The 500,000-nt window shown below is 38.8% G+C and overlaps 7 protein-coding genes and 2 long non-coding RNA genes across 23 annotated transcripts in view; 4 read left to right on the top strand and 5 right to left on the bottom strand.

The window, feature by feature from the left end:
• Positions 1-51: 51 nt before the first annotated feature.
• F13B (coagulation factor XIII B chain) lies at positions 52-22,420 on the bottom strand. The gene is made up of 16 exons (XM_062613419.1): positions 22,296-22,420; positions 20,278-20,478; positions 19,589-19,774; positions 18,967-19,143; positions 18,641-18,817; positions 16,781-16,960; positions 16,337-16,441; positions 15,484-15,666; positions 14,732-14,935; positions 14,079-14,261; positions 13,172-13,378; positions 4,265-4,453; positions 3,311-3,499; positions 2,179-2,355; positions 1,013-1,189; positions 52-676 (listed from the first exon to the last, which is right to left on the bottom strand). Exons 1-16 carry the CDS (start codon positions 22,375-22,377, stop codon positions 336-338), a joined length of 2,958 nt encoding a protein of 985 aa, XP_062469403.1. The 5' UTR covers positions 22,378-22,420; the 3' UTR covers positions 52-335.
• A 6,203-nt stretch (positions 22,421-28,623) lies between these two features.
• ASPM (assembly factor for spindle microtubules) lies at positions 28,624-58,366 on the bottom strand. Its single transcript, XM_062613420.1, has 28 exons — positions 57,991-58,366; positions 55,770-55,913; positions 54,067-55,408; positions 51,872-51,973; positions 50,970-51,116; positions 49,910-50,155; positions 49,687-49,754; positions 48,994-49,135; positions 48,785-48,915; positions 47,908-48,083; positions 47,676-47,821; positions 47,256-47,341; positions 45,716-45,934; positions 44,938-45,154; positions 44,706-44,851; positions 44,475-44,603; positions 42,890-43,084; positions 37,491-42,113; positions 36,890-37,056; positions 35,976-36,135; positions 35,246-35,458; positions 34,643-34,792; positions 32,652-32,843; positions 32,016-32,208; positions 31,363-31,517; positions 29,950-30,126; positions 29,025-29,203; positions 28,624-28,945 (listed from the first exon to the last, which is right to left on the bottom strand). Exons 1-28 carry the CDS (start codon positions 58,297-58,299, stop codon positions 28,840-28,842), a joined length of 10,260 nt encoding a protein of 3,419 aa, XP_062469404.1. The 5' UTR covers positions 58,300-58,366; the 3' UTR covers positions 28,624-28,839.
• A 326-nt stretch (positions 58,367-58,692) lies between these two features.
• On the bottom strand, positions 58,693-77,038 carry ZBTB41 (zinc finger and BTB domain containing 41). The gene is made up of 11 exons (XM_062613422.1): positions 76,902-77,038; positions 74,985-76,220; positions 73,796-74,003; positions 72,992-73,061; positions 70,475-70,622; positions 69,622-69,751; positions 68,345-68,440; positions 67,701-67,807; positions 66,178-66,283; positions 65,171-65,259; positions 58,693-64,044 (listed from the first exon to the last, which is right to left on the bottom strand). The coding sequence occupies exons 2-11, from the start codon at positions 76,105-76,107 to the stop codon at positions 63,401-63,403; spliced, it is 2,721 nt and encodes a 906-aa protein (XP_062469406.1). The 5' UTR covers positions 76,108-76,220; positions 76,902-77,038; the 3' UTR covers positions 58,693-63,400.
• Positions 77,039-92,684: 15,646 nt separating this feature from the next.
• CRB1 (crumbs cell polarity complex component 1) lies at positions 92,685-197,223 on the top strand. Of its 3 annotated transcripts, none has more exons than XM_062613425.1 (13): positions 92,685-93,221; positions 125,980-126,564; positions 132,415-132,610; positions 136,023-136,162; positions 137,430-137,612; positions 147,022-147,051; positions 160,844-161,797; positions 165,336-165,886; positions 166,275-166,440; positions 169,159-170,065; positions 171,665-171,793; positions 175,269-175,395; positions 196,535-196,666. In XM_062613425.1, the coding sequence occupies exons 1-13, from the start codon at positions 93,146-93,148 to the stop codon at positions 196,538-196,540; spliced, it is 4,050 nt and encodes a 1,349-aa protein (XP_062469409.1). In that variant the 5' UTR covers positions 92,685-93,145; the 3' UTR covers positions 196,541-196,666. The 3 variants fall into 3 exon arrangements, with proteins under 3 accessions (XP_062469409.1, XP_062469407.1, XP_062469408.1); XM_062613423.1 differs by having other exon boundaries at positions 92,686-93,221; positions 196,453-197,223; XM_062613424.1 differs by lacking the exon at positions 147,022-147,051 and having other exon boundaries at positions 92,687-93,221; positions 196,453-197,223.
• An 18,713-nt stretch (positions 197,224-215,936) lies between these two features.
• On the bottom strand, positions 215,937-369,865 carry DENND1B (DENN domain containing 1B). Of its 3 annotated transcripts, XM_062613426.1 has the most exons (23): positions 369,733-369,865; positions 366,942-367,006; positions 328,053-328,096; positions 311,556-311,605; positions 301,857-301,976; positions 292,784-292,853; positions 290,936-291,016; positions 288,790-288,849; positions 286,919-286,972; positions 283,327-283,437; positions 270,097-270,197; positions 264,472-264,517; positions 262,854-262,955; positions 254,795-254,920; positions 246,411-246,512; positions 240,832-240,922; positions 236,920-236,960; positions 236,024-236,092; positions 233,532-233,588; positions 232,612-232,722; positions 219,676-219,749; positions 218,309-218,525; positions 215,937-217,153 (listed from the first exon to the last, which is right to left on the bottom strand). In XM_062613426.1, exons 1-23 carry the CDS (start codon positions 369,747-369,749, stop codon positions 216,602-216,604), a joined length of 2,361 nt encoding a protein of 786 aa, XP_062469410.1. In that variant the 5' UTR covers positions 369,750-369,865; the 3' UTR covers positions 215,937-216,601. The 3 variants fall into 3 exon arrangements, with proteins under 3 accessions (XP_062469410.1, XP_062469411.1, XP_062469412.1); XM_062613427.1 differs by lacking the exon at positions 288,790-288,849; XM_062613428.1 differs by lacking the exons at positions 311,556-311,605; positions 328,053-328,096; positions 366,942-367,006; positions 369,733-369,865 and adding an exon at positions 302,156-302,310.
• A 41,101-nt stretch (positions 369,866-410,966) lies between these two features.
• On the top strand, positions 410,967-413,389 carry LOC134160949 (uncharacterized). The gene is made up of 2 exons (XR_009963751.1): positions 410,967-411,799; positions 413,176-413,389. It is a non-coding gene; the product is annotated as an uncharacterized LOC134160949 (long non-coding RNA).
• Positions 413,390-417,176: 3,787 nt separating this feature from the next.
• LHX9 (LIM homeobox 9) lies at positions 417,177-437,613 on the top strand. 11 transcript variants are annotated; one of them, XM_062613434.1, is made up of 7 exons: positions 417,177-417,652; positions 423,106-423,224; positions 424,864-425,066; positions 425,889-426,244; positions 427,383-427,481; positions 431,538-431,740; positions 432,957-435,748. In XM_062613434.1, the coding sequence occupies exons 2-7, from the start codon at positions 423,108-423,110 to the stop codon at positions 433,212-433,214; spliced, it is 1,236 nt and encodes a 411-aa protein (XP_062469418.1). In that variant the 5' UTR covers positions 417,177-417,652; positions 423,106-423,107; the 3' UTR covers positions 433,215-435,748. The 11 variants fall into 11 exon arrangements, with proteins under 11 accessions (XP_062469418.1, XP_062469421.1, XP_062469420.1 ...); XM_062613437.1 differs by lacking the exon at positions 417,177-417,652 and adding an exon at positions 419,248-419,981; XM_062613436.1 differs by lacking the exon at positions 417,177-417,652 and adding an exon at positions 420,342-420,844.
• On the bottom strand, positions 417,311-419,180 carry LOC134160958 (uncharacterized). Its single transcript, XR_009963754.1, has 2 exons — positions 419,040-419,180; positions 417,311-417,876 (listed from the first exon to the last, which is right to left on the bottom strand). It is a non-coding gene; the product is annotated as an uncharacterized LOC134160958 (long non-coding RNA).
• A 46,852-nt stretch (positions 437,614-484,465) lies between the features above and the next one.
• Positions 484,466-500,000, top strand: part of NEK7 (NIMA related kinase 7) — a 68,699-nt gene continuing 53,164 nt past the window's right edge. The window contains exons 1-2 of the mRNA XM_062613442.1: positions 484,466-484,601; positions 498,147-498,231. Of these exons, the coding sequence (XP_062469426.1) occupies positions 498,175-498,231 (57 nt within the window). The 5' untranslated portion in view covers positions 484,466-484,601; positions 498,147-498,174. The remainder of the gene's footprint in view (positions 484,602-498,146; positions 498,232-500,000) is intronic.

Here is a 500,000-nt window from a genome sequence, read left to right on the forward strand (position 1 = left end):
CACAGTGCAAGATCGAAGCAGGGGTGGGAAGGTCCTCAACGAGCCTCCCGTGTCTTTTCCTCCATCAGTCCTTCCCTTCTGCCCGCAACTTCCCTACGTTCGTTTCCCTGTGGTTGTGCCATGGACATGACCCTGCGTTTCCCCAGCAGTGCCTTGCACTCAGACCCACCCTCCGTGCTCACTGCCAGTTGGCCGTAGCAGCTTCCCCAGCTCGGGTGCACTCAGGGGCCCAGCACACAGGTGGAGATCCCCTCACACAGGAGGGCTCAGCCAAACTCCCCTCCTCTTGAACCCGCTCGCCTGGCAGGCAGCAGAGGGCACTGCAAGACCTAAAGTTAGGGACCAGCTCCTTGTGGGCAAAGGGAGGACTCGTTGCTGCTCTGCCCTACTTCATTGCAGCCCCAGCACACGCGCTGCCGCACAGGTTCTGCCCTCGGGCTCCAACAGGTGCAGTCCCACAGCCTCTGGCCACACAGCACATGCTTCAGCCTACCTAAGCAAACTGGGGGGCTTGTCCACTGCCCATCAGTGCAGGTGATAGATGGAGATCCTTCCAGGACGTAGAAGTCTGGGCATTTGTATTCCAAAGTTGCACCTTCCGGGTATTCTTGCATGGGGAAGGACAGAAGGTCTCCATTTTCAATAACCGGAGGCGAGCCACATTTCCCACCTTCCCCTGGAAGGAAATTCCCAGTCAATCAGAGAGAAAGCCCAGGAAGTCAAGGGCTGCCTCTCAAAATCAGGCCTGGCCAGCAACCGCTCCCAGCCCCAGGGTAATTCTCCAGATGTGTCCCTATCGACTGAAGCCACTTGGGTCTCCCGGCTGGAAACCTCATCTGAACAGAGCCCAGCAAAAGGGCTTTTTCCTGGGAGCACCAGATACGTCGGGTCTGCGCCAGATACGCTGGGTCTGCGCACAGCAGCGAGACTGAAATGGGAAAGCAAATGCCCCGGCGTCAGCTCCAGGACAGTCTCGCCCGCAGGCGACTGCACGGAAAGAGAGAGGAATCACCTGTGCACGTTGGCAGCTCTGTCCAGGTCCCGTTCTGACACACTACGGTGGGAGCCCCGGTCATCTCAAAACCTCGCCAGCACTGGTAGCGAGCGTTCTCCCCAGGCAAGTACCTCGACTTCTTAACACCTTGAACTTTCCCGCCAGCGATTTCAGGAGGAGGTTTACACGTCACATCTGAAACGAGACACGGCTGCAGTCACGGTTGCAGGGGTTGAGCTGTTCCCCTCTGCACCCTTGCTCCTATTTCTGCCGGGATTCTCTGCCTCGGGTGGGTCACAGCTCCAGGAACTCACTGTGGAGGTAGCAATGGAGTGAGAGAACTCTCTTTCTGGGACCCTCAGGAGAAGGCAGGGTCAGTGACAGCTTCCAGAAACAGCCAGTTTCTACTGTAGCTACACCTGGCTGCACGAGAAGCCACACCGGCCTTCCTGCGCACCCGTGTCCCTCCCCAGGGAGCCCTGGAATGCCTGGAAATCACAGGGCAGCACCAAGCTGGCGCTCTGCGGAGCTCAGAGCTCTGGAGGAGTGGCAGCACTGGATGAGCTCATCAGCGCTGCTCAGGGATGGGTGAGCGCAGTCAGCTCCACGGAGATGTGCGGAAGCCAAGGAGCTCTTGTTCACCCTGCGCAGCCACAGACTTGGGCAGGGGACAGGAGCACAGCTCCTGATGGTTCCTTGTCACGGGAGCACTCTTCCCACTTCATGGCCCCAGCAGATCTGCCATGGTTTAGATCTGAGTCTCTGCTGGGATCCGCATCGGTCAGAGCAGAGCCCTGGAGAAGAACAAGCGCTTCCCTCCCTTACTGCTTCTTCCATTCAGGTGCTCCCTGGCGGGTTTGGACAGGACAGAGGAGCCCTCATGCGTCTTTCTACAGAGGGAGGCCGAAATGGCAGCCTCTGGGGAAACAGCAGCATCGTACAGCAGAATGACAGAGCAGCACATTTTAGGCTCTGCTTCTCCAAGACATTTTTGGCACTGATGAAAAGATCCCCAGTATTTCTAGAAGCATTAAGCTAAAGTAAAAAGTGACGCCCAAGGAAGGAATAGCAAGTACTAAGCTGTGGTACACAAAGCGAAGAGGAGTACAAACGGTAAAGTCTTTAGCGTTTAGGGAAACTGTCCCCTCTGTGCTAACAGGCGATACCAAAGCACGGATTCCTACCTTTGCAAGTTGGTGCTTGTGACCATTCTCCATTTGTACACGTGATATAATTTCCACCCACCATCTGAAAATTGCTTTCGCATTCAAAGTGCACTCTGGCACCGGGCAGATACCTCTCCTGTTGAGTGCTTGTGATGTACGCATGGGGAATTTCAGGTGCAGCTCCACACGTAACATCTGAAAAGAGAGGTATTTCCACATGGCATTTTATCAAAAGATACGGAGAGCTGATGCCTGTGCTAATGTGATATACAATAGAATGAGTGTGCTTTTTCCACCATATAGATGTTTTAGCGCGCAAAAATATTTGCTAATTTGAAGAACATGTTTATACTTACTATGTAAGTTTTTATTTTTATTGTATATTGAGCATAACTGTGTGGAATTGTTAAGCAGATGTTTCTTAGGGCAAAGAAAAGGTTACATTTATCTGTCACTCCTAGAAGTGTACAGTTCCTTAAGAGAAGACTGATTCCTGCAGAGAGTTCCTTGAAAACGCATGGCATCAGAACTGTGCAGCTTGAAAGTAGGCATGTTTGGCACTTTGTGCACATCAGTCATCTCATTTGTCCTTTGTTGAGCTATCTCCATTTCTGAAAACACTTCATTCTACCACTAAATGGACTTCTGCTTATAAGATACCACTTGCATTGGTAATGTTTTAGCAACTGAATTACAGATCCTTCAACATTTCTTGCAATAGATGTCTTCACTTATGACATCATATCATTTGTACTCCTGTTACCCAAAGAAGGCACAAAAATAAAATGAGAAAAAAATCAAGAAATTATACAATTGTAGAAACCAAAAGATTTATTCCTGATGAGCAAATTTGGAAACATACATTATAACCATAATTTGAAATCTGCTTTTGTGTTTGGTTTAAGTAAGAAGGAAGGGAGAGATTCTCTCACGTCATGCATCTTTGATTTTGGTGACTTGCCTTCTTGCACTGGGTTTACACACAACCTTATCATCAGCGAGTGCATTTGTGGTGGGAAAATCAATTTCCCATAGAAGAAACAGTCTCTGGTAGCACAGGCAGATGCAGTTCATGTACATGAACAACTGCAAAATCATAGAGAAGATGTATTTGACCAATCAATTTTATTCAAGTATGGCACATATTTACCAGAAATACATGAGGGAAGCTCAATATGCCCATCAAAACACTGTTTGATAGGAGAGGATGCGAGTTTAAATCCTGTCACACATGCAAATATCTCCCACTGACCACTTTGAATCAAAAATGCTCGTCTTTGTCCATTGGAGAGAAGCAGGTTTTGGGCTTCCAGTTGCTGTCTTGTAACGGTACACGGTGCTGAAGGAAACAAGAAAAACTAAAAATTATGAAGTATGAATATTTGGTGGCTTTTACTATGTGAAGCACCTCCTCAGCAAAGATAGTTCAAAACCAGCTTGGTTATCACTCAGCAGTGATTTTTAAAAGTAAAATGCGGATGACTTAAAACATTTGATTCTCCATCACAGTTAATTCAGAGTGCTTAGTTTTAGGAAGTTTTTCAATGATGTCCACTACTTCCAAGCATATTTATAGACTTTGGGAACAGCAGTGAAGATGTCAAGAAGTACTGACTTCAGGAGATTATAGTCCTTGAAATAATTAATGAAATCTGCGGGATTATGTCCAATTTTATCCCAGTTAGAAGGCTCCTATCAAGGAGCTGCAAGGACAAAACTGAAGATTACAAAGCATCTTATCACAACAGCAATCTTCCCACATATGTGGGACAGTTAGGAACTACATGAAAGGATGTTTTAACTAATGTAATCATTGTGGAAGGAGGCAGACACCATTGTCAGTACCTGTACCTTGTTGCACAAGTTCTTGGAAGTACAGGCAAAATGTTTATCTGCTTGTAATCTTCCAGACAGCTCAAAAATTCTTGCAATAAAAAACACAACTGAGTGTAAATGGTTTTAGAACACTAAAGGCCAAGATCCACAAGTTAAGCAGCACTGAATCCAGGGATTAATTATGGTCCATTCCAGATTTGGTAATCTGGCAACAACTGTAAACCTAACAAAGTAGAAGTTTCAGAATCATTATAAAAGTTACACTTACCCAAACATTTTGGTGGCCCAGGTACCCAGATTTTTTTAAAGCATGTTACCCATTCTGATCCTGATAAAGTGTATCCAGGGTTGCACACATATTGCACACGGTCACCTTCCTTATATGCTGATTTATTCCCACTAACAATTTCTCCAAAGTCAGCAATTGGTGGGTCTTTACAGGCTGCTCCTGCAGAAGCTGTGCACAGATTCTTGTTATTTGACTGCATGTTCCCATTTTCTTCTTGTCCTTATTTTTCCCTAATAGCAATTTCTTCAAAATCAGTGATGGGTGGGTGTTTCCAATGCTATTCTAGCAGAAACCACGTACAAATTCTTGTTAACTGATAGATATAGGACAATAGTGACAGCTGCAAATAATGGCAGTACACAGGAGTTAAATAATATTTCAATTACTGACATCCCTCCATTTGGGAATATACAATACTAATAAACAGCACCAACTCTTTGCTCTAAGAAATTATCATTGTCTTCACTATTTTTACAGTCTTTGCATTGAAAAAAGTTACCAAACTGAAAAGGTTTTAATTGAAAATATGAATAAGCACCTGAAATTCTCAAAGTACAGTTTCTGTTTTTTCCAGCATTATCCTGGAAAAAAGTTTTAGACATGCAGTCACAATTCTCAGTTTTTCTCAATTCTACAAATAAATCTGTTTGTCCCAGACTTCTAAAATTAGTTCCAAATGGAGGAAGTTGGATCTCTTTTTCTTAAGGTACAAATTATATACAAAAAAGCACTTTTAAAGGCAGAGGGGAGAGAATAATCTTAATGTGATTAATACATTTAAATGGATCAATCGTAGAGTTTAAAACTGATTATTTTAATAAAGGTATATATACAGTGAAGACCTCCTTCAGGCAGTATGGTTTTTTTGTCTGATAGAACTTATTGAAATATTAAAGTACTTGTATTTTTAAAGAGTTGTATTATGATTCAAAATCAAATCAGTATTTTGCATTTTTAATAGTATATATTCAAAATAATAGTAGCTAAATTTAAATACAAAGGAATTTATATGGACTAATGCATTTTAAGTGAGTTATGGCTTGTAAGTAAGTGAGGTTATTGATGAGAGTCATTAAGTTCAGGCACAAGGCAAAAAAACCAAGCTCGTACAAGGAGATACAAGGCAAATATTCTCAAATGCATAGTTTATAGGTCTAAATTATAACTCTTATGTCAAACTTCTGAAAGGAATTCTGTAAAAAATAGATGGCGCAGTTTTTGCAGTTCATTTTTCTTGATTGTCACCAGCTACCTAGATTAAAATGTAGATTTACATTTAATAACTTACCTTTATATGTAGTACAGCCCATCCACAGCAGGAACACTATGGTGTGGTGCAACAGTGTCATTTTCAAGCTTTAGGAGTTAAAGATGTCCTCTGCAACAGCCACTGCTTTCTGTGCCCAGAAATGCATGTTCCTGTATTCACTCCCATGATTCCTGAGGCTGTCCTTGCAATCGCCTCCAATAATTTTCTTGCAACACAGCAGTCAATCTATACAGATAAATTATGCAATTGTTGCAAAAAGGCTTCGATGCTTTTTATTAACAAAGCTTTTCAGACTGAACTTGACACAGAAGCATTATGAAGCCCATAACCAAAATCTCCTGTATGTTTGTAACACACAATACAGTGCACTTAGCTCTTCAAACTTTAGATTTTGTTATGGACCACCTTATATGTGCAGCCCATAATTTTATTCTCTTGCTTAAAATCAAGCAAGACAGGAGGGGAATGCCACAGTGATCCATTAGTGCACAAGGGTCTTTGTTGAGAAGAGTTCAATTCAAGTAGCAGGGGTCCCTTCCTCCTAAGCTTGTGTTTAAATGTATTTTCTTAACAGTCTTAACAGTCCACTGGCTTGGATCCCAGTTATTCAGTGTCTCTGTTCACTAAAACTGGATTTACCTGCATAAAACCAAGATGCACTTGTGCTGGGGCTGCTGCTTGACCACCATGGTTTTTATAGTCACTGATCTCTGTCCACCCCTATATCATCCGCATTCTCCTTTCCCACACCACATTTTAGTCTGGAGTCAGAGATAGCTCAATAAGTGCTTGTTACTAGTAAGAATTAGAGCTAAAACACATTTAGGCAGCCAGTGGGGTGATTGCTGAACAACTGCTATCACAGCTGAATAAGCTAAAATCAGCTCAAGACAAACCCAGATAAGCCCAGATATCCTTCACTGCAAAGTCAGTGCAGAGCCTGTGTTCTTTAATTAGTGAAGGCAAAACCCATGTTTATTGGGCTGCACCAGCAGGATGACTTTGAGCAAACTGAGCTCCTCATGTCACAATGCTACAAATATATTAAAGATTATTTTCTGTGGAGTTTCTTTACACAATCTTCTTTTCAAGGGGATTTTTTTTTTTCTTCCAATGTGCTTGCTGCCATGAACTGTTGTGAAATACAGGATTAACTAGCATAGCAACCGACTGAGTTGTTTTTCTCCCTTAAAAACACATATGGCATTGTTTTGTTTGCTGAATGGTAACATCCATCTGAGGATCAACAGATACTGCTATTACTATATATACAAAATTAATTTCATCATTGATATGCCACTTTATACAACAGGCAGAACTTGAAAGTACCTTCCAAAAGGCTTTTTTCTAATGATCCACAAAACTCTCAGTGACAAATGCCTAATATTAACACCTATATTAACCATTTTCTTAAGGAACTAAGCACATTCTTTGGAGAAAACCATGAAATATAAACATGCAACTAATATTTCTAGAGACATGAAGTATTTATTTGTATTTTAGATTCTTACATGCTACTCTAACATGCCCTAAGGACTGTTTATTGTTTATGGAGTCCTGGTAGGTTTTCAACACAAAACACCAAACCCCACAAACAGTATATAAGAAAGCTTTCTGGATTTCACTGAGTGCAGTCTTTCTGGCTCAGTTCCTCCTCATCTTCTAATCCTCCTGTGCTTCAGAAAGACTGGCCTCTCACTCAGGAACTTTTCCTTTTAGTATAGCACTAAGAAAAACAAAAAACACAAACTAAAATAAAATTAGTTTCCACACTATATGCCACCATTCCTGTTCCTTTTTATAGATCATTAACTTTTATAGATCTGTACAGGTCATTAACTTTTGGACTCATTTGTAACTGAGTAGCTGGAAAACACTGAGTTACATTTTCTAAACAACAGTTGCTGATCAGGCAGCCATTTCCAGTCAGTTAGCTCCAAACAGGTTACATAATTTTTATTACAAAATATGTAGGTTTCTTTTTCTAAAAAAAAAGACAAAAGAAAGTGTTCTTCCTATTCAAGATCATGTTTCCTTGTACTCAGAGGAGGAAATACAGGCACTGTTTAAAAGATCAGATCTCCACACCAGGGTAGAAGAGGACTATACTCTCTGTGTAAAATCACTTTGGCTTTGCCTTGATACAGGGTGATACTCAGCAACACGAGCCTTCTGCAATACTGCTATGGGCTGAAAAAGCCTGAAGGCATTGCTCAGATAAGCGAGAACCTGACTGCCTTTGCACAGCCCTGACTAGATGACCATTCTTGTTGGACGAGAATAGCAGGGCCTTTGATTTGTCAGTGTCATTGAACAGAAAGCTTACAGTAGAAATTACTATCCTCTTGCTCTACCAAATCTGCTGCTGATTAAGAAAATTTAAATGACATGCCACTGAATGGTGCAATGCTGCTCTTGTATCCGCTCTACCCAAAATTTCCAAGACAGCTATCTTTCCCTTCTGATATCAGTTATTGAACTGCAGGCCTGTGATACCTTTCTGACTTCAAAACCCAGTGATTTCACATCAGGACTCCAGAAAGTAGATTACCATTTTTTAAAACGTTGGAAATTGCTCTGAATTCTACTTCTCCCACATGTTCTGCAGACTGACTTTCCCCCCATTTTCATAGAATTATAGAATAGTTAGGGTTGGAAATGACCTTAAGATCATCTAGTTCCAAGCCCCCTGCCATGGGCAGGGACACCTCACACCCAAGGCCTCGTCCAACCTGGCCTTGAACACTGCCAGGGATGGAGCATTCACAACCTCCCTGGGCAACCCATTCCAGTACCTCACCACCCTAACAGGAAAGAATTTCCTCCTTATATCCAATCTAAACATCCCCTGTTTAAGTTTTAACCTGTTACCCCTTGTCCTATCACTCCAGTCCCTAATGAAGAGTCCCTCCCCAGCATCCCTATAGGCCCCCTTCAGATACTGAAAGGCTGCTATGAGGTCTCCACGCAGCCTTCTCTTCTCCAGGCTGAACAGACCCAACTTTCTCAGTCCCAGTTCTGCTCTTTAAAAAGGGCTTTTTACATTTACCAAATATTCTTATGCTTAACCCAGAGCTCTTTAAAGGCAACAGGTCTGGACAACAGACCCACAGCTTTACTGCATGAAACACTTTAAAGAAAATACAGAAGTTGTTGAAACCTCACCAGGGAAAAGATTCAACTTTGTTAAAATGTGCCAGTCTGCATCAGCACATACAGCACTCAGAACTTTGATGGTTGCAGGAATTGCCCTGGTCTGTGAGTTTATATCCAGGCAAAAGTCAGTTTTCTCTATTATGTACCACAGCGGCAAGAATCCATAAATAAATCTGAACGTCTTTTCCATCTGATCAAAACATGTGTAAGTGCAAGATTGTTATGCAAGAGGAAAGGCCTGTCTCTCATGATTGAATAGTTTTAAACTGGAAGAGAATGAATTTGGATTAAAGAAGAAAATTTTTTTAAAGAAATTCTTATTCTTTTAGTGAAATTCTTCCCTGTGAGGGTGCTGAGGCCCTGGCACAGAGTGCCCAGAGAAGCTGTGGCTGCCCCATCCCTGGCAGTGTTCAAAGCCAGGCTGCACAGGGCTTGGAGCAACCTGCTCTAGTGGAAGACATCCCTGCCCATGATGGGGGGGTTGGACAAGATGATCTTTAAAGGTCCCTTCCAACCCAAACCATTCTATGATAAAAATAAGAGGCTGATCTTGAAAAACTTTGCACAAGCCAAACTTGGTGCAGAAATGTTATCATATTATCTACCTACTCCCAAGTCAGAATTATCTTTTTCAACTGTTTCTTAAGAGAAGGCTGTGAGGACACTTATTTCTGGTTTTGGCTTCCTAATGACAGAGTAGACTGAGCCATGCTTTTTTCAGAGGTGCACAGTGGTGGGATGAGAGACAACAGACACAAATCTGCAGAAAAAGGAGTTCCAATTAGATATTAGGAGAATAAATCCACCATGAGGGTAGGCAGACGCTGGAACAGGCTGCCCAGAAAGGTTAGAAAACATCTCCTCAGAGATATTAAAAACTCAGCCAGACAGGGTCCTGAGCAACATGATTCTTCTTCTGCAGTCCTACGCCTAACTATGCAGAAAGCACAGCAAAAAAAAAATCAGGACTGATAAAGGGTAAAATTGAGGTCTTTGGTATGTTGATGGTTATTTTAAAAGTTACTCCAGCACCATGGTTTGGTAAGTCTAAGCAAATAATGTCAAAGAAAAAATTCTTTCTCTTCTTCCAAATACACTTAGGAGGTCAGAAACACTCCTGTGCTTATATATCACTGAACCTCATTTGCACTATATATTCCACATGCACTAAGCACAGTGTTTTGACAGATGTGCTTTCAGTGTCTCATCCACACTAGGAAAACAGCAGGCCTGAGCTGTGTGCCTGCAGCAGTTTCTCTGCTATGACGGCAGTGTATGCAGCTGCTCTATGTCTTCCCACACTGCCTGGCCACATGCATTCACATTCACAAATATATTCCAGCAAAATTAGAGTACTGGAAAGGAGTCCTTAACAAAGTTTACCTACCTTACAAAAAACAACGTGATCACTTCCGGTGTCTTCATCAGCTTCTGTGAGAATTTTGTGTTCAGATTGTTTTGTTATGTTCATGTGTAAATCTTTATTTTCAAGATTTGACACAGATTTTTCTTAGCTTTTTCAGATTTTGAAACCCAAGCTGTAGCTCTCATTTTCTTTCACATAATTCTGCCGTGCTACTTAACAGAAATAACATAGTCCAAGATTTCAAATTTCAAGCAACAAGTTCATTTTCAGATAATTCATGAAAACAGAAAAATTGTAAAGGGGAAAAAGAAAGAAATGCACTTTTTTTTTTTTACCAGAGAAAATACCTGGATGCTGTCCTGAGCATGCTGCAAAAAAAACAGGAACAGGAGAATTAAAAACACTGGCAGAGGCTGGTGTTAGGAAGCAACTGAGAACACTTTGACGCCATCGGGCATCAACTTATAATGTGTGGATGCTCCAGTTATTTCTCTGAGGTGTTTTTCCCTGCTAGCTAAAGAATAAGCCCTCCTTCCATGCCCTGAATTAGTCTTCCAGACCATAGGAACAGGTTTGATCCCTGTGGTATAGTCAAGACTACAGATTTAGGGTTTTGGCCTAATCAGCACTAAGGTGAGCAAGTATAGAGCTGCTTGACTGGTATCCCCAGAGAGTCTGAATTATATCATGTGCACCCCACATTACTCTTTTTATTATTTAATGTTCCTCTTTTCACCATGTTCGTACTTCCCTTTCGCCACCACAGTATCCTTCCAAATAAACAACCTGCCCCAAATTACTTTTTCCCCCCATTCATCCCAGTTTGGTTACATGGAATCCAAATTTGTTTATTCTGATACCTAGGTAATGTTGACCTCGTGTGGAGTTACTGATACAGCCACAGATGTAGTAGCTGCCTTGCAAGATTTTGCTTACAATCAAGGCAAGATCTAGTCCATCATGCAAACATCTTTCATGTTAAAGGGAAATATTTTTTTCATCTATCTGTCATAGACACGGGAATTATTAGGGTGTAAAAACTCAGAGACTGAAATAAATTTCTACACATTTGAGGCACAGTACAAATAGTTTCTGGATACATAGCAAGCCTAGGTGCCAGCTATTAAGGTAACAATGCTCAATACACCAAACTTTACCGGTTAAAAAATGATCAGTTTGTTTAAATGAATGCTTACAGTATTTCTTAACTGAGAAAGACTCACGAATTCACATTACAATTGTCGTTCAAAACATGCCCTAGAAGTGACAGCTGTGAACATCTAGTTTGGATTTACATGTCATACATCAGAAGTCTGTTAGATTAAGTTGCTAAATCTCATTTTATTTGTCTTAGTTTTTAGACAACACTTTACAAAACAGTGGCTTTTTAATCTTTTGAAAGCATTTTGGAATGCTACTGTAAGTAGTGTATAAAAAGCTATTTTTATCAACCTTTTCTTCTCCCCCCCAAATGGTTGGCTGGGTTTTGATTAAATAAGCAGAATTTGCCTATTTCTTGATATCGTGGTTTAAACCCTAGCCAGTCAGCTTGTTCACTCACTCCCAGTGAGTGGTGCCAGGCTGAGAGCAATTGAGGGCCCCCCGCCCCAGGGCTCTCCCCTTCCCTGCTCCCGAAGGAACAGAGAGGAGGATTGAAAGAGTGCAACTCCCACGGGTTGAGACAGGAACAGTCCAGCAACCAATGTACAACACAAATCACCACCGCTACCACCGACGACAACAATGGTAAGAGAAAATAACAAGGGAAGAGAATACGATACCATCGGCCAAGAAACGAGTCCGACCCAGAAGCCCGTGTCCTTCCGGGTAACACCCAGTTACCCCCCACCCCGGGCATGACGTGCTGTGGTATGGAATACCTCCTTGGCTAGCCTGGGTCAGGCGCCCCGTCTCTGCTTCCTCCCGGCTTCCCCTCCTCCCTGGCAGAGCATGAGCCTCACAAAGTCCTTGGTCAGGGTAAACATCACTTAGCAACAACCGAAAACACTGGTATCACCAGCACTGTTCCCAGGCTGGAAGTCAAAACACAGCACTGCACCAGCTACCACAAAGGAGAAACATCACTGCTACTGCTGAACCCAGGACACTTGAATGCTTGAATTTCTTTTTGGTACTTTTGGACTCACAAAACCTCTGGAAAACCATACAGAACAGCACACATACATGCAATAATATCAGAGAAAGATGGATTTTACACAAAATACAGAAGAAACCCTTACAGTGACATCTTTATTAAAACATAATAAAATGGATGCAAGGCAAATGTCCATATTCCTGAAATTTCTTCGTATCTTCATAGGCAAAGTTCCAAGAGTACCAATGTTTAAGTGTCATAGGAAATCATACAAAATATTTGGACTAGATATTTTGATAATTTAAATGCTCTCAATTAGCAAAATGATGCTTGCTTGAACTTTTTAAAGAATAATAATTAACTATTCCATAGAAGTTGCACATTTTTAGGTTTTAAATGGTTTCATAGATCCCTTAAATGAAATTTTGTGTTTATACTTGCTTTTTTATTCTCGTACTTCAAGCCTTGTCCATTAGAGGGTTCTTGCCTGTGAAAGGAGACATGGGTGCTGTTAGGATGTACAAAATAATAGGCCTCACTGTAAAATTAGAGTTTAACATCCATTTGAAGGGCACAAAGTCTCAAGTTAGCTATATTCTGTAGTCACAAAAGCATCCATGCTCTCAAAATTGTCAATGTCCTCACAAAGGGTACTACTTGCTCAGCATCTCATCATTGTGGTGGCTTTGCTCTGGCCTTCCAGATTGTGATCCATCCTCAGGTTTATTGCTGTAAACGTTATGAAACTCCTACATCCTAAATTTTCCATGCATACGCCAATATTACATTCTTCTGTTGCACTCCGAGTCCTCACACCACAAAGCCCTTTCACTTCCCTTTCCCTTCAAGCTCAAATCCAACAATGCAACTGATCACTCATTTTTCAAAGTTGACTGTAGTGATCTTAAAAATGTACAATCACTTTAAGTCAGGTGTTAATACCAGGTAAAGAACATGCACATACCTTTTCTGTAGGCTTTCCTGAAGTCCATACTTATTTTTCTCTTTCAACACACCTTGGATACATCAGCTGTCCTCTCTTACACTGCACTTGAAATAACGTTGTACCAGATTCTGCTCCAAAATGGTTCTGTTTACAGTAAAAACCAACATAATCCCCATGGTAAAAGTAAACTTGATTCTCATAGAACCCTTGCAGCAGCACATTATTTTTCTCCATTTCGCTTTTTGACAAAATACATGGCTCTAAAGAAAAGAGATGTAATCAGTGTTAATGTAGCATGGTTTTGACTAGTCAACACTAAAATTATAGATTATTTCCCATTCTCCTAATATACTATGCATGAAAATTTGGATACTGCAGGCATATCATATTTGAGGGGAAAAAAAAACCCAAAGGCCAGACAAGCTTGCACTGGCTCCTGTTAAAACTTTCATCTCGAAAAAAGAAAAAATGAAGTTGAGATCTCAAAGTTCTACTTGACGATATCCAACTTATAAATTCTAAGTATCTGAATTTAGAGAGGGTTGGGGTTGTTCAGCCTGGAGAAGAGAAGGCTTTGGGGAGACACTGAAACATTTTAATACTTAAAGGGGGCTTATAAGAAAAATGGGGCCAGACTTTTTAGTAGGGCCTGTTGTGATAGGACAAGGGGCAGTGGTTTTCAACCAGAAGGTTGATTCAGACAGTTGTAAGGAGTACATTTTTATAGTGAGGGTACTGAAACACTAGAACAGGTTGCCCAGTGAGGTGGTAGATGACCCATCCCTGGAAACATCCAAAGTCAGGCTGGAGAGGGCTCTGGGCAACCTGATTTACCTGAAGACATCCCTGCTTATTGCAGAGGGTGTGGGTTAGATGACATTTAAAACTAACTTCCAAAGTATTCTATGATTTTATGAATTACAGAGAGGAATAAATTCTTATGTATGTTATCAAACCTACCTATACACACTGGTGGTGAAGTCCATTGTCCTTCAGAACAGTAGATTTTCTCAGATCCTTGCAAAAAATGGTACTCAGAGCAACTATACTGAACAGAAGAACCATTGTCATATTGAGTTAGGGGTGGGAGAGTAAGAGCTCCATTTGCAACAGAAGGTGGAGAGTCACATTTTTCTGTAGGAGCTGAAATGACATTAGAAACATTGGAAAAACAGTCAGCTTCAGAAATGAACAAATCAGAAGCTTTAAATGCCTGTCCACACTAGACGCCTATCAATTCTCAATGTATTTTCTTGCTATTTCATTATGTCCCAGAACAGAAAGCAATCTCTGCTTAACTCTAACTATAGGAAATCCCTTGTGTGCATTTAATGTTCTGCACCTATCTTTCTACAGAGCTTTGAATTCTCTGTGCTTGGAGATGAGCTCCTGCCTCCTTTCTACAGCCATCAAAGAAACTGTATAGTTTTTCCATGCTTGGATATATTTAACAATATAGGTGTCTTGTGCATGGGTATCTGCATATCTGTATTGTTGAATTCTAACCATCCATTATTTACAATAGATTCTAAGCCCACACAGCCAAAGCAAATTATTTCTAAATAAGTTTGGCAGTGATTAATTAAAAAGGTAATAAAAAAGTATCGGTTTACCTTGCATAATGCATTTTGGATATTTCAGCCTGCCGTGGCTGCAGTGTGTCCTCCCAGGAGACAGAAGGGTAGTCTGGAGAAAACTGTATCCCTGTTTACACTCAAACTCTATGAGATCGCCATGAAGAAAAATTAATTCTTCTTGTCTCCATTTCAGCTGTATGTTGTTGCTGTTCATATCAGTTACATTAAGAATACATGGTTCTAGGAAATGTAAAGAAATGAGCTGAAGTAACAGAAATAACATTAAAAAAAAACAAACCCAGCCTAAATTGGGAACAGAAAATAACAGAAAAAGGACACTTCTGACAACATGTGGTATTGGTAAACATACGTTAGCCAACGTTTACTATTGAAAACTATTACTGTAACTTGAAAGGACTTTTTATAATAGCAACAGTCATCCATCAAAACTGACCCATCAGATTTGGCTGATAGGTTTGGTAAGCCCTTCAAGGACAGTTGTTAATACACAGTAAATTTAAACTGTTAACATAAGAAGTGTTTTGACAATTCCCTTTGGGTTTTTTTGTGTGGTTTTTTGTTTGTTTTTCTTCTTTGTTTTGTCACTGTTAAAAGAATTTTGACATATTCCAAAAACCTTTTGGAAATTTTGTGTTGTTTTGGGGCTTTTTCAGGTTATCCAAGGTCAGTATTGTTTTGGTTGTTTTCTGACAGGTTCATAAAATTTAGTGTGAGTAGCACATCAGGTAGCATAGGTTTTCTTTAGACAGTTAACCTCTTTAACTTACCGAAGCAAGTTGGTGGTTCTGTCCAGTTTCCTTGTTGGCAGTAAACAGTACTAGGTCCATCCAAAAAATGATAACGCTGACAACCATATTCTACTGAGGAACCATTTTTGTAACTTGTCAATAATGGACCAAGAACAACACCATTTTTAATCACAGGTGGAGAGGTACAGTCTTGCTGCGTTTCTAATACAAGGTAGGGAGTTAGGTAATTAGATCTTTGAAACAATGTTAACACCGGTGAAAGTCTCAGACTAATAATAGACTCAGCAAAAAATTATCATAGAAATAAAATATCAATCAATATAATTCCTTTTTCAAATTTTGTTTCCAGAAACTCTACACTTGCCTTACTGAATTGCAGACAGGTATTTTATTTGCCTGTACAGTCCTCATCTTTGCCGACTCTTGACTCTTGCTGGTTTAATCAATATAGATTAGTTCTTTTTCTGTGATGAGACAGTCTTTATTCTTTGCTTGAAATATTTAGCCCATGTAGGGCTTAAAATTAAAAGAAACCCTATGGAACTATTGATCAAAGGATCAGCAAAATACTCATGAATTTGCAAGTTCAGACAACATTAACAGAAAGGATACAAAATGAAGGTAAATGCCCATGTATGAAATAAAATAATAAATACAGAAAGAAAGCATATAGATGTAGTTTACAATCACTAGAAAAGGGCAACAATGACCTTTCATTCTGACTGCTACATTGACATCTGTAGCACATGGAAATATTTTCAAGAGTAAAAAACTGTACTACAGCAAAAGAGTAGTAATAGTCGTAAAATGCCTATAATATCATTGGAGAGTATTAAAGACCCTTTTAAATAGAAAAGCAATGTCCACATACTCATATCTTCATTGTGATATGTTTTGCTTGCCCTTGTTGCTGCATCTGCCTCAAGTGATGGTAATGCCTCAGATTCCGATTTATCAGCAGTTCCTGTAACCGTTCCTGTAACCAGAGCAGAAACAGAACCAGAGCAGAAACTAAGAAATAACTCATGTTCAAATACCAAAACAAACACATGATGCATTGCAAGATCTAATAAAATCAATATTCAAGAGAAGAACTACATAACATGCATGTCACTTGAATTCACCTATCTCATCCTCTCTCTTTGATTTGAGAACCAATTGTCTACCAATTAGATTGCAATTTACCTCTCAACAATTTTAACAGAGGAGGACATAAACAGTTTTGCAGATATGGCAACTGAGCCTCTCCAGATAAATAAGGCATTGTCTGAAGATTTGTTTCTGTTCAGTTGTCAATCTTCACAAAAGTACTAACCAATACAGATAGGGGGTGATGTCCATTTTCCTTCTTCACACTTGATTTCCTCAGATCCTCTTATTTCAAAGGTACTTTGGCAATGTATATGAACTTTGTCTCCATTATGATATGTTGTTCTATCTGTGACGATATGGGCATGAGGAGGAAGTGGTGGTGGAGGACATTTGTTTTTTATATCTGAAAATAAAAAATGCATACTATTTTCTCACTAATCAAAACCATATACACGATTAATTGTACTGTACAGAATGCAAACCTATAACTCAAAAGACATCTGTGGTTGATCCAGAGTAATTCCTTACTCCCTCTTTTTAACAAAATAGGAGACCAGAAAAAAAAACCCAGTAATTTTTACATTCAGTAAATATGAGCTTTTATGCTACGCACTGCTGTAAACAACTTTATAATTTCTCCACATAGGCTTAAAATGTTTTTTGAAGGACTTCAGGGAATAGAGATTTCCCATAAACTCCATTGATACATTCTTTAAAGCAGTTTATGTATTAGACCTAGATCTGCCATGGGCAGGGACAAGTTCCACTAGACCAGGTTGCTCAAAGCCCCATCCAGCCTGGCCTTAAGTTCACAGCTGCAATATCCTCAAGACTATATTGAGGCTTTGTTTTCATTCTGAGGACTCCACCTTCTCTGCGTCACACAAGAAAAATTCCTGCTGTGTCATCAGAATAAATACAGAGCTGGGGTAATAACACATGCCATTTAATTGAGATATTCTAGTGCATTTTAAACACTACAGTATCTTCTAGGAAAGGAAAATGATTTTCAACATTGCCCTCCATCAGAGTCTTCTGCAAGATTAGCTATAAAGGAATTACAAAAAACACCTGATTTTACTGAAAATTCTGCTTAACACGTCTATATTTTTAAAGGCTAAATATAATTTTTAATATCACACCATCCTACCCACACAACAATTATTAAATTTGCTTTAAAAACATACTTCATGGGGAAAAAATCCTGTAAAAATATATTGGAAAAGAATACCATACGTTTAACTTAAACCAACAAAAAAGATTGATTGTCCCATCCTCTGTCATCAAAATGTGGCACCCTTTGTATATAAATCAGAGAATTTGTTACCATGAGGTAGTGAGATCTCCTAAATCTCAGAAGTAATCCACAGAGGGGACAATATCCACATGAAGGTATGCTGAACAATATGAATTCTCAGCTAGCCTAGATGTTGATTTGTTCCATTCTTTTCCTGTTTTTTATATCTCACCTGGCTCACTAGACCTTTCATTCTTTTGCAAGTTTCTTTTCTGAGAATCATTATTTTCCCCCAGTTACTGGGGCAGTGATAGCAATTGCTAAAGTTGTGCTTCTGATTACCTTTCTTGTTAAATTCTGCTGAAAACATATACAGTTTGGTGAGGCTGTAAAACTCTGAAAAGGACCACAATTCCCCAAGATCAGGAGGAACTTGTCAAAGATTTTATTTTTAATGCATCTCAAGAGGCATGTTACCTCTTCATAAGGCAGGATTCAACATGCTTGATTAAACCTTTGTGTCATCTGAATATGCTTTAACTTGAGATTCAGGGGTTGAACAACTTCCCTGTAATTGATTTCTGCTTCTCCACGATCCACCATACAAAGAAGCACCAGCAAGAGATAGAATCCACTCTACTGTTAGAGTCCGCTGTGAACTAATTCCAAGTACCATTGTCTCCCTCCCTGCTACCTTGGCTCCATGCCCTTTCAGCTAACACTTGATTTCTATTTGGATTGTGAATAGGTACAAAAAAGTGTATTTTTATTTTGTATTCATGTAGCATTTCATGAAAGAAGGTGTTCACTAAGAATTTGACATACTAAAACTACGAAAATAGGTACCTTCACACACCGGAGGGTCTGGATGCCATCCGAAATAATAACATTGAATTAGGTCAAATTCACTGGCAGAATAATTTTCCTCACAATAAAAATGGACTACATCTCCCTCTTCATAGATTTTCTTGACGGGATAGAAACCTCCATGTGCTATTGCACTCAAAGAGGAACAAGTTATTCCTAGGAAGAAAATATAAAGCAGTGAAAAACAGCTGAGGGAGCCTTCCCCTTCCCACCCTGCCCCCCAACAGCTTATAAAACAAGCCTTTTTGTTCATTTGTAGGATAAATCAAATTTCAAGCTGACTTATATTCCAGCTCACTACATACTACTGCAGTTTGGAGGAAGGGACCAGCCATGCGATAGGCACACTGCTTCTTCTGTAGTGTTTCCTCCTGCAGTACGATATCCCTCGTCACATTTGTATAGCAGTGTTTCATTCAGCTGAAGCTCTTGCTGGGCTGTGAAGTAATTGCCATGATGTAAACTTGGTACTTGGCATGACTCTTAAAGAAATAAAACATGTGCATAATATTAGTCACTCTTTTCATTTCAAGGTATTATGCTAAAATTTTCCTTAGATACGCCTTAAAAGTGGTTATATCCAAGGCAAAACTCTGCAGAAATCTTTATAAATAACGAAGAATTAAAAATGCAGTAGTTTGCATGACTTTTCTAGTCATCATTTGGGAAGAAAGTTTGGATGATTTTATCTGAAACAATGTGATTTCATCTATACTGATTTCTTCTACATGTAATTTTACCTCTACAAATTTACAAAACTAGCAGCATGTGAAATCTGACTTCTTCCCATGAGGTACTGCTGAGAACCTACTTTGGGAGTACTCAGATTGTAACCTGACACAGGCAGTTTGGCCTTACAGGTACAGCAAGGACAGTAGAATTATATATAGATAAGAAATAATAAAGGAGAAAAATGCAGAATCCTACCAAATTTTTTAGTACAGCTTGGCTGTGAGCTCCATCTTCCTGACTGACATTGCACTGTATCTTCAGTTCCACCGCTTGGAGAGTGGTAGCCTGGATTACATTTGTATTGCAGTTTCTCATGCACTTTGAAATACTTTTCTGTACCATAAAAAGCGCCATTCTCCAGAAGAGGCTTGTTACATTTTCCTAAATTAAAGGAGACAGCTTGAGTAGAAAGAATTAACGGAACATTCTTGTTCTCTAATAAGCAAAAGAAGGGACTTTCAGCTATTCTGATCTAATCTTGTCTTGACCTACTGAAGAAACTCTACCACATTCATCAAACAATGCATCAAATTGATGGTAATAACACGGAACATGACAATCAAGGAACCTAGAGCTAGGGAGGCTTTAGAGGATATACATCTGAGGGGAAACTGTCTTATTTCCCAAAATAAGGACACTGGGCAACTTTCTTGGTGTTCTTTGAAAAACATATTAGGTTAAAGCCCTTAAAATATGTATTATTGTAAACATATTCCATGTATAAAGATGTAGTTTATACACATAAGTGATTGATTTCACCTTGTCTTAACACATACATTTTATCCCTCCTGTTATGCAGCTCCTGCTCCTGTATGTTCCAGGAAATACAGCTGCTAGAAAATTTCCTGCTAGAAGCAATGATGAGATTAATAAAGCTAACTCACTGTAGCAGCGTGGCACTGGAGACCAGCCTTTTGCAGTACAAGTTATTCTTCCATCTTGAGTCCCAGTTTCAGTTGTATAACCAACCATACAGGAATAGGAAAGCCTTTTTCCTTTACGCATAGGGAAATAGTGACTTTTGAAATTATAGTAGTACTGCGCAATCCTTCCATTTTCTATATGTGGCAAATCACAAGGTTTATCTGAAAAAAAAAAAAGGGTAAATATATATCTCACTAAAAGTCTCAGCCCAGATATAAGCTTTGTTGCATTAGTTTATTTAGTATCAGTTACATTGACTCAGGCTTTCAAAAAAGGTAAATGAAATTCTGAACACTTGCAAGCAGGAAGGGTCTTTTAAGACTCACTGAAATTAAGATATATTACAGGTACATTAGTTTTTTACATTCACAAGAACATCAGCTGTAGAATGAAACTTCCTGATATGAACTGGGCAATGATGATGCAGAACACGTTTATTTGACTCTATATTTAAACCAGAAGACATGAGCACGCTTTGCTGCATAAACATACTGATGCCTGCTCTGAAATCCACTGGCAACAGTGTCAAGGTTAGCTATGTGATAGCTCCTTAATTAAGTAAATGTTAGCAGAACAGTATGACAAACTGCCAGAAGGAAATAAAGGAGTTAAAGTTGCTGAAGAAAGAGAATTTAAGATCATAATCAAAGGAAAAGAAAGAAGAAATTGAGGTTTAGAAAAGAACAAGCAGAACAACAAATAAAGGAAGACGACAAAACAGTAATAGAACACCTTTAAAGGGAATTGTGCTGAATGTGGCATGAAGCTACTTAAAACCCAAAACAAACAAAAGGAAAACCCAAACACCACAAGTACCAAAAAGCAATACTAATGTTTCTATTTCTTACAAAGTTATTTCAAAAACTCTCTCCATGGCATTACAAGGCAATCTAACCTGAAGAATCAAGCTTTAAAAACTGAATTACCACCTATGGATCTCACTAGAATTGGGCAATTCTCCCACAAGTTGGCGCTGCTGCATTCACCCTACGCATTAAAACCAAAATAACAAACTATTGCTTCTTCACTCAGTAATGTCACTAGAATTTACTGCAACTACTGCAATTTTCTGCAAATTTTGTATTTTTGCTAAATACAAATTGCCAAGATAATTATTTTTTTTAATAACTCCTTTCCTCACACAGCCACTCTATTACATACAAATTGGAAAAAAAACCCAACCCCAAACTAAAACCCAACCAATAAAACCACCCCAAAACAACACCAAAACCAAACCTGAGGGTAATTATGGTTTTCAAGTAACTAAAAGACAGAAATGGTTGCTACCTACATACCTTTTTTGGCTTTCCAAAGGGTATCATCAGAATAATTTCAACTGCTTTGTGTAAAGGACAAAACTCTAGTAAAGACAGGTGGTTTGCAACAAATATTCTTGAGTTAAACATACAGTAGTATAAAATGGAAGTTGAAAAAAGGTCACCTTTTTGTATATAGGGCTGCAGCCTTATATACAGCCCACACCTCTCTGACCTTGCAGTTCAAGTGGTATGTAAACTATAGAAGCCCAGCAGTTTTAAGCACCCCTGAAAATAGGGATAGGAAATGCAGAACCACCTCAAAGTAACTTCTGCAAGGTTCCATTTAATTTCCCCTGTTTTGCTTTGTGTTAAAGTCAAAACATTTCAATTCCTGACACATCAGTGTAGAAAATATTTTAAGAGTACAAAATTCAATTTGTTTAAATGCTGCAAAACACTCAAATACGTTTCAAAAGAAGATTTTTTCTGAATAAAAGTCTGAACCTTTCAATATTACAGCTTTGAAACTCAGATGTGAATCTGTAGCTCTGAGCTACAGTGACAGCTGAATCATGATCAGCCATCTCACAACAACATTATACTTAAAAAAACAGTGTTTACTCTAGGTAAAGATATGAAAGACATTGTACTTCAGTTACCTAGATTGCATGTTCTAGTTTCAATGTACATTTATTAACATCAGAACTCAGTGTATTTACCTTCTGCAAGGAGTTTGCCTGAATACATCATAACTAGGAAGAAAAACCAGCTTTTAAATCTCATCTTCATTACTGTGCCCATGAAGATTTCACCACCTGTGCAAACTAAATTTTACTTTTGCAAATAATTAACTGGATTGTCAAAGGGGGGCATTCAAAAATGCCTTAGCATACACAGTATTTTGAATGTCACTAAAAACACTGCTTTCAGTTATTTTAGCTCTCTAAATGCCATAACACTAGCCTTGCAGAATTCTACTTCTATTTAGCATACTTTACGTCTGTAAAGAGGACAGAGGTTGTCATTTTACAGTGAAACCAGGCAACAAGCTTATGAACAATTTAAAGTAATTAAACACTGTTCACTGCAGAACCTCCTGAGTTCCAAGTTTAAAGGGCATTCTGTTATCACGTTATTTGCCTTGACTGAAGTTAGAGGAGAATCCCCACTCCTCCAACCTACCCCCTTATAACCAGTGTCCTGGTTGCAGCCGAGACAGTTTTCTTCCTCATAGCTGGTGTAGCGCTATGGTTTGGCTTTAGTCTGAGAACATGCCGATAACACACCGATATTTCAGTTGTTGCTAAGTACTGCTTACCTTGATCAAGGGCTTTTCAGTGTCTCGTCCTCTGCCTGCCTCTGAGGAGGGGCACAAGAAACTGGGAAGAAGCAGAGACAGGGCACCCGACCCAAACCAGCCAAAGGGGTATTCCATACCCCAGCATGTCATGCTTAGTATAGAAACTGGGAAAGTTAGCTGCAAAGGGCTGATTGCTGCTCAGGGATGGGCTGGGCATCAGTCAGTGGGTGAGCGAACAACTGTGTTATGCATCAGTGTTGGTTGTTGCTTTGGGTGGAGGTTTTGGCGACATTTTTGTGCTTGGTTCATTTTTTTTCTTTTTGCCTTGCCTTTTCCCTTACAGTTTTATGTCTCTCTGTGTTATTTCCCTTATTATTATATTTTACCTTTAGTCATTAAGCTGTTCTTATCTTAACCTGAAGGTTTTACATGCTTTCAATTCTCCTCTCCATCCTGCCCATGGGCAGAGCGGGCAAGGGAAGGGAGGGAGAGCAAGCAGCTGTGTGGTACTGAGTTGCAAGATGGGTTTAAACCACGACAACGAGTCGGTTGTATTCTGTATTGTTGGAGAGAGCGACCAGAATCAAGAGAACGACTCAATATGAGTTATGCTTCTTGCTCATTTTATACAAATCCTTAACCCCTTATATACTATTTCTTACATGCACTTACAGTGATTTGGCATATTATGACTGGATACATGTCCTGAAGACCCTTGGTGACTAAAATATAATTGGTTAAACACAGGTGTGAGAACTCAACCTCAAAAGCTTGCCAACAGTCCACAGTTCTCATTAACTTGGTGAATTCCAGCTTCGTCCTATCTTGCTTGCTTAAGCTTCCTCGGGCCTCTCATGGCCTTGCTGTATCTTTCAGGATTACTCAGAGTTTATGTACCAATTATGCATTCTCCCGTGAGAACACTGTCTCCACATCTTCCCCCTTTTTGTTTTATATATGTTTTGAATGACCCTACTTGAGCAGGGGATCTGGGCTAGGTAATATCTCCAACATATGCCAACTAGAGGCTGCCGGGCCTGCCCCTTTTTTCTGCTGTATGGCTCTCTGATAACAGGGGAGGCCATCTTTCACATCAAGGTCTGGCATGGCATGTGTCCCCACCGCTCCACGCATGCTGGGTTGCAGCCAACAGCGGAGCTAAAGGTTCTTCTTGGTGGCAAACACAGAGGCCAACCCAGTCTTGCCCTTGATTGTGGTAGCAGGCATTTGGTCAGCCTCTGTCCTTGCACCTTGTTGTCAATGCACAGTTTCACCTGCTTCATCCAGTAACAAGTTGCTACTACAGCAAGGCACACACAAATTTACATTAGCAGAGTAACTATTACAGGGTGCAGCAGTGTGTTGAAGATGCTGATGGCAGCAAGGGACTAGCCAAAGAAATTTCTTACCAGTGGAATTCTCCCACCCTCTTAATTTGTTCCATTACCTACTTTATAACACTGCCATTGTATTAAAATCTTTCTAGCTTTTGCCTTAGCATTTTCTAGCAGCTACTGCAAATTTCCATACTCTAACATCTCTTTTACAAGTGACAAATCTATACAAGGTGTAGTTTCTTATTAGCAACTGGCTTGTAAATACAGGTGGTTTATACACAAAATCACAGCCTCTAATAATAGCTACTTTACAAGCACACGTATTCAGGATGTTACTTTTCATTTGCCCCCAAGTGATGTTTTGCAGTCATTTGTTTTTCTCTTCCTCCATCTCATTCTGCTTGGGGTATTCACGGTCAGCTCCTGTAGCTGAGGCATCAGGCTCCTCCATTCGTCTGTCCAGCTCATGGCAAGGCTTGACAAACTTTGCAGGCAGTTGCCATGGACCTGTAGGCAGGAGGACACAAATATACCCCCTCCTCCAGGTTATCAGTTCTTGAGAAGCAGACAGGTTAAACTGCACATTGTTAACAGTCGCGGAGTTTGCTGCATCATTGCCCTTTTTGTTTGTTTGTGTTTTTTCACTCCTCGGCTCTGGCGTCCATCTTGGCCGTTCCACTAGTGGAGCACCTGGAGCCGAATCGGAGGGCAGCTTTTGTTTTGTTTGTTTTTTTTCGAAGTCGCTCACTCTGCTTTGCACGGCTACAAACGCCGGCCTGCTCGGCAGCAGCTACAGCTGCCTGCCTGCTTCAGCAGCAACCATAAATACCTGCCGGCAGCTGCGCTTTTGCATTAACCCTTTCTTGCCCGAAATGTTAAACTGCTACCCGTTAAAAACTTTTACATGAACCCAACAAAAAAATACACAGAACACCGTCTGCCCTCAACACACACACACACGTATGGGATCCCACAAGCACACGCCACACAACTACAGTATTTGAAGCACAAAATCCAGACAATCATTACTCCCGCTACAGTCCCACGTACAGAACGTGGCACAAGGACCCTGTGGAAACTAACGAAACCAACTCCGAGAAGCATCACTGCAGTGCGAAGTGGCAGGCTCAACCTTAGCGGGCGTCCCCGCAGAGGCTCTGCCTCCCCCACATTGCATGAGGCCTGGGCTATTATACTGACCAAAATGCACACTCATTTCGACACAGGTGGCCAGCCTGTGTTGGAAGAAGTGGCCAGCAATATCTATAAAGGTCTCCAAAGGTCGATAGAAACATGGACATACTTATGTTTACCAACTTCTAGTGCGTGAGTATCACAGAGAGACTGTATCAAATGAGTTGTATATGGGGTCCCAAGTCCACGGTCCGTCACAGTATGCCCAATACCCCTGATAAGAGCATACAAGAGACCTTCCCACCACCGGAAAAGTACACAATACATCTGTATCCCACGCTGGTCTCGCTTCCCTGGAGGTTGGGGGGGGGGATGGTGAGTGGGTTGTTTGTTTTTTGGTTTACTTTAACGTAAAAAAGGTTGCTCCCTTCACTTTAAGAAGGACTGAAAACATCCATAAAACAGATGTCCTAAGCTCAAATTTCAATTCATTCAGTCACTGACAAGGGGGGTGTCCTGGCTCTCCTTGGGCGGTGCTAACTCTTTCCGGGGTTTCACCCACTGAGCTGGCACCCACCGCAGACCAGAATCTGTAATTACACACATATAACCTCGACCAGTTAGTTTTACTTCCGCAGGACCTTTCCAAATGCCGGTTTCTAAATCCTTGTACTGGACCAGAATACCCGGAGTTTTAGTCATATAACCTGAACCTAATGCCTGACCATGTGTTATAGCAGGGGGGTCATTAAAGTCTCCTATCAATCACAAAAAAAAACAACAAACATATACAGCTTGAGTATAAGAAGATTTTAACCCATATGTGGTCACCGCTTGTCAGTCCTCCTTAACTATTTTGAGATCAAAAGCTTCCCACTCTTTACCCCCTGCTGTGTAGTAAACACAGGATATGCAGAGAGGCCCATTGCAGAAAATTCACCTGTAATAATCGCATCTTTGATTAACCTGTGCCAATGGCGTGTGGGATTTGTGCCCCCCGATACCTCTCCCACCCCCTCCCCCTGTTTGCCTTCCTTAAGGAAGGGGTTTTACGGAGGATAAGGTGGAGGCACAAATAGAGATGTGTCAATCTGAGTCTCGAGGGCTCCAAGCTTTTTCATCAATAGTTGCAGCTGAGCGTCTCCAAGGCCAGTGAGTAGTTGCTGATGAGCTGAGCAGACCGACCCGGGAGACAAAGGAAGATCCTCTGGAAGCAGAGGATATAAATCTGGCTCGGATTCAGGAGACTTGGAGCCTGATCCTGGGTCAAACTCAGGGTCTGCATTGTTCGCAGCTATGTCTTTCTTGTCAGGTGTCTCTTGTTCGGTATGTGGCCATCTGTGGACCTGGCTCTTGCTTTCATCAGCTTGGGGCATTGATTTTTTCAGCACCTTTCCAGGTACCACGGGAACACTATGATGGGGGTAAGGGGAGACAGCCCCTTCTGGAGCTGTGGGCGGCAAATACAGAAGCTACCGCCGCCCTTTCCAATTTCATCTCTTTCAAAGTCTCAAACACCAGTCTCCAAAGTGTAGTGTTTCTGTGCATCTTTGGTCCCTTTACTAACCTCACGATCACAGGACCACTTTAACAGCCTCTGTAAGGTGGCACTATCATATTGCAGTCCTCTCTTAGAGAGAATGTGTTGGAGGAGCTTCACCACCTCTTTAGCAGTTTTATTCCCTTCAATGGTAGCGTCCAACAAAGAGGTCCCAACTTCTCCATTCAGTAGCACCAAACATTAGCTGTGGGTCCTTAAAGTGTCCTTTTTCCTTAGCCCAACAACATAGATCTCTGAGCTTTTTCGTACTCACACTAGCCTCTCGCTTAAGCAAGTAATTGTTCTAAAAGTGTGAGTGCCGCCTCTCGATCCATAGCGGATTTTAGAGTGCGGTCTTACCCATGCAGGCGTGGGTGCACGGTCCACAACAGCTGTCTCTTGTAGCTGAGCTTCGCCGCTTTTGCTAGTAGACGCTCCTGCACCCATCGTCTCCTCCGCTTCTCCCATCTGTGTCTTTGCAACAATGGCCAGACACAGTTGTAGAAGTCCGAGTCGATCCTCGAGTCCCTGTTCGGGCGCCAAATGTCGGAGAGAGCGACCGGAATCAAGAGAATGACTCAATATGAGTTATGCTTCTTGTTCGTTTTATACAAATCTTTAACCCCTTATATACTATTTCTTACATGCACTTACAGTGATTTGGCATACTATGATTGGATACATGTCTTGAAGACCCTTAGCGACTAACATATAATTGGTTAAACACATGTGTGAGAACTTGACCTTGAAAGCTTGCCAACAGTCCACAGTTCTCATAACCCAATGAATTCCAGCTTCTTATCTTGCTTGCTTAAGCTTCTTCGGGCCTCCAATGGCCTTGCTGTATCTTTCAGGATTATTCAGAGTTTATGTACCCATTATGCATTCTCCTGTGAGAACACTGTCTCCACACTGTATATTATTGATTTTGGAGGCTCTTATATTAAGAACATACCTGCTCCTATTATCTGTCTGTTGGGTTTTGCTGTACACAGCTAGACCCTTTTGAGTCTTTTTCCAAACAAAAAACTCAACTAGAACAAACAAAAACTCAACAACAACAACAAAAAAACAACAAAAATATCACCCCCCAAAAAAACAAACCACCCCCCAAAAGTCGTCTTCCCCCCACCCCCCCAAAAAAAAAAAAAAAAAACAGAAAAAAAATAGTACCTCATTTACAACGCAGTAGTACCTGACTAATGGCTACCAGTTGGTTTAACATCATGTTCTACCCTTGGGAGGCATAGTCTTTAAATTTGGTGGTGGGAGAATTTCTATTTTCTTGGCCTTTGTCTAAGAAAATACAATTCCAAGGCACAAGAGAACAGAATTTAAGGAGATGTTGTGATGAACATCCCCTATTCAGCTGGATGAGGTGCATGTTTGTATGTACTTCCTTAAAATATCAGGTTGGAATTTCTAAATTCACCCTTATAATATCCCATTGTTCCATCATAAACTTGTAGTGTTTAGGAAAAAAAATTCTTCCTACAGTCACACATGACCCCTTAAGACCTTACTGAAAGTAAACCCAAGCTCCCTGGAAACAGTAGCTAGCTTGAAATCCACAGACTGCACCTCCCTTCCTACCTATACCTCTCCACATCGCACAAACCAACATAACTGTCCCCCACAAGCAACTTTCTAATAGAATGCTATGATATTTAATCAGTGTGGAATACCATGCTATTTGTAAAATGAGCAGCTGTGTAACAAGAACAGTACTGCACCAGTGAAGTTGCCCAGGCTTATGATTTTATTGTACAATTGCTTTTGGCAGTAGAACAAAACAGGATTTCAAAAGCTGTACACAATACAAAAAAGTTAGACATATTAATTGCAATTTAAAAAAAAAATATAAATCAAGGGCAGCTTGACACTTATTTGCTTTCTGTAAAGTTGCTAAAGACATGCTATACAAATACATTTTCATATACATCATTTACATTTCAGTAGTGAGCAATACCAAGTGTATCCATTACCATCAGAATTGCTTGCAGAGGATCCACAATTTCTTGCATATTATCTTTCCTCAAAACCCAGTCTGGTTTAATTCTGTGAAAATATTAATAGCATATCATTAAAATATTATATTGCTACAGCAAAACCAGCAGGCTAACTTTCAAGCATTTACCTTGAAACTGTTTTTATTCTTAGAGGAGTTACTGGAACACACACAGAGGAAGTTTTGCTGAAAAAAGTACTTGTTTTCTGCTTCACAAGTATTCTCTCTTCATCCATTTTGTGTTTACGAACTGTAAGTTTATATAGGCTTTGAATGCAAGCAACAGTTCTTGGTATGCTTCGTATTTCCTGAGAAAATATGAAAACAGCACACTGTTAAAACTATAACTTCAAAAGCAATATACTTTCAGTGATTGGTACAGAGAGGCAAATTAGAGTTTGTATCCATCTTCATAGCAATGAAAGAGTAACTCAATGAAGAAAGGTGACTGGATAACTTAAGTACTTGTATCTGAAAGATAAACAACTAGTGAATGTATAGCTTAGAACCTAGACTACCCCAGTGAAGCTATTAGGTGTTATAGCAATAGGCATGAATGAAGGAAATTTCTTTCAGGAACAGGCTATGTCTGTTACAATAAAGTATGTCAAAAAAGTCACGGACAATTATATTGCCAGTTGTTACTAATAATAAAGTCCTTAACTTTATCTGAAAAGCAACAGTAAGCTTTTAGAAACTGAAAAAAAGTTAAGTGGCAAGTAAACTCTATCGAATACTAAGCAATTGAAAGAAAGTTATCAAAACCCTGCTGAAATTGGGATCACAATATCATCCTCGTGCAAGGATTGCAGGATCAGAACCTCAATGTCTTATTGACTAGCTCTGAGTAACAAAGGCATACATGGCACAAAATAGTGAGTGTTTTTACCATCTTGGAATTATTTTTTTTAATCAGAGTTTAGTCATAATTAATATTACAGTCATAATAGGTTTGGGAGAGAGGGAGAGAAAACAAGAATATATAAACCACCAAAACATGCAAGAAAAGCATGTCAAAAATCAAGTTATTAAACCCAAAGCTTTTATGTCTTACCAAAGCTCTTTTCGAGTCCTTTGAAAGGATGGCCAGCAAACAACAGGTCTTTGTGAAAATGCTTCCTCCTTTCTCTGAAATTTTGTCGCCAGCTTTCCCTCTGTACGTTTGCAGTAGGTCTAGTAATGTATCTACAGAATTTTCTACTTCATAAACTGCATGAGTAGTTTTTTCATGCTGTTATACAAGAAGGAGACAAGAGAGATTAGACAGGTCTTTAAAATATCTTTCAGTTTAGAGGAAATAGCAAAATCTATATACTCCTTGTGGTGAAATTTGTAGCTGATCTAGCATCCAATTAATAAAAATTAATTCTGTATGCTACACCATCACAACAGGTTACAAAAAGCTACCGTTTGTGCTACCCTATTTGTTCAGAAACCTGTAGAATCTGATTTTATGTTTAAAATAAAAGAATAAACCAGAATAAGTTTAGAGAAATTTAAAATTAAGTTTTGCCCAAATTTTATTTTTTTTCCTGAAATGAAAATAAAATAATTTGAATGCAAAATGCCTGTAGGATGGATAAAATCAAAAACTACGTTTAGCAAAAAATTTTAAATTTCCAAGTAAAAAACCTCCAGAACAATCAACCCCTAATCAGTAACTACAGTAGTACTACAGTACTGAAACAGCTTTAAGTATTTATGAAAATAATGAGTTCTGTAGGAAATCAAAGTGTAAAAATAGACTATTCCGTGGCATAAGTTCAGAAAAATAGCCTATCTTTTGGAGATATATACTGCTGCCTTAAAAAAGCTTCATAGCTTACCCTAACCACTACAGTATCTTATTTCTACAGTTTCATGCAATACTTGTGAGACCTTGGACTGTAACCAGTTAAAAGTAAAATTATTACTTTAAGCCCATGAAATAATTTTCTTTTGTCAAAAAGCAAATTAAATTGCTATAAGGATGCCGGGGAGGGACTCTTCATTAGGGACTGTAGTGACAGGACGAGGGGTAATGGCTTAAAACTTAAACAGGAGAAGTTTAGATTGGATATGAGGAAGAAGTTCTTTACTGTGAGGGTGGTGAGGCACTGGAATGGGTTGCCCAGGGTGGTTGTGAATGCTCCATCCCTGGCAGTGCTCAAGGCCAGGCTGGACAGAGCCTTGGGTGACATGGCTTAATGGGAGGTGTCCCTGCCCGTGGCAGGGGTATTGGAAGTAGACGATCTAAAGGTCCTTTCCAACCCTAGCTGTTCTATGATTCTATTACAAATTAGACAATTGATTTCAAAATGACAATTAAAATTCAGAAACTGGTTTATTAATTCAAAACATTTTCTGTTTCTTCAAATTTGTTCAGAATTTTTCTGGGTAAGTAAATACTACAATAAAGTAGCCAAATACTACGATAAAGTAGCCAAAACACAGCTTATAAAGCTGCAAAATAAAATACTGACGTTACCTTTGAAACATTGAGTAGAACCTGAACTGAATATCTTATCACATCCATGCATGGAACACTCCGGTTGCAACTTCGGATCAGAACAAAAATGGTGAAGATTGTTCTGCTCTGGGCCATATTTTCACAACAGCGTGGGGACAGCCTGGTAGCCACCTCTGTGATAATTAAAAGGAAAAAAATAATAAAATAAAAAATACAAACCAAAACACCCACGCCCCTGAAGCTCTAGGAGTTTCATTGCAAAGCAGGGTATCCTCTTAAAGATAAGTACAACTGCAAAGAAGTAAAACCCCCACAATTATTGATTTAAACAAGCAATAATTCTAAACAAGCAATAGTTCTAATATTCCAGACTAAAAATTAAGCAGAAAAAACAATCCATGGAGAATACATATTGATAATAATTTATTTATGTAAGGCATATTATTTTTAGGACTTCCAAGAAGTTAGAGCAATTGTATCAGATTTCCTTTATCTACATAACCATTTTAATATCTTGCTTAAATCAATAATCAAATTTTATCCTGAAAAAACAACAACAAAAAAAATACTACCTAACATGTTCCCATTTTACAATCACAGAGAAAGCATAAATATCATAATGTTTGTATCATCCTAGAAATCTATCAGTTACAGTAAAATGAAATACTGACCGAGATGCTTTAATGCTTCAAGAATGTAAGAGATATGTTTGTATTTTAGAAGGTATTCAATAGCAGTTGCAGTTCTGTTGCACAATTTGTTTTCTTCTTTGCTATTTTCATTAGCCTTTTCTAAACTACGTCGTATAGCTTTAGTTTTGGCTGTGTCATTACCCTTTCTCCAAGCATATCCTCTCCACAATGCCTACAGAACAGGAATTTCACAAAGAGAAAAAAGTTGTGAACAACAGACAATAGAACGTAACTTCCATTACTATTCCAACTCAATTTTACATAAGTCTGTCAAAGTATTTTGTTACCTTGGTTATTAATTTTAAGTAAATATAATTCCATTTTTAATCCTCTAAATACTGGATATTCAAGACAATAAAGACCTAAACAAACGTGTATACATCCCACATGCATTCCCACAGAAGTCACCTCAACCAGTATCTGCTTAATATCACTTCATTATTTGTTTCCATTTAGCTTTGATGTCTAAACTGAAGCTGACTTGGCTTGCAGTTGAACTGATAAACTGACCAAAGTAAACATCCTTCCTCTCCCCAAAAACCTATGAGAGAAAAATGAAATGAAAAAAAAAAAAAACCAACAAAACTTTGCTGCCTTCTCACAAGTGATATTTACCTGAAACTTAATTATTCCAACTGCAAATTTTCTCCTCCGTCTGCAGGCCAGGAATCTTCGTACATTTTGCTGGATTATAGTTGCTGCATCATTTCTGCGATTTAGCCAGCCTCGAATCACTCGTTGCAATTGAATGATTCTTTGATAATCTCTTAGAAATCTCTTTTGCTGCATTTTTGCTCGGAACCATCTCTGTTTAAAATTAAAAGTATCTTTCTATTTATTTATTTAGACTTTACCTATCATAAGCATTGATAAAACCTGAAGAACTATTTGAACATGAATCTTGACATATAGAGGCACTGTAAACATTGCTAGCACTCATATAATCACCACAACTCTTGGCTGGCCATGCAGTAGCTGAGATGCAAGACTGCAAAATGAAATCTTAACTAATAACAGTTAGGGAAGCATTCCACATAGAATAGAATATTGTCAGTTGTGACAGATCTACAATAATAATCTAGCCTGACTGCTTCAGGGCTTACCAAAAGTTAAAGCATGTTATTAAGAGGATCGTCCAAGTGCCTCAAACACTGACAGTCTTGGGGCATCGACCACTTCTCTAGGAAGCCTGCTCCAGTGTTTGACCACCCTCAGTGAAGAGATACTTCCTAAAGTCCAATTTAAACCTCTCCTGGTGTAGCTTTGAACCATTCTCATGTGTCTTATCACTGGATACCAGGGAGCAGAGATTAGCACCTCCCTTTTCACTTCACCTCCTTAGGAAGCTGTAGAGAGCAAATTGAGGTCACCCCTCAGCCTCCTTTTCTTCAAGCTAGATAAAGCTTGGTAAGGATAAAGATAGATAAGGACAGAAGTCCTTAGCTGCAATTCACAGGACATTTCTTCTAGCCCTTTCTCATCAACCCTAGAATTATTGCCTTCCTCTGGACATATTCAAGAACCAGAACATTCTTAAAATAGAAGGCCCAGAACTGCACATGGCACTCAAGGTGAGCCCACACGAATGCTGAATACAGCGGGATGATCATCTCTTTTGACCAGCTGGTTATATGGTGTTTAATGCACACCAGGATGATGTTTGCCCTCTTGACTGCCAGGGCGCACTACTGACTCATATTGAGCCTGGTGTTGACCAGCACCCCCAGATCCCTTCCTACAGGGCTGCTTTCCAGCCACTCACCTCCCAGTTTATACTTGTGTCTGGCATTACTCTGTCCTAGGATTTTTCTTTCTCTTAGCTGCCTTTTAAGGAGAACTACAACTCCACTTTTCTTCTTTCCCAGCTCTGTTTCTTCCCCACTACATACAGACGGGAGACAGGGTACTGCATGCCAAATCTGAGCAAAAAAAGCTTCTCCCACCCACTTGCTCTTGCCTTAAGGGGAAAATATAACTTATGGGGAGAGAGAACAGATTCGGATATATGGAGGAGTAGGGGTTCCTGATTCAGCTTCATCATTTATCTGTTGCTGTCCTTCCATTACTGAGACTAAGTGAGTTTAGAGACCTGAAGATAATTTTTACGATTAGGCAGTGCTGTAATACAGACCTGAATTTTTGCTTTTAGAGAAACAAAACATGGCTATATTAAAAATGCTGCAACTTAGACAGGCTTTCGTATCACTAGCAGGTTAGAAACATCCAACCAAATAGATTCCTGAGGATTGTTCACGTAAGGAGGTGCTCTTCATTTCATGAGCCTTACATGTTGTCACATCTGATCTTTCCTACATCCAGTAGGATGTAAAGAAATAAGCTAAACCAGCACTCTTTAGCAAGCTTGAGTGTCTGAAGGAAACAATAACTTTCCCATCCATCCTCAGCTTTAAAATACTTAAGCCTCCAAAGCCTGCTGAGATCCACTCTATTATGCTTAGCTAAGCATAAGCAGCATTATTTAATAAATCAGTCTCTATAATTTGGCTTTATTTTTTACATGTGAAGGAACTAGTGTCATAGTGCTGCAACTTAGCTAACAGAAATTAGACTATGTCTCACAAAATCATTCCCCCAATTAGACTAACCTGTATTACAAGAACAGATGAGATCTGGTTTTGTGCAAGTTTTAAGATGAGATGAATCCTATACGCTCTTTGAATTTTAATGGCACAGATATGATGGTATGCAGCTGCTGTAAAATACAGTAGTCTCTTCTTTTGTTTCTGGTCTGAAATCTGTAGAAGAAAAACAAACCAAGGAACATCACTGGGTTTCATATTCACAGATAGCTGATCGCCTGTGCAAAGGTGATAGTACACAGAGAGGTACTATCAGATGCTGAAGAACTGCCTCTGAAACCATTACTTCAGAACTAAAGTAAGCTACCTTTCTTCAGTACTAGGTCTCTAATGTAAACAATAACACAGAGAAGTAATTGTAAGCAACAACATTAATATATAGCAGAAAAGAGTTTCATTCTAAACATGTGTGTACAGAAGTATCCACTACAGGTAAGCCACAAAGATTACAGAAGCTAAAAAACGCACAGCAATGAAAGCCTATTTTAGTACTAAAGGATCGTGTGAAAAGGGTCAAACTGTATTTTCATCTTTTCTGACGCACGAAACCCTCAAAGCAGTCAACAAGTGACTTTCAAATCAAAAGCGTGGCTTTCATTTAAAGTATACCAACTTTTTTCTGACTAAATAACCCCGTATAAATGCTTGCAGCTTAATGACAGCTCTTCTAGTTTCATTGTATTTCATAAACTGAAGCCTGCCTTTCTGCCAAGCCCTCAGATGTTTCTGGATAATTGCAGCAGCAGTGTTTTGTTGAACAAATTTCCTTCTTGCCTTGAAACCTCTGTATGCTTTTTGGATCAAACAAGCAGCTTGAAGCTTCTGAAAAGGTTTTTGAAGGACACATTGATAATTAAACTTTTGTTCATTTCTGTCATGATTGATATACATTTATACTTTAGATCTAGATTTTTCTTCTGTCATAAGAAAATATAAGAGGAAATACAAGTAAACACATGCAGCACTAGTTTATATGAAAGTGCGCTTTCACAATTTAGAAGGTCTTTTCCCTTGCCTAAATGTGGTCAAAATGTGGGCAATTTAACTTAACCCTTTAAGCAATAAAGCCAGCAGAAAATCAAAATTTTCTCTTGCTAGCAGTATAGACAGGGGTAATTCAACTGCTTGATTGTGTGAAAACAAAAGATCAACCTCATTGCTCAAAGCAAAAGGGAAATTCAATATTTTGATGACTGAACAGTTTTGATTTGAGCAATTTTTGTTCTGGCCCCACCTTTTTTCTTTTCTATACTTCTGCATATTGATGAGAAAAATCATTGAAATTCATTGAAAACTTTTAAAACAACCATGACATAGCAAAGTCCAAGTGAAAACATACCTTTCTGAAAAGTTGTCTAGCCCTGTACCGTCTATATGCCAACTGAATCTTAACTGCAGCATCCTTAGTTGCCAAAAACTGATGTTGAATCATTCGTGAAGTAAGGGTTGCTCTCCATCTTCTTTGAATGATCAGTACACAGAACCTCATTTTCAAAAACCTAACATGAAAATGCATTTTAGGTTTATTTTGACTGTTTTTGTTTTCCCCACCCCCCCAAAAGTTGAGAACACTTGCATTTCTAAAGTAAGAAAACAGCAACTGTTAACAAAATTATTAATACAGATACTGTGAAAGCAGAACTGCTATCAACTAAAGCTTGGAACATTGGAACAAGAGGAGAGCCAGCAATGTTGGCAGAAAGTGTTATTTAAAGTAGAAGATACTTTCTGTTTTCCCACAATAAGTACTTCCAGAACTTGCTGCCAAAGGACGTTGGGAAGGGAGACAGCAGTTTAAAATGCATTAGACAGACTGACATACAACAGGTCCATAAAAGGATAACAAAGGGAATAATCTGTAATATAAGTTATTTTATATATAGATACATGTCATCCATAATCTAAGAAGAATGGATATCGAGGGGGGACCTTAGAAAGTGGTCAGGTTAACATACATACTCTCCCCAAAAGGCATCATCTACTGCTACTGGCAGAGGACACAGTTTTGAATGAAACAAACTCAGGCTGATCTAGTACTGCATTTATTATAAAATCATGTCACAGGACAATAAACACAAACTAGTTTAATTATTCTGTTATACATTATACCCAGACCATTCATGCATGTTACATGCATGCAGCAGATCAGAGCCTGAGAACCTATAGACCACTTGCAGAGTGCAAAGCAATACTAAATAACTATATAATAAAAGCTTTGAAAAGTAGAGAAATCCATATGAAATTTAGTATTACCAGGTCCGCTGCCGTTTTGTTTTGAAGTGACTCTGAATAACACATGCAGCTTTTATCAGAGACACATATTCCCTTCGTGCTCTGCAGCCTCGAAACCAGGCTTGAATAACTCGTGCTGCTCTCATTTTGTTAGTCCACTGCCTGGCTTTATATCCTCTGTATGATGCCTAGTAAATATGTAAAGGGAAAAAATATAATTTTCAAAGTGTTCAACTTTTACATTTTTCAATGGAACTTGAGTATTAAAAGGAAAAAAGTCATGTTAGCTTTAAATTTTTTTTTACTATTCCCATCTCTACACCATTACAAATATCTCATTTTCCACATCTAGAAGATGTTTTCTAAAGCTTGCGAAACTCATTCAGAGCAATACCGCAAATGCTGCACTCTAATGTCTGTACAAATAACATCATGAAGAAACAAATACAGGAGAAATACAAGAAACAGACACACCCCCACCACCCCAAACAAACAAATCAAAACACTCACTGCAGGAGCAGCAATTTTAAAAATAACCCAACAACAACAAAATCCCACACTGAGCACATACAAAAAAAGGAAAACCCACGCCCAACCCCACTACTATAACTTTGAAAAGTACCTGAATTTTTATTGTGCTGTCTTTCATTTTGTGAAACCTCTTTTTTTCAATGAATCCTCTGACTCTAGCCTGTACAATTATAATGTTCCTCCGGGTTTGTAAGTAAGCTGTTCTTTCAAATTTCACAATCAAGTAAGATCGGTAGCATCGCTGTAGGACAACTGCTGCTTTTTTATAGCTTTCATACTGGGATTTATATTTATGCATTAAGTAATGGGCTCGTAACATAATAGCTGCTGTTCTAAGTTGAATGAATTTTCTACGCTGCACAGCCATCTGAAGGAAAGACTGAATTTTTCTTGCGGCTCGTACTTGTCGTGCTATTTTTCTTGCTTTCATACCACGGAAGGCAGACTGAATGATTACTATTGCTTGTCTTTGAGCAGAATACGCTGCTTTCTGCAAACGAGCCCTGTGACATCCTCTGTACCACCTTTGAATAGCAACTGCTGAACTCCAAATCAATTTATAGCGAGTCCTTGCTCTTTGGCATCGGAACATAGACTGGATCATTATTGCGGCTGCTTTCTTTTCAAGCAAATGCTTCCTCTCTACATGCAGTTTTAAGAATGATTGTAACCACTGTGCAGTAACATTAGTTTCATACAGCTGCCTAGATTTTTTAGCATGAAAAGAGGATTGCAGGCAAATGACAGCCTTTATTTTTGCATAGTTTTTCAGGTCAACTTCTTTTGCCATTTTGGCTCTGAATCTTTGTTGTATAACTCTGACAGCCCAGCACAACTGTTTGTAATATCTATGTTGTATGTACATACGAAAACTAGACTGTATTACAGTGGCTGAATCATGCATGATTTTCAGTTTCTGTCTTTCCTTCATGCCTCTGTATGACGCCTGAATAACAAGAGCAGAATTCTTCATTGTCAGGTATTTCTTTCGTTGATTCTTTCCTTTAATGTAGGATCGATAGTAGCTCTGTATAACAATAGCAGCAATTCTCATAATTTGATAGGACCTTCTATTCCTGTGCATTCTGTAGGCTGACTGTATTGTACTAGCAGCCAAATACATCTGCTCAATCCTCTTCCGCACCCTAATACCTCTGTACACAGCTTGTATATGAAGAGTTGCTCTGCGAAGAGAAAGATACTCCAAAGTATGCTGTCTTGACAGAATCAAAGCTCTGTATCTTCTCTGAAAGACAAGAATAGCTGCTTTAACAGAGAGATATCTCCGACGTTCTCTAAAAGCTTTAAAATTTTTCTGAATAACAACAGCAGCACGGTGCATTTCTTGATGGCGTTTTCTTGCTTGCATGTCTCGAAAAGCCTTCTGAATACAAGTTGCTGCTTTCTTTAATGAAGAGTAACGTTGTACTGCAATTTTCTTTAGTTTATTGGCTCTGTACTTCTCCTGTATTAGCTGGGTTGCCCACTGAACTTTTCTGTAATGCCAATACTGCCTATACATTCGGTAGTTTCTCTGTATTGTGAGTGCTGCCTCATGTCTTTTCTTTAAGAAGGATCTTGTTTTCATACCTCTGTAGGCAGCCTGAAGAGTTAAAACAGATTTGTACAGTTTTAAATACCTTTCTCTCACACGCTTCCCTTCCTTATAAGCACGATAACGCTGCTGTATGATTACTGAAGCAAGCCTGACAGCTTGGTAAGAAATGTAAATTTTACGCATTCTTAATGTTGCTTGGATAACTGTAGCAGCTTGATGCATCTGCTGCATTTTTTTTCTTACCACAAAACCTCTGTATGCAGACTGTAGGACTACAGCAGCTTTAAGGCAAGAAAGATATTTTTTATGTTGAATTTTTGCCAGTTTTGTTGCTCTGTATCTTCTTTGAATTACAATAACAGCTTTCTTAACGGAAAGATAATGCTTTCTCTTGAGAAAAGTTCTAACACTTCTTTGAATAATCACAGCCGATTCATTCATGCTTCTTATGAGTCTCCTTGTTTTCATACCACGGAAAGCAGCCTGGATACAAAGCGTAGCCCTTTTCATAATCATATAGTTGTGAACTTGTGTATTGCGCTCTTTACAGGCATGGTACCACTGCTGAATCCTCCTAGTTGCCAGCAACAACTTTCTGAAATCCTGCTGCTGTTTGTGCATTCGATAATAAGACTGTATTATTGCTGCTGACTGATGCATAGCTTTTAAGTGTTGTCGGACCTTCATACCCCTACAGGCAGCCTGAAGGATAACGATAGACTTCCTTAGTTTCAAGTACTTTTTCCGTTGTACTTTGCCTAGACAAAATGCTCTATATTGTCTTTGAATTACAGTTGCTGCCATTCTCATAGCCTGATATTTTATGCTCATGCGATGCATCTTAAACATGGCTTGAATACAAACAGCTGCTTGATGCATATATTGAATTTGTCTTCTAACCCTTGTGCCTCTATAAATTGCCTGCATTTTGATTGTGGCTTTTTTTAAAGACAGATAATTCTGCTTTTGACATTTAGCATCAATAATTGCACGATAATGCCTTTGAACTGCTATAGCTGCAGATCTAAGTCTTTCATAGTCCTTTTTGACCAGGTAAGATTTGAAGGCAGCTTGTATAGTTGTAGCAGCTTTGTTGAGTTTGTTCAATCGTTTCCTCACAGTCATCCCACGGTATGCAGACTGCAAGATTAACACAGCTGCCTTTGTTTTTAGATAAGTTGCACGCTGGGCTTTTTTCATACAGTAAGCTCTGAAGTATTTCTGAATCACTAAAGTGGCTTGTCTTAGTTTCTTATATTTTAGTTGATTTACATGCATTCTGTAATAGGACTGAATAATTGTTGCAAGATCATGTTTCTTTTGAATTGTTTTTCTCACAGATTTTCCCCTCCATATTGCCTGCAGGAGCACTACAGAGTTACGCAGTTGAATGTATTCTTGCCGTTGTTTCTGGCCTATAACACTGGCTCTGTAATGCTTTTGGATAGTTAGCACAGCATGGCTCATAAGCCTGAATTTTTTCAGAGCCATGAACCTTCTGAAGGCAGACTGTATCTTAGTGGCAGCAACATGTTGTCTTCGAATCTGCTTTCGTACCTTCCAGCCACGAAAAGCTGCTTGTAAAGAAAGCACTGATGCTCTTGTCAGTAAGAAGTTCAGTCTTTGCCTGTTACCAATCTTGTAAGTTCTGTACCACCTCTGAATCACAGTGGAGGCCTGAACCATTGCCTTATATTTCATTCTTGCAACATGAGCTCTAAAAGCAGCCTGAATTTTGACAGCAGCTCTATATTCAAGTTTAAGCATTTTGCGCGCTCTATAACCCCTGTAGGCTGCCTGTAAACACACAGCTGCTTTTTTAACTTGCAAGAAGTCCTGCCTCTGACACAGCTGTTTTTTGTATGCACGATAATGTTTTTGAATGACAACAGCAGCACTGTAGATGCTCAAATAATGTCTCCTGTCGCTTCTCATCCTGTAGCATGACTGGAGAAATACGGCAGTCTCCCTCCACCTTTGTATTTGTTTCCTGACAAGATAGCCTCGAACTGCAGCTTGAATTCTTACGCAAGCTCCCTTCAATTTCCTGTAATCTTCTTTAAGTTGAAAAGCATATTTTTGAGATCGATACTTTCGCTGGACACAAAGCGCTGCCTCCCTTAATGCACAATATCGCTTATGTGCTTGTCTCATCTTTACAAAAGCTTGAATTTTCACTGTTGCATCTTTCAGGTTTTTGAATCTCTTCTGGACAATGTAAGCACGGTAACTTGACTGAATTTTTATCACAGCTCTTAATATGCGAGCCTCTTTCCTAGCTTTCATTCCTCTGTAGGCTGACTGCAGGACAAGAGCAGCCAGGCGTACCCTCTGGAAATCAGCAGCTGCCTTTTTAGAGCTGACCTGTGCCCTATACCAAGTTTGAATTACAGAAGCAGCATTTTTAATCGCTTTGTATCTTTTTACTTGTTGGTATTTTCTCATATGGGACTGCAATGTAGTAACTGATTTTTTTACTTGTAAAAATCTTAGTTTCTCTTTTCTCGCTCTCCACAGTGATTGAATAACACAAACTGCTTTTGTTTGTCTGTATAGTTTACGTGCCTTCATACCTCTAAAAGCAGCCTGGAGAACTATCACTGCTGCACGCTTTTGCAAATAGTGCTCTCTTTCAATTTTTCCTAGTTTATAAGCTCTATAATAATGCTGAATTGTAACTATTTTTGCCCGGTGTTCCTGGTAAATATGTCTAGCCAGCTGACACCTGTACCAAGCCTGAATATTGATAGCACATTGCTTAATACGCTGATACTGCTTCAAATCTCTGTGCATCCTATACCAAGACTGTATGACAAGGGCGGCCCTCTTTCTTTTAGCCAGTTTTGAACATTGCCATTTTCGGAAATAAGCCTGAAGAACTAAAGTAGCTTCAATTTTCTGTTGAATTTTGTATTTTCTCCATCTTCTGAATGCCGACTGGATAGTAAGTGCTGAAGACTTTAGTATTTCATATCTCTGCCGATCTTTTTTGGCCAACTTAGATGCACGCACATGTCTCTGAATTGTAACAGTAGCCCAAAGAATTTGCTTATATGTGGCAACAGACTTGACCATCCTTATCCTTGCTTGAACAAAAATAACATAGTGCCTTAGCAGTAAATATCTCTTCCTAGCAGAGTATCTTCTCCAATTAGCCTGTGAGAAAAAAAACAGAAAATGTAGTATTTTCTTCATGGAATCTCAAGTTAAACCTAAATTTGAGGACTACCAACCTCAGACTTTTAAAGACTTCTTTATTGTTACTTAATCCCTAAGAAGATAAACCCAGATAGCAACATAAAACCAAACAAAACCCAAAAACTTGAATTATTGCTTTTTTAAGCATTTTAAATTCTGCAAAAAAGATAAATCTTCTCTGGCAACAAAAGATTCCCTTTTTTACTTTTTGATAAATCTGCAATTCTTTAATTTCCACTACAAAAAGTCTTAGGAATGTAACATCTATCTTTGGTAAATAGTGGGGAAATACCTTAAGAAACAGAATTAACAGCCCAAGTAACAATTGGTAACTAATGTAACTATTGTCTGCCATTCTGAACTTGCCCACTGCAAGTGGCATAACACCACGAGAGTAATTTTTTTAAAACTTCTTTAGGTAATGTTCATCAGTACAAAGAAGCAAACCAACACAATCTAATCACTCCTTACATTGACTGGCTTAAGATCCAGTGGCTTTAATGTTTACAGCATACCAAAAGTATTCAATGAGAAGGAAGAATTGTTGATTTAATAGCACATTGCCATTTTTCTTTGACGAGAGAAAGCTACCAAAACATCTCAAAGGCAGGGGTTGGGTGAACAATGCTACATTTCATGAAGACATCAGTTGCTGCAAGCAGAACAAAGGGCCCTGAGGAAGCCAGTTCCTTACAGGTTTCACAGGATATTCTTGCTGTGTAATCTTATATTACCTGAATGAGTGTGGCAGATCTACTTCTGACTTCCTCCAGTTTTGCCTTTTTTAGATTTAAAAGAATCATCCTGGCTAAGTATCCTCTCCAGTGCTTCTGAATGAAAACTGCTGCATTCACTCTCCTCAGGAAGCGTCGACGAGAAAAGAAGTTCATTGCAGCTTTCTGAACTATCCGAGCAGCTCTGTCTCTTTCCTACAAAGAGTGAATGATCCACTGAACAATTAGGGTTGGAATTTGTACCCAAATTTTTATGTATCAAAATAACTATCTAAAGCAGTCTCACAAAAATTAGGCTTGTAGACACCACAGCATTTCTTTAGTAAAAGAACTTCCTGAGACAGAACATTTATTTCAACCCAGAGTTCCTTGTAAAAGGGTGGTATCACTTAAATTTATAGACTCCCACCTTTATAGTTCTTCCTCTTTTATACTCAGCTTTTAAACACTGCTAAGGAACCCATTTTCAAGCCTCAATTTTAATTCTTATTCATAAGTATTTAAGATACCTTTACAAATGAAGCACACCAGAATGCCTTCCAGCTATACTTAAATAAGAGTATAAAGATAGCCATCTCAGGTCATATCCATCTAGCCCAGAGTTTTGTTTGTATATACCAGTGTTTTTATTGTAACCCAGAGTTAGCCACACTGTAATAACAAACTGATGTAAGTACAAAGTAAAAGGGAAAAGCAATTAACATAACACATCATTAGCTCATCTTGTCAGAGCCTTCCTACTAGCTTATCCTACCACAGGGCAAAGTAATATGTGCGCATTGTAAGATAAAATTAAAACAGCCTGCAATGCTTAGGGGTTTTGGTTCCCCCTTCCCCTCCCAGCATCTTTACTAGTAGTTATTTTAAAACAGTTATAAAGGGAATATATTGTCATCATCACCAAGGTTGTGCAGCTTTTATAAACATGAAAACCCTGGAGCTGAAAATACCTACATAAATGAAACATCTGCTCCTTTGACACTACAGATTCTTAGAATATTTCACTTGTACACTATTCCAACCTCAAATAACATACATCTCAGACATAGTGGGGGCATTTATCAACCTTAATGGTGTCATAGTTTTAAAACCATCACAAGATCTGGTATAACTACTGGAAAAGCAAGAAACAATATACCTTGTCACTTGTGTGACTCAAAACACTGGTAAAGTTTAGCTCCTGAACAAAATAGTAGATCTATCCAGAAGTTTCATTGCTCTTTTCATCTTGTAGACTTCAACAGGAATTAAAAATAAGCTACTCTCTTTTTAAGGAAGCAGTGTAACTATTTTCTATTTGAAATATTGGGAAAGGACTTAAGGGGTGACATGTTGTAATCAGCACACAAAAGAAAGAACAGTAGCCTTTAGACAAATGTAATTACATCAGAATAGTCTTTAAAAAAAGCGCGTTTCAGTAGATTACGCTAGAAAGGCCATATTCTTTGATAATAAAAATGGTACTCATGAATTTAAATGCCAATAGTATTCTAATAAACTTGCATCCTCCAAACAGTAAATTCATATTCTTTATTTAGCATTTCTCAAAGCAGAAGATGTGCAATATTGCACAGGCAAACAGTACCTGAGAAAGTTTCAGTTCCTTTTTCAGCCTGTAATTCCTCCAAGCAGACTGAATTAATCGTGCAGCTCGAATTTCTTGACGAAGTTCTAGAAGCCGCGAGCACAGAAATGACAGGTAGGTAATAACAACCTGTATAAACACAGAATACAGAAAGTTAGGGGCTATACAGAAGAGGAGGACACATTCACAAGAAAGCAGAACATATCTACATCAACTCTAAAGGCATTTTACCTTCTCATCAGGAATTGTATTTGACATGTCTGAATGATGAATCATTGATGGTATTCCACCTAGGTCAGATACTGCAGCATTGATCAGCTGGAAGTTTTTCCTTTCATTGTCCAAGAGTTCCTTGTACAGGACTGAGGCAGTTACAGCTGTGCAAAGAGAAAACATTTGTGAAACCAAACTGTGTATAAAAGAAACAGGCTTAAAATGAACTTCTATACATCAAAAAACTCACTTTGGTCAAACATTCCTTCTATAACACTTAGAGAGGTATCAGAGTCTGAAGAGGATGACGGAGGAGAATTTAGTCCCACTGTACGAGTTCTTGAACATTCTACTGTTTGGGTTGTACGTTGGCACACAGCTTCCAAAGGCACATAACATGGATGATAATGATGAATCAAATGACATAATACTCTACCATCTGAGAAACACACTGTGAAATTTTCCACCTGTTAAATAAAATACAGTAAGGTACAAGTTCCTTGAATTTTTGTTACTCTTTAGGGAGAGGAAATCCCCTTATGCCAAACATTAATTCTCACAGTTTAATTTTCACAGTTCCTATAAATGGTGAAAGTTTTAAGCACAAATATTTTCGGATGAATGCTCATTAAACAACAACAAAACCCAAAACAAAGAACCACCCCTGCCTCCAACCCCCCCCCCCCCCCCAAAAAAAATAGCAAACACCAAACCCTCACCCCAAAACAAAAACAACTCAGCATATTCCAGAAAAAAAAAGTTGAATTTTTAAAAGGCACTTTTATGCATAATACTAACTGGAAGGGGAGATCCTTTTGCTCAAACTTGATTAAAAAGAAAGCTGCAGCTAAAACGCATAATGATGGTTATTTCAAACCAGATTAAAATGTCGAGAAGAGTATTTAAGACTAATTATCATTGGATGCTACTATATATTTGATAGTTGGAAAAATTCTGCTCTATAAAGAATAACTCATTCTTAAGACAGCAAAGGATGCATTTGCCAAAAAATGCATAAAACTATTTACCTTGATATTGTAAAATCCACAAACAGCATTAACCCATGCCATCAGCAGCTTTACATTTTCACTGTACTTCTGAGGTGAAAAATTACTACTATTATCTTCTTGTACTCTACAAGAATTTGGAGAAGTCTTGAGAGCACTCAATTGTGTTTTCTTCTTGTGTGTGTTCCTTAAAAACTCAATTTCTTCTTTTAAATGTACTACATTAAGAAATACATCCACCTATTAGGAAGAAGAAAAAAAAAAAGATTTTATATCACCAACAGTCCAACACATTATGCATTACTGCAGCTGGATACAGAGGCTTTAAATACGGCATTTTAAAGAGAGCCTACTCTCACTACTTGGTGGTACCTGCCACTCTGAATCAGTAGTCTATAACTGGGACTTGACAGCATAGATGGCAGAGTCCGCTACCAACTGCTTTAAATTAAAGAACCTAAACCCACATTTTCACTATCTTGTGTAAAACAGTTATTATAGTTGGGGAAAACAGGGAAATTCCCTGAAACCTGTGTAATTTCACCATCTTTTCAGAGGGAAAAAAAGAGTTTCAGAGTCTCATTTGCATTTCTACTGAGTCCATGTACGGCCACTCATCATTCATGGGATTCCAAGAGGACTTGAACTGATGTGATGATGTGAGATTTGGAGAACCAGTAGCATTTCCACAGGGCTTGGATAAAGCCACTGCTCACTGAAATTTTTTCTTCAATCAAAAGGAATGGAACTGTGACATGTGCATCAGGAGAACCAACTGAATGAAGGCAACTTCTCAATACTATAACAATGGCTAAGAAGATAGTTACATTTGATTTTTATTATGTTCTTCTGCCTGACAGCTCTGTGGCTATAGTCTTTGAAATTCTCGCTATAGATATAGCTAACTGTACTTATATTCCCAACTACTTAGTGGTCAATTTCCACCTCAACTGGTAAATTATTTTACCTTTCATACTTTAAGCTCCTTCCTACATATTTTCAAAAGACTACTGAACTCAAGTTAACACTTAAAACAGTCTCAAGAAACTATTTTGCTTCCTCTACTATTTTTTTTCCCCACTGGCTTTGAAATACCATTGCAGTAATGCCCAAGAAATTTTCATTCTTGGTTCAAGAATGTTTCTTCAAATCGACTGTTTCAGACAAATGAAAAGAAACTAGAAGAACTATAGCTTCAGAGCTTATTTTATAATTGCCTATCAGTGCAACTCCAAAGCAGCCTAATCATTTTACTCGTATTTAGCATTTTGAGACCAATGTTATTTTACTTTTCACTATCAATTCTGTTGTCACACAGCATAAACTAAAAGTTTTCCAAAAACTTGTATGAATGTATATAAGAAAAAGCACAGTGAAAATGTTACTGAATCTGTATTTTTAGGCCACAGTTAGTTGATTTAGGTAAAGTTTGCATGGCACTTCAAAACGGATCATTTCAGTCTGAACTTAAATTTCAGAGTCCTTTACTGACAACAAATATTCCTGAAAATTTGTTTGTTTGTTACAAGGAAAAACACCAGTCTAAGTAACTGAATAGTACCTGGAAGGCAAAAACAATTTTCCACAAGAGCGCCAACGTTCGTTCTCTGTGTCTATCCACAATATCCCTGGAGCCAATTGAAGCACCTATTAAATAAAACAGGGAATTAAAGTGTGCACTACTCCAATGCATTTAAAGTAACCCTGCTTTCTAGGCCTTACCACTTTCATCTTTCAAGTGAATTCCTTGCTCTTTTAGCACATTAAGAACAATGTCAACATTGCATGGAGGCATCAGAGCTTGGTCGGGCTGGGGGGCGAGTTATCGGTCGGCTGGTGGTGAGATGATGTATTCTCTTCCCTTGTTATTTCCTTTATCATTATTATCACTGGTGGACTAGTGATTTGTGTTATACCAGTTACTAAACTCTCAGTTGTTTTGATTACCTGACTGAGTTTAAACCACGACAGTAGGCCTTACCACTTTCATCTTTCAAGTGAATTCCTTGCTCTTTTAGCACATTAAGAACAATGTCAACATTATGCATCTTCTGTAGACGACTTATTGCAGGAACTCTCAGTTGTTTTGAAAGATCCCAGTTTTTGGTGAGAAGTTCCATTGTTCTCCTAAAAAGGATTTCACAGTTTAATGATCTTATTAAGTATCTTATAAAAGAAAATAAATACTTCAAAGTAATTCTGTATCAACGTACACAAGACGAATGCCACATTGTAAGTCCACAGCCAGATTCGTTACAGCAAAATCAAATTCATCAAGTGGAGTTTGAATATGTCTGACGGGTAGTCCTAAGAAACCAAGATGGCGGGAAAGGTCACCTTCACCACTCAGGAAATCCCGAGAAAATGCAAGCAGAAGGTCTTTGCTAGCCTAAAAGAAATTGAAAAAAAAAAATTAAAAGGGAAAATAATCTTAACACTACAATATTCATCAAGCAGAACACAATTTTCATCCCTTGTCTCTCAAATTGGACTTGATGTTTCCTTGGCTAATACTTAAAATGATAAATTATTTTGTTTTAATTTATTTTGAGCTAGTTCATACAGCTTTAACTTTCATCATACCAGGTTACCATGTCATTGAAAACATCACCAAATTCAGGAATACGTTTTTCTCAGTCTGCTTGTCAATATATTACAAACCCAAGAAAAGTGATTTTATTCGAACATATTTGTTAATCAAAACCTTTGTAGAACAGATGTTGCGTAGTCTTCTTATAACAACAAAGTAACAGAAAAAAAAAACCAACAGAAAATCCTATCAATTTGACATGCAGTTTAAGATCAGCTGCAGCATGTTAGACTGATATTTGAACATAATGCAGAAGTTTAACCTTAGAGAGGTAAGCCTCATAACACAAGAAAACAAAGTCCTTCCTACAAGACCAACACTTCAATTCTCCTGGAATTTCCTTTACATGACCCTGAGATGGCATATTGAGAAAGCTTGTGCGAATGGATGAACAGACAAGACTTCTTAAAGAAAAGTACACAGATTAAAAAAGAAAAATGAATTCTACATTGAATCTTATGACAATGTTGGAGGGACACAGCAAATCACAGGTCTCTTACCTTGAACTCTGCATCCTTACAAAAGAGGCAAGGATCGTGGTCAATGATTCTTGACTGTTTGGCACAATCCAGAAAGCAAACTAATAGCAGCAATTTTTTTAGTGTGAATTTTGACAAAGCTTCTTCATGACCTAAAAAAGCAGAACCCATTAAGTGACAGTTTAAAAATCAAGTGCTAAAAATAACCTAATTTGGGAAATAGTACTTACCTTCTCTGTAAAGGTGAGGCACAGTGGGATGTCTGTATTCAGCTGCAATGTCAGGGTTCCAAAGCAAGCGATTAAGGATAAATATTGCTAAACCCATAACATCACTATTACTCTCCAAAGCTATCAGTTCTCCATAAACAGTCTAATATGAAAGGAGGGGGGAAAAAATAAAAACCATTAAAAATTACCTCAAATACAGGCAAGGTAGGATTTTTTAAAAAACATCATACATTACTGAAATTCAAAAGTAGTAAATAGTAAATAGTCTCTAAAACACAACCAGTTTTTCAAATCAGTCACTGAAGGACAAAACCAAAGGAAAGTGCAGAAAAAATAGTTTCATTTCAAAACATGTACAATAACCTGCATCTCAGGGATCAAACAGGAACTTCTTTAAGACAGCCACATTTTTCTCCAGTTTAGTAAAGAGTGAAACTGATAGGAATCTTCTTTTGCGTTATTGGCCAGGGAGATAATTTCCATTTTCCTTGAGTAAATACTTTCCTTTTTAATAAGCTAAACACTTTTTAAAAGCAAGTCTGTTGTATTAAAAGAGATGTAAATATGTTATAACTAAATTAAACTTATCTCATTTAGTAAAACAGAAAATACAAAGAAACCCAAAACATCTCCTACTAAAAAAATGCTAGATATCTTTAAAATTTAATTATATCCCATCAATTCTGCACTTACCTCCAGGCCTATGCGCAGCCACAAAGGATTGTAAGATAAAAGCCAGTTAACGACTTTCTGCCTCTCTCCTGAAAGACAGTATTATGTAATATTACCTCCAGCAAGCATTTCATATTATAGCAAAAATTTCTATCAACCAATTTTAGATTAAATCAACTTAGTCTGTAAATACTCTTTACCTATTTACAAGAAAAGAGAGGATGCAAAGTTTTAGTATTCTTACCTACGTCTTTCCAGAGGTGTCTGTCTCTACGAACTAACAAACGTCTACCTTCAATTTCAACTTCCAGCTTCTTAATAGCTTTAACCATTGTTTCAGATGTAAACAAACGGCAAGCATCACGCCGTAACTTATTCAGCTTACGATGAGCCATATAAGCTTTTAAAGATGCTTCGTCTTTTGTTGGTGCTTTAGGCACGCTGGTTTTATGATGGTTCTCTTCCCCCAAGATAAGAGCAGCTGCATTTACTGCTTAAAAAGCACACAAAAAGTATGCATTTATATCTCAAATAAAGGTAGCTTTTCCCACCTTATTTACTTTTTCCTCTCTAAATTCACATTTTCCTAGGTTCTTTCTGACTAATGATTTTATACCTCAGGAAGCTTATCGGCTGTTGTACTAAACATATATTGTCATATATATGTATATTAGTCAAATATTTAATATAACGCTTATTTCATAAACAAGTAGAGCTAGGAATGCAATTTTAAGATCAATTGTACCAGCTTCAACTTTTTAGATTGAAGCTGAAGATTGTTGAAGTACATTACACAGTCATTTTAATAAAGTGACAACTATAATGTTTTTCAACAGGTGGGGATTCGACAATCACACACAGAGGACTGTCACCGCCACATGTTCCAGTGCGTATTTCTTGTTTCAGAACATTCAGGTGTATACTATGCTGTGCTTGGTGTGAGCAAGTGAGAGGAAAATATGACTCTGAAAAGGGTTAGATGGTTATAAAATTCTGATGGGATGGACAGCACTGTGTTCAGTGTAAGAACTGCTTTTGGTTTAGCATATTCCATATTTTCTAGCTTAACTGCACTGAGACACATTAACAAACATTTGGATTATGATTATCACTGTATTAAGTCAAATGCTGAAAAATGAAACACAGGTGATACATAAAAAGTAAAAACCAAAAAGCTCTTACCTTAGAGCTTATTATTACAGAAACTAAAGTGACAAGTTAGTACTACTCATTAATGCTAATAAAGTATGTTATATAATGTTCAAGAACATCAAAAGACAAAGTGAAAACTTTTGTACCCTTACCTTGTGAAGTGTTTGTTTTTACATTGAAATCATCGGGGGTAAGTACAAAATTTAACCACCAGGTGAAACCTCGTTGCTGCTTCTCCTTCCAACGCTCATCATAAAACATGTTTTTAGCAGCAAAAGGCATTGGATGCCTAGGGATGACTTAAAAAAAAAAAAAAAAAGAAAAACCCTCGGCAGTTCTTTAAATGTTTGATAACCAATATACATTTCATTGTGGAAAGGACTGACATTTTACACTCCATTTAGCACTGTAGCACAAAAAAGCAGACTGTTAGAATCGTCAGTAACTTCAGATCAGCCACTGCTAAATAAATTTCAGCCACAAAACATGTATTAAGTTACTAAAGCACTAGAACAAAGACAAGATTTCTATAACCCAGGCCATTAGCTATGCACATCTTGTGGCAAAAAAGAGTTGAGCTGGATTACATCCAGGAAGAACCATTTTATAGATAACTTTTTCTGATCAGATCGAATTAGTATTATTAGATCTGCAAAATTAGCGTTCTTTTGGTAAAAGGTTTTCTCAAGTATTCTGTTGTATTAAAACGTTATCAGGTATCAGAGGCACTTCACTGATAACCAGAGTCAGCTGGGAACATTCTTTGTGTGCATGTTTGTAAAAAAGGTAGCTTTTAAATTTACAAGCAAAACTGGAAGAAAGTAACATGTACCTTCAGCTGGCCAGTGTGTTGCAACCACTTTTCTTATGAGTAGTCAAAATGGAACATGAAAGGCTACATATATTTTTCTACTACATGTTGAGTCATTGTAGGTACAATCTTCTATTTCATCTCAGCTCTAACCAGTTGGTCTTACCAATCACTAGCAGTACAACAATTGCAATGTTCAGTTCAGCGTATACTGTTTTACTAAATGCCAGAAAGCCAGCTTACCTGTTTTCAGTGGTTTCACAAATGTCAGGTGAGACTGAGCCAATCCAGGGATGGGTTTACTAATTCTGTTGGTAGTTCTAGATGCTTTTTGAAGTGAAGAACCTATAAGCATTCACACACAAATATCAACAACCAATATGTCATGAAAGTTAATGTATTAAAGTTTATATAATTTATAAAATACAGAACTAGAGTAATTCCCCATAAACCCATGCAAAATACCCATAATCTCCCATTGATGGAAAAAGTTAAGCAAATCAGTTTGATGACAAATAAAAGGGAAAAATAGTTGAATAAATAAGCGCTATTGCATTTCAGATTTTCCATACACTAAGGAAATACACCATTTGTAATTGATTATCATATGGCTAGAAACACTAAGGTAATTGGTAAAAACATTCATTAGAATATGTGAAAGTGTATTTGGTAAACATATGGGGTAAAAGGTAAGAATTTTAGGGCTTGACTCACCTCTTCTCACAGCTAGACGGCATACTACATTGATACTCATTTCAGAGCAGCCCAAATTGTGCTAGCTTAAGCATCAAGGCACTAGCTACCAAGTATCATTATGAGTAGGAAGACTTTTACAAGTTGTACCCTCCTGCTTAGTTTCAAGCAGTAGAACACTCACTTCTAGAGAAGTGAAGTAATCATTCCAATCTTTCTTGCACTTCTAATAAATTTTTCATACATATTGGTATTTTTTTAATAAAGCTGGATCTCAAAAGGATTAAATTGCTGATTGGCTTTTCAAAGTTAAATTTTAGTAGTGAAATATGAGTTCTTTTTGTGAAGCCTATAGACAATGTTTGTACAATTAAAAGAATAACAGGTTTTATTTCTCAAGAAAAAAATGCCAATAAGAGCATAACTCAAAGCTGTCATTTCTGTGTTTCACAACTAGGCTTAAGAGACACCAAAGTCATTTTGAGCTCACAGAATACTTCCTTGTCCAGTCCATCTAACCTTACTCTAAGCGATATAGAAATATACAAACTCTAATAGAAATGACCTGTTAGGTAACATAGCTCTTCCTGCTACACACTAGTACTGTTAGCGTGTAACACTTAGTGAGTTCTTGTTTTATGCAGACTTATCTTAGAAAGCCTGATGTAAAGGGCATTACTGAAAGCCCCAAATAAAATATAGATCACAGAACAGATCATTTGAACTGAAGCAATTAGCTTATGTTATTTTCATTTGAAAGCTATAACAATTTTTTCCTGTTAGGACCTGTGTGAAGATCCTGCAAATTAAATGATTCTTTCAGTTACAAACCCTCATTCTTTTTGCATTCCAGAGCATATTTGGGAATGGAGCATTTAGAAAACCAAAAACACACTGAATACAAGAAATCAACTACCGACCTTCGAGCAACAAAGTATTGGCAAACTGTAAAGACAGAAGGATCTACACAAGTCTGATAAGGTAATTAGAGAGTAAAAAGCAGGCAGAGTGAATGAGACCTGAGAACTACATATTTGAAAACATGTGAATATTTGACTCCATTACTGTTGTCACAACAGTAAGTGTACATATGACAAATCTTGTGCAGTAAGTTTTAGTAAATTTAAATTACAAGAACTCTGCTTGAGAACTCTCAGACATTTTTCATGTTACTGTCATTAGCAAGGTTTAAGAAAGAGTAAATTTTAAGCTAATCACATCACCAAAATTGGCTTTCAAATTTTTAAAATCCAGACAATATCTAACAAACTGAAAAGGCCCAAATTTCAGAGATATGAAAAGGCTCAGGGGAGATGTTATCATCATGTTCCAGTATTCAAAGGGTATCTACAAAGACGACTTAAGACTCCCTTTTTACAAGGAGTCACATGGAAAAGAAAGGGGTAATGGGCACAAGCTACTCCTGGGGAAATTCTGACTGGACACAAGAAGAAAACTTTTCACAATGAGAATAATCAGCCACTGGAATAATCTCCCAGGGAAATGCTGGATTCCCCAGTGTTGGACACCTTTAAGATTCAGCTGGACAGCATGCTGGGCTATCTAGCCAAGGTCATGGTTTGCCTGGGAAGGTTGAACCAGACAACTCTTCAAACCTGGTATTCTATGATTCTACTAGATATGAAATATTCCTGACTGTTGCTAGACAGTTCAAGTTTGCTACAAAAATTCCATAGTCAAAGGCATCTTTCCGAAAAGTGGTAAATGAAAGAAAAACTGCTCACCAGCTTTCTTCCTCTGCCCTACTCTCTCTCGGTTTGCAGGTTTGAAGGCTGATGGTCTTACAGTGGTATGCATTTTATTGTCCACAGTAGACATAAGGGTTTTTTTTCTTTCCACTTCTTCCACATACACTGGAGCTGTAACTTTACTATTTTCTACATACATGTCACTTTTCCTCTTGCGACACAAAGAAGTTGATCCAGTAGGAGATAAATTTACTTTGTCATTGTGACACTTATGTTCAGCTGAAATGGGACCTATGACTGGAAGTTGGTTAAATATTTCTGCTTTTGTATGTACAAGAACATCAGCACATCCCATTATTGCTTTATTAAGGCATTTTTTAGATTTAGGCCAGTGGGTTTCCCTTCTTTTTTCTTCAACATCAGGCTTATTTTTTATGACAGTGGCAGAAAGAACTGGGCGCTTTTTTGGTTGTTCTCTCAAAGAATTGTGAGTCTGAAGTTCCTCTGTAGAAGCAAAACTGCAGTGATTTTCTTTGGGTTTCTCATAATGAAATACCTTTGATTCTACATTATGTATCTTCAAGACTTCATTTAAGTTGTGTTCTGTATGAGCATGCGGTTTTGTTTCTACATCTCCATTTTTTTTCCATTTTGAGGGAGGGAATTTCTTTACAACGTAAGTCTCTGTAGTGGAAGATATTACAGCTGCTTTGAGTATAGGAGTCTTTAATTGCTCATCTGACAAGCTGTCTTTCACAAATTGATCAGGTGACAGAATTGGAATAGGCTGTTCTATTATATCTATATCCACTTGATAACTGTCATTTACAAAAGAATCTGGACTTAAAATCCTCCTTGTACATAGAACAGGCAAGGATGCTGAGTGTTCTGGAGTGCAAACTGATGGGAGCACACGATTAGGAACTACTTCATTGTTTGAAATTGACAGTTGTGCTACTCCAGTAGTACTGCATGCATTTTCAAATTCATTGTGATTAATAACAAATTTCTTGATGTCACAGCTGTCCATTTCAGGCATTAACTCATTATTCACAGGGGCAGCAATATCCAAGAATGTAGTTGATCTTCTCATTGCAAGTGGTGTGCAAGCATTATTATGATGTTCCTCTAGCACTGGTGCAACAGGAGATATAGGCAATTTATTTTCTGAGCCAACAAGTGAATCGTTTCCTGGGGATGTACTATTTTCCACCATGTTCTGATTTTCACATGGCTGAAGTGGGCTTCTAAGTCTGTCCAATTTCTGAGAAACTTGAAAGGTCTTATTAATATTTTTAACTTTAGAAGTACTTTTAACTTTTGTTGAAGCAGATGTTTCTGAAGAGTTTTTCTTTTTTATAGTATCCCAAAGACTCCTCTGAAAAAGAACCACAAATGAAAGTTAATATGCTGACTTTCTAAATACTTTTATGTGTAAAAATGAAGGTTACTAGTGTATTAAAAGTCTAAAACTACTATAAAAAGAATACCTAGTCCAAAACTCATAGCAAATTATTTTCAGGCTTTTTGGGTCATGTTTTAGTTTTATTCTCTAAACTGCAATGCACTAGTATCTACTTTCCAATCCAGATGAAAAATAATTAAGACAATGGGTATTCTTACAGACAGCATCATTTATCAAATTTCAATTCTCCACTGAATTTTTTACTAATAAAATCAGTATTGTGTCAGCTATGTCAAAGTAATGGAATTAAGACACATAATAAACATACACTCACCTTTTTCTTCAGAGGCTGCTCAGCAACACCCAGGAGCACAGCTTGATGTTTTACAATGCCATTAATAACAAAAGTTATCAGTTCTCTGACTTTTCCTTCTTCTAATGGTGTCCATGTTACAGGAACAAAGACTTTTTGTCCTGACTATTGGAGAAAAAGAAACAATTAAATCTAGTACTTAGGTACACTTATGTAAGAAAGATAAAGTAATTGAATCAAATAGGAAGCAGTATAGATAAGTAACATATATTCTGACAACATGGGAAAATAAACAGTTTTTAAATGTCAATTTTTCCCCTGGCATGTAAATTTAAGCAATCTCTATCAAAAATGTTTTCTTAATAAAAGGGCACATACCTCTTAATGAAACTATAAAGGAAAACAAGCAAGAACATATGTAGATACAGTAGAAAGGACAAAATTTTAGTAAAGGTAAGTAGAAGAAATAACTTTTTTGCACATATTAACCATGTAAGCCCTTTAAAGTAATTTTGTGAGAATTATAGCTGGACCAATAATCAGAGGTTATTTTTTAGGACCTTACCTGAACCTAAATACAAGTGTAAATTTCTTTTAGTTAAATAACCTACCAAGATGAGATTTGACACCTAAGTTCATTGAATAAAGATGCAAATAAGCAAGGAAGCTATGGAGCTATGCATGATCTATGTAAAGATTATGTAACCTATGGTTACATGGGGTTTATGTAGGAGTAACCTATGGTGTTCTTATGGTCTCAATATTGACAGACTGTCATGGTTTAAGCCCAGCAGTCAACAAAGTATGCACACACACCAGCCATGGAATGGGGAAGAATACAGGAAAAGGTAAAACCCGCAGGTTGAGGTAAGAACAGCTTAATAACTGAAGTAAAACATAACAACTGTAATAATAGGAAAAAATAGGAGGAAGAATAAAACCCAAGAAACACAAATGATGCACAATACAAGTGCTCATCACCCACCCACTGATGCCCAGCCCACAATGGAGCAGCAATCGCCCCCTCTTGGCCAACTCCTCCCAGTTTTTATACTGGGCATGACGTGCTGTGTGGTATGGAATATCCTTCTGGTTAGTTCATGTCAGGTGTCCTGTCTCTGCTCCCTCTGGGCTTCTTGTGCCCTTCCTCACTGGCAGAGCATGAGAGACTGCAAAGTCCTTGATCAGGGTAAGCACTTCTGAACAACAACCATAACACTGGTGTGTTATGAGCATTATTCTCATGCTAAAGCCAGAACACAGCACTGTACTGGCTACGAAGGAGAACATCAACTCTGACCCTTCAAAACCAAGACATAGACCAAAGAACGGTTGTACCTCAGATAAAAATCAAAAAGAGTTTGAAAACGACCAATCTCTTGGGCATACAAATTAGGAATTCCACTACCTCTGGCAGATGTATTTAATGAAAACATATAAACTAATTCAACATGTGCTTATACAGTACAGCCAGTCCACATTGGTTAGCATTCATTAATTACTATAAGAACTTGTTATTCAAATACTTCACAGCGAGACTCCAGTCTGTTTTTATAAGCACATTGATGCAAAAGATCTCCAGAGAGTTTATCACGAAGGCTCTGGAGAGTTTTTTGTTTAAATTGTCCTTAAAAAAGTCCCAGCATTGACTGCCTTAGCCATGGTTTATATTTCCTCGGCAGCTGTATATTTATTCCTAGATTAAGCCTGCTTTGCTCTCCATTATATTATTACCATGCAGAAGAGTGAATTACTATCTCCTCCACAAGCTCCCTCAGCCTTTATTTCTGAACAAATCGCCTCCGACGTTTTGAAGGAGCACTTTTGAACACCTCTTACTCTTCTGTCTGTTTTTAAAACCACATTCCCGGAGAACATTTATTTTTTCCCCACCACCTTCCTGCCAAAAGGCCCCTCTGTGCCTGTGACAACCCCCCCGGCCAAGGGAGGTCTCACCCCACCACCTAAGGCTCCCCCTTCATTTCCGCTTTCAAGCGAAGGCGAAACAAGCAGCACAGCACGGATGGAGCTCCCAGGGTACCGGCTACCAAACCCACCCCAACCCATCTTACGGTTGGATGCCGCCAGGTGATGCGCGACTCTTCCGGCGGAGGATAACGCTGCAAAGCAGTATCATTCCTCAGGCCTCGGCCTTCCCCACCGCCCAGCAGCGTGCCAGGCCCCCTTGAGTGTCACACAGCCCACAGTCCTCGCTGCCGCAGCCCTGCGCCCCTCCCGGTACCTGCACGAAAAAGCGGTGATGCTCGAGGCTGAAGCCCTTGTCGGAAGCCGGAAAGCGGTCGACGACCACATCGGTGTCCTCTGCGTTGGGGTTGTCGATGCCCAGGAGGCGTGTGCGGGAGGCGCCGACACGCAGGCTGCCGAAGCTGAGGAACGGCGGCCGGGAGAAGTGGCTCAGGACCAGGACAGCGGGGACTTCATCCGCGTCCTCCTCATCACCCCGGATGGCCCAGCGCCGCCGCCGCCGCCTAGGGTTGGTAGCAGCACTCAGCTCCCACACCGCCGCTCCGGAGAAGAAACCCGCTGCCATAGCCGGGGCAGAGCCCCGGAGCGGGGTCTGCTCCCGCTCGTCACACAACCAGCAATCCGCCACAAGACGCTCCGCCACAGCGCCAACCGCCGTACCTCCACCAGCCTGTTCAAACGGGGCGCCCCCGCCAATCCCCGCGCCGGACCGCCCCGCCTTGCCCCGCCCCCTCGCTGCTCCGCCAATGAGCGTCGGGCGTTTTATTTAAACGACCCGACCTCGCAGGAGCTAGGCGCCGCCGTGTGGTCGGACCTGCAGAGCTGGAGCTATGCTTCCCAATGAAATGATGGTGATAGCTAAGTAGATAAAGATTAATAATAATATAATAATGGATTTAGCAAACCTTCATGCTAAAAAGCTCTTCCCATATTATTTAAAAAAAAAAACAAAGCCAAATATTTTTCTAAATAAATTTAATTTACAAAATATTTTTAAGTAGAATGAGATGCACACAAATTTAATGGAAAAAAAACCAAACAAAACTCATTTATCTTTCGTGAGCTTTAAAGCTGAAAGACACATACAATGCTGCATTTCCATGCTATTAAAATGAAAAGGGGCCCTGGAGAGAAATCAAAACCTAGTGCAAGCACCCCTGCAAGAAATCCTGTGAAGCTAGCAGTGTTAAGACAAAGGAACTTTACTTTTCCATAACGAACAAAATTACACATAGGACTGAGTACTTCTACAGTTACAGTACACTTCCTAACTTTTCCTTACAGCAAAGAATTAGCCCGAAAAAGACAACTTTACTTAAAGACTTCCATCTAAAATATCAACCTATACAGACCACATTTTAAACACATTATCTTATATACCAGTGACAAAATATTGAGTTTATTTCACCTTATTCTTTCATATAAAAGGACTGACATTTTAACACAATCAAAATGGTCATGGGAGATTAAAAAAAAATCACCACTGCTACCTTTAATCCATCAAATCTTTTTAAACCAAAACATTTCTCAGGAACCGTGGAAAAAGACCCTTCCGGGCTTAAGTGAAGTGAACTGCCCTGCATTATATACTGCCAGTATCATTCTTAATGCATATGATGGAAACAACCAAAGCACCATGAGATGGTATTGTAGAAAAAGATGGCATGTGGCAGCAGTCACAAGGACCGACAGATAAACACATTCTATTTCCCTTCAGCTTCAGTCACGTGGAACACATGCAACCTGGATTAGTTATGCAGGTATGCTCAATATAGAAGCATTTCACTTACTTTGAACAGTTTTTTTCCCTTAAAACAATAATCTACTACATACTTCTTAAAATCCATTCATAACTCTACATTCATTAACCTCTACACAGAAACCATTTCAGATTTTAAAACTTGAGGGTCATTTATTCCTTAGCACTCCATAACACATTTCATGTTCAGTCAAGCACGTCATGAGGTGATTCCTTTGAAGCATTCTTCAGCGTTCTGGATGCTCTTTCACATTCATTACTAGGGAACTAAGCCTAGCTCTTTGATGAGACCGACAGGTTTTCTGTCACTGTGTTCTGGTAAGACCCGTCTTTAAAAAATAACTACCCGAATTACAATCCAGACTAAAGTAGCACTATATTTTTAAGGAAACCACAGCTTTACAGAAGATGTATCATCACCATTACAATTACCGATACTCAGCAGAAAAAGAGCCCGTGAGAGCCATACTTCTGTAGGAAAAGTGTCAGTGCTCAAAAAGGAAATTCCAATATAAATAAATAAACTGAACATAAAATCCACTTAATTTTGTTTAGCAAAAAATACAGAATTCAATTTTTAAACAGAACAAGTGCAATAAGTTCTCAGAACAAGGCAGCAGTTTAGAGTACCAACACAGAATCCACTCTTCTCCCCAGAGGTCAGCTGGTAGAAAAGACGAACTTTCTGCGATGTGCCACTCACTGATCACTCTTTAGACATTTTTAAGAGAGACCTGTTTCTTCCTTCTTTGGCAACAAATGGTCAACTGAGTCACTGACTGCCAGATAAAACATAGCCTTTATCATAAAGGCACCCTCCATGCTCAACAGGACATGCACTCTTGGATGAGCACACATACACATTAAAATGGAGGTACCAGATACCTATGGAGTTTTGACCCATGTAGCTGTGAGGTGCAGATCTCTGCCCTTCACCTCAGTTCTCCAAAGAGGAACTGTCCTCTGTCAAGCAGAGACCAGCTACTTTCACCTACCAAATGAAGTACCAGTCCATGAAAATGTACTTTGTTCATATATGAATTTTAAATAGATGTAAAGTCGTAAGAATTACAGCTCATGATATTAAAAAAAAAATAAAACTATGTATCTAGCACACAAGCTTTCCTATTTTCTTTCACTGTCAACTGGCAATGATCCAGCCTGACCAGCAGGTCAAAACACTAACTAGTAGGGTTATCTGCAAGCAAAAGAACGCCAAAGAACTAGGAGATCATTTTTTCCAGGAATGACTAGCAATTCTGGTCACCCAAACAGCAAAGATAGCACTTGGTTTCTGGAAAATGAGTCCTTTTACGGTCTGTTCCTTGTTGGGCACCCAAAAACATGAAGCCCTTTGGAAAATATTGACCATTAATGTTTTCCAAATAATCAACTGAACTAGAGAAAAAAAACAACATTATTCAGGATATATATAAAAGGCACAATAATGAAAGATTTTTTAAAGGACATTATCAAGTAAACATGCTCCAAACTCCATTTTAGTATTTTCCTAGAGTGCCTTCTAAACAGACTGGTTTTTTAAAAAGAAAACTTTTGTTACCAACTACTTTTATGTCACTGTTTTGCCAAAATCCTACAATACTTTTTTCCTAGTGTAGGACAGAAAAAGCAAGAAAAAACAAAGACAGGCTTTTTAGTCTGACAACTGCACTGACACCACTGATGTCGGGTTATTTTTACCAATACAATTACAAATGCCGGAAGGTGTGTTTCATGTTCAGAAGCATTTATATAAGTTGACTTGAAAACTACACATAAAACATCCATTTTCAAGCCATGGAGTGTAAGGATTACAGAAACAGTTTTATTTTGAAACGGGCTGAAGGTGGACTTAGCAGAAATGGTAGTACTTGATAGTGTCCTTTCAGGAGGTGGCATTCAATGGCCTCATTATTGCTGTGTATTTGCTAGAATTCAGCTTCCTACCAGATATATTTACAGCATGTCAGTTTGAACATTCCCAGAGCACAGCTCTAAATTTTACTTTAGAGATACAAACATAGAACAGTTAAACATATGTAGTCCTGTTTTAGAAACTGAACTTTTAAAGTTTAGGACTTCTATTGTGCTTCTTTGGCTAAGTCCTATTTAAATATCAATAACACTTAAAATTCTATAACTCTGCCACTATTTAACAGCTAACAGAAATCTTTGGTGTGTTTAGGTTAAGAATCCATTAGGGTACAAGCTTCGAAATATGAACATTCAGGCAGCTCTGGCCCCTCTCCTGCAAACTGCTCAAAGCTGAAGTAGATTGGGATTAACAGAATCTAACACCAAAGTACTTGAATAGGATTGAAAATGATCCATGCCACTTAAGAGTTTATAGAACTGTGATGATAAAACAGCTTTTCACCACAGATTGCTTGTGCTCAGGTCACTGGATAAATTTAACAGTTACAGTAATAGACATACGCCCAGCTTCCCATTTTAAAGTTTCTTTAAGATAATAATTTAAAAACAGGAAAACCTGGGGAAAAATTTTCCTTAATATATAATCCTTGTGAGGAATAATGAAGATGATAAGATTACTTCAGGTATTTTCTTTGGCATAATATTCACCAAACAAACACAGAATAATTATTTTTAAAGTAGGCTTAAAATAGAAAGCTTGATGAGGTTAAATTAAACTACATTTCACCATGAATTACACTAGACCTGTAGTTCAAAACGATTCTTTTGGAAAAAAAAAACAAAAACAAACCCAAAGCAAAACAAAACCAAAACAAAACCCTTATGCCTAGTAAAGAAAAGGCTAAAAATAATTAAAGACATAAAATACTCTCAAGAGCTTGACTTTGTTTTATAAACACTGTACAAGAAAGTGAGAAATAAAACAATTTCATTAGTAAGTCACAAGAGATTTGTAAGTACTGATGATTATTTCCTTCTTTTTTTCAATGGAAGTTGAGCACTGTTCTGGAAATAACAGTCTTAAAAATTTCTCCTCCATCACAGATAACCTGAAAATAAGCATGCTAATGTGGGACCCTGACGTAATTTACATTCTCACAAGAATAAGCCATGCCAATCCTTTATGACTGCTCATAGATTAAAATGACCTTGAAAATACCCACATTTCTTTCAAAGTTAGAGTGTGGGGCACACTTTGGAAGACAAACTAGGTTAAAAATCATGAAAAAATGTGCATTAAAATTATATAGGTCTAACTGTAGAAAATTAGACAATGTAATTGTCTAGATCTTCCCACATTACTCAACATACAGAGCTCAAGGAAGACTTAAGAGGCCAAATTTAGGCAGCCTAATTATACTCAGGGGGATCACCAAACACCCCGTTTAGTGTCTGCATAAAATATCTGAATCACTTTTCAGAAGCAGCTAGTTTCTGTATCCATTGGCTGAGATCCAGAATCCAGCAGATTTTTAAACCCTCCAAAAATGCCTGAAGGTTCAAGTAAAATTATATTTTAATTTCTGTGTCAAACATAATACAAAGTTTGTGGTTTATATCCCTGCCTGCCCTTACAGCTTCTAAGGAACTTGATGCAGTCCTTATCTGTTCAGAATACTTTCTATTACACTTGAAACATTAACTCAAAGTGAGATGCAGAAAGGCAAACATTTTTTTTAAATTAATAGCCAGATATGTGATTACATTTTTCAGCCACTATGCTTAAAGATATTTCAGAACACAGTTTTTAGAAGACCATCTATAAGATTTTTAAAAACTCTTAAAATCACAAAAAACACTCTTTCAGTATGCATCAAAATGTGCCTTAATGTTCAAATATCATGTAAACAAACCTGGTTTTCCAAAACTATGCAGAAGACTCATGAGTCCAAATAAAATATAAATCTTAATTGCCATATCAGCCTTCTGTTGGCTAATGGCTTAGTAAATTGGGTGGAATGTTATGGTCTGATCATGAATGCTCATTGTTTGAAATATTCTGTACAGTAGGAGCTGTATCAAGGCCCAGTAAAGTTCCGAGATACGACTGGTCTCTAGGATCCAACATTTGCTCAGGCCTTACAGGATGAACGATATTTGCAGGCTGTGGAGTAAGAGTGTATTTCTCCAGAAATGACAGATCTGTTGCTCGTTGATAATCTGTGTGCTCAGGCTGTGGAGGAAGAATGCTATGTGACTGAGTAGTATGCTGTACTAGATCAGCTTGCGGATCAGACATCTGAACTGGTACCAGAGTCACAGGCACACATACTTCTGTGGATACATTCTGTAGCAAAGTTTTGGCTTCTGACTGATATGCTTTGGACTGTTCCACATATTGTTTAGCCTCAGTCTGGTAAACTTTGTCATCAGAGGTGTACTGCACTGGTAAGGAGACTAGCTTTTCCTCTGAAGAAGATGTCAATGCCTCTTCTGCAGCCTTTGATCCATGAACATGATCAATATGATACTTCAGCTTGTCTTTTCGTTTAAACGTTGCATGGCAGTGTTGGCAATTAAAAGGTCGGGCATCTGAATGAATAACCATGTGTTTTGTTAATGTCTTCTTAATTCTAAAAGACTGATTACAGATTTGACATTTGTAGGGTTTCTCGCCTGTAAAGGCAGAGAAGTAAGAATTAGTGATTCTGAGGAACACCATGTCACACATAGATTTACAAATACATACATGGATTTTGGCACAGAGACCTAGTATAAAACAATTTTACTGAAAACAAAGAGCATATGTTTAGCATCAATTTTGGAATCAGGGGAGCCATTACATATATGTTTAGAAGTTATATTAGCATATCCTTCTCCTTACATACAATTCTCTCAATACGTAGGATTTCTGTCAGGTACACCCAAAGATAATCAGAATATATACCAAATAAAATCTTTAACTGTTATGAAGATTGGCTGAGAAAGTTGGGGCTGTTCAGCCTGGAGAAGGCTGCATGGAGACGTCATAGCAGCCTTCCAGTATCTGAAGGGGGCCTATAGGATGCTGGGGAGGGACTCTTCATTAGGGACTGTAGTGATAGGAGAAGGGGTAATGGGTTAAAACTTACACAAGGGAAGTTTAGATTGGATATAAGGAGGAAATTCTTTCCTGTTAGGGTGGTGAGGCACTGGAATAGGTTGCCATGGGAGGTTGTGAATGCTCCATCCCTGGCAGTGTTTGAGGCCGGGTTGGACGAGGCCTTGGGTGATACGGTTTAGTGTGAGGTGTCCCTGCCCATGGCAGGGGGGTTGGAACTAGATGATCTTAAGGTCCTTTCCAACCCTAACTATTCTATGATACTGCTATTAAATGAGCACAATTAGTATTTCTATATATTTCAAAAGGACAATGCTTTTCCTAAACATAAGGCAGAAAAACCAAAGTCCAACAGGCAAGGACGTAAAACTTTCCAAAGAGATTTCTAATCCTTGTTTAGATTACCACTTGAAAAGTAGTATTCTCTAGACCACAAAAATAGTTAGATGGCCTGGGTAAATTTGGTGAAATATACACCAGTAAACTAAAAAAAAGAGGCATACAGAGCACACTGCAAACCTGTGTTGAGGATTATCAACATTTTAACTGATACATTCAGAAGGCATAATGACCAGCTCATGAGAAAGAATAAGAAGTCTTGCTTCTTCCTGCTAAATGCTCAACAACCATTATGAAATAATTCCATCAGCGCTGATGCATAAAAATACATCCCTACATGGTTTGTTGTTTTGTTATTTTTACCTGAATGTGTCCTAAAATGCATTTCCAAACTTGATTTCCCTTTAAAAACTTTCTTACAGACTTCACACTGGTGAAATGTTGCTTTGTATCTTTAAAGAAAAAAAGACATTTCATGTTAGATTTTCATTTTTTTAAACCAACAAACAATAAAGCTATGTGCACACTCCTTTCCGAAATCTTTAGCTGGATATCAAAGTTTCCAAATTTCCACACTTATGTTCACATTTCCTGGCACTTGCATACCAATAACGTCAATGAGATTCTTTTCAATATTCAATCTTATTCTCTGCTGAGACTGAAACTTAGTATTAAAAAGCAGAAGCCCCTAAAACTTCTTTTCTGATATGTAAAATTTCCTTAAGTAACAGTTTTTGCCCAACTCTACAAGTGGCTTTAGCTTTGACAGGCTTTTGCCATAAATAAAGTACTATGAATTGTGTAGGCTATTGGCTACTAAGAAAAATCAAGCAGAATAAGCAATGTACTGTACTTTCAACACAAACATGAGTTAAAACATCATTTGAAAATTATTTTTGGAGCTCAGGAATTTAAAAATCCTACTGCATTTTCAATTTCCAGACACAATTTAGGTTTCAAAGTTTCTACCTACTTTCAGAGCCCCTCATCTTCTACCAGCTTCTAAAATACCTAAGTGTGCGATAGTTCTCACAGTGCTTAAATGAAGTCCAATAGTTCAGTCTTAACTAGTCTGCAATGACAATATTACACCAAACCATCAATTTAGAACAACATTGAGACAGCTAATTGATAGATGAAAATTCGATAATTTTTTTACAGTTTTATGTACCTAATTATGATATTTGTATGAAAACATCTTGATTAAATTGTGAAGGTACTTTTCTGACATCCACTTCATCTCTTTCAAGACTCAGGTAATGGGCATGACAAAGACACAGACTGCTAGAATTCTGCAAGAACATGCAAGTCCCAACCAAATCAGTTACAGTACAGAAATATTTACACACCTGTAAAAGCCCCACACTTACTTTTGCCAAACTTTTTCCCCCAGATGAACACTTTTATAATGAACAGTAAGGTGATCTCTACGGCCAAAACATTTTCCACATTCTTCACACTGATGTGCTTTCTCACCTGTATGGGCAAAATTCAATAAATTTTGATTAAATCTTCTGGAACTGTAATTGTAAAACAGCAAATCCACGTTCATAAAGTTCAACGAATCAAGCTCTTCCACACCTTACTCAGAGAAGAATATAAAAGAACAAAATTCAGGAGGTAGGTTGCTTCTACCAGAGTAAAGACTTTTACCACTTGTTATAGATGACTAGTAGTGACCGTTAGTCATTTCTACAATGAAATTCACATTCTTGAGTTAAGAGACGCTTCCCCAAACACCTACTGCATGAGAGGTACAAGTGAATGACTAGGAATCTACTCTATGCATTGTGACCCGAACTGTGGTATCTTCAATAATTCAGAGGCTCTAAAAATAGAGGCTTATTTAAAGATACCAATCACTTTAGTACTAAAAATTACATCACAGTATTTATCTTTTTAATTATCCTGATTTACATAGTTACCTTTTTCTTTTAGGCTGCTGTTTAAAAGTATCTTGGTTCTTTTTAGTCATCTTGAGATCTTCCATAAAGTGGCAGAGTATTTCTTCTCATGTAAGTAGGAGGAGTGTGGACAGTCAAAGAATGTAACTTTCTAGAGGGGGGAAAAGCAAATAGAGTAGAAAAGAGGATTTTTTTTTTTTTTTGTGTATTTGAGTTTTCAAAGATTTCTTTATTTTATAGCAGAGATTATGATTTCAAACATGAAAAAAAAGAAGCTGTCCTTCAAAATAAAGGCTCAGGAAGTTTAGACTCTGATCACTTTCATATTTTCATGCTGCCTAGAAAGTATTTTGCCTCCTAGAAGGCCTCCCTCCCTTCAGATCCTGTTCTGAAAAAGTCCCCAGTGAATCTTCACTTTTCCTATACATTTGATAACCTTTCTGCTGTCAGTGCAACAGATTTTTTTCTTCCTCCTGATCATCCCCATCTGGCTGTTCCCAGGGTTGACTCCCATCACCTTCCTTCCCTCCTTCTTCCCCATAATAGACCAGAAACAACTCTTTAAATTCTTACATTAAAGTGATCAGTGTACAAACTTTGTCAGAGACTGTGACAGCTTCTTCTGTGTTGTGGTAATAATGTTTCACACAATTGCTATTAAAAAAAAGAAATCTGGACTCATGAAAAAAAATCCTCCTTTTTCACTTTTGCTTTTTTTTATTATTCTTATTTTTAAAGCAATTTACTGTTACATGTTTTTGACTGTCCCTCAGCTTTCTATGTTAACATGGAGGAAACACTTTGTTTTCAGACCTTGAAAACATATGTAAGATTAACCCTACTTTAGCAAACCTTAAAAACAGTAAGAAGAACTTTCATCAGACCTAAAACATTCCATGTACTGAAATAAAAAAATCCATAATTAATTCTTTATTTGAGCTTATTTTGAAATAGTAATTTCAAAACCAATTTTCAAAGAAAATGCCTACCTGAGTGTATTTTTTTGTGTTTTGTCAGATGATCATGCCGAATAAATGTTTTCCCACATTCTTCACATTCATATCTCTTGTCATCATGGTGGACTCTTAGATGAAGTCTGTATATTTACAGTCATAAACGTAATAAAATGCAATATGTTTAACATAATCTACTGCTAATTCAACGCAAAATACCAGAAAACATACTCTTTAGTGCTTGACATAAATATCAGGAAATAACCTTCAGATGAGGTATGCTTAAACTGCTCTTAGAAAGCAAGAGCGAACAGAGCTAACTCTCATATGTGTTAACTTAGTAGAATATTTTAGTCCTCTGCTTATTTTCTCTTTGAATAACAAAGATGCAAAAGTTTTAGATGTGCAAGAAAGTCAACTTTGACACAAGATTTGTATGGGATTCTGATTCTATCTGTTTAAACCACTAAAGTATTAAAAAAGTAAATGACTTCTCACAGATTAATATCTTTTCAATATTTAAGCATGTTTAAAGCATTTACCAATGCTCTCGGAATAAATCAAAACACATGCATTTTGAAGAGCTATGTTGGTAGGCAGACCTATGTTGGTAACATGAATGCATATGTATCATCAAATATGTGAGACAGTTTAGAAGCTTATCTAATAAAAATCTGTACCTGTACGAGCTTCCATGACGAAAACTCTGCCCGCAAATACTGCAAAGATGAGGCTTCTCTCCACTGTGAATTCTCAGATGCTCTTTCAAAGTTGTTCTGTTTAACAAAGGCAGTAAAATATAATTTTAAGCAATGTCACTACCACTTTAAAAAAATTTCTTCTCAATTTCTTTAACTCTGAGGGATCACAAATAACTGCATCAATTTATTTAGATACACACACAGACACATACATTCAAAAGCACTATAAACTATTTACTGAACCTGCAGGGTTCTTTTGCAGTATGCAAAGAAATAAAACATTGTTCCAGCATAAACTGGAGAAAACATCAAGTTTGACAGCATTTTCTACATAAGAATTTTCTTGTTTCTGCATGTATATCTAAGCCAGAGCTTGAAAATCAGACTTGAAGGAAATCTAGATCATGGATGCTAAAGAAAAGCGCATGCAGATAAAAATTCCCCTCAAGCAAAAGAATCAGGCAATAACATTTACTGCATACACAGCTGGTAAATGTGTGACCAAAACAAGAGAGAAAATTCTTCAATCTCCTTCAGTGATCACTCTTTTTTTTTTTTTTTTCAGAATTTTTATGCTGTACAAAAAAAAAAATTCTTTTTTAAAAAGAGCAACATTTTTGCCTTACATAACATAAATGATCTTTATAGAACTGAAAGACTATCTGTGCTTTACAACTTGTTTACTATTTCATTATTGCATTTGTGCATTTCCTTTTAATACATGCATATTTCATATTTCTACAGCTTTCCTATGCCTTTTTTACATACTAGAATTTATGAGCCACCTTTTAGAGCTTCCACTTTTCAAAGTGCTAAAATAACATTTATTTCCTCCATTTAGAGAAGCAGTAGCAAAAGTTGTACAGTATTATTCCATCTTCCATGAAACCATGGAAGTCATTCTTACCATTCTTAGTCATTTAGTGCTCCTGATCTTCCTGTCCTCATTATTTTGTTTACCAAAATACATATGGCAAGATGTTCTTGCACAACACAGGAATCCAAAGTGAATTAGAGGTAATACTTTTTTAGTACAGTTCTGCCTTACAACTAATTACGTACAGGTGTCACCTTCAATTTGAGGTCACCAGAAAATCACATGCTACCTGCGGCTCTAGCACTACCTTTTAATATAGTAGCCCTCTGAAATGGTCTCATTTAAGTTAAAAATTCAAAACATATTCAGAATTAAAGCACTCTCTAAATATTACTCTGTTCTGCTTAAGTTCATGCTTAGTAGTCATGCAACTCCTTACCGCTCCCTAACAGATTTTCCACAGATGAAACATGTCCATTTTCTCTTTCCTCCATGAGTACACTCTACATGGCGTTTCAAATTTCCTGTATCATTAAACTGACGGCCACAAATATCACAAGGAAAAGGCCCTACAAGGAAACAGACAGGCACAGCATTATTAACTGTCAGTTAAACCAAACAAGATGTACAGACTGGTTACTTGTGAAAATCCTCATCAATTTACAAAGCAAAAGTTTTGTCTAACAAATTACTAATGTTTAGTGCAGTCAGCATACTTTAATTAGACTGTGCACCTTCTGTCCAGAAAAATTATTTCTAATACTTGGTATTTTAGCAAATTTCATGACTGCAAAGCAAAAATTTAGAATAGTCAAAAGTAATTCAGTTCACTTAAGACTGTTTGAAAAAATTAATTCCTATTACTATCACCAATCTAGTTCCTACCTGGCAGAAATAATTAATAATAATAAAGATGTCTTCAGAATACTTTTCAAGGAAATAAAAAGGTCTTTGGAAAATTTTAGGAAGAATTTGACTTAGTTGAGAACCAATTTCACACAGAAATGTTTTAAAACAAAACTAACCTTAATCCTTCTTCCCAAAAAACCTCTCTGCATTTATTTAGGTACAATATAATGCCTTTAAAAGACAGCTGAACAGTAAAAAAATCAATTAATAAACCCTTCACCCCCTCAAAAAATAACCAAAACCCAACCAAAACCGACCACCCAACTCCCCCACAAAACTGGAAAAGGAAGTTGGGTGGAAACCAGACTGATCAAGACATACAATGGTAGAGAAAGGTTTTACTTTAAATCTATTGTTTACATGTCAGAAGGATGTTTCTATACCGAGATGGAATTTTTCTTGATGTTTCAGTCTTGCAAATCGGGATTTAAAATGCTCTTCACAGTAGGTACACTTAAAAGGTTTATCCTGAGAGTGAAGGATCATATGCTCTTCTAAATGAGGTCTTCGAGTGAAAGACTTCTTACAAATCTAAAATGATAAGGCAATTTGTCAAAGATACATCAGTTATAACCAGATTATACTCCTATTCATAAACACTTAACAGTTTAGTTCATCTGCTCTATTCAGCAACGTAAAATTAAACATGTATTCTTCAAATACACACTCTATCGCCACCTGTGAAGTCTTGCAGTTAACATAAAAAAAATCTGTGCTCTCCATAAACCCTAGTGGATTGCACTACATATATTGGTATGCCAACCCATGGCAGCCTAAATCAAATTACTGGCAACTCTTGCATACAGTTATATGTTCCACCCCCCTTCTTTCTACTGACTCCAGCACTTAGCAGACTGTTTCCTAGGGTGTTTCAACACAGTAACTTTGCAGAAAATAACCCAACTGAAAAAAATCAAGTAGCTTTGGATTGGTTTTGGATATGAAACAGCTCAGCTGTTGTGGTATAACCTACTGAAGAAGTAGAGTCATACCTATTCCTTTATTTCCTCTGGGAAATTCTCCGACAGTATGTACTGAAGAGAAAATGCCAACACCAACAAAGAAATATAATTCAAAACATATTTTAGAGATACAGAACTTTCACAATGTTAAAATTTTGTAAGCTTTTTAGTACTGTTTTCAGAAGAATCAATGTAGAAGAATTGCTAGTAGAGTAATTAAAGTAAGCACACAGTTCAATTACAGAATTGAAGCCACAGCCCAAATTTAGGTATTTAAACTAGGTATTATAATTTAACATCGGGGCCCTAGGCTCTAAGATAAATCAACACAGGGCTCACTCACTGATTTCACCTTGAAACTGTTGCCATTGTTCATAATATCTGAATTTAGTACTTACCTAACTCCCATAGATTAAATTGTGCAATCAGTTTCTCAGAGCACACCTGGATAACACTTTTAGTCTCAGAAAATCAGAAGGAACAGGTTTATTTGTTCAAAAACTCTTTAATGTTAAATATAAGTGTAAGAAAACCCCATACCTGTAAAAAGTATTTCTTTACTATTAATACTCTACTGTTTCTGTGAATTTGCTCATATTCCTCCAGGATTAAAGTATGGTCACCAAATCCTTGTGCTCACACATGGACTACAGCATAAACCAACAACCTGAAGAGATCCTGCAGCTTACATCTGTAGCACCTCAGCCCTCAGAACATACTAAACAACCTGAAAACAAAGTCACAGCTCCTAAGGGTTCTGTTCATTCTCCAGCTGCTATAGAAGCTAAAATCCTACCCCTGCTTTCAATTCAAGCCCATTTTCAATGCACATGAGCAGTACAAGAGCAGCAGATCACATCTTGAAAAAATCCAGCTAACATAAACTTAACAAAACCCAACAACCAAATCCCAAAATGGAGTTTACCAAAACATTCATCTGGCAAAAGTACTTTCCAAGAAACAAACATCATTAATGCTGCAAGACTGATTCCCACTATAACAACATTTCTTATCTAGTAACAAACAGGATCTATAATATGTTTACACAGCGTAACATCATTTGGAAGATAACACTGTCTGGTCATCGAAGTAATATAATACATTCAGCCATCACCAGCAGAATGAAGACTACAAATTCCTACAGTTGGTATCTCCCAGCCGCCTACTATATGTTTATAAGTGAGAGTTCACAAACAAAGCAAGGTTAGTAATTATGTTACAGCACCTAATATTACAGACACAGAGGGGCATATAGCAGTTCGCACAAACAAAACAGCTGCCCTGAAAAAAAGGTAAACTGATTCCCTTAGAAAAAACCCACACATTTGAAATCTTAAAGTGTTATTTGGCAGCAGAGAGAGAAACAAAGTTCTACAAACTCATTTTTACAGTAGATATAGTTTCACACATGTACCTCTCCTGAGGAAAATCAAGGAAAGGCTCCTACAATTTTACAACTAGAGGTAAATTTAGTACAAATTTACAACTCTGTTGAGGCACATATGCAGGTAAATGAAAAAGTTTTTCATACCTATTTTCCTCACTAGTGAGTCTTCCAAAACAGTACATATTATGGTCAGTGTTTGATATGCATAATTAATGGGAGAGCAAGCACTCTTTTTTTAAAGTATTCATAACACTCAAGTCTAATCATCTGCAAATTGATGTAATTTAACAACAGTATTAACTGATCACATTAATACATACCGCTTTTAACTATTTTGTAATTCAAATTGGTATTATTTACCCAGTGACAAGCTGTACATACAGATAAAAGTTCAGCCATTAAATCAGCACATAAAGAGGAATTTTATACCACTACTTACAAAGCTTACTGAGATTTCACAGAAACACATGCCGTATTTTCACTATTCAAGTCACAAAACATAGCATCTATATGAAGAAACAGCAACACAAAAGTACTGAAGTATTACTTACATCACATTTCCAACCTTCACTCTTTGTCTTTTTGATAGACAGAAATTCTTCTACATTCTCTGGATGAAACCTAGGAGAAAGACAGAAGCAGAAAGTAGCTGTAACTTCAAAGACAAAGATTGTCTAAATACTAAATATCCACTTCTACACTTCACGTGTTATGAAAGTGATCACCAAACCACAGAACAGAATACTGACAGTTAAAGAATTCTACAGGCACAAGGAAAGCAGTGGTGACTAGATTCCTGTAGAAACTCCTATGACAATTGGTAAGACGACAGTTTCAATTATAATGCTTTATGGATATTTACAAAGAAAAGGGGAAAAAAAGCAGTATGTAAATAATAATGCCTTATCATTACACCTGCCATAAACAAATTATTCACCTAAAGGAATCTGCATGGAAATGATTTATCCACCTATTATCATCAATAGTATAGCATCAACATTTAAAACCAAAGAAGATGCTTCTTTTTTTCTTCCTTCAAATTAAATGCAACACAGATAAATATTAAGACTTGTATTCTGACTCACCTTATTAGCTAATCAGAGACTTCTAAAATTAACAGTAAAAACCTACAGCAGAACTCCCACAGAACCATTAGTGCCGCTTAGTCAGTCCCTACACATTCCTCATGGCAGGTTAGTTGATAATGCTAATCCGATGTCTTTTCAAAAGATACTTATTTAAAGAAAGTTATAGAAATAATGCAGAACATGCTGCTTGCACACATACATTTCCCTTCACTTTTGAACTCAAAATAAGATTCTTCAGAAATGCAAGACAAATTTACTCATACTTGCCTCTTCACATGCTTTGCTAAAGTCTTTTTGCTTGCATGCAGCTTATTACAGTAGGGACATTTGTGCTCCTTTTTATGAAAGTCAGTATCACTGGAGTGCTTCTTTCTGTGCACTGTCAGGTTGGACTTCGTTGAATAGCGCTGGTGACATATATCACATTCAAAAGGCTTCTCACCCGTGTGTACACGTGTATGGCTCTCATATTTGCCTGTACGACAACAACAAAAAATCCACTAGTAAAAATTGTAAAAGGTATCACCTATAATATACACATTTGGGGTTTGGTCTATAACCTCTCTCTCACAAACGTGGTCAAGTATCAATTAACACACACACTACCCCCAACCATCTTCCTAGACTTCTAAAATTTCAGAATTATGAAAGACACAATGCACCTAGTAACACCAAAAAATGCCTCAAAGTATGAGAATAATTCCTAATTTCCATGATTGACAGGAAGTCAATACCTTATGGGACCATAATTAAACATTTATTCCAGCTGAAAGAACACAAAAATTCTGGAATACAGTAGTGATCTACTTTTAATGTGGGAAAAGAGGACAGGAAAGCATTGGTCATGTCAGGAAGGAATTTTTACTCTTCTGATACCCCAAGTAACTATATTAACAAATACTAGATTTGACTGTAACATTAACAATCCTAACACAACAGATTAAGCTGACAAAGTATTACTTGGTGCTAACCACAGACAAGAAAAATGAAGCTAAAAGTCAGTGACTGAGTCCAAAGCATCTACACATCATATAGAATGGAAGAATTTCAGGCTGTTTGACAATGGTGCTGCTATACTACAGCAACAATGACAGCTTTGTCACTTAAGATTAATTTGGCAGTAAAGGTCTCAGACTTCATTCAAGAAATTTCTGCAGACTTAGTATCTTGCTGTGTTTCCCTCCTTTTTCAAGGCTGTTCTTACATGCCACACTAACAGCAGGAATCCAGAGCTGTGACAGAGAAATAAATTTAGTATTTGCAGATTTTTCAACTGATGCACTCAGCTCATTTATTGAAACTGTTTAGTACCATAGACGTAACAACCTAATACACTTACAAAGACCAGCAGCATACTGGATCAGTGATTCAGAAATTCTGTCTCTAGGACAGAGAAACAGCTCAGTTTATTTCCCATACAAATAGCACCACCACCATTCACCTATCTTGCTCTTACCTATTCGATCAAATTTTTTGTCACACTTGGGACACTGCAGTATTTTTTTGCTACTGCTTTGAATGATGACTGGAGCTAAGCCTTCAGGAATATTCCCCATTGAATCAACTGCCTCAGAACCCTCTTCAGTATCATTCTGTTCTTTTTCGCTTTGTTCTTCAGAGTCTGAATCTTCACCTGACATTTCCTGTTCCTGTCCCTCTTCATCAGCATTGCATTCACTTTCGCTGTCTTCAAATTCACTTCTATCAGACGTTTCCTTGTCAGAACTGACTTTTTCCAAATTGCTGTCGGAGGCATCATCGCTTTCATTGTCACTGTTATCAGGTTTAGCTGCGTATTTGCGGTTTCTTGTGGAACATCTAGTGGAAAGGCTAGACTTCTCAACCATTTTTAACCCATGCTTTCTTTCCAGTGAAAAGGATCTGTGGGCTTTAGTCAAATGATTTTCTAAGGACTTCTTGTAGCAGAAACTTCGACCACAAAAAGTGCACTGATGACTGTTTAACAGTTTACCTGTCAGTTCATTGAGTGTTTCTACTGGTGTAGGCACATCAGTTACCACATCAGTCTGTATGTTAGAAACGCTTTCGTTATTTAGCAGCTTCACTGCATCTATGATATCTAAAAATTTTGCTGCTTCCAAAACTAACGGGATTTCATTTTTATACACAAAAAACTCTGAGGTGTAGAGAAACTCAAGCAAATGCTGGAAGACAGAATGAGTTACATGATCTAACGTGACAACATCAGTGCTTGGATTTTTACTCAAACAGGCATGAAAATAACTACTCCCGACAGCCACTACAACTTTGTGAGCACTAAATTCTTTCCCTTCTACAATAATGAGTAAATCACAAAATGATGGACGTTTCTGTCTATCATCATTTAAGTATTTCAGTAGATTTTTGTTATACTGCAATGAGCTTAGGAGCTTTCTTTGCTCTGGTGATGGCGAAAGTTCTTTGGAAGATTCAACCTGATCTGCGGGGGTTATTTCTGCAGCCTTTGAGACAATTTTCTGTGCACAGTCTACTACAAGAATCTGCTCTGAAGTGTCTTTCTCATGGCCAAGGTGAACCTTTTCGTTTAGATTTGCAGGGAGCCGTCTCCTTTTCTTCATTGCAGAAGTGCAGCTTCAAAATCAGGAGCTTCATAGGTGATGGGCAAGAAACTCTTATGAAGACTTGGTTCTGCTCCAGACCTTGAGATAATATGCAACAGTAATTTCATAATCTGCAAAAGAATTATGATACAAATTACTATAAGCACCGAACAGTAGCTTCTTTTTCTATTACCACTTTCTATACTTTACTCTTGGTTTTATCTACCCTGCATACCTTAAGCTTTTATTAAATTAATCTCATCACTTCCCATTCCAGACCATGGCACTACTCAGAGCAAGTGAGCCGACACTGCCTATTATTAGATCCAAAGAGGCAGCTTGGGCTGGTTTCGCTCCCTAGACACATATAGCCCGTGAAATACGCCGGAATGGGCGTCCACTGTTGTTATTATTACCCCGAAGCGCACTCGCTTTCCGTTTAACCCCAACACACCCCGACAGCTCTTCTGCTTTTTCCGCCGGGCGCCCGTCCCCTGGAGTCAGCCCGGAGACAAGGCGGCGCGGCCCTCTCCCGCTCCTGTCACCACCAACTGTCAAGTCAGCGGACGGGATTCCAGCCCTACCACCCCAGCACGGGGCCTTTGTCCGTCGCCAGCAGGTCCGCCCCGAAGGGGGCCCTACGGCACCGAGCTCGGGGACACAGAGGACGCCCCGGACCCGCTCCCCGCATGACGGCGGCCGTGAATACCCCCCGCCCCCGCCGCCCCTGCCGAGCGGGACAAATAACGGCCGCTCCCCCGCGACCGGTCCCCCTCCTCCCCGCAAGGCCCCGGCGGGGCGATCTCACGCACCTGCGCGGCGCCGAGCGCTCCGCGGGCCTCTCTCGGCCGCTAACCGCCTCTGCGCCTCACTCCCGTGCCCGCTTCCGCCGCTTCCGGATCCCGGCGACGCGCGCAGCGTGAGGAGGCGACGGCGCCGTTGCCGAGCATGCGCGGGGGATATGGCGGAGCTGGTGTGGCAGCGAGGGGCCGGCGAGGCGGTCCCTTGTACTGTGTCGCCCCGGGCCGCGGCCCTCCGTGGACGGGGCATTGCCGCCCGGGGCACGGTGAGCCGCGGCGGCCTGCGGGGTGGCGCGGGAGAGCCCGGGAGCGGGAAGCATAGTGCGGCTGCGAGCAGGGGCCCGGCCGCGGCGGGCGCTCCTGCGCACTCCACGCCTCCGAAGAGGTTGAGTTTGTTCTGTGCGGCCGCTGCGGGGCAGCCGTTAGCGGCGGGCAGCGCCGGGAGGCGGCCGCGCTTAGAGGGAGCTGCGCGTTTGCGTTTATTCCGCGGTTTGGAAGCGCTGTGTGAGAGCAAGGGGTGTTGTGCCTCAGCAATAGTGAGCTGCACGCAACTCGGCACTTCCAGGGCGCCGTAGTCTTCCTCAGTAATGTTATCTTGCTTTTGCCTGGAGTATTGTGAAGCACTTCGATGCGTGATTGTGAAATCCATGTTTTCATGCTTCCCGCATGGCAGCAAGCTGCAAGCGTCCCACAGCTCGGGCGAATATCCTTCCAGAGCTGCGGCTCATCACTGTACCAGAAGGCATTAATCCTCCTATTACTTACATGTCCAGCTTTCCAAAGCTAGTGACAGTGTGGCACTGAAAATGAGTTTGTTCTTCTGAGAGCTATATACTATGGTATTAATGCATCCTGAAACGTTAATCCACAGCACGTGTTAGGTATTTATGATGTGTAAATCGATAGTGGTTGGAACTTCACATAATAAACACCACATGACTTTCAGGTGTTGCATTGTGCAACAAAAACAGTGAAAATCCTCAAAGCACTTGTTACTTCCTGATTGTTGCTATACTGTCTGCCAGCCCTCTTGGGCATCAATACTGCTATGTTTCTGATGCACTGAAAGCAGGTCTACTTTTCTACAAAGCATCGGCTCTTTTAGGATGTCACTAGTGCTTGCCCAACATTTCTATAGAATCATAGTTAAACTGTATAAAACTCTAAAAATAAGTTTCTCTATTTTGATTTTGCATGGAAAATGAAAGTTTTGAGATCAGGGCACCAAATTTTAAGCTAAGCCTTACGTTTCACTCTAATCTGCATAGTAAGTACATAAAAACATTTAGCAGTTAACTTGCTTCTTGGGTCTTACCATTTCCATAGCAAATATCAGAGTTTGGCAGTATAAATCTACATCCTTCATGGGTTCTCATGAGTGAAATACATGAGGAAAATACAACCTTGATGAGAATTGGTTTTTGCCAGTGAATGTAACCAAGCTAGGATGCTGCAAGCTGAAATTTGCTTACTCAACATTGTACTGTAGTGGGATTCAGATGTTTTTCAGTCTGTAGCTACTAGATTGCCATGGACCAGAAATTCCATACCTGTTCCCTGGCATAGAAAAAATTCATGCAGGTATTCAACATACCTGTTTGGTTTTTTTTATGAGACATTTAATGTCTTCATATACTTGAGAGACACATCAAATGTGGAAAGTTCAGTTGCTAGTAGAAGCCATTTATTCACATTAAAATCTAAACATGTATAGATATAAATAAGTGAAGAATTATGGCCAAGCAAAAATATTCTTGGCATAATTACTTCCATCAGCAGAATTCAAAGTTGGCATTCAGTCTCCCCACAAAGAAGGCTGTAACTTAAAGTTGAGCCTCTGCATTACAGCCTCGGCCCAGTCATTATTTTCTTCCCATTGCACATCAAGTAGTAAATTCAAGGTCTTTGGCCATGCCATTTGTGTCTTCTATGTTGTTGGAGGGTTTTTTATTTGTTTATTTTGTTTTTTCTCTAGATAACTTCCTGATTTTTTATTTATTTGCTGCTGATATTATTTCTTGCGTTGAATATGATATGATTTCTTGGCAGTCTACAAAGCATCTACATCTGTACTAATTGCCAAAGCCTACAAGTCCAGCAGGCATTTTGACTTAGCACAAGCCTAGGAAACACTTTTTCTCTCAGCTGTTTTGTTACATGAAGGATTTAGTTCAAACAAAAATTACACAATGCTAAATGATCCATTACCATGGCTGGCATTGCTACAATAATTATGCTCTGGAAACAAAATATCCTTGAAATCTCATGTAATTATGCTTCTTTAAGCATTAATTCTTTTATAGTTAAAAGTGGTACAGGCAAAATTTAACTACATTCATCCTTTTTTGTTCCAATGCTTATTCATGCTAAAATTTCTTGCCAGTTAATGGAATATCTCACATTTAGATTTAAAAAGCTGACTTTTATGTTAATTAGAGACAGCACCACTCAAAGAATAAGCACTCAGCTTTGTGAGTGTACATAATTTGAAAACACAGCTGTGTAAATTTGTCAAAGAAAATAGTGTATTTATCAAAGAAATATTCTTGAACTGTTGGAAATTAAATAGTTTTTTGCAAGAGGGTTTGGTGTTGGAGGCAGCAGTTTCATCATAAAATACTTGTTCTCCAGTTCAAAGTCTTCACTTCTGAAGGTACAATAAAACTAGAAATGACAGATATTTGAATCAAATACAATTTAAACAATAAGCAGGTAGAGAACCAATTCTGATGTTAAGCCCTTAGCTGCCAACCAAACAGAAATAAAATGACATAAAAATAGCATGCAAGTTAAGACCTGGCTGGGTAATTTCAATTTATTCCATATGCATTCTTTAACAGCTGTTCACTGTAAGTATGCAGTTATAAATCTTAATAAAACAAACATTCACATCCCCTTCTAAACAACCACCTTCACTTTGGCCATGACATTTATCTAAGGTAAATGTCTCTCTCTCTAGGAATTTTAGAGTTAATTTGCAATGGGTGCATGGTGAATGACACTGCTGAAACATGATCTGTGCTGTCATTCATCATGTATCCCAGATGTGTCAGTGATGGTTGGGACCTAGGGAGGAACCCACAAAACCTACCCTTCCTCTAGCCTGAGATTTCTCTCTGTTTTATTGCCAGTCACCACCTGCGCACAAATGTTTTAAATTAGGCTGTGAAGTGAAAGGGTTATAAGATTGTCTAGAGACTCCAACAAGTGTTCTAGCCAACATTGCTGAATAAAGTCCATTGCTAGAACCATTGCCAAGAAATTCTTTCAAATAGGCCATGAAAAGACCACCCTGGTCTCTTAATTCAGGTCTCTCTCTCTGGGCACTAATCAGTTGTAGGCTTGTTGTACTATTATTGATGTTTGACATGCAAATCGCATTTATCAGGCTTCTCCTCATGTCTCCTCTCTCAAGTGCAGCAAGTGAAATGTGTAGAAAAGGAGATCAGATCTACTCTTAACTGTATCAGGCTGCCTCACTTCATCTGAGAAGCTTAATGCAGGGTAGGGTGGGCACTGTACCTCTGCTTATGCTCTGTTCTCTTGAGTGTTCTATCAGTGAGTACGGGTTGAATAACAAAGATCTTGGCTGTTGCCATCTTTTTCTGGGAGATTAATGCAGTGTGCAAGTTGCAGAGGGCTGTACAGCTACAGATTCCACAGAGCGGATTTCCTCCTGAACACTATTCCAGTGGAGCCCAAAGTGAAATGAGCAAGGGCCAGGAATAAGACATTCACTGCTGTAACAATAATGCAGAAGTTTTGTTAGGTCTGTTAAGTCTGAGCTCAGTACTAGGCTTGCTCTACAGGTAGATTCACGGGGCACTACATTCCCCCTTTTGCACTTTGAAAAATACAGTGTCTGGAGAAGTCCTTGGGTGGAGAGAAATTACCCATGTACATTCCTGCCAGTGCTTGTGGTACTGTCACCCGTGCCTGCTTCACCCGATCCACTGGTGCTTTCCTAGGGGAAAGGAGTGAGAGTGAGAGGAAAGCTGAATGAAAGACAGTAACACTGGAAAAAATACCTGGTCTGCCCCTCTGCTGATACATGTCTCAAGCAGTACGTTAAACCTGTAACCCCTGCCTGCAGCTGTGCGAAAGAGAAACAAGAATTTACATAATCTTTTATGTTGTTTTGGACCATGTTTTCAACAGAACAAATTAAACCTTTTGCAATAATACACCACTATCATCAAAGAGATATTTTTCTATAAGCAAGGCAAGAACTGGGGAGAAGTGTAATAATCTTTTATTAATTCAGGTGGTGTACATGATCATCTGAACTAAAAACAGACCAGCTTTGAACACATGACCTCAAAAAGGCTTCACGTGCCCAAAATCTTCTTTATTTTTCCAGCCCTGTCAGCCAGATCAGTAAAAGGTATTGCCTCTTCCAATAAAATTTGCCTTTTTTTATAACCTTAGACTATCATGACTGCAACTTCATTATAAAATTTCCAGTAAAAGAAGCAAAATCAGACTTTCCTGTACAGAAATAATCTTGGTTCTCAAAAATGTATTATGAAAGTTTATGGGGTAAACAGCTTTAAATGGTTTCTGTGTGTCTTACATTGCTGCATTGCTATTGCACTGCACAACGAGAGACCTGTAAAAGCTGCCAGAATGCTCTTGTGTGCTGAGCCCCTATTATGAGAAAACAAGAATTTCCATAATGAAGGGTAGCAGAGAGCTGATGTCACTGTCACTTTTTTCAGTCAACCAGAAACCAATTATCCCTGGCTGACAGGCCCAATTAAATCATTGGGTAGAGGGAAATGCCAGCTATCCTCCCCTAGAGTTAGGTAATTGGGGCTTTCTTATGGTCAGAACTGGTGCTGTTTGTTAGGCCACAGGATACAAGTAAGAGCAGTCGTCGTCTCTTTCTCTCCATCCTCCCCATAGGCATTCATGGTCTTTTACCCTGGAAAAAAGTAGTGACATTTTACATAAAAAAATGCTAATCTTTTAATATATATTCTCTGTCATAGTGGGAACCTGAAGGTTATTCTATTTCTTCAAGTTTATAGAAATCGTGAAGTTAGGAGTTCTGCTATGAAAGGCATCAGGTGAAGGCTTTGTACTGAAGATCCAAGTCCTTCCTATCTATCTATCTATCTATCTATCTATCTATCTATCTATCTATCTATCTATCTATCTGTCATCTATCTATCTGTCATCTATCTATCTATCTATCTATCTATCTATCATCTATCTATCTATCTATCTATCTATCTATCTATCTATCTATCTATCTATCTATCTATCTATCTATCTATCTATCTATCTACCTACCTACCTACCTACCTACCTACCTACCTACCTACCTACCTATCTCTTGCACAGATATAGAAAGTTTTCAACTTGTAATACTGTGAAACTTGAGAGCATGTTTGACATAGTATTAGACTGATGTACTGAGGGGATGACTAGTTTACTGTATGGATTGTTTGGAGGTGAAGAAACGGAGGCAGTGAACATGCCAAGGTCCATTCTTGTTCACGTTAGCACTTGACTGTGACCCTCCAAGATGTTAAGGAATGCACTCCTTGCGATGATACAAGGAAGAGGTACCAAACTGGCTAGTTCATTTAAATTACCAAGTTTAAATGCTTCTTTAGTATTAAAACATTTGCTATTGAAGACATTTCCAGAAATAAACTGTAATGCATAGAAGTTTCTGAATGGGGTAAAAAATGAGAAGGCTGACAATAGTATTTTGCTGGAAGGTTAGTGTGTGAAACTGAAAAATTACCAGCAGCTCTTAAACATTTGTGTTCTTGAATAATATCCACCATCTAATTATTAGGACAGCTAGAAGCAATCAGTGAGGCCTCCAGCCCAGTGTTTATCAAGGCTTTCCAGAGCTCTTCTCTTTCCCTTTGTGATGAACCTTCACATGGTTACAGTTGTCAGGCAATCAAAATTCATCTGTGCTAGAAAGGCAGGGTGCTTCAAGGTGTAGGAGGAGATTAAAATGCTATTCTATACACTCCTCAATCACTATCCATATAATTTGCAGATGCCATTTATTTTGATTTATAAAGGTATGTATAATCTACAATACATTTTTCCTCAGACACATGGCTGTAAAAACTGAAGGATGGTTTAAGATTATGTGAGCGTTTTTATCTTTCATTCATTTGTCTGAGCCCAGTTTAAATATCCTGCGACGCATTGCAGGTTTACTTACAGGCAGGATGAAAGGCTGCAGTTACGAAGCTTACTTGTTGTATAACTCTGCTCACTGTAAGAAAGAAACACTACATAATGAAAGCATTGTATCTGTTTCTGAAGCATCACTATAGTGTAAGTGAGAATTTCAGGACCATCTTTTATTTCAGATGACATTCATTATCTGATTTCTTAATTATTTTTGAATAGTAATTACAGCATTTTCCCAAGAAAAATATAATTAGATTCTAATATCAAGAGGCTGATTACAAGTCAATTAATTATGCTGTGAGGCTACTATTAAAAACCTGGAGCAAAACAACTTGCTTCCAGCCAAAAAATCAGTAGCTTGAATACGCACTGTGCAAGCACACAGCACAGAAGAAAAAAAGGAAATGGAGAATTAATTCTGTTTTGTTAGTGATCCAGTATGCATAAACAGCCAGCAAAGAGCCTTGTACAAGAAATCTCTACAGGAAAGTTGCTTAAAAAAAACATACTAGCCAAAGTAAGAAACATAACGACAATTAGATAACAACTGAGTTTGTAAAATGTCTGTATAAATGCAGTAGCAGGATAAAGTTTTCTTGCAGTCATTCCAAAGTAAGTGTGACACTATGAAATAATCCTGTAACAATCACTTTGTAACAGTGACCTTCCCAAATGAAAAACAGTGAACAAACAACTTTCTGCTTGGGGTGCCACTGAAGCTAAACCCACTTCAGCAAATTTCAGTACAACATTATGTACATAATGTCTCTCTTGGTGTGGTTAGTTGTTATCCTGAGATAAAACATTAGTTCATTTTAGAAAGAAGTATGCTTTTCCAGTTACAATAGCTGAAGGGGAGAACCTGTTCTTAAATTAATTTTCCTTTTTTTTTTTTAGGCAAAATTGATAGAACACTTTTAACACTTAAACAAAAGGCTAGCTGCTCGTCTTGTGGAGAAGTTACGCTTGCTCCTGTCCTTTCCTACAGTTGGATTTTGTGCCACACATCTGTTTGCAAACCGTAGAGTGGCTCCACCAATCCCAGCCACAATTACCATGGGTGCTCTGAGAACTGCTGGGTTCAGTGGTGAAAGGGCTGACAGATGCTTGGGTGACTGCACGTGCTAAAGATCCAATATTGCTTTTCCTCTTAGGACTATTTTTTGAATTGTGCTTACACTAGTGCATTTTATTTCAATCAAGACAGGGAGAAGAGACTTCAAAGTAAACCTGGGAGTGAGAATGCTTTCCTCTCAGAATATTTGTCTTTTGCTAAACAAAAACACAGATTGAAATCTTTAATATTTGTTTATTACCTTGGAAATATTTACTATAAGAAGTGGCTTGGATTAGTTGAAAGGTTTGGTTAGAGGAATCTTATGTTTTAAACTTTTGAAAACACTTTAAAATTATTTTACTCATCCAAAGGAAAAAAATAGCAAAAAAGCTATACTTTTTTCAATTGTTGAATCAGTTTTTCCCCATCAATTTCTAAATATGAGAGTAAAAAAAATAACCAAACCAAGACAAAAAAAAAAAAACAAAACCAAAAACCACAACAAAACACACGCACACACAAGTAAGAAACAACCACAAAACCCCACCATCTTCTTTCTAAAGGGCTCCAAAAATTCCTGAAGCTCCACTTCAAAGACTGGGTGGTTAAAATAGACCACCATCTAACTTTGTATTCATGCTATGTTTTTGGAAAACAGCTCTCACATTTACAGTGGCATACAGCCCAAAATGATTGTACTTACTTTTGCACATGATAAATGTGAGTGGATAAATTTGTCCTTTATTATTATATAGAGAACATGTCAGATTTGCATCAAGTTTGGCCAGATGCAAAGATTTTCCTGTCTTGAATTACAAGTGCAACACCTATTATCAGAAGGATATGACCCTAAAGAAATGCCAGATTGTTAAGAGAGTCATGTTAAGTGACCAAAAAGAGTGCAGTCTACTAGACTAGTTATTTCCATAGCTTCTACTCTAATGAACAGCAAATAGAGTAAGTTCTGCATGCCCAGCCTTCAGAAGTTTAATCTATTTCTTGACCAACTAGCCAATTGCAATTACCATGTCATCATGAAATATGGTATAATAATCTACTTTCAGGTTGTTTCCAACCTTACTGAAAGACAGTGTTATATAAGGACATGTTAATCTATTTCATTAAGTTAATACTGAAGTCTGACTTTGCTGCTGCAGGAATGGAGGGGATCAAGGTTAATGTGGCTCATGTTTTATCCATTCTTCAGTAGTCAGATGCTGCCGGAGACTGCTTTATTTAAGAAAAGAGGGAGCTGTACAATCTTCACCTTTAGACTACAGTTCATTTCAGCCATTTCTCAGCATTCTGGACTACGTTTTTGAAAGAGCTCAACCTTTGTTATTCTTTGGGCATGTGAGTTGTTCCTATAGGTTAGTTGAGGCTCTGAAGCAAAAGCCTTTCTACAGTGTTTCAAAAGTGTGGGGATGTGGAATTTCTGCTCACTCTGTCACACCAGTGGTTAACATTCTCAATTCTAAGTGCCGCTGAAAGCTAAGAGGAAATCTTACCCTGCCAGCATGAGGAGCTCCTAACACATACAGGCCTTCACATGGTGGGTGCTATGAGAACTTGTTTGCTACTGCAAGTACATTTTCTCCTGTAGGTGCTTCTGTATGGGACAAATCAGCTTGCTTATCCTGAAGGTATTCAAGATAACAGTTTGTGATAGCAAAATCATATTTCTCTGAGAGTGGTAACTACCTTAGAAGTACTGGTTTAGAAATTCTTGTACCCCAGAAACTCAGGGTCACAGATTTAGAAGCCCACATTCCACAGAACTATGTTTGGTGACTATTGGTGCTAAAATCCAAATCTGAGAGCTAAGACGAGGCCTCTCAGTGCCTATCTATGCACAAGTTATATTCATCCAGGTTTTCATTGTACTGGAGGAAGTTGCTGTATAAATACTGTATTTCATGAAAAACAAAAACCACAAAAAATCCCAACCAAAAAAATTAAATTATAAAAACCAAACAAAACCACCAAAGTCAAAAGTCTCAATACCCAGAAGAATGGAAAGGACTGTGTGAAATTCATCATATGCAAAGATCTCAGCATGCCCACACACAAAATTTAAGATGCAGTTCAGCAACAAACCACCTGGTGATTCAAGGGACCTCCTGGAGACTAGCAGAATATAAATCAATTACAGAAGTAATGTCCACTCTTTCACCCTCTCATATCCAGTGATGCTTAGAGATCAAGCTGTGTCCTACTCCATCCAGAGGATATTTTGCTTTCACTGGCATGGAAACATGGTGACAACATGTATGTCATCTTCACTGAGGTCAGTATCACCCCCAGTGATTAAAATGGGTGTGAAACATTTTGAATCAACACAAGTTTGGAATCCAGAATAGTTAATTTTACCTTGTGAACGATTCAATTCAAACTGACTGTCGTGGTTTAAACCCAGTCAGGTAATTTGTTCGCTCACTTCCCCCCTTTTCTTGCCCTCCCCCTGCTCTCGGAGGGACGGAGAGGAGAATCGAAAAGAATGCAACTCCCACGGGTTGAGATAAGAACAGTTTAGTAACTAAGGTATAACACAAATCACTACTGCTACCACCAATGATAATAATGATAGAGGAAATAACAAGGGAAGAGAATACATCATCTCACCACCAGCCGACCGATAACTCGCCCCCCCCAGCCCGACCAAGCACCGACCGATACCTCCTCTAACCCCGCAGTCTCCCAGCCCTTCCGGCTAATTCCCAGTTACCTCTTGGGCATGACGTGCTGTGGTATGGAATACCTCTTTGGTCAGTTTGGGTCAGGTGTCCTGTCTCTGCTTCCTCCTGGCTTCCCCTCCTCCCTGGCAGAGCATGAGGCTCACAAAGTCCTTGGCCAAACCAAAACATCCTTGTTATCAGCTCTGTTCCCGAGCTGAAAGTCAAAACACTGCACTGCACCAGCTACCAAGAAGGGGAAAAAATGACTGCTACTGCTGAACCCAGGACACTGACAAACTTTCAGGATTTAGTTTCGTACAAAACTACAGCCTTTGAGAAATGCATTGGCATTAAGATGAACGCTGTCTTAACCAATACTTAGCAGGAACTTGATATCCCTTTGGGGCACTTACTGTTACCTATTCTTCCAATAGTATTATCTAATACTTTAACACAGAGGTCAAGATTTCTCAAAAGAATTTAATACTTGCTAGGACCCACAGTGAGACACTTCAGGGATGCTGCAAAGAAATTTTGCTTTGACTTTCTGGAAGTCAAATCCTTCACAGGAAACTTCCAAATCAAAGAGCTCCAAATTATCAGATGTTTTTCAAAACCCTGTCGCAAACAGTCAATAGATACAATGGCTGAATAAAAGAAAAAGAGGGAAAAAAAAAGAAATAAGGGACCTCAGACATCAGGAAAAATGAAGACGCTTCTCTGCTTGTTACAAATACTGCTTTTTGATGAGTAATCTGTTTTGCATTTCTGTTGCAAATTGCAGTACCTCAGAATGAGTTGTCACTGAAAACAAATGTCACCTCACCTGTGAACAGGCAAAACTAGGAAAGAATTATTTTCCTGGCCTCCAGCCCAGTGCTCAGCTTGTGAATCCAAGTGGCTTGTCAGTTTTTCCTATTTGTGAAGACCAAAATCTGAACAGGAGTTCTAAAACCATCTACTCCTTCCCAGCCTCTCTGTATGACTGTAATTATCATCCTGCCCTATTCCTAGGACAATTACAATATTTACCAAAAATAAAATGCTTACATATGTAGTGTTAAAATCAAGCAGACTTGGTTGACTAGTCCTGCCTTCCTGATTCTTGCTCTTTCTCCTCCTCTATACTGTTGTCTGCTAGAGTTGTTGGGTCTGAATTCCTTCTGAAACTACTTAGTAACAGTCAGGTGAAGTCATGCTACATACCAACTTAAATCTTTTCCAAATACCTTTGAAATTGTTTCTTGCCTATACAACTATCTCCTCTGAACAGATGGATTTTTCAATTCCAATACGTACAGCTTTAGGACTTTCTGGTCTGTTATATGAGTTATCTCGCTCTGAAGGAAAGAAGAATTTGTAAGTCTCTTAAAATGTGTGCTCTGGTAAAGTGAAAAACATAAAGGTAAAAAATAAGTTTACAACTCATTTAGCACTTAACATGTCAGTGCTTTTGTAAGAACGCCATTCTTTTTGTCAAGTTCTCCTGTAACCTTGAAACTCACAGGAAGGTTATTGGTACTGACAGAAACTTCCTGAATACTAATTGCCTGTTTTCATCTGCATTGACAAGGCATGACCTAGCATTCATCTGACAGTGGAATTGCTTCCCTGGTGATACCAGCCACCTATAAGAAAAAGACGTTATTTTGCAAAAAAATCATCAAAGATGAGGATAAGTGAATCACATGCTACTGAGTTCTGCAGGTCCCAGGGGAATCCTGTCATACCTTACAGAATCACTTTGTTTTGCCTACCTGAGTGTAAAATACTCAGGAGAGACTTCATATGAAAAACCAAACAACTGAAATTCCTTGCCAGAAATGCAATAATATGAACAGCATGCACCTTAACTACTAGCTGACCATGGGCAAGTACAAGGTGCTAGCAAACACTGCTTGAAATTCATGTAGCTGAAAATACAGTTGGAAGTGGAAGCTGGGTTAATCCCTCCTACTATTTCTATCATGTCCAAAATTAGATACACCTGGGTGAATCCATTTGACACTTCTGTTAATGTTTGGGTAAATTCATGTTTTATGTTAGCAGGTAGGAATCTCTCATTACTTACATTACAGGAAAATGGCTACATGGAGAAGCAAAACAACTAGTCATACTTTCAAAATATGTGTTACATTTAAGGAAGCAACAGGCCTGTCACATCTTTCAAAATGATTCCAGGTTTTCAGATAAAGCCTTTCAGCTTCATAAATACATTTATAATCTGCAAACTGGCAGAACTGGAAGCTTGCACTCTGCTGGGTCTTCTGGAATAGAATGTTCTGCTGTGGAGTGCTACTCAGGCTGAGGAAGGAATAAAAAGAGGAAGGCAAGAGTTCAAGGGGAAAAATATTTGTACACCCTTGTAACAGTGAAAGAGAAGCTTAAAGAAGGTAATATTTGTAGACTAACATAAGAAGTTAACTATAGTCATAAAATATTTATCTGTGGAAAAGCAGGACCCAAGGGAATTAATTTCCAGATGTCTCCTGTAGGCAGTTAACTTTGGAAATGTTGTGGGAAATCTATATATATTGTTATTCTTGTTGCAAGGTGCCTGAGTAAAATGCAAATAGATCTATAGCCTTTTTGTCAGCACAGTAAAAAAATCCCTGTTACAATACAACTCTATCCACAAGACCTTTTAGCCAGCCATTATTCACATTGTTTTGTCTCTCATCTGCTGGTTTGTCCACTCATAATTACCCAAAAGGGTATAAACTAAAAAGAAAAATGCTATCTTTGAGCTGTTTTGTAGAGAGTGTGCAAGTCTACCTTGTAAGAAGATGGTCTGGTCAGGTCCATTGTCCCAGCAAACTCACTATCATCTCAAAGTTTTTAGAAATACTTCTGAATGTAGTTTAATGCCCAAGCTGTGATGTTGGACCAGAGTGACTTCATGCTCTCATGCTTCATAAAATGAAATTCTCCCAGTGATGAACAGCGGCACATACCTATGATGAAATTCAGCAAGAACTTAACAAAAGGTATAAACAAGGAGCACTGCTGAATGCTAGCGACAAAAGCTAAAGACCCTAGGAAAAAATAAGTGCTGGTTTATAAAGCAGAAACTTTCTGCATTAGATATTCAAAACTGGAGCATGAGCTAATAGTGACTATAGTCTGATACCACACCTCACTGTAATTATTGTAAAGAAGCAATCGGAAAGGAAAAGGACAGTACTTAAGGGAAAGAAAATGGCTACACAAACCCTTTTCCCCCTGGTAAAATGGCATAACCTCTTATATGACTGCAGGATCTCATCAAAGCTAATCTATATTGAGAAACCGTGTAAATTACATTTAGATGTTATATTTCACTGTGTACAAATGATGTTCATGAAGTACCAGTGCCACAGAAATTTGAACCCTCTTCTGTAGGCAACTTCAAGGAATTGGGGCAGTGATAAATTAATGTAGGCATTGCAAACTGCAGAGTTAAGTTTCAAACAGGGTAAAAAAGCAGATCTTTTTGCTATCCTGAAAGCAATTACATTTTAGTAACTTTCAGATTACCTAGGATAATACATAAATCCATACACTTGCTAGATGGCTTGTAATAACCAGAGTTACGTGGCAGATTATTTAATTCAAATGTCAACTCACCTGGTTACACACCATAGGTATGTTCTCAGATCAGTGGCATATCTTCATGTCTGAGGAATGATAAGTGTGCTTAGAGCACATATTTTACATACACTTGTAAAGTATACTTGTACATATACTTGTGTAACTTCCAGAAAAACATCCATATTTAATAGATGTGACTGCTTTCTTTCAGTACTCACCATACATTTCTCAGAACTGAAAACTTCTCTTATCTAGAATTTTGGGTCTTTATTTCTGAATATTCAAAGGTTTGGTTTTGGTTTTGGTTGGTTGATTGGTTTTTTGATTGACTGGTATATTAAGTCTGTAGGTCTTCAGACCAAATATGTTCTAACATTCATTGGAAGTATGCCTTCTTCCTCAAACTTCTAGATAGTATGATGTTTCCTGAGTAAAGGTTAGAGTAGCTTAATCAGCAGTTATAACCACCATAAGATAACATATCAAATCATATCAAATTCCTGTTAATGTACACTATTTCCACAAAAAGAAAAATTGTTCAATGTTATAATGGAAAATGTTGTTCTTCTAAGTTGAATAATAACCTACTTAAAGCAGGTGATTGGCACTGAACTCAACTGCATAGTTTAACTCAACAGAAGATTTCCCAGTCAGCAGAATAATATTTTCATGTTACTGTTGTAATGCTTATGTATTTTACTAGAAAATTTCAAACAAAAACTAAATAGACAGATGGCAAGGAGAGGACAACATCCAAACAACTATAAATGTACATATTAAGAGGATTACTACAAGATAAAGAGCTAGAAAATACAATTAGCCATTTATATTTATATTTTTCCTTTATTTATATTTTTATATATGTAGTTAATTGTATTTAACTTTATAGTTATGTGAGTACTTTCCACTAGGAACCCAGTTTATTATAGTTCACGGCCCCTGATGTTTGGCCAGGGAATCCAGCCTGGGTTGCCATCAAAGAGACCAGAGCTCTTTGAAGCCCCCCTGAGGAATAGTGGGTAGGAGGTGAAGGCGTAGAGAAGCTGGAGGGTGGAAGGAAAACCAGAGGCGATAAAACTTCTGGTGCCAGAAATGAAAGGGAATCTGAAAGCAATGTGCTGCAAGGTTAGTAGTGGGTGAGTGCAGTTGCACATGAATGAGGTGGGAATGTAGGAAGGGCCTTGCAGCAAGAGGAATTCTGAAATTATTCAGTTCACTGAGCTGAAGGAGTGAATGTGAAAGTACCTACCCATTATAAACAAATTTTGCAAAGTTCTCAAGCATCAACAGTCTGCGCCCTACTCACATGAGGCCTTAAACATATGCTTGACTTCAAGTCTGTCCTTAGTTCAGTTACGTGTACACATAAGATTATTATTCCACTGAATTGGGGAGGACAAAAGGCTATACCAGATTTATTAAGCAGTGTCAGTTTTACAGTAGTGTAACATAGCAGTGGCCAAGCAGATTTTCTGGGGTTGTTCCTGGGCTTGGTAATACTTGGTCTCTGCACTGAGTCAAGGAGAGCAAGTGCTAAGCACTGAGGGCCACGGGCCAGAAAGTCTGGTAGAAGAGACGATGGTGGAAAGAGGAAGTTCGCTGACACACAGGCAGCTCATCCCTTTCTTGGTCTCAGAGCCTGAATGATGCTACAGCAATCATTGCTACGGGGTAGCTTACCCATAGTAAACATACTGCTTGTGTTTTAGGTGTGAGAAGGCCAAAGTTTGTACTGGCATCGTGGCATCTGAGCATGGCTGCTGGGGCTGTTGCTGTCTTTCTTCTTTCTTTCTGCTAGCCTAGGCCAAGGCTCTAGTATCTGTGAACAAGGTTGTAATCAATGGATGAAGCGTTAGATACCGAAACAACTCTGGGCAGAAAGAGAGCATTCATTGCCTGTGCTGTGCAGCAGTGAAGAGCCACAGTGCTGCACTGCAGTGGCAGCTGGCGAAAGCTCCTTTCAGCATGGGCAGACACACTGAACTTGCACCAGGCCCCTTTTCTAAGGCCAGCTCTAGCTAAAATGAAAAGGAGTCCATCACCTGGCCCCATCCCCTCCTCTCAGCAATGTTACTGTGTCATCTCCTGAATCTGCAAGTGACTGGTTCCTCTATGAGCAGTTCAAGATTACAACACAACCTGCTGAAGTTTAGAGGACCTGTGCCAGCTCCTAATTATTATGCTTTTTAGTGACAGCAAAAACATTTAAATGGAGTGTAAACAATAACAACAATACAAAATACTGTGGAAGGTAACAGGCTACTGTCTAACTACAAAAAGATTGAGAATGGGATGTGCTAATGAGGTAAGATACAGAAAAAATACTGGAGTATTTGTTAGTTGACTTTATGCAAGAAAGCATAAAGTGTTTATACTGTGAATCAGAAGTGTGATGTAAGGGAGGTTTGCTAGAAAATACCAATATATTTTGAAAGATTTAAAGAGTGCTGTGCCTTATCTGCTGTGCAGTGTCAGCCAGGCAGAGCCAACATTCCCCATCGTTCTGCAGCAGAATGCCGTGGAAGGACTCCAGTCCAGCTCAGACAAATCTGCACCAGGTTTGAAAAATCACTCAAACCTGCTGAAGTAAAACCTTAACAAGCACAACTGCCTTTTGAATCAAAGTCTGTAGATTTGCAGCGAACAGGCTGATGAGGGGCATGGGCGAAGATGGCTCGTAGGGGACTGGGTGCCTTGGGTATTACCTTAGTTTCAGAAATGAGAAAGCAGTGAGGATCAGCACCAGCCCTTTGGACAACAGACAACTCGGGGGAGAATGTCCTTTCAGGATGAATATGGCTCATTCAAGAATTAACTCTCTACTCATCTTCTACCTCAGTTTTTTGCTGCTCATCCATCTAAAAAGTAAGATTTGCACTTCTTCTTATTGTTCTGACATGTCCTCTGGGTAGATGGCTAGATATGCATTTCTAGCAGGAAGCTTGTGTTGTCAGAAGGCTTTAAAAATTTGATAGATATGCCAAAAAGATTTGGATGAAGCAAAGTTGTATGAATTTGTTGCATGATAGCTTTCCTTATCTTCATGTTTAAACTTTTTTTTTTTTAATGACGAATGAAAGGATTTTAATACCTTGCTTCTCCTATTTAAAATACAACAATAAAATGTTCTGTTAAAACTGTACCTATACTTTAAAGTCTGCATTTTGCTTTAGCATAAGCCTATCTCATTAAACTTTGGTCTAATTTATCCTTTGCTCAAGATGATTATGTCATGTATTTTAGTAGAACTCATTGCTTTATTATGTATGCTTTTTAAATTCCAATCTCTAGAGAAATCAGTTACTAAACAACTGTGATATATTTGATGTTCTAAATGTCTCCATTACAAGGGAGTATAAAAGTCCAACTATTTTTATAGAGAAAATATTCTCGGCAAACTTCCACAGAAACAGAAGTATGAAAAATATGGGAAGTCACAATGGGTTTCCTTGATAATTGTGTCAGATGGTTGAGAGTAAATACAAGCCAAGGAACTAAATGGCCTCAGCTGGTGAGGCTGATGTATGCATATGAAAAGCAGTAGCTCTTGAACATGTTTAAAATGAAGACAGGCAGGATGTGTGTCTGTCTGAAGAGGCTGATTTGTGTCTGCTGAATGTGAATCACAGTAAGACAAAGCTTTGAGCAGCTGCCATTAAGCAAGAAGATGGCATTAGCATACAGTGTTGTGTAATCTGGGTCACCTTCTGTTGCTGCATCACTCAAATTGTTACTTGGACAGTTTACAACCCAACATAAATTAAATACTGAAAAGCAAACAGATGCAGTTGAATCAACTAGCACTAAAAAAAGCAACAGATCCAAACCCAGCCCCCCCCCCCCAAAAAAACCTGAAAAAAACCTCAACCAACCCCCCCAAAACCACACTTAAAATTATAGGAAAATGCACAGGATGTCATAGAAGCATCATTTTATCCTAGCAGTTTTCTTCCTTGGGGATGTACTGATGTGAATCAGGGAAGCCAAAGTGTTCTTTCTAAATTAACTCACAACAGGACACATCCTGAGAAAAGAGACTGAATCTTCCACTTTCAGAAAGCAGGTTTTAAAGTCTGCATGCTGTAGGATGAAGAAGCAGAAAGTCTCAGAGTCTGCTACCTAGTTAAAATAAAGTTAATTAAAAAAGATTAACACAAGTTTTGGCTTTGAGTTTGAGTAAGCTCTGCTCAATGCAGTATGCCAAAGGGGGGAAAGAAAGTAGCTGTATGTCATTTTGTGCTTTTCCCTTGGCATAGTTTGCTGGGATGACATTTCAGATGTCATGTGTTTTCCCTGTGTTATGGCCATATGGCTAGTCTCAGGCAAGAGGCTCTTCTGTCTTTTGAGGACTCTCCTTCTCGGGTAGATTTGTGGCTATTGCAATCTGATGTGATACATATTGAGATACACCAGGATGGAGCAGCTACAGCAGGAGCCAGAATCAGGCTCAGGACCATATCTGTATCTACCCATGCAGGGTAGTTAATGATCTTGACAGATATTTGCTCTCAAGAAAGTTTTTACATCATCTGAAACTGCTAAAAATTTCTTTTAACAAAAACATGACTGTGAACAGATGAAACAGAAATAGAAGCAGAACTGACTGCAGTTACTTCCTTACTTAAAAATTAAAGCTCAGAAAGACCAAGACAGAAAAGTTGAGGATAAAATAGAACAGAGATAATTGCTGACATATATACAAGTTAAATGAGCCATTATATTTTGAAAATCAGTTTACTGAATTTGTCTTCCCCCAGGGATTCTAATCCTAGGTCCTGCTTAAATTCTTCTTTATAATTATTTTTTTTTCTTAACAACTTGGAAATAATTAGTATTTAGAAGCCAGGGCTTCCTAAAAACATTTCTGCATATAACTTTTTTCAGCTCACTCATTTTCCTGAGGTGAATAGAGGTATGCATACATTAAGAAGTGTTCTACACAGACAGTTGGTCTTTTAGTAAGAAGTTGTGATGAGATAAAAGCATTTTTTCAGTAATGTTGCTACATTCACATGTAGCATAAAATGAATATGTTAAACTAAAAAACCCCAACCAAACAAACAACTAACCCAAAGTTGTTTAACATTATTAAAATAATTCTATGCCCTCTGATTTGTAAAATAGCTCATGCTTACTTTGGAATATATTATGCGATACTATTCTTTAACTCCTGTACAATACTAAGTGTTGTTACTACCTAAGAGTAGGTAGTAAACTTCTGGCTGCACAGAGATTTGCTATAAAGCTGAAGACCAAGGTGTTAAAGAATGTTGTCCTGTCCCCTGTACCACAACAGGGATTTTGACACCCTTCCTACAACAATATCTGGAGGTTTTATAATTCCAGTTGTATAAAATGCTTTTGGAAAGACCAATGTAATGGTGTCAGGTGCAACTGTGCAAATACAAATGTGGGTGCTCAGAAAGACATGTACTTGATAAAAAAAAACCCCATAGGTATAATTTCACCCTGCAGTTACATTTCTGAGAAGATTCTGGGCTTAGTCCTCTCTTGGCATAGAAACAAGGAGCCTGTTGGAGAGCCCTTGATTCCTTCTTGTTTGTACACTGGCCTGCCTTGGGGCAAATGCATCCATCGGGTTGCTGCGATATTTGCTGCTGTCATATCCCTGAGGTGAAGGGATGCTGCTGGTGGAGGTGTGGAGACTGTACCCAGGGGCAGAATCTCTCTGGTGGCAGACAATGCTTATCCTAATTCACATTCTGTCTTCTTGACATCACCACAGAGTCCATCACAAGTGTGCTTCAACGCAGCAAGCCTGTGGAAAGATGTGGGCAAATCATTGGAATCTAGCCCTATATTCATGTGTTGCATGTCTCTCAGGGTTTTGCAAAACACATATTGCAGCCTGTTTCCTTCCCATACTGGCTTACCAGTGGAGCTACAAATCAATGAGAGGAAAACTCTAACTCCTTTTATTAGTTATCCTCTGCTGCTTTTTCTGTTGGAAATTGTTTTGCTGACAGCAGTAGTTTTTACTTTTGGGGGCAAAATTAAATCAAATAATATACACTAATTATCTTTCCTTTGCCAGTCATTACTTTATAAAAATCCATATGTACTATAAACTTGAGCACCTGTGGCTTGGAGAAACTCTTTGGTATATAATTCCGTGCACTTTGTATGTATGTTTTCCTTTTAAATCTCCAAAACACAAAGCATGAATATGTCAGACTACACAGAACCCATTATTTTTGCCTATGGACTCTCTATAAACAGAGTTTGAGGCTTTGTCTAAAATTGCAGTGCTATGAATACGTGAAGTAGGATTCCCCATTCCCTTGATGTGAAGATAATGGCACAGATCTGCAAATTCACTTATGCCTTGTGTCCGTGGTTATGAGCACTGTATGCAAGCCTGCAGTGCAAGCTGGTTTTATACAGGGTTTTGTGAACATATTTTTTTTCCACAAATTATACCAAATCAACCACTCAGAGAAAATGAACCTGGAGGTCATCCAGAGATGGCCAGCTCTGTATGAGGGGTGAACATGAATAATTACATACACTAGTTGACAAGAAGTGTGTCCCAAATCCAGAACAACGTTGATAACTAATTGCTGCCCTAGTATTGTCTAACAGGAATTGCAAGCATGTAACTCTGGGCAGAGGATTGCTTAAGAAACAGAACAAGAGAAATTATGGTAAATACAGGTATATTTAGGCATCAAATTTGGAAGTAATTCTGTTTAGGATTGAGTACAAACTCAGAATCTTTTATCTTAATCCAACATCCAACAACTTGGATTTTTTATTTTTTTTTAAACAAAAGTTACGATTTATTATTTATCACTAATGAAGAATTGGTGTCTTTTCTTTTGGCAAAAAGTCAGTAAAAATACACTTTATGCTCAAATCTATTTTTCTCCATTTTAATGGCTTTGTCACCTTTCAGCAGAGAAAAAAGCCATTTGCTACTTACTTTATAAAAGTTCCCCAAAATGTTCATAAATTAAGAATGTAATTTAATTTGGAATTGCTGTTAATGTGAGCATAATATCTGAGCTTTAGTTTCACCCTATTTCCCCTTCAAGGAAAACCCCTCTGAGATGTTGGCATTATACGATTTTTCCCCATGGACAAGAACTTTTAATTTCCTCCAAGTAGTCCCATTGCTCAGCTTCTAATTACTGCTTAATTACTGTGTTAGGAATAAAGCTGTACTTATAAAGACATTTGTGGTTTTGCTCATACTGCTCATCACTTATGCACACTCAGATGATGCCAGTAGCTTCCCAGAGAAGTATTGTTGGGACGTGCATTCGATGAGTTCATAGTAGATTCAGTACTTCAGCAGATCCTCATTAGCCTGTTGTGGAGCTCAGTGCCTGTCAGAGCTGCAATCAGCAATGTCTGAGCACAGGCACCAAGCCCTCCAGCTTTCCCACTGTCCTAGCTGTCGCACACTGCATCTATATCATATAGAAAATGAAATATCTTTCAGATGTCTGCCATCATCTTCAGTGAGTTTAAAGCAACAGCTTCTTGACCCAATCGTAGGGGGGGTGTGGGGTTTTTGGGTTTGTTTTAGTTTTTTTTTTCTTTTCATTTATATATTTTATTGTGAAATTTTATTCTCTGGAATCAGATGAAATCCTAGGAATGTAAAGTAGTAGCCCTGTAATTTTTAAACAAGGAAGTAACTTCTGCAAGATGGAGCTGTTTGCATAAAAGTGACATTAAGAACATCCCAACGTGTATTTGAGCCTTTCAATTCAAATGCTTACAAGGCATCCTTAAGGTGCTACACCTACTATTCCAATAACAGAGCAAGACTACCAGGTTACAGAAAACCTCCCTGCTGCGTGCTTTGTAAAATGGGAACTGTTGATGCTGAGAACCAATGGAGGTTAAACATTTGCCCACATCCTATGTTAGTCATCCAGAAATCACAACGCAAGAATCAGCATCTTTGAAAATCTAGCTCTCAAATGACATTGATTTTGGCAGTACAGGCTAAAACTGAATGATGTATTCACAGTCAAGGAACAGAAAGGGAATTCTGTAGCAAGGACAGCCATCAGTCTCTATAAGCAGGTGTTATTTGTGACTAATGACCTATTAGGAAAGTCTAATGGGAAAGTAAGGAAGTTGGGCAAAAGGATGTTTTATCACACATTCTCAACCAGTACCACAGACCTCGCATGAATCCTGTAACGCTGTTACATTGTGCAGCATAATATACTGGAGAAACGGGTGCTGGAATGCTAAAGTATGTCATACAAGAAAAGAATATAAACCCAGTGTTTTAATATATATAAAAACTTGAAAGGTATCTCCACCCAGAGTTCACACCTATACCCATTTATCTATCCACAGAGTTGGTTTTGGTTTTCTTTTTTTCCCCGTGTTACTTTTGATGAACTTAAGACAGCTGAGGAGTCCTGTCCCTGTGCAACTCCATGTATCTTTTCCTCCCCACAGGAAGAAACTTAGGAGAAAAATAGCACTGTTTAGAGAATGCTTAAATCTTGATGGCCAAATTGAGTAGTTCCCTACTGAAAAGCTAGTTTTTATGTGTTGGCAGGAAAATGACATGTGGAGAGTAATCAATCCACTATTCAGTACTAGCTGTATTCAGTTTTGAGTGCTGCTGTGAGCAAGAGAGGCAATTAGGGAAATGCTGGAAAGGGACAGCAAAACCAGGAAGACATTTAGAAAGATGTGCCCTTTGAGAAAGGGTCAAGGGAAGAGAAGCCTGAGGGAGGAAACGATTACAGTCCTACCTACATAAAAGAGAATGGCAATCAAGGAAGACAATGAGATTGGCTGCCTCCCTGTGACCTTTGGTAGGGCAGGCTCTGCGAAATAACAGATTCCACTTGCAGCGTGGAAGAATTGAGGGAACTTTCTCAATTGAAGGAGAATTAAATCACTGTATCAGAACTCTTTATTGAGTGGGTTAGATAAATATCTGCCAGAGATTGTCTAGACTGCTGTTTCACAGCTGGTGTTACACAGATGAAGGGCATTTAGCACCACCTTGGGGGTGATCTGTGAAGATCTCAGGTGATGGAGTCCCAGAGAAGCGCAGGTCTCTACTTGCCCTAAAGACTGTGGTGGCACTGAGGCTGCAGGGCAACTCAGGCACAGCTCCTGGGCCAGACAAGCAGATGGCTCCCTTCTTTCCTGCACCACAACTGAGGATTATCTGATGTTCAAAACAAAGGCAGCCCTGAACACAGCCCTGTTTGTGGCACTAACTGCAAAGTTCCTGCCTATATTTCAGTGAGAAAATAGCTTACTCTCATTCTTCGAGATTTCAAGTACCTACTTTTAATTTTTTGGCACCCTTGGCTTTAAATAAGTGCTTTGGCTATTGGAGGCCCTTGTTATGATGGCAATAGTACCCCATACTAGAGAGCATGTAGTTCAATTTCCAGATTTTGGAGTCAAATCACCTCTTAACTCTCAGTTTGAGTATATTTGATATATTGATAGTAGGATGCAAGAAAATATAATTAATGAATGGATTGCTAATAGTATGATTTTCATGGTCAAGAAGTTGAAAAGGAATGGAAAACATAGATTGCCTGCTGAACCCAAATCTTATAGCCAGCTTCTCATTGCATATAAAAAAAATCGATGCAATACTGGAACCTACTGCACCAAAAGAAGCATCAGATAATTCCTAGGAAACTCTTTTAAATGGCCTTTCTGGACAAGCTACAACAAATTACCATTGTTCTAGGTGTCTTCACTCTAATGCTTCATCTAAGAGAAGCTTAAAATTTTACTTTTATGACAGTTAAAAAAATAAATTATAAAACAAGGTTTAAAAACTGTACACATATACTCTGCCAACTGCCAAGCAATAAAAGGATATGTATTAGTCCATTTTCCTTTCCTCCTGATATTCAGTGCATTCCACCTGATAAGTAAGTTAGAGAAATAGCAGTGTAGGTCCCTTTCATCCTGCCTACAGGGCTTTGCAACCAAAGACCTCTCAAGGATACTTCTACTTTTTACTTTCTTTAGGGTTTGGGGTTTTTTTTCCTATTTTTTTTTAGATAATTCACTTCTCAGCATTAAGAAAATATTTTGAACGATGCCTCAGTTTCCAGGCAGCCTTGAGTATTCCCTTTGCTCTTTGTGGAGGCCCAAAAAATAAAAAAGGTACTGATATTTTCCTTTTCTAAGGGAAGCCTTTCAACCTAATTCACTCATCTAGAATCACAGACACTAGGCAGCAAGTAGATAAATGATGCATATTATTTTCTAGATTTATATTAGATTGTTGGTTTTAGAGACTGGCACATTTCATCAGTTCTCTCTGTACTTTTCTGTTTTCTCAGCCATTCAGTGCTATAACATATAAAACCTCTTCTCACACCAGCAAATAGCAAAAATACCACAACCAAGATAAACCTGTTTCCCATGAGATTCTCATGTTTACTTTATATTGATTATATTTTATTCACCCATAAAATGGGTCAACAGAAATTTGCTGCTATCTTTTGACAAATACTCCAATTGACAACACTTCTCCACAGGCAGCCTGACTCGCAGTGACACACACCACGCAGCTGCCACTGGAGCTCTAAAGGACTCCTCCAGGCTGAGCAAAACACATTCCTCCCCAGGCATCAACAAAGCAAGGCTGCAGTGGCTGCTGCAACTCGAGGGGTAGGGCAGCTTCTGCCTGCCTGAAATCTTATCAGTGGGGACAGAAATGAAAGTATTTCTAGGGCTAAATATTTCTGTGGGTGAAAAGGGACATGGGCTGCTAACCCGTTACATGCAGCATCCCCGCTCCAGCAACTAAGCATCAGGGCACTTGCCTGGTGCATCCTTTTGCACTGGGGAGTGCTGTGCTTGAACATTTGTGGCCTGGGTAGATGCTCAGGGGGAGAAACTCCTTGCTTCTTTTTACTGCTCTTGCTTGCCTGCCCAAGGCTGAGCGTACTGGAATCCTGCTGCCTTAACCTTTCCTGGAATAATGAGACAAGACAAAGCATCTTTAATTGCATTAGTCAGGGAGTCTGCAGACAGGATGCATTCCTTCCAAGTGCCCTAAGTCACAGTGGGTCAAGACTGGGGGTAAAAAAACCTAACCTGTATACCCCAACTTAAATATTCAGCCCTGGACACAATGGCCAGACATTTCCTTTGCTGGCAGTTTCTGAGAGGTACCAGTATGTCTCTGGTTTGGGACTGCCAAAGGCTGACTGCCCTCTGAAGTAGTTAAGCCCAGAGCTGCTCTAATTCACATTCAGACTGCCAGGGGAGCTGTAGGAGTAGATGAAAGGCAGCACACATTGGTCACACTCTTCCCTTGGTAGCTCCTATTCTCCCTTGTTGGGGTTTCTAACAGGGATGTACAAAGCACTTCATTAGTTCTTTGTTCCAGAAGGAGGGTACTAGCTCTGAATCTGACTGTGACAAATTTCTTCCTTTCTTAGCATGTCAGCTAGAGGACTTTGAAAATAACATAATTTGACAGGAAACCAAATCAAGAACTCAGAAAGATAGACAGCCATCAGTCTGCAAGGACCCAAACAACTGCAATTTAAGTAACCTGCACTGATGGTTTACTCACAGCATGGAATCCAAAGCCCTCACAGTAATAATCTAGCCTTGATATACATCTGTATACAGCAGTAGCTTCAGTTGTGTTTTGCTAAGCTTTGTGGCAATTCGTAGGTACTTAAAAAGCAGCTGTGGTACTGCTCCAGCTAGGATTAACCATCCATGAATCTGAACGTAGTCAAGTGTCCAGACAGCTGAAGAAGAGATCAGGCTCTGTTATCAGTGAAAAGCCTGCAGTATGACTCACCAACCTCCTAGCAGCTGGAAAAAGAGTCATAGAATCATAGAATAGATAGGGTTGGAAAGGACCTTAAGATCATCTAGTTCCAAGCCCCCTGCCATGGGCAGGGACACCTCACACTAAACCATGCCACCCAAGGCTCTGTCCAACCTGGCCTTGAACTCTGCCAGGGATGCAGCATTCACAACCTCCCTGGGCAGCCCATTCCAGTGCCTCACCACCCTCACAGTAAAGAACTTCTTCCTTATATCCAATCTAAACTTCACCTGTTTAAGTTTTAACCCATTACCCCTTGTCCTGTCACTACAGTCCCTAGTGAAGAGTCCCGCTCCAGCATCCTTGTAGTCCCTGAGACTATGTCAGAACCTTGCTGCTGCTTGAATGTCAGCCACCTCTGTTGCAGATATGGTGTAGTTTTGCTAGCACTGTGCTGAATCCAAGATGATGCTGAGAGGCAGAGCATGTTAGATCAGCTGTGTGCTAACACAACTAAATGCACCTGTATTAGAGCTGGCTCAAAGCATGCAAAATGAGTTTTGTCTCTGCATCTGCCTACCTATACCTTGTTGTTTATAGAAGCATCTTTCCAGGGTCTCTCCCTTAAATGCAAGCAGGCAGTACTAAATATACGACAGTATTTTGCTGGTGGTCCCATTTGGTGGGGTGGAAGTGTAAACTGGAGCTGAAAATTACATATACAGTTCTGGAAATGTTAATTACGGGCTACATAAGATGCAGTCCATTTGCAATGGCCAAGATACAGCCATGTGATATGTAGTTAATTTCTGAGTCTGCTGACTCTAAGAACTATAAAAAGGGCAAACCCTGCTAAACTCTGACACAGAGCAAAGAAGTCGTAAGTGTACCTGCTTTTCTCCAGCAGCCCCTTACCTTTCTTTGATAGCCTCATGGATAATGTACAGAGAGAGCAGGCACCAGCCTTGTAAAATATGCAACAGAAGCTGCGTAAGAAAAGAAATACACAATAACAGTGAGAGAAGAAGCCAGAGATTGACACTGATATATCAGACACTACATCACAGCTATTGAATGTGATGAAAATGTGTAATGCCCTTTTAGGCTCTTCCTGTTGCTGTTCAATCTAAAAAGCAGAAGTTAAAAGAATGTTGAAAGTAAAGCTGCACTGATTCCTACCTTAAAAATGTAAGAAAACATGAAAATATGTTTGTGAGAATGATAATCCAAGCCTCTTGGATCACTGTCTGTGTATGTGTTTGGAGCAGTATATATCATGACAGCAGAATGCAAATAGGTGGCTCCATGACGCAACCTCAAAAAACAAGTATCTGGCCAACATTTTGTAGGACCCACCAGTTCAGACTTACCTCCTGTTAAACACAGCTGACATTTGTAATTCTTTATTCACTACTAATGGTACTGAACATTTTGCAAATCTCAATCCATGTAAAAATGCCCTCTGCTTGATATAGCAAGAACTATCTGTTCTGTACTCTCTTGAGTATGTCTTAAATGTCTGATTCAATTCAGTCTAACATCCACCCATTTTGGAGCTCATGGAAAAGTGACGGAGCAAAATGACTAAAATCAGTTGCCATTTGCACATTCCAAAGGCTATTACCAAAGAACAACAGATTTCCTGAAAAACAAGTAGACAACTTCAAACTTCCACCACTGTCCTTAGCAGCAAAGTGACAAGACTGAGGGGTGTTCTGTGGAAAACTTTCATGGAATTAAACAGAAGGAAGGACTGGCACTGAATGCCTTTGAAGAATCCAGACAAGATCTTTCCAGCAAACAGACTGACCTAATGATTTGACAAGTGATGGAAAGAAATAAGGAAGAAGATGCAGTTCTGCACACACAGCAGAACAAAACCAGATCTATTTTTACTACATCGCTTCTACTATAGCCCAACACTCCTTCAGACACTTCATTTTGCTTGAGGAAGTGCCCACCAGTTCTAGATTCATATGGGCACTTTCTGTTCCAATAGATCTCTGTAAGCATTCCCACTGCCCAGTGACTGAGGAAAGTACCTTACAGTAGACCTGCTATATCCCCAACCATCATCTCCAAGCTGACAATGGCTTTGCTACTGTAAGATATACATATGTTGTAGGTATTCCTCATATTCCATGAACAGCATTCAGCAGAGTTGATTTCAGTTTTATTTATTCTGGTTTAGCTTTGTAAGTCCGCTTGTTTCAGTGAAGATGCTGCTTTATTATATCCAGCCAGGACCAACATGGCTTTGATTTATCTAACCAGGAAGTTTTTGGCTGCAATCCACTTCTTTTCAAGTGGATAGAGAATAATGACTTTTGAGATACTTGAGATGAACAGAAGTAGGACTACATTCTTTAGTCTTAATTAAAGAATTTGATTGGCTGGCAACAACTTCTGCTCATTATATCCCAGCTCAAACTTTGAGAGAACTGCATTCTTCATTACTACTAAAATAAAATGGAGATTGTTATTATACTTTGCAGGGATTTTTGTACAACAAATAAACAGCAATCAGAAATCAGTTTGCATCCTGAATTGCATCATTTCTTCTTCGGGCTAACACAGAAACATGATGTTTTAGAGGAAACCCACACAGTGGCTTGCCAACACTATTTAGTTGTGTCTCAGTTTCAGACATTACATGTCAACTTTTCTATAGAGAGAGGAATACTTTCCCTACTTTTATTAGAATATCTGCAAACACCTAGGGAGCTGAGACTGATTTTCCTGTCTTCTTTTAAACCTGCACATCTTTATGCCAAGACTCTGAATCAGCCTGAAGAATTCCAGGTCTTCATGGGTGACTGCTTCTTTTCTGAAATCACTGATGGGCACCAACACTTCCATTAACCACAAGCATGTGGTTCCACATGCTTACAGTAAACCCGGCTTCCTGAAAATAAGGGATTTTTACAAAATCATTAAGGAAAGTTCTGAGGAATAGACACATCATAGTTGATAGCTGCTGAGCTTTCTGCTCTAGTTGATGAAATTATAAACAAGCAGGTTGGACTAGATCTCCAAAGTCCCTTCCAAACCTGTCCATTCCATGTGAACTATTTTCATTTTAGCTGAGGCTATTACTACAGTGCTGGTAAAGCAGTCATTTCAGGGAGTATATCAGAAATACTGTCCTACCAATTTTGGAACATTTATTGCCATTCAGTAATGAAAAGATCCTTAGAGTTTGTGGGAAGATGGTTAGTGACAGGAAAAAATGGTAAGTGGAAAGTATGAGGAAAAAGACTGCAAAGTATAATTGAGATTGCATTAAAAGAAAAGAAGAATATTTATTTACTAACTTCATGAAAAAAATGAATCAAAAATCTCCAGTGTTACCACTCTGCTGCACACTCAGTGACTATTTCTTCAGAACCCCCTACAGAGAAATGTGAACATGGTCCTGAATAAAACCCCATGCTCAGAAATGTATTCTGACATCAATGTTGGAAACAGTTTTAACACAAAAGAAACTCCCTTGTGCAGAACAGAGCTCGAATGTTATAATGCATGTTCAGCTGCCACAGGAACATCTGCAAAAATTGCTACTGGCCTTAAAAAATTCTAGTGTTTTTAAGATCTTGACCTCAACGAGGGGTCCAGTGATTCAGCCTTTCATATTGCAGTCATGCCCTATTCCAGCTATTACATGCCTCATTTCTGTTAATCTTCTGTAATTAGTTCTGCTTCTGAAGTGAAGTCTTGCAATCTAACATTTTTCTGCGCTAATAGTGAGGGCTTTGCTTTCATGTTCAAGGTCAGTCCAGCATTTCACCTTGTAAAACACGTTTGTCCTCCTAGTACTCACACTTGTACATTTAGTTAAACTTTAGACTCTCTCAAAGACTTTTACTGGCTTTAAAGTTATCATTAAAGGTGTGATAGTGCCCAAAGCCAGCAGTCATGCAAGTCCAGAGGAACAGGCTTCTTTTAGATTCTTGCTGTTCCTTGCAAAGGTGCAGAGAAATTCTTTTCCATAGTAAAACTTTTAGCTTTTTCCTTGTGAAGAGCATTACATGTCTTACAAAACATAACCAGATTGAGCCTCACAGTCTGCAAGTAGACAGCATCTCAGTTTCCCAGGTGAGAATGCTGAGCTGGAGAAGGGCAAGTTGAATGCCTTGTTTGCAGTGAGAGAGCTGTGAGTACAATCCAAATGATCTCCATCTTCAAACCACTAAATATAGATCTTGCATTTCTCACTTCATATGTTATACACAACCTGACCTGCGTGGCTAAATAGGGAATTGCTGGGTATGCTCAAGTGGAAGAGGAGAGTTTACAGGTCATGGAAGGAGGGGCTGGCCACTTGGGAGGAATATAAGGCTGCTGCTAGGGGATGTAGGAAGGCAGCTAGGAGGACTAAGGCTTCCTTAGAATTAAACCTGGCAAGAAGGGTCAAGGACAGCAAAAAGAGCTTTTTCAAGTACATGGCAGACAAAACTAACACCAGAGGCAATGTAGGCCCACTGATGAACGGGATGGGTGCCCTGGTGACAGAAGATGCAGAGATGGCAGAGTTACTGAATGCCTTCTTTGTCTCTGTCTACTCTGCTGCAGGCAGTCCTGAAGAGCCCTATACCCCTGAGACCTTAGATGAAGTCAGGTCGACGGAGCGACTTGCCTTAGTCGATGAGGAATGGGTTAGAGATCAGTTGAGCAATCTGGACGTCCATAAATCCATGGGTCCAGATGGGATGCACCCGCGGGTGCTAGAAGTCATTGCTAGACCACTCACCATCATCTTTACCAAGTCCTGGGAAACGGGAAAGGTGCCTGAGGACTGGAGGAAGGCAAATGTCACTCCGGTCTTCAAAAAGGGGGGTAACTATAGACCGGTCAGCCTCACACACCTTGTCCTTGGTGCCATCTTAAAGCATATCAAGGATAAGAGGGTTATCATGTTTGACCAATCTCTTAGCCTTTTATGAGGAAATAACACGGTGGATGGATGATGGCAGACGGTGGATGTGGTCACCTTGACTTCAGAGCCTTTGACACAGTCTCCCACAGCATCCTCACGGCTAAATTGAAAGTGTACTGAGAGGTCTGCGAACTGGCTGAAGGAGAGAAGCCAGAGAGTTGTAGTCTATGGGGCTGAGTCTAGTTGGAGGCCTGTAACTAGTGGAGTTCAAGGGTTACTGGGACCAGTATTATTTATATAATCAATGATTTAGATGAGGGAATTGAATTCAGCAAGTTTTGATTAAGCTGGGAGGAGTGGCTGACACGCCAGAAGGCTGTGCTGCCATCCAGAGAGACCTGGACAGGCTGGAGAGTTGGGCAGGGAATAACGGGATGAAATATAACAAGGGAAAGTGGAGTCCTGCATCTGGGCAGGAACAACCCCAGGTTCCAGTATAGGTTGGGGAACGACCTGCTAGAGAGCAGTGTAGGGGAGAGGGACCTGGGGGTCCTTGGACGACAGGATGACCATGAGCCAACACTGTTGTGGCTAAGAAGGCCAATGGCATCCTGGGATGTATTAGAAGGGCGGTGGTTAGTGTCGAGAGAGGTCCTCCTTCCCCTCTACTCTGCCCTGGTGAGACCCCATCTGGAATATTGTGTCCAGTTCTCTCAGTTTTTCCAGCGCAGGGCAACGAAGATGATTAAGGGAGTGGAGCATCTCCCTTATGAGGAAAGACTGAGGGAGCTGGGTCTTTATAGTTTAGAGAAGAGGAGACTGAGAGGTGACCTTATAAGTGTCTATAAATATATAAAGGGGGAGTGTCACGAGGATGGAGCCAGGCTCTACTCAGTGGCAAACAATGATAGGACAAGGGGTAATGGGTGCAAACTGGAACACAAGAGGTTCCACTTAAACTTGAGAAGGAACTTCTTCTCAGTGAGGGTGACGGAACACTGGAACAGGCTGCCCAGGGAGGTTGTGGAGTCTCCTTCCCTGGAGACATTCAAAGCACGCCTGGACACATTCCTGTGTAACGTTATCTAGGTGTTCCTGCTCTGGCAGGGGGATTGGACTAGATGATCTTTTGAGGTCCCTTCCAATCTCCAGCATACTGTGATACTGTGATACTGTGATACTGTGAAAGGGAGGGGATACACACACTTTTCCAGATTTTTGTTGAGCCTGAGAGGTCTGTAAATATAGCAAATATTTGTCTTTTTTTTTTTTTTTAAGATAAAACAATTGTTTATTCATTCTTACAACAAATTTCGCAAATTTCATTGCGAACTGTAAGGATTTCTTTTGTATATTCCTTCTTTTATTTGATAATTCTTAGCCCCCCTTTGTGAAGGGATCAGTACACTCTTTGCAATCACTAGCTTGGCGTCTTATAGACTATCCTTTGTGAGGGTTGGTGAGATTCTGTGATTACTAGAGGCACAGGATGGCTGAGGTGTGAACACTAATGGAAGGAGGCATTTGGGCCCCAGGCAAGAAACACACTCTTCTCCAGCTGATGCTCAATTCAAAATGGCAGACTATTTTCAGGTTAACAAAACGTAACTGGGCAACCTTCAGCAGTGCGTAACTTAGACTACAATCAGTTTAAACGGCTTTACTTAGAGCATTGCTGCTGCAGCTGTGGATAAAATTTGCAGTTCATCTAAAAGTCACCCATGCTGTTACAAATTGCAAATAGACATAAACCAGGGATGGGATAACAACAGAACAGCAAGCATTTCTATGGATATTCTCAGTTATTTCATAGGCAACAAGTAAGAAAATCTGTTAACTATTCAGCCTACTTAAAATAGAATAAATTATAATAAATGCAATATATAGACATAGAATAGTTAGCACTAATATATAAAATAGAATAGTGAAAAACTAATTCTTAGATCTGAAAATACTCTCCCTGAAGTATTTTGAGGAGTTTAGAGTACATTATTTCCTGGAAACTATTCAGGAGTTCATTTTCCTTAAACCTCTTCAGCTGTATTTATAAAGTCATTTAGAACCCCTCTATCAGTGGGGGTTTTATTTTTCCAGAATTAAGATGATATAGACTACTGTCCATCTAAGCCCTCTTATACCTGATTATCCTGATGTGCAGAAACAGGACAAAAACAGTAAGAAACTCCTTAATTCTTCCCACCTCTAAGGCTGAGGAGGAAGCCACAGAACACACGTAAAAAGAGCAAATCACAGACCTACTGCAAAACCAGTGCTAAATTTTAAATCCTAACAACTGCTCTAAAGGTGTGTAGCACCTTACTCTGCAAATGCTTTCAGTAGAGCAGATAGTACTGCTGTACAGAGCTTTGGTGCCAGAATTGAGTCTCATAAGAGTTGTACATCTGTCCTGTACTTGCCCCTGTACAAATGTGTCTGTTTTCCAAGGATATTTCAGAAAAAAAATCCCCAAAACCAAACAACCCCCTGTGGGGCTGAATTAAGTATGTGCCTAGAGTCTGCACTGCCTTGGGAGCAGGATATTTGGCACCTTGCAGTGCTGAACTCGGAACACAATTAGATCGTGCTCTAGACTGTTGCCACAATCACAGTGTGCCACAAGCAGAGGTTGTGGCTCAGGCACTCAAGAAAGTATCTTGGAATTATGTCAGCTGGAAAAGCCTTCCTCTAGGTGGGCAATAGAATATATTTCCATGCTCTTTAGAAAGAGAAAAATATGGTTTTTATTCCTGTTCTTCAGTTTTCTCAGAAGTGTACTTGTTACAAGTTAATATGTCTGAAGTTTAAATCCCAGTGGTGATGTATTGATAATATTAGGGACTGGAACATGGTCTAAAAGACACTACAGGACAAGAGTTAGGGAGGAAAGGCATCCTTGTAAATGGCGTTAAGTCCTTCTTTGACTCCAAGTTTCCTCCAGACATGTTCATAGTCTAGTAACTTAAATTAAATTAAATGTATTGCTCAGCACATGGTGACAATGGTTTTATCATCGAAATATTTTCTCTACAGAGCACTCCAAGTACTGACAGCTCTTTCCTCTTCCCCTTCTTCACACCGTTGCCCTTCTATATTTGCCTTGACACTGTCTTCACATTGTCTTGACATTGTTCTGGCAGTTACGCAAACTCAATCACTGCAGCAAACAGCCATGACAATACAGAGAAGAAAAAGGAAAGTGTTATGAAACTTCTTAAGGAACTGTGAAGAATTACAGACTAGTGAAAACAAGATTCTGCTCTTTCAAAACTACATACCTAGTGAGTTTTTAATAAAAACTGCTTTATAAAAGCCTTCAGCCAAGGCTGGCAAAAGCCATCTCAAAGAAATCAGCTGGCAGTTATGAATTATGTAGGTAAAATTCAGATGTTCTTAAATGACAATCCCTCTTACTTCCGTGAGTTCAGGTCCTTTATGAAAGCTACTTCAACCCACTTCCTGGGGAGCAGGGCATGCTGGATTACTGTGAAATGCTGACTCCAGAGACACTTTCTCTTAAGCATGCCATTCAAACTGTGACGCCTCTGGGGGCCAGCCAGGACAGAGAGATATCAGAGAAAGAAGAATATTGCAACAGGTTAGCTGGAGCATTACTTCCCTTTACTAATAATAAAAACAGAGTATCAGTTTGTTGGTTCATAACTTAGACAAGAGTAGCCTGGAAAGAAAGCACCACTCCCTCACAATCAATCAAATGCCAAGCATTGTGGTAGTAGGCAAAAAAATAAAAAAACCCCAGCATGTGTGGGGTAAGTTTAGTAACTGTGAAGTGTTCCTTTGGTTGAATTAAACTTCCAAGTTTGTGATTCAACAATTTGACAAAATTGCTATTGTTTTGAGTAGGAGTTCTGATCACCAGGAACCATGGAGGGGGTTTGTGTGATTTTTTTGTTGGGCGTTTTATAGTTTGTTTGGTTTTGTTTGGTGTTCTTTTTTTTCCCATAAAATAAACCTCTTCATACATAGCTTTGATACTAATCCAAATTCTTGGTATGTACAAGAGTACCTAGGTGATACAAAAATTACTTTTAAAAACTACTTCATATTATGCTTGCATGCACACAATCCATACCTTACCTGGAAAGCATAACGAAAGCACATCCATTGAAAGCAGAATGGAGCTCATCAGCAGGGCATAATAATATGTTGCTCTGTAAGTGATGTGCAGTGTTCCCAGCAGATCAGACAACAATTGGTTCTCCAGCATAGTTGTCCCTCTCCTGTTCCATTACTGCAGCTTGCTTTCTTCTCCCCAGTTTAATTATAGAGGGAAGACAGTCTGAAGCTTACTGCCTTTCCTGCAGAGCTCAGTCCTTTCTCAGAGAGCCTATGGACAGCAGGGCTGATGACCAGGCACTAAACCTCTCTCCTCACAGAGCATAGGCTCTTAATCAGAATCTCCCAAACTTCAGGGCTAGCCTGGAAACAGAAACCCAAATGATATTGCACAGACTTGGGCTCCAGAGCTATAAGAAACCTCAGCCCATTCTCTCTTTGCCCTCTCCCATTAGTTCCCTAACCAGCCAAGGAGAGACAACAGGCTGGAGGTGCTAATCTGTAATCTGCTGCTAGACCTGCATCTGGCTCTGAATATCCACCCCAACAGGAGTCAGACCGATGCTGCTGGGGAACTAAACTTTCTGCTTCTCAGGTGTAATCCATGAATGCAATACATGGAAAATACAGTAATTCCCACATGTATCTAGCATGTATATTTAGGATTGCAGGGTGAACAAAATGTCAGTAAAATCTTTTGACATCAGAATGTACAAAAATAAACCATTCTTCAAGAATGAATCAACACATTTAATAATGAGCACATGATGCTAAGAGTGAACTGAGCATGCACATATACATTCTGGTTAATTTTGCTCTGAATTTCATATATTCAATCATGATAACTAAAGCGCAGGTAAGATACAAACAGAACAGAAGAAAAATTAGCCTAAAGAATTACTGGCAGAAACAATATGCTTCAATTCATCCAGAAAGAAAATTAAACCTTAAAAGCATCTGCCTGAGGTCACTTGAAGCATGGGCTGGATCCAATAAAGAAAAATGGCACAAAGGAGTGGGCTCCACATAAATGCAGGCACTTTTAAATTACAGACTGTAATCCATGGTTTAAATGCTATACTGGATGGTGATACTCCAACTGCCCTGGCAAGCTGAATGACAAACATTTTGATGTATCCTTCCTACATTGCTATGCCTACAAGCTCCCTTGATTATTAATGGAGTAATTTTTGTTACAGTAGGCTACTACAGTCAAATCAATACCAAAGTGTCTTGAAAGGACACCACAGCTGAATCTCTAATTAAGTAAGATATTTTGTGCCTTTTAAGTGAGGAATACAGTTACAGAGCCTTGTTCTGTTCAAGTCTATCTATAATTAATAATCCCAATGATCAAAGGGAATGCTATCCTAAGAGAAAATAGCTTTTGAGAATCCCCAGGTATTAAGTACCGAGAATCATTTCCCAATCTGTTCTTCAGTCTCTCAGCACAGGAGGTTGTATGATGCCCTTTGGGATCAAAAAACAAGTCCTGTCATAGACCTCTCTGCAAAAAACCCTCCCAGCAAGATAGTCACTAAATATTTATCACATATTCATTATTGCCATGAAATCTTGATTTTTTTTCCTGGCTAGACCTTTACTGTTACACAGATCTCTTTTATTTATATAGCATAATTTAATACAAAGCAGGGTCAGGATGCTGCCCTATAATGTACTCTGTACTGGTGAGTATGGACGAGTATCCAGCTGTGAGGAAGGACTCTTTCCCTTGGATAAGGTATTCTTTCTGCTTTTTCATCAATGGATGGCACCAAAGTTTCTTCAAATAGAGAAAGCTTCTCAATGTCAAGCTGTGGAGGCTTCAGTTCTCTCCTCCTGCTTGCTAGTCTTGTCATTTTATCTTCCACTCCCCAGCCACTACACCACCAACATCCTAAGCAATTCCTGTGTCTTAAGAGCAGATTTGTGTAACACAAAACAACACTGTCACTACAATAGGGATGACTAAAGCTTATATCCAGGGGAATAGCAGGCCAGAGAATCTTTATTGTCCTCCGGATCATTTTGTGGAGTGTGAGCACTTCAACACAGCTCCAGAGGCGTCTGTGTTACCCCCTTGAGCTGGTGTCATGAGTGACCTTTCAGGCTTATTTGCCAGCCACACAAACTTGCTGTTACTTCCCATTGCTGCTTGGTAAATCAAAGTCTGCTTTAGATCAGGCCTCAGAGGAAGAAAAGAGGAACGCATGGAAGAAATCTAAGGCGGAAAAGGGAGAACTAGGAAAGGAAGGAGAGACAAGTTCAGATCGACCACTTACACAAATTATATAAACAGAGGAAATAATAACAGGGAAATAAAATGATTTTTAAAAACTGAGAAATGGCACCACGATACTGATTGCTGCTGGAGAGTGTTTATTTATTCATGATTTTAAATTTTGTATCATTTTACTGGCACAAATCTTACTGATCTAATTTTGATGAAGGCTTGCTGGATACCTCTTCATTTACAGCAGATATTTAATGCCCTAGTGGCAGGTGTTTTTGTTATAAATCACACCACCACATTAGGCTTATAGAAACAATTTGTCTTTTGCTGATATTCCTCTGATATGAGAGGCTTATTACTTAGCATGTTCCCCAAGGAAGGCTCTTAGGGAAAGGTGGAGATAGTAGAATAACATCTCTGTGCATTATATAGTATGTTGAGGGTGAACATAGAGTTTTGCCATTAATCAGTAAACAGTTCTTGAAATCAGGGGAGAGAAAACCATGATGGTCTGTGGACTGAGACCTGTAATTTCATGTCATGTAGGCTAGAGTCTTATTAGGATCTGCTTCTAATCTTACTCTGGAAATAAAATGTTGTAAAATCACAAAACAAATTCATTCTTCCTCTGTTACAAGTCAGTAGATTTTTTAGGATGCTACAATACAGTCTGTTTGCAGGTCAGGAATGCAACTACACTGTGGCAAAGCCATGACCATGAAACTAGCGTTCAAAAGACTAGCCCTTTTCAAAGTTCATATTATAGCATCCTTCTATTGGGCCTGTGATTGATTTTTATCTGTATGAGGTCAATGAGGGCAACTTGTGCAGATCATGATCACATCATTATTCTTCATCAATCTCAGCGTTATGACTTTGGCCTTGCTGATAACTGCTCTCAGCACAGGATCTCCACAGGAGAGCAGATGGAAACTCTGGTTGCGCCAGTTCTCCCTGTTAAGACTCTAGCCTGTCCCATGATACAGGAACTGCGACTTTTCCCAAGTGGTCTCTAAATCCCAATTGGTAATTAGCTCATGCAGAGCTAATTGTAGGTGATTTCTATTGAGAAGAATTTGGTAAATAGCAGAAAGGGCTGGAATGTGAACTCTACAAAGTTCATGCTGGAAAAGAATGACCTTGCTTTCTCTGTACTAACTGTGCATCATAGCCTCACTGAACCTTTCTTCTGGTTTCCGTGGCATTTGAATCACAGTGTACTCTATTTCCAGCAACAAAATGCTGATCTGCCACAGGGCTGATTACTTTTTTAAAGCCTGGAGAGACAGGAGAAGCAATCATGATTTTAATGAGAATACTGTTACATATATATAACTAAAATTATGTGTGAGGAAAGGACTATACATTCAACAAGCCTGGAGGGACAGCATGGCTCTGGTGGCTATGGGTATCAGTGTGATGCTAGTTTAAAGCTGGAGCTGATCTTACCATTCTGCTGCATTTTGTTGGCTTCGGCAACATTTAGTTCTCAGCTGTGTTACTGAGAATCTACTAGAGGCAATCTCAACATCTGCACACATCAGTACACAGCTTTGCACCTAGAAACTGTAAAACATTCATTTCCCTGCAGACTTCAAAGTAGAGTGTAGTACGCCAGCTGGGAAAAGGAATAGATCTATAAAAACCTTTACATGTTTTGTCATGTTTTTTGACCCTGTTCTAGCATGTTAAAACCCACCATTTTCTGAATGTACCTTTTATTATTGCTAGAGATTTGACGGTGCGGAAGAGATATGATGCATCTGATATGATGTGCCTTAATGGGATCTTCTGATTATCCAAATGCCATAAAAACAAATTCTTGTCAAGACTATGTTAAATTGTGAGTCATCAAAACCTGGTTCTGGACATATTCCTGTGTGATACACCTGACAATAAGATTTTCCCAATTATTCACTAATGTAGTAGATTTGACCAGCGAGCATACACACACTTGCTTGAAGCCAAGATATAAGCATGACTTACATAGGCAAAAAACCTAATTTTCTGAAGTCTGTGACTTGCAAAGTGGGGCTGAAAAAAATCTCTCACCAAAGAGAAATTCTTGCCCCATGTTAAAAGCTGGTATGACGAATTCCTAACAACCAGGGCTTTAAGCCTATCTGGTTTTGACTCACAGAAAGAAATCACACCTCAGTCAGCATTAAAGGCATTTGAGGCTATGTTTTAAAATCACAGCACCTTTATGTGCAACTGTATATCAGAAGCACTGCTGTATGCTCTTTTCATATTAAGGTAAGAGGTAATGAAACAGAGGAAAGAAATACAGATAAAGGAAACTGAAGAGCATACCTTCTAACAGCTTTCAAAAGCAAACAACACATGGACACAGAACTTCGACCTAAAGTCCATTTTGAACTCATTTTTTAGCCCCTCTAAACCAAGCTCAGTAGAGCAAAGATTTAACAGTAACAGGCAACATTTCTGACTGCTTTTTCTTTCCCATGTTCATAATCGAGCACAGTAGTAGCACAGCTGCTTGCATGTTCTGACCTAAATGAAATCTCAGCACTGCAAGTCAGTGGTAGCTGGTCTGCACTGAGGGGGAGCATCTCCCAGCTCTGCAAAGCCCCCAGCTCCTTGCTGAGGCTAAATTCAGTGGGAGCCAAGAGCTCAGTGGGAGCTGGGAGCCTCTGTCTCACACAAAGGCAAAATACCATAAACTCTTTCCAGACCCCAGAGAAGCTGAGACCTTGTGGCTCTCAAGGTGAGATTTGGCCTCTTTGAGAGGCAACAGCTCCTTTGCTCCCTATTTTCCACTGTTTAGAATTCAAACAGAACCAGGAGCAACTGGATTTCACCCAAACTCACAAACTGACAGTTTTATGCTGTGTTACTCCCTCTGTGTTCCTAAAAATTCCCCTATTGCTGCAAAGAAGTGAGACCATGCATTGGTCTTTCTGCAACCCCTTTCACCTCAGGCACCATTTCCCTCATTTATTTTGACATGTTTGCTTCCAAAGTGTATGTTTTAGCCTTTTCCCTTAGTGTAGCTGTGAATACAGGTGGTATCTTTCCAACTCCAAGCATTGCTTTCATTTTTCCACTTCCCCAGCACCACTTGCACTCCTCACTGGGCTCTAGTATCAGGTCTGGAAACAGCAGATTGTGTCTATTAATTTTAAAAGGCTTGATGCTGCCATGTTTGTTCCTCTGGAGAGCAAGGCAGGAGCCACACCTTTCACAAAAGCAGTACAAATCCACCCATCCCAGCAAGCCCATCTAGGCATGCTGAGAAACCTCACTAATGACAAGCCACACAGGATAACATTTTAAAGTGTAAAACATAATTCACACTCCTAACTGAACTACATAGGGTTTTTTCTCTTTATTTCTCTTTTTATATCTGCAAAACATTTAATATCACAGGAGAGATCTTTACACACTGTGCTCTGTATCCCAAGTTTTATGCTGAGAATGTCCCCAGTTTTAATGAAGCCCTAAGAGCAGCACAGACAGGAAAGGCATTGATTGCATAATTAGGACAAACACATTTAACCTGCAAAATCACCAAATGTTTCCTATAAGCAATCAAGTTTACCACTTAAATAAAACTGTTTCAGATTTTGAGCACAATACATTCTCCATGTTATTTGCCTCTGGAAAGCTGATAGAATGGCAAACTCGAAGCTGGCTCCCAGGTTCCCACCACCATGCATCATGGTTGTTGCTCCCCTGTCCATTTACCTTCATGTCCCTGTGCAGGGGAACCCTGTTTTGTAGTATTAAGAATAAATTCTGCTGTGTGAATTCAACTTAAAAAAAAAAATTCATTGCCTCTAAAGGGAGAAGAAACCTTTTTAACACTCAGGTCTTTACTCTTCTTCAGACTTAGAAAATAAGAACATGGAGACACATCATGAAACTATTAAAGAGGAAAGTTAAATTGAGATAGAATGTATACAGTAGTGGAGATTGCACAGCAGAACTCAGTTCAGTTTCTACATCAGTGTCTGCATGTTTACTGTAATGGATATCAGCTACCTTCTGAGTTAGATCAGCCACTGTCCTGCAGAAACAGTAATATCTGTGCATAGTAAAAGCATGATGATCACTATGCACTATCAACTTAAGCTGCAGCTCTGTAGTGCTAAACGTAAAGAAATAGTGGATAGAAACTAGTCTGTTTTCATTGCTGATAGCACTGTGCCTTGATGTCCAATTAAACCAAAAATCTCCAAATTCAATCCGTAGGAGCCCTGTTGAACTTTCTCAACACAGACACTGCAATATGATGTAACATGAAGTGAGAGCCAAAAAAAATATTTACTTTTAGAAGAAAGCATTTACCTCATTTTTGGTATGTTTGTTTTATTTGTCCTGCACTTTTGCAAGAGCCAGAAAGCAGCCAAGAGTGTGCTCATGTGCTCACACCAAGTGAGTGCCTTCAACTACCACACCTCACCACCATGGGAGTCAGTGCATAGCTGCTTTGTAGGGAAGCCTGTCAAACTGTTGCTGTGTTTAGTACAATCAGTCAGCACAACTGTCAGGATGACTGCTGCCACTGAGGTGCTTATAGGGTAAGGAAGCCTGGGACAGCACAAAGGTAAAATGACAGGAAAGAAAGATGACAGCCACCAGTAATGGTGCCCATTCTCAGGGAGCAGCACCAAATTACTGTGAGCTTACAGAATTATTTGGGGACCAGTGAAATGGAGACATTGATTTAATAATCAGTTCTGTAATTTGAATCACAGATCATTTTAAGTGTTTCCTAAACAACATTTGAAATTTTAATGCTATTCAGTTGTCATTCTTACACTAATATATGATAGTTCTGCTTCAAAACATGAGTTGTTAATTGACTTTCCTTGGTTTTGCTGATTCAAATGTACCTGAAAACAAGATCGGCTTTTTTGATAGAAATGAATATTTGTATAACAGCCTTTTTTTCTTTCCTGCCTGTGTGCAGTGGTGGTTACTATGGTAATAATTGTGATTCAAGATTTAAAGCCTGGAAGTGGTTTCTATAACAACATATTAGGATGTTTTGGACACACAACTGAAGCTAAAGATTCAGGATTAACCCTTTAGGACCACAGTATTTGTGGACACTATGACAAGTGCTTTCTTTTTTGGTGAAAGTTTGTTCATACCATCCCAAGGTGTGCTTTTTCATTGAGCAGACTGAGTAATAATTCTGGCTGTGGATAGAGCAGGTCAGGTCCTGGGGCAGATGCTTTCCTCCTTGGTAAAGCTTACAAAAGAGAAACAGAACCACAGTAACGACAAGCTGTTCATTACATTAAATAATTAAAACAGAATACAAATGTACTGGGAGATGGGAAGGGAAGGGGTGAAATAATTTGAGTGCAATGTTTAGGAAGTCTGAAGCTTTGGTCTAGAAATCAGAACTGTGTGAAAACCCTGAAATGATCTATTCACAAAGAATCTCAATGGAAAAGCTATTTTGAGGGCTGAGATAGCCCCTTACCTGGCTGTTTTGTCCAGAAGGTGTGGTTTTGTGTCCTTTTCTTCCCCATATGCCAGATGCTGATCCATGAATGGCACCTTTCTGCCTCTCAGTCATGGTGAAGGTGCCTGATTCCAGTCTCTGTCACTGCCAATTATGCAGCTGTGCTCATCTCCTCCATAGTTCTTCAAGATACATCAATGTATACAATATATACAATATATACAATGAATGTATATGCACACCCACAACTTTATAAGGCTGCCTTTGCAAGGAAATTATTGTCATAGTGATGAACTGTATTTTCTATGTCATGGTGCACTACAGATAAATGAAGATACGTTCAGTCATACCAAAGCCAAGTGTTCTTCAATGCAACCCTAAATGCCTTGGGCAATATTTTAATATTTCCAGTTAAATGCTAATTATTTCAAGATCTCACTAAAGTCACGGAGCTTGATATTTCAGTGATACAGATTCGCACACTTGTTCTAAAATCCCAGGGGCCAGTTTTAAGCAAGAAATGAATACAAGCATTGAAGGTTCTCATTACTAACTCCAGACACTGGGCTATCTAAACCCTTGCTGCCGTCATGTTATCCCATGAGCTTATAAGTGAGCTTATTTGATCATAAGGTAAGCCTTCAGTTGTGAACAAAAGCTGTATGATGGTTTTGATTCAACAGAAAACAGATTGAAGTAATAGCTTTAAGAGAGGCAATGGTTGCTTCATTTATCCCAATGAAATTTTATCTTTTTATAGACTGACCACAACCAAGATGTCAATTATAAAAGCTATTTTAGCAAATTAAAAAGAACAAAATCCCCCTATCCAACACACATTTTCTGTGTTGTTAAAAAAAAAAAAAAACAACAAAAATAACGACAAAACAAACAAAAATCCCAACTCACAAATGCACACTTTTTAAAATATTTTAAACTGTAATTTGGTCATTTTTTCCTTTGGAGTATTTTTTTAAGTTTTGTTTCTCAACTTGTAAACCAACATATTGGGCTTTTGCTATCCCTTTCTTTCCAAAATGTATGAGTTAATAAAACATCAGGTTTTGCTGTGAACTGCTGTGTCTGCATTAGTTGGTGCAGCTTCCTAGTTTCAATTCAAACATGTGAAGTAATAACTCTCTGTTTTAAAAAAAGTAATTAAAAGAAAAAAGTGCTCCTCAAAGCACAGTAAATTTGTCAACAGTGGTGACTATATGGGTATGAAGTTCTCCATCTTCTGATAGATTTTTTTTCCCCCTAGAAAATAGGCTGGAACTGTTAAGGTCAGAAAATCTCTGCAATGTATCTAAAAGACCCTGAAGCTGTTAGTGTTGAGAGCTTCTGTGAAGCTTAAGAGTTCTCTCCTTCAGGGGAAGAAGGCTCATTTGAAGAACAGCATTGCAAATTACATGCAGCCTTCAGGCACGATGAGATGATTAACAAAGTGCAGGCATGACCACAGTCTGGAGAGCTCCAGTTCATAACAACGTGATTAGCAGTGATTGAAATTTGATATTAGATTTTGCTGCTGATTATGATATTTCACCAACTTGTAGGAAAAGTCCTGTCAAACAACATCTAGGAAAAAAATCCCTCCAAATTGTCAGAAGATATATACAGATGAGCTCATTTTGGCTGCTTTACTGGAAACATTAGTTTCCTTGTCAGGAGTTAGAAAATCTGAGCCCTTTCAAAGATCTGCTTTGGCCCTTTCAAAACTACTGCCGTATTTATGTTAATTTTCCCATTAATTTGATTTTGCTTTCTTACAATTATCATCGTGCATTTCCAACATCCTAAAAATTGCTTTGTATTATTACTGTGCTTTCTGATCACTAAGAAGTCTTTATTGTCAAAATCATGCATTTTTAGTGCTGATTAGCTATATAAGTTCAATTATTCATACACCAACAAGATCACTTTAATGAATTTAAATAAGCTTATAGAAAAGGAAAAAATTGCTGTCTTTTTCTGAGCATTTCTTATGCTTAATATTTCGTGCCAGTTCTAAAAGATGGAGGTATTGACACATTTCTGGTAGTACTGATGATTTGCCACTAGATGTCAAGCTTTACTGTAAGGAATTTTACTTGCAAACGCCTCATCTGCATCAAAAGGATTTAACCATGGGGTAAAATGCTTGGCACTAATTCTTCTTATAATTATATTAACATACCAACGTTTATAAAGAGACTGTTAAATACCTCAAGTGTCAATCAGTGTAAATCCAAAGTGATTGGCATTTTGTTTCCATTTTTCTAACATTACACAAAGTTTTAAGGCTCTCTGTCAGAACAAGTCACTGCTGAAGTGACCTTAATTGTTTGAGAATGAAAGCAACTTCTCTGCGTATCTGAGCTAGAGCATGAGGCCTTTTCAGGTTTTCTCTCTGAACCTTACCAAAAAACAAGCTCCCCCAGTCACTGAAACATTTTCTTAGAGCTCTTTCTGCAAATGAGTTACGGAATATTCTTTAGCCATCAGCTCAAACTAAGCCAGCCTTTGCATCAGACATCATCATACCCTGCCACACCACATTACAGAGCATGGGGGGAGTTCAGCTTCCACATGCTATGATCTTCTTCCTCATAGCTCTCAATAGCTCAGGAGGTTCCAAAAATATATCGCTTCACATCATTCCAGAGCAGCAGCAAAACTGAGTTTCCTTGGGGCAGGAAGAGAGGTAGTATAAGTAACTTGTCTCAAATAGGCAGAAAATGGTGCTGTAACTAGCAATCTAGGCTCCAAGATTTTCTGAATTTCTGATTTTCTGAAACCCATCAAAAAACCATATTGGGAATGTCCTGGTAAACTGCATACCATTTGATAACCACAGTATAATAATTGCATACTGCTTGGTGATCACCTTTTTGAGGTGGAGTTTTGCTGCTGGGGCAAAACTACCACCTCTAACAAAAAATCTTGGACCTAGCCTTTAAATCACAAGTAAGTTAAAACTCAGCAGTGATTGTATCTCTGTTAAGACCTTCAGAACTCAAGAACTATACAAATAATAAAAAACATGGCACTGCACATTAGAATGAAGATAAAAACATCAAATACTTTATTGCTTTGCTGTAAACTTGTAGCACAGATCAGACAAAAGCATCCTCTAAGGAGTACTGGGTTTATTGAACTATCTGTTCACATTTGCTACCTAAGAAATTTGTTTCCTAAAAGCTAGAGGAGTTGAAATTAAAGAAAGAAAACCCAACAACTAATTAAAGAAAAAAAAATCCAGGAACTGTTTTCTGTTTCATGATTTTTGCATTGTGGTGTCACCTTGGAAACTAATTGGTTGCCTTCACTACAGGCTGTGCTTTCAGGGTTTTCTTGCCTTTTCCTTCATTTTCCATCCACTATGACTGCCCCAGAGAGCTAGGAAGCTTTTTAACCCATGCTCAGAGCTAGTATGTTGCTATCAAAACTACACACTGGCGAATGCTTCAGTTTCTCTCGCAGTCATTACAAGAAATTGAATTGTTACATGAAAATTATCTCTGGAAAAGCAGTAATAATTAAGTAAATTGCTTCTGGTGTCAAAGTGGTCCTACTTAAGAAGGACTTGGATGATTTACCTCACTTCTTGTAGTTTACACGCTACAATACTTAGGTAACATAACTTTATCGTAGTTAATGTCTTCAGATTTGCAATGTTTCTTCAAACATTTGATGAATTTTAAGTAAGTAGACAGACTGAAAACTCTTTAAAGTTGTGCAACCCCAAGAAAAATGTAGGATGCAAAAGTTCCTAAAGAATGCAATTTTCTCATTTTAACAGTAGTTAATAGGTTGCAGTAAAGCTCCTTATTACCCAGGCTAAAGAAACTAAATACATAGGTAATACAGAAAACTGTGTAAACCAGGACAGTGGAACATACATGGGGGTGTGTTGAGGAGGAGAAAAGTCCATGATACTGGTGACTGGAGTAAGTCAGCACACCATGGCCAATGTCTCTAATTTTGCATTCAGTGAGACATGTATGCTGGGGGAATTACAGCTGATACCACATTAGGATGAAGTATCTCTTCCCAGTGCGAACCTGAATGTTGACTGGTTTGGGGGTGGTCATTTTAAAGGCAGTCTAAATCAGAGGTGCTATTTTTGTCCTGTTTTCTTTCAAAGAACATGAGGTAAAGCTCCAGTTCTCCTTCTGGTAATCACGTTTAGCTTGCATTCTTAATCAGGTCTGTCACAGCCTGTATTAAATAAACTTAATCTTTACCAAAACCATACCTTCTCTAGATATTTCTCCTCTGCATCTCTGGTATATATGATCAGGACAACAGCTAAAAACAGTCTGAACAAAAACATTTCCAGGTTTTACTTATAAATGCATAAACCTAATGAAACAATCAAGAAACTATGCCTATGCAATCCTTAAAACTTTAGGGTTTTAAATTATGACACTGTTACTATCAATGTTACTACATAAATCTCTATTCTGCTTGTTCAAACAATTATTAATTATTTGACTCAGTGTACCTACTCATGAGCATCATGTTCAGATTGGGTTTTTTTATTCCCAAAGGCACTGCTGCTCCTCTGTACATCTCAAGTCAGAAGGCACAATGATGAAACACAGATAACTTTTCTAACATCCCCATTTATTATCATAGCTTCATATCTACATAAGCTGTCTTTCCTAAGTAGTAAAGCCTTCTGAGGCTTTCTTCCTCCACTTCCTCTTCCTGGGAAAAAATGGATTAAGTTGTTTTAGTCATTAAAATATATGTCATGAAAATGCACCTGCATTACTCAGTTTGTATTCTCTGACAATGCCAGTGGTTGGCTGTTATCCTCAGATGTCCAGCCCCAGCCTCTCACTTTCCCAGACAACCAGAGATCTGTCCCAGGATTTCATCATCATTGGTCTAGCCCCAGTTATTAATAACTGTCTCAACAAGCTGCTTCTCTTTCAGTGCCCCATCTGGAAGATTCACTCTTCTGAATCTCAGCTCCAAGAACCTGGAAGAAATTAGAGACTCATGGTAGATAGGTCTGAATTTCTTCAAGAAGCGCAGCTTATCCACAACACCCTTTTTTGCACAAAAGTACACTGTCCTGCCATTCATTTTCAAGTAATTGCTGCAGAAGACATACCCTTCATACTTCCAAACAAGACTCCAGAATGAAAGCATAAACTGAAAGAAGAAAGCAGGATGTTTACAGGACTGTCATATAGGTCATTTCATGCAATTTTCATTCTCCAGCCCACCAGTCTTTCCTTCTGAATTACTACATTCTCTCCAAGAAGAATATTCAGCTTTATTCCGTAGATTCTTGGCCAAGATATGCCTGCTTTTTTCCCCTCCCATGGTACAAATAACTTTTTTCTCTAGCAGTATGCGAAATATTTGTTTACAGTTTTACCCTCATATTTTGTGTAATGTCACATTGCAGTCACCTTAGAAGTCTGATGGCATTCAGAGGTTTACTGTTCAGTAGAGGATTTCTTATAATATGATGAAAATCAGTTACAAAATCAAAAATTCTACTGGATACAACTCCTTTTTATTATACTCCAGCTAAGATTTTCCAATTTGATCAGTAGGAACTAAAATACTATGCATGCACTTGGCTTTTTAGGTCAGTATTTGTGGTCCTTATCTTCTAGGTGGTTTCTGTCAGTAAATAACTATTGGCCTTTCTTCTCTTCATTAAGCATTGTCTATGACTTTTCATCGGCCATTATTTTATTTTACTAGCACAGTATTTGGAGGTAACTCCAGGATTTCTTCTACTAGCTTCTCAGCATTCAAAAGCTTGACCTTTAGACCAAGATAGAAATAGAGCAAATGCCCCATTTGCAATCATCTCTTTGGGTCTTATTATCTCCACAGCCCTGAGTCATTTTGTATGTAACAAAATTCCCAAGTGCTGCAAGATGCGTACTGGTGATTAACACTGTTATTACTGACCCATACCAAAACAATGGTAGATCATGACAGAAGCAACTTGATATTACAGATGAATTCAGTGATCAATAGAACCCCATTGCACTCTTTTCATCTGTGTCATATCTGGGTGACCTGATTATAGCACACGTAAAAGTACGCAAGCTTCAGTCTAGCTCACTTGGTGTTGGCAAGGAAGCTGTGATTGCAGAGGATTCAGCCCAGACCAATGCACCTACTTCATGCATTCTGTATTAGGAACCTTGTTGCAACTGCTTAATATGCCTAACAGTAAATTCAAGACAGCAGGTGCATACCTACCTATGTGTGCTATGCTTATCTCAGTACAGCCATTTCTTTCATTATGGAGACAATTAATCATGGTTAAAAAAACAAACAAACAAACAAACAAAAACAAACCAAGATACAGTTTCATGCCAAATTCTTGTTTTCTTTTACTAGAAAGAGCTTCTTTCACTTCTTGCCCTGCTTTAACGTTATCAGTGCTTCTCAGCTGTGAGTTGTGAACAATGCTGGTAACAGCTTCCTCCTCCTTGATTAGGATGTGAGAAGTAGCTATTGTTATCCTCAGCCAGTCTTTGCAGCAGCCAGACAACTCCAAGTATTCTTTAATTGCTGCCAGGAGCTCAGTTCCTGGAGGGTAAGGAACGTGTTCACACTACGTTCACCATGTCCTGACAGCCTCAGAGGCTGGAAGGCTCTCAGAAGACTATTTTGAATCTCAGGTGTTTGGGAGATTCTTTGTGGTGGAAATAGGGTACAGCTGTCCAACTACTATTTATAATCAGGAAGTCAAAATCAAGGTGCATGATGGTTTGAACCACTTAGTTGAGCTGTAACTTCATCTGAGTCACTCAGCTTTGTTGAAATCTAATACAGAAAACTTCACCACAAAGGAATACAGAGTGGTATTGAACTGAAATACGTGGTTTAAGTCCTCTCTCTAGTAAAAAAAACCAATGTCTTAAATATACCTAAATGCATTTCACATTGTTGGGTACCTGTTGACAACCAATATTCTTGCAGCTGTACTCAATATAGTGTTAAGCAATCCTGACACTCCAGGCCATGGCTGTTGGAAGATGGAAAACCAGGAAATAACAAACTACCTATATTTTCATAATTGCTTTCATTTTACATTTATTAGTTAGCTTACTAATATGTTTCACACAGTTACCATCCGTTTTCTTCTCAACAGCCAATAATTGGAGCTATTTGTTTTGAAGCACAGTTGTGTTAAGACTTGCACTTCTTTTATCCTTGGTTACTCCCAGTGCTGAGGAATTCCTCAGGATTTTTTTGTTTCCTTTCTAGAGTCACTTTGCACGAGGAATGACTCCAGGTGCCTATCAAATTCTTGCCAAAAGAACTCTACATGTGTTCCTGGTCATAAAGACAATACTTGCCATTGTGCAGATGCATCAGTGGACAGTGTGGAGAAATTCTGCAATAAAACCTCTGATCCTTGCTCCTCAAACCCTTGTCTTCAAAATGCTACCTGTTTAAGCTCTGCTGGAAACCTCAGCTTTACCTGTGAGTGCCCTGCTGGGTATAATGGACCTACCTGTGAAAGAGCTGTCAGCATGTGTGACACAAACCCTTGTGAGCATGGAGGCACCTGCCAAAATGGCGTGGCTGGGCCCACCTGCCTTTGTACCACAGGGTACACTGGTACACTCTGTGAAATGGATTTTGATGAATGCATTTCTGAACCGTGCCACAACGGAGCAGTCTGCAGGGATGGGATTGATGAGTACTCCTGCTACTGCGTCCCAGGCTACCAAGGCAAGCACTGTGACTTGGAAGTGAATGAGTGTGTGTCAGATCCGTGCCTGAATGGGGCAACATGTCTCAACCAGATAGGACAATATGGCTGTATCTGTCCACCTGGGTACACAGGTAAGCACTGTTAAAACAACTTTTTACTTGCATCATGAAGAACCATCATAATTCATGTTCCAAGTTCAACTCACCCACCTACATATTTAGTCATATCTCTATTACTACCTTGCCTTCAGCTTTAGCACAGTGGCTGCTGGTACGTTATAGGTTACCTTATCATTGTGAACTACTGATATTACATCGAGAAGGAATACAGAAATCTCACATTTACTGAGAACTACAGAGCAGTTTTGTGCACATAAAGCTATGTCACAGGGCCAGGTTAACATTCCTTTTTTTAAAAAAAACATTTTAAAAATGTATGTCCTCAGATAAAACCTCTGTTTGATAGGGTTAAGAACTAGATCTAATTAGATTTGCATGTTTTGCTAATCACAACAAACTGTATTCTTAAAACTACATGTTACGCGTTACTCTCCTCTTGTCTGCCCCTCCTAGAAATAGAGGACACGTTTGCAACTAGAACATTATGTAAGTTAAATAGAATAGAAAAGTGTTATCAGATTGCCAAACTGAAGATTTTTTTGATAATCCCATTTTACGTGGCTCCATTTTTAAGTACAGGTATGATTTTTATTGCCTACTTCCTCTGCTGGAGGACATAGAATCTTTGCAGGAAACAGCTCCCTTCAAATTTCAAAGCTGTATTCAGGGGCAGGACTGCAAGAGGTAGCACACTGAATCATTAAAAGGAGAAAAGGGGAGGCATTTTAGTGGTAGGTTGCCAGTCAGGTAAGCAAAGGGGAAAAAAATGATAAAAAATAAAAAGAGTCATAGAGCAAAAATAGAGAAAAACCCCAGCTATTGCTTCAAGTGATTCAAATGAATAAGAAATAAGAGATGTGGTTTACAGCTCCATCCCCAAATCCCCATGCAGGAGGGGAAGTCAGAGGTAAAAAGCAGCTTTCCTGTGTCTGACACAGCACTTGTTGGAAGCCAGCCCTTGGTTAATATCCCTCATGAGTACAGAGAATGTTATTTGAAGGAAGCTTGTTACCTTCCCACCACCCTGCTGCTGCCAGCGGGTGTCTGAGCCCAGGCCAGCCACTACACAACTGGAGGAAAGCCGAAGAGCAGAAGGAAGGAAAAACCTATTAACAACCAGCATGGTTACTCTGCAATGATCAGACTCAGCCCAGACCTCCTGTCGTATTCAGGAAACTGTATTTATTTAACTGGTACTGTTAGTGGGGTCCAGGTCTGGATCCATAGCCAGGGAACTCTGTTTGAAAGAGAAATATAAAACTTAGAGACAAAAATAGAGAAAACATAATAAAATAATGAAGCCCAAACAAAACGAAATGAAGATTTAGATCAACACAAACTGCTGGAGGTAACTCTCTCTGTTTGAACTGCTTAACTTTCATCACGAAATTCTGCTGTTTCCCAGGCCGATGCTCTCTGCTCTCACCCAGAATCAAGCAACACCACCAAGTACTCCACACTGGGCACAAGAGGAGCTAAGAAATGAGGAGAGAACCAAGGAAGGAGAAAAGGTGTAAAACACAAAGAGGCTGCAGTGTTTTGACATACAGCTCTGACACTGCTTCCAGCAGCAGAGAGGCTAATCATAAGAATTCTATAGAGTCGCAGACTATTCCTTCAGCAGTAAAACACCAGCTTTTAAAGGCCACTTAACAAAATGATTTATCAGAAGCATTCTTTCTTCTTGTTTTCTGCACCTTGCTGTGAGTTGTGATAAATGCACAAGCCAGAGGGATTACCGGATGAAAGCCCTGAGGTGTCCCCACTGGTAATAAAACCCCTCATTTACTCTATCAGAGGATCTTGCCAACCATTATTATCCTGGCCTTAATTACTGTGGGAAGTCATCCAGCCTCATCTCATTTCCCTAAGATGTTAAAAAGGTTATATCTGTTGGTATGTTGGTAGATAAGTACAGTAAATCTATAGCAGTAATGTTAACCAAATGCTCGAATTACTGACTGCAGTTGCTACTTGTTTCATGGACTATGACTGCTATTTTGTATGACTGGTATGCTGCAGCACTTCTGAAAATAGCTGAGAAATGTCACACATAATTCTTACACAAATGGAAGAGGTTAGAACACACCAAGAGCCAAAGACTGGAAAATTTAGCATGAAATCCAGTTTCTATGATAATGTTCTGCATGTGTTAAATTATTTACAAGACATGTGTCACACAGCTGTTAAATAATGAAGCTCAATTGGTTTGTTGAAGTTTTCCTGGCGACCTTAATCAAATGCATTTTTTCCACCATTGTACTAATTGCACTTGTTTTTAATTCACCCCAGCAGAGCACGATGTAAGAGCCTGTTATTACCCACCTCTAGGTACTTTAGTTGCCTTGCTAGACACAACTGAAGTGGATTCTCCATTGCCAACAACCACGTTAGCATGAATTATCAGGGGTACATGTCAGATCCAAAACCCAGTCTTAGCCCAAAACAGCAGCAGCAGGAAGTGTTTCAGTGGAAGACAAAGTAGGTGCAATGAGCCATTTTCATACTTTGAGCAATACCTTTTGCTATGATGTAACCATAGCTGGGATGAGCTCTCTACAATATGAAGAAATTATTCCTGATAAGTTCTCATGCATTAGTCTTATCAATCATGCATACACCATGAAAATATTTAGGGTGGAGGCATCATAAGCCTTAGGCACTTAAAGGCAAGCAGGGGCTCAGCAGCCTCTACAACGGGATGAAGTATCTCAAGTACACATCTTTCTTCCCAGCAAGTTCATGGCAATATCATTGTGGATACTGATAGCAAACACCACTGCCCATCAAATGGCAATTGCCAGCAAAGCGAAAAGCTGGTTTCCTTCCTCAACATTCAAGTTTCAAACCAGCACTCCCAACCTTGTGCCCTAGCCAGACTCACAGAGGATTCAACACAGGTTACCAGCTCTGACGAGATTCCCATATGCAAGACTGCAATGAGGGAGGAGCCCAGCAGTATTTGCTGCACGTCAAAGGGTTTTCAAAACAAAGATTAGCAGCGCACAGGTACATGCAAAGTGTGCTTGTTGCAGTTCGTAACTCCACGCTGCTGAAACCTTTGATTTGGTTTAGCCCTGCTGTTCTCCTGATTGTGTCTGCACAGTGCAGTGTTGCAAGACCTCTAACAGCTTACATCTGTGCATGGTGGTTAGCATAGGCCTGGGCTCAAAAAAGAGGAGCCTTGCTCCAAGAAACTGACCTCTTCGCTCTGTCTAATTTCTGATGAACAATCTTCACATCCTTTCAAGGCTGGTGCCTAGAAAATAGCTGTCTGACACTTGATCCAGATTATGGCACATAACATTACTGTATACAGATTGAGGAATTTGGGGACAGCACTACAGCACAGGAGAGCAGAAGGGGTGACCTGCATACCAATTTCCAGCTGTACTAAGAACATGCAGGTCCTCCTGGAACTACACTGAGCCTGCAAGCCCCTGGTATCTTTGACCAGAAGGTGATCTTACAATATACCTGTAGGCATGCAAGTTTGAAAGTATTGGCTGTATTTCATTCATCCTCGCCTCCATTTACTTTTTATTGACTGTGGCTGTACAAAAATGCATAGTAGGATTCATTTGAAAAGCAAGCAGTATAAGAAATAATCTTAGTTCTTCAGAGAAACTGCAGAAGTTGTAAATAACAGTAATATCTACCTTCCCAGTCTTTCAATTCAAACCACTTGTGTGGTTTGAATTCCTACCTGCTGAAATACTCAGCCCGCTCTAGGACGGGAAGCCTTTGCTCTTGATGGTGTAGTCCCATGCAATAACTGTGGCAGGGCTGGTCGGTGCTCTTTTTCCTTTTTGGCATATGATAATTGGCATACAGCATATTTATGACAGAATGTTAGACTGAGGTGCAAATGCAGATCTAATCCTTTCATCTCTCTTTTTCACATACAAGAAAGCCTGACAGCAGATTCAGTAGAGGCTAAGGAAGGAATTTCCCCTGTTTGCATGGCATATCGAATTGGCTGGATGCATTATACAGAGAGGTTTCCTTCTGAGGCAACATTGCCAAAGGCAGGTTACTGGGCTTGATAGATTAAAGACATGAACCAAAACAACAACGCTATGTTCTCATGTTAATTGTCAGGCTGTTCTCAGGCCTGTAGTTTTAAATTTGGCTGAACCGAGGATCAGTTGAACAGGGCTTGTTTTGTCACACGATTTTTAGTGTTCGCAGTAAGCTGTTAACAAGCTCTGGCAGATTTACGGTCACTAGACATAATTCTGCAAACACATTGTTTATAATTACAGTGAATTCACAGGGCAATGACCACAGAGGGATTGCTTACTATATCTGGATATAATGTACATTACCATAAAGCCATAAGAAAGCATTCCTGTGCTAGGGTCTCGTGATAGGCTCCCACTGAAAGTAGTGGCTAGCTGATCAGTGAACCTTAAACTGAAGGCATGGGATCATTGACTTCTCCCATCCAGTGTTCTATATGTAGTCTCAGGGAACTATAAAAATGTGTTGTCTAAAATTAGAGCAGTAGTATTTTTTGTTGCTGGAAAGATGAACTTTCACTTTAATGTTTAAATGTAATGAAAAATATAAGTTAACATGCTCCATTTTTTTTTTTTTCATTTTAAAATATTTCCAGGTATGTATCCTTAATATGGATTTAATTTTTTTTTTTTAATAAAGATGCTACATTTGAAAAGGTCAAAATAAATTAGTAACTGAGTAAAAGTGCTAAGTATTAGCAATCTCAGTCAAGACTGTCAGAAAGATGTTCCAAGTTAGAACGTACAAATCTCACAGCAGGACTGTGGCTGGCTAAAACAGCATAAAGAAAGAATTAGAGGTGAGCTCTGAAATTAGTTATGAAGATAATACCCATAATCAAAACGTGGCTGTTGCCATCTTTTGAAAGCCTGCTCCATCATCTTGTACTGAAAAATTCATCCTCCAAAGAAATTAAACCCATTCTCAGGGCTGCAGACTCTCTTTCAAGTAGAGAATTCCCCTGGAAACTATTTACAATACTACTGCTACCTTGGTAAGCCAAATAAAGATGGGGAAGTCCACATATATAATGAAATTTCTTCATTATAATTTCCCATTTTGTGTCTGGTTTGTGGCAGATACTGTAGCTGTTAAAAGAAATTTGATTAGCAAATAAAAGTTATTACTTAAAAGTCACTTTATTACTCAAAACACTAAGTAGGTGCATAAGCATACAAACCCCTGATAGAAGCAAAGCAGGACCTGCAAGGCATTAATTATACATTTTTCTTAGTATTTCCTGGACTGTACTAGAGATAAAAGGAGTGCAGATTTAACATGCAAACTACCCTAAATAGCTGTAATCTAATATTAGAACTGATAAAGTTCCAGCAGTTATCTCTGAAGAGCAGCTCCAAGATTCTGACCTGTTGCAAACACAGCATCATAACCAACTTATTTACATGTAGCTAAATCTTAAAAGGCAATAAACTGCAGCTAAACAGACAGCTTCCCAATGAATTCAATTAACTCTGCAGCTTCAAACAGACTCTTCTGAGGTCATTAACTTACTAGTTATTTCTGTGTTTTATAAATAAGACAGTAGCATGGTTTCAATAATCTGAACATTTTTTGTTCAGTTTCCTTGTTCAAGTTCACATAAAAAGTTGCTATTCTAACTATTCTTTTGCGTAACAGCTGGCTTGTTCTTTTGTAAACTGCCAAACCCTGAAAAACTAGTCTTGCAGTACACATTGAGGAGAGCTGCCTTTCAAACATAAGCAATTGCTTAAGAAAGAAAGATTATGTGGATATTGTACTTAAAACGGTCCTTGCTGATATCTTCAAAACTAGCTATCTCCTACATTTGGGGTTTGCTCATTTTCTTTGGTTTTGAAGGTACAAACTGTGAGCTGGAAATAGATGAGTGCTCGTCACAGCCATGCCTCAATGGCGCGACCTGCCATGATTCCATCAGGAGCTTTTCTTGCTCCTGTGCACCGGGCTTCCTCGGCGACCTCTGCGAAACCGACATCGATGAGTGCGTCAGCCAGCCATGCCTCAATGGGGGACAGTGCCTGGACAAGGCCAACGGGTATGTCTTCTACAGCTGGGCATCACTCGCGTGAGGTGCTATCAGCTCCTCTGTTCACAGATGAGAATGCTATGAGAGCCTGCACTGCCAGGTAGCTGATTTCACTTCAAATTGTGGATTTCACTCCTTGATCCTGCACCGATTTCAGTTTAAATTCGAAAAAGATTAAATTAAGCAAGTCTGGTCTCAGACCCAATAGGACAACAAAATATTTATGGCAAAGACTGACCAAGAAGTACATTTTTCACATTTATGCTTAAAAACATATGCAATGTGTTGTGTTTCTGGCTATGAGGATTGTCATTTAAAAGTGAATTCTTCTTCTAACACTTGTCAAACTTTATTTTCCAAGAGAGATGTGAGAGTGTATAAAATTGAATTTGCCAACAGCAGCTGCCCACACTGACAGACAGAAGCATCAGAAAAGAGAGGCAGAGGAAAACTGTAGTAACCATAGTAATAGATACCATTAAGAAATGTGTCAGGAACTTTACAGGCATATAGGAAAACAGCTCATTATTCAAAACAACCTGCAGTCCATGGACAAAGAAGAAAAATTAAAGAGAATACAAGCCAATAGCAAAGTGAACTTCTCCACCTACTGTTAATAGCCTTACACAGAGGTCGGAGCACAGCCCAGGCAGCCAGAGCTCTGGCATTCATTCACCAGTAATGGCTTTAGATACTCAGCATGAGATTCCCAAACTGAAAATACATACATATAAGCTGAGTCTGAAAGTTTGTAAACGTATCCATGCAGGTGCTCCTCTCACCAGTATAAGATTTGTCCTCTATTGTGTATTTTTCCGGTTTTTATAAAGCAGTTTTGAAGATCTTAGTTCCCCAAAAATCAGTCCAAAATTCATGGCAGCAAAAGGTGTGCTTGCCTTGAATGAGGGGGTTAAAAGATCGTGTTCTGGGAATGAGTACATTGTGTTGACATGGCACCAGCGTTGTGGAGCTCCTTTTCAGCAGCACTGAATGACTCTGAACAGGACAAAGCAATTTACTATTTTCCAGTGTAGCTAAAGCATGACAGCAGGGAGAGGGAGGTCACCTTGCACCAGACTAGTTCACAGCAGACACACTTAATAACCTGCAAGCCTTTTAAGGATACATGCATGAGGTGAGCAACTGGGATGCTCATTCAGGCCAGATTTAATCCTCATTTTTCTCCTAGTTTTTGAAGCTGAGGTACATGTAAAAGCAATTTTAATTGGCTTGTAATACTGCAGGATATCTGGAGAACGATTGGAGCTCTTACTGCATTTGTTACATGATGAAAAGGGTTAGACAGCAAAGCAATTCAAAACCAAAGGGTGCCTAACAATTTCCTTTCTTTTGTGTGTTTTTCTGGGTTAAATGAAGAACTGTAGTCTTTAACTGTAGTTTCCTTTTCTGACTAATGCTGCGGTATAGCTGAGGCTTTTGTGTGTGTGCCATCAGCTCTCTCAGAAATGTGCAAGGTTTAGCACTAATAAAAACCATAAATACAGACACCAAAACAAATTCTCTCCCAAATTTCAGACTGATCTATCAGTGATGTTTCAGTAATTCAACAAAGTAGAACTCGCTGTCTTAAAAAAAGAGATCACATTATTGGACATTTCTGATTTAAAATCAACAACTTACAGAAGTACATTATTCGGACCTACGAAACCTGGTGTGCACAGGCACAGAGGATACCTCTGCATGCTCCAACTCTTTTTTTTCATTGGAAATATTCCCAGGACCTTCAGTGTTCTTTTGATTGCATGGGAAAGAATACCTGCGTGTATTGCTTTCTACGCACTGTGAGAACATCAAACAAGAAACCCCAGAATATGTTAGGTAGAGTATCTAAGAGTATTGCTGTTTGCTCTTACTAGAAGGTGGCATCTGCCTGTTCAGTCATAGCCTGCCCATAAGCAGGGCACCCTCCAGAATCCTTTAAGGTCCACAGCAATGTCAAACACGTAAAGATACCAGAGAGAAAAGGCACACAGGTGGGGCTTCACATTAATCAGCGAGTTGTGAATATTTCTAACTTCTCCATGATTCTGGACCAAAGGGAAAAAGAAGCTTGGACTAAGGCAGAAAAAAATCTTTCCCCACAAAGCTGAACAGCACCAAACTGAAGGCGCATAGAGGAAGTGTGTGAAAAATACAGCAGAAGAAAAGATTTCTGCTTTAAGAACATACCTTGGAATTAAAATTGTTTTTCTGATTCACATCTTCCTCATTACTTTTTATACCCTAAATTCAAATTTATGGCCTAAGCCATCTCTGATTTTGATTTAAGAATAATCCATACACTAGTAATAAACTGTCCTGCCAGAAATTTCTGCTTATATACACTTAACCAGTGTAGTAAAACACTTACGCTTTTTGGTCTGTTAGACTGCATGAGTCAGTTCTCTGATGTTCTCTTATGGTCACCAGTTATGCTTTCTTTCCATATATTTATTCCAACTCTTAGATATTAAGCACAGACATTATCAAATAAGTATACTTACCACTTGTTCAGCAAGATTCCCCATGATTTCAATTATACAATAACCACTGTATCATTTTAAAGCAATATAAGAATAATTTTTTGTTTCAAATCATTAAACAAAGATTAACCAGGCATACATATTTAACATTATTTTAATGCAAAAACTTGTCGTTTCTTATGACACAAATAAGTTGACCTTACACCTTATGATCTAAGCATGTGAGTTATGTATTTTATATCTAGCTAGTTATAGCCAGTTCTCTTGAAAAATACCCACAAACAGAAACCCCAGACCTTACTGATTAACTGCACATTATTCATTTATATATACCAGTTAGTTTACTTCTAAACCCATAATAGTAACAATGCTATCAAAAAGAAGATTGGTTTACTGTTATTATTGGAAATATGAAGCAATTGACATCTTTGTTCTAACCTAACAATAAAATAGTGGTTTTCATCAAACAGAAAATATCACCTAGTCAAGAAACAGACAACGCCTGTTTCAATTTCTATCAGTCCAAAAGAAAAGAATACTAACACACTTTGTACCTCTCCCAGTTTCATTTTGTGGATAAGGTTAAGCCTACAAAAATCACATTGGAAATTGCAGAATTTTTTTTTCTCCAAAAATTTTTCAAAAGAAGAGAATAAAAAAAATAAAAATCAATAATTCTTGGAAAAAATAATCTGTCAAAACCAATTTGAATTCACAAGCAGGTTTTTTTCCCCAGACAAAACCACATATTTCAGGAAAAATCTCATCGTTAATTCCCAATTTCTGCATTTTCTCCTGGAGCACCAGATGGTCTCGAGCCTGGACTCCACTGTACAAGCTGCTAGCCAAGACTACACAAGAAGCCTGTGCATGTTTGGGAACAAAGCCCAGACCTCCTCACTTCCAGTTAAGAGTGAACATTGCATTCTGTGTTGCAGGTACAGCTGTAACTGCACCAGCACTGGATTTATGGGCCTACACTGTGAGACCCTAACTCCCTTATGTTGGTCACAACCATGCTACAATAATGGCACTTGTGAGGACAACACTGACAATTACACATGCCATTGTTGGCCAGGTAGGCTCTAAGTTACTTAAATGCTCTCATTCCTTGTGTGGTAGATATAGCTTTTTCTGTTTGTTTTGTTTTGGTCTGAGTATTTTTTTTTGTCTAATACAATTAATGGTTGAAGCTACCTAATCTTAAAATACTCTATGGGCTTGTATTTAGATGGGCTTCACTCATCATGAGTCAGAGCCCTGTGGGTAAGTTGCTGTCTTTTTTCAGCTAAGGATTGTTTTCCCTGCACAGCAGAACTGGGCAAAAACAAAAGTGCCAGTATTAGGGAATCAAGATAGGAGACGAGTCAAAGTTGGAAGCCATCTCCTAGTTTCTTAATCTGTCAACCTGTGTGATACCTTGATCACTGCTGCAGCTGACCCCTTTTTAGTCTTCATTAACATGACTTTTAAACCCACCTAAAAGCTCATGTTTCAATGCAAAATGTTGTTTGTTTATGAATAAAACTTAAGCTAGGTGTTACACTCGGACACTAGTCTCCTTCAGCACTGCAAGTTCTTGCGTCTAGCAGTGTAGGGTGAAACATGCTGGGCTGTGTTCTCCTCTACCAGCAATGCTTTCATATCCAGCTGTTTGTGAAAAGGCTCCCACATCCCCATTGTAGACACAGAACCTGAGTTCTCGAGAGGCTTTGTGAGTCTTCCAGCACGTGGACTAACTTCAAGAAGTCTCTTTATAACGTTTAACATCTGCATCCTTACTGAGGATGCAGGAGCACAGCTCACTGTGAGGAGTCAATACCACAGTGTTCTTGGACTACACAGTTCTTGGTGCATTAGGAATGGCAGAACCCTTAGCATTTTCCAGAAACTGGGGGAGTTAAGTGGCACTTCAAACTCCAGGTAAAGCACTTTATGAAAACCTTAAGTTATACTCCCCGACCTCCTCTTTCATAGGCAGGTGGTGCAGAAAAGAAAGAAAACTTTACAAAGCCTGAGACCATATCTACACCACAATGCAGGGGCTTGTTATCCACATGGATTCCACATTACTTCCAAAAAACACCCCTGAAGTCTGTACGGCACAGCAAAGCTCAGCTACATAATGCAGAATAGCCATAGCAATATCCTGCTGCTGAGCCCTGGCAGAGAGCTGCAAGGAAATGTTCACACCTTCAAGAAGCAGAGGAAATCTTTTAGCACATGACAAATTCTGAAACCAAGCATTTCTGATATTCGCAATATATATTCAGAATAGCATTTTTGTGTCTGGAATGAATGAAGAGCACATTAATTGAATGCCTTCCCCTCATGGCTCTTGGCAGGCTATGTGGGTTCCCGCTGCGAGGAGGACATCGAGGAATGCAGCAGCAGCCCCTGCCTCCCTGGGGGTGACTGTGTGGAGCGCTCCTGGACCCACTACTATGGGAGCATCCCAGGCCTGCCGCCAGCCTTCAGCTACGACCAGGCTGAGGGATACATCTGTAGCTGCAGGCCAGGCTTTACCGGTAAGATTCCTTCTGGGAAAGCTTAGGAAGTGACCTACTGCAGCATTCTGTTGTTTAGGCCAGGCTATAAATAAATCCTTCAAATAAGCTCTGTGTTTTAAGGTGCCATAGTGTGAAGGGTCCCTCTGGTGGTCACTACGGACGCGTTTCATAGGGATTTGTATGGGATAAAGGGAGTTGGGTGCACAAGTTACAAACATGACAAGGGAGCAGCAGCTGGGTACGGTCCCTAAGGCAGCCCAGGCGGGAGAGAGACGTGGTTTCTTTCATCACTTTGTCCACAAAGCCTCACTGTTCATAACCACATTTGCTCAAACAACGCATAAGCTTCAGTTGGCAGGTGTGCTATCATGAGTTTGAAATTCACTGTGCACAGGTATTCTATTACATGGATGACAATCATGAATAATAAATGAGAGTATTTTCATTAAATGGCCATGAAGAAACAAACACTCTTAAGATTTTGGTGTTTCTGTCTATACAATCCTTTAATAATTCTACACAGCAGCAAGGGGAATGGCAGGAACACTTCATCTGAGCACAGGGCAGCATTTTGTATAAATATAGTAGTGTAGCGTGTCAGTGCTATTCTACAGCTTAAGAGAAAAATAATTTTAGGTTGTGTATATGGCTGTGTTCTTAAGGGGGAAAAAGCCTTGCCAAATTACAGATAACCATAATCCTTAAAAAGATGTATTGAGATTTGCATTTGACACAGCCACAGACAAGTTTGGATTGCACACTTCTGGGTCTACAGCATTTTTCTATCAACTCCATTCTCTTGTTCTTTCTAAAGGAAAAAATAACTAATAGCTGAATTCATTTTACCAGCCCTCAATTTCTTATCCATTTCACCTCCTGAGCAGCTTATAAACTTTCTTGTGCTTTCCAGCGAGTTGCATGACTGATGCCTGCCACATATCAGGTGCAAAAGTATATGGAGACCACAACTTTCACTTGGAATTCCCAATTTACTTTTCCTTAAAGTGGAGATAAGACTTCTTGCTTTCGTCCCATCCTTTCCCCTTAACTGTCCTTCCCTATTCTGTCACTAAGTGTTGCTGTTGTTCTTTTTGTTCTGCCTAAGAGAGTGTACTATAAGGCTTCTGCTAAGGCTTGCAAAGTTACCCAGACTGTCCTAATCACCCTTACCTCTTCACTTGCCACGTCTTTCTGGTTGCTTCCTTCCAGTAATGTCCACCTCTCAAGTTTCTTTTGCCTCCCCTCTTGCCCTAGCTTTAAAACATCTGTGCTCTGTGGGACAACCCAGACAGTGTTTCCTTTTTTTAATCATCATCCTTTATCCTGTCATTTCCTTATCAATTGCCTTCAGCTGGCTTGTTTGCCTGATTTGAGTTGTGATTCAGCTGGTTTCATTCACATGGACGACTTTCCTATTCCCCAGTGAGTACACACAGACTCTAACACTGAAAAAAGTACCAGAATACATTTAAATCAATTATTCCTAAACATTTCAATAGATAAGCTCCTCAACCACAATGCAGAAATCTCCAAAACATGACTGAGAGAAGTCTTAGAGACCCTGAAATTTCTGCTGACTGCATATGCAAATTATATTAAATTCTTTAACACCTTATGTAAATTTAGTTATTACATTCCTGTAGGATTATATTATATAGCATATCTATAACCATACATACATAACTTTCATTAGAAAAAATCACAAAATAGGTCTACTAACCAAACAGCGTACTCACACAACTGGAGGCAGGAAGAACATAATCTTTAACAAAGATGGTTGTAAAAGTTGCATGTGAAATGTCATTCAGTAGCATGCTACAAAATAATGGCACAACAAGGTTAATCTGGCTGCTTTTGTCAGCTCCTTCCCTGCCTTTGTTTTTCAGCATGGCCTAAATTTTAAACTCTTCTTTTTGTTGGCCTGTGTGAGGTACAACGCTGTCAAGCAATTCACATATTTATTGAGAACATAGCAGGATTACTCTGACTGGCACCTAGCATCCTAGTCTCCCAGGATTTGCTCTAACAGCCTTTAGGTACAATACAGCCGTCCTCTCCAGTCACCCCAGTAACACTCTGCATTTTTCTTTGGCCCTTCTCCCAGGTAATCTGAAAGTAGAAAATGCTCAAAATGAGCCTCAGCCTCCTTGCGTATCAGAAACATACACACAAAAAGCCTAAAGGGTGGAGTGGAAAATTCAATTCTCATGGTGATAAGTAATTTCTCCAACTATAGCCAAGTTCATGATACATACACCACATGTTCTAATGGGAATTAAAGATGATTAGAGCTGGTAGCAGGCAGTATGATTCAAGGCAGCAGATGAATTGCTGATCAGGATCCCTCACTATATGGGTGCTTATCTAATGTGTATGAACCAAGAGACACCTGGAAAAAAGGTCAGATCCTTTCATTCGGTATCAGTACAATTCATTGACAGCTGAATTTCTGTGGCTGTAGGTCAGGAGTTCTTCGAGCCTTAACACCTAAACAGTTGTGCTTTAGATATAAAATCTCAGATTCCTATTGAAGCAGGACAAAGATTTTCTTTCGTAAGTCATATTCAGTAATTTATTATGCCTCTTTCCTCAGTAAAGCACTCACAGAATATTATACTTCACTGTTCAGGATAATACAAAGAAATAATAATTTACATACCCTACATTGTGAGGGCCTGATCCAACAGCCATTGAAATCGATGGAAAGATGTCATTAAGTTGAGGATGGCTGCCAATTTTTAACAAGCATAAAATGGTATCTTTGAACTTAATGAATAAAATTGCAAATGCATTACTGTAATTCAACTGAAAAACTGAAAATACCTGCCTTTTGGACTACAGTTTTAATCCCAAGGGCGGTAGATAGTGGAGCCTAAATACACGCCTATGTCAGGATAAAATACTTCTGGCAGTATCTTGTCATAAATAGTGATTTTTCAGGTGACTTGAAAAATAGTCACTGGCCATAATAAAAGTCTTGGAAGGAACAAATCTGCAACAAATTTACACAATTGAATTCTTCAAAATAAAAAGCAAAAATACCAGTCTGGAGACTTCATCCCAGCTAGAAACTCTTTGAGGCCATTGGATAGAGGCCATATCATAGGTAAAAAATTTCTGCACAGATTCTACAAAGGGTTAAATTCTTCAGCTCCCTTTTAAAACAAAAGTTTTTGGGATACTCAGGTTTCAAGCGGCCTCGGTACTTCTGCAGTAGCAAGCCCTAGGTTTTTTATATTACCTTGGTTTGCTGTCCCCTCCCCAGCACAACAGCACTTTTAATAAATTGGGCTTTCATTGAAAGGGCTTGTGATTTGTTACTGCTAGCTAAAGGCAGTACTTAGCCTGGAACTGCGTCCCTTCATACCATGGATATATTGTATAGCTCTAGCACTGCACATTTTTTAAAAAGACTGTTATTCGAAAGGTTAAACTTTTCACTTTGCTCATGAAAACATGTGGGAAAGGAGAAGGAGGGCAGAGCTATGCATTTGGTAGTGACTCATTTCACCAGGTTGTAATAAACTTAACACCATGTCAAAATTAAAGAGCTTCTGAACTTGCAAGGTCTATCAAGTGACACATTCCAGTGTTGAACTGAGCCAAGGAGCAGTGAGTGTGGAAGGCAGGTGGCTCCTGCTCCCTGCGCCTTGAAAGCCATGCTGCCCATGCTCCCCAGGGGTGTGCGACAGTACTGCTGGCAGGAATGAAAATCATCCATTTTGTTTCAGCAGAATGATTGGAAGAGGAGCAGAGCCCACCAACCTATTTGTAGGCAGAGTGCCTGCTGCCTGCTGACATGCAGACGAGCGCTGGCTGCCGAGGACCTTTTTACTTCTGGTGTTGTTATCTGATATGTGCCAGCTGTGCCATCAGCACTGCTGCTTGCTTTGGCATCATGAATCCCTAAGTGTTCTTGGCCTTTTCATTTATTTGTCTTGTTTTCTGGTTTTCCCTTTTAAATTTCTTTGGCCCTTTTCCCAGCCTGTTGGACTGCTGCAAGAGAAAATGATCAGACTGGTTTCGTATGCGTACTGAATTCCTGGCATATGCACGGGGGAAAGAAACTGTCTCCTGGAGCCAGAAGATAGGCAGATAAATGGCCAGTATGGGAGAGTACTGAACACTCAACTGAAGAAAACCTCAGCCCAGATACTGAGCTGTGAGCATCATGGGACCGGTTCCAAACCATTTGGACTTTCATTCTGCACTTAAGCCAGGGTGAAAGAAACACAGACGCACCCAGGCAATTGTGCTTCCATTTCTCTGCACATCTTTAGATGCTGCAATAGGCAGACCACCCAGCAGATGACAGGCTAGACTGTCTCAGTCAGGCATATTCCCCTCCCCTGGTCTGTGACAGTATATACAGACATAGGTATTATTTATGAGTAATGGGTAGGATGGGTAAGATGGTAGGCACAGTATCAGTAACTTGGGAAGCTTAAAATACGTGCATATATTTTTGGTCTCTTTATTTCTTAAATTCCCTTCTTAACCAGCAGTTAATGATCACAGAGCTGCCATCTTTCTTAGGTACATAAAGTGATGTCAGTCTTGCAAAAAATGAATCAAACAGATGAATAGAAGAGTTCTCATCTTATACCCAAACTCCAAATATATTTTTTCTTTTATTTCCTCATCTGTCCTTCAGCTGTTCACACCATGGTAGTCAATCTTTCCTCTGTTATACCAGGTTAATTCACTTTATTGCATGGCTTGTCATCACAGTTTAAAAGGTTATTTTCTCTTGACTCTGAGACCCTGTTCTGGGAAAGAATAAGGGCAAAAAGGAGGGGATACAGAGAGAAAATGCAGTTTTTAAATTAAGAACGTTTTAAGGGCACCGCTCATCTTTTCAGTAGGACTCGGGCTTCTCCCACAGGCAAAGCAGGGACTCAAATGCAACATTAACAGGTCTGGAGGTACTGTTAGCTAATAATTATTCCCACAGGAACAAAGGTTCAAAAAGTAAAATGCTGCTGCTGTCAAGCACCAGTCAAGGTTAGCTGGTTTAAGGAGAAAATCCAATACATGTGTGAATCACTGAAAAACAGAATTAGGACTTTATGTATATATAGTCTTCTTACCACTCCATCACTGCAGAGAAGTTGTAATGGGAATGCAAACATACACCTTTCCTGCCTAAATTCAATTCACAATTGGTAGAGGGTCCCCTTTACACTGTTGGTTTGCTGTGAAAGATTCCCTTACAAAATCAACTTTGTGGTGCTGGGCAGTTGTGCAGCAAAACATTAAAAAGTGTCGCTATTTTCTGAACATGGGGAAGAAGTTACTGCTTTTCTAGAGATATTTCTACAGTGCTGCCTTATCTCTGTTCCAGAATCCGTGATCTCCTTATACTCTTATGTTCAAAAGCACAGGGAGGGGAGGGGGAGATCTTTCTCTCTGCTCCGAGCTAGTCTCTGGCAGCTCCAGTATTACAAGACCAGCTTAGGCAGGGCTGTACCAACACAGGATGCCCTGAGGGCCTGGAAGGCGCTTGCTGCGGTAAAAGCACTTACACAAAAAAAAAGACAATTAGCACTTTAAAGTACTTTTTCCACCTCTACTAAAGCCTCTGATCTTGAAAGAACATTTGGAGAGGCTTTTAATGATTCTATCCCCTAACGCTGTTTAACATTTCAACTGCTAATCATCCTGGTAAGGAGATGTTCTCGTTGTCATCAGAACTGGTTCCTTCTCAGTCTTCCCCATCTCCTCTACTTTTGTCAGGGAGTTCCTTCTTCTCTTTTTTTCTGAAGTTTTGGTCAGGCTATTCTCTCTGAATGGCAGAGTGTACCCTTTAGCCCTGCTCTGTAGACTACTCCAGGGAAAGAGGCAGACAGCTTTGCAGACTCCGAGAGTGCAGCATGCTCACTAGATTCTTGCTTGTCTCTTTACCCACTGTTGATCAAACTGCTTTCTTTGCAAGAAGCACTAATTATTTCTCATATGCTTAGCTCCCAAATAAAATCATTGTTAAGTTAGTCTAACCAGTCCTTCTCTGGGTAGTCCCCCAGAAACAAAGGTGAGGTTGAACTCAGAACTGGCACAGTCTGTGCTGTAATGGACATATAGAATCATAGAATAGAATCATAGAATAGTTAGGGTTGGAAAGGACCTTAAGTTCATCAAGTTCCAGCCCCCCTGCCGTGGGCAGGGACACCTCACACTAAACCAAAGGCTTGTCCAACCTGGTTTTGAACACCGCCAGGGATGGAGCATTCACAACCTCCCTGGGCAACCCATTCCAGTGCCTCACCACCCTATCAGCAAAGAATTTCCTCCTAATATCCAATCTAAACTTCCCCTGTTTAAGTTTTAACCCATTACCCCTTGTCCTCTGAAGGAAGCATACCTCAGAACACTGATGGCAGAACTGCCATTAGGCTGTATCTGCAAAAATTCATGAATTTGTCATTCCTGTATCAGTTTCCATTACAGAACTCATGGGACATTTCTATTTAACTTCTACTGCAGGTAGTGCTCCTCTTCAACCACCGTAAGAAACACCATTTAGTGCAAGAAAGTGTAATTTTTACATTCTTCAGCCACATAAATCACCACAGCAGTTAATACTGGCTTGAGTTATTTGTGACAGCTCTTTCCTTAACAGCTTATATCTTGAGATACTTTGTGAGATCCTAATAGCATTTTTTGCAAAAATTAATCTTATGACTTAGTTTGCCTCCCTGCATGCAAGAGCAGTTGTTTAAATGCGCCAATTCCAGTTGTAATGGTTACCTAGTGTTTATCACTAAACAATTATGATTTAGTGGGAGACACTTCAGAAAACAGCAGCATATATCTGTAACCAATATTGCTACAACTTGATAATCTTTCTGTATGTACCACAATATTCTGCAGTTTGGGTTTCGATTCACTAAAATCTGACCATTTCATGAAAACAAGCAAATTCAGTTACATATCGCCACTGTGAAGTATGTCTTTTCCCCTCTTCAGAAAGACAGAAGATTAAAGTCCAGTATGATGATGAGGTATGACATTACCTTTTGAAGAGTGGAGTCTCACAACAGCCCATGTATTTGTACATCATTACCAGATCCAATTACCTTATTTAATGTACTCCAAGTAGAGACTGATACAATTTCAGATCCTAGGTACAAAATATGAACCAAGCAGTGCACTAACTATGCAGCGGACTCCTTTTAATGAAATAAAATTTGAATTTATTGAAAACTTCAGCTTGTCTCTATTATTCCTATTGTGCAAGGGAACCTTTTGACAGAAGATGACTTTTACTGACAGTGACAATCTACATTAAAATTTTGTGAAAGCTGAGCCATGATCATTAAGAAAGGAGCCCTTGGGCTTTTCATGGCAATGCTTTACAGAATTAACCCCCGGACCTGAAAATCTGTTTTCAACCCTGAAAATTATACTTGAGGCCCTAATATATTTATATATATTTTTTCATGAAAAATATGCATTACATGAAACTTATCTCTCCTCTTCTTGGTGCAAGTTTCACTGAAAACACAGAAGCCACAGACATGACTACTGCATTATTCAGCACCAGAAAATGCCCAAATGTAAAGTTGTTTGGGTTTTTTTTTGAGTTATAAATATATGAGATTAAAACAGTAGGAAGCATCTACCAATATTATTTTCAAAACATATATAGATTCTTATGCTTTAAAATCTGACAGCTGACCCATCATTACTATGATGTATTTACCCTAGTTACACTGATATGTTAAGTTGTACAATGTAGCCCTATGTGATTGACAGAGCCTGCAAGCAGTGGATATTTTGAATCTGGCACATCTCCCTGTGTTAAACCATGTTGCACACAAACACTTTTTAGCATGAAAAGCTTTTATCCTTGAAGGGAAGGAGGAGGGGATGAATGGCTTTCAATCCATCTTGCAAGACGCAGGCAGATAATGTCCTAAGATTTAAGGAATCTGTAAGTCCAGTGCCTGTCAGAAAGTGCTTAAAAAAACAGGGAAAAATAATAATAAAAAAAGACAGTTGTTTATTATTTGGCAGCAAGAATAACACTTTTCAAGCATCTATTATTTTCCTGTCAAATATTCCTGGTGGGTCATTCCCTCATATGATCGACTACTTGTTAAAACTAGTCTAAATATGCAGTAAGAATTTTACTTCTGGGGCTCTCTTCAGGCTCTGTCTACTTACCTTTTTGATTTCTTTCTTAATACTGCGAATAAACTTTTCCTAGCCTTTTTAATTGGCATGCCTCAGATACTTATAGTCTCCTACAACCCAGTTTTATCACCTCTTGGTTGAGCTCATGAACCCGCTCAGTTCCATCTTTGCCTACTGAAGAATCTCTCTGGCCTTTTAATTTCTTGCTTGGTTTGTCAGCCCAGCAGCATGCTGGATCCAAACAGAAGACTCATTTTGCATTACTCTTCCTGTTGTTGAAAAACTAGTAATCTTCATTTCCCTTATATAAACAGAAAATGCTATGCACCTCCTGATATATATTCTGATGTAAGTTCTACATGGCTAGCACACCCTGGCATTACGCATAATCCAGTATGTTTCCTAAAGAGAGGCTTTTCTTGCATATACACGTTCACTCAATGGCAAAGACAACCACTAGTGAAAGCAAAGTTTAAAGTGTGGTCTAAGCAATAACCATGCACAAACCCTGGAGAAATCAAAGCTATCGCACATACTAAACTGACAGCAGAACTTTGCTCATCTCCTTAAGAATTTGATTGACCATCGCAGGAGCTACTTTACAGCATATGCTTTTTAGCATTGTATTGCGTAAGCCTACATCATTCTGGTCGATTTACAGCCGAATGGCAAAGTCAAGCAGATGCAAAACTTTTCCCCAAACAGAAATGAACTTTCTTTAAATCTACACATTGTACATTTTTCATTAATCTGGATGAAGTACTTAACAAGTAGACAGTAAAGAGAAGACCTGTGTTATGGGACTAATATATTACACTTCCTCAATGCATTCTAATTTATGGAATATTTAAGGTCAAAAGTCAAGTGATCAACAAAATGACCCAATTTAATAGTTTAATGCTTTACTCAACAGATGATTTTGAAAACAGCCTTAATAATCTTACCATTGTGAACCCCATTAAAATACAGTTTATTGGAAATACAGTAAATTATGCAACCAACCAAACAAACATTTAAGAGGCATTCTCTTTTCCCCCAGTAACGGAGGAACTTAGAAGTGGCACTGCAGAAGCTGAAGGAGTTCAGTCAGAAATAACACATGGGCAAGTAGTTCTGAACCATATGCACGTATGTCTAAAAGTGTGTACACACATACATATGCGTTAATACACTTATATATAAGCACATACATAATAGCTGCTTCAGGGTACCTTTTTGGTCTGCTAATAGGAAGCCTTTCTTTGATCACTCATTAGAAAGGTCTACAACTTTCATCTTTTCTATTTTGAAGTGCACAGTTTTCTGGCTGGATTGTTTTGTGGTAAGAATGAAAGATTTGTCTTTATTTCTTTCTGCGAGATTTGTGGTATGCCATGCATAAGCTTGTTAATAAGCAGAGTTTATGTCATTCTTCATTACTAATTAATTATTTTAATTGCATGGTTCTGACAGTAGGACATGTGTGATGTTTGCATGCCAAACCTGTATATATTTTTTATGAAAGCAATATTGGCCTATATTCAGGTAAGAAGTCAAGATGCATGAGTAAAGTTACTTAAGATGAAAGTATGCAGGCTGCTGTTATCTTGCTATGGCATCAAAATGAATGGTATAATGCCGTTCATCACTTGATTCTTGTAGAGGTTACAGTTTTTATGTAGTTTAGCTACTTGTTTTCATGATCACAGATTTTAATATTCCTTTGAAATAAATACCCTTTCTCACATATAAACTTCCCCAAATAAGCCACAACAGTGGGATAACATTCTTGTTCATCCTTGGTAAAGGGCTTTACTTGGTAAAATTCTACTCGTATTACACCTCCAGAAAGCTGCCCTAATATGTGAAAATGTGCAATTTGCTTGAACTAGCATCAGCATTCTGGTACCAGCGGGGCTCTGAAAGATATAAACGCTTAGAGAATTAAAAGTTCTCTGTACTCCTTCTGTACCTATTAGCCAGTAGAGGGAGCATGAAACATTGTCAATGTATATCATCTGCTACACGTTAGAAAAATCTAGTTTTAGCTGATATTTCAGCACCATCTGAACTGCAAGATGCTATTTCTCAAAGGTTTTGTGATGAACAATGTTTGCTAGCCCAAATTCTTAACATCATTTTTTAGCTTTTGCACCACAGTTTGATTAACAGAATCGTCCATGAGGAGCTCAGGGATATTGGTCTTTGGCCAGTCATGCAAGGACCACTCAGGGCTGAAAGAGCTATGGGAAAAAAAAAGCACGACAGTTTTAAGTACAAAAGAATGATTTGATGATCCAGATAACGGCTATTTCTACTTAAAAATCTGTTAGCGCCTTGGAGGCTTGGCTTTCATATAAGAATAACACCATTTTCCATCCCAAAGTATTGGGTTTTACTGACTATTTCAGTGGCCTGCTGGTGGAGCTATTGGGGTGAAAGGAAGCAGAGGAATTGCAGTCCTGCCTAAAGACTGAGCATCCACAGTGAATTTTGCACGCCTGCTTAACAAAAAATGTTTGACCCAAGCATTGTGCAAAATACTCTTGTTTTCCTCTTGACTCTTAAAATACCAGCAAAGGACTATTGTAGACCCCTACATAAGGTTCCCATAATGCCAGTGGCATAAATGAAATCAGTTTTTAAAGCATAAAAAGCACCTCATCTAGGCTCAGAAATGTCAGTAGTAATTACAAACTTTGTTTTCAAGTATAATCAATTCTTTATTTATGGTGTGAAATGTTTTTTACCCTTTTGAACTTTTGCTATTCTAAGCCAAGCAATATTGTTGGCATGTTCCTTTAAAAATAATTGCTTCTGGACTGAGAAATTGAATGTCAAGTTCCAACTTGATATAAATTAAATGGGTTACATTAATAGTCTGGGCCGTGGTAGAAGTGAGTGTTTTGATTCTGGGTTTCACTTCAGGACATGACCTCTTGATCACACAGGTCAGCACAGATGGGAAATATTGAAGGGATACCTGAGGTTGACGTAGGGAAGAAAGTACTGATGTATCACAAACTGTCTGATCCATTAAAAAGAAGAAATGTCAGACTCCACTGAGGGTAAAGCTTAGTTGTCATAGGTCATTATGCTTTTCAAAAAGAAGTGAAAAGAGTAGAAGGAAAATCACAATGATGGAAATCCTCAGGGCTGTCATGTACACACAATCTTCTAAACCTTCTTGAATTAACACCGCCAAGCCTATGTACAGGAGGAACAGAGTAAAGAATCCAAATATTCTTAACTTTTACAGTACAAGTCTCAGATTTCCCACCTTTACCTGTTATAAAGGATATTTAACATACAGCATTTTATATTTAAGAGCAGGGTATCTCTACTGCTGAGCCTCATAGTTAAGTGATCAGGTCTTAAGAAGAATTGCATGCATGAGAGCAATCATGTTTGCAGATCAGGCGATACATGGCTCTTAAAGGGGAAGGAAGGGTGAATCGGAGAGAAGTTTAAATGTGGAGTTTTTTTCTTTGAAATATTATTGCCTGCCTTTACAATTTACTTTCATTTCAACTTCTGAGCAACCCCAGCTCTCAGCTTCTCCTGATTTTCCAAACCCTTCATTATCTTCATGGCCCGTTGTTGGACCTGCTCCAGTACGTTCACTTCTTTCTTGTACCTGAGGAGCCCAGACATGGTCCTCATGTGGTTTTACTGTGCTGAGTAGAGGTAAGAGTCACCTCCCTTGACCTCCTGACAACAAGCAACATGCTTCTTAATACAGCCCAGAAGGCTGTTGGACCTCTTTGCTGCAAGGGCGCACTGATGGCTCATGTCCAGCTTGTTCACCACCATGGCAAAGCTGCTTTCCAGCCATCTGGTCCCCAGAGGATGGGGTTATTTGTCCCAAGGTACAGGGCTTTGCAAATCTGCTTGCAGAACTTCATGAGATCCATGAAGATTGCCTATTCCTCCAGCCTGTTGAAATCTCTCTGGCAGCACAGCTCTTCCAACTTTGTATACAGAAATGCATACATATATAGAATTCCAATTTTAATTGTTAATAAATAACAATAATTAAAAAAATCACTTTCATGCCATTGTTGTATTGTACTCAGTTTTCTAGCTCATTGGCAATTTATTGTCACTGATGAGTCCCAGGTCTAAGGTCTCCTCTAGGACATAAAGAGTATGTTTAGACACTGAGTAATAAAAATAAGCTGGTAAAGCGAGCACCAAAATTAATTTTATGTGATATACTACATAAAAGCTCTTACATGAATTATTCCCTGTAGCATCTAGCTCTTAATTATTCACTGTTTGCTAATAGGATGAAAAGTGATAAAGCCTTGTATTTTTATGTCTGCTCATTTGCACCGTTTGAAATAAACTCTGAGGTGACTATAATAAAGCAGAATCTGCCTCTTGTTTAGGTACCTGGGCTGACATTTTCAGGTTCAAGGAGAATTTCAAAGTTAAGCTAACCTTTTACTGATCACCTGAGTGCTGGGCCCTTTAAAAGAAATGATTTTGAATTAAATTAGAGAAGGACTTCTGCTGATTGTGTAAGGAGAACCAGATTAACCACTCTTTCTCTGGCTGATAATGAACTTTGCATTTTCAATAAACAGTCTCAGAGAGAAGAAAAAAAGCCTAGTATAGACAGCTAATTTATGCTAATAATTAACTGCTAGAAATAGATTTGGTGGAACTGATTCAGATTGCTCTCCCACCGTTGTAATTCTTTGAGTCTGGCTGTGTTAAAACAAGGCATTATTACAGAAAATCATAATAATCAATACAATTATGGCTGTAGTCAGTCCTATGGGCACTGTTTTTTCTTAACAGAGAGAGTTCAGAATCTGTCATTAGGCCTGTCTGTGGGGCCAGAACAACATGATAAATCACTACCTATAGTAATAAATAAACTGTTTAAATGCTGTACTGTGAACATGTCTCCACGGCTACAGAAGTTAACTGCAGCACATAAAGACATATAAAAAATAGATTTAATTTAGCTATTTGTCTAAAACTTACCCAGGAAATCCCCCAATAAGACATCCAGCACACCATAGCAAGCACATGCAATCTCAGCTGAAGCCCAGGCTATCCCATTGCCATTGGCGTCGTTATATGTCCTAGCCAAAGTGAAACTAGTTTGGGTCTCATGCTTCCCAGCTTCAAGATGCATTAAACATATGACACCTTAGGTAAACAAAGCCATTGTTTAGATGAGTTTTCATACTGTAAAAGAACTTAGATTGTAGGGAATGAAATGAATGCTGCTGCTGAAGTGAATAGAGGCAAGATCTGTCATTCCCATTGATAAAGAACTGGACTGAAAGATCACAGTCCAAAGTCTAAGGTCTTTTGCAGCTACATCTGCTCTATAGCAAGTCACAGCTATTTGCGCAGGAAAGAAAACACACACCAGGTAGAGTAATTGCTTTAAAAAATATATTGTAGAAGTGAATAGTTCAGGGTAGAAGACTTTTTCCCCCCTGTATTTAAAGTGATAATAAATTATATACAAATATATACTGTAGGAATAGAGAAGTGTAATTTTACACAGCATAAATACAGATCATATTCATGCTATTTATACAGCTATGCTACGCACAGCTCAAAATGCATGCAACAAAAACATGTTATGTGTGTTCACACATTCGTATGTTCTATTTTTCTATTTTTGGGTCTCAATTCTCAGTTAAGCTGTATAAGCCCCATTAAAACTATGATTTTCTAGCTTACTGGCTTTTTCAGTTTGTTTCAATATGGACTGACAGTGAAGTTGTGTAAATACAGTCACTTTTGTATGTTGCAGAGATTCACACTGGTTTTAACAAAATTAGAAAATCTTGCAAATGACTGCCATTTTTCAAAGCACGGTTTCCGGGGCAGTAGCTGTTTCACACTAGACAGCACAGTCATTCTGCTTGCCTACCTCAGTTAAATCAGTTAAAACAAATAGGAAGCAGCCAATAAGAGACAAAGTAGAAAATCCCTTTTAGGGGAGGCTAGACACAGCATACATATCTCAATGGATGTGCTCATCAACAGCAAGCACAGTTTTAAAGCCCTTAAGTGTTTGTAGGACTGAAAATTAATTTGTTTTCCAATTCCAAAGTGAGTCATATGCTCCAAACAGATTTTCAAGTCCATGAAACATGACCTTGTATGATCTAATTAAGCAACTCAAAGGTATTGGTTGTTTTAAGATCCCTCTGGATATACTTGAGTTCAAATGCACACACATCATCTGTATGTACAAGCTCATAAATCTACAAAAAATGCAAATCAGATCATTAATGCTTGGAATTTGACAGTCTTGCCACAGTTCTCTAAAAGGTAAAACATGAAAAAGTCCTGAATAATATATACTTTTATTTTTTTTATGACTTAGCACACGCAGAGTACAAAAATGTACTGGAAGCAGACCACCAAATACCTCTCTTTGGCTTGCAAATATCTGGTCCATAATCAGGTATAAACAAATCAAATTCTCTGAAACCCACTATTCCAATTTCTTGTCTGGAAGATGTCTCAACCCTTTGAGTGCACTGGAACAGATGATGACCTTTGAAGGTCCCTTTCCACCTACCTTTTTCTGTGACTCTATCTTAATTTTCTACATTTTGTGAATTGACTCCTCTGCTCCACCACACACAATTACCATTATTTAGTTGCAAAAAATTCTATGACTTTTTTCTTTTTTTTTTCCTATTTTTCCCCCAAGTCTTTTGTCTTTGTCATTGTTCCTGTGGTCTCCTTGCTCCATTTCAATTTTACCTCAGACCTCTGTGTAGACCTAATCCCTGATCTGTAGTCTTTATAAGCATCCCTCACATTTCCTGTGTAGATTATTGGTCATACACATATATACTCACTCCTCTTGCTGTCCATAGATGCCTGTGTGTCTAACAAGAATGTTGTCTCAAATGCCAACATAAGTATCTTTTGGGGTATCTCTGTATTTCCATTTCCTTTTTCCTTTTCACATTTTTCTCCACTTGTTCAACTGTTCAATCTCCAAAATCTTCCCTGCTATTTTCTTTTCTTTCTTAAGGGTATCCTTCATAAATCACCTTTATCCACTTTAATCTGACATACCCTGTAATTGTGCTCTCCCTTCTCTCATCAACCCTTTTTAGCTCATATCAACAATGTGGCCATACCTAAATTTCATAGCATAGTTCATGCAGCCAGAAAACCCACTGAAGAAGGATGCTGCCTGGGAAAACTAGGCTGCCACCATTTGATTTGCTTTCTTACCTCCATCAACAGCAGCTGTCTCTTTCACTATATATAAAGCTGACTCTAGAAGTAGGGAAATGAAAGGAAAATGAGTGCCATGCAGGGACATATTTCTTCACCAAGTTTTTCTTTACTCCAGATTCAGACCCTAATCCTACAATTGGATCCACATGGCTGGCTGTGTTAATCAAAATATGGGATGAAGGTGTAGGCTACAAGCAACAGTTTTGCCGTGCTGCCCTTCCAGGACATGGCCCCTTGCCATTCACAGACTATATGTGTCTGACCTCTGGCTGCGCCCCTCACACAACTTTGCCAAAGGAGCACTCACAGTCTGCAGAGCAGGCCTGTGAAAAAGGCTGGCTGATCAACCCAGAAGCTGAAACCAATGCTTAGCTCTGTGGGCTGTTTCCAATATTTATAAAATAAAATAAACACACCAGATCTCACTAAACAACTAATCACCTACAGCATGTACATGGGTTTCTTTCTTTCTTTTAAATGAAAACGATTTTAGGTGTGACAAAACATGTGAAACAAGTGGAAAAACATTTCCAAGTACTTTTGCTCTCAGAAAAGATTTAATGATTGAAGAGATTAAGGGATTGGGGTTTTTTTACTGCTTTCAAAAAATCAATTTTTACTGAAAATTTGAACTGGTCTATGAAGCTTCAGGCCAGCAACATTAAAAAAGATTGAGTTACAGCATGCCATTCTGAATGTAGCACGTTATGAATTCCATATCCCTCAGCTAGAGTGACATATTTAATGATTAAGCCAAGTCATTCAACTCTCTGGTTTAACTTTTTTTCCTAGCCAGTATTAACTTTATACGTACAATTCAAATGGCAAGAGGAAAAATAACAGAACAGTAACTTGCCTGCAATAAAGGAATAACTAGCAAGGTCTTACAACTTTACAAAATCAGAGTTCTGTTAGAAAGGTATCATGTGCTAATTAGCCCAATGTTAGTAAATGCTTGCTATCATACTATTTTAAAGCAAACAATTTTCCATGTGTTCCATCTCTGCCCTATATTCCGTCCTTCATTTTACATGAGCTTTTCCAGCTAAGACAGCAACAAAAATTGCCATGCCAGATCAGATCGCTGGTCACATTAACCTCAATACCCAGTATAAGCTGGTCCTTTACTTAAATAAAATAGGAGAAAAAATATCCATTTAAATACCCCTCTCTTGCTCTGCACTGATGTACAAAGAGTAAAATCTCCTTCCTGACCTCCATGACAGCTGATTTACACCCAGAAGCATTAGTTTTAATTACAATGACATAGAGATAGTCAATTTATTTCCTTGCGCTTACTCACTCATGAACGTGCATTTCCTCCTTCCAGCACAGAGTAATTATCTCTTTGCAATTATCAGCACAGATGTGGCAAATTTAGAATTTTCATGACTGTCTGCTAATACCTGGAGTCTTGAAGAATAGATGCTCTGCCACATCTTTCCAACGGCCTCAGGATTAATGACCCCCCTTGAAAAAAGCTGTTTCTGCCTGAGGTATGATTCTGTAAACAGACACACTAAAAATGTAGAGTATAGGAGGGGGAAGCGTTATTGCAAACTCTTTGTCTTCCATAAGGTGTGTTCTAAAGGGTATGCTACAATTTGAGTTTCTCCAAGGTTTAATCCTACATGCATTTTATACCTGTATGTGTACAGACACATATATGTGCATGTAGAGCATGGCACATCTACAGCTCAGTTGCTGGCAATTGTTTTAGTCAAGGAAATAACAGAAATATGAAAAAAAAAATTGGAAGGGACAGACATGCCGGTATCCTTTGGGTCATCTGTGTGTCCAAGACAGGAGCAGCTGATTCATGTCACACTGCACTTGTGTCTCTAATCTATTTTTAAGGATCAAAACTAGACCTTATGGCTCTCAGTGGATATCTTGTGCCAAGGCACTGTTGCCTTAGTATCATTAGAAATATTTTCCTAAAGTGTGGATCTTTCTCAGTGTGGGTCAAACCCATAACTTCTTCACTTGCTTACTATGATCTCAGTGACCAGCAGTATTCCTGCTAAAGTTGACCTAGGCTTTGTAAACTGGAACTATTGCACCACCTGATTGCTGGTTATTCCAGCCTGAGACCATAGAAACTGAATGAGTCCTTCCAGAACTGAATACATTATTTTCAGATAATTTTTCCAATTTCACCTATAGAGGTAGTTTTGTCTTTAACACACTCAAAAGTTTCACTTAAGCATGTTTTATCAGACAGCTTAATATGTAAACATCGTGCACATCTTTCAGGAAAACACTGACCTTAGCAAACGCAGGACAATCCCAAACCATAATCAAAAGAGCCTCCCAGTTCGACAGGGAACCTCTGACTGTTACTTTCTGGGCAGGGTTACACCACTTTGTGGCTGTTCCATGAATATTTTTCTCCTTGGTCTGTACACAAAAATGGTATTAAAGACAGTTTCAAACCCTTGGTGTACTTAGAGTAACTACCACCTTCTGTAACCCACCTGTTCTTGACAGGTTCAAAACACCCACTAGCAGTTCTGACATGGCTTCAGCCAGTTTGCTAAATACCCTGGTATGAAGTTCCTCTGTCTCAGTGTCAACTCTGTGTTTTCACTGAGCTGTAATAGTCTATGCCTATCCCAACTTGTTGACAGTTTGTATGTTTATAATCTTACCTCAGAACATTTATCAGGGTCATACTGCAAAAAGACTGACAATTACCAAGAACCTCCAACTTTTTCTTCTTATTTTCAAAAGAAAAAATGCATATTAAACCTCGACCTGTAGCATGGGACATCTGATAAGCACTACAAATAAAGTACATGCATACTAACTTATCAACATGAACATTTTCTTGGGGACAGGCTGAGAGAAACTACACGATCCATTGTTGAAATTTTAAAATGGGAAACTGCCAGAACAAAGATCTGAATCCACAGTTTGCCGTATGCTGGGTAGATCGTATGCAGATCAACCTGGGGAAAGACTTTCTTGCCTTATAATTAACTAATTACTCAGAGATATTGCTCTAGCAATACTTAAAGCAATTCATTATTATATCATGTAAATAAAATATAATGAATGTTTTTTAAAAAGTCTGATGCTTAAGTTATCACAGAAAGAAGAAGTTCAATCTCCTGAGCTCTATTTTCTTCTCGTTAAATTCTCGTTAAATTAGGTCCAAACCAAAATGTCCAGTCCAAGAGCCAAAGAAAGAAAACGTTTTAGTTGATCTTTTTTTCCCCTGTCTAGCACACTCAAAAATCTGCAGTCATAGATTTTCAGTAAGTAGAATGAGAGAGGTGGAACAGAAACACTTTCTAAAATAAAGAAACAGTATATAGTATTAGGTCTTTTCTATCTGTTTTTTGAGATGTACAGTTTCTCTGAATGACAGCGAGTATGAAAGAGTTGATCTGGATTAACAAATCTCTTGAAAATTAAAGAAAATACGGTCTTAAAAAAAACCCAGCACCTTGTAAAACTCCAAAAAGTGACAAATCAGTTTTGAATGGATCCTAAAAATATGCCTTTCTGTGAAACCTGATCAAAGTTTAGTGTGAGCACACTTGGACAGAACATGCTGAAAAAGAATTTAAGTAGAATACATATCCATTGCGTAAGCAGTTTAATGAGTCTTAGTTTAAGCCTTGTTGATCTGGCTTGGGCAAAATACACCATCAGACTACATCAGCAGGTACAGAAGTGGAGCAAGCTAATCCTGGAAAGGAAGCTGTTATACTGGGAACTGTTTTGAATTTTACAGAAACTTACTTTGTGGACTGCTAAAGTGCTAAATGATCTTTTTTTCTGGAAAAAGATGGTTGCAACTAGGATACAGGTTTACATCATTTTAATGACAATGTTTACAGGTAAATACTTTCTTTTTGTGAAATTATGTGTGCCTTTAGAATGTACTGAACATGTAGTATCTATGTAGACTGCTTGTTTGTATTTGCCTGATATTTATGTCGTGTCTAGGAACTAGAAATGTAGAAGGCTGTAAACAAATTTCTGACCAACAGGTGTATCAAAAGTCTAATTTGGATAATACTTTTATAATTTTTAATCAAAACAAAAACTAGTGGCATTCAGCAGAATTGAAAGAAGCGTTTGTCATCCCTCTTCTGCAGGAAACTTTTGCTGCTAAGTTTGAAACAGTTTAATTAAAAGGCTAACTAGAAAATAGCTATCCAATATTAATAATGTGCAGGTTAAAAAAGGAGACATGCATGGCGTTATCAAACTGAGGTACAGGAGCTGTTTCATCTCTGTTTTGAATAAAACTTCACAGGAGGAAAAAGTAATCATTATCTATAAAAACATGATAAATTTCAGGTGGGTGTGTAATATATTTAGAAGAGAAAAGGTTGAATGATTTTACTTTACCTTTTACTTTAAAAATACAAACATGTTTTGCTGAGTTAATTCATTTAACCACTGAAAAGAAAACAGTAGTTCCCCCTGTGCTTGCTTTTGGTATGTCTTACATCTTTAGAGACTATTTTTCTTACATTCTAAACTTCTCCTCCAACCTGAGCTATTTGAACTGCTTGTACAGTTCTATAAATATTGGTTAATCCTTTTATCTAGAGTGCTTTTATCTTGAGTGACAGTGGTCTTTGCTTGTATAATAACTGGCAGATAACAAGCAATATCAATGCTGCCTGTAAGAACAGCTGATTTATGTATTCTTGACATGAAAAAATGGCTTATTATTCATTTTTTGGTGTGACCTATATTTATGTTTGTGCTAATCGTGTGAAGTTGTAAGAATATAGATGTATGTATATACATGTTTATGTATATATATACAAAAACCTGCAAAAGAATTATTTTGCAACATATTATTAATATAATTACTTAAATAAATAAGCATTGTACGCAGACACTGAATTACTTAAGCATCTCTATGGTAGCCACTTTGCATTTAAAAACTAATGTTATTTGTTTTCCATAAATAAGGAATACCTTTAGAATATGTGTACCTCCTCATAAAATTAATTTTATTTCTTTGTTATATATTGACATATTTTTTTTCAGATGTGTTATCTAAATTTAAAAGTAAAAACATATATGATTTCCAAAGAAGTTTAGCATTCTCCTGAAATTATTTCATTAACTTTATATCTAATTTGGTAAAGTAGAAAACAACACAGACACGAAATATTATAGTAAAGTTGGTTTCAATTTATGCATCTATGTCACCCTTTCCAGAGACAGTCTTTATTTCAGGGTGTGACCCAGGCCACAAGCTACAAGGCAAAGATGATGCCTTGCAGGTGCCATGGGATAACAGACTAATATACCCAAGAGTTGTCATGCATTACTGAAAATGCAATGACTAAGTATCCAGCCATTCACTCTGCTGACTTCAACTATGAAAGGTTTTACAAGGGCTCCCAGACTATAAATCCTTAATCATGCTCTGAGCACTCCATAGCCCTATAACAAGGCTAAGTACATCCCTCATCCTACTGCTTCCACGCTGCACTGTTATCTCTGACAGAAAACCCCCAAGACACCTGCATTTCTACAGCTGTCCCAGTAAGACTGAGTTGTATACAAGACCTATGGACACATTGTTCTCAATGTCCAGGCAGGGAAGGGAGCAATGTCAGGCATGAGATGTACTAAAACATTGACCAAAAAAGGAAACAGCTAGCGGTAACTTCACTTTTCATATACTAGAACAGCAAAAGCAGGACAAGTCACTAGCACAGAAATTGAAACAAACTGGGCAAAGCAGACATCATCCTGGCCCCCAGTCAGTAATGGTTTGGGAAGTACACTTCAGTTTCAGAAAGTCAGTCCCAATGAGTCATATTTCTGCCAGATGCCAATACATATTATGGTATACATAGACATCTCACACTGCAGTAAGTATGGGCCTGGCTGGAAACCAGGGAAAGACTGCTGCTGTAAAAACTCGCTGCCAGACCAGGGAGATAGCAGTAGTGTGTTTGATGATCTGAAGCTTCAAGTGAAAACTGTATTCTATAATTGAAAACTCATAAGTGAGGAGCACTACTGCAAAGAGAGCCTTTTATATATATGCTATGACCACTTCACTCTAGCTAATCTTCTAAACAAATCTCAACCAATTCTCAGTTCCCTTCTGGCTCTCCTGTAACTTACTCCTCTCCAAGGTGGGTCTACTTATGACTGTGATTGAATAAAGTCAACAGGCAAGGAATTAGCCTGAGTAACTATGTTTATCTACCATTGGAAGCGATTCATTGTGGCTGAATGCTGCTCTGTAATTTTCTATGAAAAATGCTTGTGTTTTGCTGTAAAAATGCTCAATGCAAATTTGCATATAAAGGTAGGTGCACTGCATAATTATGCCTATTAACTACTTTGTGCTGATGATATTAGTTTGAAAACTGACTGCAAATTACTTCTTGTTTTCTCTAGAATAACTATGAAGGAAAATGGAAATGTTAGGAGCTGCACTTAGCATGAGTTTTCAAAAAAGTATTTGGGTATTTTAACTGCTTCCAAAGAAGATAAGAAACAGATTTTCCCTGATCCATTGCATACGTATCAGTCACTTGATTGCTCAAGGGAGAAGTTATTATAATTACCACTTTATAGATGAAAAACAGTGCAGAGGGATAAACAGATTAGTTTTGCAGGAGGAACAGATTTTTTTCCCTTTGCGAAGTCTGATCCAGTAGACATACCTTGGACACACCTATTGAATTACAGTGAAGTTGGGATGAGGAGCGCTCCTTTTACCCAATATACCAGAGGCCAAGTGTTATATGGATGAGGAGGAAATATGAGTATGTATTGCCCACATCTGATGGAAGTGTTCTCATCAACAAGCTCTGAGACATTTGAGAAAATATTCATTTCACCTTTTCTTGCTTTATATTTTGTATCTAGGAAAGGTAAAGAAAGTTCCACTGTAGATACGTGGTACCAGGAGTATTCTGCTGGGACATACTGGTTCAAACCCCTCCAACAGTTTCTCACAGATCATAGGATTATAGAATAATTAGAGTTGGAAAGGACTTTAAGATCATCAAGTTCCAACCCCCCTGCCATGGGCAGGGACACCTCACACTAAACCATGCCACCCAAGGCTTCGTCCAACCTGGCCTTGGACACCGCCAGGGATGGAGCACACAGAACTTCCCTGGGCAACTCATTCCAGTGCCTCACCACCCTTACTTACTGAATTTCTTCCTTATATCCAATCTAAACCTCCCCCGTTTAAGTTTTAACCTGTTACCCCTTGTCCTATCACTACAGTTCCTAATGAAGAGTCCCTCCCCAGCATCCCTATAGGCCCCCTTCAGATACTGGAAGGTTGCAATGAGGTCTCCACGCAGCCTTCTCTCCTCCAGGCTTAACAGCCCCAACTTCCTCAGCCTGTCTTCATACGGGAGGTGCTCCAGTCCCCTGATCATCCTCGTGGCCCTTCTCTGGACTTGTTCCAACAGTTCCATGTCCTTTTTATGTTGAGGACACCAGAACTGCACACAATACTCCAGGTGAGGTCTCACAAGAGCAGAGTAGAGGGGCAGGATCACCTCCTTCGACCTGCTGGTCACACTCCTTTTGATGCAGCCCAGGATACGGTTGGCTTTCTGGGCTGTGAGCGCACAGTGAAGCTGGCTCATGTTAAGTTTCTCATTGACCAACACCCCCAAGTCCTTCTCCGCAGGGCTGCTCTGAATCTCTTCTCCACTCAACCTGTAGCTGTGTTTATATAATACTGTGCACAAGAAAACTATGGCATGTGAATGGCATTTTTATATTTAACATAATATAGGCTTGCGAGTCAATCTTCTATTTATCAAGGCGTTCCCTTTTAATTAAAGATAATTCAAGGAAACAGATGTTATTAAAAAATACCATTTGGGTCTCCAATTATCCAACTCAAAATGTCTAATTCCTTGTTTGTTCTTCAGGTACTCACTGTGATGAAGATATCAACGAATGTTACATGAATCCTTGCCAAAATGGTGGAATCTGTGAGAATTTCCCTGGAAATTACACTTGCCATTGCCCACCTGCTGACAAAGAAGGGATTTATTATGGAGGCTGGAATTGTACAGAAGTTCTCCATGGCTGTACTGATCAGCAATGCCAAAACAATGGAATATGTATCCCACATTTAAAAAATGGCCAACACGGATTCAGCTGCATATGTTCACCTGGGTATACTGGAATACACTGTGAAACTGTAACCACATTTTCTTTTCATGGAAACAGTTTTCTTTTGTTGAAGAATCCCCTGAACCCTAAAAAGGAATTTTTCTATAATATAAACCTGAGGTTTCAAACTGTGCAAACTACAGCTTTTCTGTTTTACCGAGGGGGGAAAAATACATTTGCAAGGCTGGAGTTACTGAACAGCTACTTACACTTAACCGTGCAAGTCAATAACAAGCCACAGGCTCTTTTGCATATTTCACATAATGTCAGTGATGGAGAATGGCATTCGGTGGAGGTAACCTTGGCAAGAGCTATTACTCTTAATTTGCTTGACAGCTCTTGTGTAGAATCATGTCTCAGTAAAACGTCTGCTGTGATAGATAACGATCACATGATGCTTGCATTTCAGAGCACGTTTTTGGGCAGCTTACCAGTGGGGAACATTAGCGGCAACTCTCTACTTAACATCTATAATATACATTCTGCCCCTTCATTTGTAGGCTGTCTTCAGGACATTGAAATAGACTTGAATGTTATTACACCAGAGAATGTATCACCTGAATCATCTTTAAATGTCGGGACAGGATGTACTAAAAAGGACTGGTGTGAAACCCACCCTTGTCAGAACAGGGGACGCTGTACCAACCTGTGGCTGAGCTACCATTGCGATTGCTACCGGCCGTACACGGGGCCAAGCTGCACAACAGGTAAGGAAATGCTGTGGGCATTTGTGTTCTAATGGTTACTGGAAAAGTTATTATAAACAATCCTGTTACCATGGTGACGAAACAGCACAACCCTTAGGATTTCTGGAGCTTGATGTCAGCTGGTAAGCAAGTGCAAGAGGTCAGTAGTAGCACACCTTCAGTATTTTCTAGTTACTTTTCAGCCTGACAAAAAAAGTCAGGCTAAACTGGTGGATTTCACTCATCCAGCTTTAAAATCTTCTTAGAGCTCTTAGCGCGGCATGAACTGGAAAACTGTAGTTCGCCATAGGTTATGCACCCCAAGTATAATTTAGAAAGCAACTAAGTCACTTGGAGTTTAAGTCTTACTTTCAAAGCATTCTTTGCAAATTTTATCCTTGAGCTCTCTAGGCTTTTATAAAGAAACTCATTTAAGGCAATGAAAGGCAAGCAGAAGCACTGCAAGTTAAAAAAAAAAGAGAGATTCCAATTTAAAAAAAAATGAAAGAGATTATACTATTAACTTAATCTGATTAGCCCAAGGAGAAGGCAGGGCTTCAGAGACTGCAAACAGGGCCCATTCATCTTTCAGCCATTCCCAAGGCAGCTCTGAAGAATCACTAACGAAGGCAGCCATTACCAGATAGCTGCTTGGTGACCAGAGGAAAACCTGCTCATGTCTCAGCAAATGAAAGAGCACATCTCAGCAAACAGCATCTTTGGCAGTGACAGGCAGGAATACAAAAGCTGCAGATGCCCTTAGCATTTTCCCTGCTACAAATGATCTTTCCAAGTGCAGGTTGAGTCAAATTGGAAGGACAACAGGAGGTCCCTGCCTAGTTCCCTGCTATACTGCATCTGTTGTGTGAAACCCTCTGGAGCTGTAAGTACGTCATCCCTAAGGAGCATTTTGGGGTGGACTCTGCAATACTTGCCCAGCATAAGTTTTAGGGATTTCAAACAAGCAGTTTTGTTGAAGAAAACTGCGCAGGAATAAGTCTTGCACACAGCATCCTTGCCTCTGCTTCGCTCTCTGCCCCCTCGCTAACCATGCACACATGGTCTATCATAACAATGTTTTGGGAAGGAGAAGTGCATCCATGCACACAAATATGCATACTTACATATATTTGTGTATACATATTTGCCAAGTGGACTGGAAAAAATAAAGTGCAACAGCAGAGCCATGGTCAGATTAGAATGGACAGATCCATTCTAATCCATACATCCATAAACTGGTGTAAATCGGCATGGCTGCTCTGTCGCCAGTGAAGCTACATTGATTTACATCATCTGAATGACTGGCCTTAGGGGTTTATTGAATACATTGCTGCAGAAAGCTGTAGTTTGAAATACATTTCAAAATGTTTAAATGCAATTTCATTTTGTAATAGTTATCAATACTTTTCAATAGTTTTTCTTCTTGGCTTTATTGCAAAATGACAAAGTCTGAGAGGTAATTGTAACAGACTTCTTTGAAGTCTAGCTGTAATTTATCCTAAGATTTGGAAGGCAACTTTGGAGCATAGGACAACATCTGGTAAATATGTTTGCCTCCTTACATGAAGCAAAATTAAAACCAGTCAGGGCCAGGAGAGGCTTATACTGGCATTAGAACTGTTGAGAATGATTAGAAAGCATGCATTTTTTTTTTTTCCTGCTGACCACAGTATTCCTTGCAAATCATGGCACCATGCCATTTTGATACATAGGGTCTAGATATATGCCATATTTAAAAGACCGTGGCAGGTTTCTTAAAAGGCAGAGTTGGGGGGGACTTGCAGTAAAGGATAACACAAGAAATACTAGTGTCTTTTTGAAGAAAAGTTGCTGCCAAGTATTTAATTGACAAGAGGCAATATTTTCTCTACATATACAAAATAACAAACAGATGTTGACTCATTTTGATCAACATCCAGATGTTGTGACCCAAGAGGTTAATATTGACCAAGGTGATGCTAGCCATCTCATCAAAGAGAAGATCAGAATGATGATGTGTATATATATATATGTATTTTTATAAATAGAACTGTAACAAAGTCATTGTAAACATGAAATACCTTTTGAAGATTAATGCTTCCTTCTAATACTGCAAATGTGTAATCTTCATTCCAGCAGAAATTTTCTTTTTACCCTCATAGAAAAACGTCTTGGTCTCTAGTACACCCTACAGAGAAGATAAAACTTCTCTGAGATTTATTGCCTCAAAACACTCATTTCAACCAATAACTATTTCTACATACCAGAGTTTTAACAAGAAGATGTAGATATATAGGTAGTCTTATTCATAGAATTAGAATGTTTCATATTTAATGTATTTAAGAAATTGTCTGTTTAGGAACAAGTAAGGGATCTATTCTTGTTGCTAAATAATATTACCACGCCGCATAGTAGTGCAGTATGGTTATTAAGGGTCTGTTGGGGCTTCACAGTCAGTCCCTTATTTTCACTGGATTTTTTAATGTAGTCATAAAAAGAGCAGTGCTGCAGGCAGAAACTTGGCCTATGAGGTCTCGCTCTATGAGTTTTACTGCGCAAAAGAGGTTGACTCTTTAGCTGTGTGAGCATTTAAGAAAAAGTTTGGATTATTCTTTCTATGAATTTGAGACATTAAAAATAGCTTTTGAAAGTGTTTAGGCAGGAAGTCTGTAATGTTGAGGACAAGATCATGAAACTTAAAGTGTAAAAATAGAAACACTTTGTTGTGCTTTTAACAAGATGATTCATCAGACTAAAATATGGGTTTGGCTACATATTTTGTATCCTTACAAGTCTGAAAATCATTACTGAAAATAAAGAGCAAGGGAGAGAGACAGATGGTTTTGGTTTAATCATTTTAATTGATAAGCACAAAAAGAAAGAAAAAAGATAAAGCTTACTCAATCCTGGATCATTTTTCCCCCTCAACACCACAGCATGATGAGCACTCATAGGACTGAGCAGGATTCACAGCTAGATACAAGCTGATGTATGCAAGCACGTGTTGAGCCCCAGCAACAGAAAGTCTGTTAGAGAACTGGGGAGCCTATGCAGCACCAAATAGGTGCTCTATTTGGAGGTTTCACACATGAAAGGTTTGCTGAGAAGCTTTGGGCTATTTCTATGATTGAAATCAGTGCAAAAGATAGCACAAAGTTCCAGAATTACATTAACTTCCATGGTCACCACAGGATCAAAGCAGCTAGGTTCTTTTCAAAATGATCTTTCTGAGGATCAACTCAGGAAACTGTAGAAATCTGTCCTTGTTTAGCCATTTGAAAACACAGCATTACACAGAGCATGATAAAGGGGAAAAATATGCCCAATAACATAACATCTGGTCCTGTACTGGGGCTTAATGCTACAGCCATGGAAGCCAAGAGGAATTTTGAAATAGAAGCTATTTACAGCTGGATCAAGTCTTTATTCACCCATAAATAACAGCACATCTTAGTACCATACGTAAATACTATCAAGTAGCTGTTTGATCATTGGCTTTCTTGTCATTTAGCCCTAACAATTTCATTTTTCTACCTTCTCTCTTTTTTTTTTAATCTTTTCCCATATCTCTAACCTCAAGAGTACATTCCAGGCCGGTTTGGATCTGAAGACTCCTCGGGCTATGCTGCTTTTCCTCTTGATGCCACTCAGAATGAAAAGTTGAACGTATCAATGTTTGTCCGAACACGCAAATCTTCTGGCTTGTTACTGGCTTTGAGAAACAGTACTTACCTCTACATAAGAGTCTACTTAGAAGGTGGGAAACTCACAGTACTAGTTCTAAATTCCACTAAGTTATTCGGGAAACACTCTATGAATGATGGAAACTTTTACTTAATAACATTAAAAATAGAACCAAATAAGGTGGAATTGTTCCAGTCCTCTCAATACCTAGGCTTTATTTCTACTCCACTCCTAACCATCCAAAGAAAGGATATTCTTTACATTGGAGGCCTACCAGATAACAAAGAAACTGATGAAAATGGCAGGTATTTCAAAGGCTGCATCCAAGATGCAAGAGTGAATAACCAGCCACTGGAATTCTTCCCCATCACCAATCCACTGAATTCTGCTACCAATCGAACTCTTATCAATGTCACCCAAGGCTGCACTACTGACAACCTCTGCAAGGTAAGAATTACATGTTTCAGAGCACTTTCACATGTTTAAAATGGGGGATTCCCTTTAATCCTTTGTACATTCCCATACATTATTTGATGATAATGACTTCTTAGGGAACTATATAGAAATGCTAGAAAGAGCAGATTTTGTTAAGTTATGCTACATATGATGAATATCAGCAGCAGAATGTATTTGCATAGGGGAGAATTAAAATATTTTAAGGTTGAAATACCATTTTCACCAATTGAACATGCTGTGCTGTCATAGTGCTGGTCTTTGTCACTTTCTGTCTGAAATAACCAGAATCCTCTCTTTTGCCAAACAGTCCCTCAACCTTAGAGTTCAGAGTCCACCAGCTTTTATTGACACTTAGGTTGTCTCTTCTCTTTCCCCATAGTCCAACCCTTGCCACAACGGTGGTGTGTGCTATTCAATCTGGGATGACTTTACTTGCACGTGCCCCCCTTACACAGTGGGGAAGGCATGCGAGGAAGTTAAGTGGTGTGAGCTTGGGTCCTGTCCTCATGAAGCACAATGCCAGCTGGTACCCCAGGGATTTGAATGTAGGTACATTTCAGTTATTCCTGTAAACTTTGGAGATTAGAAACTATAGAAATTTTCATCATCATTTCCTTAAACTCAAAATTCATTGCCTTTAAGGTTCATTCATTCAAATGTTATTTCTGTATGAAAATAATAATTATGTCTATTCTAAGTAACATTAACAGGAAGAGTCTGCCCTACCAAATACAGAATTTTCAACCAGACCCCCTGACACAGACACTGATGTTTACAAGACCTTTGCTTTTGACTTATTCAGCACAGCTTGTCGAGGTTGTACAATAGATCAATATGTTGCCAGAGTGTAAGTGTACCGCTCATACTTCCACTGTAAAGAGATAAGAGGATATTCGGTGTTGGATTAACCTTAGAATGTTGTCCATCATTCTGAAAAGATAAGCTATATGACATATATTGCATCATTTGATTTTCTTAAATGTTAAATATCTTTGAAGGAAGTCACCTTAATACCAACAGTTATTCAACTAGTAACTTCCTAAGAAGCACCTGCACACCATGTAAAAATTGATGGCCATTAGCTGTCTTTAAGAACATTAGCCACCCTGCATTTCTCTTTCTTTTTCCACTTTCCTTCTCCTTCCCACCCTGGAGTGGAATTTAAAAAGCAAGTAAGAATTTTGAAGCAATATTTTTTCTTTTTGCTATCAAAGAGAGCCCTAACGATGCTGTGAAGAAGATAAATACACACACAGTCTGGTGGAAGCTGTTAGAATGCCTGACTCTTAGGAATGAGAAGGTTGGTCAACAAAAGCTTTCTATCATAGACAATTTGCTGACAGACCAATAGGGTGCTATTTTTGTTGAGATTGTTAGAATCAGCATTGCACCACTTGTTAAAATTTATAACTGAAATTAAAATAATTGCACCTTCTCTAATAGACGGCTTTAATGCTAATATCCAAATAAGCTCTCTCATAAACTTTACTATTGCCTGTTACAGTAGAACATAAACACGCACATACAGCAAAGTGAAAAGTATCTGAACCTTTTCCTTCTGCTAAAATCAAGGTAATGTACAGTTAGATCACGTTTCGATTTTTGTGCTGGTTTGTGTGGCAATAGTGGGGAGTTTCCCTAATAAATATTCAAAAAGAACTGCCCTACAGAGCTGTATTTTTAACTAGTTGTTTTCTTAGCTACAGCATAGACTTGTTGTACAGCACAGGGTAATGAAAAAACGAGGAGATTTGCTGGCCAGTGACTTCTCTGCCAGCCTGCTGTGTTATGCTCTGGGTACCATTTTAAATTACGGCAGAGAAAGAGCTGTTTTTCAGACACTTGTGGCTCTAGTTGAACCTAGATGGCTATGATTGGCAAGCCCAGTAGGAAAACACACCCTCCAGAAATAAGAGAAAAGGTGAATACAGGAAGCGAATGTGTGGAACAGTAACTGATAGCAAATCTGTATTCCCAGTGTCACAACTGAGAGTAGAAGCACACACCCAGACAGCTTGCTGCCCTCAGGATTAATAATGAGTTCTATAGGAATATTTTAGAATTATGAGCTTGAAACTCTCAGCTTTCTGAGACATTAAACAGATCAGAAATAAAAGTTCTGACTTTCGTTTTTAGTGGGGTTTCCTCTGAGGAAACTTTTGCTATGAGAAAGACACACATTTGATGCACAAGGCAGTGTGGTTACACCTCTGCTGCCTCAGCATCAGGATATACAGTTAATAATTTCTTACTGTGATTCCCAGGGGTTCTTTTCATCCAGATTTACATCTGATCTATCTCTGAGCCCACAGATAGATCAGAAACTCACCTTATCTCAGTGCTAGGATCTTACAAAGCTAAATTTGTCTGAAGAATGGACAGAAGACATTCCTTCCTGTCCCTCCTCCTTATCGATAATCCTCACAAATCTCAGAATGTGCAAATTTACAGCCCAGCGAGTTAGTGCATTTTAGTAGAAACCATACTAATGAAAGATGTCAAATACCTTTGTGAAGACATCCATAAAACTGCCACAATGTTACCCATCAATTTTCACTCACAGCAGTGCAAGCTGAGTACTCTGCTGCCCTCCCAGCCCAGCCAGCCCAGGCTCTGCTCCATCAGCAGAGCTCTGGCAGTACACACGCAGCAGGAGAAGCTGGTTTTAAATGTGACAAGCACGACTCTTCTTACATTGATTTTAAAGGGACTTTTTGTCAACTGACTTCAATTAAATTCATCACCAGTGAGAGTAAATTGGGATCTAATCAAACACTTTTTTAAAACCTTTTTAATGCTTTACCTAAGAAAACAGAAATTGAGAACAAAGGTTCACCCCATTCAGACCTGTCATGGGCAATAACTTGCTGTACAAAACTAGGGAACAAACCCAAAATGACATTTCTTGTTTTGAAATACCCTCCCAGCCTCAGCTGTGAGATGCATGCAGTTATGATCATCTCCTTCTCTTTGTCTAATAAAGAAAAATAAAGGTAATACTAATGTAGAATTATACCTTTAGAATATAACTTGAGATGATGCAAAGCAGCACACTTTTGATGTCAGTATAGCTTGCACTGCTCTGTAATTTCTATAGCCATAAGGGGCAGACAAGGATAAACTGATACACTTGTGGAATTTGATTGCTTTTCACCAAACCCGAAAGGACTTACAAGTCAGGGAACACGGGGCATTGAAGAGATACTGTTCCACATATATAGGTTTAAAGCTGGCCTGATTTCTCAATTATTATCTTTGCACAGGTCTTGCTAATGCAGTGTTCAGTGGCCGAAGCAGTGCGATATTTTACAGAAGCAATGGGAAAATCAGCAGAGACCTCACCAGTATCGTATTTGGCTTTCGAACTAGGGACACTGATGTGATACTGCTGTTTGCAGAGAAGGAGCCAGAGTTTGTTACCATCAGCATCCGCAACTCCAAATTACTCTTTCAATTGCAAAGTGGCAACAGCTTTTATAAGCTGACCCTTGCTAGTTCGCTGCCTGTGAGTGATGGGAAATGGCATCAAGTGGTGGTCTCTATGGTAGAGCCCCTGTCCCAGTTCTCTAGATGGCACATTGATATAGACAACAAGAAAGACACTGCAACTAGTACAACTGCTGCAGGAAGCCTCAACTTTTTGAGAGAAGAGACAGACATCTATGTGGCTGACAAGGCTTTTGACAGTCTGGATGGGCTGCGAGGATGTATGAGCACCATAGAAATCAGTGGCATTTATCTCTCATACTTCGAAAATGCTGACATCCCTACAAAAAAACCTCAAGAGGAGCAATTTCTCAAAATATCCGCAAATCCTGCTCTTACTGGCTGTTTGCAAGTAGATGTCTGCAGCTCAAATCCCTGTATGCATGAGGGGATATGTGAAGAGTTCTATAGTTCCTACCGCTGCATATGTTCAAAAGGATGGACTGGCACTCACTGCGAAGTCAACATAGATGAATGCTCTTCAAACCCCTGCATTCATGGAAACTGCACTGACGGGGTCTCCTCCTATAAGTGCAGTTGTGAACCTGGTTACACAGGGGTGAATTGTGAAGAAGACATAGACAACTGCCGTGGCCACCAGTGTGCAAATGGGGCCACTTGCATCGATGGGATTAATGGATATTCTTGCCTGTGTGCTGGTAACTTCACAGGAAAATTTTGCAGGTACTATAAACAAAGCACATCCACATGATTTTGCCAGGTCTCTTCTGAAGGGTAATTGCATCACTGATGTCTCCATTTTACACACAGATGTTACGCGTCTCTATATATTAATCATGGCTGCAGAATTAACATATAAAGAGTCTGCAGTACAGAAAGCTGTACAGATCAATTAGGTGTGGGCTGAGGCAGTGGAGAGCTGGCAGCTCAGGCAGACACCGATGAGGCAAGGAGACAAGAAACAAGGCACAGCTCTGCTGCCCAGCTCTGCTGCCAGCCTGGGTTCTACAGACTCTGATGACAGGATTACAAGTATACCAGAGCTCAGAAACAGATGTGTCCCATCTTTCTTAGAAATTTCTTAGAAGATTTTAAGGGTTTTGAATCTCTAAACTATATTACAGTAATAGATCTCCAGAACTGTAAGTAGAGAAATTCGGAGTTGGTGGGTAAAAGAAAATGACAATGGCTTGTAGAGAAGCTTTTCTCCCCACCCACTGTATCTCTGTTAGTTGGGTCTTTTCCTCCAAGCTTGCTCTCCCAGCCCAGCAGTGCTGGTGACTGCAGACACCACAAAGCCCACTATTGACATCACTTCTGAGACTCCTCATATGTCTGTTTCCTAATCTTCTCAGACACAAGTCTGTAAAGGCTGCAGCTGTTCCGTGATCTGCCTCTTCTTTAATTGCCCTTCTCTGCACACCATAAACATCTCCCTTCTGAGCATGTCCTGTTGTTCTCAGAGCAGGAAAACCCCTTCTCCTTCCTCCAAAGGACTCTAACAAACCCAGTCTGATGCAGCTTCATGGATGCAAACAGACAATTGTTTTCATGCTGCCCAACCACATTCTTTTAGGCTAGAATTACACAATTGTCAATTTTTGTTTTTTCACTTTTTTTGGGGTAGTGAAGACATCCTGAGATTTGAAGATACCTTATATTGGCTTGATATGCTCTATCTTGTATGCTAATTCTGTCTTTTGAAGTACTCTAAGCTGTCCACTTCTCACACAGAGGCATGTCTGTAATGTGGGTAGAGTGTTACCCTTTTTTTTCTAGAAAAGAATCATTAGTTTGCCAGTAAATATTTGGAAAAGGAAAACCAAATTCAACAAATTAAAGTTAAGCAAAGAGGGTTTTGTGAGTTTTAAACCTCCATTCCTGCTGTCTTTCCTTCGGTCAATACCTCAACCAGTAACAGCATTGCTTCCCTGGTTCAGTTGCTGCCCACCACTAGCTGTGAGCACTCTGAGTACCCCAGGCTCCAGGTGTGTCAATGCTCACAGATGTGGCATTTCCTTTCCAAGAGGACACACAAGGAAGCACTGAGAATGTGCATCCCCTGAAACTTTGTGTTCATATACAGGTAAAACATACTGCCTTTCCCATTGGTATTGAATAGTACTTGCCAGCAGGAGCCCTGCTCCCTCTATTTGGAGACTAACAGAACTAGATTCTGCACTTAAATAACAAATTTATAAGGTAGATCTAAATATTTTCCACCAAAGAATTGGACTAGAGTCAAGTGAAAAGCTGAGAGAGCACAAGATACACAGAAATGAGGAAAGTCAAATAACTGCCATTGCCATTTTACTTACCTAGATACAGAAGATTGCCGTATACAGTTTGTGGGAACGAAGAGAGAAACCTCACATGTTTCAACTACGGCAACTGCACTGATCTCAGTGGCGAGTTGACCTGTGTGTGCCTGCCGGGATTTGCTGGAGAACGGTGAGATGCTCAGCAGGTCTCTTTGGAGCAATTCTTCCAAAAGCTGTTCCAGATGGGTCCAGAGGGTAATGGCCATGGAGGTTTTGATCTCCTGCAGAAATACAGACAAATCAGTTGTTTAATTCAGCAGTTCCTTGCTTAAATGACTTTGAGGGTATTACTTAGGAAAAAAAGACAAATCAATGCAGCAAGAATCAATCCAACACATCACCATTAACTCCAGTTACTGATACTATTTCTTAGGCAACATCTTACGATTGCTTCTGTTAAAAACATGTGTGTTTTTTGACTTCCGTGCCAATTCTGTTTGTGACAATTCATGCCAATGCTTGTTTGTGACAAGCTAGAATGTTATCTTTCCATAGGTGGGGACACATACCTTGCTTATAGATAAAAATCAGATACAATACACTGACACACAAATATGCAAAGCTGTTTCTTTTTCACATATACATGTTGTGAATATATTCTTTCACAAGGGTTGTATGAGACGAAATACCTGGTCATATTAAAGATTATTACTTTCTTACTCAACACTGAATTATGAAAACAGAATTATTATATTGAGAATAAATACTTTTTACATGTTACAGTTTAGTCTGAGACAGAGGGATATTCCTCACAGTGAAATTTGTATCTTGTAGCATATTGTCGCAATTCACACTTACCATTTGATAACATTCTACGATCAGCCCTAAAGCAGGGAGGCCTGACAGCCTCAGGGCATTAGGTGCTGTAGAAACACAGGAAGATGAGCCAGATTCAGTGTGCGCTTGCAGCCCAGAAAGCCAACCGTATCCTGGGCTGCATCAAAAGGAGCGTGACCAGCAGGTCGAAGGAGGTGATCCTGCCCCTCTACTCTGCTCTTGTGAGACCTCACCTGGAGTATTGTGTGCAGTTCTGGTGTCCTCAACATAAAAAGGACATGGAACTGTTGGAACAAGTCCAGAGAAGGGCCACGAGGATGATCAGGGGACTGGAGCACCTCCCGTATGAAGACGGGCTGAGAAAGTTTGGTCTGTTCAGCCTGGAGGAGAGAAGGCTGCGTGGAGACCTCATAGCAGCCTTCCAGTATCTGAAGGGGGCCTATAGGGATGCTGGGAAGGGACTCTTCATTAGGGACTGTAGTGATAGGACAAGGGGTAATGGGTTAAACCTTAAAAAGGGGAAGGTTTAGATTGAGTATAAGAAGGAAGTTCTTTACTGTAAGGGTGGTGAGACACTGAAATAGGTTGCCCAGGGAGGCTGTGAATGCTCCATCCCTGGCAGTGTTCAAGGCCAGGTTGGACAGAGCCTTGGGTGAGATGGTTTAGTGTGAGGTGTCCCTGCCCATGGCAGGGGAGTTGGATCTAGATGATCTTAAGGTCCCTTCCAACCCTAACTATTCTATGATTCTATGATTCTATGAAGACACTGTCCTAGTAACAATATAGTTTGAACAGGTAAGGGGACCTTCTTGGATAGTGAGAAAGGAAATACCACATGTGCTCTTAGTGAAATCAGCATTACATTGGAGTATAAAATCCAAAAGTTCAACAGGACCAAGCAAAGCTGGCTCTGCAAACACAAAGTTTTCAACAAAAGGTTTTCATTCTCCCCCAAACACACTGATTTTGTAGGAACGGCACAGTAAGCTATAAAAGATAAATGAAATGAAAATTCCCACTCAATGCACAGCGCAGTTGGCATGTCAAAATGCATTGCACCACTTAACTCACCACCTCAAAATCTTAAAAAAAAAAAGGTGGAAAAATCAAAGCAAATAAAACATAAAAAAGTAGAAGCATATTCTTAGACCCTTCTCTGGTGTGTATGCTTCTTGGGACTACGAGGTAGAAAGAAAGTACTTTGTCCTTCTTTTCCCTGCCAGGCAACTTCCTAATTACAGCTTTGGGAATGAGCCTTCCTTATATCCATCCCACTGGCTGGCAATATTCTCCAATTTATGGTTCCCATGATTCTCGTATTGAATGGCAGCTTTGTACCGAGCATGCTGTGCTTTAACTGACTATTGCAGAAAGGCATTCTTCTCCAGTGTCTAAAATTGACTATTTGTCCTTTTTTCCTCCAGGCTGTCAAACCATGTAGCAGTAGTACTTCTGTGCTTACAGATCATAGTATATCAAACAAGAAAATTTCACTCCTTTTTTTTCAAAACAAAGTCAAATATACCAGTTAATAAGAAAACTAAACCCCAAATCCTTTGTATATTTGTGTATCAGATTGATAAAACAGGCATTTTCCTTCAAGACAATATTTCATCCCCCAGAAAGCCATTGATGCACAGTATAGAGAAAACTATATCTTTCTATGTCAATGAATTAGGATCACAAAAAAAGTTCAGTGAGCTTAGTAACAGATGGAAAGGGAAATATGGAAAGGTTACTACTCATAAAAAGAGGTATCGAATTTTTTATACATTGGAAAAGTACTTTAATTTAGCTTTTTGAATTGCATGAATACAATTTACCATTGACGGAAAACTGTTGAAGTGATTTTAGATTTTAATAAAAAAATTATATAAAAGTCTTTAGTATAAAGAACTGCTCTTCTCTAATGCAACACTGAAAGTGTATTGCATGGTTGCGAACATGACTGGAGAAAGCAATTCCTTGTAATTCAGAAGGAGAATCTCACATTCTTCCTCAAGATTAAACCTGCTTTTTTATCTGGAAAAATTAGGAATAACTGTTACTATTATTCAAAAAAAAAAAAAAAAAGGAGCAGAGAATTAAAAGGGAACATTATCAGAGCAGAAAATAACCAGATCACTACTAGTTTTCAGACAATCATCTCACAAATTCCTTATTAATATTTGATTGGTGGCCTTGAGAAATTATGAGAACTCAAATTTCCTTTATCATGAGAATTAACTCAAAACCATGCAATGATACATACTTAAGCTTGTGAAACCCTGTTCTGCACTGTTCTTACTATTCTTGGGCATGATTTCAGAGAGACCGGGTAGGAGATTCTGCTGGGGTCTACTGGCATTTTGAATTGAGGAGAAAAAAATGAGGAAGAGAAATGGCAGGTGAATATTCCCAGGAGCAGTCAGCTGGGAAAAAAACCCATGCATTTGTTTGACTTACATCCAGACTACTGAGAAGGAAAATGTGCCCTCATGTTCCCAGAACAAACAAACTGGACCAAGCAGGACTTGTGCCAGATCTAGGTCTGAAGTCACACACAAACTTTCATTTCACCTGGATAAGCACCATTAACCATAAAATGCTTTACAGAAATGAAATTTCTGGCTTAACTGTCTGTGCTTGAAAATAATACAGGAAGCTCAGGATTTGAGTGTGGCTAATCAGGTAGTTAGTAAAATCATAAACGCATGGATATATGCCACAGATTTCAAATAGATCATCCTCCTCTTCCTTGCCCCTAAAGCTTCTGAATTAAAAATGTACTTATCCAATACATTTGATTTGTGATTTCAGATGCTCACTGTTTGCAATCTTCACTCTAGGTGTGAAAAGGACATTGATGAGTGCAGCTCTGACCCGTGTCTGAACGGAGGCCTCTGCCAGAACCTTCTCAACAAGTTTCACTGTCTCTGTGATGTGAACTATGCTGGAGACCGCTGTGAGATAGATGTAAGCGACCTCTCCTTTTTTGTCTCTTTACTGTTGTGGCAGAATCTCTTTCAGCTTCTCTCTTATCTTATTCTACGAATGGATGATGATCCAGCAGTCGAGTGGGGTGATCAGGAAGACTATTAAGCAGTCTAAACCTTTGTATTTTCATGCAGCAAAAGATGCCTTGACCGAACGGCTTAGCAAACCAATACAAAAATCAGAGTTTTAAAACTTGTTTTATATATCTTTGAATGATTTTCTATGAATTGCTTTGGATCTGGTTTAGTTCTTTCACTTACTTTTAGAAAAAATGCTAGAAAATGTTTCATCTCCCCTTCACCAGAGCATTTCACCACATACACACTGCCAGTGGACAACAGCGGTACACGTCAAAAGGCAATACATACTAACAAGAACTGTAAGTTTACTGATTGTGATGTTCAAACCCTACTGCAATGAGTGGCAAAGACCCACTGCCTTCAAAAAGGGAAATTTTACCATTAAATCTTACAGATGGCAACTATCTTTGCATCACATAGCACATTCATTGTTGTTTCTTCAGTAGTTAAGTCTCCCATCTGTGAATTAATATAGGATATTTTGGGATAATTAGCTAATGGTTTGGATTAGCAATTGGCAACGTTGTGAGGACACTTCACACCCATTTGAATTAGTGGCAATCCTGCACTGGTATCACTAATTCTGAACCTCTGCTCCAGTAGCTTGTACAACTCCAGTGTGTAATACTGAGTTAAAATACAACCTTCTTAATTTTCACCATGACTCTTCTTTCAAGAAAGGCCAGCCCAGTAAGTCCATCAGACCTTAAAAGTGGAGATTTTTTTCTTTGTTCTAAGATTTGTACGACTTCAAGTAACTCTATGTTCTCCATCAATAAATACGAGTGTCATCAGACAAAAATATGGGATTTTTCTTTCTTAGGAAGCAATCAAGGTGGACCAATCAGTGGATTGCTTGTCCATGGATTCTTTAAAGAATGAAAATAAGGGGCCTGAAAATTATGAATATCGGGAGGTTTAGCAAAAAATATTACCTCAAAACATCTGAGTAGTTGCCTTTGAAGAGTGTAGACACAACTGAAATACATTGCACAAAACAAAAGAATAGTGAAAACTGAGGTTCTGTTTTTCTGAGCAATTGTTTAAAGCAAAACCTATTTATGAATGGAGCATCCATTTCTTTGGGCATTCATGACCATATTTGTATAGATTCTGTACTCTTCTAAAATTCTTTAAACGTAAATAGTGTCCTTGAGTGATGATACAAAAGATAACCATGTATAAAGTTGTGTTTTATTATCGATACGGCATATAGCAGAGTTAGTTAGAGGATAGGCTAGCTAACACTAACAATGAGGTTTTTATGACTCCAGGGAGAGCAGCTGATCTATTGAAGAAGTCTTTGAGCCCATTGATATTAGTTCCCACTCTTCAAACCTGACAAAAACAAATACATTTTTGCATATTTGTGGAAAAAAGCTGTGATTCATCCCTGTGATATGCCACATATTCCTGTCTCAAGCACCTGCCTTAGTATGAAAACTTAAGTACAATATATTTACTTATAATAATTGTATTACAAAAGGATAATTTCTTTGTTGTCTTTATCATAACAGAGAAGTGATTGGGGTAATTTTCTTATTAATCTCATATTTAAAAAAACAACCAACCAAGCAATAATCATTCAGCTAAAAGTTCCTCTGCTCTTGGTAAGAAATCAAGAAACAAGTGAATGCAAGTTCCAGCACTGGAGATGAAATTAATGTAGCAGTGTCAGTAACAAAACTGTATATCCTATCAGATGTAGAGCTTATTTATCTTAATTACTAGGAATCCTATGTAATATTGTGGTTTATATAACGCAGGCAAAGACAACAAATCAAAATTGAACAGCCTTTTTTCCCCCCCCCCCAAAAAAAATAGGTTTGGAAAAATGCTTTTTTACTCCAGATAAAGTAATGTGATCAAACCTACAAATATTGGAGGAAAATGTTTTTTTTTGATGAAATCAATATTTCTATGTGAAATGTTTGCATTTTTATTTAAAATATCAAACACAAAAGAAAATTAAGTCATTCACCTTGTTCTGAGTTAAAAAGTCAATTTTCTTTCATATGGAGGAACTTAAAATAATAAACAACAGATTATGTTGAAAATTTTATTCCAAACTGTACCTTTCATTTAATCACAGCTAAAAATGTTACTTGGTTTGGTATTATTGAAATGAACAGTGAGAAATTTAAACACAAATAATTTGAAATGAAAACTATCACATCATTTTGGAATGCTAACTGAAAGCAAATAAATATGAAAGTTTGCAAATTCAAATGAAAACACTGATGCTACAAATCAAAGCTGTTCAAAGCAAGTTTTTGTTTGCAAATTTAAAGTGTCAAAAATCACAATCAAGTTTATTTGTGTTGTTTGCTTTGTTTTTCTACTGGGTTTAGTTCAGCTCTCATAAGTAAATTGAACTGTTACATACATTATAGAATATATGCTACAGGATACAGTACAATAAGCAAAAATTTTGTCCGGGTATTCCTGTTGAAGGAAGTTAGAAAGCAATACATGAAATAACAGTATGTCTGACACATACTATAGCAATATGTATAAAATGAAAAGCCAAGAATAAATCTGTATAGAGATTCCAAAACTTTTTCTCTTAAATACTAGAAACTTGATATGAGTGTATATACAATATTGAATACAGGTTTTATATGTATTTACAGCAATACGGAAGTTATTAATTTAGAATATATAAGCAGAGCACCAGTTCACTCTTTCTTCTACTGCATATACACCTATAACTGAATTCTTTCCATCCTCTAATGCCTTGTCATCCTGGCTTCCAAAATGTTGCTCCTTTCCTCTTTGTACTTGTGTATTTTTAACTACATTGTGCATGTGTACATAACTTTCCTACCTTTATACACAAAATAAACCTTTTGCCTTTGCCCTTCATGTCTGCTCCTCATTTTCTGCTAATTACCCTATTCATTTGCTTTAAGTGTTCCATGCTTTCTGAACATCTGCACTTCACGGCTACATCACACAAAAACTAATTGTGTCTTTCTAATGTATTCTCCAAGAATGCTGAGGGTGCGGGGCCATGCAGTTGCTTCCCAATAAAGTTGTTCAGCCATTTAACCACTTTGGCTTCAATACTGTGTTACCCATCCAAGGTTGTTACCTCTGCTGGGTAGCTCTTGGTACCTTACAGAACACAACGAAATAAACAAGCCCCAGACCAACAATTCAGAGAGGGAGGGGTTTTATCCCCGTGGCTTAAAGTTACTCTTATTACTCAGTTCCTCCTAGCACACTGTTAATATTTAGAAAACTTAAATGCCAGAAGGTCTCTGATGGCATATTGATGGGTCATCTCTTTCCCTTGAGCTATCATAGTCCATAGGTTGGACCTGTCCCATGCACAGGTCTTTCAGCATACCCAGTGCAGAATGGACCTGATATTTCTAGTTTAAAAGGTTAAAAATTAAACAAACAAATGTCAGATGAATGCTCAGATTTAGAAGGATAGAAGACATGCAAATGAAAGAAAACAAACAAGGAAGGTATTGAGTTTTGGATATATGGCTTGTGATGACAAATACTGATATTATCTGTAATGGTTTGCTCTATATTTTGACATTAAGATTCAATTTATTTTTCAGATGCCAGTGACTGTCATTCAAAAATACCAGTAATGAGAAGTAACAGTGTTAGGGCTTGAGGGAGAGTTAAGGTATCTGAACAGAGGGGAAAGACAGCAGTGGTGGAAGTACTGGAAGAGAAGAGCAAAGGGATTTGCATCAGCTGTGGGGTGAATGAAAGTGTATTCTTTAATGTGATTGGTACATACATGCAAGGTATTTCACTGAGGCAATATACACAGAGAATGACAGATTTGCTTTGTTGACCACAGTTCCTACTTCTGACCCTTAAAAATCAAGCTCTGGCTGACTCTCCTCTGCAGATGCTCTAATACAATTAGTACTCTGCCAGCAATATCCTATCACAATTTTAAGTACAAAGAGATGCTTCTGAATTTGAAAATAGCCTTCATGTTGTATGCTTATTTGTATTCTCTTGCGCCCAGAACATTTAATTTTTAAGAAACTAGATCCAATACTCAATTTACTCAGTGCATGTGACTACGCTATGCTGGTAAAATTAAATTTAGGAAAAAATCTGCTTCAAACTGGCATTGATGAAATCAGGTTTTGTTCTTTCATTGCAAACATTTTTCCTGGGAATACCTCTTTGGCTAGTTTGGGTCAGGTGTCCTGTCTCTGCCTCTCCTCACTGGCAGAGCATGAGAGATTGAAAAGGTTAAGTGCTACTTAGCAACAACTAAAACATTACAGAATCACAGAATCCCAAGGGTTGGAAGGGACCTCAAAAGATCACCTAGTCCAACCCTCCTGCAAGAGCAGGGTAACCTAGAGTACATCACACAGGAACTTCTCCAGGCAGGCCTTGAATATCTCCAACATAGGAGACTCCACAACCCCCCTGGGCAACCTGTTCCAGTGATCTGTCACTCTCACAGTAAAGAAATTTTTCCTGATGTTCACATGGAACCTCCTATGCTCCAGTTTACACCCATTGCCCCTTGTCCTATCACTGGACATCACTGAAAAAACCTAGCTCCATCATCCTGACACTCACCCTTTATATATTTGTAAACACTGATGAGGTCACCCCTCAGTCTCCTCTTCTCCAAGCTAAAGAGACCCAGCTCCCTCAGCCTCTCCTCAGAAGGGAGATGTTCCACTCCCTTAATCATTACTGTGTTATTCTCATACTAAGGCCGAACACAGCTCTGTACCAGCTTCTAGGGAGAAAAATAATCCTATCCCAGCTGAAACCAGGACACAGTCAGACATTCAGCCAAGAGGGCACTTCACTTTTATCTATTAACTTTTAGCACTTGAACTTTCATGATTATGACTTCAGTTAGTGATCCTCCCACAAGACAGGAAAACTGTTCTACTTCAAGAACAACAAAGCCTGGTTCAAAGAATAAAAACTAAAAAACAACAAAAAACCTCCACCAAGTCTTCTGTCTGAGTTTCCTAGAAACAGATCTCTAGAGGATGAAGAAAAAAAGCAGAGTTTGGTTGTTCATTTTGTGTTTCAGGAGTGCCCTGAGGCTCCATTAGACTCAGGAGCACATCCTGCTAGCGCTGTGTTCTGCTTGTGCTAGCCAAAGGTAGACACATATCTGCACCGAATGGCAAATAGCTCAGTCTGTACTTTGATATTGTTTCTTCAACATTCTCATCAGCTACACCTTTGGGGCAGCACTTCCTCACAAAGCACACCCTCTCCTATTGTTCACATAAATATATATGAAACTTGAAAGTGGTGGTAGATTTAATGTCCCAGAATTAAAGCTTTACTTAAGAGAGCTACTCCTACGTGCTCTGATGTGCACCACTGTTGCTTTCATATCCTCTTCCAGCTGGTACCTTTCCATTCTCCTGGGTGTGAGGACAAGCATCATGCACTGGAAGTTATGATTCACATTTACTGTCATTAAAAATACACTGATAAGCATGTAAGATATGTTCAATATTGAAACTAAATTGAATAAAACTCTCTCAGGCTTCCATAGCACAGACACAGAATTTTGATTGAATCTGCTCTACAGCGATAAGCTAATGTATTCATTAACTGCAAGGGTTAGTAATATGAATGTAGCAAATGATACTTAATTACAATAATTAATGCCTGGTGATTCATTAATTATGCATTCCACAGCTATTTACATATTCATACTTATGAGGCTATTAATGGATAATTATCATTTGACTAAAAGATGTGGTCATCAGGAATATAACAACTACATCATTTTCCCACAGTCTCACTGTGGCTTTACCTGGTTGTCTTGTTCCAGTGTACCTCTATCTTGCCATTACACTCAGAAATACAAAAACATTTTATTTCCAAGACCTATAGAGCAATATAACAGCAAATACAGCCAGGCAGGTTAGCTTTCACACTGCACTAGTTCTCAGCCAGTACTCTCATCAGTTTGAGTCTTGAGGTTTCAAAACAGTTTAGAAGAGTTTTAGGATATTATTTGAAGAAAAAACCTGACGTCTCACCTCCACCTTTCAGCTGAAAACCTCTCAAATATGAGGAGTTGGAGTGCAAGAGAAAGCATTGGCATTCTGCTTCTTCAAATACAGGACACAGGACAAAAAATTGCAAAGAAGTTTAAACTCTTGTAAGGGGAAGTGTTTGGTGAAAGAACTTTGTTCTCTTTGTCATCAGTAAAGATTTTTCTCTTGTCCTGAGTTTATGCTCTTTCTTATTGCAGATGGTTAGGACACTTTCATACTTCAGATTGTGTTCATTTGTGGCACCAGGGTAGCAGTATTGTCAATTCCTTCAATCTGAACAAACAATTCTGCCCCTAGATGGCTGGTGCTTCTGCTCCAACACAAAGATTTCAGACTGCATGAAAGCAGATTAAGTCTCTAGCCCTCCCAGGCTTGGAGAAGAATTTAAGAGCCAAAGAAGTGCAGAAATACAACACAGATTTTGAAAAATGTTTATTTTCATACATAAATATAATTATTTTAAGGTAAGATAATATTTTTTCTTCTTAGCCTAAGCTTGTATGCTCAGCGTTGACAACTCTAAGTCAATAATATTCAGCTGCCAGCCTCAGAAGTAAGGCTGGGTAAGTTAACTGAACCTGAGGAGTGCTACCATCCTGATTTTCAGACAAGCTGCTCACTTACTGCTCCTCTACAGCCCTAGCTGAGGATTTACAAGTGCCCCAGGTCACTGCAAAGCTTATGCCAGCTGTCATAACCTGCAGGGAGTGAACAGAGAGGGTCTCGCCATACATGGAAGCTGCCTCATGGTGTGGCTGAGCAACCCATGACTCCAGGCAGAAAGATCAGGTCAGGCCATTGGGAGCATCAAACTGATGTCTTAGTAAGTGAGCACATTTGTATCTACTGTGACTTCTGTCTTCTCCAGCAGATAATAAGCAGTCTGGTCTTATATAAGCTACATTCTGTAAGGCTGCTGCTGGAAGCATAAAGGGTTTTCCCTGTTTTTTATGACTTTCTCTCCGAAGTATCTTAATTTGAGAAAACCCTCATCATGTCAACTGTTTAAAGACTGCACAGCATAGGTAAACTTATTACAGTCTGATAAAGGTTATTAAAATAATGTTATTTCATTGACTGAGGTAAGTTTTTACTATTTTTAATAGACTAGCAGGGTCAGCCTAACTGAGCAGGGAAAAAGCTAGAATTTACACATTTTCATTCATTCACACAGTTGTAGATCACCCATCATGGCAGAATCATTAGTGCTGATGGTAGGAGCCAGAGAACCCAGCTTTATTGCTGTGCCAGGTCAAATGTGGGGTAAGAGGAAACATCTTTAGATCTGTAAAATGAGCAGCTCTGTTCTGGAAGTCATTGGAAATGTCACAATGCCATTTTTACAGTTGTTTTGCAGAGCAGAGCAGAGCAGCCCCTTAATATCCTTTGCTATTTTCTATTAGTCTATATTCAAAACACAGGATTTAACTAAAACTTCTAAAAGGATATTGCAAGAAACATATTTAATATGTGTCACAACATAAGGTACAAAAACATTAGGATTCAAAGACAATAAGGTTATCTGATGTGTCTAAGCTGGGAAATACAAGAAAGCTCCTCACAAGGCCAACATTACTGCATGCATCAGTGAAAAGCAGTTGAATATTTAATGTGCATAGTAAATTTAAGTAGAAAAGGGAGCCCAGATGACATATGACAGCATAACACTCTGCACTATAGGAATCAGCTCAAATATGGTATTCACATAACACATTTCGTATTCAGGCTAGCACATTTTGTCTATACACCATCCTTTATGTTGCAATGGCATTGTTTTCCTTTTTCTCACCTTTTGATGTTTTCCCTGTAGACTCACATTCACATCACATGGGCATTTACTTCAGTCATTGCTCGCTTTATAACACATTCAAGCACTCTATGCCTGCATTGTTCAGATACTAAATTTTACATCTTTTTCTCATATCATTCATGAGAGTTCATATTCTTTTCTCTTTTATCTGTTTTTTTCTATCTTCAAATAATGCAGCACTGAAAGAAGGTATTCTGGAAGTTGCTTTAGAACAATTAACTCAACTATAAAAATAATAGTTCACATTTGCTTTTCTGTAAGGAGTAGGAACAAATACTTCTGTCTTCCATCTGTGTAGCAATAACGTGTAACTCTCATCTCATCCTAAGAACTATTCAAACATGAATGAGCATTTTGATAATTCTGGTATTTCTAGATATTGCTATGATGTAATGCTGAAACTTGGCATGTTCCATTTACTTTGTTTCTTAAAATACAATTGATGAGAAAATTATTTTGCTGCATGTATCAAAAAGCCTTTTTTTTTTTGCATTTTGGTGTCTGTTTTCTACTGAAAATGGAAAGGACATAGAAATGATTAAGTTCAGTGCTAATTTTTTTAAACTTTGTTTTTAAAAAATGTGGATATTTATCTAGAAAATAGCAGAACAACAGTGATACCCCAACAGGAGGCGTTAGTCACCTATGGGCTTCCAATTTTACCCAGTAAGATGCTTTCCGTTTGCTGGACAACTTAGCCAAACATTGACAGAAACGAGACAATAAATCTGGTTTAATTCCATAAATCCTAAATAAGCTAATTGACAAACGCTTCTAAAGAAAACAGAATTCCAGCTTCACTTTTAAGCTGAAAATTAGTCTGGTCTTTCACTTGAGTACTTACAAAAAGAAAAAGAAACTGAGCAGAAGTTAAGGAGTTTATGATGGAAAAGATAACTGACTCATACTGCGTGCATGGTGGCAACAGTCTCTTGGGATTCAGTGTTTGTCCTCTTCACTGAAGTTGACAGAACTGTAACATGGTTGTGAGGCTTTACATGAAATTTATTGCCAGATTAGGAACCAGGGGGGCTTCAAAGGAAGCTCATTCACCACCATTGCAATGAGAAAGATCAAAAGTTACCCGCACCTTAGATAAGTTTATATACATATAAAGGACGCCACATAAAGGGTAAATAAGGAGATTTCCCAGGTACTACAGATCAAGCACTTCAGCAAACCTACCCACATTTATTCAGGCCTGGATGGAAACCATGGTCCTCGATTCCAATCACTGCTTTTTTTAGACAGCAATAGTGCCAGAGCTCCTTAGGGGTATTGACACCTTAGCTTAGGATAACAAATACATCTTGTAGGTTTGACATCTTGGAAACTAATTATGTGCTTAAGATTACTATCAAGGGTCCATGAAATTATGATGTTTCCAAATAAAGTAAGGCTGGCATGTAAATTTGCCTATGCATCTCCTGATGAGCTCTTCTTGTAAAGTGCATTCTTGTGTAAGAGAATTTTTCAGTTCTTGTTATGAAATTCCCATTCCTAATAACTCTTGAAAAAAATGGTACACTTTATTAGGCTTATAGAATATTTTTCCACTAAAAAGCAATAAAAAGATTCCTGTTCCTGAGGATGTGAAAAATATTTTGTATTCAAAAGATCAGGAATACTTATCTGTTTTGATACAGAGAGCCATTCAAATGAAAGGCAGAGCTTGTTACACAAATGTCTAAACTTTGTACCAAAATAGCCGTAGAGCAAACACAACAGTCCTTAAATTTATTCAAACACTCTTTGGTAGAACAGATGATTCACTTCTCAAGATGACTAAGAGCAGCAAAATAAAAATGGTGATACTGCTGTAATGCAGTGGAAAGGAAAACGAGCAGCTTCACAAACCTTTGTAATTATTTAGTATGAGCAGATTTTGCACCACTGCAGAAAACTGTGGTTGTTGTTGGATGCTGTGAAATGGCAGGGTAGGGATTTTGGAGATTCTCAAGCACATAAATAGTCTGGGCTCTAATTAATCTGTTTTAGAAATAAATGGAAATATTTCCACCCATGTGTGGTGCAGCACTGGTAACACTCATGCTGCACTACCCTTACCCCCAAGGGACCCTCTGTTCCCTTTTCTCCAAGTAGTATCTGTTTGTGATGAAATGGCCATGTACATTTCCTCCACAGAGTTCATATGGTAATGTAATTGATATCTTTTTTTATCCCAAAGCCTACCATTTTGTGAACTGATGCAGCATATTGACTGTGAGAGTCACGCGAGGCTGTGATGTGTCTCATGGAAAATTCCATTTGGTCCTATCTTATTTTATTGTTTCCATTAATCAAACATGCTATTTCCCTTCAGGACTCAGCTACCCTCCCCCCTGGAGAAGCACTCAGGCCTGATGCACAGACTGGTTGGGATGTAGCTGGCCTGGAACCAGAACCCTAAAAAAACATACTCTACCTTGAGAAAGTTTTGGGTTGAAATTTCCTAGCTCATGACCACATTTTTATCCTCACCCAAAACCACTACTTCCAGAAGAAAATGTTAATGTTAGACATGTCTTCCAAAATTACATATAACTTGCTTGATTTCATGGTTACCTGCCTGTTCAAGAGAGGACAGCACTGGTATTTGAGAATCAACAGGGAGATGTATCAGAAATAGCTTACACCTGCAGATGAAGGTAAATTTTGACCTGATTCAATGCACTGTAGAAACTGCTACTTTCGTCCCCAGATCTAAATTAATCATCTGTCTAGAAACAGGGACGAGTTACACTCACAGTTAATACGCTTTGCCTTGAAGCACCGGACATAAATTCAGTGAGCTGAGATAGCAGACATTTTTTTAACTCTCTCTAAGAAGTATGATCTAGAAAATCTTCTGGAAGTGTAGAAAATCTTCTTAAAAGAAAAGCATTGATAAGGCTGCCATTACTTCCTAGCATGTTAGAGTAAATCTCTCCTGTCCGAAGCTGGATGTATTTTCTGTTAGTTATCTTTAGGTGGCAGTAAGGCAAAAGCATGGAGTAGAAAATTAAGGTAAATATCTGACACACTTTTACAGACCATTTTCTCATGTACTGTGCTGGCTGTAACACTGGCTATAACACAGAAAGAGATGTCATGAACCACTTGCATCTTCAGCACACATCCAAAAAACAATTATGAGAGTTAGCTTCATCCAGGTCAAGTTTATGCAAACCTGTTGAATGCCAGCAATAGATGCTATATTAGCTGTGCAGTACTTGGTCTAATAATCTCTATTTACAGGTAGAGGCATACCCGTATGCCTCTAAGAACGCCACAACAAAAAAATAACTCCACCAACAAATCGAGGGTCTAAATCAAGATTAAAACAGGGTTTCAAGGAGTAATTGTTGTCATAGATGTTTATAGGGTTTTTTTTCCATTTACGTTTTTCATGTATGCATCTCTTCCATAGTCTTTCCTGAGGCTAAAATGCAATGAAGTTTGCTGTCTCTAATCAACTTCCTACTAGAAAAAAAGCCATCAGGATAAAACCATACTCAAAATTTTTCTCAAGGAATATAATTAGCTAAGTAATGCAACAGTGTCATGTAGTGTGCTAAGGCAAGTATTATGTAGCCAATAAAGGTCTACCTTATACCATTAATATTTACAGTTGGAAGCACGAGATGGCTGCAATCAAAGTGCTGCACCCAACAAAGGCTAGCTGTTGACTTGATACCTTGCTGTCTGACAGTGTGAAACAGTCAAATAGCTACTTACTTCATCACCACTTGACAGCATAATATTAATGCTAGGTAGCAACACATGCCTCTTTTGCTGGAGGTTAACACCAAATAGGGAGAAGTATTTCATAGAACAATTTTGAGATCGTAGGCGTAGTTTATTATCAGAGAAGTAGGGATGGAAAGTTTGCGGCAGTTACAAAATCCAACTCAAATCATAGTGCTGTCTCTGCTATACTGTCCTCCTCTGACCCACCTGTTAAGCACCACTGGGCAGAACAATTTCTTATTCCCACAGTGGGAAGAGGCAACACTGGCCGTTTCAGCACAGGTTGCACCAGTTCTCACAGAGAACCAGGATCTGGGGAGATAGACGACCCTGCATCACATTGCCACAGACAGGGACCTGAGTCCGCAGAAGGAGGCTGTGATGCTTTTCTTCAATGGGTACTTTCTGCAGTTCTCAATTGTCTGATCACAGAAATAAAAGGACATCTATCACTATGATCAGTAATTAAGGAAGAGATCTTCAACAGCTGTGTGCTGGAAGGTGGAGTTTTGAGCAATCAGCTCTGTGCCCACAGTGCAAATTGTGCAACTCCATTAAAGTTAATAGAAATTAATAATGCAGAAAACAGGCAAATCATGCCTTGTGAAAACTATGCATGGAAACATATTAGTGAGGAGGAACAATGTGCAGGTACTCACTTAGGATTTATGCTTCCAGATTGCAAATACCACAGCAAAGATTCTCTCTTCTCTGCTTTTTCTGTATTGGGGGTGGGGGTGGGTAAATCTAGACTGAGAGATTGCAAAATTCGGAAAATCAGAAGTTGGTTTACTTTCACCCTTGACATAGCTGTTGACAGCTTACATTATAATTTCCTGCCCTGTTCTCTTATCTAAATGCTGTAATTCCCATCTGCCCTATCTTGAATGTTACAACATCACCCTTCACAAGCTGGTCTACTCAACACCTATGCAATCAATGAAGAAAGCAGCTTTGTCATTCATTCTTCCTTCTCATCACTTTAACTGCTTCACTCAGAAATCTACTGAATCTCTTTTCCTCAGGAAATTTCCTGCGCTCTTCTTCATCACTGCAGCATCTTTTCCTATTCTTCTGCTGCTTTTGGGTTTAACCTACTGACCCCCTCCCATCCATGTCACTCTCCCATGACAACGGGACCTTCAAAAGGCCTCTACTGAGTATTCTTCCATATCCCTCTTCAGGAGTCATTTCTACTGTGGCTGCTATAGGGATTCAATGAACTCAACCCAGCTACACGCATCTGATGCGCTGTGCTGTTACCCATGTAAAAGATAATTCTATATGAAACCTCAAAGCATTCCCCAAACTGGAAAGGGATGTTCCACCCCAGAGTCTGACACCTCTACTAAAACATTTGTCTAGTCTGTGACTTAGCAGCTATGGGACAAACTCCTCCTCGGCATGGTATGCCTGGATTTGCACCAGCTATAGATTTTCCCTCTTATCCTTTCAGATTGCAGCAGATGGTGGAGTTCCTACAGCAGGGGCTGTCGATAGAATTTTAAAAGGCATCTCATAACAACACATTGGAGCTGCACATTTAGTCTGTGCTACACCACCAAGATGATCTTAAAAAGAGCTGGAGCACACTTACAAAATTAACACTGGCAGTTGCTGCAGAAATGCTATCGAGGAGTCTTCTCAAAGCCCACAGCTTGATGAGAGCTTACCTCCCAAACTGCCAGCCAAATCACTTCTCTGTGTATAACCAACACTTTGCTGTCTGAGAGAAAAGGCATTTAATAGTCTGTCCTGTGAGATACTGATCCAGCAAAATATTTGGAGATTTTAAGGGGCTACTTACGTACTTCTGGCCTTTTCGGTCCTTGGCTGCGCTAACGTAAACTACAGTGGCCAAACCCAAAACTATTATTTCTTCTGCCTAGAACAGACAATCCCAGACTTACTAGATATCACTGCTTTCATGGTTGGACCACTTCCATTAAACAGTTAATACACCAGACATCAATACTACAAGTAGTTAATTATAGTTACTGTATGCAACCTGTTCTTTAAAGGTTAACTCCTAAAAGCAAGCTTCTGAATTTGAAAAGCTGCTCAGCCAAAAGCCTAATATTGTCAATAGAAGGCCACTTGAGACAAACATTACTGCAAGTACTAGCACTGAGGAGGGGCAAATTGGTTTGGCTTAGACACAGAATTGTTTCCAAGTGATTCAGGAATTGTCCTGTAGCCTAATGTGGGGATGAGGTGGTTTGTGTATACTAATGTGACTGGAAGATCAGGACTAATGTGAATAAACCCCTTGTTTAACCAAAGTCTGCTTTACAATTTAGTTGTACCACTTTAGAAAGGTCCCTCCCCAATCTCCAACTTCTCGCTCCACTATAAGAACAAACTTCCTGGTTAACTCCTGTAGTGTCACATGCTGTGACTTCACATGTCAGGAGGGAGGCTGTCAGAATTTCTTAATGAGGCGTTTTTCTTGCAAGCCCAGCCAAATCATAGACTTCAATCATCTCCTTTTTCTTCATTTTCTCATGGGACACCAGAGACACAGTACTGTTTGATAGTAAAGATTGCATTTTTCTGATCTATAATTGGTCAAGCCAGATAATCAGTTTATCATTACAGCTGCTAACACTAATTCTCTCTACGTTTGTGCTTTGATTTCAAGAGCTGTCAGACAACTAAAAGCTGACATTTTCTAGGAAGAAATTCACTCAAACTGCCACATTTCAACTAAGACAAACTATTTGAACCACATTTTATCAAAAATATACTAAATAGAGGTGGTAGAGAATGTAATTTCTTCAGAGATATTTTAACAAACATTCAGACAACAATATCCACCAGAAAACAGAGAAATTAAAAGAAAGATTACTTACAATCACTCTTCTTCAAAGTGAGATGCCTATGTGTATATATATATATATACACACACATAAAATAGTTCTGCACACATCAGAAGCAGTCACTTGAGTTTTGTTTTCAGCAATATTCATTAAGATATGTGAAGGACTCAGGGTCTCATCCAGGCTGTCCAGCAATGGGTTTGTCTTTTCCTGCAGACATCAGCAATGACAAAAATTCAGGATTATTTACAGCTGTCTATGTAGTATAGATGGATAGACTTCCAGAGGACTACAGAGATAGGTGAGGTTCAACGGGATAGCTTCCTCACAGTGGGCATGGTGTCAGACAGAGAAGTTCCCAAGATGTGGAGAGAGAAGTAGTCATGCTTACCTTGGGGTGCTACCTGGCATACAAAAGGCACCAGAGCCATCATGTGGCAGCTACAGGACAGCCTAAACTGGAGATATGAGCTGGCTGATTGCAGGTGAAAGCAGTCACAGCTTTAGGCCACAGAGATCTTCATCATGTATTCAAGGCTCCAAGTCTGAATCTGGTCCTAATACAAACTGGTCTTGTTCTTATCCATTAAGAAAGCAAAACTACAGTAGGAAAGCAGGATAGAGCATAAAGAAGATAGAGCAGTTAAGGAAAATAGGAAATGCATATAGAATCTTCAAAATAACGTGCCATTTCCAGTGGCCTGTGCAGTGTTTGGCTCAGCCAGACATGAATCTGATCTCTTTAAATGAGTCCAAATGGACTATTGGTTCAACTCAGCAGCCCAGCGGCTATGTCAATACCGCTTTTGGGACCTGGTGGCTGGTGTCTAGCACAAGCAGACCCGCTACTTTTTACAGATGATGTGAGGAAGAGCAATAGGTGTTTGCCTGTTAAGGTGAAAAAAATAATCATGAAAAAATGTACTTCATGTGCCACTTAAATAAGGTACTTTTATTGGAGTAAAGTCAATCTATAGATTTATGACCACTTTACTGCTGTTGAAAATAAACTGTAGTCCCACAAGCTGGGGTTATCAATACATCTCATTATAACAGATTTGTGTATAACTGACTGGATTTCTTCTTGAACTACTGGGATTCTTATTTGAATTCAGCCTTTAACAACAACAAAAAAATCTGATAAGATGGTTGTAAATCCTCAGAGAAATAAACTCAGCATATCTATGGGCTTTTTAGTCAAGTTAATGGCTTTTCTTCAGCTGCTCAGTATTATCCCTATATGCCCCCAAACCTTTCAAAGCAATTCTGACACGGATTAGGACCACTCAAGCCAATCGTCCCTCATTACTATAGCAAATGGTTTTGATTTGGGGGCAGTAAATCTGGATGGCTTGGATCAGATGTTCTTACTGTGAATGAAGTGATAACCTTATGAGTGGTGTCAGGAACTCAGGATCCAGACACTTTGCCGGTGAAAGCTCCAGCGCACACAAGCAGCTGCAGAAGTCCCAGAAAGCCCCACACGTGGCAGAGAAGGGAATTCTCTGGGGTTTGGCAGTCCCTGTGGTTTAAAGCTTGTGTTGATGTCTCTGTCTTGTGAAGCATCCAGAATCAGACACATTACTGTGGGAGTGCTGAAATGAAGGCTGATTAATTCTTAATGCCCAGCCACAGAGGCACACTTCTGCTTTCAGAGCACGCTATGCCTGTCACATCCCAAAGACATTTGCCCTTGGTCCAAGCCGTACTTTCCCATGCAAAGCTCATGCCTGGGTAGCAGCGTTCTGAGGAAGCTCATGCTACTTCTCCCAAAGTGAATTCCTTGCTGGCACTGAGGCTTGATCTCTCTCCCTGATCTGGCTCAGCCCTTGGTGTCTGTGGCAATAATTCTCATCTCCCAATTGACATGAAGCTGGATTAGATCAGCTAAGTCATGTTGATGTAAAACACACAAGAGGAAGAGGCCCTCTGTATTTTTCTGGCTCGTGTGTGCTATTCCGCTCGCCTTTGAAATTTGACACACATGGAAACGTTCATATACAGCAAATCCCTAATGCTCCCCTCTTAAAAATAACCATTTAGAAGATGGCTTGTTTAAAAACAAGCATACATAGGCTGGATTGGTAAATGCTACTGAGCATTTATCTACTTGTGAACTGGACCTTCCTTAACCACATTGTTCATCCACAAAGCAAATCAAGGACAAAAGGTAGAATAGCCAATCTATTTCAATAACCAAATGAAAAGCAAAACCCAGCCCTACAATGAAGTTTCACTCTATCCAATGATTTATTTTCTCTAATCTAAACATTTTAACTCATTTTAATTTTATAATTTTAAAACCCTAAAAACTTAATCAACTTTGAAACGAAACCACCAGGGAAAAGCCAAAAGATTCGTTTCTTAAAGGCAAGGGTTTTTTTTCTGCATTTCTTCCTCTCTTTTTAGATTAAATAATCACTACATGAAAACTGAATTCAAGAATATTTTTTCTTCCTTTTTCTTCTCAATATTTCCAAAATAAATTTGCCTTGCTCCAGCTGACATCCAAAGACATATAAATAAAATATGCTACATAAAATATCTCAGTGAGAAGCAGATTGGCTTTCTAGTGTTAGCAGACTTTGTTTTATTGGTACTGCCATAGCACATGACATCATCTTGCCATCAGCATCCATTACCATTAAGGATAGGGCTTTTACTGGCAGCTGCTGTATTTGAAGGGCATGGAACTCTCACTCTTTTAAACAGGTTTATAAGATAATTCAGGTTGGAAGAGGCCTCAGGAGGTCTCCCAGTCCAACCTCCTGCTCAAAGGTCAGTGCAAATCTCTAAGGTATTGCCCAGTCAGTAAATTAACCCTCCTTCAGTAACCCTACATATATTTACCTATCCGTAAGCAGTGCTTAAGTAACCTTCAGAAATAGCTGTGATCACCATGCAGTATTCGTTAGCAAGAATTACTTCTGAAAGGCTATCACAGAGTATGTGGGTCTCACAGGCTTCCCTAACAACAAAGGTCTTTAGCAAAAAAAAAAACAGTAACATTTCTCTTCATGTGTTTTTTTTCGTTTGTGCTGAGACAGAATGAACTTTGCCTGGCTTTATCCTTCCCTTTCCATAGTTTCCCCTTCTGCTTTTGAAGCTCTAAGTCACAGAACACCTCTCGCACGGGACTCTGCCAGGGCTGTGTAATAAACACATCAAAGCTGCATATTCAAGTGACCATGTCCCAGGCAGTCGTTCAATAACCAGATCTTAACAAGCTAACATGGGGAAGAGAATAGCAGCCTGCGTGATATCAAGCTGAAAAGTGATGTTGTAGCCTAATCAGAGAGACATCAGCTGTGTGTGCCTCAACACCCCATGCCTTAGGACACCCATAGGCTTGCAGCTGTGGGCGATCTGCTACATAGGTGTGAACACCGAGGTAAGCAGCTAAACACCTGAGCAGTCCCATGGTGGTCAGAGGGGCTCTGCTCTGGGAAACAGCAGAGGTTCATAGCCTAGATCCATCTATGGTGGAAGCAACAGGCAAGGACTTGCCAGAAGAGCCTGAAGCAGCGATAAGGGACTTTTTTACTTTCAAGCTGTTTTTTAAAAGGCCACTCCCCATCATTATGCAAAATACACAGTAGGGTCAGTAACAGAAAACCTCTTGTTCTGCTGTCTCAGCAGCACTATGTTTCTAAAAATGCTTCTCAATCCTTTTTCTCTCCGGGATCATCAGTTATAATCATTTCAGTCTATCATCACCACCAAATACTGCAGTAAATGGACTGAGATGACGGGGGACAGAACTTTTCAGATGTATTTTTGCAGACCAGCCAGATGATTTTCGAAGTTAATTCAACTGTTTAGCCATTCATTACTAAAGAAGTGGTTGATTTTGATGGGACCAGACTGCAGAGCCTTCTGGCAACTCTTGTTATCAGGTCAGTGCTAGCGCTTAAGGGGCTACCTACAGTGTATACTCAGGCAGTGATCTGTGGGCTGATAAACCAGGGAACAGCACTTGAATGGTAGATTGGGGGGGGGAGTTGGGTCTCAATAGAATCCACCCAAAAAAGATAATAATAGGCCTTTTAGATAAAGGCCTAAAAAGATAATAATAAAGGCCTTTTTTTTTTTGTAGTTGGAAATTAGAAGCAACATAAACACAGAAATAGAATTAACTTCTGTATCTGGTCATGGTGAAAACCCCAGCTGTCTGGATTTTAGTTGGTGGAATAACTTTTTTTAACCTACAGGCTTAATACAAGTATTTTGTCCAACACATCTACAGTCAATACAGGCAATTTTCAGTATTTTTTTCAAGTTCAAGTCACTGATTGACCAAACTGAATCCAATTAATTAACAGTGGTTATTAGACAGAAAAAAAAAATTAATTGAAACAAAATGTGTAGTGGACAGGTGTGGGTAAGGTTTCTGTAATAATTTAGTGCAGAATGAAAAAATGCCCTGTTATGATTGTTTTAACTTGAGAACGAGGTTTAGAAGTGTGAATGGATTTTAATAAGTTTTAATAAGAGGTTTTTTCTCACTGATTCTTTTGCATATTTTTTTCTTAAAGTAACAAAATTACTTTGGATGATCTAATAAATGAAAATGTCTCCATAGATACAGACAGACTTACAACAGGAATAGGAAGAGCATGGGCTGGAAAATAAGAGAGTAGGTTCAGAAATTACACATATCAAAGACCAGGCTTTACCATTTGCTTGCAGTAGTGAATTTCTTTCATGAAAGAAATGTCCTATTCAACCCCTGGATGAGAGTTAACTTAGATTATCTTGGTCCTCAGTTTCCTAGAGCAGACAGTGACAATAAAACACAGCTTCTGAGAATAAAGATTCCATTAAAAAGTTGCAGTCTCTCTGAGAAAAGAGGAACAAGGGTCATATAGTCTAGTACAGTACAGAGGAAAACTAACATCTCAAATATATCTGCTGCATCATCTAAAGATGAAATGACCTTCCCAATCCAATACAATTTAATAGACCACCTTTTGGGGGGGCTGGAGTCATGTGGGCTGTCCACCTGCACTGAAATGACTTCTATTGGAAAAATGTTTTTAAAATCATAGAAACCATACATTTAGCTACCAAGGACAGAGGAAAATACCCTAGCTGATCATCCATCCATGAGAGAGAATCCCTGAGCCAAACTTATTAATATTATAGTAAGACTCTTTACATCAGTGTGGAGGTGGAGACATTAAAAAAGAGGAAGGATTGTTTTAATATTTTCCCTCTGGCATGCTCTGCAAAGGAATAAGTCCAAGCAATGCACGCACAGCAATAACATCCACTTACAGGACATCCATTGCTGAATGCAAAATTATCATTATTCTCAGGACTGTAATTGCACTTCCTTAGAAGTGACGAGTAAGCAGGTCACTAAAGTATCCTGTAACATGCAGCATCTAACTGGGAAATGGGCTTCGACCTGCTGTCTTCCATTTCTAAATACTTTGGGATTTGAAAGTTCAGCCTCAAGCACACTTCCATCTATGGCAGTTCAGCTGTCACTTGTAATACAAATCAAAAGATGATGGATGGCAGAATCTGCCCAGAAGTTCAATTCCTGCTAGGGTCATTCTGTCCATAGTGACCACTTTTCCACACTAACCACATCACTTCATTGGCTTACCTTACCAGAAGCATGTTTTACACATAAAAGCACATATATTGATATGTATAAAACATTCAGCTACAAACTATAAAACTTCTCTGCTCTCAAGCTTTTCACCTGGCAGATTTGTTTATGCACATTGTGCCTCCTGACATCATTACATTTCCCCCTGCCACATGAAAACAGAAAAAAATCTCAGAGCATCCTTACGTTCATCCTGTACTGTGCTGCTTGTGTTTCTGTTGATGAAGCTGTAGAGCCTGTATGTAGAAGAAGAGCTGGATATTTTAAAATGTATTTGTGAAAATATATGGATTGCTTTCTCACTGCATAGATTTCAGTTGCACTCGTGTGCAGCCTCTGTACACTTATTCCATGCAATCATGCTGGTAGGAAAGTTTACTGGCAGGGATGCTGCAGAGATGCTGCATTTTACAAAACTATTTACAGTAAGCAGATTTTCTATATCTAAGTATTCACATAAACTTGACTCCTCCAGCAAGAAAAACACAAAGGTGATTGAAAATACATCCAGTCAAAATAGCTCATGTTTAACTTGTAGTAGCGAACACCAGCAATAAAGTGTTCCCAACCAAACTAGGGAAAATGAATTATTATTAAAACGATTAAACAAGTAATTGCTGAATTACAGTCCACAGACAGACTAACTTACAGGTTATTTTCAAGCAGAAAGGAGGCTGTCAAATGAAATGGGTCATTGTGTGAATTCATCCAGCTCTGCCTTGTATATTAAATATACAGCATGGTGTACGTAATTTTCTGAAAAGTCAAAAGAACAGAATCTGCAGGGGGTAATGTACTTCTCTACCAATAAACAGTGCTTTGGCAGTAGTGCATCTATGCAAAGCCCTGTCCATAGAATGGTTTTTGTTTTCTTCCCATGGTAGCTCAAGTGTGTCTGCGTATTCTCTTGACAGAAATTACATTGCGATTATTTCAATCCTTCCAGTTGACAACTGACTTGATCTCGAACATATTCACCTCCATTGGCTCAGTAACGCTGGCCTTGTTATTGATCCTCTTCTTGGCAGTTGTGATTTCAGTCATCGCTGCCAATAAACGGGCAACTCAAGGGACCTACAGCCCCAGCCGGCAGGAGAAGGAGGGATCCCGGGTAGAGATGTGGAACATGGTGCAGCCACCGCCGATGGAAAGACTGATTTAGAAGCAAGCACTCCTCCATCCCGGAAAATGGCTGAAAGTGGACAGTGTACATGTTAGCTATGTTAATTTTCAGTCTGGTACCAGGAATACTCATTATAAAGATCACAATGACTCTGGGCTTTCGATATTTTCGGTATTTTCCTTTTAAGTTCAATAGCATAAAATTTCTCATAGCATTTATGGGAACCAATGCCTTCTATCGTGGTTTTGGACAATGCATCCAAGGACAATTTTTATTTGCACTGGAAACTCCAGCCTTGATAATCAACAGTAGGCATTACAGATAGTAATGGCTTCCGGGATACATGTAAGTGCCTGTCTCAGACGCAACACGAATAACAGCTTCTCATTTGTGCTGTCCTTTGACTGCCTAGGAATCACTGCTGTAGAAGATGATAGAGACAAATCAAGTGAGCCTGTACAATAAAGACACTGTAATTCTGTTATCAAAGGTTTAGTACTAGAGCTCTGTCTTAGCGTATCTACTTTCATCTGTTAATCAGGGATTAAAAGGAAGCTGTGCAAAACCTCCCCAAAATAAATGCTTCAAATTAAATTGGTTTTCTTTCCTCCATGCCTCTCATTTTACACGCTGCCCTTCCACCTTCTACTGAAAAGAATTTCAGTTCCGGCAAAAACATATATTTCTCAGAGTATAAAAGACTGTGTCCTAAAATATTCAGTGGGCCCAATTTGACTTCTTAAGGGACATGGAATCTAAACACCCTAAATGAATTCTGTGCATCCACACTATTGCTGTTTTCTTACTACAATATTCCCTGATAGTCCATTTTAAAAAACTATTGCTTCTCACATTGCAAATTTACACTGGCTGCCAAAAAGCATGCTCAGAAAGGTTTCCCATGGAAAATACCAGAAAAGAGGCAGAAATGGCTTACAAGTAAAACACTGACTTGGAAATAATTATGACTGTTTCGGTGCTTCTCCTGAAGCTCAGACTTCTCATATGATAATGGACAAAAAAATTTTTATGCCTCAATTTTCCTTGTTTAAAACAGGGATAATTCCATTTAACTACCTCATAAACCTCAGCAGCAAAAGGATGGCAACTGTTCATTGAAAAAGAAACACATAAAATGTAATGGAATACCAGGAGAAATTTGGAAGAAATCTTGTGATGAAATAGACATTTGAAAATATTAAAGAGATTTAATGATTGTATTTGTAGCAGGAAAAGATGTGCCAAAAATACACCCAGATCAAAGGGGCTCTTTGAAATGTAGAGGCAAATTTTAGCAGTAACTCATCCATTTGATTTTCACATGTAGACAAGAAATTAAAGCATAAACATTGCTCCCACACAAACTGAACCCACAGTAAAGCAGCAGTGGAGTGGAAAGTCCATGATGGCATTTCTTTTGTGAAACATCCCAGATATATGCATCGAACCCCAGATGGTTATTCCAGAAGTTGCGTAATAGAGTATGCACACTCAGTATCCAAGAGTTTAACTCATCTTTTTAATTGATGATCAGTTCATAAATCATTTTGAATGAACCCCTTAAGGGATTACTGAAGATCAATGTCACTTACGTTTGTTTTTGTATTAAATGATCAGCAGTAACTATGATCATGAGCACATTCTGGATTTTTTGCAGTCTTCACCAATATCTTTCAAAACAAAGCACAACAGAAAATGTGAGTGGATGGCAGGATTCAAGTCGAGCTAAAAGAGCAGAATGTAGTTACATTGAAAATGCACAACAGATTTTATTCTAGCCCAATTTACAACTTTAGTACTGAAGCTTATTATCTTGAATGCAATTGTTGTTGTACAGCTGCAGTCTAAATCTGGAGAGTTCAAATGGCAACTAAGGAAGCAGTGGAAAAATAAGTTAATAAAGTATGATGGAGGATAAGAGATAGCAGAGGTTCAAGGTAGATCTTTTCAAATCATGGTAGTGTTCAAGGCCAGGTTGGATGGGGCTTGGAAACCTGGTCTAGGGGAAGGTGTCCCTGCCCATGGCAGGGAGGGTGGAACTGGCTGATCTTTAAGGTCCCTTCCAACCCAAACCAGCCTGTGATTCTACAGCGTTATGTAATTACAGCTTTTATAACTTTAAAGTGAAACTTGGTTTAGCCCAGCATCTGCCCTCTGAGACACTGCTAAGGCATAATAAAGTGTGTTTGTTAAGTGTGATCATTTTTAGAAAGAGAAAATATTGGAAGAAGAAATTGACTCAGTGAGTGTACATTTTGAGGCAGCAAACACTCAGCAAATGACACCGAAAGAACAGAATGTGGGAATGAGAGACCACAAGAGAAGTAGGATGATTTGTTCAGATTGTTACACACGTTTCTTTAGTCTCACCCTAAAAAAGCTGGAAGAGACACAAAGGTGAGGCCATCTCTGCCTAGGAGGTGGCAAAGCAGGCAAAGATAGGAACCTGTGATAAAAAGAGGGAGAGCAGTAAGTGGAGAAGAGCCATAAGGCTGCAGGCTGGGAAGAGCCTGGGGACAGAGAGAAACAGACAGCTCTGAAAAACTGAGAATCTAGAAGAACTGGGCACAAATAGCAGAAGCAGTGTTGAACGCATAAAGCAGATGGAAAGATGCTTCCACACATCAGCTTTATGTCCTTGGATTTCTAGTCAGTGGGCTAAAAGGAGAAATAAAATTGATAGAGATCTCAGTGAATAGCAGAGATAGAGAAAGAAAACTAGAAATCAGGTCATTTCAGAAATAGCAGAATGGTTATAATAAAGAAATAGTACAATGGTGCTAATAAAGATGTAACTTTGACGTTTGCTCTTCTTTGAGCAGGAGGTTGGACTAAATGACATCAGCAGGTCCCTTCCAGACTAAGTTGTATGATTCAGAGGAAAAAAGGAGGTGAAGATGGAGGCAGTTTGCATGGAGAACTACCCTGAAGGAAAGAGTTATTGTTCACAATGGAAGACAGAGCAAGAATAAGGAAGTGGCTGGAAAATAAATCTGCTCTTCTTGGTGGTGTAACTTTCTGGATTAACTGTGGAGACGGTAGAAAAACAGTATGTAGAGAGGCAATAAAATATGCAAGAAAGTGCTTCCACAAAGAATCTGTAGGGCTGAGCGAGATACCCAGGAACATGTACAGAGGAAGGAAAAGGCAGAGAAGATGAAAGCCTGAAGAGTTTTCATACAGACCAAAGAAAGCTCTGGAGGAATATGCTCCTAAAGAATTAAAAAGACACCCATAAAAGCACAACAAAGAGAAAATCTCACAGTGAAATATGAGTGTGGTTTGTAGAAGATAAGTCAAGGAGACAGAAGGCAGGGGAAAAACCTTTAAACTGAGATTAGAGTAAGTTGTGATTGCTGTCAGTCTCAGTGGAGAGGAAAAGATAAAACTAAGAGTGGTGAAAATTCACTCAAAAGTGAGGGAAGAAAAGGAAATGAAAGTGGATGGTACTTGGGGAAAGTGGAGGCAAAAGCTGGATCACAGCAAGGGTGAAACTGGACTTTCATGCTATGAGGCCATAAGAAAGAGAGGGAGGACAAGGGTGAGTCAGGAAGAAAATTACCTACCAAAGCTGATCTGTGCAACATAACTTAGAGGCAGCACATTTCATCTCAAAGAGAGATTAAAATATGTAATATTAAAACGCTATGATCTCATAAGAAACAAACAAGAAAAGGCTCAAAAGGCAAAATGCCAGCTCTAAATACACTGTCTGGAAAGCTGAATTAACAAGGCAACATCCAAAGAAGGCAGGGAGGCAGATGCTGCAGCTGGAAAACCTCAATGGCAGCCTGGAGAAGCACAAAATGTCCCAAAACTGCCACTGTATTAACATGCTATAGTGACCACGAAATACATGGTTAGGAAGACTGACCCTTCCGAGCCACATCTCAACCAGGGAACAATAGTTAAACAAAATAGAATACATTATAACAAGTGTCTAATATCATCTTTGCTGAAATTTAAACCATAGATAAAGACTGATATAGCAGATGTCAAGCTATTTACTGCTTCTAAGCCCAGGGGTATTATAAAATGCAGACAGAAGCACAGACATTCAGGGAGGAGCAGTAACATCTGAGAGTTGTGGGGAGTATTTGTGTTTGTATAAAGAATAAAATACCACAACTGGGTTCTGGTTTCTCAAAAAGCACTGATGACCTCCATTAACATGGAGGTATCTCCAGGCAGAAGACTTAAAATATTTCAAAATTACATTTGTTTAATCAATCTCATTATTTGACTTAAAAGCTGAAAGTAAAATCATTCGTTCATGCTCACTTATCCATTAAAGAAGCAAATGCACAATATTGTCCCAAACTTTACACATTTAAACTTTCTCTTCAGGTCTAAGAGTTTTCTACAAAGAGAAGTTCGAAGTTAGAACACATGATCTGCTCTGCACAAAATCCCTCTGACCATATTCAGAAGCAGAGGAAGGATGAAACAAGTTACTTCCCTTTCACAAACCATTCCCTTTTCCTTTGGAAATAGGTGATGTCCAGCCTGTGAAACAGTGAGGAGCATCTTCAGAGTCCCAGGAACATTTACACTAGGCAGCATAAAAATATTGCAGCTGGAACTTGGCCAGCTCACAATGATCATAGTGTATCACTGCATTACGTGCCTTTTCCATTTCATGTAAAATTAACTGTTCCTTCTCTGTATGTACATAATGTATTAATAGCTTAGATGGTGCATTCATATTATTATTTTGCAGTGTACAGGATCAAATGACAAATAAATAAGGATTCTATCAAGTCACATGCAACCTGCATTTCTTTGCTTTATGGGATTATTTCATCATGCAATTGCAAAGGAAAGTATCCCCAGACCAGAACTACATTTGCAGTTTAAAAAGTCAAATTTGCCATTTAGAATCAGGTGATCTAAAAACATTTTGCGTACTTGGAAATGAGATGTATGTGCTCTGTGCTATGGTCAGGGCTGCCAGCCCTGCAATCTGCACCATCCTCTGACTATATCCATGCCAACCTATTGTCTTGTGCCCATCACAGAGGCATGTTTATGCCAGGTCCCAAGGTGGCATGAACCAATATGGCTTCACTGGAGCTCAGTTTACAAAAGCTGAAAATCACACCCTCTGTTTTTTAAATTACTGCTGTCTTTCCAGCATTGTGGGTGAGTGCAGGCAGAAAAATGGCACAGCAGTAAGAATTTTTTTCACTTAAAAGTCCCATTTTCACAAGGGGCTTTTCTGCTCACTTCAGAAGTTTCTCTATTACTTTTCAATCAATACGAATAATCTCAGAAACCAAGAGTCCTATTGTTCCGAAGGCACCAGCTAGTTACAACTGAAAGGGTCCCCTCAGAGGAGTTCAGCTATGCTGATGTTTGCAGTTGTTTCCTTAAGCCCAGCTTGCCGTGACTGCATCCCCAGGACACCTCCAGGTAAGACGCTGTTCCTTCACTTTTATGTGCCTTCTTTAGGCAATGCCCAGCCCTGCTCTGATGGCCATCTTAGCAGCTGAGTTCCTGAATAATACAGAGCACTGAAGAGGTAACACTTAGAAGAAACATCTAGCAACAGTAAGAAGATGTTTTGAGACAATGGTCGCCAGCCTATTCTGCTCACTTCCTGTCACTTTCCATGCTTTACATAGTCTCTCCTGCCCATCTGAGATCTGCCATTCCCACACCTCTGTCCTTTGACCCTCTTGGAAAGGGGCACGTGTGTGGTGAAGGTAAGTAGGTTGTCACAAATTCTCTTAGCAAGAGTAGTTCATTTTCACAAATGATACAGCTAGGGCAGCATGTAGGTGAATACAAACTTTTGGGGAGAAAATATGTTCTCCGCATGTTGGCATCCAGAGCAGGGCACTTAGAATACCTGCCAAGTAATCACAGGGTACGATTCAGTGAATCTAAATATACCACATTGAGGAATTACTCTTATCTCCTGCTTTGAAAAGTGTCTATCAGTCACTATCACCCTATCTCATAATCCCCCTAAGGAACTCTGTTCCAGGAGCTACGGTGAGCATCATTAGTTGTTTTTAAATATCTGCCCAATTTGTTGTTTCTCAGAAATTTAAGAAAAGATTTATGTATCCTTCAAAAGCACAAATGACTGCAGCAGAATCAAGCGTGCCAACGGGACTTCTGGGGAAGTCTATTTCACTGCTTAAATTAATCACACTTCCTCAGCCTGAACCTGAGGAACATCTCAAAACCCATGAAACTCATGCTTTGCCTTTATTTTAGTAACTGGATGATGTAAAACCTTGCTCTTCCAAGCAATTAACACTGATGATCATGATCTGACCTTGGGTTTTAAATAGAAAGCATATCTTTTCTGCGTTCTCTGGGAGGTGAACACCACCACCACCACCAAAGATAAGTTTCACAATGTTGTGAGGAAGCTCAATAGTTACTTGTTTCAACAAAATACAATTATCTTTCCTTTTTAGTACAACTGAGTGATTTGAAACGTTGGTAGTGTATGACTTACAGCTATGATGCCACACTAGTTTTCCTGTTGGGACAGGCCATTCTCAGCAGAGGGCTCTCAGACAGGTAATCCTCTGCTTTCTGAGGTCTCCAAAACTCATGCCCCCTGGCTGTTGAGGAAGCAAGAAAGCATCTATCCTATTCAGCCTTCTGGTCAATGAGAATCTAAGCCACAGTTGTCACTGCCTGCATCTTAAGTCTGGCTAGTTATTATCGTTCAACACAATTGTCATTGCCTATATCTGAAGTCTGGGTAGTGATTATTGTTCAAACAGATACTAAGTAATAATAAGCATCAGCTAAATTACAGTATTAATTAAAGCATATAGTTGATGCACTTCATGAAATGGCCATAATAAATAAAGTCGCACAACAAAAACCTTGTCTCCAGGTAAGAGACAGCTAAGTCTTTTTCCCAGCCAAAATCTTCTGTGCTGTTTTATTTAACACAAGCCCCAAGTCTCCTGCAGGTCCCACTACAGGACAAACTTTGCACGTGTAATGTCACATAACATCAGGAATCACAGATCAGAGGATTTTGGCCAAGTTCCCTTTCCTGTGCTATTTAATCACCTCTCAACTAAACAAAACTGACACCTGAAAACAATTCAGAAGCATCAGATTAGAGGTTGCAAGTCAATAAAGTTGGACAGTGAGGAGCTGACAGCACTAAAATTTAGCCTATTGCAAAACGTCACAGTTGAATGAATGGATGGGGCTGTCATGCCCCGCTGAAGCATGCACAGGCTTCAGACTACTGGCATGTGTCAAGATGCTGCAAACCCTTATATTTACACATTTATAAAAGATACATCTGGGGTGTATTTATTGGAAGCAGAGTAAGGTCTTGTTTAAATTGCACACATGAATCTGATGCGGAGAGTGGGCGATACACTATGCCTCACAGTAAAAGCATGTTTTAACCTAAACTCCTCCATCTATAATGCAGGCCATGAGGTGTGAAAACCTCTTGCACATCAAAAAAACAGAGCATAAATTATGAATCAAGGCACAGGTGGAGTCCTGGAGGCCAAACAGAGTTCTCAGTCCAGTGGTGATTTTGCTAGGTTTAGATTCCTTCAGATTATATTTATGTGATAAACGTATTGAAGACTTAATATTGTAGACAATTTGAGGAACTTTGTTATATTTTGACTTGGTTTCACAGTTATATTTTGACTTGGTTTCACAGAAGTTGCTTTAAATTTCTGCTTTTATCAGGCTGCTGTTTTGGTTTGGTTTGTTTTCCAAAATAATTTGGCAAAGCAATTACATTCACCAGAAATTCATCTAACATTGTCAGACACAAGCAAGACAGACATGTCAAGATCATGACTTTAAATCATCTTTTTTTGATCATAGAAAACCTACACAGGCCTTCATCTGGTTTTATACTTGCCATGGCACTGCTTAAAGCACAGCATTTTTCTCAGCTCAATATTGTGTATGACCTTTCAGATTTCACCTGTAGTTCCAGCAAAAGCACAATTTTCATTGGCATGTATTGTAATAACTAGTGATGACAAAAGTGTGTGTTTCCAATTTAAACCCACTTAGTTTCATTTGGCACCTGTGCTAAACTTTACTTAGCAGCAGAAATACAGGAACAGTGACAGCAACGGAGGCACTGGAGGAGTGAAAGCAAACTGAGAGGGCTGATCTTAATTACATGTGACCATTTGGGCTGTGAGCCTTCTTCACCTGTATGAAGAGCTATTTGCACTGCAGCATGTTTGCAGCATACAAGTAGTCACAGCATAGGCCTGCGCCAGGTTAAATAACTGTTTTCTGTCCTGCAGAATAACTAATTTAATGTCTTTAATGTCTTCCATGCAGGTGGTACAAAGTATGAACAGAATTTCAGGTGTTACCCCTAAGTAACTTCACAATCTTTAAGCAGATTAGAAAAGTGTAAGTCTGCAGGGAAGATGTGCCGGGTGTTTCTGTGTATTTTTGCCCCAGGGGTAAAACAGCTTGAACAATTAAAGGCCACTTTAGCTGCTTCTAAATAATCTCCTTAGTTAGCAGGCAAATGGTGCCCAAATGATGAGCTCCATGCATCCAGTGGTGACAGGGCACCCTGCCTGTACCACAGCCAGTTCGAGACCAACTCTTTTTGGTGTGTCAACAGCACTACTGTTTGAACACCTTGGACACAGTGACCAAGATCCGAAAGAGTCACCTTGACTCAGCCCCCAAGTGACAGAGCAGACAAAAAGGCAAACCAGAACAACAGGTAGGTGAACTGCTTTTCTTCCTCGGTTCCTAGCAGTGCACCCTCATGTGTTGGTGACCCTAGCTCTTCCAGAGATTTCAGTACTTCCTTGGGTGCACCACCATGTGAAGTGAGGGCTGTTTAAAGTAAATCAGCAGGTTGGCACCTTCCTTCTTAAACGTATAAAACCTCCAAGTCAGTTGAACAAGCCCAGTGCCCAAGCATTTTATTTCAGAAGCATCTCTCGCAGGATCACAGATGATCCTGCTAAGCCTGACTTCCAGGGAGAGGGAAGCTGTGTCAGGCTTTTGCATGAGAAACGAGCCTGACAGAGAAGATGCAGATCTTGGTTTTGGGGGTGGCCCAGTGCTGGCACAAGTGATTAAACCAGACCAAGAACAGATAATTCCAGTTCAAAACTGTGGGTAGCAGTGACCACCTGCCAGAAAAATCTGTGGCTGTGCTCAAGCCCCGCATGGACCAGATTAGCCTGTGTTTGTCACTCTGTCCTGGGATGTATTTTTCTCATGTAGCCTACCCAAGATGTAGAAATTGTTTGTCAATTTTTCTGACATAGGGGAGAAAAGAAGGGGAAAAAACCAATTACACAACTACTGACTGGTCTGCTGACATTTAAAAATGAGAAAATGATGAGCATAGAAAAAGAGGTTAAAAAAAATCCTGGGCCAGCAACCCAGAGGACCAAAGACAAATCACAAAGTAGGATGCAACTAATTAGGCTGAAATGCCAACCGTGTTCAGTATTTGGTTCAAAGTATCCACGGTGTCAAGCTGCTACCATGACCCCCAGGTTGAATATGCCAAGGGGAAATGTAGAAAAGGACTGGATCAGATAAGTTAAATACAAATACTTTAAAAATGACATTTTAATTTCTACCTCACCATTTTTAATGTTTTCAAAATCGTTAAATAAGCATGTCGCCTATTCTCAGTGCAGGCCAAATGTCAGATGTTTGTATGCATTATTCAGCTGAACATTTTAAGTACATAATCCTTCTCCTTGCTAAACAGGTGGTATTATATTAACAGGTTATTTGCTTAAAATGAATGGTGAATAGAAACCAGCTGATACTATAAAATACTGTATTACTGAATGTGGAGCCACTGGTTGCACAGAACTGAACAACAGTCTGCAGGGAGGGCCAGGGGAGCAGGCAACCACAACTTTCTGCTATATCTATCTATGACTTCCAAAGCACATTTCAAGGCACTGGGACCCAGTCTCAGAAGTCACCTACCACAATTAAGTCACCAATGCTAAACCACTCTCTAAAAATCTGTGTTCCAGAAGTTTCAAGATGAGCACATCATGGCTAAAACCTGAAAGCCAAACATGGTTTTGCCTTTGAACAGCCCAAACAGAAAAGAACTCTCTGCCCATCTTCATTGCACAGAAATCATGGAATCATGTTCCTTTTCATCAGAAGTGTCTTAAGATAAATCAAATCAAAGGAATTCATACCAGGATAAAAACCCTCTCACCTTGGAAAGTATAGTAGTTAAGCTATTTATAGAATTACACTGAAAAATAAACTTTGGTAGATAAGTAAGTCTTGTGCAAGCTCTACATGGCAGAGTACATTTTTACTCTGTCTCATTCATGATGAGTGTTTTGCAGGACTTAACAGTTAAAAATAGATTACAGACCTAAAAGGAAAAGGTTTGCAACCAACTTCAGTAGGTTCTTTGTAGCCCATGCCATACTCTTCTTTCCAGTGCTGTTGGGTGTTGGGTTTTGTTGCTGTTTTGTTCCCCAGTGTTTCAATGACAATTATTTGAGGGAAAAAAGTAGACCTGAAAAGAAAAAAAATGAGTGGAGCAGTACATCACCAGGAACCTGACCCCGTGACTTTCAGGAGGAATATGAAATAGGCAGCCACAGCCAGGAAATTATATATGGTCCACAGCATATTCCAAATGTGCTTCCCAAACTTTCCTTTTAGAACTAGTACTTGTTTACGTTTCATACAGAATTTGTAACAGGATTGACACCTCTAGGGTTTTGAAGCTTAAGAAGCTGAAAGCATTTTTTCTGATTGAGGAAAAGCTGCAGACTGACTTGACTTTGCTTTATCTGAATACCAGCAAAACCACAACATCACTTCAGGCATTGCTTAGCTTTTGTTGTTGTTGTTTGTTGTTATTGCTTGTCACATCAAATAAAAATCTAAATCTGTGAATTTGATAAAGTTATTTTTCATTTTGTGAACATGAGGTTAACACACAGTGAGCTCTGGAGAGATAATTAAACACTTTCTCCATCATTCAGGTACAGCTGCACTGTGTAAAAGTGCCTTGCAAAAGCAATAGTCTCAGCTGCTTGTGAAGCACAACCAACCAAGAAGCTAATAATGAATAGGAGTGTTTATGATTTCTCCTCTGAAACAAGACGTTGCTTTGAATTGCATTTCTCTCCCCAAATGCCATAACTCTTAATAGATGCATCAGCTTTCGTTCTTTGGGTGTTACCATGACTGGTACTCCAGACTCCCATGAAATTGTTTTTCACAGACCCTTGGTATACTCCCATTGACAGGAACAGAGTCCTGCTGTGCCATCTGTGTAAAATGTGCCAACTTCAACTAACTTACCTCCTCTTTTTCAATCCTTTGCCATGCTTAGGTTTGAAAGAACTTACTGAATTGAAACATCCATAGAAAGAAAGCTGCAACCATACTCTCAGTGCACTGAGATAACAAACTAAGGAAATCAGGCGAACCTATCCTGAAAGACATGGTCTTAATACTTTACTGCTCCTTCTGCAAAATTAAAGGCCTCTGCATTTTTATAATGTCCTCCATTGGCTCATAATATGGACCTATGACAAGAAGTTCACTGCCACAGCTCTCTTTTTAATAGCTGAATAAATGTGGGCAAAATGAACAAATGACTACAAGATGTGCCATGCTTAATTTAGCACAGACCCCTGTGTTACCGGTGTTCAGAGCTTGTATCATGCTGCTGTCCACAATAAGCCAGCACAAGTCTAATAGCAACCTTAAAATCACACCCTCATTGTTTTGTATGAACACAATTTGTAATTTTTTCATCAGTTGTGGACTGAGTATATCAATATCAAAACCATGTCTCTGTGGCTTGCCTGCATAAAATACCAAAATGCTTTTAATTTAGAAGAGAGAATCGGAGATCAGATTATACTTCATAGCCATTTAATATAAAATTCTAACTGCATTATAATTACACACTTGCATAAATTGACTCAGATAGCAACTACAGTAAAAAGCTAAGCCATACCTAATAACATATTTGTGATGTGTTATTATGTTATGTTGTATTGGGTTTACATGGCAAGGTTTTGGTAGCAGGAAGGCTACAGGTGGTTTCTGTGAGGAGTGGTTCCTGCTAGGATCTGTGCCCCCATGGAGAGAAGTCCACACTGGAGCAGGTTTGTTGCAGGACTTGTCACCCCCTGGATAGGACCCGCACTGGAGCAGTCTGTTCCTGAAGGACTGCACCCCGTGGGAAGGATGGGGCTAGGTTGCCCAGAGAGGTGGTGGATGCACCATGCTGGGAGAGGTCCAAGGCCAGGCTGGATGTGGTTCTGGGCAACCTGATCTAGTTCAAGCTGTCCCTGCTCATTGCAGGGGGGTTGAACTAGACGACCTTTGAAGGTCCCTTCCATCCTAAACTATTGCATGACCCATGCTGGAGAAGTTCATGAAGAACTGTCTCCTGTGGGAGAGATCTCATGCTGGAGCAGAGGAAGAGTGTGAGGAGTTCTCCCCCTGAGAAAAAGGAGCAGCAGAGACAACATGTGATGAACTGACTACAACCCCCATTCCCATCCCCCTGTGCTGCTTGGGGGGAGGTAGCAGACAATCTGGGAATACATTGAAGCCTGAAAAGAAGGGAGAGGTGGGAGAAAGATATTTTAAGATTTAGTTTTAATTTCTCATAATAAATTAAACTCATTTCCCCAAGTCTGGATTTTCATATCCAATATTAAAAGGCCAAACCATGGTAGCAATCAGTTATTATTACAGTACCTTCTGCATGCAGTTTCCCCTTAAAATCTTGATTTCTTAATCTATAAAACAAGAGACTAAACCTACTTTTTGGTATGAACTTGAAGATCTACAGACCAAAAAAAAGCTGTTTAACAAAGGCATGAATAGGTAAGATATTCAAAAGAAGCAAAATGCCACTGGTATTATAAAGGACATTAGCATTTACCTTTTGTACTATATAAAAAGTAATTAATAAGAAAACACATTCAACTTTCTGTAGATTTAAGAAACTGAGATGATCATTTAATGGAGAAAAACTTCCAGTGTAATACAGTATCATGGCATAATTTTAACGTTTATGCTTGGTAAGCATGAAAATGCTATCCAGATCAACCCATCAAACAAGAACCTGCACCACCCAAGAGATTTTGATATTATTAAGTTTTATTTTATAGTACAGTGTTGGGCACTTTATGGTAATGTGGAGTTCACCAAAAACTTCTACTGATGCCACAGATTTGGAAGGAGAAAGTAAAAAACAAAGCATACCAAACATTACAGCTCATTTACTACATATCTAGACAGTGCGCTACTGACAGTAGTCTAAGGTCTGAATTACAGTTTTTGAGACAGCTTTGAACAGTAGTCCAGAGGGTGCAAAAGCATGGAGTAATTGATTAAATTTGGTTCTGGTTTTATTAACGGTCAGTAACTAACTACAATTTTAAAACTTAGGACAATGCTGGTTGTTTGGGGTTTTTATATCTCCGAAATTATTAAAGTGATCAATAAAAGCTCAAAATGCCTTGTATTTTATGCCTTTCCTGTCAGCATTAAAGGCTCACAACAAGGACATTATGAGGAACGGTTTCCAAAGTTCACTAAAACTTACATAATGTTGCTTTGTTCCACGTTGAGGCTTTTCTCACATCTGGCACAGATCTGAAAATAACAAACACTGTCAGCTGGCTAAACATGTAAGCATTTTACATTTCTCTTCCTCCTCAAAAATGATGAAGGAACAGACGAGATGTGCTTGTGTGTACGCTGCACCAAGACTAGCTGTTCCACAGTGCTTCATTGCCTCATTCAAGTATATTAATTTAAAGAAGTTCTCAAGGGAAAACCAAAGGTTAAACCAAAATATACATCAATATACAAAGAAATTAATTTACAAAAAATTAAAAGGATACTGGTAACATTAGTAGATATTTTTAGTAATGACTTGTGATAATTAGGGATGTCACAGACTAAATACTTAATACATACAGCCATCACCATGAATTCTCACATCATCGGTGGTACTGAAAAGCAATGCTTAAGTCCTCATCTTTTTATCAATGATAAAAAAATGGGTCAAATTATAAGCTAAACATCATAAATTTTAATATTTAACCTTACATCAACTTAACTAGGTTATAGTTTTAAGAATTACCTAGAACTACTGGTATGTGAACATTGGTTTAGCCTAATTATTTTCATAGAATGTGACATCCATAATCATTCCAGTCATTAGAAATATACATTTGCCTTATTAGAATATATTCTTCATGTTTTTATCATACAATCATATTTCAAAGCTACATGCAATTTTACACATTATTGAAAAAAAAACCCCACCATTTCAATATCTGCCTGAAAAGCAGATGTGCATGAAATTACTTTTAAACAAAGAGAAATATTGCACAAAATTCACTGAAGATTTGAAAGTCAACACATTCCCCCCCCCCCCCAACCAAATAGCTCCCTTATTTTTAACAGAAACAAAATGTCAATTCACATGGAATTGTAATAAATGTCAACGTACTTGAACTCAACTTATTTTTCAAATGCTAATACTGTTACTGGGCTAAATACAAATGTTAGTATTGACCTAAGTAATAGTACAAATTAGAGTACCCTTTACTACAGTAAACCTTGGAGTAACTTCAACTGTCACCGGCTTCATACTCCAACCCAGCAGAAAAATGGCAATGGCCCTGACAACTATGCAGATGGTGGATGGCCCTCTAGACTAAGGTGGCTGTGGGACTCATCAGGCAACTACATCTAGAAGTTTAGCAGCTCCCAGGAAAGACCTATCAAGTACTTTCAATTGGCCACTGACTAAAACTGTCAAACAGACACCATAAAGCAAATCAAGGAAGGTTTTGCACAAAAACACATACCATCACTTTCCCATTCCTTTTTTTCAACACCCTGAAGACCATGAATTCCAGACCAGCTGTGGTCCATGCTCTTGGGGTGATGAGGAGGACACATTCTACTCAGCCCAGATTCTGTTAAGTAAACAACACTTGGCAAAGACATACACATCTAATAGCAGCAAAGAAGTTACTGAAGACTAGTCACATCACCATTCATACTTGTTTTGCTGGTGCACTTATTTCTACATTCATTCTCCAAAGATTTACTGCAATACCATGGGGACAGACAGCCTTCACCATCCTGAGCTTTGCAATAAGGAAGCTGCTTGCCTTGGGCATAATTTCATGAGCACAGTTCTTTAGCCTGAGATTTCAGACTGTCGGGAACACACTGGCTGGAGTCTCACAGCACCTGGGCTAGAGCCTGGCACCAAGAGAGAAGATGGTAATGCTCTTGGAAATAAAGACCTCCCTCTAAGACTCCCTGCAGAGTCAGGGAGGTCAGCAGCTATGGGGCTCCATTCCGCAGCACAGGGTACTAACAGTCATTATTACACAGGGGGTGTATTTGCAAAGGGGCCTTATGCTGGCACATCAATTATTGCATGAAATGTTTCCTCAATTGATTACATGCATAGAAAAAAGATTTTAGATGCTCCTAGCAATTCCATTAGACAGCTGCACCAATGAAAGATTGTTCTGTAGGACTGAATATGATTGATTGTAGGTGGAGACATAGACGCTGTTTTAAAACCTGGCTTAACTGTTCTTTTGCCTAGACTTTACATCATTTACAAGAACACAAGGTTATAAACTAGCTTGTTCTAAACCCTGAAAAGACATCTAAAACAGTTTTTTTGAGATCTAAACTACTCCTTTAATAGGCTGGGTGGGGTTTTCAAAAGCACCCAGCATGTGTCTAAAACTCTGGCTGAAGTCCGTGTTACAATGCCTGAGAGGGAAATTCAGCCAGTGCTGAGAGTTTCTGATGACACCACCCAAACAGCAGCAGTACCACTGAAATGCTAAATGACAATGAAGGGTTCAGTTAACAATTTCTATGACAACTTCTACAACTACATTTTTCCTTCAGAACAAGTCCGTTTTTCAGATACATGATGCCCAAATACGTGGGATGGAAGAGCCAGCCCCTGCCTACTCTACACAGACTTCCCTCTGCATGCATAGAGGGTGGGTAAGGATCACCTTGGCATCCACAGTACTTTCCTTCCCTGAACATCTGCACTATTTTTAACATATTGCATCTCTAAACACATGGATGGGAAGGCTCTGACTGGGACAACATACTATCCATTCTGCATATCCCACAGGGGATTAATTCCATAGGCAATATTACTTTTGCCTACATGGCTGGGTTGGAATCACTACAACTGAGCAAGAATATGAAACAATACTGTGAAATCTGAATTTTCTTAATGTTTCCATACCTCCTGAGGACTCCCAGTCTCTGCTTCACCACACACCACTGGAACAACCCAGGAATCCCTTCGTCTTTCTACTGCCCTTGCTTTTTTCCTCCCAAACCAGATGAGTGATGTGGCTCATCTCAAGCAACCACTGATGCAAAAGAAACTCAAAGATATTAAATTCAAGTCCTAGTTCAACCTTCTACATCAGAAATTTGTTGTTATGTGTAAGTAACAGATTACAAAGTTTCGTCTAATAACCTAGTATCTTCCTTAAACAGGAAAAATAGGAAGATTTTTGAGATCCTGAAGAAAAGACATGCTTCTGAAGAAGACCACTGGAGCTCTGAATGAGCAGAACTTAGTTCTCACCAGTAGCTGGCAATGAATGTTGACTTTTTTCAACGACATTAGGAGGATTTCTACAAATAAAAAGCACACAAGTATAAAACTTGTAAAAAGCACTGGACCTGGAAATTTATCTTAATATGGTACCCAATGCGGTAATGAAAATACTGCATATGTAATCAATAAACAGTTTTATATTATCACAGGGACGGAGAACAACAGTGCTTAACCGGAAGTACCAGTTTGGACTCATCTGTTTGGTAACTGGAAATTCTGTTTAAATAAGGCACAAATATTAGCCTTTTTATAAGATCACTGATAGTAAGTGGAAAAGATTCCCTAATATTATCGAGTTAAAAATGTACCTACAGCTAAGTTCAACACAGATAGATGACTGAGTTCTTTCTGAATCCATACAAGACTCAAATCCAAAAAGGACGTACTATTTAATGAGTGTAAACACTGTATGGGCTTTACAAATAGTAAGAAAGCAATGTGGCATTAAACAAAGTAACATTTTGACTGAAATAAAAATAATTCTAAGTTTAATTTTATCTTTCATCTTCTGTTTACTCCTTTTCAGCCTGCATTTTACTCAAATTTCAGTCAGTGAATTACTATGCCTCAATTTTGAAAGATTCCACTACCAAGCTTTCACTTTTATGATCCTTATAATAAGAATATTAGCAGTCTTACATGGCTTCCATATTTTTTTCACAAAGGTGAGAACGGGACAATCTATGTGGTAACAGAAGTTCAGTGCCTAACTCTCATGTAAAGCCAGTAAGATTCATTCTATCAGAGAAGCATTTTTGAAAACCACTTTTTCTGGCAGCATTCCTGGACTTATATGTTTGATGGTTTTGCAAGTTGTAATGGCCATAATTTCAATTATTTTTTTTTTGTTTTTCTCCTTAAGACATCAATACTATTTATTATCTCTAACAAAACATCATTTTAGATGGAACCATGGACAGAAATACCATGTCAGATGCAGAGGAAAAGAAAAAGTGAATTTTGTCAACAAAATGCAAAGACATGAATGAAAATGAGTGAGGAAGTGCCGTAAGAACAGAAAGCTTTGTGTTGCTTGTCTTCCCTTAGACACATTTGGCAGCACTACATTTAGGTAATCCTTAGAACCAGCAAATGAGAAGTTTAGAGCAGAGATTTTACATAATGTTTATGATACTTTTGATTTTCAATAGCAAAATACTTTGCCAAATAACATTTTTATGTTACTAAAAAATCTTCACAACCATGTTGATACACAAGAGGAAACCAAAGGATAAATAAAGACTTTGGAGTACAGAACTCTGGACACACAACCTCTGACTCTGGAATGCTGAGATTCTCTAGCAATGCAGATGGCAGATGCCCTCAGGAATGTTCACACTCTAATCTGGCACAGATATTTCTGTAAGACTTTCACTTTTACAAACTTTTACCTTCATTGCACTAATTTAGAAGAAAGTATTTCTGGAGACTCATCCTCAATGACAAGTAATGGCCCAGCCATTCTCATACTGGAACAAGCTTAAATGTTTACATTAACAAAGTCAAAGTCCTAATCTACTGAATCTCTTTGGTAATGCATCAGCCACTGCCTTTGAATGATATGAATCTATTCTCCTAGGTCAGCTGCCTTTCTATAATGCAGCCAAAAAAGCCCCTTTCCATTTGTGTTAGCTAGAAGGACAATTAATTCATAAAATCTCAATGTGGCAACTGATACTAGACTTTGCTACAAACTACAGTTAAGATATTAAAGCATGATCTGGTCCAAATACTGACCTTATTAACATACTCAATCATGCCTATTCTGAGATAAAGACTAACCATTCATGCCAAAGATGGAAAGGAGAGGAGAGGAGAGGAAAGGAGAGGAGAGGAGAGGAGAGGAGAGGAAAGGAAAAAGTTTTTGACAAGAGTTTGAAAGAGCTGGAGAACATTCTCAGGCACAGCTGATGTTATACCCCTGTGCTATTTCTGCCAATGGCATCACAAACATCCTTCAAAGCTGACAATTCCACCCTGCTGAAACTTACTTCATGTCTTTACTATCTTGAGCTACTGTGCAGGACAATATATGTATGGTAAGGTGGGAAAGGGGAGAAAAACTAAAAAATTAAAAAAAAGAAAAAGAAAAAAGGAAAGCAGCTCCATATAGCAGCAAGATTTTTCAGACTTTAAAATATCCAAATATTCCTCAGGAATGCTGCCAGGAAGACAAATGCTTGCTCTAAATACAATATACATCAAGTTCATTTATTCTCCTTCACTGAATTTAGCAAGAGATTTTTGGTTCAACTTGGACAAAATAAAAGTTGGCTAAATGCAGTCTCAAACTGAATCTGTAATTAAAGTTTTCTAGTGTTACAAGCTATTTTCAGTCATGAATCTTTAATAATTTAACTAAATGTGACTTCCAAGTAACAGTAATTCAGTCTACCTTCAAAAAGGCAGCTGCAATACATGGAAACAAAATGGTTTAGAAGAGGCACAGATTAGTCTTCATTAGTCTTCCCCATTAAAATGTGGAAAATAAAAAAATAATAGAAATCTATCAATTCCACTTACACTTTCCTTTCTGAAGATTTTTAGGTGAAAGTCTACCAAGAGAAACCAGATAATATGTCTTTAAAGTGTCTTAGTTGTAAACAATTCAGCACTTCATGTACTTTACAGTGCGAGAAAAGCATGCGCTACCTTTCTGAAGTCTGAAGAGAGGGCCACACTTTTAGTTTCAAGTTCCAAGTTATAGTCACAAGAAATTCCATAATTTAAAAAAAACTTCCTTTTCAGCCCCCTTTTGCTGAAGCAAATTCTTTCCATAGAAAATCATTATTGCTGTTTTGTAGATTTGCATTTATCTTCTAAGATAGTTAAACCTCTTCTCAAAAGATTAAGGCAATTATTATTCATTACAGATAGTAACATTTGTACATCTCAGACAAATCAGATTGATTGGTTTATTTCATATTTGATGGAATTAATATAGTACCTTCAAAACCCGGTTACCTGTTAGGTGACAGCTTTCCTGCTGCTTAGAGGAAGAAAATGCTAGGAAGCACCATATGCTTGCTGTATTTTTAACACAGAGACTAACTAGTACCTGATTTAAGAGTGCATTCATATATTTAGCTCCATTTTGCAGACCTAACTACAGCCAACAAATGAACTGGCTAAACATAGAAGCAGATGTCCCAGTGGCAGAAAATGCATTAAAAAAATTCTCTTCAACCAAAGTGAATTATTTTTAGAATCAGAGACCTCTTATTCCTTTTTCATCTTTTGGTTATCATGTTATATGGAGTCCTGAGTAGTCTCCCTTCAACTTCTGATGGGAGTCAAGTTTCTCTTCTCATAGTTTTCTTACGTTTTATTTCCACTGCTAGTGCTGGATAAGCTATCCTTTGAAATATTTAAACCATAGTGAAAAGCAGAACTCAGTTTACATAATGACACCACTTCTTGAAGAAGCCCACCCTCTTCTGGAGTTTCATTTCCTTTCTTCCCCTCTTTTTCCCAGGGGACCAGAATGGATGGATGCTGAGCAAGACTTGCTGGGTACTGATCTTCTGAGGCATTGCTTAGTGTTTTGTTCTGCTTTGCATACCTACAGGAAGAATAGCCTGGTTTGAAACTTTCTAGAGAAGTAAACTGGGCACTTGATCGTACTGGAGACAGGGATGTCATACTAGTGGTGTCCATCTTGTCAGTAATATAGGTTTTCTCACTACTTTCTTCTTCCAGCCTTGAGAGAGATTCTCTACAGCCACCAGAAAAAACTTGCTTCCTTGGTGATGGAGGGAGCTGCTTCCCATGGAGGACACTGTCATCCTGCCCAAGGTTCCACTCTGCTTGATCATTAGCACTGCTGCAGAGCACAGTAAGGTTGCTCTCACTAGGTGCATTTGATTTGTTCTGAAAGAAAGAACATGTGTTTAATGTCACAAGAAACATCTCTACACTAACACTTTAGGAAAAAAAAATACTGTAAAGAATTTTGTGTGTTCCTAAATTATGATTTCGGTTCAATGTTACAAAACAACAATCCCAGAAACAATGTAAGATATAAGCACTTACACTTCCTCACCAGAAAACTGTCTCTTAACCTAAGGATTGCCTTTTGTAAGAGAAAGGATTTCTGTCTCCCCTCTCCATTCAGTCTTTGCATAAGCAGTTTTGACAGTGAACAAAGACACACTTTGCTGGTTTGTGCCCATAATATGAGACAGAGCTGGACTTAAACTAAAACCAGATGCCATTTCCTCTTTGCTTCAGTAATTAATTATACCAACTTTCAATATTAAATTTTTTGGACAAAATGAACAAAAATGGGTATTTTATTAATGTGACCCCTATGTGACACTCATAATAAAAAAATTACAAGCTTTTTAAACATTTGCTTCAGAATTTGCTGTTCCAGTAACAAATCTTCTACTACAGGATCCCCTTCAGCAAAAAGGAATGTTGGACAGCTGATATGAGCAGGAATTCAAAACCTCTAACATTTATTTTGACTAACATCACAGGAGTGACTTGGTTTTAAAGTTGTAGGCAAGCAGTTTCCTTACACTACATGTCCTATGCAGCTCTACCTAAAAAAGGATCAAGGAGCCCTCTTAGAAAGCTCTGGAGTACTACTATAGCTGTGTTTCAGGTGCTATTACCACATCACCATATTACTATGACTAGTTTAATGATGCAAGGTGGAAATGGAAATATATTCTAATCCACATTAAAAGACTAACACCAGCTCTGGGAATACCAGAGTCAACAGCTAAATATAATATTAAGTAAATTATTACATTAGTCACAGCTCTATATGTGGTTACTGTTACATGGGGAAAACACTGATTCAAAATTACTTCGTAAACTGAGGTGTAACCAACCTCTTGGCTGGAACACTAGTGCAGTGGCCAGTATGGGTGTACTGTCACACAGTCCTAGGAAGACAGATTAGCAATTCTAAGGGATATGCTACAGTGTCTAAACTGCATGTTATTGATTCCACAAGTGCAGAATTCCGCTATAAAGGGATTGGAATTGTTTTTCAAATGAAAGCAGAAGACTAACCGCAGTCTTGTAATCAATGTCATCCATTGACCTAAAGAAATCCAGGCTCTTTGCTCCTGAGAGCTTTCCTTGATCTGAACTGTGTGTGCTCAGCGTGTCCAAAATCTCCCCAAGCAAGTCCATTTCTCCTTGATGCTGAGGAGTTATTCCAGTTTCACCAGAATCATCACTATCATAAAAGTAAGCAGAAGCTTCTTCACTGTCTTCTGATGATAATCTGAAAACAAAAACTTTTCCATCAGCTAAGAACATAAAAGCCATTTTATTACAGACACTTCTGAAAGTAAATAGAGGAAAGCATTCAAAAACTTTTGAAAGGGACCATAAACCCAGAATTTCTTTCTACTCAAGGGCTTCTTAACCATAGATAGCTGGTTTTCCCGTCTCCTTGCTTCTCCCCCCATCACTGCAACTGCTATTTCAAGTCACCCTTAATATGATTTCCCAAATCTCCACTCCAAATTTTACAGTTATTCCAAAATTAGTTAATATTTTCCCTTGACTGCACCTTATATCTAGGTCAGTGTTGCTACACCTCTCCAGCTGACTTAGCCACATATTTTTGTGTAGTGGTGAGACTCTCACACTGCAAATCTTCTGTCATATGACCAGAGGTACTCGAGAACTGCTTATTTTCAAGGAGAACTGGCGGTTTTGTCCCTTATTTTCTCTGTCATTCACTGCAGTACCTGTACCTCTGACCCCCATGTTACTGCAGCCCTTCCCTATCTCTGTCTATCCAGACTACTACTACAAAGGGCATTTCCATGGCTCACTGTCTTGATGACACCTTTAGAACACTTCGTAGCTCAGTCTTCCCTACTGCATCAAGGTCCTTCACAGTTTATACCCATTATTATCAAAAGTTGGCTCCTGATTTCAATCAGAGAATGCCTCAGTGCAGCCTAAACCTCAACTTATGATTCTCCTTTAATTCACAGAAGACACTGATAACTTGGCAAGGCACAAATTCTCTTTCAGACCCTTCAGAAAACTTCTTATTGTCATGACCACAACACAAGACTTTAAGAATAGATTAGCTGACGTCATATTGATTAGCTGAGGTCATATGCCCCCCATACTGATGAATATTGTTTTGCTGCTTCTTTTGTGTATGGAGTCTTTTTATCTTGAGTTTGTGAAGACTCAAGATTACTGCAAGCTCTTCTAGACACTATAAATAATGAAAATATACAAAAGCCTGTTCGCCTTTTTCAAAGCACATTCAATCCTAAACTATTTGACATCATCTAGATCAAGAATCAAGCCTGGACAGGAGAAAGATGCATCACTTGAACTCAGTTTTGCTGAATAACACTAGTTACCCTTTCTCCCAAACATACGCACACATCCAAGAGGCTTCTTACTTGCTTATTCTCTCCATTTCATCATCTTCATCCAAGGCAAAATCCTGGTTACTGAGATGCTGATTGAAACGAGTCTGGAGGATAGAAAATTAACATTATAAATTTTGTTTATTTTTTCGATTTCAGCATTATTTATTTGGAGCCTAGCTGCTACTTTACTCATTAAGACTTCCTGAGCACTTGATGAGGAAAACCACATATTGATCAAGTCTTCTAAAGGTTGTTATAATAGGACGTGAAGTCCTCAAGCGTTACCAATTAAAAAGGAAGAGAAGCATTTTTCTTCAGGGCCTATGGAGGGCCTTATTATTTATGCAAAGCCTGGAGTGCCTTATTACTTATGCAAAGCTTTGATTAGCAGAAGACTGGCTATTGGAGGAAAAGCATCACTCAACTTACTAGCTTATCACAAGAAGCACTATGGTTTACTACTTTCTGATATAATTTTTGCCAAGTTTAGGTTATTGTGGCCTACTGAGCATAAGGAAAAATTGATTTTTGAAGTAGCAAACACAAAAGAAATCAGGTGTCTTTACATAGGTATATTTATGTTAAGGTGTTAAACAGAACTGCAGAACAAGTAGTATGCCACCTCAAAAACTGTACATCAAGAATGCCTTTGTGCAGGATGATTCACGGTAAATTACAGTTAACTCAAAGTCAGTGTACACTCAGAGCATCCCATGGAGAGCTTTACAAGAGTAGCTAGTGTGCTGTAAATTCACATACTACCATACTGAGTACTCACTAACCTGTCATATCACATTATTTAGCAAACAGAACCAGGCCAAAGGTTTCTACAATACTTGGAAAAAAAGTCTCTATCTTGACCAGAACATTAAAGTCAGGTATTTTAGTCACTTGTGCTTCACAAATTGCTATCTTATGGTCCATGAATCTCTTCTACTTGTTTTGTTTCAAAAACCTCCAAGGCTAACTATACAGGCAATCAATCCACTGAAGAGATTCCGAACCTCGGAAAACTGACCATAGCTTAAAGGCATATGGATAGATTTTGCGCAAAGGGAGAACAGTGTTACCTAACTTTGAAGAAAATCACACACAGGCAAAAATAAGTGCTACTGCCCTCATCTCATCATGTAGTTCACCAAATGCTTAAACCTGCAACAAGCCCCTGATGGGGAAGAAATATGGCCTTCATTTCAGACTACAAGGAGCTTGGAAATCTGGTACTGTGAGGATTTCAGTTTGTCACATTATTACAGATGTTGGCAGTGTTCTACATGTACCAGGACCCTCTCTATAATCTGCCTTCCCCTACCCATTATTGACAAGACTGTCACAATGTTAACTCTACAAACTGACACATGTTCTTGTTTGACAAGAGAGGATTTAATTAAATCTGCAAGTTTTGATAACTCTTTCCATAGGTTTTTGTCCACAAAGAAGAAACGTGTGGTTCTTAATGTGTTACACCAAGTAACAGGCGATAGAAAATGAGATAATTATTAGAGTATTAAAACTTACAAAAGAACCCAAACTAAGTTTCTTACCAAGCAGAAGTTACAGGGTGGAACACAGAAACGTTTGAGTTCCTGTGTTAGATAGTTAGATATAAAAAGTTAGATATTTCTAACTCCCAGTTTTCTGTGTTCTTTGTGTCATCCCCATCAGTATTGTAACCAATCATATCACTGCTTGCAACTAAAGTGACAAATGATATTGATAAGCGGTTATCTTACTGACTACTGACACAACTACAGTCACTTTTCAGTTTAAAAGTTGCTGCTTTAAGTATTTATCTTCACTGGGACAATTAAAATACTTCATTTCTATAACTCTGGTAATTCACTACTTACCCAAGAAAATTCTGACTCAAAATTCATTGTAATTAAAGCTTTAATCCTGGGATTGATTCTTGGAAGACAAAACCCTGTCTATGTCTCACTTTCTTGGAATTTGCATCGGAATTAGATGCTGCCATCACATTTACCTCTACTAAAACAAACACAAGATTTTGAAAGGAAGAAGGTTCTTTGAAAATGTTTAGAAATTTCAGAAAATGAAACCAAACTGGCACTTGTTCATCTGTAGATGGCTTAACTCTGCCAACAGAATAAATCCCACAAGATAACCCTAACTTATTTATCAAAATAATAAAGAATGTTTCAAAGAGCAGAGATGGCAAGTTTCAAAAAATAAAATGAAAACAAGAAATAATTAAAGAAATAAAAAGGAAAGGTCGCGTCTTTGAGAAACAGGAACTGAATAAAATTAATTAGAATCTGCAAACACCACAGGCACAGCAGTGGCCCCTCAGAACATCTACAAACAGTATTATGCAAGTGTGTTAGTGAAAGCAAGAACAACATCACAGAAAGGAGCCCAGGAGGGCATGTGTTGATAAACAAAACAATACCTTCTAGATCCTGATGGCAAGACTCGCTCTTTGAAAAAAAAAAATTGTTACCAATTTAAATGTTTAGGGGTACAAAATTGTCCAGAAAGACTTTCAAGAACTAAAGCAAATAAAATGGGATTTACATAGAAAGAAAAACAAAAAGCAAAAGGGGGAGGAAAGGAAAATATGTGGCTGTAAATAACAACATTCTCCAGAGTTTACAGCTCTGTGAGCTAGCCATGGAGACAACAAGCAACACATGTTTTTAAATAGGTGACTTTCCTCCAGGAGCTGTAATAAAAATGACTGCAAGGGAGGGGGATGTCCAGACTTACTTTGCAAAGAAAGAAAATGAAAGAAAGAAACTCTTAATAAATTCCAAAAGGAGAACATAAATCTTTTTCAATGCTCCACTAGGCAAAGTGACATAGTATGTGCACCTGCAAAAGCTGTCAAAGTCATTTAAGCAGTCCTTCCGTTACTGACGTACCCTGCTGTTTGCAGTTATTTAAGCTTTTAATTTCTGTCTTTTCTGTGTTTTGAAGTGTGTAACCTTTTTTATACCTTTTTATAAAAAAAGGACAGACTTCTGTTTCCTTCCTGATCAGTATTCTAATAGCAACCAGACCATTTAAATTTATTACCGCAAGAAATGATATGGCAACACTCCTTTCTTGCTGCTCCACAACTTTATAAAGACTTAATAGACTGCTGTCATAGTTTTTTCTATAAAACAAAGCAACAACCTTCTTTAAAGTACTCAATTGGTTTGTTTCTTCCACCTAGTTTTGCTTACATAATAAATGTATTATTTAATGTATCTATGTCAAAACACCAGAGATTCAACTATTGCTGTATCAAAATTTTCTCATCTTCAGGCACACTGCACTGCAAGAACCAGGCACACTGCACTGCAAGAACCCACCTCTCACTTTGCTAAGAATATGGAAAGAGTTCAACATACATAAACAAGCATAAAGACAAGTGCATGTTCGCCACAAGCCACCCTTGAACCATCAAGCCTGTACATAAAGTACAGCAAAGAACAACTGCAGCTGGCATGAGGCTACATATAATTATAGTATACATCGTATACATCCTCTTTGGTTTCTGCTCCACTTTGAAAATCTTTCTGTAAATGTTCTGGTAACTGTATAGTTGTGATAAATGCTGATCAATGCAACTAGCAAAAGAAGGTATAAATACAGGTGGAAACAAAGTGTGAAAACTGTTCTCTTCCGCTTGCTGGTAGCCTCATAAAATGTACTACTTTGAAACAAAAATGTAGACAAAATACACGAATGCTAAAGGATTCAAATGTAAGGTGGTTACATTCTTGATTGGGCATGAAAGTCAATCTTTAAAATGTCAACTTTTTATTTAATGCTAGACCTTTCAGAAGCGCAGCTTTCTTGAATGAGTGCTTATTGATCGATACTGAGGCAGGAAGTTTAACAAGGCTGCTGTTATTAATTGTCCTCAAAGTGAGAAACAAATAATCTTTTGATAAATGGCAGCACACACATAATTTCACATTTACTGGCTACTCAATACATCAACACATAAAGTTTCAAGAAAAGAAAAATATCTACTGTGGTTTACATCTGTGAGGTATTATTTTCTCTTTCTTAAAAATTTAAAGATTATTTTTTCATTGTGAGAAAGCAAAATAAATACAAATCTACTGTTACTTATGATTCAGTATTTTATTTTACCTATCATTCTCTACAACTCAATCACAGACATAATTATGGCTCACCTCCAGTAAGGAAGCAAAAGATCTTTCAAGCAAACTTTACAGTTAAGCACAACCCATTGCCCTCCTTTCTGGTTAAAGACCTAAAGCAATAGATAATGAAATCACAGCATAATGAAAGCAACGGAAAGTATTTCACATTACACTCCACTAAGTGTAAGAGCGGAGGCTGATGGAATAATAAGGAAAGAAGAGATATGGAAAGGTAGTAGTTTCTAAACTTTCTCTTCTTTAATGCCCTTCTTTTTCTGAGACATGGTACAAAGAAACACAAGTCTAAATAGTAACAGGGATACCAATTAGCTACGTGAACACCAGATCGGGATAGATACAAGCAATAATTCCAAATTAATTTCTAGAAGAAATCCCTTCAAAGAAATTTCTTGTGTGGTTTGAGTCACAGAAAGTAACACAAAGTAATGATGCCTCACAAAAATAACGCTCTGGTATCAGAAAACTTGTCCTGGATATAAATGAAATAGATGTTATATAGGGTGCCATATTTGCCATTATTATTATTATTATTATTATTATTATTACAACTACAACAACACAGGACTAATGGATAATTTAAAAACTATTATGTTACATAAAAAAAAAACCTTCATCCTTCCTAGGACAGAAACGTTCTCTGATTTAACAGAATCAGACATACAGATGATGTATTTGAAAGAACATGAAGTGGTTGGAAACATCCACAGCTGTATGCCATGAGACGAGTGTCATCAATTCTGAGAACCTGTTAATTAAAATGATAGGGAAACAGAGAAAACAAGTAGGCCCCCAGTGGTAGAAAGAAATCCTTTTCTGTGACAATAAAGAGCCTGCAAAAGCAGGAAATCCTGACAACCAGAAACGTGTAGGAAAGAGTACGGACACAGTACTCTGAAATGAGAAGTAAGCTGTGCTGCAGAGATCTCCACTGACTTCTATAATGTTAAAGGAAACATTGATATTCATGCCAAGGTGGGATTTTCTGCAAATAAGGATGACAGATTTTTGAGATACTTAGTCATGGATAGCATATTATTATTTACATTCTAAATTACTCTGGTGAAAAATTAACAAACTCCAAGCTTCCTACCTTTTATGTGTGCTATAGACCTGAACACAGATAATGAATTTTGTAACACTGCTTTTGATTTTTAAGGACTAATAATGCATCTGGAGATATTTTTTCAGAAATTGTTATGTTTTTCTCCAAAACCCAAACAAACTTCCATTTTCTAAGAATTACAAACTGTTTTCCCTTAGGAAGCCTGCACCATCTCCTGCCCTCCAAATCAGATCAAGACCCCATGCTGCCCACAGTCAGGTATCACCTCCAAATAGCCAGATCTCACTCATTCTCAGTGGCAAAGAGGCTATTCTTAGCAAAAAAGGCCATTTTAAGATGACACACTGTGGCACCATGCCACACATCATTCTAGCTGCAGAGAGTGCATGAGCCGAAGGCAGTCTGGCTTCACTTTAATTGGCAACAAGCACAAGTGTTAGTCTTTTAAAACAGGACGCAGAGATTTTCAGTGCCATTTGCAACAACTGAGGTGAGCAGCTTTTTCTAAACAAGTATTCTCTATGGAACTTTTTAAGAATCAGATTCATCAGGCAGAACGTCCAGTTACAATAACTAAGAAAAATATCACTTATTTTCCCTTTCTGATGGTTATCAGTGGCTTAAATTTACTCAATGATTAGAGGGAAGGGAAATCACAGAATGGAGAGTTGAGGGGGTCACAGTGGAGAGAGAAACGATAAGGGGGATTGTGTGTCAGAAAAGTAAAACTGATCCATGTCTGTATGCACAAAGGCAGGAAAGAGACTGCTGTTTGACATTAACAGCAAAGTCAAGAGACCCAGAAGTAACTCAGGTGCACAGTGTGTAACTTCAGTGAACTGAAGAACTATAAACCCAGTTCATCTGCCTCGAACATGCTACCTGTTTGATACAATTCTTAAAAACAGCAACTGCTGGTTAAATTGATCTTTTGATTCAAATGTGTGCTGTATCCTTAGATTAGAACTATCACATGTAAAATCACTGCTAGAAGTGTTGATTGCAGATCACATGTGACTTTTTCAAAGAAAAACTTACCAAAACCACTGGAGTTAAAATTTATGATGTGGACGTATCCTAAATATAAAAACCATATACCTCCAGACTTCAAGATTCTCTACACAGTGCCAAGGAACTTGGCTGGCACTCAGACTTGGATGCTACTCACTTATTTCAGATATTTTAGGGCCTAAATTACACAATAAACAGCAGGAAAGATTCATCATCAGAATGCAATCTAGATTCTAGGTGGGCTGAGAGCCCTTTGGTCATGCTCCTCTCTCTCCACTTACTGCAGAAAGAGCCTGAAGTAGCACTGCTGATAACTTCAGCATTTCAGTACCATCTAAAATTGGCCTGAATTTAGGCTTTCACATTCAGAGACAAGATCCCGGAAGTAATGGCTTTCTCCATTTCTTCTACTTCTCCCTCCTTTTGCCTCCAGCAGAACTTTATTTTTTAATTAAATTTCTTTAACTTTCAAGCCAGAAGGCAAAGGCAACACGGAAGCTGGGATACAGGTCCCAGCCACTTGCTTATGTTTCTTCTGGCTCCCTGCTTTGGCTAGGTGGAGCCAAAACACGACCCACGGAAGACAGAAGATACACAGCAAATTAAAGCAGAGCATACCATTGTTACCTTAGATGTCAATAAATTCTCCTGTTAAAAAAATTAATCCAGTTATTTCAATGAACTACTAAGGACAGAAAGGTTCATCCAGTTTTGAAGGTGCTTTGTGAAATAGCTTTTTCTTTCAGATCCTCAGAACAAAGAAACCTTGGTAGGTTACCCTCAGAAAGGCTGCCTTTCTATGTGTTAGGAACTAGAACAGGTAACAATAATAGCCACAAATAGCCTCTGGAAACTTTTTGCTTGTCTAAATGTCTCTCTCAGGAGGATAAATAAGAGTTAGATGACTTTGTCCTGTCAAGCACTCCATGAAATGCCCAAAGGGTAACAAAAAATTCCAGAGTGATTTCCTGACCAGCACCCTATCGTGCTTTTTTTTTTTTTTTTAATTGGTGTCATGGTAATTAGTGGAGAGATTTCTCAAATGTTGCCTACTGCAAAACTCAAAGAAGAGGCAGCCACAAGTTTTACACTAGTTTATGGGTGCAGAGCAAACAGAAGTCTTCTGCAGAAACTTGCAACAGTCCCTTGCTTAAAACAGTGGTGAGAAGAGATCAGGCAGAGAAGAGGAGAGCTCACCTAAAACCACACTGAATTAAACCAAACAAGCTTTACAAACTTACACTGAGTCTTTTTTCTTTAATTGTGTTCATGGACTAAATTCAGATCAGTCACTGTCACTGTTTAGAGGCTGTATCTACTATCGAGGGGGGAGGGAGAAGGTTTGAGCCATCTTGTAATTATACCTCTCCTTAGAAGTGTATATTCCTGAAGACAGTATTATGCATGCTACCTGAAAGCATCTAAATGTTTAAATTGCACAAAATCCAATCTTTCCATTAAGAAAGAAAAAAAAAAATAAAAAGAAAGGAAGTACGGCTTAATTTCTAAGAGGGGTTCTGCTGTAAAAAGCAAGGTTTTTACAAGGCAAAGGATGCATGTGTGCCCATGCTATTTTGGAAAGGTACCAGAGCCACGAGAGGGCACTCTCGTAATCTACAATTTGAATTTTTGCTGCCTAGCTTTTTCATTTTTAATTAAAAGGAAATCTGACTGTTTTGTGGAATGAAGAGATCTTACTTGACACACCAAGACAAAAGATTTTTCTCTAAATTAAAGGAAGATAATGTAATCTATAATATTTTCAAATTATAACATGTTATCTAAAGAAACAGAATTTACTAATAAACCAAAGCTTACTTCAAGCCTACATTTTAAAGAAACAAAACAGGATTCATACTAAAAACTACTTCTTGCTGTTTATGGCATCTGTCAATTTGTAATATTTTAGTCAGTGAGAGTACCTCCAGCTATATAACCAGTACTATCTGTGGATGCGAGGCATAGATGTGATCTTAAGCACATTATCTGAATCCAAATACAGGTAAATGCCCTTGATCAGAGTTTTTATGTTTCTGAAGATATTGTGGAGTTGTCTGTGGGTTTGGTTTTGTTTGTTTGTTTATTTTGTGGGGTTTTTTGTTACAGGGGTTCCAGTCACAGAATATGTATATTTAACACTGCAGTATCACAAGAATTCCCTCTCCCCTCATCTTCCCAGGAAAAAAAGTGTCTTCAGAATAGCCCACTCTCACCACTTTTTTTCAGGTTAGGAGGGTAATCAGTTATTGGATGCCTTTTGTAGCTAATTATTATGTCATTCATTTTACTGGCCATTGCAGGGGTATTGATAAATCCAGGCACTCGTAAGGTTATTCTGAACACATCCTCCTGCCTGACACTTGCTATCTTTGTTGAACAGAAGCCAAGTATACCTACTGCCAGCTGAATTATATATTGTCTAGTTACTAGGATACACTTCAGTAAAAGTTTAAGAGCTGCATTTGCAATAAGCTTTCAAAAACAGAATAAATATGATAATTCTCTTCTTTTTGAAAATATCAAGGAAAAAGTTTAGTCTAACTTGGCTTTTATTTGCTTATGCAAAAGTGTTTCTAAAACATTCTTAGGCACTGTATTTAGATCCTGCATAGTCATGGGAAGTAGCTCACTTGTTTTCTTCTATATACAAACTTTTAAAGCACTGCTGACACACAGGGATTCCTGGTAAGTCCACACTTCGAAACCAAACCTTGTTTCCATTACAGCTGCAAGGTAGTGCAAGCCTAAAGGTACAGGTATTACATATACTTCCTTAGAGACAAGGGGGCATTGCTATCTTACTAATTATAAACTGAACTGGTAGCTCTTATTTGGTATTCTGCAAATCTTCAAGAATGTTTCATTAGCCACTGAATACATTAGGACTATTGACATCCTGAAATTCTCCATTTTTTATAAGCTTCCCTATCACCTGATATAACAGTAAAATCACAAAGATCATATTCATGAAGTCAAACAGATCTTCCTGGAATTCTATCCAGACCTATAATAAACATGCTTACTTTTTAATAATACATTAAATTGGAACAATTTTATAGAGTCCTCACTACGTCTAGGCCCCTGTCTACCAAGAAAACTGCATCACCTGGGAGCTTATAATGAAACAGAATTAAAATAGATTAGGCAGAAACGGAATGTGCAGTAGTCTAATATGTGCACTGCCATACCCTCCTCATCAATAGTTAAATGAAGTCAGTTATATCGTTGGCAAGATACTGCAAGATGAGCTGAAACAATCTCATCCTTGCATTAATTTTCATTTAAAAAAATGTAGGTGCTAATTCCTAATTAATGTACGAGAGATGTATTATTAGATCTAGGCATGAAACAGTTAACAGCAGTGCACATGCCAAGGTTTTAATAAGGCTTAACAATAAAAAGCTTCAGTCCTCCACTTTCACTAGATTTTGTGTTGTGGTTTTCCCTTGCTTAGGGCAATCCATCTGTTAATGTTGACTTGCAATACAGTTAAGCTCGCACCCATATAAAAAGCCTAGAACAGCTAACCTAAGCAAGAGCAAGCTCAAATGAATATTACAGAGATAGAACAATTCATCTTAGGTAAAGATTAATTGTGTGTGTGCACATGCGCAGGCACACAGGCACGTATGATGGCACTCCTGTTATTTCTTTTCTTTAGGAAACACTTTCGAAATGAAAATGATAGGAGGGCTAGCTGATCGCTACAGTTTGCAGTAACACAATTATTTACTCTCTGATTAGGCCTTGGCAGCTATTTTACATGCTATAAATTGTTCTGATTTACTGTTAAATTTTTTCAAAGTCTATCGCTAATCTGGGGAAAAAAAAGAAAATACAATAAATCCACTATGACAGCAGTGATAAAGCTTAGTAAATATTCATTGTAAAAAATGGCTCTGCACTGTGACCAGTGCTGGTATTCTCCCTGGGCCAAACTGGCCTTGTTTTCAATAAAACCAGAGAAGTATCCCTTCCCTTGAGCCCTGTTAGGCTGAGGCTGCAGTTGGAACTGTCATCTTCACACAAAAGCAAAGAGGTTGGGTTTTACAAACGCAAAGCCTAATTGGGAGATCTTCATGGCTGTACCCTTGACATTTATTAAGGCCTCATCAACAAAACAGGAAATAACCTTACCAATTAGCAGACCCACAAATAAACTGCTATTTGTTGGAGTAAAAGCAGATTCACTTCCTATTGTAAAGGAAACATCCTCCCAGACCTCAAAATCCTACTATGTATCAATTATTAAAATAATCTTTTACAGCGAAGCAAAATTTCATATCACACCATGTTTTGAAGTAAATGTTTTACAGCATCTCGGTAACTATTAGTATTTATGGATGTTTCTAAGAAGTAGAGAATGAAAAGCTTAACGCCTGCATATAACATGACAAAATACTATACCAAATTCTTTATATTTACAAGTTTCTAAATGTTTCAGTATGGAAGAGAATAGTAACGAAGTGCAGAGGTGGCCCTTGTTTGAAAGCAAGATGACCATTAAAAGCAATCTCTTTTGTTTGTTTTTGTTTACATTTTGGGGTAAATTCAAATACACTGATATTGCAATTTACTATCTCATTATTACCTTAAATATACACCAAAATGCACAAACTGCACATCAGCACTGTGAATTCAAATATATATTTTAATTTGGATGTCAAGTTTAGTATCACCACTTACTCATGAAGAACTTACATTTATGTTACCCTATTCACATACTTAACAAGAAAAACAACAAAAAACCCCAAACAAGAGTAGGAATAGCAGACTTCCTTTTTAGAAACATTTTTGTTTCTTTGCTTTTGGGAAGGAGGAGGAAGTGGGAATAGGATGAGTGAGAGGTGAAGAAGACTATGTGAGAGCAGATTTCTTGGGAAGTGACCACCATTTGCTCCTTCCTTCTCAGTGGGCTCATGTGACATTTGGGACAAGAGCGGGGGAGAACACACAGGACCTTCAGCAGGGCAAAACTGCAGGGCTATTAGTTACAAGTTTTGTTAGTAAATAAACCCTACATATGTATACACATACATAAACATGCATGTGTATATGTATATATGAAAACAAAACTATGGACTGATACGCACTCCTGCCTTGTTTTCAAAACTAAAAGATGACTGGTAGAAACAGCAACAATGATATTAAAGGATTCAGTCATATACAGCTGTATGAACACAAAAGCATACAGAAGTTAAATTGTTCTGTCCAATCACAGGCCTTCAAAAGAAATGTTTAATTGTACCAAGGTAAATAATATTCCTTCACATCCCTGGACTCCTGTACCTAACAGTATGCAGCACTACCATATCAGCAAATTATTGCAGTTTTCGTTAATAAAAGCAGACTCTAAAAATTCACTGACTACAAGGATACATTTGTGTTACATATTTGCACAGATACATACAATTGTAAAATCACCTACACTAATCTGTGAATGTTGGCTTAGAATTCATTAAAAGCTTTTTAGTATATCACACAATCAGATTATTTGGGTGGGGGGAAGTTGCTATGTATTAAGAAGACAATTACCTATTAGTAACAAATATTTGCAGAACTATTCATGTTATTAACATTAGAGCTCTGTACTCATGCATTTAGATTTGTGTATCTTCTCATACTCAGTGAAGAAAATCTACTGTACACAAATTCTCAAAAGAATTCCAGCACCACAGCTCCCATACATAAAAGTATGTGTATATAAAAGTATACTGAGGGCACAGAGTTTAAAATCACAAAAACACGTACAAAGTGAAACCTACCTAAATAATCAAAGAAGAAAGTCTAGTCTTTGTATCATAAATAAGCCTACTAAAAACAATGACCTAATACTAATGTACAATTTTAACATAATTTAGCAATAATCTGCAACAATTCTATGTTAAATTTTCATACTTGTTATGCATAAAACCTGATTAAAAATCAAATTGATTAAGTAGAAAATTCAGATTTTTATCATTGCAATATCTCAAGTATAAAACAAAGTGTTGTTAGATCCACTGGACTGAATTTCTATACTTAATTCCCATATGAGGAAGACACACGCATTAAAAATCCACGTATAAACATTAATTATATGTATTAAAAACATGCAATAACAATATAAAATATACACCCACACATTAAAACATGTACATATGCAGGCATTTATTCCCAGAAAAATGTGTTAAAAAAAAATATTTTATGAAATAAAACTGTCAACATGAATCCAAAGACATGAAAACACTTGCCAAAGTTGAGATGCTACACCTGTTACTTCAAATCAAGAATAGAAAGGTTCACAGAACAAAAGGACAAGAGATATGCACTGAAATATCTAGCTGATTTGTTAATAAAATAACAAATCATAACTATCTAAGTAAGGATAAAGGCCATGTGACTGCAAAATCAATTTATTATAAATACAAAATGAATGTGCCCCCCTATAAGAAACAAAAAAAGATAACATGACACAGATCTATGAATAGACCAGAATCTATTTTCTGTGAGAAGCCTTTATCAAAAACAGCATTTAAGAATTAAATCTCTTACACATCTCCCAGGTTTTCCCCTCTCAACAGGGATAAAATACGAATAGCATTTTTCCTCTATTCAGCAGTACAGCAGTATTTCTATAAGGTCTGTTAATCACCAGCCAAGCACAGACAGTAAAATAACCTTAAACAGATTCACTGATGAATTACTATTAGGCGGCAAAAATCTTCCTCATATGTATGTGGATAAGAACAGGAGTTTCGGGTGCCTTACCTGTGCCAGCCTTCGTTTTTCAGAGTTTGCTCTTTTCTCACAATGCAGTGTGTAGACAGGAGCAGTCCGTACTGCACCAGCACAGCAAGTTCCATACTCTTCCTCACTCTCCTACGCAACAAAACAGATTTAAATTCCTTTATTTATAATCATTATCTGCAAAGTACCCTCCATATTATGCATGCAGAATGCATCCAAAATTATCTTGCCACAATCTATTACTGTCATGAAAATACCATCTGTAGTAAGAAAATCAAATTTAGCTTTTCAAGAAGCTGAATTGTCAACACTGTCATTTAAAAGATGAATTGTTCAAATGTCTAGGAAATATTTTTGAAAGTTTTCTTAAAATAGCATAAGATATATCTAAAACCCAGATCATTCTCCCTACAGAAAAATCTCATGTGGAAACAAAATTTTCAATAGGAAAAGCAGCCGCAAAATGCCAAAAAAACATCTTTTCTGACTTTTTTGCAAGGCTACTTTTGCAAAACAAAATTATTCCTTCATTTTTAAATGTTGCCATTGTTCACCTATCTTATGGAACCAAAAAGAACAACTACACTTTCTGAAATACACTGCACTGTAAGACGCTCCCCTCTCAAATTCTCAGCTTGAAGCAAAGGCTTCGATTGTGATATCAAAGCAATCAACTTTATGAAAACATACATCCTGTTAATGTATCTTTGAAGACCTCTGTTGTTCCATGATAAAATATGCAAACAATAAAGAGATTATTCAGTGGATGCATAGAATGACAGATAGTTGCCAGAGGGCTCGTTATGAAAAATGTATTGTTGAACAAAGGGCTAAGCATATTTCAAAAGTCATTAAAAACACAAATCTCATGTGATTTGTAAAGTATAAGCTTCAAACTGATACAGGAATCAATGTGAGAAAGTAAAAAGTGTACTACGTACCTTGTGTTTTAACTTACTCTTCACTTCTTTTATTCCTTGCCTTGCCTGATATTTTGCCTAGAAAAATAAATGGATTTAAGTAGCTCTGCAAAATGCTGGCTGTACACGCTTTATGATGCCATACTAATTTTACCTTTTTTTTTAAACAATACCCTGTGATATAAAGAAGGGCAATAATCTTTATCACTAATTTCATACATGTATTGTCAGTATGTTTTTTATATTTATGCCTTGCCTGTATATTAAGGATTTTTTTCCAGTACATGCCTCCCAATGCTGTGAAAACATACATACACAAAAATTCTCCAGTATTGCTAAGGTCAGGCTAAAAATGGTCATGTACTCCTTTATTTGAAATTGTCCTTTAAATTTAAAGGGGTATTTAGCAGTCAGGCATGCTGGAAAACTGTTAAGATTTTTAAGATGACTGTTACAGTGTTCCAGTCTGGCAACTTGCAGGGCAACATCAATCTTAAGAGAAATGATTTCTTATGCAGATGGAGATTTTGCCCAGTGTTGCTGAACAGTGTAGTGCTGTTACTTAGGGGAGAATTCTATGTGTATTAAAATAGGCAGCCAAAGATCACTGTTGCATAGAAAACAGCCAAGCATAGAGAAATGAATTATCAATACAGAATATTGTGTACTTACATTTAAAAATATTGAAAAAAATAGGAGAGAGAAGGGGTAGGAAAAAAAAAAGAAAAAGGTGGGTGGGGTGGGGCAAAGCACCAAAGCCCCTAACCCTAACAGAAGAAAAAGGTATATTTGTTATATGCACACAGGAAAAAAACTACGAAAGTCTTCAAGGCTGTCTTGAAAATATGACTTTAAAAAATACATTTAAGGGCATAAATATCTAGAAGACACCTATTTTTTCTGTGTGTTTCTATACATAGGATTTCAGAAAATCATTTTCTCGAATCTAGAGGTCAGAGAGACTTTTTGATCTCTAAATCATACATCTATAAGCTCAATAACAGCACAATGGGGTGCCATGTAGCAGATGCTAAACTGAGAGACACTTTAAACTTTCCAGATCATGCTCACAGCATTTGGATGAATTTTGGAGGGCTTTGCTCTAACTGAGGAATGGTACCAAGCACATTACTCAAGGCTACCAGTCAGTTATCTAGCAATTAAGAAATGCCTATTTCATTCCTCTAGTAGAAGGCACTATAAAGGGCAATAGCATAAAATCCTAAATGGAGTATAAATTTGAATACCTTATATACATAGATCCTTACAAAAACTACCAATGTTTCCTGGCATACACAGAAGTTCACTCTGAAGAACCTTTATTATTAAGGACATAATTATCAAAATTGAAGGCTGGGAGAAGACCATCCAACCACAGTCTAAGCTAGTGTAATTTGAAAAAGAATAATTTGCAGATAACCTGTTAATGAACCAATTTTTTAATGATAAATGAATCCATGAATATGAAATGTATTTATTTACCTATTTTTCTCCATGACTGCTGTGTTTTTCAACTGATGTAAAATTAAAACTTCTGTTTGAAAACTTTACTTAAAATACACTTACTCAGATTGATGTACTGATTTATTCAGGACTACTTATTATGCATCCAACTAGTGAAACATTTTGAAAAGCGAAAAGGAAGCCTACAGTCTTTTCCCATATACTAAAAATGAAACCTTAAAATACTTCCCACTTCATTTGACACTACTGCTGTTTTCCCATACTGCATAGTACCATATAATGTCACATGCTTTATTGGTTAGACAGTCTTTGAAAACAAGATCTTTTAAGCTCAAAAGTATAAGCACTAAATCCAGCTAAAAATGTGTATGCTAGTATCATCTTAAAAGAGAGATGATAGAAGAGACTTGCTGCACATATTATCAATGCTTTACCACATCTTTTCAATAGTGCAGCACTTTGTGCCAAAGTGAAATTGCATCTGTTTAAGCCAGGACTCCATTTGTCTACCATGAACTATATGTCTTCTGAGCAGAGATCTCTACATCATGTTAATGCTATAGACTATGTAACTATATACGATAACACTGTATTTATATTACATATAAATGTAATATTTACAAAATGTTTTACACTCACGTTAATGCCTGTGCTGTGTTACAGGACTTTAGTGTAAATGAGAATTTCTATTTTCAGAGTCCATATTTCAATCATGTTGTCACTAGGTTAGGAAGAATTTACAGCTGTGTATCAAATATCTAAATGATATTCAAATAAGCTTCTAGCATATAGTATAATTGAAACAAAACCAGCACACTGATGCTTTGAAAATCTCTGTTGTTGCATATAATCTATCTGGGAGACTGAATCAACTCTAAATCCTAGTGCTATATGAGAAAATAAATGAAGCCAAAACTTTCTACGGGCTGAAGTGTTTTTCTGCAATAGATTTATAAAATGCTAAGGTTTTTAACTATTCAGGAAGAATGAGAGGTTGTAGGAATTTGCAGTATTTTTATTTATTATTTATTTGAAATAGAAGATCTTACGAATTTATATGCTGTTTTCACAGCCGGAGTGGCTTTGGTCATTGCTGTGTTGATCAGTGCACCGCCTTTCTGAAAAACACAAAAGATGTACTTCAGTAATATTTTAACGTAAGTCAACCTTAAGACAACAGCAAGGAAAAATAACGTACTTTGGAGAAATAACCATCTTTTTAAATCAGTAAGAATAACCACAGCTGTGTTTGCTCCCCAACCTGCTGTCTGCAGCTACACAAGGGTTACAGTACATCATTATCACAGCTGACACATTTATCAATGCATTCTAACAGAATGATGTATTTTCATTCTTCATTCATTGTAACTATTTCAAAATCAATTCAGAAGTTACGGCTATTTTTCATGCTTTCCTACCGTATTTATTATGCAACTTAAAAATACTTTGACCTGACAGAAAAGACTCTCTCATTTAATCACACAAGAATTCTCTTACTCTAAAATAATATATTTTAGTAATCCTGCAGAATAACAAGGTTATACCAAGGGTCTTCTGCTAGCCAAACTGCACAAATCCATTTCAACAAAACTGCTATTTACTAGAAGTGATAAACTTTGCATCAAATTCTGCTGTCACACCTAATTCACAGTAACGATATGTAACGTGAAACAGCAGTGTTCCCTGACTATACAGACTGAAAAAACATGTGGGTTTGGGCATTTGTTTTGTGCATGGGGCTGCTTGCTTCTTACAAAAAAAAAAAAAAAACAAATCTTCAAAAAAAGAAAGAAATATTGCAGAAAACATACGCATGACATTTATTATAGAATGCACTTATATTGCCTTGCAAATAAACAAACTTTTACAATTACATATATGTATGTAAAAGTACAAAGATTTAGAGAAAAGGATAGCCAGTATAATTACTTAACCAAGCTTATACCTTCACTGTGTGCATCCACTGTTGATAAGATCTTGAATTTCCTGAAATAGAAGTGTAAAATATAACACAATTAAATGTACATTCAAAACTTTAAATGTTTCAAGCCTCCTCACAATCTGCATAAAAAATTCCCTTAGAGGATTATTCATTAATTTCATTCTTTCCAGACAGACAAGGAATGTAAAGATAAGAATGTGTACAACAAGAAAAAAAGTAAGTATTTCTTATTTCATGCTTTCAATTTCTTTTCACTGAACAGAGTTTTTAATTCTGATTGAAGTAGAAAGATAAATTAAAACTACAATAACTATAATATTCTGCTAAAAAGTCTTAAAAGAAAAACACGTCTCCAATGAAAGAACAAGATATAATGAACTGAATTCAAGCATAATGATCCCACTGAGCAAACTTTCAAGTACAAAAACTACATGGACTGTAGATGGTACCATCCCAAGGAAAAAGAAGGAGAGAAAAGTCTTAAGGATTATGGCACAACCATACACTCCTGTGCAGGAAAAAGGCCTTTTTAATTATTAATCATACCTACTTTCTTTCACAAAGGAAAATTTCTAAAAGGCAAGTGAGAGCTACTGGCTTTTGTAGAACTACTGAGGATTACAGTGCTACTAAGCTGGCTATAAAGTGTTCAATTCTACTGAGCACTTGATGAAGAAATGAATACTATTTCCTGTTGAACACCAAAGATTGCATCCCTGATCCCTGAGTAAGTTTTAGAATACATCAGCCACCCGAGCACTCCAGTACTGGGAGCTCTTTCTAACCCCAGACGAGATGAGACAAGAACGCTGAAGTTGCAGAGAGTTTATCTGTTTTGGAAAGATCATACTGGTATATCCTTGACGTTACAGACTTTTAACAGGAATTCACAAAACTTCTTAAGCCTTGCAATAATCAATTAACTAAGGCCTGGGTGGAATTACTACAGTGGCTAGTGGGAAGCCAAAACATTCTCCTAGAACATGGCTAGGAACTAACTGGATCATTGCAAAAGGTAATCTCAAGTTTCGCAATGAGGTGAAAAATTGAGCTGTTTATACTCATATCAGGCACTTTCACCCACCCCAGTAAATTCTTTAGAAACAATTTAAAGACAGCCAAACTCTCAGGAATGATGGTGCAAGTGAAAGCAATAGTCGCTTAGAAAGGAGAGAGCCTGATAACGATGATGATGCTCCTATCTCCAGTATGAACAACAAAGCACAACCTAAAGCAAACATAGGCTGCCCAGGGAGGTTGTGAATGCTCCATCCCTGGCAGTGCTCAAGACCAGGCTGGACGAGGCCTTGGGTGATATGATTTAGCGTAAGGTGTCCCTGCCCATGGCAGGGGGGGTGGAACTAGATGATCTTAAGGTCCTTTCCAACCCTAACGATTCTATGATTCTATGGCTCATTTTTTACATCTTTGATCTGGCTCCCTGGAACCACCATAGAAAGTAGTATACCAATAACATGTAACAAGGTGACATTTAACCACTGCTAGTGCATTAATGGAATTTCAATGAATCATAAGTACTTTCTCTAACATGACATTTTATAACTTCAAGTTCTTATAAACTATATTCCTACAGCATCTGGCTTGTGATGTCCTTAACAGTGACTTCTTCCACATCTGCGCTTTCTCTGTCACAGCTTATGACTAATGCAACTACTAGAGTCAGTAAATGAGTTCACAGAAAATCAATAAGAAGTTAAATTGCCTTCTGGTTGTGTAGAAAGACTTTAGGGAAGGCAATGAAGAATACAGATACTCATCTACAGAAAAGGCCATAGTAACACTGCATACCCCCAGCTAGAGTTAACTTCCTAAAACTAGTAAGAAAATGCTGACTACTTGAAATAAATTATTATTAAAAGAGAGGTTCAAAGGATTTCAGTTTTCCTTATACTATCACGATTCACATTAGACCAACTAGTAAAATCCATGTGATTACAAATTATTTAATGGATACATTCTACAAGAAATACAAGTGCTAAGCCTTGCATCACTATATTCTTGTATTGAAAGTTACATAAATCTCTTGAGAACTAATACTTCTGTTACATGTATAGTTTATGTATATATGTGGAAAACAAAATTCTAAGTGAGAACTGTAACGAAGAAGGCTGACAAATTCCTTTTTGTATTCTTTTTGACTACTTTACTGGGGGGGGAAGGGGGGAAATCATAAAAACTAATTAAATCTACATCTATTCTCCAATCCAGTTTAATTTTCTGTGCTGGAAAAAAACAAATTAAAAAAGATTACTTAAACATTTTTCACTTGATTCAGTAATTTTTAAATAACGCTCTCTATAGCTAAGAATATGTTCACCTGTCCTTTTAATAGCTTGTACTAACTTAATAGCTAACTTAATAGCTAACACTAACTTTCTGTGACATTTCTGAAGGCTGGGTTTCACCTGTTTGTTTAAAACCTTGGTCTTCCTGATAAAGTTGGTGGGAGTTAACTCTGCAAAAAGATCATACTTCTACACCATTAGCCTCACAAAATGTCACCTTTAATTGCATACATATTGTTAGCCCTGCACTTCATAATGATAATGAGACAGCAGTTATGTAAATACTGAATATGTGCCCTAAGCCATTTGTCCACAGCCTGGCAATATACAGCTTGTCTGACTTGAAAAGTACACACGCAGTGCCATCTAACCGAGAACTGCTAGCAAAGCTGAGCATTCCCTCCTGAGCAGAGCCAGGTGAGACGTGGTTCACAGGCTGCCAGAACACAGCCAGAAACACACTTTATCTAACTTCTATTGCAGTTTTATTGCAACCTCCTGACCCCCTAACTGCAGTCAGCAAGCAAACTCTGAATACTGACATCACCTATCTGAATAATGGATGCTCAATGCCTAAAATCTGTTTACAGAGAAGCATGTTATCCTAAAAAGGCAGAAAAGAAGTAAATCTCTTTATAACTAACCCCACGTTAATCAAGAAAAAAAAAGCACAAATTATGTGCTAGATCATAGCACAAGACACAGAGGGCAGGAGAAGGCACTGAAAATCTTGAACAAAAGCATTTAAATACTCTTAGTATAAAAAAGGTGTTTTGCAGAAGGTGAAGATGGCTCTGCACCACTTGATGATTTCTTGGTGGGGAGACTGGTGCTTCTAAACTACTTTCAAGACTGACCATAAAATAGCATTTCTGCTGTCATGCATATATAACAATTCAGCTGTACTAAATGTTTAACAGGAAACCACCCGACAATCCTTTAATAATGAGGAATGGAATAAGCATGCACTGTTCTATAGGGGTTAACTTTGTAAGCCAGCTAATGTGAAAATTGTTGTAAGAATTGTCAGTGAACATAGGGAAACCACATAAGGACTAATATTTATGTTGAGGTGGTAAAATTCCATTGTCCCTTCTCACATGACATATAAATGTTAAAAAAATTCCTCTTTTTTAGAGCAAGTGGAAGAAATAAAATTTGTCTAAAAATGTGGGAAATCACTCCAATTTCTGCACTACAGAAATAATGACGTGAAAAAAGAAGTTTATGGAAAACATAACTAGCAAAGATCTGCAGCATAAGTTTCAAAATTTTAAAAATACGGTTGACAGAATGTACCATATTATTAAAATGTGCAATAAAAAAATGTAAGTAATATAGTGATATTTCATCATACACTGAAAATTAAGTATTATTTTACCAGATTAAACCAAAATATCTTCATTTACTATACTGCTATAACTTGATACATATTAGTAAGTGTCCCAACAGTCATTTGTTACAGGCTAAATCCAAGAATGAATGGAAACAATGAAACAGTAACAAAATTGGTGACTTGTGAAATTTACAGGACATCGTAAGGACTTCATCATATTGAACAGCTGCCAAAGAAGAAGCATCAATGAATACACTCAAATTAATCCTATACCTCCACCAAAGCCTCCTGCTGTGATTTCTTCTTCAAAAACATCCGAGAATCCTCTTCCTGCATTTAATTTTGATAGCCGACCATCAATAAACTGGAAGAAAAAAAGCACAGAAGGAAGTCACATTTTGCTGTCTCTTCTGTTATTAGAGACATATGAGCACATGGATTCACACCTATATATAAGTGTACAAAGACTGAAATGATCCAAATATGTCAGAAAAAGTCAAAATAAGGTAATTAATGATGAAACATCTCAGAAGTATGAATACACACTTTTCCAGTATTACCAGGCTTCAAAGAAGTACAATGAGCACATTCATAACGGTTTAAAATTCTCTCAAAAAGCAACCCCTCCCTTTTTGTTTTGAAAAGGCTAACTCAAGCCTGAGAGATAAAGTGAGAAAGTATTTTTTTCCAGTTATACACAGTTCACCTTCTAGCAAGAGTTACCAGTTATGCACTGGTACTAAACAGTATATAGGAACTAACCAAAATGATTTGGCTATACCATGTTTTACCACAGACTATCTAAACAGTGCCAGTGACAATCTTATGCTTGTCAATGAATAGACTAGTGACATGAAACAAATTACTTTCTCAGACCAGAAAATAATTCTAGCAGCAAGAATAAGGCGAGCACAAAGCTAACCATTTCTTTCTCTTTCTTGTCTAAATTACTTATTTATTTTTTTTTATTTTACTCCAAGTTGGCTTTTCTCCAGATAGGTTGGTTCATGGTCAGACCACTCTGGGATCACTGGATTATTTCACAGTAAGAAAAAGAGATAAGAGCATCCTCAGCTACTGCTGTGAGGAAAAAAATCCAAACAAACATCCCTCCCATTCCCAGCCTTTGAACTGTAAGACATTATCTCTTTTGGGAAAGTTATTAATTCATTCCATACTATAAACTAACATAAGATTTATGGTCATACTCACCATTTGGTAAATCCTATCAACAGAAGGCTGAGACACTGACTAAATTTTAGAGGATGACTCCAACAGAGTATTTAATGTAAGTACTGACAAACCGAACTGTTAGCAAGAAGATACTGGAGACATTATTTGGAAAGCTAAAGCCCTGATAGAAGTAAATCTGGCCAGGGATGGCCAGGGCAACATGAAAAAGTTTCTGTATGTAAGTTGGTGACAGAAGGAGGTCTAGGGGAAATGTGGGCCCTCTCCAGCTGGAAATGGGAGACCTAGTGATTCAGGACATGGAGAAGGCAAAGGTACTCAACGATTTTTTTGCCTTGGTCTTCACCAGCAAGAACTCCAGCCACACTGCCCCAAGTCACAGTCGGCAATGGCAGGGACTGGTAGAATGAAGAACCACATGCTGTAGAAGATCAGGTTCAAGACCATCTAACAAATCTGGAGGTGCACAAGTCCGTGGGACCCAATAAGATGCATCCACAGGTCTTGAAGGAACTGGTGGATAAAGTGGCTAAGCTACTATCCATCATATTGAGAACTTGTGGCAGTTCAGTGAAGTTACCACTGACTGGAAAGGGGAAACATAACACCCACTTTGAAAATGGGAAAAAAGGAAGACGTGGGGAACTATAGCTATCTCAAGAAATGCATTTGCACTGAGATCAGAGAGCCCTTGGTTGGTTAGCACTTTCCATGAAAAACTAGTAATTCTAGTGCTACTCTTGGATTTTTAGATGACAATGGACAGAACTACCATAAACCTTAAATAATTTTTGTTTCTAAGAACAAAATATACACCATATCCATTTCAGAAGATCTTGTTGCACAGGTGATAAAGGGTAGGGGAGGAGAGATGATGTTTGTGAGCTAAACCAAATAACTTATTTAGGCAGAAGTAAAAATTACAAATCTATTCAGCCATTATTAAAAACAAAAGTTAGTAGAAGCAAATGCATCATCATAAATGTGATTTCTACACAATAACAGCTCAATAGCTTTCAAGAAGAGAGCTCAACTCAAACTTTATAAATGAAATTAGAAATTACTAATACTGTTCAAAGACTTCATATTCTTCAAGTCCTAATCCTGCATTCATTATATATTTTTCTAGTTAGCACTTTCCACCATTTTAGGAACACATCCCAGTAAATGCTGCAGATTACATTACTTATATAATTACATTATCTAACAAGATATTCTAGCATTAGGGTCATGTTAGTACTAAGAATGAATTAATATTTTCCCTGGACACTCAGAACTATGTGACAAGTAAGATGCAACTATTAATTGCTTACAGCTTGAAATAATGATTAGCTACCTTCAGTGCTACCCTCATGAAAGGGCAGCCTTTCTAAGGCTCTGAAAAAATCTAATAAATAGACAACATACATAATAGTACAAATATCAAATATGTGGAAAAAAAAAACAGTGAGAAAAGTAGTAACATAAGTATAGATTTAGTTAAACATTTAAATGTTTAAGATATGAATTAAGAAATTAAATTAAGAAAACAAACATTTAATCTGAATAACTGCCATACACAGAATATTTAATCAGGAAATAATATTTAAGGAAAATAATTTTAATATTATTAAATATCCTAATAGTTTAAGAATAACTATAACCACTTTTTTTTATAATTCAATCTATTCAGAACAGGAAACAGCTTTAGAGAGCTAAAGCCAGCAAACGGAAGTTCACATGTCCCTGTAGTTGTGAACCCTATCAGGGTGTTTATTATAAATTACTTCTATGAATTCCTGGAAAATGTATGTTTTGGTTTATTCCCTATCAGAGCAATATAACCAGTCCTTTCAATTTCCAAAATGTGAAGTCATAAACCTGATGTAAAAGACATCTCTACAAGTCTGAGAGAAAGGCTTGAGGCTAAAAGATAATATAGGCATGGGCCCTGCTAAAAATATCCTGCTTCGATTTTCAGTGAACTCTATGATGCTGAATAAGGGAATGAAAATACAAGTGTTAATGAAAATAAGATGCAGAAATGGACATTATAATACCCGAGGGATAAATCTCGTCACGAACTCCCTAGATTCAGCTCTGTTACATGATTCTAAGGAAGCAGCACATACTGCTGGAGGTAAAAATAAATAAATAAATAATTGTGTCCATCAAGGTAAAGGAAACAGAATTAGACTGAAGTGTAACAGTACCATTACTTAAAAAACAAAGGTTCTGATAAGAACTGGTCTGTTATTTGTCCTTTACAATTTGATGAGACGTACAAATAGATACTGGGCGGAAAAAGAGTAAATGAGTAAATGGAAAGATATATTATATAGTTACCAAAACTCTAGTCCTCACAGATTCTTTAACAATTACTTTCCTAGATGAAGGAAATGAAATTTACCTATACCCCAGAAAAATCTCTTTCATGTGTCTCAAAATACTACTTTAGATTAAATAAAAGCAGAGTACCTGAATAGTACACCTGAACTTCAGGTTGGATAAGGACTGGCCCAAAAAGACATTAACAGCTTGTAACAAAAAAAACCAAGGTATTTATGGGTAAGCGTTGGGAATGATCCTATTTACAGGTTAGTTAAAGGTTTTGATACAAAAGACTGGCATGTGCTAATACATCTGGGGCTATCATAAACAGAAAGAACATCAAAATTCAACACAGTAAAAACAAGATGATGCTGAAGAGGAAAATAATCGAAGTAACACAAAGAGTTAATTCCAGAATTTATTCCAACAGTGATTTCTTGGTACTTTGGTGAAAAGATACATCTTCCAAAATTAAAACAGTGATTGAATTAGAGGAACTAACATGTTTTAATACAGAGGATGGGCTGGGGATTAAAAACTTGCTAAGGAAACAGGACAGAAGTATTTTATAAAATAGCACAAATAAAGCTTACTTGTCAGTTATATGAAAAAGTGCATTTAAAGTACCTATTTTCTGCTTGGTCTAGATTTCAGGCAGCTTCTAAGAACTGTTTTCTGTTTAAAAGTTTCCAGAACAAAGTAAAATACAGTTTAGTCCTTTTGAGCACAAACAACTTTGAAAACAGCTCATCTGTCAGTGGGAAAAACTGGAGAAGATGCAGCTGGCCTGAGGATTAACTGAAAAAGTAGGAGTAGCTTTTGCAACAGAAACTAGAGGAATGAAAAAACCTACTATTAGCAGTGCTATTAAACCACACACATCATCAAAATTGTTACTATTTCCTAATCCTCTAAAATATATTATTTTCTGTAGCAGAAATAAAATTAAAACAAGCTATAAACAAACTGTAAACTGATTCTGCTTAATTGAACACATATTAAAATGTAATGGGTAAGTACAGAGCCACACTGACAAGCCCACTCATTTCAGTGGAGGTAAGACTTTTTCCTAAGCGGAAGGTCTTGCTTTAGTAGCAATAGTGTGAAAATAATTTAGAAACATTGCTTGTAAGCAGCTTTCTATTAAGAAAGTTTCATGCCAGCCTATCACAGGGAGATATACAAAATACAAACAACATTGTTTACTTCATTATATCTCTCCTTTTCAATCATGTGCTGGATGCTTCAAAAGGTTTCAGATTTATTCTTTATTATTATATTTTTACTTACACCTTTTCATGTATAAAATAAAACACTTCAAAATTAAAGGAGCCCCACTCTATGATCAGTACTTCCTTAACTTTCACACAATTAGAAGAAACATATTTCACAAGACTTATACAAACTATCATCCTTGCATAAATCCTTACGTTAGACACTAGCCTCTGATTAACACCAAGTGTTTTTTGAAAATTAGAAGATTCTGTGTATAATGAATTTCCCTTATCTATCAGGGCAGTATATCTTCAAAGGAGTCCACCAGCTTATTTAAACATGAACTCCTGTGCCTCAATCATTCCAGATATCTGATATATATATAATATCTTCTATGAGTAGTCTGATTTCATTCATATTTTCTTTGATTTTCATTCATATTTTCTTTGATTTTACTAAAAATCCAGTAATAAGATCCTTAGCACCCTTTTGATGCAAAGGGGTCATGTAATGATAAGAGAGAAAAAAGTTACAGAATAAAATAAATAAAAATTAATTTCAAGGACTGTAACAAACTATTACTGAGCTGTGCCAGACATTCAACAATTTGTTCTCTATTAGCTCAAAATCTGCAATAACAGATCACCTAGAAATTCTTCAAGCCACCCGTACGGCTTGGGTTTGTAACATTCTCTATGCACATACTGCAAAAAGCCTAGCAACGAAAACTGCAATTACAGTATGAAACCAGTTTTTAAATAAAAGCCCATTGAAGTCCAATTTAAGTATGTTGTTTGGGTTCTCTGGTTATGAGCAAAGACAGCTGAAAATGAAGTTCAACCATCAAGCTGGGAGATCCATGATTTTTCTTGTTTAGATAAGAAGCTGACGGGCTCTGAAGGGATGTTGCACTGGGTATGCATCCTGGGGTTATCTGTCTGTTGAGTTCCCCCTCCCCCTGCTTTTTAACTATAACTGAAGATTTAAAAATACAACAAAACTGAGAATACTTTCTGTACACAATGTACTTATAATTTATCCCAGAATACCATAAGCTGACAGAAAGGAAAATGTATTTAAATATGTACACCTTTTACAAGTAAATCATTAAACATGGGTCATTTACCCTCTCGTACCTGCTTAAACAGTTGAAGATTAACAGCAGTTTCCAGGAACTGCTTAGTAGTACTGGAACGATGCTTCACAAAACTATTCTCACAGAATGTTATAGGCTCTCCCTAAAAAATTTAAGCAGGAAAAGTTAGATGGTAACTAGAGCACAGAAATATGCCTATTTATTTTAAATTCTCTATTACAAAATCATTTATTAATAACCAATACATGCAATTTTCCCTTTTCAAGCAACCTTGATAAACATGCATCTAATTAAACAGAGTTAGACAACAACAAAAAGACCAAAATCTCCAAACAACATTGAAATAGTTCTCAAAATACATTTTGCAATTGAGTGTCTGGTTTGTAGACCTATGAAACATGCACTGGAAGGAAAAATTAAAGAGGTTTACATATGATTCAAGTTACCTTTACAGCACTCTTCATTAATAATTTCAGGGATGTGATTCAAACTTTGAGGAAGAGCAGGCCCACTGCTTCAAATAATTGCACATGCATTATTGTTCAGGGTTACTCTGATTCCCTGGCATTTCAAATCAGCAATGCTACTAAACTGTAACTCTAAATTAGACCAAAATATGTGTCTGCACTAAGTTGTTCTTACATTTATTCTACCAAACATGAGAAGATTGATAAACATATTTCTGATTTAACAGGACATTATTGAAAAAAAATCTACTTTATTTTTATACAAAACAAAAGCTACAAACTTTTTGGAACATTGCTATGGAGGAAGTCTTGACAGATGAGATTAAAATTTAAACAATGAAATGTATTTCCATAACACGAGAAAAGAGCATAGCCTATAGTTACCAAAAACCCTGCACCAAAACACTTTGATAAAAGATAAAGAAGTACCCATTGAAAACTGTTTTTTGAAAAAAATTACTACTGAAAACAGCAGTTATTTAAAAATAAAAGATACTAATAAAATCACTTACAATCAATCTGACTCTATGCTAGTCCCTAATCTCAGTTAAAATTTGCTAACTTTATTTGCACAAACCACTGGACATTTTTGATGAGCATTCTCTCCAATACTGTTATTCTTGTCAATACTTTGTAATAAATACTTGAAGTTTTTTGGCATGACTGGATAGATTATAGGAATATTACAAAGCTTGTGTAGTGATCAAAGTACATGAACTGACTTCATAATTTTCAACTGCTCTTTACACCTTGCACTTTGTTTTTAAATAGTTCAAGTATGATCCAGGGAAATGTTGTAAAAACACTGCAGTGCCATTTCACAGTATCACAGTATGCTAGAGATTGGAAGGGACCTCGAAAGATCATCTAGTCCAATCCCCCTGCCAGAGCAGGAACACCTAGATAATGTTACACAGGAATGTGTCCAGGCGGGTTTTGAATGTCTCCAGGGAAGGAGACTCCACAACCTCCCTGGGCAGCCTGTTCCAGTGTTCCGTCACCCTCACTGAGAAGAAGTTTCTTCTCAAGTTTAAGTGGAACCTCTTGTGTTCCAGTTTGTACCCATTACCCCTTGTCCTATCATTGTTTGCCACTGAGTAGAGCCTGGCTCCATCCTCCTGACACTCCCCCTTTATATATTTATAGCCACTAATAAGGTCACCCCTCAGTCTCCTCTTCTCTAAACTATAGAGACCCAGCTCCCTCAGTCTTTCCTCATAAGGGAGATGCTCCACTCCCATACTATCAAAAGCTTCCCTGTTTAAAGTCTCCCTTAAGAGGTTCAGTACTATTCAGAAAAGTACTTAAGTTCATATTTAACTTGTTTTTAAGTTTTACATCCCTGCTTGCTTACAGAACCTCTTTCAGAAAAGAAACCTCCTGGGAAGAGCCAGAAGCTATACATGCAATTAACGTAGCTCCTCCCCCTTCACAGGGTAGCTGGAATGCTATGATCCGCAAAGGCATCTCAGTGCAGTATGTAGCACTTCGCTGATTAAGTCTCTAGGAGAAACAACCAACTTTACCTACTTCTTATCCCAAGATAACTCGTGAAAACTGTACACATGCAGGACATGCTGGATCTGCCAAACAGATCAAAATGTTTGTGGCGCTTTAAACAGCAGTGCCTTCCTGACCCACTTTGCATTAGCTATTCATGAGCTCCTAAAGACTCTTGTTTTAAGAAGATGATCCCACGCTACTTAGCAAAAAGCGCATCAAAACAAATGGAATAGTCTCCAGTGAGACATGGTGGTACAAGACACAGCGTTCCTGAGGGCAGACTCTCCTCTCAGTTCTGTAGTTCTTCCAAAAATATTTCAAGGTAGCAAATTATAACAACTCCTTTGTTTATTTTTATTTTTATTTACACATATATGTATTGTTGCTACGTAAAGAAATGTCTTCTGGAAATACAAAGGCTTTATGGAGTGCAGAGCTTACTAGATGATCGTTCATGACATACTCTGAAACATGAAAGAAAATAGTTTTCTAAATAGTATATTTTGTAAATAATGAAAACTAAGCTGTGCTTTCACTGTCACTTTGCCAACTGTCTTGGGAAAAATGAAAGAGAAAAAGGAGAGGTTATCTCTCAGCAGAAAACAGGCATGCTTCCTCTCCCTTCCGCATCAGCCTGGGGAAACAGAGCAATCAGATAGTCACCCTTGACATCACTTCTCCCCTGCCTGAGCCATACAACAAAATTGCAGGAAATGGTAGTTCAACACACATTTTGGTGCATTGGTACTATTGGTACTATTGGTACTATTTTCCCAAATACCTTCCTTTAATCACTGGATGCTTTAGATACTTAGCAAGCACTCATACATTGATGCATCTGGTCCCTTACCAGTATTCAGAGACAGAATAGCCAAAGCTATTCCTTAGCTGAAAATTTATTTAGATCTAAACAGACTTCACATCCAAAAGTCATCTTTTATTTGAGCCTACTCATACAACCTACTCAAGGTTGCTTTAAAAATTTGAGTAAGTTTAAAGCTCTTACCTACTGAGCACATCAAAATGAGAATATCTGCTGAAACCTGTAGAAATTTCACACTGAAGTTTTCTCAGAGTATCTGTTGTAACTTTACTGTAACTGCACTAAATAATACAATTAATTTCTACCTCTTTTATTTGTACAAGGCTCTGAACAACAAAATTGTTTTCCAAATAAAACTTTAGCAAATCTTCAAGATCACTAATGTAAACATGAAGCCTTTTGAAGTGCTATTTAAAAAATAAATTATTGAATCAATATAAACAAATATAGCTCTAGAAGATTTTGTACATAAGGCTTCTAACATTCTCACTTCTGCAAATACAACCAGGTACCTTTAGAAACAGTTTTGGAGGAATGCTCCACTGATATTTAACTAGTAGACCATCAAATGGCTTCTGTCATATTGATCTACAATGTACTTTCAAAACAAGTTCGATCAAAACCCAGTGGGAACTCTGTACTGAAAAGTAGACAGCTAATACTCAGACCAAACAACCTATGCCCAAACAGGATATCTGTTCTTTTAACAACAGCTGCTATAGAATTTTCTTCCCCTTTTGTAGCTTGCCACACACAGCAGGAATTTCTTACTCTAAGCTATATTCATTTTTTAAGCAATCTATTTATACAGACCTCAATGGAACATGAAAACAATGAGTTAAAACAGCGTGATCATTTTAAGAGGAAAAATAAATTAGATTAGAAGGAATGCTTGTGCTTTCTAAATCTAGTGATATTTAACTTGAACAAGAAGTACATTTTAATTATTTCAGCAAACATTCATATTGTTCTAGCATGAGATGACTCATATTTGTACTACTGCTATAATTAATACTGTTTCGTATGGTAGCTCTTGCTTATTACATGAAGAGTGTAAGGTTGGTAAGTATGTCTGAAGCTTCTTCAGTTTTGTATAGTTTACCTTAAAACAAACAACAACAACACATTAAAAGTCCTCTGTTTAAAACCAAAGAAGTACAATGCTCAAATTTCATCTGCTATCATAACTTTCAGAGATAAAGGCCAGGGGATAACTGAGTATGACCTATGATTCTATTCAGGAAGGTGCCATTAAAAATTGCAAACAAATTTCTGCAAAATCTGAAAAAAATCTGAAAATTTCTTGCAATCTACCCAAATAAAAGATTCTGATGTGCAGATATTTCTTATAGTCACAATTCCACTCTGCAACAACTCCTATTAATACAATAACGGCTGCTATGGTCTTTAAGACAAATTAAACAATGTAGTTTTCAACATGTAAAATAAAATTTTTATGGAAGTAACAATAAATAGCTGTAATAGATATTACATGGGTGCTTCTGGATTTAAACACAAATGTGTTCTGGCATTCTGTTACTCTTTCTCTCTGTTTCTATACTCTGCTGTAGTTTTTATGCCTAACTCTTGGCGGAAAGGTAAAGAAGTCAACATCAATTTGTCCTCAAAAGATTCCATTCTGAAATGAAACTATAAGAAATCATTTTATGCATTCTCAAGTAATTCAGGTGCATTCTGAATATTGAAATATCTTTTCTTTCCTAATATAACATTTAATTGTATTATTTTGATTTATTGTATATTGAATGCAATACCTGAATATGTTGGAGAGCCAATGTCAGTACTTGAAATAGTGTCAATATTGGCCCAAAGCACTCCAGTTAGCATTCAATTTAAGTGAGGTCTGACAGGTTGTGCTATCTTAGAGCTGGAAGTTATCTCGGCACCCCTGGCGTGCTGATGAGACCATGAACTCCTACTGCTGAGCATTCCAGAGCAAGCCATTAGCCTTTGCTCTTCATTTTTTAGTTTCTGATGAGTGATGTTACAACCACCATAACTTAAACCAAAGCTATCCAGGGTTCACTTCTTCTAACATCAGGAGCTTTGAGGACTTTTTCCCCCAAAAGAGGCAATACTTTTTGTATGACTTCATCTTTTGTTAGATAATTCTTTAAAGAAAAGACAATTTTTCAAAGGCAGATAATAAATTATTGCTGCTTATATTGCATAATATTTTAATAGATGTGTCATAAAGTACGAGGATTTTTTTATTTGAAATACATTTGAAATGCCTTTGTCCTACCATGATGAATTACCCTTTTTTTTTAAAAACAAAAAATCCCACACCTGCATTTCTTCCTGACGTTTCTCTCTTAGGAGCAAAAAACTTTTCTGCTCTATTCTCCTGATGATGACCAAACTAATCTCTATCATGGGGAATACTTTTATAGTAACCATTTTTCCACTCCTTCCTTGTTCTGTTATCTACCACTCCCTGTCTAGACACAGATTGCGAATATTGCCTATTTAAGAATTCTTTACATCACACAGTGTTTTATTTACTGACTTTACTGTATATGAGTAACTGAAAAAATTTACCAGTGTTCACTTTCATCTGCTAGGTTTGCACAAGTATATATGTAAAGCCCATTTTCCCTAACCATCACAGAGCTATTAAAATGCTTGACTGGCGTGGGTCTTGTCTGATATGAGGAAGGGTGCCTAAAAATTGCCCAAGAAGCATGTGTAAAGTAAAATAGCCAGAAAAAAAACCCACAATGCTGCATATATATTGATTGACAAATTGACACAAACTGCACAATGTTAATCTTATATCTAACTCCCACCTATGCATGCAATTCTAAAACACAGAACATCCAATATTATTTCATGATAAATTCCCAAATGTTGGACTACCTAAAAAAAAAAACAAAAGCAGCAAAAGGTTCAAGGCTAAATTTTGACAATCCAAAGTATACGTAATTTGAATTTGATATATATCATTTGAATTTATACATTTACATTATGTAAGAAGCATTTATCCCACAATAGCAATGCCTCAGTAGGTTTACTCTTGTGGTCAAAACTGTGATCACTGATGCTGCAGATGGCACAATGGCTCCCACTGCAGCTGCTAGCTGGGTGAGTACAGCCATGCACTGACCACTTGCCTTTCTATGTGCCAGGGATTCTTATACCAAGACAGTTTGAATGACCTCATTGCCACTGCCAGACACACCCCACCCCCCCATCACAGCATCTCACCCAACATCTCAAAATGGATTGCAGCCCTCTACATGAATGAGGCCATATACAAATACATTATAATTCACCATTTCACTAATGATATTTTGTTATGGATTATATTTTGGTCATTCACCATATTACAGTGAAGCAATTTGTTCAAGCATCCTCACCTAAGTGGATTCCTTCTGGATTAAAAACTAAAGCACAAATTGAGCTCCAGCTAGTCATGGGTATTCAGTATTCAACATCAGACTAAAATAAGAACCACATTAAACCTAGAAATGCACACTGTGTGGATGTCAGTACTGTTTTGCTCCACAGATCCACTCCTATTATGCAGTATTTGCTAAGGTAAGGTGTAGTATATTACAAAAATACTTTTTGCAGTTATATCAACTTGAGCAATTTCTTTAATTCAGTATCATGATGAAATCAGATAAAAAACAACTATTTCCACTTTTCTTGGAAAAGTTTACCAAGATAATTTTTTTATTATCATTTATTACACAAACATATATGATCACCTTTATCTATTATATGTCAAATTTCCTGTCTGTATTAAAGTAGTCAAATTTTTCATATGGTCTTTTGGAGTCCCATGAACTCCTCTCAAGACCCCTGAAGCTTCCCATTTTCCCTTTCACCAATCACTTTTTCAATAATTGCTAGACGTTTGTTCAAGACATATTGCTATACCAAGGAGAATCTGTCCTCTGCTGAAAACAAACAGTTGCACAGAATGGGTGTTCAGTATGATGAACAGCGTTTGGAGTGAAGTGTTGGATGAGTACAGACACTATTAAAGCTGTTCTTTACTCAAAGTGAATATTAATGACAGTTGTTTCATGTTTCAAGCTAAAATCATACAGATCACACTGTTGCAAGGAAAATAAAATCACTTAAACATTTTTCAACTTCCAAGCAATCCATAACTATCCAAATATATTATTTTTCATCAGATGTTTCTGATCCTAAAAATGGTACCCCAAAACCTCTTCGTGCTCGATTCTGAAAATCTGGCAAGCTTACTTACAGCAAAAGTATTTCAAATCTATACAGGAAAATATTCTCATTTAAGTATACCACCTACAAATGTTCTACATGAATTCTATTTGAGCTCCTGAAAGAATGTAAATAAAGCCCATAGCTGTGGCTTAGATTTCCTTATTAGATCTAGCACCACAACCTCCAAAGCAAGGGTTAGCACTTTTTTTGCAATGAGTTCACAAGTTTTGTGATTCCTCAAAAATAGTGCTGATACAGTCAAATGTTACTTGTTTTTTTGAACTTCCCAATTCACAATGCATTAAACTGAGTTGAAAAGGCACATGGAGAATGAGCTGAACAATCATGGGACAACTCCTTAGTTTCTATTAATCCAGAAAAAAATTTCTGTAAAAGACTAAATTAGTTATAACCATGTAAACACAGCTCAAAATAATAATTTATTCTTTTTTAAACATGCTTTGTCTTTGGACAAGTTGATGCCAATCCAAGACACGCTAGTATTTGCCAGCTGACTTCTGCTTGTTGAGATATTCTGAAGTAACATATCTTAAAAAAAGTCAAAACAAACCCTATAAAGCCACAATGGTTTCATAAACATCTTCTTTTCTACACAATCAGTGGAGGAAAAAAGAAACCAAACCAAAAGCCCAACTAAAAGCAATACACACACACACACAGAAAAAACCTCAAATCAAACAAAAAAAACAAACAAAAAAAACCCCACACTGATCCTCCCTCCACCTCAGATGGAACTATATCAGTAGTTTACAAATACCATAAGAACCTGGACTGACTGATGAAATTAATCTCTTGTTTCTCATAAACTATTTTCTCTCTAATAGGCTCAATATGTGCCACCCTCATAAACCAGAAAGGATGAAAGTGCATGGCACATTCATCTACTACTAGCAAAATGGCAGAAATACAAAACCCAAAGTTCTGATGGGATGCAATGGATTTTCATTTCTGCTAACTTCTCAGTGGAATCAAGATAAGCGTATGAGAGAAAAGATGCTTGTTTGACCCAATATGGCTTCTGCTTCTGGCCTCAAACAGCAAAGTCTCTAGACCAGTGAAGTGACAAACAACAGAGACAAAGGTACAGCCTCTTCAGTTCACCACGTTAAACCAGGTGAACTGCATGTTAGTAGTTTCATCAATACAATCTGATTTTACACTAAATAATTTATACAAGTGATACAAATAAGAAAATAGCTGGCTGGATGAGTATTTATTTTTCAGTATAACTCACTGTCAGGAGGTGGTAGTGTCTTCTAAACTGCCAATGCATCCTTAGCATAGAGTAAGATTTATAACATTTTCTTTGACTGGGCTAAAACACTTCATATTTTTCTTGCAAAGAATGAAACCATGCTCTCATAAATCAGTAAAGAAGTAAAGAAGAAACCTTACTGGTTTGTATCTTAGTGCATCTCTGTAGGATCCAAACAGTGCTGCCTGTGCCCGAAGAAAGGCCTTGGCTACTCCATGACCCGTAGCTGTAGACTGCTTTTTCAGTTTATTTTTCAAGGCCGAGACCTGCACGACAGAGTGGAACAGTTAAATTAACACCTCAGAAATTGGTACAGCGAGGTACGAACCCAATCAGCAGGCAAACCATGATGTCTACAGGTCAGCCAAAAATTCATCCTCCTCCTTGATAGCTTATCTTTTTAACTGCAAAGAGCACCTGCTGGTCTGTTAATTGAAATGAAAGCAGGGGATGATGGTAGAGTGCTAATGAAAATTGGTTTATGCTCTCTTTTTCCCAAGGCCTCTTGACATAAATAAGCTTAATTATTTTACAGGAAAATGCATGTGAGCCACTTTTCTGCAGAATTTTTTTTTCAATCATAACATGTACCTACTTGTTTTGAATGGAGACAGTTGGATATTTTTTATTTGTGCTACAAAGGCTTATTTTTAACGACTCTTAATGGACACTTTCTATTCAGTTTTAGGTTTTTTTTTAAAGTCAAATTGCTGTCTTATATAATTTCCCATGCACCATGGGAGTACTTGCTACCACTGTTAAATAGTTGAGAAGTCTGCATAAATTCAGTGCTACACTGTCTTTAGAATTGTCCTCAAAGATAAGAACATTTGAAAGGAGGGGAAAAAAGTAACAACACCACTTAGGAGGCACCTGCAGTTAAAAAAACAAACAAAAAAAATTAAATTAAAAAAAAAAAAAAATCGATTTTAGTGCTTTATTTTTTATTTTTTAAGGAGGTCTGCCTTTTTTTACTTAGCAAATGGGAATTGCTGATTATATAGAATTAGGGGAAAAAAAGAAAATTTAGATTGAGATAACTTACTCAGAGATACTTTGGAGAAAAATCATGTTATTCTGAAATTATGACAGTATTGTTTAAAGATACGCAGAATTACACCCAGTTATAGCCTACACTCTCCTAATTTTCATAATGAGGACATCGGGAGAAGTAGATCTACTCCAGTTACATGGAATACATATTTCTGCATCCTTTTGTATTGCAGTATATCCAATAAAGCAATTATTTAAGTCACGAAATACAATACAAAGTAATAAAGTTATTATTTAAACAAAACATTGTAAACACAAACTATCACCAAGACAGCTTTCGTTCTTTCAGAAATACATGCAAGAATGAGTATCTTTTTGTTTCTTTATGCAAGCAGTCCTGACTGCTCTTGTAGATGATGATTGTAATTGAAGTGTCAACCTAATTAACAACTAAACTTTGAATAATGCTAATGAGAACTGAACACGGCATCAGAGAAAAGACCAGCTCTACAGGTGATAAACCTTCATAGTAGTGACATTTTCCAGTGTAAAGTCACAGTTACTGTGATCTGATCAAAGAGAGAGACCCCCATTGGGTCCAATTATAACTATAGTTTTGAAAAAAAAAATTATTGAGTTATGATGTTCATAACCTATGCAGAAAGGCCCTTACAGTATAGGTCTTTTCCCCATAGCTGTGATCTTTTCAATTTATATCCAAGCTCCATAGATCTAGATAAAAGTTTGGAGCCTGATTCGTTTAGCCCATGGAAAGCACACACCAATGCTCATTTATGTTTTTTCCTTACACCTCAAAAGAAAGAATAAAAAAGTACAAGTCTGAGTACAAAAATCTGTTCTGCAGTTCAAGGTTGAAAAAATAAATGTATGGTTTTGGTTTAGGGTTTTTTTCGTTGTTGTTGTTGGTTTGGGTTTTTGCTTTGTTTTGGGGTTTTTTGCCCTTTTTTTTTTCTGGATTGTATGATTACTTCAAAGTTATTAAAAATGAGGTCAATTTAATCCCAGGGGAAATAAATGCATATATCCTTTGTAGAAGGGAAATCTGCCCATCAATGTCAGCTCAGTTTCATGAAAACATAAGCAGTAACATGAGAAAAAAAAGAATTGTCAATCTTAAGATGCTGTCTCTGTCATGACAGACAAAGCCTAACTTTTCTAAATGCAAGGGAGGGAAGAGGTAGAAAATTCTCTATATTCTTTTAAGTCTACATTCTTCTAAATTATACCTTGTGAACTTGGGGGAAATTATGGCAGATGGTAAGACAAGGTAAGAGAAGAAAGGAGGTAAAGATGATGTAAGAGCAGAGGATTTATTGGATAATGTGGGAGAGGTGAAAGAAAATGGTATTTTCTGATTTTCTTAATTCTGGCAGGCTCTATGTACCCTAACATAAGTCGATAAACAGGATGCTTTAAGCAAAAAACTGTTAAAAAGAACAATAGAAAGCAACAAATCTGCTTCACTGCAGTATCTGTACGTTATTAGTTCAACAATATTAAGAACATCACAATGGGCTGGCAATTTAGAGCCAGGTTCTCCAGCACGAAAATGCGTACATCAGACAGACATTTTTGTGCTGCCATTCTGGAGGGAGTTTGAGCCTCAGAAATGCTGTGCTGGAATTCAAAGAAAGTTCCTCCAACTTCTGCTTTTCTCAGGAGGTAATGGCAAAAGGCAGGAAGAGCTCTATTTGACTATTCTGCAGAAGTACTAGGAGCACAGTGCTCTTAAGAAAAGGCCTGCAGAGATAATGTGAGCCACAACCCTGATTTCCCCATTGTCACAACTGGAGTCTGAAGCACCCTTGAGACCTGCCTAGGTTTGCTTGCTGAGGTAAGCAAACATGCATGCAGAGGGACAGCGCTTACTCAGGGCTTATTCTAACACCAAGTGATGGCAAACCCAGCTAAACCTTTGGGTATGTTACTGGCAAGTTGTCCCAGCTCCACAGTTTAATCAAAGACAGAATGATAGTTATTGCAGTCAATACAGTAGGTGTAGGTAAGAGACTGGGTGATTTGAACTACTTAGGAGGACTTGGCGCACAGCAGGATTGTGACTGCTTAGATCCATGAACCTAAAAACAAGACATCCCTTTGGTGACATCATTAATAGCTCTTAAGGTTTCAAAGAAATTACATAATTCTGACATCAAGCAAAAAAAAAAACAACAAACCAAGCACCATCTTTATCAAAATCTTTTCCTCATGTATGATTTAATCCATCTACCTATGATTAAAATGCCAAGCTCCTTTTCTCCCATTCTTTGCATGTCTTAAGCAAAAATAGCCTCTTACAAAGTTAAAAAAGAAAAATAACTCAAAAAACAAACCACAGGGGTTAGAATGCTGTTAAAATTTATTTATGGAAGACACTAGGAATCCGTTTTAGAAATGGTATTATTAATTTACACTAGAAGCAAACAGTTTTTATCTTCTCCTAGCAACGGCTTCTCACAGAAAGGTGACTTCAGTGGATTGCTAAACACTACCAATCAAGAGCAATCGGAGCTTCAGGAGGGTTTAAATCAATAGCATAGTTTTTCAGAGATTTATTAAGTCACGAGATTGATATGTGATTTAGCTTTCGTATGGAATTAAGCATTCCTAAATTGTAGAAACATATTGTGTTGGTCATCAAAACAAAAAGCATCATTTTTTAAAATAATCACCCTATGTCCTTTCTAAGATTCCTAAAATATAACAGATCAGAAAAAAAGCATGACTAATATCTCCAATATCCATGTGAGCAGAAGAACAGAACTGCGCATAAACACCCCATTAATAATATCATATAACTACTACTTAAAGCCTTTGCTCCTGCAAAAACTTAAGCGCACATACAAATTTAAGCTCATAGAGAAGTCTTCAAAACATTTGTTGCCTGAGAAATGCAGAACTATGCACTGGGGTTCCCAGTGACTACCAGATCTCTGAAAACAAGATATCCAGGTATTTCTCTGGTATCAGTGACAGCTATTATACTTTAAACTTTTTTTTGTCATTCCCCATCAGCTCATGTCACTATAAAATTAAGCCCATTCTCCACAGTGAGAGAATGAGACAGCAGAGGAGAGAAACACAACAAAAACCTTACAACAAAATGGAATCTGATACGATTTAAGATCAATAGTGTTAATGAAAGGGCTTCTACATCTTTGATATTATCCACAAACACAGGATTTCAACATCTCAGAAAGGCCTCCAGCATTTAAACACAGATACTTGTTTAGTTGAAAACAACTAAATACAAATGTTTTCAAAATTAATTGTACTTTTTAATCTCATCTTCTACCTTTTAAAACTACGTCAAGGCTCAACAGGATCTCGATTTAAAGAATTTATTCAAAATAAACAGTTGCCTTATAACACCGCAAACACAGCAAACTGCTCTGAGTTTCTAAAATATATTAGTAATAATTCTGGCTATTTTTGGATGGTGAAAACACAGTAAATTATAATATGCAAATTTCACAAAAAAAAAAAACACTTTCTTCAGTTTCACTGCTATATGTTGACCATAACTTCTTTATAATACTACCAATCATTGTATTTTCAGAAATAATTTGCACTCCCAGTAATTGTAGTAAAGTAACTTCAATGTTCTACGTCAACTACAGCCTACTTCTCAAATGCTACTTTTAGAACAGTAACGTTCAAATGCCCAATTAAACAGTGTTAAAATCCTGTGACTTTAGGAATCTCAAAACTAAAATTCCAAAACCCTGTTTAGATTCTGGATTGCATCATATGTGTAAGCACCACATGCTGCAAGAGCTACGCACATGTTTCAACAGCTCTGTAGATTTTACTGTTAACAATATTTAACTACCAGAGAAGATCCTAAAAACCTCTAAAGCCTGAAAATCATATTTATAAATTTCTGCTTTGTCTATGAAGAAATCAATTAAGACTTGGTTGCTAAAAGAAACGCCCTCAATTCTCTAAGCTTTTTTTGAAGTGTTCAAATTTGAGCAAAGGAATAGTCTTTTGTCAGTTACCTGCAAGCAGGTATTGCAGGATCAGGCCCAAAGCTTATAATTTTTTGTCTATGGTCTATACCAATGCATATACACCACAAATGTTCTTTTTTTAATGTCTTACATCATTAAACTGGTGATCTATGTATTATTGCATTAGGAAATTTACTCCCACAAAGTAGCTACGTATTTGCTTTTCTTTTTTTTTCTTTTTTAAATTATAAAATAATAGACAAATTCACAGTGAAACGATGAAATTTAAAAACAAGTGTTCTTGTCAGAAGAGAGGAAAAAGAGGGATTTTCCCTCCTCGAAGAAAACAAAGGATTCCTGAAAGTCTTGCACTGATTTATTTTTCCAATTTTAAATACCTTAGGAGTAGCGGAACTGCTACTGGCATGGTAGTATTTCTAACAGTCAATAAATCTAAAATATTATGTGTGAATATTGGAATGAAGCCATTAAGAAGATTACAGCATGCAACGCAGCAGAGGGTCCACATGAAAAAAGGACTGGTAATTCAGGACAACTGTGACCACTGACCTTTGCACAGTCAAGACCACTGGTCAGTCTGACAGAATAATAGAGTTCACATGCATAGAAAGTCATCTAGCCTGTAACTATAATTTAAATGCTTAAGTGAATGATTTAAAAATGCCTTTAAATCTCAGTTAATTTATTATACAGTTTATTAGATAATGCCATATAATTTTTTTTTCAATCTCAGATTTATTATGAAAAAATACACAATCAGAGCATTTTAATAGACATATTACTCATACACGGGTAACCTATTAAATACCTATGCTGTGAGGACATCATCAGGCTTACTAATCAAGAAAATAATTACTCAATTTCCTTCAGACACAAGAAACAGTTTTGGAAAACTCTGTAAAAATACAGCATTTTGTTTGTTAGGCTGCAAACTAACCTGGAATCAATTTTTGAAAGGGACAGTAAGACTACAGCTTCTTTTATGCTTTCAGTTCTTCATTCTATTCTATTTGAACACTTTTCAGAGGTACTCACCATATTTTTTCATCAGAAGTTTTACTGCACTTACATACATAAAAGTTTATTTACGTATGTTAATGTGTTTCACATGCAAGTATCTTTGACATTTGTTTTAATAAGTCTGACTTACTATTTTGACTCTACACTCCTACGTCTTACACTTTTTAACTGAGATGTTAGCAGTTGCACTGGCCCTCATGAATGCAAAAGGAGGACAAACATGTTGTCATTTTATGAGCCAAACACAGATATTTTCAGTGCCTTTTGTTCCCAGGTTTTCCCACTAAAATTGTACATGTTTTCCATTAAGCTGTTTTAAAGTGCTTTACAGACTGAAGTAGAGGAATAGATGGGAATATTTAAATTAAAAGCTTCATTATAAAACCCTCAAATTCTGCAAATATATTTATATTTATAGGCTGCTCTGTTTTGTTCTATATTAGATATGGAATCAAATATTTTAAGTCTACTGTATAGCCTGTACACTTGGATAACCTTCATTAACATTAATAATAGTAACATGCATATATCCTGGGGGTGAATAGACTTCTAAATGTACAAAGATCTGTATCCTTATTTTCTTCATGCTAGCCTACTCATTTAAGAGATCAGTCCAATATGCATCTATAAAATACATGAGAAGTCCCTCTCATTGCACAAACATCCATTTTTCCTGTTTGAAGGACCTCCAGCTACACCTCCAGTATCTTATGGAAGATGATGCCTAATTCTCAATTCTGCATCCAGCTATTATTTGACAAGAGGTATGTTCCTCCATGCCATTATAACCTCAACCTTAGACACTGAACGCAAGGTCAGTTAAAATTACTGACACACCAGAAAAGACTCATTTTTTACTTAACTGATTATACTCTTGAACAATAGAGTACAGGCAAAATTACTGTACCTACATGTAAGTGTATAGGTTCATATGCTTTTTCATACATTAACATACTGAATCAGAAGAAAGACTGCACAGATGACCTATTAAAAATACAGATTTTAACATGATTAAAATGAAAGGGAAATTACATTAATATAATCCTCAAGAGTTTGATTTCTATTGTAATAAATATACACAAATCACCAACAAAACCAAAAGACATAGTATGTCACTACAGCACCTTAGTTTGATTAAGGGAGTTAGGTTTTATGGTTTACAATTTCAGAAAATGTGATCCTTTGATTTCACATTTTCATATAAAATTCTTTGTCTCAACAACCATTTGTGATAGCTCGAGCATCAATAACTAAATAATCAAAACAGTGGTTTCACAATGAAATGCTTTTAGAGCTCTAGTGGGAAAAACAAGGTAAGTGAATTTTGTGACTATTTAAAATGATATACAGAGCATGTTCCCCTATAGGCAATAAGGATTAAAAAAAAAAAAGGGGGGAAGGGAGGGGGGGACACCCTCTGCAAGATCAAAGTCCAGAAGGAACTGGCACTTAATTTATCATCCTTTACAGACAAAAGACAGTTTTCGTCATTTCAAAAGGATCAGATGTCTTTTATGACAAACTGGGTTTGCAGTTTAATTTACAAATAGAATTCTAAGTAAGCAGTCTTTGCTCTGCCAAAGCAAATGACAAACAGTATAGGTTTTCATTCACGCAGCCCTCAGCAGGATAGAAGAGATTAAAATAAAACTGAAATAATTTAGAGAAAACAAATAAATGTTTCAGAAAGTTGAAGAAGATCAAAGCCTGAATTTTCTGACCCCAACTGTACAAGCATTTCTTATTATATTGACCAGTGCCATCAGATCATTAATTAAAAGGAAAGCGCTGGCAGGTGGCAGGGAAGCAGAAGCCGATAATTGGCCCCCTTCTTCTTTTTGCCTTCAAAAACTCTCGTTCTTTTGCAAGACATGCCACTAGGCAGACAGAAATGCCTACTTTGTAATATAATGATTAAGATGAGATGAAGAGACTCTTGCGTTTAAAGCAGCTATGCCTAATGAATGCAGCTAGCTTTATAATTATGATCCTACTTTTACAATGAGAAATATGATGTTCCATTCAACGTCTCCTCAACTGTCAAAAAGCTAAAAATCTCAAATGTAGGGATCTACACTTGGCGCTTTTCACCCCCTTATTCCTTTTATACCAGCAAAACCAGGCAAAAGTAACTACTAGTAATTCAAGCATCTATATAAGAAAGAAAGAATTAAATACCCGTAAGACTCACCACTTCACCAGGTAGGTTGTTCAGGTCATTAAAAGGGGTTTCTAGAGTGTTTGTGTCAACATTTAGCAAAACCACATCCTCCAGTGATCTGTTTTTCACTCTCTGTTAAGAGGAGAAAGAAAAAAAAAAAAAGAAAGAAAGTGCAAAAGCATTTTACTATGGCATCCTCAGGAACTGCATTTTTGTTATCATATCATATCATACAAACGATGATTCTACAAAGGGCAAAAATGGCAAAGACAATATTCTGAGCTTTACGTGCAGGATTTGTGAATTAGATGCAGGATTCAGAGAAGCTTTTAAAAACCCCTCCCCTTCAAACAGTAAGGTTATATTAATAATCTCTGAAATATAAGCACATTTAATAAATGAATACTTGAAAACCAAGATTTACACAAAGCATAATTAAATATATTGGAGCTATACGTATCTTATAACAACATTTCATTCTCTCCTATTTGTGAAAATCAGATAGGATGTTAAGCATATAATCAGATGAAAACCAGAGAAAACTATGTAATTATTTGCAGATTTATGTAAGTCCCAGGCATCTGACATCTACTAGCATTATAGAAAAATGGATGAAACAACTTTCCATCAGTGGACTTCACTAGCAGCTAAGAATTAAACAATTTGTTCCTTTCAGGAAAAAAAAATAAATAAAATGATGGAACTTTTTTCTATATGGTCCTAGAATAATACAGAATAGTGCGGTCAAGGAGGAATTGAGTGACTTTTTTTCCAGAGCAAGGCTTTCTGTTCCATTATTTCCTGATGGAATAAGGAAAAAGATCCTTGTCAGGACACTACAATCTGTGTATGCAGGTCATATGAACCTGATTTGAGGGAACATAAGGCTATGCTATGCCTAGAGTTAAGAAGCACACATGACAGAAGGCTCTTTTCTAGAAACAAAAAAGTGCTAGTGGCTCACACTGGAGAAGAACCCACCTCATCAGCTCAGGAAATGTGAGTTGTTCCTTAGAAACTGCTTTAGCAGAAATGGAAATCACATAAATTTCTCTAAGAAATTATCTACTCTGCATGATAAACAGACTTCACACACAGGCTTAATGGTGTCATCAAACGGTTATGGATCGAGGCAAAGCTATTTATGACCCAGCTATTACTTACCTCTCAGGTGAGTTCTATTGTTTCATTATATGTTCAAATCCAAAAGGGCTACCTCTTGGTTTTTGGCAAAAAAATGTTCAGTTGTAAATTAATAGTTATGAATGCTATGGGCTAAATTTCAAGAGGGACAGAATATAAATTATCATGGAAATCAGAATGATGCTGAACTCTGATTGATGGTGACTCCACAATAAATTTTAACTTTTATCATTGGGAAAATCTATTGCTGAATCACTAAAAAACAGTGGAAAAAAAAACATCACTGAGAGATAGACACAGGAAGAAATCATAATGTAGAACTTACATGTGTCCATAAAATGCTTCAAAAGTAAGATTTCAGAGAGACATTTTTTACTTCACAAAACACCTGAGACTTAAATTCTGTATGTCCCTATGCAGAGATTTTTCCAGAAGCTTGTCCACTATCATTTACGGCACACACACCCCAAGCTTACCAGTATGCAGAAGTGAATAGTAAACTTACCTCTATTAAGCTTAAGTGAACGCCAATTAGATAAGGCATTGGTGCACTGAAGGAAAAAAGAGGAAAAGGTCAATTTTTAAGTACCAACTAGTACAAAACAGGTGGAGCAAAAAGATTTAAAATCTTGGAACGTAGAGTCCTTATTTAACATTCACTGTTCAGCATTAAATTAAGACAATTGCTACCTAAATTTTTACTAGACAAGGGTATTTATTTATTTACTCTGCAGTAAGCATGACCACAAAATCAAAGGTAAAGTATGAGTGAGAAGATGTATACAGCTGGCTAACCACTTTGCCACACCTGGCTTCAACAACCAACCATACTGTATGGCAGAGCTAGCCTGGTAGCTGTTCCAAAAGCAGTCTGTCTCTAGAACTACACTGGTTTTAAAACACTATTCTGAAGAATATTGTAATAGTTAACATCACCACACTGCAACCCAAAATTAATGCCACTTTTGACTCTGTGTGTGCTTCTGAAACCCTTCCTTGGTGGGTGCTTGCAAGCTGTATAGTATCCTGTTTAACTTCAGCTAGTAAACTTCTCATTTCCAATTTGAATAAGACAGGGAACTATATTCTCAAAACAAATATCAACACAAAGCCTCTGGAGTGAGACCTCCTGCAGTATGCAAGCAAGAAACTGAAATAGTCAGTCTAATTCATCATGGTTTCCTATAATCTTCTCTTTCTTTCTCTAGTGAGTGTGTTCTGACAACATCTGGTTGAGAATATATTCAGTATTCAGTGCTGAAGGGAAAAAAAACATTCAACAATCACCATTACACTTTTGAGTACTGTGAGATTACTAAACATATTCACTCCAGAGAAGCAAGCAATACATAAGATGGTTTAAGCAACTCAGTGGGAAATTAAATACTAAGGGACCAAAGAGAAAAACACTGAATAAAACCATTATCTGAAAAATAAATGGAAGATAAGATGATTTACATAAAGTTACACAGATAGTTGACATACAATAATTGTATTAATAATCTCCCATTGTACTACTACTACTAATAAAACATAATAATACTAAAACAATAATCTCCCATTGTATGAATTTGATCAGGAATCTGAGCCACCGTCTGGCACCATAAGTTCCCAGTGGCCTTCTCAATTTGGTCCCACCTCTAGGCAGAAAAGTAGCAATTCTCATCTGCCTACCACTGCTGTCAGTTTCAGAAAAACCTGTATACCCTATGGGTTAACCAGTTGCTCCCATTAACAGGAGAGGATAGGTTAAAATAAACAAACTAACAAAACTAACTAAAAACCACCAAACAAAACCAAAACCTCAAAAAAACCCACTAACAACCCCTTGAAAAATCCCAGACAAACAAAACAACTGACTGGGGCCAAAACAAGCTTTCATCATGTTTATACTATTGAAATAACAGTTTGCTGAGACTACAAACTGGTATGGCGTAAGGTTTCTAGGCAATGGGAATGCCAGAAAGAGAAATGGAGAGCCCTCTGTCCCCACATATATTTTTCTTAGGCCAACACTGAAAAATTTTAGTACCTCTGATGACTTCTTCCAGTCTAAGACCTTAAGCCTTTGCGGATTAAACACAAATTACATGGAATTGTACAGAGCAGACACACATTTATATTCAGAGAGGAATGAGACAGCTTTAAACACTCTGTAATCTTAAGAATGCTTTATACTATGTAACGTTCAACCAAGCTAATGGGAATGACTATGACTGACGTGTAACAGAGGATTCATATGCTGAATATGAAGCAAAATACTCTAATGGGATGAACCTGAGGATGTATCTTAATGTTACAAATAACATGAACTGGAGAAACTACAGTGAGAACAAGTGCTACATCATCTGTGCATTTGATGCACATTTGTTTTCTTGTACACCAACCCTGTTCTAGCAGCTTCACCAGGCCTGTACTGACTTAAAATAGCTGACAATTTGCTCCAGTAATAAATCTGTCATTTAAAAGGGTAGCATATACCTCTTTTCTACAGAACAAAGCAACAGTTACATCATTTCAATTTCGAGAAGTTAAGAGAATAAAGGTACAAAGCTAATTAGATAAACATCTTGAAAATACAGGAAATAAAAACTGCAGGTATGGAAAGCCTATTTGATCATTTTCAGCAAAGAATGAATTTTATTACTGCTGGATTCTGAAGCCTTAACAGCAGAGTTTTGTAATATGTACATGAAATTGCTTACTATGACACTACTGGGAGCTGCTATATAGTTTTTCTCTTGCTTATGCATGTTACTACCAAAAATGTTATTAATCTACAGCATCATTGGCTAAAATAATTACTATGTTATGATAAACAGGCAAGTTAACTGGAAAATAACTGTCCCATTCTCATGAAAACAGGTGTGCATATAGCCCAATTCAGAAGAGACCAAATCTCATAAAAAGATATGTTGTAATTGCAACTTGAATTTTCTAATTGCATTATATTCTTACCACAGCATCAGCAGAACAGATGCTTTATCATCCACAGACAAAGCTGTCATACATTTTTATATCAGTGCCTTAGTTTGCCAAGAAATTACACAGAAATTTGATGAAACTGGCTTTCTCCTTCACAGGAATTAATTTTATGTGAATATAATTACTATATCAATGCTCAAACTCAGTTTTTGTAAAAGCTTCCTCAAAACCCAGCTATCTACTGGGCTGAGCATACCAGTATCTTTTTGCTTAATTGCAGAAGAAAAACCAATTCTTAAAAAAATATTCAGAAAACTAGATTTTTTAGTTAACTACTTTCAGTTTTCTTCCTCTAAAAAGAGGAAAGAGCAAAAAATGAAAATTACTTTCACTGCCTAATATTTTGCCATCATTTAGAAAAATAAATGTCTTATCTCTTTTTTCTTTTTTTTCTTGGATAGTTGTTCCAATTCTCGCATTGGAGCTCTCATAATGAAATTTAAGGCTGAGATAATCTACAGGGTGGTAGGGCTGGAGGGAACCATCCTGAAGCAAATAAATACACAGTATGTTCACACACAAGACCTTGAAAGTACTCGTAACCTGGCCAATCCTGATGGTGTCACAGTCCACACCGATGCTCAGTTTTCATGGGCTTGGACTACTTTGAGAACATCTGTTACATCTAAAACCAGTCTGTATATCAGATTGCCTGATAAAACCTAAGACGCATTTTGATTAAAGGCAAATGGAAGAATTCAAGCAATTTTTTAATATAGATCAGCTTTACTGATCTGCAATAGATTTAAATGTATTTAAACTTTGTTTAGAAATAGCCTTCCTCACTTAGAACAAACAAAATTATCAAACTGATACTCATTTGAGCACCATCTCAGAACAACATTAAGAAAATGAGAGTTCCTGGGAGACATCCCAACAAAGTCCAAGCGAATCAATGACAATGTAGTTTCTAGGTATGAAAATGCACGTTAAGCTAAAAGGAAAAAAAGGCACTTTTATAAAAGAACTTTGCTCCTCCAAAATGATATAAAAATGAAAATATAAAAATTATTTAGAAAAGTACTTTATTAACTCTAGGTTGACACAATCGTCTTTGACTGCACACTAGGTCTGGTCTAACATAAAATTTGACCTTATGAATTCATTAAGTTTTCCTAACTTGATATATTACATACCTATGAGGAAAACACTTATTTACAGTTAATATGCTGTAACATAAGGAAAGCTAAGTATTTTATGTGGTTTTACTACACTATTCCAACCTGCCTCACAAAAGAGAAATTCAAACCCAGACATGATCAGACAGAGAAATGTACATGCACGAAAAATCTGAGTTAAAAGGTCTGAATTCTAGTTACTGTGGTAAATTCATCAGTTGTGCATTTCCTTTCATGAACTTTGTGTTTCCATTAGAACATCTCTAAAAATGGGAAACTTTTTTTCCCCACTCTATTGTACTACTGTGAAAAAGAAAAAGAGATATAAATGAGTTTTACAAGTTTAAGAAACTCCATGCTTCTTTTTAATGAGTAAAAAAATTCTCAGGTCATGCCACAATGACCTAGAATCTCATCTATTATCATCATCACAAGAAGCTGTGTACAGCATCTAACATCATTATTTCTGGAAACATTATCTGTGCTTAGGAGGGCAAATAAAAAAATCTTCCAGTATTCAGGTTGCACTCTGCAGGGTACAGCTTGAATAGAGGTGTTGATCTACACAGCATTTATGGATGACACTGAAGAAATTACAAAGCTTCGGGTGGTAAGCTCAAGCAATACAAACCCTAAACAAACACATCGAAGCTCTACTCCCATTTTGGTGAATTTTATCAAAGCAAGGAGGAAAAACAATTAGGACAGAGTTTCTTCAAAAGAAAACTATCATTAAAGATGAAAGGCTTAGCTATAGTTGAAAGTAAAGGGAGAAGTGGGAGAAGAATATTTGATTTCTTTTTAAAAACAATAAATAATATACACGTTAAGTATAGGAACTACACCAGAAGAAGATACACCATGAGCAAATATTGTAAACTTGAGGAAAAAGAACAATCAAAGAGACATAAGGAAACATAATGAGAATTTCTCTGAAACCAGTCAGTTCAATAGACTGGGTAGAGTTCAACAGCACATCAATATTTATAGGTTCCAGGAAAAAAAAAAACCAACCAACCAAACAAGAAAAACACTACCAAACTACCAAAAACATACAGCCCAGCAAACATACAAGCATGATTTATTTCTGTGAAGAAAAACATTAACAGAAATGAAGACTTATGTTGGTAGGCATCTGATCTGGACTCAGGTTTTACACATAATAATAATTTCTGATCTCTAAAATGACTTTAAATGGGTCATTTTTCCACCACAGATCCATAGGGTCTAGTTAAAGTCTCCAGGGATGAATACTCCTGGTTTAAGTACTATAATGGAAACTTTTATTTGGTATCATTGGCCCTACTACAAGTAAAAGACAGTAGATGTCTTCTTAGCCTGAAATCCAGAAACACAGGCATGCGGAAACACCATCCGTTGAATGACCAGAAGTGACTCAAAGGTGATTTTTTTTTTCTTGTTTAACTTTAAAATTTGCCAAAACCACAAAGTCTATAATGTGAATAGAAGCACATCAGGAGAAACAGAATTCCTATAATGAAAATTTCCTAGAGTATCAAAAGGAGACTTTAAGCTCATTTGGGAAGGTGTTGGATCTGATCCTGAACCTGGCAGAGTCTAAAATACAAATATTAAATCACTGTATAGTCCTAATGGGAACATTGATGCCTACTAACACTTGATTCTCAAATAACTGGTCTTGTTCTCAATACTTCTATCAGTATAATTTATCTCAAGTTAAAATAAATGCCAAATAAGAGAAAACCATAAAACAGTCACATTTAAATTACTGAATGCATTCTCTAACAATAAAACAGGAACAGTTTTTATAGACATGATTCTAAATGCTGCATTGATAGCAATCAGCACCGTAATTCAAGGTATCAACTCAAAACACCATGTAAAAAGCATGCTGAAATATCTGTTCTTTAAGCACTGGCTCAAGTACTTTCGTAAACTGGATTCAGTCTATTCAGTCACATACGTAGTTAGTCTTTATACCAGTAACTCAGAATTACAAAAAAAAAGGAATCTCAGAAATGAGGGTAACAGGTTAGCTGTCTTACCAGCAGTAGTCCAGAAGATGTGGAGGAAGCACTGGGATGTAAATGTGTTGCCAATACATTGGATACAACAATGCAGCTGACGCATGAACACAAGCAGTTAACTAAAAATAAAAACACACACACAGAATTCGCAACAAAAAATATGAATAAAAAGAAAATACAATATCTTAAATTAATTTTCAGACATGCAAGAATCTTAACCTCTCCCAACAACCTATTACAGCACTCTTTAAATTACTTGTAAGTGCCAAAATGCACTGATGAAGAACTCGGATACACACATACAACATTTGCAAGAAGTCAGGCTAACAAGTGAATTAAAAGGTAGACCTGCTCAGCTATTTCCTCTAACAAAGGAAAGTAAACATTCACTACTTGACGCTCATCATGGTCAGATGCAGGTACTGCCAAGAACACACAGAATTCGCGTGTACCCTAGCTGCACTCAGTTCAGCTGAGCAGGAAAGACTCAGCAGAGCTTTTCGGTTCACACTTCCACTATTTGGAACAACTGGAATTGATCTGAACCTGCATGAAGCTGCAGAAGAGCACTAAGCACAACAACTCCTGTTTTAAATAAACTGAAGTCAGTGCTCCCTGTGACAGCAAAGCAACACTTCATTCTATTTTTATTTTTTTTTTTACAATTTTTCAAAACTCCCTTCCCAAAGTAGAGACTGGCAAGGCTGGCATTAGCATTGCCAGAAAACGAGTGACACCTTAACCAAGAAAGGTGTTACGATCCATTTTCCATACAAAACGGACACCACTGTTTTTCTAACACAAAACAGCAAACCAAAAAAAACACCCATTGCCCCCACAAAAACCTAGGAATTGATTAGAAATGAGGTCAAGTTCAGTCCTCAAGTGACCAAAATAATCTGCAATACCTAACGAATTCACATTTGATCCATAAAATACCACTTTGCTATCAGGGAGTCATGCAGATTATTTTATTATGCAGCCACAGTTACAACATAATGAGGAAACATCAAGACTGCGTTCAAAATAAGGCAGCCTGCACCCAGCATATAAAACACTACAAACTCCATTTAGAAATAAAAATAAAGAAAAATAAAAAACAATCTAAAAGGGAATGCCCCATGTAGAAGTCACCAAGTTTATGGAAAAAGACAATATTGTCCTGATGTTTTATATCACAACAAAATTACTGTCTGAGGTTAAGTTGATAATAGCAGTGTTTATTACACTTGTACTTTCATAGTAACAACATGAAGAGCTAAAAATGAAACGTAAATCATGTCCATACAGCAAATGCTAAAACATTATGGATTCTATAGGGAAAAAAAGAAAACCTCTTTGTGGAACAGAGCAGCAGTTAAAGCTTTCATTCCCTGGCTGTCTTGGACATTTAGACTTGTAAATAAAATTTATACTGCCATTTCGTACATGTATTTTTACACTAAAAATGAAGAAAAGTAATTGTAAGACCATTGCAGCAAAAATCTCAGACAATCACAATTTGTGCAGCATAGTTTGCTCAGCACTCAGATTAATATAACACGATTAAATATGGAAAAGAAGAGGGTCTGAAAGCTCCTGAGGGATATAATTAGGGCAAATTGCCAAAGAATGAAACATGAGCCAGTCAGGAGAGTCTGGAAGCTGCAGTAGTACCAAGGGACTTGAATGTTCGACAGTTGGAGCTCCAGTAATGTGTGAACTGCAGGTTAAGGTATCAGGAGACTCTGTTCACTGACACACAGAATGTCACTATTGACCAGCGAACTGCCCAAGCCTGACAGCTACACTAAGCCAAGTATATCATAATTCTGTATTTAAACTCTTTGTTTCAAATTAACATCTCATTTCTTACTTTTACATTAAACCCCCACAATGACTCTCATTTTAGACTTATAATAATGGCTGTTTTGTTACTAAGAATTAATTGTTTGGAGGGAAGAAATAAATGAGTATCTTATCCCCCTTCTACACTGTGCGATTTATGAGTTTTATTTCCATATTATCTAACACTACTGTGGCACAGTCAAGCTCAGCATCATCTTTTTTTCTCTTTTACTCAAAATAGATATGGAATTACTAATTAGTATCTTCGCATACCATTGTGCATTGTATATAAATTTCAAGCTGCATCTATCTGTATAAAAATTAGCATTTCGTGTATTTCAATCACAGACTGAAATAAAGCTGACCATACATTATCACAGATATCCCCCAATGCATACAGTTGCCTCCTCCTCCCTCTTCCTCTTAATCGGCATTCTTAAATTATGAATCAAGATCATTATACTATTTGCATGAAGAAATATTTCCGATTTTATGCATGTGTGTGTTATATTTTAGTTATCACTTTAACAGGGGAAATGGATAATTCCTTAAAAAATACTTGAAGTTTTATTAACTCTCCTGTTTCACAATCTATATTTTAATGTGGCACCCAGACTAGCATCTATTTAACATTTATCATTTAAAAACATCTACTGAATTTTAGCATTTCTAGCAGGAAAGGTAAAGATTTGATTACTTACACACCAAGTTTTTGTTGTACTGTTCCTCACTTTTCTATTTAATAACATCTTAATTAAACATTTCCATCTACGCTGCTGCAATAGGTTTCCAAACATTTTAGTATGGCATGAACATGTTTTATAGTTTCCTGTTGTATACAGCCTGTAATACAAGCAGATATGGGATTCTGCCGCTCTTCAAACTGTGTGACATTTTAATACTGTGCCAACTCTGCCTTTAAGCAAATACTGATAATTACGGATTTCATATTAAAAATTGCACACTTTCTGGCAAATTCTCCTTTTGCCTTTTTTACTGCTTCAACAGTGACTGTATTTCTCAAATGCATTAGCTATTTAAATAGCTTACCTGTAACTGACAGATTCACTCTTCTAAATAGATTAGGGACTACTGCAAATCTAGGAATAATGCTGCGTGTCTTAAGTAACCAGACAGTTCAAGAGATCTGAAAAGCAGTCAGTGAGCAGGTAGAGCCTATAAAGGCAACACCGGATTTTGGGGCTGTCTGATAGCATCTGTGCTTGGGAGTGGAGCCAGACAGAGACCCGGCAGGGACCCGGCAGAACACTGAGGGAGGAGGTGGTAAGGCAGAGAGCACAGCACAAGCTCCTAGCTGCAGAAATGAGCATCTGTTGCTTGACCAAGTGGTGGGATCTTTTGCAGAAAGCAATTCTTTACGCTATTTAGGAAAAAAAAGCATTTACATGGAGCCTGTCTGTTGATTGCTACCTATTCTAACGGAAATTATCAAAATTTAATAAATAAAGTAAAAAAGATAAATGTTATAGATCAGAAAAACAGGCTCTTTTTCAAGACAGCTAGCTGTTATCCTTAATTGAAGTAATATTCCAGCCTGTGTACAACCTTACCTATTTTGTCAGCAACAGCTGGAGAACACATCAACTGTGATCCCCTTTTATAGATAAGCTTGTATATAAAAGGTGAAAGCATCTGTCCAACAAAATTTTCTATATATTTATGTATATACATATATATCATTGCTCAACTCTGCTGTTCGCTAAAAGCTTCTTAAATTATAGCCAAACAGTGCTGCAGAACCTAATTACTGCAAATATGATAGCTTATTCCATGTTTTGAAGCAATAAATGAAATTGACACATCCTCCTATAGTCCACTGGACTGGAAAAGACCTACCAGAGTTGCGTTTCTATCCATAAAATGGGCAGGCAGTTTTTAAGTGAAGTTTTTGTCTGCTGAAACTCATTTAATATTGAACAGAACTTTTAATATTACTGCTTCCAACACTTTTTTAGACTGTTTTTCTCTATTTCAAATAATGTATTCTAATTTAAATGGTTCTGATTTAAAAAATAAATCTGATTATCATTTTAAAATCTAAGTAATTTAAATTACATAAACAACATGGGTCAATTGACCTACTCAAAAAAACTTCTAACTAAAAATTTCAATGTTCAACCCTCAGACTAATCTGAAATCCCTAGCTTTTGTATCAGACATGAAAAGAAGTTTCCTGACCATTCTCTCAATAATGAATTACTAACGTTACTGAGTGGAACTGAAAGTTTCAGCCTGTTTCGGATCTATTCTGATAAGACACTGCAGCCAGCATCACCATATAAGCTATCAGCACCCTGCAAGGAAAGTATGTGGCATTTTCTCCAGAGTTTCATAGTGCTTCTGAGACAATTAACTTTACCTTTGCCTCCAGAATAACAAATAAATAAATAAATAAATACAAAGCTGGAACTATGTGCCTGGTAATAGCAGAGTTTCCCCAAATGGTGAGAGACCACGTTACAAAGTCTGTTAGCAAAATTCATTATGAAAAGTAAAATAATTACTACCAAACCCCTGCAAGACCAAAATAATGCACAAACCTTAGACATTGATGAGTTACTTTCCACCTTATGGCAATAAGCAGCCCCTTGGGATGACTGTTGTTCCAAATCTATGCACTGCTGAACATGAACCGTCAGGAAAAGTTTTAGTTCATGACTTGATCAAAGCTGGTTTACCTGCTCCTGGGAACATGAAGAGTGCAGCTCCTCCCTATCCCTCATGTGGATGCAGTAATTCTGATGTGTGTGTATCTGCTTACCTCAAAGCTCACTTCCATCAACGAACTTTTCCATTCTGGATATCAAACAGAATGGCCTCTTTTTCTTTCCTTTTGTTTCTTTCTTTCCCCCAATTATAGATTTTGCTAAGACACTGACATGTCTAGAGCCATACTACTTTGGCTGATAAGGCTTGCTGCAGATTCACATATGCTTATTTGATACCTATTATTCACATGACTTTGATGAGTAACAGGACAATAATTATTCTGTATCCTGCATATCCTGGCCCAAAATTACCTGGCAGTAACCTTCTATCTATATAAATTATTTTATTCAAAAAGAGGCAGAACATAGGTGGCAAGATCTGTATAAACCACAACACACAAACTAGAAAGACAGAAACTGATTAGCAGAATCTTGTCAGAAAGCCAAAAACAGCAACAGAAGTTGGACAAAATGCTGAAGTGAAATTAACCTGTGATACTAAACAACCTTTCACAAGCTACTGTAAGCAGCTAAAGAACTACTGTGATAAAACCATTTTCTGAAAAATCCACAAGCACTGTCAATCTTTGTCAACACCATGTCCCTCCTCCCTCACAGCCCCACTGGGCCAAAGAACTGTTTCCCTCCCACTGCCTTGACCACACATATGTTGAAAGATGCCAAAGATTCTGTTTAGTTATCTACTTATTAATACCTACGGCAATAAATTGTAGGGGACAGGTCACCATTCCACCACGTTTACAGTAACCATTAAACTGGACCAACTCCTACTGCTGTTACCCCAAAACTCCCAGTTCACAAGAACTATAGAGAAACCATTACCTGCTTCCTGACAGGGTAACAGATGTACAGGTGAAAGGAATCCCCTCCTCTACATTATTACATCTCCTAAGACTACAAGCTTTGTTAGAGTTGCATCCATATCTAAATCCCATTTGATCAGGAATGAGATCAGGCACCAAACCTGTGACAGATACTTAACAGCTACCAAGACCTACCTTCCCGTGCATTTCTTGACTAGGTGGGGGAAGCTGTTGGGCAGTAGAAGTGGGAAGGGAGCCTTTGCTTTCACTAGATTACAACAGAGCGTAAATCCCTTCCCAGCTCTAAAGAATGTGGACCTGAATCACAAGCTTAGTCCATCCTGCTGGTATTGGTGAGAAGTCAGAAGTCACTAATGAAAACAAAAGGTAACAGAATATACTGTTCAAGCCATGATATACAAAGCCATTTCTCATGCATTTCTTTAATTTAGCTCCTGGCTAATTGTTTCCCATCTGCCATCCCCATAATCTTTAAGAAGAAAAAGAGAGAGGACCTTAAATGAGCCATAATGCATTTTCCTCCTGTTGGTGAAATGTGACCCCCAGCTCTCCTCTCTCACAGGAGGCAGGCAGGAGAAGGGAAATGTATTTCTAGTCTTCAAATGAAAATTTCCACTTTTGCCACTGTGAAAATTAAATGTGAAAAAGAAAACACTAATATAAAAAAAACTTATTGTCTCCTGTGTTTGTTTTGGGGGGTGTTTTTTTCAGTATTATCCACTTCCTTTTATCATTATCTCGGGGGGGGGGAAGGAAGGATAAAAGTGTTATTCATGAATATGACAGCACTTCATATGCAATCAGTTTCATTCTTTTCTTGCAATTCTTGATTCACAAAGCATCATTATGGCTCCATTCTTGTGCATTAGCTTGGAAGGGAAAAGACTGCAGACACTGTTTGTTCCTTGCCTATGGCTCTGGAAGTGACATGTTTCCCAAGAGTGGAAGCTGAGCAGAAAATACAATTGAAGTGGTAGCGGACAGGTGAGCACTCAACAAGGAATACCACTTGCATACTGTACCTATACCAAGGACATGTCACTTCTGATATTGGTTTATTCTACAATAAACTAACTATGCTTCTTTACATGATCTGTTCAATAATTTGTTTCCCCATATTCCTTCATTTTGTCTCTGCACATTCTTGATAATTTGTTCATTCTCATTTTGACATTCACTTCCCAACTTCTTTATCTCCTCTCACAAAAACGCAGAACACAAACATGCACATCTTTTTGTCCCTTTTCTTGACTACCTCCTGACTCACCCTTTCCTCCCTCCTTTATTTTATGACCTGTCTCCATGCAGGAAGAGCTAGCTTCCCAAAAAACAAAGGAGTTCTATAAATGGTTCTCAATTCTGAAAGGAAAATGTCCAGGAAAATAATTTTTATTAATCTTTTCTCCCCCAGAGCAACTCCATGGTATGCTCTTCTGCCATACACTAATTAAGAAGCAGCAGGGAACGACTTCCTTATGAATAGTTGACAGACAACTTATTTACTGTGAGCAAGAGTAGACATAACCATTGAGTTTTGGAAAAAAAAAAAGTGATAAAGCAGCAGTGGCCGTGAAAAAGGGGAAATCTTGACATAATGGTACACTAGAACAGAGAGACGATATTACACTCACACACCCTTCAACAACTCGTCTTCACATCTGATGCTCCACATGACCATCAATGACTTCAGTGGTATTTTTTTTTAGGGGGTGAGACAGTTCTGGTCGACAGAATACAGACTCTTTCAGTTCTCATACAGTCCAACCACCAGGACTCAGTACTGATAGGCTTCTCTTAGACTGCACATGCACCCAGCAGCACCTGCACTGGCTCTGTACAGCATTTTGTTCTGGCAGATTCTACTGAATTGCCAAAGTTTATATGAATTGGAAAAAGAAAAAACTTTTGGCCCAGATTATGATAATCTTTGATTTTTCATGGAAGTGCTAAGAAGTCACAAATGTAACTCTGAAATGATTTTTTTTTTAGGACTGTCTTTCTGTCTATGTGCTTTTATGGTGTGGTCTGTTTTTTTTGGGGGGGGGGGGGGGGTTGAGGGTTTTTTTTTGTGTGCGTGTGTTTGTGTGTCTTGGGGGGTTGGCATTTTATTCTATTCTTTTAATAAACCCCAATGAAACAGATGTTCTTGGTTTACATAGGTGGCAGTTAACAACAATCTGTTACTTTTTATTGTTGCCCCCTTATTAAAAGAAAAAATTTAATTATTTGTTGACTACACATTTCAATTTCTTTTCACAAATTCTTTCACAATTACCTCTCCTAACGTTATGCCGTGGCAATGAGAAAACTATTGCAAACTCGAAGATGGGAGAGCCTTCCAAGTCTGGCTGTATATCCTAACCACATTTTGATTCTATATTGACATCACATAGTTTCATTGCCAGAAGTACGCTCCTTACAGGGTCCCAAGGGGATCATAAACGCACCCACAACACCCACCTCTCCCCAGTTTATCTCAGACTGCTTACACCTGAACTATTAAAATCTAAATAAGTTATTAAACACCACACTCCTCATCTACTCCCAGACCAAATGGTCTAATTGACCTAATATTCCAAAATGACTTCTAATTATGCTTCTGGGAGCTCAGTGAGTATCAGTGGAATATCTGTTCTGCCTTGCAAGTTAATAATAAATTCCCATCTATTTCTTGTTTCCCAAGAACTAAATTTAGCCCTTGCACATTTCTGCCCGCTATGTACTACATTGCAGGAATTAGAGACATAAATTAAATTTTAAATCTATATCTTTTCATTATTAGAACAGTATTATTTACCATGGATCGGCCATACACATCATAAACACATTTTTAGATAAAACTGTGACAGCACTACAGTGCACAATTAAAATAAATTAGATGCTTTAGTTTGTTTAATCACAATTAGGAGCATCACCCTAACATAAGGCAATGTGAGCACATGACTAAGATGTATGACAGCTCCCAGTGCTACTGCTTTCTCCAACATGGAAGGCCTGTATGGAGCCAACTGTTCCACTGTCTTGGATCTTTAGTGTGCACCAGAGAAGAGGCTCCATAAATAGCCAGCTTTGAACTTAGAAACAAAAATACAAAAAAGGAGCTATTGTCTTTTCAAGCTCCACACTAACATGCACAGTGTGCTCCCAAAACCACACCCCAGTGACCTCACCCAGCCATAAAGTGCTGTTTGGCAGTTTTTTAATCATATCCATGAATCTCCAACATGTAAGCCACAAAGAGATTTAAGTGAAGTGAGAAACAGATAACCATCACAGTTGTTTTCTGATTCAGTTGTCAATTTCACTCCTTTGGGACATACGGATTTTAGATTAAACTTAATCTCAGATTTAGGGTGAGTTGCAGGACGAGTGAAAAGATCCATAAGGACAAGATGTTTGGAGTGAGAGGTGTTTTGCTTTCTCTAGTGGCTGGTATTACATTCTCCAAGGAACCTCCACATCTTCCCAGTGCCTCAGCAACCATGAATAGCATGACCATACCTGAAGACTAACACAGCAAGGAACATAAAGCCACCACTCAGTCCACCTCACTACTGCAACTGCAGAAAGCTCTCTGTTCATATAAGCAACATTAAAAGTAACTTCACAAATGTATGTTTGTGTGTAAACTTATATTCAGCGCTTCTTCACCACAAAAAAGAAAATAAAAAAATCTGTATTGTTTATTGACATACATGTTTGGTTTCAGAGGGATCACCAGAGAAGCCTACAGCCACTACAAAGCAGAACTTTGTAACCACCATGCTCTCAGACACATCAGACTTATACTACCTGAAACAAATACTGGTCAAAATGGAGGTAATGTTTAGGCATTTGCTTTAAAGTGTAGCATCCTTTTCACCTGCCAGTGTAGGCCACAGAAGATACACTCTAGTTAGCATATTGCTGACAGGATGATGAGAAAGCTCCTGTCAGACACTGGCCAGCCGGGTGTTTGAGACAAAACGCACAGCCCCAGCTGACTAGTTAGGGAAAGACTGGTGAGGTACAATTACAGAGGCATATGACAAGCTTTCATGCTTGAGTGACTTGAGAACCGATGACATGGCTTTAAACAGCAATCCTTCCTACCTCCGGTCACAAAACAGCAATAAGTCAACTGATGCATTGTTGTACAATCATGATTTATTCCTTTGCTTTGGATACGTGAGAGTGTGATATGATGTTCTGGTAGACTACCACAGCAGGTGCACTTGGGGCTAAAACATCTAGGGCCTGCCTCCAGCATGCATAAAATCAACGCCGTAGTTCAGCCTTCCTGGAAAAGCCATCCCCAGCACTTCAATAATTTATAGTAAGACTGAATTAAAAAAATTATTTGTACTGAAACTCATACAGCTCTATGCAACTAATAATAATACATGCAGATGCAGCAACGTGTGAGGAAACAGTGCTGTGCAAGAACATACAGAACGACATTTCGGAAAGGTCTTCCTTTTACAGCTAAAGTGAAACAACTAACGGCCACCTCTGTGAATAGATCAATTCCTTTGTTTCATTCATCCTTTCACTTAATCCAAAGCCATATAATTTGTTTCTCTTTCACAGTTTACTGTTCAAAAGCCAGAAATGGTAATTTTTGCTACAAACATCTTACAGAGCATAATCCTTCAGGCTAGCTGAATCCATCTCACTCTAACACTAAGACTGAAGCAAGCTGTGAGGTTGTTGATAATCACATTATTAAAGTGGTTGGAAAGTCAAGCTAATAAAAGAATCAACAGTTAGGGGAAATAATGACCCAGAAGCTATGACAGAAAGAAGTGGTGGGAAGTTTCCACTTACATCTTCATAGTAATTGGTAGGGCAAACAGACAAAGATCTCCACCAAAGGAGCTTTTAAAGGGGGTAAAACCACAGCAAATCAATTTAAAGAAAGATGTAAAGAACACCTAATAATTGTAAAAATCAGAAGATTAATATAAAACAAGTTCTGCTTGCCCGAAATAAAATAAACTGACAATTGAAACACACCCCTTTTTTTTTCCCCTAATTAAAAAATTCTATTCAATGGCTTAAAATAGGCAACCCTCTTTCCTCTTCCTCTTTTTTCTTCCAATGTAAACCTTGAGTACAATGAAAGCATGAAATTTAGAGGGCAAAAATGCTAGACAAAGAATTCCTGTACATAAGCAAGTGTAGTTATCCTTTCCTGACCCCCCACAAGAAGGGTGAGGAGAAAGTGAGCCAGGCCTTGAATTATGCCTTTTGTTATCAGTCACTGCCCTGAGATAGTGAACCGAGACAGAGCTGATAACTTGAAGGTGACATCACAACCCAGTCTTCATGAACTGACATACACACTTGATATTCAGTTAACCCCAAAGATAAGGAACAACTCCCTTAACAGAAAGTTGCACTTGAAAGCACTATTTTTGAACAAATAATCTTTTCAGGTATCAAGCTGTAATTTAGGAATATTAAAACATGACCTTTGCAACAAAAAGTACCAGTCTGCTGTGTTTTGTACACAGCAGTAAGCACAATGCTAGCAAATGCTAATGTCCAAATACACTCCATTTGCTTATTTGTATTATATTAAGCGATCCAACATTTTAATGAAGCAATATCTTATGCCAAAAACATTTAATCATTCTTGGCAAGCCAATTAAATTCTTACAGGAGGTACTGAGAAGTGTTTAATTTACTTTAAAAACTACACTGCCTTGTAAAGAAGCAAACCTCATCGCATCAGTCCTGTTCTGTTTATGAAAGAGATTAGCAGGTAGCAGCTGTCCCTGAAGTTCCTGATAAGCCAAGTCTATTTTTCTCTTTTATCAGAATGCACTAGTGCAAGTGAAAATTAACCCAGTCCTATATCAAATGTGGATCAGACATGATGTGGCAGTAATTTCATTTAGCTATGACTTAAGTAACACTAGTAGACTGAAGAAATAATCAGAAGTGAAATTGATATGCTGCCTCTTCTTGGACTTGACCTGCAATCTACAATTTACATTCACAACTTGAGACATTCTTCAGGACATCCAAATGCCATTACTAATGTTTGCTATTGTTACCTATCATTGAATGTAAATTTTCAATATAAATTTTCAAGTGAAAACACCATCAAAATAACTACTACTTCATTAAAAGTTTGAAATAAACAGCTGAATTCTGAACAAAGTTAAAGCTTCTCACAACAGGCATACTATATTTATTGCTCTGTAATGACTTCCACAGCGTTTGGAATGCGAACAAAGAAATAAGGCAGTCTGGATCAGTGCAGTATGATCCTGATACCGCCTCTTCTCATCATATAATAGCAACTGAGAGCTAAGATGTCCAGCCTAACAGAAACAGGTCTTAAGAGGATCTACATGCAGCCCAAGAGTACATTTCCAAATCATGTTACGCAGACACACTCCTACCCACCTGCAGAATAAATCTTCCACAGGCACAGAGCTGCCATTGTGATTCCTATCGCCACTCTACTAAAGCAGTAAAAGACTAGGGCCAGGTTGCAACACTCAGTTCTTCCCCCAGCTATTTCAGGGTTGGGGGAGGTGCAGGTAAAATACAGGCATTTTCCCAAGATAAAATAAAATCTTTGGTGGTTAAAATAATATTTCAAAGACTGGTAATTTGAAGATCATTCATTCACTATTTTTCTGGTTTACAGTTGCTCACGTGACCTCTGCTTATATGACCCCATATTTCTTTTACTCCCCAAAAAGGAAAATAGTAAGGCAGTTATGGTTATTACCACCAAGAACTGTAAAACCTGTCAGCCCTGTAAGGCTATTCTGAGTCTTCTTCATCTTCAATTTACCTTTGACTTAAAAGAATTTAAAGGTGGTTTATCCACTATTTAGTACCTGAAGTGTCTCGCTCCCTGCATGTTCATGTATGTATTGCACCTGCAAGTCTTTGAAAAATATTAACTTTCAATACTATATCCAATGGGTTGAAAACAGCTGTTCATTTATTTGGTAGTACAAGTAACAGTGTTCAGGAACATAATGTTGATTTTCCACCACAGAAAACATATTAAACAAAATTATTTTATGCAGTAGTGTTCAAAAAAAATAAAGGTATTTTTAATGACTGCGCTTAACAAGCTAAAGATTCTGCATAAAAAATATATTCTATGTGAAAGCTCTTTATAAAGTGACAGTCTTATAGTAATGCAAAATTAATCTTGGGAATATTTTCAAAATAGAGAATATTTAAAAAAAACAGTAAGATTCTGTGAAGACTAAAACAAAATAATATCTGAATATTTAGGCATACTTCCAAAATGAAACTCAACATTCTTTTATTAAGTAGTCTATGCAGGCATAAAGCAGGAAAAAAAAATTAATTTAGCCTAAAAACCTTTAATAAAAAAATGCTATTTTGAGTTGTACATTATTATCAGTCTGAAGAGCTGCTCCAAATCAGAGATATTACAGTATGCACTCCCAAACCACTCTAAGAAAGATGAATCTATCTATTACCAGGTTAAGAAAGCTGCTATTATTATGGACCCTTGATTCCTTTCAAGTAGCTCCAATGGCATAAGCCACAAGTGAATAATAAAGATCTTATAATAGCCCTTAAGAATTCTTTTTAGGTTAGGAGGCACAGAAATGAACTCAGGAGAGTTAAAGAACTCTCATCTCCTGATAAGAAAAATAATTAACCTGACTTAATGTATCTGAGTAGTTCTTACATAAATCAGACTTTTGTACTTCAAGAGCCAGACTAAAACCATATATCAGAAGAGTATGTAGATATTGTCTTATAAGTACACATGGAACATATCTAAAACCACAAAGGTCTGTAGGTCATTTTGTGAAATGTTCAATATATTCCACTTAAAAGGAGATGTGTGAAGTACTTACAGTGCTTAGTTTGCTAGAGGTAATAATGATTCGTCTCTCATGCAACATACTGGCATAAAGTTGCAGCATGTTGTTCACATCCACAGCAACAAAATATTCAGTGAGGTTTCTCTGTTTAAATAAATAAGATGTTAACAATACAGCAACAACAGTAGCTAAGTGGAACATTAAATATATTACTTAAAAAAAAATAAATATATTACTTAAAAATAAATAAATCTGTCCAATTAGTAGGTGGGGAAAAAACCCACCCAAATCATGAAAGAATTATTCTTAAAGCAAACAAATTTTGATGTAGAGGGATTTAAGTTTTAAAGCCAATGAAAATCTAATTTGGTGTAAGTTATTCATATTTTGCTCATTCAGTTATGTTTGTGAATTTAGACTTGTCCCTCCCTTTTTTTTCCCCAAAAACTTTTGAAAAATATGACATTTGGCATCATACCCGTAGCACCATATGCTAATTAAAGTAACCATTACTCCCAACCCAAAAACAGATCTTCCACCACTGCAATAACTGTTCTGTCATAGCTACAACAATAAAACTGCTATTTTGCCAGGCTCTTTCAAAGTCAACACATTTTATTCTACTTCAAGTACAGCAAAACAGCTGGCTGAAAAACACCAAGTTTTCACTTGAGCTGTATGTACCAGACATCAAATGTCTAGCTGCGCTGGTAGAAGGTACTGGGTCGGTCCCACAGACACACTTTTCACCCCTAAAAAGAACCCCACTGCCATATACACTGTGGGGTTGAATGAAAAGCAAACTCACCAGCACCTTTTATTCATAGTTTAGACAACTCAAAATGGGGGGGGAAGAGAAAGAGGGTGGGGGAAAAGATCTCTTAAGCTTAAGAGTACTTAAAGAAAGATCTCTTAAACTGAATTTAAGAGTATTTCTGCATGGCACAGTGCAGAGACATACAATAAGCTTCTGAATAAGCTAAAATGGCTACCAGCAAAAATGCCTGGGACAACAGCAAATTTTTGGAAATGCCAGACAATACATATGAAAATATACTAATACACCTCATAATATACAGAGCATTCAATTTCACACATTCATTATTATATCTGCAACCAGAACTCTTATGCATCTCAGGAAAAACATATTACTGAATATTAATGTAGGAGGTCTACTAACTGTGCTCCAACCCAAGGATAGCAATCAGAACACTGGAACTGTTAGTCTATTCTGGATGTGGCCAACAGCTGGCTGCAAGGCAATGCAACCCTGAAACCAACAGTGAGGGCAAGACAAGTGGTAAAGGCTTTAGGGCCGGGTGACCCTGCTGACTGTCGGCACCTCTCCTATCGGGGCAAGGACATAGCTGCCGGCTACAGGCTCTCCAGCTCACAGCCCTCCACTATCAGGGAGCGCAGCATGGGGCAGAGCTACCTATCACCGCCTGCTGGTTTATCTCCTTACAGACTCCACTATATGAACTGTTAGCTTGGATGATTATCAGAAGGTTGACCTCCTTTTTGGATATATTAAGATATTAAATTTAAAAATATACTGAAAAGACAAAAGAAGATCCAATGGACGATCCAGTTTCATGTAAATTCAGAAATGTATTATTAATTCAAAGGCCCAGTCCATGCTGCATAAAGTTTCAGAAGATATGAAAACAAGAGCTTTAAGGATACAAACACTCCAATGAGACTGAAACTTTGATCTTTCGTGTGCTGCTTTTAACTGGTTGTTTAACTGGCCAATCCACCTTGATAATTTGAGTCCAATTTGCCTCAGATACCTTCTAACACTACAGCTGATAATGGTAAGCTGATCCTGCTTTGCAAAAGCTGTCGTAAAAAGTCTGCAATCTTGCACAGACCAGTGGATCTTTGGGAGACAGTTACAGTTATTCTGTATTACACCTGAAAAGTTACTGCCCCTGAAACATGGTGATCTTGGAGCAAAGAATAAGGAAACTCATTTTATTGCTAATTTACTGTAATTACCTTCTGTCTTCACTCCCTGCATGTTCTAACTCTCCATTAGTACCACATTATCTTGACTCAGAATTATAGAAAGGCACCTTCAAAATTACTTTTCCTTTCTCCCACAGAATAAATCCAAAGTGCTACTACCACAAGATCTCCATCAGTCAGAAGCTAATGTGCTTTCCCACATTTTCTTCAAGTTGAACGCGTAACACAACTTTGAACCTCCAAAAGCTATGCTTTACTAGAATCCCAACTAGTAAGCTAGAACAGAAAATTCTTTAAAATAAGGAATTCAGCCCATAAAATGAAACAGATCATAGAATCATAGAATGGTTTAGGTTTGGAAGGACCTTAAAGATCATCTGGTTCCAACCCCCGTCATGGGTAGGGACACCTTTCATTGACCAGGCTGCTCAAAGCCCCAACCAACCATTTAAAAACTAGGGTCTGTCCTGCCCAAAGAGGCCTTGTAGCAACAATTCTCTCTTTTACTCCTCTACCCAGTAACTTTGCATAGCTCTGGATTACAACAAGGGCTGCACCTTGTGCAGAATCCTTTCCACCATCACAGATGCACCCAGAGACCTTCCCTCTGCTATAAGCACCCTACCAATTCTTACCAGCCCAGGTTTCCTGGGCTCTGTTTCCTTCCCCTTCTCTCTTCCCTTGCCCATCCCACCCTGCACTGCAGGGGCCACTGTCCAGCTGAGATGCTGAGAGACACAACCTCCCTTCTCACCTGCAGCATGGAGGCAGGGAGTGGATGGCTGGGACCTCTTCCCCACCATGCCCCGCTGCTGCACCAACACAGAGGCTGTGAGCACACTTCCATCACACCTCCAGCACTAACACCACATCTACCAAGAACGAGTTCTGCAGTGCTGAGTGATTTTGTACTGGGGTGAACCCCCAAAACAGCTCAACTTTCATAAGGAAGTTGTTATTTGAAAGTGTAAAAATGCACATCTATATATTCATACATCCATATTCAAGTCCAGATGCAAGAGTGGAAAGCAGAAAGTTTCGAAGCTCCTTATTAGTTGTTATCCAGATAAACACATCATAGAGAATGTGATCTGAGATTACATGTTTGCAACCTACCCCCAGCACCATCAAGGATGTAGCATCTATAGAATGCATGTCTGGATAAAAAAATAATAATAACCACCACCAGCATTGCTGGTGCATGGTTACCATCCAAATGTAAGCAGGTATGATATGTTTTCAGAAAGCCTGAAACAATGCCTTCTTGCACAAAAAAATAACTGCATATCTTGATAGCTGAATTTGCAGCTTAGCAATGCAGCGTTTATAGGGCAGGTATTCAAATAACACGAGGTGCAGAAGTAGAATATATTTTACATAAATAATCTCAATAAATGCAAACAAGCCAAGTAATTATGAACAAAGGGTGGCTGCAGCAGTGGGCAAAAATGCCCTGTTAATGCTTTAAAACAGGTTAATGATGAATGCAACAGTAACTACAAGCTAAAGGTTGTAATAATAGACATCAATCACACTCTAAAAACAGCCATGGATAAAAAAAATCTCTTATTGATAAAAATAAAAAAAGCTGAGTTCAGCCCTACCCACAGAATTAGGTTGATACTTCTAAATAAATAAGAAACTGCATACTTACGCTTTCAGGGATTGTTGGCAATCCAGTTATATCAGGAGTAATGAAATACGAGTGCTAATCAATGGGGAAAAGGAATTAATAATGTATGCACACAAAAGCAAAAAATTCATTTTTAAAAAACCCACCCTTTAGGATTGCCACCCCCATCTTTGTTTAAGCAAAAAGCCATTTTTCCAATAGCATTCCTACCACTACTAGACAAAGAATTAAGCAGATCATGACATAAAATGACAAGCTCTGGTTCAGCACAGCACACAAACCAAGAGAATAAAACGCTGGCTGCAGTTTTGAAATAACACCTAAATTAACCCAGGTTTAAATGTTGTCACAAGCCTGAGAGCAGCACTGATTAACTTAGACATTGATTTAGATATTGGAACAAAAACAAACCAAAAACGTGAAAGGACAAAATGTGAATTTAGAATGGAAAAGGAAAAATCATTCACATGAGAAAATTAATTAGCATAGAAATATTATTACTTGATAGACATTCTCTTTTCTTTCCAAAAATCTTTGATTCAGAAACATGCTAACAGAAATACAAGGTCTGACAGCTTGAGATTCTGCAGTCATTTATGAAATACATTAGCAGTTTTATGCATCTTAGTTTGAGGCCATCTAGGATGTAAATATAAAATGGATTAAACTAAAAACAGATGTAATTTAAACTATTCTCATTAATCCAGTGTGTTTAGTGGCTATCAGACATGGAATTATCCCAGTTATTTTAAGGCATTTTTGCATATTAGTCTAAATCTTCAAGGTCAGAAAACCTTAAGTGCGTACTAAGGAAATGTGATTATTGGCTTTTTAGCTTTTATTTGTTTTGAATGGAATTTTGACATTTTTCATAGACTTTCTTTGGGTTTATAGTGTATTTTAAAACTATAATTAACAACACAAAGACACAGTTTGTTTTCAAGTCAAACTTGCAAAAGATATACCAAAACATTAAGGAAGTCTATAAGATATTAAATGTGTCTTGTGTTTGAGAAAAAAAATATCAATACTATTAACTCTGTTTAGGAGACTTATTAAACCAGCTTGATACATTTAATAGAAAATGTTCCCCACAAATTAGGTCATTTGGCCAAAGTAAAAAATTTTAGGGGGGAAAAAAGGCTTAAAAAAGGCATCCCATAAACATCATAGCGCTTGCACAATAAATATCCCAGGTTATTGTTTTGCAATAACAGAGAGAAAAAAAAGCTAAGGTTTTTTTACTCTAGTCAAGAATAGGAAAATATTCAGAATAATGGAATGCCTATGTTCTTCAGAAGTATATTGAGAACAGAAAATGATTTCCTATATGGAATAAGGTCACAGAATATTTATCAAAAGATTTCTGAGTAATGAAGTTAATAACTTAGAGAAGTAATTATTTATAATTAACAAAGTAATAATATTTCACTCATTAAACAGAAAAGGAAGTCAGAACTATGAGACCCATTACTGCAGTCATTAAGAGTCATAAAGCAGCAAAAATAATGTAGTATGGGGTCCTTGTACATCTTTGTGAACTCCCTTAGGAAGTTGTACAACCTTGGAAGAGATACTAAATTAATAGTTGCTGTCCTGTATAAAGTTTTCTCTAAAAGAACACTAGAAAATGCAAGCTTTCTTCATCAATTTAAGAGTTTGATTTTGGTTGTGCTCTTTGCAAAAGAATTATGACAGACAGCTCTTAAGTTAGATTGATTTAAACAGATTAGGTACATTGATATTAGACAGTTCTTTTAGGCTAAAGACAGCAGCAGAATTTCCTGAAGGAGAGATATAAATAAGCCTGAAATCAAAAGAGAGATCCTATAGCAAGCACTTATTTCTTTAATTACAATAAGCTTTAGATAGTCACTGCCTTTTAAACTCACCAATACAAGACAAGGATGTTTTTTCAAATCTTGCTCACTTGCAAAAATCATCTCTTGGTTCTTATGCAAGATGAGAGAAAGATTGAACAATTGACTTTGTAGTTTTCCAACAAAAAAGACCAAAGCTGACTCTAATGCTTTCAATATTCCAAGTTTAAAATATTGGCTGAAATATGTTTTATTCTTTGCATTCATCCCCTATTTGAATTAGCTTTTCCAACATAGAGAAATGTGGAGGGGGAGGGAAAGGAGATAATAACTTTTATTATAATTATAGAGGCACAATCACCTTTATTATACCTCTATGGTTAAAATAAAAGTGACCCAAACTACATGTAAGCTCAGGTTGCATAGAATGAATGCTCACCCCTCAAATTTCAGCTGCAAATATTTGTTACAGGGACTGATAGGTTAGAGATGAACTTAGTCCCTAACTGGACAAGGGATTTTGCTGTCCTCCTGACCAAGGATTACTGGGAAACACCATGTATCCAGATATTGGGCACAATTTATGCATAATTATATACATGCAGTCCTCAGTACCACTGTAGTCTGCCATCCGAACCTCACTTCAACACCTACAAGCCCTGCAGCTACCTGAGTAAATGTGAGGGGGGATGCTAATTTTGCATCAGGAACTTTGAATTAGACTCATCTTGGCACAATTAAAAGCCTCAGCATGATGATACTTTTACAATTGTTTTTCAGACTCTAACTTCTTTTTAAGTCTATTACTACTGATGGTTGCAGTCTAGCTTATTTACAATAAACAAAGAGCATGGAAGGATCACCAATATAAAAGCCTAGGCACACAAAGTTAGAACTGAAAGTGACATAAACCTTTCCCTGCAGCACTGAGCACTGCAAAAGTAGATGCCTGTAGATCCTGATCTGTAGCATTCTGATTTAGGCTAATCTATTCCTTCCTGCTCTGTCCCACCTGAACCCACAGTATTTGCTTGACTGTACCTGCAGCCAAGCATTTGTCAAATTTATATTACAGCCTAATGAAAAAAAAATAACAAGGAATGTGAAAAAATAAAATAAGGCAGCAGTATGCTAAGCAGCAAGGTAACTATTGCAACAGAAGTGGTAGACTTTCCATTTCTGTATGCCTTCATACTAGGACCATACACTTCTCTAGAGTCTGCACTTTACTTGAAGTATTGGGCTCAATTCTAAAATAAATGAGTTAAAAGTAACAGGAAATGACACAAACAAGGTCAAGATAAATAATCTAAAGATCTTTCAGTATGTGCATAAGGGAAGCCTTTATAAAGTCACTTCTTTCTGTGCTCTGCAAACTGTAATAGTTCAATCAAGAAACAGTTATTTGCATATAGATATTTATGAGTGCAGTAACTGTACAGACGCTTTGAACATGAATAACTTAGAGACAGCAGAGGCTCTGTGTTGGCTTTACATTCCATGCAGGCACTACAAATGTATTTAAACATGCACCCATATGCTATTTCTGTTAAGAACTTAAGGAACTGTATCATGGACAGGCCCACTTTTTGATGTTTCTGCAGCAACACCACTTCACCAATCAATGTCCAGTCCCACACCATGAAAAGTCAAAGCACAAAAGCAAAGTAGGCATGGACACATTCTTTCACCTAGATGTGCCGAAAGTTTCAAGTAATGCAGAACAATTCTCCTACCATCTTTCCTACAGAATTTTTGCATAGTCGAGAAATACTAGGAAGAAGGGGAAGGACGATGGGAAAGAAGCTTACACAGATTTTTGTCCAGTCCTGCAAGTCTACCTACTCAGACTTGAGAAGCAATAAAACAAGAGTTAGTATCTCCCGATTCACAGCAGGAGAAGCCAAAAGTATCTACATGAAACAGCTGGAAGCACAAAAAAAGTTGTTTTAGCACTGCTAGATGCCACTGCAGCTTACTTTATCATCCATAGAGCAAACTCACAATTTCTGCTTCTTTATGACTATAAGGGAACAACATCAGACAGAGACAAACTCTACTCTGCGCAGACAAAAAGAAAAAAGTTGGCCAAGCCACTTAATGATGGGAAGTAACACAAGTTTACTCCTTACAAAGGCAGTTTGTGGGGCTTTTTGTTTGTTTCAACCTTATGTACTACTTTATAGTCTGGAGCAGGAGTTAAACAGAGAATACTTACCACACTTAAACTGACTAAAACATTTGCCTTTGGCACAGGATGGCTATACAACGATTTCAACAAATCATTCGAGTCGTTTTCCTATAGGGAATGTAATTAAAGGTAGTTAATTATTGTATTAAGAAAAAAAAACATTTGCTACACATTAAACTATATATTGACAAAGATATGTATGTTTAATGAGAAAGACAACTGTAATTTACAGCGAAGTATTTAAATATTAAGCATAAAATTCAACCCGATTTTCTGTCTCAGAAAATGATTGTATCTGCAAGTCAATCTTTTACATATTTCCCCATATACTCCGTAAATGAATCTCATCATTTGCAACTGAAAATAGTGTTAACACATCTAGCTGATTTGTGGCTCTTGGACATGACCTTCCTAAAGCTGTTATCCATGATATTTATCTGTTCAAAGTTTTACTAAATATGCAGCTACATAGACACTGTACCCTTTAAAAATTATTTATCAGAGCACATGAAACAGTAAGGTTTACTAAAAAGTACATGCAGCTACCAGATTTAACTAGGATCCCCCATCTTAGTTTAGGATTTTCATTCAGTTTTGGGGTTTTGTTCATGGAGGTTCAATTCTTTTTGTTGTCAGAGTAAAAATAAAAACAACAGTGACAAGCCAGGACCAGTGTTTAAACATGTTGTCTGAGTTTGCAGGAAGCTTCCACCTCTCCCTGTAAGAATGATAACATTACTGGATCTCTTACTAGTAAACAAGACTTTGGGTCTGGCTCTTGCTCATACAACAGTACCTGGGCCAGAAGGGCGCAATGTCCTCTAACAGGCTCCTCACAGATAATGGCACTGGGCAATGCAACAAAATACTTCCATACACTGCTAAAAATTTCTGACCCATCAAAACAGTTTTCTCAGCATACAGGACAACAAACTTACAAGCCAGCAGTTTAATTTAGTTGCATTGACAGTTGCAATGCCAGAACCAGTGGTGAAGAAACAAAGGAGAAGACAATCCCTATCCCTTCTGTCAAATATAACCTTAATAACAATTTTTACTGTTACAGTGAAACCCGGACCAAAACCAAAGTCTCATTATACCATTTATAACACTTAAATATGTTCTACACTTTAAACACAGCTAACCCCAAACTTTCCTACTGCATTTTCTTTTTAAATAAAATACCATCCTTTTCTTTAGTCCATTAACTATAATGTACAATAATTGCTTAATCTACAGTTCATGTATTCATGAAATATCAACTTTTCCAGTCTGCAGCATATGGCTGACTATTGATGCTTTTTTTTTAATTACAATCTAGTACACTAATACAGTTAAAGTGGAAAGGTATAGCTTTAATGTTCTCAGTAAAGGCAGATGCCAGTATTTCCTTTCCTGCATAATCCTGGAATGCACTTAATTGCTCATGAATATGCAAACAAAACTATCATGATTCTTCACCAAATGCTGCCAAGTAATTTTGTCTTGCTAGTTGATGATTGCTGGAGATGACAGAATTATGAGAGGTAGTTGTTAGTTAATATGAAGGGTGAAACAGTACATCATATTGTAACTGATAATCAGATAGTTCCAAGGATCTACAGTTTACAATCAATATGTCATACAGATCTCCAGTGATGTGACACTTTGCTCACACTGACACTTTGTACAGGTATATTCTCAGCAGCTTTTTACGATTAATGTGGGATTCGAGGGACAGTAGCAGCTGTGTGTCCAGATTCTTTGAATTTCAGTATGAGGAATGTAAAAACGTTTAACTTTCAAACAGCTTAGAACCACTTCACAGCACTTCAAATGGTGACTATTATTTCCAGATAATTACTTTACAGAAAGAAACACAGTATCTAAAATTACCTGTTCTTTAGCCAAGTAATCTGCCAGGGTATTTAGGAGCTTGTAGTATACCTCAAACCATGGCAGGTAACTAAAACAGGAGGGAAAAAAAGCAGTTTAGTAAAATATCAATGTATTTTTCCCAGTGCTTATAAAATACTACTACAGTTAATTGACTTGCACATTTTTATAATATTTATACACATAAATAAAACACATAAAGCTTTTCCTTACAATTCTAGTAATACATCACTGCTAGAAAGCAGCAAAGCTATCTTTCTTTATTCTGGACACTTGCTTGAAGTTCCATTAGGCATAGATTAGCTCATAACAGTTTCAATTCTCATTATATTAAAGGCACAAAAAAAAATAAGTTTAAACATTACAAAATCACATTACCATTATTTTTGTTACAGTGTTCAGGAATGTTATTGGCAATTTTGAAATTCTATATCCTGTTGTACCTGGTGAACTGCCAGAACTACTGCTTCCCTGGAAAATGAAAACCAATTTTACCTGGGCAGACCAGATACCCCGTATTTGATGAGTAGTGCAATGCTATGCAATAGTAGAGATGTCACAAGATATGTAAGAATATTGGTCTCTCTATAAGGCCATTTCCACAGACAGACCAAAAATAAGAGAGCATTCATCCAATACTGTAAACACAGCGTGCATCAAGACATGAATACTTAGCAAGCTTTCAACACAAGCCTGCAGCCCATATGCGTGCAAGACTCTCAATGAGTTAAAAAGAATAGAAGACAAATGAGACAGAACTGAAGAGCATGAGAAAAGAAACTCAAACACAGTGGCATCAGTTCCATTTTTTGTCATCTATTTACAGAAGGTTCCTATAAAAGTGATATCATCAGTGACGACATGCTACAGAACTTTCTACAATTTCTATTTAAGCCTAACATGCATATAGTAAGTCAGGTAAGCTAAACGGTACCAGTATAAATTACTCCTTATTTACAAGTTATACACCTTCTCATATCTTTCAGAATTTCATCACAAAGAACACCACTGAAATGGTGATAGTATGGTTAATATTAGTTGTTTCAGTGGGGGCCGGGAAGGAGAAAAAGCCTGAAATGTTTTTACCACATTTCATATCCAGTGTAACAATACTACACACTTTCTTATTCAGTGCAGTGTAAATCCATGGACACACTTCCCATGCACCTCTTAAAAGCTTTCGTGTGTTCTGTGGACAGACCTTAAAATTTCAGATTTCTTTATTTCAGGAAACATGCTATCTGCAACTGAAATAGCTAGTATGCAGAACCTAAGCACTTTTCCTGACAGGCAAAGGAAACCTGTTAGGGGAAACCCTGGCTGGTAGAGAAACCAAGCCTAATTTTGTGCAGTGAGTCCAGTGAAGAGTTACATTTTCTTTGTCACACTCCTCAGTACGCAGCTAGAAAGGCTTTAGAAAGAAATCACAGGTTTGTTCAGCTAAGAAAGAGAACAACAGAAATCTGAATACCATCATAGTTATGTATTCTCCAGCAATCTTACTATGCTATCCTTATAAATGCTTAACTGATGGTTCTTAAAAAAAAAACACAAAACAAAACCACCAAAGAACCATCATTAATTTACTCTTGCAAAGCCAAAGAGTCACAGAGGCAATGATTTCTTTTAAGAGTCACTGCATTAATGTCTTTCTCACACTTTACCATACACTGTGCTGGCTATTCATCAAAATCACATCAATCTCTTAATGCTCACAGACATTTTTAAAGCTTGGTATTGTGGACAGTAGTTAAGGTGTGACATTATTGCATTTACTTTTCCATACATTCTTAGATAACCATAAAATTTACTTCACTGCACCTGTGAAAGGCCACTCACTGCTTCCAGCCATGAATGCTGCACGCCCCTGTAAGAGATCCATCATAACAGCACCTAAAATCTCTAACCTTTGAGTCTCCTTCCATCTAGGACTCCTGTTCTATCACCTTCTAAAATAATGTTAACCTGGTTATAAATGTTGCTGAAATGCTGCAGAGATGGGCAAACAAAACTGTTCACCACAGCATGCAGGGTACCTGCAAATGCCAGAGCTACTGAATGCTTACCAGCCCAGAACTACAGCAGGGACTGGTGGAGTGTTCCAGCAATTCTATCCAAGTCAAAGGACCGGATAGGTATGTATTACAATATTATAACACTGGACACACAAATGAATTAGATTACGTGCAAGCTTTCCAGCCTTTTGCTATCACCTCTGCCTAGTAGTGTACGACACCCCAGCATTTTGCTGTAGAATATTCTAAAATCTTACTGATCATTTATTTTTCATAAAGAACACTAATGAAAAGCATTCTATAAAAATAAATGCTCCTACTTCAATAAAATATTAATAATATTTCTTTCTTGTATCTATGATCTCAACACTCCTCTTAGCATGAAAAGAAAAACTGAATGCATTTTTTAAGTCTATGCATAAAAAGGTCAAATTCATTATCTGAAATTAATGACCCCTAGCAGAAAGCCAAGGGAGTGGGGTTTTTGCAGTACTGCAAGGCATGCTGACCAGAGTACTCATACATGAATTTATTTCCTTAGCAAAATCAAGTTTTTGATACGCTTCCACGTCTTCACGTAACAAAACCACAAAGAAAAACATTGTAAAACCAGACTACTTGAACAAAGTTTAAAAATGCCAGTTTCCTTTCTGACCTGGAAGACTGGAAAAGGAATTGCGTTAAGCCTTATAATCACAGACACAAGGTTAATAGAATTTCAACATGCCTCTTAAACCTGAAAAGAAGGGAAATCAAAACAAGCACTCCATTACATTATATGGCATGAAACCAAAGGCCACCAAGACCTGTCCTCTGTTTCTCTTCCCCATAATCTTCAGTTCTTCAAAAGCACAGTTTAAATGCAAAAGGTTTTGTTGATATTTTTAATATGACTGTTCTACTGCAACAAAGTATTACAAAAATCTAATGGAAAGCAAAAAGGTGCCCATTACATTTTTCTTTTATGTATCTAATTGCTATTAGTTCAGTACAATAGGGAATTGTTACATTTGTTGTCTTCATAAACAAAGAGTCCGTATGTATGCGTACATATATGATGCATCTCTGCATTCAAAGTAAATATAAACACAGGTTGCTTGTTCATAATAAAGACAGCTGACGGTACATTAGATTCTAAATTCAAAGAGGAGGTATAAGCTCTTTTTATTTTGTAGCATCCTCAAGGCTGTCAAGCAACATCACATCTTTTTCCACTTATATCACAGGCTAATTTTGCAGGCACAGGTGTTAATTATTTTATTAGTTTATTAAGACTACCCTAGTAAATAGATTTATTCATAAATGAACTTTTCCATGATACCAGCTTTACATCCTTATCCACACACTGTATTAGGTAAACACCGTATATAGAATCATATAATCACTGAGGTGTGAAAAAGACCTTTAAGATCATTAAGACCCAATCATTAACCTAGCATTGCCAAGCTCACCACTAAACCATGCCTCTAAGTGCCACATATCCCTGTCTATTAAACATCTCCGGGGAATAGTGACTCCACCACGTCCCTGGGCAGCATGTCCCAGTGCTTGACAACTCTTACAGTAATGAAATTTTTTCCTAATATCCAACCTAAACCTTCCCTGGCGCAGCATGAGGCCATTTCCTCTTCTATCATTTGGCACTTGGGAGGAGAGATCAACACTCACCTCACTACAACCTTCTTTCAGGTACTTGTAGCAAGTGATAAGGTCTCCCCTGAGCCTCCTTTTCTCCAGGCTAAACACTACCAGTTTTCTCAACCACCCCTTGTAAGACTTGTCCTCTAGACCCTTCACCACCTTTGTTGTACTTCTCTGGACTCACTCCACCACCTCCGGGTCTTTTGTGCAGTGAGGGGCCCAAAACTGAACACAGTGCAGCCTCACCAGTGCCAAGTACAAGGGGAAAATCATTCTCCTAGTTCTGCTGGCCACGCAATTTCTGATACCAGCCAGGATGCTGTTGGCCTTTCCCAGCACACTACCAGCTCATACTCAGCCCAGCTGTTGACCAGCACCCCCAGGGCCTTTTCCATCGGGAACCTTTCCAGCCACTCTTCACCAGGCCCATAGCATTCCACGGGGTTGCTGCGACCAAAGCGTAGGACCCAGCAATGAGCCTTGCTGTCTTATATGGCACTTGTTTAACTAAAAACTAAAAGAATTTTCTAGGTCGTCCTTCCAGCAAATCTTTCAAATTTATTTCAACTTTGCTTAGCGTATTTTATGTACACATTTAGCGGTGCAGGTACCGAGAAGTCATCTGGCACACAAATCTCTTAGGCTGGGTCACAACCTTTTTCCAAGTCAGTACAGAAATGTGCTGTCTGCAAAAAATACTCTTGGAGAAGCTGAATTTAACAGTTGAGACCTGTAATATATTACTCATAATTCAAAACTGTCACCCTAATATGCACCTTAAAAGCAGATAAAATCAAAATTAAAGTCCATTACTAGAGAGACCTTACCATCATCCTTGTATTCATAGTCATTTATGAGCAGTGCATTTTGTAAATAATTAGCTGTCTTACAAAAATATCAAAAGGTTATCAATGAAGCCCCTTCACAGCAGATAAAACAGGAAAAGCAAGGCTTTAATTTTCAGTTTTAATGTATTTAGAAGCCCAAACTTCAAATAAAAATAATTTAGGTTCTTAAACTATGAAACCATTATTGGTTTCTTATGTTTTTTTAATTGCGCACATTGTCTTTGCATTCCTTATGTGGCAGTAAATAACTGTTTGAGAAACATATAAGACAAACATACAACCTCCAACAACATCCAGCAATTTCTCTAAAGTTGCCACAAAACATTTCTCCCATAATAAAGAGAAGCATCAAAAGATACACAATATTGTTTTAATAGATATGTATTTCTGGGTTAAGAATACAGTGGTCTTTGTTTAAAAGCACAGCCACTGCCTATCACAAAAGCAAGAGCCCAAGATATATTTCATGGTTAATTAAAAACGTACTTAGCATTTTCTTTTAATCCAAATGAGCCACAAGGCAGGAGCTCAGACTTTTATTCAAAGTCATGCGTAACCCTTGTTGCCATAAGTAGACTTCCACCTCACTGGTGCTTCTACTATAGCTCTGATAAAACTTTTACATTCATAAGTCAAAGGTTAAATAAAGGAGAGGAAATGTTTTCTGTCAAATAGTCAGGTAACCACTAACAGTCCTGAACTACCAGCAGGAACCTAACTTCTAGTAATCAAATAAAACTAAGGAAACTGCCTTTCCGTAGCTAAATGTCTAATGTCTAGGGGCTACTTTTCTGTCTGGAAAATTGACACAAAACGTGTAAAATTGAAACATTCTGCTTCTAAGGGATTTGCCTAAAGGAAGAGTGAGAAACCTTCAAGCATGGTCTGAACCGAAGAACTACAAAGGCTTACCACATAAACCTGTCTTCCTTATTAGAGCATTTCATTTGGAAACGTAGGTGACAATTTTACAGGCATAAAATTAATGAAATCTAAGACTGAGCATTTTAATGATGCATACTGCAACTCTGGATACATAGGGTCAACTTCAGAGTCCTTCAACAGTGTCAAGATTTTTAATAACATAAATTTCAGTTAAATTATTTGCACTTTGTACAAAAAAAATGTTCAGGTAATTAAAAACCTATTTCATGTAAGCCCAGAAAGTATTATTCCTACTGAAACAGCAGAGATATTTAGAAATAATACCCAGAAGAATTAAATTTCCTATTATTCAAAAGCAAGCACTGAAGTTTCTACTGTGCCACTTCAAATCTCACTGGCAAAATTATAACTTAAAATATAAAAAGTAAAACTAGAAGAAAAGATCCAATATAGTGTACGAACACAACAAAGGTCTATTACAACATTCCTATTGTGGTACCCCTCATTCTTACGGGCCTGCATTAGCTCAGCAGTTTGTGGAGAGGGAGGAGGTGACACAGCAGGATTCACACCAAGAGCTTCACAAAGCAGCCGTGAAGTTTAAAGAAAAAAGAACAAAACAAAACTTGCAAAGGAATCACACAAAACTTCTGAAGAATAATCCAAGATTTATTTTCTCATCTTATTATGGTTTTGCTCTTACTGGCACTTTGAATTCGGCGGCTGCAGTCAAGCTCTGCATGATCATTCTAGACTGTACTGTACCACAGTTAAGTTCTTCAGACAAAAATGCCTGAGATAGCTACCTTGGGAGATTTTTATATCACTGTATAAACATACATTGAACTTGAACAAAACATTATGATCTGGCAGAAAGTTCTGTTTACAGAATTCATGTACATGTGTATAGAAAAAGTGGAAAAAAACTAACAACATAAAACTTACAAAAGAATTTTATATGTACATTTTCTGTTTGAAACTATCCAGTTCAAAGCAGGATCATGTGGCTGCAAATTCAGAGATGATTAATTAGTGTTTCAGATGAAGAATGAATTATAGAGGGAAGTCCCATAAACCACAAGACTAATATTACAAGCAGCTTTAGTTTGTTGGCGTAAAACCTGAGGACAAGCAGCCTTTTCTTCAGGTTTTGGTTAAGAATCCCATTCAGCAGCTCAAATCTTATCTCTTTAGCAGCCTTGGCACATAGGTTAACACGTGCCCTGGCACCATCCAGAAAAGACATTCACAAGAAATAAGTTGTGTCCTGTTCCCCAGTCAACAACCTATACAAATTTCTACAGTATTTCCTTCTCACCTTGGCCTGTTCCTGCTCTTCTTTTCACAGATTCTTACTTATGACAATTTCAATTATGACAGAGATTCTTATTTATGACAATTTCAATTACTTAATTTTCTGTAATTGATTTTAGAAAAGACTACTGTCTTTGTTAAAGGCCCAGTCAGCAATCTTCATGTTTGAGGCGATACACACATATGTCCATATGTAGAAGTGTTATTTGATATGGTATTTATGCATGCCTGCATTTGTGTGTTTACATAAAAGTCTATAAGTATTGTATAATATATCTGTGACAAACAACTAGTTTGAATTGCTCATACATGAGAATCATTCTGTGTACATACAGTGATACAAATTTATGCTATTTTCATATGTGGGAGAAAGTGAGTATGAAAATCCATACACTATAAAGACGACATTAATTTCTTAAGCTTTCTCTGATTTTGGTTAATTGTAAAAGGGAGAGCTAGATAAAATGCCAACAGAAATCTGCTAATGAGTCTTCTTTCACTTGGTCACTTCTAATGAATCTCGGATTCAATGCAGAAACCAGGCGGGATACTAGAACATATCAGATGGAAATACCCAACAATTTGGAGAGAAACAGCCTACCGAGTTAGAAGCACAATGCTATGAAGCTGGTGCTCATATTCAGCTATGCATTGTAAATTTGACATTGTCACAATAAAAGAAATAAAGGCAACAGTTCAGCAAAAATTATAGCTTGCCACTTTTCATTTTCCTAGTTATTTCTACCGAGTAACAGATCACTGCCTAATCTTTAGCTTATGTATGTTTGTGGGGAAATGCTAAAAGAAATACTCAAGTTTACACCAGCTGAGAATTTGCGTCCTTTGCTTTGCAGCACTATATGCAGTATTTAAATGTGCATACCTGACTGTGAGTAACCGATTAAACATTTGTTACTATAGCATTAGAAGTCAGCCAGCCAATGTTATGCATACAAGTAAAAAATACTGTTTCTGGCTTGGTGGGGGAGTAAAAGGTTAACTCAGAGAAGAGAGCTAAAAGCATATACACACATTCTTACTCTGGGCCTTAACAAGATATATCAACAGAAGGTATCACAAAGAGGTTAAGTATTATAACACTGCAAAATCCTAGGAATTACTCTTTCTGAAGTATTAAAGAATTATTTTCAAGATCTCAGAAAGTCAATTTCCAGATTAAAATATTTTCCTTTTGCTCTTTTTAATTTTTTGCTACATTTATAGCAAATGCTTATTTTTACATTACTTGCCAAAAAACATCCAGTGCACTGGTCCTCAACATTAGTTTGGAATCTGTTTAAAAGCTCACAAACATCTTTATGTGATATTTCCAGTACTTTTGAGCACTACCCTACAAGTTTCTATATTGTTTGGGTTTCTTTCCCCCTCTGTGTGTTCTTTTACTGATATCAAAACATCAGCTTTTTTACAAGTTAATGTTGGGTTTGTCTCCCTAACTCATGTGATCTATCCTAATGACACCTTACATGACTGCCTGACTTCCATGGTGTCCAAATACCTGATAATCTGCTTTTCTTCAAAACTTTCTATATTACTTTCTAAATTTCTTGAAGTTGCCCCTCTGCTGGCAAAGTGTTTGACTCTTTGGCAGCACACAGCTCTTCTTTCACTTTGTGTTTGGGGATTCTCGCTATAAAGGCAATTAGACTGCAGCCGTCTTGTTTGCATGTGCTGCTGAGCTGGATGTTCCCATCTCCTCCAGGAGGTTACTAGGCTCTTAACTGAAGTTGCAAATTTGCCTTTAAATTAATTCAATTAGAAGATGTTTATCTCAGCTAAACAATTGTTTTTTTCATTACCAAAACTAGTATCTTATGGGAGAAGAAAGAAAACACAGATGGAGAAACAAGTTACTTGTTTTGCTGAAGTCAATTTCTCCAACATCAGTACCTCTTCTGCAACAAAGTGGCATGCTTTTAAACTGAGAGTTATCTGGCTCTAGCATTTCCTATATTAGATATAGTCTGGCCAAAGAATACTGAAGAGACACCTAAAAATCATATTTCCAAGGACAGGAATACAGAATAGTGCACTCTATTTTTAAATTGACTGGATACTTTACAAAGATCTCATTAGAAGGTAAAAGTATCCACATAACACTCCAAACCTCTGAGAGCTGCAGTATATTGTTCTCTGCTTTTAAGCAGAGATTTCACATTATTCAATAGAATATTTAGCCTCACACAAGAATTACCATCACATGGTCCTTGGGACCACTTTTCATGTGAAATCAACGGTAACACTCTTATAGAAAAATGATACCCTGATAGAGAAGTGAAACACATTAGCAGAGAATTCTCTTTTTTTTTTTTTTTTGTACTTGACATAATTTTTCTTACAATGACTTACCTTAGAATACAGAGGCAGACCTTGCCTCCTGACGTCAAACGACAAAATCCAAACCGCTGTTTACTTTCAATGTCAGTGAGCACAAAGGTAAAATGCTGTCCTACTTGGTTTTGGGACACCCTGAAAAATTAGATAGAGAGCATTAAGCCACCATCATCACACAAAACATGAGCATTTAAGTCACTGGTTTCAAGCATTTTCATACTCCAGCCTCTCTATCCTTCTTTCCCTTTTCCCCATCCAGGCTGGCCCTTGCATCCCACTCCTTCCCCTTGGCACAAAAGGGGCCAGGTCCTTACTTTATCCATGCGTCTGGCTGCCACTCCAGCCCCATGCTCCAGCTGACATGCCCCACAGCATCTGGCCCCTAGTCTGAATAGATGGGGCATTTCATAAGATCTTTTCTTAAGTAAGGCCTAAGCAGAGCTCATACAAGCCTGCCACTGCTTGTTGGCTTTGTGCACACCTCAACAGTAGAAATTGGTAACCAAAACAAAGGTTTACAGTTCTACAAATAATGTCACAATACAGGCCTGGCTTAAGACAGACATCAAAAAACCTGCTTGCTTTTGTTTGTGGGCTGTTTTTTTTTTTCCCCTACGGAATAGCTTCATAGCTTAAACTGGCAGCCTTCCCCACACGCCTTTTTTGCAGTACCTGTTGCCCAACAAAGAACTTAAGTTCATTTTTTAGCGCAAACTTCTTTGGCTCTGGAAATGTAAAAGCCAGAAAATAATCAAGAACTAACAGCACGAGAGCTAAAATAATAAGTAGTATCTTCAAGACTGTAACAAAGCATGTACCCACTTAAGACAGAGGAAGTTTACACAGAACTCCCAAGCCTACATTTCAATTCCTCTTAACCCCAAGCTCTGCTCAGCCAGCATCTCCTCAGCAATGTAGGCTAATGCATTTTGTTCTCATTTTTTGCCTCCCCTCCAGTGTCACCTCTGACTCTTTGTACTCATCTCCAGCTCCCAGTCCCAGCCTCCATTCCTGACCCCTCACTTTCTGCTTGACACTATGAAGCTTTTCCCAATTTCTCTTTAGGAAGAAATGACATCTTCACTGCCATGATGCATTTCTTATCTCCCTTATGATCTCAAGCCAGGTACTCTTCTTGTGTAATCTGTCAGCTCCAGTCAGGGCATCCCACTGGGATGGATCCGCTTTTCAATAGGGCCAAACTTTCGTGATCTTCACAGAAGTTGCAAAATGCAGTCAATGCAAGCATTTTAGAACAGCAACACACTGTATCTGAAATTTACCCACAGAAATACATATTGCACTTATCCAAAATCTCCCGAAGAAAATCAGATTTAGGTAGATGTGGCATTTTCAGCCTGGACAGGTAATGCGTGGCATAGAATGAATCACAGAACGGTTTGTGTTGGAAGCGACCTTTAAAGATTTAATTAAAACCAAATGAAAACAACAGTTATGATGGTGCACATATGTAGATTTGAAAACCTAAAATGCGGCAGTTCTGTCTGTAATTGTATTGTCCACTGTTCTTTTCCTATTCTTTCATGATCTTCTACAGCAGAATACCTAAGCACCTGCTAGTAAGGCTACGATTAACATGCGACATATGTGGTTGTCTTGGCTATCAAGCTGAAAATTAATTCTCAGAGAAGCTGAGAACCACCACGGATCTCACAGTCTTCTAATCTAAGAGCACAAAATGCTCTTTTAATTTATACCCTGCCCTATGGGTTGGGATTTCCTGTTGTGAGCTGTTTGGTTTGTTTGGGGGGGGGTCTTGGTTGTTGGTTTTCTTTTTAATCTCCAACAAAATAAAACATAAAAATTTCCTCCTAGGAAAGTGCCAGATGATCAAAGGGCTAGAGAAGTTACATGGGACACATGCACATCATACTGCTTAACATGTGCATGACAAAAATGATTCATTAAAGTGATATCACTTGTAGAGTCTTCCATTCATTTCAGTTTGGTCTCGTCCATTGTGAACATACAGTGACTAGGCTGAAAAAAAGAAAAGCCTATGCTGAGCACATATGACATTACAAGCTACATTAAGTCCAATATAATCACTGGAAACCCACTATAATTAATTGTCTTTTCTTAGCTAGGTAATTAAACTCAGATCATTAAAACAAGAATTTTCCCCACTTGTCTTCAATAGACTGGAACAACCTAGTGTGCTCTTCAAACACAGTAAAAGCTCAATGGCTTTTATTCAGTCCTTCGTTTTTCAGGTTCTGCGTAGCTAGCAGGCTGCCTGTACATCATGCCTGATACAACAGAGAGCCATCAATAACAGTACATTATTATTCCCCTGCCAATGCTGCAGTTTTCTATTTCACATCTTTCTTTGCATTTTCCTCTTTATTCCTGAGAGCAGATCACAACTGGCACCTGAAGTATGGTTTCAGTATCTCAGTGCACACTGGAGCTGGGGGCTTACACAGTAATTCCACAGTAGCTGGTCAGGCTCAGTCAGTAGAACTGGTAATGCACCATGAAGAGACTCGGGCTGCCTCCTGCTGCCACTCCTCTCTGCTCCGCTGCATCCCACCATCATGCCTGAGGCTTTCTGCAGCCAAAACTGTTTTTTTCTTACACCACAAAACACCTGGCATGGTTAAGGCTGGGGTCTTCACATACCACCTTAACCCAAAGAGATCACTGATAATTCACAAAAAGCAGTTGTTAATAGATGTCCATATCTGCTGAAAAACAACTCCTTAGCCCCAAAAACCACATCAGTAAGGATAACTTGCTTTAATTTATTTGTTTCCTTCCTTCCCAAAGCATGAAGATGACATGGAAAAATAACTGGTACTGCAATTCAAGCATACATAAACATGTCACTACACAAAAATTAAAAATTATATTTAAATTCTGATATTCTCTATCAGAAATAGCCCAGCCCAATTCTGAGTTCAGCAGAATGCAATTCCAATGCCATCTCACCACCTCCAGCTCAACATTCTCCCTTTGCTTCTTCAAAGGAGACAACTCTATGTTTCAACAGCCAGCATAAAAGTGTCCCAGCTTGAAAACTGCTTCCCACACAGTTTAGAAGGGGATGCAAGCAGCATGTACCAGATTTTAGAAATAAGAAAAGCTCCAACACTACAACTGAATCTCTACAAAGAACCCAAAAGTTAGTATTTGGTCCCATTTGTTTCAAAGGAACACCTAACAAGCCAGCAACCATCCATCCAGACCACAGATCAGATGTAAAATACTGAGTTAATTCTGGGTTTCTAATTTGAGAACACCACTTAAGGTCTTGGGGCAGCAAGGATGCCTGGTTTTTTACTCCTCTTCAGCAGAATTTAAACTGACTATATGTAAGCCTTACAGAAAAAAATTATGACTGGGGATTTCTCTGTATCAACAGATAACCATGATGGATAAACCACACACATAAAATGTAAAAGAAGTGCTAGCACCACAGCTTTAACATATACTGCATATACCATCATGTGTACAAACACTGCCTGCGTGACTTGGGGCTACTGTCTCTCTTTGTTTCACTGTAGCACATTCAGGTTGTTCAGAAGTCTCACTTTCAGAGGCAGGTAGCGGCTCCTGGCCCTGCTACTGAACCACAACAACGATGCCTCTCAAGTCTTTTTAATGTGAAAATCAACACAGGTAAAACACAATTACTGTGTAGCAGAATTTCCTACACAAAATGTTATCTAGACTTGCTATCAGAGTGCAGGATTAACTTTCTGAGCTTCATAAACTGTCTGCAAAACGCTTGTCTAGTCAGCTGTTTGGAGAGAGCACCATCTACTCACTTGTGCATGCAAAAGTCATTCCCAGCCGTCACTGACCTTCTCACTCATTCCTCTGCCTTGCTTTTGACTTACTTTCAACTCTTGCCCTGCATGCTTTTAATCTCAGTTTAACAATAATACATCACTAATAGCAAAGAATGTGTGTAAATGCTTATTAACCCTGCAGACTACAATGGGCTCTTTCAAGGTTATTACAGTTCACTATAGGAATAAAAGTAGTTTTAAAATATTTTTAGGTACATATCTACACAATGCAGTAAAGGCCCTTTGGCACCCTTGCAGTAGTTAAAGAGTCATTTTAAAGAGTTTTGTTTATACTACAGTCATCGCTCAGGCCTCTTTTTAAGTCTGCCTTGAAAGAGCTGATTAAGGCAGGAATAAAATCTCTTCAAATGAAAACCAGCAAATCTAATAATTACATTTATGCCTTGTTCTCAGCAAGAATTGCTCTTCTTTCAAATTAATCTGTTTAGGTCAGAAATGATGCTTGAAAGTTTTAATTTTTTTTTTTTCAAATTTTAGGAATTTTTAAAGGGTTTTGGATTTCAGGAAGATTTTTCAGAGAGTTGATTTGTTTCAGCGAGTTTCAAAAAAATGGAACACTTTATCCATGGGAATACAGATTTTGAACACTTATTTTCTATAATAAAACAAAGTTACTGGCATTGTACATACATGTACTTGACTACTGTAACTAAAGTACACAGTCCTGAGTCAAGCTCTGGTGGCTCCTACCTAAACCTGAAAATCTCAGATAGATTTAATCTCCCAATCTGATGCTGAAAAGCAAACCCCACCAATCATTCATCCTAATTATACTCAGATCAGAGAACAGGCTAGAAACAGTTTCAAGCAGGAGTTTGAAAAACGTATGTTAAGGTAGTGGCACAAGCTGCTGGAAAGACTGGGATGCAGTAACCCTACATTGGGCCATCTCCTTCAAATCCCTAAATATAATCTTCCAAGGCCAGGTTGAACAGGGCTTTGAGCAACCTGGTCTAGTGGAAGGCATCCCTGCCATGTGGCAGAGGCATTAAAGGTTAGATGACCTTCAAGGTCCCTTCAAATTCAAGCCATTCTGTGATTTTATGACTCTTTTCTCCACTTCCAAGCCCACTCCACGATCCATGACTCCACTACTCAGGCTCCCTGTGTGGAGGGCTCATCTGCTCTAACTGAGCTATCTAACTTGAGCTCCACTTCTCAGGGACTCCAAATCCTTACACATCACAAAAAACAGGAATGGGAAGAAAACCACAGAAGATATGAAAATGCACAAAGCTAACACCAAGTAAGAAAATTCCCACAAATAAAAAGCACAGTTAGCTTATAACTGGGGTCCTGTTTTCAACACAATGGAAGCATTAAAGGAAACCACAAGTAGTTAGTAAAGTGTCTCACTGGGTGCCTTTAAGTCGCAACAGAAGCCTACTCTGTCCACAGGCCCTGGCCATTGTACCTGGCCAAGGATGTATCAGAGCACACCATGGCTCCCTCTGGGTGCAAGAGGTTCCCTCTCAGAGAGGTCCACTTCTGCACACAAATAGAAAACAAAAAAAACCACATTCAAAACCAACAGTCACAATCTTCTACTGCACACAGTGCATACTGCAACCTGTCCTTACAAAGACTTCTCTTATACATACATTTTATATTATGCACTAACATACCATAATACAACGAGACAAAGGATGGAAAAAACTCACTTGTATAATACTACTGCTGCATTTTTGAGTTCTCAACCCATTTTGCAAACGACTGGAATGACTGAAGTATACAGGAAATACTACAGTTTATTTACCTTCATCCATTCTGCTGGAATTACATTCTCAATTATTTACTTTTCATTCTCAACTATTCATTTTGAAGGCAAAAATTTTTGTGTAAAAATTTTTGTGTAAGATATAATTGCCTTTCACAAGATCTACAAAACCACTGATCTCCACAGCCGTTGTTTTGCACTTGTCTTGATCATAGCTGCTTCTAAACACAGACTTTCACCAGAAACAATCAACAAAAACAGTATCAGCCAGGAACAGGAGTGAAAGTGATGTCATTCCTGCCATCATCACTCTCTGACCCTAACAGATTATGAGTTAAATAATATGCACAGTAATTCCCATACTTGAGCATTCTACTGCTAATGAGTAATCTGCAGCAGCAGCAGCAGCACTTCTTGCACTCCAAAATATAACACTTCTCTGTGATCGAGTGAGCGCCATAGAGGAAATTAATGAGGTACGTATCATTGTCTCCATGATGATTCTAAAGGCATTTTCCAAAGTCTTAGCTCAAATAGCATGTATACTACACATTCTGCCGAATAAATGCATCCTTAAACGGAAAAGACAGAGGAAGGGAAGTATTTATGGCAGAGACATATGAGAGATTCAAAACACAGATCAAATTGAGCAATGATGTAGTGCAACCTTGGACTGAAATTGAAATGGGTCCAGAAGGAACAAGAGGAGAAGATGCATGCTCACTAGTCATCACCCAGCTAAATAATTGACAGATGCAGACAGGAGGTGTGGGCTCTGCAAAGTTACAATGCAGTTTTGGGTCAAGAGTGAAAAAACTTATGACCTCTGGAGAAAGAAAAAGTGAAGAAAACCATGCAGAATTTACATGAAGGATTCAAAGAAAAAGAGAGAGGACAAAGTGCTTCTTCTGAGGTAGCAATATTAATTTAGCAAACATTAAAAGGAAATTAAAATCTCTAGGTTCTCAAATGTTAACTCTTCCAATTCCATACGAAAAGTAACAGAGAAATTCATTCTGTGGCAAAGAAAGGGAACTTACTTGTAAATATCTACAAGCAAACTGTTAAAATATTATTTGATTTTGCCATTTATTAGGCCTAAACTAATTTATGCACAAAAAACCTCATCGACTCCTGAAGTAAAGGCTCAAGAACTTCTATGGTGCAACTAATTTTTTAGCCCGTTCAAAATAAAAAGCCATAACCAGCAGTAATGAAATTATGTGCTTGTTTTTCATATATATATATATGTGAAAAGCTAAAAGTTTAAGTCATGGACAAAACATTACACTGTCATACCTTTTCTGGCTTGACTTTCAGTTTAAATCTAATGGGGGTTACCTTTAGATTTTTAATCACCTTTCACAGAACCCAATTTTGATAATTAGAACAAGTAGTTTACAGTTAATTACAACATCTACATAAGAGATAAAGTATGGCTGGAGAGATTATGTGAGCAGCACCAAATAGAACTAAACATGGATCTCTGTCTATGATCACTGTAGCATAGTGAATAAAACAAAATCAAATACATGCTCTCATTTCGTTCACTAATTAATATAAGTGATTTGGAAAAAAACAGGTGATGATGATCTTATCACTCTGCTTTAATGGTGCTTTAACTTTCCTATTTCCATCATTTGAAGAATATAGATTTCCTACTTCAATGAGTTTTATTTAGCTAGTTAACAGAAAAGACACTCCATTCCCTCCAGCTCTTCCTATACAAGGAACCCAGAAGCAATCTATGGAACAGAGTCACATTTTTTATTCTAGATATCTTATGAGCATCAGTGGAAGTTATCACTTTTGCACTGGTAATTTCTAACGCTTACCAGGACTGGATACTGCTTGAAGTGGTTTCTATGTGTACATTTCACGTAAAACAGATTGAGAAACTATGCTCTCTAAAGTACAATATGCTCAACCAACGAAATAGATACTTTGTGTTTCACTTCAATCAAAACTTTCTTGATTCATTGAAACTGCTTGTAAGGTACTCAGAGGTATCAGCTGTATGGTCTATCATGATCGAGGTCCATCACCAGACAAATGAAAAGCACTTTTATGGGTATACAAAAATTAAAATGCTTGTCACATCTTAATCATCCTATGAAAAAAAGGCAGTATGAAAAGGAGCTTTAGCAGTGTTCTTCTCAATCCTTTCCATTATCAGTCCAAACTTCAAAACAAAAAAATTGTTAACACAGAAGACGCCTGCTTTTCTTCTTAAAAAGTGGAAATGTATCTCCACATTACAGAACATGCTTGAACTGAGTAATAAGTAGCAAATACACCACACAGCCAGTAAGTCATTCACACAAATAGCATGCTAGTAAACAGTTGTCTGCTTTCTTGAATGAGCTTCCAGCATATCTGTCCCACAACAGCTCTGCTCCTCCTCCTTGTCTGCGCTCTTCTATACTCTCATGATCCCACATTGCCTTTGGTTCTCCCATAAATCCCCTAGAACCCAGTTCCCAGTTACGCAAGAAGCTGCAAGTGCCCTGGCTGATTTTAAAGATACCACAGTACTTACTGCCTGAGCAGTTAGCAGGCCAGACTAAATACAACATATTTTGTTGCCCTCCTCAGTATATCTCAGCTTCCAAGAACCTCTCCTCCTTCTGTCTGACTGCCAATTTTTATGAAATATGTAGAAATTTTGCACGTTTGGGAGCACTGCTTTACAGTCAAGTCTGAGGCCAAGAGTCAAAAAGCGTATCTGGGGAGGGGGGCACGGGATAGTATTAACAAACAAATAACAAACATCCCATAACTTTTTCTTTCCTTTTTCTTTCTTTTTTTTTTTCCCCTGTCAGATATCCAGCTAAAATACAAACCTAGCTATGCTATAAATTCACATATTCCCACAGTTTATTGATTAAGCTTATCCATCTCATACAAGCAACCGTCTTCTGAATGGTTCAACAGAAATAATTAATGCAAGATGAGTTATTTGAAAGTATTTGCTGCCACTGGTTATCTTCTTGCCACTGGATGGCAGCAACAGAGCCTCACCTTTTTCTGTTATCCTCAAATTTTATTTCCATTATTCATCTCCATTACCAGTTTTAAACAGAATTCGGTACATATCTTAAGCACATTAAAGACTTTAATGCTTTAAAGCTAACACTGACGACGGTATTAGCTGAGTCATTAAAACAGCTTAAAGGACAGTGAGCTTAAACCAGTTCAAAACCCAAACAACTTAATTAAATTCAACTATAAAAGACCAAGTGGACCTACTTTCCTTCAGGGAAGTTGTGTTTATGGAGATCTATTCTGACAGTGTTTTTCTGCTAAGCCTCTCTTCTTTCCTCTATACAGACACTATCTTTTACTCCACTGATAGCAGCTTCTTGCATCCAACAGATCCTTTTCATCTTTTGAGTCTCCATCTACAACTGATGCCAATGCTGATCTGAAACCAGCTCAGCCTGCACACTACTTGGGTGTATCTTCCATTAATTATGCAAATCAAGCTTCTAATTCAATCTTTGCTTATCTAGACGAGTTTTTCAAACGAGTACAATTTATTAACTTCATTTCCATTACTCATTTTGACACGCCTAAATAAATATTTTATTAATAAAAATGTTTTATATGAACAATTTAAATGACTGACAGCATTACATGGAAGCCACATTATAACTGATAGCAGAAAGGTAAGGGCTAATTAATTATAAATAATAGTCTTGATTCTTTGAGAAAAATGAACTGCATATTCAGTTACTTCCATGCAATTAAAGTCTTCATTCCTTTGAACTCAAACATGTTTGCAGCACTGCTCAGTGAGGTTTTATATCCTGATGCACAGTAATTTTAACTTTTTTTAAGATGCTTGCTGCTTGAAGGAAACTAAGCTATATCCTTATATTAACACAGATGGTGTTTACAATTATAATGGACAAAACTGGGAGCTGGAACATAGCTCTACCTCAAAAGAGATATCCCTAAAATTCTGTGAAGGTTGCATTTTGCTGTGATAATTTCTTACTATTGATTTCAGACTTACTTGAACAACAAAGGACGTTCATCTGCAGGTGCAAGTTCAGGGGGTACAATATGTTTTCCTTTTCTTTACATCTTCTCTTGCAACTACGCTAAATATTGATTTCTATGGTATATTTTTAACTAAACGCTAACTGTAACACATACCTTTCAACGTCGAAAGGAAAGCAGAACTTTGGAATGCTGCTCAGCACTTCCTGTAAAAACAAGTTAAAGAAAGTCAGGCTTTTTGAAAAGGCTTTTGAAAGGCTTTTAGGGCAGTTGCTAGAAACTACAGCTTGCTTTTAAAAAATATACCAAAATACTCATAACAAATAATAAGTTCAAGGAATATATGATTGCAAAATATACAGCACACGTTCCTGGACTGGAATAATTGATTATTAAAAAGGAATTAAGTTTGTGCTTTGGCAGATTGCAAAGACAATGCCATAGAAGCCCCAGGAGGGAAAGGCCTGGCCTGAAGGGTATTAACACCCTTCACATCCCCGCTGGGATTCCCTTCAACAAGGCCATATGGATTTTACAAGAAGCACCACACCATATGGGTAAGCCACGTCTGCTGCTACTTGTACCACAGACTAGCCACAGGGACTTCTGACAGATCCTGGCTCAAAAATACAAATGTTGTTTCAATTAAAATGCAGGCAGAGAAAAGGGAATGAAGTTGGCAGCAGAATGAATTACAGAGAGGTATAACAACTCTATACATGTTCCATAGTCAAATGCTGAAAATAATGGAAATCGTCTGCTGGTCCAAAGGAGAAATTTATATGATTAACCCTTTGGATTTCACAAGCAATCCTTTCTATTAATAAAGGGAAGGGGGGAAATCCACCGGATCTACATTCGTAGCATAATATGAAAGGATAATGTTACTCTTTCTTGCAGAATTTTACTTCAGAAGCTGTTTAGTGGCAAATAAAATGTGTTAATTAAAATATAAAAATGCTCTCATACCAGTCAACATTTTTCTTTATTTAAAAAAAAAAGAAGTGGATTACCAGATCAGTTCTTAGCAGCCAGCATTAAACAACAACTTTGCAAGATCCCAGAAAAAAATACAGGTTGTATTTCTGTGCTCCCGGCTGGGAAAACAAACCCTCTGTGAAGTGCTTCAGCTAAGAACAGATAGTCAACACCAACGTAGCTGGTCAAAGCTACAGAATTCGCTTTCTGTAGCAGACTAACAGACATATACTGCTGTATATACATGAGTTATTCCGCAAGGTGTGTGCTTTCAGAAAGATGCATATTGATTGCAAATTTCCAGAGCTGCACATGGGGATTTAGGAACTTGATCTAAGATGTTAGCACTCTCCAGCCTGAGCTCTCTGTTTACTGCATGTTGAACAGTCTACTCCCATTAGGGAAAATTATGTATTTAAATTCCTACACACCACAATGACTATTTACTTCAAACATTTCCCTGGCTCAGTGGATAGTGTAAAACACGAAGAACCCATGCAAATTAATCAGCAAGGGACGAATAGCTCAGGAAAAAGCTGCTTCTGAGTGCAACAAGCATGTGTTTCTTGCAATATTTAAAAGGTATATGATGTGCCCCAGTAAATCACTGTATAGTACAAAAGGGAAAAGTCAACTTTTCTAGGATTTGTAAGTCATACAAGGGAGTTCAAGAAATCTTTGTAACTTTCATTTTGTCAGCACAGATAAAGAAGGACATCAAAGCCACATGCAATTTTCTGGGAAAGGCTGTTAATTATGAACAGCAGCACATAATAATACACTCCAAAAGAACCACCTCAAGCATCATTCTGACTGTTGTGAACGGCCACTACAGAAGGGTAAAGGACAAAATACAAACAGGGCAGGTAAACATTTTAATTTCTGTGGCAGGAACCAAGCATACAGGATGCTGGTAGTAGTAATAAAAGCTGACAAAAGAAAGCAAGCAGAACATGCTAACCAGAACTTTTAACTCACAAATTTCCTAAGCATGTCCAAATTGTCTCCCACTTCAGGCTCACAAAGCTTGTTTTTCCCATTCCAAATAAATAGTATTTTATACTCTACTTAAATTCTCCTTCCACATCTCCACCTATTCTCACACTACAGGAAGTCATTTTCTCCTTGCTACTGAGGATTTTAATTGCTGCCTGGTGAGCTTAGCACTGACTCAGAATTTGGTATGGAAATGTATTCATTTATGTTCCCCATTGTATTCTCTTAGAATAAATTATCACACAAGAGAAAGAAAATAAAAACAAAATAAAACCCAAACGTATTAGTTCAATATTTTGACTAAACAACCTGAAAATTACCGGTATGTTTTGCAGTGTTTTGCGGGTTGAGCTGCAGGACCACATTTCCCTGTCCCTCCCCCAGCCAACACACGTGCACACAACTTCTGCAGAGCAGCCTCAGCTCGCTTCCCAACTGGCAGGAGCATCCCTCAGGGGACAAGTCTTTAAACCTCCGCGCTCTTTAAAATTCAACCAGCCAGCAGGTCTATAGACTGGTGTATAAACAGTACAGACACACAAAAAAAACCCCTCTCTCAGCTTATGTCAGTGACAAAGCAGCTCAGCAGTTGACTGCTTCTCCCCTGACAGCCTAAGCCGGGTTTACACAGATCAATAGATGGAAGTCCTACCTAGCTTCCAGGGCTCAGTTTTCTCCCTTAATTGCAGGTGCTATTCAGATTTTTAAAATGGAAAAAAACAAGATGCCCCCGAGATGCTCCTAGTCACATTTAAAATGCAAATGACATTATACACACATTCACATACAGAGTCACTATCCCTGTACAATCACAGCTGATACTTTCAGTAACCCCTCCACTGAATAAAATTCGAGTTAGTCTCCTAATGGGTCATCATTTTCAAGGATTTATAACTCAGCCAGGACTTCTCTTGAGTCAACATACAAATGCCCAGAAGACCAACACGTTTACTGACTTTCATTTTCATAGCTTCATAAAAGTATACATGTATTTCCGAAGAAAAAAGGATGTACAAGTCTTCAGAAAGCAAAATACCCTTGAATCACGCGTCCCACAATTATTTCCTCCACTGCTTATCACAGCATTAGTGCTTTCAGAAACGGCCCGTGTCATAAAGGAGAGGAATTGTATATGGGGGAAAATGATAACCATGCTGTAAATAAAAATTAAAGAACCCAAAACCCACATATAAATACAAGATGACTATTTGCATAAACATCTGCAGTTGCATATACAACTCAGTTTAACTGCACACTTAAACTCAGTTGTATATGCTACACATGCTCCAAGAAGAAAATCATAAAATGCAATGTGAACTACGGCATGGTGCTTCCCTTGCAAAACACTTAAACAAAATGGAAATGGTATTTAAGAAAATACTTCCTTTATGCCTGTAGCACAGCAGCAGAAACTTGCCCTTTCACAGGCTCATGTTCCAATGGTTTTATTAATTCTTTTTTATCAATTGCACTACCCAACTCCAGCCTGGCCAAGCTTACTGGCTCTACACTGAGATGGTATTACAGAAGTCTAAAAAGTAAAAATTATTTAGCATTCCTTGTTTTTCTTGATATTCATACAACTAATTCGGTGTATCATCATTTTATAAAGCAATGTAAAAAGTGGTAGAAGATACTTCTGAGCTCACACACATAAGCTTTCTGGAGAAAAGCCCCTGAATAACTGTCTTCCCTTCAGTGAAATTACCAGTTAGTCAGTAATATTGGTTAGATTCAAGATATACATCGTATTCATTAGATTCATTTTGGTTGCATTCAAGATAATCACCATGTTCTTTACTAACTAGAAAGAATGGCAGTTATTTATTTTTAATAGTATCACAGTCAATTGATGCAAGCATATGAAACCTTCACCACTGCTCAGTATGCATTGTAAAGCACAGTGATTTGGAAGGATACTTGCTTCTTCTTCCACTTGAACAAGACACAACGTGACGCCTCTCGAGCTGGAAGAGGGTACAGGAGCTGCTTCTACAGGAAAATTGTACCAGATTTGAAACATTTTACAGAATTAGTTTATTAATCTATCTCTGTACAGGTATGAGTGGGGTTTTACCACTTTAACTTAGCATTTCCACCAGTTACCTTCTTCCATGTCAATAAGGGCTGATGCCTTGATGAATCAACAGAAAATAAGTTCATCACTTTATTATACTACTGAAATATTTAAGTATTGAAGCTTAACCTCATTAATTTCTGAGGTTAGAAGGATGCAGGAACTATTCACCTCAGCATTTTTTTCTCATTCTAACAAATTCTATGGTGTGCATTTAAGTGGGAAGGGAAAAGAACCTGATTCTTTCCAAGTGTACCCCTGTGAAAGGATTGAAAAGTATTCCCTGATAGGAATATTTTAAGGTATCCAGAACGCTGAACAATAACAGCATTCATAAACAGCAGTTTAAACACTGTTTTTTAAAAGAGAGTCCTGTTACCTTACAATTATTTTTGTGTTTTTCTGCAGCAAAAGACTGCTCTTCAAGCAAGCTGGCGGGTTCTCCCTCACGTCAATTCTACATATGGAAAGAGCATCTCTGTAGAAGAAAGGGTACAGCCTTACACTGAGACACAATCACTCCGTGTCCATTCCAGAGACACATCAGGATACACAGGGAAGAAATGGCCTAAATAAAACAGGCAGCAACCAAGAAAATTTGAATTATTTCATTCCAGAATCTGAACCAAGTTACCAAAGATGCTATAAACTGGCACCTATCTACTATCTATCATCTAAGCAACCTCATCTCTCTATTCTGTTTTGAGGCAGAAATCAGCCAAAGAAATACCAATTATAACAGCACAAAGAAATCGTCATTCGTTTTGTTATAAAACGCTTTTGCACTACCGCTCCCCCCATGATCATTACTTCCTCAACTGTTTTCTTTCTCAGTAACAATATTTTTCTAGTTTTTGTCTTTCTCTGATTTCTCTACCTTATTTGTGAGAAATCCTTTTTCCTCACCACTTTTCACTGAAGAGGAAAATTCTCTTTTGTCAGTCTTTATTAAAGTAGACATGACAAAGATAAAACAGTCTCCTTTTTTCCCAACTTGTTGACAAAAGCTACTTCCTAATCTATTTTAGTATTTCACTTAATTGTCCTTCAAAATTCTTATTTTCTTCCTGCTAGAACTTCCTCCCCTGGTGACTTCTCAAATGTCTTCTCTTGAAACACCTGACTGCAGGTCTCTATTTTGGTTCTTCCTTTTAGTTTTCCCTACTCAATCCTCCATCTCCAATGTCCTCTCTTCTTCACTCTTAACCCAACTTGCCCTCTGATCTTTCCTCACCGGGGATTCTGTTTCACCATTCCTCACCGTAGTTTTCAGTCACCCTCTGCAAGTCCAAACATACCAACAAGCGATCTAGTTGAGATTTAAGACTCTCATGACATGTATTTCTGACTCAATCTAGTGACTTTTAATAGGAATATTTAAATGGTTAAAGTTAAGCACAGATTTAGATTCATTCTTAAATCAAAGCCAAGCTGCTTAGTATCTTGTAGTGTTGAGGCCTTCATCATTATGGCTCGATGAAGGTGAAATGCTAATGCTGCCACATGAAACAGCTGATGAAAAGGCAGGCTCTGCCCTAGCCACTGACTTTTCTTTTTCCTTCCTCTGAAGCTGCACACACCCACAGCAGGGACCCATGTGAAGCCAGCAGCAGTAGTTATATTTCAAAGACTTGGCTCTTACCTCTGCTAAAAATCTCATCAGAAAAAATGTAGCTACAATAACGGCAGGCCCAAATGGTTTGAATAATAAAAACATTTAATCTTAGATTACATTCGCTGAAATCCCACAAATCTAAACGTCCAAAGCATGGAAGTCATTATCAGGCCTCCATAACTACGTAAACAACCACAGAGTAACTTTAAAAATTCAGAGATTTTTAGTAAGTTATAAAATGTTGAAGTCTATTTGTCCAAGTTTTTCTGGATCTCACCATGTAACCAGCTAAAAATAAGCATATTTTAGTCACAGTTGTGTCCAGCATAGCATACAGGGACCCAAAGTTCACTTTAAAATAAGAACCTCAGTTACAAATAGCAGAATAGCTAAAATAATATCAAGTTCAGCACAGGTTAATTTTCCTGCTTAAAAAAAAAAATCCTTCAACTTTCCTGGAACTCATAATTAAAACATAAAAATTGACAATGTTCTTCTTCCCAATGAAAATTCCCGTTGGAACAGGCATAGACTGAAATATTACAATCTGCCCATATGACTGGCAAGGCAAACAAAAAAGAAGATAAATATTTTGCCATACAATTCTACCAAGCATATAATATTTGTATCTAATTCACCAACAATTTCCTCTTACTTCCCTGACTCAGGTCAGGGAGACCATTATTCCCTTGGCAGTATCAGAGAGCTGGGAAAAACAGGAAATATGCTCTTCCGTTTCCACTCTTGAGATTACAATGTGGGCAACATTCAGCTTTTAAGGCACTATTTTCTTAAAGTTCATTACATTTTGTACAAAACAAGGACACCAGAGTATGACATAAATGACAATTTTCTATCATCATGCAGTAAGGAAAAAGAGACTTTTTATGAATATGCTCTTTCAATGACAGAATCAGGGAGTGGAACTAGATGATCTTAAGGTCCTTTCCAACACTAACTATTCTATGATTCCATCATCTGGAAAGTCAATATAAAAGCTGTCTTAAACTAGACATAAAGCAGACATCACTTTCAAAATCCAAGTATGTAAGTCTTCGAAGGCCAGGTTAAAATCCACATTGCCCTGCATATGTAAGAGGGCAGCAATATTTGTTTCACTCAAGATGTCTGAAGATTTCCCACTGCTTACAACACCAGTCAGAGGTAACTTTGGCAGCAACACTGAAAACCTCCTGCATAACCTGTTTAGATGCTTCTTCTCCAGTGATGAAAAAACAACCAACATAAAATAAAGCATATTAAAACTGATTCTTATTTATCTGTTTTACCTGTTAGTTTTTTTTTAATTCTACCTTGGAAGACTCTGATAGCTCAGGACAAAAATAACCATATTTGCAAATTACCCAGCTCTACACCTATTCAACATATTGCTTTAAAGTGAAGTTTGCAGTCTCAGAAGCATCTGCAAAATGACATCAAGAAATATTATGAATAGCTGGTGCCTGGATCAAAAGGCTGCTTTTTGCAAGATCTTCTTCTCTATCATTAAGGAAAGCAATTTTTTTAAATAAAAATTAAATATAAAAGTATACTAGAAATAATAAATAACTGTATTTCCACAGAAGTTAAATATAATGAAAAGTAACGAAATTTCAAGCATGTCAAACTCTACTCTTGATGACACTTGATACAGATTCATTTCAACTCCAAGCATATTTTGTTCCAAATACTTGTTTTTCCTCCATAAATTCAAGCATTTCAGACACTTCAAACTGTGCATAGTACTAATTATAAAAGAAAGGAATGAAAAAAAAGAAACTTCAATTTTAATGGAAGTAGCCAAGGCAGAAGACTCACAACACGGAGCAACTCAGGCAAGAAAAGAAGATCATTTCTGAGGCAGGAAGGAGAAAGCAGCTAAATGGGTTTACCTTGTAAATTAGATAACAGTTTCTATTCACACACAGCACTGTGTTGTCTTTTTAGTACAGGTGAACAGGGGTTGCCAGACTTTTGGAAGTAGAACCAGCAATCTTTTATTAAAAGACTGCAGTTCTTTCAAGTCTCCTCTTAGTGCCATCAGTAAAATGCCTCAATTCTTCCATGAAAAATGTTTTTGCAGGTTGAGAGGTAAAAAAAAAAAAAAAGAGAGAAAGCAACGAAACTAAAAACTCCGCCTTGTTTGAAATACCACTTTACACTTTCTGACTCCCTCAGTTTTCTAACCATTAGGCTTTCACCCAGGCATACTGCAAGAAGCAAGCAAACATTATGATTACAACGGCCAAATTGGGAATAGCAGCCCAAGCACGACAAACAAAATTGTTCCTTTTTCTGAACTACATCCTAAGTATAAATAAGTACTGCATTAGTTACCAAAAAGACAAGCCCTGAAACAGAGTGTCTGTAAATAGTAGGATGTCATTCCTTGCCTAGAAAGCTTCTACTGAACAACTGGTCTGCCCAGTAAATACCCAGTGCTGACGTACACAGAAAGGTCAGCACCATCTCTGAAGATTGTTTATATGCAAGAACTGGCCAGCCCAGGCTGGGGACTGAAACTGTGCCTTATAATGCCAGAAGATGCTCTCCCAGAAACAGAACTATCCACTGATTTTTTTCATGAAATCACCATACAGTATATGCCCTGATGAAATCCTGATTTTGCTGGCAACTCAGAAACTTAAAGGTACATACTGAATGAAGTATCACGTAAGTTAATGAAGAAGTCCGGTGCCACACCAAAAGAAAACATCTGTAGTAAAGAGTGACTTATGCAGAGAAATAAAGTGAGACAGTCCAAAAGCAAAGCCCTGACTGGGCTCATCCAACTCATAAATGTGCAGTGCTATGGCGGAGCATGCCAGGTCACACAGCTGTGTCAGTAGCAGGGGAAGCTGAGAGGAAGCATTATGTTGTAAAGGGTAGTGAAACCAAATACACATGTGGGCCTAGTTTCTTGAGCTAGAAGAATCTACAGCCAAAAGGAACTGAGAAAGCAAATCAGCTTGTGAGGAACCTGTTAGGATTATTGTTTCATAGTTACAATTATTTGTGATTTTCTTTAAAGGAAGTCAGTTCTTGTTTTACAGGAAGCATAGGTCAAATTCTAAGTCTTACAGCTCAAAAAGAATCACCTGTAGCAATAGCTTTTCAGCACTAAATTCAGATATTATCAACAGTGTAGAAAGATGGAAGAGAGATGAAACAACTCAAAGACTGAAGAGGGACAGGGAAGAACCAAACAAGCATAATTTTAAAGTGCTTACATATCCCTTATATTACCACATGCAGACAGATGACTATTGCAAAACATAAACCGCAATGTACATACAATTAGATGTATTCTTTCTCAAGGAGATACACAATGTGAGTTCACTTTGCCTATGGCTGAGCCTGTCCAGACCTAACTTCCTGCTACAGCTTTGTTGCTAGAGATTACTTTGCAAAAATTTCAGGTTGATGTTTCTACATGTGAGCATCCATCAGCCACTTCAGCACAAAGTCAATCAGCTCAGCTTAGACCGCTGATATAGCAAAAGCCAACTTTGAAGAGCTAAGAGGAAAGGAAGGCAGCTTCTGCCACCAAACTAGATGGCACAAGCAGCTACAGCCAGGAAGATTTTCAACTGCTTCACTTTGATCCAGAAGAATGAAACTGCCCATGCTCAGTGAAGAAACTCTCAAATCTAACCCAAGTACTCACTATGTTGAAAATCAGTAAAAATCCTGTTCCTACAGCAGGATTTCTGCATAAATTGAACGAGGTCTTCCCTCCTCCTGACTTTAGTCTAAAATTCAAGAACTGATGCAGCGAGTCTGCATTGGCCCAATATGTCTTCTCTAATAATGGTTATTGTCCTGAAGGACAAGGACAGAGAGAAGTATGCTCTGTAACCTCAGAGACAGGTTATTTCTCAGATGTGGATCTTTTGTTACTGATTTTTATTAATGATTGCAGACAGAAACTGACACACAAAACCGAGAAACTCAATACCTCTGCTTAGGGAAGAAGGAGAGTCTACCAGTCAAATAGTTCACAATGCCTTGGAAACTTATACAGAAGTCACGAGCACCAGAAATAAGATATTCTGATGGATTCATGCATTCTTCCTTCCTGATCACCAGCCTGGAGCTGCTTCACTTTCACACATTCCTCCTCCAAGATCCCAAACTATATAGTCTGGACCGCTCCAGCTGCAGCCGACTGATCACCCTTGCCTTGCTCTTGTTGCTGGCAAAGTCCTCTGCCTGCTCCAGTTCCTGATCTCAGTCCCATCAGATCTCAATCTTCGGCACTAGAGTGCCCTGGTTCTGTGATTTCATTGTACTTGGAGTATGACATTTGATCCCAGACCATTTCCTAATATAAATAATATGTAAAAGAAAGCTGTATTTAAAAAAAGTATAAGCAGATTGTTTGAAGTGACACTTCAAATACTTGTAGCAGTAATAGTGAACCAATGTGTCCCAAATGCTCTCCCAGCTCTGCAGAAAACTGTAATCAAAAAAGGCAGAACAAGAGCCAAGAAGCAAACACAGGGTTCAGGAATGTTACATCCAGTATCAAGCATAAAAAGAGCCTGAGCTATTTCAGATATTTCTCAAAGACCAGCAGTAAGCTTGAGAGACAAAAGCTGAAAATGGTAAAGCAAAACAGGCAACATACTGAAGGCTAAAGAGGAATGGGGGGTTCTAAGCAAGTAGATGAGAAAGTACAAGGTAGCACGGAGTAAGAAATGACATCAGAATGGAATATTCTGAGGGCAGTTGAGGACAATCAACAACAACATCACACGTGACAATTTGGCAATCTTTCTGGAAGACATTCCAAATGATTGTCATCACTGTTTCAGCCATCAGTTAATTTTTTCTTCTTCGGTTTGGCACATTGCTGAAGGCTGCAGAAATAAGCCAAATTGCTAACAGTTATTTTTGATAGGCTGATACAGAATATTTGAAGGACAGTCAAATATTATTAATACTGTACTTATTTGAACAAACAGAGAAAAGAACATTTGTACAAAATGCAGTCCCCCAATATCACAGCTGTATGATTAAAAAAAAGGCAACATATGCATACAGTCTATTAAAATGCACATAATTTATTTGACTCAAAATGAAAACATATCTAACAAGTAATTCCATTCATCTGGCCCTTTTTCACCCAGCCTTAAGATATACAAATGCATGCCTTTTCACCAGAACACAGCAGCTGGGAATGAAAAGGAAAGCATTCAAATGATCATTTTCACATCATATTCCATCGTCTTTTCACCAGCTTCTCCCCAGTCTTTCTTTGAGTTCCATTCTGTTACAAGAGAGCTGCTTTTAGATCAATTCATATTTCCATAATCCACACTGCTGTTTCTCCCTCTCCTCCCCAGGGTGGACTAACCCCTGCATCCAGAACTATGGCTTACAACTGTCATTAAAACCTGTAACAATAACAAGATAACAAAAGAGATGGTAGAGATGAAGCTAGCCAGTACCATATGCTGATCAAGTTCAACATTTTTAACTTAAAAGCTCTATAAAACAAAACCACCACAATCCTGGAAAAAAGCATACTTGATGTTGCCACCTGTCCTCAAAATTTCAAGGAAGTTTCAAGTTTTCAGCATTGGGCTTTTATGATTTTGAAAATAAAAGTCTCAAAGATTTATTCTGTCTCTGTTGGAATGAATTATAAAAGAGAGGCTGCATCTTGGAATATTTACATCTTGAATGATGTAAGGGTCTCGGTGATCCTGGGTGTTCCCAGCATGTCTAGGTGGGCAGTTATTTCACAGAACAGCTATCAGGATTGGACCGATTTCTTTTTGTTCACAGAACACAGTTAACAACTATAAATACACCTCTGAATGTTTTTCTGCCCATCATCTATGGGCTGTGATTTGCATAGACAGAAAGCAGTGCTGCCTTACACACAGTCTTCTTCAATAAAAACAATACTTTAAACACTAAGTGTCAGGAAATCACAGGAAACTATCTTAACCTTATAAAGCATACTTGCAGTGCACAAAGTTGCCATCATCTCAGCTGGGTTCATTGTTTTTCTTAAAGTTAACACAAGGATTCAAGGTTCCAAAATATCCTTGAACCGAACAACATGTAACATTTAGACAAAAATACTCTTGAAAATTAGCAATGTCATTTGATTCATTCCTCCTTTCTCCTACCAATGTACCCAAATACTAATCAAACTTATTAATACAAAAGCAACAAAATCTTCAAATCCTTTTTACCATTCACTGACAAAAACAAAACCACCAAAGCAAAAACCTACCTAGTTAGCATAAACATTTGAAACATGTATTTGAAGCCTCATCAGAACAAAAGAGCAAAGCCATCAAATGGTGATACATCCCCTAACAGCGTGCCTGCAGCCTTGAAGAGAGTGTAAACAGTCTCATACCTCCTGGGTTCCTGCTGCTCTCTTAGGAGAGCACAGAGGAACACAAAATCGTCACAACTGGCTTCCACACGTTGGCTTGACCCAGGCGACTTTAGCTTGCTTCTTGAGACTTAGTGATACTATTTAAGTTTTTTTAAAGGAATATAATCTCTTTCATACTGACCTCATGTATATAATTGCTGCCACAATGCATGTAATTAAATATTCCATCCTGCAAAAACTGAGTACTTTGACTCCAAGCAGGCATTCACTTAAGCCAGTCTTTACTTTCTATAGTTAATACATGCATCAAAAGTAAAGCATGAAATTAGTGCTTTGCTGAGGGAAGGCTAACATATTAGTACTTCATCGGATTGACCCCTTAGCTGATGTTTGCATGCATGCGTGTCTCTTTATGGTTTTATATATACAAATATTTTCATCTGAACCTGACAGATTTACATGTATAATATCAGGCTTAGGTAGTTGGGTCACTACAGGATAAGGAGTAAGATTTATTGCTCACAATTCAGTGGTGACTTTTGCATAATATGATACATAAAAATAAAAACCAGATATTATAAAATAGGAAATAACAACACAAAGGGTGTTACAGTAACTTCACAGAAAACAGGAGAGGTTCCTCACATGGGAACCCTTACTGGTTACACACCTGCACTGTTTGGGAAAAGCCTAACATGAGAAAGCAGATTTAGTCTGCTTGCCTTTGAAAGCAGAGCACGATAGAAGGCAGGTTCACCACGAGAACAACAGGAAAAATTATTGTCATTAGAAGGAAGAATAAGAACTATTTATTGGAGCAGTTTTTCTATACACCATATACCCTGGGACCTACTGGAGATGGAAATCACTTCAGGTCAATAAGCAGTGAGATTAAAAAGCAGCTCAATTCTCACACAGCTAAAAATAATACCCAGAATAGCTGTAATTACTAACTTTGTAAGAAACACTAGACTTCACATGCTTCAAAGTTTAAGACAACACAGAAAGCAGCACTGCCTCTGACTGAGCCACTAACTCCTGCAATCACACTATGCTCTTGTCCGCCCTTGTGCCAACACTACCCCTTCTCCAAGGAATGTTTTGACCCAATGAAGTTATTGGGAGCTTGCATGTTTTTATTTCCATAACAGCTATGAACAGAGGCATACGGGGGGCATCTGGACACATCTGACATTAACAGCACTTTGCCACCGACTCCACTGCCATGAGGAAACAGTGAGCATCTGCAGATCTCAGTTCTTCTGGGTGACACTCATTTCTGCAGAGATACATATTAGCTTTTTCAACAGTGATAAGTATTTAATTTTGGAAGCAATGGTGGCATTTTTCATTTGGGTTGCTTCTCTAAAGCACTTAAAAAAATACTGTATTTTTTTAAAACTTCTGATTTTTTTTTCCAGATATCACAGCATTATTATTATTTTCTCTGTATAGACTTCCATTTGAAAATGAGCTTGTAAGGCTGAAATTAAACTCCAGTTTAACCAGTCTGAATAAACAACATAGGAATTTCAAGATTAACATGATCATATTATGATAAGATAACATCGTATCATAAATAGTTCATTGAGCACAAGGGGAGTTTTGAACATACCACAGGACAGAGCCTGTAGGCACATACATTCAAAATATACTTCAAATAATAAAAATATATTCCATTAGATGGCTACAATCCATTCCTCTTCCAAATGTGAGCTTGTGAGGATAAACATGGAAGAACTATATATGCTCAAATCAGGAATCTTCACTTTTTCTATAGCGATGACATTATTCTGAACTTTTTCAATATTGCCAAACTGAGGTTTGTATCATTGATGCCAGTAAAACAGTAAATTGTAAATCTATGATGTCTCCAATGGATTAGTACGTTTGGCTTTGGGGATCCTTTTTATTAAAGATTTTCTTTGGAATATTAGTGTGATCCTCTGTACTTAGAACTCTGCCTGGCATGAGTTCATTAAGTGATAGTCTTGAGCGTCACTAAAAAGTGAATTATTTCCACCTTCAAAAAAAACAAACCCAAACAAAAACAACTTTCTGAAATACTCTGGCAAAGAGAAGCATTTTTCATTTTCTGCCTTGAAGCATTATTTATTTCTCTTTCCCCATTCGCATTTTAACCTTTTCCTTCTAATTCTGGCATCTGAAGAGTTACCAGATAGAAAATAAGTGTTTTCCCTGCAGTCTCTGCAGGTAACAAAATGAACAACAAATCTTGCAAATTCTTCTGTGTCACCAAAAAGCGCACCTCAGTATTTCCTTTACTTCATGAACTCTAAGTGATTATGACAAATCACTAATCTTTGCTTTCTCCTGATCATCTGTAGTTTCTGCATGTCATCCAAAACAGATGGGATGTTTTGCAAAACGAGATTTTGCAAAGTTGACATCTAAGAATAAGAGACCAAAATTAAAATACTGCCCAGCATAAAAGAAAATGTCAGGCAACAAGAATAAGAGAAGATTAGGGATGAGTAAGCATTGGAAAGTTGAGGCATACCAAGAGGACAAATGTGAGAAAGAGAAGGAATGTATCAAAATGGCTTAGACAAGTTTTCCTTGCATTATGAAAGCAACAAAAAGGTGACATGATAAACTGTAGAAAAATTCAGGAAGTGAGGAAAATATTTTGCCCACTGTTATCACATCACTGTGCAAACAGACAGCCCTCAGATTTTAGGAAAGATGACTCTTTGGGACACATCCAAAAACTAACTCACACATTTTACATTTAAAATAGAAATGACTGGAAAGTAGGATGGAAAAGATTTTTTTTCTTTTTTCTTTCCTTTTTAATTTTTTTTTTTTTTTTTTAGTGGTCTCCCCACAAACTTTCATTGAAATCCGCCTTGAGAATTTTAGCAAGATCTCTTTTTTTAAACTAAATATGATAGACAGTCAGGTCTCCAAACCCACCGAGTTCAATATGTATGCACACACACATGCACAGGTTTCTGCTGATCTCACTTGACTACTTGGCTCAGGGGTTTGCTACAGAAGGTGCTATATGTTCTGTTCAAATCCAGTGGTTCTAATAGGGAAATTTCCCTTGCAAGAATGAGGATTAATACATACTGTTTTCCAGGAACACAAGCAATTTACCTGAAACACCCGATTCCCTACACTGCTGAGACACAATGTGCAGGCATAGGATTTTCAGAGTCCAAAGGCAGAGAGCTGCCTGAGGGCTCTTGTTTCTATAGATTAGGTACGTCTACTGCATCTTTGTATGCTTCCCCTCCAGTCTTTGGTGAGCTTCATCTTCTAATCATTTTTCTACACCAGCTGTTCTTTGAGTAACCTTCAACTTACTAAATAAGCTCCTATTTTTCTTCATACATAATTTCTCTTCCCCCCTCCCTTTTTTAAGAACAAAATAAACTAAGGAAAAAAAAACAACTTAAATGACAATGAAGATGATCATTCTGCAGCCAGGAAAATTATCCAAACTTATTGGATGTCTAACTAAGAACAAGTAACAGCACACTTCAGTCATGTACCATTTATCACTATCTTATAAGCTGCACGTGTTTCTGACTGATGCTATTCCCTAAACAGACATCCTCTTTCTATGTTTGTATATTTACTCCTTTCATCATGAATCACCTTATAGCTGCCTTTGTAGAATTCTGGAATATTGATTTTTAAAAATAAATATATAAATAAAGCAACAATTTATCAATATTTACTGCACAAAAATATTCCCAGATCATCCACTGTGGTGATATCAGCAATGAAGAATATGTTTGCTCTTCTTTTTAGACTGATACTGAGTCAAAAAAAGACACTGAGTCAGAGATATTTATTCTGTTCCATGGTTTTATGTGGGTTTGTTTATGAAAATAAAAAATTTCTATGGTAGAAACTCATCTAAAATTTGCTGAAATAATAAAATTTTATTGTTTCATTAAATGTTAATATCAATAACTTTAATAAAATAGTCCGGGGGGAAAAAAAAAAAAACAACACTAATGAATAGCTTTGCTAGCACGACAAACAGGGAAATAATCCATCAGTCCTGTATGTATAAACTTTCCTTTAAGGATTAATTATAGATAGAAACTAGGATTTTCATGCTTTCAAAATCAGCACATTTAGATCATTGTCTCTTACAAGGGCCTGAGGATTATTGGGTTTTGATTTTTTGCCCAAGCAAATAACTAGGGTGTTTCCAAAATATTATAAAGATATAAAATTTTACACTGTAAAGGACCAAGGGAACAAGACAGACACATTCTGACATTAAAAGGACACACATGTGCAGCTCTTCAACTTTTTTGTTCTGGTGGTTTTTGTTAGCACAATTTCTAACATCAATATTTGGCAAAGTTTTGTGGACAAATTTTTCACATTTTCTATCCTCCAACAGAAACAGCTTATAAAATACTCCTCATCAAAAATAAGCTGATAGAGAATTAGTGCGATACATGGCACTCTACAACTGCTATTGTATATTCCTGTCACAAAGGCATTCTAATCACCAAGCCACCAGTTGGGTGAAGACTTCTTCCCCTCTATCATTAGCATCTGCCTCTTCACAGCTGAATAGGAGAGCTTTTTTATTATTATTCTAACATTAAAAAAGTTCAATCTCATGTTTCCAACCTGGTCTCCAAAGTCCTCCGGGAACTTCCACAGTACCACTGGATCTGTAAGTAATTGACAGACAGCATTAATCAGAGGCAAAGGAACAGAGTATTACAGTCAAAATACATTAATATTAAAAAGAGGGTCAGCTTAGCGTCAAGCTTTGAGGCAAGTGCAAAAACATATCTAAAAACTAAGGAAGATACTGGATTATTAAAAAGACTTATCTCCTATTTATGAAACTATATGCTTATTGTTTTACATACATAGCAGGTTATCACATACTGAACTACCTTTATCTCTTTCTTTTCAACCTTTGAGTACTGAATTTTTTAAGCACATGTTCAATTTTTTTGTATTTTAATTTAATTAAGAAATAAAAAGATATAAAACCTCTTTCCATCCAGGGAAAAAAAATTATGTAAAATGATAAGGGAAATTATTATATAAAATGATAAGGGATAACAAAGATCTCTATGAGGTATAGAAAAGAGTCATTTGCAATTTTAAGGATAGCACCAAAGTAAGCAGCACTCTCAAGGAAGTGTTTAGAAGAGCCAGCATATTTGAATATTTTCTGTTCAGAGCCATTTAAAAACCAGCATTTCAATAATATCTTAAAAGTTTCATTAACTTATTAAGTGTTAATTATCAAAATAATCAGTGTTCTTTAGGCTATACATTAGTCTACAATTAACATTATTTAAGTCATCTAACAACAACCTGAACCATAACCTTTCAACAAAAACTGAATTATGCTCTTCATCCCCCCCCAAAGCTTTTAATCTCCTGTGCTACAAAACCTTCCTGAGGTGCTACTGTTAAACTGTATCACAAACACCCACGAAGCTTCACAGCACTTCTATAGAACAGATTAGCAGCAGCATTTGTCCATGTGCTAAAAGTGAAATTACCCATCTTCCTGCAAGGGAGCCCAGGTCAGTGCCAAACCCTGAACTAGACGGAGAGCTCTCCAATTCCTATTTGTGCCCCAGCCAACATCAGGCAGATCCTCCCACCGCTGACTGCATGGCTGACAACAGCTGTAGGTGCCAGAGAGCAGTAAAATGAATGGTGAAACACCCTGGTAAGCACCAGAGACACTGCCTGATGAGAACTGCAAGATTTTGGCTACCACAGCAGTTGCTGGGATTCCTGTCTTCTAAGAAGCCAAGATCTGGGAAAAGTATTTGGATTTCCACTTCTTCCTCTAATGCTAGCACTGGCTGATAAATCAGCAACTTCCTTAATGCTATGTTTTACATCAGAACCAGAGGGTTCTCTACTTTTGGCGAAGTACAGAGGTTTCTATGCTTCTTCATCCTACCACATGTTTGCTGCTGCAAATGAAGCTTTAATGGAATGGAAATTAATGGTATTTTCATTCCCAGCTGCTGATTTCAAATCCTACTACTCAACACACAGCTGCTGCATCCATGTCTGCCGCTGGCCCACTCACAAGGAGCTGGAGACTGAAACCAGCATTCCTCCTTCGCTTTGGGGCAGATGTTAAACCAACAGTGAAACATGCATTTCAAATGTATTGCAAAATTCAACTCTTCAATCAACTCAACCTAATTCAGGCCTAATTTTCATCTAACTCAAATCTGAGATTTCAGATATAAATGTCCCCATTTCACTCTTCTTACTGGAGAAGCACATTTTTTCCTACTAAGTCAGGGGAGGGAGTGGTGTCTGCAGCTATTATTTATTTAAATGTATCTTGTAAGCAAGATGCTCCATTTATAAAAATATGAGTAAATAAATACAGGTACTTACAACAGAGACTTTTTCCCCCATCTATTTTGTGTGCATTTAAACACATCTTTGTAATGATCAGATATAAGAGGAGTTTGAATATTTCAGTGCATATTCTGTAAGGCATCTCTTATTTTTATCCCAATCTAGTATCACAGAAAATGAAAAGAAAGTAGTTATAGATCAACAGTGATCTCAGATAAATTCAAGGAGCAGCAAGCATGGTAAGAGCTATCAAATACTCAATGGTAAGTATTTATCTGCTATAAACCACTGGAAACTGTGCAGAATCCAAAAAGTGCTTTAAAAGAGCTTTCAAATCTGAGGCCATATGTCTACAAATGTGTCAAGCATAAGTTTCTCTGCAAACGAGCAATCCCATTGCACTCCCACTACCAGCTGCTTGTTGGTGATCCTGTTCCATCATCTCTTTCCTGCTGGTGCAGGCTCTTCCACAGCTACACATTGAACCAGATGAGGGAACTGACCAAGATCAAACCCTCTGGAATTTTTCAGGTCAGCGCCAACGAGATCAGTTCCCCCAAAGTCATTAGTTTTGTGGCGAAAGAAAAAAAAAAGGAAGAAAAAACGGGGAATGGGGAGCTGTGGTCAGAAGGAAGCAGGACTGCTTCATCCAGCAGCAATCCAGAATTAATCACTGGCTAGACCTCATGAAATACAAGCTGGTTACTCCCTGCCTCTAGTTCCGTTTCTTATCACCTGTTTCGTGTTCAAAACTTCCCAAGTCCTGCTGTACCATTTATAGTTCTTCTACTGCAAAACTCAAGAGCTACTGCTGTGACCAGGCACGCAGGCCACTCTGCAGTAAAGCAGGCTGATGGGGCATTGCCCCGCTGCGGAGGAGCGGGCTTGGCAAACTCGCCTCTTGTGAGCAGTGAAACCAGGCAGATTGCTTTGGCAGATGTGAAGAACAGTTACATGAGAAACATTGAGTATCTGGGAATGCTTAGCAACACAGTAACAAAATCATGGGATTACTGATTTCTAAAAAGTTCAATGTATAAACTAGAACAGAAAGAAATGAGATTTCGTTCTTTCACTGTTCTGAGTGAAAGTGCAACTGCCAGGCTTCGAAAAAGGAAGAAGATCACAACAGCAAAGCCTCCAAGTACAATTTTAAAAGGTCACAATCAGAAGCAAAGTAAAACCTCAGAATTAATCAAAACTTGGCTGTAGGTAACCTGGGGCTTGGGGCCAAAAGAATGGGAAAAACACACACCTCAGTGAGATGTCAACAAAGCTGAATGGCATTTCACATGGGCACCCTTAACCTACTAGCAACAAGACCAACAGCTCCAACAACTTCTTTTGGTGCCCTGATATGCTGTTAGATACAAAGCCTGCAGCTTTAAGTCAGTGTCATACTCAGCTTGCTATCTTCATTTCATATTAGGACACTCTCATACTACTATGGTCTCACTTGAAATTATACAAACTCTAAAGTAAATACCAGTTCACTCAAGTATAACAATATTTAGTTTCATATCAGGATAGAATATTTGTCTCTTGAGAACATAATTAAATCAGTGTGATCTAAACAGATAGAACAATGCTCTTAATACTCCTTCATGAAACATTTTGCAAAATATACCTAATTCAAGAAAAACATTCAATGCTACATTCAGCAAAAATTACACACTTCCAACGCTGTCCAACTGCTTTGAGCTGGGCTGGCTGTTGTTATTACTGGCTTTTAACTGGCTATTTTAGGAGGTACTTGCCACACATTTATTAACTAAGAAAATCTGATGTGACTTGTGTTTCAAAAAGAAAGGTTACTGTACTGTTTTTATGCCTTCACTCTCTGAAACCAAACCCTAACACCTATAAAAAGCCTTAGGATTTTATGATAATTAACCAAGTCGGGGGTTGGGCTTTTTTTGTAAGATCATGTTTGTTTCTACTTTTGGAGCTAGGCTCAGGCAGCATCTGACACATCTTTGTGGCAACTCCTCACAAGTGTTGCAAAGGAAGAAACAAAAGGGTACGGATTTAGAAATAAAAAGAGAAAGTATAATCCCATTCTGCAACTTTATGCACTTTATCTTCAGATTTACAAAGACTGAATTTTCTTTTCCCTGAGGATTACTTTCCAGATACCCCATTTGATCTGGCAACGTTAGGGCAATTTTATGCTGATTTTATGGGTGAGAGGATGAGAATCGCTTATAAATAGCTGGTGCTATATAGCCAGCCAAGGCACTACTAAGTTCCTCCTCAGTTTTTTGGGAAAAACTCTTTGCACCAGTTCTACGTGAATGTAGTAATTAGTGGAAATTGTTAATTGCACACAAAGTCTGTGCATTACATGTGTAAATGTATATATTGCTGTGTATGTAAATATACACATATGCACATACAATCATCACTTCTTCCTATGCCTACTGCATCCAGGACAGACATTTCTTAGCACATGCCAGTACTGCTTGAAAAGTCCTTTGCTAAATGTCCTATAGCATTGGAAAGTACATCTCCCAGCTGTGATTTTCACACCGCTGCAAGGCTGTTGCTCATGCACATGTTGCTAGATATAACTTGTGACATTTGATTTCACTACTTTTGCACCATTTGTGATCATCTAAGTCCGTCTATGCATATTTTAAGAGAAAGCTTTTTATAATGAGATTCAGAAAGAACAAGTTAAACCCATGAGGACCACAATTAGAATTAGATGCAACTCTTTGTGCAAGTTAGAAGAGAGACGAGCATGGACAGGTCTGTTAAGGGACCAAAACTTAAGAGTACCGCGTACTTGACACAAAAAGAAAACTGAGTCACGAGCAACGCTTAAAAACAGAAGTATTCAAAATACTGCAACCTAGAACTGCTCCACAAGAGAAATGCAGGTAAGTATGAAACATGCTAATAGAAGAGAAAAATATATGCACATCCTCAAGGTAATTCCTCTCCAAAACTCTATTCCCACAGAGGTAACTTCATAAAGCACATCATCTGTATTTTTAGAAAAACATTTCTAACATATTTTAGCTTCTGTAACAAATCTATGACAATCTAAAAGTCCGGTTTCTCATGACAGAGGATAAGAGTAGTTCAATTGTAACAATGGCAAAATAAAGAGAAAGCTTTCAGAGTGGTATCTTTCCTAAAAATTCAGTAGTTAAATATACTCCAAAAATACTCTTCACAATCATTAAGCTTGCAGATTATAAATATCACCCCAAAATACAACAAGATAATCTAACTAATACACATTCAAATTGAGAATGGAACAGAAATGATGAACACATGCTGAGAAACATCCCAGGTAATTTTCTTGATAGCTCTTGATAGAGAGTAATTTCAGACAGAAAAACCCAGCTAAGGTGAAATGAAACAGATTAATTAAGTGGTCCAATATTCTGCCTACAGAGGAGGAACCTTCTTCATTCCTATGGGTTTTACAGAGCAGGACAGACAAAAAGACTGCCAAGAGGTGTTGGTCATGTCTTGGGGCAAAGGAATGGACTAGATGACTGCTCATTATCTCTCCAGCTATATTTTGTCTGATGCTGTAAAGATATTCACTGGAAAAAAGCAGTCACTAAGGAGGGGAAAGAAGAGACTGGGGCCAGGAGTCATGGGGGTGGGGAAGAAACAGAGAGAGGAAAAAGGAAGGCAGCAAAGAAAAAACTTACTGCAGACAGTTCTTCTTTCTCGTCTGGGAAAAAAAGTTCCAGATTGGTTTTCTCACATGAACACAAGAATGTAATTAATAAAGCTGAAATAACAGATTATTACCTCAGGGAACAGCTTTAGAAGCACACGTTTATGCAATAAGCAGAATTTATTTTGTTAGAATCAGTAGTTTTCAGCAACAAAAAAATAGCTCTCTAAACCAAACTTAAAATACTGCTATTGTTCAAAGGCAAAAACCTGCTACACACTTAAAATAATTTGACAGAGACCCACAATAGTAATTATTATGATTCTTTTGTATCACTATAGTATTTTATTACTACCATAGAGATTTGGAAACAAAGTAGGAGATGAACCATCATGTGCAACCCAAGAGTTTTCACAGATTAAATCATCTGATGAAAAAAACAGCATTCAAATAAAAAGATTACTTCTTGAGCAGGGGAAAAAAAATACTCCTGTATATCATATTAAAATCTGCTTGTTAACAGTTTCATACATGAAGTGCCAGCAGCGCAGTAGAACAGGAGGCACTGCTGTCAGGAAGATCTGAGCGTGACATTGGTCTTCAGCTCCCAGGTTTGGGGGATCAAAGTGGAGCACCCGCCAGGAGCTGGAGGAAGAGCAAGATGCTGTGGAAACTGGGTGAAGAAATTTTCCAAGCATCAGTAATCAAAAGAAAGAACAAGGAAAAAATACATTGAAGCAACTTCATAAAAAAAAAGTGAAAGTAAGGAACACTCAACTAACTTCTCTGGCACTAAAAACCTGTCAGATTAAAGACAACATGCAAATGAAGGTGCCACTGCAGAAAATACTTGAAAGTGCACTTCTATGCAAATCATGTAGGCCATGTATTTTTTTGCTCATCAAAGGGATATTGAAAGAAACTTCTACAGGACCGTTAGGTCTGTTCTTACCCTAACTATTCCACAGAAAGCTTATTGTAGAATGCAACCACACTCTTCATCTTCTCATTAAAGCAAAATTAAACTTATTTACAAAACTACATGTAATCTTAACAATCCAGGACCTTTGACTTCTTTACTCATACTTTACACACTAATGCACCTTCCTAAATTACCACCACAGTTTTGAATAGTTGCTGTCAATGAACATAAGGCAAAAAAATAGCTGCACCACAACAGATGTGGTCCCCTAGAAAGCCAAAGACCAGTAATATTGAGTGATTGACCACTGACAGTTTTAGGATATAAATACTGACGCTTCACAACCATGGCAGTTATGGAAAAGCATTAACGAGTTTCAAGAATTGCATTTGCCAACTTTTCCTCCTGTCTATTAACAGACTAAGATCCTTCTGGGACATTTGAGCAAGGTGCTCAATCTGGACTCACCTTTCAGCATAAACCACAATGCAGCCACACCACAGGAGCCCAGTGTCTCCTGACTGCTTCCCCTTCCCCTCATCAGTGGCCTCTGCCTTGTCTCCAACTGATGGCAAAGCTTATATCCCATTTTGAAAAATTACCTGTGCAGTGAAGGTACCTGACTCACACTGGCACTGGAGGAGATACTTGGAACATGTGACTTTCAACATTTTCCCTTGTAACTTTCCTCATACAAAGCAAAGTGTGAGCTAAATTACAACAGTGTTGACAAACACACACTAAATACTGCCCTTTAAAAGAAAGGGAAAATGGAAAATAAGATTTCAGTAGCCTGCCTCCATTACAGTCACAGTAGCTGTTGCCTGTAAGTCTTTGTGGTTGCGCATTTGCAAATTAGAAATGTGATTTTTACATCAGTGACTTTTTGGTTGGGTTCAGAAACGTGATTACAAAGACTGAATCCTCACAGGTAAGATGAAAACATCATCCTTCCACAAGGAAGCTTTTCCTAAGGAAACTGCTTTTAACTGTAGCTGAACATACGCTGAGCTGAAAACAGTATTGTAGTTTAAAATAATTTCTGTAGGACTTATGCTTGAAAAAATGACCCAAAGTACAAGTAACCTAAATTACTCATGGCTAAGAATTTGATTACATCTTTCCACAGACATGGAAATGGTTTCAGGATACCAGTGCTCACACTATGTCTGTGCAAATTCAGGATTTTGTTTCTAATACATGGGAAAACAAAGATACAACCCACAACTGTGTCACTTGGTGTTTAAACAAAAACCACACATACTACTTTCTTCTCAACACCACACCAAAAAAACTCACATCTGAAGTCAGGAGGCCCAGCTCAGTTAGCTACTCACAGCATCACAACATCACAGCAACTGCACAGTTTTCACATGCAGATAATTACTACCTCATCACAGCATTAACAGCTTACAATCTGTATCGAAGTATGTGAATCTGACATGTGTACATTTCATTGAAAGCCACACAACAGATTTACCGATTTTAAAGTTTACCACAGAATTATTTTTCAAGTACTTCTACTTTAATTTGTAACAGTTCCTCAAAGTACTCAGAAAATCTAGGATGTGAAAAGCACACAAATACTGAACTCCAGCTAATCACATGCAAGGTTCAGCCTGCCACACTGTAGTAATGCAGGGCTTTGCCTCTCAGCAGTACAGGTTTTGGACCCGACAGTTCCTCTGATCTTCCTGATTTCCCTTGTCTCTAATGCACTCAAACCAGGAAACAAGTGCTTCTTCCCTTTTATGAACAAATAGATGATTAAAACTAGGTACAATCTGCCACCTCCTTCAGAGCCACAGGTTAATCCCTTTTTGCTCAGGAATTTGTTACTACTGAAGGACAGAGCATCAGCTAGAGTTGGGACAGAAAGGAAGGGTCCTTTTGGCTGGAATGCTATTAGCTATGCTTCAGGATAAAACCTTAATCAGGGTGAGAGTTCATTGCACAGATAGTACACAGATAAAATGAGTATGTTCAGCCTTCATTTGGCCTCTCTGCAAGATAAGCAAGAGTTTCTTTTACCTGCTAAGTCTTTAGAATGAGCTTGTGAAGTGTGGCAATAACTGTATGTTTTTTGGAGTCTCAGTGTTATTTTTAACTTTTCTATTTTTAACTTCTAACCATAAGTGAATTACAGCTCATGAAAATTAGGGTCTAAGAACTAAGGTAGCAAAACAACAAGCAACTGAAAAACATTGAGGCCTTAAATCATTGCTGATGTTTGAGGAAGGTTTACGAAACAAAATACTTCTGCTGTCACTGGGTCTCTTACTCAAGGAAGTTTAAACCAGACAGGCGGCAAGTGATCTAATGAAATGAACAATAACTGAAAACAGTAAGACTAAGGTCATTCACCTTTGCAACCAAATACAAGTTTTACATCCTGCCCTGTAAGGATGAAAAACTAACTCGCTACACTCCCTTGCAAACACACTGTGCAGTCTTTTGTTTTAGATGAAGGTACAGGACTTAAAGTTCTTGAAAAGTACTGTGGGCTACATGACATTTTCCTACATTAGTGCCACAAGATTGAGTTTGAGAATGATCTAGAAAAGTTCAAGTGCATTATTACCAGGCAATACACACTACGCAAATTAGGAAGAAGCAAACCTCCTGCACAGCCAAGCCAGTATGACAGGGCCCGTCACTTGGCTTTCCCATGTTAGTGATGTCTGACCAGAGACAAACACCTTATCTCACCAGGTAAAATATTATATTCAATTTGTGGAACTCACACAGACTGCATCTAGGAAAATGATAAGTGCTATTGGTACATGACAGAGACTACATCTCAGTATTTTATGGATGCCCGAGTTACTGCTTCCTAATTCCCTTCAAGAAATACAAATCTGGTTATCAGCTTGGACATGAAAACAGGAATATACGTGATCCTGTAAACCTGTGACCCTGGTTGCAGGAAACACATAATAATATTCAAGCCATTTTTGATGGACATTTTTCAAAATGAATGCAAAACAAAATCTCACATTGCATTTTACATGCAAAAAAAAAAAAAAAAAAAGTCAAATTTAACAAAAACCTTAATGCTTCTGCAAATTCTTTTCAAAGCAGAAGTTAGTCCAGCCCTCCTGCTTCTTACAGAAAAAGAAATAAAATAAATCAGTGGTGCAAGGAAACTCCCTCTTGACCAGAGACAGTGTCTGATACAATGTCTGTCTATTTACATCACTTCTTCCCTGAACATGCAGCAACATTTCTTCCACTTTCCGCTGGTGAGGACCACATCCTGGTCACAGCCCAACTGTTAATATTTGAGGGCTGGCCTTCCCTGTAAATTATGCCCTTTGCCTTAAATACCAACTAGCACAAGCAGCAAGATGTGATGATTCCACAACTAACACTTTTCTTAGGCCAGAGCAATACTGGAATACATAATACAATGGAATGATGGAATATATAACATTATCATGGAATATCATTATCCAAATTACAAAGTTATTTGTGCTATATAGATAGACTAGATATAAGGAAGATATTTTTTACAATAAGGGTGGTGAAGTCCTGGAACAGGTTGCCCGGATTGGTGGTAGATGCCCCACCCCTGGAAACATTCAAGGTCAGGTTAGACAGGGTTCTGAGCAATCTGATCTAGTTGAAGGATGACTCATTGCAGAAGGATAGACCATATGACCTTTAAAGGTTCCTTTCAACCCAAAACAATATATGATATACATATTTGGTACATCGGTAGACAAATGCCACTTTCAAGCATCCTCCACTAACACTGTCCCCAGCCAAACACTTTAGACGCACTGCTCCCAAACAGGGAAAATATCCCCAAAACCTAAGCATATAAAATTTATCATGTGGAAAACACAAAGGCAGAAAAATATTCTGTTGTCATCTGTGTTTCCTTCCGTCCATCCTTGCTTCCTACCCTGCTTGCTATGTAGATGTTCTTTATTTGGCAGACACAAGGAAGAGGAAAGTTCTCTTTGAACCAACTATTGTTGGGTTTGGATGCAGCACAGACAGCAGTGACCAGGGTGTGAGGTGGGGCTGTCTCCCCCCCAAGCATACCTCCTCCTTTTCCATGAGACTACTGTGAGCAAAGCTGAAACTGGAGCTAGAGACATGGCAAATTGCAGGCTGGCCTGTGTTTCGTTTCCTCTTCCCAGAGGCCCTACCTTCTCCAAACACAGGGGAGAAGGAAGGTAAACTCAAACAGCAGCTCTTGGCAGGTGCAGGAACCAAGGGCATTGATAAGCTTAAAGGTATGAAAACTACTGCCTTAAATACCAACTTCATATTCAAGCACTTCTGATTTGTAGCATATTTTGATATTTAAGGAGTTCCCAGCAGCAGTGAAAGCACTATCACCTGTACTACTGAGCATCATCCAGGATCAAGTATGCATCTTGTACCATCATATAAACTCCATCCATGTCTTCTGAATGCAAAATACATATAGTAATCATGCGCTTTTCACCTGCCCAGGTGAACATTAATCTAGCATACATCTGTACTAACGCAGAAGACCTTCATGAAAGCATACACAAGAAAACCCAAACCAAGAGGACTTCTTGCCCAGTCCTCGGCCTGCATTCTCTCCCTTCTGTTAGCTCAGATGTACACCTCTGCAGCTTAGTGAGCTCTGCAGTGACAATCCCACTGACACTGTCACTGCGATCAAGGGCAGCTACAGGGAGAGGGATTAGAGTCTCTGTTCATTGTTTTATTCTAGACTATGACATTCGAGCTAATACAGATACTACTATATTCACCCCATTTTCTATGATTACACTATGAAATTAAGCTGGGGACTGTGTAGTGATATTCAACTTACACATGAAAGAGAATGAACATAATTATGCGTTACAAACACATAGTTTCAAATTCTCCGTCTTTATCCTGGTTTCATTCTCCCATTACAATTAATGTTGTCTGTATGAAATTCAAACCTTTCGTACTTTGCTTACTAGCTGTGGTAGGAAGAAATTGAAGTAGAACAGCACAGACAAATGGGACCTGGCCTGGCTGTTTCCTACTCCTTAGAACATCTACAGCACCACAACTGAAACACACCTGACTATGAAAGCTTTAATTACAGCAGACAACATTTCATAATTTTATATATATAATCTGCTATAAATTTAAACAATCATAAACATTCTCAGCTACACAAAGCTGTAAAACTAACAACCATGTTGATTAGCCATAGCCTACATATATAGTTTGCTATATGTGCAGAGTTCACAGGCCTAAAATAATCGAAATGTTTTTTAAAAAATATATATTTTCTAGCCTATTCTGATTCACTGACCGTTTTTATTTTCATTTTTCATGACACTTAAAACCAAACTAAAGATGAAGGAACACTGATCAATAAGCACAAATCTTTTTCTGCCTTTGCTTTCCATCTAATACCAAATCCATTTTAATAACATGGGGGGGGGGGGGGGGGGGGGGATAAACTCATCAGTCACCTGATAGAGTAATTCGAAACTTAACCAAACAGGGCTAATGGGTGAGAATTGAATTGAAAACACCTTGACAAAGAAAGCAATTTCTTTTCTTCGCACTCCTCTGAAGCTGTGGGTGATCGCTGTAATCGAACCATCAACAGTGAGGGGCCATCTGTCCCAAGGGCCCTCCACGTAAGCAAGAATCAACAAAAAAATGTTAGAGGCTGGGCCACATGCACTCAGCTCCAGTGTGTCTATGGCAGGCAGCATGCAGCTGAAAATCAGTGTTTTGACATTTTTCACATACCAATCCTTAAAAGTCAACACTAAACTTTTGATAAGAACAAAGCACGAAAAGCAGGTTAAGAGGTTGCTTACAGAAAAATCAGTGCTACTCCAACAGCTAATAAACCTCTAATCAGCTGAGATTTTCAGTCTGTCATAAAGCACTCATGTTTTAGTATCCAATAGCCATGTTCAGGAAAAAAAAGTAAAAGAGAACCACCTTTACACTAGCATTTATGGTAAAAGCCCCCTCTAGTAGTACTCTGTGCAGCAAATGAAGATAATTCTAGTCATTTACCAAACCTCCTACACAGAATCCCCAAACCTTGTGGGTTTTTTTCACACAAAACAAAGAAAACACTAAAAAGAAGAAAAAAAAAAAAAAAGGGTCTCCCAGAAGTTTCCAAGCCAGTGACCATACACAATGCACACTGAGAGCCAGAGGCTCAGGCTGACCCAGTAGAGGCACCATGGCCTTGGCACCTGACATCCTAGGGCAGAGACACCCCTCTGATCCCCACCAAGGCCTCCCAGGACACGAGCACAGGCTTTGCAGCACATCCCTCTCAAGGATGCTCCCAAACTGGGCACCTTTCCCTCACTAAGCCATTAAAAAGGGAACAACATGTACAGAGGAGCACTGATGCAGTTTGTTTGGCGTTTTCTTACTGAAAAATACATTGATCTTTAACTAAAACAAACTCCAGCATTGCTGTACCTCTCTGTGCCCTTCTCTCCAACTGCTTCAAAACTCTGAAGAGTCACAAGCCAGTCATAGAGGGCAGCAAGAAAAAAAAAAATTTATATTCTTCGTTGTGCAGCTTCATTAACAGTGTTTATCCCTATCTGCTTCAGCAGAGCTAGAACATAGGCCCAGCCAGCAGCGTGACACGCCAGGAATTAGGAGATGCACACTCTGATTTTCAGTCGCACCAGTTAGCTGCTGCATGACCTCAAGTCAGTCATTTCAGGTTCCCAAACATCACAAGATCTTGGGAAAATGAATTCTTTTTGATTCATAAGAACATTTACAGGCATAAAAAAAAAAAGGCACTTCCATGCTAGCCCAGGTTTAGTGATTTTAAAGAACAGGCCACACATACACGCAAGACAAGGGAAAGTGAGATAAGGGGTTTCTCACGAGTGTTTACAGTTCACCAGGTCAAAATTACCAACTATGTGCAGAGCAGTGTCAGCAAAACAGGGGATGTAAATGGCATCCCAACATTCATAAAGGGACTGTAACCAGAATGGTATTGTATGTTACTGTCCTGGAAGCAGGAGACCTGGGTTCCAGTATCTATGACTTACTAACACCAAAGCACATTCAATAACTAGGAAGCTCCAAGACATTTCTTGATGTGACGTACATCAGTGACGAAACAGGAGAGTTACATTTCTCCACTAATTTCTAAAGCAGTGTTTATTCAGAACAGCAAAGTAGGAGAGTGAGGTAGATAAATGATTTCAATTTACATCCCATTACAAAGTTAAACTGTGATGTGGTTAGAATGCAAAACTACTTTTTATTTTATGAAACCTCAAGGCTCAATGCCTGCTTCATCTCAAATCTCAAATAAATTGTGCAGAAAATAGTGAAAATTAATTTAACAGTGTGATAATAGCAGAGAATATATTTTACTCTGACGGCAAAACCTAAAGTTCAAAACAACACACTGCACTTGCATGGCCCATTGTACGGTCAGAACTCAACACATCCTTTGTAAATTGAGCCTTTCCAGAAGGCTAAGCAGCCTTCTCCCATTTCAGCAGTCTGCATTCAAACTAGCTGTCCTAAAAGTGCAAGAACGTAAGCCAGAAGCAGCTACTTCAACAATGAAGGCACCTTGCAAGGTACACAGCTGAAATGGGAGAAGAGCATTGGGTTGTTTGGGGATGGGGAAATAAGGACTACAGGAAGGGAGTATTACAGAAAGATGGGCCATCCATATGTTTGAACTGAGTATGTCTGCCTCTTAAGTAACGAAGGTCATAATTTTACTTTCTCAAGAGCATTAGAGCAAAATGAAGTGAGCTGGGGACAGGGAAACCATGAGTAACACATTTGTATGCATTAGATATACAGCAATCAAAAATATCAGCAAGGGAAAAAAATCATAGTATTGTTATTGATGTGAAAGAACATGGAATGACTTATTAATAAATCAGCATAACTTAAGATTGTGTCTCATCTAAAAACCTTGATTTACCAAATAAATCTGATGTTAATACTTCAGAATGCACCTATAAACCTTCACAACAGCTGTCAACATAGAGAATGCACAAGAAACTGAAATATCCGACATGTCATGCAATATAATTTATTATATTACATTAACCTGTAAGAAATAAAAAAAGGCCTTCTCCCAACCACTGCCCTTCTCTAATTGTACATTTCTCTGTGTTCAGTGTTTGCATGAAATGATTAGATGCTATTGTGTCTTTCACATGTTGGAAAGGTTGTATGATTCTAGCATCCATTTTGTATCTATTTTTTACTTCTTCCTTGATGCAGATCATGACACAAATCTCAGGTTACCTACAACCTCACATCCCACATCACTTCTAGTCATTTCACACCCATACTCTTGTCCTCCCACACATTTTCTGCCTCCACCAGTAAGAGTACTGCTGCCATAGCTGCATGTTCACCACAAGAAGGCTTAAAATGATGATCTGAATTACCAGGTTGGTCTGATGACAATTTGGTAATTACCTGGAGCTTTCCTCTTTATTATTCCTCTTCTTTCCGAAAACAAAAGAAAACTCACCTCTAGGAGAAACAGCTGAGCTCTATGAATGGTTGTGAAACCTTGACCAGCAACAGTGAACTATCGAAATCAATGCTAAAGGCTATTAATTTCTGATTTAAACACAGATTAAAGTCATGACCAGATGTGCCCCAAGCATATGGTACCATTGCCCTGTTGGTCATTTACCTTATCAGAAAAATGAAAAAGCCAGGAATACTAAGAATTAATCACAAGTGACTATCAATTTCCATGAAGCATAAAAAAAAAATTCAGGGGACACATTAAAATGTTTTCATACAAGCAAATTCTTGTGATAAAATACACTATGCTGCAGCAGAAACCAATCATTAACCATCCATATGCACTTCTCATCAAGAACAGTTCAATACGCAGCTAAAGAGAAGTTGCTTTGCTTTAAGATAACCAATTCCATTTTTTAATTCATGAAGTCTAATGATAATCACCCACACTGCCAATTTCATCATCAATGGGACATGATGTATTTGTAAGTTATGCCTATATATTTTCTTATACAACCTTTTTACTTACTTATTTTGATAATTAGCAAAAAAAAAAAAAAACATAAACAACATAAACACTGCTACACCTTTCAAGCAGAAAGAAACTCTCTCTTGAGCAAGCTCCAGGTAACTCCTAGGGTCTGGAGCACAAATCTTATGAGGACTGCCTGAGGGAACTGGGGTTGGAAGGAGGGTTCAGGTGAGGGAACTGGAACTCAGGGAACTGGAAAGAAGGAGGTTCAGGTGAGACCTTATAACAATCTACAACTACTTTAAAGGAAGCTGTAGCGAGGTGGGGGTCTTATCTTCTCCCAAATAACAAGCAATAGGATGAGAGGAAAGACCCTCAAGTTGTGCCTCAGGGGATTTAAATTTGATATTAGGAAAACTTCTTCACCAAAAGGGCTGTCAAGCATTGGGACAGGTTGCCCAGGGAAGTGGTGGAGTCACCATCCACGAAGGCATTTAGAAAGACTGGTAGATGCAGCACTTGGGGACATGGTTTACTGGCGGACTTGGCAGTGTTAGGTTAACATTTGGACTCAATGATATTAAAGGTCATTTCCAAACTAAATGATTCTATCAAAAGGGACAGTTAGGATTCGAGAAATAAAATCCTGTTCTAGCTCAACTCCACACTTGCTATTTGCCTTCCCAGGGCCAATATACCACCTTAAGATACACATGACTTAAAACCTTATTTCAGACACACAGAGTCATTTTTAATTACAAAGTTTCGTGCCATTATAGCAATTGAGGGAGGTGAAATATATATATATATATATATAAAACTTAGAAATGAGTTACAAACTACATCCTATCATACAGCAGCAAGGTTAACCCATGTTTTTTCCTGAAATATGGACATATTATTGCATCAGATGCTATTCCAGAAAACAGTGGTATGATCAGTCATTTTTCATAAGGTATGGAAGAGGCTCAGATTGCTTTTAAAGATTCCAGAAGAAATAACGGGGGGGGGGGAGGAATAGTCTCTTCTTTTCCAAATTCAAATGCAAGACATTGGAAGGTCATCTGCTCTAAATGGATGAACATTCTAATTTCTGGTGCCTCCCCAAGGGCAAAACTGTCAATCATTTTGCTTGAGAACACCATTTTATCCCATTAAATTTGAAAATATCACAATTCCTATTGTAAGCTGCCCACTAAAAAAGTTACAAAACTAAGCTATAACAGCAAGACAAATACAGTAAAATGGGTTATGAATTTTACTTTCACTTAATAGCTATAGAAATCACCTGCACAGGTATGATCAGCATTAGCCACAATCCTAAGTCTTTAATTTACAATTCATTTATTAAACAACTCTGGTTTTGACAAACTTTCCACTGTGTTTTGAAATCAATGAACCCCAAAATAACTTCTAAGGAACATAAACAGAATAAAGAATCTCTTCTCTCATTTGAAGATTGCCAGATCATGTAAGTACACTTAGTCCTACCTTCCTGATGAACTTTACATCTAATATACTTCAAAAGAAGAATGGATGTCCATGAAATTGAGAAACGAAGGATTAAGCTCAGCCAAGGGTCAGCAGAAGCATGAAGACTGAGGCTGTGCTACCTCTACACACACATAAAATTAAGCATGTACCAAAACACATTTCCCCAGGTGCCAAGAAGCTCTAAGCCCTGTTACTGAATGCTGGTGGTTACTGATCACTTCTCTTAATGCCAGAGGCCTAAAGCTGTCCAAGTCATAAGCAAATGTTTGAAGACGTGACATGTGAAGAGGGTCAACAACAAAGCTTAGCTTTAATCCCTTTGTGTGAAGCAGGAAGAGGAATTTACCTCATATATAAAACACATCTATGTCCAGTGAAGTACAAAACTTCCAGAGGTGCATAAGCAAGGCGTTGTGTCATCTTTGCTTTTTCGCATGCTGGGAGAGACCAGGGGGAAGGAGAGTAGTGCTTCTCATGAGCTGGATGTAGTAAAGCACAAGGAATGGATGTATGCCAGGCAGGGAGCTGAGCTTTAATGCACCAAGTATACTAATCACTGTTGGTATCTTCTGCCAGTCTGAGTCAAGAGTAGCACAACCAATTACCCTGAATGGGTGGACCTGAGAATATGGAAGTCTTATCTATTAGATAACTCACCTTCTATCATTACTAACTGGATTGCAACTAAATTCTCAGCACTGAAAATAGTAAAATGAGATCAGACAGAAAAGCCTCCATATTCCCTTCACACAAAGACTGGAAACAGCTCTCCCCTGCTGTTGTACAATAGCACTGACCACCCAAAGATCTGCGCTTTAACTAAGACTGACCCATCTCACATGCTTTCAGGCATTTATTACTGTGACGCTTCTTTATGAACTTCAAAAACCAACCCAGAAACAGTGGAAACAGTTACAAGGCCAAGTGCCAAATTATGTTAATCTGTGCAAAGGAAGATTAGAATTAAAAAATAAAAAACTGGCCTGATGTGGGGAAAAGGAGTGCACAGTAACTGTGTGTTTAAGGGTTGCTGAAAGATTAGGTTTTCATCTGGGGATCTCTTTATCACGCATTTGCGAAGAGAGAGCTATGCAAGCTCTAAACTCTAGTAATGCACAGCTAAGCCAGAGCATATCTTCAGACTCCCTTGTGTCCCATCAGAACTCCTGTAACCATTCCTGACACTCATTTGCTTGACCCATTTTTGATAAACAAAGAATGGAGTACTTGAAGTATTTTTCCCCCTTGTTCATCCCATTCTTCTCTAGTCTCTTGTTTTATGGTCAGAGGTTAAACTGCTGACCTCTCACCTTCAAGACAAGTTTTTCCCCCCTTCTATAAAAGGTTTTTCACAGTGTGCAGCATTCGGATTAGCCCCTATCCCCGTGAACAAAAGCTATGCCTTTGTACTACTGGTTTGGGCATGGAGTCCGTACATCAGAGGAAGCTGCTCCTACTTACCATTCACAATAACGATATTGTGAGGCCCCTCTAACGCCTCGTCTATCAGTGTCTAGACTTTCACCCAACCAGCCAGCAAAAAGAAAATCCTGTAAAGCACTCAACTGAAAATTAACTATGGTATCCTGTTGTGAACCTGATGAAGACGTTATTTGAACATACGGTAAAACTTTCCATTGTTTAACATAAAGATAAGAGAAAAACTTTTAGAGCCCTAAGCTTTAAATAGTCACAGGGATCAATTCACTCATGGGTCAGTAAATGCATTTTATTAGCAAGCAGCTATTGCTTTTGTGCATCTTTAAAATAATACACAGATTATTAAATTATACTCAAGTGCCTAGCACTCTGGATATCTACAGAGCCTAACTTTACACTCACTAAGGACACACTAAGGCAAAAGCTCAAGACACAGGAAGTGTATCTCCCAGAATTAATTGAAAGCATAGCATCAGTACTGCCCACTGTGCCAGATATCTACAGCAATTAAAAAAAGAGAAGTATGGTAACAAATCTTTTATGTTTCACTGTATGGAACAAGATGCAGAAGTGCTCAGCATCACTTATCAAAAAAGGAGAACTCTGGGCAAGAAAGGATCTTTATGAACTTAGAATGCAAATATACCATGGGATTTAAAAATATTCTATTTTCTCAAGATAAAAAAATCCACAGGCAGGCCAGAGAAACAAACAAAAAAAGGCACAACTAGATCTGAGCAATACTTTAATGTTTGAATAAGCATATGATATACTGTGAATTACTGAAGCAAATTTATTATTGCAGACAAATACACATTTGCATCTTTGTGGAATTCTTATTGTCTCTCTTGAGTGGGTATTTCTGAGAGGATTCCCAGGGTTTTGCTAGGAGAATAAGCTGCAGCTGAGGAAATGCATCTCTCACCAATTTCTCCCATATGCTTCAAAAAGTGAGCCAGAGTGTCTTAAAGTAAAAGGCAAACAAATTGTTGTTTGGCGCAGGTTGACTGACTGGGGGAACATGAAGTGTTTGCTTGTTTGGGGGAGTTTTGTTTGTTTTTTTCAAGCCTGTTTTGTGCTGAAACAAGAATGTGTGAAATCATCCTTGTCATAACAAAAACAGCAAAACCCCACATTAATCCCTTACCAGCTACCCTACAAGGCCTGGTCATGGCAGCAGTATGCCGAAAGCAACAGGACTCAAGAGCCTGGAAACAAACACAACTGTAATGCCCCAGGATGGCAGTAACAGCAACCTCAGTTCTCTCAACAGGTATCTCTGCCTTCATGGAATATCAGACATCAAGCACATTCCACTGTCCCCCTCTACCACAAAGGGCAAGTAGAAGCTACTTCGGAAGACCAAGTATTTTAGTGTTCCCTGTAATGCCCTATAATAAATAAAGAAACAAACAAATAAATAAAAATCCCACACAAGATAGCTGCTTCCATACCCACAGACTGCTGGGTATTAATATCTTCAGCTAAAAAATAAGTCAACCTCTGATTATGTTTTTGGCTCTGTGACCTTTCCCAAGACCACTAGACTGCATACCAAGGAGACATATATTGCACGGTACAGTCACCCCCAGACACACCTGCTGCACTGCAACAGGAGAACACCCTCAGGCTTGTACTGAGCTGCTTTTACTCAGTTATCATACATAAACCCCACCATACGACCACTAATCTCCAGAACTGATACAAAGAGATAGTAATAAAGAAGCATCCACCAGAATTAAATTGGACAGGAAAATGGTTGATTTTTACACCACCAATCAGACAAGCCTTATTTTTTGTGTCCACTGCACTCTGCTTTCTCTGCAAACAAGGCATCCTCAGTGCAAGACAGCCATTGATGCTCAACTCGATACATCAGCATTCAATTTACTCTTAAATAGGCTGGCCAAATCAGTAACTACAAGACAGATTTCTCACGTGAGAACTCAAGGGCACTGAATTCAAAACTATAAAATAACCATTTTTCTCTGAAGCTGAGTAGGGCCACACAGGAACCTAAATCAGCTCCCCAAAACAGTGTGGCCACCACAAAAGAAAACATCTGAGGATCTAGTACTATAACCCTGCTCATTTGCTCATTTATAAATATTCACAGTGAGTGTGATTCAACAAGATGCCCATTTTCACACATACGTAGGCCTGTCTGAGAGGATATGTGTAAACTGATTTCAGATAGGCAAAACATCTGAGAAGTGTAGTCTGAGAAGGAACAAGTCCAGAGCCTTAACTCAAGAGTATGGTAACAGAAATTAATTTCTTCTCTTATGATTCACTATTATTTTTAGCTCTCAACAAGGTTACTGACAGAAAAAAACATTAACATGGGAGACATTAAAATCAGTACACTTTGAAATTCTCCCTGTGGCTAGAAGTAAATATCCAAAATTATTCTTCCAATACTGAAAACACATTTTGAGCCAGTTTTTATACTCTTGGACTCCACTTTAGCACCATAGCATCAGGAAAAAAATGCACTGACAAACTGCATTACGTGAGAACAGATTACCTACTGATTTGAAGCTTTAGAAACAGACAAAGAGCTCACAAAAGTTTTGGTTTGCGGATGGTGATGTTTGTTTTTACAACTTCGTATTCATACTCTGTTAGCAGTAACAATAAACAGCAAACTCTCCACCATGGGTAAAAGTGACAAACACTTGCTTCCAAGCACAGGGAAAAAACCTGAGAACCAAAAATACCCCATGAATCATCACCCTGCTGCTGTAGAAATCCGACAAAAAAAAAGACTGAGTAAAGAATATAAAAGGATACAACATAGCTATGAAAAAGCACCTACACATGGTGAGGTTCAACAAATTATACTTCCAGATTAGAAAGGCAGCTTTGGTGGGGATAAAAGATGCAACTGAAGGTGAAAAGGAAATAAACACTCCCCATTTCTTCTAATACAAAACCTATATACCCAAATTATGAACAGTAGTATGTTTAAACAATCAGAAGGAAACTGCTTGCAAACTCTGTACCGCAGACCGGACTGTCCCCGGGGTGCTGCAGATGCCAAGGGTACAAAGGAGGCTCAAATACAAGTGTGCTTGCACAAGACAGGCCCACATTTGGCCATGAGAGAAAACATTAGCGCTGTCCCAGGTTTAGCAGTAAAACTGCTGTGGTTTAAACCCTAGCTGTCTGGGTTTACAACCAACTTGCAAACCTAAGCAGCTGACCATGGGTATGCATGGTGGAGGAAGGATGCTGGCATCCACCAAGGCACTTTTTTGGCAGTGACAGACAGAACACTGTGCCTACCACCACCCACAGCCACACACAGGTGGAATGAACTGCAAAACCTGCTCCTAGTTCTTCTGTTTGGAAGGCTAGAATTTGTGTTTTAACACATCTTCCATTTTTCTTTGGGTTAGACACAAGAAAGGAGTCGCACCAGGTACACAATCACAAGGAGTCGTCTCAGGGGGGCAGCCCTCCAAACACTCCTCTAGTCAGGCCATCCCCTTTCATCTGTGACAAGGGAAGACAGAGCATTTTTCACACAGGCAAGGGAGGCCTGATGCTTTGGGAATCCACTAGAAATGGGTAATGTTTTAGTTTTGGATCCACACAGGAAAGAAGGTGCATCCAGTGCAGGAAAGGATTTGTACTTCAGGCTGAGGGTTCAGGTGTTCTGTTCCAAGCAGGCAGCCTTGTTTTCAAAGACTGCGCACTGAGCTCCTTGCAGAAACGTCAGACCCATTTTAAGCTGCCAGATATGGGAAGCGGAGTTTAGCACATGTCGGAAGGAGTCTTCTGGATAATTCAGCCAGACTCAGGTCATGCTGGCCAGTATCACCAAAGCACCGAGCGACAACCCCTGCTGTGGCTAACTTCAGCTGGTTTTATTAACCGGTGTCTTAACAGTTATGTGAAGGGGAGCACATGCCTTCATACAGATTACACATGCATTAAAGCAAGGAATACGCAGATAACTCATCTGCAGTGAAAAAAAACAGAATCTTTACTTGTCCTGATGATGAGAAGCAACTTCTTTCTTTTGCACAGAACTGCTGAAAGATAAATTTCCAAACACAGAAGTTTGCTGTTCTTTAAATTACAGAGCATGGCCTTAACAAAAAGCCTCAGTCACAACTTCCTCCCACATACACTTACGCGCAAAATTAAAACCAAAAATAAGATGACAGCGAAATGAGGAACTAACTGCACTATGAAAGGGGATACTTCATTAAGCTACTGAGCAAAATACTTAAATCTCCTCTCAAGTGCTAGAAATAATTTATTTTATAGACAGTTATGTGCCAACCACACAAAACAATTATTTAAGAATCACCCTGCACTGATTACGTGGTTGACCTACTTTGCCCTGCTCCTCATCTATATGCTATTGTTTACCATCTTGTTCTTTCTTATATTTGAGACATTACTTATTTTGTTCTTCATTCCTGATCTACAAACATATAATTAGATTAGCATCTAAACAATTATACAATATGCACCGTCCCAGAAGCACCAAATGCAAGAAAGTAAACTACACACAAACGTACATCTAAAACACTTAGAACACTCACAGATACACAAAGAATTACTAATCTACCACTGCTTTTGGGCTCTAAAATCAGTCACTTTAATCCTAATTAGTCAGTTACTAAAACTGCTTCAAAAGTGTGGGTTACAGTTCTACACATAGAAAGGGATACATTTTTAAACCATGGTACAACGTATGAGTCATTTCAAGTACCATAAAACCCTGGAGCTAAATTTAAAAAGAAAAAGGTTAGTGCATATAATCCTCCAGTAATATTTGAAAGCTACTTAAGGAAATTCTGACAACAAAGTGTTCACTTTTTTTCCCCAAAAAAATGTTCTAATAAAGGGTAAGAAAATACATCACTTATTTGTTGCTCTTTTGGAATTAAACTCTACACCAGATTTACGAAAACCTTCTCTTCAGTGGCTGTGATTTCTTCGCTAAGTAAACAGGAGGGTTTTGATAACAAGAAGAATGCATAGTAGATTCATCCATTTGTGAAGTTCTTTAACAGAATTATCTATTTTTAAACCCCGTGCTTTACATAGAAAGCAGTAATGACCTGTTATTAACAGAAGCCATCCTCAGATACTCCAAAATGCTAAAAACACATTACAAATATGGCAAGTTTCAGCCTTAACTAACAAAATGTCAGTCTAATTCACTAGTCTCTGCACATTAACCTAGCTTTAACTCAAATAAACTGTTATCTTAAATGTAACACTTCTGTGTAGTACCTTGAACTCTGAGAGCAAGAGTTCAGCAATATTCTCCCCTCTAAAAAGAAAGGCATGAAGAATGATGCTAAACACCAGCACAATCCTAATCTGTTCCCTCTGAAATCTGTTGTTGCTCATTGAATTTTCTTTCCATGTTTTCTAGCTGCTCTCCATATGCCATCGGAAGCCATTCACCCATTAACAGTCACAGAAACCCACCCACTTTGCTCAGCCAGCTTTCTTAAGCGGGACAAATTCAGAGAAGCAAAGCAACACTGGGACTATAGTATGAGGTGCCACAAGTCCTTTCAGTTCCCTCTGCCACAAAGGGGACCAAAAGAAATAGGTGGCAAATCACACCTCTCTCAGCAAGGCATCCAAGCCCCCAGCAGTAAAAACAGCAAGCAAAGCGGGTACCATTCTCGCAACTGCTATTCCTTGAAGAGTGAGAAGGCAGTAAGTAACCGGGGATATGTTTCATTAGCTATGGGTAAAATGTTGTGTAGTTTTTAAGCTATTAACTTACTGATTTCCCTGGATTATAAGTATCTTGAAAAAACATCTTGGAAATATATTGTTGCATCAGCAACATTAACAATGTTTTAATGAAGCTTCCAGAAAATTTCCTACTTGGATAAGGCCTAGAACAACCTTCTTTTTGAAGTCACAGGTTAGTAGGAAGTTATAACTTTCACACAGACCTGCAGCTGAAGGGCTGTTACGGTGCAAAGGTAATAACCATGTATTGTCTTGTTTAATATTTTCAATAGTATATACTACAGCACTTCAAGGAGGTCACAGGCACAGTCCCTTCATCTTTCATGACACACAATAGCCTATAAAGAGGCTTTAAGAGGAAGAGAAATTTAAAAAAAAAGGGTTTTTTAGTAGTTAAATATGTTAAAAGATTATATGCTGTCGTACCCACCAAACTCAGATTATTTGAGATGAAAGCACTGCTTAACTATACACTTCATCCCCACTGCTCCTGCTTGAAGGGGAGCTCATAAACAGTATTTTAGCTACAGCCAATACATTTCTAATTAAGGTTTAGTCACCAATGAACAAAACAAAAAAAAAAGTAGGCAATATCCTGATACTCTAAAAATTACATTTAGAAAACACACGCACACACCCCCCCCCCCCCCTTACTTCAGGGACAGGAAAAGCTAACACTCAGGAAAGTCATGCAATTTCTCTGTAACACACTTATATCTTGACTTCCAGCACAGAGAACCAGTGTATAGATGCCATTTTCTTTGTGACAGTTTCAGGACCGCTCTTCCCCTCACTACTACAGTTACACCAACACAATTTCTGTGCAGACACACAGGAACTAACACAGCTTTTGCTTTCTCCAAGCTGCCCATGGAAAGATAACTATTACTGTCTTCTGTTCTACAACCTATCACTAGTGCCAGAAAACTACTACCAAGAAATGCACTGTGCTCAGTATTACTCATTCATTTCATTTTTGAACTGTCTATTTCCTGGAAAATGCTATTCAAAGACTTGGCTTTTTTTGCAGACCTTCACTAATGGATGCTTATTAGCAGTAAAGTTCACTGAGGTGGCCCACAGTAACACATCACTCGGGCTTTCAGCAACATGATCCTGGCTTTCTTCACTCCCCTTCAGGGTGACTGCTGCTTGCACTTCCTACTAGACTATGTGTTTTACCTTTGTGGAACAATTCCCCCCCACCCCCAAGTTTGGATGAAGCTCAACATCAGCTAAGACCAAAGTCCAACAGGGATCTAGGATTATGTCTGGCCCTTACCATGTAGGGGTTTTTTTTAATCCTTCTCCATTATTGCTGCTAAGTCAGATGAAAATGTAAACCTCACACATGCAAAGGAGGAAGCACAGACAATAACAGGACACTCAAAAGAAATAAAGAAAAAACTCAGAGCTAGCTCTGTAAACATGTTCCAGCACTGAACGATTTTGTAACCTATTAATAACTACAGAGCCATCTAGTCACAAGTTAGGAAGATATTCCATCAATAGTTTACAAAACGCTTTTCTTTGTTGACTTACTACTATTCAAAACCAGACCTGGTTGATACTTTGTATGACACTGGGGTTTGTACCACCTTATCTTTGGTGTGTGTGACCAGTTTTCTGAGCATAGAAATTTCTAGAGGGGATGATTAGAGTTTATCATACATAAAGCAGATTTTAAACACATACCTGTGCATTCTATCAATGACCATAACTTCTAACACAGCTATAAAAATATTTCACTCCTCACATATCTTATTTGAAGATAATTAAAAATTATATTATAATGTCTCAGTTCAGAAGTTCAGATTTGAAAAGTCAATGAGTGTATCTCAACAAACCACTGTTTCCATCAGCGCCATATAGTAAACATTTTCTTAAGAACCTAATGAAGTTGAAAACATTGATTTCATATTCATCTCTCTCAGCCACTGGTGCTCAAAGTAGATCTGAGAATAAAATCTGGCTCTCTGCCTAAACCTGCATATTTGCAACACTTGCATCATTCCAGTATGTCTAGTTGATACATTGTAGAGTTAAACAAAATCATTCAGAAATGTTGGTGAACAAAGCACAGATATGACAGGGTAATTAAATTAGAACTATTGATTTATGTTTCAAATGTGGTTTCTTTGGCTTCTAAGATGTATTATTTTCTTGTTTCACAATAGTATTGCTCTGTTACAGGAATATTAATTTAACACACAGCGTACACTGCTGCTTCTGTTTGGTTTACATATATGACATGACTTCTAGTATTCCCATGAAACAGATTAATTGAATATATACTTCTGGGATTTAAAAAGAAAAAATTGAGAGTCTGGAACATCAGCCACAGAAAGGCACTATCTCACTTTCTGTAACACTTAACGGTTTCAACATTTAGCTCAGATTAGGCAATTTGTATCTGTTTCATGATTCACATTGTGTTCTGACCCACTGAACCCATTGCATTCTTGCTCACTGAAAGCTGAATATTTCAAGATGTGCTGACAATTAAAACATACTGGTCACGCTTAGATGAATAATTTCTATACACAGGAGCAGAACTCCAGTAGCAGAAGTAGCATATATCAGTATCAAGTTTCCCTGTTATATTAAGATATAAAGAGAAGTGCACATGATGAGACATGAAGCAAACAATGCACTTTTACCAGATTATAAAATACCACTACGTTTTTAAGACACAACGCGAGCAATTCTTATTGGCTTCATGCATAGCCCAGTTATGGTCCCAGCAGGAACCCAGAAGAACTGCACCCTATACAGTAAGGGTATATATACAACTGTAATTAGTGCCCCTGCAACTGTCCTAGGTTGAATTAATTTCAGACTCTCTTTTACTCAAGTCATTAATGATGATATTAACTGGTTAATGCGCAGAACATTCTGCAATCCCAAACCACAGATTAGTGAAGTGACTGTACACACAGCCAAATTTTTATCCTGAATACTTGTCTCTCTTTAGAGGGGCTATTGAGCATTTTAAAACTTGGACAGCGTTATGAAATACAGCCACTGTTCAGCAGAAAGACAAAATATCTACTGGATACCTCTTTTGCAGAGATAATCTTATAACAAGATATCTTTGTTTTCACACAGATAACCACACGGAGTATTTTTCAGTTTATGAGAGTCAAGCAATCATAGAAAGCACCACCAGCCAAACACCTGGGTACCAGAAGCCATATACATGGGTTCTGTGAGAGCAAGTGCTGTTACTAAGATGTTTTCTGGGAAATGCAGAGAAAAACAGCATTTCAGAGCTGAGGCACCTTCAGTCCCATGTTAGGAGAGTCCAGCAAGCCTATAGATGTAACTGAAGTAATTTAGGGCTGGAAGCAAAGTCCTTTTTCCTCTTTCTAGAGCTTCAAAGCATGTTGCAGTTTCAGATCTTGCTCATCTATTTAAAACGCATAAAGCAGATCATATATGAGCAGACCAAGTTCATGTTCTCAAGCCACTTAAGGAGCAAGTACTTGGGATTTGCCCATCCTCGTGGATTCACTGCCTTTGAGCATAGTGCTGTCCACAGCCAACACCAATTCACTCACCCTTCTATTTCCAACCTTCATCCTATTTCACTTCCACTGAAAGTTCTGGCTGTTCATTTTTGTTTGACCTGGTCTATCCTGTCCTTCATCATTTTCCCCAACAGTAGGAACTAAAAGTATTTCTGTTGTGTTCACTGTTGAAAACACAACACAAATTCCCTGCAAAGATTGTGAGGCCTGACAAGTACTCTCAACGACAAAGTAGCTTGCTACATCTGTTACTGTCCAGCACTGTGCCGCAAGATTGCTTATTTAAAAAGAAGACAGTCACCATCACCAGTTGCCAGAGAGTTTAAGGCAAGCTTTAATTTACTATGGTTTTTACTGACAGTGAAAAATGTTTTCAGCCAGGCACTTCAGAGGTGATCACTTCAAGTATCACAACCAGAATGCAAAATAATGTATTCCAAATCATTCTTTGGAGAATACAGCACCCTATATCAAGACTGAAAAAGAGAATTATCTTTTTAAATTTCTTACTTATTAATTGCATGTGCTAGTTTTACCTGTTTTTCCCTTGGCTGACACTTGTATAAGCATTTTTAGCCTAGACCTTGCAAGATGCTACAGGGCTCTCACCCCACGTAAAAGCAGACGTAAACACGTACTTACGTTGTATGGGACATGCCCACTCACAGAAACTAAAATCTGTTTACACAGATGCACCAATTAAAAGTGCCTAATCGAAACTGCAACTGGATGCTCAGAACCTCACCTAACTCGGTTTCCAGTATCAGAAACCTTCACCCTTTCTGGCACAAAACCACTGTCATCTCACCTACTTGTGCCATGACAGGAAAAGTTCATTAGCTTCAGCTGGAGAAGTAAGCAACTCTGCTGCTGCTGCTGGGGAACTAAAGTCCTTTTTTATATGGCAATATTCTTTGCAGGGACAAGGTACCTAGAATACGAATACCAGCAAAACTCTTTCCTGGACACAAAGGTTTTCAGAATTTCCCATGTGTCACAATACTGTTCATCATTTTCAATTCTATACATTACTGCATGATAACAATCTAGCATAATCGTGCTATTTAGACAAAAGTTTGTTTACACAGAGTGAAAATTTAATCTGTCTCCAAATGTGCAATGCCTTAAATTGACCATGGCTGACTGGGATCTAACTTTGAGTATTTGTTTTTTCATAAACTAAAAAAATAAAATTTCAAATTTCATTAACATTAAAAGCTAAGTTTTACCATGTGAACAGAAAACTGGAAGGCACCATTGATGCTGTTAAACACAGTTCCTCAAAAAAAGGACAGGAATTTATAACATAGCCCTGACACAATTTGAACACTCAGAGTACCCTGGAAGCTCAAAAGCCAAAAGGGAAGATGGCGAGAGAGACTAAGGACATCCCCATTTTTTCTCAGGTTCCTGAACTGGCAAACACGCTTCTTTTAACAAACCCAAAAAAACTTGAAATTAACGCTGAGAGATGAAACAACAGCCTATGCTACACTGCATGGCATGAAAATCCCACCTATTCTCCCTTACCTGACCTGCCTGAAAAACATTTCCTGTCAGCTCTGGAAGAAGCCCCACCAGTTGAATGGTGAGTGTACCCACAGAGCAAGCCTGTCAGGTGCCACTAGAAGCAGGAAGGATGCTTACCTCACATGCTGCTTTTAGCCATGCTAGCTGTTTGAAGTAAACCACAAACAAACAGCAAACATACACAGTTTAGGAGCCACATGACCTCCAAAGGACAGGAAGAGGATGCATGAATGATCAGCTTCTGCTAGCAAGAATAACTTACAGTAACTGTTTCTCTCTTGTCACTATAGAGGCACCATAATTTCACTCCATGATTTCAAACTCATTACAGACCTCCAGGTGAGTTTACAAGTCACATAATCCTTGTCTTTTACCTCTATACTGCTATTTTTTTCTTATTTTGCATTTAAAGAGAACATAAACACGTTCCCTGTAACATGAAACACTTTTACATCTGCTTTTCTATACTGCACCTTAACCCAAGGATATATAAATTATCACCATTCTTCAATAATGCAACTCCATTCCTGGAAACAGCTGCCTTAACATGTTAAGCTTTCCTTTGCAACTTCTAATGGAAATGATGCTGCACCTTTATAAACACTATCAGCCTGGCTACTCTTGTGTCAAGTGCAACTCTTGCAACAGAGTTAAATTCAGCATTTAGCATCCAGTATTTAAATACAAAGACAGCAAATTTTTGTATTTGGCCTGTCCTGTATCAGAGAAAAAGAACTGCCTCCTCCCAAAAGCAAACATTTTCCTACATCTACACAATGACACCATAACTTTACAATATACAGATGTGTTCTAAAACAGGTTCAACTAGTATGGCAAATAAAACCCTTAATATGAACAGCATCTGAAGTCAGATGAATAGGAACTTCTTGTTCTGTATTAGAAGCTAAGCAGAAGTATTAATCATTCTTTGTGTCACCCTTTCCCATTCTGAAGTTAAGAAGAAATGCAGTGGTAAACCATCTGTGGCAAAATACCTTGGTTATGATGATTATGCCTTTATGATGATTATGCCTTTATGATGATTATGCCTTTATGATGGTTAAAATCTGTCATTAACTAAGATAGTTGTCAAATATGGCCTATAGTAAACACAGAAGCCCTAACTAATATGCTGTTTTCAGATACAAGTTTGTAATTTTAGCTAGTTTATAATCTATATGTGAATACCCGCTCCGATGAAGAAACCAGATCCAGATTCAAACTCTAGGAAACATAATCTAAGGGCATTGTCCAAGCCTTATTTCTAAGTACAGATTTAATATGTGAACAGTACCTTCCAAACAAGGATTAAGAATTTTGCAAAGAAAGACAGTATGACTGTAAAATGCTGCCTTGGCTTTCCCTGCTCAGGAAACACAGATCCCACACCCAAAATCTTGTTCAGGCCCTTTTTCTATCACCACTTCTGCTTTTTCTCTTCTCTTTTCCATATAAAATTCAGGATTACGTTTTAATCTTTTCTCCTAAACAAGAATCACAAAATATAAGAACTCTCCATCCACCCAAATTATTCAGTTCAAAACACAGAGCTACAGTTCCAAGACAAATGGAAAAACAATCAAAGACAAATATAAGAAGTTGATGTTTCCATGTGCTTTATTTGTCAGTTGCAAAAATCTTCCACCCCAAACATGTGCCTGTAAATATCATCTTTTTAAATGGATCTTGGAGTTATCACATGTCAGCCTACCACAAAAACATACAGATTCTTAACACATTAGTTGTAAAGCAGTGCTGTGCTCCAATCGCTCTTACCACACAAAATTATTTTAAGGAACATTAGCTCTTTAGTGGGAAAATTTACTTTGGCCTCGGGGAATTGTAAGCCCTTCATGAACAGTTATCTAGCTCTTCCCTTTGTAACCCTGGTCATGTTCTATTTTATTTGCAAACAGAAGTATCTATCCCAACAGTTACATGATGAGCATGTGCATCTACATGTACCTGCAACCCCAGTGGCAGAAGAAAAATAATTCAAGACTACTTCTGTGAACCAGACAGGAAACCCCAGCCTCTTCAAGTCAGTGAGAGAGAAGTGTCTTATGGTTTTGCAAAAAGCATTTTAAGCCTTAAAACTTTAACTACTTTTCAAAGCTTTTCAAGATTTTAAATCCTCCATACACGAAAGACAAGCCATTAAACTATATATGAAGAGAGCTAGCAGCATAACATATCTCCTGAACGAACGATAAACCTCCAGGTAAAACAGACTCTTCAGCGTGTGGGAGGGGTGAAGCATGCTTGACATTAGCTTAGAGAAATATGCAAACTCTTTACACTCCTGAATGTAAGCAATTTAAAAGCCTACAAACTACCCTCCAGGCAGCCATCTCAAATAGCTAAGTACTAAAATGAAACTAAAACAAGCACAGGAACATCGACTTTCATACTGATTGACTACCTTACATGATACAGGTTGCTGCCTTTGGCTTATATTTAGTTATATTAATACTAGTATGATCATTCTTGTGAATTTCATTTAAAAATTCTTTTTATAACAAGTTCATATTTTTATTGTTTAACTCATCAATTTTTTCCCCTTTAATTTCATTGCCCAAAACCTGATCACACTGCTGAAAGTGGCATATGGCATTACATGAAAAAATTACAGTCAGAGAAACGCCTGCAGGGGAATAATTCATCTCTACCAGCACTGATACCACACTGCCTGCCCCCGCGTTACTACAGCTGGAATCTCAGGAGTAGAACAGAGCATGCTGCTCCTCCTAGGACTGTCCTCTGGCTGCTAGGGAGTAGGGTTATCCCTCCCCACCGAGGCCTCTTCTCCCCAGTGAAGAATGCAGGGAAGATAGGGGAAAGAGCTTCCCTGACCCCCTTCTCCAGCAGCCTTCACCCCTCCCCCTCCTACACACACATATCTGCATCCACCTCCAAATTACACATACATCCAAGAATCTCTAAGCTGAAGGGGAAAAAAAAATCTGTAGGCTATGAGGCGCTGAAAAGCAGCAACATTTTCCTCCACATTTTTGCATCTGTGAAGAGAAGCTGAAAGCTGGAGTGACTGCCCTCCATTTCTCAGCCTCTGGAGACTGAAAGGAAAAGGTAAAAAGGATCAAAATGCCAATCTTCATCTTAGATGCAAGAATTATAGTTGTCTTAATTGTTTTTGTTGCTCATAATTCTCCAACACCCACTCTTTGATAGTGACAGTCCAAACACACTGAAGAAGACATTGTTCATACCCTGAGGAGCTTGCCAATTAAATAAATTTAAATATAATGAAAGCATTCATTTAGATGCAAGTGGAAGGTTTAAAGTTACATAGAAGGTTATAATTTATGAAGGACTTACAGGTATGCTTAGTGTTTGCACACAAGACAGCTTTAGCCAAACTCTGGCACATATATATCTTGCTTTTGTCAAAAAGGAAGAAAGTGGTGCACAATCTCAGGCATCACTTGCTTTTGTCCTCAAAACATTTACACAGTCCTTAGCAAAAGACTGTGAAATATTCTGCTCCTCATCAATCAATATTCCTGTAGAGAAACAAGGATTAAATGTCCTCTTCTAAGCTTTTTAGGTACCACATTTGAAAGTTTTAAGAGGAGAAACAAGAAACTGTTGCAGGGAAGTAGCACTAACATAAGTAACAACATACCAGTTAATAAGTTGGAGCAGGGGGTATGTGAATCTTAATGAAACTCCCTTATACAAAAACTACCTCTAAGACGGTCATCAGATAGCCCAGGGTTTGAAACACCATTGTATAAAGTGAAAAAGCACCTTTACCTTTGTATTGGTGTAAAATAAATTCTAATATGGTGACATTATATTTGAGACTAAAAATCTACAATTAAATATGAAACTTGTGAGAAATCTTATTTAGTTCACAGCAATATATTGTTGCTCTTCATCATCACCTGAAGAACACGGCGTGCTTTAAAAGGTTAGAGAAACAACTTTCTGTAGGCCAGTACTTATTTAGTATCCTTTCAGTCAAAACCAAGAGTGACTACAGTTGGCAGTATATAAAGGCTAAATCAAAAGTTCTAATTGCTCTGAAGAAAAAAATCCTGCAGACTTCTTCACATATTGCACTGATAGAATTCTCTCTCAACAGTTCAAGTGACACTCTGCAAACTAAAGTACAGCAGAGGAAATGAGTTCTCTGATCAGCACATTACACCCATGGGCTCAGAGTCTGTGGTTAATAAACAGCTCTCTACAGTGAAGAGAAAAAAAAGGAAGAAAAAAAAAAAAAAACAGTGCTTGCTCTGATCACAATCCTGAAAGCAGCTTTGGAAGACTCTTAATTCAAACCCTACCAAAGCCAGACTGAAATAAGAACTGCATTCATTTTTTACTTTTTTAACCCCAGAATCAGGACCTTCCTGGAACTACACATCTTGTTAGTACCTCACAGATCACAATCAAACCTAAAGAATTGTGCATTTCTAATTCCTGAACTTAATTCAGGCAGTTCTTAACTCCACCAATATACAGTTAACTGGGTTTCACAGATTTTCCTTGAAAACTTAATGAAAAGAGGACCTTTTAAAGAAAAATGATTTAGAGATCATGCATCACAAAGATTTATTATCATTCTGGCACAGGCAAGATAAACTACAGGAGTTATTCATGCAATTGAACACAACCTTTTAAACACCTCTGCAAATCAGGTGTGTAGCCCTAGAGCTATAGAAGGCTGCTAGCAATAAAGAGGAAATAGAGACAAAGCAAACAAATTTCAAGCCTTGTTTAAACAATTATTCTTTGCTTGAACAGAAAATCAACTGCTATTTCAAAGGGGTTTTCAAGTAAAACTTGGAAAAGTCAGGACTAGAACAGTCCTACACCCAAACCTCAACATTCAGCAGTCGAATTCCCTGATCTACCTGCACACTCCATGGAGCCTTTTTGTTGCTTTTCGTATGTGTTATAACAAAAGAAAACGAAGGTGCAGCAGACAACACTCTCTTAACCACACAAATTGAAGATGACTAGATGACAATCTGAGTCATCTAGTGAGGAAACCATGGACAGACATGCCGAAGACCTTATGTCTTTCTACTACTAGCTGCTCTATTTGCATTGCCTTTTGTGTTTGGCCTCTGCAATCCTGTTTTAACAAAATCAGTATAGGACGTACAGTTTATAAAATCAGTTAAACTACCAACTTCAGCTTTGCACATTTAATCAAAATCTAAAATTCATACATATATGTGTGTATGTGCACATACTGTATATGTATATATTTATAGATACATAGATAAATATGTACTCTTCACATAGATTACACTAGCACTAGTATTCGGGACATGTCTTGTGGGGGAGTTCAGAAACATCAACTTTCCAGAAATTCATTTTACTTTTCATGATGGAAGTGCCTGGATAGAAAAAAGAAAAAGGAAAGGAAGAAAAAGAAATAAATAAGGTGCAGACTGCTATGTTTAGCCAGTTTCTGGGCTCAAGCATACCATATAGCATGAGGTGCAGGATAATTTTCAAGAGACAAGAGACTGTCAGAAGAGGAAAGTTGCTGTAGGTGCAGCTGTCATGCAAGCTTGAATCAATAGCATCATGTAAGACTGTGTACTCAGGACAACTGTAACACTGCATTACTTCTGATACCTAGAAAGAGTGATTCGACCCAAAGTACAAAAAACTTGCATCTTTTTACCATAAAACCAAAGAGCAATGCTCATCCTTAAAATAACACAACAGTTTCAATAATATTACTGCCTGTTAATCGAGTCATCCTTTGGGTCTGCAAGTAAAAATTTAATACAGAGGGCCAGCTGGTGATGTTAAAACGGGCACCCATTTTTGCTATTTCTTTTATTTTTTTTTCTTGTTCATTAAGAAGTGACATAGGGAAGAGTTACACAAATCTGCAACTGCCTCGGAGGCAATGTAAAACCTTTTACTATTAAGTGCTACTGACACTGCAAGCCAATTTCATTATTAACAAATACTGGGCTGTTAGAATGGCTTACCACTGATATCCCAGTCACTGAGCAAACTCTGGTGAACAGAAGTTAATTAATCTCAAAGTTTTGCAAGCACTGGGTTATGAATTTTCCCAATAAAAAGTTGTCACACTAACTCGTTACTGTGTTGCAACACATCATGTTAATCAATGCTTACCATCCTGACCATGCTGCCAAGGACTGGAAGTTATGTCATAGGCTACAATCTGATTTTGGTCCTAAAGGGATTTTTTTCTCCTCTTTGGAATATATGCAACTGTCTAACTAAATATAGCTGAAATGCAACTTTCAAGGTTAAGCCTTTCCTGTAGTGTAATATCAAAAGCATCATTCAGTCTGAAAATACAGACTAAATTCTGTACTGTTGAGGGACCCATATCCTGTTTTGTTCTAAGGATAGCCACTAAGCCCCTCTAATAAGTAGATATTAATTTTTTTATATAACCTGAGCGAAGAATAAACAAAGCTTGACAGAAACAGTAAAAAAATACTACAATTCATGCTATTAGCTCAATTGAGTGTTCAATTGTAAGAATACTTACGTAAAGAGTACCCTTTTCTCTCTCTTGCTCAAAAATAAGAATTAGAAGATTACTATTCCAGAAATGCTGTTATACACTCTTGTAGTTTAAAACAGAGAAAGAGAAGCCCAAAAGGATGATCTAGCCAGTCAGTAATAAAGTATTAAGAAATAAATATTCAAGTATGCAAGCTACTCTTGAATGCCAAAAACACAGATACCCAATGGGAAAACAAAATTTTGATCCAGCTGTAACTAGACATGCTATCACAGCTCAACCTGAAACCACTTCAGGAGCTACCTATGATACATGAATAGGTAAATTTTTTTTAACCTACATGAAAAGTCTTAGGCGCTTACACTGAATAGAAACCAATTTTGGAAATAATTAGTGGCATGATTTAAGTACACATTTTATTATACATATAAACCTTGCTGCATTTCATGTACGTATGATCCTTTATAGCCAGAAGAGCCCTAGGACTTTGTCAGATGCAAAAAATAAACATTCCTTGTGAGCTATGCTGTAATTAAGAAATTACCTAAAAATACTTTCCCAAAAGCATAATAATTTCAACAGCAAAATTTCTTAACATGTCACACTGTTACAGGCTTATAGTGCCCCCATAAAAGCATGACCTTATTAATAGCTACACATGCAGTAGGTAGGCTACCTCAAGTGTTATTTGTTAGAACAGTAACACGCTGGCACAATGAAATTAAAATGAAGGAGAATGCACACTACAGCAAAGACTGAAAAGAAAAAGCTTAAAGATACATGGGTCACATTAAGGTCTTCCTTTCCCCTAAGTCAGCTTCTCCTGCTGCTCACTCATGCAGGGAGATCATAATTTTGTGGCTGTGATATTTCCACGGCAACACTGGTGACAGTGATGTTGCAAATTCAGCCCTGACATAGCTTCAGGATCAAGTACAAGGAGCAGATGGGATGCGAGGGAGAAAGCCCTTATTTAAACACAAATCTCTTTCATAAGCAAGAGGCATGGGCAAAGAAACAGGTGAATGGATCACATTTTCAAGTACGATATATTCAAAAGATTATCCTAGCATGAAAATCTATTTGAAGGCAAGACCTACAATACAGGGTAACTGTAAAATTTGTTAGGCCTTATAATAAACCAACCTTGAAAGCTCCCTGTTTAGCATGACAAGCCTTGTGCTCCATCTCTGAAGTGGTGGTGAAGACAATACACTTTTGTCCTTGTGAATTTCCTTTAAATAACTTTAACATTCAGATATATTAATTTGATACATCACTGTGCTCATAATACCATATGTAAATATGATGTCAAGCCCTCACCAGAGTGAGTTTGTTAACTGAATTAGATGTAATATGAAAGAAATTAAAACAGATCCCAGATGGGTCATCAAGTACAGCAGGAATATTCAGCCAGCACAATCCGATTGTTAAACAGGGACTGCCCTTTTGGGCTGATCTGTGGACTCATTAAGAATCTATACAGGCTCCGGGAACCTCTCACTAGTTGACACACCACAGACTCCAACACTTCCAGTGTCAGACGCCCTTTCTGCCTTTGGCCACAGAGACAAACAGCAACTGAGCCCACATGGGGTAGAAGGTATGATAGCAAAAAGTGGAATAGAAGAGGGAACACCCTCAATACAGTCACAAATACAGTCTCCATGTTAACTCAGGTCACAGTTCAAGGACGTACACAGATTTCTTAAAGACACTACTTTCCACAGAGGACAGCTGATGAACAGCACAAAACACCCACCAAGGGAGGCAGGGGAAGTGACTACGAGCACAGTTCAGACAATAGGCAATCATTCACAGTGCTGCAGGTAATGAGAAGTGGTTTCTCATGGCAGCAGATGCAGAAAGATGCAAAGCAAAAATCAGAAGTCAAAAGGGAGATCAAAACAAAAAACACACATTTTTCAAGATGAAGACCTTAAAGGATTATCAACAGTCTAGCTCTCAGGAAGGAAAGAAAAAAAGGGAGTACAATCTTCAGGTTGATGCTGGGCTTAAGCCAAGATGTGAATGAGCACCCAGCAAGGGATGTCAGGTGGAGGCAGAGAATAAATGCACAATGCAAGAAGGAACAGATCAGAAGTCAAGTAGCTAAGAAGGGTACACAGACAGTATCTGTGAAATTACTAAGGCAAAAACTGCAAAGGAACAGAAGGTAAAATGTGCCATGATGAAAACCACAACAAAGATTAGAGTTAGGAAAGCCCATCTGATTCCCCAAACCATGTCTATACTAACAGCAAACCAAAAAAGCAGGCAATAAAACAAAGGACATCACTAGGTGATCACAAATAAAGTGAAAATACCCAAGGGCTGCAACAGGACCAAGATTCCGCAGCTAAATGAACCATCTTACGAAGAGGAGGAAGATTAAAAAAAGCAGCCTGTTGAGATTGTCAGGAAGAGACCTAAAGAACTACCGTTTTCCAGCTTTAACAAAATAGGTTTTGCAGATGTATTAGTCATGTACCCATGACACCACTAACAGAATTGGTGGCTGAAATTAAAAAAGAAAAAAAAAGGCATAGTTTGGGGCTATAAACTTCTACAGGCTTCTGACATGTTACAGTGATAAACTCTGTAAACAGCATTCACCAGCACAGAAGAATAAGAAATATATTCATTTTTCAGATGTAGTTTATTGTTTATAAAATTGTGATTAAGATAGAGCTGTCGCAGACTAACATGACAACAACACAACCCCAACAAGACTTCTTCTCTCCCTGTGTTTTTCTAAGGCCAACAACCTCAGATGAGAACACAAACCGAGTTCCCCCAATGGACTTCCTAGAGGTCACTTTAATTTCAGCACTGGAAATACCATCTTCTTTTTACCCAAGAGGAAAAAGGCTTCTCTTGCATTGCTACATCTCTCTTACTACGTGCTTATAGAGACATGAAACTGACAGCTAATATAAGCTCAAGTCAGCCTCGTTGCTGTTCATAATGTATCAAACCAAAGCAGCAGCCAAACATGAGCTAGAAAGACTCTGTTGCTCAGAAAAGAACTTACTTTCTCCCTGTCACACAGATTAACATTCCAGTGATAGAAGTCAATTGTTCTGCTAAAACCAAATCCTACACAAAATTAACATTTCAAGGCTTCAGAACTGTAGAAGATGTATTTCAAGTCCAAGCTTTGCAAGTATTTCTCTCAGAACAAAAATATTTTTACAATAGCCAAGATGAAAATGGCTTATAACAATAAAAACCCACTACAACTATAATTTAACACATAAATAGATTCTAAAAGGCAATAAAATAACCACAATTGCTTTCTCATACAATCCCAATCCAAGAGCAATTCAAAACATAAGATGACACTAAATCAGGATGCAATTTTTTTTCCCATCTCATTTCCACAAATAAGCATCAATAAGCAGGGTATATTACCTTCATTTTCAGATGCCTGGCATTTTACTTTCAGTACCAGATCAAAGGTACGTTCTGGATTTTCCCTAGAAGAAGCAAACAATTAATTGATTAATCACATATATGTTTCAGATTGTATTTCTACTGTGTTATATCTTTTCCATTCTATTTGCACAGAATAGCATTAAAATAAAATAAATTTCATTAAAATAAAATTAGAAATCAGATTAGTTCTAAGGAAAAATAAAGTCACATTTGCCTATACAGCCTTAAAAAGAAAGAATAAGGAAGATAAACAAGCTAAACTGTTTGATTTATTTAAGTGATACTATCACTGCATTAAACATCAAATAGCTTTTAAGTCACTCCATCATACCACGGCTAACAGTTGGGAAAAAAATGCTACTAAAATCCCTACCAGTCAATCTGGAACATATTAATGGAGTCAAGGGCAGCCTTTTCTAGAGCTACATTTTATTTCTACTTAATAGAAATAGCTCATCATTAGACTTCCACTGTAATTGCATGAATTCAGCCATTACCCTTTAAATGCATATGATTACCTCCATAAGGCTGAGAATCACTGAGCTGCTTCTTTCACAAGATATTGATCTTTAAGTTTAAATTTAAGGGCTGAATCTCACGCATGATTCAGTGAATGAGAAAACATTAATGCAATAATTAGGGATGGACACAACCCTGAGCTGGCCAAGAGGATGGAGCCTCCATATCTGCAGCAGCCATCATAGCCAGTGCGAAGGCCAGGGCCTCTTTCACCTCCCCAGTAAATACACACCTGTTAATAAACTGCATAGCCCAACAGCAATTTACACTCAACCTAATCCCAAACTAAATATTTATTAAAACAGTTCTAAATGCCATTCGTCTACCACCCACCTCTCTCTGCTTACCAAGCACTCTGCTATTTATATTAAAAACAAGTGGTACAACCGCACCCATATCAATTATCTATTTAACCACATAAAAGGCTCACGCTTGAACTCCCTTCTTGGGTAGCACTCCCTCTGAAGAGAGCTGGAGTTTTAGGTAAATGAGAAAACCCAAAACCTGGTTCCAGGTTTCTAGAATGCTTCAAATACAGCAGGCAGCAAATTAACAGCCTGTTGTTTCTTTAAAGAAAGTTTTGAATGACATCCAAAGGTGGAGCTAGGTGAAATTTCAGCTGTCACAAATTGACTGATTCAGTACGTGCTTTCATAGACCATCATCAACTGAGATATGCAATTATAGTCAAATTCAGGTTATGGAGACATAACCTGCCTGTATCACAATCTTTCTTTGCACCGCATTTTTAAGCATTTAGTTGGGAAAACCCTTTATCTACTGATCCTGTATGTAGTAGATCAAATTCTGCTCTGAGTTACAACAGCCTAAATACAGGATACTGGGGATTTACTCTGCCATTAAAGTCCAGCCACTGTTCCTCTGGCTGGCAAGCAGGGCCAGAATGAAACTGATAACGGTTGGCTTCATTGAGCCACCTAGAAAAGCGAACCACAAAAAACCTTCCCTTAAAAGCAGTGACATCTCCTCATGACATCACTCTAGGCCAGGCACTGGGTTCATACTCTCAGGCCATTTCCCCTTTCCTTTTCTCCCTAAACCCACCCCGCAATGCTGGGTTTTCTAATGTGTACCAGTAAGTGTTACAAATACCGGATGAGTGCTTCTAGCTCAACCCCAAGCTGAACTACCCTGACGAAAAAGGCTCTTTGAAGTAACACTGCCTTCTGTCTTTCACTATACCACTCGAAATCTGCTTTTGCAGAAAAATGCTTCTAAGTTTACTCTTCACATCCCACTATGCATGTGTCAAAAATGTGTCAAACTAATCTGAGCATTGTCAGACTGTCTCTCGTTTCCTTTACAGCTACCCGGCAGCAGCCTGCTCATTCATCGTATATTTACACGGACACTTTTTTGTCAATTTCCAAAACCCGTGTTTAACATCTTGTCAATTTCCAATGTCAGCAAGACCAGGGGCCGCTCCTGAAGGGCAAGGCTGGACAGCAGTGCTTGCAAACACCTAAAAACCTTCATTTGCACCTGCCTTACGACAATGGCAAGAAGGTTTGTAGCTGCTGGAGAGATTCATGTTACCAAACTTAGCCCGCCAGGCCCTGCAGGCAAGGTCACTACCCAGGCCTGAGAAAGCTCCGGCGACCCATGCAGGGTGCTGGGCCCGCGCCTGCTGGGCGCCTCAGGAACCAGCTACCACTATTTAATGGTCCCCTCTTCCCCAGCCACAGACCCACAAAGCACACGCTGCTCCTCCCGGCCCCTCACTTCTGACCGGCACGGCACGGAACGGCACGGCGAGGCCGGCGGCTGCAGGAGCGCGGTGCCGCCGCAGCGGCGGGCGGGCAATGCCAGGGCAGGCGCCCTGTGGCTGCAGGACACGGCAAAGGGCAGCGGAGAGGCCGGGGGCTGGAGCCGCCTGCTCCCCCTGCTCCGGGCCAGCCTGGGGGGCGCCGCCCCGCTCCCCCCGCGCCACGGGTCCCGCCTCGCCCCGGCCCGCCGCGCAGCGCCCGCTCCCGGCCCCGCTGCCTGCCGCCCGCCCCGCTGTCACTCAGCGGCCGCAGCGCGCCCGGCCCCTCGCACGCTCCCGCCGGGTGCGCTCCCCCTTCTCCCCTCCCTCCATGCCCGCCCGCCCGCCGCCTGGCGGGCCCGGCAGGCCGGGGCGGTTGCGAGGCCTACTCGCCGCCTGGCCGCCGCAGAGCTCAGCTCGGCCCGCCGCGCCTGACAGCCCCGCCGCGACCCCTTGCCGGTCGCCCCCCACACACACACTCACTTGAACCTGCTGTCCATGGTCGCATCGCGGGACCCCGCGGCTGCTCCAGCGCCCCGCCGCGAGAAGCGCCCCGCCCGGCAGGGGCGAGCGGGCGGCGCCGGCCCCTCTGCCGTCGGTGTCGGGGGCGGCTCAGCGCGGCGGCGGCTGGCGGCGGCCCATGGCTGCTCCGCTCCGCTCCCCCGGCTCAGGCCGCGACTGCAGCGGAGCGGCGGCACCGCCTCCTCCCCCCGTCTCTCAGTTCCTGTTGCAGTCGCTCCGGCACCTTCTGGGAAGCAGGAAGCTCCGCGGCGGCCCGGGGAGCCGCCGGGGCCGGTGTCACCTGAGCCCGGCGGGGGAGGGCCAGGAGACCTGCCCCTGTGAGGGACAGGCGGACAGCAGCCCCTGCCCGCCGCGGCAGGTGCGCGGGCCCTGGAACGCCAGGACCGGTCCGCGGTGGCCGCAACACCCAGGACGGGTGCCGGTGCGGAGCCGGGCGGAGGCCCCTCGGAGGTGGGGTAGGGCAGCGCACAGGTACGGCTGCAGCGCGGCCGGCACGTTCCACCATTCGGACGCCCTCACCCGCTGCAAAGTAACTCCTCAGACGAGCCCGGAGAGCGTGTTGGCTTGTACATCTTAGCATCCCTTCTACATTCTTCGTGCACAGCGGGAAAGTGGAACCTTTCATGCTAAAGGTCATAAATGTTAATTTAACCTGCGGTAATCTGTTTAGCTTCTTATTTTTACCGAGTGCTAAACAAACAGGCTCCCGAACTGCTCAAGAGGTGGTGCGGCCGGGGAAGGCGCTGAAGTAAACGCACCGTCCCATAAACACACATTAAAAAGCTTTATACCCTCGAGTGTTTCCAGTGAGTTTGGAAAGGAAGGAAAAAGAACGCTGTCCTTGAGAGGCTTCCAAGTTTCATTCATCTGAGAGGCACTGAGCAGCCAAATTCCCACCTACACCATGTTTCCCTCGCCCAGCATAGTATCACTGCAATGAAAAAATGCGCTAAATAGATTCTGTGGTACTGGGCCAGAGAAAAAGCGTTATTCTGTTCTCTCTTGCTCAGAAACTTATCCTGTCGACAGCTGAAGAAAATAATCAAGCCAATTATATATTAAACACATAAAACAGCATTAGTGCATTACCGAGGATGAAGAAAATCAAATATTCAAAAGTCAGGAAATTGCAAATACCGTTTCAAAGCAATATTGTTTTGGCTTCATTACACATCCTACACACCTCACAGGATATAGATTAAACACTAATAAAACATACAGATGTGCAGTGAAAGCTACTGAATGTTGCAGCAGAAACCTTAGCTTTGGGATTTTTCTGGGTTTCAAGTACTTATTTTCCCAGCCTTCATTTTGCAGTGGTTTTTGGCTGTGTTTTAACAACCAGCATTGGCAACTCCCACCGAAATAAATGAAATTGTTTGGGGTTTTGTACCCTTAACACATAACCACGTGCTTCATATAGCTCAGGGAGGGGGATAGAAAAAACATCAAATGTATATTTTTGTATACCATGAGAGGCCCGTGAAGAAGGCAACTTAAACTTGCTCACTGTTAAATTCTCTGATAGGATCAGCCTGAACTAAAGAGCCAGGAGAGATGGGGGAGCAGTGGGGAGAGTCAGGCAGGGACACTCCTGCAGCAGCCCAAAGCTGCTCAGCTGCAGCCCCAAGACAGGCTGTGTCCTGCACCCAGGGATGCTGCAGAACCAAAAGGCTTCAGCAGCAGGAAGTGAAGCTGAGTACACCAGAAAGCATACATGGGGAAGGAAACCGCTGCAATCTTGTCTGTACATCTGTCTCTCTACCTCTCTTCTGCCCTCCGTCTCTCTCCCAGTATGTTCTGCAAAGCACACAGAATTTGGAACTCTGCTGCAAAAAAAATGCCAATAATTTAGCAAGACTGAATTTGGATTGGGGGGTTTTCCAGATATAGAGACATTTTATGTGTGGAAAAAATCCATTTGAAGCATACCAGAAAATGAAAAAAAAAATGCTATGTTTCAGGATTTGGTAAATCTGTGGTTTGGATTACACTGACTTTTATAAGCCTACTGTGTGTTTGCATTTCTCTTCTCTTAAGCTGATGATGCTTGCCACTTTTACAGACAGAAAAGTGGTCTGGTGGCCCTCCAAGCTGATCTATTTTGCAATTCCAGCCAGCCTCTTGGCATGGTGTCTGTCTTGGCAGGCAGGACCATCAGGTCACTTGGAACTTATCGTAATTGGGGAAAAATTGGGTAGGGTTTCTTTCCCACAGTAAATGCATGCCTTGTCACTAGAGTAGATTGACTGGACAGAGTGACTAAACCTGGAAGAGCAGGAAGAGTAGAGAAAGTTCACATTTAAACCAGAAGGCATATGAGAGAAAACCCTGTTGAGGTGAGGCTCACATCTCTCAGAGCTATTATCTCAGACTTTGTGAAAGCTTAAACAGACATCGTGCCCAGGTTGCTCTCAGTTCATGCTTTCAAGATAGTTTTGCAACCACAGCAGCTTTTAATGAAAGTCAATGTTTTAGGAAAGGTGCTGGTGTTCAGAAGCACCTCTTGCTGACAACTTGTTTTCAGCTGTTCCCTAAGAAAGGGTTGAGGCAGAAGGAGAAACTGAAAGAAAAACCTAATAGATAATGCAAGCGTGGATTATGTTAGCGTATTCTGAAGGAATAGTCTAGTTTGCTTTTCTTTACTCTTTGGTTTTCCTTTCCAAATTAGAACTATGCAGCAAATTGATATTTGGGCTTTTCAGAGTCAGACATTCTACCAGGTAATCCAGAAGACACAAATATTTTTCTTAATGCTTTGCATAACATGAAAATGGCTGACCCTGCCTAAATTCTCTCTAAAGTGTTAGTGTAGGGACTGATATATGAGGATTTGCAGGAGGTGGGGGTGATGAACATTTATTTCATTGATATGAGCAACTGTAAAACAGGTACTTTAAAGGTGAAGTTTCCTACTCAGTCTTAATTTGTGCAAAGCGTTCGACACTGTCCCACATGACATCCTTGTCTCTAAATTGGAGAGACATCAATTTGATGGATGGACCACTCTGTGGATAAAGAATCACTGGATGGCCACAGAGTTGTGGTCAATGGCTCAATGTCCAGCTGGAGACCAGTAACGAGTGGTGTGCCTCAGGGATCGGTGTTGGGACCGGTCTTGTTTAATATCTTCGTCGCTGACATGGACAGTGGGACAGCAAGTTTGCCGATGACACCAAGCTATATGGTTTGGTTGATACACTGGAGGGAAGGAGTGGCATCCAGAGGGACCTTGACACACTTGTGGAGTGGTCTGATGCCAACCTCATGAGGTTTAATCATGCCAAGTGCAAGGTCCTACACCTGGGTAGGAGCAATCCCAGGCACAGCTACAGGTTGGGCAGAGAAGAGATTCAGAGCAGCCCTGCGGAGAAGGACTTGGGGGTGCTGGTTGATGAGAAAATGAACATGAGCCAGCAGTGTGCGCTTGCAGCCCAGAAAGCCAACCGTATCCTGGGCTGCATCAAAAGGAGTGTGACCAGCAGGTCAAAGGAGGTGATCCTGCCCCTCTACTCTGCTCTTGTGAGACCTCACCTGGAGTATTGTGTGCAGTTCTGGTGTCCTCAACATAAAAAGGACATGGAACTGTTGGAACAAGTCCAGAGAAGGGCCACGAGGATGATCAGGGGACTGGAGCACCTCCCGTATGAAGACAGGCTGAGGAAGTTGGGGCTGTTCAGCTTGGAGAAGAGAAGGCTGCATGGAGACCTCATAGCAGCCTTCCAGTATCTGAAGGGGGCCTATAGGGATGCTGGGGAGGGACTCTTCATTAGGGACTGTAGTGATAGGACAAGGGGTAATGGGTTCAAACTTAAACAGGGGAAGTTTAGATTGGATATAAGGAAGAAATTCTTTCCTGTTATGGCAGTGAGTCACTGGAATAGGTTGGCCAGGGAGGTTGTGAATGCTCCATCCCTGGCAGTGCTCAAGACCAGGTTGGATGAAGCTGTGGGTGAGATGGTTTAGTGTGAGGTGTCCCTGCCCATGGCAGGGGGGTTGAACCTAGATGATCTTAAGGTCCTTTCCAACCCTAACTATTCTATGATTCTATGATTCTAATTGCAGTTTGCCAGTGGTGAGTACTCACTAGTCAATTTTGCAGCACTGTAATAACATAAAGGAGCCTTAAAACTGATACAGGTGTTTACAGACACTATTCAGCTCTTACGTGCTGTCAGTAAAAGAGGTCTCAATGTAAACTGAGTTGGACCCACAAGTCCCAGTCTTCTCCCAAACTGATTAAGGCTTAGCAGTAAGAGGTTGGGTGAAAAATATCCAAAAACCTACTTGATCTGAATCAGAGGAGGATGGAAGCAGCATAAGGGCAGCTCCATCTCAAAGGATCAACATAACAAAATGAGTAGCATACTTTCTAGTTTACAACCAAATTCAATATGGAAACAACAGGAGATGTAGGTTGAAAAACACCAAGCAAAGTCCAAAAAACAAGCATCCACATCCTTTCTACTATGGAACAATCTGCCATTCTCTGCCAAATCAAAACCATGTGCATTTGGGTCTATAAAAGTGATGCAGATCAGGGCTAGGAACCCAAAAAGGGATATAAGAAACAGACAAGAATTGGCCACAGATCACGTCGCTTGGAAATGGTGAAGCAAGGGAGAGAAGTTTTGTGAGAATCTAATTACGTCTGTAAAGTTGAAACCATTATGTAGACACATATAGTGATTTTTTTTTGGCAGGGAGAAGGTAAAAGGAACAGAGAGAAGGGAAAAGCACAAAGCCTCTGAAGACAAGTATTCTGTTTAGCGTTTAGCATGGGGGAACTTGAATCCTCCCAATGCAAAGTGAAAACGTGCATGCTTTGCGTGAGGAGATTCATAGGGAGTGCAGGAAACAGAGTTTACTTCCAACAAGACTTTATTTTTTAGTTTGCTACCCAGTTCTGAGGTAGAAGAAAGCTCTCATAAATCTTCATAAGATGAAGCGCACGTATAGTGAATTAAGGGATCTTAAGTATTACTGAAGTCCTCCTTGGTCAGATACATTTCATTTAATAGTTGAATATACTACTAGTAAAAGTAGTCTTACTCTTAGCTGAAACCCATAAAGGGATTTCCTTCAGAACACTGTTGGCAGAGCTTGCTGAAAAAGATGTTCTCCCCTGGGAACACCAACAGAATTGTCAAAACCCAAAAAAGATGCAATTTCCCATTGTAGTTACAGCAAAGTATTTCTTGGAACACATTCATACGATCAGCAATTTATACTTTGTACCAAGAATTACTTCTTCATTCATCCCTGAGCCTCTTTATACTAGGATCACTTTTAGTCTTCATTCCTTCAAACAAGTTACAGTTGGTTTATGTTATCTCAGCAGCTATCAGTATATCTTGTAACAACATAATCACCTCGTCAGACCTCACAGACTTGGAAAGCACCTCTTAGAATGAAATGCTGATCTCACTGAGACTTTGCTGTTCATTTTAATGGTATTGGAGGATATGTTTTTATTAGCTTGTTTGAATCCTGCACATATTTATCCCAAATTGTAACTGAATGACAATCTCCCTATGCAAAGTTCTCCAAACCCCCAAATTCACAAGCACCAGTTTCTCCATTAAGCTTCTTAGCCATAATACTGTCATGAGACAATATCTAAAAGAGGAAATACTTACTTTTAAGAAACACCAGATACCTACATTAGGTCATTTCATAATCCAGCTTTAAAGATAGTCACTGATTTAAAATAGATTTCTTGCAAGAAGCCTATGAAGTTTATTAACTAAATATGAATAGTAAATAGATATCTACAAATATTCTACATGTTTATCAACTTCTTGCATGATCCATCCAAACACCTTTTTTCATCTTTCTATGTTAATTCATTCAAAAAAATCACAGTAAAAAGCTTACATTTTCCTGCTTAAGAACAGATAATGATTTAAGGAAAACATGAGCAAAGGTGGCACATGGAGAAGGTATAGACATGACTGGGTAGGACTTTTGCATGAAGATCATGCTATGCTGTCATTAAAGTTCAGGGATGCAGCATTCTGATAACTGCCATTGTCCCTTCAGCCATGCTGTGTGCAAAGGCTATTCTGTGCAAACACACGCACAGGTAAACAAACTCATTAATTAATCAGTAAACTCCTGGGGAGAGATCCTTACTTGGATAGGAATGAAGATTCTCGGGCTTTCTAATCAATGTGTCCTACCAAGAGCACTGAGAAAGCGGTCTTCTTAATCAGGTCAGCTTTAATTGCAAGTTCAACAAAGGAGCTGAAGGAACTTTTATGAATATAAGTTCAACTACAGAGCTGTAAGAGCTAGAAATTTAAATGATTACATGGCTGTAGTAGCTCAGCATTTGGTTTACTGGTAGTATTTGCTAATCCTCACAGTCTGATCCATAATACCTTTTGTTAGTTAGATTTGCACCATAATCTGCTGAAGATGTGAAGTATGTAGCTAGTAAATATTTACAAGCCTTTGAAAAGTTTAACCAGACATTTGCTTTACTTGCGCAGTACCAATGTCTTACCAGTGACTTGGACGTAAGTTAATTTAGAAAGAAAAGATAAATAATAGTTTCATGCATACTAACCTCAATTCATAGACATTCTAGAAAATTATTTGGGTGGCTTTTTGATTTATTCAGACATGACAGCTGGCAGAATCTAACAGTAGAATAAACCACCTTTCAGCTCTGCTGCCCAAATCCAGCCTTCAGCCTGCGAATACCAAGTGCTTTCCAGTGGATGTTGATTATTCATAGGAGTGTTTGAAAACAAGCAGTGGTCTTTGCCCAGTTTCAGTTTAGATGCGAGTCAGACACCTTGAAACCAGCCTCCCTGTTAGGAAGTTCAAAGGAAGAAGACTGAAGAAACTGTTCTCTACTTTATGTAAAAGAAAATCCCTCCAAGAAACATTTGGGAAACACTGATGGCAGCACTAAGGGAATACACACGATTCTTTCCCACAGTTAGTGATTATTGTGGAGATTTTTTCAGCCCCGCAGATAGTTTTCTTAAGGATGAATTTTTTAGTGAAGCAGCAGGGTCAGGCAGCATCTTTCAATATGCATGTATTCGGTGGAAGGAAATCACTCATTCAAGTCATTTGCAAGTAAAAGTTTCTTACCAGATTGAATGCTTTCTTGCTGTATAAATTCAGGACTTCTGCTTAGGCAAAGGTATACTGCTCACATTTCTCAAATGTATATTTTAAGTGCTATAGGTTGTAGGCTACCTGATGAACCTGGTACTCATTAAAATTGCCACGGAGCAAGTTGGGTTTTTTTGCCCATATTTGAAAGTTATGTTTTAAAAAGTTCTAGCCAGAGCAGGAAGAAACTGATTTTTGTTATCAGCCATCAAAATTTCATACTGTTGTCATCTGCTGAATGTGGACTTGCGGTGAGGCTAAACGTACATAAAATTAGGAACCGAAATTCGTTAAAATGAGGATGTGTTAAATGTCTATAAACTTTTTGGAAAACTGTCTGCTATGTCTATCAAAACAATTTCAAGCAGTAAATCAAGCAATACTAAACATTAAAAGAACAGTTTCCAGCTGTTTATTTGCCATAGATTAAGGCCCTGTGTATGCACTGGCATCATTATGAAAGAGTACATACTGACAGATGTTTTGTATGGAAATCAGTTATAAAAAAAGCCAGTTTCTCAACTGTAAACAGTATCTAATTTACAAATAGCCAATAGAGGTGGTGTATTTTTATACTGGCTTGCATTAAAAAAGATTAAAAAGCACCACACAGTTTCCCCTATCAGAATATGCTGCACAACATCCCTAACCCACATTCTAATATTGCAGCTGACATAATATGGAGCCCACAGTGACAGGCTCTTTGGCCAGAGATCTGCCTTCTTATTTTTTTGCGGGTGCTTTGCTCATAATGAATTGCATCAGATAATACAGTAATGCCAGCCTTCCTTCTTAGGAAAAGGCATATTTCCTCTAGCATAAAATCAATACATATTATTTCTATGAAGGAAAAATTATATCCCTGTGTAATATATGAATCCTAATGTAGGTACATAGCAAGCTTTTTGAGGAAGACTTCCTACACTTCTGTTGCCATAACGCTTTGTTATTCAATTGGATCGCAGGTAAATCACTGAAATATCAAACACATCTTCTGCAGGTTTCTTCATTCAGAGCTGCTGGAACAACTGACCAAGTTATCTTTGTGTTAAGTAATTTCTAGCAGCTCAGACAGACGGTTTTAGATCCCTATATGTATTTGCCATTTTGACTTGCCACTGGATTGGATGCTGAAGGCAAAACAACTGGTTGAGAACACAACAGATGTGAGTGTAACCTCCAGTAATTACCTGATACAGTAAACTGCCATAATTACTGCTATGCTTACTGAAGAAATTATTGAGTTTAATATCTGGCTAGAATGAGATGGGAACAAGGAAGTGACAGATCCAGAAAAGCAAGGCCAACTGGCTATCCTTGGGACAATACAGCCCTGCATGATACAGCTGATGACTTTTAATTACTGGAGCTAGTTCAACTTCCTACCCTAACCACTGGAGCTGTAGATCCAGTTTAAGAGCAGAAGAATGGTAGGACACCATACTATTCGGCATTTGAAAGGATGTGCTTGAGAGAGTTCAGAAAGATGGCAACAGCTACATTGTGGAGCCACCTGAACCATTTTATTTCAAGACTTCATTCCTCACTGGTGTAAAAGGGAATATAGGGTACTCAGCAGTTATCAAGTGTTGCTTTAAGTCTGTGATAGCATCAGGCAATTTTGTTCCCAGAGTCCCAGGCAAACAAAAGTTAAATCATACTGATATTACTTACTTTGCACAGAATCCTCCATCTGTTGCTTTTCTCAATAGTTCCATTAGAAAGTCATTTTGCTTCATACTCCGTTATATTATTAGCAGATGTTGGAGTAGGATAATGTGTATGTGTTCCTGAGAACTACATATGTTGCTAAGTGCAAACCTCCATGTGCTGTCCTAGGACTTGCTTTCTGACACTGCACCAAAGTACCTCACTGCCACACAAAGTCACAATGGTGGGAAAGGACCTCCAGAGGTCACCTTGTCCAGTATCCTGCACAGAACAGACTGGTTCTGAATATCTCCAGGGTGAAGGATGCTGCAGCCTCCCTGGCCAACCTGTTCACTCAAGTGTTTGACCACCCTCTCAGCAAACAAACAAATTACTGATTCAAACCAGAATTTCTCATGTTCCAGATGATCTTTACTGCCCCTTGTCCTTTCATTGTGCACCTCTGAGAAGAGTCTGGCTCCATCTTTGCACCCTCCCCTTGGTAACTTCAACAGAGGAGTTCGTCCTAGTCACCTCTCCTTGGGGCTGAATAAGCACAGCTCTCTTAGTCTCTCCTCCATCACAAGCTCCAGCCACACAATAACTTGGCAGCCCTCCACTGGACTTGCTTCAATATATGTGTCTGCCTTGTGATAGGGAGCCCAAAACCGGACAGAGTAAACAGAGACTAACGACTTCTCTTCAGCAGCTGGCTGACCTTTTGCTAAGAGAGCCTGGAGTGCTGGCAGCCTTTTTTGCCCAAGGTCATGTTGCTGATTCATGTTCAGCGCCTTGTCCACTAGGTCTCCCAGGGTTTGCGCTGCAATACTGCTTTCTGGCCAGTGAATCCCCAGGCTGTATTGCATCAGGGCCTTGAGTGAGCTCCCCTTTACAGGATTTTAGTTGGTTCAGGAGTTTAGTTTACCGAGTGCAAGGGCAGCCCTTTTGCTGATCTGCGATGTTTGTTAGGAAGAAAGGTAGAGGCAGATGCGGCAAGGGCCTGCCTGCCTTTACGTCCCTTGGGAGCTGCTTTCAAGCTGAGGCTCTTGTGTTTGACACTGCAGCTGTGCTGCAGCTGTCAGTGCCCAGTCTTGCACCTCCCTGATCCTGACCTGCTGTCTCCTTTTCCTGGCTTGACCCTGGACCTGCCTCACCACAACAGACTTGCTGGGTGGTCGTTGGACCAAGGCTGACACTGGTCACTGTTTCCAGGCACATGCACAAGAAGCTCTTCTTGTTGCCCTTCACATTGTTTGCTAATTTCAGATCAGCTGAGCTTTGGATTTTGCAATTCCTTCTCTGCATGCTCAAGTGGTGTCTTTTACATAGCCGTCACTGCTTCCTCCTTCAGTGTGCTTCCTTTCCACGTCTGAGCCCAGTCAGCAGCGCCCTCTTCATCCAGGATGATATTCTACTATGCTTGCTTTACTTTCTACACATTGCAACAGACTACTGTTAAGCTCTAAGAAGGTTCTCCTTGCAGACTGACCTGCTCTCCCAGGCCCCTTTCCCCTCCAGGTCTGTCTTCCATGAGAACTTGCAAAATCTCATGGTGATTGCAGCCAAGGCCACCTTTGACCTTCACCTTTTCAACCAGTCCTTCCTTGTTTGTAACAGGTCCAGTAATCAGTTAATTGATCATCTGCTTCAAGAAAATGTCTTCAATACACTCGAGAAACCTCCTGGATTGGTTGTGCACTGTCCTGTTACCATTCTAGCAGACATCAGGGTGTTTGAAGTTCTCTGCAAACACCAGGGCCTGTGACAAAGAGGTGCTCAAATCAAACACAACTAAATAAAAATTCAACTTTGTACGTACAACATATTTAGACCCCAAATATCCCTGCAAACGCATTATGCGGTACCAAAGAGAAACTTCATCAGGCACACTATGGCATGAGTAGGAAACACAGCTAGAGCTGTGGTGCAAATGCAGTCAACACGACAATGTAGATTGACATGATGAGACTAAGCCTTCAAGACAAGAGCTTGAGATACTAAGCAAGAGAGCATCATTCTAAATCCTAAATTTAGTGTTGACCCTGAAGAAGCAGGGATCACATTACCCTTATCATTGCCACTTCTTGAAGCAGTTATCTCTGAATGTTTCTATCCAAATACTGGCTTTAACAGCACATGAGATCTGATGGACCATTTTGAAATATGGTAGTCTTGAAATCCTCATTTCCAAAAATCAACTTCTTTATTTCTGCTGCAATCTCCTGAAAAACAAAGCAAAATTATTGTTCAAGGACCTTTTACGCATTAGCATATAATTGCACTATATAAGACAGTCCAAGGGCATGTTCTTTCTGCTCTATAATCTCCTCAGTTTCTTTGATGCCAGCTGTTAAACAGGGTATTTTGTTTCCAGGCTTCTATGGCAAAGCATTACGGATGTGCATTTCAAAAAGCGTTGTGAAAGCTGTTATCATTCAGCACTTCACAGTTTGCTCATCTCATCTGGTATTGATTATTAACATTCAATTTATCTGTGTTAATCAGGGCTGGGCCTGTTCCACAGAGTACAAGCCAGTCAATCTGAAATATGCCAAGTGAAAATATCTTGGAGAGCTTAATAAATATTCCTGGTACCAGCATTTATATTAACATAAGTATATCCATTACTGACACAATTGATTGCAATCATTTGTTCCACTTTTCCTGCTAAATTACAAAATATTTTCACACTTTTTTCCTCAGATAATGTATAGCAAAGCTTGGCAAGTAGGAAGACACAGGGAATAGTTTTACAAAACAATATGTCATTTTCCTTTCTCACAGAACATATGTCAGCCGCTAGCAGACTCAGGAGATCTAATCCATATGAGAGTTCCTCAAATGTGTTACAAAATACAGGCAGAATCTTGCAAAAGAAATTTCTTTCTTCAATTTATAAGCTTGGGATGACAATAATCCATCATTCAATAGTTAATTAAAAGTTAAAAAGAGACAGAATTCCTTCATCTGTTTTCCACAATCAAACTATAGGGTATTTCCAGGCACTAGTTAAGAGAATAAAACTTGTTTTGAACTGTGGGACCTGTTTAATAATATCCTGGTTTAGCCTGAAGACATGATATACTGTGATTCTGATGTGATGCAACTTATTTTGAGTTTTGTAATGTACAGAGTGCACTAAAATTATGTGCAATATAAAGTGTCCTACTCATGTTATAGAAGTTGGTTTTATAATGAACACAGTAAGAGGTGCTTGAAATAGTCTAACTGCAGTGCCCACGATCTTACCCAAATGCTTGCAATTCCCTCTGCTGTCGTTGTGAGACTGCCTCTGCTAGATGTTATCACTGAAAAATTTCTCATCATGTGGTCATCAACTTGGAACAACTGTAACCCAGAGAAATAACTTGCTAAAGTAATAACACGTTATGCTTTATTTTAAGATGATTTCTGGACTGCTGAGGAAGTTGATCAGTATTTTCAACAAATCTGGCCCTTATCCACAAAGTGAGATCACACAAGTCTGATCACACAAGTTATACAGCAGAGGAACACAGTCACCTACTGCTGGTAAATGTAAAGATATCTAATCAGTTTGGGTTTGGAGACATTCCGAAACAAAGAGAGCAACCTCTCTGCACTTCTCAGACCAAATACTTGCAGGCTTATACTCCATGCAACAGAAGAATCAGTGCAAACTCCCTTTAATACACGCAACAAATCAGCATCCCTCCAGTCCATCTGCTATGTTCCACTATACATGAAATGTGTAACTTGAAATAAATAACCACTAAGTATGGAAGTGCATGGTTCTGATGCTGTAGCTGCTCTTGCTAAGTTCATCCTGCAGTTAACATAACCACCCATACTAAAACCAATTGAGTTAACTAGGGACAAGCAAGGGTATTGAGGCAATTCCCTCCCCTGTTTCCTGGTGACTGTGTTCACAGTTAAGCATCTATGAGAATTTTCTGTGTTGCTTTCTTCATCTAATATAGGGGATTTACCTCTGCAGAAACATCGTGGAACTAACAGGTGCTTGGGAAAAAGACAAAGCATCCTGAAGGATAAGTACTAGCGGTGGCAATTTCTTAAAGCTCTCTGATAAAAAAAGTTGCACTTTTTCCCATATGAAACAGTATGCTTTTATATGACAACCAGCAACAGTGGTATATACACAGAAACAGAAGAATATCTTCAGTGCGTTATGATTAATTTCCCTTAAGGACAGTTTTATCTGGCCTTTACATTCTTTAGATTTTACTGTCTATTCATTAGTATCTAAGAAATACTTCTATTTGTAAATGTTTTGCTGTCTGTAATGTTGATAAACTACCTTGAAAATGTTAATCGTCATTTTATATTTCACAGAACATTTTCTTGATGTTCTCTGCAATCATTTTGAGGGTAAAAAGTTTATATTACTAGCCCTTTTCTGCAATTTTCATGTCCAAAGATGGAATCGTGATCCAACTACATTAAGTTCAACTTTGTCTGTTCTGATATTTTCCCAAGTATTGTCAAAGTCATTTTCCTTGGCATGCTTTCTCCTTCCACATTCTATGTAGCCAAATTCTTTCTTTTTGCAGGTAGTTCCTTATCTTTAATTTCCAGTGCTCTGTGCAGTTCTGCTGCCACTTATTTATTTGCTCCATCTTCTGTGCTTCTGCCAGCAGCTCGCTCCCTGTTGGACTGTTGCCCTGTTGGCACAAGTATCAGATAAAGCCTTGAGCTCTGGCATTAACTTCTGCTTCCTCATTTAAAAAAAAAAAAATCTTTAACTCAATTTTGCAATTTCTTTCATTCCCTGGCTTGTACATAAACTCAGACTTGAGAATAATTAATCTTGAAACGTCTGGCTGAGCATACAGCCTGCCTGAAAGAAGAGCAGGAGAGCTCCCTCCATCCAGCTCCCACAGTTTGTGTGAATCCATGTGGATTCAGAAGGAGACTGATTCAGTGTGTCAGCGACAGAGGACTGAAGAAGACCTGCACATCACCCAAACAGAAACACAGGGTCCTCTGCTGAGTCTGAGGACATTTTCCGGAAAGAGAGGAGTGTGATGATGCTGAACTGAACAAGAGAGGAGAACACAAAGGTCTCTTTGTCAAGTTTCCAAGACACAGTTGCCTTCACCCTTTCTTGGTGCTCAGAATGCTTCCCCTGGCCTCCTAATGAAGCTGCTAAGCACCCACCCTCCTAATAGTTCATACATCATTTCACTGCATAGACCTTTCTGTCCTAAGCAGTTGTCCTGTATCAGCTTTTATCCACTGTCCTAGGGTTTGAGTAACTTCACTCATGAGGCTGATGTTATGGAAAGCAGCGCTGCCTTTCCGAGTGAATCCTGGAAGGTTTTGCACTGGGACCTCAGACTGCAAGAATGAATCTATGATCTTTTCATGGGTAAAGCTGTCTGATCACATTCTGTCAGCAGAGAACCACAGCTCAAGTTCACATCAGGGATCGACACTGGTTTGTTTTCCAAGTGTTAGTATTTAAAAACCCCAAAAAGCTAAGCAGCCAACTGGTAAGTGTGGCAACCCCCAAATCAGCTCTTTGTAACAAAATCTTATAGAGTAATAAAAACCAAGAAGTCATACACAGTTACACTGCTGTCTATCGCACCTTCAGGAGCTGAAGAGTGCTCCTTTGTGCAGCAACAAGAAGCACATTTTGGGCTCATTGAGATGCACTTTCTTACCAGATGAGTCGCTGTGATCTTCATCTCTCTCCTAGTGCGAGTTTATAGTTGGCTTCTTTCGTAGCTGTCACTTTGCATACGTGAACAGCTTTTACATCTGTTTTTAAAGTTCAACGTTTTGTTGATAACGTATCCATTTTTCAGAAAAGCCTCATGTTTTTTAAAATCCATTTAAATCCAGAATAACAGATTGTGTTTAAGGGCAGAGAACAGACATGTTGAAGGAGACAGATTATGCCCATATCATTAACATCAGTCCATCTTCACAAAAGTCAGGCCATTTATGCCAGCTGATGTTCTGGCTTTGTATTTTAAGCTTCCAATGAGAAATTATGAAAATAATATCAAGAATGATCTAGAGAGTTATAAAAAGAGCTTTGGAATTATTATTTTAAGACTTCATTTCTGCATTTTTGTATACAACCCAAATGTTTACTAATCAGGTCAAGGCATGTGTCTATTCGGGAGCCATCACAGTATTGTTGAAGAATTTGGCAAAATTCTCAGATCTACTCTCATTTATAGCGCTTATTGCCAGAATACTCTGCCATTTTCCAAGAAATGTGTATTTCTTGGACTCGTTTTGCCGGCTGGTTTATTGATTTCACGGTTCTCCTTTCCAAATCTCTGTTCCAGCTCATTGATGATTCTATCCAGTGCTGGTTACGCAAAATGTTGTTGAAAGTCATCTTTACTTTGAAAAGCCATGTGTTGACCAGTATTTTTAGTTGACAGATATACTTAGCCAAGATGACAACCTCCAAATTTTCTACTTCTGTGTTTTTTCCGCAGAAGGCAATAAGCTGTTTGCCGCAATAAACTCTTCTGTTTTGCCTGTACTTATGGCCACAATCCATGCTCTAAATCACTGTCTACGTTACTTTAACATAAATCCCCTTTCAAATACACTTCTAATTCAATGGCATGCCATAAATCAAATACACACTGTTATAACTGCCTTGAGACTCTAGTGGAGCTCTTCAAATATACCCTTGAAAAGCACTGGCTTTATGGCAGGCTTCAGGGTAAATTTACAGCATGATATACAAAGACTTAGTCACAGGATAAAATTCTGCCTGCAGAGAAGCTTAATAACTTGTTCTTCTCAAGCACACAGGTGGTTCACTTCAGAAATACAGTCCCACTGAAGTTAATAGAATTATGTGTATGCTATACTTATGCTTAAGTATACGTGTAAGTATTTTCAGGAATGTTTCCAGTATTCCCACTTATCTAAATAGCTACACATTTAATATCTTACCTTTGGCAACCAGCTTAAACTCTTCTCTTCCAAAGCAATTCATGTGGTTTTGGGGATGACTGGCAGATTCTTGTGATTGGCAAAACATGCTAAAAAAAAAATCCACTCTCTTAGATCATCAAGAGATTGGCTCTGATTAGTCACACTTATTAAAACTGTTTCTAAGAAGTGGACCTGGGTGATAACAGTGAGATGCAAACAGTCCACAGTTTAGGGCCATCTCAGTTTGCTCTTACAGTTTAGGACGAGGAGATATGTTACAGACTTGCAGAGCTTTATTGAGCAAAATGGAACATAAGCAAAGGTTATGCCCACTGGAAAAAACAACTAAATAAAAAAAACTCAATTTCATCTCCATCTCTCAGTCTTGCTCCCCACTGACAGAGAAGGCTACTTTTGCCAGGGAGTCTCAGAGTGCTTCTTTCTCCGCTTTGCATGTATGCCTCAGGCTTTAAACCCTTTCTACCCAACTGATTAGAAAGGATATCAGTCTGACAGCCACGATGAAGAAGACCAGGAACAGAATAAATAATAGTCCTCATGGTTTGATATAAACTAAGATATCAGATATTTTCCAAGAGATTTGTACCACTGCACAGCAGCTCCACTTTCAATCTGCAGCTGGTATTTGGGTACGAAATCACACAAACAATCCAGGACTAGCCCTGAGCTAGCATAGTGAGAAACAAGCAGTCTACACTTGAAACCCCAACTTTCTGATCATTGTCAGGAATAATATGCTCTGTAAAAGACAGGACATATAGAAAATGCTAAAAACTTTAAGCTAATTAATAGAGCAGGTTTGCTGTATCATAATCCAAGAGAAAATGTCTCAATATACTTGCCTTCCAAGGGAGTCCCAAAGGAGGAGTCCAGATTGCAATTCACATCTAGATTGTCTGATTTATGAAGCTCCTCATCTGCCTAATTCAGCAGCCTTCAGAAACTAATCCTAACATGCTGCCATTATGAGAAAGCTAAATATTATTCTGTATTTCCTGGGTAGAGAACTGAGAACTGGAAGATTAAACAATCCACTGCATAGCACTGAACAAGATATTGGCAATTGCTGACTATGTCAATGCCATTTCTGTCCCAGTATTTCAGATCAATGTCAGACACTACCATGATTATTTATTTTGCCTGAAAAACAGCTTCTTCCAACTTAAAACAGCTTCAGTAACAAACCATCCTTCTGCAGTTTCCTAGTTGTTTAACGGGCTTTTCCACAAGGTTGATATAAAATAGCTCATCATCACAGGTTTGTGCATTTTAAGGGCACCTGAGATCATACTACAAGATTAACGGTGTTAGCTGGAGGCCTGATCAAACTACTTCACTTGCACATATAAGCCCTTACATATGCGTGAGCACTTTGCGCTCATTTAGATGATGCATTTGTCTTACCCACATGAGCGTATGAAGTCCTGGAATAAAGGCAATCAGGCTTAAATGCTCAATAAATATTAAAAAAAAAAACAAGTTCATACATAAAGTTCCTACATTTACTGCCATTTGTATAATAAACTTGAACAGAAAAATGAGGAGATAAACTTGTTAATGTGTGAGTGTACACAGATATTATACAGATAACCCAAAACCAAAAGAAAATGCAACCCTAAACCAATACAGGCACCTGCAGCTATTAAGAAAGGAAAAGTGCTTAAGAAAAATATTTCAGGGAAGAAGAATTATTTATAAGTGATGTAACAAACTATAATGAAATAAGCAAGGACAGCATGATGGGGCTTTGAGGCTGGTCTGGTGGAAGGTGTCCCTGCCCATGGCAGGGGTGTTGGAGTTAGGTCATCTTTAAGCTCCCTTCCAGTCCACATCATTCTACGATAGAAAGTTTAAATTTAAAATACGGAAGAAGCATGAGAAGAGAGGTTCTAAAGAGGCCACCCCAATAACCTACTGTTGAAACCCACTCTCTTATTAGGAAGCTGAACACTAGCAGGAAATCTATAATAAACAATTTAAAATCTGCTTATATGAATCAGTGCTTTCTACTAATAATTTGACAAAGTTATTCCTCAACATGGCAGCTGAGAGATTTCTGTATGAAATAATTCTCAAATCAACAAATCAGGCTCTTTCAGACTTTTAGAAATAATGTTATAGGAGAGTTGCACATGCAAAATAAAGTTGAATTAAGTAACCAGAAGCTGCTTCCAGTTTATTTAAAGGGAAAAGGGAATAAATGCTTATCCATAGCCATGATTTTTATTTCAAAAAGGCAAACTTTAAGTATGGGAAGCTGAGTAAAGTAAGAATTCCTGTAGAAGTCAAGAATATGAATATTTAAAAAAGCCTTGGAATTTCCTTAAATGAAGTATGCTAAAACCACCTTAAACTGGGAAGCAGGAAAAACTGTAGGCAAAGGAATTCATAAGTAGCCAGATTATAACTATTTTTAAAAGTGTTTTAGGAATAAGCACAGAACAGAAGCTGATACAAATTTGTAAGGCCAACAAAGTGTTAAAAAAAAAAAAAAAAAGAACCTCACCCCAGGTGAGATATTTCTAGTAGGAAGCAGGAAGCGGCTCACCTAATTCAGGAAAATGGTCTCACTCAAAGAGTTGTGGTCAACAGCTCCATGTCCGAATGGCATGACCCAGCAGTGTGTGCGCTTGCAGCCCAGAAAGCCAACCGTATCCTGGGCTGCACCAGAAGCGTGTCCAGCAGGTTGAGGGAGGCTATGCTTCCCCTCTACTCTGCTCTCATGAGACCCCACCTGGTGTCTCCAGCTCTGGTGCCCCAACATAAGAAGGATGTGGACCTGTGGGAACAAGTCCAGAGGAGGCCACGAAGATGATCAGAGGGCTGGAGCACCTCTCCTGTGAAGACAGGCTGAGAGAGCTGGGCTGGTTCAGCCTGGAAAAGGCTCCAGGGAAACCTGAGAGCAGCCTTACAGTACCTAAAGAGGATCTAAAAGAAATATGGAGACTGTTTTTCTACAAGGGCACATAGTGATAGGACCAGGAGGATGATTTTAAACTGAAAGACTGTCAATTTAGATTAGATCTTAGGCAGAAGTTCTTCCCTGTGAGGGTAGTGAGGCCCTGGCACAGGGTGCCCAGAGAAGCTGTGGCTGCCCCATCCCTGGCAGTGTTCAAGGCCAGGTTGGACGGGGCTTTGAACAACCTGTCAAGTGGAAGGTGTCCCTGCCCACAGCAGGGAGGTTGGAACAAGATGATCTTGGAGGTCCCTTCCAACCCTGACCATTCTATGATTGCATGAAAACAAAAGCTGTGAAGGCAGTTCACCAGTGTCCCAACTATCCTTGAAGTTTCTATACTACCAAAGATATTGGGGTAAGCCATAGTACCCAAAACACAAGGAACTGAGCTAAATACAAATATTCATAAATGTTTAAAAAGGAAATAAGGTTTTTTTTTCACAAAGGTTTTGAAACAGCCTTCAAATAGGGACAGAGCAACCTAAAATCTAACCAGTTTTCCATTAAATTATGAACGGGTGAAAGTCTAACTTCTCAAGTCAGGGCAGAAAACAACATCTGAAAAGGTCATTCCAGACCTACAGCCCATGCTCCTATCTTTAGCCTAGTGCTTTGCCCTATTCTAAATACCCTAATAAGTAAATGTAATTTCTTGTGCTGTATCAAATTGTAGAATACATCTTCAGGGAAAACAATAACCAAGCTCTTGTGCATGTTTTTCCCAGAGCCAGGGACTGAAGCCATGGCATTTGGATGAAAAAATCTTTATTCTTGCCCAGTTTTCTTCTGTGGAGCCAAAGTGTCTGATTCTACTGGCATCCAGCTCCAGTTCTGATTTCAGTCCAGTGAACCTGGTAACTCTGGACTGTGATCTTTTACACCACAGAATTTCTCATCGTCTTTGTAGCCAAATTCATCATCATCACTTCTCACAATAAAGTAATGATGCTGACTGCTTCAGATTGTTTCTCACTGTACTTTCTGGCCTTTCTATCCTGGAGTTCATAGAACTGACATGTAGACTGTTTTTCTCCTTTAGTCCTTTCTTTCCCTGATTGTACAAAATTAAGGAATCACATCATCTGTTTCAGTCATCTTTGCTTTTGGCAAGTAGAGTTTCAATATCCATTTCCTGATCCTATTCCTAAACAATCATAAATAGAAAAGCGTGAATATAAATATGCCAGTATGAAGTCAATGCCAAATGACTCTTATGTCCCCGATGTCCTATATAATATGAATATAATCAACCATTTCAAATCCTGCAAAAAGTTTTTGCATTTGCATTGTCACTGCAGGCTCCGTGAAGCTGAGACTGGAGTGCCTGAGGTTCTACAGCATGCTAGCTGATCCAGCTGAAAGAGTTCAGCTTTAGTTTTTAGGCTCAAAAAACTAGAAACAATAACCACACTTTCTAGATGGCACCAAGCTGCAACATAGGCAAATAAATATAAACCTTGTGTGGATACGCATGTCTCACTCCATGGTCTAACAAGAGAACAAGGGACAGGCTCTCTGGCTTTGGGAAAAGAAGGGCTGGTTTGCAAGAGCACCAGCATTTATGACGACTAAGACAGAGATGCAGATTTCTGCATCATTTGATAAATACGTGCTCTTAATTGTTCCCTTTGAGTCTTGATCTACTTTCTCTTTTAAAGTGTCCCTGCCTGAGAGAGCACTTCCCTTTGGTTTTGGCCAGGGAAAGAAGATTTCAGCTTCTGCTTCCTCATCAGTTAAAAGGAAAACAGGCACCCACCTAGCAGATGCAGCTGGTATTTCTACAGGCCACCAGGAAACAAAATAGAAATTTGCACCAGCAAATTGCTCAGTTCACATGGACTTAGGGTACCAACAGCTTGATGAAGCCATCATTAAACAATAGACACTTCTAGTTTTTATGGTGAAAGATCTTAATTGCATTTTTCAGCAGATTTTTTTCCACTGATTTTAAAGATTCCCGGATTTCATTCTTCACTCTCAAGGATTTTTGTTACACCAGCAACATACATCACAGTCCAGTATCCTTATATATTTTTTTAGTAAGGAGTCCCATCTTGTTTTAGAAAAAGGATGATTTTGGTGATCTTGGCCTATTTTCCATTGACCATTCACCTTGTGTTGGCACCCACATCCTGGCCAGGCAGAACCCTCCCAAGGGACAGGGAAATGAAGTCTTTCCTAGCAGTAAACGAACATGCTCATCTGGAAGAAGCTTTAAAACGCTTCCCAAGTTAGTTTTCTGCCAATTCAGTGGTTTGAACCAGCTCCTTGGATGGTGAGGCAATTTCCAGAGCCAGCAGAGACGGAGCAGGATCACCTCTGGCCAGGGGCCACTCCAGCAACCCCACCTCTGAGGTGAGGGAGAGTTTTACAAAGCAGCTAGAAGGGATCATAAGTCAAACACTGAGAAGTGCAGGCTGGATAGTAATGGCACACTAGATGGAGATTTCTTTACGTTTAAGTTAACGTTTAAGTTATAATTTGTTTGATGCAGTTGCTAAGCCTCTGATTAAAGAGCATCTTGTGTTCTACTGAAAACAGTCTTTTAGAGATTAAGAGTTCTTTTGCTGTGCTCACTTTGAGAGAGAACTACAGCTATTCTCATTTCAACGTTCTCAGACCTTTGCTTTCACCACGCAGACACTAAACTACAGTTTCCCAAGCAAAGTGCAAGAGCACAGGAAGAGAATCTGCCTACATGGCAGCGGGCATGCAGGAAAGGGATCAGATACCAGCACAAGCATTCCCTTTCAGACCTATACTGTGTCAATTCAGTCCCCCTGAGGCCAGGCATGGCTTTCTGGAAGCATCAGCCCCTCTGTCAATGAAAAGGGCCATTTGTCCCCAGTACCATGGTGCTGCAACACTACAGCACTGGTGCTCAGGGGAGGCACCAAGCAGGTACTCCGGATCACTGCTTGGTGGCCTGGGCTCTGGGCATTGCTCACTGCAGCTGCTGAGACTCGTCTCCTGTACATTTGCAATACACTTAAAATCTTGGCTTGTGTCTCTATCCAGCTGCCCAGCATGCTAACACCAAAACAGGCGTTAACAGAGTAGCAGAAATGAAGGTGGTCCCATTTCCTCCATCACAGAAGCCAGCTCCAAACATGAATTTTCCCATCACCTGAGCTGCTTCTCTACACAGGAAGCCAGGGCCAGTACCGCCACCACCAAGGTTTCAAGCTCCCACCAGTTTCAGAAGCAATACAGGTCCAGCGGTTGCTTCCCAAACATCTAGCTTTTGGGGAGAAAAGCTTTTCATCTCCTCACTAATATCACTGTTACATGAAGCCATCTTACAGCCCAGTGCCAGGACCTTATTTCTGGCCTTGGAGGTATGCTCAATTGCTTCAGCATCACTTTACATATATAAACCCAACCATATGCTAACGCAACAAGCTGCCCACAACTTTGTTGTTCTGCGTATGCACAATTACTTGCACTGAGTCTCCAAATTAATCTCCTGAGTCTAGATTAACTCACAGGAAAGAGTGCTTGTCACAGCTACCAGGGTGGATGCTTGCTCTTTCATTGTGGACCCATGCCAAGATCAGTTTAATCCCCAGATGCAGAGCAATCCATGCTTTCCAAATGAAGGAGGACAAGTTTAGCGGATAGCATAGCAAAGCAGAAAATAACTCTATTTCATGAGAGGTTTTGTAGCTCCTCCATTTATTTTTGTTCCACTGCAGAAATGTCGCAGTCAGTTTCTTACATCCCAGATGACTGACCAAACCGCTCAGGATCACAGAGCTATCCGCAGGGCAGTTTCTGGATTGTCACCAGGTACCAGAAAACTGTCATGTCAGGCTATGTGCGACTTCGTATCTTTGGGTCTTGAATTCAAGTGTTAGACTAGCCTCCCACTTCTGTTTTACTAAGGCTATTGATAAAAGATGTTAAATACCACTTAATTTGCATTATAAACATAACTGGTCCTATGAAGTGGAGGGCTTTTTTTTAATAATAGATTTTGTAATTTAATTAAAAACTGAAATAAGCAGAGATTTTGCAAAATTATTGCTACCAAATTGGATTTTATTTTTTTTTCCAGTGTAAATTCTTAATTCAGACAACTTTAAAGTTCTCATTCAATTTTCTTGTAAGAGCCCAAGTGCACCAAAAGGTTCTGCAGGCATTTACCACCACCGAGGGCTTGGCTGCCTCTGCTCAAAGCTGCCTGTGATATAGTGTTCAATCTGGGATTGGACTTACATAGAAAAGCATTGTAAAAAAACCCATTCCCTCACTTGAGAAATGTTTGGTTTGTAAGGGTTTGGGGTAGTTTGGGGGGAGGAGGGAGGGTTTTGGTTTTTGTTGGCTTTTGGGGGTTTTTTGAGAGTAGAAGTTGTCTGCTAAAAATCTTTGTCGTGAGAAATAAAGTTCAGTTTCCAAAATTCCGGTAGACTGTCAAATATTAAAATAGTGTTTGAAGAGTCCCTGCAAATATTGCTACTTAATGTTACAATACTGAATAAAAATGCTTCAAGGGTGTTGCTATGGAATACTTAGATCACCTGCAGCTATAGGAATATGCATCCTGTAATGTATAATGAATGCTGAGACTCTACTTTTTTGCACAGGGCTTTTTTTGCCTTAAAATGTTGGGGTTTGCTTTGGGGTTGCTTGTTCCAGTAATATTTGTTGTAGATTTAAAGGGCTTAACAATAGTCCAGGGAGAATTCTCATGCTGGTGGATTACATTTTTACATAGTAAGTACTAAATTTTTTTACATAGCTGATCTTCAACTCATCCAAGATCAGCTTTAGCAGAAAAATCACCCTTGTTCATAACTTTATAGCTAGGAACGCTGGTAGGCAGGATAATGGGGAGGTAGACTGACCTGCCCTTCCCCTGAGACACAGGAAAAATGAAAAGGTTCCCAGTCCGCTCCTAGCTTAAATGAGATGCTAACAAGAAGCAGGGAACCCTATACACTGTCAAGTCTCTATTTCAAAGGAAGCAGAACACTTAAGTTTTTATGAATTGTGTCGAGAGCCAAAGGTACTGGATAAACATACGTCATTTCCATGCAGTTTTATGAATCATTCTGTAGCGTGTATTAATCCCAGATGGTATGGGAACATCACCTTTTAAGTGAACACTGGTGTCTGAACCTTAATTTACTACTTCTGACCAAAACCACTACAGCCCTTTAACATCCACCTAGAAGGCATAGCTCCCTGTTGTCTCTCATCTCGTAAGGGACATCCTTCCTCCACCTGACGATTTAAAGTTAATTTAGATGTTTCAAAAAGCTTAAGAACCAATCAGTTCCAGGCCTGCTGAACAGATTTTGTCAAGCTTTTAGATGTTTGACAATACCAGGTTATTTTCATTGTATGACTGGAGACTGAATGCAACATTTGTTTTTGAAAGGCACTTGGCTGCCTGCACATACAGGTAATTGCTCAGCACTTCTAGAAGGCACAGAAATAGAAGTGTGGCTACTTTTGCAAGCACTCATTTCCTTGATCATCTTTGTAAGAAGATGACCTAAGCCAAGAAGTTTGGGTTTTTTACAGCAGCAAAAGTTACCCTGCCTTTGATCATTCCTGGGATGAGTCTCGAGTTCAATTCCAGCTGCAACTCTTGAATTCCACTAGTCAAAATATTCCAAATCTTGAACTGTTCAATAATATCAAATAATTACTACAGTCCTCAAAGAAAGTAAGCATCTACAGAGGCCTGCAAAAAATGGAGTTCAGCTTCTTGATACACTTTTTCCAACAGTGGCAATGCTTCTGCATGCACTTTAGTGGGGATTTGAGAAACCTGAAACACTCAGCCACAGCACCATTACCTCAGTCTAAAGCAAACCAGAGCCAGTTAATTCTGGATGACTAACTGCTCTGTGAAATCCCAGAGATCAATGACAGAATGGCTTGTGAGAGTCAATGGGATGAGAACTAAGGCAAGCTATAAATAAGCATTAACTCCCAAAATACAGGATCCTATTCACTAATACTTTCTTTAGACATACAGGATCTACTAGCCAACAACATCAAAAAGTTTTGTATTCAAATAGATAAATAGAGGCTCATTCCATGAATGATCACACTGGCATTTTCTCCACATTGTATGTAACAAAGTTCAAGTTAACATTTTTAGGGCATCATTTCTAAATTATCAGACCCTAGATTTTCTGAGCTGTTTGCTCAATACTGGACTTCTTTACAGTGTGCTATACTGAAGAACCTGAAATATCTTAACAAAAATGGATCAGCCTTCACAAAGGTCCAGCTCATGGCATGCAGATGACTTTGAGACAAAAATTATATGGGTTTTTTTCATTACTTGCCAAAGGCCATGCAATTCTTCACTAGTTAAGGTAAGATTAGTGGCATGGTTTACTTACCTGCTCAAGCCACAAGACCCTATTACTGAAATTTCATTTCCTGTTCATTTTCCTGTTCAAGTCTAAGCATACTAAAATGGTTGGATCAGAGCAACATACATTTTTACTGAGCTAATTCAATAAACTTACCGTTTTCCATTAGCTACCAACATATTCTAGTAAACACATTTTTAATTCCTGCACAGATCAGACGAGTTGTTCTATCATGAAATAAGAAAATACATTTGACATGTCTTTTGCCATTGTTAATTATTCTATTCTTCCGGGATTCAAGCAACTGTCCCTTAAAGCATGCCAGGGGCGTGTGAATGGTAATGCAAACAGGAGCAAGGTCTGGAAAGATTCATGCAAAATTTCTCTTGAATTTATAAACTTATAAAAGCATGAGCTTATGTCTGCAAACATGTACATAACTATTTGGTATTAAACCATCTGAAATAAAGAAAAAGCATCAAAACCATCTTTCCAATTGAGTTATACTTCACTGTTTATGATTTATTATTACATACTTTAAATAGTTTGTCTAAAGTCACATTTTTCTCATGCTGAATGAGATCCACATATGTATTCAGGGGTCATACACAGGATCTGCAGTCCCGAAACTCAAACCCTATTTCCAGGTTCTATCCTGTCTTCTGTAGAAGGCTCATCCACATTGGTAAAACAAACTGCAGTCTGTTGTCATTTTCTAAGACTTTCAGTCACCCACAAGTGACTGGAGGAAAGAAAAATCAAGCCAAGGAGTAAGAAGGGTCCGTCGCATAGAGTAAAAAGTGACAATGTAGCAGTAAGGTAAGAAGAGGCATTTACAGACAGGCTGCACTTAATCAATTCAAAACATTTAATGTATACGAATGCTTTCCAGCTGCCTAAACCCCAGTAATTCCTGCTAACTGGTTGCATGCATAATCCTGACAGGGAGCATTTATAAGCTATTTCTTTGGCACAGAATTCTTTTAACATGCTTATAGCTCACACCACATTTAGAACCTAGTCTCTGGTCACTGTAAATACTACGAAAGATTCTTCCTTTCTTCTGAGTTAGAGGAAAAGAGGACTGGAGCTGCTGTGCACAGGCTCTGGATACATTTCTGTTTGGGATATTTCTTTGACAGTAAAAGACAAGATGAGAGCACAGACAATCCACAGTACTCCTACGAATTAACATCAGATGACTTTGCACAGTGGCTGTGACAAGCAATAATTTGAATCCAAACCATGTAGAAGGCCTAATTCTGTTCAGGCATAAATTGGAGCAACTCCACTGAAGCAAATCCAATTTCCTGCAGAGGTAGTACAGGATGCACACGCTGCAGTTCTGGGCATTGCTAGTCCCAGCAAAGGACCCCATAAAGCTATGGCACTGCATAGTGACACACCGACTGTTTTCTGTACAAAACCTGGAGCCATGTGAAAAATTCACCCACATCTTTATCACAGGAATGGTACCACCTCTGGTGACAAGTACCAATGCCAACTCGCTCTGCAGAAGCAGCAGCTTCTCTCTGCAAGGACTACAGGTTACAGCTGTAGCCAAAAATCACCCTGACACTTCTCAGAGCTCCTATTTTCAGATCAGTTCTCCAGTGCAGCAAAAAAAAAGAAGCTGCAACACCTCTCCTGGAGATCCTCTGTGCTACTCCTGCAGATGGACATCCTCCTGTGCCAGCCCTGCATCCCAACAACCCTCAGCTGCTCCATTTCCCACCTCTTCTCCACCCTTCCCCTTCCTAAACTGGTGCATAGGCAGGTCTGATGGCAGATTTCCCTGTGCTTCTGGTCCATGTTTACAGACTCCTAGGAATCACAGGTAGAGTCTGGGCATATCAATCAGCTCTACAAAAGCACACAAGAGAGCAAGGTCCTGCATTGACAGTAACAGCCTGACCAGCCAAGATGGGGGGAGTTTGCATGTGGACCACAGTCCCCAACAGCACTGCCTCAGTTATGAAATATTTTACCAACTTTGCCCATTCCCTCTGGACTTGAGGAACTGAAGGTGTGTGCATTAACTTACCAAATGCAACAGGACACATTTCCATCTTGGCAAAAGCTTGAAGGCAGTTGTATTGTCACCTACGTCTGCTGTGACTACAAAAAAGTAATTGCATGTATAATTTGCATATGCAAATTATTCCCCAGATTTCATTAATCTGTTCCAAAAATGCTGCCAAGGAAGTGGGAGGACTGTTTAAGGATAGATTCAAGAGGATAAATTAATTTGTTATTCAATAGAGCAATTCTCCCATGTTTTTTTAACAGTCTTCCCCCAGCCACCGGTGCACCATTATCAGATTAAATAGCATCTAATCAGGCTATCAGGTTACTGTATTTTTGTATGAAACAACAAATGCTTAATGGGTTTTATTTCAGAAGCAAAGAGATTCATATTACAGGAGATTAATGCCATGAAAAATATCTATATTAATATCTCTCAGCAATAAGGGATATGAATTAATGGATAGATGACCCAGTTACAAAAATGAAATGGTTTAAAAAAATTCAATATGATGTATTTTAAACCTCACATTGTTAAGTCTTTGAATATAGCTCAATAAAGCCTTCTGTTATGTAAAAATGTTGTGTGTCCTGGCACAGAAACACAAATTTGATTTTAATTGAAAGAAATCTTGACACACTCTCACCTAGGAAGCAGGGTTATATTTCATAATGAAGCTCGCATTCAGAATCTTGATGGGCAATATACTCTGCTGCCTGCCTGCGTTTTAATCCAGCAGCGAGCAAAGACACTCCAGTTATGGCCAAAAAAAGGTTAACTGCTTTTGACCATCACAGCCAATGTTCCTTCAGTCTAGGTGCCACGCTGCTGAGCAGCTGGTGCTGCCACCAAAACGAAGAGCTTAATGGGAGTAAAGGGGTCAGCATTCACCACTGCTTCAGCAGAAAGCTCTGATCACTTCAGTGACAGCATCTGCAGAGCAAAGTCTTGAGGAAAAGATCATCATCTGCCTCCAAGCCCTCACTTAATCTTCAGCTCCATCTGCAGCATCTCTAGTTTCTGTATTGCATATCTAAGCAGCTCTATATTCTTCTAAAGAACTGAAATGAACACAAGTTTAGGCTTTAGTTCTAAGAATAAGAAAAATGTCCAAACTACACGTCCTCTAATGAATGGTATTTTCTATTATTCCACAAGTTTTTCAGCTTGCTAACCTAGTTATACCTCCCTTCTCTATCCAGCTCCTACCACTCAGCTTCAAAGAAGCCAGTTATCATTTACCTTCTTTATTCCATCTCCAATGACTCCAACACCATCCAATAGAACTGCATTGAGTAACTCTTCAGAGCAAATGTTTCAGACTAAGGGCACTTCACTCAAGGTTGGACCTTGCAATAATGCCTCCATAAATGAAGTTGAGACTATGTCGACTTCATAATTTTTTAATGCTAAGTCTCATTCTAGAATGAAGAATTTTGGGGGAAGCTTGAAAGTAGGCTGATAAAAAGAAAAATTGAAGGTATTTTTAATAGCTCCCTGTTTGTCCTATCATGCCATCACAGTGAGTCAGTAGCTCAGAGGCTTGTAAATACTGTCCCACCACATCTCTTTGGTTATTATTCAGCCAAGCTTTTCTAAAATATTTAAGTAATCATTCTCTATCTCTATTAAAACAACAGATGGAATTCCCAACCTTCAATTTTATGTCTGGATTCTGCAGCAATTTATTAACAGCTTGAACTCTGTTCTCTTGAGGGTTTAACCTGACGGTTGAACCCAATTACATTACAGTCCTTTGTTCATCAAGGGACATATGTAATATGATATTAAATATGAAACAACTCATGCCTGAATAATGTAGTCTTTGTGATACAGATTGGTGGAGTATGGAAGCCCAAATTTCAAGCACACAAACTGTTCTTAGTTCTCATCTTACATCACAAAAATTCAGGACTAATTCCACTGCTGTCAGCTGACTTACTAATGTAAAACTAGCATAAATTATAGCTGAATCATGGTCTCTCTCTGGTATTATCATCAAGCCATTCTAGTCATGTACTTCACAGGCTGGGTTATTACTCCCAAAAAGGAGTATACATTTAAATCAGTATAAGCCTTCTCCGTATCATATCAGTGCCATCAGCACAACCTCGGGGAACCCTCCACACACACAGTACCCAGGCTGTAATTTCATGCATCTCAAACAGTGTTTCAATATAACATGGAAAACTCCCTCACAGACTGAGAAATCTCACACTTTGCTGTAGCAGTTGTATTTGCCATTGTATTTTAAAAATCACTCCTTATAAGCTAACTTTGACAGAGTAACATACTGCTTTTTCCATTACGATTCCTCCCTTCTTACCCTATTTTTAGCTCCTTGCCTCACAATGCAAGCTTTGAAAGTTCGTTACTGTGCTTCTCCCACAGATTGTTCCTAGTCCTACACTTCATGGAAGGCATGCCATTCCTGACCTGATCCATCAGGCTCAGGCACTCCTACTTTATGTTCAAGATGTGCTTCCACTGCCAAGGACAGATTTAGAGCAAGTTGGACCGATGAGCACCCAATAACCAAGCAAACTTATACACAGAAAATGTCACCTGCTAAAGAGCTGGTGCTTATTTTGAGATAATTTACATGCTCATGTAAATTATCATACAAGGCTCAATGTCCAGCTGAAACATTGCTATCAAACAGTTCCCTAGTAACACATGGGACTGAGTGCATCCATTTTTATGTTAAGCTGTAATAACAGTAGCAAGGAGTGCAGTTTGAAACATCCAGCACACTTAAATTAGCATACTTTGGATGCAATAGGAGGGACAACATCGATGGGGTCACATCTCCCTGCAGATCCTGAAAACCCACACCTAAGTAGGACAGAATTGTTTTATCGTCCATGGTGGAAAAATAGGCTCTTCAAAAGCATAAATAATGTCATTATGAGACAGATGTTATAGATTAATTATACTTAAAAATACAGTACCTTGACTTTAGAGTAAGTAGCAGCTCAGGTGAGGGTACCTACAGTGTAGGTTTCTAAATATGGAATGAGTAATTCCGCATGTTGTACTCGAGAGGAACAAGCTTGGATATAACCAGTTGCTCTGATGTTTTAAAACAGCACTTGCCCTGACCACAAAGTCCTGCCTAAAATCATATTAGTTAATACATTCCTTATATATTAAATCTAGAGATGGCCATGAAGATCAGATCTTTTCCCTTGCCAGATGTCAGTCTGCTAGAAAAATTGTCCTTTTACGTGTAATTCAGGTTAAATGCAGTTTAAAGGCTGCAATTCTGTCTCCAACTCATGAAGTTGTTTGGTTGCCAGCTCTAAAAACTTTAAAACCAAGACTGGATTTTGAAATTATTTCATCAGAGAGCAATAACACTTTCTTTACGGTTCAGTTTATCATGTGTAATTGCCAGTGTTAATCTACACAGAAGAATTCTAAATCCCAGGCCTAAAGAAACACTAACTTAGTCCAAGTTTGGTTCTGGGGGCTGGGAGGTGAAACACACAGCTGAGTTTTTGAAGGAAGTCTAGAAAATTTTTAGTCATTACATTTCATATCAGGAGGCCCCCTCTTCTTTTACAAGATCAGTTTGCAGTTTGTATCCTTTAGATTCTTGAATCATACAATAATTAAGCTTGGAAAGGACCTTAAGATCATCTAGGTTCAACCCCCCTGCCATGGGCAGGGACACCTCACACTAAACCATCTCACCCACAACTTCATCCAACCTGGCCTTGAACACCGCCAGGGATGGAGCATTCACAACCTCCCTGGCCAACCTATTCCAGGGCCTTACCAGCCTAACAGGAGAGAATCTCCTCCTTATATCCAATCTAAACTTCCCCTGTTTAAGCTTGAATCCATTACCCCTTGTGCTGTCACTCCAGCCCCTAATGAAGAGTCCCTCCCCAGCATCCCTATAGGCCCCCTTCAGATACTGGAAGGCTGCTATGAGGTCTCCATGCAGCCTTCTCTTCTCCAGGCTGAACAGCTCCAACTTCCTCAGCCTGTCTTCATACGGGAGGTGCTCCAGTCCCCTGATCATCCTCGTGGCCCTTCTCTGGACTTGTTCCAACAGTTCCATGTCCTTTTTATGTTGAGGACACCAGAACTGCACACAATACTCCAAATGAGGTCTCACAAGAGCAGAGTAGAGGGGCAGGATCACCTCCTTCGACCTGCTGGTCACACTCCTATTGATGCAGCCCAGGATATGGTTGGCTTTCTGGGCTGCAAGCGCACACTGCCGGCTCATGTTCATTTTCTCATCAACCAGCAACTAGTCATATTTTTCAAGTACCTTTCTGGCATGAATTTAAAATCCAATCAAAAAGCTCAACGACTGACTCCATCCTCAAACCTTGCTACGGGAGGACTTTGACTGCATTGTTTCAAGTGCCTCCATCTACTTGACAGTTGTGTTGTTAATGTTTTGTAATGCAAGACTGTACATAGTCATCAAAGCACTGGAGGGGCCCACTGGCCTGGATACGTGCCCATACTATGCCACACACCCTGCCACTCATGGCTGTCCAGCCTTGGGGAAAACCTCTCGGTCCTCCTAGACAAGACCCAAACCTGACTCTGCTTAACTTTCGAGATCAGATGTAATGGTCATGGGTAAAACACACTCTGTGTGTGTGCCAACATGGTGATCCCCATCACAATCAGCAGGCAGGTCTCAAGGGTACCCAAAGGCCATTCAAAACCCTCAGAACTCTCAAATGATGCTGTAAATAGTCTGGTGGAGGGGCTGGCAAAGTAAGGGAATGTCTCCTTCATCGGTTGACAACCCAAGGAGGAAAAAAAAGATGTGTAATTGCTAAACACTTCCATTATATGTCTCCCAAAGTATAGAGGTGATGACCACACTGGGAACGCAAACCAGACCAGTTTTATGATCAATAAGTCTATTGCATTACAAGTCATTATCATAAAGTACAGCAAAACAAGAACCTGATAGTCCAATAGGCAGCGTACCGAAGCTGAGTGTGTAGTAATCCTGCCTCTGCACATGGCTTAAGTCTGCAAGACTCTTCACTAAAATCTTGGATTATGCAAGTGTTGTTGTCCCTTTTGTAAAGTTCTACTATTAAGTGGGAAATTTGTCCTATACTATAATTATGGTCATAAATATTACCTGTGATTAAAACAGATCAGTCAATGAAATGTTTGATTGTCCTCTGAAGATTTAAGTGGTCCGTATTTGTAGAATGATGGCTTATTTGTGCTGTACCTGGTGTTGTCCTCCCTCACACAAGGTTATACTCAAGCCCGTTAACTGTGATGAGAGTGATGTCTTTGAAGAGCTGAAACTGGGCCCTCTAAGGGGAATTTTACAGAAGTCACACTGGGCAGTAGGTGCTTTATTTTTAATTGTCTAGGAAAACAAGCAGCTATTATCACCCTAACTCTTAGCAAGTTTTTTTGCTGCAGCGTAAAGTGACTTATTCCTATTTAATAGATTTTGTTGCTTTTCCTTTGTGATAAAAGGAAACAGCATAAAGGCTACAGATTAGTCATAAATGCAGTACTACTTCCTGGTAACCAATCAAATTTTTCCCAGGAGTCCAAGATCTCTGTTAAATAGCTACCAACAAACAATTGGGAAGGTAGGAAAAAGGTGAGAGATAGACTTTGTGCTTCTTTGGAAAAAAATATTAAATTTGCAATTAAAGACTTCTTTCCTATTTTGCTGTTATACAATACCATATAAAAAGCTATTGGGTTTGGGTTTTTTTTCATATACACAGCAAGAGAGCTCATGATGCATACTACCCTGGAGCTCTACCTCAAGGAAAAAAGACATCTGTATCAAGCTGGCAGCACTCGCATGAAATCCATACTCTATTGGCAAATATTGATCCCTCTGAGTGAGAATTAAGTGAATTTCACTGATCCAGTCAGGCAGGTGGCTTATCATCCTGTAGGCAATGAGGAAAGGGAGAAAAGCTCTCTAGAGACAAGGATCCAGAATATAAACCAAATAGGTTAGAAAGAAAAGACACTTGACTATCCAAGCTAAGAACTGCTGCTTTTTAATTTTGCTTTAGCTGTTGACTTTACAAAGTGCTCGTCAGACATGCATAGAACTCAGGGAAGGAGCAAACTCCAGATCCTAGACCTTACAAATTATATAAAAGAACAAATGGGAAAGAATGAGCAGCACTACCTCAGGAATAGTAAAAGGAATATGTAGATGACAGAGCTCTTCACACCAACAGTGGCTCTAGGTCCCTGAAGAGAAGAGTAAAACAGACCTCCAAATTCCTCTTTTCAGTTTGAGTAAATTAAGGATGTACTTTCCTTTAATACACTATTCCCAAGTGCAAGCAATAAAAACTTTAATTAGTTACTGTTTATACTAATCAATTTAGGTGATAGTAAGATGGTTGTTTACAGTGCTCTTCTAAGTCATAACCAATAAACAATGAAAAGAAACATCATTCAACAGCTTCCAGTCCACATACAGGTGTTTGACTGGCACTTGGCATACGGCTGAGTAAGAAGAACTACAAGAAAGGCTCCACATTTACTTTACTAGTTTCTAAGGCTTCTAATTCCCACTTCTAAAATGAGGTATGTTAAAAAAAAATAAAGCCACCCGATAATTTCATCATCTCATATCCGATAATGGTCTCAAAACAGCCATGTTTAATTTCTCTTAAAGCACAGAAATGCTAAGGAAAGGATTACTCAAGAGTACATGCAATCCTGAATGGGGTCCAGCATTCATACCTGCACGCCGCGACAGGATCATGCTGTACCTCCTCAGCGTGAGGCACAACACCCTCAAACCTCAGTACAGATTTGTGCCAACCACAGTCAGCAACAACAAATACATAAGAACCAGCATGTTTCAAACATCACCCAAGCTACTTCTTTTCCTTCCTGTTGCCAGTAGAGGTTAAGAACTGGAGTAAGAGCATCAGAGTTACATTAAGGGGAAGACAGTCTTGCAAGGGTGCTAAACCTCCTTAAAAGAGCGATAATTCCCTGCAATCAGTTAAGGTACTCACACGTTCAATGGACATAGTCATCTACAGTGGTGAAGAAACAGGCACATACTGTGCTACTCTATCAAAACTTACCGCTGAAGGCAGCAGCTAAGAGAAAGTTTCAACGTTTTGCTGAGATTAAAGTACCAACCATAATGACTTCAGTGTAGCTTTACCAGCTTATTTTTGCATTAATCACCCAGCAGCCATGAAACAGTTGTAGGTTGCCATTTTACCTGTTACAAAAGTCAGTTTTCAGTTCAATTTATGAAAATAAAATGTAGTTATAAAATAATTTACACCCAAATCCTTTTTTCCTGAAAGAAAGCCACCAACACGTATACTCCAAATAAAAGAGAAAAACAGAAATAAGGAAGGCAAGTAACCATTAGCATCCTCAATAGAGGAAATTCTGATGTGGTTCCTTTAGGATAATATTAGTTTCATTGCTTTCCTACTGTGAAAAAAAAGAAAAAAATTACTGTCAGATGTATTCAACAGCTAACCTGCTCCCAGACTCAGGAGTAAACATGGACCTGCTTTCTGGCATTAACAGATAGGGCACTCCAAGGGGCTAGTAGCTCCCTGGGAAGCAAGAAGCAGCTCCAGGGTGCAGCAGGGCAGGGTCTCACAGCCAAAGTCCATCCCACCTCACCACCCCAGCCAGAGAGCAGGGTGAGCTGGATACTGTGGCCAGGAAGGACCTCAGTGATGGAGCAGATTAAGCATCATGCCAGGACATGAGCTGGAACCACAGACAGGCAAGGAAATATCAGTGATGCTTTGAAGACCACCAAACCTACATACAGTTAGTAGAAAAACTGATAGCCCTAGGCTGAGCTTAAGTAGTGCCCTTGGCCCCACTGGCAGGGTGTGGATAGGAACCCAGGTGAGGATGTTCAGGACACTAAGGTTTGCTGGTGCCCTCAGAGACTGGATGTTTGCTGCTACTCCTTCCAACTGTCAAATGCATTTTCTATTACCTTTTTCAGATGCAGGAGAAAGAAGCATATATGTCTCATATGTGCACATCCAAAGGAAATCTTTCTTGGCACTTTTTCCAGCACAATCCTACTGTTGAAATTAAGCAATCCATCTTCATTCACTCCTGTAGGAAAGTTTTTTATCTGGCTCAGTAAGTGCCTTCATCCAAATCATTTGGAATTTCTGCCATATAGTAGAGTGAGGTGGTTTATGTCATTATTTTGGGATAAAACCAACATGGTAGAAATCCTCTTTTTTACTGCAGCTTCCACCACTACCATCACCCCTGGAACTGTGCTACTGATAAGAATATATTTCTCAGTGTCCATAGGGTGCAATAGGAGAAAGATAATAAAATATTCAGTCCAGGAGCATGATAGGATACTCCCTCCTCCTATCTCTTAGGGATAAAAAGGGTCTGTGGGCAAACATGTATACAATCTCTGTCGGTGCCAGCAGAGTGGCTTCAATCAACACATTCTATATTACATAGATTATGTCTCTAATATATGCACCACTAAATGGTCTTTCCAGCTTGCCCGAAATAAGTCCTGATAGAATCTCCTTATATCAGAAATACAAGTGTATTGTTCTTTATTTGCCCATGCGTTACATGAATACTGTTTTATGCTGACTGCTACTTCAGGTCACACATAAAGAAAAAAAAGTTCAATGCTAGTTTGCAGTAGAATGAATTAGCTTATTTTTAGTGCTTTTTTATTATCTGTTTTATTTAAATTGTTTGCTTGAATTTCTTTTGCTCTAGGAAAGTCAATGAAACCTTTGAAGTGCTTTATCTTTTCCTTGCTGGAGCTAAAACTATGTGATAACTGTAAGTCTTCTACAAGTGCTCCCAAATCTTTAATTTGTGGGTTTATTTGCACACCTTAAAAAAATAGTCTTTGAAGATTATGATGTGGTTTTTTTGTCTGTGGGAGAACATAATCTTCATCCAACTTGTAGAGGAAAGAGACACTCTTCCCAAATGGAGCCATTTACATTACCCTATTCCTATGCAAAAAAAAAATTGCCACATACTTGCAATGTTAATGCTAGTCCTTGCAATAGACTCTGTCCCCATATGCTAGAGGAAAAGCAAGAGAATCATAGGGGAAAACACAGGCTAAAGCAAATCAGCCCTTTCACATTAAATGCTACCATATACAGTGTTTCAATTGGTTGATATCGATACTATAATTTTGTATGTTGGTGGCTGCATGTGCAATCCATAACAGCAAATTACTGCCATCACCAACTGTTTACCAAGTGCTTCTGATTCATTAGCTACTCTTTGATCTAAAAATTATATTTTCCTATTAACAGTTAAGTACCATAAATGTGTATTAATTTAAATGACAAGGGAGATAAGCTTAAATAACACAAGAAAAAATAAGGAAAAGGCACAGAAGTGGGTAGTCATGTATTTAATGGCAGTCTCCCCACTATGCTCTTTCCTTTTCTTGCTTGCTGTAAAAATTGCAGTGGTTGTTTACTGCTAAGGAGAATTTGACACTGCAACAATTCCTCAGACTCCTGAGATCTCCCAGGTCTGATGACCATTTCAAACTGCTTGTCTTCCCCAGTTTCCTTTACCTCAAGACATGTTGAGCTCTGGACAGTCCATCTTCCATTAAGAGATGGGCAGAGGATTTATGTATATATAGTTAGATGACCCGAGATGACATTCAAGACCCAATTCTTATTTTTGCTAAGGTTGCCTTATATTATGATAAAATAAAGCACCACTAGCAAGCATCAGGTTCTCATAACTGCATTACTGCCTGTTTTTTCTCTGGCTAAGAGTTCTGTGGTGAACACCAAGAGAGAAACCAGAGTCAGATAGTAACAGACATAATCAATCTTAAACAAATCTAAGGTATACATCAACTGTATGCTCATTAATTATTTTGTTGTTACTGTGCTCAGATGACCCAGTGGCACTACGCCATGTAGTAGTACACGTACAAACACAGCTTCTTTACCAGAAGTAGATATGCTCCATTCAGCATCATAATGTATTTTATAATATATCAGCACATGGAAAGTGAAACACTATTTTCCTTTCTGGGTATAGAAATAAGTGTCATTGCTAAGCTCACAGCTGACTATTATCTAGTGTAGACAGCTGAGAATGTGAGAAGGTTCACTAAAAACACATTGCACCAAAATTTCTCCTTCTCTTCAAAGAAAGGTTAGTCCATAACAAAAAGCAGAGTCTATTAAAAGATGCTCAGTAAGATACATATTGTCTATTCTCCAAATGTCTGTCACAGATGGTTTTCTGTCTGTAACTACCATTTGGGAAAATAGTGATTTATGTTCCACAGAACACATGAAAAAATACAGAAGGAAATTAGTGCCAGCCACTAGAAAGGAACAGGCTCTACTAAGTAAATTACAAAGCTGTAGGAAGAGCTCCTGTTACTCAGGGTTAAAACTCTCCTAACATCCAGAGAAGAAGGCTGAATGATGTGCAACATGTCAACATATCCTTATTTAGGTACTGCTGCATTGGAAGGGCTGCCAAACAACGGGAAAGCAGTTGCACCATGAGAAAAGTAGGTACAAATGTTTAGTGCAATGGCTCTGAAGTCACATGTACAGGAAGCCCATAAACAATCACTAACCACAGTGTAAGACTGCACACCTAGTGACTGCTTAACCCATACCATCAGTGCTGAGAAATAACAGCACCTTGGGCTGCCAGTTCATAGAATTTACTAAACCTTTCCTCAGGCTACTTCCTGCTCTTACAAATGCCAGTTTTCTGGGTTGCATACAGAGGTACCAAGTAGCAAAGCAGGAAGATGTATTTCCATGGCCATGCCCTAATAAAAGCTATGCAGAGGACACTTTTATTGCAGAATGTGCTGTCAAGGTAGCACATTCTGCAACAGATCTAAAGGAGGCTCAACACTTGTCAAGTCTCCTGAAAAATTCCCATCATCTCAGAGAGCTCTGTAGACTCCAACTCCAACATAACATTTACCATCTGATAGTCTCCAGACATACAATAGCTAATATAACCTTTCGTATGGGCCCCTTTTCAATGCCCATCTCAATGCAATATCTCATCATGTGCAGCCCCACAAACCTAATGGAAGTTGTGGCCTTGTGAGAATAAATTTCAGCAATATCGTTCCACTGAAATAAAGAGTTCAGATCCTTATTGTGATGCTCCACCTTTAATTTAATCACTACACCTGATTTAAAGTCTTTGTTATCAAGAGCAGCAGCTAAAGCCTGTGATAGAGCATTCTGCCTTCATGTGTTTGGGGCCTCCTGTCTGTACTGAGCAAAGTCAATACTGCTCAGTCAAAGCTTGCTGTATGTCTCAAGAAGGTAGTTACCAGTTTTCTCTGAAAATAAGCAGTTTACTCACACCTGAACACATTTCTGGCCAAATGGACCAGTACAGGCCTTACCTGCCAATTCTTCTTTACTGTCTCAAAAAGTTGAGGTTTGGTGGTTTGGAATAAATTGAAAACACTGGCTCTTCATTTTTTATAAAAGGAAAGGTTTTCTCATTGAAAAATGAGAATTTGTCAAATTGCTACTGAAGCTGAATCCTGCAAGGATTGTGGAACTAGGACCAACATCTGCAAAAACGGGTCTAGTTTTATTGTATTCAGTTAACTGAAATATGTAACTCACCCAGCTATAAAGTAGGCTACTCAGCTGGGAAACCAACGTATCTTCAGTTTTTGACATTTTAGTATATAAAGATTTACTTAAATCAGTATTTGTTGTTATGGGCAGATCTGCTGAACTGCATAATCCACCAACTCCATCCATAAGGACAAAATAAGTAGTTGTCATTCAACACTTCATCTACACTCTCTGTACCACATGCCTTCTCAATCTTCTGTTCATCATCCAAACTCAGCTGCAATACCTATCCTGAATATCACTTTCTTTCAAATGAATTACAATAATATGGTTTATAAGAAATAGATTTTATGTTAGTAGAGGGCCTGTGTCTCGATGGCTGTTAAGAACTGGATGTGTGACTGAAGCTGGGTGCAGGATTTCCGAATGACTCCTATGGGGCTGCAGCACTGGTGGGCCAGGTCATTTCTTCCACTGCAGTACATCAGGATCTTTATCAGTGGGGTCACTGGGTACTTAAAAGGCAAAATCAATGAGAGCACAAGGGAACCTGCACAGTCATTTAGAAACGGAGATGTAAATGGCAGGTGAACTAAGATTATATCATTGGTTTACCTGCTGATTTCCTTGGTTATTGTTTTAGAGGTCAGTGGTTAGGAAATAATTTTAGGGAATGTATCCTCCAGTGGAAGGTTCATCATTTATATGAATTTTGAACTAGACTGATGATGCATACATCAAACAAAGACAGCCCTAGGAAAGAAAATAAGCTTCCAGATCAGGCACAATGTTTGCACACATTTTTGGATCCTGAAAAGCACCACACAGAACATTACATGAATTTATAAATAAATTAAATGCTTGAAACCAATTTGATGCAGTTAGTCAATCCTAAAGAGAATTATTTAGAGCTATTCACTGATGCTGAACAATATGTTTTCCATAGATTCATAGGTGGAGCCAGTATCTCGCTATCTGTAAAGCTGCCCTACATCTCCCTTGTTTTCAGCTCCTTAGAACTGTACTGTTTTTAATAAATTAAGCTCCCATTTTCCAGACTCCTCTTTGCTTTAGGGTAAATATTTTGGAAAATTTTAGCCAGGAAAAAATACAGCCTTTTTTTTTTTTTTATGCAAGTAGATAAGACTATGAAAAAAAAAAGAAAATATTTTATTGTGTTTGCATTAGTAGTTTCAATGACTTTAGGCAACGTTCGTGTCCCCTGCTCTGGAGCAGCAACATATTTGGCAGGGAGATAGTGTGCTGGCAAGTCTCTACATTGGGAATGCAACTTTTGCCAAAAAAAATGGAAATGTATCCTAATTTGGCCAAGTCATAAACTGTAACAAACCATGCCTTGCATGTACCCGTGTATCCTGCTGTACCTGGTGGATGCATGCAGTTAAATTATCTGAGGACTGCATTTCAGTAGAAATGCTCAGACTCAGGGTAACAGATGACTTTATCTGCAATTTGTCTTCTGGACTGTTCTGGGATGTTCCCACAGTGGGCCTGGAACCAGTGACAAGAAGCCTTTTCTCCAGTTTTTGACAGACTGCAGACTGTCTGCAGTCCCTGCTGGCCTTAGAACTTGTGGGAGAGGAAAATGTCTGATTTACACACAGAACCAGCAAGGGTTCGACTTCAGTGGGAGAGAACAGAGGGTAGACTTCAACTGAGGCAGCCAACTAACACTCAGCATGGAGGAGGAATAAAGGGACATCTGATAAGCAGCTGTGTTCCCTGAGAATCATCATGTTTGAGAAAGCAAAAAAAATAAAGGAATAAAGAGATGATCACAACCCTGAATCAGACAACAATGGGTGAGGAACCAGAGAGGAAGCTGGGTCACTTTGAGGCCATGACTTGAGGGAAAGGACAAAATCCATGTGGGCAGCTAGAAAACACTTAACAGCAAGTCTGGGGACAAGGGCCTGAGTGAAGCAGCCTAGCAGCAAGGCACCAGTTCCACCAAGGCTCATGAGCCTGTCAGTTGATGTTCTGGGCTTTTGGAGATAGCTGGCTGTGGTGAAACTGGTCCAGTAGGGTAAAGACCAAGAAGCCTGGGACAGGGACACCAGAAATGCTTTGTCACAGGCATAACGGCTGGGAATGGGGACTGGAGGCTTGAGAAGGAGGTCTGAAAGGTAAGAGAATGTCTGCTGGAAAACTCTATGTGCAACCTGAGATTGTGCTGAAAACCAGCACTGGACTTGGAGAAGAAATAGGTTAAGGAGATAGATATAGAGAAGGAGAAACTATGTAACTGTACAATTTAAAGTGATATCAAAATATATAGGCGCAAAGACACAAATTATGGTTGCACTGACAGTTATTTCTGGCATACCCCGGCCAGGCAGTCCTTGCTAGCAATGCCTGCAGCAGATGCGAATCATTCCAAGCCCCAGGGGAGCGCAGCCACGTTGGACACCCCCATCCCCAAAAGCACCCAGATACCTAAATAGAGCCACCGGCCCCTGGCAGAGAAGCCACAGACAAGTCGGGGACAGGGACGGCGCCGGCGGCGCGGCCGGGAAGTGCCGGTGGGGCTGTCGCCGCCCGCGTCTGCCCCGGCGGCGACAGCCCCACCGGCACTTCCCGGCTTCGTAGCCACGGAAGCCACATGTTTCCCCCGAACGCGGCCAGCACTCGATACCCTCGGGGTGTCCGGCAGCACTGACCGCTGCAGCGGGGACGGGTCCAGTCTTGTTTTGCGGAGAGCAGAGAAGGGTGACCCGGTCCCTGGGAGCTGGGGTGAGGCGAAGAGCAGGCGGGCGCTGAGGTAGCCTTTTGCTCCTCTGCGCCTTTGATCAAGGAGCTCTGAAAAGCAGGAAAAGATGTCAAATGATTTTTGGAAAGGGAAGAGAGAATGCTGGGGGGAGGACGAAGGGAGGGAAAACGTCCAAAGCGAATGGAGTGCGTTTCTCCGCTGTATCCCGCGGAGCCGCTGATGCCGCGTCCGACCGTGCCCCCCTCTCCGCTGGGGGCTGGTAGTCGGCCCGGTACTGTCCCGCCGCACCGACAGCGAGGGAGGGCTCGGCACCGCGTACAGCGTCTCTGAATGAACCGGTGGGGAACGGCCAGGCTGTGGCCGTGTTAAAACGATAGTTGTAGATGCGGTGCGCTCTCACTTCCACAACTTGTCCACACCTACTTATTCTCAAAGTCTTTTCGAATAACAGACTGTGATTCCTTTCTAAACGCCTTCAGTTGCAAGCCTGTTTCATTGTAGCAGTTATAAGAGGATAATATCAAACTGGTTTGCAATATGAAACCTTAAAGAGCTGAAGACTCCTCAGAGCTGGGGTTGTTTCATAGGGCTGGTCGGCAGACCTCCGTGGATCCACTTACTGGTTCTTTAGTGCTCTCCGAAGGTGCCCACTTGCAGAGAGGTAAATGCGGTGACTCTGAATGCAGACTTGTGAGTATGAAGCCTTTGCCTTTCGGCACCGGCTTGCATGTTGTCTTTGTGACTTTGTAAAATCACTTAATGCTGGGGTAGTAAGAGCTGGCAACCCATCTTCTGTGTTTCACCGTGACTTTAAGCGAGTCAAGGACGTTTAAAGTCCAGGGAAGGTCGTTGACAGATTTTCTTAAAGTTAAAATAAAATATTGCAGCTCATCACATTACCATTATCTCTTGGAAAAAGCATGAAGAGCAGTGCACAGGAGTTATTTAGTTGATGGTGGTTTTAGCGAAGTTCTGTTCCTTTTGGCAAGTCCATCACGTCTAGGAAGAGAACCAGCATGTCAGAAAGTCTGTTTCCAATAAGTTTCCCCTTGGAAAAAAAAAAGGGAAAAGGTAGATCAAGACTGGTTTTGTCTCCAAGGAAGTTCAGTTTTTCAGCACTGTGCTTAAACTTCAGGAATTATGTTTTGTAGTGGGATAGGGAAGTGACAGAAGTGTGGGTTTCGGTGGAAGGGTGGGTGATTTTCATGAAGCATCAGGATCTGGTGCTGCAGCTAATGAGAAATTGCAGTTTGTATTTCATACATCCAAGAAAGAGGCCTCCCGTGGGAGCAAGCAGCCCCAGTTTTCCTGCTTTCCGTGGAACCGAGCTCAAGGCCACAACAGTCCACTAACTAGGCTCTGGTTACTCCCCCTTCGAGCTGAAATCTTCACTCGGGTACCACATCAAGTGTGGTATATATGGGTATACCCACAGTGTGTTTAACTTAGAGATAACACTTTAAAGCGGTGGGAAGAGGGGGTGAAAGCGTGTGATAGACAGCTCGAACATGCATGGCTTGGTCCTGGGTCCGTTTTAGCTTTTCCTTTTTTAAGCTTGTGTTGCTGTTTGAGTGGCGGCACAGACTTGTTTTCCTGATTAAATACACTTCGGTACTTCTCTAAGGAGACTTGGCAGGAGGCGAGGCTTTGGAGAAATAAAATTTCAGATGGTCAAGACCTTTTTACAGGCGACACTGAGAGACCGGGACCATCTCGTCCGCTCTTCTGCTTCTGGTGCTGTGCTGTACCTTTAGAGGAGCTATTCTGGGAGCTCGGGTGTGCGCAGCATTTTAGCAGCTACACAAAATAAAGAAATTTAAGAACAAAAGATTGCTCTGGATGGTCAAACTGGAATGAGTTGGAAGGCTACATTTAGGAAGTGGTTTCTTGGACACTAATTAAGACCATTTGCTTGGGGTTGCCATTATTTTCCTTTTAGTCTGGAGGGCACAATAGATCAAATGATTTATACATCATTAACAATTCTTGTTAACCATAAGCAGGGTTGGGTTTTCCATACTGATTACTGCGCAATGCAGTAAAGACTTGTTTTATTTCTCCTCCAGTGTCCATATGAGCAACTTAACGGGAAAGACCAGCCCAAAAAGAAGCGCTTCAACTCACTTACGCTTTCTAATGTGTGAATATTAACATCTTCCACCCTGTGAAACCAAAGTCCATCAGCCCTTTGTGGCTTCCACAGTTGAAATACTGGCGTTTGCTGTACCTGATCCTGGCTCCCAGTGAATGCATTTTAATTGTAATAAAACACAAACTGAACCATATGTGCACGTGTGTTTCGGATGCCGCATTGTTGATCCCCCTTCTGAGCTACAAGTAACGGGTTAGAATCTCATAATACGGTGGATTTCACTTTAAAGCAAACTAAGAGAGGCAGCATATGCACTCATTAAAACTCCACGGATTTGTTTAACGTTGCTTTTGTATGCGCCGTGATGTCCAAGACGACTGTGGTACGCCCAGGAGTTTCGGGAGGGAGGGGCGGGGAGGGACGTTGTGTCGTGTGTTGTGCTGTGCTGTGTTGTGTTGATGTGAGCACCGGGCGCTGCTCCCCACCGGCAGCTGTGGGTGCCCCGGGCTGTTCTCCCTCGGGCGTGAGCCCGTCCCGTTCTGGGCGCCGGGGGATGCTCCGGCCTCCTTGTGCGATGAGTCTGGAGATGCCGAAGCAGCAGAGCGCCATCCGGCCAGGAGCCCTTCCGAAGAGAGGCCGGGGGAGCCGTCGACTGCAGGCCGAGCCCGGGGTCCCGCCACGGGTCTCTGGGGGGCCGGGGGTTGGGGGATCCTGCAGCCGTGGGGCAGGGACGAGGAGTCTCCCTGACACACTCATTACCGGATTAAACCCCCGGCACTGAGATGGGGGATGGGAGAAAGAAAGGCTCCACAGAATCGCTTAGGTTCCTGAATAATTTAAATTCTTTGTATTTGATTGAACATCGGTCTGTTTGGTGTCCAAGTTTGTAAAAGCCTTTGAAAGACAAAACAATTCTGTTTGCAAACATAATATAAAGTGTAAAGCGCACTACAGATATTCATGAGCAGCCAGGAGGTACCGAGCACTCCTGTACGGTAGAGGCAACCTTGCCAGGAGCTTCTTCATCTTTGTTTCATTAACACGAAAGTTCCCCTTTATTTCCTGCTAGAGTTACTGATATCCGGACTACCGTATTTAGTGTCTCGCACGACTTTTCTCACAGATCTTCATTAAGGCTAAACGGTACTCCCGAAAGATGTCCTATCAACCGTGTTGATGAATTGCTGCGCCCAGAGAGCCCCACAGAAGCCCAGGCCCGACGGGTACCTTTAAACTGAGCCGGTCTCAGCTCCTCCTTACCCCTTTCCCCGGCTAACCCTGGGCAAGAACCTGGAGCCAGGGAGTGCGCCGGTAGGGACCTTGTTTAGGAGGGAGTGGGGTTACCCGGAGGGACTGGATGTTGCAAAAGGCAAGGCTATTTTTCTTTCCATTTATGTACTTTCAAATGAAGCAGACAGTTTCATTTAGACGGGAAACTATTGTTATTTGCTTGGTGTCCCATTTTGGTCCTTCCTCAGCTTTGGTTGAACGTAATGTCTTGAAACCTATTCCAAAAAGATGCTTGCACAGTCTTCCAGATGCTAAGACTCTAGACCATTTGAACGTCAGCGCTGCCTTCTGGTAACAGAAAACATCCAAATGGATTTCGTTTGTGTATTAACATCCGTCAGATGGGAGGGTAGCACAGTTTAGAGCTAAAGTCTGTTTCCATCGTTTTAGCAACCGGGTCCACATGAACATCTCGTCTGGCAAGTCAATAGGTTGAAGCTACAGTGAACGCTGTTTAAATATCGGAAATGACTTGGAATAGCTGTACTAACAAATAGTGACTTAACGTATGAGGCTATTACCGCTGTTTATATAGCTTCGCGTGTGCATGCAAATAGACGGAGAGGGGGGTCATGGCGGGGAGAGACAGCTATAAAGGCACCCGTCGAGCTGTGCGCCCCGGGGATGCGGGCTGAGCTCAGCCCCACTGCGAAGTGCCGCCGGCGAGTCCCGGCTCCGTGCGCCGGTCGCTCCGGCTGAAGGGCCACTGGCTACCGCTCGCCCTGCCACCGCTCGGCCTCCGCTCCCGGCCGTCCTGCTAGGTGGGGAATCTGTAACGCCATGCGCGCGTATGTGACCTCCACGGCAGTAATAATGAAATAAAGCATGACAATAGTTAGGTGCGAGGCAGCAGGTGGCTTATTATAAGCTTCGCATATTCCTCTGCCGCCTGTTCCCATTAGGGCACCGGTAATTGGGGAAAAAAAAAATATTTTATCCGCTTTGGAGAGTAAGCGGAGGAGCAGGGAAGAGTCAGCGACTGCTCTGCCCAGCCGGGCCGGGCTCCCCAGAGCCCCGGGCCCCTGCGCCCTCCGGCAAAGTAGCAGCAATAACAACCGTGGTGATTATGATGACAATAGTAATTATTACTCTTGTACCTTGGCGCGGATGTCGGCTGCTGTCTCAGGGAAACTTAAGAAGAGAGCAAGTCCCATGAAGGCACCTCACTCTCAATGCGCGGTCAGCCACCTCCCAGTCCTGACACGGACCGACGGGTTCAGCTAATCCTGCCCGACGGTGCTCCCGCTTTTGCCTGGAATGGCTTTAAACTTCCTACTCGACAGTGGATTTCATTAACACCTTATTGTGAAAGTGCTCGCGATCCAGACCATGGGAGCAAGACGGGCTTGCACGACCCCGGATCCGGCAAAGCAAACTGCGCGCTCAGAGCTGCCACTCACCTGCCCCAAACCCACTCCCCCCGCAGGGAGATACTGCGGCTTTTCTGTTCTCGGTCAGCAGCGCTCCCCCCCCCCCCCCCCCCGCCCCCTCAGCCCGCCACCTCCCTGGCTGGGCTTTCCAGGTGAGCTACTGTCAGCTGGCCTGCTCTCTCGTCGCAGGTCCCCGTTAGCAGTGCCTGCCCCCCCCCGCGCTGCTCTCCAAGCCCTGCCCGCGGGAGGGCGGGCGCGGTGCTGCCGTGGGGCCTCGGCAGCGGGGGAGCCCGGGGCGGGGAAAGAGGCTCCCTGTGACACCCCGCTGTGACCCGGCCATGCCGATCTCCGCTCTGCTGGCAGCGCCGGCTGCCGGCGGGGCGCCCGGCCAGACCCCAGCCCGCCCTGCGATGCGCACTTTGGCGGGGAGCGGAGCCCTGCCCCCTCCGCACATCGCCGGGTCTCCGCTCCCTGACCCGCTCCACGGAAGGCCATTAGCATCCCTTGCTTCCCTTTTTTTTACCATCTTCTAATAGATTACCAAGTCGGCCACGTAGACCTCAGGGTCACATGGCTCAGGTGAGAAGAACTGAAACCGTCACGGGAGTTAAGGGAAACAGGCAAACGAAACCAAAGCGCGGAGTCATCTCGTGTTCCAGCTCCAGAAGGGGCTCCCCTGCCACCCGGCCCTTGCCGAAAGCCCCTTCCTGCAGGAGCCGCCCCGCCGCAGCCCCCCCGGGAGCGGCCGGGGTCCGGCTCCCTCCTCGCCTCCTGCTCCGGCGTGTCCCCCCAGCCCCTCTCTGAGGAGGGAGGCTCCAGGCACGAGAAATGATTCCCGACTCTCTATTTTTCTATTGTTTTCAGCCGGTGGATCAATTGTCATCAGTACTGTCACCTAAGAAGCAATGATTCCGATTCATCTTGGCATCTGATTTTATTCTAATGGGTTAAATTGGGTTCACTTTTACAATTACCCCAGGTTTGACTGCGTAGTATTGCATGACAACTCACAGTTTCATCGGGTTTGGCAAAGCGAGGTTGCTCCATGAATCCGTATATCATATCACATCAGATCAGGCTGAAGTTTGCTGTTTAGCGACTCCATTTGAGAGGCTTTTTATGAAAGTGGGAAGGGTTGATGCAGTCCATGGCTGGTTCACTGCGATTTGAAAGGAAAAAAAATGTGGCGTGATGGCAACAACACGGGGTTTGCTGCTCAGCTGTGAATAAGCACAGAACGAAAAAAACGACATGATGGGGGAACGCTCAGCTTGCTGCAGTATTTTTATCAGCCTCTCAGTCCTCGCCTTTTTCTAATTTCCTAATATGTTCTTTGCTTTATTAGTTTTATTTACAACCAGCTCCCCATTAACACCTCACCTGATTACTGAGGAGCTGAGACAGCTAATCGAGAAAATCCAGCAAACCAGCCAAAATTGAGAGGTGGGATTAATTTTTGCTTTCATTCATTCTTCTTCTTTATTTATCTATTTGGGTTTGGGAAAAGATTTCGAAACAAACAGAAAATAAAAGGCAGGTATAAGTGCATGGGAGAGGTCAGAGGTTAGAAATCCACGTCAATTCTATATTAGAGACTATGGGGGGGGGGGGGGGGGGAATCTTTCCACCAAGCAGCTTGTTTATTTTAATTAACATAGGGATCCTCTGCTAGGAACAAGGAACAACCTCCATCTACTGGCTAGATCATTGCGTCTCTTCTCCATCCAAAACCCATCCCTCATCACTCATTAAGGAGGGTACAATTTTGGAAGAAGCTTCTAAGGTCTCAAGGTAAGCTTCTGCATGAGCCTTTGCTAGCGATGCCTCTATTTGTACCTCACGGATGTCATTTGCGGGGTGTTTCTTTGGCGTGGTGACTCGTTTGGGTTTGGTTTGGTTTTTTTTTCTTAAACAGCACAGAACGGTTGTTTCCCCAGGTGTATTCGCAGACAACATTTGGTGTATCTGTGTTTTCATCTAGAGAAATAGCAGCCTAGGAAGACTGAGCCATTCAGCTCAATTAGGGGCAAAAAAGGAGGAAAAAAGAAAAGAGAAGAAAGGAAAAATAAAAAGAAAAAAGACTGTTTCTTTTCTGTCTTCTTACTATATTTTTTCTTTTTAGCCTTTTTAAATTTAATTATTATTTTTAATGGAGTGGCTCCTTTCACCTGTCTGTGAATAGAGCCTACTGTAAGAGAGTCCTTTTCAAAAGCATCAGAATATGATAGTTTCCAATGGCTTCTTTACAAGCGGAGTGCAAACACGGTTACGGTTAGTATCAGACAACTAGGAAGCGAATAATGCTGAGGTCCTGGGCGGTGAACAGTTCTGTGTTAGACAATAATCCGCCTCTCCCGCTTTCTTCTGGCCGTGTGCTTACTTGTTTGTGGCCAGTCACAGCACTCGGCTATGTGTCTAGGCTTACTATGCAAAGTACCGAATTGTTTATTGTTTAAATATCATCTCCTTAAGCAAATGAATACGTGGATTATTTTACATGTTTTCAGATTACCGGAAAGTACAAGCATGTTGGAGGTTTGGGGTTTTCAATTCGGTGATCCTTATGGTTCAAGATGCCCTGGGCTAGTGTTACTCGTGCCGCCCGGGGGTAAGAGGGGCGGCAGTGCACTTGTCCTCCCCTCCTTCCTAGCACGGGAGTCCCAAAGTTGACCTGCGGTACACTCGGGAAAGCTCAGGGCAGGATAAAGACGTGGAATTCTAAATAACGCCGGAATTAAAATTAAAAAAAAAAAACAAAACAAACAAACAAACAAAAAACGAACAAAAAACCCCCACAACAACAACAAAAAAAACCAAACCGAACAAACAGCAACCAAAACACACCCCCCCCAATCCATTTAAATGCTGAAAACGACGTTAACTATGTTTGATGCCCCCGCCGAGAGATGTAACTCTATTCAGATTTTCCGTCTTTGTGTCTAGATTGCTCGTATTAGCCCCAGACTTCACAAAGAGATGAGGGTGATCATTATTAGCACTGTATTCCGCCACAAGCTCTCAGAGCAGAAAATAGTTAGGATTTAAAAATAGACCTGGCTTTAACCACCCGACTCGCAGGCAACAGGACCGTAATCTTGATGCTGTTATTACTACGAGCTTTAAATTTCTGGAAATAATTAAACTGGAAGTGTCTTGAGAAGTTCAGAAGTTCAGGTACCTGACGGAGACGTGTGAAGTTCTTTCTTCTGCCCTTACGGGGCAGGAGTCTTGCTGACCTGGCGCCTGCAGCCTGGGACAAGAGATGGCCTCATCTAGGATGGACTAAATCCACACCATTCCGGCTCAAAGAACACCCCCCGCCGCGCCCCCCCCCCCCCCCCCGCCGCCTGAACGCCCTCCCCTTTCTTCTAATTACTGTTGGTCAATTATTAATTTGCATGTAGACCTTGTCCTAAATCCTCAGAACTAAACGCCAGCTCGTTCACGCTGTAATAGGCTTTAGAGCGTAGCCCGTGGCCAGGAAGAATAAGGGCTGTATCGCAAAGCGGATCTCAGTGACCGCATGCTGAAATCCGTGCAGGGCACACGCTAATTACAAAGGTGGAAACGGCTCCGGGCAGGGCGGCAGCCGGCAAGGCAGACGCTTTACCTGTGGTAATCCCAGCAGCGATGTGTTTGTTCCCCCTCATCCTCGTTAGCTGGGGAGTCTGGGTATGGCCTCACAGAAAGGAAAAGCCTGAGAGCGCCTGTCATGTTACTAAAACGTTCTGAAAATTGCACGAGGTATCCTTCCCAAAAGGCTGCGGCAGAAGGGGGTAAAAGCACCCTGCAATGAGAACCTACGTTTCAGAGGCGAAGTGCTAATGCAGATGGATTCGTAAGGGATAAACCGGTCGATTTGGATTTCAGATTCCCTGTCGTGCTCTTTGTGAGCTGTTCTTTCCCCTCCCCAAGCAAACCAGCAAACCCATGTAGAGACCCCCGTTCCGCAGCGGCAACCTTTCGCTACCAGCCTGCCTTGGAGCAGACATGTTCCCGTTTGACGCGAGGAAGGAGAGCTCAGGAACATTGAAATAGATTTACCTTGATCTCCCACAGGCCTTTTGAAAACGGAGAAGTCACGTTTGATGCTAGCAATAAACTTTTCGTGTCCCTTTAGGTAAGAACTGGTCTGCCAACATTAGGATATTGATCAGAAAACGTCTGGGAAAGCCCTGGCCTCGTACTGGAGCAGCAGTAGCTAGTAGCATATCCCTAACCGTACCTGGTGGAGCAGAAAGGACGGACCCTCTAATTAATTAAGTGTGCCCAACCGGAGGAAGTTCAGTCATTTCGGACTTTATGAATCTGCCCAGGTATTCCTAACGGCGCCGTCGAGCTAAGGTAGAGACGGGAATTTAATAAGCAGTGACTTTGGTGTCTCGGGCTTGGATGGACGCTTTGGCGCTGCACCTGCGGACAGCACCTCGGAAAGCCCGAGACAGCAAACTGCAGAGAGGCCGAAAGAGACAGGATTGGTGTGCGCTCGGAGGACGAGCTGCCCCTGCTTTAGCTGCCCTGAGAGAGCTGGGCCCAGCGCCCCCCAAGGGGCTCCCCTAAACCTCTCCTTTCCCCGCTCCCAGAGGGCGCGATGAGTATGACCGTCCTCAGCGCGGCAGGGACACGGTCACAGCCAGGCGCGGCCGTGGGGAGTACGAGGGGGAAAGGGGGGGGGGGGGCGGGTGTCGGCGGTACCTCCGCCAGGCATACGCGGGTGGCTCTCGCAACGCGGGCACCGTGGGACTCGCGGAGCCAGCACCGAGGAGCAGGAGCAGCCCGAAGCTGAGGCAGCGCGAGTTACCCCGGACAAAATACCTGGACGGGCATACAGGAATATTTCGTTCAAAGGGAAATAAACGAAACCAAACCCGAACGTGCCAGGAGAGTGGAAGGGTTATACTGCAGCTATCGGGAATAAACTCTTCTCTAGGTGAGGGGTTTTTCACCTGTGCCGACAGCCGCCAACACAACCCCACACGCCAGGTAGGCACACGACTGTGGAAGCAGGGTTTGCGGACAGCAAGCCCTTCTCCGACAGGCGTCCCTGTGTGTCGCTCCCCCCCGCACCGCCTCTCCTGTTCCCGCCATCCCGGGCTGGCTGCGGCTGCGCTCCCGCTGCCTCCGCGGGACCCGGGAAGGGAGGGGGGGAAAGTGGCTTCTCCAGTCTCCCGGAGCAGCCGGGGCAGCTCGGAAGGGTGACGGGAACGGGGGATCCTTAACGAATAGCTCCCGTATCCCGGATCGAATCACCTTGTTTATTTTTTCCTGATGGCTTATTGTGCTAATTGACTTGTTTTCTCCAAGGAAAGCCTATCTCCCCTCCTCCTTCCCCACACACAGGTTTTCTGTTTTCTCCCCCACACTCCCTCTTATTTTTTTTTTTCTTTCCCTTTTTTATTCCAGACCGGGAGTGCTCTTGCAGGAGATTATGGCTTGTGGAGGGATCTACCCGTTTTAAAGGAGATTCCCTTACCCCTTTGAGTCCCTTTGGTTTTATAGCTATTACTCTCTTATTAAAACACACACACATATACAACACATTGATTTCCATCCAAAAGGGCTAATTACATTACTTACAGTAAATAGCAGCCCTGCTGTCCAGGGTTTAGTGTGCCAATAGAGGAAAAAAAATCCCAGTTTATTTCACTTGATTGACTTCATCTTTGTGTGAAATTGTGTTTTATGAGCTGTATTCTGGCACTCGGCAGAATGTAGCAACATTCAATCTGCAAATAACATTAATTTTAGCTACTTAGGGGGAAAGAGAAGGGAGGAAACTGGCTGCCTGAATCTTGGGTTACATGGAAGAGGTGACTCGAGGAGCCCCTGAGGATGTCTCTGGGATGCTTTGGAAAGGAAGTGGGGGCTGGGGTACTTCTTTCACTAGTCGCGCTCGGGTTCGGTGTGGAGCGTCCCCCAGGGAAAGGGGAGCGCAGAACTGCCGCCAGGAAGATCCTTCAGTAAGGATCGAGGTGTCAGGAAACAGCCGGCAGCTGTTCCAGGGAAAGGCAAGGAAGAGTGGTGTGAGAAGTAAGTAGGAAAAGGAGAAAGGAGGGGAGGGGGAGCAGAGAAAGAGATTAGTCGGGAAGGAATGTATCTCTGGGTCCCCCGCACACAATGAGCGCTCTCAGCCCGCAGCCGGGGAGCGGGCAAGGAGACAGCCCCGCCAGCACGTTCCCGTACAGCGCAGCCCGCCCCGTCGGGGCAGCCCGCGGAGAGGACCATAGGTCCTGCTGTGGATACGGGCGGGTCCAGCGGGATTGGCGCTCCCCGGCGGCAGCAGGGCTGGTAAAGCGGGGGTAAGCCTTCGATCCTCCCGGGAGCTGGGCGGGCTTTGCTCTCCGGCCGCCAAAGCCTGCGGCCGCCTTCCCTCCTGACCGCGGCTGCCAGGTCCCGGGACGCGGGGAACGGGCAGCAGTCTGGCCGCTCCGTCCCTCTGTGGCTGCCCCACAGCGGCGTTTCTCTTCCCTCTCCCCTCCCCGAGACGGAGTCGGTGCCAGCCCGAGGGGCCGCGGAGCGGAGCTTCCCCCGGCGTGGCTCGGCACAGGGCCCCCGGGCCACCCTGCCCCTCGGCAGGCGCCGCCAACTCCCGGGACTCCGTGTTTGGGGGAGGTAATAAACCCCACCCACAGACCGACTGTAATGTTTGTCACTGCTTGCCCATCACTAGGGGTTGAGAGGAGTATGACAGGTCTTTGTTGTCTGAATAAAAATCAGTGGCAGCTCAAGGGAGAGAACTCCTCCTACTAAATTATCAAAAATGGGCTGGCTTTAGGCTCTTAACAAATTGGACAGAGCTCCGGAAAGCAGCAGTCCCAAATCCAACCTACAGGCACTGGGAACTTTAAAGCAACCGGGGACTGCTGAAAATAGCACTTCTTTTTGCTTTCTTTGTATTCAAAACTATATCCTTTCCCGACCGATTCTATTGCCCTAGGTCCAAGTCTCTCCAGTCAGGAGCCCCAGCTCTGCAGAACAGTATCAGATCCTTTAGCTCGCTTTTATTATTTTATTTTTAAAATTAATTATTATTACATTTCCTCCCCTCCCCCTTGTTTGTTTTCTGCACATCTTCAGGAAGCCCTCGGTGCTTGTGCAAAGAGAAGCTCCTGTTGCAACCTCCTTCCCTGCGCTGTGCAAACATTTTGTGTAAACATTTTGGATGATCTAAAGACTCTGGGGTCTGTATATGGAAATAGTGGGGTGCAGAGCAGAAGAAAATACTTGTCCTTTCCGTCCCCCAGCCATGCTTTTCCACGGGATCTCCGGAGGCCACATCCAAGGAATCATGGAGGAGATGGAGAGGCGATCCAAGACCGAGTCCCGCCTGGCCAAAGGGGGACAAATGAACGGCCGAGAAACGGTAAGAAAGGAGCTGGCACCCTTTGAAGGGAACCTCTGGCTTTGGGGAAGAGAAAGGAGCTGCTTCTCTCTGCCCTTCCCTCCTACCCCTCGCTTGCAGAAATCCTCTCGGGGCTCCCTGTACACCCACCGTAGTGCCGGGGGCCTTGCGGACAGGCCCAGTTACGCATGTGTGTAATCGATGCCTTGCTTGTGCTCTCTGGAGTAACGGGAGGAAAGCTTTTTAGCTGGTAACCGGGGCGATTTTTCAGCCCCTGCGCCTGCTCGACTCGCTGCGGCCGCTCTGCCTGCCCGAGCGGGCTCAAGCTGGAGTTTCGGAGGTGTACTGTATCTTTTTTTCCTCATTCCTGGCACCTCCTAAATTAAACCGCAAACCGCGGCCGCTTACTTGTCGTAACCGTTTTTAGTCCGAAATGTGGGATTGATCCAAAGAGGCACCGCTCTCTCTGAATGTTATGTGCGCCGACTACCTTGCTTAGCAGTAACATTCTTTTCTTACTCAAAGGACCAAAGTCTCCACAAATGTACTAACGGGATGGTGGAGAAACTGAGTGTCACGCTGTGTTTTGTGCAAAGCGAGATCTCCTTTTTTCCAACTTGTAAGGCTTCCGCCGATCGCGCACAAGGCTCTGCACACAAAGTAACGGCCTGGAAAACTGCTTTGAGGCTTTGAGCCATAGGGTCCTTCCCCCCTTCTCTTAAATAAACTCCCGCTTTGTTATACGAGGATTTGCAATGTAAATTTAACTCGCCTTTCCAATTGCTAAAAATAAAAAAGTAAAAGAGAAAAGAAGGGCGTGGAAGAGCTTCAGATTGAAAAATGATTGCGGAGTTGCCACTTTTAAACAAGTTGCGACTTTAGAGCAAGATTTCGTTCCCCCCCCCCCGTTTATCAGCAAACGCTGCCCCGAGTTTCCCGGCAGAGCTTTTGTCTCTGCGGTCCCTCCGTCTCCCTTTGTCCCGAGCGACACTCCTCGTGGGGAGCAGATTAACGGGAACTTGAAGAAGTTTCCTGATGAAAACACGCCAGGTTTAGCTAAGACCAGTCTGTGCCCACGTCCCTGTGGAGAGAGCGTTGTCGCTCACTCTTTACACCATCCACCTGTCCCCTTTCTGTTGCTCTTGTTTTAAATGGATTGGCTTGCTTTGGAGACGGAGGTTTTGGCTCGTTTAAGAGCGGCTGAAGATTTACTGGAAAGTCGGGGCAAGCCTGCATCCTCTGCCATAAAGTTCTGGTGCAGCAAACCGGTGTTTTTCTACTTTAAAATGCCTTTCTTGGAGAGTGCTCTAACACTAAAACGGCAAAGTAAGGGGGAAACTACAGGCTTAGGTACCAAGTTCGGTACCTCAGCAAATAATGGGCTCTACTTTTCTTCCTGAGGCCTAATCAGTTGTCTTCGCATATTGAAATGACATTAGATCGCTAAGAGAGGTTTAATGGGATAAACACGAAAGCTGAATCGCGGTAAACGGTTCCCTAGCGGGCATGGTCCCGGCTCCCCCTCAAACTTCCCGCCGGGAGAAGGCCGTCGATCCCAGCGAGCGGTCGGTCTCCGTGTACCGGCCACCGTGCCCAGCCCGGGCTGCCCGCTTGTCCTTCTCTCCCTGTCTCATCTCCTTGTGGTGTGGTTGTTTTGCAGAACATGCCCCCAATGAGCCCCGAGAAGCCTGCTTTGTGTGCTGGTTGTGGAGGGAAGATCTCAGACAGATATTACCTGCTGGCTGTTGACAAACAATGGCACCTCAGGTGTCTTAAGTGCTGTGAATGTAAACTGGCTTTGGAGTCAGAACTCACCTGCTTTGCCAAGGACGGCAGTATTTACTGCAAGGAGGATTACTACAGGTACAGCAATAAGCCCCCCCCCCCCCCCCGGTTCAAAAGTACGTCCCCTCAAAAGGCATTATGAACCGAAGCGCTTCTTAATCCATACGAGCTTTTAAAGGTATCTTTTCGCTGTCAGCGATAAATCCTGCAAACGTATCCCCTCCAAAAAGTCTCGCGCTTTCAAAACCTGAAAGGATCCGCAGGGGACACGCCGAGTGAGCGTGTGTACCGGTACACAAACAGACGCAGAAGACCCCGGGTCTCCCGCTGCTCTGCGGTTTCCCTCCGCAAACGCCAGAGTAAGACCCAGCAGAAGTTTCTCTGCGCCAGTAGTCTGTCAGTTTTTCCACTGCCGGGAAGAGGGCCCGGGGAAAGCGGCAGCAGCGGCTGAGCCCGCGGTCCCCTGCACAGCCCCGCAGCCGTACCGCCAAGCAGCCGGGCCGCGGGACCGGTCATTCGTTGCATGTGTACGTTACAGCTTTCCCGCTGCCCTTCTTGTCTTTACACGGATGCCGGGAGAGCGGGGATTCGTTTCTCCCCCTCCGCGTTTTTCCATGAGCAGGAGCAGCGTGAGGGCTCTTGCAAAAGTCCTAAGAGAACCTAATAGATCAGCTTGGCAGAAGGAGCAAGGCGTTCCCCCTGGGACCCCAGTGCTGATTCCCCAGTGGTATTTCCCACCAGCCGGAGCGCCGGCAGCAGGCTGCCAGGGACCATGGCAGGCAGCAAGGGTCATCCCGGAATGGGAGGGAGAGACCCCGGCGGCCGGTGGGAAGGCGGGCGGCTCAGGGCGAGGTCTGCCGTCTCCTTTCTAGGTGATGCCCACTTTCCTGTTTCCTTCAGAAGGTTCTCTGTGCAGAGATGTGCCCGCTGCCACCTTGGGATCTCAGCCTCTGAAATGGTCATGAGAGCCAGGGAGTCGGTTTATCACCTGAGCTGCTTCACCTGCACCACCTGCAACAAGACTCTGACCACGGGGGATCACTTTGGCATGAAGGACAACCTGGTTTACTGCAGGGCCCACTTCGAGTCCCTTTTGCAAGGAGAATATCCCCCCCAGCTGAGCTACACCGAGCTGGCTGCCAAGAGTGGAGGGCTGGCCCTGCCCTACTTCAACGGCACGGGCACGGTCCAGAAGGGCAGGCCGAGGAAACGAAAGAGTCCTGCCTTGGGAGTGGACATCGTCACCTACAACTCAGGTGGGAAACACACGCCGAGCCTCCCTCCCACTCCCCTAAAAGGGCGTTTTCGGGCTTCCCCTTAGCTAGGCAGTGTGCGAGGAGCTCAGCCAGGCCAGATCCTGCTTAACCATTGGAAAATCAAACAAGCAGCCCTCTGAGGGCTGGAGAGTTCGCAGGAAAGCTAACAGCAGCCCTCCTCAAAGGCTGTCTTTGCCTATTAATGTCAAACACCCGAAGTTAGGCACTTCCCATGGTAAAGACAAAAAAAAAGAAAAAAATCCCAGCTCCAAACACACAACTCCCTTGCTCTAAAAGAACTTCAGATATACTGTTATGATTATTTGTACTTCAGTATTATTAAAAAGTATTTCACCAGTTAGACCTCAAATTTGAGGCGATCAAACGGATCGGAAAAAAAATAGATTAAAAGTTATAGTACATGGCTCCTACAAAGCCAATGCAGTACGCACACAATTCCACTTTGCCAATTTATAAGAACTAACTCTTCAGGCTGAATAATTCTGTTTTACTGGCAGATAAACGAGCAAATTACAAGAGGCCAACGAGTGTTGTTCCCTGCAACTAAGCCCTAACAAATGTAATAAAGGATGTTTTCTGCTCTTTCAACGGTAGGAAAGGAGCAAGTGTTGCCCTGTATTAAATATCTTCCCTAACTTCAGTTACTGAAGTACCCAAAACGTGTCTAAACACACAGTGTTAGGGACCAGAGGTACAGGGGTTGCAGGTATGGTCAAGCAGTTTAGGTGGCGTTTAATTAGATGGAAGCCGAAAGCAGTAAGGGGAAACCCGAATTAACAAGCTACCTTCTCCAAACATTGCTTTAGAGAAACACAGGCTCCCCGTGAACGGTAAGGAGTAAAGAAGGGTGTGGGAAGTAAAGGTGGTGCAGGGCCCTTCCCTATAAAGCAGGAGCCGGGGAGCTCCGACCCCTGACCACCTCTCTGGGCAGCGGCGGAGCGCTGGCCCTGCAGAAAAACCGGGAGAGGATCAGTCAGGGCCTCCCTCCCCTTCCAACCAGCGCAGGTCGATAAAAGTGCACCGCTTTCGACCCGGAGGTCTCTCCCCTCCACCAAGTTCAACCCGCCACCACTGAGATTCCTAAACGACCCTCCCCCGGCATTCCCTCCCCTCCGAGCAGCAAATCGGGGCTGCCCGCGGAACGGGCTGCAGCTGGGAACCGGGCTGCTCTGCAAGGCCATTTCATCTCCTCTGGTGCTGAGACCTTGGAGCAAGGGTAATCACTGCGCTAATTGTTCCTTGTTAATTGAAGATGACATTGGAATCCCTGGCTACGGAGCGGTTTCCAACCAGTCCTGAAAGCTCCTAAAGCAAAGGGAACCCGCAGCGCAGCCAGGGTTCAGGATTCGTTCGATCCTGGCTCTGAGCGGTGTATTTCCCGCCCGTTCACTCTGTGCTATGTCTGACCCGCACCCCACCACTCTAATTCTCCCTATCCCGAGATGGAAATGTTGGCAGGGACTAAATTGTCCCTGTAAATTCCGTTAGAATTAGGACCAGAATTTAGGGAAAAGTGAAAAGTTGTAGATATGATAAAACACCCCTTAAACTTCAAGTCAGGACTCCAGAGAGACATAACGTGCAAACGCTGTCATAGCTTTTGTGTGTTAGTCTTTAAACTCCCCTTCTGTACAACAAGGGGGTATATAAAATGTGCCTCTGACTCCAAACGAGATTAAGAGGCACTACCCGTTATGAAAATACAGCTCACTGCATCGAGATCTCACAGAACCCTCGGGGCAACGGAGAAAAAAAAAAGCAGTGTGTTGCTTTGGACGCAGGCTAGACGGCGGAGACACTTGATCTGTTAGAGCCGTGATTATTGTTATTATTTTTAGGTATTATCTAAAAATGGCCAGAGTTGACACATGGTCTCGAGAAAATACAGTTTGCAGCCAAACTGTATACATCCGGCGAGAACGACTCCAGACCATTGACCTACTGCGCTCCAGATCCAGTGGGAGTAAACCGAATCTGTAACAGTTACGAAATGAGTTGCAGTAGGTGAAATCGTTTCTTGAAAGAAAAAAAAAAAAAATCTCTTAATAATTGGCAGTCACTGTCCTACACGCATTTTTCATTTTGCCTGTGACTCAGTAACTGCTCATGCACGTAATCATTTACAAAGGGCAACCAGTCCACAGAAAATTAAATGTTGGACCCCTGACTGCCGCCTTCAGAGGGAGAAGTGGGGCAAGATCTGGAGCCGGACTCCCTCCTCCTCGCAGCTCGGTCCTTTTCCTCCGAGGCCCCGGCACCGCGGGCCGGTTGGCCGCCGGTGGGGCTCGCAGCGGAGCGATTCTCCCCTCCCGGTCCGGGGTCTCCGCGACCTCCCCGGCTCGGACGGGAGACCCGAGGGACACAGGCGCAACCCTGTTCCGTGCATCCGCGTTAAAAGCGCGCATGGGCCAGGAGACTGCGCTCAGCCTAGGCTCTGGCAACTTAGTCACTGCTAAAGTTTACTCGTCTCTCACTGTTTGGTGAGAACCGCCAGTTTAACTTCCCCAGTGAACCCAGGCCTAGGTTTACTGGGTTTATCGAACCGCTCACAGCCTAGGGTGCCCATATCGACGCGGCAAGCCCTTAGAAAGGAATCCGACCTTTAAAAACGGATCTCTGATTAGGCTAACAACTTCGCCAAGCTGCGCATAAACACGTGTATTCATTCACCAGCGGCCTGGCAGTACCCTGCTCAGGTTTGTGAGAACATTGCTTTCAGGGCAGCTAAGCACAGGGCTAGAAAGGCAAATCAGATTCTGCTGTCAGATCTACAACAGCTTTTCTATTCTGTATTTTGTTTAGTAGTTTAATTTCTGCTTCTCATCTCCTTGGTTGTAAAGTGGAAACACAACAATAAATAACTCAAAATGTTATGAGGTAAAAGCCATTCATACTTGCGAGCTGTCTGGAGTTAATGTGAAAAATGGAAGAAACTATTCAAAAGTACTTAAAACATTGAAGGCTTTCTCTATAGTACCTCTTATATCATAGAATTAATATGTATTTTGAGGGAAACCATGTTGACTTACAGCCCACAGGATATAGAAATGAGATGGTGAAGAAGATTTCCCTAGGAAAATATTTTACACAGCTGTTGCTCAAAGAGCTGTTTACGTTATTTCACTATATATGTATGTGTGTGTGCGACAAAACTATGATGAGTTCACTTGAACAACTCTTGGCAATAAAAAAGCAAACTGTTCTAGCTCTTTCCAAAGCAAAATTAACCCCCCCAATACACTGAAAAGAAATGAGCTTTGCCTTGTTTTTTGCTTTTGCTTAGTTATTCAGGCAACAGTGTAAAACTCTGCTCTATGTTGTGGCCAAACCACATAACACTGTTTCACCCATGTAAAACAGAGTCAGACAACTGCTGTATAAACTAGGATCTCTCTTTCTATTTTCTCTTGAAAATGAAAGCTAAAGTAGATCACAGGCAAAAAAAGTACATCACAGAAACAAAGGCAGTAAGCAGGACAGAGGAGCCCAAAGAAGTTTGCATTGCTGCTGTAAAGCGACCCAAGAAAAACAACACAAACAAACAGCTTGGAAGTCTCTGAAGTAAAACCCAAGGACTGAATTCTGGTACTCTAATTTATGTCAGCTCATAAGTTACAGCCCACGTATAGTTTGACTGAAGGCAGTGTGATTGCTTGTGAAAACAAGTAGTAAATACAAACCAAATCTGGTCTGAAATTGTTTTTAAAGCAACTTTCAACTCCTGGTATTTTCAGAAGTGTCAGCTTACTTTGTTTGAAAGTGCAGATACACTTCTTAACAGGGCTAGAAGTAAATCTAGCTATAATTAAATATTCACCTGATTTTCTGTCAGAGTGTTGACTTACTAGCATCTGTTCATGTTGACTTGTCTTATAATTCAAAAGAGAAAACACCTTCAAGAAGCTTTTTATTTTCTCCTAGTTTCAGATTGCTTTGCCTCTGTTTTTAGCCCTGTCAACATCAGTCTTTCTGTATTGGGTGCTTTCCCTCTTTCTCCTCTCTCCCTTTTCTTTTCTTTTAGAACTAAGGATCAACTAGGCCTAGTAAATAATCCAACAATTGTTGGAAAGCAGTTCAAGAATTCAAATGGGCAACTAATGAAACTTGCTCTAGTTTACAGACATTCTGAAACATTTTTCATTAGCTGCTCTTTAATTAATATTCCCTGCTATGATGACACCATTAATTTCCTCATCTGTGACTGAGCTATCTTTATAAAAGATATGAGATCTTGTGAATTCTTGTGACTTGATAACAGCTTTGGATTTTTTTTTATTTTTTTTTTCTGTATTTTTTTTTAAAGCAGAAAATAAAAATACAGAGGTCTGAGTTTTTGTTTTTTGCCAGTACTGCAATTTCTTTCCCTCATAAGAAGCAATGATGCCATGGTCCCTGAATAACTCTTGTGCACAATTCACACCCACCAAAGTGTAATCTGAAACAAATCCATCTTTCATAGGCACTTTGGAAATCCCTAATAAGGGAAAGCAGGAAAACTCTTTTCAAGTTTTGAGCCACTAGTTGGTTGCTTACGGAAACATCTTAAATCAGTACCAACTAAGTGCTATTGCTGATTGGGGTTGAGATTGGGGAACTGAATCAAGCCTTGATGCAACTGCTTTCTAGACATGTTTTACAGACAAAAGTCTTTGAGCAGCTCATATAAACTCCAAGGCACAGTCCAAGAGCATTTATTTTATCAACAAAACCCTTTCTGGAGAAACTGTCATAACAAACTTTCCTGCTGTACATCTCTTTTTATAGGTGCTTGTGATGTGGGGGAAAAGCTCAGGAACATTCAAAATGCTGGTTTGACCTTTATTGTTCTCTCAAGCTAAGAGTGTTTCTATGAGTGAGATTTCAAAATCTGAATGAGATTTCAAATGACTCTTTGAATGCCCAAAGCAAAACTATCACCATAGGAAAAAAGACTTGTTTGAAAATAAATGCCAAAGGAGAGAGAACTTTCTAAGTCTGCCTTTAGCAGGTACAGGCTGGGGGGACATGCTGTGTTTAAGAATAGGAAAATGTAATCTTATGGATCTTTTTTTGTCTCACTTAATTACCACATCTTTACTTATTCTTGCACCATCTTAGCCCTTCCTTATTTGTTTCCTTCTTATTTTGCTTGCTTGCTTCCTTCTTTCCTTCCTTCCTTTTTTGCTTGTTTCTTTTCTTCCAAACAGTATGTGACTCAAGATTTTTGCCTCTATCATTTACCCTACCTGATGCATGGCCACTAACTCCTGGTTTCATTTTGTTTATTGAACAGGTTGTAATGAGAACGAGGCAGATCACCTGGACAGAGACCAGCAGCCTTATCCCCCTTCCCAGAAGACAAAGCGCATGCGCACCTCGTTCAAACACCACCAGCTTCGTACCATGAAGTCCTACTTTGCTATCAACCACAACCCAGATGCCAAGGACCTCAAGCAGCTTGCCCAGAAAACAGGGCTGACCAAGAGAGTTCTGCAGGTAAGATGCCACATCATAGGCTTGACCCAATTTTCCCCTACCCCTGCCAGTCAATAGCATTTCCCTTATGTGTAATGATAGTGATATATGTAGAAATACTTCCACTAGGTGTGTCCCTAGTGGGTGTCCGGAGGGGTATGTGCCAAATGTGCCATATGTGCCAAATGTATGCCCTACCGCATCCAGGCAGCCAAATACTACAATGTGAGTTGCAATTAGCTGCATCCTCAACATTAGGAAACTGTCTCAAGAATCTACTGACCCAGTAGGATTCCTGGGATCTGTAGTCTCTCAGTGGTGACCTTATTAAGGGCAGAGGTAGAAAATATACCAAATTTATACACACTGGGTGAAGCCTTTGGGCTCCCCTGAAATAGTTAATATGGCCCCTCAGTGAGCAGATCCCCTGATATGTGGGAAGGAAGCTTTGGCCAATATGATCCTCCATGACCAGCCGGCTCCTTCTCTCAATGCCTGTTAGGCAACTGTTACTATTAAGGGCCTACATAGTAAAATGTCACTTCTCTGTGAAGGACAGCCTAGAAAATTACACTATAAAAACATCCCTATAGAGTGCACACTATCTCAGTGAAGTTAAAGTGAAGTGTATATTTTACACAGAGTGCCAAAGAAGGAGAGCGATGGAGGTAGAAGTAGAATCTATTAGCTGCAATTCCTTGTCTGTGTTACATGTTGCCTAAAAACATTTTCAGTGAGCCTTACAGAACAGAGAGACCAGGTGACCTGTATCAACAATCTGTATGATAGGGTTGTTGTAACTACTCCTCCTTCCTCTTTGGTCTTTTAAAATGATCAAGGCAAACTTTCAGCCTTGGCAAAAATCTGCTCATTCACCCTCTGCCTCAATCTTTATGTGTCCTGACCTAAAACCTACCCAAGCCAAGAATACACTACATGGACATCAAGAAAGTCACTTTCCCTGGGTGAGTGAGCAGATTTTTTCTTAAGGCTGCTCTATGAGGCCTGCACACTGGGCTGAAACATTCCAGTGAGCACCTGTAGCACTGGGCCTTGTATGCAGGGTCCTGCCTGTGAAGGAGTCAATTCCACCAGTAACAAGTGAAGCTATAGAGGGATTTAGTCTATTTGCCACACATGAACAAACACCAACAATTACTTAAAAGCAAGAACAAAGACAAAATATAACAAAACAAAGCAAGCATCGGTAAAGAAATCAATTGGGATTGGTTTGCAGGTTTGGTTTCAAAACGCAAGAGCCAAATTCAGAAGGAACCTTTTGCGGCAGGAGAATGGGGGTGTCGATAAAGCTGATGGCACCTCACTACCGGCACCGCCCTCAGCAGACAGCGGCGCACTCACTCCACCCGGCACTGCGACCACTTTAACAGACCTGACCAATCCCACTATCACTGTAGTGACATCAGTGACCTCTAACTTGGACAGCCACGAATCCGGGAGCCCCTCACAAACTACCTTAACGAACCTTTTCTAACATTTCAGTTTGGTTTATTTTTTTTTTAATTCTTACTTTTCATTATTATTATTATAATATTATTATTATTATTTTCAAGCCTTTTTTTTTTCTTTTTTTTATAACAAACCCACAAAATATTTGGGAAAATAAGCAGCTTCATGTGTAGCATCTGCAGCCACTTGGCAAATGAGTTTGAAGTAAGATATTGCTATAATAAATGAACATTTATTGTTGTTAAATTGTACTCAAATTTTTTAAATTCATCAAGTAACTGAAGAGAAGGTTATGAAGCATTCTAATAAGTGCCTCTTAAAATTGTATATTACTTATTTCCAGTACCTTGAGAAAAATGAGTATTGCCACTTAAAAAAAGAGAGTCTTTTCCCTCCTTGATAATCAGATAGGAATCAGTTTAATTGTAGCCAAAACAATGCTGCTTCAGGATTGAATATTTACTTACAGCATTTAAGAACCCCAAATTTTACTTAATTTTTATAACACATCTGAAAGTTTTCAAATGCTGAAAAATAAATACAAAATGAATTAAAGTTCTCATTGGAATAGTCACACTGGACATGCAGTGCTTTTTTCCAAGGCACTAGTCACAAGCCTGATCCTTCCTGAGCACTGGGGATTCTTACTGGGATAGCTAAATTCTCCTCTGCCAGTTCTTCACCCAGCTGGAATGTCCGTGGCCACCACTGAGAGCTGTGACTGAGTGGAGGGTTTGGAGAGAGAGACCCAGTGATGAGCGTGCATGTGGGTGAGGATGGCAGGCTCAGGCTATTGGCCTCCAAAGTTGTGTCCTGTACAAGAACAAGGCAAGGAGGCAAGATCCGGAAAACACTGGATACAAAATGAGCTCACTCCTGTATATGTTAAAGTAATGACAGCAGAATAACAGTTCAAGTGAGGAGTCCTACTGATTCAAAATATTGCATAGGGAGGGGTTTTCATCTTTTGTCAAGCAGCTCTGATTTGGAATGAAAAAAAAATTAGAACAGTTCACTACATGGCCTTGATACTGTACCATTAAAGCAAACAGGAGGTTGCCCACCTACTTTAGTGAGCACATAAATAATTTCCCAGAAGAAGTGTGCATGTGTGCTAAGTGACTTTTTGATAAATCATACTTTTTTTCAGGGAAAATGGAAATAAGCAAAATATAATTTAATAAGATGTTTAAGGAAAATTATCTCAGCACAATTTATACATTACTATTTTGAATTTACTTTAGATATTTCCTGAGATTGTATCAGACACTATGTTTAACACATGAACTTAAAATCTTTTGTTCATTAATATCTCTAACATATACTTTAACTTTTTAAACTTTTTATTACAGAAAAAAAAAGCTAGCAAAAATTCTTACAAAAATGGGAATTGGCAGTGAATAATTTCAAAGCAGATAAACTCAGAAGCCTTGTGGATGCTGATCTGAATACATTTCTTAGTTTACAATAGTGATCTTTCCTTTTTTAATTTTATTTAAGCTAAAAGTCTGAATGGTCTGGGCAGTGGTGAATGTTCATTTGTATCCTTTTATTGTAGTTGAACACCAATTAGATTGTGGAGAGTCTCAGAAACAAAACCGAACAAAAATCAGTCAAGATCTATGTCTTGCTTTTAGTGGATTGTTAAGAATAACTTTGCACATATATCCCACTTTTTAGACACCATCAAATCTCTTTTTTTGGTGGTCAAAGTGGCTATTTAATATATTTTAAAGGTGTCCTTTTTGGCTGTATAAATGTGTGGTTACATATTGACAGTTCACTGCCCACATTAAAGTGCATTATTGTAATTTTTGCTCAGGGTTTTTAGAAAATTAGCACAGAAAAGTAGCTTATTTTTAAAAAAAGATGATGGAAGAGATGTTAACACTGTAATAGAAGAAAGGTGTGTTTGCCATTATATATTTAGCAAGTATGGTTATCATCTTCTACGGATATTAAATCTTGACTTTTCCTATTTCTATTACCTTATGGGCATTTACCACTAACCAGACCAAACGACCTTGGTAAGGCTGAGATCTTTATTAATACACTTTTACAGGTAAAAATATTGATACTTATAAATTTTGTTCTTTGACAGAACAATATATGGTACTAGAGATCTACTTTATTAAGTAGACTAATTAAAACTCAGTTCTACTATGTGCCTTATGATATACCTTGGGAGTAAGTTTGTGAAAAATCAGGATATATGTGTTGTTTGTTAAATTAACTGTTTTAAGCCCTTTTGACACCTCACTAGTTTTGTACTGTTTTACCTCTTATTTCTGAAACTCTTTTTATGGTGTATCCTGTTAGAGGGGACAAACATGTCATAGAAAGCAGTTGTGCACTCTTTCAGATATAGTTGATAAATCCAATAATCTTATATATTGAGCTTCGTGTTTATAGTACAGTAAGTGGTCTAGCAAAATTGTCCATGTTTCTTTGTTTATTGATAAATGCATTGTATAGAAACTATTTCCCCTAAATATTTATGGACCAAACAATTGTGATATATCCTATTAAATTTGTGTGAATAAACCATTTTGAATCTAAGGAGTTTTATTTCCCATCAGTTTTTTTGTTTGTTTTGTTTTGTTTGTTTCTTTTTATTCCTTTTAATTTAAAGTCTACATGTACCAGTGCGTCTCTTTGCTTTTAGGGTACCTGTGAACAATTGGTATGAAACACGGAAACACAGCCTTTTAAATATTTTTAAATATGGTTCCTTCTTAGGTTTTCAATTTCTTCATATTCAATGTATATGCTAGTGCTGGTGCAGTTTAGATTTTAGCCTTTTAACCTCCTTTTTTGAACATGCAAAGTAATGCCCCACTGATTTGATACTGAAACCCTGCCTTAGACTTCTAAAAAAAGCCAGAAAACTAGCAGCTAAAGTAATTGCATGAAAAATATAACCTAAATAATATAATGAAATGAATCAAGATTTAATGCTAGGTATATTGAACACAAAATAGAATTGCAGACCCCGAAAAGCCAGGTTGCTCTGTAGTTTAATAAATTGTCACTATGATTTCTTTCAGGGAGAACAAATCATGGGGCATTACAGCCAAACATCCCGACGTTTGAAAATTCCCTAAAGTATTAAAAGAAGGGGAAAAGTTTGATCGGAAATCCACTGCAGTGAAGACAAAGACAATATTAGGTTATGATAATCATACATTTAAAAATCTATTGAGCCAAAAAATAAAAAGAAAAGACTTGATGTCATTTCCTGAATGTTAACAAACCATATGTTATTTCATGGTGTCTAATTAACAAAACTGAAGGCTTCAACAAATGGTGTGGTATTAAAAACAAATTTAGAGGAACTATGTATAAAATCAGAGCAACCTGGCAGCAATCTACCCAGTCCATATTTGAAGAAAACTTTTCTTTAAAAAAAAAAAATTAAAAAAAAATCACATTTGTCAAGCACAAGTACTTGTAAAATAAAATCTGAGCGCATTCATTCCACTTGCTTGCTAATGTGTACTAGTCATATCTGTTAAATGGACTTTTGTAAATTCAAAGAGAACTTTTCACTCATTTGAGACCATAGGAATCAAAATTCAGTAACTTTAGTCCAGTTGTTTCTGAATTTATTTTTTTTTAATGAGACAAATCTGCATGCACTTTTCCATCTGTCACATATAGTGTACATTTCTGTATGATGAATTTCTCTTTGCTGTTTCTTGTATAATAGCTTTCATTAATAAACATTTTGTTTGATGCAAACATAGTTAAATTTATGTAAACACATAGCTAATTGTTTCAACTAATTTAAACTTTTCTTTTCAAAAGAAGCAGTACAGTGCAGTTCCAATGTTATATATATCTATAATTGAAATGAATGAGGTAGCAATACTGTTGCACAGTGTAAAATTATTTCCTTTAGTGTTAACTTTTTAATTTTTTAAACTTCTCATATAAAACTGATGTGTTAAAAAAAAATCCCATCAGCATCAACAATAAAACAATCCTCAAATTCTTCATCAATATAAGAACATAAGCAGTACAGTACAGTATGTAAAATTCTCAATCACTTTTAGAGTACAAGAATATAATTTGTGGATCCCTAAGCTGTTTACATGGTCACTATGCAAGTATGTTAGAAGAAGTTGGTCCTAAGTTTCCCAGTCCAAATCGCAGATGATTTTTACAAGCAACAAACAAGTGTATAACAATAACCAATTCTTAATAATGAGGTTTTGTAACTGTTAAGCAACTATTGCAGAAAGATTTTTTAAAATATATTCCTATTTAGCTGTATAGCCAAAGGTATGTTAAACAAATTAACATATAAAAGACTTGCCAGAAAATCTTTCATTAAGATGACATTTTTATTATATACTAATGAACCCTATGTAAACAATGTAACTTTTATGAACGATGGACATTAAATATTTCACTTACGTGTATTCTCAGCATTTTGCATGTTTTCTTAAACTTTTCCAGTTTCTGAATTCTAAAAAGAAAACCATACAATTACTAACATAACACAAAGTTACATACAGATTACTGCAGTCATCTCTGGAAACCGGTAACCAAGAGTCTTCTAACGGCAATAAAAGGTATCATTTATTGGTGGCAATTATGTGAAGCATTGTTTAAACAACAGTTTTATAGTATGTTGTAAAGTTCTATTGAAAAAGGTTAGCATGTTGGACTTAATTCAAATCAGCTTGATCAGAAATTTAAGTATATTGTGACATTCTTAAACTAAGCCTTATGTGTATTTATTACTGCAGAAAGTAAGTAAATGTAGGAAAGCAGTTATTCATGTTACAGCAATAATGTGGTTTCCCCCTGTTGTCCATAGGAAAATATTACAAACATTAATTATTCAAATCAGTAAAGAACTTGGTGGTATTTAAGGCCAAGAAAAAAAAAAAACACATGTACTGTAATTTTTCTTTTGTAAATCACTGCATTATTTAATAAGTTCCTTCCCCCCAGTTGAATACTTACAGGTTAGACATTAAGGTTTGATTTTTCCTAACAGCACTTTTCGTTGTTTGGAGGTAGTACATTGTGCTCTGATTGACCTGACTAGTTGCATTAGTTCTTTATCTTTAAAAAAAAAATCCAATTTTTTTTTGAAAGATAAAGAACTGTCTCCTGCATTAAGACAGCAAACAGGTTGGAAAGGCAGAATTAAATGAGAAAGAAAGAATGAAATATTTTCAGCCAAGATTTGAGAGAATGAAAGACAAATTTAGGTTTTCAGTGTTGTTGAGAAATGTATTGAGGGTCGTTCTAGTGGACGCATATCCATGTCTAGATGCAGTATTTCTTTGCACTCCTGGTCTTGAAAAATAAATCAAGACTGCACAGTCCTGGAGCATCTTATTCAGAATTACGGAAGAGAAACGCCTCGCAGGACCAGGTCAAATGACAGAAGGCTGACACTACAGCCCACTGAAAGTGGTGAAGATTCTCTCTCTAATTCCATGGGCTTTCAGCCAGGAGCTGAACATGGAGATTAAATTACTCTCTTGCCTCTAAAGAAAGCATAACCTTCAGAATGAGATAGAATATATAGGACAGCCATGCCGCTCTGTACTTTGGACTTCATTCTTCAAAGCTGCTAATCCAAGCACCTGGCACATGCATTAAATTGACTTCAAAATAATTCTTCCTCCTTCATCGAAATACAGGACACAAATTATACTGCAATTTCCAGAAGCTACTATAGTGTTGGAGACTTTATTCAGTTATTCTGCAATGTTGAGCAATTCTTCTGCACTTCTTACTTGACACAGACTTATCTTGACACATACCTATATACATATCCTTGTCTTGCCTTCAGAAAACCAGTATTTTCATATTTATTTAAGTCATTCAAACCTACAGGAAGCAACTCTCCATGCTTACATGTGCTAGCAGAGGCAGTTGAGATAGTTTTTGGTTTGATACTTCCTTACAGTAAAACATTTTTTTGGAGTAGTTTTTTTGTTATCAATTTTATATGGTGGGTTTTTCTTTTAGTTTTTATAGCTTTGGACCAAAAAAATGTGGGGCTTTAAACATCTATGTGTACAGATTATTTTGCCAGCTTTTCCTATAATACCTAGAGAAAAAATCTACTGCAATTGTTGAATTCATGGCTTGCACGTTACTATAAGAGCATTCTCCTTTACAAATTTATCATAAGAAATAATACCTACTACATGCAATTCTAATGTTAACTAATATGATAATATTAGAAATAATAGATCTTTAGCTGCACTCATGTGTGGCTCAAGTGTGCTTCTGTTTTTGGATATGGAATTGCAAGCAAGCATTCTTTGATATTTCTGGTATTTGCTATTGCTAGGAGCAGAGGGCTAGACTGAAGGCCTGACATAGCGTGACAAAAATCAGTGCTATTTTCCAGTTTGTCCCCTTTTCAAATTGGACTTTAACAGAGAATAAAAATACTGCAAATAATTCTTTTACCGCTAGAAAATAAGTTAGATATTCTTCCCTTCTGTATTTCAGTTACACACTTCAATACAGATTTCTAAGTCTGAACTGATACACAGCCTTTTGAATCTTTGAGACTGCTGCATGTAGCAAATAAATAATAAGGGAAAGGACAAGCTAAGAAATGGTTATAAGCCTGCAAATATAAGCACTCACTAGGAAAGATAGGTAGCTTTCTATTGATCATACTAAGAATCCTTATTTCATCATTTTCATTGAGGAATTTGGACTTGCCTGAGAGGAAAAAGATCAAGTAGTTTGCTTTGCCACATGCCTTTTGCTCCCACAACTGAGGTGCAACAGAGAACACTCTGTAACAAGAATTTTTCAGGAATAATTATTTAGCAAAATAACAAAATGTTGCTCAATATTCTAAAACCAGTAAAACAAAATGCAACTTCAGGAAAGCCAAGAGCACTGATTGTTGTTTTATCTTAAGTTATAAATATATACAGGCTCATAATTTGTGTTCAATTCATAGAGGATAATTAACTTTTCCAAACAAATACATATCTCCTCCCAACAAAGAGCTATGCATGGAGTGTCAGTAGGGACAGTAAGACAAGTTCAGAAAGTAATCAACTTTGCAGCTTAGAAGTGAATATTTAGGGCTCGGGCTGCAGCCACATGTGCTAGACAATACCTCTCATTTTCTTTTCTGGCTCTCCAGCAGAGTAATTTTTGACTTTATAAGAAAGAGTGGGCCACAGAAAAGAAAGCTAAATAGACACTGTAAAGTATATGAATAGGATTGTGTGCCTTTTATGTGCCTGCTAGCATATTCGATCTAAAATGCTGCTGCACTGAGACTCTGAATATCAGTCTTAAAGGAGCTACTGCTTTCATTTTGCTTTTTTTTTATTTGAGGATGCCTTGCTTCTTGCATATGAGGTTATACAGACAAGCTACAACTGCATTAGCTGAAGTAATTTCCTACCACATTTTGTCAAATTCTTAATAATCAAATCATTGGACAGCTATATACATATATTCGTGAATCTGGCTGGAGCAGATTAAGAAAGCAGAGCTGTTGCTGTTCATTGCAAACTATTAGAAAAAGTTTGTTCTCCTAGGAGTGCTTTCTGCATACAACAACATTAGAATCGCCCTGAGCGAATTATTTTTTTCTGCTACTTCACCTGTAACAGCACTAACATGACACTAAATACACAGTAATTAGTGGTTCAAAACACAGATTTCAAAATACTGCTGTGCAGTCCACTGCAGTGGATGGACCCAAATCAAACAGTTCTCCAAATCACAATCTACCACTAAACCAGTATCATTAAAAGACTATATCATTTGGAGTGCTCAAATATTCTATAAATAATACCCATATTCTGACATCTTTTTGCCCCATTGTACAACAGTAACAGATTAAAACTGGATAACTCTAAAATATGGTTGTGTCCTTGAACCTGTTCAAACTCTCTAAATTCAGTATATTTCTGAACTGTTGAATTTTGGTGAAATCTCAAGCTTTTCAATTAAATTTCTTTGATTTCCTCTTTTGGATCTGTCTGAAACAGAAAATCAGTCTTTTAATGGATTATTAGACTTTCTCATCTTTAGCAAAACTGAAAAATGGAGTAATATAACATCAGTGGAAAAAACAACTTTACAGAACAAAGATTCAGTTCAGAACTGCTCTAAAAATGTGCAGATTTTTTTTGTTGTTCTTTATTTGTTTGTTTTTGGAAGAGAAAAGTAAAAGGGAAAAATGTTTTTTTGGAAACACGTTGTCCAAGAGCTAATTTCCAAAAGCCAATCTTTTCAGCCTCTAAATAATTTTGCTATTAAGTTAAATAGCATTCCATTATGAAAACCTCTTAATTTCAAGCAAGCTGAACCCTCTGATTTCTTTTATTACTTCTTGTTTTCCAGTATCTTGGAATATTTGTGTTTCCCTTGTATTGTTTTTGCTCATGTAAAGCTAATCTGTGCAGGATTGCAAAAGCAGCCTTATCAGCATGATGTACATTAGTTTACAAGACCCTTCACTGGATATAAATCCTAGAACTAAACATCCCTTACTCCTGGTTCTATTCCTCAAGCAGCTTTTATTCCTTTTATTAATCCCGTGGCCTACATGGTTTATGCAACACTCACCAACAGGCCTGGTGGGCAGAGAGCACTAGCGCACCCTGAGCACCACCACCACCTGGGTCCTCCACAACCCACAGCCCAGGGCACCATTTAAACTGGGCCCCGAGACCCTTTTCCTTCCTGAGCTCCGTCTTACCTCAGTCTGCCTTCTCCCTGCTTCTAGCAGGGGTGCTGTGTGGCCTGGCTCTGTTCCCTCAAGATTGCCTATGGATCCTTGGGTACAGTAAGAAAATGAGCACTTTATGGTTTTTAATTTTGCTGCCTCCCCCTTCATGGCTCCATTTTGTAGCTCAGGTTCCTCTGTCTTTCATCTCAGAACAGAGCTAAGGTTACCTGTCGTTTACTTACAAAACAAAGGCTGAAATAGGGTGCTGGCCCTTGAGGCTGCGGTAACCCTTTCCCTAGCACAGCACTGGGTCAGTCTGGTGCAGGGCGGGCCTGTGCCTTGTGGGCTCATCTGTGGTGGCTGTGTAAGAGCTGGTGGCATCCACAGGGCCTGCAGGCACCTTCCCTCCCCTAAGCATCCTGACAGCCTGAAATTGCTTTTTGGGAGGGAATCTTGGGTGGAAGCACTTGGGGCAGATGTGCTCTGGTTTCAAAGCTTTAGGTGAAAAGAAAAATACTGACATTTATGTGTACTGAGCCTGCCTTGTGGTGGTGTGCTGCTGGGATTCCATAAGGCTGCTAGTTTCGCACTGTCCTATGCAACACACTGCAATGTTAATGGGCAGCAGAACCCCGGTAAGAAAAACTAATTAAGCACTTCTTTTTACTTCCAACTTGCATCCATATGCTATGATCCCAGTTGTGGAAACATTTATGTATGTCTTTAACTTCCTTATCCTGTGTGACACCACTGAAATGTATTTAAATGGAATTACTTGCAGTACTGGACTTAACTGGAGGCGTAAACCAATAAAATCAGAGTTTAGTGTATAATTTATACCAACTCTGTTTGTTTCTAAAAGGCTTTAAAGATTTTCAGGTGTGTTAGTAAAGTACTAGTGAAATATCCCTATAGCTGTTGCAGTTTGCCTTGTTTGTTGTCAGTTGCTTATATTTGCTTAGGAATTAGTATTAAAAAGAATGGAAGCAGTTGGATTAATGGTCAAGAGTACAAATGGTCAAAGGATAAAACCATAATCTGAAAACTTTGCAAATATGTCACTGCCATATAGGAAATACATTCTGCACATATGTTATCCATTTGCTGACTGGCATGGAATGAAAAGGCCTACTTTTGGTATTCCAGGTTACAGCAGATGTTATTTCTTCATTGCTTCCAAATTATGATACTTAATATTCAGCCCACTTTAAAGTAGCTGTATGAGAGACAAAGATAGCAATAAAGCATGCCCGGATTTGGGGGTTTACTGCCAATGTACAAGTACAAAGCACTGGGGTTTTCAGTTGTGTCTGAGCCATGAAGAGGATAAGTAAGAACCAACCTGGACAACTTCTAGAAAGCTGTGGGGAAAAAAAAGTTGTTTCAAACTCAAGCCAATATTTCTAGGGTTCTTTTTGATCCCGATTTCCTCGCTCATGAGTGCAAGTGGTTTCATGTTCCTTCCCTTTAGGTAAAAGCATCCAGGCAACCCAAAGCCTGCAGAGGAAAGGGAAGCAGAGTCCAACAATGACTTCACAACAATGTTAACAGCATTTAAAACCCAGTTCCACCCTCCACACACAGTTCCACATGGTCACCTCAGTAGGATAATAGTTTGGCCAGAACATAAATCCCCTTGTGTGGTGACTGTCAATTGACTCTGACTGTAAAATGCAGTGAGAGCAAATGCAGTGGTGGGAACACATGCCTGTATCCGCTTCGCTGCTCCCCTGCTTGGTGCTGATGCTGACATGTGTCAGAACGGAGGCTGCTGCTTCCTCTCTGGATAATAGGAGAGTATGTCTTAGGGTGGTTCCTCACCTGTACTGCTAATGGCAGTCCTGTTCAGAGAGGCTTCTTTTCACATCCTCTAGAAAGCTGTTGTTATTTTCCCTCCTGAGTAGCACTGTGGATAACTGACCAGTAACTAATGTCAGAAGGCAGAATACTGGTATGGGCATATACAGTATCAATTTGTAGTATTCTGCTTGCACTGTGCTATGTACAGATGAAATTCAGAATGTGTGCTCTGAATCCTCTTCAGAATTAGGTCTGACCCAAATGCAAGGTAAACATCTATTATTTACTATCAAAATGGAGAACAGCAGTAGGAGACTGAACAGGTAAATATCTGTGCCTTCCCCAGAAGGAAGTGCTCTATGCTGTACATTTTAAACTCACTGAAAAGTATGTAACGAACTGAAGAGTTCACGGGCTCAGCTCCTTAGAAGATAATGCTGTCAAGTGTGCAAATTCCTTTGTGGTGAATGTCAGCTAACTGACCTTACACATACCAGTGCTGCTCCAGCCTTTAATCAAGTTAGGCAGTGATTACACTTGAGCAACTTTCAAGACAAGCAGACCTATAGACTCCAAACTGCAGCCTGTGGTCCTCATTCATGTGCCCTGATTTTCCACTACATCTTGTTTGAAAGGGAAATAGGATCATAGGTGTTTACCACTACATGAATAGAACAAATTATTGGAATTAATCAACATGATTTGCAGCAATCCTCAAGTTCAGCAGCCTCTTGAAGGTTAACAGGTGTTAAACAGGTGTCTGTGTATTGGTTTTAAGAGCAAGGAGTGGTGGCAGTACTCCCACTGACCCTGGAGAACCCTTCCCTTCATGTAGATATTTCTGTGCTAGTGCTGCAGTACATGTATTATCATTAATGTGGCATTAGTGAAAGTGAAATCCAGTATACAGTACTGGGAAATAGGTAACACTTCTTATAATGATGACAAATGTACACATACGTACAATTATTAGACTATTTTATGGTTTGTTCCCTGTGTGTTTTCTAGTAGACTTACTTGCATAACTGAAATAGTCACTATGTAGTCTCCATGGTAAATAGGGGTGGTAGGCTGGTACACAGGTATGGAATATATTCTAACCACCTATCTAATAGCATCTTCTTTTCTCAGAGGTGTTCTGCTGCAGCTCTGAATCGTAGAACCATAGAATAGTTTGGGTTGAAAGGGACCTTCAAAGGTCATCTAGTCCAACCCCCCTGCAACGAGCAGGGACAGCTTCAACTGCATCAAGTTGCCCAGAACCACATCCAGCCTGGCCTTGAATGTCTCGAGGGATGGTACATCCATCACCTCTCTATGTCCTTACTGGGTTTTGGGTTCAGATCTTGATCTCCTTCTGAAGAATGTCATATATTTATGGCACTGTAAAGCAACTAATGAATCATATCAGCTGTGTTTCTAACACCCCAGTAACACTCTTCAGGTATTGCTTGCAAGATGAAGAAAACCAACAGAAACACTTTTTCTTCTTTTACCTTTGCCTGTAATTGTATCACTTCGGTGAAGTTTTGTCCAAATTCACACTGAAATTGTGAATTGCATCAAAGTCTGTGGTCTAATTAAACCCATTTCACTCAAAAAATTAATTCTCTTTTCCGAAAGCTACTTTTTGTATGTATATATATATATACCTACATACATATGTATATAACGAGTTTGCTTGTATGTGCTAATGTCATCTGTTTCCCATTATCTATCCTTTGAGATCTATGTATAAGGAAACACTAAGTGAAACATTTTTATTAGACACTTTTAAACTACATGAGAAAATTGAGAAAGTATTCAACAAGTAGGGCAGTAGGTTAAGTGAACTAGCTTTATCCAAGGCAGCATTTGCATCCTGGGTCATATGTTGTGACAATGAGGCTGCTCTACTTCAGATTTATCTAGCAATGACTAAATCCAGCTGTTTGACTTCAGAGGATATGATTCACTCTGGAGCCTAAATGTTGGGCCCTGTGACTTTTGACTGTTCTCTCTGAAGGTCTGCTTTCCCCAGAAGTCTTCCTGAGGATGATGTCAATCACTATATGTACAAAATGACTATAAGTATGTGCCAGTATTCTACTAAATGTAGAATTCTACTAAAAATGCTACTGCATGGCTGGAGTTCAAATAATAGCGTTGCATTGTATGCTGCAAGGGCTGCTAAAGCAATTTTTCACCCTAAACCTACAGTGAGTCTTAATGTCGCTCACATTCCTATGTACTTGCTTAATGATGCGGGTGTTTCGAGCAGCTACAAAGGCTTCATGCTTCTTATGGATGTTTCACAGTCCTACAAATGTGGTGAGATGCAAATTTTCTGTGCTCTACTAGGAGGATTTCTCATTTAAAATACCAGTAGGGTTTTTTTTTTTGATGTAGAAAAAATACTGTAGCTTTTTGTACCCTAATTTTCAGAAATATTTATCTGCAACAACATAGCTACACGTAAGAATTATAATTTTAAAAAACTTTTTAAGAATAGTAAAACTGTTTTAACTAGCACCCTGGCAAGTAAGCTACTGCTCCCTGTGATTTTGTGTTTTATACATCCTCATCTAAAATATGGCCAAAGGCCTTTCTTTTTAATGAAGCAAATTGTGTTTGGAACTGATTTCTACCTGATTAGTATCTCCAGAGTTCTCCATTCAGTCAATGGTTACCTATGAGTAAGTATTAGTAATGCCATGTATTTTCTTTCCAAAGAGCAAGGCTTTCTCTGTTCTGTTTTGGTCCAGCTGTACACACCAAATAGCAATACAAAAATAATTACCCGCTTAAATGATTCAGGGTTGAATTAATTCTATTTCAAAGGGTCTCATTGTGTAAAGTACCACAAAGATTTTTGTGAGAGCCAAAGCTACTCAATACTGGGTTTTGTTATTTTTTTTAAGCAAGATAAGAATTTTTTTTTTTTTCATTTAATATCTGGGCAGCATTCTATTAAAAAAAAATTGCTTTATGATTTGAAGTCTTTCTGGGGGATCAAGACAAGATATTGTCTGTCTTCTGTTTTATATGAAAATTTGATAAGGAATTTGAGTTTAGAGCAAAATAGAGCTTCCCTGTCTGTTAGTCTTCAGGCAGTAGCACAGTACTGCTGCTAATTGTGGTGGCATAGGAAGGCTTTAATAGCAGTAATTTCTCATAACTGGAGGATTACATCTGAGCACAATACTACCCTTCATTAGCACCTTTTTAATCATTTCAGTGCCTGCAGATCAGCATATTTTGCATTGCTCTATTAAAAATGATGGACACATATTGAAGGCAACATTCTGCAGCTGTATAAAAGAATAAAACAATTTCATTTCTTTATCCGCTTGCTGTAAATGGGCAGCACAGCACAGCTGACTAATAGGAAAAAAATTCTCTCCCATCTCTTCATCGATGAGAACTAAGGCCTCTCTGCCACTAGAGGGTGAGACAGCTACAAGCCAAATACTGAACTTTTAGTCTTTCCTGTAGAGAGTACAAATGCAAATTAACATGCAGATAGGACCTTGGTTATTCACATTTAGGAGAGAAAGATGCATACCATGGACACAGCAAATACTCATACTCTTAAAGCCAGAGCTGCAAATAAATATAGGAATGATCTGTGGTAATAAACAATAGTGGAACAAAACTCACTATTTAGACAACAGATTTTGGGGCCTTGGAAGGCATAGTTACAAAAAATAAGTTCTGATCTTTATTCAAGTACTGAATCAAACTGTTCTGCTTGTAGGAAAAATGACTTCTGGCTTAAAATGTCTCCCTTTTAGTAAAAAATCTGAAAAAAATTCTAGCTTCCTGCTTGCTTTTGATCTACACCTTCTGTACTGAAGAATTTCTTTCTCACTTTCTAGTAGTTCTATGACTTTTCTAGTATTTCTTTCCTTTTTTTTCAAGATGGTCTGATGCAGTTGCTCTGGTGTATCTTTCAAAACTGTGAATGGTTTTCTGTAGTTTAGTATGGTTGTGCATCTTGTCCTGGTAGAAAGTGCTCATTCTTACTAACATGTCCGATGTGTCTTGACTAAACATTTTAGAAATAAGTAATGTTTTGATGCTTGCAGATTCTCTCAGATTGTTTTCTCTGAAGACTTCCCTAACTCACAAAGAAAATACGCCATTCAATTTATAAAAGCTACTCTTAAATCAGAGATTTAACAAATCAATATATTGTGTATTCAGGAACAATATTTCCTGATCTAAAACAAAAACCAAGTCCCACAGGGTACTGTAACATCAAGTAATTATTTTCTTTTTTTGTTCTTACAAAGCCCTCTGAAGAACTGTGTCTTTAAGCATGTTTTGACAATACCTGCTGTCTTGTTACTCTGTCGTTGCTACAGGATTCTGAAGGTTCAAATTCAAGTGTCCTTTTTTCCTGAAGACAGACTTTGATGCTGGTTTGTAAAAGATACTACAAAGTGCATGTATGGGGTCAGGAAAAATGAAACTATGTCTCACTAAGCTGTAGTAAAAGAAGAGGTGAAAGAGAAGAAAACATTAACTACCATAGACAGTTCTAATGTATTATCCGGGAGATTTTAGTAACTTATTCAACTTACTTTAAATGGAAGACAATTTTGGCAAGAATTCGAGTTCATTTTTGAGATTCTGGTCTAGTTGGAAAATGGTAACATTAATCTTTGTATAAGGTTTTACAATGTCATGCTACAGAGCTATCAGATTTTTTTTGGAAGGTTTTTGTGTTCGCCAACAGCATTTAAATATTAGGGAAGTTAACTGAGTTTGAAGTTACATGTAGGTTTTCCCATCACCTGGCCTGAAATCTTCCCATGGCCAGACTTAGCTTCATGCGCAGATTTTGTTGACTTCATTCTTAAAGGATAAAACCAGTTCTTCTTGAACCTTGTTAAAATAAATAGGGTTTAAGAACATATTAAGCTAATATTAAATAGAAACTCACTCTGCTCTTCATGTTTTACTTATGGTTCTTGTATAATATTTACGTGACTTCAGGAAAGCTATAGATTGTTTTTCTCTTCTTTTAAGAAAAGGTTTTATTAGAGAAATGAATGCTTGCTATTCCTTATATTTTGAGGATTTTAACTAAAAGGAAACAAATGATGAAATGATTCCTTTGTGATGAATTTAAAAATCCTTGGACACTTTCTATGGGCTCTTTTCTTTTAGTGTCTTAAATACCATAGAAGTCATAGAGCATTTACATTTGGAGGCAACAACTACTTTAATAATTTCAGAAGAAGAGATTTTGAACTTTATCAAATAATTTTAACCCTCAAACATATCCAAAAGCTTTATTGGTGGTACAAATGAAAGCACATAGAATAGTCAGTCAGAACATTGTTTTGCTACTCTGAATACCGTGTAGAAAGCATGAAGCGCTAAAAGCATTTTTTTTTACTACAACACTAGTAAACAGCTACAGGTTGGGCAGAGAAGAGATTCAGAGCAGCCCTGCGGAGAAGGACTTGGGGGTGCTGGTTGATGAGAAAATGAACATGAGCTGGCAGTGTGTGCTTGCAGCCCAGAAAGCCAACCGTATCCTGGGCTGCATCAAAAGGAGTGTGACCAGCAGGTTGAAGGAGGAGGTGATCCTGCCCCTCTACTCTGCTCTTGTGAGACCTCACCTGGAGTATTGTGTGCAGTTCTGGTGTCCTCAACATAAAAAGGACATGGAACTGTTGGAACAAGTCCAGAGAAGGGCCACGAGGATGATCAGGGGACTGGAGCACCTCCCGTGTGAAGACAGGCTGAGAAAGTTGGGTCTGTTCAGCCTGGAGAAGAGAAGGCTGCATGGAGACCTAATTGCAACCTTCCAGTATCTGAAGGGGGGCTATAGGGATGCTGGGGAGGGACTCTTCATTAGGGACTATAGTGATAGGACAAGGGGTGATGGGTTAAAACTTAAACAGGGGAAGTTTAGATTGGATATAAGGAGGAAATTCTTTCCTGTTAGGGTGGTGAGGCACTGGAGTAGGTTGGCCAGGGAGGTTGTGAATGCTCCATCCCTGGCAGTGTTCAAGGCCAGGTTCGACGAGGCCTTGGGTGATATGATTTAGCGTAAGGTGTCCCTGCCCAAGGCAGGGGGGTTGGAACTAGATGATCTTAAGGTCCTTTCCAACCCTAATTATTCTATGATTCTATGATTCTATCTTAAGCACAGTTTCTTATTTTGCATAGTCTTCAGTATCTTTCTGCTTAGTGATTTCTATAGGATTTGCTTATTCAAGCCCTTTGCAAGAATACATCCCAAACCATTTTTTTTTTTTTCCTGGACAATATAGCTATGTCCATAGTTATCATAGTTGGGAAAACTGGAAATCTGTCCAGCTTTTATCTCCTCCTGTTCCAGCAACAGTAGTAGATGCTAGGTGCCTACTAGTTTCTAAGGCTCAGAGTCAGACTCCATGCCAAATCAAATGACTAAACTTACTATTAAATTCAATCACACTCACTGTCAAACTACTGTTAGCAGAAAGGCCCTTTCAGCTGAGATGCAAGAGTCATGATTTGATTTTTAAGTAAAAAGATGAGGTAAAAAGCCTAGACCTTAATCAGTTTGTAAGGCATTGCTACTATCTCTCTCTAGACTGAATATGCCAAAACCTACAAACTCATCTGTATGACTCCTGAAAATGATGCTTGGGGAAGGTTGGTGCTGTTTAACTTGATTAACAACAGTAAAATTCCTGGAAGTGTTAGATGAAGGACCCATGCAGGAGAGAAGTCAATTCAATCATGGCTTGTTCTCTTTGCGTGATATAATCTCTGCATTTGTGGTCCACTGTTGCACTGCTCACATGTGCCTACTCATGCCCAGTCTTGTTACATTGCTGTAACAGAACTCTTCATCTGGGGTAGGTGATGGAGGGACTTTCAGACTATGGTAAAGGGAATGATCTCCCCAAGCCCAGGCCTGACTCTGAACACTCATCTTCTCACCATGGTATGGTTAGTGGAACCAGCTAAATCAAGCTGTTTATATGTTGTCTTGCAGTGCTTTTGTAGGCTAGCTAAGACACAAACAAACCATTTAAGTATCAGTTTTTCTTTCACTTGATGTCCTCCACTGCGCAGAGCAGTTCCCCAAGCTCTTTTGCAACAGAAGTTCTTGTTGCTTTGGTGCCATTTCACTGCTCTGGGATTTGGGGAACTTCTCTTACCTTGTCTGAGCTCCTCTTCTCTTTTTATGTCTTGGCTGCCAGCTTTAGCTGATCTGACATTCTTTCCCACATGAATGGAGCATGAATGGGAACGGCAAGAAGCAGCACAGTGGGTCTCTGTTGCTTATTTTAAATGTGCTATCAGATAAAAGATGAACATGCTATTTTGCAAACAGCTCCTCCACACAGGAGTGAGCAAATAATGAGAAAACCCCTACCATCCATTTTATGAGACCATGAAATAAAGCTTATTATATTAAACTTGTATGTTTTGGAGTTTCACAGTACTTTTAGGCCTGAAGAACTAAGTAGTAAACATATGAATTAATCATTCTAACTGTTCTCAACTTTCAAAGTAAATTATTTGTTTTAAAGGTTGAATATGTCACACAGTACCACTATCTAACCAGCAGTTATGAAATAGCTAAGGAATCAAGGAGATAGAGAAATCTCAGTAGGCAAACAATAATGAATGGGACAGCAGAATGCAAACAGCAGAAAAGGACAAGGTGTTGTGGGGGAAGAACTCCAAAGCCTTAGTATTCACTTTATCATATGTTTTTGGATTGTGCTGTATCATCACAAAGATAATGCCTGTCATATAAACTCAGTCTGAAAATTTTAGTCAGGCTTTGACTTATGGAAGTGCCAGAGGAAACAAATGGCAAAACAATGGATTAAGTTCTGACCATGGTTGTACCTGATGAACTTGTAATGGGAAGTGTAAAATCTATTTTTACTCATTTGCTTTTTGTGGTATGGCACTGAAGCCCAATACTTTTTTATTCTCATGTTGTTTTATTTTTCCAGCTAAAATCAGATCCAGGCAGAAGAATGGTTTAAATAAGTTATGGCAGGAAAGCTTCTGAAGGAAAACCCTTCTACTATCAATCTGATAAATTTAACTGCTTTTTTGGGGAAAGGAATGAATTAAAAAAAAAAAATAGTGAACTATTTCCTAAATTTCTATTAAAAATGCAGCTAATGCTTGAAATACCCCCCTTTATATTGTACATTAAGACACAAAAATGTCTTAGTAAAATTTTCTTTAATACTCTTACACATACATGTGAGAGGCTGGTTTTATACTGCACAGTACCTTGGACAACCATCTATTGTGTAAGGTGAACTCGAAAATGTTACCATTGCAGACTGTCAAGTTTTATTTCCACTTTTTGATCACTTTGGGGGGGAAAAGCCTAAAACTCTACATTATATTGTAAGACACTGCAGTGTAAGTAGAAAGAGTACTTCTACATTACAGACTAAAAGAATAAGTCATGCTAGCTTTGACACATGATGTATGTTTAATGTTTGAGGCCCATTGTTACAGAGTATATGGAATACTGAAGTATCTGCACCAAGGTTACTGAAGTTCATAATAGCATGCAACATCACAATATAGTAATATAACTACTTGAAATAATATTGTATACACTATTACATAGTTTTGCATTAAATAGGTTATATAAAGTATAATCACAATATTTGAGTGTTTGAGTTCTTGCTGGAAACAGACTACACCTAATTAGGACATTATGGCTGAAATGTTACTGCTTACTAATGATATATTGGTGTTGCATTTGGATAAGTCGTGTACTCTTATTGCATATGAATGAAGATATAAAACATTTAGGAATATGGATAAGCAGGCTGTAAATACCAGGTATACAGGCTTAGTAGAAACATTGAGGATGCACAGAGCTTAGAACAAACTCCCATCTACAGATGAAGCAGTACTTCTTGTCTGTATATTCAGATGATTCTGTGAAACCTCACCTATATGCACTATCTATAGGTGAAATTAGGCTCAGATCTTGCAAAGAAGATGCAATTCTACTGTCAACTACAAATGCTGGCTATTTAGTTAAATGCCTTCGTCTTAACCTGCAGTTCGCTTCCTAATAAAAGGGAGCAACATAAATCCAGTATCCAGTGGCAGTGCTAGGAACTTGCAAAGGTAACAACTGATCCAAAGGTGCTTAAAGACAGTTCTGGGAGCTGAATGTTCCCATTCCTATTTAGACATTCAGTGCTATTTCTTGCCTATACATTTAACTGCAGATATTTTAATGTTGCTTATGGCATAATCCTAAGGAACTACAACATGTTAATATCACTTATGATGTATTATTTTTATTGCATTGGTTTAAAAAAATAATACCCCAGAGTAATGTAGCACTTCCATACCCTTATCTCGTTATTATTGTTATTATCAAGTTATTATTATTGTTATTATCAAGTCACTTACTGACAGGTAGCTTAAGCTTGCAATTAATTTAACAAGGAGCAGAACCAGTGAATGCTGTTTTCCTTTGGATTTGTCTCATGACATGCAAAGAAGTATAAATGCTGTTCCAGACTTCTGGAGCGTTTTTTCTGTTTGGGTTACACTGGTTTCTAATCACAGCTGATGTGCTGTTGCTGTCATTCCCACAAAAGTACTACTACATCTACTCATCAACATATTTTTAGATTATTTACATACTAACAAAGTTAAAGACTCCTGGGGAATGGATGTAAAAATTACTAGGAGAGGGCATGCAGATGACACAAATCTTGCTTTCTTAAAGAACTTATCCCAGACCTTAAAATTCCATTAATTCTTTGTGATTCCTAATGTGTTTTGTAACAACAAGAGATGGTACTAGATTTTTACGCAATTCACCCTTGGAATTTCCAAACAGCTAAGGCTAACTCTTTCCTTTATATGATCTATTTTTCCACAAAAAAGCAATGACTGGTAAATATTTCATGCAGGGAAGGTAGCAAGGCCTGTGATATTGTGGAAGGGGGAGGGAAGGAAGGAAAAGGAACACAATATTATACAAATGACTTTTTACAGTTTAGAAAAACTTTCAGGTAGATGTATTCAAGCTTCTTGAAGATATGGGCACATACATTGATTCGGTGCTCAAATCTACTTATATGCAGCTGAGCTACAGAATGTACTGTTTCTTTATGCTGCATAGAGATTAAGAATTATAAATAAAAACTATTAGCAGATCATGAGATCTGGGATCAGTAAACTCTTATCCATAACTACTAACAATTGTGAAAACCTAAACATAATAAGGATAAAATAGTAACTCAATTAGTTGACTTCGTTTTTATCTATGATTCATTATCTTTGGTAACACTCTTCTACCAAATATGGGCAAAATTGAGTTCTGCCTTTTGGAGGAAATGTGAACTGAGACAAATTCATCATTCAAGTAATACTGAATATTTTGAAGCCGTCAACATCTGGCAATTAAAGGTGGCAAAAAATAAAGTTGCTTTTAAGAGCAGAACAATTCATACAAATGAAAATGGGAATAATTTTTTTTTTTTTTAAGGGGGAGTGCTCTAAATGGTTAGAGAAAGAAAAGTATAGAAATGTTGGTAGGCTTCCCATGTATTGAATCTCTCAAAGGAATGAAGAAGCACAAAGTATTTTATGTAAAATATTTGAAGGGAAATATCTCAGAATAAGAGTATTACTGTCAGGTTTCTGCTGTCGTCTACTCATATCAAAGTTAATGATACAGGTTTCAAACCAGATCTTAGAAGAGAATGAAAGAAAGTAAAGAAGTCAGTTAGAAATGGTTAATTTAAAAAATAAAGGTAAGGAGTAAACTGATACCGCAAAGAATGTATGAAAACCAAGAAAAGAAATCCTGAGGTAGTTTTAGTGGATCTGCTGTTTAATAACTGGAAATAATGAGTTTGGTTAGGACTGATTTGCTGTGTGAAGTGTCCTGGAATCCTTTTTTGGGAGGTGTAGACAGAGGTCATGAAAGTCATAGTTGAATAGAACAAAATGGGAAGGAATAGTAGTAGAGCAGTCACCACTTTTAACTGCTGCGAAGTGTGCCCTGAATCTGTCAGCACGATTTCTGTTTTTGTTTTTCAGGAAAAAAAGTATAGCAAAACAGATCAAACCTAACATTTTTTGTCTGGGTCCCCGTTATTCACTAGAGGAAACGACAAACTCATTTTATGTGATTTATATGGCTAGCCCTTCCTCCTTCTCAATTCTGTTTTATTCATTAATTGCAATTCTCAGTTTTTGTTCCAAAGTTCTTAAACTGGATTATCACCTCTTCATTCCAATATTCTCTCCTAGTTGCCTGTAGTTATCACTACATTTTTACAAGGGTTGATTTCATAACCTTTTGATCTGCTTTAGTACTTCACTACTTGCACTTTGTAATGCAACCGTAATTATTTTTCCTTATGAAGAAATGCAGTTTTGCTTTCAAGCTACTGAAAATTTTTAATTTAAATGGCCTAAACATTCATTGACCTCTATTTACAGCCCATTTTACAAACACTTATTTAACTGTAGTTAAACCCAGGGTATTTTCAAGATTCAAAATTAGATTTATAAAGGTTTATAAGGGGGGGTGGCTGATGCAGGTTGCAAATAGAAATTTAGGAGGGGGAACACTTAAATGAACAATTCTAGTTAAAAAAATTTAAACAATTATGCAATTTGGAGCAGTAACAAAAAAAAACAACAAACAAACCCCAAATAAAAAAAAAACAATATAAGTATAAAGATATTAGGGCAACAGAAGCAAGACTGAGAAACAAACAAAGGCCATGTCCTGTTGTGGGTTCAGATGGGACATGTGAATGTATGTTCTCAGCATGGCTCTGATACTTGCTTCTTGGCCATACCATGATGTAGAAGTTCAGTATAATTGAGAGGGAATGTGACTTCATTAAAGAGAAATATCTACTGTGGTTGCTGAGTAATGATATTTCCTTTACGTTCATTTTAACTGAAGTTACTCAGGCACTAAAGTTCATGTTTTACTGTTAAATTGTGCTTTAGGCCTTAATAATGCTTTAGACTAAATATTCCCAACATCTTGGAGTAAACCTTCTCCTTTTGCCTTGTCCTTATCCTTTTCTATCCCAAGGCTGCAGATGCCTGTTTTTTGATTTGGCTTTTTTAGGCTGAAAAAACGACAATTTAGTGTGGTACTGCATGGATCAAAGGTCTTCAATAAATCAGATGAATGTGATCATTATGGTCACATTTTTCCTTCCATATTAATGTGGGGTTTACTCACAGTAGAGGAATTAATAATCACAGTATCACAGTATCACAGTATCACAGTATGCTAGAGATTGGAAGGGACCTCAAAAGATCATCTAGTCCAATCCCCCTGCCAGAGCAGGAACAGCTAGATAATGTTACACAGGAATGTGTCCAGGCGGGTTTTGAATGTCTCCAGGGAAGGAGACTCCACAACCTCCCTGGGCAGCCTGTTCCAGTGTTCCGTCACCCTCACTGAGAAGAAGTTTCTTCTCAAGTTTAAGTGGAACCTCTTGTGTTCCAGTTTGTACCCATTACCCCTTGTCCTATCATTGTTTGCCACTGAGTAGAGCCTGGCTCCATCCTCGTGACACTCCCCCTTTATATATTTATAGACACTTATAAGGTCACCCCTCAGTCTCCTCTTCTCCAAACTATAGAGACCCAGCTCCCTCAGTCTTTCCTCATAAGGGAGATGCTCCACTCCCTTAATATCTTAGTTGCCCTGCGCTGGACTCTCTCCAGCAGCTCCCTGTCCTTCTTGAACTGAGGGGCCCAGAACTGGACACAATATTCCAGATGGGGTCTCACCAGGGCAGAGTAGAGGGGAAGGATACAGATAAAGAAAGAATAATTTGGAAGAATGAATTCAGTGAGATTTTCTTTAATGAACAAGCCTTTAAATGCTGAGAGGTACATCCTTACAGCTCTGCACAACCCCCCTCATTTGTTATAGCTCTATCTTGGTATTATGTCATACCAAGTGAGACCACATTGGCATTTGTTTGGAATGGTTATACATTTCCTTGCATAGCCATATGTTTGAGACTGTTTGAATTCATGCTCAGGTTCAGCCTAATTTTTCTGGTCATTCAGTGTCGAAAAAACAAATGAGTTGCTCCAAATGAGATATGGGAACTTCATGCAGCATTGTTGTATCTGGTAAGAATCTGGGCTAGACAAGTTTATATTTGTTTTTCCCTTTGCACTTTGTTGTGCTGCTGGATTTCTTAATGTTCCCTTAGGCTATGTCCTTGTTTCTGATATATCTTCTAAAAATTTGGGTTGCAATAGATCCTTTACTAGTTTATTTTTTTTGTCTTAATTTATGCAGTGTGTTGTCATTCAGGTTGTGAACAAAAATAAAGGCAGTTTATTTCCTGGATCTACTTTTCTATGCAAATTAATAAAATGAAAGCAAACAAAAAAGGAAAGGCAAATTGTCCTGAAAGAAACAACACCTGAATACTAGTTTTTCATAAGACTAGCGAAAACTTTATAACCAAGAACAGGACAGAAAGCACTCCTATTTTTCTTAAGTCTTTAAAAAAGATTTGTCTGGAAGATTTTTTGGAAGTGAAAATTAAATTTGGCAGAAGATAGGTAAGGCTCAGCTACCTGCTAAAACTTGTCAACTCTTAATTTTGCATCTGTTGTTGATCATACTGCAGGATGTGATCATATGTTTATGATCACGTCACTGCAGTTGAAAAGGCAATGTTAAATTGTCGTGTCTAGTCAAGTAGGGGGCTTGGTCTGCCATGTATATTTGATGATAAACAATCCCACTGAAGCATAGCTGGTGTACTACAGCAGTAGCCTTACAGGAATGATTTGTGTTTAGTCTTGTTAATCTTCGCTGCCTCAGGCATAAGCATCTATATCCTCAAGATATTTTAAACAAAGTAGAATTACAATTATGCAGACTTTTAACAAAAGAGTAGTTCCATCTGTAATCCTGGTTTTGTCCTAAGGGTTATCATTTTACATTTTGGTTAGCATCTGAAAAAGAGAAGCCTTGCCAATAACTGCCAGGTACTGGTAAATAATTACTCAATATTCAGGTTAAGTAAAGATTTTGTGCAAAATAGAATTATTTGGCAGTTAGATTTCAAAGTAGCGTATGATCCACATTGCTATCCTCAGGTTTCTTCCTTCCTCTTGCATGGTAAAACTTACTAAATTTCAATTAAATATGCATTTATGTTCCCTTTGTAACTATTAGTCCCATTGCTGTTAGTACAGGTGATGCTACTACACTGCAGTAATGAAACCTAAAAAGGTTCTTTAAATGTAAATACCTTCTCAATGCAAATTTAAGATGAAAATTATTTTAATAAAAGGCTTTGAAAAAATATATTTTTAAAAATTTTGTACCTTGAAGAAAAAAGAGGTGTGAACAGATTCTAGCTGCATACATTAGGCCATTGTTTGTCATTTGTTGTTATTAAGCTATGCATATTCATGCTATACCTCCCAGCGGTTCAATATATGCTCATGCCATTAGTTTCCTAAAGATCTGCCTTGATTCTCTCTTGAGCATTTCACTCTTAACAGCAGGTTTGGAGCTACAAAACTTTATAGTATAAGGATTTATCTGCTGTATAGATTACAATTGTATGTATATATCTCATGAATCCATTTTTGGTGGTAAGGAAATATTTGTCAGATCTGTAGCTGTATTTTTTAATTATTTCTGAGATCTTTTATATTGTTTAATGAAGAAGGTTTTACCCATTTAAAACCAAGAACCACCTGATTAGGAAAATACATAGCTGAACTGCTGAGCAGATGAATTAACACAGTTAAATACTCTTTTGGAGAGTCACCAGAAATGCTTCAGCATTTTCCAAGATTTTGTTTCTTAGCTTGCTAGCAAATTAGCCATCTCAAGAAGGCATGTGGAGTTAATTATTTTGTAACCATTAATTTTTTAGTGTGAAAATATTCATGTAGAAATCACTTTTGGAAAGTGAGAACTGTACAAATAAGAATGGTGGTTGTTCCCCTTGGCTTGAACTGATGACAATTCTTGAGTTAGAGTTGATAAAATATTTGAATGATAATTGTCCTGAATTCACTGTCATAGGATATAACTGCAAGTAAAGAAAGGTACACCTTTGTGAACCACTCATCTAAGTGCAACTCCAAAGACTGATGGTCACCTGCATATTCCTTGTTTATTGTTTTCTTTCTCAGAGATGCTTCCAGGAAAAGGCAGTCAAATATTAGCGTGCAAGTGTAGTAGGATACAGAACTTACTTTTTGGTAATGCCATTTATGCAGATTTTCAGCCTGTCTGCAGCCTTCTCCTGGCCCAGGGCTCCAGGGAAATGTCTCATATTTGTTGACTGCCAACTGTCACTTGCTTTTGGATATGGGATACTTTGTCCTGGTGGTTCTGTACTCATTCTGGAGCTAAATGAAGTCTTTCTCCCCTTTTACCTTCCCATCCTTGCTTTGGATCCTGTGGCACCTAACCCGAGAGCTCTGATTTCCCAGTCTTCTGGGAAAGCCCTTCACTTTCTCTCCTTTGTGGAAAAAAGATTCAACAGCTGTATTGGAAAGTTTTGAGTATGTGCTCTGGAAGACCTTGGTTTCCTCCCAGGACATTTCCCCTTCACACCACAAAGCCTGAGCAGGCAATTATCCAGCTATACTTCTCTGCTCCTCTCCTGACAGCCTAGAGATGCTCTAACTTCCCGTGGACCTGTTTGTGGGGAAACAAAATGTCTAATGTGGTGCAGGCCAGGCTGAGCCAATTGTTGGAGTCTTGAGAGCATGTGTGTTTAAAAGCGAGTGTGAATATTTCACATTAAAATATGAAAAGTCTACTTTGTGGTCTTTTAAAAATATTTCTGGCACAGCAAAACAAGTAAGACGGAGACAGGCTTTTTGTATGGGATTACTTGGTGCTAGTGCAGCATTTTCTCCTTGCCAAGTTTTTGGTTAACTTTGAAAGTGTATTTCCTTGAGTATGATGAGGAGAGACACTCTTTAAATAGAAAATAAATTTTATTGCCATCTGCAGAGCAATCTGATGAATTAAATGAGGAGTTACAAAAATCTTCTGTTGGCCCTTTTTGAATAAGCAGGTTCATATGGTTTTTATAAATCCAGAACTGTATTTTTAAATATGCCTCCCTCAAAATTTATCACAAAATAGTTTCTTACAGGGTGACAGTATTATATATTCCTTTCTGATCTTCTGTCCTAATCTGAGAGACATATATACACACATAAGGTATTTTAAATAAGATTTTAGAAACAGCAGTGTGACTTCATTGACAGCAGAAGTCCTGATCTGCCAGTCTTCTGTCCCATGTCAATTATGGTGAATGGTGGTATTAATATCAGCATATAGTGGCTCATTTTAACCACATATTATGTGAACTTCTACAATAAGTATGCAGTAGCAAAGGTGTAATTCTAAGCCCTAAAGCTTACTTACTGGCCTAAATTGCACTATCAGAAGTGATGGGAAGATTGTGGCAAAGTATCAGGAAAACAGACTGGTTTAGGCTAAGGCTCTGCCAGCATCCTAAAGAGATGTGCTCAGTCTGCTCAGCTGTGGTCTACTGCATGGTTGTGATCAAGCTATTTAGTCTGTCCAGTTACTTGTCTATAAAATGGGAGAGGAGACGTCAGTTTTGTCTTTAGAATGTTGATGTAGAACAAAATAACTTTTCTAATGCATTTAGTACACAGCACAATTAAGTCTTTTTGAGACATATTATAACATGAATAAGATAAAATTATTCTGCTGTGTTGCTATGAGATTTTAAACCCATATATCTGTACTAGTAATTTATTTTGAACAGTTTGAGACACTTCAGGTGTTGGCATTCATATACCAGCAATCAAATACAGCAAAAAAATCACACTTTATCACCAGACATCCTGTGTCTTACTCAGCTTTAACAAGTAACTTCATGAATTTAAAACAAGAGTTTAGGTATACCAGCAGCTATAAACATCTGTTTAAACATGTTAGGGATTATTAAGGCAGTACCTCAGCCTTGTTAACTTGAAGTGTGAGCCAGGTTTGCAGTCCAAAGCAAGCACAAGAAAGGTGATGTAGCAAAAAGAAGTGAAAAACCCTCGTTTTTGCAGAGTGAAGACTAATTGGACATATACAATAAGTACACACCAGCCTTTAAACTTTCATTCAAATCTAGTCTAGCCGTAAAACCACAGCTGTTCAAGCTAACAAAGCATTATGGGTCTAGTCCTGCAAATGAGCACATGAATATTAGAAATTAAAACCTGCGGTAAAAGTCTTAAGACGCAGTTTGTCACACCTGTACACAGCCAGATCCCACTGAAAATAATGACAAGATCAGAGTCGGACTTTGGTGCTCATTATAAATGCACTCCAAAATTGTATGATCAAACAACAATTAGTCTCAAACTGGTTCTCAAACTTTCAGTATAATGCTGTAGGATTAGGGAAACTGAGACACAGCCAGTGAGAATTTTTCTCATCTAGAAAGGTACCCATAAGTGTTTGTTCATTCTTTTTAGAAAAGATGGGGATAACATATATCTGTTTCATCTTAGCTCTTCTCCAGTACACTTTTATGCCTTAAGCATAATTGAGATACTTTGCCAAAGTACCTCATCCAAGCAAAATCTCATGACTGGTTGTGGTATCCTTCTGAAAGTGGTTAGTGTCCTTTTAATCTTGTTCTGCCTGGCCTCTTTGATTTTGTGCTTTCTAAACTCTTTCCATTAACCAGAAAATATGTCCTTCAAGAACTGCTGCTGTGCAAATGACATGCAGATCCATCTTTTCACTCTTTCATCCTCACACCTGTTTCCCTCCACCCAAACTAAAGCTTTAGCTATCCCAACATAATCTTATGATGGCTGGAGTTTAGTTCATATGAAAAATGGCTAAAACAATGCCCTTAGTGTTTTCACCATCTTATTCCTTTCCTCCTTTTTAATCATTGTAAACAAAATTAATCTTTCATTTATGAAGTAATAATTTTAACAGCATTTCTTTGTGATCCCCAACACCTCAGTGACAGTTAAGTAAGTCTTGCGTATTTTTTCATAACTGAGATTTCTCTTTTTTTATTAATTCACACAACTGGAACGTAAAATCAAGTTGCTTAATTATGTCAATATTCCTTTCAGTTCTTTCCTGCTTATGTCTACTCAATGTGCTGTTAAATGTTTTTCATTCTAACTTGTTCAATGGCTTAATTCTTTAAATCCATCCAACCTAATATTTTTCCCTCACACCACATGCAATAACTGTAACTTTCACATTTCATCACTGATCAATATTTGGGTAGTTCTCAATTTCAAATGAGATAATGAAATTAATTTCTATGAAAAAGCAGCATATCAATTACAGCCTAATGTATATAAATATACATACTTTCATGTTTTAGTAGGTCGTTATTCAAAGTAATGCCTTAGGGAATGTAGGTTTTTTGCTGCACTGTAGTCTTCAAACAGGATGGGTAGAATTATGTTTAGTATAGATGAGACAATCAAAAAACATAGGTGTGAGGATGGATTATTAGAATACGTTGCAGGGAAAAGCTGTTTGATTTTAAGAAATTGAAGAAAAATGGTACAAGCAAGTATTTCATACTTCTTAGTGTGTGTATATTGTGATGATGGAGCACAACAACCAGACACTTAAAAGTGCTAGAAATCTACCATCTGCCTCTTGAAGTGTCAGGGGAAGGAAAAAAGACAAATCACTCATAGAAATATCCTTAAGCAGTTTGCCAAGAGGCAAATTTTGCTGCAGAGTTCTTAAATGATTCAGTGTATCCTCTGGTTTGAGCAAATTATCTTATTCTTGTGTCAAGTTATCTATTCAATTTCTTAAATACATCCTTTTTCTTGCTAGGAAAGCACCATCAAAACCCTCTTCCTTAAGTGCTGGAAGGATGAACAGCTTGCAGAATTGTCTGTTTTCTATATACATAGACTGGGAGGAGTATTTGAAAAGACCAGTACTGAGAAGACTTTTAGCAGTAGTTGTCACTTAAAAGATTAGATTTGTCAATATAGAAGCTGTCCTGGACTATAATTCTTCATCTCAGACTTCTATTTATGCCTTTTTGCTGGCTAGTATTTTTGAAGAATGTAAAGCAGGTAATGAAAACTGTATCAATCAACAGTGATTTGGTGGAAGGTATATAGAAGCTGCTAAAGGGTCTAAATCTTACCAGCCTCAGTCTGAGTATTCTTCACTGCACTCTTGAATGGGCTAATTTTCCACTAAAGAGTGCTTTGCTTTTCTTCTTCCTATTGAAATATTAATATTCACATTTGAAAACAAAGTCAGACTTATTCTGATGTTGCAAATGGCATTGCTGCAAAGAATGTTCACATCTCCTAAAATAGTGGCTCTAGCTTCATGTTTTTTTCTAGCTGGAGTCAGTATGATAAATAAATTACAACCGTGGGAGAATGTAACCAACATTCCTCAAATAAACTGACCAGCATATCTGAACAGTTGCTGAGTTACGACAAAAATAAAAATCTAGGTAAAACTGTGCTTTCAATTCTTGAAATGTGCATATTTGTGAAAAAGAAATCCCTCACCCAGCCCAGCAACAACATAAAATCACACCATATCCTGGGTGTAACCAATGATTTTATAAATAAAAATGAATTACCTTCTAGCAGGGGTTGATAACCTTCCCTGATCTTTAGAAAAAAAAATTACAACAGTAAGCTTGATCAGACATAACAACACCGCCAGAAATTTGTTAGGAAACAGATGTTATCCAGTACAAATCTCATTCACCTTCAAGAACTAAAAATAGCACTGAGTCTTGCAAATTATTAAAGTTATTCTAATACAGCCTTCAGAAATCTGACAGTGTGGTGACTCTCTACATAGTAGTGGCATTGGGCCAGAAAATGCAGAAACAAGTATGTGAATTGTATTTCAGCATGAGAAAAATGAAGTCTTGTCATTTTCTTAATTTAGTAGTGGGACGCTAAGAACCTCTCCCTGTTGATACCATGCCTGAACAACGGGATTTGTTTGATTTGTGCCCATAAATTCAAGGTAAAAGATAAGTTTAGCTCTCTTAGAAAAACAAAAAAAAATGTAGTTAAACATTATTCAAAGAAGATATTAAAAGCAAGCAGGGAAATGACAAAACCAGTGCTTCTTAGAGTGATACATTTGATAATTCTGAATCTGACAGATTGAATTAATGTTTGAGGTTTTTTTCCCTAGCACTTAAATCACTTCTTGCTTTGTTTTGAAATTAAATAATCCAAGCATGTTTAAAAATTAAATGACAGATTTTTTTTATAGTGAAATTTAAATTCAAGAAAGCAATGACAAGTGTTCTAGTACAAAAATAGCACACCTAATTTCAACACCTGAAGTCAGTGTAATGTCTAATGTACAAATTATAAGGTGTATGGCAGAGCAATTCCTTTCGTTTATTCTTTGGGTCATAGTGATACAAAGTTTTGTAAAACTGTTAAAATACGAAATTGAAAAACCCACAATGGATAATAAATTTCAACACGAATAACACAGTTTTTCAGTATTAGCAAAGTGTTGAATCCTATCAATCCTAATTCATTACCAAAAGTGGCAAATCCTGCCCTCTGACAACCAGACATACATGTTCAGGCACCAGGTAGCATATTCAAACAATCATTTTTGTGCTCTTAGGCTCCATCCTTCCTCAAACCTCTCCTTTACTGTGATATCTACAATAAATTTGCCAGTTACAAGTCTGCTGATACAGTGATAGCACATACTATCTTCTGGATCAATAACCTGTACTTTTCCTTCCAAGTATCTCTATTTCTTTCTTTTTTTTTTTTTTTAATTTAGAGCAACCAGTTCTGTTTTGTACAGTCCCTTGCACAATGGTCCACAGCAAGTACTTGTAGTTGCTATGGCAACATAATAGCTATCGAACAATATTGCAGTCTAAAAAGCATGATTTAGGAAACATGTCCTAACAATATAATGTAGGTTTCCTTTCTTACGGAGTACTCTTCTGGTTTTCATTTCTGCTAGCCACTGACCTGCTTACATAGTAATCATGAATGCATCCTTGATTTCAAATGGGATAGCACAGGTTGGTGCTGACTGGGTGAATTAAGAGTGAATTCATGAAAAATAAGGAAAGCAAGACTTTCTGGGAAGCATTTGTCTTGGTACCGAACCCGTTGAAATGGACTGCAGTAGCTGGTGAGTGAATGGAGTGATAGGTTGTTAAAGAAATCCTGAGTTTTTTAATTCTCATGTTAAGTAAAGGGTGGGGGGAAAGAAGAGACTTGCACAGAAGAAACCAGAGCCACGGTGAAGAAAGGAAGGAACAAAAGTAGGAATTTCCTCTTTGTATCAACGAATGTGCATTTCATTTTCTTTGCTTTTATCATACATGGGAGTTCCTTTCTGCCCCCCCTCCTCTCATATCATTTGCTTATTTCACTTTGCTGTGTCCTGCTCAGGAAGTCAGTTTCAGTGTCTGCAAATGAGTTTTATATGTTGTTGCCTACCTTCCTGATTTCTGCCCTTGTGCAGTTAAACTACTCAGAATATTGTCATTGTCAAATTCAGAATATATTCCTTTATGCTATGGTGCTAGGAGGAAGACACTTCACATAGAAGACTTTAAAATGAATATAATGAGGAAGATAAAGAGGAAAATATGGTCCATATTTACATTGCAACTCCAACAACAACAAAAAATTGAAAACAAAACAAAACATGTTTGCAATGCGTCACCCTAAAGGATATCTTTAAGTCGAAATACTAACAGTATTCTCAGTAACAGCAGACTATGTCAATTGAAAACAAAGCCAAAATTTGTCATAACTCAACAGCACAGAGCAGCGTATTCAAAGCAATTCCACACTATTCAAATGTCTTCCAAACATGTGGTCCGCTTTTGTTGTTTCTTTTTTCTTTAACTTCACTCCTTTTTCTCTGTCCTTTGTTTTCTAAACCCCTCACATTGTCTGGATTCTGATATATGATGTTGATATATCTGAAGTATGCTTGGTCAGGGATAAGGAAAAAGTGCTCTGTCTATTTTTCATCTCTTTCTTTTATGATTAAAATTTACTTCCTTCTCTGTGGAAGGCTTGGGATTTAATCAAATAGTTGGATAAATAAATATACACTCCTAGGTAGGAAAGATTCCTTAAAAAGATGCTTTAAAAACTGTAATTTAAAAGATGCTTTATAGCTATAATTTGTTTGCATTATAAGACCTAGAAATGCAATTAGGGCCCTTACTGTATTCAACAGTTTATGAATGAATAGAATTAAAACTTGGAATGCTTAGAGCTTGGAGTTTTACTGTTGACTGCAACAGATCAAGGATTTCACCTGTGACAAAAAACATTCCCTGCCCTAAAACCCCTTACAGTCTTAATGAGCAAGACAGATTCACAAGGGGAGGGAAGGCAGGCAAAATGGTTCATGGTTATGAAGCAGATCAGCTACAGAGCAGAGAACAGGTCCTTCAGTCTCCTGTCACAGCACAGTGCCCTGGGCGTGCTGCCTCGACACGTAATTAACTATGAAATCTTTCCAGCACCCTTTGAGAAAGTGGGTAAATGAGCCTGCATTAAAGAGTTTGCTGATTCCAATGCTGATTCAGCTTGCTTAAGCCTTGCTTGAATATCTCTGTGATGTATCCCAGCCTGCCTGTATTCTTCCTTCCGGGAATCTGTGGGGAGTTGCTGTCACTTTAAAAATGACTCTTGGAAAGAAGGTTTGATTTGGACCCAGGGTGGTATAATGTTCCCTTCCTAGAGAAAGGCATAGCAGCAGACAAAGGTGATGCTTTACCTGGGAAAGAGTGTGGGCAGTGCTGTTGATTAATTGGTGGTGAAGAGTGTGCAAAAGCTTGTAGGGATCTGGGAAGACAGGGCTAATATTTACTGCATGGAGACTGTCATGGGCAGCGAGATCTGTTGCAAGCTTCTATTGGACTGTTCATCCAGGCATCCCAGAGTAGGAGAAATGCCAAGGAAGAACCTAAAGATGGATCCTAAGTGCTTCCAAGCTTGTTTTTACTGCACAGAAACCTATGAAAGTTACCATAAGAAACTGCTTTTGGAATTGATATCCTTTTCCTTTTCTTTACAGAGTTCTCAGATTTATGGTCTTGGCAATCAATAAATATATTATAGGAGACTTTTGCCTTGAAGTTATTTTCATGTTAAAAGTGCAAATACAAGAGATCACAAATGAAACTAGAAGAAAATGGGCCAAATTAATATTTGGTGTCACTGTGCTAGCTTCAGTCTGGGCTAGAATACATTTTAGTCTCTTCAATCACTTTGGAAATACCCAGTTATTATATGAAGCGACTGTTATGGTAGACCTATTAAACGAAAGTTTTTCAGACTGACTGAAGCACTGACAGAGATGTAAGAATGGATTTTACAGGAAGTAAAAATCAAAATTACTTACAATTTTAGGTATAACACCCCTAGTGATAGCTTTGAGGCAGGTAAACTTGAGCCTTGAATTTCAGGATTTTGTCCTTGAAAGTTTAAAACTCAGGAACCAGTTTTAAGGTTTCATCTGCTCTTTTTTTTTTTTGGTAGTATGAAGCTCTTTCTTTCCATTGCCCTCAGTTTCTGCCTTATTGCTGATTTCTTTCCTATCATTTACATATGTAACTTCTTCTAATTTTAGAAACATTTGAGCAATACACTCATGATGTACTCTGGTTAATCCTACTTCTCCCACCTTCTAGGAGATGAAGTTTAGCAACATGGTTATGGCCTACTTGCAGATTTCTGTCAGTGGCAGCTTGAGATCAGATGGGTGGGATATTTTCTCTTGGGACAAGAGGGTATCTGAACTCCAGAAATCTTGCAAGGTAGTCCGTTAACCACGCATGTTTCTGCAGAATTTGGGCTGGGACACTCTATAAGGCTATGCTGAATTAAAACATTGTGAAGCTTTGGCCCTGAAAGTGTGTCTGTGCCTGCTCTTGGCAAAGTAATTTGACTTTAGTTTTCTCTCTTTCTTTGGGAGAGATGCTGCTTGAATTATTTACTTCCTGTTGGCTAAGAAGATGCTTGTAGACAAGTACTGTAGCTCAGCTGACACAAAGTGGCTAAATTGTGGAAATCTGATCCTGGGTCTCTTTTTAACCTTCCTTAGTATAACATTTTCTTGATCTAGTCTCATTAACCCCCAATTTTTACATGCTTTCATCTGAACTTTTGCACTAACTTAAATATTTTTAACTTCTTAAAAACCCCAACACCTTGCCTGGTTAAAGTATCTTTACTCCCCTGTAGAACTGCAAATTTGCTGCTGTAGACTATGGAATGTAATTTTACACCTGCATCCATTTAAGTGCCCCAAATATCTCAGATGTCGTACGACTCAAAAGCAGTAAAATATAGTGGGATACTGGAGCTATATATACATTGTATCTGGGAAATACAGCAGAGAAGTACTCTGACACAATACATTATTTGGAGGCAAAAATTAACCTACACAAAATGAAAGCTCAGTAGCTTGACTGACAATCATTGCTGACTGCTTTTGGAAACTAGACTACTGATTTAAGCCACTCTGCAATTTCACCAATTTCATTCAATGAAATTAAATTTCTTCTGTAGAAACTGAACTCTTATTTCTTTGATGACTATATTTTTGATTTTACTACAGAGCTTAAAACATTGTATGGATAAATGATAGCCAGAAACAGTATGTTGGATTAACTGCTAGCGATGTAACATTCAAGTTACGATTTAGAACCATTTGATGTATGTGAAGGTTAGCACAATATTATGATTGTCAACAGCGACATTAATTTCAGTATATGATTGCTGCTGAATTGTAGATGTTCAAATGGAAACATATGTTCAGATCCTTTTCTGAGATATAAAGGCAATATATGAAGCAAAATTCTGAATAATTTCCTAACACAGAGTAAAGTGTCTCTATACTTGACTGATCCATGCATAGATTGATCCACTATAGGTAGTCTGAAACAACATCCTGTAGAAAAGCTCTCAGCTCTAAGAAGGCACAAGTATGTTGTTTTCCTAATATTTGGCCTGCGCTATTTAAGGTTTAGTATGCAAAATGAGAAGAGAAAGACAGTAAATTGAATGAAATTTAGTCTTTCTCAGATTCAGTTAGAAGATAGGTGGTACACAATTCATATCTCCCGCATAAATCCTCAAAAAGTGATAAACTGAAATGTCAGATATGATTACATTTTATATAAATTTTCATACAAGATTTAATTACCATATTTTGTGCATACTCATGTACTGTGATGGAAATCCATAGGCTATTTTATCTGTTGGCTTGATCTATAGGAGTGATATAAACAAGTTGCTTTATTCTTTTAAAAGCCTTATTGGTAGTGTTAGAATTTGCTTCATGTTTCTTAACTTTTCTACATGCTTGAAAAAAAGCAAACCAAGCTTCTTTGATTTAACAATGACATATTAGAAACTGAAACATGTGAAACATACTGGTGTTTTGCAAAAATAATTCTCCTGAAAGTTACTCTGTGCTTATGTTGTCATCAGTGCTAGGATTTTATACTTTCTTTTTTGTCTATGCAAATTCTACAGTGAGGTTTTATTTTCTTTCTTCTGTGCATTTTGCACTCATTTTTATATATCTGTCATCAGAGCATTAAAAAATCATTAAAAAGCTTGGTGTTGTAAAAGTCCTGACAGCACATTTTCAGCTTGCTTTATTTTTTTTCTTCTTCAATTTACAATCAATGTTTGGAAACATCAAAGCCTGCAGAAGAAGGTTCCTTTTTTTTCTTTCTCTAGTTTTTTTTTGTTTTGTTTTTTTTTTCCCTAGACCTTTTATTTAGCATGTTCCTAACAACTGTCTGTGTCGTGGTTTAAGTGTAGTAGCAACCTCTCTTCCTCCTCCCTCCCTTTCCCACCACAAACCCAAAAGATATGTCACGTTCCTTAGAGTGTGCGAAGAACAACAAATGATTGGGTTACTGTTTCCAAGGTTCCTTCCAACCATACAAACTCTAGGATTGGAAGGCACCTTCCAGGTCATCATTCAGGCACTACAGCATATAATGATGTTCATGTAATGATTAAGTTCCACATTAAAAGTAATTAGGTGTTTTGCCTTATTGTTTCATTGGGAAGCTGTTGCAGGCTTCAGGTTTCTACTTCAGCAACTGAAAATAGCTGTGCGCAGATGCGTGCATAGAGTAGTTTCTGTTCTAAAACATAAGAAGCTTATTTAGAGGACAAATAGAATTTGCATCAAGGTATGATTTGATAACGATATAATGAAATTAAGCATTTAAATTCCTTTGTTGTCTTACCTAATCTTAGGTGGCTCAGGCAACACCATCTCGCTAATCATGAGGTGAGGACATGAACCTAGCTCCTGTCTCTCCTGCTGTCTCTCCTGCCAGCTCACAGGGATTACCAGATGCAGCAATATGTTTTCTGTATGGCTAATGAATTACTATTCCTGTTGGGAAAATGTATGGGAAGAAAATGAGGCCTGAAAGTTCTGTATTTGCATGCGCAACCTTTTACTATTAGCAAGGCAGAATACATTGAGGACTTGTGACTCAGAGAAGCAACATAGTCTGGCCTTGGGTTATGATATCAAGGCTCACTTTTAACACCTAGGCAAGATGCTTTTCAAGATGCTACTCTCTAGCCCCATAAGTCTTTCTAATTTGATGTTATTCGATGTGAATTGTGTGTAGGTAATGTTAATTATGCAATAGGTTTTGAAGAATATGTTTTGATTGTACAGTGGAAATGTCAGTCCCATTAACAATCATTATTACCTGTCAGAAAGTAGAAGAAGCTTGGAATGAATGCTAATTCTTTCTTCTTGTATCTGTGCAGATGCATACCAATGTTTCATACACATTTTGTTTGTTTGTATCCTGATCATTAAAACAATCTTTTTTCTCTCCAAGTTTTCTCTGCTTGGACTGAGTCCAGAAAAGTAAGAAAGAACGAGGCTTTTAACTTCAGGCCTTCTGTGAGCTTGCACTGGATGTGTTCTTGAAACAAAAGTTTCAGTTTTCAGAAACTGGTTTGCTGCTGATGCGCTTCCAGATCTTGTTCCCAGTGGTCTCTGGAATGTATTAAGACCATGGCAAGGGTTCAAGAGGATTGGAGTAGGAGTTTAGAGGCAGCAGTCCAAAAGGAAGACACTTGTTCTGTTTTGCTTTGTTATAAAGCTTAAGGTAGCTAATTTAATAACTACTTCTGGCCATAGGCCCTCTCAATGTCTTTTTTAATTTGTCTTTAGTATCATACTCTCAATTTGGTGAATTTTTTGTGAACTATGAATTCTACCATATATTGCTGGGAAAGCCTATAACTACGAAGAGCCATTTTCATTGACTCTAAAGTGACTGGTATAGAGACTGCTTTTCATTCCAGTTCTGTTGCTGGCCTGCTAAACTGAACTGGAGGAGTATTTTCCCATTTCCTTGTCTCCTTTTTAATCTAACTGAAGAAAAAATATGATGTTCCAATAAAATAGTCTCATCTAATAATCTTAGTAGCTTGTCTCTTGATCTGGTTCAATGTGAATGAACCTTCCTTGAAAACAAATGACAAGAAATTGCTTGAAATATTCCACCTGAGACTGCCTTAGCTTGTTATTGTTATTGTTACAATCTCTGAACATATATCTCCCAATGTAGCCTCTCACTGCCTTAAATGTATTTGCATTACATTGCATTTTGTTGGGTCATTTTCATTCTGTAGTCAAGAAGCAGATGGATATCCTTCTCAGATTTTTCCAAGAACTAAGTTACAGCTCATGCCAGAAGACTTTGTTATTCCTGAGGTTTATCATGTTCCATTCAACTCTGCTGAGGTTTATCCCCTGTTTATTAAGCACTGAGTTTCAATGCAATCATTAAATCCCCCGTATCAGATTGCCAAAACTATGTATGAATTACATGTACCTGACCACTGCTTTCATAAGACACATGTTTACACTGGCACCTTGCTGCAGTTATTTCAATACATGGTGAAACAAACGGTACAATGTTCAGCCTAGAACAGGACATTGGATTGCTTGCAGATCTTAAATGAGCCCTAATATATCACTGCTGAACAGGTCTTGTATGGGCATTTGCTCTGTGAACTCTGAAAATTAGGTATATAGTATGTAACAGTATGTAACCATATAACTGGCTAGATAGGAAGTTACAAAAATAATATAAATGTACATTCTAAAAGAACACAAGGCATTAATCTTAGATTATGTAAATTTAGAGTTATATCAAGAATGAAGTTGCTCATGAAAAGCCTTGAACAGATCAAGGTTTTTTTTGGGTAAGCTAGGTATAAGATACTTAGAGAAGAGTTATTAATACTGTTGTTCAGTAAGACTACACACAAAAAAGGTGAAATTACTCCCACATATTAGTCTTGAGAGTCTCTGAAGTTTAGAGCAGATGAGATACTATAAAGATTTCTGTGTATATGATATGAAATGAAGAACAAAGATTTGTTTCAAAGTCTGAAAGATTTGTTTCCTAAACAATGAAGCACTGCCTTATGCAGTTGACGCTATGTTCTTTCAAGAGTCCAGAATTACAACAGAATTGCATAAGCTTAAGATCTGAAAAATGACTGATGGAAGATGTGCATCAAATGTCAAGTAAGTAGTGTTTGTTCTGCTGCTACAATATTATTGTGCATAATTGCAGAAGAGTAAGTAAATAGAACAGAAAGCATGATATTAAATGGATATTAAGTCTTTGAAAGGAAATCTTGGTCATAAAGGAATAAATGAAAATTTCCATTAGCTTTTAATGAGCCACAATTTCACTTTTGGAATTTAAAGTTTTGTTTTCAGTACTCATTGATGTGATACAATACTTATACTGTATTTATTTCATGATAAATTTTTATTTAAATATATATACATACATGTGTATATGACACACAAAACCACATATATATGCACATGCAGATGTATACATAAAATGAACCAGAAACCTGCATTGTTCTGAAAGGTAAATAAATCATATGCCCAAATTAAACATGCGAACAGTATAGTCCGATACAAATCAGATCCTTGATGTCAGGTATGGTCTTATGTACCCATACATTGGAGCTCCTCTGTGAACAACATCAGGTATGTGTGATCAATATTGGTCTCTAAAGTAAATCTACATTTATAACAACAGTAATTCTGCAACAGAGAGATGTTCAGAACTACACTCCAAGAGAGGAGTTTTCACTATGTTCATTCAAGAATGTAAGTATAATCATAAGAAAGGTCAAAAAAAGGTTTACTGTGGAAGCAGTCTGTCACTTACCAAAATGTTATGCACAGCAAAAGTGTGCAGCTTGCCTTTTGATGTTTTATCTGATAAAAACTGTTGTGAACATACCTTGAAAGAGATCATAAAATAATGCCCTTACATTGGCCTTTTAATTAACTATTAATAAGACTCCACTGTTTTACTGTTCAATAACGTAGTTTTTCAGTGGATGGTGTGCACAATGTGTATTCACCCAAAGGTTTGGTGAAGGAAATGGAAGAAATCTTTTAGAGTTCCCATTTAGTAGTATGTGCATTATGAGAATAAAAGTAGGCAGAGAAAAAAGATATGCAAATTATAAGTCAGGCATTGCTGTCAAACACAAATTATTTCTTTTTTCTTGTATATTCTGTGAACCTGTTGAATACAGGTACTCTGTTGTTTCCTTAATGCTACATCCTTGAACAAGATCCTGCATTCCCTTAATCAGAATGACTGAGAAGAGGCAACATTTTTGCTGGAGCCACTTTGTGGGCATGGTACAGTGGAGTTAATTTGTATTTCACAAAAATAAAAGGATTTGTGATAATTGCAGAAAAGGGAAGCTTCTTGCTCATCTCTGTGTTTCAGTGCCTGTATAGCACTTTCCTTCACACTCTGCTTCATAATGACAGTCAAGCAAGCAGCCACAAGCAACTGAATCAAAACATTTCTATGCTTCCTCAGAAAAAAAAAGGAGTTAAGTAGTTTCCCCATTTTGAAAGAATTTGAAGATGCCAAATGAGAGGGGTGAATTCCATGCTCCAAGAGTGGAGTTAATACAGAACTTTGCAAGAAGTTATCCAAGTTAGAGCTCTGCAACAAAAAGTATTCAATTAACTGCAAATGAATAATTTGAAATATTTCCCACTCTATCCTAGAGTGTTTGAATATTCCCAAATAAATATTGAACTTTGGAAGGTATTCATGTCCCCAGGAGAGACAGAAGTTTCTGTAAACTTGACTTCAAGAAGTATTGCTGCAGGCAATGAAATCTATACAAGCAGACAAAGCCCAGGAGATAGGTTGCCTTCTGGCAGACTCTTAGAAAATATTTTTTTAGCAGCTTGCTACATTCTTCAAAATAATAACAACTATTAATTTAAAATAGAAATATTCTCTGTTTGTAGCAGTACTTTAAAAAACCTTGGGATCAGAGCACATCAGGTTCTTATCGCTAGTCCTATTGAACGTGAATGCAGTATGGCTCAAATCTGCAAGAAGAAAACCAGCCATGGCTTGGGTTTTATACTGTTTGAGCTGGAAAGTGTGGGGGTTTTTTGTTTGTTGGGTTTGTTTGTTTGTTTTTTTGTACATTTAAACATTTTATTATTCTTATAAACTGTCTAAACTTGTGCACTGGACATCTCATCTCTAAAAATGTATCATCTTCCCCTACCCTACAACAACAATTAAGCACTTGCCACTAAACAGCTGTCTACTTCCAACATTCAACAGAATACAGAGTGAGGAAAGTGCATCTGACGTGTAACATAGATCTACAGGCAAAATTAAGGTTTTCTCATGTAAATTTAAAAAAAAAAAAAAGATTATGGCATAAAATCTAACAGCACCTATTTGCAATCGCATTATAAAATTACTTGGCAGACTGTTAACTTCAGCCATTAAAATAATTATTCAATGTGAGAGAAATATGTAACTTATATTTAACATTTGTCAAAACTTTCTAATTTATTCAATGACAATGCCTTTAAGAATAATATGACAGAGGAATATCTTACCATGAAATATAGCAAGTGACAGCTTTATTTTAACCAGAGGTTTCTGTTTTCTTCAGTTGAATTACTGCAAAGACTTTGCTATACCTGTTGTTAATTTGTAATTATTTAAAAAGTCTTACACTTCGATCCTGTACTTTTGGGATAGGGAGTACAGTAACTTAAGGTTTGAGTTCTAGGCATCTTCTTTCATACAACTATTTCAAATTGAGTTATATGGAGAAACCTTCAGAAATTCAATAGATGATTCTCATGTGAAGTCCTAAAATGTTGTGGGTAAATTTCTGTCGTAGGGCCAAAACAACAATGCTCAGCTACAGGGATTTAAGAACTGTGTTCTGCAGATTAGATAACCTGACAAAGTAACAGCAAAAGGATGTGCTGCAATTATAAATAACATCTTAGACATGACAAAAGCACCATGTATTTCTTTTAGATGCAGCAAAGAATGTAAAAAAGTTTCTGCTAACAGTATTCTAAAGTAGTAAGTTTTCCATTTAGATGAATTTTTCCCATTATGTCTCATTATTTCAGCCAGCATTTATGCTTTTATGTCTTTTTCTTTTTTTAAGGAGATATTCTACCAAAAATAAATAATTAAACCACAGATGAACTGTCAAAAGGGAACATTCATATTTTAACGCAACATTAACATTTTGGTAATTAACATGGCAGCTAATGCTTTTAGCAGATGTAACAACATTAGACTTGTAAATTTTAATTAAAGTTAATGGTTCACGATAGCTGTAGGGATCAGGCATCCTCTCTGGATACTGAAAACATGTCTAATGTGATTAGAAATACTAATTGAAGAAAAAAGGACTGCAATAGTAATGACTGTACTTCTTTATCCTACTAAATTATTACAAACCTGCAGCAACTTTAAAGAGGAAGCTTGACGAGTCAAACACTCCCCTTAAAGAAATTAAAAGGGGTCAAGGAACATTGCAGATGTTTTCTGTGTGTGAGAGGGAAAATCATTAATTGAAAGCCATTGCTCCTTCCTTATCCCCCAGAGACCATATTCCAAAGAAATACTATAAAGTTATTTGGTTACATTTCACATCCCTTTTGGATTTAATTAGGATTTAATGTGTTAGTTTTAATTCCCTAAGAGGTTTTGAATTCCAATAGCAGGCAGAGAAACAGGACTGGCACTGGGAACTGTGACTCAAGTGGACGTTACTCAGTTTTAGTGCAAGTTAAGAGATTGGTAGCGAGTCCTTTTCACGGTATACTGATACATGAAACATTTTAATAAGCACAGGAAAAGGATTAGTTTTACTAAGGGTAATTACAAGCTGCTAGCCACCTATAAAATGCACTCCCATTTTACTGTAAAATGCCAACAATATTTATTTCTCTTGTTCTGTGGGGCTTTTCTTCTTTTTTTCTCATCATAAGCTGGTTCCAAAGTATGCTGAAGTAGGTAGAAAAATTCTGTAGTCTATATTCTAGCAGAATTGCTACTGAAAATCATTTCTTTCTACTGGGAGGTCCAGATAATAAAGGTTAAACACTAGAAATTAAGTTTGATTTTTTTTTTTGACTGACTGACAATAGTTATTTTTACTATAAATGCAGTTATTCCCTGCTAGTGCCGTTAGCTCTTTCTGTCAACACCCTTCCAACATCATCATAAATTACTATTTATTTTCATTGCAGCACAGGCATAGGCTCCATTCTACCAGGCAAAGTGCAAAGACATGGTGAAAGCCAATTCTTGTTTGGAACAGTTGCACTCTAACCAGTTGTGACACAGGCTATGAGAAAGGATGTTAGGAGAATGAATGCTGGTCTGTCTTTATTTATTTATTTATATTTCTCTAGCTGAAAGGCTGGAACAAGGGATTAGAAAATTTGGTCAAGCTTATATGGAAAGACTGAATAAAGCCATCTGAACAAAATTTACTGAGTAACACCAGAATTAAGAACATCTGAAGACTTGCATTAGTCTCTAGGAAAAGAGCCTATATGCAACACGTATTGGGACATAAATGTAAGCACTAAATAATGTTCAAGTAATCGTGAACCTGGGACTGCCTTTCTATAAAGCTGTATATTTTGGTGAATGCAGATGAGAAGGTCTGAATTGTGCATTTTGAATAGCTGTCCAGTTGTATCACCTGGTATGATATTGTGGATAACATAACACATTTGACTATGCAACTCCATGAGGTCTGTGGATTCATGATTTACTTGTGTCTTATAAATAGCCAAGAAATGCTTTTATACTATCTATTACTTTCGACTGGAAAATCGAAATATATTTTACAAACCTTCTTCAAAATTTTATCTGTGTTACTATGTAAAAATAATAAGTTGCTTCTATGTATTCCTCAGGGACTCAACACTGTGAGTACAAGTGTGGATGTCTGTTCTACCCAAGGGTTTTGTCAGGTGGGAGGGGGAAATAAAAGCTATGGTTAAGGTTGCAGTTAATTATTTAGACACTACTTCATCTTGTAGACACCACTGAAACTAATGTGATTCTGCATATGGATCCATAAACATGGATATTTATTTTACTTAAAATGCAACAGCTGTGGATTTTCTCTAATTTACTACATTTTTGTTTTGTGCTTTTATAGCAATAATGACTCAAACATAACACAATTTCTGGCAACTACGACTTACTGAAGGAAAAGACAAACTTGACTGAATTTTCTCTTTTGGGTTAAAATTCCCAGATCCAACAGCAAAGGCCCAGGTCTTCAACTGTATAAACCAGCATGACTCCACTGAAGTCTGAGCAGCTATGCTGACTTACGAATCTGGACTTTGAATATGGACTCCAGTGACACCAAATATACAGTTTATAGGTTTTACTGGCAAGTACATGTTTATAGACTTGAAGCAGTTTCTAATCCTGTGTCATATCGTAAACACTATTGCCTTGGAAAAATAGACAGAATAATTATTTAGAAGCTGAAAGGCTTGCCCACGTCTGTAAGAGTTTCTCTTATATGAACATGTTTCTGTTCAGTGAAGGAACCTCATGAATGAAGGGTTATTGCCAGATGCAAGTTAGACAATTTCCATCATTGGAAAAATATACTAGTCGACAGATTGTGGCACTCAGAGCAGGGTAATCAATTAACTTACAAGGTGGAAAATTAAAAAATATAAAAAGGGAATACTTCCCAGTCACAGATTAGAGGTTTGTTGTCACAGAGTTACCAAGAAATTTATAATGGTCTCAATGGATTGGACCTTTAGATAGACATAAACGGTATTCTAGCAAATAAAAAAAAAAAAAAAAAAAAAAAATAATTTTAAGATCAGTAGTTTGATGTATAATGGTTTTTGATACATATTTGTTAAATAGGAACAGCTGAGGTAAGATATAATGCACACAAGTATGCGTGTTGTTGGGTTCTTGGACAGAGTCAGCGCTAGTGTGTATAACTCAAGCATGATACAAATATCTCTAAACTGAACCTGAACTTGCTAGCTGGGTAGTCTATTAATGAAGTTTCTAAAATGAGGGAGAGCAGCTCTCCCCTCATGGAACATGGCAATGCAAGGACATAGTAAGGGAAGATGTGAATGGCCCGGGGTGTAAAAAAACCTGAAACCTGCTCATCCAGCTGCGATGAAGTTGGACTCTGCATGGACAAAACAGCCTGTCTTGTACTGTAGTTGATCATCCTGCACCACATTTTGTTTTTCTTTATTACCAGTGAGCAAGCTAGGTTGGCCTTGTTGAGATAACTATAGTAAACATAGAAATATTTTCTTCCTTTAGTTAAAAATACATGTACTATAATAATACATGGAAATAACAACGTGATAGAGCAAAGAAAAATTTTGAAAAGGAGAACTATTTTACTGGTTGGATGCATGTATTTTAGATTTTACTTGTTAGCTTTCAATCTGGAAGCAGACTATAATTTTCAGTTGACTCCCACTTTTGGTGTCCATACACTTTTTCCAATAAATGGCAAAATTTCCTGTGTGTGACAAAAAAACATGAAAGAATAAAAATAGTACATTGTATTAATAATGGTTTTGGGACTCTAAAGGACTAAAAACTTTCTGTTTCAAAATACTGAATGAAATTAAATCAGCTTTTTGAATCATTATTAGTGGTGGTATAAAATAGGCACAGCTAGTTAGTTGTTCACTGACAACATTATCTTAATTATTTCTTAGTGAAATTTTGCCATGGTTTTAGGTTCCTTAAGCTCAATATCCTCATAGCTTTTTATATAGCTGCACCTTCCCACACAGCAATATTATCAAGGGTATAGGAGTCTCTGCCATCACTTGAAATAGCTGTCAGCCTTTGGGTTCAGAAGCCCTTTTTTAAATAGAAAATTGCACAGACAATCTCCTTAAATCAATAGCTATATGAAGAAGAATACCTTCATTTTCACTGGAACACAGTTCATCTCTGTAAGTGGTGAACAAAATCATCTCTGGAAAAATGTATGAATTAATCCCATTCCTCAATATTTGTCATCTCAAAATTAAAAAGGGTTGAAGCTGGCAGTCAATCCTATGGGGTTTTCCTCATTTATAGTTTAAATGGGTCTTTATGGTCTTTTCTATGAACTTTTTTAATCCACGCACAATTATCACCTGCACAGTTCAAGTAGCCACCGTATAGAAAACTGCTTTCATCTGTTTAAATTAAAACATTTATATACTGTTTTAATTTAATGGCACATAATTCTTTCACTGTGGGAGAGAAGGATTAATTATTCTTTTATCAATATTAACCAGTAAACTAATAACAATTACAATTATCTTCTTTATGCCTTTCATAGGCTGACATATCCATTTTCCATCTACTTTATCATCCCATTTAGTGATTTATGTTTAAGCTGAAGTTTTCCATGTATCTTTCCTCTTAGTTTTTGCTTACTAGAAACTTTCTTTTTCACCCTTCCTGTTTTCAAAATATTTATTTATTTATTTATATTATTATCCGGCATAATTTTGTACCACTTGAAAACCTGGTAGTTTTAATATCTTTTTTTTTAATTAATTAAAACAATTATGTAAACAGCAATGGAGCCAGCACAAATCCCTGTAAGATTCTAGTAGGGACTCCCCCTATTTCAAGTAGAAACCACATTGTGGAAATTATTATTTATTCCTACCTTTTTTTCCTTTCTGAAATCAGTTATTATCCAAGTACTGGTACTTTCCTCTTATTGCAAGGCAGCTTAATTTCTTCAAGACGTTTTAGTGGATTTATCAGGGAGTTTGTTTAAAATACAGGATTTTATATCATCCAAGCTCAGCGTTTCCATATACCTTTCAAAAAACTCTCCTAGGTTTGTGTACTTACAAAACCGTATACACAAACCTACTATTCCCCTGTATGAATATCTCATAGGATACATAAGCAAACACTTTTTCTACCCTTATCTTTGTTGAATCCTTCTGTCTTTAAATCATGATCATTTATGAGCCCTTCAAAGTCGACAAAAGCAGGCTTCCTGCTTCTGATGTGTTTGGAAGAGGTTTTACAATAAAGTTTTATACCATTACCAACATTTTCCTTCAAATGCTTTTGGCCTGCCTTTGTGCAGTTTTAACTTGCCAGAGGTTTTGCTATTTTCTGTTTTCCTCATCTGAACATAATTTTTCTTATGAGTGCCTTTTTGTTTTTAATACTACCCTTTATTCTCATGTAGAGCTCTGCTAATCCTTCAGAGGTGCTCTTACTGGCTTCGATAGATGATAGTTACTCAGAAATTCTAATACAAGTCATTTTCCCCTTTGGCTATTCCTTTTAATTTACTTTTAACAAACTTCCTTGATTTTATGTCGTCCTCTTTTCAATGTTCACTGTTGCTATGGTAAATTTATTTAGCCTTTTCACTTCTACAAGACTGTTGAATTTGAATATATTATGACCAAACTTATGAAACGGTACTTTGATATATAAGTTCTGAAGAAGGTCTGATGCCCTGCTTGGTCCAAATCAGGAGTTTTACAAGCTCCTCTGACGAATTGCTCTATTTAATGATTTATGTTGTCTAAAAGCTTAAATTCTTAGTAAAGACGTGTCATAGTATTTATCCAGTGCAGATATAACGGATCTTGCTTTACTCCTGCCTTCACAGACTTTCTATTTCCCCAACTATGCCACAGGAAGCTATCCTAGACTTTTTACTGTTAGTAACAAAGAACCACAGTAGAGGTAAACTTGAAGCCTGAATTTTCAGGCTTCAAGGATTTAGACCAGAGCAGTTGCTCCTTTTGATTAATTTCCTGTAGTTTATTGATTTGAAGAACCTAAAGAATTGTTAACCAGTAAGCTCTTACGTTACGCTCCTTCCTCTGTGACCCTGAAGTCATCTATTCCCACCCTCCACTGTCCTAGTGAGCTATTCTGCCTGAAAGTTTTAAAATTTTTAAATCTGTGTTTTTCCTGAGCTTTAAGTTTATTCTGCTAATGAATAGCTCAAGAATCTAGATGTACAGAGGTCCGGATAATAGCAGAAAGCAAGTTGGGAATCATCCAGGGTGTAGGTCTAAACATTTGAGTTCCCGGTTGACTTTTATGTTTTTACTTAAGAGCCTCTAGCTGCTTTTAAGTCCAGTGGCTTAGTCCTGGAAAAAGATGCTGTTTTCTAGTTCAGGGACAATCCAAGCATAACATTGCCATTTCAAATAATATCCTATATCATTGTTTGACTTTTTTGATATCCTTGAACCTTGGCCACGTTTATGTTATATATATTCACAGAATTCAGTTATAGAGATTTCAATATAAGAAAAGGATTGGTGGGGCTTTCTACAATCAATATGGATATATAAATAGATTTGTAATCACAAGGCTAGTGAAGTGCAGCAATGATGGAGAATAGTGAGGTTCTCATTTTTTCTGCCTCTGGCCTGTTTGATTCTAGGTGTAGAGCATTTATTGGCAGCACCTTCAGGAGCTGACAAGACTTAGGGAACAAGCCATGTTCATTCTGTTTCCCAGATCCCTAATTTCAGCATGTCTTTGTATGTTTTCTCTAATCCTTTTCTAGCTGGTTAGGCAGTGTCCCCTCCAGCCCCCAAGAGAAGCGTTTGTCAGAGATAAGCCTGCTCCTTAACAACACCTAAGGATACGAGATCTGCAGTCTCTTCCGCCTTTCTGATTCTGTCTGATATAAAAGCTCCATTACGGGGAATACAAGATGAATTTATTTAACTGAAAATGTGCATTGGAAAACCAAGAAAAACATCCTTCTGTAAATAAATATTTTGGGCAGCACAAGTCTGAAGACATTCTTCTGTGGTATGTGGAAGATTTGTCACTTTGGAGATTTAAAATGAATGGGCACCCTGTTTAATTTATATTAAAGGCTTTTTGCCTGGTCATGATGATGGACTAATTAATTGAAGCAGCCTCTTAATTTTAGTTTTCTGATTCTCAAGCACTAAAAAAGGAAACAGGAACAACCACCCTCTAAGAAGGGTAAGGTTCGAATACAGGAAAGTGAAGATGCTGCCACAATTGGTAATGTCAGGATAAAGTAGCCATTGGAGTCAGGTGACTAAAAACAGAAGTCAAAATATTATTGACATGTACAGTCAAACAACAACATGGAGAAAATAAAGAAAAAGGAATGAAAGCAAGGGCAGCAAGTAAAAAATAGGATGAAATATGAAAAGGTCCAATGATGTCAGATTAAGCAAAGGAAAACACTGAGAAACCTACTGGAAAAAAATGGCAAGTAAGCTCTGGTTAATTCTCTTTTTAATGCATGACTGTAGAGAAAGCTTTAAATGCTACCTATGTCTCTGCTGGTGATTGTGAACTGCTCATTTTCCATCTGAGAGAATCTAGAAAAGAGCAATAGCTGGATATTACAGTAGTAATTGCCTTTACTTGCAAAACAGTGATACCTAATAAGATTTGATATTTTGTGGTCAGCTACTTACCACACAACAATCCCTTCTTTCTCCAACATAGGTTTTGCAAATACATGACTGTTTCGCACAACTACATTTCAGGTTGAGACTAAAGGGAAAATGTAAACCATTCAGTGGAATTGCTGATTGTAATTCTTTTTAACTTCTTAACATTACATGGCAGATCTATAAACTTTTCACTTTTTGGTATGTGGGATAACCTGAAGTATTGCACTTTTTACAAGAAAACAATGCAGGGAATTCGTGTTTGAGAAACTGGTTTTGCAATACAGTTCACCCATGAAAAAAAATCTCCTAAGTGTAATTCCAGTTTATTCTTTTGGGCTGCAATTTTTCCAAGACTACAAAATGCAGTTCAAAGATGGAAGAAGATTATAGGGTATGTCTTTTTCCACGAACAGAGGGGTCACTTTGTCACTGTATTTGGCTAGTGACATCAAATAACCCAATGCTAATGAACAGGAAATGTGCAGAATGATTAGTATGTGTTAATGTCAGATAAATGAGAACGACCAAAATTTAATTCCTTTCCAGCTTTGTTAGACTTTGTATCAGTGAATACACTGCAGATTTATCAAAGCTTATCAAAGTTTGCCTCAAAAGCAGACGGTACAATTTCGTACAGAGGTAGGTGAACAGACTTTTCTCAGACACGCTGGCCCATTTCCTATTTATTCTGCAAAACACTTAAATCAAGTATAACTTTGTTACAAGGGAAAACAAACAAACAAAAAACCCCGCCCAACCCTTTTGAGACTTTGCTTTGGAAAAAAATAACTTCTATCTGACTCAAGGTAGTTTTAAATTACTTTAAACAATGTTATCTCACTGAAGTGATAGAGATCTCTTTTACAAAGGGTTTCCACCCCTGAGGAAGAAGCCATTTGTAATGGTCCACATTAAAAGCCACAGTAATCCATAACCCGACTGAGGAAATTGTGGTCAGCTTTCACACTTTCCCCCTGCCGTTGGTTCTCAGGATATCTGTTCCATGAAGGGAATTTCCTCATCTCGAAGCAGGCTAAACTTTCAGGAACCTGAAAAAGAGTAGTATTTTGGAATTCAGTATTTTTTAATCTACTTAAAACCCTGTGCTGTTGCAAAAGTAGAAGTTCCTGTCACTTTTATTTCTCCAAGTATAGCAAAACCGTGTTTAGGTCACTTCCAGCTGATATACTCGCCAATGTCTTGTTGATTATCACAGTTTACATACAAAATGAAAAGTATGCTGTTTGACACCCTGTTTTCCAAAGCAGAGTGGGTCAAAACCTTACGCCTATGCTGCTCACCGAACTGCAACAGAGCCAGTCCTTGGTTTCCAGCAGCCTGAGCTTTTACTTTCCCTGCCCCTTCTAGCTTTGTCAGGAGGGCTCTGCGCTTTCCCGTAACTGATGTATTACCGCAGTACCGGGCCAGATGGAGGCCCCCATCAGTGCTCAACAATATAAACACGTATCAGACGAGTGGCCCCTGTTTCAAAACAAGCCGAACAGCTTTCAAGCGTGCTGCACATTCTCCCGCGCACCCTACGGCAGAGGACGCTGGCCGGCGCTCCTGCCGCTGGCTGCCTGCCGCTGGCTGCCAGCCGAGCTCCCGACCAGAGCGCAGCCGCTCCTGGCCAGAGCCGTACTGGGCACCCCGAGGTGCGAGGCCACTCGGCAGCGCGGGGCGGAGCGCAGCGCAGCGGGGACCCGGCTGCCCGACACCGGACAGAAACTTCCGTCGGCACCCCGATCCTTCAGGCGGGTCCTGCTGGAAAGGAGCCACGACCACCACCGGCATGAGACCCCTCGCCGCCGGCCGGAAAGCGGTAGCAGCTGTGCAAGGCGGGGCCCGGTGGCCGCCCCGCCTCCCTCCTCGGGGATGCCGGGATGTTTACGGGCCCGGCAAGAGCAGCAGGGGGCGGGGAGAAGTTTCGTGGTGTTGCCGGCGTCCGAGTCATCAGCCAGGAGCCCCGTTAGGCGCCCGCGGCCAGCGCCGCCCCGGTGCCGGCCCTTAGGCTCTGCAGAAGCCGGGGAGGAGAGGAAGCCGGTTCCGGGCTCTTGTGCCAAGAGAAGGCGGAGCCAGGCTTCTCGGTGAGCGGAGCGGTGGCAGGGCTACTGGGCGGGCGCGGTGCGGGGCTGGAGCGGCGGTCCCGGTGGCCGTGCCCTGGCTCGTGGAGGCGCTTCGCCTTCTCCTCCGTGCGGGCAGCTGCTGGGGGTCCCGCCTCCCGCTTCTTCCCACTGGTTACTGGGGCTCTCGCCCGTAGCACCATTGGACGCGGGAGCTGCCGCTCCGCCCGCTGCAGGGGGAGGGAGGGAGGGAGGGAGGGAGCGGTGCGGGTCTGGAAGCGAAAACTTTTTGCGCGGCGGGGGGAGCGGGATGGTGGCGTGAGGCCCCGCGGCGGTGACTGCGCTTTGCACGGCGTATTGCTGTCTGCTCGGCGGCCGCAGGGGCAGGGCGGGCGGGACGGGGCGGTATGATGCGGTTCCGGAGGGCTGCTGGGGCGGTTGTGCCGGTGGCGGCTGGCCCCGCTGCGGAGCAGGGCTGGCTGTGTCTAGAGCGGGCGGCTGGGGACTCAGCCCGGCGGCGGCGGCCCGGCCACCTCGGGCCGACTCTGGGTGCTTGCGGCCTGGCCGCAGTGTCTCTGTCCCGGCTGGGCTTTTCAAGTTCATACCGCAAGCGGAGCTTCTCTCCGCGATGTTTTCCTCATTTCCAGCAGTTCCATGTAGGTTTCTCTGCCCTCCTCTCACCTGGAGCTCGGTGTCAGCGATGCTCACCCGGGTAGCGCAGGGGGAAAGCCCCGTCTGGAGGGTTTCACACAGCGCTCAGTAAAAACAGCGTCGTCACTGGGAGCCGCGGCCCTGTGGCCTGAGTCCAGATTGCCCCGTTCCAGGCGGGAACCCATAGTTCTGCCCCTCTGCCTCCTGTCCGGGAAGCACCCTCGGCTGAGGGAGCCGCCGGCGCACCGGCAGCGCCCGGGCAGTCTGAGGGCAAGGGGTGCCTGGCCGTGAGGGTCCCTCTTGCAGGTTCCAGGGTTACCACCCTCCTTCTCTCATCGGTTGGTGAGGCTCCCAGATGGTGGCAGCGCCAGTGGCGCTGCGAGGAGCTGCGGCCTAGAAGGAAAAGCTGGAAGTGAGGCAGTCTCCATCTGTTCGTCTGCCCCCCTCTTTATTTACTTTACGTTTCACCGCTTATACTAGTGCTGCCCCAGAATTCCGTTTTGTGCCCATGAGAACTATAGCTACTTGGCTTGAGGATTCAGAAGTTCGGAGTATTGTTCTTCAGCTGGAACGTGCTTTGTTTTGCTGTGCGTTTTGTCAGGAGTATTGCTTCTTGAATGGTAAAACTACCTAGGATGTTAAACCTGATTCTGATCAAAGACGTTGAGGGGTGTGTGTGTGTTAAACCACACAAGTATTTGGTTCATTTCTTGCACCAAGTGAACGACAAACTTGTCACCTTTGAGGTGATAGCACTGTTTTCTCGGGTTGCAATGGCAGCATCACTTCTCAGGAAAGGTCACACATGCGTAGTGATTCTGCTAAATGAGCTGGATATGTTTTCTTTATAAAGTTGTATTCCGAGCTTGAGATGCAGAAATTACAGTGAATGATATGTTAATCTACAAGGTAGATACTTTGGATGATTAGATGCAAAGTGGATGTTTGCAGCTCTGCTAAATGAGGAAGGATGAAATATACAAATATTTAATTTCCAAGGCTATCTAGGAGACAGTTCAGTGTTGCAGTGCTTTAGAAATGTCTTATTTTGAAATTTTGGACTTGGGCTCTCTTGAGAGGCGTAAAGTGTAGTAAAAACAGTCATTAGTTCATGGCCTACGAAAAATTTGGGCAGAGGAAGGAAAGCTTTTGTGTTGTGGAAAGAGAGAAAGTTACAAGCAACATCCGATAGCTTTAAAGTAAGAAAGCCCTCCAGCTTTGTTTGTGTTTTTTTTTTTTTTTTTTTTTCCCTTTTTGGTACTGAAAGGAAGGCTATATTAAGAATACTTGTTCTTTAATTTCAAAACATGAACCTATTATAAACATCTGACGGTTGAGTAAATAAGAAAGCACACTCGAGAGACTTTCACTGCAAGGGTAGAGATACTGCCTTTATCAGGTACCTTGTATTCAATATACCAGTTAGTCTTTGGAATTAAAAAGTAATTTGAGAACAAATCACAGAACCCCAGCCAACTAAAAATCCTTCTGATTGACTTATCTTCCAGGGTGTATAAGAATTAGACAGAATCTTGTCCCCACCATAGAAACTTGTTTCCAAGGAAGAAAAAAAATGTAACATTTTAGAGTTCATCTAAAGATCTGTGAGTGCCTGAGAAACTCAAATGACAAACAGAGAACAAGAAGTCAGTTGTTTATTTTACGGTGACCTATGGTATCTTATGGTAAGATAGAGCCGTATAGCCCACCCCTATCTTTTTTGTGCAACAGATTTAAGATCAGTTGGACAAAATGTAGCCAGTCTAGTATATTTGTTCACACAGACAATTGGGTGAGGCAGTACCTTCATGCATGCACCACCCCCCCCCATGTATAGTAAACTTAATATAGTGTCCTGCATTTATACTGCGCTGTGTTCAGTTGTATCATCATTGGTGCCTGTTGCCATCTGAAGTTTGACATTGTTCCAAACATCTGTGCTGAATGGTTGAGTTCATGTTACCTTGGAAAGTCTCCCGGGAAAAGTCAAACTGCAGTAACTTCTGCCTCCAAGGGAATTCTTTTGATTGTTTGGGGCTTATCCAAAAACCCCTCCTGATTCCAGAGAAGCAGTACTTGGGAGGGCAGGATTATCTTATGCAGGTTTATACTATGGATAGTCACGGGTGTTAACTGACTGATTTCCAGAGAATTTGTTCAGTTTGGCTACATTCCATGTGCTTTGCAACAGAGTTGAAAATAACTGACCAAAATACCAAAGTGGTGATAAGGGCATCCTTTAGAGCACTGATTTACTGTATTTATCACCATTTGACCCCTCATGGCCACATGGGAAGGAACTCATCCCTAGAAAGAAGTACAGCATCACAACCTGTTTCCTTTTCAGTAATTATTGAAAGGATTCTTCCTGTCAGGTTAGTTTAAAAAGCAGAAGAGAAGCACTGTTATTGAGTTGCTTCTCTGAAGATAATTCTATGTGTTTGTGTCTGGCATGTGAAACACAACTGCAGTTCAGTTGTGAAATCTTTTGGAGAGGTTTGAGTTAGGTGAAGTGTTGATGAACCAGACTTTTTCAGTTCATTTCAATATCCTGTTGTCAGTGTATAGAATTCACTAAATTATTGTTTCCTTGAAAGCTGGAAGGCAAAAATACCACAGGTGAACTTAAAGTGAATTCTAAAATGAATAAAAACTTGTGATGGTAAAATGCACAGCATTCTGTCCTGTAGAGGCCCTTCTTCTGTACCCTTTTCATCCTCATCTGAAAGCAGATCCAAAAAAGGAGTTGTCTTTGCAGCAGTGAACATCCAGTGCTTGCCCTGACTGAAATTCAGAACTGTGTGTTAGGTATGTGCTTGGGAAGTTTATGGAGATAAGTAGGCCTTCAGAAGAAGAGCAGCAAGCAGTCTGCAAACAGAGCACTTAATGTACAGCTAGTCATCGAGGGTACTCCAAAACCAGGAATGGATTGTGCATATTTTATCCAGTGAAACATAGAAACAGCTGTGAGCTTGAATGTTGGCCTGCTTCTGAAGCAAGTGTGCTGGCTGCTAGCTGCTTTGCTTCTGGACTCAGGGATCCTGGATTACTTGCTACTGTCATGCATGGTTTTGGGATTCAAAGGTAATGATAGAGGATATATATTTAACAGAAAGCCTGTTAAATATGGGTGGTGTTTCTTTTGTGATTCTATGTAGTACTTCATTGATTTCATTGTTTTTGGGGTAGCACAGATTTTTAAACTACGTACTTGTCCTGGGTTCAGCAGTAGCAGTCATTTTTCTCCTCCTTGGTAGCTGGTGCAGTGCAGTGTTTTGACTTTTGGCCTGGGAACAGAGCTGATAACGAAGATGTTTTGGTTTGGCCAAGGACTTTGTGAACCTCATGCTCTGCCAGGGAGGAGGGGAAGCCGGGAGGAAGCAGAGACAGGACACCTGACCCAAACTGACCAAAGAGGTATTCCATACCACAGCACGTCATGCCCAGGAGGTAACTGGGAGTTAGCTGGAAGGGCTGGGAGACTGCGGGGCTGGAGGAGGTATGGGTCAGCGCTTGGTTGGGCTGGGGGGGGGGGGGGGGGGAGTTATCGGTCAGCTGGTGGTGAGATGTTGTATTCTCTTCCCTTGTTATTTCCTTTATCATTGTTATTATTGGTGGTAGCAGTAGTAATTTGTGTTATACCTTAGTTACGAAACTGTTCTTATCTCAACCTGTGGGAGTTGCATTCTTTTTGATTCTCCTCTCTGTCCCTCTGGGAGTAGGGGAAGGGCAAGAAGAGTGTTAATGTGCATCTAGCACCTACAGTATATCACAAGGTGTTGTCTTGCATTTGTTTCTGAGGTTATTTAGGCATTTCTTTAAGGATTATGTGTAATTTATTGTTAAACGTGTACTGCTTCACCTGTAGCAATGTGGATGTTATCAGCCATGGTTGTGGCACAGTTGCATGTGGCCAGCCTTTCCAATTGGGTGGTTTTCCCTGTGTGCTTGCCAATAATAGGTTTGTCTGGTTTTTCATTTTTCCTGAATCTTTTAATTCCTGTGTGAAGTCCTGTATACACTTTTAGTGAATCACTGCAATATCTCTTTATGAGTAATTTATTTTTACAGATGTATTTAACTTTCCCTTCAGTAAGAAAAGGTCTCCTCCCTCTTTGTGTACTGGAGTTGCAAACTTTTGGGGTTTTAAGGGTTTCCAAATAATGTCTTAGCTTCCTTTCTCTGAAAATAATTGCTTTTTTTACTTTTTCCATTTATTTTGTTTCCTATTTCTACTTTCCCATACAGTATTTTGTTGACAAAACTCTTGGCTTGGTGTTGAATAAATCGCCTTCTTTCTATGCTGGCTCTTGCATTCCTGTCACAGCTGTTTTGAATTTAAGTACTTGTCAGCATCCCTACCTGAGGGTGAAATAAAATGAAACGTGGTGAGCTAATGTACTAGTGTGCTGCTGCCAGAAGGGAGGTGTTCTGTTTCTTCTACAGTCCCCTTCCTACATTTCCCATCTTTGAACTTCCTCTACTTAATTTTCCTCTGGCACTCTCCGGTACACACTGATGGAGCTCAGTGCTTGCAGAACACGAACCTGGCTGCATTAGGGGACTAAATCAATCGGCAAAAAGTCTGAAGGGTTCAAGGTGGCTATGCAGGATCATCTGACAGAGAAAGCAAGACCTTTGGTGTCACTGAGCTATTCAGATGTCTTATATAACTTAATGTTACTGATATAATTTGACAATAGATTTAACTGGTTTACATTAGGCTGCTTTACTCCCAGCTATGTCTTTCCCTCTGCCTATTGCAATCTGCCCTTATCACTGCAATGGAACAATTTTGGGAACTGAACTGGAAGAAAAGGTCAGTTTTCAGTTGGTTTTGGTTAGCTTACCAGGAGTCTGGGTGGCCAGAGGAACCCCACTGGAAGGAAGAGGGCCTGGAAAGTATGGCTGAAGGCAGAGGAAGCAGCATCATCACATAATTGGTTTATATTGCCTTAGAACTGCATCCTTACAGAGGCAGAAGTAAAGCAGAGTGTGGTGTGGTCTGAGGATTTGCTTTCTTAATAGTTAGATACAATACTTAATTCCCTGCAGAGCCTATTGCTGTGACGTGATCATGATCCACCTATGTGGATTTACAACTGGCAATTCAGTATGAATAAATGGATTATCAAGTTTCTTTCCAGGTGAACAGAAGTGAAACAAAGAAGCCTGTTACTTGAGCAGTTTCACTTCCTGTTTCTTCAGTTTGTATGAAATAACAAACAAATGGCTCCCAAAAGGGTGAGTCAGTGCATGTACAACCCTTTGGGAACACCTTGCAAGATAAGCTATTTACTTGAGTGACATAACTGAAATGGATAGGGAGAAGTAAACAGAATATAACTTCTTAAATTGTGCAAGTGAATGAAGAGAAAGGGAAGCAGACTTGTAAAGCAGGAGAGCTTGGGCTTCCATCTTCTAGTCAGCACTGATAAAGACCCAGCTCTTAGTAGCTGGGGAATGACAGTGACTGGCACATGTGTTTTCAGGGTTGGAATGAAAATATGCCTGATGATAGGGATGAATGGATGAGAAAATTGTGTGTGATCTCTTGGTGTATTCCCCTACTTTGTTTGGAAAAGTTTTTTTTTCTTTTTTTTTAATTTGTGTATAGTTACTTCTGCTCTCATTAAAACCAACTTTTAACCCAGCTTAGCTACTGTCCGTGTGTGTTTTGGCTTCTTTGACTGGGCCATTGATGAGTAGGGAATTTGGATCTAAGTTTGTTGAAAAATTCAGTATTAGTTATCTACATACAGATAGATGATGGCTTCTTGTAGACTAACGACTCCTGAGAATTTGTCTTGTCCACATCAAGAGGGTCATTGCAGAAGGAAGGACTGTCCTGCCATCCCATGGGGAGTATGGATCTGGTAGTGTATTAAAACATAAAAGGCTTTCAGAAACTGCTTCTAACTGCTTCTGTATATGCATCTATTTTTACTTGCTTCCAGTGCTTTGAAAGTTGCAAATACAACTTTTTTCTGATGTGGGTGCTTCTGCAGAGAATTCTACAAATGAGGATTTATTTTTTTTTTTTATTTCCCCACATTTTAAGGATTTTTTCTTTTTTTAATACAATGTGAAGCAAATATTTCAGTTTTTCCACTGTCAGCTAATAGTAAATACTGTGTGTACACACATGTAAGTATATATGCATACTCTATAAATATGCATAGACACAAGTATATGTATGTGTGCATATTTATACATTATGTATCTGTATACAGCGTGCATATGTATGTGTCTATACTAATTGGGATAAGTGACATATTTTACTGTGCTAATGATTAACTCAGTATTCCAGTCTTGAGTTTGCCTTATCCTTTGCCACTTAAGGTCTCCATTGTCTTGGCAGAGTTCAAGTGAGTGTCAACAAAGATGTGTTCTACTTTATTAATGAATACATCTAACTTAGCTATTTACAGAGTGCGAAAAAAGAGCTAGTGTGGTAATTGTTTGGCATATATCAAGCATTCACTCTTTGAGTGAATGAGTAGTTTAAATAACCAACAACACTGTAGTACACTAAATTAAGTAACTCACTGTAATATTTCATTGACAACATTACACTGTTTATTGTATGTTTCTTGTAATTTCTTGTTTAGTATTTTTGAGGAATAGGCAATGTGAGCTGGGCAGGAGCATGACCAGTCACAGATCCTGTTGGCTATTGGAAAGGCATTGATTAGTTATTTTTTTTAAATATTTAAAGTGTTTCAGCATTATTTCATCATTTCTAATGCTGCCTTGGAGTGTGTAACTTTATGAATGGATGGCACTGTAATGTGGGTGTGTTTAACCACATCTGATTTTATTGGTCTGTGCTAGTCAGGAATAATTTACTGAAAAGGCATTACGTATGTGCTGTCATTCCTGTTAGCTGGAATTATTTTCCAGTTAGGATCTCTTGCCATTTGTGTTAAATACACCCATATTAAATATTGAGTTTGGAACAGAAGCGGCATAAAGTTGGATTATTAACTTTTTGAAATGTATTTTAACACTTAAACTACAACGCATCTTTAAAGTTGCAATCTGGGGTGGGGGAAGACTGCAGTCCGAAGTAAGAGAGCAGAGTTTTAGGTGAACTGCTAGGAGCATTAGTTTCCTTTTGCTTTTTGGAGTTATGCATGTACAGGAAGTACAGAAAGGCTTTGGACATCTCGGCATTCTGAGAGCTGCTTTTGGGGCACTGTATGTGGGCTGTTTTCTAAATATTTCCCAGTCTTCAGGAATGCACTAAAAATAATATTTATGAAACTGAAGTGACTTTCATTTTCCAAGTAAAATGTTTCTATTACAGCATCAAAACCCACATGTTTCTCCTAATGGTTTATGCAGAGCACCAGGGAAAAAATTACATTTTAATGTTAAAGTGTTATGATAGATTTGGATTCCAAATTGGTTTTCCTTATTGACGTGACTTCCCGTTTCTCTGGAAAACCTTAGCTGTGCTGTCATTTAATGTAACATGAATGATAAAGTTGGGATGCTCAGTTTACAGCTGCTGATATTCTCTTGCTTCACCCAGGATCTTCCCCATGTGTGTCCTGAGCCCCTGCTTTTAAAATCACTTTGAAAATTTGCAACCTGCACCCTAAATGCTGAACAGGGCTGATCAGTGCTGGTGACCTGACACAGTGCAGGCTAGGTTTGACCAGCAAGCCAGTTCCCTCCAAGCAGCCAACCTTAAAGAGGTAAAGAATGATTGTTAAGGGGTTAGGTTTCATAAACCTGTAGGTTGGCTGTTTCTTAAGCTGCTCGCATCAAGCTTAAGGGCCAAGCTGTTAATGCTGGGTCTAAATCTTGTGTCTTCCCAAAAGGTGTGTGGCTTAGATCTATGAGCTGAGAGTTGTAGTTATGTCATTCTGGCTCTCCAGGTGATGGAGAACTGAGCTGGAATCAGACCAGCATGCTTGGGCTCCCTGGCATTAACTGCTGGGATTAACAGTGGTGTGGTGGGTTGGGTAATTGTTTTGGGTATTCAGTAAGGCATTTAGAAATCTAAACCCTTGCTTCCAGAGCACAGCTGCTTTATTTTATTTTATTTTTTATTTTTTTATGTTTTTTATTTTATTTTTTTTTAATTTTCAACCAGGGTGATCGTTTGACTGTTCTACATAGGTTTAATTTGTGCTTTTGGGTAGCTGAGAGTCAACCTGTGATATAAGCAAATGGGAATATACCTTTAGCCTGTATGCTTATATGGAAATTAGTATTAATATATGTGGTTTTGCTTTTTCCTCAGCTGAGGATGGTCCTTATCTTTGAATTTAGTTAGTAAAGATAATTGAAAGTTTATGGGTTTAAAATTTGTCATTTTAAATCAGTGTTAGATAACTGAAGAATGTGTTAAGATACCTGACACCAAAAAGTAAGGAGTGTGTGGAGTGTTAAATGGATAGCTGTCTCTGGAGAGCTTTGGCTGTAACCTAACTAAAATAATAGTTATAGTAAAAATTAAAAATACCTTCCTTAACTAATGGTGCAATAAACATAGTACGTTCTTTTGTTTGTGAAGAACAGCTGAAGTGATGGTGTGCCTCATCAGCACATTGTGATGGCATACTCTGAGTTAGATCTATTACGTAGAGTAGTTGCATCTGTATTTTGTAGAAAAGAAGACTGGGATTTCAGACTGAGCAGAACTGTAACACTGAATATTCTTTTGACTGTATACTTTTTAGAATAGCTGTGCCTCCTTTGACATCGATTAATGAATGCTCCCACTTAAGGTCCGAAATTAGCAAACAAGTGTGTATTATGTAGTTAATGGAAACCACATATCACTGAGACTATTAATGATGTTCTCTACAGGAAGGCTTTGTATTTTTTGGTTGTTACTGAACTGCCGTCTGTTAAAACAATAGTGTTATTCCCTGAATACCATGAAATGCATTTCAGTATGAATGGTTTATGGACTTTGAGTTAGGAAACTAGTGTTTAAAAATCATGTTTCGTGTTATTTGATAGTGCATTTAATCTTTTCCTCCTGAAATAATTTGATCATGTTTATTAAGACTTAGTTGCAAGACTTTAAGTGTCCCAAGGATTTCAAGTTTTTCCCAGATATCTTTCTTTTCTTTAAAAAAAAACCCCGCTATTTTAAAATATATTCCAGTGAAATGGCACCGGAGTGATGAGCTTTGGCTCCTGTTGAGGAATAGGTCTTCTGATTTCATGAGGACTTGTGGGTAGTCCCAACCATCTTCTAGCAGGCTCGTGGAAGCCACCTGGAAAGATGAGTGCAGTTCAGGCAGTTGCAGTTTTATAGTCTAACTTACTGCTGAGGAGTTGACACCCTTCTGCTATCTTGTGGACTTGGTTTGTGGAGTAAATAGTGTCAGTTAGAAGAGCTGCTGTGCAATTTCAGTTTCAATTGAGAAATTGGTCCTGTTGGCTGTATCCCTAGGCACTTCATCCTGCATCCTTTATATGTAGGTGCTACCTATTGTTTCAATGAACTGAAAAAAACAAAGATTTAAAATACTAGTAGTTAACCAGAAGTCTTCCTGTGCCTGCGAAGTGTCAGCAACCATAACTGGAGTATAAGATTTAGAGGGTGTATGTTTGTGCTAATGTGATTGCTATTGTGTACAGGGTGGTCTGAATCCAAATGATTTGCATCACCAAAATGATGAAAATCATCTTTGCAAGATAAGTGAGAGTCTTTCACCGTTCCTATCTTTGCACATGGTGTGGTAAAGCCAGAGGCCTTTCCTCCTACATGATCGGTGTGAGAGTATTTAAAGACATTAGATATGTTTGGCAGTTTGGAGGTTTTGGGTGGGATGGTGTAGCTGACTTGCCTCTCACTTCATCTGATATGTCTGTTTTCCACAAACCAGTGTATATCATGGTGATTGATTTGCAGGAGGAGGTCATCAAATTGCTTGTTTGAAGAAGTGGTAGACGTGTCACGTTTAGATGTGTTTTGTAGTTGCTTTTCAAGCTTAAACAAGTCATGACTCTGTCAGTATTTTTAGTGTCTTTTCACCATATGTTAGAACTTGAAAACCATCTTTGGAAGAGTAATAGTAATTGTCTCAATTTTAATTTTAAAATATAAATATTATGCCATGATGTGTTGACCTCTGAAGTTTATTATCAATGTGAAAGTCATGCCTTGCTGTGAAAACGGCCTTCAAGCAGCAAAATCCAATTCTTGCTTATGTTGACAAACAGTACAAACGATTCATTTTGCATCCTTGGCTTTTGGTATGATCAAAATGCTACATTACTCTAAAGTGTGAATCTATCATGTAGTCTTCAAAGACAAAATCAAGTTTAAAAAAATAAAAGAACTTCCATATATGGGCAGAAAATACCAATCTTTGCCTTTCCTCTGCAAAAGCAACAACAAATCCACAAGTTAATAAATCTAACGTGCTTCCTATGGTAAATACTAGTTGTTACCTATTCAGCAACAAATGAACCTCCACAGAGGGCAGAGCCACTGGCAGTGGTAATGATAGGACTTCTTCCCTTTCTAATCTTTCCCCAGATTTAACACCCCCTCCCCATATTCTCAAATACTTCCAGTCAGCGCTTCTGACCATTCAGACAAGATAAATGGGTTGTATGGTTCCTGAATTAATATGCATCAACTAAACATTTCATTAATCTTGGATAAACATCTGCAGTGGAGGATGAAGAGTTTTATATTTACTTCTTTTGCCTGGGCATTTTGAACCAAGTGTTTGTGACAATGGAATTATCTATTGGTGCATTATGTGGTCAAGACTAGTACTAAAACACACTAAAATTTTCAGTAGAAATATTGATGCTATCAAAAATAAAATTCTTATAAAACCTCTTCAAAATAGCAGATCAGAAAACATTCTGTCAGTGATGGATTTCTATAGCAAGAAATTAGGAGAAGATATAGTGATAGGACAAGGGGGGGGATGGCTTTAAGCTGAAAGAAGGTGGATTTAGATTAAATATTAGGCAGAAGTTCTTCCCTGTGAGGATGGTGAGGCCTTGGCACAGGGTGCCCAGAGAAGCTGTGGCTGCACCATCCTTGTCAGTGTTCAAGGCCAGGTTGGACGGGGCTTGGAGCAACCTGGTCTAGTAGGTGTCTCTGCCTGTGGCAGGGAGGGTGGAACTAGATGATCTCTAAGGTCCATTCCAACCCAGACCATTTTGTGGTTCTGTGATAACATCCCACAAGGTTTCCATGTGTTCCTTCCCCAGAATTTGTTGAAATTGCATAAACCCCTGTGAATCTAACTGGAGAACTTAGGTGCAGTTTTGTGACAACAGTTTAATTCCAGTGCTGATGTGTTATGATTTCTTCCCTTGGTGGGGAGGTTATATGGAAGATGTTATAGAACTTGGAAGAAGTGTCAGTGTTGGTGTCCTAGGGCTGGCTAGCAGGTTGCCTAGCCAGTGGTGTGCTGCATGTTTCTGCCAGCTGTTTCACCCTTTGTCACCATGCTTGTTCTGACAGAAATCTTTGGAATTCCCACCTCTTCTTCTCTGCCTCTCACCTCAGTGAGATAATTGTGTTTGTTTGTTTAGGTTGGTTTTTGTGTTTTGTGGTTTATTTTTTCTTTGGATTTTTTTTTTTCTTTTCTTCCCCTTGACCTGCCTGAAGTTGTTTTTTTTTGGATCTGTTTTAATCTTTTTTATCTTTGGATTAATACTCGGGACACAACAGAAAGTCCCAAACTGTGTGCTTTATACAGCTGTTGTAAGGGTAGGAAGGCAAAGCTGTGAGGACCCTTAGTCACTCTGGAGGACGTTGTAGCTGGTGTTAGGAACAGTTACGGGTACTGAAATGGCATGGAGCGGCAGCTTTAAATGGGGGAATGAAAGCAGGTTGCTAATAATTTGTTTTTTATCCAGTCCACTGCTTAGTACAGAGAAACTTTGCAAAGCTGCTTTGTGATTATTTTATCTATTAGTCATGTTATCACAATGATGCTGAAAGAATGACAAGAGGGAACACAAGCTATTTGTTAGTTTCGTATTTTGAAATGGGCTTTGAAAACAATTTCTAAGGTTTGCTGCTTTGCTGTTGATAGTGTTTATACAAATAAAAGTATTTAAAAGGTTAGAAAAGTTCTTATTTGTTTGCATGGTGAACTTTCTGTTGTCTTCGTCTGAACAGAAATGGCCCTCATGGGCACGAATAAAACTGGGTGCTGCACCTGCTCCCCGTCAACAACATCTCATGTAGCTGGGGAAAGAATTCACTTAGCTGAGGAAAAAAGCCTTGTGACCATTTGCATTTTAGTGTCTCCGGTCCTTTCTAGTAAGGATTTGGCATGTTTTGCAACCATTATTATTGGTCAAAGCTTTGTGTCTCTGTATTGTGAACTTGGCAGGCATGTCTCCTTCCATCTTACTGATGAGATATGAGAGTTTCATAGTTGGGAATAGACACTGTGCACCTAACATGGTTATCTCAAAGCTCTCTTAGCTAGCTTGTCAGAAAGTAGGAACTGTTTCTGTTTAGATGGAACTGCTGTTGCATACTCTCTGAAATCTACAGTTAAATTAATGCAACATAAACAGTATGCATGCAGCAGTGATAGTTCTTCTGATCTGCTATTTCCTATGGGTCAGAGGTACTGGCCAGGAGGCATCTGTGTAGTTAAACAAGTGGTTTATAATAGAATAAAAGAATAATGGGGTGATGCAGCTTTCATCAGACAGAACTGTTTGGCTGGCTCAAGTAGTTTAATGCTCATCTTTTAAGATCAGATATGTATAGTGATTTGTTTCATTTTATGCAACAGGTAAACATAAGAAAACTTTCTTCCCAAAACAGTGCAGGGCTTCAATAGTTAAATGTTCATGGACTGAAGCATGCAAATGAGAAAACTAATGCTTCAGTTCTGCTTATGTTCGTTGATCATAAACACAGATTGAATTACAGTGTAATGACCATATTTCTCTTTCCAGGACATAAGGGGCACTTCTACGTGACAGAATGGATGAACAGTCACAAGGCATGCAAGGGCCAACTGCTCCACCATTTCAGCCACAGGTATGTTTATTTTAAAGTCACTCAAGAGTTGATGCTATCATTTCTTAAATTGAAAATGAGGGAAAGTAGAAAACATTATTTCTTGTGGGGACAGAAGCTGTAAATGTAGAATGTTTTCTGGTGATCTGGAAATTAATTGTATATCAGTCCTATATTTTATAGTGAATAATTACTTTTCTTTTTTGCTTCCTACTGCTTCACTAACTTTGAGGGTTTGGAATTGGAGTGGGAATAGGAGGCAAAGATGAAGGCAGTTGTTTTCCTGACAAATGGTGAGCTGTTAAACACTGTATGTTTGCAAATTGTGTCAGAAATACCATATTTATTTCAGACTGTTAACCTTCATGCGGGGGATTGGAACTACATGATCTCTTAAGGTCCTTTCCAACCCAAACCTTTCTACGATTCTATGATTTTCTCTTACACCTCCTGACAGTGATACCCTATGAATTAACACCATTACCTGTTAAAACCAGGCAAGAGAAATTCCCAGTAGCTGTAGCTCTCTTAGAAAGTGGAGGCGTAAGGAATTTAATCTTTAAATATGTGCTGATGGTGTGAAAGAAAAGATAGAGATTATCTGAAAGGAGTTAATATTCAGATACTGCTTTTTGACATTTTTAGAAGGTAATTCCTTATACCCTAAAAATATTTATTGTGCTGACCATTCCAAAGTAAAAGCTGGAACCTGAATTTTGTGATTGTTCATGTCATAGGTGATAAGGTATTTTGTGCCCTTTATTTTGTAAACACTGAGGTGAGTTCTTACAGCTTGTGAAATTTAACAAAATTACAATAACCAGCTTTCCTTAGCTCCAGTGTGTCTAATCATAGCATTGTGATAACAAGATAATATGGATTGAATTGTATTTATACCAATGCAAAACAGTTAAACTTAAGATGAATGTATAACTATGCATACAGATATGCTGAGAAAATAATCTGTAATTTTGAAACAAATAAAAATACTTAACTCATATTCTGAATATCATAAAGGGTCCCCATTGTTATTATAGGGTTGTTTTTTTTTTTTCTTTCCTGACTAAAGAGAACAGAGAGCACAGCTGATTAAGGTTTCTGTATTTCTGGGAAACTTTTCTGTGTTTGCTGTTTGCTGACTACAAACAGCGTTTCATATTTTGTCATCTATCTTTGGAGTATTTGTACCTGTTTTTGAATGACAGAATCCACTTTTGGAGGTCTGATTCAATTTTAAGAATATTACTCTAACCTACAAATTCAGTTTATGAATTCATAATAATAAAATAGGATTCTAGTTTTACTGTTCCAAGTACTGTGGCTCATCTACAGATACCCATTTTCCTCTCTGGTAAACTAAGGTCAGACCTAAAAGCAGTACTGCTGTAATCAACTGAGCACTTTCTACACAAGAAGAAACTAATGTTTATTCTCAGCTTTGGTTAACTGTCAAGCATTTTCATAATCTGTGTCTTGTTATTTTTTACAATCAAGGTTATATGTGTAAACAGCATGAAGCATCATGTTTGTGATCTGATTTTTGAGATGAAAGATTTTCAGTTTGTGGATCTTGAGCTGGACCTGCATCAGAATATTGACTGGTTTGCATTTCAGGGGGAACTAAGCATGCTCTGATAGTTGTATTACCAGAGGAATACTAAAATAGTTGTTTAGTGATGTTTATTACATTTATGCTGTCTATATGGGAGGCCCACAATTGGACACAGCATTCCAGGTATGGTCCAGCTAGAGCTGAGCAGAGGGGAAGGAATGCTTCCCCCCACCTGCTG

This window comes from Pezoporus occidentalis, unplaced genomic scaffold (genome assembly GCF_034315485.1).
Source record: "Pezoporus occidentalis ecotype Australia unplaced genomic scaffold, CSIRO_AGI_Poc_V1 ctg167, whole genome shotgun sequence".
Classification (NCBI taxonomy): domain Eukaryota; kingdom Metazoa; phylum Chordata; class Aves; order Psittaciformes; family Psittacidae; genus Pezoporus; species Pezoporus occidentalis.

What these genes read in the sequence shown, in the direction of transcription:
- LHX9 (XM_062613429.1), top strand. Translation starts at nt 421,663, where the DNA reads ATGGAAGAGGTGACTCGAGGAGCCCCTGAGGATGTCTCTGGGATGCTT. An exon ending in AAGGAAGAGTGGTGTGAGAA is followed by an intron (nt 421,892 to 423,105) that starts GTAAGTAGGAAA and finishes TCCGTCCCCCAG; the next exon opens with CCATGCTTTTCCACGGGATC. An exon ending in TGCAAGGAGGATTACTACAG is followed by an intron (nt 425,067 to 425,888) that starts GTACAGCAATAA and finishes TGTTTCCTTCAG; the next exon opens with AAGGTTCTCTGTGCAGAGAT.
- F13B (XM_062613419.1), bottom strand. Translation starts at nt 22,377, where the DNA reads ATGGGCACAGTAATGAAGATGAGATTTAAAAGCTGGTTTTTCTTCCTA. An exon ending in ATCACCCCCTATCTGTATTG is followed by an intron (nt 16,442 to 16,780) that starts GTTAGTACTTTT and finishes CTCTGGTTACAG; the next exon opens with GAACGGTTACAGGAACTGCT. An exon ending in AGAACCACCAACTTGCTTCG is followed by an intron (nt 14,936 to 15,483) that starts GTAAGTTAAAGA and finishes TACATTTCCTAG; the next exon opens with AACCATGTATTCTTAATGTA.
- ZBTB41 (XM_062613422.1), bottom strand. Translation starts at nt 76,107, where the DNA reads ATGAAGAAAAGGAGACGGCTCCCTGCAAATCTAAACGAAAAGGTTCAC. An exon ending in CAAAAAATTTGATCGAATAG is followed by an intron (nt 74,004 to 74,984) that starts GTAAGAGCAAGA and finishes GTTGTCGTACAG; the next exon opens with GCAAATATGAGAGCCATACA. An exon ending in GGGGAAAAAGTTTGGCAAAA is followed by an intron (nt 65,260 to 66,177) that starts GTAAGTGTGGGG and finishes TTTTCTTTAAAG; the next exon opens with ATACAAAGCAACATTTCACC.
- ASPM (XM_062613420.1), bottom strand. Translation starts at nt 58,299, where the DNA reads ATGGCAGCGGGTTTCTTCTCCGGAGCGGCGGTGTGGGAGCTGAGTGCT. An exon ending in AGCAGCCTCTGAAGAAAAAG is followed by an intron (nt 55,409 to 55,769) that starts GTGAGTGTATGT and finishes GTTCTTTTTCAG; the next exon opens with AGGAGTCTTTGGGATACTAT. An exon ending in AAATTGTTTTTGCCTTCCAG is followed by an intron (nt 45,935 to 47,255) that starts GTACTATTCAGT and finishes TCTTCCTAATAG; the next exon opens with GTGGATGTATTTCTTAATGT.
- DENND1B (XM_062613426.1), bottom strand. An exon ending in CATCTTCTGGACTACTGCTG is followed by an intron (nt 264,518 to 270,096) that starts GTAAGACAGCTA and finishes TTTTTCCTTCAG; the next exon opens with TGCACCAATGCCTTATCTAA. An exon ending in ATCTTCAACTGTTTAAGCAG is followed by an intron (nt 240,923 to 246,410) that starts GTACGAGAGGGT and finishes TTTTTCTTCCAG; the next exon opens with TTTATTGATGGTCGGCTATC.
- CRB1 (XM_062613423.1), top strand. Translation starts at nt 93,146, where the DNA reads ATGAATATGGCTCATTCAAGAATTAACTCTCTACTCATCTTCTACCTC. An exon ending in GGGGCCAAGCTGCACAACAG is followed by an intron (nt 161,798 to 165,335) that starts GTAAGGAAATGC and finishes TCTAACCTCAAG; the next exon opens with AGTACATTCCAGGCCGGTTT. An exon ending in TTCACAGGAAAATTTTGCAG is followed by an intron (nt 170,066 to 171,664) that starts GTACTATAAACA and finishes TTACTTACCTAG; the next exon opens with ATACAGAAGATTGCCGTATA.